Here is a 542,695-nt window from a genome sequence, read left to right as displayed (position 1 = left end):
AACTTTTTGTCCATTTCGGTGTAAATGTTATTTTTAATATCGAATAATACGTGTTTCACTGAGGTGTTGATGTATTATGCGATTTGCACTCGAAACTTTTTAATAAAAGCTTAAAAATTGGTTATTAGGGGGTTCAGTCTTAATTTTATTGCTTTATATTTGAGTCAAAAACTTAACAAGATTCCGTTAATGGAATGAAAGCTTCTGAGTCCAGGAGCGTCGGTTTTAGACATTTCTATGGATGCTCATGTTCTTTTTAAGACTCATTAAAAAAGAAAGTTAGAAAAGAACGAGAAAATAAGAGATGCTTAATATTTCTTGCAATGCCAATGTCTATTGCCAGTTTGCCTACCTATTAAATAAAAAAGGAACAGAACGCTAAATTGTCAACTGTTTACAATACGCGAATCTTAATTGAGAGTTACGGCTTCAAGCCCGTGCAAGAACCATTAATTTTCATCATCATTCATTTTCATCTCGTACTATACGGTGAAGGAAAACAACGTGAGGAAACCTGCATGTGTCTAATTTCACTGAAATTCTGCTACATGTTTATTCCACCAAGCCGCATTGCAGCAGCTACCTGTGCCTACCTGTGTCGAATAAAAGTGTGCAAACCAATCTGCATTTAAGCAGCGTAATGAAATAAGATCCAAATCTCCTCAAAACCATAGCATTAATATTACCATTTTTTTTTTTATAGAATAGGAAGGTGGACGTGCATATGGGCCAGCTGATGGTAAGTGGTCACCAAACGCCCTTAGACATTGGCATTCTAAGAAATGTCAACCATCGCTTATAGACAATGCGCCACCAACCTTGGGAACTAAGATTTTTTGTCCCTTGTGCCTGTAATTACACTGGCTCACTCACCCTTCAAACCGGAACACAACAATATCAAGTATTGCTGTTTTGCGGTAGAATATCTGATGAGTGGGTGGTACCTACCCAGACGAGCTTGCACAAAGCCCTACCACCATGGGGTCACATCACGATTCATTATGACTTTGAGAATCTTTTCATAAATACAACATTACGAAGAGGCAGCTTGGGGACTGACACCTTAGCTTTTATCGTCATCTATAATTTAGAGCCTTTACATTAACAACTAGAGGTGCTAGTCGCCTTTTTTCAATTCACACGTATGCCATCTATTATGTATTATGGGAAAAAATAGCCCTTTTGGTAGCTCGAATTAGCGATATCCAAATATTTGTATGGGGTTGAGTAACTGTACTAGTGTAGTATTATATGATGTCATATTACTAAGAACTGTGCTCAGCTCTCAATTGTATTGATAGCTTTCAAAATTTGTAAGAATAAGAAAATATAGCGATAACTCGAACTTAACAAGAGCAATTTGGGATTTACTAGTAGACATAAAAAATAAACATCAGGACTGTTTATTTAAATTTGCTTTACTTTATTGAAGCAATAATTACATTAATATATACTATGGATACATACAGAATTACAATAATTATTCATTTCTATGGTTCTTAATATGAGATTACATTGATTATGTATTTGATTTGTAATACAGAATAATAATTTGTTATATTTGAAAGTTTTATCTCTTGCCATTCAAGTTCATTATTAAAACTTTGTTGGTCTCACAAATGTTTCAGGTATGAAACATTTATTATGTATAAGTATAGAACGTCCAAATACAACAATATTACCCTTTAAATTCTAGACACACACATTATACCCATTATTCATATGATTGATTCGAATGTATGTATTTATGTATGAAAACATTTCCATAGATGAGATAAGTACTATGAATACTTTAATTTCTTATAATATTAGTATTTTTTATATTGAACAATTTTCATCTAACACAATAGTAACAGTAGGTAAATGTAAATGTTTATCTATAACAATTGTTACGATATTTTCAAAATTTACCTTATTATTATGATTACATTTTGTCAAATTTAATTACCGCATAAAGAATCATAACTTTTTCAACATTTTTTAAATATCGTACTAGTCAGTAAGCATAAATAAAAAATATTTAAAATACATAAGTTTTATTAATTCAAACTAAACCGATATATTTTATTACGTTAACTTAAATAATATTTCAAATACCATAAAACAGCGCATAGAAATTGTCTAACTAAATGAAAACTATTTTAAAATTTTGGATGTTTAATAAGTAGTCTAATGATTATATTATCTGTTGCTACTACGTAATGTTTTCTTAACGATAGGGATATTATAATTATAATATTAGTATTCAATAAGAATAAAGGTAAAAAGTTTAACTATCTGTCTACAAATATTTCATTTATTTTAAATAAAAAGTAATATGTAACTCTTCATAACTTGTGTGATATTTGGAATATCGTTCTTTAAAATATGTACCTATAATTAATTTCTTTACATAAAAATATTAAATTGATGTATGTTTTTGTTCAAATAATGTTTTGTACTTAACAGTTTTATTAAAATATCGTATTTGCCAACTTTTGAGTTTATACAGATAAAGCCAACACTGTTTACCTTTACCTTATTTTTCTATTCTATACGTCTTTCTTTAAGACTGGTGTGTTAAGTTTTACCTTACAGTGAATTTTTGGCCTCATTTTTCGAAACCTGAGGTAAATAAAAAATACAAGTTATTAAAAAACCAATTTAAATATTTATAAAAATAAAAAAATACGTTCACAATATTTAATACAAGTACTTATAATATGAATATTTTAAAATGAAATGAAAATTAAATTTATAAAGGGTTTTCTAAGGGTTACCATAACGAAATAAATTTGCAAATTTAAGATGTAAATCGGACCTCGTTTCAAAAAAAGAGGCAAGTGTTAATTGTTATACTATATCTATACCATACACAACTAAAATTTGATAAACACTCCTATAAATAGAATTAACAACAATATCGTGCAATTATGATGACATAAACACAAAATACTAACGTGACTGTCAACTGACACAGATTACATTTTATTATGCTTAAGTTCGCATGAAAACTTTTAACTTTTAAAGTTAAGTTTATCATACAACTTAAGACCGTAGTCTAGATAAATCTTAAGATAAATTCCATTTGGAATTAAGTGACGTCATCACCTACATTTGGTACCTTTGACTCAATTCATTTTTAAATTATATTATAATAAATGGTACTAAAAAAGTATTTATTAATAATAACATGTTGATTATAGACTGCATTCTCAAAAGTAAAAAAAAATGTTTAAATAATTATAATAGACACAAGTTTAAGCCTAGTAATGTAATTAAATGCTTTCGTAAATAATATTTGCATTAAAAAAAAAAAAAAACAAATATTTTAATATTGGAGAATGCAGACCAATTTTATGTAAATATTATGTTGACTAGGTCTTTCGAATATAATATAGCAGGATATTAACTACAGTTTAGCATCAAAAAGTGCAATATTTTACATTAAGTGTCAATTAAGCTATACATAATATTTTACACACAGAAAAAGATACAACGTACTACATTTCAGTTACCATTATATAGCATGTTTAATAGCATATTACTAGATAATAACAACGAATACAAATTTCGTAATAGTAGGAATAGCATAGACATTTAAGGTTAGTTAAATAATTTAAATGACAACTAGATAGCAGATCAATTAAACTACAAGAAATTAATATAAACTATTCATAATATAAGATTTTGAATTAAGAAAATTATCATAAGTAATATTTGGATCAATTCGTTTATACATAAATAAAATGGTTACGTAGGAAATGGACCAGCTCTTGTTACAAACAACCTATGTACCTATTCAACATCTAAAAAGTGTTATAAAATATTATAAGCAAGAGTTAAACAAATTTCTATAAATAGTTATCAAAGATCAACTATAAAGCTGACGTTGCACAGGGGATGTCACACCGTTTATTAAATATTTTAGCAAATTCCAGTTAAGAAAAAAAAAGTAGGTTTTACGGTGTGACGGATACAGTTTTCCCTAAACAGACGACAGAATAAGAAATATATGATGTATAAAAATAAATGCGGTCACTAATAAGTCAACTTCAGAAACTTGGTCCAAATTTAAAAAAAATATTTGAAATAAAGTCATTTTCGTTAGACCCATCTTATTGTGAACACAATTTAAAATTACAAGATATGGTATATTTTCGATAAGCCTTAGGTATCTATAATATGTATAGCAAATAGCATTTCATGTTGTTTCATTTTTATAAGGTAAATATTTTAACAAAGAAAGATCTTCTAAAAATACTCTAATTTGTTTTTCATCTTGCTGATAGTGACTAAAGGATTCGTGTTAAAGGACGAGTGAATTTCAAAACATGTAAATATATGATGATCTATAAGAAATACATAGTAAGGTTTTTACATTGGAATTTACATAATATTTGTTGGAAACGGTCAACATCACTAATATCTAATTAAAAGAACATTGTATTATTTAGCTTGAGTGCCGAAATCGATTTGTTGTTGAAATAGGTACCTGAAAACATGTGTTTTATTTGTAATAATTAAATGTCACCTAAGAAACTTTGGTTAAGCTATTTAATAAATATGCCAAATTAAATACTTAAACGAATAATTATAAACCCTGAAACTCAAGGGAGTAATGGTTATTATTAATTTTATTCAACAAATTTTAATGTATTGTATATTACAACACTTAAAATACCAACCTCGGCCTCCTTCCTTCATTTAGCTGTTTACAGACCTAGAAAATATATAAAAAATTGTTATTAGAGTTAAAAAAAGTTTATATATGTTATAACATGAACTAAAAGTTTTTTTTTTTAAATTTGTATATGGGTGTATAACTGTACAACAATTAGATTTTATTTATTAGAAAAAAAAAGTTTGTTTCATAACATTTAAATATGATTTTGGAGGTTTCCCAAAGAGTTTTTTGATTATATAGTTATCTAGGCAGTTATTAATATTAAGCAAGATAATATAGGGGCCTATATAGGATAAGCTTCGCATTCTTGGAGACAGATTTTTTAAGCAGAAGTTGTTTCTATAATCGATTATTTATAAAACAGCAACATTAGACATACGATAAATACATTTGCAAAACAAAGCTGAGTTTAGTCCTGAATTATTTACATTGGTAGCTAATATATCTTTATTTATGATTTTTTTAATGAAAAAACAATGTATATATATTAAATGTTAATTGTTATTTGATATTAAAGTGCAGTAGAGCTATTCTGTAAGAACAAACTTGAAGCTCACCTCGAAACAAATTTATTAAATGTCAGAAAATGATGCGATATTTAAAAAATGTAATTATAACAATTAAAGGATACATTCATCAAAATAGTGTAACAACGTGAGTAGGTGTTTAACATTTCACGAGTTTGAAACAAACTGAGTTGTCACACAATCGCACTACAGTCACGATAATATTAAGCTACCAGAGTAAATATCTCATAATGTCAGCTGTGTGTAAAAATAGAAGACGGCGTGAAACTTCAGAGAAAATATACGAGTAACGAATATAAAGTAGAACAGATAAAGCCAACATTTAGGATCAATACACAGAATAAGCAGTAATTGTGATAAAATCGCAATGCAAAACTTTCAATTTATACATAATATATAAGAATAGTGTTAAGCTTTCGTTTAAAAAGTTGGAAGATTATCACAATTACTTATATACTTATCGAATTGTATAATGAGAATGACTTGGCTTTGGTAAAATTTGATTTAAATACTTTAACGCAAATGTGTATTATATTAGTAATTATATTGTTATTTCACATAGACCAGGATTATTCTCATCATGCTTATTCATCAACAACGACACTGCGAACTTACCAAAAATTGGTTAAATATCAAATAGTAATAACAAAATAACAACATACGTTATATTACTATTTATATATTATAACAAGTAACTTCTAAATTAAACTTCGGTTACCGAAACTTGTTCACACAAAGTTGGCTGAAAATGTGAGAAAAAATAATGGCATGATTAATCTAAAAACTTATTAAATGTTGAAAAAACTTAAGAGCGACATTCTCTAATGTTGCGTTTCCACTGAAATGGTTGCTAATTTTTGTGGTTGCATTTTAATACTTCAGAAAGACATTCACAACAATTATAAAACATTGCATCAATATTCAAAAAAATTAAGTTAACACGGAAACATTTATCCAATGCACGTTGTTAACACAAAAATTGTCAATATTTCCTTTAGTAGAGATGCAACTTAATGTGCACAAATTTAGCACGAAGTGTTACTTACCAATGATAAGAGCAAGAATGATAATTCCGATAACAGCAGCAATTATCATCATCTGCAAATTAAAACTTTATTATAATATCTAAAATACACAATCTGTATTTAATCCGTTATTAATATACAAGTAAAGTATTAATTAATAAAGACTCTCTGGGGTCAAGTCAAAGCGAAAATTATTTTGCATTTAATTCATTATACGCTGCTCTTTAACTACACTCGACTTGCTAGTATGCGAGCGTTATTATAATCGCTAAAATGTTAATAGATTGAAAAAAAATCATATTTCGTTTATGTTTCAAGGCTGGACATAGGTCAGTCCTGTCGGTCTAGAATAAGAAAATTAGATTTTATATTAAAAATGTAGTTTTCACATGAAGTAAACTTTGCTCAAACCCTAAAATTGTTGCGTCAGAAAAATGTATGTATTGTATGTATTAAAAACCTTTAGTGTTCAAATTTACACACGCGGCAGACTATCGTCCGACACATAAAGACATAATTTTTCGTAATGTTGTCCTTCACCGCAAATTGGGCTCATGAAAAGTCAGTGCTGCTTGCTTCGGTTTGAGCACTTTTTTAGCTCGGCTTCAGAGTTAGAATTTCAGTAAAATAACAATGTAATTGAAGAAATTTTACGAATAAAAATAAACCTTTAAGTTCTGCAACCAGAATTTGCTCTTAAGTTTTCCAGCCTGCTGTTCAAACTGTGACGCACCTTGTTGCAGCGCATCTGTAAATTATTAAAAATGTAACTTTTACATTTACTTATATATATATATTAGTATTATTAGTACCTTTTGGTTTTGAAACTGTTATAAAAACTAATTCTTAAGCAACGGTATTGAATTAATTTCTAACGCTACATATTTCATACCTGCTCGATCGTCGAGTTCCGAAAGCTTTTGATCTCTTTCCAATACCTTCTCCACGTTTGTTTTCATTATGTCAACCACCTGGGGATGATAAAATTTCAATATCAAAGTGTTTGAAATTATGTAAACATTATATTACAAAACAGCAGTTTATATTTCAAAACAATTTATTCATTAACGGTTTTACTGCAATTACATTATTTTAGTGGTGAAATCAATGTCTTGTTGTAAAAATGTTAGCGATAAGTGTGTAAATTAATTTAAAATGAACATTAACAATTAACATATACAAGTGTTTAATTCTTAAAATTATATAATTTTTAGGCACACACAGACACACAAACAAGTGCGCGCGCGCGGACACGGACACATACGATTTTCTCGCATTAATATTTAGCAAGAATGTTTTATATTTAATGTAAATATTAATACTTATACTATGTCTTTGCTTGTGTATGTGGCCTTACTTTAGTAATGAGTAATAACTGTACAACCATTTCCGTAACGCTGTTGATTACAAGTAAGTAATAAGTTTTCCGATAGGAAAATTTTATGCAGTGCAAAAAAAACGAAGATCTCTTTTAATTTTCAAGTCTCTGTATTTATTTTAAGACGTTTATTAAAATATTATCCCATACTTGGTCAATACAGTCGCTTTAAAATATTTATGATATTACTAAACAACGATCATATTATTGTATAGTTAAAACACTGATTTCTCTCTGTCATCATTGATTTCACTTTTGAAAGAGGAAAACATAGTATTGCTTAACCAATGTAATGTATATGCATGTAAAGCCGTTATATGACACGTCCATAGGTCAAACAAAAGAATTGTCAAGTGCTCTTTTAAAAAAATTACAATCTTTAATAAATCAAAAAGCTAAAGAACAATTTCAAATGAAGTGAGCACTATTTCTTAGCATTTAAACGGGGTTACTTAATTTTGCTTACAATAGTTAAGTTACAAATATTTGCTTTAAATTGTAATCGTTTTAACATTGAAATACTTACTTCATCCACTTGAGCCTGCGTCTGCTGTAGGCGACGCTGTGCAGCAATTTGCTGTGGTGTTTTTGGCCCACCAACTGGCATGTCATCGCTGCTAGGCGCTAGTCCTCCCTCAGACGCCCTTAATGAAAAAAAAACGTTAAACGTTATATTTTACAATTACAATAGAAAAACACAATACATACATATATATTAATGTTTTCTTTTATAAATCAATAAAAATAATGTGTATATATAAGTTTGTACTTTAATATTTCCCTTAACTAAATAGATTACTCTTAATTAGTAATAGATTAGTGATAGAATCATAAAAAATAACAAGGGGAAAAAACACCTTCCTTTTAGTAAATATAATAAAAAACACATATTGAGTACACTGTTTCATGTAAAAGTTATAAAATTAAAGTTGGAATAATAGATACAGTATCGTTTATTTCTGTTTATCTTTTCAAAGTAAATTATTTAATAAATATATAAATAAGCTGATTGATATATTTTAAACTTATAAAAATTGTAGAGATTTTCATTTAAAAAAATCTTATAAAATCTTTTAAGTGCAAACGCTGTGCCCTTTATTAATTTTAAACTTTGTTAAAGTTTTATGACTTCTTACAAAGAAAGTCTGCAAGAAAACTGGCTAACAGTTTCGAAACTTATAACCTGTGATTAAGAATAATTTGACTTTACAGTTATTCAACTATAAAAAATGAATGAAATTTAAAACAATTGCTTTTTCTGAATAATCCATTTGTGTATTTTTGTGAGGCTCAAGTAATAAATAGACTCGCATTGTTACAGACAATTGAGAATTGATATTGTGTAGGTTTCATGTAATGGATTTTTTTGTAAAAAATACTTCTAAATCGTAGCCAGGTATTGAAAAAGTACAGAAAATATTTTGAAAATTGCTATAAATGAAAACTAAAGAAAAGTATTTCTTTTTTATAGTAAGTAATAATAATTCCGTAAATACAAAAAATACATAATATCAACTATTTGTTTTCTTAAAAAGACTGACCTATCTTACTCGTATATAAAATGTCTCGACATGATGGAATATTCTTTTACAATCTATTAAATAGGTCACACAATTCTTTCTATCTAATGGATCAAGTGCTTTTACTACTTTATTTTTTTTTTCAAAACTAATATTTTATTAATATTCTGTAAATGTTTGATTTCAAAGACCTTATTTTTTATTTAATTTAAACAACGATTCAGTTATATTAACGATATGTAAGTTATATGGTCATTGTTATTTGTATATATTTATAATAATTAAATCGATTTTATTGAAAAAGTCAAATAATAGTTAGTTATTACTAATCTTACAAACATATAATAATAGCTATTTCATCAAGGGCGAATCGATTAAGTGTAGGATAAACGTAATCTTAAAGTACTACTACTACACACACTACGTCCATGACATATTTTTCTGTTTCTTAACATCCATTTCAAAGCATAGAGAATAAAAGATAGAATTGTAAGTACTTATTTTTTTTATATCAGAACGATATTAGATACGATGTCAATGCCCTACCGTACCCTGTATCCGATATAAAATATTAAAATATAGAACTTGTATATTTTTCCGAATGAGATTTGGCTTGCTTTCTAGAAAGTTATTATGCTCTACTTGGTTTACTGCCAGGCCATGCACGTATGTAGTTTAAGTGTCCTTCAGATGAAAGTGCAAACTGAAGTATCATTCGTTAAGCCAAACTGCAAATGTCAAATAAAGCCTGAAAATACTTTAATGAAAAGATTGTATAAAATTTTTGAAAGCTAGCAGTGACCCAGACTTTAAATAATAAGGACTACTTTATAATAAATACTTAAATTATGTATAATTAAATAAATATATGTGTTATCATTTTCGTTACATTCGTATATGGAGTACATATTTATATTTTTATATTTAAGGTCTTTAAAAACAATAGAGAATAAAAAGGGTGTGTCTAGTTTTTATTTATAACCTTTAAAAAATGATGTCCTCTTTAGTTGTCTGCACGATAAAAAATTATATAAATTTTTAGTACATTTGATCAACTTATAAATATATTAAATATAGGTATATGTTGTTTATAAAACTCTGTATTGATGACATTTAGATATATCGCATAGTATTTGTGTTATAGTAACCAAAGACAATATTATAATATTGTTTATGGTATAAATAAAAAGTTTGATTGATTAGTACTTATGCATAAAAGTAACTCGAATTAATTTATTATCAGATGTTTCTTGTAAAAGGTATGGTGAGAGGCGTCCCTAGCTATTGAGGATTTTGGAGGAGGTATAAATTTGTTCGCAGCGTTTTATTGAACTTTCTTGTAACTTAAAACAGTACTTATTTTATTTTATAGTTATTTATGAGAATCCATAGATAAGTCAGGATTTTTTTTCGTTTAATTGTTCCCATTATGATGCACGGTCGATATTCAGTAGGATGGAATATTTAAAATTCTTTGAATATTTTTTTTTTTTTTATATATTCGCCGGGCGGGCAAATGACTACTCCACCTGATGGTAAGTGGTAGTAGAGTCCAAACGCGACGATATCAGCTATATTCGAATCGTATATGTAACCAACGATAATTACAAGGAAAATATAAGTTGAAACTTAATAATAATAAATAATATATAAAGGTTAACGATAGAAATTACTTTTATCTTGAACAAATATCAGAATGATAGTATTTTAACAAAAGTTCAGGACCCGCATTACAACGGGCTTTACCCTTAATGTGGTCCAGATTTAATCAGCGATGTCCTCTTTACTTGTCTGCACGATACAAAATTGTATGTTTATTAGTACATTTGATCAATTTATATAAGTATAAGTTAATAACTTTGTAATCTTTAAATAAACGATAAAGGGGCAGGTCGACTTGTACGGACGCAGATTGTATGACAAATTGCAAATGTTAGATTAACCAAACCAATCGCTGACACAATATGTTGGAAACTTCAAAACAGTTTCTATGATTTTATTATATGTATATTTTATTACTTAAATAAATAATAATTAACTTAAATAATTTATATTACTTAAATTACTAAATAATATTTTATTTTTATCTTAAAAAAATATTTAAACTAAAATTGGAATAAACTTTTTGGTTCATTGATTTGTTATCAGTACGCAATACTATTTACATGATCAGTCCAGGACATTGAGAAAAAAAATATTTTTGACTGTTTTTTTAATTACCGTTCAAAAATATTTCTAGAACGTCATATTTCTACCCTATACTTTAATTTATTAACCTTTTCTATGTAGGATCTTTCGGTGTGAAAATACGAATAACAGCTGACTGGTTTTTTTCAAAAGAATAGTTCTTATTTAAATTATTAATTATCGGTTTCCTAATGAGGTAATTGGTTTAAAAATATAAACACAGAAGCAAAAAATTTAGTGGTACTTATTTATTTATTACAATATGTAAAAGTTTTAGTATCAACAAAAGGATACAAATTATACCTATATGCATTTGCGTGCATTCAAATACTTTCAGTCTAATTGCATGTCGTAGCTTTTTACGATCGAAAGTGGCTTTCCATGAAACGGTTAAGAATTACAAAAGGATGAAAAAACATTATGTTCATTATTTAGAAGTTATTTAACATTTATAATAAATAACGCTAGTTTTTTACGTATATTCCTCATAAAATATGATATTCTTCATTTTATTCAACTCCATATAGGATAGTATGGGGTTGGTCAAGATTGCAACTGTTTCACGGTAGCATGCGCAAACGATCCCATGGCGCTTCTCGTTAAGACGGGAAGGGTACCGCTGGTTTTTTAGTGGGTAATCCGATGATTGGGGCGCACTCGGCGCCTTGGACACCGGCGAGCCCCACATACTCCCCAACTGTTTCCGTGGGGGAAACGCGTAATCCGTTTTTACAGCGTTAAAAATAAAACTAAAAAAAGCTTGTAACTGTTTTTCAAACTATATGAACCGATATTATTGAAATTTCGCATAAAGTGTTGGTGCTGGTGTTTCAAACGGCCGCTAAATAATTAAAACATTTGTTTTTTTAAATACAATTGTTTTATAACAAGAACATTCATCGTTTAAATGCCCTTCAATGAAGTCAGAGCAAAGTTCTTAATAGCTATTGTTATTTTCAATATAAAATTCTATATGCAATAACGGTAGGATTTTAAGGGTGGTAGGTTATCTTGGAAGTATGAGTAGTCGAAACCAAGCTCAGCAGTTTTCAGCTTAAAGCTAAATATAAATTAAAGTATTCTTCTTTTATGTAGGCTTTATATCGTATTCAAAAAAAGTTAAATGGATTAGAGATTGAGGATCGATGAAATGGAATTTAAAATAAAAGAATTATTACAACTTATGTAGGACAAATGTATGACTGTGAATGTATAATTCCCAATGCATTGTCAATCTTAGGAATTGCTCTTGCAAAGTCATGTGTACACTTTATTTGTATTTCTGTATTAATTCTAATTCCATTAAGCCAGTTGACATGTAACATTAACCTACGGATAGTTTATATGTAGTCATAACTTAATAGACATAGATTATTATACAGTAGAGTTGAATGTCATTAAGGGCGGGCTGGTAAGTAGAGAATATGTATGTATATTTTAAAATAGAGTTGATAAAGCAGTACTGACATTGCATACAAATTAAACCAAGAAGGGCAGAGGGGAGCAATTGGAACTTAGCCCAAGATCACGTATTTCACCTGCATTAATTTTCAATTTTATTATAATTCATCACGTGCTTGTCTAACGCTGTAAAGAAAACTATCGTCAGGAAAAGTTTATGTTCAAGGTAAAATCTGAGACAAGTATATTATTAAGCGGAGTAAATTAGTGTGGCCTTTTACCAGCAGTTTAAAAAAAAAGAATATATTCAAAGTTTATAAACTTTCAATAAGCAACGTTGGATAATGAAACGGTAGCACAAACTTGAGAATTCAAATTAATTCAAATTTTTTAGGTGGTAGGGTTTTGTGTAAGCACGTCTGGGTAGGTACCGCTAACGCATCATATGTATATACTATCGGCAAACAGCAATACTTTGTATTGTTGTGTTCGGGATTGAGCCAGTGTAACTACACATACTCAAGGGATATAACATCTTAGTCAACATTGGTGGCGCATTAACGTTGTGGGCGATGGTAGCCAATAATCCTTAGTTGCCAGTCTACCTAATTTTTATTTATTTAAAGTAAAAATATATAATAATAATAAAAATATTTATTGAAATCGTTTTTGTACATCTATTTATAGATAATCTGGCACCATAAACTAGGAAGACCTATGTCCTGGCCCCTATGCCAGGGCAAAGAAATCAATTTTTTGTTAAAATTCATTTGAAATATTTTATTTATGATTTTAATTTATATTGTAATATATTATTATTTTCAATAATCTTAAACAGTTTTCAATAATTGTAAAGCCTTATGTCTCGCGCCACCGCCTTTACTATGATGACATATGAATCTCGAATGTCAAGCGACAAAAGATAAATGCTTTTCGATTTCCATTCGACTTTGACGTCAATCGTCGAAAGGTTTGCTTACTCAACGGTGTAGGATGTCGTCCGGTGGTATTTCTTATTTGATGTTTAGTGACACGACTTATTTCAGACTTGAATTATTATTGCGCCTGTGGAAAAATACAATAGTAATTCATCGTATGTCATTTTTATATAACACTTGACACTTAGAATTGACGGAATTTCAATTGTATATTAGTAGTAAAAAAAAAAAGTTCTTGTATATATGTACATATTTCAGGCAACCCCTATTGAGGATCATTGTTTTTTATTTTTTAAACCTTAATCTTAACCCAGTCCTACCAATATAAGTTTTTTTTATTCCGATTATTCATCAAATGCTTTCAAACTACGAGAGTTATTCGATATGTTTTTTTTTTAAATTATCTTATTCTTTTTTAAAATAGACAGACGAGCAAATAGGCCAGCTGATGGTTAGTTGACATCATCCGCCCATAGACATGGTTCTGTAAGAAATATTATCCATCTCTTAAATCGTTAATACGTCACCAACCTTGGCAGCTATTTATGTCTCTTGTGCTTGTAATTACACTGGCTCACTCACCTTTCAAACCTGAGTACAACAATAAGTATTGCTGTTTGCAGGTAGAATATAAGATGATTGGGTGGTACCTACGCAGACGGGCTTGCACAAAGCCCTACTACCAAGTATAATTTATTAATTATGCTTATGGCTTATAAATGATTAATATGGCATTACCGGTCATTACCAACCTACGAAGAGAGACGAAGTCAAGAGCTATACTTATTTTATATAAAACATCTGTCTTTGATATTATTGTAACAGTAACTATTAATTTGGTTTCAGATTTAACAGTTATTTGAATTATAATTAAATAATATCAGCAGTCTTTTCATTTACATAAAGTCTAGTAAGAAATATTAAGTAAAGTAAGACTTAAAGGTAGGTACTTTATAACTTTAATAACATTATTTAATAACTATTATGGATTCTATAGACAAGCTAATAAACTTCAATAATATTTTTTAATCGGAAAAAAATTAGCAGGACATACAATATTAAAAATATATCAATATAAAATAAAAATAGAATATATAATGCACCCCATATTAAGGTTAAATTAGTTGGACTTAACGTGATTTAAATAACTAAATACACTATATAGCACCTTTTTTATTCAATCTTTATATTATTTACTGGACATAAGTTAAAAAAATCAAGCAAATAATAGGGCGAATCGTTTTAAAATTTTAAGTATTGCCACGAAATCTATATGGAATTATTTCTGACATTACAAGTTATTTCACAATAAAAATAATTCAACATACCTACCGTTCAAAATGAAATAAATATCGAACTAAATTCAGTTACGTTTCAATATAGACATAATAAAATCAATAAATCAAACAAATTTCAGTGGCCTTTGATAAAAAAGAGTATGACTTACATTTTTAGATGCTCTGTATATGCGCGTCGATGAAAATCCGAACAAATGGAACGAGTTTCTTAATATCTTTCACAAATTCTCTCCTAAGTTCATTCACTGGCAATGTATCTTCCCCGACCTATGCACCTTCACTGCTCAGCACCAAATGAATGTACTTCATGAATGGGATGCTTACTAGATTTTCCCACAAGAATATCGGCTACCGATCTATTTTTAGGTGAGGTATTTCTCAAATCGAAATCGACCCTCTATACAGGATAGCATTTATTAAACGTACTCCTCAACCATAACACACCAACACAAGAGATCGAATTGTACGAACAATGTTAAAATATCCTGTATTTGAGAAAATAATGATAGAAGTGAAAACCTTCCGTGACAAGGTTTCCCGATTTGCATGGGAGAGGGCGCGTCAGTATTTTCCCTAATAGGAGCGAATGGTCTAAAAATACCTTCTAAAAGTTTAGGCCAAAATGAACTTTATCGTAACATAATTTAAAATCAAATTCGTTTGGATGAAAGTAAGTAAATTCGTATGTAGTACGTGCGGTTAGGGTTGTGTGCGTTGTGGTTTCGACGCATGCGTAGCAGGGCGGGTGGACGCGAACAAAAATCAATTCGGTACGTGGGAGTTATGTAATGGTATAGACAACGTTTGCGTTGGCGACTATTCTATCGTAATTGAGGTTAATCTCGTTCAATATAATACATGGGTAAAAAATAGTTTTATAATATTGTTGACGGTCTTTGTCTCAGTGCTTATTTGAAAGCATTTTTAATAATGTTTATTTAAACTTAAGAACTAAAAATTGAGTAACTTGTTGCAAAGATACGAAAACCATTTGGTTTATAATCTAATTATTTGGCTTTTAAAATATATTATCGTTTACTAGCAATAAGGTTTTATAATGAATATATTGTAAGACAATTATCATAAATATTCTTAAGGATATAGTGCTAAACAAGAATTAAAATCATTGTTTTATTATATACTGTCATGTTCATATTATATGGGTTACCATATATTTAATAAGGCTGTTACTTATTCAACAGGTATTCGAAAGTCAATATCTTTGAATATTTTAAAATAAGTTTAAATAGCATTTTGCATTTTGTCTATTTGTGATAATGTATATAATAATTAAACAGAAATATTATACATACTTGTAATTTATTTACTTAAGAATTATTTGCATTGAAGCCTTAATACAAATAAAAATTAAAAATAACTACTGTACAAATCATGACCGCGTGGAACGGTGGCAAGAATTCTAGCAGCATTTCCTTTCGAATCGCAATTTCGATCATCTGGTAAAAAAAAAATTACCAGCTCTCCTGTCATCAGTAGAGGTAATTAGACGAGCTGTTTTTTAATAAAAGTATTTGCACTGACGTAATTCCAAGGCCGAAGCTTTTCAACTGTGAACGTAACAAAGACATTATATATTCGTAATAAATATTATTGTATTATTGAAATGTGCACTATATTATGATTTTTAATTAAAAATGAGTATACAGTATATTGTTTTATCTTTCCTTTGATTAAACTTACGTTTATTTGATTAGGTAAGATATTGGAGAAGCCTATGTTACCTAAGATCTTTTGCCAACTCATTAGAACCACTTTGGCATTATTGGGCACTATTTTATTATTTATAGTTTTTTCTGTCGACCTTTTTATGTGAAAATCCATTACGTTCATTATTCAGTGCCATATTTCTATTTATTGATAATTAATAAAATTATTGTTAAAACAAATACAGTTTTCAAGAACGCTTTAATTTTGTAATGAGAAGTTTAAATCTCATTGATTTTTCAACTGGCAAGTTCTCAACGCATGGTATACATAAACTGCGTAGCGATATTCTTGTAGTTCTTCAAAAACGGATCATAATAGAATAACGTCAGCTTAAGTGCAAGGGTTTAAAAAAAATCGTAAGAAAACCTGCATGTGACCGATTAAACTCGTTTATCTACCAATACGCTGTGAACCGGGCTTGGGGGAATACGGTTTGAAACATACCTTTGACCTTTACTTTAATGGGAGAGCAGGCATTTGCCCAGCCCTGATACATTGATATCAATTATTGTCAACTTGACAACTGATCCCTTGAAGATATTCATGGATGTCCACATTTTCTCATATGAGGCGACACTTACGAGTCAAAAATATGTATATTATTAAATATCTTGAGAATAGTTATATATAGTTGTTTAGCTACTGTCATACACGAGAGCGATGTTATATGTTCTTATAATCTATACAAATAAAAATATGGAAGTGTCTGTCTGTGATTTCAAAATAACTGCGTCTTTGAACTTTTGCTGTTTGAAAATATTTATTATAAAGACTATTTGCGAGTTACCAAAACCAAAACAATCATTTTTAATTATTCTGTCTGTCAGTTTGCCCACGCTAATCTTTGAAACGGATAAAAAAAATAATTAAATAAATGAATTATTATAAGATGTACTTCAAGGTTTTGTTTAGTTTTTATTAGTATAATATAGTATTTATTCATCAAAATCGGTTGAGTCTATCAAAAGTTATAAAAAGTTGGTTAGGTAGGTAGGTTGTCGTTTTCACGGTAGCAAGCGAAAGCGATTCGGTGGCGCTCCACGTTAAGACGGAAAGGGTATCGCTGGTTTTTTAGTGGGTATTCCGATGTTCGGGGCGCATTCGGCGCCTTGGGCTCCAGCGGGCCCCACATACCCTTTACGTTCCCGTGGGGGAAACGGGTAACGCGTTTTTCCAGCGTTAAAAAAAAAGGTAGGTTGTCGTTATAAAATATGTTGCGGCCATTAGCCCATAGATGGCGGTGTGCTAAATACATCAATTTTTGAATTGCGGTGTCCAGATTTACGGAGTAGAGTGACCTTCTGCTATACATATTAGGATTCGTGTTTAGTTCAGTGTTGTCGTCGTTTCATATTATTGTTTTGAGTTTCATTTCATTAATTTCATCATTGCACTGATAATATTGAATACTTTGTGGCTTTAGGTTGCAATTATTAATGCGGTTGTAATTTTTGTAACTTTGTTCTATTTTTATCTATTCCTTAGTTGTAGGATTTAAGAAAGTTTGCATTACATTGTTTAGTTTTAACCTTATTTAATAATTTTATTAAATTAGAAAGGTTGTAATTTTTTTCTATTACTTGCTGTTGCTTTATCCATGGGCATATGTAGCATGTTCAAGTGTAAGTCATGCCAATGATATCGTTGTCCTAGCAAATGGAAATACTATATCTAATATAGTGTATAATATGTATATAACAAGGCGAGATGGCTTAGTGGTTAGAACGCGTGAATCTTAACCGATGATCGTGGGTTCAAGCCCGGGCGAGCACCACAAAATATTCATGTGCTTAATTTGTGTTTATAATTCATCTCGTACTAAACGGGGAAGGAAAACATCGTGAGGAAACCTTCATGTGTCTAATTTCATTGAAATTCTGCCACATGTGTATTCTACCAACACGCATTGGAGCAGCGTGGTTCAACCACTCTGCTACAAACCTCCCCAAAATGTAGAGGCCTTAGCCCAGCAGTGGCATATTAACAGGCTGTTATTACTGTATATAACATGTATAGGAGGCATTACAATAATTCAGTAACTCCATTTTTATTTAATTACTACAATAATAATAATCACACTCATATCATAAATACAAAGAACAAGAAAGATTGTGTGTGTTGTGAATATTTGTTACTTTTTCAAGCTTTATCACAGCTAAAGTATGACATACTTAAAATATCTGGTCCTTCTTATCCCGTTTAACTGGATTTTTAATTATGACGCGGGCGAAACTGGGGGTGAATCGCTAGTAGCCAATAAAATAAAGAGCTAATTTAATAATAGTTTATATTTTAATATTGATTGATTTATGTCACATTAATCTATATTCTGAAATGTATACACTCCAACACAATTTATTTTTACCTAGAATTAACTTGAAATATAGTACTTACACATTATTCTTTCGAAAAAAATGTACAATATTTATTTATAACAAAGACATTTTAAGAAAAATTAAAAATGCATAAGAGCTGACTCGTTCTCTCGAGCGTTCTCAAGCCGTTGTAGATTCTTTGTAGAATATATTATATTTTCTTTTTATTAATATTTTCACCTAGCTTAGAACTTGTGGCGTAGTCGAATGTGACGGTTTTATTCGAAATTGACAAATTATTTAAATTGCTCAATTATTTGTCGTTATTTTTTAAAAACTTTTCTTTAATTCGCGTTGTATTTAAACAAACAGCTTTTGTTAAGATAGATGAAGATTACCTGTAAAGAAAACGTTAAACAAATTATATCAAATCTACGCATGTATATTATAGGTGCAATTTTACATTTACAGGATACTCATTTTAGAAACCAGTCACCGCAGACGTACAATAAGGCTCATTTTTGTATTAAGCTTATAACTTTAGCGGGTGTTTAGTTAAATATAGAATTTTCTTTATGTCATCAATTATTTGACATTTGAAAGAAAAAGACACACTCTTGTTTAACTAATCACGACTAAACAACATTTATAGTTAAACCGGTATTTAGCTCGTTGGCATTTACTATCTAAATGTCAAGCGAGATAATATAATTAACAAAAATAATGAGTAATGTAATGAGTAATGAGTACTCAACAAATTGAGTATAAAAGAAAACTGAAAAGAGTAATATCTAGACGACTTGTATGTTTCTTTTATATTGAATTAAATTGCTTGTTTACATTGAAAACATTACTCCGTTCGTTCTCTAAGTAGAATGAATGCGTAGGAGACCTTTACAATATTACGATGAATACTTGTTGCTTGCCCTGATTCTTTTTAACTAGAAACTCAGGTTATTATAAATAAGATTTCCACCTAACCCTATTTCAAAATTACATAAACGAGGAAGTCTAAATAAAAATAAAAGTATGTGATGATGCAGATATCTAAATAATTATGTCATAATTTCAACCACAGCGGCCATATTACAATGCTCAAGTATCTGCGCAAAAAAAAAGCTAGAAGGCCTGGAGACCTGGAGGTCCTGGGTTCGATTCCCAGGCCAATAAAAAGTTATTGGGTTTTTCTATCAGAAAATTCTCAGTAGTAGCCCGGTGTCTGGAAGTTGGAAATGTGTACTCTTTCCGGTCGTGTCGGATTGCCGTCTCATCTGATTATGAGAGTTCGGAATTAGAGAGTGCACTTGTGTTAGCGAACACACTTGTGCACTATAATACATCCTGCGCAGTTGAGTGAAACCTGTTATGAGCGCAAAGAGTTCAGCTGCAGGATCAACGGCTTTACGTGCTTTCTGTGACACGGAATTGTAAACACTGCCAACTCGACAGAAAAACCCAATAAAAGATTTATTGGCCCGGCACTTGAACCCACGACCTTGACGACTGCGGCCCTATAAGCTAGCAAAATGCTTATAATGTCCCAAGCAAGATTATTTCGTAAGAAGTCACATATTTGTATGTATATTAAAGTACGTAGAGCAATATGAATATTAATGTGACCTCTGTTTCTAAACACTTAGGGTCAAGGTTAAACGCTCTTGAATGTGGTAATTGATGCATTCGGATGATACGCAGTTTATGATAATAGATATCAAACAAGAGTGAGCAAGCAATCATTATATTATATACGTAGAACGTAGGTACTGTATACCCTTTATCCTGAAACTGTCATCTACCAATAAGTGATGGTTTCATGTTAGTCGGAACATTTGACTTTATATATTAATTGATAATACATCTTATCATGTAATTTGTATTTTTTAAATTCAACAAACATAGGGGTTTTGGGTCTTACGTGTATCATAAATCCACTGGCTCACTCACCTTTCAAACCGAAACAGCAATAGAAAGTAGTAGAATAATTGGTATGTGGCCGCTACACAACTAGAAAGCCTTCAATAAAGCCCTACTACCGATAAAATTGTGTTTCTGCTATTAGCATAACATACTGATACGAAATATAAATTAAGATTTATTTCAATAGTCCATTAGAGACGACTAAAATCCATTTAAAAAGATTCAAATGGCAGTACAAGATTTATTAAAGAATTCATGTGTATTAGCTATAAAACACGTGAAGGCTATGGCTTATTTTATGATTATGTAAAAAATTCTAGTAGTATATATGTAAGGTGCTTAAGCAATAAAGTGTGGGAATTTTAATAGAAATATTACGAAAAATATATTTAGAAATGGTTTTGTATTATAAGAAACATGTTTTGTACAATTTTAAATAAAATATATAATAAAAACAAGTGCAGAGAATGATACCCAAAAGAAATGTTTGCGATTTTTATATACATAGGTAATTAGAGCTTTTATATCAAGAATTAAATTAATTATAATAAGAGATTAAATAAAACTTTATATTAAGCAACATTGTAACTTGTAGAAAAGTTTCAACTTATTTAAAGTTAATTGTGGTTTTTGAATATTAGGATTAGTTTGTAGCTATTGTGGGGTGACCTTAATGCGACACAAAGATAGCCGTCGAACCTTACTTTCCAATCAACGTTTTCAATCGTAGCTCGCTAAAAATAGGCTTTTAATAATTATTTGAATTCTACTTTTCAGCTTCCTTACTGATACCTTATCGTACAGTTCAACATTTTGTTTGGGTAATTTATTTTATAATACTTATAATACATACATATAAATATACTTAATATAAAACAATGAATCTACAATAATGCAATCATTATATCGAGTTTCATTATTCTGCCACTTTTTAATTATTATTTGGAGTTAAGATGGCCTAGCGGATAGATCAGGTGAATCTTAACTTTTCGCTGGTTCAAATCGGGGCAAGCGTCAAAAAATTTACATGTGCTTTATTTGTGTTTATAAATTTCTTATGCTTTGATGGAAAAAAATTATGGTGAAACCGGCATGTGTCATATATCTAATTGTTATTATTTTATAATTGCAATATGTGTTATAAAGTATGTGTATTCTCATTTATACCTACCTATATCAAACTCAAAAAAAAACCATGTAGTTTTACGCAAGGCCGCAATATGTAGATATATGATTCCATGATACTTCTGCTATAGTATGTGTATTTGCGTGCGTATAAGCGTGTTTACCTTTCTGCTCACTGCATTTTATACATATGTATACATGTATTCCTATCTTATAATAATTAAGAGTAAATTGTTTATTACCATTCCTCCATTCTGCCTGTTATTCAATATATAATATATATCTTACACGTCTAGCTTTTTCATTACTTAACCTTTTGGCGACTTGAAATAGAGAGAAAGCTTCGAAACAAAATACCCGGTAAGCTTAGGTTTCCTAAATTGTAATGTCATTCAGAAAATGTTGGCAGTTTAGAACGAGTGGGCGAATAAGCGTCTTATTATTATAAGTTAAAGGTCACTGTATGAATTGCCAATTTCACCAGATATCAAATTCATCAGAAATTGCGAGAGATATTCTAAAATACCTATTGATTTCATTTAAAATAAATTAAGGGCAATATTATATATATTATTTTAAATAAATAGAAAGAGTTTATATACAAATTTTCTTTCCTGTTGATCGTTGTCAAGTTCCTTCGTAACGAGCCAATCGGTTTATGCTTACCATAAAAATACATTGCCATCGGAACCGAAGCAACATGTAAACCTTTAACTCCATAGGGTAAGAAAAAACCTCAACAAACTAACAATCATTACAAGTTGAATAAAAGCCTGTAATAAAACAGTATCACGGCGGCGCATTGACGGTGTTTGGAGTTGTGAAAAGGTCTTGCTGTGCCAATTGTCTGCGAGCAAGGTTTCTTTTATCAGTGCAAGTGCCTATTTGCTATTGTGTTTTCCAAATAATGAAGACATTTTTTTATTAATTCACACATATATGTATATGTTACAAGTAAATATTGATGATTATAACTATCGAGATTTTATAAATTTATCTATACATAATACTTACTACAAATATAAAATAATTATTTATATATTTTTAAAGTCTTTGGAAGTATTATCTGGACTTTGTTCTGCGTTATTTTATATCATAGTTGAATACAAATTCACTGTTTAGTACATTTAATTATTTTGTCTTATATGAAGGCAAATGTTTTATTATATATATTCTTTCACTACGCGACAGATTTATTTTTATAAAAACGTATTTGTTTTCTTTGCACCGTAAAATATAGATTAAGGGATATTAATTTAATATTTCTGGATATCAACTCGGACAGACAAATTAGGTCAAAGCATTTTCTTAATATGCGTATTCATTCATTCTCATAGTAATAAAGTCCATTTATTTCTTACTTCAGCCATTACATTGGTGCTTACTCGCAGATATTTGCAATCACACATGGATACCCGAGTGTGGTACAGAAAATGAAGAAGATAAGTTCAATAGAAGATTATTTATTGACGAATGCGATATGTTTGAATACAATTGTGATTTTGAGAGCGGTATGTATTAGATCACCAATTACATACGGGGGGAAAGGAAGGCAAGGTTAGGCAAGGTGCACTTAACAATTGTCGAAGAAATTCGGTTTCAATTTAAATTGTTTATTACAATACTTAAATTTTTGATCACTTGATAAATCGAATATACTTATGTCATTTGCATACACTTTGTCCTTTTCTACAAATAAAATCGACAATCGCTATTTGACTTTGGCTAGGCTCGCAGTTTTATACAAAACATAACAAACCCGCCCACCTAACTTTTTTATTCGTTTGTGGAAAGTATGGTGTGCGATAATTACTTATTTGATTGACAAAAATATATCCATCGCGTTGTGTTGAAATCTATGATAATATTATATTTTAATTTATTTAAGATTAGTTTACAAGCGTTAATAAAATTATTTTCGATATCACTTGCTTGCAGATTATTATGCTATTAATTATTCTGACTGCTTTGGTATTTCGGTCACGCTCTGCCCTCCGATACCGCCATGCCCGTCTTTCCCTACATGTCCGGATCACAGATTTCACAGAATGGGAAAAAAATATAAATTCGCTCCAACGAGTAAACTTGTCAAGAAACCGAGAAGTACAACGCAAGTGTCGTTACCTATTCACATGTTGAGAGGAAGGCGGCGATATTCGCCAACATGGAAAAAAAAGAAAAGACCAACGACTAAAATAACTGTAAAGATGTCTAAAACGAGTATAAATGAAAAGAAAACGAGCGCAAAGGTCAAAACTATCATATTAAAAAAAAAAGTAGTGACAAAAACTAAAAGGAAACTTCAAAACATTTTTAAAGGGGACAAAAAACGTAAACAGAATAAAAAACAAGACGAATCCGATGATTTTTTAGAATAATTTAAAGTAATATGTTTACGGAATTAAAAATGTATGCGACCTATAAAACATTTATGCATTTTTTTTATTGGTTTGAAAGTATTATAGTGTAAAGTAGGTCTATATATAAAATATATAGCATTTATAATAAATAAACGTGTTTTACTTCCATTTTGAATAAATCGTTAACGGAGCTAATAAACATATTATCAATTAATTCTTAAGAATTGCATATCTTTTAACAATGAATCATTTTTTTGTGTTTTCACGTAAGAACTATAAGAAACCATATGAAGTTCCTTTAAATTACATATTAGTAATGTTACATCTCGATTACAGTTTGCATAATTCTGATACAAAATTCAACTAAACAACATTATATACAGGTAAGAAAATTAAATAGAGATTGACAATTGTAATTCTGTAAGTGATATTTATTGTATATATTATTAGCCGCCTCATCATTGTCTCTTAGCAACAATTTGCAACCACACTGGTACACCTCTGTGTGGGATTGAGAAAGACCAAGTACACAAACAAATGTTTTTAGATGAATGCGATATGTTTGAGTACAATTGTGACAATCACAAAGGTAAATATTTCATGAATAACAAATCGAATTAAAGAGCATATATGTCATCTAGCATCTAATTGGTGTTGTGTTCTTTTTTAGCTTATTTGAAAACTGATCAATCGGATTGTACATTGAAAGAAACTAAAAGTGTCGTGACATCGACAATTAACACAAAAGAAATATCACCTTCGGTAACTGCTGAAAGTTTAAATCTAACAACGCATAACATTGCGACGGTTAACCTATCAACACCAACAATACCTTCAGCCTCGGAAATTCCAACCACAATAATAATAACAAGCATTAAGTCTTCTTCAAGACAAACAAAAATTAAGAATATAACTAAAATAACTACGTCTACATTTAATGCAACTAAAATAAGTACAGAGTTAACAACAACACCTATTTCAACAGTTGTTATTGATTCAAATTGCACACGTTCGAATGTAAACAAGACTACAAATTTAAAAATGACCAAAGCTATAACAAAAAACTTGACTAAACCAATGAGCACTATGTTATCAACGCAGTCACTAACGCCTGATTCTTCCTTGTTAAAAACGGATACTACAAAACAGTCAAAAACAGAAATGATTAGTACATTATCAAATTTGACGAAAAGCGAACCAAATTTAAGTACATCTGTCGTTAATACTTCAGACGCCATTACAACAATAACGACAGAATATAAAGAACTTAATGAGAATACAATTGGAGAAGACGTGACACCTTCGACCCCAGATGTTTGTAGAACGTATCCTAAGTATTGTGATAGACCACGTACTTGGGAGACAACTGTCAAAGGTGAAACGAGGGATTTCTTTCAAATTTTAAAAGCTCGGTTCGGCAGTCGAGTAAGACTTTTAAAAGACACAACGCATTTTCCACAGCACTTAAATATAAGTATAAATGATTTGCGGATAAGTTTGAATGAAGACAATGAGTCGTTTCATTACGGCGCACATAATGAAGGCTAAGAGATTTTGCGCAAAGTTTATTTTAAGGTTGAAGTAGTAATCACATTTGTAAAATAAAAGTTTATTATAACATAAATAATTATTATTATTCTGATAATACGTACAACCTACTAATCTTGTATCGTGAGAATGAATATAGAGTCACCTACAATATTAATAATGTCGAAATGTCAAGGTAATTATTATAGTAAGATAAAAAGCTGATAATTTAAATGAATTATTTCTTCATTAATCATTTAAACTTTTATCATCAGAAGATGTAGATATTTTAAGTTTTATTATCTGTTATTATTATTGTTTTATAATTAAAGTTCAGTGTTCATCTTGGTCGGTTCTACATATAATTATATTAAAGCCACAACGTAAACATACAACGTAATATACAATAATTATACTTTTATATGAGGACTCTATACAATACTGAGCATCTAGTTATCATATAGTTCTGTAAACTAAACACGGTATTTAAAGGCTTTGTTAGACTTAATTTTTTTTTACCAACTATTGCCCCTCGTAGTAAAACAGGTAACCTTCTGTAAAAATTTAATCAAATTGCTGGCATCTTTTGGCTTTTAATATGCAGTTTCCGCGCGGGCAGCCGGGCACGTAGTCACATGTTGTGTAACCTCGTTAATATTGCAATGAACTTGGCCCCGCTGCTTGAGTAACCGTTTTGTGTGTACGAATAAACAATGAAGCTTATCTAAAAGAAATCGTTAACTTGAAATCTACCTTTCGTTAACGTAGTATTCTTTAGTATATAGTGAATTTAACTTGATATACAATGGGAGTATTCAATTTAAATGTGCGTTGACAGATTTATTTGTAATATAAGACGTTATTTATTTGCGGATTAATTTGGTCATATAAAATACTAAGAAAACATTTCAAATCTTTCTAAAAGAAATCAATTGTCGTTTAAAAACTAAATTGATATATAACGCGAATTTGTTTATAATTCTGCTGACAAAAGCGCTGTTTTATTTCTTTTTCAGGTTATCTTAAGACGATCCAGTAACCCATTTACATAGCACGTGTAACAATAGCGCTCTATTTGTGAGAGATTTCTTGTAAGCCTGGAGGCTGCAATTATTACTGCCTCTAACCATGTGTAAAAATATCGTAGATAGATAAATAATGTTTTTGAATTTATGATATTCGTATTCGTTTCATATATTAATATGATAATTATTATACAATATCTTTTTAATAGTGATTATTAATATACATCTATCTTTATCTCTCTCGCTTAGAAGGACCTTCAATGACAACCTTCTTCTCATTACCAAATCGATTTCAAGATTTGCAAAAATATATTATTTGGATGACAATACAATGAAATGGAGAGAGTGAATTTTATCTGCTGATTGGATCCAGAAGAATATTAGTAGTATATATTATTGCCAATAAATAGTGGAAGTATTTTATATATAGTATAATATACCACTAGTAAGCCCTTCAAATGTGGGATCATTTGTTTTATCTCGACAAATCCCACAAATTATAATGCTGCTTAAAAAAATCAAACTTTCGTCTCAAGTTGATAGGTTTGCACACACGAGCACACCCATACAACTAAAGGATAAAATAGAAATCACCAAATCGTGAGGGATTATCTAAAAGAATTCAATAAAAACACGTGTAACGTTTTAAAAAGAAAGCTCGTGTCAGAAAGTTCCTAAACAGTTATCGATCGAAAGATTCTTACTTCGCCACGTGTAACAGTGTACTTGGTGTTATAAATAATTCTGTTGAACTGATAAAGTAATATTGAAACCAAAAGACACGTGTAATATCTTTACCAAGAATACCATTTCATTTAATATTAATAATTTATTAAAATATTCTTGATTTAAGAAAATCCGCCTACCTGTTTTATATAAAAAATAGCAATTTATTACGATCTAAATAATAACTTGTTACTTACATCTGTCGTTGTTTATAAAATATTTTATTTTATTCTTGAAACAACGTTCTGAACTTAAGCGCACACATTTGGTATCCGTGTGAATATCATCATGTTTTCATAATCAATTTTTTACATTTCAGTACATCGATTTAGTTTGATTTTATGTAACAAAGCATACTTGTTTTGTATTCATTAGATAATATGTATAAATTAAATTATGTAATAAATATTGTACAAAGAGCGTGGGATTATGAGTGGGTAGTTGATTGTAGAAATAATTAGATTTATTTCTTTGTTTATTAAGAAATTAGACAGAGGATGGGTAAGTTTAAAGATAATTTGACAAAATTATCAAGTCTTTTCTAATAACGTAATACTTCTTTTTTTAAGTAAACGAAATTATATTTTCTTTTAAAATTATTTATAATATTCATAAGTAGATTATATTATACTAATTGTAATTGTTTGACCACTTTTACGCCTTTTCATTAAAGAATTTAAATTTTATAGGCATTCTGAAATTTGTCTTAAATTATTTGGATGTCATAATTAACCTTCGCTTAACAAATAATTAAATAACTTTTATATAACATCGTCTTGATATTGTGAGACTTTTTATAATTATTATTTAAATTAATTTTTAGCCAAATCATTCATTTTAGCTTTATTATATATATTTTCAAAATTAGAGCTACCTAAATATATGGTTTGATAATTTCAGCGTATAATATTTCTTGCTATCGCCAACAATGAAAGATATTGTGTGATAAGCTTATTATGAAAAATAACAGATTAAGTTGATCGATAACTTGAAGGGACTGATAGTCCCGTTTAGATGCAGAAGGCGAAAGGCGCGGCTCGAAGCTCTGACGCACTTTCGAAGAAGCCTATGTCCAGCATTGGACTGCGATAGGTTGAGAAGATCTTCCTAATTTTTTTTAAGATATAAATAATAAAAGTAACAGCCTGTGAATGTCCCACTATTGGGCTAAGGCCTCCTCTCCCTTTTTGAGGAGAGTATAAATAATAGTAGACGATTTATTAACGTAGCACCAATATCAGGAGCAGTCAGGTCGTTCAAAGTTAGTGTTAATCTTGATACTATTTCTGAACATTGGCAACAGCCTATGACGTCATTTTAAACTGTACCTCAGTGTGTGTATTAAATTTCAGTGCCAAAACATAATAAATTACTGATTAAATTGCGAAATAATTAAGAGTTTTATAGTTTGCCTCGGGAAACAAATATTAGATCTTACTGATATACGATACGTACGGTAATTAGAACGTGTATAATTATTATTATTTAAATTATTTGTTTAAATTTTTGACCTTTCTTTTAATCAATAACCCCTTATAATATAAATCATAAACAAGCGTGTACTTTAAAAAATACCACAGTCGGTTCAATATTATTCATAAGTCTTATTGACTTCTGAATAATATTAAACAGATCGACCTGTCCCGAATCCAAATATTTTCTTATTTTAAAACAAGTATTGCAAATGACCATTCGATGTCATCTCATCGTATCCTACTGACTGATATAATCAATATATATTATATATTGAGTTGTATTTGTAATATTGGTTTTAGTATAAATGATTCCAAAAGGAAAAAAAACCCTACTTTAATTGTTAACGTAAGTCGTAAGCATCTATTTCTCAATGCACTTATTTGACCTGCATTCTCTCCTCGTACGTTTTGTCAGCGCATCACGTGTTCTGAAATGTATATAACGTTAACTGTCCTAAACTTAATACGTAACTTACTTTTGTTACACAACTTAAGTAACAATTGCTGTTTGGTAATTTTGCTTATTAAATATAATTAACGTGTCAACGAAACATCATATCATTTTATATAACGTTGTTCTTGAAAATCTTGTTCATTTTTGAATAAACAATACATTGAGAACATAAATATATAAAAAAAAAACATAAATATATATAAAAAAACAAAATTAAAAATAACCTCTGTCTCATGACAGCTTTTTTTATGTAATGTATAAATTGCTTGTATATAGATAGTGATACAAATAGTTATTATTATTAAAAAAAACAACATTTTATTGTTGTATAAATAGAGTATTAATTCAATTGACATTATTTGATATTATTGTTTATTTAGCCAGACTACGAGGGATTGTATTTATTAAATATATTATATATATATTTATTATTATATATTTCTTAAAAAATATTTGATAACCCGTTTTATGTCTAACTCTTTAACCTATACATATATTATAGTTATATATTTAAGTTTACTATTAGTTTACTGACTATAATTTCATGTCCTAAATTAGTAATATTTCTTTAAGCTTCCTATGTCACAACAATAAACAGGCATTTTTTTTAAATCTCGAAAGCATGTCCAATGGTTCAAGTCTCCGTTGTCGAGTTTTGTTCACAATACGTCAGCCTTGACCCAGATATACTTAATGTTCCGTATCATGATTGCACATTGTATCATTAAATGGTTACAAATTAGCATTATAATTAACTGTATACTCAGTACTTTGGTATTTTAGTCAGTTAAAAATATTATAAGCTTATTATCACTGGACTTACTAATATGAAAACATTTTTACCTTTTTTTATTTATCGTGAATATCTCCGGTATATGTTATTATCTCGTTGAGTTAGTGACTCGCTTATAAAGCTGCAGATCGTGAGGTTTAGGGTTCAAACTCCAAGACGGGCCAGTATAAAGTTAAAATAATCGGTCTTACTCGTAGTTTAGAAGTTGGAAGTGTGAACTCACCTGTGTCTCAGAAAGCACATAAAGACCATATGTCTATGGTCCTGCACCTGATGGCATGTCGGATTGCCATCCCTTCAGAGTATGAGAGCACAGATACTCTATGATATCTCTTGCGCAAATGGCTAATCTTCGTTGACATTGGTCATAAAGACCGAAAAATATCAGGGGATATCATGATATTTTATATAATTTGTTTATAAATAAGTACATGTTGTGTAGAACTGGTCTAACATTTTGAATAAGAATGTACTTTGAACAAAAATATTGAAATATATAGCAAAATGCGGTAAGCGGGTATTCATAAGTAGGAGCAACACTTTTTCTTTCTTTTTAAACGACTTGTGACGGTTGTGTATTTGATGTTTTATATTAATAAATTTGTGTGTTAGTGAAATAGGTATTTTATTATTCTTTTAAGAAAGTTTAGTTGTTTAAGTATATCGTATTATTCATTTCGCGGTAAATTTGATGCAATAAACAAGTTATTCTAAGTTTCTGTGCAACAAACATTAATAAACCTTACGGCTATAATAAGTCCTACCTCCTTCAATTTAATACACAAGTTCGATATAGAAATATGTTTCCTATTAATCAGGCAAGAACGGAACTAGGAAGCGATAGATACAGCAGCAGTATTGCTGGCGGCTATTGATTAGATTCGTATCCTAAATTTACCTTTATACTTAAGATAATAGCTACTATATTTCTCTAAAGCATATATTCCAATGAGACAAGCGTGCAAGGCAAACTGCTGCGTGAACTTCATCACTTGGTATTGAGAGCACTCATTCATCAATAGCGTTTTTTTTTTTAAAATAAATGTTTATATTTTTTTAAGATGCATATTTCCTGCTTTTAATAAAATAAATACATTAAATAGTTTTTTAATTAATAAAGTTTGGTTTTAGTTTTTAAATATTGTTTAAATGTGTTTTTTATTATTTTACTTTTTTGTTAATCATTGAAAAATATATTGTATGTAAGAATGCTTATAAAATTATAGTACTAAAAACTTATTTTAGGAGTTATCATACCACTTGTAACCAGAAACCGGACAAGCAAAAAAGTGGTTAGCGACCCATAAACATACACGAAAACAGCCTTATTAATCTTGATACAAAAAAATACCCTTAGTAACAAAGTTATTAAGTCTTGTTGATTCGTTACTGGTTTACCTAAGCTTTAAAGTGTAGTTATGGTACCTATTTACATATCTTTAATGAACTCTACAGACAACAAATTCTTAATTTGAAAAAAAAGAGGTACAACAGCTATACTGGTTTCAAAGTGCTGTCTAATTAGGATAACTACCGGATAATACCGGCTTGTCGAAAGATAACGATTAGTTCTATTTGATTTTAAAGTTACTGATCAAATAAACATAAGAACATTATTTTTGACGTACATATTTATATTCCGGAAGTAGGCAGAAGGTTACTTGTAAAAGGCTTATATATTGGCAGCGTCGTTGCGCCTGCGCAGATAGTGACTGTGTTGACCGTGACTCAAGTGTAGTGTAATGTAAGTTCGGTTTAGTTTTTTTTTTTAAATAGTGATTGTGTTTTATTTGTGACAAATTTATAAGATCTCTATAATTTTTTATGAATTAAGAATAACATTTCTTACGTTAGTCACATATTTCAGTGTAAATTTTTATATATTTTTATTTGATTATACTATTTAATATATATCTATAAGTATTTTATCGTTAAATTTAAGATTTTTATAATGGTTACAAATAATGTACTATATTTTACATAATTTTTAACAACTTTATTATTAAAAATAACTAAATAAATATAAAGACACACTTTTTAATTTTAGGGATTCTCGGAAAATGTTAATCGGATTTTGTGTATAGCGCGTTAGAAAGCATAATCATTAATTTATGCCTTGAACTTGCCGTAGACAAAAAAGTAGTAAACATTGATTACTATAGCTTGCAAGTAATTATAAGTTAAACCCAGACCAACTAAAAGTGTTTTTTTACTACGGAGTCTTTCTTAGTAATTTGTATTTTAACATTTTTTTTTTCATTTAACGTTTAATTAATTTCAATTATTTGTATACAGTAAACGCGGTTTCATACGTTACAATTACTAAATTAAATTAATTGAAATATTTAAATGAATCATCAATAACTGCTCACTAATAGGTACTGTTTTTGCACAAATTTATGTCCAATAAACATTCATTCATTTTTCCCTTGTTTATAGATTCAGTCATCATGAATTACCTCATCATCGTTGCATCAATCTTCTGCATGGCTCAGGCAAGACCAGGCCTGATATACACTCAACCCTTAGCTGTCGCTGGGATTGAATACGCCCACCCGCCTGTACAAGCCATCCCATCCCACCCTGCCGTTGAACTGAATTCCGCTAGTGAGGCTTTATTACCACCGGAATTGTTAAAATCGAACGCGTTTTATAATAACCCTTCGATCGCTGCAGGCCTAGCAAAAGAGTCGTGGTTCACGAATAAAGAAATGCAGGTTGTTGAGCGCGAAGCCGAAAAAATACCGAGACAGCGTATCTATGATATCGTTAAAAGTGCTGGCTTCTTAGACAAACATTAACATTTATATATGTGGTGAAAAACGGTTTTACTGACTTTAAAATTTCGAATGCTTACTTCGAGTTTTTGTTGTAATTGTATATAGCTTTTATGTTTTGATAAATAAGAATATTTAAACACATTTAGTCCCACTGATTTTAATGTTATATGACTAGATAATACTTTCGTTGTTTATTCTTTCATGAAATAGTTATGTATTTTAACAAAGCACTGTAAATAATTGCACAATTTTAACAACGTCGGTTTATTTCAATAAAACATTGTAGTTATTTTTTAAGATTTAGATAATAAGTAATAATGTAATTGTATAATTTTGTTATTCGTATATATTAAAGTTGAACTGTGATCTCGAACAATAAGTACGTTTGCGTAAGTTATTGTTTCATTTATTTATATACTTGTTTTTAATAAACGTATATTTTAATTTCTTTTTTTATTCGAATCTAAAAATTAATTTATGAATAAATTCATTTATATTTAAATAAATAATATATTCGATTAGAAATTTTAACGTTATAATTGTGTTGTTTAAAACTAATATGATGTTTTGAAACACAATAAAAATAATTCCTAAGCTAAACTATCATCTGCCTACTTAATAATATTTTTTAGGTCACAGTCGACCCCGTAGGCGCTCTTCTTGAAGCTTCTGCCGCGTTTGCACGTCACCCAGCATTCATGGACAGGCTTTTGTACGAAATCTGTAAGAATATACATTGTGTGAATTTTAAAAGAAATGTTTTTAGCAACTGTGTCCTATGTTTCAACAAATTAAATTGAAATTAATTTAGGTAGAATTCATTATATCTATCTGGTTTTTCCTTAGATGTATCGAGGTTGATTACTTATTATTTTAATCTATTTAACTAACTTCGAAATAAAACAAATATAAATATCAAAGATTCAGTAATTATTGGCGTTTGTAGTGATCTTATTATTACGTGATACGTCAAGTCTGCGGTATAAGTATAATCCGGCAAAACAGCTACAGTTTATTTATTTAGGGCAACCAACAGTAGATACATTAGATAGACAGTTAAATAGAGGCTTAGGCTTTCATATGGCGTTTCCATTTCTATGAGTCATATACAAATAAATTGAGTTTGACTACTGCTAAGTATAATAAGTTTTATAAGTAAAAATTACGATAATACATTATGTACAAAGAAAGTTTTGATCTCGCAAACAATATTAAAGTAATATTGTTTGTCTTTAATAAGTTTCAAATTTTAGTCAAATATCTTTGCTGATATTTCATGTTTTTCGTAGTTATATCTTTAGAATATATTTATATCTATATAATAGTTCGAAAAAATAAGTTATGAAAAAGATTATACATATAAGTCTAAGATTTTTTTACAGAATATAAATACTAGAAATAGATGTTTGTGATGATATAGTTCAAAGAAATATCCAAACAACTTTTGAATCATTTAATCGAAGATATCAAAGGGCGCCAGTGTGGGTGTCTACCGTCCGGCGAATAAGGACCCTGTCTGGATCCAAACGCAAAGAAGAATTCTTTATCTCGTACAAGTATTTAGTTCTACATATACTGGTTTTAATATATTGCGTCACATAGTAACAGACGTCTAGTCACTCTTGTTTTTTGGATTATATAGTTTCTGACTAATTTATTATGACTCGATCACAAATGATGAATAAAATGCAGTTTTTTAAATAGTTTTAACTAATTAACTGATATATTTGATGCAGTTTATGATAAACTGCTCTACTGGTGGTAGAGCTTTGTGCAAGCTCGTCTGGGTAGGTACCACCCACTCATCAGATATTCTACCGCAAAACAGCATTACTTGGTATTGTTGTGTTCCGGTTTGAAGGGTGAGTGAGCCAGTGTAATTACAGGCACAAGGGACATAACATCTTAGTTCCCAAGGTTGATGGCGCATTGGTGATGTAAGCGATGGTTACGATTGGTCTTACAATACCAATGTCTATGGGCGTTTGACCACTTACCATCAGGTGGCCCATATGCTAAAAAAAATTAAAATGATAAACTTAGTAAACGGTTTTTAAGCTTAGAGTTAAAATATTAAATAGATCATATATATAAAAGTGAGGTATGTCGATAACATTTTATTTTGTATATACCTATTTAAATGTCTAGTTATTTTAAATAAACGTTTGCTCTAGCAAGTAGCAATTGAGCTTACTAACTGAATTATTTTATTTATCCGATTTATCCTTATAATTTTCACCTGTAAATAACACATTTCATAATTTGTATTAAGTAGGTATGTATCAAATTACCAGATATTCGCAGTGAGCTCTCAATAATTCTAATTTAGAACAATAAGAGGTATTTAAATTTAATATGTATTTCTTATTTTCATACATTCTATGACTTTTAGTCTCAAATAAAAAATAAGAAGGTCAAATGAATGATAACACTTGTCATATTTAATATTTACACTAACTTGACAGTCTCATTGGTCTAGTGGCGATATGTAAAGCCGCAGAACCGGAGGTCCTTGGTTCAAATTCAAGGTTGGGCCAAAAAAAGTTATTGGGTAATTCTGTCGAATATTCTCAGTAACAGCCCGGAGTTTGGAAGTTGGAAGTGTGTACAATCCCGTTCCTCGGAAAGCACGTAAAGCCCTTGTCCTGCGCCTGAACTCTTTCCGGTCGTATCGGATTGCCGTCCCATCGGATTATGGGAGTTAAGGATAGAGAATGCACCTGTGCACACGCACACTTGTGCACTATAATATATCCTGCGCAGTTGCTAATCTCTCTCGAGATTGGCCGTTGAAATCGGTCATTATTTACACTAATATACGATGATTCATTTAGGCTCTAGAAAATAAATCTAACAAACTAAATTCGTACATAGCCTTCGTTAGCCCGGTTTCAGTCGGTGAAAAGTAATTAAGCTAGAACCTTGTTCTTATAACCTTTTTTGCTGTCGCAGTTGAACTCGTGCATGTCACAGGTATCGATGAATGTTCTCATTTCCCCGCAGGAATCGATTCCGCATACAGGTACTTGGTCGTGACGGCATATGTCCGCGATTTTACATTCCTCTTCTAGCTAAATGTTGTAAAAATATTAATAATAAAAAAAAAAACCATGAAAAAATCAAACCAAAAATACAATCGATGAATTTGAAATTGAGGCATTTCATTTTGATCAATTTTTTCAGTTCAATTTTGAAGTCAGTTAAAAATTAAATATTGAATGTATAAAGTAAACTAATAGTTTGTAATTAAAAATGTCTGCAACAACAGTTTTTATTATTATATCTAGCTGGCTAGCTTCCATACTACAGAGTCTTGAACTTTATAACGAATTCGTTTTTCTCTTACATGTCAATTCGAGTTAACACCTTAATTGTTATCAATACAGGTAACATTTTTTATTTTACCCGGTGACAGTCAAAAATGCTCTAATTATTCTAATTTTATAATTAGAGTACAAACGAAGCTATCGGTAAGTCGACAGTAACTTACTCTAATAAAATGCAGTTTCTTGGAAAGTTATAAAGCGATAAAATGTTCTTGCGTCATATAAATCATAGTTAAGAAATGTTATTCTATACATTTTATTTGTTGAAATTTCTTGTTACGGTTATTATTATTATGATTACTTTTTGTATGTTGATGAAGTCGATATGATCCAATGGCTAGCACACGTGAATGTTAACCGAGGATTACGGGTTCACACCCGGGTGAGCACCACTGATATATCGTACATGAAAACATAATTTGTGTTTAAGGAAAATATCGTAAGAAAATCTGCAATCTGTGTCATATAGCTACGTGTGTATTCACCAACCCGGATAGGTGCAGCGATGTGGAATGACTTCTAAATCTTCTCCTCTATGTTCAGCAGTGGGACATTTTGATTGTTTGTTGCTTAACTTTTGTGTTTATTTTAAAGTTGGTAAGACCAAAATAAAAATACGTTTATATATTTAAAAAATCATAAAATCAAATTTATATTTTATTTTAGTTGGAAGGTTTTGTAAAGAGGGCTCCGGTTAAGTTTAATTATTATTTATATATCAAAAATTTTTTTTTTGAAAACTCATTCAAATTTTAACAAAGTGAAACACGGTCCGGCATTTACTTACCTCAAACAATTGACAGGGGTCATGTAATTGGTTTTGATATTTGTTTTTCTCTCGGTATTTCAAATTGTTCTATTCAGGCGTATAATGGTGTATTGTTTTACAAAAGGTTTAATTTGAGAAGTGGATTATGAGTTTAATATTAAATTTTTCATAGCTACTATTTAAATTACTAAAATTGCAAAATCATGCTTTTAATAACTGTATTAAGAATAATTTTTGCGTCGCATAAAAAAGCGTTGTGGCAAGAGAATAATTATAATAAGTTTACAAAGTGGTTAAAATAATAATAATAATAATAATAATAAAATAAAAAGTAACTACACTGATACTTTATACGATTATTTAATAAAACGGAATAAAAAATTTACCTTTGCGCCGTCAATGTGAGCGTAACTGATTTTAAGTTTAAGCAATAATATAAAAATGCTTAAAAATATATCGTCGACCATGACGAAAGTTTTTATTTTGTAATAATATTTTATAAATTACATGTCGCGGCTCCGCTCGCGGATTTAAAACATTATTTTGTTTTAAGCGCAGTAGTTGTTTCATCTCAAAAACTAATTAGATCATATTTATTTTTATTGATATGCATAAAGTAAATGACACTTTAAATGAAGCTATAATTTTTCCAAAATCTTTTTATTCTTCTTCTTAGTGTATTGTTCGAAATGAAGATATTCTCTTAATTTCAAGTCTCTATACCATATAATTTAATTTACTCAACAGTCAGTCAGGATATGTATTTTATTATGTGTTATATATATAACTATACTAACAAAACTTGGTAGACGTTGTTCTGTCAGTGTACTGATCATCAGTTGAACGAAATATAACTAAAAATGCTTCAGCTCTATCACCGTCATGTAGCGACATACAATAAGGTGATAAAAATCTTGTCCACGAAAATATATGCATTCATATATTTCACGGTTGTCGGTCAAACAGTGTTGAAGGCTTTTAATGTCAAACATATGTCGGAATGTTCATTCATTTTTATGTATATAATACGAGTATACCGATATTCGACAATTGTAATTTTTATACGACAATAAAATGTTGGCACTGTTATAATTCTACATTTGAAATATTTTATTGAGTATAAATGAAAAAGGATATTTGGGTTTTTAAAATTATGACATAAGGTAATTAGAAAGTATTGAAAGTGTTTTTATGTCTTTATAGTGATAAAATAAAAGTTTACCTTATTTTTTTAATAATACTTGTACACAATATAGTACTTCATCGTTAAAAATTAAGTTTTCCTTTTAAAAGTAAAAAAAGCTAAAAGTAAGATCGTAACATAAACAAACAAAAAAATAAAGTAAAGTAAAGGTCTCATTTATAGTTAAGAAAACAATAAGAAATATATATACTGTACACATGTCAAACTAAAGGATATTTGAAATATTATATTTCACCCACGTCATTTGACTCAAGTTGTTGACAAGTAACAACTTGTGTTTATCGTCTTGTATTTGTCGTTTGTAAGGAAGAAGGTAAAAGGGAGGCTGAAGTAATAAGATTTGTTTGAGAAAATATTTGTTTATAAAATTAGTTCACACGTTTTACTTTTTTATGACTTATTTTAAATTAAAGAAAAGGCCAAAATCTTTACTTAATATAGAAGCATTACACTTGTTTATTAATTGATAAAAATCTGCGACCGGTACTGAAATATATAACCTCGAACCTGAAGACGATTCTTTTTTTTTTTCGTCGATACGAAAGAATTTGAGACATTTTTTTTTAAATAGGAATGAACTATCCTGGTAAAGTAAAAACTTTACATAATCATTAAAATAATTGTTAGCTTTATGAGTGATATTAAATAGATAGCGTAAAAGATATTAAAAAGTATTTTCTTAAAAAGATTTATTATATTCTGTTTTTGACATTTAAGTTACAATCAGTTCTGAATTCCGGTTTCTTGAACGAGCGTCCTCTCTTACAAGTAACCCAGCATTCGTGAATAGGCCTTTGCTTGAAATCTGCAATTAAAATTAAAAAAAAAACTCCTTTACTGGACGCATTTAAACATTTAATTTCTCAGTCAGAATGATTGTTCAAAGTGACACATCATCTTTAAAATACTACCAGCATTTAGTAACTATTTAGTACTTTTGTTTAAATATATGGTACCTATGCTATTATCAATAAAAATTTTATTTTAAAAATGGCCAGTCATTCTTATGTCAAGATGGCCGGCCGTTTATGATTTTCGCATACTGGCTCCGTATTATGCATTTGTCTTTTCACAACCACTTAGTTTCTATTTGGTGCCTAAACATACATTTTTGTTAGATATCTAACTCAAAAAATAAAGATTTTATATAGAATACAACGATATCAAGTATTCCTGTTTGGCGGTAGAATATCTAGACGGACTTGAACAAAGCCATCCCACCAAGTAATATATATTATATATATTTTTATGAATATGACATGGAATAAAAGACGTAGAATAACGAAACTTTTTAAGTGCCTGATAAATTTTAATAGCAATACGTCACGGGTGGCCTAGAGAAGCAAAAAGGTCAGTGGGCAGACCACCCGCCCGATGGTCAGACGATTTTAGAAAGATGGCGGGTGCTCAATGGATGCGACTAGCACAGGACCGGAAGAACTGGCGCGCCTGTGAGGAGGCCTATGTCCAGCAGTGGATTAATGTGGGCTGAATATGATGATGATGAATACGGCTTGATAGAAAGTAGCTCTAATTTATAATTTTTTTATTATCAATTTTTAGATTTTAAACGATTTGTACAGAATATTGTATGCCTATTACATTTGGGTAAATATTGTATGTTTTTGTTGTATATTTATATTTTCATTAAACTTTATTATTTCGATGTTTACTTTAATATAAAATTAATTTTCTGTTCTTTCAGAATGATGATATTGTAGATAAACAGTTGAGTTATAAATATATTTTTTATGTTTTATATTTATAAATAATTTGATAATCAAGACTGTACAAATTTAATATAACATTCTGTATGATTCATTATTTTGTACCTTTTTTATATTTATAGGCTTTGTTCATAATAAAATTGCTAAAAAGGTGAAAAGGTCTGACTAACAGACGATACTATTGAATAAAGGTAAGGTGCCAAATAGTAGGTACACATACAAAAGGACAACTATACATTGAATGCAATGTGAAATGCAAGAGGAATACTAAGAATTATTATGATTTTTTTTATTCAAAGAGGTGAATTGTATATCTTTAATTTTCAACGGCGACGGATCATTATCTACGGCAAGTCAAACAAAATGGTCTTTATAGAGGTTTGACTAGGGTGACGGGCGTATAATGAACCTATGTACCTATACGCTTATATATTATATGCGTCAATCATCAACTCACTTTGTAGATATGGTAATGTGATGAGATCTTTTTTTTTATATTATAAGCGGAAAGGCGGACGGTCAAATGGGCCACAGTAAGTAGTCACCACCCCACGCCCATTGGCTATGTAATGGTTAAATTTTCTTTGCGCTATCAACCTTGGGAACTAAGATGCTATGTCCCTTATGCCTGTAGTTACACTTGCTCATTCACCCTTCAAACCAGAATGCAACACTACTGAATATTGCTGTTTAGCAGTGGAATATCTGATGAGTGGGTGGTACCTATTCAGACGGGCTTACACAAAGCCACCTTACAAATCATATAATATTTAATTTTTGTAAATATTGGCACAAACGACAAAGTTGCAAGCAATACAAGTATTATTTATAGGACCATAACATTTGTTGATGACCAATTTGAAATAAATATGTATAATAATAACAATTGTAGTAACATCATAACCTTTCTTACTATCGCAGTTGAACTCGTGCATGTCGCACGTATCTATGAAAGTTCTCATTTCCCCGCAGGAATCAATAGCACACATTGGTACCTTGTCGTGAACACATAAATCTGCTATCTTGCATTCTTCTTCATTCTAGAAAATAATAATTTAATATTTATTAAAGAACAATAATATTGCCAAGGATTATTAACAATTTATTTGTATACTCTATTAATAATTTCAAGAACTTTAAATTATTATTAATAATCTGTAGTTTACCTTAATAGTCTCACTATGTGTAGACACCAAGGGAAATATCATTATTGCGTTGAAAACTAAAACAACAAAAATAATTAATTATAAAAATTAGATTAGGTTAGAGGAAATGCAATTTTTAAGCCTTATGATAATTTTACTTTACCTAATATTATTAACATTGTATCATTTTTCACGAAAAAAATGTCTTGTTTACGTCATAATAGAAATATAAATTCACATAAATAAACAGTATACTTTGATTTCTCATTGATTTTAAAGTCGTAAATAAATAAATTGAAATTAAATTTTACCATTGGAAACACATTTTATTAAAATTTATACGGCCACGTGATTATTTTTATTGAAAACAAAATACTTGCGTTAGTATTTTATTGCTATCGCGATTATTAATACATTAAATAAGTTATTGAAAATATTTTGAAAATGGAATATGAAATTTCGAGGTCGAATGATTTTTTTTCTGATAAATATTGGGCAAGAACCACTGAATTTTCATGTGCTTAATTTGTGTTTATAATTCATCTCTTGCTTGACGGTGAAGGTAAACATCGTGAGGAAACCTGCATGTGTCTAATTCCATTGAAATTATGCCACGTGTATTCTACCAACCCGCATTGGAGCAGCGTGGTGGAATTAGCTCTAAACCTTCTCCTCAAAAAGGGAGAGGAGGCCTTAGCCCAGCAGTGGCACATTAACAGGCTGTTACTGTTTAGTGTGTGCCAATTTATTAAGCAATAAATATAATATACAAGTCAAAATATAAATCCTTTTTCGAGAAATGATTACCCTCTAACAAAAGATAAGGGATAAGGGATGAAATAAAGGATAACCCATTCTGCTACTTTCAGGTTTAACCCGAACGGATTATATTATGTCGCGATCGAGGGACGAAGTAAAGAGCACTCAATTTAATAATGATAGTGTATCAGCAAATCCACTTGAGTAAAGGTTAATGGCTGACGTCGAAGGACTCTCAACGTTAGTCTGGGTTGGTACACACCCTCGCCTGTTTGGTCACGCAAGTCTATTTTGTATTAATTTCTAAATAATAATTAATAACACGAGGCAATGTTCGAATTATGTTTATTACGAATTATTGAACGCTATGTATGTTTATAGTTTTGTGGTCTTTTATAATATGTTAAGATATTGTACTTAAATAATATATTCTTGATATAATATGTGTATCTTTAGATTTAAAGATAGTAACTGTATTTCGACTTTAGAATTATTTTGTAATATTATGAATTACATGCGGTAGCTATGTTACAACTTATAGTCTGTGGATGAAATGCATTACAAGAACAATTATTTTATGATACTAAATAAAACATATGTATTTGTATAGCTCATAATATGCTATATATATATGATATGTATGAAAACCTTGACACTTCTATATTCTGTGTTCTTAACTTTCAGCTATTGTAGTAAGTTTTAAGCTTTTAATGTTAGCTTAGTCAATTAATAAAAATTTCTAAACTCGACAATTCAAAAAGCTGTTTTTTTTAAGAATCTCGAATATATGATCTAATAACATGTAGTTGGTACACGTAGTCCTCTAGTGATAGTTCAGTTATATATATGTTGATTCGTGGTATTCTATTAATGCTGGCGTCATCCTGCCACCTTACAAGTTACAATTACAAAATATTTATTAGTTGTATGTGTCTATAATTACATTTAGAAGCTGTGACGGCTGTAATAGTGCAATTTGCTGTCTGAGAGCCGTATCAACGCTGGTAATTTAATCACGCTGCGCTTAATGTCTATAAATCACGTTGGGAATATATGCGGCTTAGAAACTTTGATCCTTGTAAAAATTTCTTTCTCTAAAATATTTTTTTTACATACTATAATATCAAGTGCAATATAAAATTAATATAGCGAATGACCTCGGTTTTGTATTTTGTACATTGATTTATATAAATATTATCATTTATTTAAAACATAATTTCCAAAAGTTTAAAAACCTTCTGTCTAAATTTCCACCGCGATGGGTTATCTCAAGGATAAGTATAATAGATATTATAGTACACGAGTGTTTAAGCAAACATAAACTATGTTATATACTATTCCCTTTCTCTCATAATCCGATGGGGCAGCAATTCAAAACAACAGCGGAGATTTCAGGCGAAAGATCAATGGATTTACGTGCTTTCCTAGACGAGAGAATTCAACACAGGCAACTTCCTAATTAAAAGCTGCTTCAGTCTGCAGCCTTTAGTTAGGTTAGGTTGTTTTATAAGCAAATTATTAAAACTGTATTATATAAACTTACAGTATGGTTTTACATTATGTACAAAAACTTCAGAAAATTCTATTAAAACACTTTTAACAAAGTCAGTATGTAGTAAGAAAGCCGATTTAACCTACTTTTATTTTTATATATTCTTAAATCTATATTGAAGTGAAGTGAAGTGAAGATTGACTGAAATAAATGGATGGGAATATAACAATTGGGTACCAATTTGGAGCCAGTACGATTATGCGTACTATTTAAGGACTGCGTGTAAAGCCTTCGAGTCCGGGCTCATTTGGTTTGTTTTGACGAGTGTAATGTCACATCACACTAGTAAGCATTTCATTGACAAAAGTGTGAATTTTAGTATAAAAACCCTCTACGCAGAATTATATAATCATGTAATATGTCCTCATTACAAGTTAAAATTAATAAATTATTTAAGCACATAAAAATATGAGTACCAAAACTAATACAACAGTACACAAGATTATCGAGACTATAAGTGGTGTTTTCTTCGCTCTCCGACCTATTTGTTAGACGTGCGTAACAACAAATAGACACAATGCGGCCATTTACCTTAGGTAATATTTTATATTATACTTCAATTCAATAAGGTACTTTATAAAAAAATACAAGAAATAATTATAAATTACAAATATAGGTGCTGTGTTCCTCTCCTTAGTCATCATATCATATCAGGCGTATGTTGAAAAGTCAGACAAATTACTAGGAAATCCTATGGAGTCAGATCACATGGTAAAGGTTGATATAATTATCCTTTTTTATATTTAAAATCACCTGAGATTTATGAATTCAAACTTTTAAGCTTAATAATGCTATAATTTTGCCAGAGAATACGAAGAACTTCTGACAATAACAGACAAAGTGATTTCAATCAGTTCGTGGAAGACAAACTAATTCAGCATACTCAGGCCCTGGAACATCTCGTTAATTTGGTTCAGAGGAACGAGGACACGATTAAGCAGCTTGTTAATACTCTAACTCGAAAGGTTGCGAAACCTATACCAAAGCTTCCTGAAAAGTTGTACGTACATCAGACCAGACGCAGTGGCGGAGAATCTGATAAGGATCCAATTGTAAGATTTGCAAAAAGCTTTCCAAAATATATAACATTCTTTAAGGATATAGTAATTGCGGAGATAAATAGCGATGAAGATCCATTAGCCGTTGTAGAACATCGTATTTCTAGCAGTGAGACTATATACTAATCACTTAAAGTAAAATAATAATTTATTGCTAAATTAATCATAGATGAACATGATTCAAATTAATCAGTGAGGTCAATGTCCGCTCTTATTAAAAATAAAACTTATTTAAAAAAAATACTTTGGATTTCATTTCCGTTAACGATGCATCGACGTAGTTTTTAACTATGAAAATAATATTGTTTCATATTTTATGTAATTAGCAAGAAAATCAATTGATTTCTCTTTTCAGTCACGTCAGCCTGTCACTAGTAAACCTATGTTTGTACCAAATGCTCAAGCCGTGAAAGACAAACCAAGTCCTTGGTGTTCAGTGGCTGTATTGTGTGAAAGGACCATGGACACAGTTTGTGGATACGATGATAATTTTGGTTATGGTAAATTTGAGGATATATGTCACATGCTACAAGTTAACTGCTATTGGAAATACAGTTAGTATATTTTTCTTTAAAATATGATTCCTTACTATAATTTTATTTACTCATTTACTTAAAATGTTGGCGCTTATATATTTTTTATTTCTTTTCAGACTTCGCTTTCGTGCCATCATGCAAACCAATATTGTAAATGATCTAAATAATCAATTAGGACCTTCTTTACTTTTAGAAATTGCTCAGATCAATTTCAGAAAAATACATGTAAAATGTTGTATTTGACACACTTACATAAGAGACATAAATAATTTAAAATAAACTTTTATGCATAAATATTTGTGTTTTCTTTATTTTAAAGTTATCCAACGCCTGAATTTAATTCTTTTGGGTTCGGACACACTCCCTCTTCCTCCTTGACGTGCCTGAAAACTGGAAAAATTAATTATTATTAGTAAATCAAAATAAAAAAATACTTTATTCAAGCAACTAGAAATAATTATTTTACAATATTGTATTAAAGGAATAAACAAAAATTTTTTAATTGTTTTTTGACCAGGAATTTGATTTCAGTCTCAAAATTAGCAACCTTATATTAGTCACTTTAATTTGCTTTTGCATCAGCGCAGTTAGTAGTTACGAATCAGAAATTCTCTCAGTAAATATAAACACTTGTATTATTATTGTGCTCCAGTTTCGAGGGAGCCAGTTACAGGCTCAACGCACATAATACCTTATGATCCCATACGGGCGTTGCATCAACAGTAATTTAGTAGGATTTGGTTTCTAACAGTGCCATGACTATGAGAAGGTTACTGCTTACAATCAGGTAACACATTTGCCCATCTGCATCCTATAATTATATAATATAAAACTAAGTATCCCCCATCGCGTCTCTCTGAATACGGTAAACTAAAAAACTACTAAACATATTTTTGGTACGGCTTTCAAAAAGGGTCGCAGTGATTCATGAGGAAACTTTAGATGTATAATTCATTAAGGTTTTGTGTGAATTGGCTGAAATGTGACGATGATTGTTGAGACTCATGCCAACTGGAAGCTTCACTGGTGCGCGTGATGTAAACCAATAGAGTTATTTGTATTACGATATAAAAGTTTTGTGTAGATCCTTATTCTACCCGAGCGATACGAGTAGCTAGTTTATAAATATGATTAATAAAAATTGAAGACTAATGTAAGCTACTACTATACTTAAAATACCAGTCCGTAAATGTCAAACTGCGGGCAAAGCCCTTCTCTTCTTTTAAGGAGAAGACTAGGACAGCTCGGTTGATAGTTTTGATGTTGGCAGAACTTTATCCGAGACTTTTAAATTCGCTAAACACAATTTGAATGGACAATTAATAAATAATATAATCAATAGTCCAGTGATATATGAAGAAAAATATTCATATTTTGTGTAAACACTTTTATTACGTATATATAAAGAGTTATAGTAGTCACTTTAAATAATTATAGCAATAAGATGTTTAGGTTTAGTACGTCCGTCACTATTTATGTCAAAAATGCATCCACTAGCCACACGTAACATCTGGTTGCTAAGCTGAATGAAGATAGTTAATCTTTATAGGATAGAATGTCTGATGAATGCTTTTTAATTAGCCCTGCCTCATAATAATGTAAAATTATGAAAAGCTTTTGTAACAGAGATCTTAATTAGAGACTAGAGTCGTGTTTAATTGGTGTTTATGGTAGTAAAGTTAATATTAATTACCCATATTGTATTCACAAGAGTATTCGTAAAGGTCACATAGATCGAGAAATGTTCTCGCCTCATTTACGGATTTACCGCAAATAATTATGTTATCGTGAAAGCAGATGTAGGCGTGTTCACATAACTTCTTCAGTTCTGTCTGAAATCATAACATGTGTATTAATGAGAGAAATTTTACGGATAAATTTCATATACGAATTAAAATAATTAAAAACGACTGCTGCTATATAATTTCTTTCAAAAAAAAAAAAGAAGTTATATCCATAGTCACTCGGGATGATGTAAGGACTGCCAAATCTGTTAAAGCATTTAAAAGTTGTAGTGGAATAAAGTCATTTACATGTCCGCTTGAAACATTACACCCCTTTTTCGGGTAGTCGTATAATTAATTTTATCATCAATTTATTTATTGATATTTTCATACGTGTCAAAAAAATTTGTATCTAATAATAGGTAACTAGTTACATTGTTTATATATTTTAGATATAATTAACCTAGAACGAGTAAATTATAATATATTTTAGTATTTATATTAAATAAAACTCTTTAAAATTTGCTTACCAAATGTGTTTTATCGCCAACGATATGTGAATTAACTAACGAAAGTAATTGTAACAAGAAACATATTTTAACGAACATATTTAAAAGCTTTATTTAAACCGTAGTCATTTCAGAACCTGTCGACTTGCCATTGATTTTGCGTTTAAAAGATTGATGTTGATCGCACAATAAACGGATGTTAGTTAAAACATTATATATATAAACGGCCTATTGTCTTAAAGATTCTTATGTATAGCATATTTCAATCAAAGCAGGAGTAGCCTACCTTAGATTTACGTATTCCATGTTATTTTTTAATATCGAGCTTATGCACTACAAACGGTCATTAATTAATATATCCTTATTTATAAAACAACGCTATTCTACAATAATTTTGTAGAATTATACTTACATAGTTAATTTTACTTTCGATGTTTTTCGCGAATCCGTAATTAATATCGTAGATTATTATCAAGATCTCGATCAATAATATCGCGTTAATTTAATGTCAAAGCTGAATATTTTTACTCCTGTGGTTGAATGGGCTTGTATCTTGTATATATCTTATATGTATGTGTTAATAATCCTATTATAATATTATTTTAACCGTTTTATTGCATGTGCTTTATAAATATAATGATTTTTGGGGGGGTGCTTATACTGTAATCGATAATATATAAAGATATGATGACATGTGGGTTGACTCATTCGCCCAAAGAATAGGTGATAATTGCTATAAAGTCACGTGATCATGATTTGTACGGCACCTATTTTTTTAATTTCGATTCGTATTTTCATTTTAATTATCTAAGTTTATAATTTTAATGGTATAGTCTAATTGTATTTTACTGACATATCTATGTTATTTAATTAGTGGATAAGATTAACTACTGACTTTCTTGACGTTTCTTCTTAGTAGAATCTACATTCCAAGCTGGCGGAAACTAAATTATTTTGATATTGTATAATGACTATTCGAATGTGCAATTCAACAAAATCCAGGCGAATAAATTATGTTTCGAATCACAAGCGTTTTACTACACAATGTCATAATTATAACAATTCAAGTTAGGTGTTTGTAATTATCGACCATATGGAATATCTTCATAAGTCTCCTAGTTAGCTTACCATTTTTATTCTTTTGGCAGAGTTTTTTTCATATAGCAACTATGAGAGGGATGTAGGAATGTAGCAGCTCGGAGTTTGTAAGTTGGTTCCCGTGTCTCGAAGAACGAGGAAAGTTTGGACCTGTATCTGAACTCACTCTGATAATGTCGGATTACCTTATTATCAGATTATGAGAATAAGCAAATAAAGATATGTGTTTGTGCTTACACTTATGCACAATGTATCCTTTGCAATCGTCTACGTTGAGAAGAATTGCCATAGCAGAAATCGTTGCTAGTCCATGATTTATTAATAATTTTGTACGATTATTCTATACAATTACATATATGTAATATTTTACGTTATATGTAATATTTTATATATTTAACTTATTCTGATGACGATTGATGAATAATTTAGGTTTGTTTAGGTTGTACAAATAAGATTTCGACCTTCGAGTAGATTATTTTATTTATTAGAAGTACATTTACATTAGGTGCCAAGATATAATTTTTAACATAATACATAATACGTTTCATTTTATATTATAGTATTTGGTGTATACGAAAAAAAAAATTAATCATCATAAAAATTGTTGGTTGGCCGACGCGACACGGTTAATATCGACTTGTCTTCTGGACAGGCAGTCTGCTTGTAATCTGAAATAAGGTTATATTTTGTAAAAATAATTCATTCATTAGCACAAAATATTTTTGAAAAATCTTCCAAATGATTAAATACTTTCTAGATGATCGTTTTCTAATCAAGAAAGTTGAAATAGACAAGAACTAGTTTGATATTAAAATGTTTTAATTTTATATTCAAAACTAATTTTGAGTGTATTTATACCAAAGCTTTCTGAAAAGTTGGACGTACATCAGACCAGACGCAGTGGCGGAGAATCTGATAAGGATCATCCAATTGTAAGATTTGCAAAAAGCTTTCCAAAATATATAACATTTCTTAAGGATATTGTAATTGCGGAGATAAATAGCAATGAAGATCCATTAGCCATTGCAGAACATCGTATTTCTAGCAGTGAGACTATATACTATTTATAAAAGTTTAAATTACTATATTAGGGAAATTTGTAAGTGGCATAGTGTAGGAATAATCAATAGAAAGAACTGCTTTTGAATTTAGTTCTTAAATCTTTTTCATTAAGAGTCGAAGTGCAAAGAATTATAAAAGCAAAAGTAAAATTATCAACATCTCCGTGAAACAATATAGATAGCACTAACTTCTTCTTCTTATACAGTTATAGTCAAACATATCGCAGAGATCTCGAAAGCCCATAACATCTCCAGCATGACTGATGCCACAAATCGGTACGCGATCGTGATTGCAAACCTTTGCCATGCTGCACCATTTAGCACCCATCTGAAAGAAATATTATAAAATGTAGAATGTGATTAACCAGATGAATTTCAATTTGAAAAATATATATTTGATATTTGCATCAGTTAACAGATAATCCTTGCGTGAGTTTAGGGTAATGCAATTTGTTCGTTTTTTAGTAGAACGTTGACTGCGCATCCTGGTTTTGTTTTAAACCTATCAAATATAAAAAAATAAGTATTTTTGCCTCTTTTTCTAAAAACGAGTTTATTTTTACGAGCTTAGTTTATTTTTTTATAAATAGCGTGAAGGAATGGTCTATGGCTCTTCTAGAAAGCTAATGACATAGAAAATGTCGTACTTTTTTTACCTTCCTCCCCATTGCTATGTCTTCATTGTCGCGCTCTAATGGAGGTCCATGTGAAGACACTAAGCTAATCAAGACGCAAGCCACCACAATAACTAAAAAATGGAAAAGTATTCATTAAATTAGTGGTAAAAGTTACCAGTTACCTCATACTACTGCTAAATAGAAATACTTTGTATTGATGGATTTCGGTTTGATTAGCGACTGAGCCAGTGACATATTTACAGTTACAAGGGAGATAACATTATAGCTCCCCGTATGGTGGTTACGAACGGTTAACTATTTCTTAGATTGCCAGTGTCTGTTCGAAAGTGACGTGTTACTCGCGGATTCGAAGAAAACCGCTTTCTTCGATATAATTAAAAAGTAATCCAAAAATAAACTGTGACAGCTTGTAGCATTTTGAATTGATTGTAAATGACTAATATTCATAGTTAATCTATATAAAATAACACAATTTGCAAAATTGATATAAAAACAAAAAAAAACATAAATAAAATAAAAAAATGTACCTGATAATTTATTTGACATTTTAGTTTCGATATGATAGCTTGCCTTGTTGAGTGATACACTTCAAATGAAACTAGTTGCACGGTGTCGTTAACACCTTGTTTATTAAAACATACTATTGTCTAAGAAATAACTTAAACTTCCCGTAATCTAGGTATTCTATGAGTTTCAACATAAAATAATTTGTGACTATAATATGTGAATAATGTGAATTGTGGCTTATGGACTACAATGGCGGTACTTGTCGACATTTTACCGAAGGAGCCATTTTGAATTCTAAAACAAAGAATAAACTTATTATCACGTATTAAAAAAATTGTGTTGTTAGTAAACAAATATAGCTTATTTAATGTATATGAGAGGTAATGGCTATTTTTGCACATGGTATATAATATACTTTATCTATGATTTCACAATTTGCATTATAAATGTCTGGTTTCCATAGTACAAGTTCTGCTTAGTTTGGGATCAGATGGCCGTGTGTGAATAATGTCCCAGGATATACAAAAAAAAATGCAATAATTAAAACATCCAAAAGAAAAAGAATAGTATTATTGACACTTTGTTAAGGTTTAATTGCGGTTTTACACATTTTATTTAAGAATAAGCTCCAAACCTTCTCATCAAAAAGAGGAGAGGAGGCCTTTAGCCCAGCAGTGGGACATTCACAGGCTGTTACGGTACGGTACATTTTATTTAAAGTATAGATTAAATATACTACTATTACTACTAACTCTTTTATTTGCATGTCTGTAGAAATTATGAGATTGAAACTAAAATATATTGTATTTGTAATATTATATTTTAAAGGGAAGAATATCCTTAAATATGAAATAAAGTCTGTTGACTACACTACTTAGGTTAAAAAGTTTCAAAATATTTATGTTTAAAGCAGTGGCGTAGCTAGGTAACCAAGGGCCTAGGGGCAGATTAAAAAATGGGGCCCCACTGCTTTGTAAACTGATTAGGTTTTGTCAAATAAAAATATGAAATATACAAATACTTTGAAAATGCTAAGCTACTTAAGCTCTTTTTTGTACACTACAGGGCAGGTAATAAAAATATTAAACAGTAACAACATAAATTACAATTAATACTTGGTGTAGGTTTGGCTAATAAAACGAAATAGAGAAGATTCAAGGGTTTATTATATAAAGGTCGGGCCTACCAACTGACTAAATAACAATTATATTTACAATTTTTTCCTAGCTTTACTACCTTTGTAGAGCAAAGGACAGAAAATTTCCCTGGTATCATTCCTGACTTAAGTCTTTTTGATGTCCTCTTAAAGTCAAAGAACTCTTTGCTAGGGTAAGTATGATATCAAATAACCTTTGAAGAACCATTTTCCAAAATGATGCTTCTTTGCGAATTTCATTTTCAAGTTCCTTGTCGATAGTATTAGTATCGTTTTTTCCAAAATTCATACACAGCACATGCTTCCGAATGGCCACTCGAACAACTGTGTTGTTTAATTCTTTCTGATAAATGCTTCCAATTTCGAAATCCTGTACACCAAACATTATTCCTTTGTGAAGCAAATAACCAGCAGGGTTGACAATAGGCAGAGTCTAGTATTTTGAAATAACACAGCCAAAAACGATTAACTGGTCCATATTTAGAACACGAAACGCAGTACGATTTTGAAAAACACCTATTGTTCTGGTTGATGTCTTTTGGAAAAGGTCCTGAAGGCTGTAAAGGCCCCATATCAAGAATTTAACGTTTTTCGTGAGCACTTAATATTTTGTTCGTGAAGTTTCCCAAGTCATAAGAAGATTTGTCGTACACATTTTCGAAAAATTTAGAGGTCTGTGGTTCCTCCAAACCCTCTGCTCTTATGTTTGTCATGCAAACATCACCCACGTTCACATGATCGGCGGCGGAGGTATCTCCAACTGCAATAATTGTCGAATCTTCTTCAGTAGGCTTCTCAGCCAACACTGCAGTTACCACATTATTTGAGTCACTATCAATAGAAATATTTTGGCCAGATGTATTTGCAGAAGGCTGACTAAAAATTTGTCAATTTTGGACAATTTTTGTTTACTATCTTCTCTTTCTAGGCGTTGTTTGCGTTTAAATGTACCACTGGGTTTCTTCTTTTTATCCATAATTTTAATATTCTAATTTATTTAAACAATATAATATTAGATTGTGCTCGAGTAGGTAGGTAGGTTTACTTTTAACGTCGTCACTGTTCACTGACGACGTTAAAAGTAAAATAAAAGGAAAGAGAAACACAATGACACGCTACAAGTGTCGTTGGGGAATCCCCGAAAAAAAAATTATCACCGTTAGTGTTACCACATTTAACGGTATAGACCATGAACGATCTCCTGCTCGCGGACCTGAATTAATGTACCTACTGCAGGTGACTTGCATTTTTTCACGATATTTCGCGGTCTACAATGAGCTGTAGCCGAAATCTATAGATTCGACACGATTTATTGACTTAACGCACATCGATGAATAATAAAACGCACATATCCGTCAAATTGACAACACTGCCAACCTACAGAAAGAATTGAGGGGAATTCCCTAGGCATAACTTTTGAATTTCTCTCAACTGAGTTGTCATGATTAAAGTGGGGTTGCAACCTGTCATGTTTATTTTGAAAATGGGAGGAATTTCCAAAAGTTCAGTTCGATCGAGATTTCTGGTAAGGATTCGAGGGCCCCCTGAGCTAGAGGGGCCCGGGGCACTGCCCCGCCTAGCCCCTAGGTAGCTATGCCACTAGTTTAATGAAGTAAGCGATTCATTTTTATATTGTATTATTAAAAACATATTCTACATACATTTGTCAAACAGGCGTATTATATAGTTAATTTATACTTACTGGTGCCGTATTCACAATTAAATTCAAATATGTCACACTTGTCAATAAACCACCTCACTTCTTTTGTTTTAGGTTCGAGCCCACATCTTCTCCTGCGATCGTGGGAACAAAATGAGGCTTCTAAACATGGTGACTGAAATTATAATCTAATATCATGTGATCTAATTATATTATCCGAGATAATCATTGGGCGTGGTTAGAACGCGTGAATGCGGGTTCAAACCCAGGCAAGCTCCACTGAATTTTCAACTGCTTAATTTTTGTTTATAATCATCTCGTGCTCGACGGTGAAGTAAAAAATTGTAATGAAATCTATATGTGACTAATTTTATAGAAATTCTGTCTCTTATATATCCACCAATCCGCATTGGAGCAGCGAGTTGGAATGAGCAAACTTTCTCCTCAAAAGGGAGAGCAGGCCTTAGCCCAGCTGTGGGATATTGTTACTGTGTAATCTAATATCAATGTCTGTACTGAATAGACCCTTTAGCCGTGAATAGGCTTACCCATAATGTTGTTCCCATCTTTTTAATGATAGGCCTACGCTTAACCCTGGTCATCACTGATGGTATATGATATCTATTATCTTAGAACGATACCTAGAAGAGGACTAATCACTCTTGTTTTAAAGATGCCCAAATTGTAATGCTAAAGGAACACAGGCGCCACGCATGGTTCAATACCAATTACGTGGTTCAGTACAGTGGTCAGTGATTTAGTCGTGATGAAAGAAACAGACAGAATTACTTTCGTCTTAGTGATATTATTTTCGATTGTAAGGTTAGCATAAAAAATTTCACCCTAAACACTAATAATATACTCGTATGATAATTTTAATATAAGTTGTTTTAGGACCATTGGCAGGAATTAATATATTATTTGAAAGGAATATCTTTGTAATAAAATCATTAAAATGTTACGATATCAAATTAAATATATTTATTATGAATAACGGTTGTATTTACGCACATAAAAGCTCTTTTGCCGAATAGGTTTTGGAGTACAAATAGAAATAATCAATATTACAGGTAACAATTTTAGTAACATATTTCTTTAATATCTTCAATTACACTTGAGTTTAGATTGATAGAAGTTATGTTACCACTTTAAAACGAATGCCATTTACTTTTTATTATACAATAAATTTTTCTGTTTACTAGTTTTACATAGAAAGTTATATTTCTGATAAACGAATACTATTCAAATAAGACGGAAATATGCGATATCAAATAATTTTTGTTGGTATGTACTCCTTGTCGATAAGTTATTTATATTATATTATGTACTAACTAATAATTTATAATATTTTTCACTTAAGATTTCATTTTTAGGTTTAATATTTATAATCTTCGTGCCATATCAATTTGAAGCCAGTAATGTAAGTATTATATTAATAGATTTGGGTGTTTACAACGTTCCATTGATGTATAGGAATAATCGGAACGATACATAAGGAGTAGCGTAAAGGGATTCTAGTCTTAGCGTTAGGATTCCTTTTTTATCATTTGAAGATTTTTTTTTCTTTTCGTGCGTTTGCAGATATTCTTACGTTCTTTGCATCGTGTGTTGTTACTGTAGTGTTATATACATCAAACTGATTGATTGATAATTAGAACTACGCTGATAAAGAAATTCAGATAAGCCAGTATTTACTTATAAAAATATATTATAGAATATTTAGTTCATACAATATATACAGTATTAATTGTATTAAATAATGTTTCATTTTTCAGAAATGTTTTACGGCAAAAACTTGCTTACATAATGCAAAAGAAATTTGTGGTGAAGATCAAAATCAACATGCACGTCGATTTTTTGATACATGTGATATGAAGGAATATAATTGCTTAAAAGGAACAAGTAAGTCATGAGACATAAACATCAGTGAAATAAGTAATATTATTCATACAAATCTTGCAGTATTTAAGAGAAATGAACGTTACAATGTTTAAAAAGGCACTTTAGTAATGGTTCGTCAATTTTGCTTATATCATAGATAATTTTGAATGAAATTGTGACAAAAAATATGATATTAAGTTATGAAATACCAATTAATAAGAATAACTAGTTGTTTGCTGATATTTTCTTTTGTGCTAAAACCAATAACCATTGATAGAACTAACAAACGTTACAAAGAATATGATTAGAATACATAAGACCTTATTGTTATTTTTAGATTATGTTAAAGTATCACTCGCACACTGTCGAAATCTACCCCCTATTGAAGAAAAATCAACAAAAAATGATTTAGAAAAGAATGAAGAAAAGTCCAAAGAGGTGCAAGATGCAGAAAAATCATTGGAAAAGAATGAAGAAAACTCCAAAGTGGAGCAAGATGCAGAAAAATCATTGGAAAAGAATGAAGAAAACTCCAAAGTGGAGCAAGATGCAGAAAAATCATTGGAAAAGAATGAAGAAAACTCTAAAGCGGAGCAAGATGCAGAAAAATCATTGGAAAAGAATGAAGAAAACTCTAAAGTGGAGCAAGATGCAGAAAAATCATTGGAAAAGAATGAAGAAAACTCTAAAGTGGAGCAAGATGCAGAAAAATCATTGGAAAAGAATGAAGAAAACTTCAAAGTGGAGCAAGATGCAGAACCAGCTGTAGATGAAGCTAAAGATGTAGCAGAAGATGAAAAAAAAGATAAATAAAATTAGAAAAATGAAGTCAAAAGTTATTTTTAAATAAAACGTATTTCTTAAATAAAAACTTACCTACGTTTAGCGTTACATAAAACATTAAATAATAAAGCTAATGCTATCAAGTGATAACTGGTGGCACTTCAATAGGCCTAATGTGGTTGTGTATTTGTATTTATTGTCAGAATACGACAATGTACCTATTGTACTTTTTTGTGTTTGCTTAATTTGCGGCACAAATATGGCAAATAACGTTAAAAGAAATTACCCCTTCCGATCTAAATTTTTCAATATCAAAACGTTTATAAGGGTAATGGTGGTTTGAATGTCGGTGAAGTTGTTATCGGAATTTTGGAATTATAATTAAAGTGGATATAAATAGTTCAGTTGTATATTTTTGTATTATAAATAAATATAACTTAATAAAGGACTGTTTGTAGTGTATAATAAAGCAGACCTATTAGCAACTTGTATGGAAACTCTAAGGTTTGTTTATGCTTACTCCTCCTGGCTTGTAATATACATTAACTAATAATGTATCAATACTATGGCCTTTAAAGATAATGTCTCATGTATGCTTCAGGAATTTAAAAGCGTTTATTTGATTCTTAGATAACTCGCAAAGATATAGAACCAGGTAAAGCGGCAGTAATCAGTGAGTACTGGTGTTGGCGAGCGAAGTATTGTCACGCTGAAGGAGGATTGGTGTGCGGTAGAGACCGTCGACTAAATCAGAGACGAAAATTCAACACCGCTTGTGATTTGTACAAGCACAACTGTAATAACAACCATGGCGAGTATTTTATACCCAATCAAAAATATTAATTGTGAAATCGGTACCTTTTTAAAATTGAAATTATGATGAAAATATTATCTGACATAATATTTTCATCATTCAATGGTAAATTTTAACGGATAAATAAGCAATTATATATGTATTTACTTACAGTAAATATTCACAAATGAATTATTGTTATTTTAAAATACTTGTTCTTTATAAATTGAATATTCTAGATTATTACGGTAAATAATACAAATAAAATTAAAAATATCAGTAGTTTTCGCTTTATAACAACACTAAAGAACAACAGCGGAATAAATTCAGTTAATTGCTAACTGTTATATTCTTTACAGATTTCACCGTCACGAATTGGAAATTCTGCAAGAGATATTAAATTCATTTGAGCGTTTCGTTTGCTTTTCATTTCAGTTCATTTATTATTTAGGCTTAAACCTTTGCTTACGAAGTATTTTCAAATGTACCTCTCTTGCAATATTTGTTTAGGTAAGAATATTATATACTAAGGAATAGTGACGTTGCAATGCCTCTTAAATGGTTTCTAATAATTATTTTATAACGCGTACCGTCATCATTGGTGGTGCTAGAAATATTCACCAAAATTCCATGAACTACGTCTGTGCGAATTTGTTTGTAAACTATTAGCCAAAACGACTTGCAGAAAAATATTTTCCATACTCAAACGTATATCAATTGTCATAGCGATCGATTAAATGCTATAAAAGTTAATTTTCTGCAGAGCGATCTACAAGAAAGTGAACAGTATAAAAACTTTGAAGGGTGAGTGAGCCAGTGTAATTACAGGCATAAGGGATATAACATCTTAGTTCCCAAGGTTGGTCGCGAATTGGCTATGTGATGGTTAACATTTCTTACAATGCCAATGTTTTATGGGCGTTGGTGAGCACTTACCATCAGGTGGCCCATATGCTCGTCCGATTTCTTAGTCTATAAAAACCTCTAATAAAATACACATATATATATATATATATATACATATCTCAGGTAGATCGGGCCAATGGTGTCAAAGTGTTAGAATTTCAAACAAATACACCACAAAATTTTCATTATGTATATAAATACATAACGTATACGTTTATATATATTAAATGGACATAATTCATACCAATTGAGAAGACAACTTATGTGCAAATTAGTTTAGGTGGTAACTGGACACATTTGTCCGTATCACGATGAGGAGTCAAATATAAACTCAGATGAATAAGGTATTTTATTAGCGGTTTAATTAATATTACATTCGTTTTGGTTGGTTAGTTGGTATTTCGTCTGCTTCGTGAATGTATGGAACTAGAATAACTTTAAACTTAAATGGTCTACGATAAAACAAACGTTCATCAGGAACTTATTTATGTTAATTGCGCCAGTTTATTTCGTTCAGTGTGTAGTCACCTTCAAAATTTCTTTCTACAAGAAAGTATTTTATGAATGATTATTTTCTATCATTTTTTATGATGTATACAATTTGAGCTTTTTTCGCTTCACACGCGTCATAATTCAGAATGGCTAAATAATAATTTCTATAGTTCTTTCTTCAAAAATGAAGGATTTTCATACATACTTTCATCCCCTTTGTATTTATTACCTTAGGGGTTCAAATTTAAAAAATCCTTTTTTAGTGCTACTTTGTAAAAGAAACCCGTATACAAATTTTCATATTGCTAGCTAGCCACATTAGTTTGGGCTGTGCTTTGGTTTACCAGTCATTAAGTCAATTACTATTTTATATGTATAAATTTCATATCTTTTTTATTAAAGCAGTTGCATTACCTTCAATTTTTAATACATATAACATCTTTCAGTATTTTCTTTATTAATTATGGAGATTTCTGCGCTTACTAATGTAAGTATATAATTATTGTTATTATTTAGTAATCTCAAAATTAACTTAAATATATCAAAATTACGATAAACTTAGCGAAACAAATATAACTTAACATAAAATGAATCTATTATTCATGATTATTTTGACAAAGCATCTAGATTTTTTTTAACTAACATTGTAGAATTGCTAAGACACTTCCGTTCATAATAAATGGCAGTGCATGACTAGCTTCTAAGATTTAATAGAGAGATCAGGAAGTCTTGACATACATGGGTGTTTAACGATTGTTATTCATTTTATTTGCAAGCATCCCTCAATTGACGATAATCCAGAAATTAGGGAGAAGTACGCTCAGTTTTACTGTTATAAGCTAAAAACTTGCACACCGGGTGGCGATAAAGTTTGCGGATTTGACGACACGCAAACGTATCTTGCTGAATTTGAAGATTTGTGCACCTTGTACAAAATAAACTGTGATAAGCGAGGCCGTGAGTATTTTTTTTTGTTTAACGACTCAGATGTTATATAACATTATAGCCTGTTTTCTTCATTTTTGACGTCCTAAATATATTAACATTTATATTTGAATTTAAGGCGATTTGTATATGTACTGACTGGGTGTTCACGTCATATAAAGTATCATTTTTTGTTTACATACATCACGTGTTCGACGGAGAAAGAAATATTCGTGTGGAAATATAACGTATTGCATAAAATTTTCCACATTATTATATCCCAGCTCGCACTGTAACATAGTAATGACTCTATAATAAATAAACAAAGCCTTCGAACCAGAGGGGTGGCCTTTTCCACAAAGTGAGATATTTACGGACTGTGAGTTTATGTTTGCTAAAACACATGTATTGTAAAGGAATTTAAAAGTGTATTTTATTGTATTACTAGGCGATTTAGGGGTTGATTCATGTACGTTACAATGAAATAAAATAGTACTGTAAAGTAATTTGTCGTTTTAACGTTACAGTTTTTCGTCTCATCGAGGCATCTATTTGTAAAGGCCAAAAGAAGTATTTATCTCAACCACGAGATATGATGTTTGTAATTTGACTTCGGTAGAATTATACTTCAATATTATAAATAAAAATAATCTTAAACAGTTATTTTTTTTCATAATAAATGTTATCAATGCATAGTCGGTTTTAAAATTGAAAACCAATGAAGTGACCAAACGAAGAAATGCAGATATGAATACATTATGCTTAATAGTTGCAATGGTATGAGATTGATATATAATAATACTTATTACACGAGTATGTATGTTTTTTTTTATAGAATAGGAAGGTGGACGAGCATATGGCCACCTGATTGTAAGTGGTCACCAAACGCCCTTAGACATTGGCATTGTAAGAAATGTCAACCATCGCTTATAGCCAATGCGCCACCAACCTTGGGAACTAAGATTTTATGTCCCTTGTGCCTGTAATTACACTGGCTCACTCACCCTTCAAACCGGAACACAACAATATCAAGTATTGCTGTTTTGCGGTAGAATATCTGATGAGTGGGTGGTACCTACCCAGACGAGCTTGCACAAAGCCCTACCACCAGTCGACATATAATAATACTTATTACACGAGTATGTATGTATAATGACAGAAAACGACTTGCTTAATAGTATCTTTACTATTAAAATATCTAGCAATGTTCTATTTTTGAAGTGATCATAGAAATGTTAAAATTATAATTATTATTAAATTTAACGTTTCTTTCTTTCATTTTTAAATATTATTAATCATTATTAGACTCAAAGAACTTTACTTTGTGGTCGGGTTTGAAGGGCGAGTGAGTCAGAGTAACTACAAGCACACCCTGCACGCTTTATGCACTATATTTAGAGACAAGTTACGTTAGCTACAGTCGGAAGGCCGAAAAAAAAAACCAAAAACTACTTTAAAACTGATTTAATTAATTAAAATTATTTTTACAATTAAACTTAATGCTACAACCTACTCGATGTAAGCCTTACAATATAATAATGGTGAGAAAGTTATAATAAAGAAACTTATTTCTATTTAGCATTCCCGATAAATACACATTTTTGTTTGGTTCGAGGGAAATCTACGTCAGCTATCTTCCTGAAGCAGGCTTGCGTAACTGACATAGCATTTTAGACCCTGATTGGCGAGATATTTAGACTGTTTAACACCGAAAATTCTTATAATTCGAAGCTGTCTCCGTATATGATTTTATTAATAGTATATTACTCAATGAATTAATATATTATTAATATTTAAAATTATAAAAGATTTTGGTTCCCAAGATTGGTGGCGTAACATCAGGTGGCCCTTTTGCCAGTAAGCAGACTGGTGTGGACCTAATATGATAAAAAAATTTATTGCAATTTCATTTTATAGAATAATGAAATGGAATTTCAACATGAAAATTCAAATATTCATCTATTCACCGTCCCACGTACATACACTATGTATTGTACATACCGCCTACGTGAAGTACGTTCTACAAACAAGCTTGCGGCGAGATTGAATATATAAATTAGGATTTATAAAATAGGAAAAGCCCTGTCCACGTTATCCTGGTTCCCATATATGTATATGACAATAGGTGTCATGGTGCTCGGTTGAACGGTAAACAAGTTTATGTACTACAGTGTTGTCTAGTTTACGAGTTACAATTAAATTTTCATGTGCTTAATTTGTGTTTATAATTCATCTCGTACTTAACGGCGAAGGAAAACATCGTGAGGAAACCTGCATGTGTCTAATTTCATTGAAATTATGCCACATGTGTATTCTACCAACCCGCATTTAAGCAGCGTGGTGGAATAAGCTCCAAACCTTTTGCTCAAAAGGGAGAGCAGGCCTTAGCCCAGCTGTGGGATATTAACAGGCTGTCACTTTTAATTATGTAAATATTATAAAAACCTTCTGTATGAAAACATAATCAAGAACGTATCGTAACCGTAATAAATTATCTTAATATCCTCCGATATGTCATCATGTGTTTTTTATATATAAGATGTAATCTTAAATATGAATACATTTTATATTTGATATTTGAATGAATTTGAACAAAACCAAATTATATTCTATCATTTTTCAATCCGTAAAAATTGAATGTGGAACTGAAATGATAATCATTTTCAATTACAACTAGATCATTGATTATAGTGAAAATTACAGCTAAAGAACATTAATTAAAATCAAATACAATATACATACTAAGTAATCAAGTGAGTTGACATAGCATGTATAAACGATTAGTCAAGTATTTTCGAGATAAGTTTTAATTGTGTATGAGTTTTTGTGCGCTTTGACGTAAATGCAAATATACTTTTGTATAACATTTTTTTAAATAATAATAAGAAGCCAGATGACTATGAGAATATAAATTGAGATAGAAATTGGTCATTAATGCTATGCCAAACAATGAGATTAATGTCCCTTAATCTCATTGTTTGGCATTGTTGTGTTGGAAGGGTGAGTGAGCTAGCTATAGGTACAAGGGCTTTAACATCCTAGTACTTAAGGTTGGTGGTGCATTGGTGATGTTAGGAATGTTTAATATATAATAAAATGGCTACCAGGTTTCCACCTACCTATATTATAAAAATAACATTGTTTACGTGCCTTACAAGTTATTGTTAGTAGTAAAAGTTAGTATCGGTTGGAACGTGTTAGAAGTCCTCATTGTACTTCAGTCAATATTGGAGTTTGCCTCGTGGCAAGTCTAAAAGTGGAACATATCGCTTACTTTTTGTTTATGTAAAGGTGGAGTCAGACGGTTCCATTTTCGTTCATTAGGTATTTTTCATTTCGTTCTTTCGCTCCAGTGATACGTCTTTTTAATTGATAAAAGTGACAAATGAATTCCTTAGTGAACCGATCGACTAATGTCGGATATTGTCATTTGGCATAGAAATTACAATTTTCTCGAAGAAACGTTCTTCAGAGTGAATGTGTCTGATATCACCTTAATTATCTTCGTGTATTAAGCCAACGTGTAGGTTACGCCATCTATCGAAAAGAGATTGTTCTATTTAGGATTAGATGTTGGCTTATGTGAAACAAATTTTCCATGAAATACACCGTCAACTGGCTGGATGGCGCTATTATATTATTTTAAAACTAAGCAAATTAACTTTTGAGTGTATGCAATAACTGCTTAGTTTGCACATAAACAAACTGTACAGTTTCAAATATCGTAACGTACTTACGTACGTACTTACAAGATAATGTTAATCAAAATTGGCTTCCTATTTTATTTATATAAAATAAATAAAAATAAAATATAATTTACTTTATTTTAAGAGCAAACAACTAAATGATTAGCAACGTTTGATGATATTACAATCTCTGAACCTTTTCGTACTTTAAAACGTCTACTGACCTTAAAAACTTGCAAAAAGAAAAGTGTTCCTACGATTATTTGTTAGAAAATTTTAAGGATAACCATGCAAGATAAAATATTAATAATTAAATATACTCCATTAAATGACCCTAAAATCTACGCCTAAAATCAAAGTAGAAACCAATCTTGGTTGGCTCAGTGGTTGAACTTGTGTGAATCTTAACCGAAGATTGCAGGTTCAAATAAGCAAGCATCAATGAATTTTCATGTGCCTATTTTGTGTTTATAATGCATTTTGCTGGGTTGGAATGAAAGCTCTAAATCTTCTCCTCAAAAAGAGAGTCTTTGTCAATCGGCGGAACATTTACAGAACTTTACTTCATCAATAATAAATAACTATTGTATCGTCATTTTACAGGATTACTTGATTGATGATTGAATATAAAGCTACTACTGGCTATAGCTTATTATTTTGGAATGGACTTTAGGAATTAATATATAGTCAGTTGTACATTTAAAAAGTATTTAATTGTATTTTTAAGTGCATTATTTTGAATAGGAACAGAAAACATAATAATCGCTGCTGTGCTAAATGTAATATAGACCTTATTTTAATTTTTACTTCTTATAGACAAATTGCGACTCATATTGTTACCACTATCGTTATTGCGATTGCGATAAGACACGCCCAACGCACGTGTTCGTTACTTTTTTTAGTAGTTAGGTATTCTTTATTTATAAGAAAATAATTGGCACGTGCGTTTGTGCAAGATAAAAAGAAATAATTAACAACTTTGCAGTACGTTTACTTTTATTTTTATAAAATTACATCGACCTAGCGGAGTTTTACTTACACAAACTTTCTGAAGTATATTAATTACAGTCACAAGGGACATAACATCTTAGTTCCCAAGGTTGGTGGTACATTGGCGATGTAAGTGATGATTAACATTTCTTACACTGCCAGTGTCCATGGGTGTTGGGACCACTTACCAACAGGTGGCCCATATGCTTATCCAGCTACCTATAAATAAAAAAAATAAAAAAAAATAAAAGTATAAAAATATAAATATAAGTATTATATAATATATAAATATAAGTATTATATATTATATATATATAATAAAATATAAATATAAGTATTATAGTTTAATTATATTCTTACAGACGATCAATGTCACAATTGCCATTAACGCTCAATAAAAAAGACAGAAATTTGACCGGAATACTTACTAGTAAAAGTACTTATAATTACTTACTAGTATGGGTTTTACTTCAGTGCCAAATAATAGAGAAATTGCTTGCCTAGATTTGAAACAGAAGCATATTTGTGCTTTTTCGCTGCTATTTAATAATCAATTCTTTAAAAAAAACCAATTGATTTTAGAAAGGTAGGTGACGTAAATGGCGCCTTTAATGATAAACAATCATCTCATCCAATTAACATAAGAGATAGGTATAAATCATTACTTTAAACTGCCGACCACAACAACAGCCTTACCTATAAGACTATTTAGCAGTTAAACAATCCTGTGTCTTCTACTTTCGAATGTCAAATCAATAATGACAGAAAGAGCAAAAGCAAAGCCGCTAAGCAAAGTTTATAAGTAAAGCCGACAGGTTTTACGTATCTCGTACCTAACCCAAATAAAAATCAATAAAAAGTATTGCTGTTTGGCAGTAAAATAACTGGCTAGTGAGCGGTACCCATATAAAGTGTATTAATTCTTCAATAATAGATTAAAAAATATAATAACTGATAAAAATGTTTTACTGAATAAATTTATACAATCGAAATTATATACATACTTTTATCAATTTCGTAGGATGAGAACATAAAAGAAAAACCGAAAAGTCCGGTACGATCGACATCTAACGGTCCCGAAAGGAACATCGATACAATCGCCGCCGTACCGTTAACATCCCTTTGTGTTTTAATCGATATCACATTTTTAAAATATCGATTTAAATTCACCTCCGTCGTCCGGCACGTGTTAAAAGAGCGTGCGTAAAAGGCGATTAGAAAGGGTGAAAACAAAGAATAATTTTAATAACTGATTTTAAATTCAGGGTGTAAGCTTGAGTCGTGTATGCGCCGCGCACACGTGGCAGTGGACATGAAAATCGTGCGTTTTATGAAACGACTAGAGTCGTATTTAAGTTATATCGATGTTAATAAAACATATTACATTGGATATATAAATCTTTTATATCCAATATATATAATTTGTCGCAATTTAAAGTTATCTATTTATTATTTGGGAATTGATAATCTCCATAATAATGGGAGTGTGCTACTCAATCAGTCCAAAAATGTTAAACGTATTCATGAGACATGGTTCGCTATATGGTAGGTGTGGTATGTTCTGAAATGTATGATAACTTTTATTTGTTTTTATTTTATAAAAAAATTAATACATTTTAATTGAAAGTTTAGCGAAGCAGCCTTTGTTTAATTTATTTATTCATTTAAGGAAACAGTTTATAATTGCAATAGGGAAGTTCGTGACTCCTGATCTACGTATAAACCAGTCACAGGTACAGGTACTTGATACCATCAGTAATATAAAATATAAAAATTTAGTTAAATTTATAAATTATGTTTGTAAAATATTAAAATTTATTTATTATAAAACGAGATGTATTTTAAACAAATGTAACATTTTCTACGTTCCATTTGGTTAAAAATGCATTTAATACGTACGTACATTTTTGTAGTTTTTAATTGCCTATTAAAAAACAAGCAATATATTGCTATTTTTAATTTAATTTAAAAATTACACAAATATATATATAAATAGCCGAGATGGCCCTGTGGTAAGAACGCGTGAATCTTAACCGATGATCGTGGGTTCAAACCCGGGCAAGCACCACTGAATTTTCATGTGCTTAATTTGTGATTATAATTCATCTCGTGCTTTACGGTGAAGGAAAACATCGTGAGGAAACCTGCATGTGTCTAATTTCACTGAAATTCTGCCACATGTGAATTCTACCAACCCGCATTGGAGCAGCGTGGTGGAATAAGCTCCAAACCTTCTCCTCAAAAAGAGGAGAGGAGGCCTTTAGCCCAGCAGTGGGACATTCACAGGCTGTTACGGTTACGGTTACATAATATTGTGACTATATAGAATAGTGAGTGACCAACTGATGATTGCTATTCTATCTTAGAAAGTGTATTCATAATTTAAAATTGAATCGATAATTTTCAAAATTAACGATAAAATACTTGCATCACTAAACATGTACTCAAGTCGTGCGCTACCCTGTCAATTGTTTTCAATATCAGTTCATTTCGATTAACACGATTAAAGGAATCTGTCTCTTTGACGGTAATCCACTTAGTATTCATAATGAGTTTTCGGTGGACTCGACTTGGCATTATGTGACCTAATTATAATAATTATGGTACTGTTTTGTATTTTCGGTGATTTTTATTGTACGTGTAATTATCTATTATAACGTAGCTATAAATTATAGAATCGATATTTTTACTGAATATTACGATTAGATTCGTAGTACTAACTATGCTTGATAAGCTTTTGCCTTATTATGATTATTAAAAAAAAATATAAATCGTTTTTTTTTTGCAATAATTTAAAAACCAAGTTCAAGAGATTATATCGTACATTCTATTTTTAAATCAAGATTATTTTTTGAAACATTGATGATGATGATGATGATAATTATGTAAAAAAAGTTAACGTTTTTTTATGATTATTCTAATTAAAATAGACCAAGACGTTTTTTTTTATTAAAAAAAAAACAATTTAAACAATAACCAGACCAAAGCATGAAAGGTATCTCCGACACTTCGTGAGCTTCTACACACATGCGTATTATAAAACTAATTGTTTTCTATAAATAAAATAATTACTTATTATATTTAAATTAAACGCTTATTATATTTAAATTTATTTCCAGAACTGATGATATTATTCATAGTGAAGATATTATCGTAAACAGTTTAATCGATGGTGGTGAATGGTTTTTGCATAATAATATTATATTTATTATATTTTCCTTTTTGTATTGCAATTGTTGTTTGTGACTTCCGCGTCATTACATTGTTATTTAGATAGTTTTATTTAAAATAAATAAGTTTTACCAAAATCAGTCGTGTGTAGCAGCTTCACTGCATTTCATAAGTGCAAGAAGTGCATATTAAACGTAATTGTTTTTAATACAAATAAAATATAATATAATTTCATTTCGGACGAATTATATATAAGAAAAAAATATTTCTAAGAACACAATTGATATGGCATAAAAGTTTTTATATTGTTGTGTTAAAATTTAATATTCTCAAAATTTACTCGACAAAAATGGGTATGCGATATAAGGCGGTATTTTTCGAAGGAGTTAAGGAAAATTTAATTCTGTTCCGACACATAGTTGGGCTGTTTCAAGGAACCTTCCACTAAGAACAATGAAGTGCCGGTAATGGCACATAATCCATCGACATTCTTATTTTCCTTTTTACAAAGAATCCAGGATGTATGGATATTTGCATGAATATTTATCACGATCGTTGGTTATGCCGTAAACCGCATTTTAATGCATTTTTATCTGACACATTGTAAAGTATGCTGCCTTCCGACTGGTATGCATTGCTCTTAAGTTTTAATGCCGTTTCGATATTTTTTTAAGGCTATTACTTATTCATAGATACTTGTTGTATAATAGCCGTATATATTATGAACATTTATGTTATTTTAATTTCGTCTGGAGCCTATGCTTTAAAAGAGTTGAAGGCATTTAATGAATTTTGAATGATTGTTATTAGTAAAAAAATATAATTAAGATATACTAAACAAAAGGAAATTCAATTTTCTTAGATTATTTAGCCGACTTTTCTTAGCCTGTCAAAATAAACGGGCATACAAAATAAATGCGAATGGCGGGAAAACCAACTATTTTTAGTTGAAAAAGTCATATAATCTTCGGCGGAAATGAAAATTGGCTGTACCTACTGTTTTTATACATCTTACCGAAGATCCCAAGTTTTTTTTTCTTATATGCTTTTTTAAATATATATAATGATATAAATTTGTGACATGGATAAATCAATTAAATTAATATATATTAAATCAAACAGTATATTTTGTGTAACACAAGCGATACGATCTTGCTAGACGCATCGCGTCCGTTTTTTTAGAGTTTTTAAAAGATCTAAACCTAACCTCAAATACTCAAGTTAGTAACGCAATGATAAATTATTATTATTTGCAGATAATATATAAAATTAATATAGTAAAAATTCAAAGTTACCTTACATAATTATAAGTGTGAAATTTAACCGTACTAAGAGGACAATCAATACCACACAGGAATTTATTAAAGTAGAAGTATAACTAAAGAAATTTATTATCAGATAATTTACATCAGATTATAATCTTATAATAATTATTAATAAAGTACAAATCGTAAACGAGCGCGAAGACTGGGCAATAGCTTCTCCTCTTAAGGTGATCTGATTCTTGGAGCTTATTCCACCATGCGGATTGGAAATACAGGCTCCACTTAGTGCGAGATTAACAAATTTAAAACACAAATTAGACATTAAAAATGAGTTGTATATGTCCAAGTATTGCATTTGCAATTTACCATTAAGATTAGCCAGCATAGGTTTCAACGTTGGGCTAAGGTTTCCTCTTCCTTTGAGCTGAAGGGTTGGAGTTTATTCCAGCACTCTGTTCAATCTGTTCTAATGCGGGTTGTTGGATACACATGTGGCAGGTATCCTCACGAGCACGAGATGATTGCCTGAGAATTAACCCGCAATCATTAGTTTATATTCATGCGCTCTAATCACTGGACCATATCTGTTGTTTTTGATGTCCTAAATCCTGGATCATGAAACAATAATAAACAAAACACGAAGTTTTTTTCATATAAAACCATATAATATAGTATATACTTTGCCCTTACTCAAAACTCCTTAGTAAACATAACAAATATTTTGTATTTAAGACGCAGATTAATCATTATAACATATTATAATTGTTTAAATGAACACTGTCCACGTAGAGCATAGCCTAGATAAATAATATAAATAAATTAAATACAACTTTTCCCACGGAGCAAGCGATCAGCTCAGAGTATAATTTATTAATTTGTTTTCCGTTAACGAGTTGAGCTAATGCGAACCGCTTCGCTTCTCAATCTGAATAAGATTATGCGAGGTAGAGCATTCATTGTTTCAAGTAGTGCCTAATATTATGAAAACCTTTTACATAGAAATTATATTTTTTTTTGTAAGATGATTAAGTCTCAATCATTTTAATATTATCTGTACTTGAAAAATTATGATCTAAAATACTTTTAATTGTATACACATGTTGAGGTTTGAGGTTTAACGTTGATAATTATAACTGTTTGGTTTTAAACCTTTTGTTTACACACACAGTCAGATTTAAATTGAAATAAAAAAAAAGACATTTAAATGTTTTGTTAATAGGTATGTATTTTTAATTTATATTAATTTATTTCTTATAATAATCTTTTCTACATATTTTAAGATTCGATTTTTTTTACTTATTAATTGTCATAATAAAATAAAAAAAAATATACTACTATTTATTTAATTGTTCCTTTCAAAATTAGGTGTACCAATCATTAAATATTCTACAAATGAACATGTTAATTAGATATGACATCTATTTCAGAATATAACACGTTACAAAAATCGTTCATTTTCAGAATATAACAAACAAAAAAAAAATATATTTTTAAAAAAATATTTCAAATCTATCGTAGCTGTTGTAATATTCTTAACACGATTATATTTTTAAGATTAATATTTTGTATCGTTTTTTTCATATTGCGTCTATTGTGGTGCCCCATTATATTTAATCCAGGGTAGCGTATGGATCACGTAGTGTTTGTACGCATCAATAATTCATCGTAGCAATAGTCAGGTGGACAAGTTCGCAATAGTAATGGCTAGGTTATGGTTAGCGCTAAACAGATGCAAGATATCAGCTTAAAGCGATTGAAGAATCTTCAAACACATATTAACAATCCAAGAAAATAATTTAACGGGTACTATGAATTATATACCTATGTTTATGTTAATTGAGAACGCAAAAAATGCTGTTTTATACTAAATCTAGTACAAATCGCTGTTTATCTGCTATCTCTTTCTGATATCAGCAAATGCTGAATATCTAACTAATGTTATTAATGAGACAGTGAGTTTATTTGTCACATTGTCACGTCTTAACTACTCAACCGATTATCATGCAATTTTACATGCACATAGTTTGAGGTAAGGAAAAGGAGAGCGATGTAACTAATATCGGAGCCACCTCTCGCACGTGAGCGAATCCGCGGGCTGAAACTATTTAGTAATTATTTAATAAATATACACAAAATGATATGTATTCTCTTTAGTTATGAAGAAAATTATCATATGATATGAAATCATAGTTTTAATAGTAAAATGTTTGTTTCTTAAACCACATGTGCGCGGATTGCGGCTTTTATCAATTTGACGACTATAGCGCCACCATTATAAGATGATCTACGATTCTCCCCACCACACACACATTTTCGCGCAAAATGTGAAAAATTCAACAGAGTTGCGGAGGTTTTCTACGAATGGTCCTGATTAAAGCATCGATTAGGAAGTTCGACACTCGGCCTCATAATGTAAATCGGACTTATTTTAATCGATTCGCGAAACTTATTCAAATACACTAATCGACTAATGGATCCTTTTGTACGTTTGATTACAAAGTGGTTGTTTGTTGTGTAATATGAATGAAGATCTCGTAAATGTATTTTGATACTACGTTAGTGGTTATTGTCTTCGTGCCAAATAGGCGCTCTATTTCTAACAATACGCTCTTACCAAATCGATTTAAATTGTTCTAATTATGCTAGAGATTTTGCTTTGCAGACTAATATAGTTTTAGTTAAATTGTAACGAACTTTGTAAAGGCTTTATTTTCTTCTTGGCTTAGAATTGAAACATAAAAATAATTGTGTTAAAATTTTATTTAATTTATCATAAAAGCATAACAATTTATTTGTATGCAACCGCAAAAAACTAATTTATTTATTGTAATTTATCAATTATCTGTTATTTTATCTATTAATTTTTTCTCGGATACTCGTGAAAACTTTAGTACCTCTATCTGGCTACACCACAATGTTAATGTAAACCTGTTCCCTTACGCGCTACGAGCGCTGCACTATCTTAACCCTAACTAATAATATAAATGCGAATGTGAGTTTGTTTATTTTACGCTTTTACGCCTAAACCACGAAAATAATTTTAATAATTCTTTCATCTAAAGCATATATAGCTCTCATAGAAAGCTACATTATCAGGGAGTAATATAGGCTACATTTTGTCCCAGTATTCCCACGGGAACGGGAACTACGCAGGTGAAACCGCTAGTTTTTATTATAAACGCGAAAGTGAGTTTGTTTTTTTTATTATTATTTTATAGGTGGGACGAGCATATGGACCACCTGATGGCCACCAATGCCCATAAACATTTGCATTGTAAGAAATGAAGAAATTAACCATCGCTTACATAAGTACCACTCTAAAATTACTGGAGGAAGTTAAAAGCTTAATGGATAGGATCAAAGTTTACTTTTATAAATCGGTAAACAGCCGTATATCATTGAAATATTAAAAATAAATACAGTTATAAAGGATCAATATAGTAAATATAGAGTCATAATATAGACTAAATTGAGTGTAACTATACACTAAATTACAAAATTATTCTGTTTAAGGAAAATAGACCAACATAACCACAACTTACCACAAATAACGATCTCTTAAAGGAAAACATTAAAAAGATATATGTCTGATAATAATGTCTTGACTAGTTTCGGCCACAGTGGCTATTTATTCTCAACAGTGGACACAAATATGTGTGAAAAAAAACACTGGTGAGTTGTCAATACCCGCACTCATAAGCCAATAGAACAGTGAATCCGACATGAACGAAGGGAGATTAGGCGTACGCTTTACGTGATTACTGAGGCACAGGAGAATAAAGTCTCAAAACTTCCAAACTCCATGCCGATAATGAAATTTTTTACAGAGAAACTCAATAACATGTTATTGGCCAACCCGGGGTTTGAAGCCAAGACTTCGAGATCTGCAGCTAGCCAATAAGCCAGTATAGTATTTAAATACATATATATTAAAAGGCGAAATATATTTGTATCTTAGTTACATAACTATGACATTGTTATATTCTTTAGTTTGAATATCAGAAGTTTTTTTTTTCCAATTAAAAAAGTTTGAAGCAAAGAAGAAATACTTTTTGCTGCTTATAAAAACTTATTGGGTTTTTCTTTAAATTATTAGCAAGAATCAAAAAGAACATCATATTCTGAACGTATTGTTGTTTATGATGCGAAAATAAAATCAATTAAATTAAATAATATGGTGATCCTTTTACAGGATATATTCTTTATTAATATTACAAGTAAATATTAATATTGCCTGATGTTTTGATTCCAGATCCCCGAGTCATTGTTTAATCTGACCAATGCTAAGCCGCTAAACTAGGATAACCCGTGCTTTGGTATCGTCGGTGCCGTGGTCTGGTGGAAGGGTAATTTGAGTTATAATTGTATATTTATTCTTTTTGAAGAAATAAAAAAAAATATTTTATTAGGGAAAATTATAAATTTTTGTCATTTTTTTTTAAATCTAACCGCCTAAGGGATATTTATTATAAAAGAGTAAATAAAATTTGATTTATTTTTGAATCAGTTTATTTGATATCTCATCTTATTCTATCTTATAATACCTTAAATAAGATGCTACTAAAGTTGGCTTAAATAGGCTGTACATTAAACTAAATTTATTTATAAATATTTACAAAAAATATACTAAATAATTATTCCTTTGGAATGAAATGAAATGTATTTGGACGGAAATATTTTCTTAATATTAAAAATACTATTTTATGATTTTCTATTAATTACATAAATTAAAATACTGATAATTCTTGCAATTAAATTAATAATACAATTTAATTATATAACAAATATATTATTAAATAAGGCTTATCTTACGCATGCAATACATATACATAAAGTTACTAAATTTTTATTATTTGAACAAAGATATGAGATATAATTTAGTCTATTTTTTTATTATAATAAAACTAAATAAATAATTTCATTTTTTGTTTGATATTGATGTAACGTATTGATGTATTTAATATGAATAAATTTAGTATATATGTTGTATTTGGACATTGCACAGTAATTTCATATATTGCACAATCTAGCCTTTATATTTAAAACTAATCTATTACTATAAATATATACAAAACAGATTAGCCTTAGTTAAAAATATTATGTGACCATAGTCCGTTCAGCAGGCATAGGTATCATGTTGTATGTAAACTTTTGGGTGTAGTCGGTCATTTTGAGAGTATCCGACCAAGGAGGACTGGGATTCCATCGGTCCATTCCGTCGGTGCCTTCTAGACTTAGCGGTGCTGGCGCTACACGCATTCTCTTCGCAGCTGGGTATTCGATACCTGGACAAAGTACAATTTAAAATATAGATTTGTTAATACGTTTATAATTATTTTGATGTTTGTTTAGATATATCTAAAAATAAGACAACATTTCATTTATATTAAAAAACGCTTTGAATATTTTTCAATATTTTTATTTGTCAGGTTCAAATTTATATATATTTGTATGATAAAAGTAATTGTTGTTTTCAGTAAAACCATTATTATCTTTATTACATTGTTCTAGGACACGATATTACAATAAAATTCATTTAATTAGAAGTGATTGCGTATTTTTATATGCAATTAAATTCGAAGTATTAATTTCTTTCAGCAGGTTTTTCCCAGGTTTGAGTTTGTTCCTTTCAGAACTGAGAACTGAATTAGCTATTATTTTGACTAACTATGAGAGATTTGATTTTTTTCTTAACTTAATATAAATTCACGATAACTTTATTTGTTAATAAAATATAAATATGATTCTAATACATAATTTTTTAAATATGACAATTTTTAAAAAAGCCGTCATACCAAATTTGATTAAATTTGGTATAATGGCTTTTTTCTACTAAATTTTATTTAAGCAGACAAGAGCTTCTTAACTAAGTGTTACAAGTACATATTAAATAGAACTAATTGTTATAATGAAGCTGCCATCTATTTAGAAGTTTACATCAAGAATCCAATCCAAATCCAATAAATTCAGGAGCTAATCTTTTATACTAATATATTAAATATTACAACATTATTATAACTAAACTTATATAAAAGTAACCGTAAAAATACCATTGGGTTAAGGACTCCTTTTTAAGAACAAGATATATACCATCATGCTACATAGGGGTTTACCATGGATATTACAATATCCAAGATCAAATGGACGTTGTGCTACATTAAGTAATATAAATATACCTTCAATGGTTCCACTCGAGCAAGGTTCTTGTGAGTTATACTGAACATGCGGATACTGCTCGTAGTATTCCCTTTTTGCATGCATGGGATACATGTACATGTTGCTGTTTATGACAACATCTGGAGCGTCGTAGTGTAAAGGTGATCTAGGGACAAAAACATTCTAATTATAAAATGTATAAAAATTAAATTAATGTATTTTTCATTTAATTATTTTATAATACTTATGTACATACATATTAATAGTTAAATAAGTAAATGGGTATTGATCGAATTTCGCCCATTGTTAATATTTCAAAGACTAGACTGCAGACTAGCTATTATAGTGCACAAGTGTGTGCGAAAAACAGATGTATTATATATATGGGAATCTTCACTCTTGTAATCTAAATGAATGGTAATCCGAATTGATACGGGATTTTAATGAATTTTTACTGTTTCAACCCGGTATTTGAAACAGTGATTTCAAGATCTGCTGTCTTATAAGTTAGACAGTTATAATATTGTAGAGACTAAATAAATATAAATATTATAATACTCTAATATATTAAACATAACTAAAATATAATAGCAAGCTTAGAATGAGAGTTCAATAACCTTTTACAAATACAGATATAAATTTTGAATTATTTCTTAATTATTTGACCAAATATAGAAAGAATGGAAAAAAATATATTTAATTTTATAAGGCCAAGTTCCACACTGACCTATTACTGAAGTGTACATTGAGATTCGATTTACGACTTTTTTCTCTACAACTTATCGTATTTGGTTAACGCTAACGAATTGAATATACACACATTTAATTGAATTTTGAATCTTATCCCGTTGAATTTAGGATTATAGTCGATGGTAAAAATGTAAATGTTTTGTGGTGATGGCGACTCCACAATAAATATGGTAATGAAAGGTGTCAAATTACGCGGATGGACAGGCGGACGGACAGGGTGATGATTTTCTTATTTATATTCCCTCGCTGTGACATGACGAATACAAATTGTACGATGTGACCTTGTGTGTTTGTTTGTTTTTTTTAGTAATGTAAGACGCTGTTGGATACTAAAGATTTGTTGTATAAACGAACTAACAATTTCATATGAGAAAATATCTCTGATACAAAAGGATGAAAATTAATTTAATAATGCATAGATTATGAAAGCGTTATATTTAAGTTATTGGAATTAAATATTGTAATAAAATTTAGCTTTACGTATATATAATTTACTTTTTCCAAAGACTTCTGCGTCCCTGCCTTTTAGTCTCCTTTTTTTACATATATTTATTATTTATGACTCCGTTACCTACTTATCAATAATTAGGTTCTGGTTGGTGGGTTTTGAGGTTTTAGGGTTCGACAACGTATGTACCAAATTTCACGATAATCGGTTGAGTATTTAAGACGTAAATGCGTAACAAGCAAATGACTTTACTTTCGCATTTACAATATTTTTAAGGATGAAATACCGTAACCGTAACAGCCTGTGAATGTCCCACTGCTGGGCTAAAGGCCTCCTCTCCTCTTTTTTGAGGAGAAGGTTTGGAGCTTATTCCACCACGCTGCTCCAATGCGGGTTGGTAGAATTCACATGTGGCAGAATTTCAGTGAAATTAGACACATGCAGGTTTCCTCACGATGTTTTCCTTCACCGTAAAGCACGAGATGAATTATAATCACAAATTAAGCACATGAAAATTCAGTGGTGCTTGCCCGGGTTTGAACCCACGATTATCGGTTAAGATTCACGCGTTCTTACCACAGGGCCATCTCGGCTTTTAAGGATGAAATAATACCATAATATATAAACAGGTTTGCGTCTTTGTAATAAGTTTACTGTGTATATTACTCACCTATCTTCGCTTATGGTAGACTGTGGTGAATGAGTGGAATAGTCCACTGGCCCTCGTTCCGTGTATATCCTTTCGCATCCATATTCATCAGTTTTCTGGATATAAGGTGTAATATGGTAACCAGTGTAATCGACCTCTGTGCTCTCTACGTATTGGTACTCTTGGTATGGGTCTGAATAGCATGGTTCTCGTCGGAAGAACTTTTGGCATCGAGGGTCTAGCATTCCGCAAGGCTGATTCTGGTAACCATAATACTGGTAAAGCCATGAGTTAGCCAGCATTATCGATGCTTCTTCTTCACTGTTAAGTATAAAGTAAACTTTTAATTAAACACAAATTAGAAAATTTACAAGAAATATTTTGATATATAATTTATAATAACGACATAGAAAAGTAATTCTGCTTATGCTATTCTGTAAGAACTCACTTATGGTGATATACTATTTTGATGCGTGTGTTCTTGAAATGTTATATTTATTATGGTCAATGTCGCATATCATTTTCTGACATTTTATGACCAATTCCTGCGGTGAGTCTCGAGTTTGTTCTTAATCACGCACATGATTCTTAATATTTTTCTGTAGATATCCTCAGTTATAAAACAAAATATTCATATATATTGAATGAATATGTATTATATGAATAATAGTAACAAAATGAGGTTTTACTGAACCACAGTCTCATATTATTACATGTACTTATATGAATAGAATTTATCAATTTTGTAATGTAGAGCAAATCTGACTTTTTTATATTTTTTATTTAGCTTTGTATGAATGTATATCTATATATGTATGTCTTTTATTTTTCAGCATACATTTATTCCTTCTAAGATATGTTATTATAGTATAATTGTTTATTAACATTTGTTTTGTAACATGTAATATCGTTTGAAGTCCTAATGCTTTTAGTATATTTAGTGAAGTGATTAGGGTACGTGACTTCGGTTTTCTGTTATCACATGCAGGTAAAATGTGGCTTACCTCAAAACCTGATTAGTAGCAACAATGAATTGTCGAGGAGTATCAGCAGCATCTTTCACTTGCAACACCATGTGTATCCAAAGGAACTGACCGCTTCGTTGCTGCAACTTCACTAGCAGTATGCAGCATTTATCTTGATCCGATTGAGTTACTGAAATGAAAGTTTTTACTTTTATTTTCCAGAACTGCTAATGTTATTTGTAAAGTTAGATTTTACTACTAAGCCTAAAGTTATACCATATTACACAATGAATGGTTTATCTAACTTCTAATTGAATAAAGACCATAATGGTTTTCACAAAGTCAAGTTTTCCTGCTAGCCAATTTTTTGTGCTAACAGGTGCAATTTCTATTTCCTCACTTTTATATAAATAATTTAATTGATTAAAATCTGGTATTAACGTAGGACCATCAGATTTACGTGCTTTCCAGGTAACACTGGCAACTTCCTATCTCCAGATTGCTACTGAGAATTTCTCGACGAACACAGTAACTTTCTATAAAAAATTAATTACATTTAAAAATGAGAATCAAAAGGACGTTAACGTAATTTTGCTCTCCTAAAAATTTAAATTCTGACACTAAAACTTTATGCGTTCAAATCGATGGAAGGAGATGGAAATATGATCGAAAACAATTTTTTTTTACATACAAAAATATTGAAATTACATTATTGGTTTGTTGGTGTTACGGTATAAATTATAAATTTACTAAGATAAAATAATATAAATCTTTGTCCGCTATCGGTTCTTCTGTAATGGACTAACAAACTTACGTAATTATCTTCCTTTAAGGATCGGCATAGCAATTTAGCACGGAAACGCTGTTTGCATTGCTACCATTCCACGCGGACATGATTCGTATACCAACATATTAATTAAGTTAAAGTACTGTTACGTATCTCATGTTTTCTAATTAAATTACTGTAAATACAATAATCATTAACCATCTCTCGGCAAAGTTGCACTAATGTTTTCACAAATTCGATTTCTTCCTGTGGCAGATTTGATCATTACCACTCATTACTGAATAATGGCATTTAACAGTCCGAAAATATATACTAGTTGAGTGTCTTGCCGGTTCTTTTTAGTAAAAATCTTAGTTCCGAACTGGTGTTAAATTCAAATTTAATTTTACTATGTAAAATTTCGATTCAAAATCCATCCAATCCAGTAAATGCTTGAATAATATACTTTCACTTATGCCTCGTTCTTTTGGTTTTTATAATTGAACGACACTTGATAGCAGAGCACTTGATAGTGAGTTTTTACATTCGTCGACGGACATTGTCCTTGAAAGAAATGTTATACATTCCATTCATCGTCAACGTCCTCCAAACATGAGAACTAAAAAGTTGTTTATGCCTATATTTTCCCGAAAGGACAGTCATAGGAACACAGCCGAGTTCGCACAAGGCCCTACTATCAGTAATAGCTAAACTATACTGTTACAAATAATAAATAAATAAACATATTACCATAATATTTGTAATAGTTAACATTAGCTAGTAAAAGTAATTAAATCCATAAATTAACGGCTTTACTCATAAACTTTGCTTAGTGGCTATTTAGTTAAACGTTGATTTCTATCTTTCTGTCATTATTGATTTAAAAGAAGAAGACCCAGCATTGCTTAACAAATTTATATATAAGGCCGTAAATATTATAAAATAATTATTAAGAGTTAATAAATGAATGTACTCACTTAATCTATGTTTGGTTTGAGCTTCCCGTAAACTATCCCAGTGTAGAATTTGATACCACGATATGTCCACTAATTCTGACTTTTTCCAACCTAGGTACCATTCGCCGCTGAAAGAAAATGGTATTTGTACTGCACATTAAAAAAGGTAATTAACATAAAAGTAAACTAAAGTATATTGACTAGAAGCGTAACATATATGTTGACTGTTATTAAGTTTGAAAATTTAAATATTGATTGTAAAGCTAGACGAAAAAACTCCGATTTTAACTGTAACAACATATTAGAACATCTTACTTGGTATCTATATGCAGTATTTTCATATCCATTGCGTGTATTGTTGTAAATACGTTAGTAGCACCATGGGCCACACATTCACGAGTTTCAGGCATAGCCAGGGGAGTGCACGATGCTAGGAACACTGGCTCATTTCGACTGCATAACGGTAAGTATGACACGTAGTGGCCTCGAACTAAAACTACCTACAACACAACAGTTTAATTAATTTAAAAATTAAATAAACTGTAATTCATTGTTCAATTTTTACCTCGATTCGAACAAATTATTAAGGAGTAAGACATAGTGTAGCACTAACAGCCTGTGAATGTCCCACTTCTGGGCTAAGGCCTCCTCTCCCTTTTTTTTGAAGAAAAAACCTTCTCCTCATAAAAGCTTATTCCACCACGCTGCTCCAATGCGGGTTAGTGGAATACACATGTGGCAGAATTTTAGAGAAATTCAACACATGCAGGTTTCCTCACGATGTTTTCCTTCACCGTCAAGCACGAGATGAATTATAATAACAAATTTAGCACATGAAAATTCAGTAGTGCTTGCTTGCACTGAACCCACGATCATCGGTTACGATTCACGCGTTCTTTCCACTAGGCCATCTCGGCTTTTAAGTAAGACATATTATAATAAAATATTTTTATTAAATAATTTTGCTTATAATAAAATCAATGAGAATTTCTAATAAAATAAATAGAATAGACTAATAATAAATTTAAATAAAATTTGATGTAACAACAATAATAGATGTTTTTCAAAAAAATTGAAATCCTTACTTTTTGGTCACCAAATCTCATCTGGCGTCTTGCGTTTCTCGAAACATTCATCCTACAGAAGAAATGCCTAGTCTTTGGTACATTTTCAGTCTCTCCATTGCTCCCTTTGTTGAGTTCTATTTGGACCATTTGGTGATCTTGTCTGTCTATTATGTCATATACGCTATCACCGTGTATTAAAAGATCTTCCTATAATAAATAAGAATAATCTTAAAACCATATTTTAGTGAAGTCACATATTACCATATTTTTTTTTTCTTTTTGAATAGATAGATTTAATAAGTAATTACAAACCATTGAATGGCCCAAATATTCCGCTGCATTTTCCGATATGTATAATAGTTTTCCGTTCTGTGTCATCATCATCATAAAACCGTTCATTGCCTGAAAAAGACATTGTAAATGTCACAAGTGATTTTATGGTTTCACGGTGAGCGCTCGTAAACTTGAAATAAAAATATACCTTTGAAAATCCGATATTAGGTGTAGGAGTAGGTTGCTCTTGGTACTGATAACTGAAGTCGTGACTCTTGAACACTAAAACAGAAAGAAAGACGGAATTATGGGTGAAGTAATAGCAACAGGAGATAAGATAGCGAACTAAATGCATTTTAAACGTCTTAATATGCCTTTTCGTGACTGAAGGTGAAACAAAAAGTTTGGGGACGTTTTCAAAACATGGTCGAGATTTCGGATAACGGCATACGTGATGAGCTTAGCCAAAGATTCGGAGCATGGGAAACTGTACGAGTTAAATTTTACGCGGATGCGAATAAATAGTGTTTGTGGTTAATTAATGATCGTTGTTTGATAATCACGATGTAGCATCATGCTCATGTTTGGAAAACGTTCATATTATTTTATAATTGTAATGTTACTAGGATTTCTCGAATATATGTTTTGTCTAAAGGTAAAACTTTACTCTTAGCATTTTATATCAGTAATTTATATTATACTTTTAATTGACTTTATGATATAGTTATTGTTCAACATATGGAATTAAATCCTTAACTAACGACATTTATTGAATCATCAGGTCAAGGCAAGATCAGTGAAAATTAACTTCAATATTTGCACTTTATTATATTAGAAACAAACAATGATCACCAAAAGTCTACTTATATACTTGGACAGTCTTAATTTGTATAGGGAACAGGCTTGGCTGCTCTGAAGTAAGAACAGGTGAATTCTGGATTCAATTCGATCGGAAACCCTAATTTGTATTTTTTGAGGCTCAAGCCTCGCGTGCAATATATCAAGTTAGGATAATCAATCCAACGAATAAGGAATAAGTAAATATAACTAAATGAAAACTTCTATTATATTCGATATATTTCGTGTAACATCGTTAGTAACTTTTTGTCAAGCTTTTCAATTTCAGGCTGTCAAGCATTCAATTGGACTGTTTTTACCTAGATACTTTTTTTGTATAAATTTTCAATTCTTTTATTAAAATTATATAATTTACTTTATTTCAAAAACTAAATATTTAACTTCCGAATATATCATTCCTTAAAAAACTAAATTTTTGCAAGTTACTTTGTAGGAAAAATCGAATATATAAAATTTAATGCTTGATTTTGTCCGTATTTTATACGTTCACGCATCGCTCCTCCGATTGAGTTGAAATTATATACAGTTGTTTTTGGCACTTATGTAAAGGTTTTTGCCATATTACTATAGCAGGTGGCGTTCGATTCATTTCGGTGAATTATTAACAAAAAAATTAAGCAGAAATTGTAACGCGTGCTGTTCATTCGGTAGTTTAATTTATTATTCATTGAATTATTTAATGTTTTTAGCTTAAACTAATAAACACTTAGTTATAAACTTGTGTATATGTGTATATATATATAAAACAAAAAAAAGAAAATTTTATTAAAATGTTATGAAAATAAGTAAATCTTAAAATTAATTATTAACGCGATTCAAGATACATGAAAATTTATTGGCACCTCGCCCAGGCTTGGCCCCACAATCTTTGGTTAAGATTGACGTGTGTCATATTGACTACAGTAACTTTAATAATTAATAGCTTACCTTGTTGAAAGTAGTTCATCTTCCTCACATAGACGCACACTAGGGCCATTAGTTGCAGTTGTGACAGTCTCTGTCTGGTTGAAGGAGGTAGTGGAAGCAGGTCCCGCAGGTTTGAGATTTCAGCATTTATAAGGTCGCGTCGCATCTTACTAGCGCCTTTTGTTGACTTGGTTGGTTCAAATCTGGATCAGTATAATAATTATTATTGTTACATAATATATTATAATTTTTTTTTTCATTTAAAGTTATCACGAACCATATAAATATATATATTCAATAGGGTTTGCTTTTTTAAAATTGAACTAACGTTTTTTTAAATTTAATTTGTATACATAAATTAAAAAAAATGATTATATTTAAATATAATTTAGATATTATGACAAATATATTAATAATTCTATAAGCAAAATTGTTTACAATATAATTATACGTATATTTTATTTTCTACGTATCCGATCAAAATATATAACCTAAACCTTAGGGCAAGCAGTTCCCAAAACTTCAAATAATGTGACGTAAAGGATATTTTTCAATTATTTAGAGTTCAAGGGAAGCTGTAAGTATGATTATAAAACCTGATCACCCGCATAAACTTTATCATTTATTATAATTTATTGAGCTGAAAACTATCATCTAGGAAATGTTAAAAGTATAAACGATTCTAGGATCATAGACAATGCGCGGATACAGTGTTCCGGACAGGTGTATGTCGGCATGATACAGGGTATATTAACATAACGCGCAAACCATTAGAATTGTTGTAATAGCGCCGCTCGGCGGAAAGGACTCATGGATTTATTGCCTTACCTTAAGATGTTTATTGTAATGCAAATTCTATCACTTCATTTTAAATGCAAACAATTTCTTTTCCTATATCCTTCGCAGGAATACGAAATGAGATACGAATGATTTTTCATTCATTTCTATAATCATTGATAATATCTCTGATTTGAAATTCACATGGTGTTTTTATATTTATAATCGATCTCTATATTTATGTCCAATTGAATATTTTATAAGCATTGATGTAACTTTCGAGGAACTGGTCTTGTACTAGTGCTAATTATGCGTTAGGTTCTTTAGAAATGTAAAGGTAATGTTTTATATCAATCGAAATATTTATGACAATAATAGAGATGATATAGTAGAATTAAAGCGTATATTAATCATTTGAAAAATATTTAATGTGTAATTATTTTGAATGAGTCATATTATTTAAGGTAAAATATATTTGTAATGTTTACTTCTCAATTGATGAAAATACTCTTTAAATATGTAGTCTTTAATATTATAAATCAGTTCCTTAACCAAAATCTAAGTTTAATACCTAAAATAAAACAAAATAATTAATTTATATTACAGCGTTACGTTCACATAACATGACAAGATTTAATCTGCATGAAGTTTTATACGCAGTTAATTCAGTCATTGTTCATACATTTCTGGTCACATAATCAATGTTTAGCGGGAAAGTGCTGAAAAAATTAAGATATATAGAGCCCATAAATATCCAATTGGAAGAAGGCCTCCTTTCCTATTAAGGAAAGATTTTAAATATCTATATAACTTGATTTTCGGTAGAATCTATATTCCTATAATATATATAATCTTTTAAAATTACGACTCAAGAGTGCTTGCAAGAGCTTACTTGAATAAAATGTATCTTGATTTGATCTGATTTCAGCATGTTTATCTGTAATGTTCATTGGAAACAACAAAATTTTAAATAATAAAAATAGTTTGAATGCGCAGTTTACAACACGGGGGGTCGTATTAGAAGTCAATCACAGTGAAACATAATTTTATAACCTATTAAGTACATTTCTTTTTGCTTATATTAACAATAAAGGAAGTAGCTAACATCGTATGTTAACATGCGTCGGCGCATCGCTCGGCTCTTTTCATCTCACTTGGGAGTCCTTTTTGTACCCATTAAGTTTTATTCGGCTTTTTAGTCGATTGTGAGAAATAAATGATTGGTGCCCCCGTCGCTTTATTAATTTGATTGAATTGTAGTTGTTTGTTTTGGTTTCGATCAAAGAGTAATGGTATTTAGAATTTCAGTTATTAGTTTTATATTACAAATTGATTTTGCATAATTTATTTGCTTTATAGTGTGTAAGAAAATATTAATATTGTGAAATAATTATTATTTAGTACTGCTTTAAATACAAAAAGCCTTCGGAGAAAAAAAATATTGTTACAAAATTATCTTGAAAATACAATAAATAAAAAAAGTTCTTTTTGAGCTATAATTAAAACTTCATATTCAAATTTATTTGTTTGAAATTTAGTTAATTTATGATACTGTGTAAGAATTATAGACATATTTCATTTTATTTTAGTTAATAAAATGCAAATCAATGAGTTATTTGGTAAAAGCAACAAAGTAAATTCAACAAATCAAGACTTAAACATTACATAAAAAGTAATGTAGGAGGAGTCAAACTTTTTATAGAATAAATTAAATAGATACCCAAGATGTTAGAAAATTTCCTCATCTCAATCTTATTAGTTTCGTATTTTTCGTTTCGTCAAAGTTTTTGTGAATGAAGTTCAAAGATCATTGTAATGCATTACCATTTACGTGTTGGAATAAAAACTTAACATTCCTTAAATAGTCGGACGTTGGGAGCATGAAACGTGGACATTTCACGGTATTCCAACACAGACCGTGTAAATTCTTCTTAGATTAGTTAGTTTGTGCTCAAAGCTTCTTTGTTCGAACACGTGTTCTAATGATGTATCGAAATGAGAAATTTGTTTTGAAATTGGGTATACTGAATGAATCTTTTTTGAATTTAGAAAAGTATTTATTTCGAGTGATGTATTCCATTAATTCGTAACAAATTACTATACTTATTTTCAATTATATATATACAAGTATATATATTATTTTTATTCATTAAAATTCACGTTAAAAATTATACAATACACAATTTTTAGGCAATAATAAATTTTATAAAAAAAGGAAAACCGTATAAAGAGTGATTTTGGATCAACTTTTTAATGTCAAATAAATCAATTAAGTCTTGCCTACAGTTGTTAAAAATGATTTAAATAAAGTAATATGTAAATACACTAACATTGTTCAATAAACAATGTCAGTATGCTTATTTATAATATTATAAGATAATTAATTGATCTGAATGATATGTTTATAGTATTTTACTCATCTACATTAAATACATTTAACAAACAAATATAAGGTCAAGCTAAATTAAAGCTAGAAGCGCTAAAATATTTTAACGTAAATATAATTCCGTTAATAGTTTTATATAACTTTAATTGTAGATAAGTCGACTTCAAGCCGAACATACGTCAAATATTTAAAATAATGTTATCGGTACTTCGACTAGAAGATTTCGAGCAAGCGTCATCGTAAAATTTCTAAGCATTTCTCAGCAGTTACAACAATTGACGTGATTACTTGATTACATACGATAATTCTGTCAAAAGTCGGCGAGATTTGACATAATGACGATCGAAACATTTTATCCGTTCGATCGCTTTCTATCGTCGAAGTCGATCGACTGCAACAACAGTAAAGTCGAGATAGATGATCAGATGTTTTATCCTATTTTTTTTTTTTGATTTTAGAAGCTTAGACATTTTTTGATTCATGCTCATTGTTGTTCTGGGGAATGTTTATTTGTCTGTAGATTATATTAACAAGTAACGACTTTGAGTCGTTTTAACAGAAAATAATTTTTAATAAGTTTTTGCGATTCAGATTAATAGTGTTCCACTATATACATTTTTAATTTTGAAACTAAATAACATGTTATACAATACTTACATAAAATTACCTACTATTATTTCATAAGAACATTACATTACAATATAATACATTGGAGACTTAAATCCTAGTTTATACAAAATATTTACTTACACGGTATGAAATATATGTATTTACCTTCAAATATTTAACTTTGTCACTTATAAATTTGTCAAGTTAGCGTTTATTTCTGGGCTTGACATTTTATTTTTATGAAAAAATGATTATTCGTTTTTTAAATATTCCTTGTAGAATTTTCTTAACAATTATTTTTTTCATTAATATTCTCTCGATATTAAATAAAGCTTTAAATACGTTAAAAATAGCGCTACGTAATAGTTGTTGATATTTATTTTTATACAAGGTTACGTTTGTATAAATTTACCTAACAATCTATGTGCGTTAAATATTATGTGCATGCGAATTTAGTGTTTATAATACTCCCATATAAGGTGAAAATGCCGTGAAACTGACAGACATCGTAGAGCGTGTACTCAGTTAACACTTAAGTAACAATAGGATTGATTTTCAGCGTCTTTACATCTCCGAATGGAATTATATTTCTTGCTATCAAAACAATTTTTTTGTAAACAAAACGTCACAGTTACGAAATATTTATATTTTGAATTACGAAACGTGGTAACGAAGTATCTATGTAATATAGTATGTATATGATATTGAGCATTATATTTCTGTTTATAGACATTTCGTCTTACTTATAAAGTTGGTCGTAAATATTGGCATTAATTGATGTTTAGGAGGTGAAAATTTAAGTGTAAATAATTAATGTATGTAGTTGGAGTGTATATTACGCTTCTTGTTTTTCTCGTTAAAATCTACACTTCAAATCATTTGTAACTTTAATTTAAGTTAATTTTAACAATTACTTAACTTTTATAACGTTTATTTCAAAATATAATATATTTTTATTAATTTAGTAATAAATACTTGAAGGAGGACATAGTTTTTTTTGCTGAAAAGTTATTCTTTTAATTTTTTAATATGAAAGTGTAAAAATTGACAAAAACAAATTGTAATGTGTTTTTTTGTAAAATAAAATGATTTTGTTATCAATATAATTAAAAAAATATGCGAAGATGTACTTTAATATATGCAATAAAATAAGGATAAATAAGGAGAAAGGCACATAGAATACTCAGGTTGTAAATATATAAATGTTCTGTATATATACAATATAAATTTTCATTTATATTTTTTTATAAAGCGAAACTGTATCAATATATAAGGTTCGTATAATTGTTATAATATAATTATAACATTATATGTATTGAATTGTAGTAGAATGATCGAGGGAACCATTTGACTAAATTTTTAAGACATACAATTATAATAATAAACCTCATTCAAGTTAAAAAAACTAAATTAAATTCTATCAATTTGAAATAATAAATGTTTGATAATACATCTATGGAATAAGGTCCAAAACCTTTTCCTTAAAAAGGCAGAGGAGGCCTTAGCCCAGCAATGGGACATTCACAGGCTGTTACTGAATACATCTATGTATGATCCATATTAAGAGTAATACTGCTATGTTTAATAGAGTTAATTAGTGAATCCATATGTAATAACAAAGTTTATAACAATAGCAATCTTAAACAGAATGGCTAAACTATTGATGAACATAAAACTTTATTTCGATTTCTTATTTTTCATATTTTATTGTCGTATTAATTATTATGATTAATAAATTAAAGTTAACAATAAAACCTTATAAAATAATATCTGTGGTGTAGTTGTTGTGTCTATTGTATGTTTACTATAATTTATTACGATCTAATTAAGAATGTAAAATAATAGGTAATTAATTCTATTAATCTATCTTTGGAAAATACAGAAAAAATCCCGTCGGATATTCTTAGTAATAATTAGCAAATGTATGTATAATTTATTAATTTGATTAATTTATCTTTGTAATAAATTGTTTGTAAAAAATATTTAAACTGCATTGACAATAAATATTTATATTTTTTAAATGTTATATGAAATCATATTAAAATATAAATTTAAATCTTACCTTAGAAACATTTTGATAATTGTAGTTTTATAAAAAATTTATACTTTAATAATAATCACTTGAACACACTATCAATGAAACTCCATATTTAATTAATACTAAATTAATAATAAATAAACACGACCACACAATACGAAAGAAAAAGTCTCAATGATTGCTCAATAACAACCCTATTCATAAAACTTCACTAAATTAATGTCATATTCTAGCCATAAAAGCAACCATAAACAACACGTGCCCGACATAATTTAACACCTATACAACCTCACAGCGCGGCCGAAGCACATTGTAAAAAAAAAACGATTTCCAAATTCAAAACTAATGATAACGCGTCAATATATGCGTGAGCTTTTTATGAGAATGAGATTAGGAGCGATCCTGAAGCTCCGATACTTCCGTGCGCGAGCGCATCGGGACAACGACTATAAAAAGCCTCCGTTGAACCTCTCTTTCCCGCTTGCGTTATTTTCTTTTTTGTCGAAAAACACGCAACGGAGCCTTAACGAGTCCCGTCGTGTCGAGGGACACATCCAATTTCAAAACGATTTTAAATACTTTTGACTCGTCATCGGAAAAAGTAGCTTTCGTTTTAAATCTAAAAAGAAAATTTCAAAGAACGACTTTATTTTAAGGCACATCAAACGCGTGCGAGGGAGACAGATACATATCTCTTAGTCGCGTTTTTCCGTTGTTTCGGCGTGAAAGAAATGGAATGAGTGGTGTTTTACGAACATTGCTTCAAATTAATGAGTTCGAGAGGGATGTAAGTAATGTTGTAATTACCGATGGCTTGAGTAAAAGAGATGATAGTATCGTGATTGTGAATAATGACAGTTATTGATACTTTAGTTAAGTGCGTTGGTTTGAAGTGCGCGACGATTTGCGCAGAGGCATGTGCAATGAATCTTGATACGAATTCTCAAGTTAATTAGTTTTTAATGAGTGGTCGTTCCGTCGAGCCTGTTTTTAAAAGCAACTTTTTATTTACTGATCTTCGTTGTATATAACAGGTGTTAGGTGTTATTTTGTGATATATAGTTAGTAAGCGCCATATGAAAGACATTTTGTTTGTTACAATTTAGAAGTTATTTTTATATTTTGTTTCAGATTTGTAAGGCTTTAAATAATACGCATAATTTAAGCTTTCTCAGCTCATAGTTTAAGGGACATTTGGCTGATCTTCTGACCGTTATGTAAACTGTAGTAAACTTAATACTTCGGAAAGTTACGAATATACATAGTAAGAGATCATATTTATTTAAATCTTCTTTTATTTTGGAAACGAAAATAAACCTCTAAATGTATTTACCATCAACCTTATGTTATAAGCAATGTATTTTTGAATCCTACGCTACAGCTATTTATTAATTATAAAGCTAGATATACGATATTACTTTTTTTTATCTATACAGCTTAAGATAATTTGGCTTCTCATTATAGGAGATATTAGTTCTAATAACAAATAAGTGAAAACGACAGATTACAGACAAATGAAAGCAATAATTTTAAAGGATGTTGTTAAAAAAATATTTTCAAGTTGATAAAGAGCGCATCGCCTGCGGGCGGCTGCCGCGTTACCCGCGATCAACGTAATCTGACCAGACATGATATCACATCAATCTTTACATAAAATAAATAAAACGAGCCGCAGACTAATACTGTATCAGATTTGAAAGTGAATTATATTGTAATGAGCTTTTTAGTATAATTAATGTAATGTAAATTTGAAATTTCCGTTAAAAGTTATTAAGTTATCAGTAAGCAGTAACAGCCTGTTAATGTCCCATGCTGGGCTAAGGTATCCTCTCCCTTCTGAGGAGAAGCTTATTCCACCACTCGTCTGGGTAGGTACCACCCACTCATCAGATATTCTACCGCAAAACAGCAGTACTTGCTATTGTTGTGTTCCGGTTTGAAGGGTGAGTGAGCCAGTGTAATTACAGGCACAAGGGACATAACATCTTAGTTCTCAAGGTTGGTGGCGCATTGGTGATGTAAGCGATGGTTAACATTTCTTACAATGCCAATGTCTAAGGGCGTTTGGTGACCACATAGCATCAGGTGGCCCATATGCTCGTCCGCCTTCCTATTCTATAAAAAAAAACCACGCTGCTCCAATGCGAGTTATTGGAATACACATGTGGCAAAATTTCAATGAAATTAGACACATGCAAGTTTCCTCACGAAGGAAAACCCTTCACCGTCAAGCACGAGATGAATTATAATCACAATTTAGCACATGAAAATTTAGTGGTGCTTGCCTGGGTTTGAACCCACGATCATCGGTTAAGATTCACGCGTTCTAACCACTAGGCCGTCTCGGCTCACTAGGCCGTCTCGGCTCATCAAAATATAAGTAAATTGCTCGAATAAACCTCCCTCTTAATCCTATCACGAAAATATAATTTACTAATTATACGATGTTACAAGGGTTAAGCCTTTTTATAGTGACTAGAATATATATTTTAAATAAGTGTAAAACTCTGATATTAAATAACAAATAATAGCAGTATTACCTCTCTACAACCTCTATCAAGGTTTTTTTGTAAACAACATGTTTTGAGATAAAATTACAATTTTTTAAATTTTTTTTTTCTTTCGATCATTTTTTATATTTTTGAGATATTGCTATTTTAGGGCTTGAATTAGTGTTAAGGCAAATTTGGTAGAAATTTCTACTAATGAACCCTTACTAATATCATTTTATTGTTAAACACATAATACTTTTTTGCCCTGTTCTGATTTGACAAGTGCTTAAACAGTAAAAAGAAGTAAAGTAACACCTTACAAAGGCTACCGCTCCTTTAGCGGGGGTTTGGAGTTTATTTCACCATGTTACTCCAATGCGGATTGGTGGTTATTATTACATTTTATTCCTGTTGATGACTTGTTTCAGTACATCAGTAATGCTAGTTATATTAAAATATTGCAATGAAATTTTGTGTATAGTCTACTTTTAATCTTAAAAACAGTTATAAAAAATGTCATAGATGACAGCCTAAATCAACGCGAGTTAAGGCGTGAGTCACAGTTTCCTGATTAATGATTTAAAAAAAAAAACAATAAAAAAGCGACTGCGTAAACTTTTAAGAAAGATGGAAACGTATTGTATTATCATTTTGAATGTTGTCGCGTTAAAAACTTACAGTAGCTAACTAGTTCATTGCATGTCTATAGGTAACGAGCTCCATGAATTATGTTAAAAACGATATGGTTTACGTACTAAGCTAGCTAGTATTCTATTGAATTACTAGTTTCCGCCCACGGCTTTGCCCTCTTGTGAGTAGTGTTAATTTATATATGTTCCTTTCTGCACCTTTGACATTGTATATGGAAATTTAATGATAATAGGTTAAGTATTTAACCAAACAAATAAACTCACTCGCTTTCACATTTATAATATTAGTTAGAATTGTCAACAAAAAATAATTTAATAAATATTTTTTTAAATTTATTGTTACGATAACATAAAAAAATATTTAATTTGTGCATGCGTGTTACTTGCCAGTATTATCTAAATTGATAGAAAATCTTGTCAGCGACTATATCAGCCTCTCCAATATTTCGATTTTGAAAAAAATAATTTCAAAACAAACAGTAACGACATGCGTCAGAATAAGGTACTTAACTTTTTATAGTCAGTTAAATAAAAATATAATAAAATAAGCGGATATCCGTGAAGTTGATGTAATTGTGTGAATCATTAAACCAAATCGTGCTAATAAAGAGTTCGAAATATGAATATGATAATTTAAATTATAATTATGACGAACGTTGTAATGGGCATTTGAATTAAATAGTAGATTTTTATTACTTTTAAAGATTTGAATTACATGATTACGAACTGATGGAAATGATTTAACTCAATAAATGAACCATATTTACAGTACTGATTTTTCTTTAATTTAGGGTGATTTTTGTGCATCTGTTTAAGTAGCTGCACATAGTTCTCTTTAAAAATAATAATAAAAATGTTTGCTGAATATTTGATGTCCTTAATCTTTTAAAAGTATAGTACCTATTTATTTGTTCGTTCCCAGTTATGATACCATCCTTAAATATTTTATTAATTGATTCTATAAAAAATAGGAAGGAAGTTCTGTATCTTGATTCTCAATAAGGTAATATCAAAAAAAGACCGATCTCTGGATGTCTGTCAATTTTCGGCTTTATCAAAGGCGGTCTTGGTGACGTCCGGGCGGTGCGGCGGCCGCGGGGCAAGTGACATCAGGTCATTAGCGCACCACTCACGCGCAGGTTAAACTGCGCCACGTGCGCATGCGCACCCTATTTGATACAGTGTGAGATTTTAGTGAACAGAATTAATCAAGCTGAAAAATAAATGGTTTTATCCTAGACTGATGTAAATGGAAATTTAGGAATGAAAAATGACTTAAATGATATGCAATATTCATGAATGTCTTCAAATGTTAACGAGATATAAATGTAGCATTTAATCAAACTTCTATATTCCATCTATTTAATTAATAGATACGATAACGACTTTAAGCATAATTCGTTTTCCAACTGATCTCATCCTAACGAACTATCGGAGCACCCTGTCGCGCCACTCGTCACAATGACGACGTATTTAACAATAACAGCAGGGAGGTCCAAGCAAAGGTGCCGGCGTGACTTACAAAATCACGTAGTGCACCCCAATGTAAACAATAGACAAAGGACCCGGCAGGTTATTAGGCTAACCGATTCTTATCAAGTCGCTCTATCAAGCTGTACTGGGAATCCTTTTGGGTGAAGAAATTTCGGCTGTTTTTGGCCTAAATATGGTGGGTGATATTATCGAGATGGCGTTGTGAAAAAAGGTTTTATTACGATGTGCTTGACGGGGCGCTATGTTACTTGACGTTATATTATTGTATTCGATAAAGAGTAATTCTTTTGTATAAAGTATTTGAGTGCAAATAAAATAATATCATAAATTTAAATAATGTAACTATCTGAGAAAATTATTTTTAGTTTATTTTTATATATTTTTTAATTTGATTAACATACAATTTGTAAAATACAACAACAATAAAATAACTTTAAAATTTATAAAATACAATAACAAATTGTATTCTCGAAAATAAATAAGATATTTAGTAGAAAAACCTGTGAAGTAAATAGCATGTATTCAAAGCTTATAAACCGCATATATTATAAAGGTCGTAAAAATTGAAGTAAATGCAATTAGGCTTGTTAATAAAATAACTTATGTAGTTAAATCTCCAGATGAATAAGCTCGTTCGAATATTCGATCGATTCGCCATTGGAGCTGTAAGAAATATTAATAATTCCTTAAATTGCCAATTGAGCCGAGATGGCCCAGTGGTAAGAACGAGTGAATCTTAACCGATGATCGTGGGTTCAAAGCCGGCCAAGCACCACTGAATTTTCATGTGCTTAATTTGTGATTATAATTCAGCTCGTGCTTTACGGTGAAGGAAAACATCGTGAGGAAACCTGCATGTGTCTAATTTCACTGAAATTCTGCCACATGTGTATTCCACCAACTCGAATTGGAGCAGCGTGGTGGAATAAGCTCCAAACCTTCTCCTCAAAAAGAGGAGAGGGGGCCTTTAGCCCAGCAGTGGGACATTCACAGGCTGTTACGGTTACGGTTACATAATATTGTGACTATATAGAATAGTGAGTGACCAACTGATGATTGCTATTCTATCTTAGAAAGTGTATTCATAATTTAAAATTGAATCGATAATTTTCAAAATTAACGATAAAATACTTGCATCACTAAACATGTACTCAAGTCGTGCGCTACCCTGTCAATTGTTTTCAATATCAGTTCATTTCGATTAACACGATTAAAGGAATCTGTCTCTTTGACGGTAATCCACTTAGTATTCATAATGAGCACCACCAACTCGAATTGGAGCAGCGTGGTGGAATAAGCTCCAAACCTTCTAATCAAAAAGAGGAGAGGAGGCCTTTAGCCCAGCAGTGGCACTTTCACAGGCTGTTACGGTACTAGTCTTGGGAGTTAAGATGTTATGTCCCTTGTGTTTGTTGTGTCCTTGAAACCGGAACACAAAAATGCTAAGTATTGTAGCTTTGCGGTGGAAGAGGTATACAAGGTGCTGGATACAAAATCCAGACCCAGGTCTTTCGTCTAGTAACTATACACGAAGTTTTAAAAAACAAAGATGTATTGCGTATCGTGAAATCGCATAGCTTATTTGCTTGGCAATAGTTAATTTATAGACTAATCCTATTAATTATACCTATGTATATCCATATATATCGATCAGTAATTTTTTAATTAGTTAGATATCAAAAATATTTTTTCAATATTTTTAAATAATTTTCAAATAATTTCAACCGATTCAAAAATTAAAACAATATTTTTATGGTCTTCTAGCCAAAATAGTATACATGGTACTTATATGTATATCTAAAGACTAGCTAAGATCATGAAATGGGTTTGAATGAACATGAAATTAATATTTAATCCAGTACCCATATGTATAGGGCGGTGGGCGTCTTCTCATTAGGTGGCCCAATTTCAGTCTGCTTACTTTGAAGAGTGCTGTTCGGTTTATTAGGAATTATTTTAATAAGTATAAATTAATCTCAAATCTGCTTAAGTCTGGATACGAAAGAAACAAAATATTATATTAAATATACTTTTCACCTCTGTCCTTGACCCCTAAAATCCACCTGTCCTGAACTGGACCTCGCCCGGCTAATCAACAAAATCGCCGGGCGGGCTCTGATTTAATGCACCCGCTAATTATGCCTTGTTCAAATTGTACCTTTCTCACGGGCTGAAGGGCCGGTTAAACTGAATGCTTCACTTTATAACTAATATGCAACAAAAGGAGTTTGTTTTCAAGATTTTTAGAATCCAAATTATAATGCTTTGGGACTTTTTCGATTCTTATTATATTTTATCCTTAGAACGAGCAAATAGGTAATTATTGCATGGATTAAATCATACATATATTAGGAATATCTATTGTTCAGATGTACACATTTTTAAATACAGTATATTTTAGTTGAATTTAACTAAATTTCAATATTAGAAAGTAAGAAATGATATTATAATTAAACTTAAGATTAACTATAGTTTAGGGTCGTGTGTAGACTGTATAAGGATTCACCCGAGTCTTGGTACCTTACTGCATTCGCTATACTTACTCCTGCCCCAACCTGTTACCGGTCAACCTTCGAGATACCACCATCTCTATCACGCCCACACAGCGAGCAATAGGTCTATCTCGCTTTGCAATCTCAGGTCAGACAGGCATTACCGTAATGGTACTTAAACACATATTTAAGTAAAGCTATTTTTTTGCGCAAAAAAGTAACTATGTGTATGATCTTGCTTCGTTATAATTAACTAGATATTGTTTGCGACTTTGTACGCACTTTTATTTTTAGAAAGCCTTTGTTTTATCTTGGAAAATGTTATTTTTTTCGTATACATTACATCTTCATGGCAGATTAAAGACATAATTTAATACTTCTTGTAGAGGAATTACTGCAGTATACTATGAAAGTTTAATAAAAATCGGTTTGTGCTTTTAGTGACTATTTATCCAGCCCTGTATGTATGTATTGACTTTTTATTTGTTTTTCTACTGTCTCTTTTATTGTATCTCAATAAAAATAAAAATCATGCACAATTTGTTTCAACTAATAATATTAAATCTATTAGTAACAGCCTGTGTATGCCCCACTGCTGGGCTAAGGCCTCCTCTCTCTTTTTGAGAAAAAGGCTTGGAGCGTATTCCACCACGCTCCTCCAATGCGGGTTGGTTAAAAACACATGTGGCAGAACTTCAGTGAAATTAGACACATGCAGGTTTCCTCGCGATATTTTCCTTCACCGTAAAGCACGAGATGAATTATAATCACAAATTAAGCATATGAAAATTTAATGGTGCTTGTCCGGGTTTGAATCCACGATCATCGGTTAAGTTTTACATGTTCTTACCACGGGGCCATCTCGGCTCATTTTTTAATTAATCTATTACAACTTTAAGTATAATGATGTTACACCTGACGGATTTCGGCAACAGTGGCCATACCCAATATTTTTGTCAACTGCGCGAAACATAAAAAAGTGTGTCCGCGCATACAGATGAACACAGTGTTTTCCTCATTCTTATAATCCGATGGGACGCTAAATCTGATATGACCAAAAAGAGGCGCAGGACCCGCAACGGCTTTACGTGCTGAGATTTTACGTCTAAGGGACGAAAGCATAAACAATGCCAATCTCCAAAAGAGAGCTGCTGAGAAGTTCACAACAGAAAATCTAACAATTGACGCGACGTTTGAACGTGCGAAGGAAGTTTCGACACGAGGTCTGCCCTGACCAACGAAGCAGTCGAGTTTTAATATATTTTCATAATAACATATGTGTTGTTTTATTGTACGTAAAGAGAAACTTTTTAATTATAATTTTATTACTATTGTAAAGCCATATATAGCAAAAATATACAAGTTACTATAATTATATATTTAGTTCTTATCAGCGGCTTTGCTCGCGAGCAGTTTTTCGCAACAAAAACTATAAGTCCCTCTTTATCATACAAGTATGTTTCCTCCGGCCTATAAACTATCTCTCTCCAAAAAGTCGGGTCGATTCGTCGCTACGTTACTGTGTAAAAAGAAAGCAACATTACAAACACACTTTCACATTGATAAATTCAAATTTAGAAAAAAAATATTGCGTTCAATACGTTTAATTTACAATATCAATAAAAAAAATCAAATTATCGACTCCTATTCGGGCACCCTGCCATGTCTTCGACGTGAACAAAAACTGAAAAAAAGTATATACACGTTAATAGATTTGTGTGTTGTATTTTGTATCGTTGTCGTATTAGTTCTCAATGAAATTTAGCTGGTTTGACCGGTACTCAATTCTTGGTAAGTAACATGTATATAAAGACAATATATAAAAATGATATCAAAGGGAATCGAACTACAGCTCAAGACGAGAGACTTTTATCCAGCAAAGTGTCATTTATAAGCTGGTAGTTTTTACTTAATGTTAATCTGTAAATATACATACTTTGATTAGTGTCGCACGCAAACTCCAATAAGTCGCAGAGATCCAAAAACGTTCGTTTCTCATCTCCCATTTTGCCGCATATAGGAATTGTGTCATGTATGCAAGTATCCGCTAGACTGCAAAATTGGTCTATTTTATTCTGAAAACGAAAACATTTTAAGTAAATCCCTGACGGTGATAAGCACTTTTGGATATTCATTTATACAAATAATATACATTTTTTTTATATTGTGTTTATATTTTTTATGTTATAGGTAGGACGGCCAAATGGGCCACCTGATGTCAAGTGATCCCACCGCCTAATAGAAATGTCTATAGGCGATGTAAGAAATATTTACCATTCCTTACATCGCCAATGCGTCACCAACCTTGGATACTAAGATGTTATCTTCCTTGTGCCTGTAGTTATACTGGCTTACTCATCCTTCAAACCAAAACGCAACAAGACTAAGCATTGCTGTGAAGCGGCAGAATATCTGACGAGTGGGTGCTACCTACTCAGACGGACTTGCACAATAGCCCTACCACCTAGTAATAGATGGTATAATCGGATTGGAATTAAACATATTTGGTGACAAATGCACAAATATTTTGTATTAGTTTGATGTTGCGTACCTATATAAAGTTTCTTTGTTGTTTATGAATACATAATATATAATAAATACGTGATTATTATAAAAAAATGACTTACGAGATTTTGATAATAATCTATTTTTTTTTTTGTCTTAATAAAATGTCAATTTCATGGCGATTATAGGTTTTGATGTTTTAAAGGAACCGTGAAATATTCATAATTAAAATGAGTTTTTTAATTACCTACACTAATCGTAGAGTTATCTCAGACAACATAATTTATTATAAAATAATATTTTTATAATTCTAAAGGTTATTTTTATTTTTCGTATAGATTAGATTAACGACTGGCAATTAACAGTTTTTATATTTGTTCATAGTATGTCAGTGTTGTCATAATTATAAGAATCATAAATATATCAAAGTATTTTGAATATTAATAACCGTAAATATGACTTCATTGAATAATATACTATTATTAGAAATGAGATCAAATAGAGTTCCGATATGGAGAGAGATTAGAATTATAAGAATTTAGTCTTATGATAACCAAAAGATTTAGACTTAGAATACGCTTAGCAACATAAAACGTATTGACATATTAATGAGTCATCCGAATGTTAAGCCACTAATCTTGTCCATGTACAGTATACATATGTCCACCGATATGTCCACTAACCAGGGCCACTCACACACGGCCATCTGATCCCAAATTAAGCTTGTACAAAGCTTGTGCTATGGAAACCAGACAACTGATATACTACATATACTACTTTTCTTTTGTAAATACATACTTATATAGATAATTACATCCAGACTCAGGACAAACAGATATGTTCATGCACACAAATGTCTGTCCTGGGTGGGAATCGAACCCACAACCTTCGGCGTGAAAAGGCATGTATCTACCAACCACACCAACCGGCTCGTCATAGACAACTTCATTTAGACAACAATAGTATGTAATTATTTTTGAAGATTAGAATTAAAAACTGAGGAATGCGTGAAACTTACATGAGTCTTCTGTGTACATCCAGAACAGATATTTTGCTTGAAATTGTATTAAAGACAAATCCAAAAAATGTTACTGGCCAAAGACAAAGATAAAAAATAAGAAAAATAAATAACGAATTTCCATTCGACGTTTGGTAGCAAGTTACTATTTAATTAAAGATTAAAATCTATTAATAATATATTTTATTAAAAGAAAAAAGCTATTTATCTTCACAAAAATATGATATGTTAATAAACATATATACGTTATCTATATGCAAAAATATGTTAAGATATACTTACCGAAGGAGTAGATGCGTAATCCGGAAGATGACAGCGAACTGGCGCAATGTTGATTGTCCATAATATACCTGAAATATGGTGTTATGCAAATATAATACTAAATATTAACTTATTAATTATAAAATGCAACCGTCTGAAATGTTTATGACGTTATAAACTTTTATTCAAACCCTTTATGTCAGCTAAAACGTAATGATTATGTTTAATTCCGTTCTATAACGGTTAGAATAGATTTGCAAATGTTAATAACTGATTAGAAAAGGAAGATTACTGTAGTGTTTGATGGCGAATATATTTATTATTTATTCAAAATAATGTTTGATTTAATTGAAATTTAATTTCTCAGAAAAAAATAAAGACTTGAAATTAGTTAATAAATTATGAATTTAAAAATTAAAGTAACAGTGAAATGGCACAATTAGGCTAATTTTTTCTCTTTTTGAGCAGGTTTGGAGCTTCTTCTACCACGCTGCTCCATTATAATAATAATAATATCCTGGGACATTTTTCACACACGGCTATCTGATCCCAAATTAAGCTTGTACAAAGCTTGTGTTATGGAAACCAGACAACTGATATACTACATATACTACTTTTCTTCTGTAAAATACATACTTATATAGAAAATTACACCCAGACTCAGGACAAACAGACTGTCATGTTCATGTTCATGCACACAAATGTCTGTCCGGGGTGGGAATCGAACCCACAACCTTCGGCGTGAAAAGGCAAGTATCTACCAACCACGCCAACCGGCTCGTCATTGCGGGTTGGTGTACACACATGTGAAGGATTTTCATTGCAAACAAATAAAGACTTGAAATTAGTCAATAAATTATGAATATAAAAAGTAAAGTAGCAGTTAATGTGACACAATTAGGTTAATTTTTTCTCTTTTGTGAGCAGGTTTGGAGCTTCTTCTACCATGCTGCTCCATTGCGGGTTGGTGTACACACATGTGAAGGATTTTCATTTCAAACACACGTGCACACTCTATTCCCTAACTTTCATAATCCGATGGGACGATAATTCGACACGACCGGAAAGACTTAAGACACAGTACCTTTACAGCACAGTAGCTTTACGTGCTTTCCGAGGCACGGGAGTTTACACACTATCAACTTCCAGACTCCTGGCTGCTATTGAGAATTATTGACAGAAAACACCAATAACTTTTTATTGGCCCGACCTGGAATTTGAACCCAGGACCTCCGGGTCTGCGGCCTTACATCTAACTACTAGACCAACGAGGCAGTCAATGAATGAAAATTATAAATATTTGTATGAACAATATAATATAATTTATTATAATGTAAAATGATTTATTTTAAAATTATGAGGAAGTAATATATTCCGAATGTTAACAATCATTGTTTCAAGTTATTTATAAAAAAAAAAAACTATTAAGTAAAATTATTTATCTGTTCCTTGTTTAAGCCGAGATGGCCTAGTGGTTAGAACGCGTGAATCTTAACCGATGATCGTGGGTTCAAACCCGGGTAAGCACCACTGAATTTTCATATGCTTAATTTGTGATTGAATTCATCTCGTGCTTGACGGTGAAGGAAAACATCGTGAGGAAACCTGCATGTGTCTAATTTCATTGAAATTATGCCACATGTGCATTCTGCCAACCCGCATTGGAGCAGCGTGGTGGAATAAGCTCTAAACCTTCTCCTCAAAAAGGGAAAGGCCTTAGCCCAGCAGTGGGACATTAAGAGGCTGTTACTGTTACTGTTCCTTGTTTACGATTTATAAGATAAACAGTTGTTAGATGTAGCATTGATATTTATGGAAACTAATCAACGTGTATGGGGAGAGGTGTTTTTAAAAATTAATTTGCAATGTTTTTATGTATTAATTAGTTCTTAGGTAAGTTAGTCAACAGACCTTTATATATGTATGTACTTACAGTATATAATGATGTTCAACCACATGCCGGTGTAATATTGATCAATGCAATGATAATATCCGATCCACTCATGTTGTAGTTTAATATGGATTTAAAGCATCAGGAGTTACATACCTTTTCAATATTTTGTATTTCTTAGTTTTATAAGGTTATTTTAAGCTTTATAAAAGTAAAAGCCTTAATAGCATTTTTTTAAATTCGCATTTTATACGCGAAAAGTTTTAGTGAAAGTTTCTATAATCTGACAGCGGATATGATTCCACGGCGCTTACAGAGATTTTTATTACACAATTTATGAAACAGCTCAGCACGAGTTAAGCTTCCATCTACTTTAAGTTTTTTATGTTGTGGAAATTTTCAAAGTAATATTATATTAAATTATACCAATGGTCGCCAACTGCTTGAAATTCGACCGCAATTTTTTAAGATTTATTTTCGTCCGTGGCTTTGCCCGCGAATTAGGGGAGGAGAGGCAGGAGGTATAAAAAATAGCTTGGGGTTTAAGCTTTCTTCAAACCAAATTTGATAGCGTAACAGATGGATAGGCAGAGTAACTTTTATATTTAGAATATTAGTATAGCTAAGACTTGACATTCATAGAAGTTTAAGACAAACTGTTATAAATCCAATGGAATTAAATTGGAAACTAAACTTTAGACTTTTTATTTTATTTTATATTATTCGTGTGGCGTGGAACTTGAAAGCTTTTCAACTAAAATAATCACGGTCATAGCATATCATTTATTTAAAAAATCATGACACTTACCTTTTACCTCCCTTTAGATGCTGAAGCGTAGGAACGCCACTGCCAAATTCCACAATGTAAAACCAAATATAAAAAAAAATTGACCAATCCCCACCACTTTATAATAAATTCAACAGCAATTTAAATATTTACTATTTGACACACTTACGATACCGCATACTCGCATGCATAGTTATAATATAGATATTGTATATAATTACTGCGAACTTTTGTTTGTCTTGATGGATGAGCAGTATACCCAGTAACACGGATATAAACCTAGTATACGCTTGCAACTAGTTTGTAATGCTTTAATTGTTGTCAATAAAACATTTATTATTTAAGAAAAAATCACAGTCGATTCCCAGTATACTATAAAGGTCAATAATAAATACTTCCTTATACACTCAATTACACTTAGTAATGGCTATATCAAAACGTCGTTGGTTAAATGTGATTTTATTAACACCAAATATTTTTTACTTCTGACTATGATCTCCAAGTGATCCATATAGATTCGACAAGAGCATATGTTTTGTTCCAATATCCTGTTCTACAGCTATAGTTCAGTTCGCTTTGTAAACAATTCCATTGAACAATAAACTAGATCATAGTTGAACGTTGATTAGAATACTTGTGTGATATGATATTACGAAGGCTTTTAGCAAGTAAGTATCTCTATAATAAAAAAACACGGTATCTATTTATATATATGTTTTTTTATGATTGTTATTAAGTTATACATGATAAAATTAACTTTAAGGTAATGTATATTTATAGAAAAGTCGAGATGGTTCAGTGGTTAGAAAACTTGAATCTTAACTGTACATTGTGAGACCATTTCGGGCATGCTGAGTTTTCATGTATTTAATTTGTCTTAATAATTCATCTCGTGCTTGGTGGTAAAAGAATATCGTGAAACATAATGAAATATTTTAATAAACCGGTATATGTTAGCTGAAATTCCGCCACAAAATGATGTACAAAATGATCAACGTGTGTTAGAGCAGCATGTGCAATGAGACACAATGTGCAATGTGCAGTAATTAAGCTGGCTTAAAAAAAACAAGAACATAAATAGACCTCAACGCTTAGTTATATTCGCAATATAAAGATAGCATCTTATAGAATGCCTTTGTGTAGACGTTACTTTTTTTATTTTTCATCATGACAATTGCTGTAAACGTAATAATGAAAAAATTACCTACGTAATATATGTTAGAATTAGAGACTGCAATGGTTAATTGGTTAGTATTGTTTATTATGTATTTTAGAAAATATTATGTATAATTGTTGTTTTTTGTCTAAGGTTTCATTATCTTAAAGTATGCTACGGAGGTTTGGAGCCACGTTGAAATCGAGGCGGAGGATTACTTTTTTCCTTTAGAACCTGTGAGTAAAACACTATTTTTGAAAATTATACTGTTATCAAAACTTATAATACCTTTAAAAGAATAGTATGTTTATATTATTTGTTTATTACAGGTTATTAATTTCTGTAAGATGGCTGATCAATGTCAACATGATTTCGTGCCAATATGTGGACAGGACTCCTTGGGAATTTCTAGAATGTTCAATGATAACTGTGATTTATACGAATATAATTGCGATGAAAAGAAACGTAAGTTAAAACAATAATTAAATGTATGTCGATGTGCGGGGACACACACACTAAAACAGATACTTAGTTATGGTCTGTTCTTATACAAGTGTACTTTTTCATGTGATGTTGATTTTTGTACACACACATTGACGAGCAGGTGAAAATAACCAATCAAAAGAACTGGCGCTGAATAAAATAATTCCGATCTTTTTGTTACAGAATACCGTCATGTTAAAGTCGATGTATGCAAGTACGAAGCAGCTGCAGCTGTAAGAGCCGAGAATTGAGATGTACAAGTCGTGATACATGAAGTTATATTATTATTATGTGAATTTGTAAAAAAATAAATATATACATATAAAAAATTTCAATGTCAACACCAATTATAACCTTTTACGTTTTGTCAATATTATCTTAATGTATTAAAACTGTCTTAGGTTAACGGTTTAACCCAATGTCTTACTGAACAATTTTCATAGACCGATTGATAATAAAAAAACATCAATCAATCAACAGCCAATCGTTGTCCACTGCTGAACATAGGCCTCTCCCAAGGTGCGCCAAAGCTCCCTGTCCTCCGCCTTCCGCATCCAGTTGGTGCCCGCCACCTTCTTAAGGTCAAAAAAAAAAACATAGACAAAGATAATTTGACTTATATTTAACCTTAAAAATATGTATACTAACAATTACAACAGCTAGAATAATAACGCAATGTAATTCAATTTATTATAATAGATGTAAACTACGAGCAGTTACTTATGATTTTGTTTTTATTAAACAAAAAATCTCGCTATCATTCGTCCGTTATTCATAACTTAATAAGAAAAAAAAGCATAAAATATATTAATATAAAAAGTAAAGTAACAGCTTACTGAAGTAAGTATCCTCGGTAAAGGTATCTTAATAAGGTTTAGAGTATTATTAACCACGCTCATTTAGTTGTATTGTCTTCTACACAAATTAATCATTTACGCGGTACATATTTGAAATAGTGACATTAGCTGAAAATCTACGTGTTAAAGTCACCTTTACTAATAATAATAATAAAAACATATACCCGGGCAACATAATATTACTCTGCGAATAAAAATATCAAACAGAAGCCCTCGTAAATCATTGCCCTCCAACACATGTGCATGTTTGCACGAACAAATGAACTCAAACAACGCAAAGTAAACTTGCGTATTTGACGTCACAAGTTCAATGTTAGATATTCCTAGAATTATTTGTTTAGAAATGTTTATGTAAGTTATATTGTATTACAATTTTTTTCGAATTGCCTGACCAAATTAATTAAATTATTAGTGATTATAATAATAATATTGTTCTCAGTCAAAATACTTAAAATGAAGCTGTTGGATCAAGGGCCGAATACAACAGTGTGTTGTTTGGGAAGAAACGTAAATTGTGGTAATGTAACAGTTTGATTCAACCATGGTATTATAATATAAATGTTTTATTTATATTAATTCATATAACGTATATATATAATAATGACGTTTCTTTATAAAAAAAACTTAGTTTTAGAAATCTCATCTCAAAGAATGACAACAAACAACTTTATTCAATAATTTGCCTGCTGATATAAAAAATTGTTCGAGCACGCCTGCCTTTAAATCAAAGTTAAAAAGTTTTTTTTCTGAAAATATTTACGACTAAAACAACACACCCACATTTAAAAAAAACACACACACTCATCTACACGAACACATCTACACATACACATATAAAACACGTACAAGCACAGATTATTAAGGAATGGGAAAAAAAATAGATTTTTTCCCCATTCAAATAAATAATAATTTCTAAATAAATAATAATAAAAAAATCTATTTTTTTATTCATTTTTTTTTTTGTTACTTTCGAGAATCTCCATTTCTTTTTCTGGTCATTGATTTGTACTGTATTTTATCATAACATTACATTTGTCAATAAGATCAACACGATACGATTAGATTGTCTACCCTTTTTTACTATGTGAAATTTCTTAAATTGCTTTTTAAGTATGTTCTTTGAGTAAATAAAGATCTTTAAAATGAAGAATTTATATATAAATAAAAAAACATTCACTTGTCTTTATTGTATATATTTATAAATTTCAGTCGGTAAACAACTACGCATTGTTTGATATACTAATAATAATTTATATTCACATAAGCATCCCAATAAAGTACGATCCATTTTCATAAAGATTAAAATAGCGAGACGATTTCATTCCACGAACAACAATGATCAATTAATATCGTGGTATAGGCCTTTACGATGAAAACCACACATTGTAGGCATATCGGATTAATGGGTAATTGCGTTAAAGATGTTATAACTTTTGTAAATTGGTAGTTGGTAATGCATATAGTAATCATTACTAAAGTGGATTGAACTATTTTCGCTGGAGATCTCTTTAAATATGAACTTTGTTACTGAATGTGTGTAAAGGTTTGAAAAAAATGAATATACTTAATACTATATTTTGATTTTGATAAAGATATTATTTTAGAAATTTTGAAAAATGAATGACTTTATTTGATAGACATTAATCTTACATAGTTATTCTGTGTAAATGATTAGCTCATTTTTACCTCATTAAGTTTAGTTATAAAACTGTCCTACTGTTTTAAATAATTTGCCCTTCATTGATTTCATTCTAAGATGCAAGACAATACTCATAATATGTATGTCACAGTAAGTTCATAAATTTGTTTATTTACATTATTTAATTTAATTGTCATTTTTTTATAATGACGTTTACTCCTTTTTTTGTTATAATTTTTGCATGTTTTGTTTTGTTTTTATAAATAGTTCCTCCTTTTTTTTTGCTTACGTAATTTAGTTCTTTTTTAACTTTTATAACAAATAATGTACTTTTTTCTTCCTATGCATGTTAAATGAGCCTAGAAGTGAAGTATACAATTTTTATATTTAAGTTATTTAAGATTGTCTAGAATAAGAAACAAAATTGTATAGAGCGTTGGCTTCCTATTTAATGATATAAAATAAAAATTATTTTTTCATATTATATGTTAATTTGAGAGTGCCTAATTTCTAACGTTATTTATAGTACAGTATCAAGTGCGCCAGCTGTTTGAAGCGCAATATATTGTGGTTTCATATTTTGACAATCATTGGTTTCCGTATCATATCCTCAAATAAAAAAAAACAGAATTTTATAGAATAGATTATTCAAATTAATATAATCGCTTAAAATTTAATCTTATGTTCTGATCCGTAGGCTTATTAAGATGTTATTAAAGATCAAAATCAAACATAGTAAAAAAAAACGGATTCAGTTTCAATTTATAAAAGCAACAAAATTATCAGTAATTGTTACGCAATAAATATAAGTACCACAAATGTAAGTACTAAGCATAAATACAATAACATTCAAAAATATTAATAACAAATGCGAGTATTTACTCACTTCTCTGTCCTTTTTCTTTCCCTTGATAAAAATTTATTTGTGTAATGTTAATTGAACAAAGTGTGCTACAGTATCAGTATTACTGGTGGTAGAGCTCTGGGCAAGCTCGTCTGGGTAGGTACCATCAGATATTCTACCGCAAAACAGTAGTATTGGTATTGTTGTGTTCCAGTTTGAGGGGTGAGTGAGCCAGTGTAATTACAGGCACAAGGGACATAACATCTTAGTTCCCAAGGTTGGTGGCGCATTGGTGATGTAAGCGATGGTTAACATTGCTTACAATGCCAATGCCTATGGGCGTTGGTGACCCATATGCTTCGTCTGCCTTCCTATTCTATATAAAAAAATTTATATACTATTAGAAGTATAAAATACAATTATAAGATAAATAAACACAGCTTATCGACTGTTCTTGTTCGGAAATGGAACATGAAGGCGGCTGTAATAGGACAAAAGAAGGTTTATTTAATAATTACATTCAACATAAATTATTAATGATTTATTTGAAAATGTTGTATGTAAATATATTGATAGAAACGTATAAATTTTCTTGATTTTCATATGTTCCTTTTTTATTTGTATTTTTATGAGAGAAGCCAGAAGTTACCGTAACACGTGCGAGTGTTTGCGCTCACATCTTTGGTAGATTTCTTAGTTACATTTCTACTTATTCTGTATGTAGTTTACATTTGCTTGTTTATACAGCGTGTTCTTTTAAAATAATTTTCTTTCATAATACATACTAATATAATGGAGCATCAATAATAGTCTAGTAAATATATTTCTTGTATATTTTATTATTATTTAGGATCATTTTAGTGAGAACGTTTTTTAATATTATTTATTAAACATTTGTATTACTTGCAATTATTTTAAGTATGACAGATATAAAACTTACTGAATTTTTTTTTTTATAATTTAAAGCATTAACAGATTACAAAAAGTAACAGTATGTATATATTAAAATTATTTATTCAGATGCATCGCGCACCCGGTTCAATTACCGAGCTTGTGATAATGCGGCTAGACGAAAAACGCCGAAATTTGTCTACGATCGTCTTAGGGTGACACCACTCTTTACAATGGTACGCTAAATGATCTAGTTACTGGTCAGGAATTAGTCGGCTATTATGAGTAGGCTTCCGTTTTTGGTTAAAAATTAAAAAATATATAACCAATAATAATTCTTACCTTATTTTCGTCAAATATAAACCATTTGGGTAAATAAACATTTTGATTTACTGAACATTTTATAATTTAAATGATAAAATAATGACAAATAAAATTTGATATGAAAATAAAGCTGTATTAAAAAATGTTAGGCTCTTGTCATTAAAAGGCAGTCAGTCAGTGGTTAAATAACACGAATACATTTTTTATGTTTATTATATTATGCCTACAATATGATGTACATATATACAAAAGTCAAAGGCAGGCGCGATCGCGTCGCTCTATAAATATTGACCGAACGAATGGAAAGGTTACGTCAAAATCTTAACGAACAGTAGCGGGAAAGAGTAACATATTTCACATATAAACGAGAGACCAAAACTTGCGTATCGATTATAACGAATTTCTAAGTTTTATGAGCAAAAAATCAAGATAAAGCCATGTGAAAGAGCCGGTTATGTGATAAGGGGCAAGATATAGCGATATGCAGTTTTTTATGATAAAACTAATGTTGCCTATAAAGTCTTAATTATATTTTATATATATTTGTAAAAGCACAGAAAATAGAGTTTACAATTATACATATTAATACTATATATCTGTGCTATGAGTCTTTGTTAAGCAAGATATAAACGATATTTTATTTAAAACAAAGAAGAAAATAATATTAATTAATATTTTTTTTTGGGTTTATTACATTACTTCAAATATTGGCTAAAAACTAAAAACACAATTATCTTATCAATCAAATAAAAAACAAAATGTTGAAATTGTAATTGATGCTTAAACAAACCTATTATTTAAGTTATTTCTTTAATTATTTAAGTTATTTTTAAATTTAAAATTAACATAATATTTTATCTTGGTGGTAGGGTTTTAAGCAAGTCCGTCTGGGTAGGTACCACACACTCATCGCATAGTTTACTGCCAAACAGCAATACTTGTGTATGTAAGTCCAGTGTAACAGGCAGCGAAAATGTCTATGGGCGGTGGTGACCGCTTAACATCAGGTGGCCATTTGACTTTGTATGTTCAAACATATTTTAAGATATATTTTGAATCTGTATTAAACTTATATATTTTCTAGTATTGAATACCGAGATTAATGTATGAGGACACTTCATCATGCACATTGAAATATTTAATAAGAAAATTTTTCTCTTATAACTTAAGCCATACAAAACGAGCAAGGTACTGGCTCCTTGTACCAATAACCCCAGCAAACACCTCGGTCGCCTTGTTAACCTAAACAGTTAACAAGGATCGGAGCACTTAGCCTGGGCACGCTAACTCGGTGGACAAAGCCCGGATTTGTTTACCGTGCCTAGTTGCGAGTTAAGTGGGCTAATTGTTGATAGAATGTCGGTATCATCTGCCTTAAGCCTACTGCGTGTTGATTAGAAGAAAATTGTTTAAAAACAATTCAAGGGCTTGAAGGTCAACAGTACTGACTACAAATATAATAAGTATCTCATTTTATTACAAACGATAATTCAATACGAACTTATTAAGTGTTTTTGCTTGAGGCGTACAATACACATACATATTTTTTAATTTCACAAAATACAGTCAATACTTCGTTCATTTAAAAAACCTCGTTCGGAAATCTCGAACACTTAGAGATTAAGTACGACCATATAAAAAAATACCAATTTATTTCTTAGTGCGCTGTGAAACAAAGGTCTCTTTAATTTCAATTTTATCTGTAAATATCATGAGAATAATATTACAAAGACATGTCATTGTTGTTAATTTAGATTGCATGTATTCCTCGGATCGCATCGAAGTTTTTTTTTCAAATAATATACCGTACCGTAACAGCCTGTGAATGTCCCACTGCTGGGCTAAAGGCCTCCTCTCCTCTTTTTTGAGGAGAAGGTTTGGAGCTTATTCCACCACGCTGCTCCAATGCGGGTTGGTAGAATTCACATGTGGCAGAATTTCAGTGAAATTATGACACATGCAGGTTTCCTCACGATGTTTTCCTTCACCGTAAAGCACGAGATGAATTATAATCACAAATTAAGCACATGAAAATTCAGTGGTGCTTGCCCGGGTTTGAACCCATGATCATCGGTTAAGATTCACGCGTTCTTACCACAGGGCCATCTCGGCTTTTTAATATTATAACACTTTAAATAATTCATTAAATCCGCAAAATCTTTTAGTACAATTTGTATAACAAAAACAAGTATTTAAATCACTTGTTTATTGCAATTGTTAAAATATTATAATTATTAGTTGAGTTTTTACATACATATAAGAAATATTGTTTTATGTCCAATTAAGATCCCATTAAATCAAAGTAGTATAAGTTAATCAAGAAGGTAAACTGCTAATTCGTTTCTTAACGCTCAGAAGATACGATTTTGTCAAATATATATATTACACAAAGCTTAAGACAAACGACGGCGATAAATCCTTGCATATCAAAACTATTTATCACTCATTGAAAATAAACAAAAATAAAGGCCTACGTCTGTTTGTTAATTGTTATTATTGCGGTTAGTACATTTTTCTCCTGAGCGGGGAGGCAATTGATTAGTCCGAGCTCTTTGTAGTGCCGCTCACAACAATTTGCTCGAGGCTCGACCGCCCTAATTTTAATGGCCTTATAAAATTTATACTTAATGTATTTATCATAAGACGGCTTTGTATGGATCGTCTTAAGATTTTTGCGGTAGATTGTTCGATGTATATAATTTCATTTTATATTTCGTCATATAATATTAATATTGTTGAAATTCTTTGAAAAATTCAAGTTTAAATCTTTAACCAAAAAAAAAAATTAGAGAATTATTTTAAAGGAAACCAATTTAAATAATATTAGTTCTTAATATAATAAATGTAAAATTGAGTGTTCAAATGTAAATGAATCACAATTTTATTCTTGAATTAGTTTCAAAATTTAATAATAAAAATATTGTTCAACTTTTGACGGAGTCGTCATATCTATACTATTTCAAGGCACAAGAGATGTATTAATGTTTTATTGGTAAACGTACTCTTTAAGAATCGACGTAGTGGGCCACACGTAAACATTATTACTACACTCTTAATATTATCATCAGAAGGTTCATATTGTAATAACAAATATGAATTAAACTGATGTATTCTTTATGTCTATTTGTGTCTATTGGGTTGTTACGAGCGATGAGGTGGCTATAACAAGGATACAGTGATAAAAACTTTATAAATGATTTTGACGATCTTTTTTATGTCTATTAAAATGTTTTAGAAGCAATTGTCGTATCTATTATAACTTATTAAACTTTGTTTAATTGATTACTTTAAACATTTACAATTATTGTTTCGAATGTAATCGCGTACTTCTACACTAATTGTAAAAGCTTTTAATTTTCAGTTTAATACTATAACTGTAAAAATCACGTTGACCTTTGATAAAACAAAATTCAATAATACTACTCATAATATATTTTGTTTTAATTAGTACAGTAACAGTAACACCCTGTTAATGTCAACTGCTGTTCTAAGGCCTCTTCTCCCTTTTGAGGAAAAGGTTTGGAGCTTATTCCACCACGCTGTTCCAATGCGGGTTGGTAGAATACATATGTGGCAGAATTTAAATGAAATTAGACACATGCAGGTAAATGCACATTCACGATGTTTTCCTTCACCGTTAAGCATAAGAATTATAAACACATATTAAGCACATGAAAATTCAGTGGTGCTTGCCTGGATTTGAACCCACGATCATCGATTAAGATTCACGCGTCCTAACCACTAGGCCTCGGCTGTGTAACTTTTTACAAATAGGTTATGTGTGTAATTTTTCATTCTGAGTGACCCTATATTTTATGCTAATTAATAAAACGCAAGAAGAACGCCTTTATTACCTTCTGATACCAAATTTAATACTTATAACGTGTTAATTAACGCTAAGCAAGGCATCATTATTTAACCTTATCAGATTTTAAGTCCCATCTCCATTACGTCGTAAGGTAATAAAATTTATATCACATGAGCTTGTGAAACATATATACAGATGTACGTATATCCGCTTGAGATTAAAAGACGTCGACAATATATAATCGATTACCGTGAAAGTTCTGCACACATGTATCACCCACTCATCAGATATTCTACCGCAAAACAGCAGTACTTGGTATTGCTGTGTTCCAGTTTGAAGGGTGAGTGAGCAAGTGTAATTACAAGCACAACGTCTTAGTTCCCAAGGTTGGTGGCGCATTGGCGATGTAAGCGATGGTTAACATTTCTTTCAATGTTATTGTTTATGGGCGGTGGTGACCAATTACCGTCAGGTAGCCCATTTGCTCGTTCGCCTACCTATTAAAAAAAATATGGAAAAGGTTTTATACTATACTGTTTATTGTAACTCGTTTTTTGAAAACTATATCATTCATGATATATAGAAATAACTATACCATTCAGCCAATTGCTATGATAATCTGGGTTTTCATACCTTGTTTGCCATAGGCTGATGGAAGGTTGCCGCCCTCTTATTAGTTGATTTTTTAATAATTGTAATCTTCATACGGCTATTTTTTTTAAACTTTGATGTGTAGCTTCACAGAGGACGCGACTATTTAAAAAAACGTCACCAAGTTTTGCCGCTTCCTAAATTTTGCCGCTCTAGGCTCTAGGCATGATGACAATAAGTAAAGGTATTTACGATTAGCCTTAGGTAATTTTAGGAACTAATATTTTTTTTCATGTATTTCTTAGAACATATATATTTTTAGGGGTTTTTGTTACAAGATATGCTTAGCAGCAGTCTGGAGTTGAGAAGTTATGCTCTTCGGTCGTATTTTGTGTCGTCGGAGTATGAGAGTGAGGCAAGAGAGAGTGCAACTTTCACTGTGATTGCGCTCACACTTGTGCATCATAATATATCTATGGCTACCATCTACTTCTAATGTCTGGAATCTTTAAACCTAATAAGGATAATCTTTTGATACATGAACACTCTTCACTAAATAACTTAATACACTGACTCTTATCTATATATATCTATTTCTTTGTATAATATCTATGTTGTTTATTTTTATTTTTATATTGTTCTCATTTTTTTATATATTTATAATAATATAATACACATTTATATTGCAATTTTTGCTAATGGACTTTTTGTATGTTACTTATGTGTCGCTGTCGTGTATATCTGCTTACTAGCTTAATGATTGACTTATATTTGTTTGTAATAAATGTAGGTAAAAATATAAAAAAACGCTTTAATTTTGTTTCATTAATTAGCAAAATATATGTTGTACAAACTTGCATAGAGGGAATAATTTATCAAGTATAGATAAAGTACATTCATTTAGAAGAATGCATTCACTGAAAAGAACGTGCGGCAAACCCCAGACCTACCCTACGAATGCGCGTCAATCGATGAGACACACGCAGTGGCGCGCATGCGCTTTGCCTTGATGCGGTACTGGCGAAGATAGAGGTTAAAAAATTGGATTAATTTCTATGTTACGATTATCATTTTAATCATTAAATAACCTAAGCCTAAATATATATTTTTGGCAGAGTCGAAAATAATAATTTTGAATTTATTTCAATCAATACATTTTACTTAAATATTTAACTTATTTATTTATTACTCATTATAATAAAAAAAAACTTATTAACGATTTATTCTTACGTTATATATAAGAAAACTACACTCCATCTTTAAGCAATTTAAACTTAAAAAATTGCATGGAAAAAAGAATAATAATGTTATTATATTTTGCAACAATATAGCTGAGACAAAAAATAATCTACATACTGTATACGTAACATTTCATTGTGTGTAAAAGTTTTCCTTAGCTCGGCCCTCAAAACCCCCATGACGCAGGCTCGAAAGTGCCAACGTAGCACATTTGTGCGCGATATTACTGCGGCCATGTCAGTCGAGCTTTGCGGCAAGCTGAAACGCCAGTGAAAGAAAGCCTCCCTCAGCATCCTAGTACCTCAGTGCGTCGTAAATAGAAACTAGTGAGCAGACAGAGAAATGTAAGTTGCTTTAACTATATATTATTATTGGCTATTCAATTATTTGCAGAGAATACTTTGATTTGATATAAAAATTGTATTGAATATTTAAGCTTAGGTTTTTCAGTTTCAAACATTTCTATAGCTCATGTGACTGAATTAATAGATATTTTTATTGCTTTCAAATAATGTAGTAAAATTGAATAAATTTTCCGATATATATTTTATTTCAATTAAAATGATTATTATTTATATTATATCTCTGTTTTGATTAAAATAAAAAACATTTTAAACAATTTAAGCATTTTCGTATACATGTATATATGAAAAAAATAATAAATTGCTATTTTTCAGTTAAAAGTGAATTTAGTTTATCAATTTGTAATTGAAAATGACTGGGGTATGAGGTCATGTAGATAATAAGCGACCGCCACGTGTGTCCTTCAATTAATACACATAAATGCAAATTAAAACTAATATGGTAGAAATATATACAATTTTGTTCTAGAAAATTTCGTTGGCCGACTTCTTAATAATGACTTTGGCATTTTTCCAATTGATAGTAAATCAATTCTAAATTTTAATTCTTTATAAATAGGCATATTTAAATATTTATCAATCAATCCATGTAAGCCAAGTTACGTGATTACGTTAACTGGAATCGATACACGCTTTCAACGATTTTAAACAAGTATCGATTAGAAAATTGAAGATTTATACAATGGCATTGAACTGTGAGGTGTGCTGTTTTATAGTCTACTATAAATTAAATGTGATTCTATAGAAATAGTGCATATTTATCGTCACACAAGTGTTACTCGTGGAGAAATATATCAAAAACCAAGATCTTGAAATCTTTAAATAAGTTTATTTATTCCATTTAAGAAATGTTACTTAAATTTTCAGGGCGGCTGAAGGAGGTACTCCAGGAGGTTTAGCCCCAGCAGAGCCCCAAACAGGACCAGATGGGGAAATTATTGGGGGACCTCGCACACCACAGCAGATCGCTGCACAGCGAAGATTGCAACAGACTCAGGCCCAAGTCGATGAAGTAAAGTTTATTTTTATGCAATTATAATTTTTATTTACTTTAAGAAAGTGGACAGACGAATGAGCCAACTCATGGTATTTGGTCGCCTTCTACTATTGACACTGGCATTGTAAAAATATTACCAATTCTTCTTCCATAAATGCGCCACTAACCAGCTCTGCTAAGATTATTTCACTTATGCCTGTAATTACATTGGTTCACGTACAATTCAAACTGGAAAAATAACTGGTCAAGTGTTGGTCAACCTGCTTGCACTAAGCCTTACCATCGGTTTCTTTTTCTGCGATTTCTATTTTACACTGGCATAAGAAAAGTAACGTAAAATGATTAATAATTAAAACTTTTCAGGTCGTGGATATTATGAAAACAAATGTCGAAAAAGTTCTGGACAGAGACGCAAAGTTGTCAGAATTAGATGACAGAGCAGGTAAGTCAAGTTCCAACCTAATTATGACGACAGTTTCACTCAATAGCTTATTTCAAATGTCGTTTAAAATTTTCAGATGCCCTTCAACAGGGTGCGTCACAGTTCGAGCAACAGGCAAAGAGCTTAAAAAATAAATTTTGGTTACAAAATTTAAAGGTATTTACACATAAAAACTCCTTTTATAATATTTTTCATAATATTATAAAAGGAATTTCTTGAAAGCTATAAGCGGCTGTAAATTCACTGTTAAACTTTCAATGCTTTGAATTTTACTTATAATTTTCCAGATGATGATTATAATGGGCGTGATTGGAATTGTTATCATTGGCCTATTATTCGGTAAGTAATCAAATTACTTATGCTTTATTTTTGAATTATTCGATGTTGTCAAACGATTGGCTCTTAGTTAATTTAGAATGTACTTAAGTGTTCATCTTGATGTCTAGATGAAATTTGTCAACTGATAATTTAGTTTTTTACCATTTTTTTAAATTAAATTTGTTTAACAAATTTCATCTTCAACATGGTTATTTTAGTTTAATTGTTGTTGATGTTAATGTATATGTATCTATGTAAATGTTATATGTAAATAAAAAAAAAAGGATGTGTTGTAATAATTTAGGATTATAGATTGTGTGTGAACAAGTTCTTAGTTTAAATAATGTGTTTGCATATTAGGACGCATCAAAGTGCTTACATAAACTCTAATAAATTCCTCTTCTACTTCCATTCTTTCTTGTCTTCTAGCACTGACTTAATAATACTATATGTAATATTATATTACCTTTATATGTGTATATATTATATTACAATGTTTTATATTTTGGACATAAAATTGATGATTATTTTACAATTTTTATAAAAATATGAATTTAAATTTCGAACGATATCAGTTTTATGTTTAAATCGCCTTTCCTGTTTGTCTTATGTTCACCTGAACATGTGGATTGTGTAGAGGCTAGATGCTTTGTGGCGTACGTTCTGCTTACTGCTGTTTGCAGGTGATAACATTAAACAAATGTTTGGTTAGTTCGATACCGTGGCACACCGACTATGACCGGCATCAGTCCAGGCGTAGCCGGCAATGCTACCGCAGCTGTTACTAATAATTGTAAGTCAGATAGATGTCTTCCTTCTTCTGTCTTCCGTTTCTTCGCTTGGCATGTTTACAGCTTCAGGTTTGCTTTAGAATAAATGATTAATTTCGTATTATGATTTATATTTGTCGTACAATTAAATTAAACATCATCCCCATGAACATGAGGTCATAATATAACTGTTTCATTTAGTTATGAAATAGACAAATTATTGTATTATTGTCATTTTTTAGTTATGTATATTTGAAGGTAAGCTATAACGGTGATTTTTATTGTGTATTATGTGTTAAGTCTTAATCGTACCATTGCTTATTTTACTATAACACTATTTATGCAATTCCATACTGATACACTAACATACACAAGTTGTTTTACCGTCGACTTGACGTATCATATGATTAACACATAATCATCTCGACAATCACTTACTATTTATTACATTATAATTTTGACAAACATTATATTGTATCTGTATTTAGACGCAATAGTATTGCTATTTGCATAATAAAGGCTCTTGAAATACACATTTATTTTATACTCAACACTACTCACATTTATCCGCTCGCTTGCTTTTGAAAAAATAATTTTATTACATAATCACAATTACTTAAAGCAAACGTGCGAGTACACATAAAGTATAATGAATATATTTCTTTACTTTTTTATTTAGAGCTGGAAAAAAAAACACTCAATTAGCCACTCGTTATGTGTTGTTCAATAACCCTTCCAACTGATTGTTATGTGGAACCTCCAAAGACAAGCCAGCGTACACAAAATAAAAAAAAACAATTATTAATTATATTTATTTGACGAATATATGTAACGAGTTTCGAATCATTTTTCTTAAATTCATTTTAACAATAACGTTATTTGTGAAGTGAAGAAGTATGTTCTTGGTTTCATTTAGTGCTATAAAAAACAATAAGAATGTCGTATTTTATACAATTTTCATGATTTTTTGTTATTTTTTTCAGGAAAATACATGTAATCATTAAACGCAAGATCTAAACTTCGATGAAGATGTGTAATTACAATAAATTTTGTAAGCATTTAATTTAGAAATTTAGTGTAGAAATGATTGCATGAAACGGCAGTTGCGTAAAATTCAAACTTTACTGTTTGTCTTACTTGAAAGTCAAATAACCTTACATAAAATAAATTAAGATAACGAACATTAATTAAAACGTTTAATCCAATAGTTAAACTACTAAAAATAATTTAAATATTTAAAGATATATTATTTAATAAGATTTCATATGAAAATCTTTGAATATAGGTACCATTTACTATACGTATGTTCAATTTCAAAATTACTAATATTGTGAAAAGTGTATAAAATTTAATAAAATTAAGTGTCAAATTAAAAATTGTCAGGCTATTCATTAATTTTAGCTGTTAATAAAAATTTCAGTTAAAATCTGCGATAGATAAATTATTTTGCGTGCCTTGTCTTTATTAGCATTTTTAGAATCATATTGAATACTATAATATTGTATTCATGTATGTTATGACGAGAGTTTCACTATCGGCCTACGAATCTAGTGATTTTAGATATTTGTATTTTAATGGACTGAAATCGAATTGCTAACATAACAATTAATCGGCTAAATTTAAACGTACGTAATATTCATACCACTTGAAATTCAAATATCAATTATAGGAGACTTCACAATTTAGAATGAATTCTGTAAAGTCTACCTTTTATAGGATAAAAAAAAGAAGAAATTAAACTTATATACTTATAATAGTACATTATATAACTATGGTTAATTATTAAAACAAGTTTACTATTAGCATTTTTGTTTTATAGCCAGAGAAAAGAGATATTAAAAGCTCTTATAATTCGTGATTATATTTTCAACGTGAAAAATCTTAGCCGATAAAATGTACACTTACTTCGATTAATAGCCGTGCTTTTTATAATTCAATTGATTATTTAGTAATCATGTATGATGCAAAAATGAATATGTTTTGCAATTTAAACACCAAAAGAATATAGTTTTAGATTTATGGCATTGAGTAGTTACTTTAAGGAAATATCTGTTTACTTAATATTTCGGTTTTAGAACTTATTGGACTGAGAAAGCGTACCGCAGAGGGTTTTTTTAATTGACATACGATCGATACAATTTTAATTTAAATACGATCTGAAATTAAAAGCGCGTACGATCGTGTGAGCTTCTGCACGATACTACGCGCGGCGTGGGGGAGTTAATGCAATACAGTAAAGTCGCACATATTGCTTACCAGAGCATACGTGCGCGGACACGAACATGTGAGCAGTATGGGCCTGTAAAACCCATGCGAACATGCTCTGCACTACGCTTCGCCAGATGTGCGCCAGCCGTTAGCACAATATAACGATAATGATTTATTTAATTGCAACGAAATTCAAAAATATATTTATTAATATTAATGTAATGTAATGGCTTAAATTTGTAATAGATTTCTTATTTTAATATTGGATATGTCAATTATTTTTTAAATTATAGTAAACTGCTATGTTGCCTAATTTCTTAGCATATGTGTGTCAATTTTAATTAATAAAAATATGTATGTGATGTTCAGTACATTTGAAAAAGTTGGTTAATACGTAATAATTAAAAAATAACAATCTTTTGTTATTTCTTCGCCCTCTCAGCTACTATTGTCATATTTGAAAACTTGGGATAACATCCTAAAAATTAATTAACCAATTTTATCGAATGAACTCAACACGCTTACTGAAAAGAGTTCGGAAAAACGGGTGAAATTTGGTAAGAAAATATTGTAGGTAGGTACTTACAGTTTTTTTAAATTTCTTATTTAGCAAAGGAATATAGAATATTAAAAGTCCGTTAGGCTCAAGTAATTATTTATAAGCAGATATTTAATTGCAGCAAATTAATGCGTAGTATATAATATTATTTAAAATCTATGAAATAATGTATGAAAAATGATTTAAAAATATTGCTTATAGAATAAGTTATAACGTACCTACACCTACAGGAAATGATATGGTGCCACTGACAATATTAATTCTTTTATCGTAATTAAATGGATGTAGAGACGAAATATTATGTATATATATATTACTTACTTATTTGTAGTCATACTCCTACTACTATCGCTTAAGACTTTAACAATGATTATTATTAATGAAAAAAGAACAATAATTAATTATAGTTTTTATTTAAAAAATATCGGCCAGTCTTAATCTTTTTGAGGTTATTTTTATTATTACAATTAAATGGAGTTCAAATAATAAACGAATAATATGATCCTTAACATACAATTTATAAAACAATAAAATTATTAAATCAACTATAAAAGACAAAAGTGAAAAATTATACAAACTTAAATGATAAAGTTTGTAATAATAGCAATATGAAATAAAATATATTATTTACTCATTAATCTTTACACTTTATAGATAGAAATATATGGTTATATATATAAATAAATAACATTAAGTCAATCATCAGTTCCTTTGATCAATCTTTTGCCATGAAATCTACATATAACTCAATGTATACTTTTTTATTTATCGCTAATAATATTAATATTTGTAGTTAAATAAGAATTAACATAAAAGTTCATAACAGTTCGGGGGTTTAATCTTTAGAGTAGGTTCTTTTAAATGCACTTAATTGTTTCAAATTAATAATATTAGCGTTGAATTAATTTCAAAATCATTCTATTGTAATGGACGTTATTAAAAATGTTATTGAAATACACTGTGTATAATAAAATGTGTTTTTATTTATAACCCTTTCATTTTCCAAGACAGTAGATTTGTTATTTTGTAGATCTAGCATATATACATACCATTTTTATAATAAACAATTTATAATAATAATAATATCCTGGGACATTTTTTACACACGGCCGTCTGAACCCAAATTAAGCTTGTACAGAGCTTTATAAATCTTATCAACAGTATCTATTATTGCGATGCTTGGATTAAAGATTAACTGGTCTGACGAGCGGAAACATGTCAATAATAATAGTTTTGAGCTCTGTTTCAATAATACCTAATGTTCACAAGTTTTTCTTTATCTTACTAATTATAAATCCTAAAGTTTGTTAGCAAATTGACGATATAAGTCAATTATGGTATGGATTCTATTTTAATTTATTAACTTAAATTAATTAAATTTATTAAGGCCTAGCTAGTATATTTTAAAATTATAAATAAAATATTCACATTTTAATTTATTTTATTACAATAAAAATGTCTGAAGTCGCCAGTGTGATACAATCTTTATGTCATAATAAAATATACATCTTTTGAATATAAACCACGAGCCTTTCAAGTATCAATAACGTAGGTGCATTGCTGCTCTAAAGAACAATGTGTTATCGTGGAAGCAAGTAAAATATCCATAATTTAATATTTAGCAACCATTGCAACGCTCCGAACACGACGTTAACGTGTTAATAATGCAAGACAAAGAACAATCTTCGTAAATTGATAAATTTAGCCCTGTCACACTGGAGCGAATAAAATTTAAAACAATTTCAATACATTTTCAACTTTAATGTAATTGGAATAAAGGTTAAGTTGTTCGTATTCAGTTGTGTCTATGCTAAGTTCCGCAAGCCCTTCATAGACTATGGCTTGGAGAATGATGTGAGAGAGCGAGCTTTCTCTTTGATAGCCGCCATTTTGACTTACAGTAATGGTTGGTATGACGTGAGTTATGCGTTCGTGTCACTAAGCCTTAAGTAATGTCGGTAGTGTACGAACTCTTAATGTAAGGTTCAATTAAAAGGATAAATGACCGGGCAAAACGTTTAAGAAGCATAAACAAAACTTAGATCAATTTATTTGAAATGCAAATTTTTTAGTGCCTAATTTGACAGTGACAATTTACATTTCTGTTTGTACAGACTACAGCGTATGTTACATTCTCTTCAATTAAATAATGAAAGACCTGAAGTGGTATTTTTTTATCTGCATGCAATTCATTACTTAGTGATACAAAAGTAATGTGCGAATACGATATTTCGTTGAACAGACAGTCAATTATTTTCGCTGTGGGAACTGTCCGAGAAAACAAAGCGTGTTCAGTTTCAACTGTTCTTGAATAGCACTGAATCACTTACCATATAACACTTTCACTTATAACTCGTTAACTTCTCACACGATTAACTTTATTTATTTACTAAAAATAAATCCAGTCCTGAAATACATTCTGAACTAATACGTTGTCATATATCTTAAATGTCATAATCATTAAATTGGCATTTTGAACTCTTAGACATAAATACTGTAAAAACGAAGCTTGTAATTTATCAAGCCTTTGTTCAATGCTTATTTTATTCAAAAAAATATTCGATTTTCAAATGCAAATACTTTTAATCAATTTGATACTCACGGAGTGAGTATAAACAACTATTAAAGATGTTTTATTAAGTGTGCAAATAGTAGAGGCGTCAGGATCTCGGAACTAGATCTGGCGTTGCTTGGAGATATTGAATTTAGTGTGAACACTTGGAGCATTATTTAATTGCGTGTCAAGCAGTGAGCTGCGGCCCTGTCGGCCGGGTGAGAGGTGATACTTTGCGCAATGGGGCAGGAATTGGTTGAAACGAAAAAAGAAGAGCATAAAAGTTGAGTTAATAAAACTTGAAATTATTTCATGGACAATAAGTCATTATGGGATAAACAATTTTGAATTGAATAGTAAACTCGACTTAACCATTATAATATTAACATATATATATTTTTTTTTTTAATAATAATTTGTGAAAAATTCTTATAAAATTAAATAGTATAAAACAAAAAATTCAAAATTACTAAAAATAAGCTGTTCTAAAAGGGTTTTTTGGAATATATAACAGTGTCACTTGGAATTATTGTATTTAACTTAGACCTTGAGTTTGTAAAGAAAGAAACAAAGTTACTTTTTACCTGACTTAACTTACGTGGGCGCAGTGTGCGTTGATAGTTCGCGGTAATGAGACTGTCAGGTGTTTGAGAAGCACATATCGTTTATTTTGTTCCAAACATTGTTGGTTTCTTTTGCTTCGACATATTGCTTGCTTTAGAAACAAAATACGGATGAGATAACATTTTACGGTAGTTTTAGAATAAAAGCAATGTAGCATAAAAGCATTTAGAATAAAAGCAGTATAAACATTTATTGGAAATTAAGAATGTGATGGACTCGTTTTCAGAAACGCTTGTCCAAATCAGATATTTTAGTAATTTGACTAAAAATTGAACGCTAATTGTTCGATTACGTCAGCGGCTATCATCGACCAATTAAAATTCATTTCGTAATTTGTTAATTTTAAATAAACAATTTTCAATATTATTTGCATGTTTTACGACAACTTATTTTAATGTATTTCGAATTATGTAAATTAGTCGTTAGAAATGTTGTATTTTAGAAAATAATTATAAATTTTTGGTGATATAAGTTAAAAAAAAATATGCAACGTGCCTTAATATTTCCTGCGGATAGTTCTATCCGTTAATAAATAAATATACATCATTTTTTCAAAAATAATTGAAATAATATAAATTGTAAAAAATTATATTGGGAGAATCTAGTGAAATATTAAATTAGATATAATATCAATTGCGCCAGCAAAGGCTAAGTAATAGCTGATACCTGTAATATTACATCCGATCTAAAGTAGGTGTTCGTAAATGTGCCTATAATTTTCTCGAGCTCTACTTTTCTTATAAGCTGAGAACAGCATAAATAAAAGAAAGAGATTTTATGAAAAAAAAAATTGTACTCATAATAAACATATTATACGCAAACATCGAGTCGAGTCGAGTCGAGATGGCCCAGTGGTAAGAACGCGTGAATCTTAACCGATGAACGTGGGTTCAAACCCGGGCGAGCACCTCTGAATTTACATGTGCTTAATTTCTGTTTATAATTCATCTCGTGCTTTTCGGTGAAGGAAAACATCGTGAGGAAACCTGCATGTGTCTAATTTCATCGAAATTCTGCCACATGTGTATTCTACCAACCCGCACTGGAGCAGCGTGGTAGAATAAGCTCCAAACCTTCTCCTCAAAAAAGGGAGAGGAGGCCTTAGCCCAGCAGTGGGACATTTACAGGCTGTTACTGTTACTGTACTGTATACGCAAACATTATATTCGGATCCTTTTTTTTTTTTTCGAGGAAGAAAGGCATTTACGCCTCCCGCCCGGACACGACCGGGACGGGTATGTGGGACTCACGGGGCAGAAGGCCATCGTCCTACCCACAAAAACCTCCTCGTTTCCGTCTCACTGCATGGTGGCGGGGTTACGGGAACGCGTTAGCACACCACCGTGACCCCGCCAAATGCCGCTTTGGGTGAGCGACCCACCGATTGTTTTTTATTGAGGTTTTCTCCTCTTGGCCCGGCCGGTGAAGGCAAGGCCCTCGGTCCCACCACAGGCTGGCGCCTGGATGGGGAAACGAGTTTGAGAAGGCGGTGACCGAAGTCTGTCCACCCAGCATCGACACCGAAACTGGGCGAACCCGCCTCTCCCTCCTCCTTCTACTCCTCCTCCTGTCTCCGGCAGCCCGAAAGGGCTCCGGAGACCAACTCCTCCTCTCTCTCTCCGGCGGCCCAAAAGGACCCCGGAGTCCTCCTACTTCCTCCTACTCCTACCACGAAGCCGCTCGCTGGTCCACTCTGTGCAACAGAGAAGTACCAGGAGCGGCCCGCGACACTTCTGCCGCGTCAGTCTCAGCCGCGATCAATAAGCAATCCGGAAAAACATCGGATTGCTGGTCGACCCCGTTGCCCAGGGTGCACCACGTGGAGGTGACTGACATGCACCCCATTATATTCGGATCCTTCTTTTAGGTACATTAAGTTTTTTTTAATATAATCTAATCGTTTGAATGTTTAGGCATTTATTAATTTTTAACTTAAATTTTTCTTCACTATAGATTTATTTTTCTTAAACTTTCGCGGAATAACCAGGCAATGGCATTGAAGAAAAGTGCCTAATCATACAATCAATGGTCAATCATTGCAGATCAGACGCCGCAGTAATTCAGCAACAATTGCAAAAATTATTGTAATCTTGCTATTGTATTATATTGTTTGATGTGAACTGGATCTTTACTGAAAATACAAAGTGGTTACAACGGTATTTGAAAATAATAGAATATCGCTACAAAATGTTGGCATACAAATTACAAATATTAATTCGTAAGATATTGGTAAATGAGCTGAAATGTTATTGTTTATTATTAGAAAATTAAGTCCTGATCGCAACGAACAACAATTGTAAAATAAAATAATTTTAAAATAAATTTTTCTCGAAATAATTATTACTATTTTTTTTTATATAAACCTAATATATTTATGGATTTATTATCTGTCATACACTGTTTACGTTTATGGAACCTAAAGCAGCCAGCGCTACCGGCGCGCGCCAACGCGTGCGATATGAAACGAGATGGAAGCCTGCATTCCAATTACGAATTCTTGTCATTATTGTTCTCACATACACGTAAAATATTGCCTTGTATAAAATTATTGAAGAGTAGAGCTGTGTCTATGTGTGTATATTGCTATTGATCGTTAGCCCAAGCGGCTGAAACCAATAATTTGTACAGTTTCAGAGTTTTATTGCTACTATTTTTTTACACGGAGTTTTGTTTTGGAAATTAAATATGATGACCAATGAATTGGGACTTGTTACATTACTTACTTATTACATTATAGAAACATTAAGTTTTAATATTAATAATTTATTTTATAATGAATAGTACCTTTAAATTCGCAATACTTTTTGACCAATGACGGGAGTGAGTAGCTATACTGTTATTATAAATGCGAAAGTAAGTCTTGGAACTACAAGTTTAAGCCACTGAGCCGATTGACATGAAATTTGACATTGGAAGTCTGGTACTTTTAAGGAAATGCATATACCGTACCGTAACCGTAACAGCCTGTGAATGTCCCACTGCTGGGCTAAAGGCCTCCTCTCCTCTTTTTGAGGAGAAGGTTTGGAGCTTATTCCACCACGCTGCTCCAATGCGGGTTGGTGGAATACACATGTGGCAGAATCTCAGTGAAATTAGACACATGCAGGTTTCCTCACGATGTTTTCCTTCACCGTAAAGCACGAGATGAATTATAATCACAAATTAAGCACATGAAAATTCAGTGGTGCTTGCCCGGGTTTGAACCCACGATCATCGGTTAAGATTCACATGTTCTTACCACTGGGCCATCTCGGCTATATATATAATGCATATAAATTACAGGATTTCCGTTAGATATAATATGATGCGGATGGAGCTGCAAGCCCGTCTACTTATCACATATCTTACTACGTAAAAGCAACACTAACATCGATTGTTAGATCAGCCAGTATAAGCACAAGAAGCATCTTAGTTCCCAAGGTTGGTGGCGCATTGGTGATTAAGGTATTATTAATCTATTTTTTACAGCGCCAAAGTCTATACGCAGTGGTGACCATTCACCATCAGGTAGCCAGTAGGCCAGTAGGCCAGTCCGCCTACCTAATAAAATAAATATTACCAATAATAAATTACAATTAATTCTTATTTTTATAATTGCACTTTAAATTTGATTGCGCTATAATTCCAAATCACCAATGGGTTTCCATAGCAACCAATCAATAATCAAACTATGCCTAACAGTATTAGGTTATTGTTGATGCTTATCACTTAATTGTGAATGTAGCACAGTGGCTTATCTGTGATAGCTTTTGACCTGAGTTTAGGTTGCCCAAAGCAATTAACTTTACATGTAAAAGGTGAGATATGGTATAGTTCGGTACACGGTTGAGCGTGTTACGAATAATTGCCTTACTGAATTGCATAAAGTCCCGTTACAAATTAAGCAATTGATAAAATTCATATACATTTATAATTCTCTTCTAAATAAAAATCGAAAATATAATTGTAATACAACCATGTCAAATCCATATTAACTGCTTTTAATGTTAGAAATTAATTATTTTTAAGAGAGTTCATTATAATTTTCACTAGTATCAAAATATATTTAATCTATTGTGTTTGTTTTGAAACGCATTTTAGTATGAATTTTATGAGATTAGATGGCCTAGTGCTTTAAGCAAATACGATTCGGGGTTCAAGTCCGGACGAGTAACAAAGTTTTCATTTACGAAATTTATGTGTGTCATATATATCGTGTTTGGCGGTGAAGGAAAACAAAAAGAGGGAACCAACTATATACCATTTGTATTGGTAGAATAAACTCCAAGCCTTCTTTTCAAAGCCATAGCCCAACTATGATTTTAACCATCATTTTTATTTTACATGATTTTGACATATGTGACATACTTCTTTTAATATTTCTTATATTATTATTTTTTTTATAATACAATAGTAGTTTTCGGAATCAAATGACGTAAGCGGTTTTTTTTTTGTTGTAGATAAATGTAAGTACAATATTTTAATGACAATTTCTTCAAATATTGTTTACTTCTGTTCGATTATAGTCCCATATAATTCGAAATTACTCTTTAAGATGTTCCAATAACGACGGGCTATAAGGAGTAAAATCAATTCAGTATTTACTATAATAGTCCAACTATTAGGGCTAAGTGCCCTGTTCTCTGCTATACACGTTACGGGTTAAGTGGTATCTACAATAAAATTTTACTACTCCACAAACGGCTACCAGATTGTTATAAAGTTTCTTTTTATTGAAAAAAAAATGCAATTCATACGATATAACTTGCAATACTACGTGCTATTATTAAGCTGAGGATATATGAGATTTTTAAATTTATCAATTAATGAATTTAATTTTTTTATTAAAAAAACATACGATATATGTTTTTTGTAAGGCATATTACTCAAGGTATAATTATATAGTATGTAGATGATTAAAAAGCGTGGAGTTAGAATATGTTGATTTTCATGTTCCTTCCTTCCTTTCCTCTGTGGCACTACGCTGGAGATACAAAGCAAAATCGACATGCTAGGGATTGACGTTCGGTGCGACCTTAATCCTAGGAATTACTTCGAGGCTTTTATGAAAACAACTTAGCGGAAACTCGGAGTTCGGAATAAGGTGCGATATTTTTTTCACGCCACAACTACTGTGGCTGTTGTACAAAACACAGGTACGGTTTTGCGTTGAATATTACTCGCTCCTTTGGGATGGCTCCGCTAAGTACCTACTGGAGGCCTTGGATCGGTAGCAGCGACGTGCGGTTCACATTATTGGTGACGTAAAGGTCACAAAAACCCTCGAGCCTTTACAATTGCGTCGAGAGATAACACCGCTGAGCGCTTTCTATCGACTGTATCACGGCGAGTGCTCTGAGGAATTATCCTTTCTAATTCCTGCTTCTCCCTTTCTTTCACAAGTTAACGCGTGCTGGCTCTCGATATCACCGCCTAACTGTAACATCAATTCCACTGCGCACGAAGAAATTTGGCTACTCTTTTCTTTATTGCATCTGCAAAAAATGGAATTCTTTACCAGTATACCAGTGTTCCCCTCCTCATATATCCTGGGTTTCTTCAAATGAGGAGTGAAACGGCATCTTGCGGGCCGGCCAGGCGGGGGTGGATAGTGCAGTTCATTCTTCCCGACTGTACTGGCCGTCGTCGTGTTTGGACTCCACTACCACTTACCATCAGGTGGAGTGGAGACATTTACCTACCTGGTAAAATATAAAAAAATACATGAATATGATAAAAATGGATTTGTAATTAATTTACTTTCCAGGAAAAGAGTAACTACTGAGTTTCTTACTGGTTTCTCGCGGTAGAATCTGTAATCCAAACGGTGTAACTATATTTGTGGTAGCTTTCCATTTAATATAATTATTTAAAATTACGATTCGAAAGTGTTTGAAATGCCTCGTTGAAAAAACAGTATTTTGATTTTTCTAAAAACAAATAAGTTAATATAATCCTAAAAGTAATGGTTACATAACATATACATTGTAAGATAAAGTTTTTATTTGATAATTCTTATAACCAATAGTAAATCAAGCTGAGCTGATAAATATTATAGGGTAATATTAAGATGATGATAAATTGATATATTCTTATTAATGTGCTGCCAAGCTTTAATGCTTAAATAGTAATTTTTTAACGTTCATGTTAAACCGCTTGTTTTTAAGGGTTCGAATAAAGTATATTTTCATGGTGTTCCTTGTTATTATAATTCTGGTCAGCTGTCTTAGCGGAGAATAATCATTTTATTAATCTGATTGCAGAATGACATAATCATCAGTAACGGATTTTTGTAGATGGATTGCAACAGATACCCGGCGATTTAAGTATTGGAGTAACCGAAATAGAATTAATAAAAGAAAATTAGCAAGCTGAAGTGTCAGTGGACCTGCGGCAGAACAGTAACGATGTCGTAACCGTGTAAACGATTTCTTGAGTTCATATTCCAATCAGTGTTTAATTTAGAGTTTCCACCACGCTCCAATACGAGAGTGTCGTCCGAATAATACAGGTTTCTCGCGATGTTCCTTTAATCGCTTAGTATGAGATGAATTTTAAAACATAAATTAAACAAACAAACTGTCAGTTGCATTTTCCTATATTTGAACCTTTAAAAGAATAAAATGACATTGGTAAGTGATGAATAATAATTAATTAACATTCTATATTTGTAAAGCAATTTGTGTTAATTTTTAAAGGTGTAAGACAAAACTTGTTACTTACTTTTGGAAGCACAAATAAATTGTATAGAACAGTAATGGATATAACAATAATATTGTGAACTAAATTGCCTTCATAAAATTAAATTAAGACCGACAAATTAACACTTCGCTACGCTTCTAAATAAAATCGGACGCCATCGCGGACCTGTTTATGGCGCCTTTTATATTTTATTGAACGAATGGAAATTGAGAATTTGATTTAGTATGAAACAAATCTCATTACAGTCATTTTTTTAAAAAAGATTGTATGTTTTTTATAAGAGTTATTTGATTTAAGTTAAGAGTCATATCATATTATAAAACAAAGTCCCTCTGCTGCCTCAGTAGTAACGCAATATCTCAAAAACTATGAAACGGATTTTCATACGTTTTTTTACCGATGGACGAAGTGATTTATGAGGAAGCCTTAGGCGTATAATTCATTAAGGTTTTGTGTCAATAGATCAAAATATGATATATGGTTGAAGATGTATATGATTATTACATGTAATTTTACTGTTAAAAGACTAACTACTCAGTTTTGTGTCTGTTTTTCACTGTAGAAGCTGCATTCACCAGCGATAGCTATTGGTCCTGCACCTGAACTCTTTCTGGTCGTGTTGGATTGCCGTCCCTTCGGATTATGATAGCAACGAATAGAGAGTGCACTATATTGCACTGCACTGCACTGTGTTTGTTTAATTATAAGTAACCTTAAAACAGTAGCGCTATTATGTAAGAACAAACTGAAAAGTAAATTCACCGCAGAACACGTGTTTGTTTCAACGTTTTCGTTCTGGAAATTTCGACCTTCAGAACCAACAACCGTGGACGGCCGGAGACCAAAGTGGAAAATGAAGAATTAAAGGCTATTGTGGAAGTGGATCCATCACAAAGCACTTCAGAGATAGCTGCAGACTTCGGGGTAAGTGATAAAACTGTATTAATCCACTTGAAGCAAATTAGGAAAGTAAAAAAACTTGAACGACGGGTACCTCATGAATTGAGTGAATCGAATTTGCAAACACGATTACTGGTGGTAGGGCTTTGTGTAAGCTCGTCTGGGTAGGTACCACCCACTCATCAGATATTCTACCGCAAAACAGCAATACTTGATATTGTTGTGTTCCGGTTTAAAGGGTGAGTGAGCCAGTGTAATTACAGACACAAGGGACATAAAATCTTAGTTCCCAAGGTTGGTGGCGCATTGGCTATAAGCGATGGTTGACATTTCTTACAATGCCAATGTCTAAGAGCGTTGGTGACCACTTACCTGATGGTAAGTGGTCACCAACGCCCATAGACATATGCTCGTCCACCTTCCTATTCTATAAAAAAATAAAAATAAAATAACAATATCTTTGAATATATCTTGTTTATGTTGTTTATGTATCTGATATAAAGGTTAGTGTCCCATTCAGTCATATTGAGAAACTAAGGTCTTGATCAAAAACATTCAATATTTAATTAAAAGTAAATATACCCTAAAAAGCTTGACCAATATTTTTTTAATATATGATAGGCCTGTGTAAAATTACTATCAAACATAGAAGTAAATGAATATTTACTAGATGAATTAATTAAATAATAAAAAGTGCTTTTATTTAATAATAAATAACAGAATATTATACAGTTTATAGCAAAGTGAAATCTATTTATTTATACAGTTTGCGATCTCTGACTGGCCATTATGAGTGGCCGCATTTGCACACTCGATAACATCGTCAAAGTGACATAAAATTGTACCGGCAACGCTGCATACTCCACAACGCGCTTACTGTGTGAAGAAATACGTAAGGAAACATGAACGTTCCGTAGAGGTTCTATCGCTGGAATTGACATTCCCATGACTATAGAAAATGAAAATATATCACCTTCTCTTAATAATTAAACATCAAATTGAGCTCGCTTCTCATATATTATAATTTAAACCTTGTTCCTTCAAACGAGGCGTGAAGAGGCATCTTGCGGGCCGGCAAGGCGGGGTCGGCTAGTACAGAACATTCTTCCCGACTGTACTGGCCGTCGTCGCGTTTGGACTCTACTACCACTAACCATCACGTGGAGTAGAGTCATTTGTCATCCCCGCGCATATAAAAAAAATTAGTTTTCGAATAATTAGATTTAATTTAGGTAAAGTTAAGTTTCCATGAGAGATAAATCAATCAAGATATCCAAGTTTTAAAACGTGTGATATGTTTATAATACTTTTATATATGTTTATATATATTTTGAATGAAATAACTAAAAACTAACTTACTAAATAAATTTATAAATTACTTATTGTATAATTTACATGAAATTTCGCATTGCCATGTGGTTCTATAGGAGTAGACTAGAGCGAGCGCTTCTAAGGTAGGTTTCGTAAGAGTTGACAGTTAAGCTACAAGCTACAAACGATATTTTACAGGCTGTTCTGGCTGGTATTTTTCCTTGGTTTTCTTATTAAATACATGCATTCTCCCATTATATACATCATTTATATATAAATATATTGTTTTTCATTTAAATATATCTTCCAGTATCACTACTTCTGTGTGTATGTCTTTGTTACTGGGGTTGCGCGTTGTAGTTATAGTTCTCGGGTCACGTTTCAGACAAAGCCTATGGGTTTATGTCTTAATTAAGGACCACACGGTATATACTAGCATTCGAGTATGTTGGAATTTTAAATATTTGAAAGCTTAGAACCGTACAGTAATGACCATTGACATTATCTAAAGTTATTTAACCTTATATAGATGTAATTATGTTGTAATGTATTGATTTTATGATTTACTTTCATTGAACAATAAAAATGTTTTATACTTTAATTAATCTTTGTAAGTTTAATGTATTGTGGTGTTGTTAAATATTGTATCGTCTCAGGTAATAAAGACCCAACTGATACATTTCTTACACAGACTAACATACATCAAATAACATTGACCTAAAAATATAGTTCTGTTTTCATTATATATACACATATCGCTATATTAATTTTATTTAACTCTAAAATAATGTATTTATAAACTTAAAGACTCTTTGAAATTTATTTTAGAATAACATTTAAAAAAACCTAGACATTTGATCTGTACTTTCTTTGAAGTCTAAATTCGTATCTAGAAACAATCTAAACATTTATTTAAATGTCAGCCTAATCAGGGACAATGCACAAATGTTGTATCGAGCAATGAATTGTTATGCTTTGAATCGAATTTGTTTGATCTGAATTGTACACATATACTTCAAGTTATCGCGTTTTGATACAGCTGCTAAAATTGTTAATTAACCGATGTTTGGTAAGTGCACTTTACCGATTTATGACACGACACTAGAACTAACGACTTTCGGGCTAGGGTTCGCATATACGTAATTCTACTTCCTATTTATATATGTATAATATTGTGAGTTGGTTAATCTATCCTTCATTCACTCAGCCATGAAGATATTTATGTTCCACGTTTTTTATCCACCACTCCATCTCATCTATTTGTTATAGGGCACAGTTGTTTCATCCTCCAACGTTGCTTAAGTTGACGGATTATAAGCATCTCTGCATATTGAAAAACTTATCCATAGCGAAGTACTTAGTTTTTGAGACTGTAACGTAAATAAACAAACATTATTTTATATTGAGAATTTATAATTGAAAATTGTAAAATTAATATTAATCACCGTTAACGTAAAACATAAATATATGACGCCATTTAAACAGAATTGATAGCTTCTATTTACAATTTTGCATATACAATTTAATCAATTTTCCTTGATGTTTAACGAGAAATTTATACCAGATTGAAATACAACCGAGACAATGTTCATTGTTAACTGGAAAACAGAATATTATACAGTTAATTATAACAATAACATTTTGTAAATCTGGCTTCGATATTAAACAAAATAGTTTAATAAAATCAGACCATTTCAGTTATAATTCTACGTACCTATTATGTTTTTTCGATTATGAGTTCGATTATGATTATACTTTTATATTATGAGATCGTATCCTGCGGTGAATTTCAAGCGTGGCCTTACAGAATAGGTCTACTTCGCTTTCTTCTAGAAATCATATTTTATTATATGAAAATATTTACATTATGTAAATGTGTTAAAAAGATATATTTAAAAATTTTAATTCTTTTTAATCGTCACGTTGTCGCTGTTAAAAAATAATTATATACAAGAGAATTTCTAAATTACATACACAAAATAGTGTCAAATGGTTATGACATGCTTGACAATCATTTTATGAAGGCTGTCCGCCATATTGAATTTATGAAGCCGTTTCATAGTCTATGACATTAGATATTAACTTGAAACATTTGTCAAAATAGATTGAGGTATTTCGTCACTAGAATAATATAGATAATTAAAGATGATATTAATAATATTAAAAAAACACAAAAAGTTACCTCAGGATTTACAATGTCCAATATTTTATAAAATTTGTTCGTTACATTTCCGGTACCGTTACTCTAAAACGATATATTACCGAATACATCATAGTTTAGGAATTTTATTACCGTTTTTAGAATAGGTAGGCAGACGAGCATATGAGCCCTGATGGTTAGTGGTCACCAACGCCCATAGATATTAGCATTGTTAACCATCGCTTACATTGCCAATGCGCCACCAACCTCGGGAACTAAGATTTATGTCTCTTGTGCCTGTAATTACACTGGCTCACTCACCCTTCAAACCGGAACACAACAATAACAAGCTGTTTTGCGGTAGAATATCTGATGAGTGGGTGTAACTGGTACCTACCCAGACGAGCTTACACAAAGCCCTACCACCAGTAAATATAAAAATAGGTAATACTATATATACTGCATTTAATTGAAAAAACATTATAAAACTGAAATTTAATAGCGACCTAATGAATCATTAATATTTTCATGCCATTTCTGTGTTTAATATTCTATTTAGAGTTTGATACAGTGTCAAAGTAAACAAGTATTTGCGAATTAATTGTCCCAGGTGTGATAGCAAATTAATATGTTTGGATATATCTACGTTTTGTAAGGGCTGTGAGTCACATGGACAGTGTATACTGATATTTAGCTTGAATAACGCATTCAAAACTATTTAAATATTTAAGTTTTATCAACTGATTGAAAACTTTTTTTTTCTTATTGCTTATTTAATAAATAATTGGAAATGTTTTTAAATTTTATTTTAACCGATCCGGAATGTAGATTCTACCGAGAAAAACCGGCAGGAAACTTAATAGTTACTCTTGTTCATCTTTTAATTACAGAGTCAATCAAATACAATAGTATCACATTAAAAACTCACGGTATCGTTTTTGGTTTTTATGTCCCGTTGAAAATTTTGGGTCGTAATTTTTTATACCTAACTATTGTTATATAATGTAGTAATTACCGATGTCACTTTTGCGGGTTTTTAGTACATTTGTGTATTAATAACTTCAACCCACACAGGTGATCTTCTAGCGTACGTAACACACCTCTGGGGTGAAGCTATCGACAAGCATGGAGAATCATTGGCTGTCAGCCTCGATATCTCCAAGGCTTTCGACAGGGTCTGGCACAGAAGTCTTCTCTCCAAGCTGCCGGCATATGGTCTGCCTGCTCAGCTATGCACCTGGATTGCCAGCTTCTTACACAAGCGTATCCTTCGTGTTTTAGTTGATGGATGCGCTTCACAATTCTATGTAGTGAATGCTGGGGTCCCCCAGGGATCTGTGCTATCTCCCACACTCTTTCTTCTGCATATCAATTGGGATGGGTCCGCTAAGTATCTACTTGAAGCCTTGGACCGGTTGCAGCGACGTGCCGTACGCATTATTGGCGACGTAAAGGTCACAAACACCCTTGAACTTTTACAATTGCGTCGTGAGATAGCAGCACTGAGCGCTTTCTATCGACTGTATCACGGCGAGTGCTCTGAGGAATTATTCTCTCTAATTCCTGCTTCCCCCTTCCTTCTTAAGTCCACACGAGCTGGTTCTCGATGTCACCGCCTAACTGTGACATCAATTCCATCGCGAACAAAGAAATTTGGCAACTCCTTTCTTTGTCGCACTTCCAAAAAATGGAATTCCTTACCAGCTCACGTGTTCCCCTCCTCTTACGACCCGGGTTCCTTCAAACGAGGCGTGAAGAGGCATCTTGCGGGCCGGCAAGGCGGAGGCGGCTAGTGCAGAACGTTTTTCCCGTCTGTACTGGCCGTCGTCGCGTTTGGACTCTACTACCACTTACCATCAGGTGGAGTAGAGTCATTTGCCCTCCCGTCAAATATAAAAAATAAATAAAAAAAAACAAAAAACTACTAGTGATGATATTTGATGAGATAATATTTTGTTTTATCCAAATTGTAGTTGTCTAATAATTATTTTAGAATCACCAGCAAGTTTTCACATAATTATGCCATTTCGTATTTCACCCGCCAAGCCGCACAGTAAAGACTAGTAGTAAAAATAAATTTAACGAAGTCGTTAAAACCATACGATTTTATGGTGTGTCAGCCTCTCTATCTTTATCTTATTCACACAATGAATTCAAAAATACTTTACATGTCATATTTATAATATTATATGAAAGTTCAGTATTCAGTCTTGAAATAGGCATGAGGACTGATTTTGAAATAACCTTCTATAATGTAGGTACACGTCTATTATTACTGAAAATAATTTTATTTCAGTAATAAACTAATTATTTACGCAAATAATTGCATTTTCATTTAACTATTTTGAATTTCGCTCGAAAACACCCGCAGGTGTCATGGCACCTGCACGTGACGTCACGCCTCAATAAACGACAGTAAATGTTGTATTAGGTGTATATTCAAAGAAGAAAGAAAATAGATCATAATCAGAAAATATTGCGTATTTCCTAGGGTTAAAGTATTCGTCAATATGTAACTTCACAAATTCAGTACTAGTGGAGTACAGTACTAAATGAAATATTGTCTTAAAAGTTCTTACTGGTAAAAATATTAGGGCTCTTCATATGCGAGTAATACTATATAGCTAACAGAAAAAAAAAACCTATGATAACACTAAAGATAAATAAAAATGTACTTACAAGGAAGATTTCACATTTCGAAATTCTTTATTTGATGAATGAAACTCTCCTAACATCAACAAATCCTGGGCAAATTAGAGGATTGCTTGCCTTAACAAAACCTTGTTCCATCATTGATAGATCTTGGATGTTTTATTTTCTTCACAAAAACGCAAATAATCAAAGACTCAACTAATAAAATGATGCAAAATAATTTTGAAACGCGTAAACACAACAACTGTTCAAGAGAAAGGGTTATAGATACAGAGGCGTGACGTCATTCGCTCTGGTTGGTGTTTCAAATAAAATGGCCGATTGCAGAATTTTATACTTTTATTTTATTAAAAATCTTATTAATCTTAATGTGTATATTAAAATGGGATCATTTTTAGAATCCTTTTAAAATAGTTTCTTCTCTTAAATCATTTATTTTTTAATTCTTTAATACTGTCATCAAACAACAAACAAACATATTTTCGCTTTTATAAATGTTAGATAGGATTGTGTCTGCTTTAGTTAGTAATAAACAAGCACTAGGTTGTAAGATGGAAGGCATCAAACTTCTACCATGAGTGTGCTGTGCCTTTAGATCCAGCTCATAATACTCTGATGGAATTTGCCACGATCTTAGTGCAATACGCTGTGGTGTGTATACTTTTTGTTGGTCTAAGATCTCTCACTAAAGAAGGTTGGATTAGGAGCAGCAATATGATGTCTTCATTGAATTGCTCTACTGAGAAAGACCACTGTTAAGAAGTAACCCGGGACTAAGGTTATTCGCAGTAAGCTGCGACTCTTTACAGGAAAGATCAGCCATCGAGGTGTTACGGTTGTATGCGTTATTCGTAGGTGTTCCTGTCACGTACTATTATAAATTCCTTTTCACCATCAAAAAAAGGTTGGTAAGATTTATTTAAAGCCCACCTGGGTAGTTAGAGCATACTCATGAGATATTCTACCGATAAAAAGCAATGCTTAGTATTATTGCGTTTCGGTTTTAAGCTTGACTGAGCCAGTGTCACTACAGGCACAAGGGACATAACATCTTACTTCACAAAGGTGGTGATTGGAGATGTAAGAAATGTTCATATTTTTTGCATCGCCAATGTCTATGTCTATGCATCATTCAATCTGCTTGATAATAAAATCTGTCTTTCTTATAAACGTTGTTAAGGGGCTGTTTATTTATACAGTGCTGTGTTTATTTCTTTCGAATATCAAATCAATAATGATAGAAAGAGTGAAATACGAGTTTACCTAAACAGTCGTTAAGTAATGTTTGTCGTTAAATAATTGTATAGGTAAGACCGAATATAATTAATAAATAATTCATAACTACACCTATTCATAACATGAAAAAATGAGGAAATGATTTGTGAATTATATTTATTATAAATGTCATATAATATATATCAGTAATTTAAAATATAATAAAAACACAATCAAAAATAAAATATTTTCTTTGAATTATAATTGGGATATCGTGAAATATATCATTGGTGATCTTATTACAACTTCGGTTTACTTCAAAGGTGAATTGTGTTTTGCTCAAAATAGCGTTAACATTTAGCCGGCTTTATTTTGACAAGTGCTTAGATACAATTTATGCAAAATACTTGTGTAACGATCGCAGTATTATTTAAGAGCAGTGTATAATGGGCTATATCATATCATATTCTGTAAAATATTCAAGTTACGATATGCTGCACTTTAGATTTTCTACTTGAATATTTTGTTTAAGAAGCCTTTAAATTAAATACGTGTTTGTTACTAAGAGAGCCGAGATAGTGCAATGGTGTACTTCAAATTTTCAACTGTTCGGCTTAAGCTATAACTTGTAACTGATGCTACCCTTATTTACACACAGACACACACTATTTCAGACTTACATTATGTAAAACATATATATTTTTTTATGCAATAATATGCTCTAGATCTAGATCACTTATTATGTATTTAACAAAAAGAACGAATTCGTGTAATTATAATAAGATTCATTTTTGCAATTCATCAAAATAGCGTGGGCTTGAAATTATGCGAAATAATTTTCGCAAATTATAACATTGAAACTCCAAAGGTTAAGCAGTTAGCCGAGCCTTTACCATCATCCTTTTACGTGTCTTACATTAATTATAACACCTCTTTAAGTTTAAATTTATGGTGTTGTTTTGTTAGTCATTACTTAGTTTTTATTTTTTTGTGGCGTCTCATATTGGTGTTTATGTAGTCATAATTTATTGCCTCGGGCGGTGTTTTTATGTTTTGAAAAGCTTAAAAGGCACGTGTTGGATTTATTGTGAACGTTTCAATCTGGGAGATCTCGGCGCTTGTGGTTTTTTTGTCTTGCAATTTTCTATTTGCCTGCGGTCAGTGTTCGCGCGTTTTGCGGTGGGTTTTTTAATATCTTTACGCAGATATCAGTGTGAAATTAGTAAATTAAAATAACGTGCATTTAATTAACATATACAAATACATAAAATATGTATCATATTTACGACTTTTAAGAGACACATTTAAAAAAAATGTTTTTAGAATCGAGTAAAATAAAGGTCAAAGTTTCTTAAAAACTCAAAGTATTGATTAAAGGTTCTTATGGTTCAGATTGTACCTCAGGGTCGAGTCAAATACGGTTGTTCAAATTTGTATTCGTCTTGACTTGAGGTGTGTCCCAAGCCACAGGATTATCCAGCCGCTGTCAGTTTTTGGACCGTGCTCAAAAGATTCTCAGCGTGCCTATCTCACATAGTTTGGATGCGTATCCCATCGTAATGCCTCAATGTTCATTCATCCATTCAGATTATTATACATAAATATTAATTTCATCTAACAACAAGGCGATTGCTTTTATTTTTTATTCGAGTCTCAAATCCATACGTACCTTATTAATACTTCTGATAAAAATAAGAGCAAATTGTAATTTTACATCATTGCCTCATAAGGTAAAATGTTATTTTTCACAAGTCATCGTAGATTATTATAATTACGAGTAATCGTACTGAATATTATCACAGAAATATAATTCCCGGAACACTGACTTGAATCAGATTTTCCTTCAAGAAAATAAGAATTAAGCTTGAAATGTGTAATTAAACCGTAGTAAAACCAGATTGTGACTAAAGCATACATACTATGACATCAATGGATTCCTTGACTATGGTATGGAAAGGCCACGTTAATGATATCATGAACAGGTATCAGCAAATTTTACGTTTTATATTCTAAGAATTTGTTTAATGTACTGACGTTTGCCTAATACGATATTAATTTAACTGCTATCTTTTGTTCTTAGTAGAATTTTGTAATATATTTTTATTTTATATACGACTGTTCTCGAAATGATGATTATTTTCCGAAATTTTTATTAATATTTAATCTTAGATACATATGTACCTTCTCTGTCCACCTTGAATATATAGATATTCAAGGTGGATAGAGAAGGTACATATCTGCTATCTATCTTCAAGCGTTAAAATAATCAAATTAAACTATCAGCATATTACTAAACTACAAATTTGTGTCAATCCTTTTCCAGTTTAGCGTTTTATGACTGATCTACGTCGTAATATTATTAATGTAATTCATTTTTGTTTATAAAAAAAATATATTAATATGTTTCTTTTTAAATAATTTAAATTGAAAATAGTTATTAGTTATTTATTCAACATACAATTATACATACCAAAAAATAAAGCATATACAAAAATGATAAAAGAGAACTAAGTATAAAAGGCATACTAAGATATTTAGAGAGATTTCTTCGAGCACATCCAACAAGAAAAAAAAATAAAGGTAGACACGTACAATCAGACAAAATCTAAATTACGATGTAAAATAAGAGACACGGATATATAATCTTCGTAATATATTTTTATAATATATGACAAGCACGTACACAAACACTAGTATGTTAGTATGTTACCTGGTCGTAGGGTTTTGTCTAAGCCCGTCTAGGTAGATACCATCCACTTATCACGTATTCTACCGCCAAACAGCAATATATAAAATTGTTGTTTTTTTCTGCTGAAAGAGTGAATAAGCCAGAGTAGCTACAGGCACAAGGGACATAAAATCTTAGTTCCCAAGGTTGGTGGCGCATTGGCTATAAGCGATGGTTGACATTTCTTACAATGCCAATGTCTAAGGGCGTTTGGTGACCACTTACCATCAGGTGGCCCATATGCTCGTCCACCTTCCTATTCCATAAAAAAAAAAACATAACATCTTAGTTGCCAAGGTTGGTTAGTTGGTTGGTTGGTTGGTTTCCAAGGGCGCATTGGTGATGTAAAGAATGGCGCTGCCCATTCACCACCTGACCTGACCATTTACCATCAAATATCAATGACAAAAATTAAATTAAAAAAAAAACTTGCTATTCCGAATAAAGTGTATATATTTGTATTTTTAATGACTAAAAATTTTATAATAATTATTTAAATATAGTAATAACTTATATGTATAGCTTGACTTGTAAGCAACTATATTTATACATATCTTAAATATAAATTAACGTAAGTAAATTATACCGTTTCTAATATTACAGATAATTTTTATTTATTTAAATATTATTAATATGCGATATTCTCAAGTGTTTTGCAACTTTGTTTAAAACACTTAATTGTAAATAAAAACCTTTTAAAATTACTAGTCTCGGAATAAATGAATACAAAATCAAGAAAACCTTACAACAATAGATTGATAACATCAATTAATAATTCCAGTTTAAATCTGTTATAATGTATTATTAGAAACGATCAAGGATACTCGATACGAGACTGAGATGATAATATTCCGTTAATAGGTATAATAATTATAAACACTATTAAGATACAGCTATTATTTACTACGATACTGGAGTGATTTATTGGCTACTTGTTACAATCGTGACATTCATTTTTACAAAGTTTAATTCAATAGTTAAGAACTGATATGGTCAAGTGGTTAAAACAGAATCTTAATTCAAAATTGTGGGTTCAAACCCGAGAAAGCAGTTCTGAATTTTTTTGTGCTTAATTTTTGTTTATTGTTCATCTAGTGCTCGAACCGGCTATAAATAAATAATCGTGAGGAAAACCACATGATTCAAACGTATCCTCCAACCAGCATTAGTACAGAGTGATGCAATAAACTCCAAACCTTTTCTTCAAAAGGAGTGGATGATTTAGCCCAGCAGTGTCCAGCATTACTGTGAATTAATTACATTTTATGTTTATATAACTCGACATCATTTATTTTTTAGACAAACATTAAGCTTAGACATTGTGTTGTACTCCTTAATACATTTTTGTGCTATTGCATATTATTTAATAAGATAACAGCCACTAAAATGGTTCGGCAGTAACATTGAAACCGAATCAGAGCAGACCATATCTTTAATGCAATACTGAGCTGCTGGCGTTCCATAACTTAGTGCATATTTATTATGGCGCGGACCGGCGACCGTGCCCGTTCACATTACGACGGATCGATATTTCATATACATATTATAATATAAACGTCGTAGATAAGATTATAATAATAATATATTATATTATAATATTATATATATTATAATCTAAGATAAGTTATCAAAACATTTAAAAACAGGTCGTTATTATTTAATTTATGTTTAATTATTAAATTGAAATAAGTAGGTAGATTGACAATCGGGCCATCGATATTTTTGAGCAGTAAGTGGATACTACCGTTTAAAAATATTGGCACTGTAGGAAATATTACCCAATCCTGATATCGCCAATTCAAAAGCAATCTTGGGAAATAAGATATTGTTCCTTGTGCCTGTATTTACACTGCCTCACTCGACTTCAAAACGGATAACAATACAAAATTTGTTATTTAGCGGTAGAATATGTGATAAGTGGGTGATGCCTATCCAGTCGGGCTTGCACAGAGCCCCACAACTAAATATTAAAACAAATTTAATTTAGTTTACTAGATTATATTGTCACCAGTACTTAATGTGTGTGCACATTAGTAGGATTTATTTAAAATTCCATTGCAATTGTTGGACTGTGTATTAACAGATAAAGGTAAATGAAATCTTTTATTATAAAATGATAATAAATCATCACTGACAACTGATGACCGATTCTTAATGAACACGTATGACTGATAAAATGAGGTTTGCATTCTTATAATATAATTTGATCGGTTAATATGTTGTTTGAATATGAAACTATTTTAACTATTGCCTGTTCGAGTGTAGTATCGTACAGCTTATTGGCTTTGCCACTGATTAACCTGTATATATGCAAAATGCTTGCTGATTACAAATGTGATAGGCAAAATACCGGAATTCTAAGGTTTTTTACGTTTTTCGTAAGAAATATTGGTATGCGTTTTTAGGAAATTTATATTGTAGGTCTGTTTTGAATCAGTAGCATAAATATCCGTAATCCGTAACAGCCTGTGAATGTCCCACTGCTGGGCTAAAGGCCTCCTCTCCTCTTTTTGAGGAGAAGGTTTGGAGCTTATTCCACCACGCTGCTCCAATGCGGGTTGGTAGAATTCACATGTGGCAGAACTTCAGTGAAATTAGACACATGCAGGTTTCCTCACGATGTTTTCCTTCACCGTAAAGCACGAAATGAATTATAATCACAAATTAAGCACATGAAAATTCAGTGGTGCTTGCCCGGGTTTGAACCCACGATCATCGGTTAAGATTCACGCGTTCTTACCACAGGGCCATCTCGGCTTTTTAGCATAAATATACAATAGACTAAATCATTAAATGGACTCAATCACTGGACTTTCTGAAAACCCACCTATTATTAAGCAATCCAGCATGGTTAAAATTTGATCGACGTTCATACGATTTTACAGTGTGCCCAGTGTGATTTTAAGTATCTCTGGTTGGTCGGTTATACATATTAGTGCCGCCTTTCTTCGTCTCAACATGTAATGCTTTAGACTGAAAAAGTAATTTACATAAAAGGGTTATACGAAGTTCTATAACCAGACGGCTTAATACAATGGAACTGCACTCTGAGATTAGATTAGTTGCGTATCGCACGTACATCCCTGTAGGGCGCGGGTTCAATCCGTAAATAATCACTAATGTACCGAGTGTACGCCTTAACTAGATTACGCGTGCGTGTACGCCGAAATGCTTTCTGTCTGTGAATGTATTTCCAATACGGTTCCATCGAAAAATTGTTTAGTATATTAACTTTTAAAGGCAATTGTTAATTCTGTAACGTACTCTTATACACTTGAAATAGTAAAAACATTTCACAAGTGTTCAATGAATCCAATTTTTATTTAACGGAGCAATTCTCAATGAAGAGACCACTTCTAAATCAAAAGGAGTAGTTTTCATATTAAAACTTTAAAGTTATAATTTCGAATGTATGTATGTTCTTATCATATACACATGTCATAGATTTCGAATGTAGGGTTAGGGCATTTAATATATGCATATTTCATTTTATAAAATTAAAAGTATACATTTTTTAATATAGTCGTTTCCCTGACTAAGACGTAAATCTTAAGGTCTTAGTATCATATTAATTATAAGCGTTTTCTGTGAACACAAATACTTTTATACATTCTGCAATATTGCTTGAGAAATATTACATGGTATTTGAATAGACGCATGAAACAAGACATGAAGCTTGCAGAAAGATTTATCATAATAATTATTTACATTACTAGACATATGATGTATGTATGGACGTCTCCCTCTCACTCAGTTCAAAACTGAATATTTGTTTGTATCAATAATAAGATATACAATGTCACCTTTGTAACCCTAACTATTACCGCGCCGAATCAATTGGCTAGCTATTTTCATTAAAGTTTGAATATTAAAAAAACTTCATATTGTGGTTCAAGCCGAAAATATTTTTTCAATATTATTAGCTGCTTAGTAGCAATATATATTGTATGCTGGCTGCTATTGTTGTTGAATATGATATGTATGAGTGATTTAATAATAAAGAAATACATACATTAAAATATATAATAAGTCTAGTTCTCTATATTCAAGGTAACAGTAATGTAAGCTGAACATCGATTAAATATTATTATTAAATTATTGAAAAACTTATTCAAGAGTTTTATATTGGGTCTCATTTTAAATTAATTAAAAAATCGTTTAATTAATTTTTATTTTTATACAATTGGAAGTCTATGGCAAGTGTTTATCTTTGCCTACACTCAGTGACAAAAAAAATGAAGCTGCGGTATAAGATATTATGTTCCTTGTGGCTCAAATTAGAAAGGCTCATTAGCAACTGTTACTGTCTTCTAAGATATTAAACAGGATATATTAGTGACGGCATTGCAAATGCTACTATTTTAAGAGCTTAAAAGCAAGATCTATAAAAATATTATAAATGCAGAAGGGTCTGTTATGCTTTCATGACTTAATCATTTTGATGAAATTATGTATTAAGCAAGTTTGAACCTCAAGGCAGGCTTTACTTTTTTATACCTTACACCTGCCCCCACTTCCTAACACGCGGGCTAAGCTGCATGTAAAAACTAGCAGTAAATAAATAAATAAGGGATGAAGTAATAATGATAATTAGATATAACAAATCACTTATGTCATTCCATAGAGTCGAATTTTCTCAGATCTAAAGTATTTCAAGGGCAGCGTTTTGACAATCGATAAGCAACTGTGACGCTTATGTATTGCTGAAACATTTTGACTTTAACATTTATTATAAGAAAGAATTTCTAGGTCAAAATAAAATATTTTAAATAGATTTATAGATTTATTTTAAACAGTAGCAAAGTCACATTACATTTGGTCACCTTTTTTTTCTCTACTCGTACTTGAAAAATTGTCCTAACAACCGCAAAAGCACATTACCGTTTACAAGTTTATATTTACAGGTCTAGGAAAGGAAGATAACATCTATGCCTTGGAGGATAACGTTGATTTTTGTAGTTATTTTTTGTTTTACAACAGCAAAAGTAAGTTTGCTCGTTACGCAGACGGAGTGACGAAGTGACAGGCGCGGAGGCGGCGACTCTCTGTGATGCGCCCAATCAATTTGTACACACAATACGATACATCGGTGGCTAACTAGCATCACTTGGGCGATTCTGTGAATTCTACGAAGTGGTATTTAAAATTTTATGTAATATATACCGATGTTTTTTACTAAATTAATATGTATATTAATTGTCATCTTATTCTATAGACAATGAACAGCAAGTCGGATGCAGGTTAGATCACACCTTACACCGTTAATACGGCTCCAACAACGGGATTTAATATGTTATTGTGCATGTAATTACACTGGCTTATTTACATGCAAGCTGGAACACAGAAATACCAAGTTTTACAGATTGGTGGTAGAATAATTTGTAACTGAGTATCAACCTAAAAGGACCTGCACATTGCCATACCACCGATAAGGATTACTTATACGGGATGTTAGTCCACTATAATCTACTATTACTTTACTTTTATAATATTATACTAGCGGACCCGGCCGACGTATTCCTGCGATGCAGACATGATTTTAATTGACATACCGACAGCAGCAACACCTACCGGCTTCAATTGTGTTTTCAAATCATCCAGGAACCCATAGAAATTTATACAGTAATTTTCATCCTAATCTATCCAGCCGTTTAGGAATAGTTAGGTGACAAACACACGTACAGTTGAATTATACATACATATATATATATATATATATGTACATACATTTATAATATATTTTGTGTTAATTAAATTTATAATGAATTTATATTATAATCAACAATGAAACAGTAATTTATCTATAGTTTTGTAATTATCAATTCATAACTAAACGAATTTTGTTTTTATTTTTATAATAGTCAACATCCAATTTTGTCGCGATTGTAGAACAAAAAGTGTTACTTGAATACAAATACTAAAGAAAATAATCTTATTAAAAGTTTTAGCATAACCCTATCGTTCTTGTATTGGTCTCATACAAGATGTATAGGTCTGGAAAGTCGGCGGTGTTTGTTCCGCTAATGAAGCGCGCTCACTCATTAGACGCTACAAGCTGGTTTTATTCTCAAAACTAAAGAAAACTAGGTATTTTAAAAATAGGTGACGTATAAATTATTGTTTGGCAGTCAACATACAATACTAGCTGTATTGTATGTTGACTGCCTTGTCGCAGATCACGAGGTTCTGGGTTCAAACCACGGTCGGGCCGAAAAGTTATTAGTTTTTTTTTTGTCGAAAATTTCTCAGTAATAGCCCGGCACTTGGAAGTTGGAAGTGTGTCTACCCCCGTTCTTTGAAAAGCACGTAAAGTACCTACTTTAAGTGCTTGACGTAAGTGAAATTATATAATGCTATAAAATTCTATGTATGTATCCTTGAGATGAAGTTTGTCTTTTGTGTTAATTTATATAAACATATAGGAAGAGAAACGGATTTATATTACTTAATTTAAAAATATTTATCTATTATTATTTATTATTTTTGATTTTACTTACATCGATATAATAACAAAAACATACTCTCAATAGGCTGGAAGATATATATTTGTAGAAAAGCTTCTCTTTACAATACAGTATTTTATATGTTAATTTTTTTTATATGGATAAATTAATAAAAAATGATATCATTTTATTTCAAAGCTTTATAGAGGACTTTTATATAAGCATTTCTATCGGTAGGAAAATAAGAAGCCAAGGTATGGATCGCCCTTTTAACAACACTAGTCAGCCTGCTTATTGTTGTTTATTGTTGAGCTATTGCGCTTCACTTTTAAATAATACTTTACACCATTGATTGGCTATTTACGGTTATTAATCTATACATAAAAACTGATATATGATCATAATAATCGGTAAACTTAACAATGTTTAAAGTAAACAATTCTTTGTTTTAAAACGATTTCAATATTACCATACCATGTCCTGGACATATTTATTGATCGCGTATACTTTATTCGACTACCGCGTATTTCAAGCTATTGTACCCGTCCAATAAACAATCGGAACAATACCTTTATCCTCATAATGCGAATGGAATCCCGCACGTCTATATAAGCGGTATGGACGTAAAGCAAATATTCAGAAATAAATATATACGCGAGTAACTATGCGAGTATTGAGCTGTGTTCATGTATTGGTAGCATTACGAAAGATTTATCTTCTTTATATAGTTTTTTGATATATATGTAAAAATCTCTTTGTTATTTTGTTTTTTTTTTCTATTTATCTATTTGATACTAAATTGCATTAAAAGTTTACAATCAACAATAATATTAAATAAAGTTATGAAAATTAACTGCAGAGCTCTGTGATAGTTGGATTTCGCGATTGAAAATGATATCTAGACTTTTTTCTCTTTTGGGAATAACTGTATTTCATGAGACAAAGAACGATTCGTTTTTATAGAGACGTATTAAGCAAAAAGAATCGTTTCAGTTATATAGTAACCGATTATTCATTAAATATATACATACTCTAGACTAAATCTAGTAGTATATGAAGGCTTTCGCAACATTTAAAGCGGTCATGTGCCTATTAATTTCCTATAATAAGTAGGTGCGTTAACAATTAAAAGTTTTGCAGAAATACATGATGATAAAATGGGCTGAATGGCTGGTGGCTAAATTGTTACGTGTAATTATGTGTTTTTAATTTTGTCTCTTTATATAGTCTATAAAAGTCGAGATGGCCCAGTGGTAAGAGCGCGTGAATATAACCAATGATCGTGGGTTCAAACCCGGGTAAGCACCACTGAATTTTCATGTGCTTATTTTGTGATTATAATTCATCTCGTACTTGACGGTGAAGGAAAACATCGTGAGGAAATCTACATGTGTCTAATTTCACTGAAATTCAGCCACATGTGTATTCCACCAACCCGCATTGGAGCAACGTGATGGAATAAGCTCCAAACCTTCTTCTCAAAAATGGAGAGGAGGCCTTAGCCCAGCAGTGGGACATTCACAGGCTGTTACTATATAGTCTTTATTGTCTTTACAAAGTTTTTACACTACTAGTTTCTATGCAACAATTCTTAATCTGCTATTCTTTAAAATGTAGTTTTTTATACACTATCTATAATTCGTTGTATAAAACTTCAATAAAAATAAATTATTAAATACTAGCGGCTATGTAGACGTCGTCCTGCCACGATGTCTGCCGGGAACACAAAGTTAATTTCATCCAAATCGGTCCATCCGTTTAGGAGGAATAAGGTGACAAACACACGTACCTAAGAATTGTATACATTAAGGTTATATTCAATTTTTTTTATTACATAATAACATATATAATGTAATAAATTGTTATATTATAGTATTGTAATTGTATATATGTAGTATTTAATGGCGTTTTATTTTTCCGTTTATCGTAACAGAGTATGAAATGCGTAAATGATAAAATTCCAAGCAACGGACGAACATTGTTGGCAGGAATACCTATCTTTTTATATAAAAAGCTATTGTAATATGTGAGGAAATGGAAAGTGGGATACGCGTAACGCGAGATTCCCTCGTATGCGCCGCTATGCGCCGCGATTCTTCGCGCTAGTGATGTTACAATGACAAAAATATCGAACTTTCTTTCGCATTACTGACACTTTATATGATAATCAAAAACATAAAAAAATATATAAATATAAGCAGGTAAAGGAAATATTAATATGCTGATAGCAATTTTAAATTGATTTACGATCCCAATTATTTAAGAAAACCTACTTAATACTTATATATAAATAGTTAATAAAAGTAACCATTTAATTTAAACACTATTATTAACCGTATATAACTAATGCAATTAAATCATGTATGTATTATATTGCTTCAAATCACATGTTCTTTTTGAAAGATCGTGTTATCGATAAAGTGCTCGTCGTAGTGCACCTCACTATTACATCTTATTTTTATTTGCTCGTGGCTGTACAATGTGCGTTGAATACTTCTGCGTGGTATAAAACAATTCAGTGTGCACGTGCCTCTGCATCCACTCTTATGATTCACCGATTACTTTAACTGAGATTAGATTGAATAACATCTTTACATTATTACCTTGAGCTCATTACTTATTTCTGTGAGAGAATCTAAGAAGGTTTTATATGTTATGTGTTGAGGATTTTATGAGTTGGAATAGTAACTTTTTATATTATTTATTAAATTGCCTTTTAAATTAGTGGTCCATTCGCTAGGCTGCCTTCCTAGACTTAAAAAAATACTGATACAAACGTATTAAGCAGTTGTTATTTAAATATAATAAATAAAACAAATGTACAATTAATGAAAAATTTATTACACCGTAAGGTATCGTATTAAGTCGTTTTTGTGTCTGGACCCTAAGAAGTTGGGATATTTAAAGAATGCATTTTTTATTATCAAACTTTTTGTTTGAAAGTTTGATTAAGGCATTTACCCAATCACAATTGACGGTCGATTTCTTATAGAAATGGCCAAATTAATTTGAGCTCTTATATTGTTGAGCTACAAAACTTTTAGAGTTCTTAACTACTGGAAAGTTTTTAACTACACGGTTTGGTTGAATCGTATCGATTTTGTTACACTTCGCTATTCGAAGAATTCACGGGAGTTGAATTGAAGGAACATCACCAGTTTTGTGGAAGAATGCAGATCGAGCCGTCGACATTATTTAAACTTATGACTATAACAGTCATAAAATGGTCGTTTAGATAAAAAATAAATATAAGTTTTTTTTGTGTAGTATAGTGTGCAATTTATTTTAAAAGAAATTTTAATTTTATTTTAATGTTAAAACATTATAAAAAAACTTGTAAATTCAAAAAGTTGCTTCTCAAACATTATAAAGAACATAAAAGTCACGTTTATCACGTCAATAGTCTAAATTAAAAGTTACTCGTTCGCGTAGTTATTCGTACTTATATAATAATAATATATAGTAAAACCTTCTTCGAAACGCACTGCATCTTCTGGTATATGTACAAATGTTTGTCGGTTTTTTTAGTGGAAGCAGTGTATATTCATTTATTAGTACATATGTATAACAGGATGAGAAACAAACAGTGCATATTCCAAAAGTTCTATTTAAATTCAAAATATCCATGTAAAGTCACGGAAAAGTATTTCATGTTCTCGTATTATTTTCTTATTGTTTTTTTTTAATTCGGCATTTAACGTATGCTAGACGCGTGAAATGGTGTTCGATTCACACTGACATTATGTTCACTGTAGCTAATCAAGTTTAAAATTGCTTTATTAAATATTCCGATATTTATTATTACTTTTAATTATAATCGTTTGTGCTTAAACATAAGCTGTTATCTTTAATCTAATTTATGCAGGTTTAACTAAAGTTCAGTTCAGTTAGTTGCAAATCCTTTTAATTTTCCTCAATATTATTCATAAAATACTTTAAATTTTTTCAATTGTTTGTACGAGTAAAAGATAAAGAAATCGAAATATTAAATTATAAAATGGTAAAAAAAATGAAAATAATTGAGTGACCTTCTCTTTTTTTGAGGATAAGCTTTTTGTAGCTTCCACCACGCTGCTCCAATGCGGGTTGGTGGATACATATGTGGCAGGCTTTTAATCGTCACATCCAGGTTTCCCTCTCTCTTTACCTTCATATAGAGCACGAGATAAAATTATAAACACAAAACAAATTAAATATATGAGAATTCAGCATTAATTATTCGGGTTTAAACTTGCAATCGTCGGTTATGATTCACGTGTTCTTAACTACATTAAAAATATGAATCTGATAATAGCAGCAGTACAAGTAAGTAACGGTTATAATTAGTTTTTCTTTTTTACGATCGTGTCAAATTCGGCATCCAATGAACGCCAGACCCGCGGTGTTGATATCTGTCCTGTCACAGTTCAGTGACGCACGAAAATGTAAAAAAAAAACCTTTAATACCCTCTAATATTTAATGAATTTCACGCCACAATCATTGGATTGAGTTTTTTACAGCAGTTAATTGAGTACACACTGCTTATAGCTTTTTGTGGAGTACGTGTAAAGTTGTTTTTATTACATGTAACAATTCATTATAATTACCTATTAATATTTCAAAGTAAGAACTATAATGTTTTAACATATAAATTTGGCTTATAAATAAAAATTAAGTTATTTTATAAAGAAAATAAGTAGGAGGACTTAGTAGAATGAACAATTAAACTAAAATCGTTACCATTAAAACTAGACAAGACACGCTGAGCTTTCAAGTGCAAATTTATGCTTAAAATTAATTTCGTGTTTGGCGGTGATGTCGCTTGGTTAAGTATAAATTGAGTAGAGCCTATATATACTCTTTCATTTCAACCAGTAGGTATCACTACATCAATCGATCTTAACCCAACAAGGAAAATGAGCGAGAAGCAGGCATCCCGCTATAAAAGCTGGATGTGTATGGCATAAAGTTCCTTCTCTTGTATATGTATCAACGAGTCTAGATTGGAGTGGTATGGTGTAAGAAACCCTGACCTTCTTCAAAGAAAGACTTTGCCTATTGGACTTTTATGGACTGCTACAATTTACATAATTTAAATAAGAAAAAGTACTATTATCGAATTAAGTATATTCGACGTAGATATATATTTATTAATATTTAACAATCTTAAGTAGATTATAAAACCAAGTATACACACTTGTGGCGATGAATCAACCAATGTTTTCTAGTTTATTTAATGTCACAAGATCAAGTCTAAATCGATGATTGGTTATGGTTATGGTTATTATTTTAGTATTCGATTCTTTACGTTCTAATTTCTTAATACGTAAAATATATTTTTTAGCTAGTAACTAAAATTTTATTTATTTATTTTTTAAACATAATATGTGTCTTATCTGTTAATTTATATAATTATTATTTTTTAATATTAAAACCTCATTAAAATCAAATACAAAATAATTTTTTTTATTGCATACGAGCATATGGGCCACTTGATTGTAAGCAACCTACTAAACTAATATGTTATGTCCCTTGTGCCTGTAATTTCACTGGCTCGCTTACCCTACAAACCGGAACACAACAATACCAAGTACTGCAGTTTTGCACTACGAAGTAACTAATTTGACTTTGACTTGGGACTAGGACTTTAGGTATATCTATCACCAAACTTGTCCTTAAAAATCATATCGAAAAAGCATATTTAACAAACGATTTAATTGTAGTGTAATTTCATAATATAGTTCTGATATCGCTGATTTTATTTAACAAATAATGCTTCGTATGTTTCTGGAACACTTTAGTTCTCATTATCCTAGAGCGAACACGTTTATAGATCATTACGGTTTTGACTGAGTTGAAATCTGACTGAGGTAGTCAGCCACCTGATTTCGAGATGTAAGTTAAAACAAATTTAATATAAATACATTTAATTGTGCTTCTACAAAATAAAATAAAAAAAGGTATTTTATCTCTTGAGTTTACTATTTTTACCTGCGATCGTAATTTTCCTCTTGTATATATAGATTAAAGAAAAAGCGGTTCGGTTCCGCATTAGCGGCTATATCTCTCTCGCAGTAAATCTCGTGGCACCACGAAGCTACAAATTACGCTCAATATCGTCTGATATGGCGCAAACCAACGAGCATCGCTGTGGGAAACGGGTTAGCCATGTATAAAGGTCGTGTACCTATAATAGTGTCTTAATTAAACATTTTTTAACCAACAAAACTCATTGGTAATGGCTGAACTAAAAGCACTTTCTAAATTATTTTAAGTTAAAAAAAACATTGATTAAAATATGTTTTTTTATAAAGATATTTTATTTCTGATTACGAATAATGTTTCATCGGTTTAATTCTCTTGTTTCCGAAATAATAAAGGCCTTTTAGAATATTGGTAAAAATAGGTGGATTTGTTAAATCTATTTAAGTAAAGCGATGAAAACAGTTAATATACAGAAAAACAAAAAAAAGTTATTTTAACTTATTATCATAATTGAATTATAATTTAAAAATATATTTATTTGCTTTAGTGAAGATTTTTACGAGCTAAGGTACATTTAAAATGAACACGAATAAACAAATATATTTTGGTAAAATGTAAGTAAAATTAATAATAGATTGACATTTTTTAAATATTTTAAAATTAAATAACGATTTTATTTATTCTAAGACCGAAGATATATATTTTGAACATTCAAAGAAGAAGCTGTTTCTTTTACAGATCGCAGATTATATCAAATCAGATTGTTATTTGAAAAATATATTGATGTAAAATAGTTGCTATAATGTATTTTTAATGCATTAGTATTTGATGTATCTATATATTTAAAGGTTTTCTAATTCTATTTTTTTTTTAATATTAATTACAACAGTATTTAAAAATTACTTATGGCAAATTAAGTTGCTATTAAAGTCATAACAAATAATACGTACAGTAACAGCCTGTTAATGTCCCACTGCTGGACTAAGGCCTCCTCTCCCTTTTTGGGAAGAAGGTTTGGAGCTTATTCCACCACGCTGCTCCAATGCGGGTTGTTGGAATACACATGTGGCAGAATTTCGATGAAATTAGACACATGCAGGTTTCCTCACGATGTTTTCCTTCACCGAAAAGCACGAGATGAATTATAAACAGAAATTAAGCACATGAAAATTCAGTGGTGCTTGCCCGGGTTTGAACCCACGTTCATCGGTTAAGATTCACGCGTTCTTGCCACTGGTACGTACATACTTTTAATTATTAAGTATAAATATAATAATCTAAGCATTTTTTATATAAAGCTGTAATTTAAATTTCAAATATGTATTTGTTATAATGGCTGTGATTATTGTTAAGTAAGTTGCAATAGGATGTTATTTTTAATGACCCGGTTACATTTTAAGTAGGTATAAAGGTTATCGTTCAATGACTCTGTTGTGATTTTTTTTAAGTCTATTTTCTTAAAATTTAGATCCGCTTCGAATCTATACAAAAAAAGTATTGGTGGTATCTGAAACATTTTAGTTCGCTTTATATATACCAAAACTTCATCAGTAAGGTCAATGACATATTATTTTAAAGTTGATCTATATGTAGCAAAAAACTGTGCAACAATGTAAAAATTGAACAAATTTTCTCTCTCCACGCGCAATAATAGATACGGCTAGGAGTAACAGAGACGAATATAGTTTGTCGCTCGTCTCCCGAGTGGGCAGTCTTAAGCGGTGACGCGTGACGACTATTCACTTTGAAGAGGAAACGATTGTCGCAGTCCTAACAACGAGAATACTGTTGTCTCGCTTACTCATTTTTTTACGTCGTGTTGACAATAACTTAATATTTTGTGTAATGATATTTGAGTTTGACAGCGGTTTATTGTTACCTTTGCTCGACTTAGTTTTACTTTATTTTGATACGTGTATTTTTTTTTAACTTAATTATTGTAACACATTTCATACTAACCTAAGTAAAAGAATAGTATATTTATAACAAAATCTTAATTTTTAAAGAAATTCAAAGCTCTTTTAAATTTAAAGAGCTTGTTTGACTATATCTAACTTAAAAACATACTTGCATTTGTTGAAAAACATATTTATCTTTGCATTAAATACGTCGTTATCAAATGTGGTCAAATATGTGGTTTATACCCAACTGCTTAATAGTTATTTAAAAAAAAATATATAAACATATATTTATGTTAAAAAAACAATATTAATATTGGGCAGTGCGTAACAATTCGTTGATGTCTTTTATATTAAACACGTGACGTATTGTACTTACTAATAACTATATTCGACAAAGTTGTACATATCCGTTCTTAGTAATAGATTTATTTAGATAATTAAATACAGAAATGTTCTTAAAATGCATATCAGTTGTATTTAGCATTAATAATTTAAGAAATATAAATGAAGGACACTTATGTCTTTATTTCGTAAGATTATATATCATTAGATATATTTTAATCAATTAAATTAATATTGACTTATAACTATATTTATGGAGTTACTGAGATGGTAATTTATTATAATATTAGGATTACAATAGTAAAAAGCCGTTGAACATCACTCTACTTATAACATAAAAAAGACCATAACCGCGATTCACTACGCTCCATAAACCTCTGACGTTTATAAACGGTTAATCCCGTTTAAAATAAAAAAGGTTGTTTCAAACGTCAAAATGGAAACAAAACTCAGACAGCATCAGTCAGCAAAGATGCTATTGAGCGGAGATCATCCTATGTTAGTCCTTTCCGTGAGAAAATATAATACATCCCATTCTAGAGAGGCTGAGAAGGTTTCGTGGGTCGAAAAGCGCGCGAACGCAGTGCAGCGCCGATGCCCGTGCGCACTACACGCTCACACGCGCGCGCATAGACCTGTCAAAATCTGACAGCGCCGAATCGAACGAAACGTAATTGTCAAAATCGGTTGCGTTCAAAAATGGAACGGATGACTAGTAATCGTTTCTGCGTTGACCTGACTTGATGCTAATTGCCATTATATTCCATATTTATATCGGACCTTTTTAGAAATATTTTAAACTATTTTTAAATATTTAGTGCGAATGTGAGTAGATATGGAACGGATTGAAGTGTCATTTTATAACAATGATAAATAACAGGTGTTAGAGTGTTCCGATTTCAGTGCTAAATACTTTGTAAGGTCTGCTTAATTTTGTTTAGTCAGTTATGTGGTTACAAGGGCGTGAATTTTGACTCGTTAGAAGTGTGAACTGAAAACGTGTAAACTATTGAAAATTGGTTAAAATATTTGTACGGTAATTATCAATATACGCTGAAAGGATTACACTGCCGTTAATTAATTATAACCGGTAAGACTAATAATTATTTATTATGAATGACTGCTGCTAAATGCTAATTATATAAAGATTAAATATCGCTAAAGACTTAAATTGTATATGTAACTTACTTTACCGATTTATTTGTAACAAATATGGTTAACCTTCTCCTCAAAAGGGAGAGGAGGCCTTAGCCCAGCAGTGGGACATTAACAGGCTGTTACTGTTACTGTTTACTGTTAAATATGGTATAGAAATCTATGTTTAGAAAATATCTAATTATAATATTTCTATTGGTTACATTTTATCTTAAAAAATAATAATTTAATTTTTGAACAACTACACGTATGGTTACCATATGCAGCCGTCGCTCCTGGTTTGTATTATATAAGATGTCAAAATCTTACAAAAACTCTTAATATATATATATATAGGACTTGCATATCCTGTAAGAAATACCTTCAATGATCAATGAATTATTTTATTTACTCAAATGCAATTTTTTTTTTGTTTTTAGTAAAAATTGCCATATCGATTGCCATTGATCTCCATAAACTTTATAGTTAATCTATTAATAAGCATGATTTAAATAATTATGATCGTATTATGATAATTCAGGGCATATAACGACTTCTGCCATACTTCATAGATTCCTTTATCAAAACCTGGGGCTGGGCTTGGTTGATGGGCTTAAGACAGATTAGGTGGATAGTCAAAGATGTGTACAGCGAATCATTTTTATAATAAAAATTATTTTAATTCAATATTGGCTCTCAAGACGGAATTTTATTCGCGAAATTGGCGCCCATGACGCTAATGCTGTGATTTCGCTATAGTTATCGATGTAATCAATTTATTAAAAAGAGAATCTATCCACTGGGTAGAGGTTTAAGTTATTATATATATTAAAAAATTATTGGTGCCAGCTTCAAATAATAAATAAAAAAGCTAAAATATAAGTTCTAAGACTCTAAGCATTTATGATATACATTTGTATATTGTGTTATACATTTATAATATTAATAATTACCGAGATGGCCCAGTGGTAAGAACGCGTGAATCTTAACCGATGAACGTGGGTTTAAACCCGGGCAAGCACCACTGAATTTTCATGTGCTTAATTTGTGGTTATAATTCATCTCGTGCTATACGGTAAAGGAAAACATCGTAAGGAAACCTGCATGTGTCTAATTTCAATGAAATTCTGCCTGTGTATTCGACCAATCTGCATTGGAGCAGCGTGGTGGAATAAGCTCCATACTTTCTCCTTAAAAAGGGAGAGGAGGCCTTAGCCCAGCAGCAGTGGGACATTCACAGGCTTGTACTGTACTGTATTAATAATATATTGTGTGTCTAGTTGCATTTCTGGTTATAACGTTACCAAAGTATCTAAACATCTTACAGAAACAAAAACTCTTATATATGTGAAATAATAAATTTCCAAATTATATGATTAATTTAGACAACGTATGAAGTGCACATTACACATATTATAATACAAGTTACTATAAGTCAACATTTAACTTTTTCTTCCGTAATTTACTTACACTTTTTTATACAAGACGATACAATTGTACATACAAATCCGCAATACAAAAAAAATATACAATATAGTCATGTATGGGCTATTATCGTATAAGAACTGTTTTTTTTAATACCTCGTATTTAATAGGTCAAATCATGACGCATCCAAATGATCGGGTATTTTTTGTTTCGTTAGGCGCTTGGATTATCCGCCGTCATTTTTATCAGCAATGATGTATATTGAATTCCTTTTAAATATAAATAATAGTCTATTTTAAAAGCAAAAACATCGTATACATCTTCGTAATTTAAACGACACTTTAATTTCTAACTGTTTAATGTATCATTTGGTTCTTTTTTGACAATTAATGTTGAAGACGACAAATAAATTAAAAATTATACAATATAAAGAGACATTGTTTTTAATGCTGCGCCTTAAAATAACTTTCCAAAATTTAAAAAATGTTGATGAGTTCTGATTTTTTATTATAGAACTTTGTATCTTATCTTAAAGTTGTATTTTTTTTTCTAGTAGATAAATTAAGGCTTACACAATAAAATATTAAGGAAAGTATGAAGTTATTTTTTGTTTATTAAAAATAGCAAATATCTTCGACAACGTGACTTAGAAATGTCCATTTTAAATTTAGCGAAAGTTTTTTATTCAGTGAATTGGTATTTTCTACTATATAATTTAATATCGTTTTACTAATTTATCTTTGCATTTTAAAAAAAGCGAAAACGAGACAGTGACAAATATTTTACCATTTATCGAAATGTATATAAAAATATTTGGAACCGAACGTTGCTAAAGTCCCAACATAAAAAGTTAAACAAGCGATTCAAAATAAACGGATCGTTTTCGAAGCTGGATTTTTTTTCATTTTGCATTATCCAAACAATGAAAGAATGGATATAATATATATTCCCGAATAGACAATAAAACAGGGTCAATGAACTTAATTAGTTGTTATTTATAAAGCTACCACTTTGCTTCTTATTTGAAATGTAAATTAAAATTTAACACATGCAATAAACCTGATGTGCTTAGATAAATTATTGCTGATAATATTAAAAGGAAAACGTTCCTTATATAAATGTATTATAACGTAAGTGATGTTAGTTCAATGGTTGTGTCAACAGGCAACAATACGAGGTGTTTTATAAGGGATTTTGAAAATTATTCCAAGACCCAAGTGTTTCAAACAACTTTCAACTGCAAACAGAAGAAACAACGATTTAACGGGGAAATGCTAGCATCCACCATTCGACGCAGTGATGTTTTTTATAGAGGCTATTTATTGTATATACTTATTTATGTCCTCAATGTAAATAATTCATAATTCTCTGTATTAACATTACGAGCTTAAGATATGTAATTGTATTTTTTACAAGCTGTTGTATAATTTCATGATAATAAATTTTAGTGATAAGACTTTGTGCAAGCTCACCTGGGTAGTACATTTCTTATTATATATTCTACCGCCAAATAGCCATACTGCGTATTGTTCTGTTCATGTTAGAAGACCGAGTTGTGGACATGTTAGTAGATCGAGTGAGTCAGTGTAACTACGGGCACAAGGGACATAACATTTTAGTTAGCAAGGTTGATGGCGCATTGGTGATGTCCATGTGTAGCCCGTTGCCAGTCTGACAACATATATAATAATAAAAGTATATGTTAGTAAGGGTTTATTATCTTACAAATAAATTAACCTCAGTTCCACCCAAACTGAGATTAAATTTTGCTCACAGTTTTGGTGCCAGTAACATAATCTAGTAATATTAAAGTTCATTTATTGCCAAGTATGAATTAAGTAGCTTATTTCTTTTTTTTATTTAAAGCTTTTTGTTATCCCACTGCTGGGCAAAGGAATTCTTCATCTTCATGAATGAGGAGACTTCTTGCGTTTTTTGCACATATTGGCTGAAAAAAAAAACATTTGAAACATGCAATTTGCGACGTTTTCGTTCGTTAATATGTTTTTCTGTATTCTTGTCACTGGAGCTGTCTCTGCTCTTACCTCTCTTACTTATTTAACTTGATAAATTGAGTATTATTTTTTATATTAAGAGTTTATTTTATTATTATTAGAATAATAAAACGGATTTAGTTTAGTTAAACAAAAGTATCTTCAAATAAATGAATGCAATGCAAAGTTATATATTCCGAAGGAGAAAATATTTACTTGGACGGGTAGCATCTCGTATGACTTGAAAGTTTTATCGCGTGTAAATTATACACTATCCAGTCGTTTTTTTTTTTTGTTTGTTTCTGAATTTAAAAAAAAAAAACATGGTCAGTCAATAGAATCATAAATTTTATTTACTTTTGTGTTACAAGTTAATTTGTAGATAAAAAATTTTTTGATTTTTCTAATTCCTATATAATCTGGTCATTATAACCTTACAAGGGCAAAAAATTGCACTGACAGAAGTACAAAAAAATATTAAGAGCTGTAAAAGAAATACGGAATGGCTTCTATTCTCTGATTAAAATCTGCAACGCTGTTCACTGAGTAACATATTAAATATTAAGATGGCAACACAGTGATTTCAAAAAGAGAATAGTCCGATGAAGCCCGTCGAGTATCCGCAAGCAAATATTTAAATTTCAATTCGAACGTCGCATATCAATGGGGAGCCATAAGCCACCGGGTTTTGCTCTTTTTTTTCAAAAAGCCGTACTGGCCGCACAGAGACAATAAAGAAAAAGGCACAGGAAAAAGAAAAAAAGAAATAAACAGAATCTAGATTCGAAACACTGGCTGATTCGAGGCTGGAAACAAAAGAAGTTGGCTCCCGCCTGACCGAGATCTTTGCGTACGCGGGCGCATCTCGTTTACGTTTTTTCCTCTTGTTTTTTAAACTTTGCATCCATGTGATTTCTTTCCCTGATGCATCACAATAAGACTGTCTATCGACGTCAGTTACTATTTTTGAAATAATTGCGTACGCCATACTTTTGAGAGACTAGCTCGACACGGAAACTCCATGTATTTTTCTTCTACAATCCTAGATTCTCCACAAAAGTGATATTGGCATATGTCAACTTATAAAATAGAACATTTGTAAGTTAAACAAAATAAAAGTAAGACTTTTTAAAAAAGGAAGTAGATCTTAGTTATGCCAATAGTGAAACGTCTACTTATGTAGTTTTATTTATTATTCATTACGGAGTTAATAAATAATAAATTTATACGACTTCTTACATTCGTTGTTATTTATTATAAAATTTATATTTAAAATCTTTTAACAGTACATTTAGATAAAATCTTAGTAAATGAGTATCAGTAATGAGAAAACCTAAGCTCCATTACGTTGACCCATAAATTATTGTAATCGCGATCTCTAAGCGGTTAGATCATCGTGTATGTTTATCGATGCATGGGAAAAATATTACTAGGTCCTGGATTCAGTTCCGACTCGGATTTATGTCATTGCGTTGAATGCCATCATCTTGTAGGCAACTTTAAATAGAATACTGACTAATGATTTTGGATGTATCTGCTTTACTAACATTTAATCTTCACGTTCCGCGTTGTGATTCATAAACGTTAAAGTTCTATGACCTTTTAGCCCTTGCGTATATTTTTTTGTTTCTCTTGTCATATTTTGTTTCAATGAAAATGTTCTTATTTTTACAAACAAATATTATCATTATTATAGAGCAGAAACGGTTTTTCAAATGTAATAATACATAAAACGTAATTTATAATTTCTGAAATAAAATAAATCACGTTACCAGCGACTTTAGACAATTTAAGAGCTTAATGCTCTTAATTGTAATTAATCATAATATTATTGATTTATAACAGTCATAGGTCAATAAAGCTTAAACACTTTGTTTGTTTAAAAAAAATTGTTTTATATTCTACTTTTTAACAAACTATATGTAATATATATAAAAAGAAATCTTTACAATCAAAGTAACATAAAAATAAAATATCATAAAAGACCTACTTTTGAGAAAAGGCCTTCTCTCCTCTTTTTAGAGCAGATTTAGAGCTTTTTCTAGCACGCTATTTAGGGTATATATATGTGGGAGAATATCATATCATGGCGACAAGAGAATGCAAATTTTGCAACACATGAACACATGAAAACTTCAATAGGTATTTGTACAAATTTGAAACCTTCACTTAAGATTCACGTCTTCTATTCATTAATCCATCAGTTCCTAAACAATCTAGATATAATCAAATAAAACTTAGCATAATATTGGTATTCGTGGCTTGGAAGAACTAATAATAAATTTACACCCAAAAAATCGGATAACCATCTAGTATTTATAGTAATTTCCCGTTAACCTCCGAAAATACTAACGGGCGATGTACCAATACTTATAAATATTTACCCCGCATTTTTACTCATTAGCACTCAAAGCCAGGACAGGACGGGGTGCGAGCGGTTTCATTAGCAATCACTTAACAGTCAGGAGGGTTGGCAGGTGGTCTTTGTTTAACGAGGCTGGGTGCTTTGTTGAAAGCCTGTGTTAATGTGTTTTTAAAAGGCCAAGTTCCAGATGGTTGTTTCAAAAATCCTTTTGAATTACTTTCAAATAAGTACTATTGATTTCATCCGTAATAACAATTAAGGTGTGATACGTATCAGGGATGGTAACAATATTTTGAAACTGAAAATTTTATTGCTTTTATTTTGAATATAATATTTATTGTTTATTTTTAATTAATTTGCGCATGTTTTTTAAATATTTAGATGTGGAATGAGTAATTGTATAGTGCAAAGTGTCATCATAGGTTAAGTCAAAGTAATAAATGATTTAATTTTTGTTGTATTTAAATTTAATTTAGTAATCAAATCTACCTTTATTTAATACTTTTACTAGTTTTGATAAAAAATATACTAGGAACACAAATAGTGTTACTGTTAAGAAATAATGATTTATGATTGCGTTCCGGTGAAACGAGACAGTTGGTAATTATATATATAAACAAGGGAGATGACACATTCTGCTTCAAGGCAATATAAGATGCTTAGTGCTCTTTACATTTGCTAATCTACATAACAAAAGTGACAAATCAACTATACGTACTTACCTACCTTACCTATACATTACATATCATAAGAAAAAAATATACATAATATAAAAGCTTAGATTCAATTATTTTAGTTGGTTATAAAATTCAAATTTAATTATTCAATATAGAAGAATAATACTTTGCTCTAATAGGGCGTTTATAACACTTATTACGAGATTAATTATAAATACAAATACGAGAATCAAATGTTGTGCTCGCTGAATTTAAATCACTTTGTTTTGTTAAAATCTGAGTGTTATAATAAAAAGGCTGCCTTGGCTATTTTATTGTATCAAATTAACAGAAGTTAATCAAAATATCTACCTAGCCTCAATAACTTACGAATGAAATTATTATGTTGTATAATTTAAATTTCATAGGCTAAGATATATTAAGTAATGTATCGCTGGTAACTTAGATGACATTCTATTAATAATAATATATAGAAGCTTATTGTAAAGGATATTATATAATAATATGATTGGTATACAAAACTAGTGTATAGAAAACCCTTACATTACTCTTCTATTAAAAAATCAACTTAATATAACTTTATTCAACAATGAGCGTCTTATTAGACGAAATACATATTAATATTTCCGGTTTGAAGGGTGAGTGAGCCAGTGTAATTACAGGCACAAGGGACATAAAATCTTAGTTCCCAAGGTTGGTGGTGCATTGGATATGTAAGCGATGGTTGACATTTCTTACAATGCCAATGTCTAAGGGCGTTTGGTGACAACTTACCATCAGGTGGCCCATATGCCAGTCCACCTTCCTATTCTATAAAAAAAATACAATGATTCTATTCTTTTCAACTAGAAATGAAGCTAATCTAATGTTTTTATTATATTTAATTGGATTACTATTTATCAATAGATGTTGACAAATGATAAATTTTTGCACATAGGAATTATTTTTGTATGCAATATAAGCCTTACAATATCAATGTGCCGACAAGCAAGAAATCCAGGTTGTTATGTCTCTTGTAGTTACATTATCTTACTCAATTTTAAACTGGAACACAGTATCGCTGTCTCGCGGTAGAATCACCTGACTAGTGAGTGATAGTCAGCCAGACAGGCCTTCTCAAAGCAATACCCGTAAACCACGGATGAAAAAGTCAGTCAGTTCAGATAAATATGAACCTGCCAAAAATTTGTGTTCACACAAGCTTCCCCACGATTTTTCACTTGACGTAAAATTTATGATTTATAAACATTAATTGATTGCTAAAACAGAATGATGCTTTTTTGGACTTCTATCGATGGAGTCATTAAGCCATTCATTTTCTTCAAACTCTGTTTGCTTTGAAGGCTTACAATAAAATAAAAAAATATTATGATTGTGTACCTTGTATGCTGTTTTATTAAGAATTTACAATAAGTGAGATAATACTAATGGATATGTTTTTTCATTATTATTTATTACTAACAAAATGAAGCAAGAAAACCTAGTAATATAAATTATATCTATATAATTTATAACAAATATGTCAATGGTTACAGAGTTTTAAAACATGATAATTGAACATTAATTATTTAAAGTTTTAGCTTATTGTATTAAGAAATCTTAACTAGCACAATTTAATTAATTTTAACAAAATATGAGTTGCATAATATTGTTATAAAATTACTTCAAAGGTTTGTAACAGCTTGTGAATGTCCCACTGCTGGGCTAAGGACTCCTCTCCCTATTGAGGAGAAGGTTTGGAGCTTATTCCACTACGCTGCTCCAATGCGGGTATTATTATTAGTATTAGTACGCGTGAATCTTAACCGACGATCGTGGGTTCAAACCCGGGCAAGCACCACTGAATTTTCATGTGCTTAATTTGTGATTATAATTTTTGACATGTATATAAATAACACGACAAAAAAAAAGTCTTTCGTAGAGGTTTAATAAAAACTATTTTTTACCTGTTTGTTGACTATATTACCTGTTAATTTAATTTATAATTTGCTGGCTTATTTATAAGATTCGTAATTATTTTCAGACTAGTCACTAAAATAATTCGTCTTACCTAATCACCGATGACGCAAGTTCAGCATATTTTCTACTGGTGGTAGGGCTTTGTGCAAGCTCATCTGGGTAGGTACCACCCACTCATCAGATATTCTACCGCAAAACAGCAATACTTGAATTGTTGTGTTCCGGTTTGAAGGGTGAGTGAGCCAGCGTAATTACAGGCACAAGGGACATAAAATCTTAGTGCCCAAGGTTGGTGGCGCATTGGCTATAAGCGATGGTTAACATTTCTTACAATGCCAATGTCTAAGGGTGTTTGGTGACCACTTACCATCAGGTGGCTCATATGCTCGTCCACCTTCCTATTCTATAAAAAAAAAAAATTTCGGTTTCAAAATACAAAATATGTACACTATACAAATATTTTAATCTACCGTATCCAAATTTTCGTAGCTCCTACCCTAATTGTTAGCCATTACGCCCTACCAGAACTAATGCACTCCTTATCATAATTTGAATCGACGTTCCGATTACCTTTAGATGACAAACCTGTGTTTTCTTATACGGTTATTAATTTTGGTGCTTTACGATTTCGTTTAAATGGTAACATTGTGATAGTTCAGTGACCTTTACGACTGAGATTTGGGATCTTTTAAGTCTCGTGTAGACTATATAAATGTCGAGTAGTTTAATGTATCATTAGAGTTTGCGTTTGATATTTATACCATTATATGTTATATAAATATTTGTATGTATGTTTCAATTAATGTAATTAAATCATTGAATGTAATTACTACGCTGTTTTTTTATATTTAGAGAGGGCGTTGTGCAAGCCCGTCTGGGTAGGTACCACCCACTCATCATATATTCTACCGCCAAATAGCAAGTTTTTTAGTATTGTTGTTTTCCAATTTGAAGGGTGGCAGCGTAACTACTGGCACAAGAGACGTAACAGCTTAGTTCTCATGGTTGATGGCTCATTGGCGATGTAAGGAATGGTTAATACTTCTTATCAATGTTTACAGGCAGTGGTTACCACTAACCATAAGGTAGTAGTTTACCAGTCCTATAGAACATAGGTATTAAAATTTATAATATAGAAATAAACAAAATATATTAGTTTCTGATATAAAATTTATATTCTGTCGTAATTCAAACATATTCTTTATGATTAAATATATTTACATATTAAAACCATTGTACTTATCTAATCGAGCTAATATTCAACATTAACATAATTATTTCATAATAAAACGAGTTGAAAGCATGCATTTAGCACGTCTAAGCCTATTTAGTTTTATCAGTGAGCTAACGCAATTCAGCTAATTATTACCCTCGTATATCATAGTTCATACTGCTATCAACCCACAGCGTTATCTAGCGCTACGAACATGGACCTTCAAGCAATTTGCATACACCAACGATTCAATAAGTTGAAATAATCACACAATTAATTTATCCACTTGCTGTTTTCTTATCAATGTCATCTAAGACCGTACAGTGCAGGTCATCGACGCAACTTGAATCTATTGTTCGAACCGACCAAACTATAAAAGTCACGGTTGCCTCCATATTGGCATATTGCGAACCCTACATGGTAAGAACCTAATGACCTACGACATTTCAACCGGTAGCTTTATCCTGCTCTGGCATAGCTGGGACCTGCGAGCGGGAAACGTACAGATGATCTCCATAATACAATATCGGCTTGTTTTATTCGATTTATAAGTGGCTAGGATTCAGAATCTACTGTTTCTCATATTGTTTCTTTAGTAGCGCTTAGTCGTTGCCGCATTTTTGTTGAGCTGTAAGCGTGTCTATCCAGCTAGGGGTCTTGGAATCAAGCAGTGCTTGTATTTACATATACATTTGTATGTCCATAGATATACACATGTCATATATTACATGTAGTCTTTGTAAGCAAATGTTAACTTAGCTTTAAAGCGCTTTACTTTTCTTAAAACGTTTTCCTATTCAAAGCAAAACCTAATATGGATTATTGATATTTGTGTTACTGAAAGTTCGGTGTGATTTATCGCTCGCTGCAGCTACTTCATGCCTATTGAATTGGTGTCACTTATAAAATTAGTTTTCGATAATAGATTCTATTTCAACATTATACGATTATGAATCAAATTATGTTTCGTGCCGTATACTTTAAACAAATTAGCTTGCAAACATATAATCTTTAATTATTGCAACTTCAATAGAATCGCAATATAATACAATTAAATAAAAATAATATTATTATATATTTTACCTATTTTTAAATATGACAACACCACCACTTTTATATAACATTTTAAATTGGTAATTGTGTGTTTTTGTTTTTGCGTGATTCAGATGTAACATTATTTATTATTATTATTATATCATTATGTCATGTATTCGAACCATGCAGTTTTTACAAACAAATTAAACATATGAAATATTAATAATGCTTCATTGAATATTAATAAAGTTAAGATTCATGTTTTCTAGCAATGAGTTATCACGGTATAAATATATTACTTCGTACTTAGGAATAAGTATCGCTTTAAAAGAGCTGTGCCAATTAGGCTTTATTACCATCATCCTGTTTCAGAAAATAATTATTGATATGATCTTTCTAGGAAGTCTTAACTTCCTACCAACCTGAGAATAAGGACAGTTAAAATGTTACACTGATTTCGATATGTCTATAATAATAATAATATCCTGGGACATTATTCACACACGACCACAGATGGTCGTGTGTGAATTAAGACTTCCCAAACTAAGCAGAGCTTGTACGATGTAAATCAGATAACTGATATACTACATATACTACTTTTCTTTTGTAAATACATACTTATATAGATAATTACACCCAGACTCAGGACAAATAGACATGTTCATGCACACAAATGTTTGTCCTGGGTGGGAATCGAACCCACAACCTTCGGCGTGAAAGGAAAGTATCTACCAACCACACCAACGGCCCGTTTATGTTTGTTATCTATGTTTATGTGAACCAAATAATACGCAATTTATCATATTTAATCTAAGATACAAAATTTTAAATAACAGTTAGAGAAATTGTATATTCATATTACACTAAGGCGTCGCCTGGCAACTTAGACCCAATAAATTACTCAGACACTTCAATAAATTCTATTATCCATATTACGTGGTAAAGTTTTTATAATTATAGCTAGTCGGTGCCTGAGGCGTTGCTATCAGAAAACGTATATATAACCGTGGAATTATATAAGGCATATATTTGAATGTTCGAGTTTATTATTTACGAATGCGTTATTAACTTTACTTTTAGTAATTGACAAGCAGATATATAAACGTACACTTAGGATGGAAACCAATAACTTTGATAGAAATCTCAAGTAGTCGAAAGTTATAAGTGATACGAATACTGTTACATCTACCAATATCAACACAGCAAGTATCTTATTACTATAGGTATATGATTGATGAAATAATGTAACCATTGAGTTTCTTGTCTGTTTAACTAGGTATTCTACCTAGGAGAACAGACTACTACAACTACGAGTCTTGTAATATAACGATTAGAAGATGGTGGAAGTTCGTCCAAACTCGTCTGGGTACTCATTAGATATTCTACCGCCAAACAGCAATACTCAGTACTGTTGTGATCTGGTTTGAAGTGTGAGAGAGCCAGTGTAACAACAGGTACAAGGTACAAGACATTTTAGTTTCCAAGGTTGTTTGCACATCTATCATCTTAACGGTGATCACTAACTATCAGATAGACCACTTGCCCACCAAGTAACTTATTTTATAAAAAAAAAAACGAAAAGTGCTTGTACCCTCTGTACTTCAATAAAGTTTTTTTTTTATAAAAGCTAAAGCTTATTATACTACAAGTCTATAGTAATATTTATTTTAAGAGCAAATGCAATCAACGGTGCTTGGCGATCAAAAACATAATAAGTATGGACTTATTTTGTTGAATTTTGTTGACAGATTTAAATAAAAAAACATACCTAATGCTGCTACTTAAGATTCCTTAACGTTTTTACTAAGCTTATTTTAAAACTTGAAAACAAAATATCATTAAATTGAAAGTAAAGCTCAACAATTTATGAACTAAACGATTTCCAACTCGTTACAAGACGTGTTTTTTTACAAATAATTGTATAAAAAATTATACACTAAAATATGTCCAATCACCGGACCAAAGTGGTTGTAATCATTCTAAATGCACGCCCTTAGTACACTGCGACCCGAAATTATTGAGACGTTGAAAACAGTAATTTGTACTGTATCTTAATGTGATAAGCATTTCTAACGAAAGAAAAATACATTTAAACATAATGTAATAATTAACATTCACGAAGTATAACATTTCAATATATTACTCCTTAGTTACAGGTCACAATTTATTTTTTCTTGCAAATAGGCCATCCTATAGTAAGTCGTTACCACCGCCCAAAGACATTGGTGTTTTAAGAAATATGAACTAATGTTCCACCAACCTCGGGAACTGAGATGTAGTGTTCCTTATGCCTGTAGTTACGCTGACTTTCTCACCTTTTATACAGGAAAACATTAATATTTAGTATTACTGAATGGTGGTAGAATGGTATGATGAGTGGTTAGTGCTCCAGACAAGCTTGCACAAAGCTTTACCACCAAGTAAAATACATATAAAAATTGTAAATAAAAAAATAGAAAGGCTAAACTAAAATAAAGCAACAGAAGTCTATCGATATAGATATACAAAAAATGATAACTTCTATTGGAGTTTAACAGGAAATAAATTTAATGTTCTCTCTTTCTTCAAATATATAATTTCGCGACAATTTAACATACCCGTTAATGTCACTGTTGAGATAAAATATGATAGATACTGATTTCTGATTTGTTTTTATGTAAGGTGAACGCCCATTTAAATAACATTCATCTACGACTCGTAAGTGATTGGTCTCGAAAACGTATAATTAAATAATATGACAATAAAACTGTAATATAAAATTTATTACATAAAACAATATAATTCAACTAAAATTATATACTTATATGTTTTTTTTTTTGTTAATAAAATAAACAAAAATAAACATGTACTGTAAATAAAGTAAATGTAATATACTGGATTAAATAAAGTAAATGTTATTAACTGGAACCCGACCCACCGGAACCAGAAGGTTCCAATCTAAACCACCCACCTCTCAATAACTCTCAAAAAAATCTTGAAAATTGGGTCATCCGTTTGGGAGGAGCTAAGTAACGTATACACGCACAGAAGAATTTTATTAATAAATATTAACAACCAAGTTAAAACGTAAAGATTTATAGGTAACTAGGTTGATAACATTGTTTTTATTTAGGTATAGTACTACATAATTTAAAAGTTTAAATACATATACTAAAAGTTGATTAACAAACTTTATTTCATATAAACGCGTATGAAATATATAATCAGAAGTGTTACCAGATCAAAAAAGTTTTTTTTTGTTGTTTTTTTACAAGTCGTAACAAAAAAAACTTAAGCAGTTGTTTGAGTTACCAAATAAGTAGCAACGATAGCCCCGCCCATTTCCTTTTCAGGTGAATTTCGGAACGCTTACATCGGATTGGCTTTGGTGCAATTATGAGATGTTTTGATACATTTTTAGCATACTATCTTTAGTAATACTCGATTCGAATATTTATCACCTACCATATATGGTATAACCAATGGTATGTTTGTATTGTATTTGTACAGTTATAAAATGCATCGCGTTTATTATTGGTGTTTGTAGTGATGACGAATTGTAATAAATAATTCTACTACAATTCTAGTTATTTATTATTAGTAAGTATTACCTAAGTAGTTATAAGCAATATCGTTAATAAAAGTCATTGGGTTTTTCTCTGTTATTAAATGCTCAATCAGCGCTCGACCGTGTTGTTAGGAAGTTGGAAGTGGCCTCGGAAAGCATGTAAAGCCGTTGGGCCTGCGTCTGCGCCACTCTCACGTCCCATCTGACTATAAAGCAAAGGAATAGTGTTGTGTTTCATTGTTGACTCATCGGAACTTGGCCACAGTGGTCGAAAACGTTCATGAAATCTTTCATTTAATGAGTATAAAAATATAAAAGTAATACTAATATTATAATGACGAAGGAGGTTGTTTGTTTGTCATGTATTTGGCCGAACATCATAATATTTTGCATACACATTGTTAAGGGTACAAGAAAACGCATACTGTACCTAACATCTGCCCCTCACATGCGGGCCGATACTAGTAATAGAATAATATAAATGTTAAGTCTAATATATATTTTAAGGAAGTAGTAGTACAAGATTAAAAGTCATATTAGTCTACATTATGCACTGAGCAGATTATAAGTATATTTAATTTAAAAATATATGTATAGTTCATATACGAATTTTATTAGACACATCCGTCCCATTTTTGTTCAAAAATACTTTCATAGCATATCTGGAAAATATTACAATTTTTTTTAATCATTATTCATGTTTTTTTTTCTAGGTGTTAGAGCGTGGCTAACTGGAGGTGGTCGCGCTAATGATGACAACTGTGGAGGCGCGAGGGGACGCCACTCAGAGCGTGCCACTGTCACACTTGCCTCGTCATCATGTTCACAAGGTTTGTCTTTCATTCGCGAAAGCGTCAATCGTTTTTCATTTTTTTTTTTAGATAATAGTAATTTAATTAAAATAATAGTTATAGGAAAAATATTCAAAGTTTCATATCTTGTATAGTGTTTTAAATTTATGCCGAAAACTTTGACTTTAAGATATCTGCAGGCCTATAAAATAATGCACTTCGATAAACTTCAACATATTTATGTTTAAGTTTATTTAAATCTGAAAGGAGTTTGTAATTACTCTGAAGGCGTAGGGAATGTTATTCGGATCGTGACAAGTTTAAGTTACGTAGACATATTTGTATCGTGGTAAGTATAAATGTTTTCGTCGACTTTAAGGACAGAATTTTAGGTATAAAATATAGATGGACTTTTAGGGTATTTAGACTTTTAATGGTGCAGGGTTTTTTTTAGAAAAGCCGTGATTTGTGATATAATTGCACAGTTTCAATTTCATACATTATTAAAGACTAATTACAGTTTAATTATAATTTACTGGATACACTCATGAAATCATAAAAAACCCAGTTCAGTTATCAACAGTGACAAAAATAGAATATCGTTAATTGTATTCTTATTTGCTTATAATTGTGTTTGAGAAATTCTAAGTTAATTTGTAACATTAATTGTTTTTATATTTATCTATTGTTTACCTAAACATTATAAAATGGGCTGATATTATGTGCGAAACATAAATTACTTTATTGTTTTTAATTAATTTCCCGTATTTACTATTTTTCTTTGGTTTAAATGGAGCAAATGACGTTAATAGCGTAGCAATGACTCTATCAAGATCAAATGATGATACTAATTTAGATAATTTGTCAAATAATCCATCGACCATAATACAATCTTGTGTAGTGAAAAAACAATTTAACTGGCACTTGTGTATGGTTTTTATGTAGTCATAATGTATATTTATTAAATTATAATACCCGTGGGTATATCCCTGCGATATTCAAACGAAATTGAATCGTTATATCTTTAATATAATAATAAAAGGCTATGTATAAGAAGAAGACGCATTATTCTGGTCCGATTTGAAAAAATATCTTGTGATAGATAGCCCATTTATTATGAAAGGTATTATATACAATATATCACAACAAGTTATCGTATCTTATGCGGTAACTTTTTAAGCGGGTGGAACGGTGCGCAAATAAAATATCGCCTACTTCAACGTACGTACGTTGGTACGTAGGATACGTTTATTTGATTTTCTTAAATCTATCTAAATCAATATTATTAAGAAGCGCAACCCACGAATTTTAAATTAAATCAATAATTTCAAGATCAAATATATCACAGCTCTAAAACAAACACTCACTCCTAATTTCTTTTTATTCTTAGTTAGCTATATATAAAAGACAATAAATAATAATTTTCAATTCATTTTCATTCAAACAAATCCTCGAAATCAGATGTGAATTAGTTACAGTTAGCAATGAAGAAGTTTTTCCATGACCACACCTTTCACAATGATTAGAACCTTATAATATACTAGTCAATAATGCGACATACACGAGCCAAAAATCGATGGATTTACTACATTACACTTGTGGTAAAAAGTGATGGTGCTATCACGTTAGACGGTCATTCTATGTATACTGTTACAATTTATAAGTGTTATTATGACGTCACACAGAAATATTTTTGCGTAATGTTTATTATTAGTATTAGCTATGTTATTAAGTAACGAATGTTATGTATATTTTATCACCGCGTATTTTAAGATATGTGAAGAAATTAGGCTTTAGTTTTATCTTTTAAAAGTAAATTACGTATTATAGAATACTATGAAAATGACGCTTCGTATTAATAACAAACAATATGATAATTAAATTAGATACAAAGTTCGTGTAGTGCAAAATTTATGTTTCCGTATTACAATGACGTAGTAGCCGTTAGAATTTAAACCGAAGAAATTGAATTGATACCTCATGCACTTGTTTACTATAACAAAATGCTTTGACGCGAAATAGTGTCATAATATTTTAAAATGTCTCGATTTTTACTTCCGTAATCCGTATCCGTAACAGCCTGTGAATGTCCCACTGCTGGGCTAAAGGCCTCCTCTCCTCTTTTTGAGGAGAAGGTTTGGAGCTTATTCCACCACGCTGCTCCAATGCGGGTTGGTAGAATTCACATGTGGCAGAATTTCAGTGAAATTAGACACATGCAGGTTTCCTCACAATGTTTTCCTTCACCGTAAAGCACGAGATGAATTATAATCACAAATTAAGCACATGAAAATTCAGTGGTGCTTGCCCGGGTTTGAACCCACGATCATCGGTTAAGATTCACGCGTTCTTACCACAGGGCCATCGCGGCTTTTTACTTAATACATCTAAATTTCATACAAAAAACTAGCCTACTCATTTTAGACTCTTAATACTACAATAATAAGAGGATAATGATAATATTTTATAAAATTTTGTACAAAGATCAACCAAACATTAATTCGCTTTGTACAAGCCCTTCTGGGAAGCTACCATCAACTAATCAGATTTTCGACCAAACGCAATATATAGTATTGTTGTGTTTGAAGAGCGAGTGAGTATCCCAATGTTGGTGGCGCATAATTGGCATCGCTAATAATCATACTTATGCCAATACATAAACCACACTTATCATCAGGTCTATTTCGTTTGCAGTCTGCCTACATATGTTTTTTTATAGAATAGAAAGGCGGACGAACATGTGGGCCACCTGATGGTCAGTGGTTACTAACGCCCTTAGACATTGGCATGCAAGAAATGTCAACCATCGCTTACGTAGCCAATGCACCAACCTTGGAAACTAAGATTTTATGTCCCTTGTGCCTGTAATTACACTGGCTCACTCACTCTTCAAACCGGAATACAACAATATCAAGTACTGCTGTTTTGCGGTAGAATATCTGATGAGTCGGTGGTACCTACCCAGACGAGCTTGCACAAAGCCCTACCACCAGTAGATGTATTTATTTTGAAGTCGTCAGAGTAGTACTTCTTAAACGTGCTCAATTGGATTAAGAACTTGGAGGATCAACTTCGAACTGGTGAATCACGACCTCTTGCATTTGCGCTTTTACATCGCCAGTAGCATCTTCCTGACCATTCACTGGTTATAATTATTATTGACGATCTCGTCAATACTATTTATTTTTATATGGACGATACTAGAAAAGCCAATTTTATCGTTTTTTTTTTTCGGTAGTTATGTACATACTTTTATTAAATACGTTAACTGCGCTAAATAATGACGTTTCACACGGCCAGACCGTGTTTGAGTAGTGACGTAGGAAGTGTTAACTTGAAGTATCACCATGAACTGTTGTATGTGAAAACTATTCGTATATTGCTAATGTTAATAAGTATATATTAAAAAGTTATATTAGAGCCAAAATTTAAAATTTTGTTGATGTCTAAATATACATGATATAAGAGAGAGATAAGGTGGTTGAAATACGTGAATTACCGACGGTTGGGGATTCAAACCCGGGCAAGTACCACTGAATTGTCATGTTCTTAATTCGTGTTATTTAACTTCGGAAATTAAGAAAAATATCGTAGGAAAACCTGAATGAGCAAATGAAGCAGCGTGGTGAAAAAAGCTCCAAACCTTCTCATCTAAACAAGAGAAGGCTTTAGCCCAGCAATGGGACTGTTTACTTTACTTCTATATATATTCAAGTAAAACTGTTATGAATTTTATCGACATTGGCAACACAATTTTATATACATACAATTTATTCAAGAAGGCTCTTACAAGACATTTTGGTATGAAAATAATCAAAAATATTATGCTAGTCAAGTAGAAACAGTAAATTTTCTAACTTTTCCTCTGTGTATTTTGCGGAGTTAAGTCCGCATGGAGAATGTGTAAGGTATGACAAATAAGAATGTCAGTGGGGTTTAAAATTATAAGCAATTTTTAACAAACTGTATTGAAAGTTACTCTAAGAATCCTATTTTTCAACATAAATTTAAGGCGCTACTGCTATACGGTAGGTTAACGTTAATCTAATTTGTATTGTAGTCAATTAAACCTTACTTGTTTAGGTTCATATTTAGCGGTACGGTTTTATACAAGCCCGTCTGGGTGGGAACTACCCATTTATCAACCCCAATTACACAAAGTACCCTGCCAATATTTCTTACAGCTTCAATGTGACAACTGAGCATAAAAAAAATGTTTTATATACATAATACAGTTCGTTTAGAATAAATTTTGATATTCAATCAAATTCAATAAAAATCTTTAAAAAAAAAATTCCTTTACACATTTTACCATTAAATTATTATTCTTTAATGATGTTTACAAACGAACACGGCACTAATGCATTCCGGACTTTTGAAATGACGAACGTATTAATAATATGAAAAAATATATCTTAATTTTGTTTGCAAATGTAATTTAAACATTAACATTTTGGCGCCGATCGTGACTGATTCATATCGTGTAAAATTAACTTGTTAATATAAATTAAAAACCTATAATGTAAAATTATATTCTTAAGTATATTTAATGTATATGAATTATATAAGCATTATCTATTTATTCACATCTATGTATAAAGAAACAATTATCGAATTGAAATTGTGGACTATTTCGGTGGCTTTTTTAAATGATCATGATAATATGTTCAGATATACCTAATTCATAATGTCAAATACCTTAGATAAGACCGGTTAATATTGTTTGTTTTTTTATCAATTGCTCAAAAAAAAAAGCCGAGATGGCCCAGTGGTAAGAAGGCGTGAATCTTTACCGATGAACGTGGGTTCAACGTGGCACCTCTGAATTTTCATGTGCTTAATTTCTATTTATAATTCATCTCGTGCTTTTCGATGAAGGAAAACAACGTGAGGAAACCTGCATGTGTCTAATTTCACCGAAATTCTGCCAGATGTGTATTCCACCAACCCACATGGAACAGCGTGGTGGAATAAGCTCCAAACCTTATCCTCAAAAACGGAGAGAAGGCCTTAGCCCAGCAGTGGGACATTTACAGGTTGTTACTGTATCAATTGCTTAAAACTGAAAAATGTAATATATATGTATGTAAGTAAAAAAGTAAAAGTTATATTAATTGGTATGTTGGCAGTTTCCAATTTGACTATCAATAAGTAAGTGTAACACTTCCATGTTGAATTAGTAATTTGATTAAAGCTATGTTAAGCCTGTACATGTCCCACGCTAGGCCTTCTCTCCCTTTTGAGGAATATAAAATATAAAATATTATTAACCTTTTATATAACCTTTTCATAGCCTGTTGCAATTTTTACTTTTTATCAAACGTTTATTATTATTTTTTTTATTTTTTTTTATTATTTTATTGATTTATTATTTTATTAGCATTATCAAAAAGCCTTAAAATGTTTACCAATTAATAATTTGTGTGAGTTAAATTAATGTTTGATTAATATTTAAATAATTTTTACATCGCCAATTCATATGGGTGGTGATTACCATCAAATGATCCATTTGCCTGTGTTATATAAAAGAACGTTCTTTAACCGGGAATAATAAAGTTACAATACACGAAAGTCTAACGGTAGAATACTATTTGAGTAAAATAGTATTATTAAGAATGATCCGGATTGAACTGGCGTTAAGAATATTAGTCTATTATTGACAAAGAAGTATTTAATGTCACGGAGCTCACGTCATTAAGTTTAAGAAAAAACATAAATTGACACTTCTGCATCGCCGTCCGCTGTCAAAGCACACATTTTTTTTTCACAATTTTTATTACTCCATATTATTTTCTATATTGTTCGCTATTCAAGATTTAAATGTAATATTATTTAAATACATATAAGTTTGAAACGTCAAAAGAGTTTCACTTCTACGTACAAATTCATGCAATCATCGTCATGATACATCAAGGCACATGTATGGAACATTGACACCATAGTCTACAAGTGGTATTATTTACAAATAATTTGTATAAAAGTTCGTTGCTAAATTTCATTGCATTTCAAGTTCTGTCTTATTATACTCATTATTTTATAAGCTAACATTCCTCGTTGATTTATTGAGGGTCCGTGAATGTTCCACGCATAACTCAAATTGTCTTGATTTTTTGTTCACTACAAACCACTCAAAATAACGTAATGCGCGTAAGACCATTACGATGTTAAGGGCTTGTACACAGTGCTCGCTATAATTAGATGGACTATTATTCTAGTGCAAGTAAATTAAATAAAGAATTATAGACTGTATTCATTTAGTAAAATACGTCAATACTTTATAGCTTACTGACAATGTATAGCTTAGGTGTTCGTTTAATTAAGTAAATACATACTAAGTGTGATTCTTATGCAATTTACCAAATGTTTCCATTGCCTAAAGTTAAAATAAAAGAGAAGTTTAAGGACTCAATATATCACTTAATGCTTAAAAAAAATTAAGCGGAATTTATTTAGTGGATGGATGGCTTTATTCGTTTCCGACCAATGCCAGCTATTTATATTAGGCTAGACATGACTTGCTTTTATGACAGTCGGTTAAAAGGCGAACTGTTTTACGAAGCGTTCCGAAATTATGCTACGATAATCATTATAGAAAATTTATAAAATAACGATTTGAACAGATTTTATTAGATTTGTATTATTTTTAGTGTTACGAAACTTAATAATAAAATGATTTTTTCTTTGGTAGATTTTTTTCACTGTGTATACGTTTATAAGTATAAAAAAAAAATTTTTTTCATATATAATATTATTATAAGAATAAAGCTGAGTACATCGCGATTCTTATTATATGGGGATAAAAGATCACTACCGGCCTTACAAATGCTGCTCAGGGGCTGTTAAGTTGAACATTGATTTCGCTCTTTCTGTCATTAATGATTTGACATTTGAAAGAAGAAGAGGGAGCATTTTTTAACTAGTAACTCGCTAAACAACATTTATAAGAAATCTCGATTGCTTACATTATTTTTTTTTAACCCTAATAGGCCAGCGTTACACCGTTGACTTGCCTAATTTTAGACATCGAAATAATAATAAATAAATATAGTATCTTATATATTTAATTATTTATATAAGTATGTATTTATAAAAAAAGTAGTATATGTAGTTTATCAGTGGTCTGGTTTCCATAGTACAAGCTTTGTACAAGCTTAATTTGGGATCAGATGGCCGTGTGTTAAAAATATCCCAGGATATTATTATATATTAAAGATTTACCAATAAATCTCTAATGCGTTGTAGTTATTTTTATTATAACATAAAAACTAAGTATATAAGTCGTAGAGGTAGGAAGAATGTCACTTCATTAATCCCGTTTCCCGTTATTGCGTCACAGCCCATTAATCATACACCTCGTGTACAAATAAGTATACCGCTTTTGATACAGGCACGTGGACAGATTCGGATAGACATAAGCCGATCAGCGCAGGTTTGTTTTGTTACGGGTGTAATTAACAACACAACGCTTTAACATATTTATTTTATTACAGTACAGTAACAGCCTGCGAATGTCCCACTGCTGGGCTAAGGCTCGATTTTTGAGGAGAAGGTTTGGAGCTTATTCCACAACGCTGCTCCAATGCGGGTTGGTGGAATACACATGTGGCAGAATTTCAGTGATATTAGACACATGCGGGTTTCCTCACGATGTTTACTCCATCGTCAAGCATGATATAATTATAATCACAAATTAAGCACATGAAAATTCAGTTGTGCTTGCCCGGGTTTGAACCCACGATCATCGGTTAAGATTCACGCGTTCTTACCATTAGGTCGTCTCGACTATCTATTTATTTTATTAAATATAAATAATATTAAAATTATTAGATTGTCTGATAACTCTAAAATGGCTAATAAAATGGCTAATTAACTTTAAAAGAGGCAGCTCATTTTAAAATCTCAGACTGCACTTCAATTTTATTTAATTGTAAAATTGTATAAGCCAAATATAGTAGACAACAAAAACACATTCGTGAACTTAAAGTCGTTACAATTTTTGATAAACTTAACCAATTTTAATGAAATAAAGACTAAACTTGAGAACCTTGGAAAATGCAAATTTTTTTAATTTTTAGCCGTTTTGAAGATTAACCACCAAGACTGAAAAAACAATACTATTTTGCTTATGGTAACTCTCAAATAGCCATATTAACTTAAGAGGAGGCAGTTATTGGAAATCACAGAGACATTTTATCTATCGGATAACTTTTGTTACGCGTCTGTACATAAGCAATCGTCATCTCTGAGCTTGACATTAGTGACATCCAGTTGACAGGGCCTAGCGGGATGTTTTGACAACGACATGTTAATGTACTCGTGTAATCAACCCATTGTGCTGGAGATTTACTCATTAGGAATAATTAAAATAATGCTTATGACTTATACCTTGATTAACTTTTTATATAGGAACTTTTTATATAGGAAATAATAAATATTTTAATTTTCTTTTTCTTTTTTAATTAATTCGGATTTCAGTATAGTTTTCATTGTCTTACCCTCAAGGTGCGCCATTAGATGTACCTATCATATAAAAAATATTTATAATATTTAAATAATTTCTATTATTTTATAGACAAAATAATGGGAATTATTTAAATGTTACAATATTTGCTAATTAAAAGTAAACTTTGTAATATATTTTTATTTACCATATCTGCTATGTTTTGTTATGCAAAAATGTGTATTATTATTTCATAAAACGAAACCACCCATTGTAAGATTTCTTCGAATAAGACACGAATCCTTCGAAAGATAAATATTTATTTTATTCCTATCCCAAAACATATTTTGATCGAAACAAATTGAATTCCACCAAACAAACTCTGACATTAGATTTTTAATAACCTAATATATTTTTTTACCTTGAAATACTGAAAGGGATATATATCTCAAATGCCTTCGAACACACCTTTTTCTTGGTTTAACTTATGCAAACGATGGAGTGGGTCAAATATATCGTACGATTGAAATGGCAGTAACGTAAGTCAAGGCCTTGCTATTGAACTATAGTATATCCGGTTGTGACATGGTTGTAGCTTAAATAATGTCTGTCTCCAATTTTCGTGGTTTAACCTCTAGATTTTGGTGAAATATTTAAAATTATAACATATTTTCATCCATATTATATTCATCCATGAGTATAAGTTGATTTTCGTTTATATGTGCAAGCGCCTATTACGAGTGTGTTTGTAGACGCTGTAGACATATTATATAAAATAGAGATGGCCACGTTTTAACGGAAGTGCACTGGTATATGTCAGAATACGTACTACTGAAATGCTTCGTCTGCGTAAAATCAAAGTTAAATGGCTTCATAGTTATCTAGAAAAATAATGTTGAATAAATCGTATTTTAGTCAAACTTAAAAAGTTTGACTAAAATACGCAAATACTACATAATACATATACTAGCAAAAGCAATTAAAAGTATTTAGTAGTTAGTCGAGTGAGTGAGAGTTGAGTAAATGCCAATGTTTTAAAGCAAAAAAGGAGAATAAAGAGGGATAAAAGACCCCATCCTTGGATGTCTACGAATTAGCGAATGAAACTAACCTCAAAACTAGGGTACGTGTGTGTATCAATTTCAAATCTTAACAGTCTCCGATGCTTGGGGTTGGTTAAGACGGTTCCGTGTAAATATTTCTTACTCACGGCGAACATAGCATAGACATAGGTAAGTCAAAAGTAATTTTAACCGTTGCATAAATAGATAATCCGGCTAAAACATATTGTAAATATTAAATACCTCTTCTATTTCTAGATAACCGTTGAAATGTATAAAAGATATTTCTGTGTTATGCGTCACAATCATATATATATCAAATGTACATCCGGCTGACAGCCGCAGAAATTAATAATTAACAAAGTATTAACTTAATGGATTTATATATATATATTGATGTATCAATCAATGCCTGTAGACCATGGACTTAATTGATAGATACGTTTCTAGTTTGATGAAAGCTTTTTGTTCGATTGTTTTAGTTTTAATAGTATCGAGGTTACCGATCGCGCTTAGCTTCGTTTGTTATGACGGGAATATAAAAAAAACTATACTCGTGTCTTTATTTTTAATTATTATTTTTAGGATTGAAGTTCAGTAAATGGATCACTTGATGATACGTTGTCATCGTTGCCCATAGACACTGCCAGTGCAAAAAAATCGAGCCGCCGATCATTAACTAGTATGATCTCTTGTCTCTTGTGCCCTTTATTATACTGGCTCACGCATCCTTCAAAGTAAAATTAAGTATTTTTAGTATTTAATTAAGTTTATTTATATCGTAAAACTAATTCTTAGAATATTTCTATATGAATCACATATATTTTTCCTGTTACTCTTATTCATATTTAAAGGTCATTGAGAACGGCAGAACTTTCAATCCATAACCACAACTAACATTTAAAAAAACAATTATCATTTAACTTCTGCTGCATTTATATCCGGAATCTCCATAACCATTTTTCATTTCATTAATCATATACGTTGATACAATTTTGCATGTGACATCGGAACACCTGGGTCAGATAGAGTAGCGATTGTTCAATCAATTTACGACCTTAATTTCAACGTCATAAGGATTACCAATATACTATTACTTAGCGTATATGCTAGAGCATCTTTCCCACGAATGCTGTTAGTAATAAATAATCAGGATCCAATAACATTGACTATATTAAATCAAGTTCCGGTACGCAGCATCGCAGTACTATAATATCGGCGTGCGAGGTGATATATTGGAGATCTACAGATGCAACGGTGGAATGACAGCGAAATAAATTATTATTAATTCTAATAGGTACTTCATCAAGGATATTGATTTATAATAAAATGCTTTGTTAAAAGAACATTTATTGAAATTGAGATGAGATGGCCTATTAAACGTTAACCTTAACCGATGACGACGGGTTCAAGTCCGAGCAAGCACTGCTGAATTTTGTGTTTAATATCGGGCTCGGCAGAGAAGGAAAACATAATGAGAAAATCGATATCATTGATAATTATAAATAAAACAAACATAATTCCAGTATGAAGGTTTTACTGTTTTCGTTAAATTTTCAAAAATAATAAATCTGATTTTGATATATCAAATAATTGATCTATTTCTTTCTGCATTTATTCGTCTTTCTTTTACATAGAAAAAACTTAGTGCTACATATTGATGTTTTTAAATAAATTTATACATATTTATTTTATATATTTAAATAGTTGACGTGGTAATGTCTAGTTGTCCGAGATTCGTGATATATTATATCTAAGTGACCTATCGAGATAGCCATATTGCATCCAAAGGTACATACATTTTTCGTCGAAATAATACTGGTTTTCATAAAACAAATATACATTTTTTTTAAAGTATTATTGATTCTTATGATTCTTAATTTAAAATGTCACAAATTCCATTCCATTCAATACTTTCACTACTTATTACTTTATGAGGTTAGTGACCCTAAGTAACAACAACAAAAAATGCATAGAGCATTCTTAAACTAAATGGCTTGTGACGTATTTACGGAATATGAAATGGCTTAATAGGTAGCCGAGATGGCCCAGTGGTTAGAACGCGTGAATCTTATCCGATGATCGTGGGTTCAAACCCGGGCAAGCACCACTGTATTTTCATGTGCTTAATTTGTGATTATAATTCATCTCGTGCTTAACGGTGAAGGAAAACATCGTGAGGAAACCTGCATGTGTCTAATTTCATTGAAATTCTGCCACATGTGTATTCTACCAACCCGCATTGGAGCAGCGTGGTGGAATAAGCTCCACAACCTTCTCCTCAAAAGGGAGAGGAGGCCTTAGCCCAGCAGTGGGACATTAACAGGCTGTTACTGTAATAGGTACGGACGGAACTAGCCACGAAGATGAATTATCTACTGTATTCCTACTAAAACAAAATATCCTTAACCAAAGGAACTAAGCACCAAACATAGTAGCATAATTAAATCAATCGTCTAATATTTGTTTACCAAATGCCAGATTTTCGCTATAATAAATTACGCGTTCACTTTTAATATGTAATAATAAATTTTAATCACTCTGTAAAGTATCACGACTATCGGTTGAAGTATATTAAGTGTTTTCACTTACGTTAGTTCTCCGACCTGATACATTAACAAGTATTGTGTGACCTTTACCTCATTACTCTTGTCAAAAATGTTAGACGCAACTTCCACTCGAACCATAGTATAATATAGCGCTATGAGAACATTTTTTTATTTGCAAAATGTTGCTCTTCGTGTCATATCTGAAGCCTTTGTTCTTTGGTTGTGTCCCATCGGATTACGACAGTCAGGAAATAAAGAGAGCGCCTACTTTTGTGCACCTTAAAAATAATTCATCCTTTTATTAGAAGTTCTAGTTTTAAAATAAGTTTATTTTGATTTTGTTTTACTGATAAGTGATAAAAACTTTCCTTTTTCTTAACTCGGATCGAGTTAAGAAAAAGAATATTAATGGTTTAACGCAGATATAGCAATATTTATTTAGTGGTTTGAAGTATTTATTGCGGTTAGAATTAATGCGTCGAAACGTAAGCTTGATGCTAATGTCAATCATTTTTAATGGGAACCGACAAAATACATCAAAGATTTATTTCTCCAATTAGCCTGATCCTTATTTCTATTCAATAAAGCCTAATTTTAAAAATACTCTTACGATCAGGTCATTTATTTTATTTTTTAATGGAAATATTAATTTAGGTAATGAGACCGTCGCTAGTTTTATTAGCACCTTTATCATATAGCTTAAAACTATTAATACTAAAAAACAGCAACATTATTCTGTTCCAGACATACTTAGATTATGAAATAGCACGGATTGCTTAGTATGTAATTGTAACTAATAATTATTATATGAACTGAAATGACTAAGAGAGTACTGAGATGCTTTATTATGACTTTGCTTACTAGCATGCTACTTACTAAAACTGAATACTCAATTGTACGTGATGGTTTAGTGAAAAAGAGCGTCGATCGAATGTCATTATTAATAATAGATTTACTACTATATTTACAGTATCGATTTTTTTTTTTATAAGTAAAGCTTCAATGTAAATAAAAAAAACATCAATTATAAAAACAATTCTACTACTCTACTACAAAAAACAAAATCACAAAATCTTTACCTGCTGTGATGAAGTTATTAATGAATTTAATATTTTTTATATTTTCCTGAGCGAAGTCGCTGCGTGGTTTGCTTAACCCCATCCAAATAGATGACATAATTTTATATCTCAAGGCCACCTTTTGATACTACATTCAATATCATCAATGTCGGCTCTAATTAGAACTTATCGTTATTGTTTAATGCGTAACGCAAATTATGTTATAAAAAGACATATTAGATCTTTTCATACGAATGACGTAGGACAAATCATGTCAATTATACAACAATGGCTGTCTGATGTGCCTTAACCTTGATTTTGGATGACTAATTTATAAATTAACCTTTAGCAAATAGTGTCAGTCTGTAGCAGGCGTCTAATCTCCGAACAATAGAGACAACAGCCACCTATTATGATTATTCAACGTATGTAAAATGTTTTTTGAACATTTTTTATCAAACAATTATATTATTTCTAATGGTGGTTAATGTATGTTATTATTTTCCTCGATACCTAACGAATCTTATGATTGCTAACTATATATAATACATAATAATAAATTGTAAAATAAATAATATATATTGTATATGAAAAAATTGAATATAAGTGTATATTATATTTTGTTTTAATATATACATTACAAAATAAATCATTAAAACTATTAATATCATACAAGGGTACTTGAGTAAATAAGCGCCAGTATTCTTTTTTTAAATATGTTAATTATCACCTCGTTGTTTGAGTTTATAAGGCTGCCGATCATGACGTACTTGGTCCCAGATAAATCAGAGAGCTTACTTGCTACCATCATGGGATCACGGAAAGTCTTAAGATCGGAACATACAAACATATGTTTGTCTATCCAAGACATTATATCTTGATCTTGTAGTTAATTAATTAATTTCTTACGTGAAATTTAAGATGCTTTAAAATTTGCTTTATTTCAATTTCGAACCGAAATAAATTTATCCGTAATTCACTGTTTGCAATTGAGCATGACTATTTCATGTCCTAAAATTGTGTTCACATTTAATCTCAAGTACCTAGTCTTCTAAAAATATCATGAGAATTGCATGTAGAGAATGTAACTGTGGGACATATTTTTGTTTAATCATTAACACCATTTTTTAATAAAAAAATATTAAATTAGTTCGAAGAAAACTGACTGTATGAAGCTAATCAACAAATTCAGCACGTAACAACAACGATCTACGACATTTATAGGTAGACAATCCAGGCAGTTTGGCTCAGAGAACAGACAATATTATAAAAGTAATTAAAAAAAAGTTTTAGCATAAGGTTTCGAGTAAGATTAAGAATGTGTTGAATACGACTTATATTATATTTTAAAGGTTATAATGAAAGGTAGATAGATAAGCTCACTTATTCATAAATAATAAGTATAGGAAAGTTAAAAAAACTAGACCACAACCAAACACAAAGCATACCGTGACTCCGATAATTACAATACGTACATCATCTTGCAACTTCCTGATCATTATAAGTGATAATTCAAGGTCACAAATATTTGAACACAAAGCGTTAACGTTACCATATTAAGCTTGCTTACAAATATTCAAATGTAATCAACGTTCAGTGGTGCCGCTCATCACTGAATGTGTTCGAGCCGTGTAAAATATCTGACAATCATAAAAAATATATAACGTAAAAGCTTATGATAACAATGAAGTTCAAAATGTCATAAGTTCTTGATTTTTCAATCGTTGTTAGTTTATTTATTTAAATTGTTCTATAGATTTATATATAAAGCTTTATTAATAGTGTTTTAAAATTATAAATATAGCTCTAAGTTATATATTACTTTCTCCCTCGCTGTAAGCATTGCCGGAGCCTGAGGGATTTTTTCTAATTTGAAAGCCCTTTTTGGTTGTGACACCAAGAAGGTTAGCCCGCATATGCAGCCCGCATACAATACCCTTCGGGGTAGTAGTACCACGGTAGTCAGCACAACCGATGTTTTGATGCGCCCCGAAGAGATAATGTGATAATCCACATGAAATACTCTCATGTTATGAGGGGTATGTGTAACTTTTATATTCGTTTTGTCAACGAAATCAGGCAATGCAAGCCAAGGATATTTGATTGTACGTGAGCATTTATTTTGTATATGTTACGAATTCTCTGCACTTTAATATCCCCTGCACATTTGGTAGTGCTTGAATAATATATTTTTTATATATATTATTTACACTGCCATAATTATAAACCGTCGATAATTTTGATAAAAAATTCAACACGATAATAAAGCTTAGCATCCGTGTGGTCCACCGTACGATATAACTCGTAACCGGCATGCATAAAAATAAATATCAAACAAAAGATTTATTTCAATAACTCGTAATGAGCGTGAAAAACAATTATAAAGCAATGGCAATGTATGAGAGGCGGTGTTAAACAATCCACCAGACAGCAATCCGCAGGGCGGCTATACACAATATACACTACGAAGTTGGCGTTACATTTTTATGTTATGAAAACTCTGGATCTAAAATTGGTCATATTTCTTAGCAACCGATTATAACCCGACTAGATAAAATATACTTATGCACGTTATTCTTAATTTTGTATGTTAAATATTTTGATAATGAAAAAATAATTTTTGTATGATATTATACACATAATTATGAAAATTATAACTAGTATATTAATAATATTTAGTAAATATATAAATAAATACATTGAAGGAAGACTTTGTTTCTTAACAACCCATTAAATTCGTAACAAATATAATGTATATAATATTGTTCATAATTATGTATTCTAAATTTTGTTCTTATAGAACAAAACATTTTTAAATATATTATGGTATAAAGAACTGCAAAGAAAAAACAAAAATACACTTTATATTAAAAGAGTTCAATATATTTAAATTATATTTCAATATCATATTCGTAAATAAGCTATAAACAAGTTGTGTGTCGATAGTGTGTGTGATACCTTAGCCGACAGCTAATTTTAATCTTCGATTAAGGGTTAGACTTCTGTCAAGGATTGCGAATAATGAGAGGAAGATTGTTTATAGCTGACGTTGAGGATTCGTGCGATTAGATTGGAGGCATTATCTTACAAGTATGTATAATTGTATCAATTTATATTTAAATATTGTATGCATTATGATATGACTAACTTCTTCCCGTGGCTTTACTTTTACATATGTAGTATTCATAACTCGCTCTCGACATAATTCAAACAAAATGTAAATCAAATATCAAATTCATATTATTAATGAAGATATATAATAAATAGCTTAGCTAAAAATATTGGTTTACAATCATTGCGAATTATTATTTCATTTGTTTATTAGATAATTTACATAAATATTATTAAAATATTTTATTAATATATTCTAAATTAAATAACATATAGATTTTATTCGAATTAAAAATAATAATAATATCGAAATATGTTTATTTATTTTACGAGATTATGCACGTTTTTAATTATTAAATTTACACAAATGGAAAAAAAATATATAAATTTCTTATGATGCGGATTTATATAATCAAAACTGTTATATTATAATTTACGAACTAGTTTAGTTAGTCTATCCTTATCAAATCTATTTTCCAGGTAAAAGATATCTAAGTTGCTAGAAAGAAATAAGTCAGACACTACAAGTTGTCACCGCAGTTGCCGTGCCGCCATAATTAGTGCATGCAAATGGCGTACTAATGAGTAGGCTATTGTGTGTGCGTGCACTGACCTGTTGCTCTTCACTTGTCTTCGTGTGCTTTATTGACATAAAATATATGATAAAGGTGCACTGCGTTTTTGCGACGAATTCAATTTGAAGAAAAGTGTAAAATAAAATGTTAAATAAAAAAATACCTACTAATATCTAAGTTCATGAACTACAATAAATCTAAGGTAGCTCGAAATTTATATTTAAAGAGAGTAAATAAGAAGTACAATATACGAATCTTATAAATATTTTTTTAAGATTCGTAAAACAATTGTATTTACGAGTTAGTTTGTTTAAAGTTGTAATACTGTATATTTGACTGTATCGTTGGTCTAGTGACTAACTTATAAGACTGCAGTTCCAAGTTATGAATTAAAGCTAGATGTTAAAAGTGTGTACACGCCCGTACCTCGAAAAACACACAAAGCTGTTACTGCTCCGCGTGAACTGCTTCCTGTAGTCGTTTCGCCGATTGTGTGATCAAACACATTTCGGTATTATAATATGCCCTGCGCAGTTGGCTATTCTCCCTTGAGGATGGCACTTGGCCGAAATCAGGTTGGTCGGTCATCATCATCATAACTATATAATGCTCTGCCGTAATATAGAAAACATTCGAATGGTATTTTTCACATACTTATAAACAATACAAATTTAATATTCCACAAATAAAGAGGCTGTCGACACGAGTCGCTGACAGGCGAAGGTCAATTGACTGCTAATAACATGGGCCATTGCAGTCAGTGTCAAATGTGGTCGTTAGTCACCCGACCACTAATGCGAGCGCATTTATATTAGGAGTTTATTTGTACATACATAATTATAAATATGATTAGTGTTACCATATCTAAATATATTTCACAATAAACAAAACGCGGTTAAGAAATAAAACATCGTCTTGGCTAACCCTTAATCAAGCTTAAGTGTTAACTGAAAGTTTATTTTATTGTGATTGACAAAATCAATTTTGTTATTATTTTTTTAATGAGAATATGTCTTAATGCTTTATGCTTCCCGCACGTTTATACGTAGCTACTCCATGTCCTTTTCTGTACCTCTGACAAACGTGTATGCAAAATATCATGATGATCGGTTCAGTAGTTAAGACTAAGTAGAAGCCAAGCAAACAAACAAACTCACTTTTGCATTTATAATATTAGTAAGGATGTGAAGAGGCTTATATTTAAATGTTATACTTAAAATAATATATAAGTTACTCCATATTTACATCACATTATGAAACGAAGTATAATAATATTTTAATTTTTTTAAATAAAATCATTGCAAATGTATATTTGTAATTGATAATTTGATTCACTAACAAAGATATAGATAAACTAAGGAATATTACTTCTTTTAAATTGCATAGGTAATATTTCGTGATATTATAAGTATCATATTATATCCTGCTCTTGGCATTGGGGTACGTGATGGGAGCATAGCATCACCTCCTAACTCTGACCAAGTTAATTTTGTTCTAGTTTTTTATTTGTGTAAGTATATGTTTCACAGTTAGGCATTTTTAACGCAAAACGAATTACAATCACAGAACACATCATTCAAACCTTTGGTTAGGGTAATGAATTTATTTACGGGATAATTACGATTAACGTTCTTAAATATATTTTTTTATAAATAATGTATACGTGTAGGTACAACAGAAATAATTCGACGGGACAAAGTTCTCGCGCAATCAGTGGTCTGTACCATAAACGTATTAATTAGGTGAGTAAAAATATATTACATTTCGCAACTTTCGTTTTCCATGACTGGTTATTGATGGTGTTAAATTTGAAATACTACCAGGCGAGCATAAGTCGAGTAGATCTCACTTATTATGACTAGAATTCCTACGATGCGAGATGTGAGGAAATTGCTCGCTCCGGGCTCCGTTTAGCGCACTTTCCAAGCCGATTGTTAGACGGAGCTATCATAATCAACTCTTTATAAAGGAGTATATGAAGCAAGTGCAACATGTGATGCTCTACGCTATAATAATACAGAATGTTTGCATTGGCAATTAACTTATTTATAAAAAATATTTATACATAATTATATCGTAGCGAACTGTTTTAAGTGGTAATAATTTATTTTTTCTCATACTTTGTTCCTATTATAATTATCAAAATGCTTTTATAAGCATACATACCAGTGATCGCACCTGTATGTATGTCCGTGTTAATAACAAATAATGTTAAAGATTTTAATTCTGTATTCAACGATAGACTCAGACGAAAGCTTATTTGTATGTAAAGTTTTATGTTATAAATAATAGCTAGTTAGAATTTATGCATTGAAATAATTAAAAAAAAAAAAAAATTTCAAAGGGTCTTATTTCGATATTTTAATAACAAAATATATCTGAAGGAACATACAATTAGAATTCATAAAGTAGTTTGAATATAGAAGAATACCATAGGTAGTAATGCGAGGGCCTTGTACAGCGCACTGATACGCTGTTGCGGTTTCTATACATGGCTTTTGTGTATGGTGCATGTAAAGCGCGAAGAAATATTCTTTAATAAAAATTATAAAAAAAATATTATTGTAAAAATAATATGTCATCCTAATATAATATATGTTATAAATGCAAAAGTGAGTATGTTTGGTTTTTAAGCTTTCCAACCTTTCGATCCGATACGATTTCTCTAGTACAGAAAAGTACATAGTGTATCTAACACACCCCTCATCCCACGCAAGCAAAGCCGTGGGCTTAAACTAGCAGTTATATAACAAATACCCTTTGTAACGTGGTGAAAGAAATTGTGATAACATATACAAACTAATTAGTTGTTTCTCAAAAAGTAATACAAAATATATATTAAATATAAGGAATCGCGTTTTTACTGAAACTGTACAACTTCATAAAACCGAAATTAGATTTTACTTTAGTCTATAATTAATTGCCAAACTTGTACCATAGACAAGCCGATATTGGAAAATTGCCTAAATTATTGAGCGCCTTTGAGGCGGCTGGCGTACACCGTGGGAAAACGGGAGAATTTCCACGTCAGACCGCGTCTAAACAAGCTTAGCTATTGAGTATGATAAGTTTCATTACTTGTTACGTGTTATACTAACTTGAATACTTTTTGTATTGATGATGTTAAAGATAATGAAACCTTCTTGGTGGTTTTGGTTAACCTTATAAATCAATATTAAATCTCCAAGCAAGCATATGTATTAAAGACGCTCTTCTCTCACTTTTATAGTGGATGAGACGGCAATACTATAAGTGGAGAGATATCATTGATTTCCGAGACGTGTGTAATACTGCCAACCTAAGACTGCTTCTAAAAATTTCTTGACATTCTTAAAAATTTCTTTATTTAAAATGGGTTAACCCATAAAAACTTTTATTGTCTTGACCCGAGATTTAAAAACAGTATCTAGACTTATTTCTGGATTCATGTAACATTGGATAAAATATACATTTTTATGCATATAAATGTAATAAGACTAATCATCATTAGATGTGCCGAAAGCTCTAGGTTCGCCTTCAACCGAATTTAATAAACGTAACGTCTTTAAATATAAGAGATAATTTACTTAACAAACCCACAGGCTCAACTCATGTTGTACTTATTTGCATTTATACTAAAATATAATGTAATATAAATATTATCATTAAAAATATTATTTTTAAACTCAAAACATAAGCACAAATTTAATTAGAAATAATTACCTGGAACCACGTTTTCACTCCTAAAGACTTTGTAGGTATACAAATTATTAACATATTTGTAACACAATAACAATATTGCAAGTAAAACTTACCGCCTTCACGAGCCTTCGAACTCAAAACATCGCGTGCGCCTTTTTATTAACTAATAAGCGACCATACGGACGCACTCATTGATATTGCCGGTTTGTGCCTCTGATTAAACCCTTCGGTTACCATCTTTACCACGAGCTATCTTCTTTTCTCAACGTGGGAATGTTAAATTTAAAGTAAGTTATTTGTATGGAATTCTTAAAGAAAAAAATATTTTCAAAATACCTTTGTATAAAAAAACTATTTAATACCTACACGATACTCGCTTCTTAGTTTATCTAAAAAAGCGTGTAGCTTTTATATCCTCTAAAAAGCCCTGAAATCTAAATTTTTTCCTTTTTTTATAGAATAGAAGTAGCATATGGGTGGTGGCCCATGGATGGTACGTGGTCACCAACGCCCATAGACATTGGCATTGTAAGAAATGTTAACCATCGCTTACATCACCAATGCGCCACCAACCTTGGGAACTAAGATTTTATGTCCCTTGTGCCTGTAATTACACTAGCTCACTCACCCTTCAAACCGGAAGACAACAATACCAAGTACTGCTTATTTTCGGTAGAATATCTTATGAGTGGGTGGTACCTACCCAGACGAGCTCACACAAAGCTCTACCACGAGTAAAACGGGACGTCAATCTGACATGAACGAAGAGAGTTCTGGTGCAGGACCAATGGCTTTACCTGTTTTTGAGGCAAGCACTGTGAACTGCCAAGCTCTGGACTGCTACTGAAAAATCCTTCATTTTTATTCAATAACATTTTTTGGACCAACCAACCACCCAAGATTTGACCCTTGGATCACGTAATCTAAATTACTTCTTGAGTAATCGACATATAAAAAGACATCATAGTCCGCAAGGTTTGTAACGTAAGGAACTATCGAGTAGATTATCGTTACGTTTTCAAATTCTGAATGGAATATTATCAATTATATATAATTGCAAGACTTAATTTTGGAATAAAGACATCAATGAGAGATAGTTTACTTATTGAAAAATTGTTTGCATAAAATAAAGATTGATTTGAATAATTTGTTAAAATAAATCGTCTAAGAAAGGAATACTAATTATTTCCAATCAAACAAGTTCTGAGTCTGTAGCTGACGAACGAATGAATGAATTAACTTTATTAATTACAAACCATTCATTGGCCAGCTCTCTACAGTTGAATGTTTGTTTGTTAAGAATATCTTTCTTTTTTATTTCAGACGATTCAATTTATGACATTCATAATTATACAAATAAAAGTAGTTTCCTCTAGAGCTCAAATCTTACTTATGACTATAAGACTGCCTAGCAAGTGTAGTAGCTACTATATGAGCCTGCAGATCCCGATATTCTCGGCTCAAGGTCCGGTCGGATCATATTAAAGTTATTGAAATTTTATGTCGATAAATTCTATTATATTCGAAATTCTCAGTATCATAACAATATTTCGGTTTATAGACATTTATTTCTCATAAAGATTACAAAAAAATCACTTAAAATGAGAAATATACAATTTTTTACGTTAATTTAAGTTAAAAATAAAGATAGTGTCTCGGATACAGTAAATTAAAGTAGTTAACAATATTAAAAAAGATGTAGGTAGTATTAGAAAAGTAAAATTAATATTTATAATAATTATAGTACATAATATTACATTATATACTCTTTACAAAGACAAAAAATAATTTCTTAAACGTATTTTGTATATCATATTGTCTTTTATCAAAAACTTATAGATTATTTTAAATTTTAAGTGATTATTACTTTTTCACACACAATAATATTAAAAAAATGAATAAAAATTCCGTTCAAATAACAAGTAATAATGAGTTAAAAAATATTATGATTGAACCAGGTAGCTATATATTCGGTCAATTAGTTAAAGTGGGGTCATGGCTACACGTAAGTACTTTTAATTGATCAATGGTTTTTAGATTTCATATAAATGCTTACCTTCACTCGACATGTTGCGTCATAGAAAATAATTAGTGAAACGATACCTACCGTTGGTACAACGGTATTTATAAAAAAAAATAAGGTTTCTTCAATCTCCACGAGGATATTTTATGCTATTTGTGTTTGATTTATCTAGTTTATTCATTAAAACTCATTTATAAAAGAGCGCTTAGGAACCACTTATAAAACAAACACGTCTGTTTTTAAATATCACTTATATTTTGTTCAACATTTAAAAAAGAGAAATATATTTATGAATTGTAGGAGAGATTGATGTATTACTTCAACATTTCTGAATCTTTGCAAAATAACACATTGTGTTGTCGATAGACCATACAATGTGTTATTTGGCAAAGATTGACATCAGATTCTGAACCATCAGAATATAAGATATAAAAGAATCAACTAGTATCGCTTGTGCTCCAAATTCGCAGTTTCTAATTATTTTTTGTACAAGCTAACTTTAAATCCATTTAAGATGTAGTATATTAATTAAATTAATATAATTCGAAAAGTACTTACTTGTTCCCACGAATACTTAGTATATATATGTATATATATATATAACATACAGCTTATTTTATTCATATAACGATTATAAGCCCTAACATATCAAAAATTAAATACATTAAAAAGGAAACCAAAAAAGTACGGACTGCAAACGTATGTGGAGCAAGAAATTAAATAACAGCTTTACTTTACTATATTCTTTATTTTACACCACTAAGAGAAAAAAATATATAAAACATGGATACATCCTAAATAAAAGTAACATACAGTTTTGGCGACCTTATCGCTACATAGCGATCCCTTTCAGGCAACCAACGATGTAAGTAATAACACTACCCTCTCTATTGCTGATAATCACAAAATGTTTACAAAAACGGATTTGATGTCGGTAGCTGGTGATTAATTAAATTTTACAAAAAAAATAATACACATATAATATATATTCATAACAAATTTTATACCACACATTAAAGATAAAATTTGTAACAAATATTTTAACTACTTAATAGACTTATTTTAATAAAACCTTTTATAAAGATTGACCTTTAAACAAAAGCTATATTAAACGTTTATATTACTTCAATTATCTGCCGAGGTCGTTTTAAATATACGAATTATATCGAAAAGCAATTGATTGTATTTAAGGAAGAATTACAATTGTTATTGGTTGATTTGGACCAATTGTAATGATGTAACTTGAAGTTAATTGTACAGGAAATAAAGGCATGACTAATTTTATATTAATTCCCATTTGTAGACGCAATTTGTTAGAAGAAGATTTCGTTTTTTTTTTTTTTTTGTTGTAAAAATAGATTTAAAAATATTATCTATTGTATTTATATTTATGAATTAAAAAAAAAACAATACTCTACAAACTCTACCCATAGGGACAATCATTGGAAATATGAGATAAGAAAAACTGACACCATTAAATTTATTCGCTACATAAAGACTTTCTATTAAAAACACATGTCATTATACGTAATCTCATGACATTTAAATATATATCTATAACACTTAATAAATATATGTTATTGTGCTTATGCTAATATTCACGTTTCTGTTAAAATCCGTAAGAAAAATCATAAAAATGTTTGAATAAATCTAATGGTACTCCATTAAAATCAATATAAAACGTTAATAAATCTTCTTATAAACGGTTAACCTGTCTAAACGATTATTCTAAGCATAACGAATCGATACATCGATAAGCATAGTCGATATCGTCTCGATGTTGTAGAAGAATTGACAAATGATAGCATACTATATTATATTTTTAACACTAGTATTTTAATTAGCATATCTGTTTTATTTATTATATTTTTGTGTTAAACTATAACGGTATTTTTAACATTTTAACATTATTTACTCGAATATTTCTGTCGTAGATTCATCGCCAACTAACGGCGATCCGTTAGTTGACGATGTCCGGCGGCGTCGCCGACTAACCGATGTTAGTCGGCGACGCTTTAGTTAGCTTAGCATATAAATAGAATAAACCTATCTTTTTTCTGGATTGACATACGATGTACGATGACTGAAATACCTTAAATTACCTGTTATATTTAAATTTTGATATGAAAAACAAATAACAGACATATTTTTTGACCTTTTTTTAAATGAAAAGATTGCTTGAAAAAATCTTAGATAGATATAATTCTAATGTAATCAACCACGAAAACTTATTTTACTTTGATGTTCCACTAAAAATTGAGACATCAAAGTATGAAGTCGCGTCTAAGATGTTTTTGTTCAGTGCATAGAACGCTTGCACCATATTTTTTTCACCTGCTATATTTGTGCCTGTGATTCATCTCGAGGTTGATAGAGAAGAAAAACATCAAGCGGAACATTACTCATGTATATGTCAGGTGAAATTCTTATTATTCAATATTCTTATTCAATATTTTGAATCGATACTTAAATATTTGATCGTATAGAAAAGAAAATGATTCGTAACAAAATGTTATAAATATACGAATATCTTGAAAAAAATAACCTGCTTCTTCATTGCTTCTCATCACTTATATGATTCACAAAATGTTATTATTTTCCTTAGTCTAAAACGCGTAATAATACAACTTATTTTTCATGATGACGTAGCACCCAGATGCAGTTAAATCAGATAGTAATTTGCAAACTAATTAACCGCATTCCAATTGATTGAAGCAAGACTATTTTAGTCGGCATACGTCATGGGAGACAAGTTAACACTTATATTGGAACCGGTATTTGATCGTTATATTAAAGATATCAAAATTTCAGACAGCTGGAGTTTTAAACATTGTAAGAGCTTGAATTGATAACGCCTTTATCGTTAAAACGCAACGTGCGATTAATATTTAACTGAAAGTGCATTAACAGTGAAGGCACTTGTAATATTTTATTATTAATTATTTTATGCTGTCATGATTTTTAATTACATATCTTTTTATTTATAATAAGAAAAGAAACGTTCAAATAGACGGATCTAATGAATATAAACTCGTTAAAATAATAAGGTCTAATACAGAATGTAACATAAAAAGTACGCTATTTTTACATGTATCATATTAGATAATTAATGAATTATTATTTTGTATCATATGATTTTATGAATAAAAAAATATGATATGTTTATTTATTACAATACACAATATAGGTGTAATCACCGGTTTTCAATTCAGACCAAAGAAAATTATAAAAAAAAAATCGCGTGTGCGCTACGAATCGTCATAATATATACGTATATATTTAAGGGTTGTGTTTAGTCTGCAGTCATATTTATATTTTTTGATAGCAAACCTATTAAACACTAGATTCGACAAAAGTAAAGCTAGAAATAGAATAATTGCTTAGAACTTCTTTCTCAGGTTCGATCAAGGCAAATCAACGAAAGGCGCGAGCAAACTTCGGCGCGACCTCATCAACGCAGAGATTGCCAACCTTCGGGACCTTCTGCCCCTCCCCCCGTCGACTCGTCAAAGGCTCTCGCAGCTCCAACTGATGGCGCTCGTATGCGTTTACGTGAGGAAATCGAATTACTTTCAACAAGGTTTGTGCATCTATATTTTTTGTTAATTTATAATTTTACAAGATAATTTAATTAATTTGATAAATCGTCTATCATTATTTTTATAAATTTAATAGATACAAAATGCGAGCAAATTTCTTCGATGCACCTGTCATAAAAGCTTGCGACATCTGTAACCTTTGTATGACTATTATAATTTTAATAATAAACCTAGATGTTTTTAGCAGGTCGACTTCTGAATTTGTATTCAATACTTTAAAGCTTATCACATAGTCAGTGTTCTCAAAATCCAAAAAAAAGTTTTTGCTTAACGATCACCTGAAGCTGGCGGCTACATATCTAAGAGGCTAAGCTACTTTATTGTTAAAATATAGATTATATATACAGATTTATCTATAAAATCCAATATACGTATCTTTGAGCCCATTATTATTCCAAATATAATTAAAAAACACGTAATTAAAAAAACACCACCAAACTTTCTATTCAACTATAATCACTTAATTTATACAAAATATATGTTAATAGGTTTTTAATATGGAATTGCAGTGCTTCTATTATATGCCTATTACGTTACTCGATGATTAGACGCGGTATATTAAAAGACCATAGGTTATGCCAGCACTAAAACTTATCGGCTAGGAAGATCAACGTTTGAACGGTATTCTTGAGAAATAATGTTGTATTACAAACTCATAAATAAATCCTTCGACCCCATCTTTACAATGAAGGTAACTTTAGATATAGTTTATTTCTTGTATCGGATTCAACTTTACTACCAAGGCATACGGAACTCGGCAACTCGCAATCCTCTGTTATAAATAACAGGTAAAACAATTCCAAATAAAATAGACTTTTTTTTTTGTATGTTTCGTACTTGTTCCATAAAAAAATATTTTGGACGAATGCGCAAACTACTCTGCCAACGTCACAATATTTTTTAAATTATTATTAGCTATATTCAAGTGCGGAAAAACTACTGAATTAAGGAGAAAAAAACATTAATAGCGCCCAGAAAAAAAACGTAAATCCCGTACTTACTTACAAATTATAATATGACAATATATACGAACTAGTTAAGGCTGAATATTTTGTATAAATATTATAAATCTGTAATCAAATATTTCATATTCTATAAGAGATATTTAAGCTATAAGATGTACATGTGATATCAATATAACTATAAATAAGCCAAGGATCAAGGCAACGAGGCCACAGACAGACGCGTTGACAGCCCTCCATGCGTGTTAGAGATTAATTTATTCACGGTTTGTTAGGGTAAGTAGCTGCCAACGGAGGTTTAATGCCGCGATTCAAAGGTTATAAATGCTATATGAAATTTATAAAATTCATTTACATTTCAATACCCTGAAATTCATAATATGTACTTATATTTCTTTTTTTTGTCATAAACAAAAAATAGTTATTCACATAAATTCAATTCAATTCAATACAACATATTTATACCATCTAAATTTTAAGCCAAGCGAATAAAATATTTATAGTATATAAATAATACAAGAAAATGTTTTGTTTTATAGGTGGGTATCACAAACTCGTCAGATATTGTACCACCAAACTGCAATACTTAGTATTGATGTGTTCCGGTTTGAAGAATGACTATTGTATATATAGGCACAGGGGACATTACATCTTAATTTCCATGGCCCATTTGCCTGTCCAGCCTATTATATAAAAAATCAATAGTGACTTAAAATGAAATATATTTACAACACACATTTAATATGAATAATGCGTTATTTTACTACAATAACAATAAACATTTTTTATTAATAAACATGTATTAATATTTATGAAACATTTGTTGTATTTAAAAACACAAATTGAAGTCATAGTTGTTTAATTCATAACCCTGTACATTTCTAACTAATGCCATTAAGCATCAGCCAGTTAGCGCAGTTTCCTTCAAGCTCAATTTAACGGATTATCACAAGGTCGTATTTCATATCACCAAAATATCGACATGCACGCTACCATCAAAATACAGCCTTGAACCGTTCGCACCGAAAATCGATAATTACGTAACGAAATCGATGTTCTCACGATTCCGAATACAGTTATCCTTATTGGTGATTTAAACAATGGTTTCGCTTTTGATAGGAAAATTAGAGAAAATTAGCCAGTTGGACCGGCTACCGGCTGATGGTTATTGGCACTAATGGTGCCCGCCGGGAATCGAACCTGGGAGAGTGGTGTCACGCCCGCACCGCACGCCACTGACCGCCGGGGGTTCACATGGGTTAGGAAGTTTGCATTTTAAGACAGCATACAAAGATATGCTTTAAAATTAAAAAAGTATATTATATAGAATTAAAAACTATTCATAACATGTTTGCAGTAGATATTGTAAACCATACATAAAAAATAATTTATAAAAGGTTTTTTAACGAAAAAAAAACCACATATCTTACAAAGTATTACATAATCTGCATACTAATGTATGTACTTTGAAAAACAGTTTCAAATTGAGAGCGGTTTTCATTCCATTGGATTTTTTAAATATTTCTCTGTATACATATATGTATTTAATTTTTCAACGGATAAATTGCATATCCATAGTATTTTTAAAAATATCCACAATATCTTTCATTGTTTAAGACTACCGTCTTTGCTTCACTACGCCTCGATAAGCGAGGATCGTGGGAATCGCATTTTGCATATGATTTGAGGAGTTTGCTCACCGATCGTTTGAATAATCATTGTTTTAACAAACCAGTTTTGCATATTTCTTTCAATATCTTCTAACCTATAACGAAATAAAAAAAACATTGCATTAATAAAATTATTAACTAATAAATTATTAAAGAATTTTAATTAACGAACGTCATAAATTATTTGATTGATTCGTAATTAATTTTCTTATTTTACGCTATTACCTTTTTACAAAACTTAAGCGTATTTGATGTCCACAGACAATCTTAATTTTTGCACATTTTGTTATTTATTAATATTTAATAACTAATTAAACTATAAATTTAATAATAAGAAAACACGTTTTAATAATAAAAAAATCATTTTGTATTTAGCTTTGAATCGGATGAAACACGAAAAACTATAAACGTAGATAGTTAATTGTAATTAATACAATGAGAAAGAGCGATCAGTAATCTCTTAAAGTCCGTACAACACACCGCGTATCGCGGTTCCCAGTCTTATCATTCTAAAAGCTGAAATTGCTAAACCGGGCCTCGAATTAGCAAACACGCACATATGGTATTTTCTCAACAATTTTTGCATACCACCATGGGAACTAGCGTATGAGTATTTTCAGTCTAATTAGCCCGTATACCGGATCGGTAATGTATATTTTGTTGCCCGCGATTCTTCGGTGAATTTTTAATAGCACACTTTTGTAATACTGCTATGTAGGAATGTTTATACATTTGCTACGGTTGAACCTCTTTATAAAATTGTTTAGCTATTAGACTTCTTTTTCATTCTTTAGATAGTGTTATTGTCTATTTCAAATTGTTATATTCAGTAATCATACTTTCATTAAATCATATAAACATTTTGTTTAGTTTATGATATAAAAGTAACAAAAGTAAAAAACTATAAATGTTCCAGAGCTGTGCGAATCCCTCCTATCCTTTTAAGGAGAAGTTCTTGTTCCATGCTGCTCTAGTCTGGTTTGATGACGCACACACATATAGCATAATACACAATTTCATTCAACATATAATGAATTAACTTTAAAGGGAGACGCTGATATTTTCTTTCATTAACAAATTTATTACTATACTGTCTCCTATTTATATATATATATATATATATATATATATATATATATATATATACATATATTTTTGTTATATATATAAATAATAAATGTTGTATATTGTATATGCAAAGGCAAATCACAAAGTACATTATAATGAAAGGAGTTTTGCAACAAGTGTTTAGTAATTAGTATATGCTATATCTTACTTAAAATAAAAATTAAAAATATATTCAGGTTTTTTACGATGCTTCTCTTCACCGCCGAACCGAAGATAAATTATAAGCGCTAATTAAGCACATAAGAAGTGAGTGATGCGTGCTCAGATTAAATAATTGAAATGGTAAGCGCATGTTTTTTTTTTTATATATATATATAAAAGCTATCAGATAAGTTCAAATAAAAATATTCCTTAATTTTAAACTTATAAAATCTAAATTCAAGCGAGATATAAGCGTCAAAACAATAATATTGAAATATACAGAATCACATTCCTTATCTTATACATAAAGCATCGTAGTGAAAAATAATTGCTACTTAACAAAGTTGATCACTTTGTAGGAAGGACGGCTGAGATAGTTGGACTAAGTGATCGTTTACAAGACCTAGGATTAATTGATGCTCTACACCTTGACTGCTTGTAAGGTTTCAACGATAGTCTGATTTACGCATGAAGTGTTAAGATATGAATACTTTATTTGTGAAACAAAATCGATTTTCAAGAACGCGTGTTAAATAAATTGTACTAAGGAGAAATATTTCACATCCGTATTGATATTATAAATATGAAATTAGTTAGTTTGTTTATCTGCTTGTTTGTTACGCTTTTACGTCTTAGCTATTCAATCAATCATCATTAAAATTTTGCATACATTTTGTCCCGGATGCAGAAAAGCACATAGGGTAATTTAAATGCGGACGAAGCCGTGGGCGAAAACTAGTATACTAATTTACTGTCTCGTTAGCTTAGTGAATAGATTATGATGCCATAGATCCCGAAGTCCTGGATTCAAATCTGGCCCGAGTTTGAATCCCATAACGAAATAAAAAATATTATTTTTTTGCGGAGAAATTTCAACTCACAGCCTGGGATCTGGCAGTGTTTACATTCTCGTGCCTCATAAAACACCTGAAATAATTCACAGTCACTTTACTTTATTTTTTAATTATTTTTTCTTTTTACCTCTAATTAAATTTTCAAATAATATTAATATTTATCATTGTTTGCTTAGTAAATTGTTTATTGATTTGCTTAATATTCGAGATAAGGGACTACTTGAAAGCCAGTGCTCTGTTTCGACTTCTTTGAAAGTATAAAGGTATTTTGATTTGAAAGTATGTTAATATGTTAACATTCTAGTCACAAAATGTAACCTACAAACAGAAGGTAAAGCGAGCGTTTAGTGGCCACCGAGGTATAATTACGACAACCACAGGGGGCACGCCGACACTTAGCACGATTATCGATATCGCAATTGTCTCTTCGTTTGCACCCAACACTATCATTTGACATAATTGTGCACGGATTGTTGTAGATGTTATAAATATAGATGATATAGTCATAACTACGTTGTAAATAAACCGTAATAGGCCGAACGAATTAAACATATAAGGATATAATTCGATAATATCATATTAAGCATTAAATAAATACCGCAAAGTATGCTAGGAAGGTGGATTCTTCTAAGTTGGTGTTTAAAAGGGATCTTATAGATTAACATTTCTTACAACGCCAATTAGATATTGACATTGTAAGGGCATTGATGACCACTTACCATCAGGTGGCCCATATGCTCGTCCGCCTTCCTATTGTATAAAAAAAAAATTATTTACCTTTAATCTATTAGCGATGTAGATAAGAGTGATGTTTAACAGAAATCCAATATTAGTACTCTAACGATTGGTAAATTTTTCATACATAATATATGTATATACAAGTAGTGATGTAACCTTGCACATTCAGTTATCAAAATTCATTTGACTGAAAAAAATATATAAACTAATATATATAATCATTAACCATAAAAGTAAACTAAATTAAGCCTTTGATTTAACAATCAATCCTTTAGCGCCATATTTTAAATCGCCAAATCGAGTTATATGTTCCAATTTTAGCGATTAAATTAACAGTTTATATTTCACCGTCTCAACACCTTCGCTTATAGAAATAATGAACATTAGTTCACATAAGTTAATCCAATTAACGTGCATACGGCCATGTCACATTAACATAAATTTGAATTTTAAAACAAGATGAAATTACTCGGTTTGTACGAGGAGACAACGAGTCGACAGATACATCGATGATATTGATATGACTTATTGATTTCCCTGTAATATTCATATTACAGTTCATATTTTATAAATAAAATATTGTAAAAACTATAGTTACAATTATAATATAAATGATTTTGTTTTTATTGAATTTAAAATATTTCCTTTTATTATTTTAAATGAAATGCATTTGAATGTGTTACCGCTTAACTATACATATTTTTATACGTTTAATGAGAGATTAATGTAGAAATATATATCATAGTTGGACAATTAATTCAAAATGTTTTTCCACAAAAAACTTTGTTGTAGAAAAACTCTCTTGAAGAAGTTTTTTAGTAAGGCCGTAAATCCTATATATTTTTTTTTATGTATTTTGTTTCTAGATCAAATTACACAGGATGGGAATTCATTTGTGTATACGATCGACTTACAATTTAAAATACTTAACACATATTCATTTATTTATTAATTACGCGTACAAATTTTAGAAAAAAACTTATCTTCTCTAGATTTTCAGTGTTCGCCTGACAAGCATGTGAACCGATAATTTTCTCTCCTATGTTCACATAATAAGCAAAAAGCAATAAATTAATATATGTCATATAAACATACTATAAAGCACATGTCCGTTCAAAACTACGCGCGTTTATAATATGAAAGTTTCATAATTTTGTAGCTTTTGTATGATCAAACATCCGTATATTTTTATGGTAATAGTACAAATGCATACCACAATTGGATTAAGAGATCAAAAGCGGCCAAACAAGATCAGCTCAATATGACTTAGTGCAATTATGATCAATAGATAAATAAATACTCGACAAATGTGTAAGTAGTATCGGGTCAGTCGGCAGTGGGTCAAGGTGACCCTACGAGGTGCACACATGCCAACAACCAGATTTATTGCCTTTGCGCACAATATTACTAGTTTTACAATTGAATATTACTTTCGATAAACAAACGTATAAATTTGAAAACGTCAGTTACATTTAACCTTGGTTTAATAATTCTCTCCGTTAAGAAGCGATTGGTTTCAAAACTAATGTTTTAATGTAAAAAATAATGGCGTTTTTGATTAGCCGTAACCGAATCGTATGACCTCATGTGGGTACAATTTCAATGTACTAATGAATAGACTTAAGGTTTTTTTTTTTTTGTAATTTTGAATACTTGATTAGAATTTATGCGAAACTTTAAATAACTTAGAAACAAAAGTACTAAATTAAGTGATGACATATATTCTGATGAAATTAAAACTGAAGAGGTACTAGATCGCTGGCATATTTCATACTAAATTGCTAGGCTGTGTTGGGAATAAGAAAGGGCCGAATTGTGTCTTATATATTTTTTTTTCTTGTTTTTATTTATACTGTCTTTAGAACTGCTATGTATATTGTGTTCAAGTATAATAGTGACTGATTTCCGCTTGAATTCTTCTTATATATAACTAATATTTCAAACCATTCGTAACTTCACTTTTAAGTGACTTTTATGTAGTTGTATTTTAAAACTATTCAAAAGAAGTTACAAAAACTTACAAGAATGAAGTATATATATATATATATATATATATATATAGTAATAAATTTAATAATTTAGATTTTGTTTTACTTGAAATAAATAGATGATTTCGGTTCAGGCGACTGTTTCAACTGTGTACTGTTATCACTGGTGAGTCATGTATCACTCGTGACTGCAGTTCTGCAGTGCAATTCCTTGGGAAGGTCCGCGCGCATACTTTGTTTGTGACTAGAGCTCACCGCTTCTGCATACTGTACGCTTAAAGTACACCTCAATTCTACCAACATTAGCACGACACAACACGTACACGTACTTTACGGAATTTTAGGTATCAAGGGTCAGCTAACTGGTGTATTAGATGGATTTACATATAGCAGAAATTCACCAGAAACGTACAGTTAATCTCACGATGTCTTCGTTCACCAACAAAAACGAGATACATTATAAGTCCGTGAAAATGTAGATTTGTACTCACACTCTGCATTTAAGATACATGTATTTTACCCATTGACCAAAATAAATAATAATTATAAACTATTATTATCATAACAATACCAGTCATATAGTTAAGCTGTATGGAAAAATTATATCATTCAGCTTATATAATGCAGTGAAAATAAAACTAAAATATATTAATTTACTAAAGAGTTACACAACGAGATAGGAACACATGATAAGGAAAATGTATAATTAAATAGAACTGAGATACCATTTAAATAGATTCTTTTGTAAGATAAAAAACGTCATTATTATGAAGTCAGTTGTATTAAAAATTATATTGGTTTGTATTATGAGACCATATTAAAACTCGCTATTGTAAGCGACTTTACTGTACGTTACGGTTACTACTTGTGATGTGTTAACAAAAACATAAGCCTACTTTAAAAATATATTTTAAAAACAATATTTTTTATTAACATACTTAAATATAGACGGAAATAAAATTAGTTCATTTATTTTTAAACAACAAAAATGAATTCATTTGGTACAGATGATATTTAATTGCCAAGGTCTTTCCGTCAAAAACGAATCACTAAATATGAATTTCTATTTTTTCTCGCATGTTATTTTTTACATATTTTTATAATTGTACACTCTATACTTTACATATTAGGACGTAAATTAATACATCTTTGTAAATGTATCGACCGCAGATTTAGGCATTTTTATATAACTGTAAATATGATTTTCATAATCATGTTTTAACTAGATTAAGTGTTATGTGTACAAAATAATTTAACTTAAATTGTAGCGTACAAATAAAGACATGCTATGTAGTATTGATACTACTCTAATTTTTATATTATATTCAGATAGAGAAAAGAAAAAGGTTTTACTAAGTTATAGCTATATTATTTAACCTCTTTAGTCCCGAGCCTTCAGTAGCCTTTATGTAAGCGCTAACGACAATGCCGCAATATTCTTAATTAAATTAATTGTCCACCGCTGGCTATTCCAACAACAATTAACTCCCGTAGTAAGGTCGGAAATAATTATTTTCGTATCAATTATAACAATCGATTGCGATTCAATACAATAACCGATTCGAATCGGTGTGAGAAGTTAAGTGGTATTGTATACAAAAAGAGCTTATGTGTATTGGTGTTAAAATTAAAGACTTTTAAAGAATTTTATTAGGCACTCATTTTCCATTTTTATTAAAATACTACGAATATAACGATACCCTATTTAACGTTACTTGTTTTTTATTGTTATAAAAACTTTTTTGTATTCAAATTTTTTTTAAATCATTTAAATAGAATCTATAAAGGCAAGAGCACAAATTCCTATTCCATAAAATAATCTACCATTATGTTATCTGCTATTAGTCTATTACTTATCTTAACAACCTCTCGCTTTATCTTAGAGAAATAAAATAAACAATTTACAAAATAAACGTAAATACAATAAGCACAAGCATTACATTATATGACCTTAAAGTTCTACGTATCTTTAAAAGATACGATAATATGAGAAAATCCTCACACCCAAACCTTCTTCATAAGAGGAAAGGAAGCCTCTACCAAGCGGTGACGTCGTTCGTTTCATTTTTATTCTTGGTTTAAATTTTTTTATAGATTTTTAACTATAATCATATAAATATTAAACCATATAATATTACATCCATACTTACATTTTTAACAAACTTGTGTAAATTATGTTTTTAAAGTTAGAAAAGTACAGTATGTAAATTTTTTTATTTGTATCCACTTTATTTTTTATTTCTTTTTGTTAAAGTATTAGTAAGTAAGATTAAATTAGTATTTTGGTAGCCTACAAGTACGTTCTAACATCAATACAGACTGAACTAGACGCAATCCTAATCAGTATTTTATTTTTTATTAGTTATCTCATAGTAGTTTGTTTTCAAAATTTGATACTCGGGGGCGTTGATGGCCCCACAGGCAAATAAGGGTTGACCTTTTTACTCTTACATTTTCGCGCCTTTTTCAAAGTATTTTACCAATTTAGTTATTAAGGTCACACGCTGACAAGGTCAAATCAAATACATGTCTAATATTCGTACAATCATCAATCGTCATTAACATATAGTGACATGACCTCACATCGAATTATAAACGGTTCTCGCTTTCAATTGTTTTAACAAAGTAAGTTTAACTCTTGTGAAATGAGAGGTCACTATAAGCTTCAGGGTTTAAGGGTTTTATGTATACGATATATACACTTGTATTATAAATTTTGTTCGTAATTACATATTTTAAGTTGTAATTGAATAACTGTTGTTATTATTTTGTAGATGTATTTTTAACAAAGTATTTATAGCTTTAGTATAATAAAATATAAGCACAAATATTTTTATTTTGAGAACAAGGTTAGATGAAATAATAAAATCATATCTGTATTAACTTCAATCGACGTTTGTTAAATAAACATAAGATAAGTTCATAACATGTTTCTATGTGTTTTTTTATTTACTCTATTAATTTCTCGAAATACAAATAGATTAATATAAATAATAACATCTTGAAATTGTTTAATAGAAATTGAAAATTTTATTACAAATTCCGAATTGTGATTATGGGTTTGTGTAAAGATAAGATATAACTTACAAAATATATAATTGCAGTAACGAGACGATCTCTATTCAAATATAATATACAATATGAAATAACCTTCGCGGAGACAGCAGTGTATATATCTTGATGGGTTGCGCTGACATGAAGATTACAAATTTAAAATTGATGACTCAATCAATCAGTAATAATTATTGATAGTCGGATTGATAAAAAGGAATATCATATTTCATTCATGTTTACTCCGAAAATTTTGTTTGTCTTAAGTTGACAGCCAATTTAGTGGTATAAATGATTTATTTGATATTGCGCATGTTTTCGATTGCCAATTTGAATTGACCTTAGAACTGATGATTGAAACATTTAATTGTAAGCGATCATACTTTCTTTAATGAAATATCCTGATATTTATCTTTACTTGACCCGTATGAATGTAATGAAAATTTTTCCAAATCAATTTTTTGCTTACTTTCTAATAAAATAACAAATAACAAAGCAAACGCGTTTAGAAAACACTAGTCGTTTTCTGAATTTTTACTTATAGATTAGCTTGTCATGGAAACATTAGACTAAGTTTATAACAAAACTTGTCAAGAAAATGTAATGACAATTTTTTTAATGTTTTTTTTTTTTATATTAATTAATTTAAAAACAGAACGTTTTTAAACTGTCTATATTTGTTAAGTTAATTGTACTTTAATTAATCTTCCTTGAGTAAAAAATTTTTACATGGCCCCATATATAATACTAACGGATTTATATATATACATAATCTTTACATTTTAGCCTCAAGATTCCTATTAATGTGCAAGCGATGTCATACTATTGAAACAGTTATAAAGATTTCAACATTAGCTTTGGTATTTAAATAATAGAATAATAAAAGTTCGATGGCTTAGTGTCTATACTGCAGATCTCGAGGTCCTTGGTCAAATCTTGGACCGGTCTCATTAAAAAGTTACGGAGTTTGTGATTCAACAAAATCTTACTAATATGGCTGGAGTTTGCGTGTTGTTAGTGTTGCAAAAATTTTTAAGTACTGCGCCTGATCTCTCTCTGGTCATGTCAGATACACAAAACTCTCTGTGTTAGAATATTTTATTGCAAATATACTTGTGTATTATAATACCTCCTTCGGAGTTGGCTAGTCCTTGAGAATAACCGCCGTAAACGAAATTCAGTTACGAGGACTCCATTGAAATTATAGAAATTTGTATCACAGCCTGCACTCGCCCCGCACTATATATTATCAAACGCGATCACCGCCCAACTATCTAATTTCTAATCTTACTACAACTTAATTAATAGCCACTTGTTGAAATCGATTTCAAACTTGATTTATAAATCGAATGACCTGTATTTATTCATATCGATAAATACATAATGTCGATTAAAAGAACATGGCACGAATGCTTCCGCTCTCATTTGTAATTTGTTTTGACAAATGTGTTCGTGTACTGTTTGTGTTTAAACTTTAAAACTATTTGTGATTTAAAAATCATATATAAAGTCAGTCAGTCATTCTCGGCTTTAACTTTTTAAATTCCAATCAAATTGCGTTCAATATAGAAAATTTACACTTATTGATAGTCAATGGTTAACTACCTAAATAACTACCATCGGTTTGGTAAATAAAACCTAAGAAGAACCAGGGAAAGAAATACAGCAAGGTTTTCTAGTCCAATTATGTATAAATGTGTAATTTTTACAATTCTTAATATAATATTAAATATTACACATATACGGCGATCATCTCATTCGTTTTTAATGTAGCAATATTTCAAGGTTTCACAAAGTGCCCTGATTAGACTTCGTCCAGTAACAGCCTGTTAATGTCCCACTGCTGGGCTAAGGCTTCCTCTCCCTTTTGAGGAGAAGGTTTGGAGCTTATTCCACCACGCTGCTCCAATGCGGGTTGGTAGAATACACATGTGGCATAGTTTCAATGAAATTAGACACATGCAGGTTTCCTCGCGATGTTTTCCTTCACCGTCAAGCACGAGATGAATTATAAACACATATTAAGCACATGAAAATTCAGTGGTGCTTGCCCGGGTTTGAACCCACGATCATCGGTTAAAATTCACGCGTTCTAACTACTAGGCCATCTCGGCTTCGACTTCGTCCGTTACAAGTAATTCTATCGCCAGAAAACAATGTCCTATGTTACTTTTTTTTGAAAGCACAGATATAAACTTTATATAAATAATAAATGTATGTGATGTAGCATATAAGTTTGTTACTTACTTACCTCCAAATAATGTATTTGCTTAGCTTCTATAAATTATTCTATCTACAAAAAGATTTTTTTTTGAAGATAGGTATACAAAGCGCGTATAAATTATAATTATATTATTTGTTACCACTTATGTCTTATAATCACATTAACCAAAAACAAACACAACAATGCAACGTCTTTATTTTTAATATAAACGATAAATAATAAATAAAATTTGTTATTATTGTTTATGATATGTCAAGGAAAACAAACAGCCTTATCCCAAAACCATTATTAAAAATCTATATTTCACAGTCGTAATATTCATCAAGGATTCTGTAACTATATAAAATAAGGTATGGTTAAAAAAATCTATGTACTAATGAAATAAGTAACGAACCTAGTATTTAAAAACAAATGTCAAGGAAACGAATAATAATTATTAAATAAATAATAATTGTGCGTGCGTCTTGCGAAAAGCTTCCTAACTAATCATTTATTGCCTTCTAAGAACAGGTGTTCGGAAGTCAATAAATTTGATGATAATTATATATGATGGCTTACTGTTGTATTGATAAAGTTACTGATAGCAATTATTGTAGCTCGCACTATTTTATATATATACGCTTGAGCATTAACCGTTTCCGAACATTCATAAAATAATATATTCTTTTACAGATCGTAGATTTATACATGATGGCCTACCATCAGATATTCTACCGGCAAACAGCAATATTTAGTATTGTTGTACACAGTTTAATAACTGGTGACTAAGGAATAAACAACGGAACATGTATTTATTTAAAGTAATAAGTAATAGCCTGTAAATATCTCATTGCTATTCCTTCTCCTTTTGAGGAACACTTTGGAGCTCTTTCCACAACGCTGCTCCAATTCGAGTTGGTAGATATAGATTTTCATCCGACGATTCTCACGATGTTCTCTTTGAAAACATCTGTCAATAATCCGTCAAACGCCGTGCATAAAATTAATAATAAACTCAAATAAGAATATAAAAAAGGATATCAGGGATCTGTGCTATCTCCCACACTCTTTCTTTTGCATATCAATGATATGCTCTCCCTTGGGAACATACATTGCTATGCAGACGATAGTACAGTGCATGGTGGATACCACGGACGCGCAGTGGCTGGGCGGGCGGAAACTGAGGAGAGGCGGGAGAATCTTGTCATTGAACTCGATAGGACGTTAGTGCTCATCGCCAAATGGGGCTCTGATAATCTTGTTGAGTTTAATGCCAAGAAAACACAGGTATGCGCTCTCACGGCGAAAAAGTCAACATTTTCCCCTCTTCCCTCCCTCTGTGGTACTCCGCTGGTGATGCAAAGCAAAATCGCCATGCTGGGGATTGACGTTCGCTGCGACCTTGGTCCAAGGGATTACATCGAGGCTGTTATAAAAACAGCTTCACGGAAACTCGGAGTTCTGAACAAGGTGCGGCGATTTTTCACGCCACAACAACTGTGCTTGCTGTACAAAACACAGGTACGGTCTTGCGTGGAATATTGCTCGCATCTTTGGGATGGCTCCACTAAGTACCTACTTGAGGCCTTGGACCGGTTGCAGCGACGTGCCGTACGCATTATTGGCGACGTAAAGGTCACAAACACCCTTGAACCTTTACAATTGCGTCGTGAGATAGCAGCACTGAGCGCTTTCTTTCGACTGTATCACGGCGAGTGCTCTGAGGAATTATTCTCTCTAATTCCCGCTTCCCCCTTCCTTCTTAAGTCCACGCGAGCTGGTTCTCGATGTCACCGCCTAACTGTGACATCAATTCCATCGCGAACAAAGAAATTTGGCAACTCCTTTCTTTGTCGCACTTCCAAAAAATGGAATTCCTTACCAGCTCACGTGTTCCCCTCCTCTTACAACCCGGGTTCCTTCAAACGAGGCGTGAAGAGGCATCTTGCGGGCCGGCAAGGCGAAGGCGGCTAGTGCAGAACGTTTTTCCCGTCTGTACTGGCCGTCGTCGCGTTTGGACTCTACTACCACTTACCATCAGGTGGAGTAGAGTCATTTGCCCTCCGGCGAATATAAAAAAAAAAAAAAATTCAGTTGTGCTTGCCTGGGCTTGAGCCCGTAATCATCGACTAAGTTCTAATCACGTGGTCTAACCAATGAGCAATCTCGGCTTACATTTATTTCTTTAAATTAAAACATTTTCTTGGAACATCATTGTCCTATTGTTGGTAATTATATCCTTATTTTAAATACGTACATAACAAGAGCTACACAACAATAAATTAAGTTTAATCAAGTCGAATAAATAACCAGAAATGTTTAATGCTATCAGATATTATATAGATAACCTGAATAGGTACCGAATAAATGTAATCTTGATTCAGACACTGGGTACAAATGCTGGGATCGAGGTATGCTAAAATGGTACAATCGTTTAGGCAGAAATCAAGGTCTACCAAACACTGTTAAATGCATATAAAATCTTTTCATAATGAACTATTAAATTAGTCAATACATTTATTGTCTTTTAAGTCATTAAGAAACTGATCTTTTTAATTATATTTATATATTTCAGAATGGCAAAAGATTGAACGTATCATTCTTTGCAGCTGTAATTAGTAATAATTATTAAATTGTTCTTACTTCAAATCATAAATATTTATATAGTGGTACGTCCAGATTGGTGCGAGCTATACAGATTAAAAATAGTTTATATAAATTTCAAAAATAGTTTCTAGAACTAGAAGGAGTGAAATAATTAACAATGAGTCATAACTACAAACTTTCCTTGAATGCATCCAAAGCACCGGTAAACATCAAAATAAAAATGAAAATATTTATAATAAAAACCAGCAAAACCCTACAAATTTGTAAATTATATTTTGTATTACCTTAAATCATATGCTATAAAGTATAGGCCTCAAGCTTATAGCCTCAAACAAGTGTTTGAGGTTTACTGGTGGTAGGGCTTTGTGCAAGCTCGTCTGGGTAGGTACCACCCACTCATCAGATATTCTACCGCAAAACAGCAGTACTTGTTATTGTTGTGTTCCGGTTTGAAGGGTGAGTGAGCCAGTGTAATTACAGGCACAAGGGACATAAAATCTTAGTTCCCAAGGTTGGTGGCGCATTGGCTATGTAAGCGATGGTTGACATTTCTTACAATGCCAATGTCTAAGGGCGTTTGGTGACCACTTAGCATCAGGTGGCCCATATGCTCGTCCGCCGTCCTATTCTATAAAAAAAAGTAGACAAAAAAATAATTATAAATATTGACAAAAATATAAACGAAGCTTACACAGACCTTCGAGCGATACCGCTAATGTGACGTCTTCACACCGAAATGACTGGCTAATTTGGTTGACGCGTGTGAAACGATAATTGCGGTGCCTCTTGATAGATGAGCTTAACTGTAATGTTTTGACAGCTTGTGATCGGTATTTTGATGGGGTTTCGTAAGAAACAGAGTGCATTTTTATAAACATATCAATTTAACATATTTAATTAAGAGCTTTCTTCATGATATAAATGATAATTCTATTTATTTTCAGACAAACAAGCATCGAACAAATTCTATCAAGGGTTTGACGGAAATTGTAATTTTTAACATCGACATTGCCATGTACAAGAAGATATAAGTATATTTACTACTAAAGACAAATTTAATTAAAGATATGATGGATTAACATCTGACAAATCTTCCTAACGCCTTCGGCTATTAAACGACTGTTGACGAGAGCCTTACATCTAATTTCTAGCTGACTTGTTGTATTTAGTTAACTTGGTACAAGCCGACATTACATTAACCTATATGTTGAGAAACAAACACATTTTGTTTTGATTGTCACATATTGTCATAAAGTTACGTATTATTCTTGTACGTTAAATAAGTTTTTTGTCAATTTTGGTCAATCGTTTTCTATTAAGTTCCAGAATTTAAAACCGCGAGCTTTAGTATCCTATACACTATGTGACCGCATGTACCATGAAAACGCGGCCGAATGGGTCTGCTTATGCAAATCGTATTGGCAATTACTACAAAAGAAATGGTCCTATACTCCGCACGAGAAATGTTCGTGCGATGCCTTTTCGGGTTCTACGTAAATAAGTCCATTGTCTATCAGTTCCCTAGTCTATTAATTGTAGAACTTTAGGTCATGTGTGAACGTAATGGCTTTTCGGTTCGATCTAATGATTTTGCAAGATTACCAATTCGCTACACGGTCGGCTTGTAATCGACATTCGGCTTCGTAATTAAGATGGCATTTGTAAGTACTGTAAACGTCTTAAATAACGATCTAACCTTTCTCTGGTGTTACACTGTTTCTGAAGTGACAATTTAGAGGGTTTGACTAGATAAATGATTTTAATTGTTTAACGAAATACTCGATTTGGTTATTAATTCAATGAAATAAAATTTTTTAATTGATATCAAGCTTCTATGAGGCTAATAAAATAAGCATATGAAGTCTGTAAATAAAAAATAATCACTACTAAACATCGAACCCCACTTGAACAGCGTGGTGGAATAAGCTCCAAACCTTCTCCTTATCAGGAAAAAAATGCCCAGCTATGTGATATTTACGGTTTGTTATTACTACTTATACAACTATTAATAATATCACGTAATTTGAAATCAATCAATAACAAAGTAAAAGTCAAAACCTTTTAAGATTTATTATTTCATAATTTACTTTCATTTTTAAACCTTAACAATTTGAAACAATTCACTCATAATTGCAAATCATCGTCAATTTTTTATTGAAAATAAACCAGTTGAGCGATTTCTCTATAAAACTGGTTGAAATCTATACCTAGGGCATCTTACCGAATTCCATCGTACTGGCAAATGGCAAGTTTATTTAAAGCGAGCTAGGCAGGTGGTTGGCTAAATTGAGATGTTCGTTAGGCCATAATGGTATGTATCTCGTCAATCGCGCCCGGTTATTTCTGTCGCCCGCCACCATTGCCACTATGTGTGATTGGATGCGCGCGCGCAGTTTTGAGCTCATTTTTAATGCAAGGAAAGGATGTTCTGTGTGAAATATTTAGATTCGTAAAACTTATTTAGTTATTTATTTTTTAGTTTTCTTGTAGCAATTGAACAAACACAAATTTAAAAAATTCCTAGTGTATGTAATATATAACATTATCAGATTTCTTTTTATATGCGTATAGAAGCATTGACTGTGCAAGAAACAAAATTAACTTCAAAACATTGATTGATTGATTGACTTAAAATATTTTCACATAATAACATTTTGTCCTTTTGTGAAGTAACAACATCATTATAATTAATAGCTAGTAAAAGTTATCATTAACGTTCAACTCGTTACTATTTAAAATCTTATAATACTTATACGTCCAGTATTGAATACCGCAGTCAAATGCTAAATGTTTAGCCTGACTATCCACTAAGCAATTGATATTCAAAGCAAACACATTATTTTATTATTTGAATTTAGAATTTCAACGAATATAATTTTATAATTTGTATTACGAATGTAGTCGAGAGCAAAGGAGCCAAGTGTTAAGTGGTTATCTTCACCCATAGACACTGGTATTGTGTTACAAGTATAAACCACACTTACAGGGTGATTCTGCAATCCATATGATCTGAGATGTCATATATCTTGTGTTTGTAATTATTTGATCTTTCTCCCCTTTTCTTTTTTTAACTGTCATTTATCATTCACTACAATTATAATATACTATAGTATATTTTAACTGATAAGTATCCATTATGGGTACGTCACTGACAAAAAATATAATTAATACTTAATAATAATTATAGCAAACATGAAATAGTATTCTATAGCGCGTATATACGTGGACGATCAGTTCTAAGCGGTTAGTACTTAGAATTGATTAGCGGACGCATTTGAAACGATACCACGAACCTTAATTAATTAACTTAACCATGACGATGCGAATGCTTATTTAAGTTTCTTTATTCGTATGTTAGTAAGTAAATAAGAAAGTTAACAATCTATTTTAACTGTCTGAATTTTCATTTATTTCATTAATTGTTAATCTCCTTCTGTTAAATGTTAATTATACTAAATTGAATTGAACTATTTTACGCAAAGTAGAGTGTTGTGTAGCAAACGAGAATGTTGTGAGAACAATCGCGTATTTCAATATTAAATTCGTATAGACATTTGATAAACCTAGAACATAGAACGAAAGGTCGAATGTTTCATAAACAAAAGTAAATATGACACTCGATCATAGATGAGTACACGGTATCTTCCAAGCACACGTAAGCATAAAATAATCGTTAAACTTAACATAACAAAATGCTTAGTGCCTTCGACCGCGCGTTAGAATCAGTTAGAAGCATGTTAGAGGTTCGTGAGCGCGATTTGTAGTGACTCAGATTAATATTCAGACGAGTAAAACATTAGATTTCTATTAGATATAATTGCACGCCTTTATCTTTGGGATGTGTTAGGTAAGGGTTCAACTGCATTCGTTTAAATCATATAATTTCGGTTTTAATTATTGTTATAAGTTACAATCACATTGTACTGATACGTTATCTGTGTTGTAAAATATCTATAGTGTTGACATTTTATCTGAAATACCTACAGAACGAACGAACATACGTAAGACGTTTTTCTAAACGGGCCCTCGAATGGTCAGAAGAATTTTATAGTAAATAAAAAAAATAGAACAAAATGAAACATAACTATACATAGCAATTGGTTTAGTGCAATAAATGTATTATAGATATATTTTCATGTGCCAAGGCGTATTTATTTGTGTTCTATCATTAAAATAACACAATTACACCACAATTATAATTTAATAAATATGGTATTATGATAATAATTATTGTCCATAATTATACAATTTTCTAATAACTTGTTGGCAGTGTCTTCTACCGGATCCTAGCATACATATGAAGCATTTTTTTAAATATATAGGCTAGCGCTTGACTGTTATCACACCTGATGGAAAGTGAGATACAGTCTAAGATGGAGCGCACTTGCCTAGAAGCATTGTACCAACACAACAAATATAACGCCTAAGAGAATATGATTCTCAGCCAATTGATCAGTCGAGTCGTTCAGGAATAATAAAATAACAGACACAACAACAATTAATGATTAAGAAGATAGTATTACCGAAAAATATAACCTTTATCGGAGCTATAAGTTATCAATATTCTAATCCATCCTCCTTTAAAGATAGTTTAGAAAGTATCTCCTTATACTCTGCGGCGGGTCCATTAGAGCCTGGAATTATTCGATATCTTATCAATATAATCGGGTGCCCGCTCTCGGTTATTGTTTATCGATGTTTCAACCCGCCCGAGAAAGTATCGATAGATATAACCGATTAATTATAACAATGTTTGTTCCCTAAGTGCATGCAGTGACATCGATTTTTGAACAATGCCTCGGAATTTCGCCGGCGGTAATATAATTACGATTAGTACGATGTGCCGGATGGCCACAGATAACAAATTGTGATTGATGTTAAATACGTCTAAGAGTTGATTGCGTGTCATCGTTGAAACGTCATGATCATTTTTAAACTCAAATTTCACCATACTCCAATTACTACTCATATAAATATAAATTTAATATATATATATATATTATTTTATGAAACAGATAGGGGGAGGGTAAATGCGCCATCTGATGGCAAGTGGTCACCACGTTGGCGTTGTAAGAAATATTAACCTTGCCTTACATTGCTAATGCGCTACCAACCTAAGATGTCATGTCCCTTGTGCCTATAACTCACTCTCCCTTCAAACAGATACACAACAATACTTAGTATTACTGTTGGACGGTAGAATAATCGATACTTTTTTTTTTATAGAATAGGAAGGCGGACGAGCATATGGGCCACCTGATGGTAAGTGGTCACCAACGCTCTTAGACATTGGCATTGTAAGAAATGTCAATCATCGCTTACATATCCAATGCGCCACCAACCTTGGGAACTAAGATTTTATGTCCCTTGTGCCTGTAATTACACTGGCTCACTCACCCTTCAAACCGGAACACAACAATATCAAGTATTGCTGTTTTGCGGTAGAATATCTGATGAGTAGGTGGTACCTACCCAGACGAGCTTGCACAAAGCCCTACCACCAGTTAAACTTGGGTACAACCTACTCAGTTTGGCTTGGATAAGGCCATACTACTAAGTATTTACATATTTTGACGTCTGAAATAAAGGAATAAGAAGAGATATTGTTAGTTATAATATATGTATGTCAAATTTCATTTATTTGTCATTTTCATTTGTCAATTAACACTTTCTGGGTCAGTAAACGCCTATAGACGTCATAAAAATTACTTACCTATTGTGTATAGCTTACTGTCCCTGAAATTGAAACTTGAATATGTTTGACGTGTAATTTATGAATGGAATTTTAATATTCAACATTAGCTTATTAAAAGTTAAATCAGACATTGAACAATCATATATTTTTATTATAAAAAAATAAGTAACTCGTAATCCATTAAAGGATCATATTACAAACAAGATAAGCTACTATTTTAAAACGATACTATTTACTTGGTATACACTTCTTAGAGCCCGCGTGACGTCACAATTCGACGGAAACATGGAGACGTTCTGTTTTTATACATTTTACTAAACATTCGATATCTAGCCTATATCAAATTAGTGACTATACCAATGTTGATCTGTTAACAAGTAGAATAGTTACAAAAATCTTATTATAACTCTAATTATAACTCGTATGAAATATTCGCCCTTTAACTATATTACAATAAACCAACCACAAGCCACAATCAATCGGTTGCATAACTCGACCGCATCTTTCCACAACCGTTTAAATATTCTCTATTACAATATCCTTTCACAAAATTGTTAAGTGTAAACTCAGCAAGCAAATTAGACTTACGACTTTTTAACTTTATTTTATTTAAACGGATTGACTCAATGAAATTGGTCATTAATAATATATAATATCAAATATGGAGCCGATATGGCCCAGTAGAGAGGCAAGTCGGCTCAGTGGTTAGAACACTTGAGTCTTAACAAAAGATTGTGGCTGTAAGTCCGAGCAAACACCTCTGAATTTTTATGTAAGCTAATATAGTTATATTTACGTATTATTAAGCAACTACAATATGTACTGGTAGTAGGGCTTTTTGCAAACTTGTCTGGATAGACAAGCTTGCAAAAAGCCTATCCACCTATCCACCACCCTACCTATCCAGGTACCGCCCACTTATCATATATTCTAACGCAAAACAGCAATACCAGGCAATTGCTGTGTTCCGGTTCCGGAAGAGAGTAGTGAGCCAGTGTAATTACAGGCACAAGGGTCATAACGTCTTAGTTCCCAAGATTGGTGGCGTATTTACGATATAAGAGATGTTTAACATTTCTTGCCAATTTTCAATGCCTTCTCTTCTCTCATTCTCAATGCCAATGTCTATCTATGGGCGTTGATGACTACTAACCATCAGGTGGCCCATATACTCGTCCGGTAACTATTTTATAAAAAAAAAAAATAAGTTTATCTTTTGTGTACAAGACATTAAATATTAAATAATAGAAATAATTCCGATGTTATTAACAAAATCTCATGTGAAGTGAAATCTAATGACACCGCTACATACTTTGAGTGTTTTAAATAAAATTCCAATTTTATTTAGGTTCTTGTTTCTCAAATCGTACATAATATGTATATTCACTTTTTTAAATATATTTATGCAATATATATATACTTCAAATTTTTTTTAAATAAATTGTTTTCTCGATTGTACTAACAAAGAAAGGTCATGAAAGGTTCGATATACTCATAGTATCGAACCGATACAATAGATGTAATCTCCCGCGCAGGCCGCTCAAATTGTCAATTGTTCGAAATTCGCTTGTCGTGTGGATTTAGGCATACGGCTATTAAGATATTACGTCGACGATCAGCTTGTTTCGAACATCAAAATATTCTTTATTCAAATAGACAGAGAATTCCGAATCATCTGGTTGTAGTATTGAATTAAATGTAAAGCTACCACAAGTTTGGAGTGTAGATTCTACCGAGAAGAGCCGACAAGAAAATCAGTTGTACTCTTTTTAAGGTATTTAATATTTCAGTGTAATTGATAAATTAACACAGACATGTTAATTAAATATATATATATTGTATGATTTATATAGTTTGTATTAAAAATTTAGAAAAATTAAGCGTTAATAATAAACGATTTTTTATTATAAGCACAAAAGTACCTACGTATAAATGTTTTTGGAATCCTTTTTAAATACTACAAATTTTGTTCAGTGGGTGGATGTTTAGTTGAACACTAAATTCTCCCAATCTGTCGTCATCATTAATTTCGCATTCGAATGAAAAAGACAACATTATATTGCCCTCTAAAATAAATTTATTGGTAAAATCTATATATACTCGTATATTAAGAATCTTTCAAATAAATTTAATGAATAATAGATTAAACTATTATATTATTTCTCTTTAAACATCTAGCAATAAATACACGCTAGAAACATTTCAGGGTTTTGAATCAACTTTATTCTATAATAAATAAAATTATATTTCCTTAATCGATTCGGAAATTTAATGATGTAGTTGGAGAAAAATATATGTTAGAGTTCGCGTATGTTAAAGCCAGTTACGTTAGAATATAAACCAATTTATTCCAGTTAGAATTACTATTTTATATCACTTTACGGGTTTTAACTGGTTAAGGCCAGTGCAGATTCGTTGTCAGTTCTACCATTATTCTAGAGACAGACATCAAATGTTTCATCCCGTGCTATTGGGTCCAATGTCAGGCATGAAAGTTTAATTACCAAAAGTAATACATTTGCTTAAAGTCTTTACGGAAGCCTTACCTATAGCTTGTAATTTGGAAATTTTTCATCATTATGAAACAATAAAAAAAAAAGTGCAACATTTTCTTCATTTACCTCGTAAAATTAACAAATTATTTTTAGAATGTAAATATTCATATGTAACTCATTTTTATTTATTATTTATTTAAATAAATTTGATAGTGTCATAGGCTTACTCATCCTTTAAAACTTCAAGCTATAAATTTAATACTGTTTATCGGTAAAATTGATGAGGTTTAGTAAGCCCATGATGATGAGTACTACCCACCTATCCTGGGTTGCACCAGTATTAACTCTATGACCCGAAGCGCAAATCTTATAGGGGCTTTTTATTTCACTTTTCTAAAGTAAATTGAAGAATCTACCAAACTAACATCACAAAAGTGCTCTAAAACTGAAAAATTAATTATAAATAATAATAATTAAATATAAATATGATGCGTTTTTTCCCTGACATTTAGTGGGCGGATTTTTGAGCTCGAAGCGCCAAATTTTTATATACTCTACTTTCATGCACTAAACCTCAACAAGTACGATCACTAATATTTAAATTTAAAATAGTATAACGTTTACATTTACTCGAGTGTGTAAATAACTTTTGAAATGGCATTTCACTTGGAACAGCAACGCTACAATTTCTTATCGATTCCGAGCACATTATGTTCGTATTAACTGTTTTATGGACACAACCCGTGGGTGTGTAATCTCTCGCTAAATGACAATACACGGTACACACGTAATTTCAACGATATCGCTTTCGAGAATCGAGATGAAATGACTATCTTGTCGTTATGTGCTTAGAAAGTAACTTGCAACTAATTCTAATATCAACATGCTAAATTGCAAATATATATATAACGTTTCTTAATACGGATCGTTTCGATCGCTGTACTGTATAACTTAATAGATTTATAAATAATTTAATAAATCAAAATATATTTTGCAATACGCTCTTGCAATTCAATTGGAAATATCAATCAATTTACAACTATAAATAGTATAGATTCTAATGAGAAAAACTGGCAAAAAAATTCAATAGTGCTTATAAAATTTTATATAAATTTTATAATTTACTTAATCGAACTATATATTTAGTTATTTATATGTTAGTGAGTGATTCGAGATGGCATAGGCATTAACCGAACCATTGCTAGATCAAACCCGAGCAAACAAAACTGAATTTCTTCAAATTCATATTAAATTGGTTTGTAATTATAATACATCTTTTTATAATTAATCTCGTGCTCGCGGTGAATGACATAGAGATAAACAAAAACATAAAGAGGAAACCCACATGTGTCTTATAAAAATCTGACATCTGTCACCTTCCATCTGTACCTTCTAGGACTAGTTGAGGCCTTAGTCCAGCGGTGTGACATTTACAAACTCACTTTATTTTATTTATTAACGTTATTTATTTAAATATTCGTGTTTGTAGTTGAAACGAATAAAAAATATAAAGTTCAACACACAATTTTTAATATTTCTTTTTTGTTTACAGTTTTCAAACGCTTTGATATCAACCAACAGTCATCTAACGCTACAAACTTCGGATTTTCGAAGGTAAGAAGTTTAATACTAAAAAGAATAAAAAGGTTCTTAGCTCATTCGCAAACTTGGTCGCATGGTTGTATTAAAGTTGTCCTTTATTTTATTATATATTTAATATGAATTTATTCTGCGAAAAATAAATTTGAATAAACGTATCATACACGACAGACAGTTTCTTACTAGAAAATAATAACTACAATTTATTATGGATGGATGGAGCATTAGAAAAACAATATGTATTTCAGTTATACAGTTGAAACAAAAATGGCAATAAATTTGTTTTTTTTTTTTCATATACACAATATTATTTATTATGATATTAATCATATTTTATATAAAAAGATTAACATGCGTAAATTAGCTCTCAAAGAACACAATTACACGTTAAAAATACGAAACATTAAAGATCTCACTGTTTCCCACGCTGCATTGTGTTATACAAATTGGTACTCTTCATCATTCGTCATCTCTCTCTTCCAAATCAGTTTACGGTACAAAAGAAAGAGATAAAGCTAGTGCACATTTATTTCAATTCCAGTAAACTACGTTATTAAATGGGCGTGATGTTTTGAAACCACTTATTAAATCCGATTTAGGGTCCTTAGTTAAAAATGTAATATTTTTTAAATGAAAACAACTTATTTTCTTGTTAGATATACTAAGGGTATTTTTAATTAAATTCTTAAGACTAATTAGTATAGTATGTTTAACATATCTAATTCTAACTTTTTATTGTATTATGCAGACAGACTAGCAAGTAGCCCGCCTGACGGTAAGTGGTTTCAACTATCCATAGACAAATGTCTAAATGTATGTAAGTGTATAAGTCAAAAAGTTGACTCAGAATTAATTGACACAGATAATATTAAAGTATAAATACCATACAAATAACGATCGATTAGGATAACCCCTGCGTCAGGAGCGCAGCGGCGTAAGCGTAGGTATAGGCCATACAAATGTGCCACGAGCTGGAACAGAATCATGGCCATTAGCGCAGAAACTAACTGCAGTAACCACGTCGGTCGTCGACTAAACAACAAAAACTATTTACCAACTGATTTGTACGTCTCTTATTTTTAACAAAATATTACACATCCTTGATAGTCCTCTTTTGATTATTGTGACGTCTAAAACGATTTCGTCAAAAACAAATGGCCTATAACTCAGATAAATTGTGATATCTAGATACAATTGAATCGTGGAGCTCTAATTCACACGTAGTGTACATTTGTCTTCGATCAGTAACATAATATACATAATTAAGTAAAAGTATATATAGTAATATTATATTATATTGAGTTTTGTTAATACGTTGCATCTGATTAAACAGTTATTCAAACTATTTATTTATTACTGTTACTGGTGGTAGAGCTTTGTGCAAGCTCCTCTGGGTAGGTACCGCCCACTCATCAGATATTCTACCGCAAATCAGCAGTACTTGGTATTGTTGTATTCTGGTTTGAAGGGTGAGTGAGCCAGTGTAATTATAGGCACAAGGGACATCTTACTTCCCAAGGTTGGTGGCGCATTGGTGATGTAAGCGATGGTTAACATTTCTTACAATGCCAATGTCTCGTCGTTGGTGACCACATACCATCAGGTGGTCCATATGCTCGTCCGCCTTGCTATTCTATAAAAAAAAACTATTGACACTATGATAAAAAAACCTGTATCGCTGAACTGTTATTAGCATAGTAAGTTTGGAGAGATCATTTGATTCAATATGGATTATATTTTTATATTATTTTATAAAAATCTTATTTATAAAATACATATTCGTACACTAACCTAATTTTATCTGTGCAAAGTTGGAATCATGTGTGAGTTTGTATTTATTATATTATATGAATGAAATAATCATACTTCAATCACAAATCACAAGTAAATATATATATATATATATATATATATATTTACGATAACCAACGAAACATACACAAAAAAGAAATGCTTAAAATGAATAGAACTTGAATGAAATGAAATTATCTTAAGGGTTACCACGACATGTGCGAAACAAAGTCAGAAATGTATATGAATTTAGATGTATTGAAAAAATACACAAATGTTTTTATTTAGAACGATAAAATATTCATTCAATTAATCTTGGCACCCAATAGCCTCGTTAGCTTGTTTAGGTGCTGAAATATAATATAATGAACATATTAATATTAAATAGGGCAATAATACAAGATAAACAAAAAATAAGATAGTAAACTAAACAAGAAATGCTTATTACGCGACAGATTTGTAACAACAATAATAATTTATGTTCTACGACTACCATTGTAACAATTCAAAACAATAAAAATTTCGTTACCAAAGTGATTTTAATAAGGCGTTTTACAGCGTAAGTTTTATGTTAAGTATACGAATTACATTTTGAAAATATTCCCTTATCAATATTAAACAGTGAAAAATATCTTAAGCAGTTAACACACACGATATTGATACTATCATTTTAATGTACGTGCAAACGTATTGTGGAGTCGCCCTTATCGTAGATTATCACAGTTTATTATAATAGCAGCCTCACAATGCCTATATCGTTTCTAGTATTATGAAAGTGAAACCTGGCATTTGAATATTTGATTGTAACTTATTGTGTATCATAACTGCAATATGGCTTACACAAACATAAATTGCCTGATAAATTTTATAGTTTTATTCAATAACGTAATACATATTTTTAAACGATTGTGTTGTACCTGCTTTACAAAATTAAAAAATTAAAATAAAAGGTTTAATTATATTCTAACTTTTATTTACGGCTTCATGTTCTTGGCACATTAAACTTTAAGCATACTTATACATTTTACCTAAGTTTTGTGTGTACCTTTACTCGAGGCTATTTTAAAAACATCTAAAATATTGTTGCTTTAATCTAATGTTGTTTCATCCAAATAAAATAAGTTGCTTTTATATGTTTCTTTCAAACGATTAACAAATAAAAATATATGTGTGAAAAATATTCAAGTTTTAAAATCAATAATAATTGTAAATTAAACAACTTTTTTTTCTGAAGCAATTATCAAGTCTAGCAACTACTTAACTTTGATGCTTAATCTAACTACACATTGTAACTGTTTTTTCATAGTATTATATTTTTTACAGGCACTAAACGGTTTCTTAATGATGATGACTCAGAATGGGAAACTGCTGTACATATCAGACAACGCAGCTGAATATCTTGGACATTCCATGGTAAGTAAATTAGCAATACTAGTTGGAATGATTCATTCCAAAATTCAATATGTTATTTAGCAATAAAGCGTAACTTTTCTTGTTGTAAACGATATAATGAAATAAGTTTGAAAAAAGAACATTGGTAGGCATCTTATAATTATTACCATACATAAAAAATAACAATATATATTTTAATTACGTATTAAATTAATTTAAATTTCGAATTAAAAGCTTACCATTTTACTTATAAACATTGCTTAGCGGAACTCCGTTAAACATTGATTTCGCTCTTTCTTTAATTAGTGATTTGACATTCGAAAGAAAAAGACACAGCATTCTGTAACTAATCACTCGCTAAGCGACGTACTTATAAAATAAGGTCGTTAAGATCTAGTTATATTGTTAAGTTCTAGTTATATTTGTATTACAATAACACTAAATTTGAAAGATTCAACTTTATAATAAAATTTTACTAATACTATAACTAATAATTATCGTAACATTTAATTATGAGATCAATATTATTAAATCTTTATAGAACTTAAACAAAACCTAACAGAATCAATAATATCTCAGCGCCCAATTTTTCTCATACAAAACTTGCCGGTAGATACAAATCGTACTGAGGTGACCCCAAATCCCTCGTTAGCTGCGCCGGAGTCGATAAATTAATCACTATGTTTTATTGTTAGCCGCGCCCGCACACCAACCCTACAGGTTGATCCATAAAGTTTGTCTGATATTAATATTTATTTGTTTTGTTGTTCTGTTGTGGAATTGCGATAATAAACTTTCTTAAATAAAATCAACAGCTACGTTTACATTTGTATATATTAACTTACACTTGGTTATTGATTGTTAATAATCTACTTCGTATTCAGAAATAATACCTCAGATCAGTGGGATTACGTTTTTTAACAAAATAATTTATTTGTATTAACAATATGTAATTATAATCACTCCTTTCATGCGATAAATAAATTATTATCTATCTGTTATCTATGTATACGTATACATGTACATGTACACATTACTGGTGGTAGAGATTTGTGCAAGCTCGTCTGGGTAGGTACCACCCACTCATCAGATATTCTACCGCAAAACAGCAGTATTTGATATTTTTGTGTTCCGGTTTGAAGGGTAAGTGAGTCAGTGTAATTACAGGCACAAGGGACATAAAATCCAAGGTTGGTGGTGCATTGGCTATGTAGGATGGTTGACATTTCTTACAACGCCAATGTCTAAGGGCGTTTGGTGACCACTTACCATCAGGTGGCCCATATGCTCGTCCGCCGTCATAATCTATATAAAAAAAAAAAAAAATACATATCAATTTCTTCATATTTCAAGTCTCTATGTCATAGTTTAATCTGTTTTTAAATTATTGATATAATTAGCCAGTGACTTTTCTGTTTTGATTTTTTTTTTATCGATTTTAATGATGCACCAGCTGTATACATGTTAAAACTATATTTGGCGGTTTATTCTTGTACCACGTGCTAGCATCGATGTTCAAAGATATCCGATCAATATATTCGAATTGTGATTAATAACCATTACACGTGAAGTGTTGGCACAATGATAGAAAGAGAAATAAGGTTTCATATATATCAATTTATATGTTTATTGTATATTTAATTCTTATGGAAAATATTATAAGATATTTAAGTACTTATTGTATATTTTACAAGAACTTTTAAACATTATATTGGTTTTAATAAACAAAATTAAATGGAACTATATTTTTTAAACTTAAAGAATATTAATAATCGTTTCATTAATTATGTAAGTGTATAAATATATACTAAGTATATAGTTAGTTATATAAAATTTAGCATAACTGTATCTTTATCTAGTTAGATAAAATAAAAGGCTAGGGATAAGAAGGTTACGAGTTATAATCCTTAATCGTATCAGACGAATTTGACGAGCCGGTTGGCGTGGTTGGTAGAACACTTGCCTTTCACGCCGAAGGTTGTGGATTCGATTCCCACCCAGGACAGACATTTGTGTGCATGAACATGTCTGTTTGTCCTGAGTCTGGGTGTAATTATCTATATAAGTATGTATTTACAAAAGAAAAGTAGTATATGTAGTATATCAGTTGTCTGGTTTCCATAGCACAAGCTTTGTACAAGCTTAATTTGGGATCAGATGGCCGTGTGTGTAAAATGTCCCAGGATATTATATATTATACCAGGATATTATATCAGAAAAAACACAGTTTCAAAGCATTTAAGAAGTTTACAATCATGTGTTCTAAAAAGTATGTAAACCTCCTACATTGTCACTTCATTGGACTGAAAAAGGAAATAGAGAATGCATTTGGGTTAATGCACTCATTTTTTCTTATTAGATATATGCTAAACGTTGTTGTCACCTATCTTATGATCATATTGATATACACAATAATGTAATTTCTAAATAGCATATTTTAAAATTAAATTATATTATTAACACACTAACAGAACCATGAAATAGAAGCATCAAATTATATTTAAATATTTTATTTAAAAGATATAAATTGCAAATTAAATAAATTGAATATAGCTTCTTAGTATTTTTACTAAAAAAATCATTCATATAATTCACTAATAAAAGTCAATATGTACATAATGTTAAAATTCACTTAGATCAATGTACTTCGACCTATAAGGAGTCGACAAGAATAGTTGTCAGACTGTTCGGTTGAACGGCCCGACATTTTGTTGTGATCAGAACCGTTTGTCAGATGTTGTTAGATAGGAGCCGTCGGATTGATAAACCCGCTCTGATACAAATGTTGACTGAAATACCGCTTTGCCAACAGGTGGTTCTATCACTCTAATTGTGTCATTGTTCAATAAATGTAATGTAAAATGGTAACGATCTTGTTAGAACCTAGTAGTTTCTAGAGGAGACGTTATCACTAATATTCTATAGTAGCGGCTCCTAACTCTTACAATCTGGTCACTTCTATAACTTACCTAGGAAAACTGATTTTATTAAGCTCCCCCGAGTATTCGAACAGCAACGAATATTATATATATATATATATATATATATATATATATATATATATATATATATATATATATAACGTCTAATAACGTCTAATTAAAAATAAATAATATATAATGTCTTAGTGATAACGTCTAATATATATATATATATATTATATTCGTTGCTGTTCGAATACTCGGGGGAGCTTAATATATATATATATATATATATATATATATTCGTAAAAATATTGATGAACGGCTCCGACGTGTCATTTAAGACAAGAAATACACTAGATAGATTCGTCCGTATTGGTCTTATAGTAATTATCTCCAGGTTATAAACCGTTAGTCCGTTAGTAAGTTAAGTATATTAAATCTGTTTATTTTATTTTAATTAATCTTAATAAATAAATTATTACTTAAAGAATAGTTCACATAGAACTTGAGTTAGAATCAAATATTGCATATTCCTGCAATATCGAGTTCGATTTGTTACTTCTACGAGAGTTCTTTGTATAATTTTAATTGATTATGTTGCATTCATAAATTATTTGGTAATGACATTAGATCAATTGATATTAAAAGTCTCAATCCCAAAGTTTAACTATGAGCTATTTTAACGGTATTTATGTACATATATATATAATATATACCGTTATGTTATATAGAATAATAGTTAAAGTTATTTTTCTTTAAATATTTGAATGATAAAGTTATTGACTGTATCTATAAGGGCTGCAATCACTTTTTCAAGATATAACGGTAAAGTAATTACAATATGAAGGTATGCATTATATAATGTACAAATTATATTAATATATATAAATTATTTAATGTCATTACCAAATAAAAAGATCAATGTTGATATTAAAAATCTCAATCCCATAGTTTAGCTATCGGCCATTTTCCCACGATCCCGTTCTTATAAGCCCCGTAATGTAATGATCGATTCCAATCATTATTATCTTACTAAATTAACTTTCAACTCTAATTCAAAAGCAATAAGACACAATTTCCTTTAACTTTCCCCGAAACGCCTAAGCAATATTTTATTGTTATTTCGCAATTAAGATTAATGATAAGATTTTAGAGGTAATAAGTACTTAATCCAAATATCCAGTTAAAAACAATGCAGCGTCGTTAATACGGCGTTTAAAGATGAAAATTACTGTGTGGGCGTGTCCCATTAGAAGTTGCTTTATATTGCTCATAGTAAAGGCCTGAATTATATACACTAAAATTATTTATTATACCAATCTGAAATAAATGTTGACATTTTATTTGAGTTATGGCATTTATAAATGCTATACCATGATCGTGCCATTTTGAGATTTTGAGAAACGTTATTTAACAAGAAAAAATATTAGGTGTGAGTATTAATACAGTTACAATTATTTTTTACATAACTTTAAAATTATATGCTTTAGTATTTATTTATTTATTTCAGCTTCATAGTTCAAGTAATTATGAGATATCAAAAATAATCTCGAGATTGACAGATAGACTTGTGATTCAATTTTCAGATTAAAAATGGAACGCTAAAAAGGTTATTTCCATTATATATTTTTTTATATTCAAATATTTTGTTATATTTTAATAACGACGAGTTCTTGAAAGGAAGTCGCGTCTTAGTAAACGTAAAAGAGGACGTCCTCTGGCTCGGTGGAGTGACGAATAAAGAAAAATTGAGAGAAGCCGAAGATTGGCCTCAGTAGCGTGCTCTAGGTAAGGCCAATACCCAATAGAGGACGAACATGAGCTGAAGATGATGATGATTTTGATCACCTTTAATATAATACCAATACACGATTGATCCACGTATCATGTAGAAAATGTTAGGTAGCGTCTTAAGTCAGGGTATAAGCTATCTCTATTACAAATTTCATCCAAATCCCTCTAACCGTTTTTGAGTGATTAACTAACAAACATCCAAACATATAAACCTTCAAATGTATAATATTAGTAGGTTTCGAAGAGTGGTAACGGTTCTTTTATCGGATGATGCAAAGCCGATAAGACTCCGACATCGAGTTAGACATCCTAATTGCGACTCAAGAACTTTCCTCGCAAGTCCTGAGCCACACACGTTGTTAATCGAGTTATAAACAATAGAACGCGCAATTCAATATGCAAACGAAACAATGTAGTGTACTTCAATGCTCTTTCGTCGCTAACCGTGCCGATTTCTTGATGTAAATCATTAGTACCTTTGTTATTAAACCTCCCAACTAAGAACGATCTACAAATTTAAACAATTACACCCCGATTTCGTCTAATGTTACATAGTAAGAAAGCGGCTGGGAAGTTCTTTCTAAAATGGTTAGTACGTTCAGGCGAAGCATCGCCCGGAGCGATACAAATTTATCATTGTTATTGTGTAACTCTTTTGTATTTCTAAACGTTTGTCTGTTTCCTCGTCAAGTTCTTGGGCCGTAGGTTTTGGTTGTCGATGTATTGTTAAATGCTACTTACTATTCTTGCCCGTATTCATTGTGATTAAATTCATAGTTAATTAAATGTAAGATGAGCTTTTATTTATCATGCTGTATCTATTGCAGTACTTATTAAATTAAATTTGAAGCTTCAAATTAACAAATTTGGTAATCACGATAAATCATAGTTATATGTACTTACTTAGAACATACACAAAATAATATTTAGTGGTAAAAAACAACCAAAGCACGATGGTATCTTCATTTCGTCAAATGTCTTCAACAAAGTCCCCATTTTATTTTTAAAATCTATTAATTTAGTATCCTTATTCTAACTAATATTATGAATGCTAATATTTTCCAATTCATAATTTTCAATCTCTATGGTAGAGACAAACTCTCATAAGAAAGAGTAACTCAATAACTGTATACAGCAACAGCCTGTAAATGTCTTACTGCTGTCTTTCTCCTTTTCCTTTTTGAGGAGAAGGTTTTGCAGCTTATTCCACCACACTGCTCCAATGCGGGTTGGTGCAAAATTTCATCGAAATTAGACACATGTAGGTTTCCTCGCGATGTCTTCCTTCACAGTCAAGCACGATATGAATTATAATCACAAATTAAGCACATGAAAATTCAGTGGTGCTTGCCCGGGCTTGAACCCACGATCATCGGTTAAGATTCACGCGCTCTTACCGCTGGGCCATTTCGACTTTAGTAACTGTATACTATAAGATAATTATTTTAAAGACATTGAATAGGAAAGTACTAGATACTAGTACAAACTTTAAAAAAAAACATTTATAAATTAGGTGCATTACTTGATCCAAGATTATATAGATGACAAAATAACGTATTGAAGTTGATGATTTCCAGGCGGGTGAAAATTGTATCCGATTAGCATACATATGTTATATTTTATTGTTGTATAACAAAACTACAGTTTCTTGTCGATTTTACTTGGTAGAATCTACTTTTCAAACCCGTGGTAGGTTTATATTTTTAATTATTTCAAAGTATATTGTTAATATATGAAGTTCAAATTTAATATAATCATGTAAAATTCAAATGTACTTGTAAGAGCTGAGTAAATAAAGTATATTTCGATTTTATGAGCTAAATAGGACAGCCTTTTAATATTTCCACATAGTATTTCATTGTAGGGAACCAAAGATAACTAGTAATTAATCACATCAACGTTTAGAGAATAATAAATCAATACCAAGACAAACATTAATTTGTAACACAATTAAGGTAGTGATCTCTTTTCGACTATTAATCTACGTATATAATATATCCGGAGGCTTGTTTGTAAGTCCATATGTGTATACCATACATTTGATTGACGAGTGTAATATGTTAATTATTATAAAAAAAACTAACTAAATAAATATTTGTATTAATGATTTATTAGCTGTGAATTGTGAAGTATTTTGTAAGGTCATTAATAAGACATTGAAATATGTTATGGAAAAATGTAATTGTCGGTTGCAAATATATATTTAATTGAGTGTAACTACAAATTGATGTTAAAATTAAAAATATGTACATTGAGTAATATCTTACTAGTTTTTGGCGAAAAAGGAAATACAAAAGTGTGCGTGAATGTACTTCGAATAGGGATATAACTTTTTCGTCTAGAAATCTGAATACTTTTCTTTTATCGAGATAATAAATCTGTGCTAATATTGATAATTTTTCAAGTATCTCTGTCTGTAACGCTTTCACGGGTAAACAAATTTAGCGATTTTGATGAAGCTTGAATCCCAAGAAGGACATAGGCATAGGTTTTATACCTAATACCTAACCCCTCTCCCTAACACGGCAAACAAAGAAAGCCGCAGTCGAAAACTAGTTTCCTATAGAAACATGTAAAGCTCCTAGAGGCTTTTTCTCTAAGTGTCTGATGATGAGTTAAAATATAATATGTGGAATTCACACACACACACTTACGCATGAATGCGCGAAAAACATTTCATTTCCATCCTTTAATGATATAAGTTCAACAAATACTAAAATTCGTTCTAAATTTGAAATTTTTATCTATCTTTGTTAACAATGGAACAGTCTGCGGTGGGCCCATCGTATTTATCTCTATATCGGCGTATTCCTATATTTCGTTATATTCAATTGATTCCGCAGTATTGTAGTCTCAATAGTTGAGTCCGTTAGTTCAACATTCAGATGTTCCGATAGACATGATTGCTCTCAGATCATCTTGTTTCTGATTGTGAAATTTTTGTATTACCGGTTGTTCTCTGTTAATATAACGGTATCAATACTAAAATCGATTTAATCCTTCGTAATTAATCGAATGAATTTAATGTTATCTAGTTTTTGATCTTTAATATATATGAAAAAAAAACAATATATAATATATTTTTATTTTAAAAACTTTACAATTTTTTTCATATAACATGAGGCACCCTTAGGACGCACGGAATCTGAGAAGATTCTGCCTTTTAAGGTTCGCAACTTCCGGTTGAGTATTTTAAGATTTGCCCCTGGTGACGCCATTTTCGCTAACAGTAAACAATATTAACAATACTTTCAGAAAAAAAATGTAAGCAACCTACATTTATAATATTTGATATTGAAGTACCTTACTTGAATGTAATATCAAATGGTTTAATTATTGTGTGTACATGAAAATAGCCTTAGGTCACAAAAACATGAAATAGTTACGATTTGTAACTTAAATTTACGATATGATTACAAAGTTATATTTATCGTAATTTATATCACTAGTTGTTACAACAATAATATATCAATATTCATATAACAATCACATTAATACGTATGCAATAAATACTTTACATCATAATCAAAATACAGGTAATTCAAGTAAACCTTACTTACCTACCTACGCTTAGTCTAAGCGCTTTTGAGACGCTTATGGGTGAGGGTGACCATTTACCATCATGTGGAGCATTTGCCCATGAGTGGTTCTTGCTCTGGTGAACTCGGAATCATCTGTTAAACTTGTCTTCTAAGCACTGGGCCGTCACTGTATTTGTCAAAAATCTATATCAATTATAGAATAACAAAATAATAATGTTAAATTCATAATATCATGGTGATCGCTTAAACCATATTAAATTGATGTACTGCAGCATCCTCTTGTGGCGAGCTGTAACAAAGTAAATAGTACAAAAATTTTCTCTAACAAAAAAGTACATACATATGTCCAAGTTTCCGTAGTGATCGATCAAACAGTATCAAAGTCTATTAACTTCAAGCAGATAAACTAACATACATTTATATACTATATACTCGACTGCCTCGTTCGTCTAGTGGCTTGATGTAAGACTGCAGACCCGGAGGTCCGGGGTTGAATTCCCAGATCGGGCCAATAAAAAGTTGTTGGATTTTTCCGTCAGAAAATTCTCAGTAGCAGCCCGGAGTCTGGAAGTTGGAAGTGTGTACACTCCCGTGCCTCGGAAAGCATGTAAAGCCGTTGGTCCTGCGCCTGAACACTTTCCGGCCATGTTGGATTGCCGTCCCATCGGATTATGAGAGTTAGGGAATAGACAGTGCACCTGTGTTTGTACACACACTTGTAAACTATAATATCTCCTGCGTAATTGGCTAATCTCTCTTGAGATTGGCCGCCGCGGCCGAAATCGGTCTGGTGGACATTATTATTATTATTATATTGAATATATAAGATATTATTAAGCATTACCAGACTTACTTATAAACGTTGTTTAGCGAATTCACTGGTGATAGGGCTTTATGCAAGCTCGTCTGGGTGATACCACCCACTGATCAGATATTCTAGCACAAAACAGCAGTACTTGGTATTGTTGTGTTTCGGTTTGAAGCATGAGTGAGCCAGTGTAATTACAGACACAAGGGACTTAACATCTTCGTTCCCAAGATTGGTAGCGCATTGGCGATGTAAGCGATGGTTTACATTTCTTACAATTCCAATGCCTATGGGCGTTGGTGACCACTTACCATCAGGTGGCTCATATGCTCATCCACCTACCTATTCTATAAAAAAAGTGATTAGTTAAACTATACTGTTTCTTCTTTCAATGTCAAATTAAAATTATCAGCAAGAGCGAAATCAGTGTTCACTTAACAGTTTATAAGTAAGGCCGTATTAACATAATATGTCGATTCGCTGCAATAATGCATGTTTTGTTTATGATTACGTACAAGATAATCGTAGTGTAAAAATGCCACGGGCTATTGATTATAGCTTTGTCAATTGAGTCTGAAATATTCAATTATCTTACATTAAATCAACCGCGAGCGAGAATTTAAAATTAAATGTTTAACAACGTAAATGTATACTTTATATTCATATTCATATTAAATAAGTGAGCAATTATAAAAATTATTAATGTTTTTTATTAACAAAGTTATTATAAATTAAAATATTTTTTTTTATCTATGTTTGCAAGAAACTAATTTTAACAATAAACGATTCCTATAAATCTTCCTTCATACATTATCTCACAGTTCATAGAGAAATTATTCTAACATTTAACCTTATAACAGTGGTTTTATTTACATTTTCGTTGAACGTCAGAGCCCCCGAGCGGCGTGGGCGGCATCGGCACAAGCGCACAATTATGTCTTAACGGAGCGCTCGCGACAGGTGGGCGGGGCGCTATGACGCTGACGTCAGATAGGGTCGCCAACGTCATAAATTAATATTACGACCACACGTGATTCAAATTAAAGTACGTTTTACACTGTTAAAGAAAATATCGAAATATGTGTACGTATTTCTTTCATTTTATTATTATTTTATTTGTAATAGAATATATACGGAATAGACTATATATGTACTGAAAGTTTTTCTTAAGCAACCACAATACATAAATTCAACTTAATAATTTAAATATAGTTAAAAAATAACTTCGGAACTCATAATTATTCATTTAAATAAATTAAATTAGGTTTTATATTATACGTGGTAAAAATAAATATTTAGTAGATATATAATTTTAAAATATATAATCTAGAGTATAAACTCACCAGCCCTAACATTAAAACGCAACTCTAGAAAATTTTCTTTGGGTTGCATGAGAACTATGATTTAATTAAACTTAATAATGCAGACCTAGGTTAATTGAAAATGTTTATTATAATGCAGAAAACAAAGGGAATATGCAACGATTTTATTAACCCTGTCCGACTGAAGACCAAGCTGTTCACTAAAAGGAAAGAACCTAGTAATTATAACGGATATTTACTAGAAATAATGCCTTAGAGTATAAATAATAACACTAGACTATTATTTATTAGTCTTGCAGTTTTATTTGCGTAATTAAATGAATTTTCATGTTTCTCGCTTAACTCATTTCTTAATTTATACATACAGGAATTAAACAGTTTACATTCGTATTTTATCATAAGTGTATTCATATTTAACAACCGTGGCGATTACTTAATAATACTAAATCCTACTTTATCGATTAGCTTAGTTCGCTAATTAATAAAGACAAAAATAAAGTCGTGAGTAAGACTGAATTACATATCTTATAGCGATATTGAGCTTAGTTTCATTATTAACTATTTTTAATAATGAAACTAACCTTGTATTAAAAAAAGATAAAAAACCGAACAACAAAAAAGAAAGTATATACGAACGAAATTCCGAGAACTGTCAAAATAGTTTGTGTGAAATATAAAATAAAACAAAAGATTGGGTAGAGGTAAATAATTGCGGAAACTGAGCAAGAGGTCGCCGCCGCAGACTTAAAGCAAACGCTTTTATTTTTAAAGAGGCTTATACTTAGCGAGATTGCATCGACATTTTCATCAGTGTGCCGACCGCAGGAGTATTATTTTAATCGTGGACTGGCACCTATGGAACCTCTGCTATGTCTGCTTTTAAGAACTTTTTATAATAACGCGACGGCCACGATTCGACTACACCAAATGAAATTGAAAAAAATATGTAACAATACAATTGGAATCTACATAAAGTTGTGTAAAAGTTCTAATCAATAAAACGAATATTAACCTGACTCCTAATCCAATTCCTAACTACATTTACATAAACCCTATGTTAATTGTTATGTATTTTTACGTAGGAGGACCTTTTAATTCACGGCGACAGTGTATACGACGTGATCGACAAACAAGACCAGCAGGCCGTTAGGTCGGAGTTGTCGAGAGCTCCAACCGATGGCGAAGACAGAGTATTCTTGTGCCGTATGAATGTTGCGAGGAATGCCCGAAGACAGATGCGATTTGGAGATCAAAAGGTATGGAATTCTTATGTATAATAGTTAATTTAACATTAGATTGATATAGGTGATATAATTGTTTCTTTTTAGAATAACGGGTACATAGCATAATTGTTTTATTTTTTAGTTTATATCAGATTAAAATATTTAAGTGAATAATGAGAGTCATTTATATTGACTATCTTTCGGTCTGAATAAGATTCAGATTCAGTTCACACACGCAACCGTAAATATTGAAAGGCAAAGTTAATCAGTCTAACCTCCGCGGCTATTATACCAACATTTATTATTATAGATTTATTAAACGAGACCATTTCAGTAACGTGTTTTTCAAATACTTCACAAATAATATTACCATCAAAGAACAAATGTTCAAAATACAAATATTCGACCCGAAATAAAATCAATCTCGAAATACTTAGCGGAGTCAACCATATCTGTCACTATATACGACATTATAATTTGAAACATCTGTAAATGTATATTAATGCGTTAAATTTCATCAATATATCGTTGTTAACAACTTTTTTTAATTGTTTTTATCGTAAAATATATGCCTATCAAAAGTTAAGTGCTTTACCAGAAAAAAAATAATTACATCAATCATATTTTTAAAAGTCTTAATTGATTGCGAGGTATGAAAAAATATATCTACACTTCGAATATTAATTAATACATTAAAATTTATACACCAATATATTGAAACTTCATGATGTCTGTCCGTTCAAACGCTCGTTAGAAATTATAACGTCACTCAAACATTGGTTCCGTCGAGATGATATTTTAAATGAAATTGATGAGATCATAATTAACAGGTTACTTTCAAATCGCTTAAGTTAATGAAATTGTGCTTGAAGCCGCATCAGATTCCGTTAATTTTTTTTCTTACTGATTAACTACTTACTTTATACTGCTGGTGCTATAATAATAAAATATATCTAAAAGTGGTCTACACTTCTGATGACAATAACTTAACTCCTGGGTGCAATACCATAGAACGATTGTATTATTTCATGTATAATGAATTACGACGTATTATTTTTTTACTAATTATGTTCTTTAATTGTTGTTGCCCGTTGTACTGCCCGTTGATATTAAAACGAATTAGTTAATAATAATACACTGTTGTTTGCTCAAACACTTCCTCGTTTATCTTCTTTATTTGATATATAAAAAAAATTCTGTGATCCCCAATACCAAGTATAATAAAAAGGTCAATTTGATAGGCATCAATATATTGGAGTTATTATACGTAATTGAATACTTATGTTAGAAAGTGATGGTGTGAAGTTTGACCAGTTTTCTGTAATTATACTCCGAGGGTCGTAAGCCTTTGATGATTCGTAATCAGCTTAATGTGTTTCGTAGCGAATATTGTAATAAAATACCATGTTATTAAATTGTATTAGAAATATTTTATAACGTTCTCTCCTAAAGTGATAGTTCGTAAAAATACAAATTAATTAAACTTTTTGCCCGTGATTATGTAGGTACATCTGTAAAGGCTTTACGTATAAAAATTGCTACGGGGTATGCTGTGTCTTCTTCTTTCAAATGTCAAATCAGTGATGACAAAAAGGGAGAGATATAGATACTGATAGTAAGGCTTTGTGCAAGCTCGTCTGGGTAGGTACCACCCACTCATCAGATATTCTACCGCAAAACAGCAGTACTTGGTATTGTTGTGTTCCGGTTTGAAGGGTGAGTGAGCCAGTGTAATTACAGGCACAAGGGACATAAAATCTTAGTTCCCAAGGTTGGTGGTGCATTGGATATGTAAGCGATGGTTGACATTTCTTACAATGCCAATGTCTAAGGGCGTTGGTGACCACTTACCATCAGGTGGTCCATATGCTCGTCCGTCTTCCTATTCTATAAAAAAAAATATAAGTGTTTAACTTATATCAGCTAAACAGCTACAAATATACAGATATATATACCCTAATTTTTATACAATTATCACATACCTATTTATAATTGTTAATATCATAAATATTTAAATAAAACTTTGCCGAATGGTGCACTTAAATAAAAAATAAACCTTGCACATGTTCTAGCGTGTTTTATGGTACACCCACGTTCAATAAGTGGGCTCTAGATATAAGACGAGAGTGCAAAATAACAAACGCTCTCAGTTTCAAGTTTATTGTCTCCAATTAATATTCAAACCGCACGTGCTACTCTGTTAACAGCAGTGTAGACGAGTCTAGTACTCGAACTTTATAATAAATACATATACGGATTTTACCACATAATATTAATATAACCTATTATTTTTACTTATGATATTTATTTTATTAATAAGGAAGCCAACGTTATATACTAAGAAATACATTTTCTTATTGCTTTTATAAAAATATAGTTACAAAATTCTGTTCATTTTCTGACGCTTTTAGTCAAATATATTGCACTCAAAATGTCTAAACTACATTGAAATTGCTAATTTAAATTTTTTGTAGACTTTTTTAAACACGAAAATTAATTAAAATAAATATCTTTACTTTAACGCTGTTTAATCGTATGACTGTTATTGTTTTTAATAAACTCAATACAAAATTCAGTTATTTTTATTAACATAGTACCTACTCTGAATCGAATAAAAGCGACTTCCTCTGTGAGTAAAAAATACAAACATATTGTTATTCGTTGTAGTGAACAATACACACTAAATTTTATGAGAATAAAAAATTAACCGTATTTTAAAACTAAATAAGCATTTTTTGTGTAGTATTCGATTTAGTATCGTATGTTTTTGTTTCTGCGTCTGCGCATCGAATATCATATAGTTTTTGCCGAGCGTTAAATGTCCCACGTTTGCTGGCTAATCGTTTGCATTTATCATCTTAGGTACTCACTACGTGTACAGCAAATTGCTTCAGGGAGACAAACTTTAATTACACGATACTCTGACTCACAGCATCAACAAAGTTAGACGTTCATAAATAGAATTTGATGCTAGAATGAAGATACAGTAATAAAACATAACAAATATAAAACAGGTGACGGACATTAACATTTCAGTATAGGTATTTAAAATTAAAATTAGTCTGTATTAGTCCGTTTCATTTTAAATAAACATAATAATTAAAAACTAGTCTGAACGTGAAACTTCTACTTAAACTATTTACTTATTGTCGCCAGTTCGACTGCAACCTGTTCCACAAATTCAAATTCGAATCCATCAAGATCAATGATTTTGTTTATTGCTAGGTCATTTAAATTTAAAATACGTTTTAAATTTATTACATTATCAAATATTTCCCACCACAGTAGGCGCAAACTTTCAAAACCAGGTTGTTCAAATAAATCGTCGAATTAATTTAATATCATAAGTAAAACGGTTATGAATGTTTTTATTAAAATTTATCCCTTTAAAATGAATGGAGCTGATAAATGCGTTATGATAAATAGATATTGAATAATGGTTACTTTATACGAGCCATTTCATAATCGATTTAATCAGCATAGCAATGAAACTGAGGCAGAGAAATGTCCGCGCTGTTAATGGTGTCTTATCATTACTGGGCTGTCTGATATGGCATTCATTAGACGCTGCTGCAGACCTGGGATCATACACATATTATAAAGAGCAAAGATTTATTTTTACCACACTCTCAATCTGTGGATATTAAACATTTTTATATTTACAATTTTTATATTATCCCTTTTATATATAAATATGATAAAAAGATTAATTAATTACGTATGGTTGTGTATATTTACAACACAACTAATTGTAGATAGTGGAATTAAAATCAAGACACTTGTTGCTTAATCTTAGCCATTCAAGTTTCATTTGAATCTATTACAAAATATACAATGTTTGTACTAATTAGGAAACAGATAATAAAAACAATGGTTGACATTCACAATCAACAGTTACAAAAGTTAAATGTCGTTAAAGGCTTGTAAGTTGTACGTAACTATTAACGTAATCCCATTTAGTCGGGAGTACCTCCTGTATCGCTTGATGAAGTTAAGACGGCCACTAATGAGGCTTATCAAGGACTGGCCGAGATGACACGAGCGATGCCGTACGCGCAATCCCGAAACCGCCTTGTTAGTGCCCAGGTCGTGGATGGAGGGACATTTAGGTACCATAATGCGTTTCACTCGACTACTTTGTTGTATAGAATTTTTTCTCCATTTAAAATTATGCTTTTAGATCAATTTAATACAATTCTGATTTATACGATAAAGATCTATTATCATATGCATATCCTTAAATGCTGAGGTGTGTTCAGAAACTCAATTACTTTTATAAAACTATAGATTATATAAACATGTATGATAAAAAAAGTTTATTTATAAGCTTTTATTACAGATACATTGGTCCATATTTCACTGTATCCTATTTTTAAAAGTACTAGAGTGTTGCTTTTGCTTATTTCAATAGAGGTATAATCTCCTCATTTGTCGAACGCCTTTTAATTCTCCTCGCACAGGACAGATACAAAATACGACAACACGAGAAAACCAAGCTTGCAAGTAAACTAGTTAAAACCATCCATAACATAATATCTATGTTATCCCATTCGGCTTCTACGAACGTCTCTTTATCATTGAGTAATTTAGTGTTAAGTGCACTTTGAGTACGATATTCCGCAAATGGATTTTGGAGTAGCGTATCATTAATATCTTTTGCCAACTGATGGAAAACGGCCTTTCCCAGCCAATCGGCTAAATCGCTCTTGCCCATTTGACGTAGCCTGCGTGATATTCGTTCGTGTGTCTTGTTTTCACCTTGCCATGGTTGAGTTCCGATGCTATAATTGAATAGAAGCTTAATACAAGGAATTTCAGTTGGAACGTTTGCCTCCTCTTCTATTAAATTTGCAGGCATTTCAAAAGAATCATATCTTAGTGATGCTATTAGTATACGGCAATCGTTTTGAGATAAATGACCGGCAATATGTTTTATATGTTCGTCACTTATGTCAAGAACACATTTCGTGTATGATAACAGGCAAAAATATCTTAATACCTGTATCGTAAACATCAAAAAATCCAATCTAAAATATGATGTACGGAAAATTGTGTGGATAAAATACTATTAAAAAAAATCAAATACATAAAAACAAGGATATGAATTAGACAAATAACTAATTAAATACCTTTTATCTTTTGATTAATGCTGAATTATTATTGTTTTAATTTTTTGCTTCTTTTAATTGCGTAATATATATTTGATTGTCAAATAATAATTACAGATTATTAAAAGGTTAATTAATTTTTTTATTATCAAATATATATAAAGACTTTTTATGCATATTTTTTATAGTCACAGTTGTTTGAATATGTTTGTATCATTAAATAAAAACGTATGTACGATGCAATACACTAAGAAGAAAAAACTCTTTTTAACAATTAAAACATATACAGCAAGTTTTTTTGTGTTTAAGTAAGTAATTACAGCTTTATTTATATACTTGTACTAGTATAAAATAATTTATGTATTTTTTGTTACAATTTAAACCCTTTTTAACACTAAAATAAAAAGCTAATACGTTTTAGTATAAATTAAAATTAATTGAATGAACTATGTAATTAATCAAAATAATTTTTTGCCTTAATCAATTACAACAAAATTTAACTAACATCACCTACTTACATAGACTACCGTCACAAGCCATCGATCACACGACCACAGGAAATCTAACCACATTTGCACTTATTGGTTAATTTACAAGCAAATATAGATCTTAATGTGAAAGAATAAGGGTGTTTAAAGCATCAAATGATGAACCAACGTTGGTTATTAGTGAGAGAATAATCCATTTCTGTATGGCACATAAGTCTAATCGAAGCACATTCCAACGTACAAAACATCACAAACGTTAAGCATCATTATACAATGACAAAAGAAACTTGTGCAACTGCTTGAAATGTATCTATTTGTAGAGTCAGCAGAAAAAGTTTTAATTTTTTTATTTGTAATGCACGAACTGCCATGGCTGTTATTTTGTTGACTTAAATGTTACAGATATAAAGTAAATAACACGTTGATTACTATGTCTACTAGTTGACTTAAACGACTACAGATCTTGATGTTCTTATTTCCAATCTCGGGTTAGACCTATAGGAGGTTAGTGAGTCGCCAGTATTACACTCTGATGTTTCGGAAAACACGTAATGCCGTCGTTGTTCTACGCTGGTTTACTCACTGGTCAAACTGCATAGCCATCTCACCACGTTATGAGATAGAGAGAGAGAGAGAGGAAAGAGAAAGAGGAAAGAAAGAGCATTTTCGCACTAAAATGTCATTTGCGCAGACTTAAATGTTAATTCCTGAGGCTGAAACTCCATCACAATTATGTTATTATTCAACGTGGTTATAACTAAATATTTAATGTAAAAAGTGTATTATATTAAACTATGTTGTACCCTTTATTGGTTTAGAGAAACTCGCTTAAAATAAAAATACAAAATTTAACGCACACATACAACAGATGTTAACTTCACCTACTATAATTATAAGCTTTTAAAAATATTTTTATCTTATATTTTCTGCTGCAAACGGTACAGCGATCGGTTTCAGTGTACTAATCTTATTCCATATTACAATAACGGCTCGGATCGTACAGAGGAAAACATTCCTATCTATTCAACCAATAACACGGTATGCATATATCTGTACTTAGACTAAACTAAACATAAATGTTTAGTTTTAAAATGGAAAACACTTATTAACCCCAACTTTACTTATCTAAATATTGCAGCTTTACAATGCTAAGTTATATACATTCAATTCACAATTATCGCATTAATATCGTTTAATTTTATTATATTTACAAAATCTTCTTGCATTTTTACTTTAGTTAATAAGCACAATGTTTATAAAATATTTTCTTACAAAATAAAAATAAAAACTGTCGAGTGTGTTAATAAAAATAACCTAAAGCAAATATGAAAGGTCGAAAGAATATTAACAGCGTATTCAGAGGCTCGTCATCGATCTTTATAAACGGTATAATGGATCATTCAGTATTTTGTTGAATTGACAATATTGTTGTAATTTAGAAGTCTTGTATGCGAGATACAACATAGGATTATGTTGATTTATGTCTTTCACTTTTTAACCTTAAGATTTGGAATATGAATTATAAGTCCTTCAAAGCTTAAAGCATCAATAGCTAAATGGTATTCAGCCTGCTGGGAGATAAGTATGGTAAAAAAGTAGCTAGTTAGATTCTGAAACTTTGAATTACACCGTGGTTTATCTATTATGTATAAAATATTTTCCACTCATGGCTTCGCTTGCGTGAGGCGGGAAGGACAGAGCATAGCAACCCTATGTCTTTTTCTATACCTTTGAAAACGTTTATTTGCTTTAATGATGATCGGTTGTATAGTTAAGACATAAAAGCGTAACTATTTGTTAGTTACTACTACTACTGCTACTAGTTGTGAGCAAACTCACTTTCCCATTTAAAATACTGTAAATATAGGTTCATGTCTTTACTCATTTAATTATTAAGATGACTAAATTAAATAATTACATTGTTTATGAAAACTGTGATATGTATATCATTTATTGATTGAATTCGTCATAAAAATGACCAATGTGATAATCTCTATGCAATAGTCAAACAAAACCAATATCTAGTATTTTTGTTTGTCAATAATTGGAAATACCTACAGAAATATGATTACAACAAATAATCTAGCTTGCTTGGAAACACTACTGTTAATTTAATACCAAATTAAAAGCCGAATGATTAGATGACTCAGACACGTGCAAAACAAAAAAATAAACTACAACATCTCAAAAACTTAAAAGATTACCAGTGAAGAAAAAATGTAAAAATGTAATGTTCAAAATCCGAACAAATGGTGTCGAAGAAATCAGAAGATAAATCATATGTGTTTCGTAAACTAATTACAGTCAATTCGTACGAATAATATAATACATGTAACTTTACAATATTTTTGATGGATACATTCATACAAAATTTTATAAAAAAATATCTAAAAAGCAATCGATCACATCACCTCCTAAATGAAATAAATGTTTCACAACGTAACCTAACCTTCGATGCCATATCGTAATTAAAGAAGACGGTACAATTACCGTAGTTTATAGATACCTCTAATTATATGTATTTGATGTTTTCTATACGCTGTGACGAAAGAAGCCTCATTGAGACGGTCATTATTTGAATTAATATATCTACGTGTCGGTTCGGAGGTTCTGTGAAATTATAACTTGATTTTTATAGCGTCCGTGAGAACAAGAATAAATAATATGTCTCTGTATATATTGAATAGCCTAATTCATCCATTCGAAATTGCGTGCTATCGATATATTAAACGGTCTGAACTCTGAAATCATTTTTTTTTTTCATTGGAAACGTGTGTGAAGTTAGCCGCAAAAACATTTGACGTCTACTTGTAGTCATGTATTCGTTTCTCTACTCACTGGCTTAAAACAATTAATATTTTGTTTCATTTAAATAAAACATTTTTTTAAATGGATGCTAAATTATGACATAAATATTTAAGGCCATTAGAATCAATTAAGCTAGAAAGTTTAAACGTACACCGCCAGTAATTGGGTTGATGTAACTAAATAGAGCCTTGGAAATACTACTGCAATTGTCTTAATGTTTATTTTACTGTATACGCTATAATATTTCAAAATAATATACCGTACAAATATTTAATAGTTCAATATTTACGTTTTAATGGGCAGTTTTATTTTAATGAAACAATTTTTTATTTCTTACCAAAACAATTTTTATGACAAATAAATATAAATAAAAATCAAAATATACTTTAGTTAAACAGTTATTTTATAAGATTATTCAAATGTAAAGTTACCTAAGGTAAAAAACTAACCGGCAGTAAACTCCGAAAGGAGTTTCTTAAAGTACTAAATACACAGGAAATTCAAGAAACAATACCACTAATCTATAGCAATATTATAAATAATAGCGAATATCTTCAGTTTATCAATTTCACGGCTAAATCACTGAACCGATTTTGATGAAATTTTGTACGCAGCAAGCTTGAACCCCAAGGACATAGGCTACTTTTACCTAAAACCTGAGTCCACGCAGGCGAAGCTGTGGGCGGAAACCAGTTACAAAATAAATTTTCTTTTTTAACCAATACGATGATATTGATTGGAATACAGAAATATACAAGTACAAATAAATATAAGTAATCACTCGTATTAAGATTGCTTAAATCATATTTAATTTGCATTCATCCAAAATATTTTATCGTTACGCCAAGAGATATTAAATTACTTTACTCTGATAGAAGAAGAACAGGACATAACTATTTTGACAAAACAGTTTTGCCTTGAGAATTAATTATAGGTGCTACTTAGAAAATCCTTAAAATTTGCCTGATTAAGTTAAGGTTTTTTAATTAAAATATATATATATATATATATATATATAGGGCGTAACCCTGGGGCCGTGGATGCGTGAGGTGGGGGCCTCGCGTGTCCTATTTCAGACGGCCCTGTGGAGGACGGCAGCCGGCATGGCCTCGCGCTGCCGTACGCACTAGCGAAGAGTGCGAGGGGGCTTATTCGCCCTCTGATAAGAGCTCCGCCGAGCCACGAGTGAAGCAAAGTACGGGAGAGGCCGCGGATGCGTTATATCAACACGATCTCGCAGCCTCTCCGATCCGTGCTGAGGACGGCCATCGCAGTGGTTTTAGTGGGTAAGAATCCCCACATAACCCGGTTCCACCCCCATAGGACCCGAGTACCTTTCTGAAGGTTTCTACTGCGAGAAAAAAAAGGTTTTCTAATTAATAAGATAATCTATAATATAATATAATAAATTAGAAGAAATCAATAATTTTGAACGAGGTAATTGAATGATGCAACTAATACTATGTAGGAGTAACCAACCATTTTATGATCCCAGTACTTAAATGCGAGCATCTGAAATTCACACCATAGCATCCTGTGCATGTCTTATTTAAATTAAGGCGCTCGCACATTTTATGCGGCAAAAACATTCAGTGTGGCGTCGTTAGGGCAGTCCGAGATGCATTTATTTATGAAATGTAAATTCATCTGATTGTAATAACAAAACTGCGAGCCACCGCACTCTATATTAAGATGTTATATTTGCATACTGTATAGTATTGTGGCGACGTGTGACCGTGTGTGTGATTTAATGGGCTTATTTTTCGCTTTGTCAATCGATATTTTGCAGTTTAATGTTCTCGTTATGTGTGTGTGAATAATTGTTTATGGGTTTATATGTGTGTGGGATATATCTACGTGTTAGTATTTTAAAGTAAATAAAGACGATCTGTGTGAGGTATTATACTTATATGTATATAATTGTGCCATCGCTGTTAATAAAGCAACTAATATCGTTAAAGTTATTTATTTAATAACTTTAACAAATAACCAAATAACTTCATACAAAGGTGTAAAACGGTTATTGTACATAATTTAATCTGGAGCGGATGGACAGGCGTAGAATTTAATAAATATATAAAAGACAGAGATATATCACCACTGACAATGGCAATGGCCGAAGGGATAAAAAACGAAATGTTTTGAACGATCGAGTCGTGTTGCTGGTGTGAATTCGGGCAACGCGCGCACGCGCACGCCACGCAGCCATCATGTGACGTCATCACGTCACGACTCTATCACTAAGTTATAAAAAGCAGGGCTTATGCAAGAACTTTATATGAAACTTGATGCAATGTATAGATTTGAATAAATAAATAAAAATATTTGTATAAATTTTCTGTAATTTCTAGATCATTTAATCAAATATGTTTAATTTTATACTTAACATTTTCCTTTGGACGAATAATATATAACTTTAACGGTACTTCATTACTTAGTATATTTTTATCGTAAGTTCGTAAAAACTTACTATATGGTATTTTTTAGAATGACAAAGACAATAAACATTTTTGATAAATATGCGAACAAGACAAAGAGTAATATTTCTCTCATGAATTATGTCTTCGTCTCTCTTGTAACATTAATTCGTATGTAATGGAATATATAGTACGTTCTTTCAGCATTGCATTGAATCAAGTCGATACCATGCGACGTTGAATATATTTAAGACGATAAATAGTTTTTGTATAATAACTAAGCTGCCTCTTAACAACTCAAATGATATATAAAACATAAGATTTTATTTAAATATATAATAATAATTTTACATAATTACATAATCTTAAATACGAAGAACTGCTTTCTTTACTGGATTCATTAAAAAAATATCTACTACAAAAAAGAAATCTCCGGAGAAAAGGTTTTTGATAATAGCTAGAGCCAATATAATTTTCTATAAAAAATATTCTGATATTTAGTTTCGTATTTGCAAAAACGCTCTTTCAAGATGGCGGGCAATGCATGTCAATTACTGACACGAAGTCTTAAATTTAAACTAGGTATATACATTAGCAATTAAATAATCTTCTGGTGCTATCTTTCTTTAATTTAAGGGATGATGGAAAATATATAAATGCTAAATATAAACATTTGAAATTCGCTAATGCTGGTATTGATTTTTACTTTATATTTCTGTAATATTTCATCGCCTAGAATGAGATAAAGACATATAAACCCGCGAATATCAGTTAAGATTCACGCGTTCTAACCACTGGGCGGAAATCTCAGCTTTTAATAATTATTTAAGACATATTAAAATATTTTTGTAGCAATTATATAGCTATGAAAATTTGCATGTATTTACTTAAAACTTAACTACACATAAGCACATTCAATTAACTTTTCTCGTAAGCAAATATAGACATAAAATAACAGTTATTTTATAAAGGCTGTCTAAAAAGACGAATGATTCAGATGATAGGTGTGTCCTGACGTAACAATTCGTGACTTTGGGGCTTTGGCGTGACTGTTTTGACCGAACTTTTTAAACACAACTGTATAGAAAAGGTATTTATCTTATTCAACTTAAAAAAATAAAGACCGTTAGTTATTAATACAAACATTGTAAGTATAATTATAAAGTAGAGATCGCAAACTAATAAACAGTAGAAAGTAAATTTATGATTAATGACGTTGGATAGATGCTATTCTAAACCCATCTAGTAGTAGTGATAGGGGGTAGAATAGCCCACCCATCATATATTTTACCGCAAAACATCAATACTTAAAATCGACTACTTTCATTATAAAAATATACACTAATTATAACTTTTTACTCGATCAATTTAGGTTATTTTATAAATTGTCTAGATGCAAGGAAGTACAATTTGAAAGAAGTATTTGCAATGGCAATAATAGATAAATAAAATTAAAACAACATTTAAATAGAATAACAGTGGTAACAAAATACTAACAACTGCTCCATAAAATCAAAATTATCTTACTTATCTTAAAACCAACGCCTTTCACTAGATAGGCAACACATTAACGACACTATAAACGGCAAAGCGGTACAATTCCGTATTTCGTCGAAGTAAATCTTCATATTTTAAGCGTTTTAATGATCGCCTAAAGTAATCAAATCTTGTGTTTATGTTGATTAAAGTCAAACACAAAATATTATTAGCTGTAAAGCAATGACAAATAGACTGCATTTAAATATTTACAAATAGTCATTAAATGCTTAGATATACGAGTGCTTTCTTATTATAAGCCTCATAAATAAATAACATTTATATTATTTTATTCATTAATAATTAATGTCAGCGAAAAATAATTGTTTTTATATATTTTTATTAATTACACCTGTAATACAGTACACCAATTTTGCAGAGATAAATCTAAGAAACACAACAGAATAACGCCTTAGTCAAATGAAATATATTTCAACTTAACTTCGTATTATATTGGATTTAACGTGTTCAAAATATAAACACGCAGTTATAACAAGACGTAATGTTCAAATAACAACGAGTTAGAACAAGATCATTCTTCTTACCTTATCTTACCTTACGAATTGTCAAAATCGTCAGATACTATTGTGATGTTGACAACTCACTAGCTTTTATAGTGCGACCGATATAAATTAAATCTTGTTCTAAATGCTATATTACTTCTATTTATATCATTTGCTATAAAGAATGTTAATAATTAAGTTTAAGTTAAAACTTAATCTAAGCATCTCTGGTATAGAGAGTAGCATCAAGTCGATTATACTTTTTAGCGAAAAAATCTCTAAGTCTTCCTCGTATCTATCAATCGTTTCACAATACTAAGACACAAACGAATATAATTTTATTTTTAATTAATTCAAGCTATTCCAGCGCATGTGAAAACCCTTCGTCTTAGTTATCGAGAAAAACGTTTTCCTTTTTTTTACCTTTTAAAACTATAAAAATTTACTTTACAAATATTGAACTATGCTCATTATACGACCAGTTTATTGCCGTATAGTTGATCCTGATCATATTCAAGTGGTCAGAATATGACCTGGTCGGGGGAGTCACGACTGTCATATGGAAGTAGAAAGTGGTTTATTGTTCACCTCTGACTGGACTTCTTACTGATAGATTCAGAGCTCTAAAGATAATAAGTCACGATTGATCGCCCTGCGTTGTCATACCCACTCAATTCTAAATAAGATTGACTGATTAAGATATTGTGTGGGCGATAAGCGATTAAAAAATTCGAAGTGTTTAAATACAATATTTTCTCGACTGATTTAAAAGCTCGTGATGTTGATAACTAATTAAAACGTTTTTATGATACAAATATGATACCAAAAACCTTTTCTCGTTTTGGATAAAAATGAAAATCAAAAGATTCTCAATTGGAATATATTACAAGCAATATAAGCTCCAAATCTTGTCCGCAAAAAAAAAAGGAGAAGAGGCCAGCAGTGGGATATTCACAGGCTGTTACTTACAAGCACTTTGAATAATTATTTTACAAGATTGAATTGAATTTTAATGAGAAATTACTTCCGAGAAAAACTGGCAAGAAAGTGAGAAGTTACTCATGTTATATATCAACTATAAACAATTAAATTATACATTAAGTCCTTTAAGGAAATAATCAAATACTAAATCAACGCTTTTTAATTATCATTAAGGTACATAAATCTTTATTATCTCATATGTAATAATATGCCTTATTTATTTTCAGTAACATTTAAATTTCAATAAAATTTAAAATTATGAGTGGAAGTATTGAAATGCTGAGTCGGAAACTTGATTTTATAAGAGAGTATGAGGCAGACATGACAGGCAAATATAATTATATAATTGAAATCGCGAATTAAAAATGCTTTTGAAGTAGTTAAACTCTTACGCCTTTTGCTTAACTACAACGTTTATATATATTAATATATACATATATCATGATGTTCGATCTAATTATTGATAAAATTAATTTCTAAGAAATAATTTGAATTCAGAACTAACTGTAAATTTAATAATCATTATTTTTTAATTTCACATTTGTAATTTTATTGGCAATATTCAATAACTAATAACCTATTAAATCAAAGCTATAGCAATGTCTTATTCAGCCTGGGCGTTTCATTTGATCCGATATTTCAATGTTTCATATCAGATTATAGCCTCATTACATTTTGTTTTCGTAGGCGGATACACGTTGACGCAACTGTTCATTTCTAGTTATTAATCTTCGAGGGAATCTGAAAATATATCTCGAATGAGATTAGAATTATTGAGTGTTAATTATTATAATTACGGACTCCGCCGCGTTTTGAATTGCTGCCTTCCTTATGAAGTTTTATATTATAGGATTATTCTAACGATACAGAGATACTTGAACTTAGTAACATTAATATGATATCATATTTATGTCGTAGTATTTTAATATATTTTTAACTATCAATATATTTAATTATGTTATAAAAAAATAATCAATAAGGCCTATTGCTCGATAAGGATTTCAGTGATATTTAATAGTATTTAATTAATATAACTATATAAATTGATAGAAAGGAAACTCTACATTCCGAAACCTAGCGCTACCACCACTTTACATTTATATTAATTTTATATTTACATTTTAAATAATTCTGTTTGATGACAATTCAAAAGCGCTTATAGGATCGTACTTAAAATAATATTTTGATTATGATTATTGCCAAATTCCATGAAGTACATTAAATACACATTCGTTTTCTATTAATACCGTGTTAGAATAAAATATCTATTGATAACATCTAACAAAAATAGCTTTAATTTATTATAGACATAATTATTTTAACAATAGACAATAAAGCATTATAGGATTAAAGGTTTAAGTATTGCGTCATTAATAAATAAAAAAACTATTAATGATAATTATTCCTACCAAACGCTGCAAATTGGCGTATTTACTTCACTTAAAATGCAATTCTATAATAGCATTACTTACAACCGATCGTCGGTTGAGAGATTGAGCAACTTACGCATTCAATACAATAAAATGTGTACCAAAGCCACAGTCCCGGATCGAAGATTACCAGTGAGTGGTTGAACTGTGAACTATTGTGTCGAACAACTCTTATATAGCCATTGTTGTTAAAACTCTAAAGAATGTCATAGCACCACGCCTACAGCCTTTGAAGCCAAGCGGTCAGAGTTGAATGCGACAGATGTTAATAAGAATAATTACTTTTTTAAATATGGCCTTCATTTCGTATAGTGCATAGTCTTGAAGACACCAAGATTAGTAATTCCAATTTTAAAAAATACAATTTAATTTCGTCATTACAAACTAACATTTAATTCTGCCTTATTGTTAACACTATGAGTAGGTATATTTTTAAAAATTATAATACCGATAAGTTTTTGCTGAGAGGCACTCGAAATGTATGAATTATAGTAACAAATTTAAATTACTAATATTTTTTGTTTGTTAATATTAAAATCTTGCAACAAATGTTAATTTATTTTGTTAATAAAAAAACATCTTAAAACAAATTAATGATAAACATCTTTACGTCATCTTTATTTCTGTTCATTCTTTACATCCCGTTTGGAACTTGTTGTTTTATCATTTTTGTAATTAAATATAAATCGTAAACACATAATTTGAATATATAATATGTATATTATATATATAGAGAATGCTCAATAACTAATTATTATTATTAACCGCCTCAATGTCTATCAACTTAATTACATTAATCACTTATAGTCAGTAAATTACAATTAAAAAAGTAAACGCCTCCTCGTCCGTAAGGAAACGCCTTGGAGCTCTTACGACTATATACAACGCTATCCTAGTGTGGGTTGGATACATATGTGACAGTTTCATGTGACGCAGGCTAAACACAAATTAAATAAATAAATGATTCCGCAATCTCCGATTAAGATTTGCATGTTTTAACAAATTCATATTTAATTGCTGACATTACGGATATCGCCGTAATGTCAGCAATTAAATATATTTATATTGAGACTTTTAATTTTCCATATAAAAATATTTTAAGGTAATGCGAGAATCCGTTAGCTAAAAATCATATGTTAATTTGTATCTCCCAGGTGGTGTTAGTACGAGGTCACTACGTATCCTATTTACCGCTCTGTAGTCGCAACGAGCCGGTATTCCTCGCAGCCTGCACCCCTCTCGCCATGCCGGAGACGCGAGAGTGCGTTGTTCATGGCGCCACCAATGTGTTCACGACCGTTCACGCTATGGACATGAAGATACTTCATATTGATTCCAAGTAAGTTAAATTGTCTATATTATATTCACTTAATCTTAGGTCTCATAAGTCTAGTGGCAAGCAGACTAAGGCTGAATAAAATTTCTGGCGAATAAAAAGGTTTTACGTGTTCCTGTCAAAAAAATCTTCTATCTTTTTTTGAAGTTGGCAGTGTTAATCGTATCACATTTTAGAAAAAAAGCAAAGCTGTCGGTTCTATGCCTAAGCCCTGTCCAAGTATGTTAAAATGCCGTCCCATCGGATGACGAAAGTGATAGAAATAGTGAGAACGGCTGCCTTGACGCACACAATTGTGTAGTATATAATATATCCTCCTGTGCAGTTACCTATTGCCCGTTGAGAATGGTTACTGTAGTTATTATCTGTGTTGAGGACAGCCATCACGCATTCCAAGTTTTCGTTAAATAAGTTTATTATGGAAAGCGATATACACTGCCATATCTGTTAAGAATTATATAAATTTTTAAGTAAATCTTTGTAAATACAAATACTAGAACAATATCAATTGAAGTGTTTAGTTTAAAGTATGACCTCGCTAGGAATCACAGTACAGATTAATTCCAACAAACAAAAGCCCAAGGGCAATGAGGAACAAAGCGAGACAAGTATGATAATATCCTTTTAAACAAACAGCTTTTCCCTCACTTCCTCGTGAGCACTAGTTCAAGGTTTGAAACTAACAATAAACAGGTCTTATTACCGATGCGTAACTGTCACATCGAGCTACCGTCCATCAAAGGCAAGCAGATGTATGACAACGTCTCTATTGAAACCATTTCATATTCATGTTCCGCGTCAGCGCCTACAATGGCACGAAATAATAAGACGAGTTGAAATATGCAATTGTAAACAGTGGTCAGATGAGTCGCGCGTCGGGCGCAGCCGTCGGTCGAACATGTATGTCAATATGCTGAATATTATCGTGGATCGCAATGCAAGATGGTGTTGAGAATTCAATACTTTAAATATGTATAGAATTGTTTATGTATATGTCTGTTTTATGGAAATTGATAGCTCGAGCCGATAGTAAACTAAAACAGAGAAAGAAACACTTGTAATGATAATATTATTTAAAATTACCCTTTAAAATTACTAAACGAATACTTAAGATATATTATATCATGTTTTTAATCTCTATCAAGCATACATATATAGAATTGCATCAATAAAGTGGTTACAAATCAGATTTAATAGTCTATTTCTTTTGCGTTATATACCTGTATTAAATGTTTTTATCTAATAAATAAAACATTAGTACAGTGACTGAAATCACTAGAATTCCAGACGCAGATTTATGTTCATATCGTAATCCATTCAACATTATTTTATTTGTCCCGTTCATAGAAAACGGTAAGGATTAAATTCCTAGATACAACTAACGTGTGGAGATTAGAAATTTCATACGGCGTAGGTCTTTGAGTATTATAAAGTTTGTTTTGAGATACCAGTTCGTCACCTGCTCGGAAGAGACTTTGCATACAATGACAGGCTTACACGCTCCTGTGGGTACTTATTGTAGGCTGAATGCACACTTAAAATACATTATCGATATATTTACTCGTGCCGTTTTTTTTTTTTACTTTGTGGATGTATTTCAAGTATAGAGGCTCTTGACGTATGTATTTACTGTGGCTAAATGTATAATATTATAAGATGAACAAAATGTTTTAGTTTAAAATTGTGATGAAAAAATAAAAAATTGATTTATTTTTTATTTGATGAATTTGTAATATTCTGTTTAAGATACCAATAATACGTATAAGATATATATTATAGAATACTGTTAAGTAAGTGAAAATTTTAGTTTACTCGTTTAAGTAAAGCCGTTTAGTCAGAAAAAAAACTCCTAGAAAGGATACCAAATGATTTCCATAACCTTGAATACTATTGTGGACTTTACCTATGATTTTGCTTTTATAATTTATGTCTTAAGCAAATCACGTTGAATTCGCACGCACAGCGCACACGCATATGTCATAACGTCCATGATATTCTATTGCATCTGTCATAAACATCATTGTCTTGTCCTGTAGCTCAGAATGAATAGAAGTGGTATGGGCACGAGTCATTTGTTAAGCAAATATGCATAAATGACATTTCATAATATTTCCCTTTAAAAGGAGAAAAAAATACTCCAATGTAAACAACGCCATTGCATTCAAATTTTATTTTTAGTCAATATTATGTTTGTTGGTTTATTTTATTTTTTAAATAGTTCCTTTGTTTCGTTGCATTATCGACAATATTCTCGAAATGGTCAGGATCGAACTTGAGTTACAAACCCACTCATCAGATATTCTACCGCAAAACATCAGTACTTGGTATTGTTGTGTTCTGGTTTGAAGGATGAGTGAGCCAGCCTGTAATTAGGCTTATGGGACATAACATCGTAGTTCCATGGTCCATATGCACGTCCGCGTACCAATTAAAAAAAAACAAACAAATTTAATATCCTTATCTGGGTATATACCACAATATTATATATATATATATATATATATATATATATATATATATAATATTGTGGTATATATATATATATATATATATATATATATATATATATATTCGATATTTATAATATATATAGATTTTCGTTTACGGGTTTGAAGAGTGAGTTTAACTACAGACACAAGGGACATAACATCTTAGTCTTCAAGGTTGGTGGTATGGAACGGTTAATATTTCTGACAGGACCAATGTCTATTGGCGGTGACCACTTACCATCAGATGATTCAATTGCTGATCTGTCTTTGTATATGAATTTATAACAAATAATAAAATTATTCTTAATACGCACGAATTCATCCTTGTACATTGTAGATTTCCGGAGGTCAAATAAATTTTTATATTACTGAAAATTATTACCAACCAAGAAATTAAATATAGCCGTATCTTAAGATTTCCAGTAGATTGTGTGTTTTGCAGAAATACGAGGTCACTTCAATTTATATAGAGTAAATTAAATTTAAAATAAAAAGTTGATAGTAATATATTCGTCTTTTAAAAATATAAATATAATTTTGTCATTTCTAATATAAAATACGTTCTATGTCACTCTCATCATAAACATCATTGTCCTGTCTTGTACACATTATACGATTCTCAATGAGAATGGGCGCCGATGTAACATTTTCTAACCAGCTTCATTTTACAGCTCATGAATGGTAATCACAAATGTAATAGGAATATTATTACTGATATGTTTGTTGTTTTGTTTCAATACACCTTTAGGACCTCGGGAACTGTAGCATTATAAACTAGCAACTAGACCAAAGAGTTAGCCGTTTACCTTATCCTACCACATTAAGCCTATGACGTAATAATTAACATGACAAAGACGATAGGAAGAAATCAAAATTTCTTACAATCTGTATATAATATATTTCATACATTACAGAAATACCACTCACCACGAGATCTCCTAAACTATATGCCCGATTTTCTAGAAATTTGTCACAGTTAACGGATTTTGCGCAAATCCTATCCAAAATACATTACGAAGCCTATATAAGACTATTAGCTAGTATTATGATAAAAATACAACAATATGAAAATATTAAATACTACATAATAACAATCAGTACATATTGAAAATCAGCAACGTATCTACCAAACCACATCGAAGCAGCAGCAGCGTGGTGAAACAAGCCCCTAATCTCCTTAAACTGAGATTATGTAGGTAGCAGTCATTTTGTCACATTAGCTTTTTATGATAGTAACGATTACCTTCGAAGTTGATATTCTCCTTTTTAGAGCATTTAAATAAAAGCTTGTTTTAAAAAATGTTTCTTTTTACTATCAATTAATTATCTTTTCTATGACATTATATACTATGAGTGTCTTTAATTAAATCAAATATCTGACAAACCTTTGAAACAAATAACACATTAATATATGCATATGATATTAGTACCATCGCATGCCCTTATGAATTGTGAAATGAATTCAAATGTAACCGCACATGCCCTTTATCAGACTACTCGCTAGTTGACGAGAATAAATTTGTTCGAATTAGGTGAATTTCATTGACTTAATATGATTTCGATATGTATATATATAATCTATTCCAAAGCTACATTATCCTCCAGCTCCAGATTAACAATTCAAAACCTTTACTATTCTATGAATATATAATATAATAAATTATTAGCGTTAAGTTTTTAAGCGTGGTATTAACTTTGAATGCAATGTCTCTTAATTTTTAATTTTTTTAATTATTTAAAAAAAACTACAAAAAAAGTAAAGCAAAGTAACGAACTATAAATTTTACCATTCAGAGCTCAGGGTATCTCTAGATGAGAAGCTTATTCCGCCACGCTACTTCAATGCGGGTTGGCGGATATACACGTGGCGGAATTTCATTATAAATTCAAATCATTTTATACTTATCGTTTGTTTTATGTTGAATGATTGTAAAACAAATATCATAAGGCTTGTACAATATTGTAAGAAGGATATATAATTTTGAGAGGTTAATGTTCTTAAATTTCAAGTAGAAGTTACGACGATTAACAAATAGATGTTTAATAATCATTTGTTTATTTAACTTAAATGCCAATTGTTCGAAGAGGATTCAGTAATAATTAGCTAATACTTTCAACTAGCAACTCTGTTATGTTAAGATGTTTTCACAAAAATTCTATTTAGGATTATTAAGTTATGTCAAACTATTATATATATTGAAGATGAATCAATCAAAAGTGTCTTGTTTACTTTCATCTTAGCATAGTATCTCTTTATTTATTATTTAAATAATAAATTTATTTTTTATTTATGAATTTTTTAATCTTTCCTTGTATTTTATACTTAACTATGTTAACTAAAATGTCTCAGTCTGAACGGCCAGAGAAAAGAGCTAAAATATTTATAATATGTATTTATTGTTATAGTTTTATCACGGGGCGTCAATCTGACTCGACCGGAGAGAGCTCCACTTTCGTTAATCGAATAAGTTTTTACTGGCCTGACTCGGAACTTGAATCCAAAACCTCATAGTCTGTAGCGTTATAGGCCCAGCGAGAAAGTCTCTACAACAAAGTATATTAAATCCTTTAAGAACAACACAGAATTGTGTATTGGTGACAGCCAAAGTAACTACAGGCAAAAGATCCATTACATCTCTATAATCTTGGTAAATAATCTCAAGTTTGGTTGTGCATTGACGCATTTAACAAATGACTAATAATATTGCAGCGCCAATGTCGGACGGTGGTGACCAACTCCATCAGGTAGTCCATTTGCGTCCATTTACTTTATATTTTATATTATAAAAATGTTTTTGTTATGTATAAAAAATACCCCCTAAACACATCATGCGTGGTGTGCGCAATATAATATAATTCATCCGATTAAATATTGTTTACAAATAAACAAAGCAGAGCATAAAAACGTAGACACTACAGTTATCTTAAAGAAAGACAATCTGTATGATAATACAAATTTCAAGCTCATTATTCCAGCATATGAATCCGAAGAGTTGATTAAAAATAATGATAAATGTAATTAAATTGAACTTGACACGGCAAAACAAATATCTAGCCGGGTCATCACATCGATCAATCATTGAGACCTTGTCAATAAACTGGCTTGTTCCGACTCGATGTAAGTTTCAAATAATTTACAAAGAACGTTTTTAATTACACATCTTGCTTACACTTTTGTTCAACGTATATTATAATATACTTAATAATTTTACTCCTTAACTAACGAGTGAAACACCTACTCAAAGCATATTTCATATTTTAAATTTTGATTTAAAAATTGTTCATTCAAAGTTCGATTTTGTATTTTAACAAGAATGTATTTTTACGTATACGTAAGTCTAAACGACTTATGTATGTGCGAGTATATTAGCATATTTATTATCTTGAAAATTGTAGATAATTTATGTTTAACGTAACAAAAAAAAAATTAAATCAATCAGTAACTTTATTACAGTTCCATATGGACAGGGCTTAATGCAGTGGGTATTGTAGATTTATAATAAGTAAGTTTTGTATTGTTTAGGCCCTCAGTGTTATAAGAAAGCACGTACATTCATCCTGCACTTAAACTCTCCCCGGTTGTGGCCTATCGATCTAATATCGGTATTTTACAAATTATTAAAACTATGTGTAAATAGCATATAAAAATAGCATCTGGCTGATGAACAATGTACCCGGTATTGCGCAGAAAGGTCTAAGTATTTTTGTGATAAATGCAAAATACAATCAAGTAATATAAAACCCTTTTTCATTGAAAATAAAGTTTGTTTTTCAACGTATGCTTGTTTATTTCTAGTAGCGAGTGGCATCTGGGATGGGAGCGTAGTTCGCTTCACGGTGTGAGCTGGTATCACCTCCTGCACCCAGATTGTATTAAGGAAGCTCAAAACAAGCATCGATTAAGTAAGTATATCTGTTTTCTTTAGCACATATTCAAATTAAGGACAATACTAAAATCGATACAGAATAAATACTAAAGTTATAACGTTATTTATAATCTTTTATTTTAATTTTTATAATGGTTTTCTAGATTTAATTTAAAGCAAAGGTTAAGAGGGTGCTTTATATGATATTTTTTATTAAAATTATTTATAAAATACTTAAACTAATAATAACATAATTTAATGTTATAAATATATAAAATTGGATAACAAAAAATATATTGCGAAAAAAAATGCATAATAATATGAACATCAAAACAGCTTTCTTATTTAAATAAGCTGAGGTTAATGTTCAACTCAAGCTCGTCAAGTAGTTAGTTCTCAAGATTTCGCAAAAAAAAACATACACTATTACCTCATTACCATCAAATGAGGTTAGTTTCATTTTGACCTTCATATAAGGAAAAATCGATACTAAAATCACAGTCAATTTAAACAATAACTTCAACCTGCTTCATTATACGCAATTTTGTATGCTATTATTGCGGTCTAAGTACTATTTAATACAAATAATTTTATATACAAAGAATATAGCTGTATAACTCATTGAAATATAAGGATATACATACGTCCCGGAACTGAAGTATATATTTATATTTAATTATGAAATTAACAATTTCTTTACAAACGAATTAAAATTGTATTCAACAACTTTAATCTTTTTTGTTACATCTTAATTTTTGGAACATCAACTCTTGCATAATATTTATTTCTAATGAAATTTCTTGCTTGTTATTTCTAACTACATGTATCTAGACCAATTCTCCATTTCCGTGACCAGATACAATTACCCTTTATTTTTACCATGAAAATCATGATAAGGACAGCCATTAAAGTGTAGGCGCGGCGTTAATAAAAAAACAATTGTACAAAAAGGAACTAGGGTTCTAAATATCAAACCAAGGATTTTTTTTGAGTTGGTAACTTTTACTTGTGACCTCGACCTATAATTGATCTTAAAAAAAGAATGGCAAGATGTCAATCGCATATTGGATACCTAAAAATATTAAATCAAGTCGAATAAAATGGTTTGTTCGAAGGTTACCGAAATACGGATCTAGTGGTAGGCTCATTATGGTGAACTAAAATAGATTCGAAAGCATAACATTTCAAAGTTTTTATTTTTATTCAATTATATAATTTTTATTCATTTTGAAAAATAACAACTGTATTTTCCATTAATAAGATGAATACTATTTAAAAAGTAAAAAGATCGATAAACATGAAAAGGGTCAGTATAAGTATATGGTTTCATAGACCACATGTCAGTTTCCTTAAATTATTTATGAACTCTTAAAAAATGATTAAATTATTGAACTCCTTAAGACGACGTCTCATACTAACCACGTACATAATAGTAAACCAGATATAATGTAATTGGGCCGTTAGTTTTATACAACATAACGAAATAAATATATGCAAATTTACGTTTATAATGTATCTGTAAAAGTTATACATTATAATATATTTAAGCAGATTTAATATCCTAACTCATAAAATCCACCTTCCCACGTTATTTTGTACCATTTTAACATTTCTAAATGTGGCTAGTAAAATGCTAAACGCTTTGTAATGTTCCGGCCGTTAGCGGAATCTATTCGATCGCATTACAAATAACTGTTTAATAAAATATTATATGAATTGTTGACGGATTTGTTCTGCAATACTTCGAAACTATAATTCGTTATAAAAATTTATTATTTACTCCATTCTTTTATATCGAAGACAGAGATGTAAGAGGATATAAAGTTTTATAGTTCTCATTTCGAATTCAATTTTTTTGTGATTATTATCTTGTCTCGAGCAGCCTGTGCGGGACAAGCATATATTTTTTTTATAAATAAAACACATATCAACTCGCAAAGACTACGATTATAGATGACCGTTTTGTTGCTTACCATAATAGTAAGATACCCACTCGAAACTTTATACTATGAGTTAAAAAAAACGTACGAGTTCAGAGCAAACCGCGTAACAAACTCTGTTTAAAAATACTCTTTTTCTATCTGTACTCACACACTCCGATACAACTGTATGTATGTTAATCTCAGTATAATGGTTTTGTATCGTGGATTATCAGATGTCATTTTTTTAAAGAGAAATAAAATTACAAAGATTTAAACTAATTTTGAAAAAAATGCCTGAACTGATTCTTTATACTCATAGTACAGATTCCTAAAGAATTTAATCGCATTCCGTAAGATCTATTCAAAACCTTTTTTTTTAATTTTTATACGAAATAAATAGGTACATATAATTAGAATAATGATTCATATTTGTTGACTGAGTACATCAGCGCATGCGCAATTCATGAGTTCTAGACACCTGTCAATCTGCGCCTAAGGCAAATTACAAACCCTAATAGATTTATGTTAGTATTTATCCAATATTTCTGATTAATAACATTGCCTCACTTACCTAAATGACCTATGATTATATTAAATGGAATAATTTATGGTCATTGCTTTATTAAATGACACTTTATTTAAATGAAAAATGATCAAGGCTAATTTTGATCGAAACTTTCTTATTAAATTATTTATAATTATTATTCTATAAACTACACATATCATATTATGTTTTACTAGACCGTAAGAAGTTTACGTGATGCTGAAAACGAACTTATCATAAACACAAATAGGTATTATCAACTTATCGTACATTTATGACATGTTCTTGACACATGTCACTAAACACAGATAACCTAAAAAATAGAAACTACAAATCTAACCCTTCACGATCGAGAGAAAGTTGACACATTAGCACGCGTGACTTTCGTGTACGTTTGCCTCTACGTGAGCGATTAAATCAAATAAAACCCAACAATTTCAAAGTAACCCCGTATATGCTGACAATTTTGCACTCTATTGTTTAAGAAAATAACGACAAATGAAATTCAAATTGTCGTGACTTTAAAATTGGAACACTTTCGAACATGACGAGGGTGTGAAGACGTTTCCGTGGCACAAAGTTTAAAGAGAAAACGAGTCTTATACAATCAAACGACAACAAAAATGACAAACAATCGCCACATAACCATTCTAGAGAATATATAATAATAATAATAATTAAGCTGTCATAAACAACTGTCAAAATATTTGATTAGAATAGATAAATAATATATTATTTCGGGTGAAAAATATAAACGGTACTTAAACTATAAATATTCATTACAGCGATTTATTTCTGATTTATTTGCCCAACGCGATTCGTACGCGTAGGTAGATCTTAGAAAATGCTAGTCGCAAATCAAACCCACTTAGGAATACACACATAGGTAATACAACTTGAAGATAAGCACACTAGTTACCCGAGCCGACCACAATCATAGCAGTCGTCAATCTCTTCTCGACTCTAAAACCAACATTCGAGATTGCACAAATAACCGTCCGGCATTAACCCTTATTATTCTTTACAAGCTAGATGCCTCTGTCAAGTTCATCACTCACCTTTAAATCAAAATCATAGAGTTCAATCTCCCTTGTTTTTATCAAAAATAATAGTAAACGATATTTGGTGATATACAAAATATGTCCATTTGGGCATACTTTCATCGTATGCTAGTTCGAGTCATCATTCGAATAATTCGATAATCGCGTCGACAAGGACCGTCCCGTGTGCAGTGACCTTAACTTGAACTTTGATTCGGTTCGATTTCAATTCCTACTTTTCATTGTACCTTATTGTAGATCCATTGTTTTGATTCGAATATAATATAATTTTAAATAACATATACTTTTTTTATAATTATAAAATAAATATGTGTTTTTATTATATTTTATTTTTAGAATTTCGCATTATGGAATATATGCTTAATGCGATTCGTAATCCTTTTGATGGTGACATGATAAATAATAAAAAATGCATATCGATTTTGGGAATTGAAGTATATCTGAACCATTAAACGCCTTCTTATTATATTAATTTTTATCTTGCTCATAAAACTATTTAATCTAATTAAATTACTTACAATTATTTTTTTCAAAATTGAAATAAAGTTGAAAGAATAAGCACTATTAAGTTTACCATTTTGCATCCATTTACAAAAGGATTACCTATCTCATTAAAACCAACACATAGTCTATATTTCATTCCATTAATGGTTATTTGAGAATAGAAGCTGAAGGCTCAACTTAACAACGAAAAATTAAGTCTTCTTACAGACTATAATTAAAAATATTGAATCATTAAGTATTACAGACATTTACAGGTATATAAATCGACATCGTATACATTAATTCATAGATACAAATTAACATTAAAATTTTATGAAGACGGTAAGCCATTGTTCCCAGACGGTTTTACATAAATCTCTTTTGCCTTGATGCGTAACCGGCTAAGCACCTTTACAAGCTTTTCATTGGTTGCTATACTACCAAAAATCAATACTGTTTGTACAGCTTTAATATAAGCCAATCAAATCCCTTTATAATCATAATATTACTTAAAATGTGTTTTAGATGACCTTAATACTTGTATGGAAGCCCTAACCTGAGAAAACAATGCAGCCGTCACCTTTTCAATACCGTACTTACTGCTACGGATAGATTATCTCGAACGATATTTGCTTTTAATGCCATTCTTTGACTATTAACTGTCACACCGGATTTATTGTGCATTGCAATCAGATATTGGCATGTTTCGTGGGAATTCCAGTAATTATTAGCATAAGATAACATTGAAACTACGGCACGTATAAATCCGTTCTCGCCTACGATTATTTTATTTATTTTTCAGTTTTTGTAGATGATAATAATTAATTACAATGCTTATGATTGTATTCCCTACAAACATACTCTGTCTGCTGCTTAAAGTAACATAATAATTGCATATATGTAATTATTTATATCTATATGTATATACAAAAAATCTTAGTTATCTATGTTTAGATGATGATAACATATACTACTAAAATACTATTAGGTATTATACAATATAATCCTTATGTATAATTCAATACATACTTTTACATACTATTTACATTGTATAAATTATACGTATTCTCATATATTGAAAAATTATGAGTTTTTTCATATACTTTAAACCAAATAATGCCACTATTTGCGCAAATTAAGATGAACTCTAAAAATAGAAAGTCCCGTACATATATTTAAATAAGAATAGCTTATACCGAAAATAACACGTAAATGTTATTAGGATTTGAATTTTTAACAATAATTGTCCAATGACTAAATTCCTCTCCAAATAATTAACTTATAAGTAAGTAAGAATGATTTCATATTACTAATAGAGTAGGTATAAACACTGGAAACTTCTGTTAATTGCAAACATCAATGCTTCGTACTGAATTTGTCGACTACATATTTCTATAATTCTTGTTCATTTAACTATTATAAGTTCAACTTGGACTAATATTCGCGTAGACCACACGCAACGCATAAATCATTTATATTTACGACTATAATTTTTAATTAATTAAGTAATCCAATAATATATTGAATTAAGTACAATTAATAGGTAATTGAAGGTCCAATGCGAACCCACACGGATGTCCTGTAAAGCTAATAGAATGCATATTTAATTGCGACCTCAGGTTATACGGTCGGCGACACGACCTACGTTCCAATTATAAAATAGATCTTATCACTAAAGACATAAGTGTTAAAGGTGGGAACGGTGGGGTCACCGTATTATCCATATTTATTACAGCCCCGTTTCATGCGACGGTCGCGAAACCTCGAACATGAACCGAGCTTGAAAGCTCGTTAAACGCTTATTTGCTTTACTAATTTATGTATATCGGGTTTTAAATGACTATTTTAATAATTTCTCACGATGTTTGGTATGAGTTTATACAATTGTTTTTTTATATATATATTTTAATGATATGTATTGTTAAAATTATAATATATTTATAGGGCAGTTGTAATTTTTCCTTTAATACACATACATGTATTATCTCTTTATGTATTTTTAGTACTACAATTTCGCTATGCAGAATTTGATTATTTAGTTCTCCTGTTAAAATATTTACCATAGCTTATCACAAAAGTTCAGGTTAGTTGTTTATCTATAATTTTTGTCAATCTAGTACCAATATTCTAGTGGAAGTATTTCATTTCAAACAGAAATAAGTGCATTCTTTATTATTATATAAACCTATTAATAATATGACAAATTGACATTACAAATGTTAAGATTTGTTACTAAACCTTTTACTTTACGTATGAAATGAAATATTAATAGAATCATTTCCAGATTCACAATTCATTCAGAATTTTGTGATTAACTCAGGTAAAATAAATCATAAAAATATTCATCAAACTACTAAACTAGATAACTTTGTAGCTTTCGCAAATACATATATTATACAGATATTTAAAAAATATCAACAACTATGTATAAGAAAATAATGAATTAATTTTTAGCGTGTACATGCAAATATCGAATCAATTACGGATACTTGTACAAAATGATTTAAGACGCAAACAGATCATAAAATTTTCATATTTTAATACTAATACAACACTTCGCGTGATTTAATTACACAACAAAATTAGCATTACGGTTAAATTGTATATATATATAAAAGTTAAACGATATTTCAAACTTGATTTCATATCTTATAACTGATAACCAAACAAATTAATTCCATTTATGTACAGACGGAAACTTTAAGAATTCCATATATGATACACAATAAAAAAAAACTTAAATATATCTTCCTAAAAGATACTCTATACTCACTAGCAAAAGACTCATGTAAGAGTCAACTTAAGTCCAAACCTTTTCTAGCTGTTGTAAAATTGTAATCAAATGATCATTGTGATAACACTTTGTATTAAGAGAATGAATACTTTATGCTAATGAATTAGAGTTGAAAATGCAACGAATCGTTGATGTTTTTTAAGACATTAAGTTGCGGCAGTTGTCATCTTGTTAGGAAGTATAGACGATAATCCGTTTATTAACAATGATCTCATAATAGTTACATTCAATTATTACAATTCAGTTTCGATTGAGTGTTAATATCTTTGATTAATGTCTGTTGTATCCTTTTTTAATACTTTTTGTAACATTATCTAACCTTTGTCTTGTTATTTAACTGATGGACAGAGTAAAAAATTTAAGAGATTATAAAAAAAATATGTTTGTAATATCTTACGTATTTATTATCTGTAGCGTTCATTATTAGTGTAATTAAAATACCTTCTTACCGTTGGGTTTCTAGATATGTCTTTGATACTAGGAATTGTTTACAGATTCTGGTAATACCGCCAAAGAAAGCAAAGCAAACTTTGTAGCTTATTGAAATGGAAAATGCATAAAATACTATATAACCAGTTATTATAATGCCTTCTGTTAAAATTTATTGCTTTACTGGTTACCAGGGCTTTCTGATAGCCTGTGTTTGTATATAATACAAATACATACACGACACTATAATTAACATTCTATAGTATTTTCCAATAAACACGGACGGGCATCCACCTATTAGCTTTATTTATTTTTATTTTAAAACTAGATATATTTATTCTCATTAATCGAATGTTTGTTCTTACAAGTAACGCAATCGGAACAAGAGCGTTCGTGCATCGCTCTGCTCCGACTGCAGCGACGCTGCGGGCAATTCCTATGGGTGCATGCGGTGCTGCAACTCAAGGACAACCTGGAGAACTCGCAGCGCCCTGTCATCGTGTGCACTAACCAGGTGTTAAGGTAATTGTTACGAAATAACAAAACTCTTTGTATTATTATTTTAGAAATTAATATAAGAAGCATCTATAAAGTAATCAGTTATTGTTTCAATAGACGATCACATTAATATATATTTCTTTTTATATAAAATAGGTAGACGGGCGGACAAACGAGCCTCTGATGGTATTTGGTCACCATCGTCCATAGGCATTGGCGCCGTAAAAAGTATTACCAATCCTTACATTATCAATGCACCACCAACCTTGGGAACTAAAATGTTATGTCCCTTGTGCCTGTAGTTACACTGGCTCCCTCACCATTCAAACCGAAACAACATTATTGTTGTTTATGTATTGCTTTCTTTATGTATTGCTATTTAGCGATAGAATATCTGATGAGTGTGTGGTACCTACCCTACCTACCTACCTAGACATACTAGATAGGTAGGTAGGGTAGGGTAGTAATATAAAATGTTCAATAAACATAAAAGCAATTAGTGAAAGAACAATCTCATGCCACTTATATTTACAATTAGCACAGTATATGTTTTTGCTAATCTCAATGTATCTGATGTATAGACAAACCTATTTTAATTACAATAAAAAAAAACTTTCAATAAGACACAGACTTTGTACCTTTGCGGAAACGGATCTCATTTTAAAATATACTAACGATGTTGTCTATATGAACTAATGCCTTGGGTAAACACACACTATAAAATTTATGATAATTACATAATAACAACCATAAATTTATATATTTACTATATTCAATAAATCAATAATATTTGAAATTGTAATTGTGTTATAATTCACGTATAATGCACACGCCTTTAAACACACTAAAAACAATATTTCATAATCGTCAAGTCAAATTGTAAATATAATTTGAACAATTTGCAAATTAACATAGATTTCTCGTAGATAATACATAATTTGACACTAATATAGCTATTCGTTAAACACCTTTAATTGATTGTTTCCCGATACAAATTGTGTACTAAATAACTCAAAGCAATTTCGCAAGTAACATCTCACTCGCAGGCTCTAAATTATGAGAACTAAATCATGAAAGCACTCAAAACATCCAACGTAATCGCCCTTTCCCTTGGAATCTCTTATTGGCCATTAATACATCGAAACCACAGCAATCTAGCGATCAAGGGTAAAATCACTTCATCTTTGCCGCTCTGCGCAATTATTATTTAAACAACATACCTGAATATACCACGGTCCGCGCGATGAGCAAATGCTTACATGACATAAATAAGAGAAATGGTTACATAATTAGCAGTTAGCAGTAAAAAAAAATTAGTTTATAATATTTATTATATATTATTATATTAAATAAGCCTACGAAGTTAAAACTATATTGTATTTCATAAATGCAATATCATCATATGTATTTATGATACATTTCATTATTATTGTTATAATAATAAAAATTAAATTATTCTCTTTTAATTAAATATCAGATTCCTATATTATTATTATTTTTTGAAAAATTATAAATATACACCACGCAGTCCAGGCTACAATGTCTATGATTTAAACAAACAGCACATTAAACTTTTATACGGTGTTGTATAGGCACGTGTACAATGAGCCAGGATTATAAATTTTAAAAACGGGCTTTTAAATTCTCCTGCAATGGGCAATGAGAATACACCACTGTTTAAATATTATATGGATCTTAAAAGTGTTTTTTTTAGGAATTTAAATTAACTTGCTTCTAGAATCAGTCGGTTAGACTTAGGTTAGACTTGCTGTATGTCGAATGCACGAGCGTACCCGCAGCCTCCTCATTTGCGGAGAGTAGGAACACCGTGGTGGTTTTAGTCGGTAAGAGTCCGACATAACCTTCCATCATCTTCGAGATGGGGGGGGGGGGTATCCATGAGGATTTCCTAAAATAAAAAAACTTGCTATACGTAATGGCACAATCCTTTTATTTCAATTGTTTTTTTATTCTCTGTGTATATATAAAAATGATATTGAACATTTACAATAAGGATATCAGATTTAGTCCTTAATTTTTATTCAATAGACTTAAACGCGAATACAGCTGCACAAAAAATACTTCTTTATTATATTATTTTTAACATAAATAAGCATATTTTGGAGGAATTTGGTAATAACACTATACGTATTATTCGTATTATTCGTCTATATATTAGACGACCTAATTGTAAAAATAAGGGATCTTGTAACTTTAATAAGACTTAGATATTTTTTTCATTTGTTTCATTGATTACTTTTTAAGTTTTTTCATACTAGTAATAATAATAAAATTAGCTTATCTTATTTTTAAATATAATAACAAAATTTAACACTCATTTCGCAATCGACTACTCATAGACGTTGATATGTTATTAGAATTTTTTAATACGACCGTAGGCTTCAATAACCATTTAACTCATCATAACGATTAACGTGTTGTTTAAATAGTTTTATGTTATCCTCGACATGATTACGAGTATGTCGGTAATAATATGAAACAACTGTGATTATGAATTTAACATGTAATTGAAAATAATTCGTATGGAATTTTATTTGTTTAACGATGTGAATAATTTCATGATAATTCTAAGATAAGCAATTCTGGCCGTTTAACCATCTAATAACTCGTTATTTCGCTTAGATAAACGTATAATTAGATAAAGAAGATGCAGATAATTCTTTAATATTTAGTATACCTCTTTCATTTTTGACATTTACTCTGAACAAACATATCTTTATTATAATAAACAAAAGTGTTTGTATGTTAGACTTTTAGAAATATTGAAATACCTCAATCCTTGATTTAATGCCGTTATATAATTTCTGTAAATAATGTACATTACAAGATTGTTTTTCTATCGGTATAAACTTTTATTAGAATTTTATTTTTTCCATTCCAACAAAAGTATTAACATTTATTATTATACTTGGCACTTATAAGCCTTGTCAGCTTATTTGGGTGCTATAGTTTGGTTTGAATACATGCAACAACATAGGTAAACATCAAACATATTTAATTAAAATAATACACAAGCGAGCTATCAATAAACAGCGTATTTAATATTGTAACGGGTGTGTGTGTGTACGTGTGTGTAAAGTGTGTACGTATACATAGATTTATAGTTATAAAAGTTATTATTGAATAATTTACGATGTTATAATCTCTATATACCTACGCTTATTTAGATACAAAAATATCTAAATTAATCATCACCAGTATCTAGTTATTTTATTAAAACCATGACTCAAAATAAAACCACTTATTATTCCAAACTATATTTTTACAATATCCACATTGCATATTATATAAATTACCTTTAAATAAGTTTGGATCATAATATTTAAGGACCGTACGCTCATGAAAACGAAAGCTCATAAAGTATTGTTTAAACGCAGAGAAAGATTTGTAGAGTAGTTTACAAGACAGCACATATTTAGTACTAATAATTTTTTTAAAGTGGTGTCTGCTGTGCTAATTGGCTTCAAGCCGGTTAAGTAAGCGACGTTATAATTTCCGGTAAAGCAAATTTTGAAAAATAGGTACCATTATTTTGAACAGTAACTTACACACTTTCATATTGAGAGATCAATTGCAGATGACGTCTTACGCTCGTAAAAACAACCTTACTATTTGTTGAATATAAATATAAATATTGAGATACTTATTAGTCGAAAGAATAATTGATATGCAGCTTAATTTAAGCATTACCGAACGACACTACTAAGGAAGGTAATAATATCATCATAATATTTTCACATATGTATCTGAAGTATAGCATAACTTATATGAAATTATATCTGCCATCAAAATGAATTATAGTCTCAATTATTTTTTTTTAGTTCTTAAAAAATATAATTATGTTTTTTTAGTTCTTAATAAATATAAATATATAATACAATACCTTTTTTCAAGGAATTACTAATAGTAAGTGTTAAGAGTAGATATGAAAATATTTCAAAGAATCAAAATCGAACCTGTGACTTTTACACAACTATTAGTGTTATAGTATATATAGTGTTGCGTGTACCGTTGAGATAAATTTTTACTGATACCATTTCATGAACAAGTTGATTCTCCTTACTCATATTGATTATTCAAGAAATTTACTAACATCGAAAACTCGTAGTAAAGGTTGTAACGAATAAATATTGTAAGGGGGTGATTTATGAAGTCAGAGCGGGGCCGATCCGATGTTACTATCGGGATGGTTTGAAATATGCCCGCACAGGCTATTGTGATGTGAGAAACGGTGTTTAACAAGCACCAAGCGCCAAGCACCAAGCTCCGTGTTTGATCGATGGCACGGAATTTACTCCCAACAATATTTTATAGCGCGAAAATGCACCAAAACACCTGATTCTATGGAATGTTAGATCTATCTTGTTTGTATATTGCAGCCTAGCGTTTACCTTGCCTTGTGAAAATAAAAGCAAATATCTTCCTTATTATAATGGATTTGATGTGAACTGCATTCTTTGTTTAATAAACAACCGACCTCCAACCGTCCGTTTTGCACCAATGAAAGTTTTTAACGTATTGTATTATAAACTACAAATAAAAATAAAATGCACATTATTGAACAGTTTTATCAACTAATAATTGGTCTGATCAAACAACTTGCCATTTAAAACATGTTGAAATTTATCGGTAAAATTATCTTTCACATAACATTAGATATTAATTCGAACTCGAGTCCAACATAATTGCACCCCTTAGAACATTTAAATTTATCACAACACGGCCTGCAGCTATTAACGCAACTATTAATTTAGCAGATAATTCTGAACAAGCTCATTATGCGTTAGAGCGGTGACTAAGACCTCAAATTAATCGTCAGTAGGCGCTCGAGATAGTAAATCTAAATTAATATCAATGCGAGTGGGTGACAGAGTGACCTAAACAATCAACGAGTACAGAGGGCGCGAGCCCTAGGCCATTATACTTGGTTTAAGTCATCGGCGAATAGTCATTTTGATAAAAAATTATGTACATAATATTAATTTATATATTTTTTACATTTACAAATGATAAACGCAAAGCCAATTTGATTCGCTCATTAGATAATATGATACTAATGTCAAGGAAGGCTTTCTTATCTAATTTGTCATCGAAATTACCGTATAAAAGAAAATCCATGTAGTCCAGGGTTCTAGGTTGATAGACATTGGTTAATGTATGATTAATTTTTCAAAACTTAACTTAGTTTATCTTTAAATTTATATAAAGTTAACATTAAGCCACCTTAATATTGTAACAGTTTTTTAAGCTTGATACAATAAATCCACTCTGGTCTCAAGCTCAGTTGCATTGTTCACGGGATTGCGTCATTTGTCACGTTTCTGCGCATGCTCTTGCGCAACCTACTCGTGTCGCTTCGTGCTTTCCTCTGATAAATATTGTAGCCTTTAATAATCCTCCGTGTATGATATATCTTAATAATAACTTACACATTGTTTAGTGTTAGTTTACCACTTACAATTACACATTTGTCGCTACATTATAAGAGTAATTAATAATAAACAACCTTTAATTGTATTTATTTAACTCATAAAATCATCTAATTTATTATGTCAGAATAACCTTTAAAAGGCAGTTTTATTACGGATAGCCTTATATGTCGTAACGTCTTAATAAATCCATACGAAAGATACCTGTAGGTACTACACATGTAGCCCAATGTGGCTGCGGTGAACGACAACAAATTGTCAACATGTCGGCCGCCTACGTCATGTCGCTGAGATTTATGCGTTCGGCCGATGCGGACGCACAAATTGGCGTGCGGATCGGACGGTACGAGTTTCCAACATTCCATTAACTCGGTTATGCATAACGAGGGCAAGATTACGCACATTACTATTCTAGTCGAAAGAAATAAGAATTTTCAATGAAGATCACAAACTGTATTATTTAGCATTTAAGAACGATTACCATAACTTTTTTTTAATGAGATTCTTAATAAAATTTCTTGCTTTAAGCTCAGTTTACGCCTTTAAATTGAACCTTACTTACAAAAAGGAACTTGTATAAAATATCAAATTATACGTATATATCAACAGATGACATAAAAGGAAATAAAAAATCCTTTACAATTACTGAGTATGATCGACATTATTTTGAGAAGTTTATCTATTAAATGATAAGTGTATGACCGCGATTGCTGCTAAAATTTATTTATACCTGGAAATATACATATATAATAGTATTATTATTTACCGTTACAAAAAAAGTAACAGAATAAGGTATCAATTATTATTGAACATTCTTGGCTCATACTATTTTATTAGTATTTATTGTTACTTTGTTTGAAGTCCCGGGTTCGGATCCAGAGATTAGCCACTATAAAGTTTTTAAGTTTTTCTGTCACTAAGTACTTAGCTGCAGCAGTCGGAAGTTAATTTAGGCCGAGCTTTACTCTCGTGCCAATTTAAGCTAGAGGAATGGGATTACAATTATTTTTACTACATTTCGTGATATTGTTATAAATAAATTTAGTAGGGGAAAGCGATTGATAGTTTTATTTATCTATTTTATAACAAGCCAGGCGATCAAATGAGGTACCCGACCGGTACATTTTCCGCCATAGACATTGATACCGCAAATTATATAATAATAATTTCATTATTCTAAATTATTATTATTGTATTAAATTATTATTATATACACCAATCCTAATGCGATCAATTCGTCGCCGGCCAAAAGATCTTAAGTGCCTGTAATTAACAAGCTAACTTACTGCTCAATCCGCAATGCACATAGCGATAAAAAGTATTGATGTTTGAAAGTAGAACAATTCATGAGTTTTGTGCAGACATGTCTACACAAAATTCTACCACCGTTTTAGTTTTAGTTTCTTTGTGAACTTTGTGATATAAACAATAATAATAAGAATTATAAGTTTTATCACTACAAATTATTGGAATATGATAGGATACAATACATTTGTCTTTTAGTTTAAATCAATCGATAAATGCATATATTATTTCATTAGAATAGTAATAACACAATATCAAAAAAGGAACAAAACTATATAATACCTTTAAAATTCTTACTCTATACAACTATAATCTTAAAATAAAATTTTATAGCAGATACGTACGTACATAAAGACGGTATTAAATCACGTTTAAGTAATTCACGAAGGTCAAGTTTATTATGCAGAACGTGTGTAAACTGAGTTCGCTTATCCGCTTACCCTTTGATTCGCAGTTATCTACGAATGCTAAACGATTTGTCGTCGTCCAAAACATATTTAAACTTTGATATAGGTATTTTCGCACACAAAAGCCTTAATTGAGGAAAGCCATATAATGCTAAGTAATTAAAACCAAACATATCCGCTATTAAAATAGTAATTGTGGATAAATAAAATTTAATAGAAACAATTTATGTATAAATTTCTTTATTACCCTTTTTGCGTTATTGTTTTCTATTAAACTACGTATTCCTGTTAGCTTTAATCTTTAATATTTGTATAATAGCAGGTAGCTTTTATCTCATATCGAATTCAGAAACCTTTTCATGCGACTGTATCTTTAGTCCAGGGCTCAGTCCAACTATGTGACATTTCCCTGCATCCACTATCTAAAAGGTTGAAAGCTTGAGTTAACGTTAAAGGTTACTTTAAAACCACAAATTCAATACTTCGGTGGCGTCAATTACATTATTGTTTCTGCAGTACATAAAAGGTGTTTCGATTAGAAGCAAAATTGTAAAAACGATTGGTAACTTAATTTAAAGTTTTTTTTTTATTATATATTATAATCTTGTATAATTAACAAAAGCCTTTTATATTAGGAAATCAGACGGGAGCTATTAAATACAAATACTAATGGCCAAACAAATTACTAAAACTTACCGTCAGGTGGAGAAACGTCATTTGCCTTCCCGGTAAATAAAAAATATATATATTTATTTTATACATAAAATTGTGTCGTAAAAAATTGTTACATCGGAGTAATGTTACTAACTAGAGGACGATTGTATTAAGCAGGTATATACAAAATATTGATAGCGTGATCTAGGACTCTAGGTAAACTGCGTATCACGTAATAACTATAATTATATATATTAAAATAATTTTTTTCTTAAATTGAAAAAAGTTTTTAATAAAAAGTATACAGAATTAGGTATAAATGGTGAAAGTATTTTATAAATTATGTCATATTTTAGCTTCGATAAAGCGTGAAGTAATAACAAATATTCACAACAAACACAGCCTTTCGTATTTATTACATTAGTGCGATTATTGTTACTCCAGTAATTAAGGAAAATTAGATAAACTGATTATTTTTTTTTATAGTTTAGGTAAATGGTTACCAACGCCCATAGACATTGGCATTGTAAGATATGTTAACCATCGCTTACATCGCCAATGCGCCACCAACCTTGGGAATTAAGATGTTATGTCCTTTTTGCCTGTAATTATATTGACTCACTCACCCTCAAACCAGATCACAACAATACCAAGTACTACTCTTTTGCGGTAGAATATCTTTTGAGTGGGTGGTACCTAATTACCCAGACGAGCATGCACTAAGCCCTAACACCAGTAAAAACTATTATTCTAATGCCTCCTTATATACTCTATTAAATGTAGTATTTCTATTTGCTAGGACAACGATACTTTTGGCATGACTTACACATGAACATGCTATAGTGGCCCATGGGTAAAGCAGCAGCAAGTACCTAATAAAAAAAATACAACCCTAGAACTATAAATAAGCTTAAAACTATAATAAAATCTGTAATTTACTTAAGCTATCTATAAATAAAAACACAAAACTAAATGATATGTTGTGGAGTTCCTAGTGGATTTATTCGTAATTATATTTAACCACTCTTATTAACAGAACAAAGCCATACAAAATCGTATTATTTGGCCATGAAACATACCTATCTGCTGATTTACTGCGCTAGGGCCTATTTAGAATATACTCGTATATAATTGCTACGTATTACTCTAGTATTTTTTTACAAATGCATTTTATTTTAATAATAATAAAAATACTTTTTACATTTCTGAATGTATGTTTAAATGAAAAAAAGGTTATAATTATATTTCTACACAACGTAGCATAAAATAAACACTAAACCTTACCTTGTATTAATCCTAACTGCTAAATGACTGTAAGTTCTAATCTACAAGAATAATTCGAATCGACTGTAATCTTTCGCATTGCATTTGCCTATTAATTGTAAAATATTTTTCACGTACAAGGCACACTTGAGTACTACTTAATATAAACATAAAACTTTAGTAGACTCCATTTTCCTCACTACTAATGGGCAAAGCATGTAACAAAGCCGTAGGTATAGTTAATACATATTATTGTGGCAAAGATAAAATGCATTTAAGAAATCCAAGATGTTTTAATAATACAGATTATGGTTCATTTTAATTTGTACGAATTATACATAATTAATATGTATTCAAATCAATGAGAATGTACTGTGTCATGTTGATAATTTCGTTTGTTTTATTCGCTCATATATTGTTAACAGTGAACAGGAAGCAGCAGTAATGAAAGCAAATCCTTGGCTATACCATTATTACGCAGTACAATCAAAACTGCATTATGGCTTAGCATATGAGGCAGCTACAAGGATGTACGGTCCACCACCGCCTGATATACAAGTTTATCCTACAACTATGCAGTATGCGCCGACGCCACCAGTCTGTATAAATGGTAATCAAACCGTTATGATGCCAAATGCTAGCCTACAGCCGCAGATACCGCACGTGCCGCCACACTTAACACCAATACATTACGCTTATGAAAGGCACGACAACGGTCCAGTTGATTATTCGGTGTCACTCCATGAGAACAGGTATTATTATTAAGAAGCAATAACACACTCATATTCTGATTTGAACTTTTTGAAGTTTTTATCGGCAGGATAATATACCCCAAGTTTAACATTAGATTTCTATTTCAGATACCATAACTTAAGGATTGATGAATCGCGAACACAACCTAGTGCTAAAAGGAAAGCAAAACAATCGGAAGATAAAACACCCGTTGCTAATTTGTCCCCACGTTTCTCTGCGTCCAATATGGGCGGTGACACCTTGGTGGCAATAGCAGCAACATCTATAAACAATCGAAGGCCAGGGTCAAAGAATTTTAGCTTAAATGAAACGGAGATGATAGATCAATGGAATCCTAGTCCGACTTGGTCAGAATCGGCATTACAAAAAGTTCCTGATGTTTGTCACCAAGATTTAAGTCCTTACGTTACAACTACACCGCCAACACCCTCTGGTACGCCGTCAGCTTATACGCAGAATTATAGTCATACATTTGTATTTGATTGGTCACCAGAACAGTACGTTCCTCATACTAACAATAGATGTAGCACAGTAACAACGGAAAGTTCCTATCAGCAAACATGGAATAGAAATCAAAGAATGACATTCGCTAATAGTAATGATAACTCTATCGATGAAAATTGTAATCCTAATAGAATAAGCTTACCTATGAGGGCCAGCCGAACACCGCCAGAACATAATTCAGTAAGGGAAGGAGAATCTCTTCGAAGACAAATGGGTGAGTATAAACAAAAGAGTATCTCGTTATTAAAACACGGATTTCAATAAAAAAGTTGTGTTACTTTTAAATATTCATCGTGTCAAATTAATGCTCAATGATACACACATATAATAAATGTACTTTTTTAAGTAAAAGCCTCGTTGATCTATTCCTTACAAGGCTGCTGAGCCCGTCCTTATATGAAATCTCACGTTGATTCAATATATAGTTATTGAGTTTTTCTGTCAAGAATTCTTAGCACCAGCTAGGTATTTACAGTCCTGAGCCTCGAAAAGTATGTAAAGCCGTTAGTCCTGCACATAAACTCAGTCCGGTCGTGTCGGAAAAAAGAAAAAAAGAGTACATCTGTGTTAGTGCACACGTTTGTAAACTATAATTTCTCCTGCGCAGTTATCTAGTCTTTCATATATTTAGACATTACTTTTATAATTATTCAATCCAACACTATTAAGTTAAAAGAAAATATTTAAACAGGTTTATAACCATTATACCTTATTTCAGAACGTCCGCATCCAGATTCACCAGGTGCCAAAAAGCCTGCGTTATAACTAGTGTTCTCAATTGATAGTATAGAATAATATATTGTTACCTTATACTCTTAGTTATTTAAACTACCTACATATGAGGTAAGCGTTCTGGAACTCTCCTGTGATCTATGTGTTTTTAAGATTATTGTAATATAGTGTAGACACTGTACAAACTTTATGTCACATAAAATGTGAGTAATAGCGTAAATTATGTATATTTTATGTAAATAATTTAAAGATTTTATAATAATTAAATTACTAGATAAAAAGGCAGCTCTTTTTGTAAATTAAGTATCTGCCGAATTTCTTGTGCAATTGTTAAATGTTCATATTTTCATAATGTATAAGAGGTGTTTAAATAGAATATAGGCACAATGGCAAAAATTTCGTAATATTACAATCTGACAAAATTCGTATACTTATAATGAAGAAAACGACACTTTCTATAAAATTCTTTTTGGGCGTATAATGTTAATAAAATAATGTTTTAAAATAAAGTAATATTGTTAAAAAATGCAATGTAAATTAGTATTTCAATAAAACGAAAGTAATGTTGATGTTTTTTGTATATATTTTAAGTATATCTACTATATCACGAATCCGTCCGCCATTAGAATTGAAATCAATATTTAGAAATGTATAAATTAAGATTATTTAATTTGCTAAATATGTTGTATATCCCTTTTAATGAAGGTGGTATTGTAAATTTATATTATTAATAGTGACACAAATGAGAAATTGATTTTAAATTATGAAAATAAACAGAAATAATTTAAAATATTGTTTTATTAAACCTTATATACTAAATTACATATAATTAATGCATCAATCAATAGCTAAAAAGTAACAAGTCATTATTCAGGTCTGAGACGCATATTTCTTAATAAACAAAGATCCCTGGCAGTATCTTTTCTTCCATATGATGTAGACAAATCATACAATCGTAAAATCAATCCAACATTGAAATTATCAGGTAATGCTTTTATTAAAGTTGGTATAATTTCAGTTGGCATTTTTTGTAGTACTATTTGAGCTCTTTCCTGACCACATTGAACAATATGTACCATAAATTCGAATATAAATTGAGTTTGAGGTGTAATTTCACCATTCTTTCCTGCGAGTTGAGAAAATGATTTATACAAAACATCTAAAGCTGATTGTAAGGGTTCCCTTATTACCACACTAGATGTGCTTTGACCTTGATTATAATACAAAGAATCTGATGTATTATCATTCATTCTCCTCACTTTACTTGAAGTAGCCATTGTATCTAAATCTTCTGAATCATCATGTCGACGTTTCCTAGATATGTGGACTCTATTTGATATGCTATATTCGAGTGATGCATAAATACTGTAAACACAAAGTTTAGCCAAAATAGCTGATTGAGGCTCAACCAACTCATCACATAGTTTAGCATTATATAGATACTGAGGCAAAACATGTAGTAATAATGCTTCTGTGCACTTTTCAATATTAAAGTGAAACATTGCTAAGATAATATCCACAGATCTGTCTAAATCATCCTGATATCGAAATTTTAACATTTCTTTGATTAAATTTGTTACAAACCATACAGGGCCAGCAGTATTCAGGAGACTCTCAACAATTTGAGTGGCATCTATATGCAAGTATCCTCTTGTTTTAACATCTTCCCATACAGACTGAAGCTGTTCCAAAATTGGTTGTTTTGACACAATACAATGAGTGAATGGCAAAACTTTAGATTTTGGTACTAGCGGTGGATGGATGTCATATTGCATCTTTCTTACTATCTGGCACATCAAAATGGCCCTCTCTTTAAAATTATCAATTTGAGCCAATTCAACTTCACTTGGTGGCGATAAAAACTGTTGGACCATATTTAAAGGTTTTATATACGCATCTTGATGTACAACATTGATATATGAACAAAGCCATACTGAAGCACATACAGCTAATGAAGCCATTTTTTGCCTTAATGAATCTAACATACGCTTGACATCAGCAGACGAAATTGATCCTTGTTCCCATGCAAATAGAATTTCTTTTATAACTCCACATACATTAGTGCATAAGTCATGAGGTTTTAAGTTTGTATTCTTAAAGTCAAAATCGGGTGCACTAAGATGATGGATAAATATATCAACAAGCTGTAAGTCACATTTTTGCAATATTTGTTCTGGTGATTTATGAATGCCTTTGTGTACCATACAGTCTCTGACCCACTGTTCAAAAAATGAATCTCCATTTTCATCAAGAACAGCATCAACCCCATAATCTTGGACAATAGAGCATAGAATTAAAAATGAAATATCAAAGATATAGACTTTTGACTGAGATGCTCCTTTTTCACTAGCTGTTAGGAGAGCAAATTCATTAAACTTGATTAATCTTGAAACAAATAACTTCAGTTTCCCTTCTACTGTAGCAACAGGCAGAATTGTATCTAAAGTAGTACCCCCTACAATTTGACAAAGCATTACATATAATGAATCTTGAGTTTTATGGAAATCTCCTCCCATAGTTTTAAGCATTCCAGCGAATGTTGGCTCTGCACGGGTTATAAATGATAGAACAGACCCTTGAAGACCTGTTGGTTCTAATTTTTGAAGTTTAATATCCTTACTTTCTCTTTTCTGGTTGAAGTATGCAAGTTGGGCCTCTGATATTACATTTAGTTTAACTAAAGGCTCCAATAAAGATATAACACTATTGCAAGAATTCTTAGTATCGACAACATCAAGAAGTGGGGTACCTTGTAACAGCTTTTCAAATGCTTCCACTACCTCTACAGAGTAATCACCATCTTTATTAGTAGTACCGCAAGTATTATGAAGATAGTTAATAACTTGAGGCAATTTTAGAAATGTAAATGCAGCCCACAGTGCTTGTTTAGATGCATCTTTACTAGCATCATTTAAGGAAATGAAACATGCTCGGATTAATTCACAATACAGTCTAGATAAAGGATAACTTTTAATTCTTTGTATCATCATGAGCTGGCTGGCTAATTGCTGAATATCTGCACTGGGATTAGCTAACACATTGACTGCTATTAAAGCTTGAAGACAATGAGTGACAGTCTCCGGTTTAGTATTTAATGGAGCTATCTTATCAATATCCATATTACATATCTTCTGCAAAGTATCATGTATTGTAACTGGTGCTTTAAATTGAGTGTTCATCATCATGAAAGCTGTAATCTCCTGGCACTTTTTTGTAACTTCATTAAACTCATCCGGATCGTTTTGTTTAGCAAGATAAAACATAGACAACAAAAAGTCAGAATGAACAATTGAATTAAGGAGGGATGTGGATTTTTCCAAAAGTTCTTGGCTTTGTATAGGATTTGATGATGGATATTTACTCAATGAATAATGATAGACTTGGAGTAACCATAAGATGATAGATGATACAGCAAACGCCAATATTTCTTCTTCCATTTTGCTACGACAAGTAATACTGTCAAGAAAACCTTCTAAAAATTCTAAGAGACTTAAGATACAGTGAGGTTTATGAAAGGCGTCGAATTTGGCTATTCTTTGCAGTACAGCAGCATATGACACTAAATGTGATGCCAAGGAATGTTTAAGATATGATATTACCAATTGATTTGCACCGCAGCCTACCATAGCTTGTTGAAGAATACAATCAGCCAGGTTATATAAGTCTCCACTGACGCCTCTTGGAAGAATAGTCTTGATATTTATCCCCCATTGAATATCAGTCCATCTTTCACGCCACGCTTTCAAAATTAAAGCTTTAAGAGAGCTTGTTTTACTGGTCATTTTAGAAGCATCCATTTTCACCATCTTTATTTGCCACTTTAGTGAAAATATTTAAGTCTTTTGACACAACCATGCGACGCTCCGTTAAACTTTACTTTTGGTCTCATTTGTTTAAAAATTCTCAACTAAGCTTATTCTTACATTAAAATGAATTTCACAAAACATCACAAATCACAATTTTGATTTTGACTTTTGAGGCTTAGATACTTCACTATATATGTGACGTTTCATGTCAAATAAACCACAGATTGTTTTATTACACAATGAAAGTATTCACTAAATATGATTTTTGTTTTTAAATACAAAACAATATCTAAAAAAATGAATGTTCTTTATTTAAAAACAATATGGTTCTTAAGCATGTATTTATGAAACGTAAAATGAAACATATTTAAAACAACTTAAGATAGGATAACGTCAAAGTCAAACTCACATGTCTATTAGTAAACATTGTTTTCGTTTCGTTAAAAACTTAACTTTTTATTTATACAAAATGAGTTTTAGGAATTATAAGTCCAAAATAGACGAAGGTGACATAGTAATCCTCTATTTAAGTAATAATCTTCATGCTATAGAAGTGAAATCGGAAATAAAAAATAAAAAAGGTGAAATGGTTGAGAATGTTTACCAAACAACATTTGGTGCTTTAAAGGTTAGAAACCTTATAGGAGTTGATTACGGTAGTAGAGTAAGTTATTTTTTTTCCTTATAATCACAATAATATTATTCTTAACATATCAAAATGCCCAAAATAGTACAAATATAAGGCAGAACATTGTTAAGAAACTATTATTTTTAAATAATAATGTAAGCCTAAACAATAACAAAATATATTTAAAATTTCATTCGCACAGGTTGAACTATCAAGGGGCTGGGGACATGTATTGCAACCTACACCGGAATCATGGTCTCTGACACTCCCACATAGGACTCAAATTATATACACTCCTGACATTAGCATGATAATGTTACAGCTAGATTTGGTACCAGGATGTGTTGTTATTGAAGCTGGTATTAATTTTTATTACTTATATTTTATAACCATTGTCATGCTTGAACTTATTCACTTGACATTTATTTATTGAAAGATAAAAGAAAAGATTACATGAAAAACTTATAATCTTGAAAATATGAATTTTAATCATAATTTCCCCATTCAATATTTTTTTTATATTAATATATTATTAATATCTTGGTGAAATATAAAAAAATTACTTACTTTAAAAATATTATATACTATTGTCTTGAAATTTATTAAATAATATTAAACCAAGATAAAGCCTATCAAATTTAAGCAATTGTCATATTTTTTAATCAGGCACTGGTAGTGGTTCTTTAACGCATGCCCTGATCCGTCGCATTCGGCCACATGGTCATGTATACACGTTCGACTTTCATGATCATAGGGCAAAACTTGCTCAAGAAGAATTTGATGACCATGGACTGTCTGATTTTGTTACTGTAAGTATATTTATATATATATATGACATGACATATTCATGACAATCAACTAAAAGTTTATGATTTAGTAACAATAATTATAGTGAATGCATAAGTGGACTCTTTACTTGACCTGTTCTAAAAAAAATATAATTTATACAGAAAATCACTTATCAATTACTTATAATTTAGCAATGTCATAGTTGCCATGCAGTAGGATTCTTTATCTATTTGTGTGATCTTAAGCTAAAGATTTAAGTATAGTTTTAGCCAGAGGCATATTTACACAGCAGCTTGAATATTTGAGAGGGAATTCAGAGACCAAATATCTTTTTATTGTGTTTACCATATAGCAAGAAAAAACAGATTTCTAATGAGACGAGATGGCCTAGTGGTAAGAACGCGTGAATCTTAACCGATGATCGTGGGTTCAAACCCGGGCAAGCACCACTGAATTTTCATATGCTTAAATTGTGATTATAATTCATCTCATGCTTAACGGTAAAGGAAAACATCGTGAGGAAACCTGCATGTGTCTTATTTCACTGAAATTCTGCCACATGTGTATTTCACAAACCCACATTGGAGCAGCGTGGTGGAATAAGCTCCAAAACCTTCTCCTCCAAATAGGAGAGGAGGCCTTAGCCCAGCAGTGGGACATTCACAGGCTGTTACTGTACTTACTGAATAGAAAGAAGTTTTCAAGACGTCTTGTCGATGATTTTTCTTCCCTTTTATTCAAAATTTGAGATATTATATTTTTAGTGAAATTTCAACCAAATTGTTAAATTACAAAAATAACGTAGCACTCAGGTTGTAACAATTAGAGGCAATATGCATAGCTTATACTTGAAAATGGCAAATGGAACGATATCCGTCACTGGTTTTAATCAAACAGAATTTATTATGTATGGTTAATATGGTTGATACATTTTATTATTCTAAATATATTTACATTGAAAATTGATACAAATTGATTGATTGTAAAACGTCACGTAGGAAACATAAAAATATTCGGTAAACCGATTAAGCTTAATACTCTGTTATCTATAGTTCTGTTGATTTTTTTGACGAGTGACGTTAAGTACCGAGAAGAAAAGGGCGTACTGATGTAAATATCTGAACTTTAAAGTCATTATAATAAATTACGACATTAAGCTCTAGTTTCTCTGTATGAATATTTTTTAAAGACACGAGCAAATGTACCATTCTGGTAAATTATCTTAGCACTTATATAGATTATATAGATAGGCACTTTAAGAAATACAAACTACGGTATAAGAAAACATCACGATCTAAGATGTTAGGTTCCTTGTGTCTTCTAACACTAGCTCATCATTCATACTGGATCACAACAATACGAAATATTATTGTTTGGAGATAGAAATACCAGTTACAAAATGGCCGTTCTAAAATTTATCTAAAATTTATTTCTCTTTTTCTATCATAATTAATTTGACATTCGAAAGAAGACAAAGCATTGTGTAAATACAGCCTTGAGAATTGTAGTTGTTATTTAAGAAACATTTTATAATACTTGTGCAAAGACGGTTTAATATAATAAAATAGTAAAACATTATATTATTTAAATGTTCGTTTTATCGACATTGTAACTGAACATAGTATTTTAATTTTTAATGGTAGACAATGACCTACTTTACAATGCCTAATGTATTTATACTCTTTTATTTCATACACAGTAACTAATTAAATGCTTTTTGTTTAAATCAGTTATGTTTATCATCTCTTAATTGTTTCGTATTTTTTTTATAAGGCACGACACAGGGATGTGTTAGCAGATGGTTTTGGAGAAGAGCTCACTGGAAAGGCCGATGCAGTTTTCTTGGATCTACCTAGCCCTTGGTCTGGTATTCCCCATGCTGTTGCTGCTATAAAGAATGGAGGTGAGAATTGTTTTCAAACTATAATCGAATAATTTATTTAAACAAAATCGATCATTTCTTCGTATTTATGGATAATTATAGTCTTAACAGAAACCATTAATCAAATAACTTCCCAAGAATCGAATAAATGAAGTATATTGCGTGATTATTTATTTAAATACTTAATTTAGATGCAAATTGAATCCAAACGAATCCTTTTATAGCTCTAAACTATTTATCTGGTCCTTAATCTTTAATAAAGCCATAAACTACAATATCCTCCGATTAAAATAACAATAAATGCCGCACCTATATTATATCAGCAATAATTGTAAATGCAAGTGTATCAACATGTTTTAAATAACAGTTTATAATACAAATGTAACTACGGTAGCTTCCATAAGACTCCTCTATGGGTGAATTATTAAGAAAAATTTCAAAAGCCGAGGCCGATAGCTTTTTATAAGTAGACATATTGTAAGACTATCATCCGAAAGCATGGATATATAAAATTTGATTATACTTTTTTTTAAAAAACGAAATAGAAAATTTAATAGAACATTTATTTTTTAAAAGATCGTTGTTTTCAAATTCAAGCAAGCATCACTGATTTGGGCTATCGACTAGATCATTTATGTGTGTTCATATTTTCCCGCATAACTTTTAAACTATTTATCATAATTCGACATACATATAAGGTGTCGTTAGAAACTTGTTAATCCTCCGCTGGTCATCATCTGCTTAATTAATATTAACTGATCTGAACTTAATTGATCGGCGATGACGGAAAAACGCCGTGAAGAATACCTATTGTGAAAAAATTGTACTGACCAAATGAAGAATTATATCCACCAAAATTCAGTAGATCAGCATGATCGAATAATTGCTAAGAATTCGTATAGAATATTTTCTTTGATTTTTTCATTTCATTGCATGTTATATACGTATTTTATGATTAAAACCCTATACCATAGTAGCGATGAACGGCAACGTTGTTAACGTTTCGCGTTTTGATACAATTTGTAGTACATCCATACAAAACTGTAATGCAATACTTAAATTCACAATACATGAAACAAATCACATTCGTAAAGCTAACGAAAGGAACCATCTAGATAAAGATAAACTATCGCGGCAGGAAACTACAGATCCTTATAAATCGACAGAATCGATTGCAATCTGATTACCCAGTGTCGATTATACCGATCCGCCTGTAAGTTATTCGATTCTATTCATTAAACATGCTAGTGCTGAACTAGATAACGAATTTAAAATCGATTCATTGAGTTGAGAGTCGTTTAACCTTAGCTCTGATGATAGGGTTGCGGATATTATATATTTATTTATTATGATCGATTTTACTTTAATTTGTTCTTATTAAAGTACATTTTTTTTATAGAATAGGAAGGCGGACGAGCATGTGGGCCACCTGATGATAAGTGGTCACCAACACCCATAGACATTGGCATTGTAAGAAATGTTAACCATCGCTTACATCACCAATGTGCCACCTACCTTGGGAACTACGATGTTATGTCCCTTGTACCTGTAATTACACTGGCTCACTCACCCTTCAAACCGGAACACAACAATACCAAGTATTGCTGTTTTTCGGTAGAATATCAAATGAGTGGGTGGTACCTACCCAAACGAGCTTGCCCAAAGCTCTACCACCAGTAAACATTACTTATGCTTTGGTTGTAAATGGTGAACATCTTTATATATATTTTTTTAAATAATCTACACGTAACATATCAAATCCGATTGCTGAAGTGCGTCGACGAGATGACAATATACGACCGTGTAAAAAAGTAATTTCTAAATAAAATATTATAAGTAAACTACTAGGTCGCCATCGTCCATAAACATTAAGGCTCCGTATGAAATATTACCTTTCTTCGCTAATCTAAATCGCCACAAACCTTGAAAACTATGTGTTATGTCCCTTGGGCCTTACCTGTCTGCCTATCAGCCTTACTGCTCCCTCTCCCCTCTCGCACGTGGGTGAAACCGCGGGCGGAAACTATTCTAATATAAATCAAACAGCGTAACCTTAACAATCACTATAAATTAATTATAGACCTTAATAAAGATTAATTGTATTCATATAAGAATCTGGATTTAAAGTGAACAGACGTGGAATTTCTATCAATCTACGTTACATGCTATACTAATGCAACTACGCTAATTAATGAAATATTTTATTATATTTTATGAGAAAATAAAGGTCACTAATCTAAAAACTACTAAATTCAGTATTATATGTAATTTGTTGTTGTTGCTTGTTTCCATTGCTGTTTGAGTGGGAGATAAGGCTTTGTTATTTGCATTGCCATCCATCCTTTCCACCACACCCTTTTGGGTAAAACTTGAGGCTCTATTTTAAATATAAATTGGCCAACATTTATTTTTCAATATAAAACACGACACGACGATAACTAAAATTAAAACTAATTAAATAAGAACATTTCTGTAATTAACATTATATGAAATATATAATTGACAACCCTATAGTGTTGTGCCTAATTGGTAGATCCTTATAAAATCTAGATACGCATCTCTCAAGCCGCTCACAAACAAATGACACATTTTGTTATTTATCCTTGAAGGCTTTTAGCTGCCCTATTGTTATTCGACAGCGAGTTTTTAAACCATGATGTAATATACCATTGTAATTGAAATATTTCAGTAATTGCGTACTAAATATGGTTATCAAAGACATTCTTAATTCAAATTGTATACATGTAACTTACATATAACGACTTTAGGAATTATTTTAATTTATGAAGACTACTAAAACAGCTGATTTATTATTCGGAAATCTATTGCAGTATAGTAATGAATTTTATGTGGTTTTATTTAATTTTTATATGGTAATTCTAATAATTAAACCAAAATCAGATCTCAATCAAAGAAGTAAAGTACCAACCCTTAAACTTACTGGTAGACAAAGGCATCTCCTTTTAAGGAGACAAATTGTAGCTTATTCGACCAAGTAATTCTAATTGGAAGTTTTATTTGGCACTTGGATATTTTCCCACGATATTTTCCATCACTGTTGAGCACGAGATGAATTAGAAACTCAAATAAGGCTTATAGTAATTCAATTACGACTGCCGGGATTTGAACCAACGATCTTATGTACGTTGTCGACATAAGTAATTTCGGTTATACCTACTAAGTTTTAATATTTACAAATAAGTAAATTGTTCTTAAAAGCATCTTTTATATAGCTTTATTATATTGCCGCAGTAAAGCATGAAACGGTTAATCGTTCTTAAGACAGAGGCCTAATAAAACCATCCTAGGAAAATGGCTTCGAATTTAAAATGCCCTATTTATTTCCCTTCGAGAGAAAACTTTATGGTCAAAGTCGATGTACAACGTCATTAAAGGATTTCTAATATGGCTAACGAAATACTTTTTGTTTATTTTCAATTCACAGAGTACTAAAAGTGCGTTCTTATTATGCGTATACGTATATAATTCTATACCTATAAATCGTTGGCTCTACCAACGCCACTTTCAAAATGTATATATAAGCGAAAAATATAAGAAAAAATAAGTTATTTAGTTAAATTACGAACCTGTAATCTGTATGTACTTCTGACAACGTGTATGTAAAATTTCATGACGATCGTTTGGATAGTTAAGACATGAAAGCGTAACAATAAAACTCAGTACTAGTAAGGAGTATTTTGAACGTATTCTTCGTTGAATACAAAGTAATATGTATATTCTGATATCGGACGCAATACACGAACGTAATAGCGGTTATATCATATTCACAACTAAACTTGATAGACCGACAGATATTATTATATCTGAATAATAATAATATTATCTTTATTCCTCAGGCAACAAGGCCCATACTTTTGGTACATTATAATTATACATAACATTACATAATATACATTAATAATTAGAATCAAAATCACACTCACAATCACAAAAATAATAATAATTAAAATATATAAGAATTAAAAATGAGCCAATTATATGACATAAAAAAGAGCAAATAATACATATATTGAGATAAAATAAAATAGGAAATTAAATTGATCGCGTATGAGGCACATGAACCAGAGCATCACGTAGACCTCCGGATCATCCGCCTCATCACAATAAAGAAAATAAAATTATTCTGTCCGAACTGATATTATAAAGCTGAAGGGTTTGTATGTTTGAACGCAATAGTCTCGAGGACCCTTATCAGATCACTCTTGTGTCTGTTTGTCCATCTGTCTCAGCATGGAATATCGTACAAATAGAGTTCGGTGATCTAAACAATGTTTTAATAGAGTAAATACAGAGATTCTGGTGAATAATATATAATATGATAATAGTTAAAGTGACGTTACAAGTAAACATAATATAATATTCGTAGGATTTTATGTATCATGTAGCATGACTTGTTGGTAGGGCTTTATGCAAGCCCATCTTGGTTGATACCGTCCACTCATCAAATATTCTACCGCTAAATAGCAATACTTAGTGTCGTTTCGTTTCAGTTTGAAGGGTGAGTGAGCCAATGTAACTACAGGCACAAGAGATATAACATCTTCGTTCCTAAGGTTTGCGGAAGAAGCGGAGAAATGGTTAATACTTCTTACATCACCAATGAGTATGGGCGGTGGTGACCACTTACCATCAGGTAGATCCTTATGCCCATCCTTTAAAAAAAAAAGAAAGATAAGTGTCTTAAAAATATTTCCAATTGTATTCGCATTATTCATATTGTAAACATATTGATACAATAATCGTTAAATATATATCACAGGCGTATCTAACAAGACTTTCGGTCTCTCATAGACTCTATGATTTCTATAGGCTTATTTATCGTCCGTCGACCGTTGTCCAAATATGTCTTATTAATAAATGGTTCGTCGACACACTGAAGGTCTAAGCTAACAATGGCTGAGAAATATTAGTACTGTTCTTTGTAAACCTCATTCATACACTCTATATACAAATGGACATAACAGTTCATTTTACTATGGTCAATTATACATAGGATTGTATTCTATCTTATAGACGATACTTTGTCTCTTATGAAAGCTTGTTCGTTTTCAAAATAATATTAGAAAGTCTGCTTTACAGAAAATGAAGATTTTTATGATTGAAATGTTCAAGCTTTGTTATTTTCTCATAGTATATAAGCTATTTTGTTCTATTTTATTATTATTTTTATCATTTTATGTTTTACTTATAATTAATCACTACATTTAGCTGTTTAAATTTCAAACAAAGTTTTGTTTTTATATTTATGTTTTAGTGTGATTGTTAGTAAACCAAATAAATAAATAAAATAGATACGCGCTTTCTTACACAAATGTAGTATTGAAATCAGAATGTTAAATAATTCCCGGTATGCACAAAACATTTTAATCAGAGGAATGCGCATGCGCATTCCACAAAAAGAGCATTTAATGATACCCAAGCACTATTACTAGCACTTACTAAGTGTCCGGCCGTAATCGCAGCATTTAGTACACTTACAAATGTCTGGTCTCGGAACATGACATATCAATGTAACTGAGCCCTCTCCCATGGTGGTCTAGACACAGAACGAACGAAAGTCTAATAAGACAGCCCCTTGCCTCAGCTGTCTCGGTTAGGACGTTATCTTCAACTGAAAAATAGCACCTTTTGTGCTTAAACCAAACGAACTAGCCTTTACAAGGGTTACGAATTTTAGCGCAACTTTGTATCTTTTTGTTGAACTCATAATGTAGTGAGAATACATTAATGTTTTATAGTTTTATGTTTTAAATATTTTTATTGCTCATTTTGAAGACATGTTACAGTTGTTAGAATCTCTTTTTGGAAGGATAGTGTTCTATTATATCCTCGTATATATTTAATATTCAAATTACGATATTGACCACAAATTAACAAATTAATTTGCCTTCAATTTCTATTTATTAATTTGCGCATATCCACCAACCCGCATTGAAGCAGCGTGGTGAAATAAGTACCGAAACTTTTCCCCAAGAAGTGTGGAACTATGAGTTTATTATTTTATAGCAGCATATGTCTTGTGTTAGACTCATACTGATCATTTACTTTAAAATAGTCTTTTAAGTAGCAATGTGATAATTTTAAAGCATTAACACCGTTTAATTTTCATTGAGATAGCATTACTAAATGCGTAATCGAGTATCAAATAACCGAGACTAAGCTCACTTCATAAATTCATTCACTTTAAATAAATGTCTGCAGCGCGAATTGCAAGTGTAAGTTATAAATCAACAACGTAACTATCATCATGACTCCGCCAATCTCGTAACTGGTCAACTGTCAACACTTTACCGATAACTGACAATATTATCGCCTTGCACTCTGTGGTCATTCGAAGCAATTATTATACAAGAACAAATATAAAACTTTAAGGAAATATACCTGATTCCAATTTTGAAATTTGAATAATTGGTATTTTTATAAATAACTATTCTTTTTTTTAGGAAAGACGCAATATTCACTCACTTATAAGTGTAGCCTATGTGCGGTGAATATGTATTATATATTTTGAGATATCAGAAAATCTGTAGATCGTTGTTAAAATTATGTTTTAATATTTAAAAAAATATACATGCCATTTATCCTATTGAAAAAACTTAAATTAGTTTTCCTAGATTTTCATAAAGGATATATTATTTTAATGGTAAATAATATTGACATTAATGATTAATTAACAAGAGTTTAACTACTGAGTTTCTCCGGGTTCTTCTCGATAAAATCTACATGGATACCAGTAGGAACTTTAAATTATTTTTGTAATATAATTTGATGAAATACTTATAAGAACATACTGGAATAAAGTGTATTTTTAATTTTGATTGTTGTCGGATTTATTGTTTGGAATCTCAAATATTATTAACATTTTACATCTGAATTTTATCCGTCTGAAGTTGGAACATTTGATATTTTTTTGTTTTAAGTAATTAACGAACATTTAATTTTTGAAACATGAAGCTTAACGGTTAGCATCGTCGCTAACTTATTTAAACTATATATGTATTTATTTATATATTAAGCAATTGTTCAGTTATAACACAAAATGATTGACGTACATATCTTAGACAAATTTAGATACTTGGTATTCGTTTGTTGTAATTCGTCATTTTGGTTAGTCTAGTTGTCGTACTACTAATTGTTTTGATTATAACAATTAGATATTTACATATAGTATGATTTTGCTTAAATAAATTCATATATACCGTTTGAGCTTTTTAATAGACTTATTTTTCCTTTATTTTTTTGCATTTAATTAAAACACAGTTTGAAATGAACCAATTCCGCCAAAACACGAAGCGATAAATTAGCCAACGCAACATTCCCAACGCGTTTAATTATTATCAAATCCTACAATTACAGATAACGATCAAGGAATTGTCGAAAACATTTCATGCATATTTCTCGCACCCCTGCAGGGGACTCGATTCGCATACTTGGACGATAACAATCTTATATCCTTGTTACTTTCCAAATACATGTCATAAGTGTAATAGCCACATGATAGGCTGTCCCCTCAGGCGTTACTCGGCCAGCGTTCTACGACAAACATATCAAACGACTCGCGTCTACATTACTAATCTTTACGTTTATTGTTATAAGAACGATTACTGCTTAATTGAACTTTCCACTGCTGAATTCTTTGATTTGTAAATGTTTTCGAAATACAACATCGTTCCATCCAATTTTTAAAACATTTATCATTGAATTTTGAACTCTAATTCAAATCACTTAAGAGTTCGTTACATGTTTCGTAGTGTACGTTGAACGTTGGTAGTGTTTGCGCTACTAAATCAAATAGTGGTCAATTAAGATAAAGCTCAGAACGACAGCCATGGACAATAGAGCATATGACTAATACAGCGTTTTGTTTGCTTAACTGAATTACAACCGGACCGGCCGATAGTCGATAGAATGTCTATTAATAATGAATTTGTTTAATGTTTTCCAGTTTAGTTTCGGTTACACCAGTCGTTTAAAAAATACTTAGTATCCTCGTCTACTTAATGATTTCTTTATTTTATTTATGTAATGAAATAATTTAGAAAAAACTTTTGTTGTCGAAGGGATAAACATAATACATTCGATTACATTTAATCCATATCGTATAACGTTCCTTGTATACACCATTTCAATTACCACCACAAATACAAATTATTGCTGTATTTTAGTTTGAATTTGAGTGGGTCAGTGTAATTACAGACACAAGGGACATAAAATTTTAGATCTCGTACCTTAATTTAAGCACTTCATACCGTGCCAATGACTTTAAGTGGCAAATTTGCACGCTTGCCCTCGTAATATATATATATATATATTGAATATATTAAAATAATAATATATTTATAAAAACTATAAAACATTATTTTTCCTTTTTAACCGACTTCAAAAGAAGGAGGTTTTCAATTCGGTTGTAATTTTTTTTTTTTTTGTTACTTCAGAACTCTGTCACTTAAGAACCGATTTGAAAAATTGTGTTTTTGCTCCCTTCCCGTTTAATCCTATTTAAATTTAAACAAACAATAAACCCCAAAAGTGAAAAAATATGGGATGATTTTTTTTTAATAAAGTCGGTTTTAAACAGATAATGAAATTAGGTTTGATAGTATTTTTTACCTTACAAAGTTTAAAGAAATATAAAAGTTGATGTTGGTACTTCTTATATCCTGTACAAATTCATGGAAAATATAAAACACAATTACGTATTAATCTAATGACACGCACTAAATAAAATCATTAAATAGTGTCACAGCTAAAGTATGTAAGGCGTGACGATAAATTGTTTTAATTAAAATACAATTAATCGTTTGGAATTATAATAAAATTCGTTGTTAATGATAACAACACATTACGGAATTAATAGCCTTATTTATAAAGCGAGAAAATGTAACTATCGATTTATTCCAGCTGTAATAATAGTGGCGGCATATTGTCTATTAATCTTAAACTTCCGGTAATACAAGTAATGACAATAATAAATATGATCGATAAAATATAATCTTCGGCTAAAGTTTATCTAGATTTAAAAGAAAAATGTGTAATCTAGTAAGTAATAAATAATGGCCTGTAAATGTCCCACTGCTGGCCACTACCCGTGAAGAGAAGGTTTGGCGATTTTTCCACTAATATGTATTAAAATAGCAAGTATTACGGGTTGATGTAACTAATAAACAATAGCTAATAAACGATAGATAATAAATAATAGATAACAAGGTTGATGACATAACAAATATTATAGAAATACAGGTATTGGGGAGAATCCTTCGACCATGTCACCAGGCCTATGTCAGGTCATGGAATGACAACCTTATTGCACGATGAAATATAACAATTTTTCAGGAAGTAATACTAAAAGTAATTTAAACTTCGAACAGCAATTTATTTAGTTTAATATTTATCTCTACTGTCACCAAAGTTCTTATTTCGTATGCGAACAATAATCGAATGATAAAAAAAATAAAACAAAATTCAATATATCAAATTATAATATATTATGTATGTGTAGCAGTGATAGTCACAGATTCGCCAGCGGAGAAAGGATTGTTATCGTAATCCCTAAAACATATAGTCCAAATACTAACAATAATTTCGGGAATTCGCGAATTATTATTATAGATAATAAATATTCATAAGTATAACGTACAATATTTTTATCTATAACCATATTTATTTGACACTTTAAGTTAGTCTATAACTTAAATTTAGTTTCTATATTTTTTTTCTAGTTTTAGTCTTTAAGTCTTACAGTTAAATCCTTACGTCGAGTCATTAAGTCAAGACGTTTCATATTTCTATTATTGTTTGATATTGAAAAGGTTAACGTTTAACGCAATTAAATGAAGGTAATTCATAAATTTCTTATTTAATAGATAACAAAATGACATATTTGTCTTGTCGTAGGGCAATATTTTCGCTATGATTGTCATAATGCAAAAGTTATGTTTTGTGTCTGGGTCTCATTGCTTTTAGGTCACTGGTTTATTTACGATACTAGATTTAATTTATTGCATGGTGTTATCTACGTACGTATTTTATCGTCAACTAAATCGAATTCCATATTTGTGATTGATTATTTAGAGTTTTTGTAAATTATAAATTGTATCACCAATATCAAATTGATGACTCAAATCAGAATTGGTAACCTAACTAGTTATCTAGGACGTAATTTTTATTAAGATCCAAAAGTATACGACTATTCCGCATGAAATTCTAAAGTCTTCGCCATAAAAGAAATTAAAAAAAAAACTAATCTTACTAAATGACAATTTAGTGTTTATAACAAATAAACATAATCAATACCACGCTAATAAGAACAGAGCTAAATTATAATAATAATATGAAACGACTAAATTCGGAAGTCATAGTTATCTCTAGCATTGTTTAAACAATTAAACAAGATTGTATTTTCGTCAACCAGTTTATCTCTCCGCCGATTGATATATTGCTACAACTTAAATCCAACCAAGCTATCACAGCATATCATAACTTCCATGGCTGTTTTACATAAGACAAGAACCAGAACAATCGGTCCGTGGCACGATAATAACTAAAGTATAAAATTAATACAGACGTCAGACTCCTTTCTACGACCCTTCGCCTTGACTCGCCGCTCCCTGCATACCGCACACGTCACTATATTGGTTACGTAGATAAGTATGTAGGTATACGTTGGTACGTGTTTGGCACGCGCCGATTGATTAACGTAATGTTCTTATTTTAAAACATTTATCATCTGTCATAGGCTGAAAATTAAAAAATATTAATGTTTATATTGTGATTTCTTTCGAATGTCAAGCATTGCAAAGAAGGTTCGATTCAAAATTATATTATTAACTCAGATGTTAGTTAACTAAATTCAACTGTGTTAAATTAAAAATAAAATAATATATATGTATTAGGTATACAACAATAAGTATTATAACATATGTTCATATAATGCTTTTAATTTTTTTATAACTCATTAGAATTTTAGATCTAAACTTTGAAATGATTCATAAACCCACCATTCAAACCTAGATTTAATATACAGCGTATAAAATAATAATTTACAATAAGCCCTTAGCGGTGATAGGTGCAAAAAATAATAAATCAATTTTTAATCAAAGTTCATTAGCGAAGTTATTTGTATTTTGTGACCGGGTGGGGTCATGTTGAAATGATTTAGTTTCAATACACCAGACGTCGCCCATAAATGCGGCTGTCGACTGTGGTAATTTACACCGATTGCCGTTTGTTTATTATTTTCTGTCTATGTTTTAAAGTCGGTACTTTTGCGTGGGAAATTTATGAAATAGCTCTTAGTCTTTTTTAAATATGACTCGTCCTATCTTCTTTTATGTTGTTTTAACTTGTAAGTTATTTTAATCATTGAAGTGGATATATGTAATTAGATCTACTTGTTCACCGATGTTTGATGTGTTAATTTGTTATCTATAAGTATTCAACACTAAAGCAATGTACATCGGAGTTAGGGCGACGACGTTCATTACCACCACGCTACTCCGCTACGGGTTGGCGGAGTTTTATGCGAGACGCTTACTGTTTCTTCTCTACAAAACTTCACTTTCTTTATCTGAATTTGAACACGCCATTTTCCATTTAAAATGCACTGGGACACCATCGTAGTCCGTATTGAATGTGGCATGATAATATTATAGAATATATTTATATTATTATATATACAACAGGTTATATATACCCTAGTGTATTTATAAAGAGTTAAAGTTTATTTCTATAGTTATTATCTTAAAGAATCACTTCGCTGTTATATACACGAATACTTTCAATATTTAAATGTATACCCCATAAACCTCGTTCGGTACGTTAATAAAAGTCATTAAACAAATCTCTCGCATAAAAAATCATTTATGTTGGCAATTAATACGCGTTGAATGTTTTAAAACAATTTTGTTTATGTCCTCCGGCGATCAGCGTGTTGGTCTACAGTGAGCAAATGAACCGAAGCACGCTATGTCTTATCTATTTGTACCTACAAATTTTATTATTGTACTAATAAATGTTTCATGAAACTTACTCGAATTTCTGTAAGAAACACCTAGTTAAAACAAATGTTTCTTACTTTATTTAACGTGTTCTTTATATTATAATTATATAAACGTAAAATCTTTTTTATCGTAAGAGTAATAAATGAAACACGTAAATATTATTCCGATCATTGATGCATTTGCATATAGGTGGGAGGGTCTCCAGTGCGGTGACATTGGATCAAGTATCAAGATACACACATAATGATGAAAAATTATAAAAATGGTAAAAGAGCGTTTTATTATTATACATTTTGATAAAAGAGACAATATTGGCAAAAATACTGGCTTTTTATATTAGTGTACCTATTCCAATAAATAACTTCGCTGTAAGCGCTTGTAATGCATTAACTAAGCAATTATATAAATTATAGTCGTTGCCTGCTTATTATCTTCTTAATTACTGTTCAGTATAATCAATTATAATCTTTAAGAAAATATTTTATGTATATTGCTTTGAACTCGTTATTCGTATAAGTTAATCATTTCTAGAATCTCAAGTTATATCGAACTACACTAGGTTTTATTAGCAAAATTTAATACGAAATGCATTTATACGCACCTATATATCATAGTTGTAAAGTAGAAATTAGTAAAACGTGACTAACACATTCATTATTCATTAAAGTTAATAAATTGTAGCGTTATTAAGTAATGGTAGACTAATCTATTAATCTACATATAGATATAAAATTGTTATTGCTATGTGCTTCACCTTGAATCTGTCTAATTCGAGGGCATAAAATTTGTATCTATTTATATCTCTGTAACGTACTAAAAGAGGCATTTAATTTTTAAACTATTAGATATAAGTTGCGCTTACATATTTTCGTTTCAAAAGAAGAAACCATATCTAACGTCGCATAATAACACGTCTGCACACCTCGCCTGCCGTCACGCAACTAATCAATTAGCTCGCTACATGATGTCTTCATCAGCCGCCCCAGGGCGTAACGCCCTGCGCAGTCAGCGCAGCCTTTTGGAGCTTTCCGAGTATATTCTGTATTAGCTGTAAAATTTATAGACTTCCATCCAATGGATAATTATATCAAAATCAAAATAATATACTAGTTTTGAATACGATAATCCTCCAAGATTAAATTAAATGCAAAGTGGTCACCAGTTTGGAATGTACAGAACGTACAGAGAATAACAGGCAAAAAGCTTAATAGATACATTGTTTTATTAATTAAATAACAAATTGCTTAAATCATTATTATTTATTTCAATTTTTTATTAAACAACATACATACCCTTAATATAATCAATTTTGTCTAATGAGGTCCCAATAGTGTGAACAATTTTATAGTGATATAAATTAAGAAAACGAACCATTCTACATATTTTACTAAAGTTGTCAACTAAAATACAGTTAACGAGATGAAATAAAACCCACAGGTAGTTAAAAGCTATAGATTTCTTAGTTGGGCAAGCGCCATTTATTTAGCCAATTGAAAGTGGCCACTTAAAGGAATCACAGTGCGGAGAGGCAACAAATCCAACAAATTGAACAGGATCGGCAATTACAGAAGACAATGCGTGCGTGAGACCGAGGTGCGCGCACGCAGCTCGCGAATTAGACTCGTTGTAGGGCGGCCGTAATTAGGGGCTCGTTCCCACGGACCGACCCCCGACAGGTGGATTCCGTCTTATTATTTCTAACGGGCATACATTAGTTCGATGACCTATCTCGTATAAACAAACAAAGAATTAGTGCACTATACCACGACGACTCCGTTCTTAAACACACAAAATAAGATATAGTGGTATGTCTTTGAGACTCTTCTTGGTGGACTAGCAGCAAACTTTTTGTCACTATAATCACGACAGCATACAACTTTGAGCAATATATATATACATATACGTAAGTGTTGTTAAATTCTTAATAATTCCGACTATTCATTCTGATATATACTTCAAAAATGTATTGTTTCGTTACTATTGTTATAATAAAATGTTTAGTAATATTTGTAAAATTATTCAAAACAATAAATCGAATAAAATCACAATCGTAACTCAGAAGACATCTTGAAGTTGCAGACTCCACAGAACCTTGATTTAGCTAAGCATTGGTCTTGTAAACACGATTTTAGTTCTATTGTGCCTCTATCAAAGCAAAATATCCATATCTAAGCGATTACTAATCAATGGTAAATGCAGTGACATTAGAATAAATTACACGCAAACGAAGTTTTACATGGAGTTCTAGTATTCACAAAATGGAACACGAATAAATTTAAATATCTAACCGTGCTTAAATCAAGCTCATGCCGCGTAAACGCACTGTATTAATTTCAATCGAGAAGATCAGATCGAGAAATGTATCGATATGGAATCGATTCAGCGAACCGTTTTTAATAAGGTCCTGTTAAGTTGACGAACGTGTGAATGAGTTTTATTGCCTTATGCGTTCCGGTGCGACCTGAGAGGTATTGGTACGTCCCTTAATGATTTACTAAAGCGCCGACAGTTCCGCTAAGGAAATTAATGATTTTATAAACGATTAAGGTAAATGAAAATGAAAGTGCACGCATATTTCTACGATGCAGAGATTTGTAAATGGAATTTTTAATATAAACATTATTTATGTGAATACTGGTATATTTTTAATTTATCCAATAAAAAATAATGAAGATTCTAATTGCGGGTTTATGGCCGTATAGGGGCGACCTACACGCACAGTCGGCCATTCATTGCGTATAAGGAGCGGGCAACATGTTCGCGCGACACTCGACATACAACGGTGTCGCGCTACCGTATAATCGCGTAGTCGCACCTTGATATACGATGACCTTTTTCAGACTATCTTCGGAATGTGTCGCTGCCTGTTTACTACGTTGCATCTTCTTGATACGTCTGTTAAAATATACAATTCGAAAGATAAATCTAAAGACTACTAATTTGCAGGAAAAAATCAGATGAAATATATAATAGTTCTATTTAATTTTATTATATAAAGAGCTTACGCTTAAGCTAATCATTTCAGTACAAGATTAAGTTAAACCAACGGTGTTTTTGTACCTCATTTCTTTCATTTAGTTTCAGTTTTAGATTTTATTCGAGACACTATTATTTAAGGCTTTTCGGTGTTTTTTATATGTTGAAACAAATATGTGGTTACATAGTTATATTTACATTATTAATAATATAAAATAGACAAAAATGCGCATAGCTCTTGAACGCTTTCAATCTAATTGTAATCCTACGAACCAAAAATATATACACGGTTTATTCTCAACGCATGGCAACGAAAAGTTTTCAATAAATTACAATGCAATAGACCATGAAATAATAACAACTGGCTGTACACGGAATCCGGAACCTCGCAGATCTCATATAAGCAAATAAATCTAAAGGTAGGCGCATATTATACCATACCATATTTTACTAAATATGGTGATTCATATAAACATTAAAAAGAAATATTGTCTAATTGAAAGTTCAAGTAAGATCACATATTTATCCTCAAAACATAAACGTAAACAAAAATATATTATTGTTGTTTCATTATGACTCTATTTGGATAAAATATATTTTTTTTAGGTAGGCGGGTGGACATATGAGCCACCTGATGGTAAGTGGTTACCAACGCGTATAAACATTGACGATGTAAGAAGTTCCTTACCTATCCTACCTTGGGAATAATGCTGTTATACCCCTAGCCTCTGTAGTTACACTAGCTCACTAGGTGGTACCTACCCAGAGGAGCTTGCACAAAGCCCTACCACCAAGTGACATATAAATAATTATAAAATTTCTTTGCCAGACACTCGTCCAATACTTACGTCAAAAATTACAAATTCTTAACATCTCTCTTATACCTTTAGAACATGTATTATGTCAATCTGACATTCCAGCCGTCGCGCCGGTTAAATTATAAACTATCCGTGTAAAATATGTAAGGTATCTTCTTCCTTGTTTAGCAATTTCCGCTCATTATATAAATTTATCCAATAAAGAAGTATCTATAAGCATTGTTAAAAAAAAAAAAAACAAAAAAAACCAGGGATATGATTTCATAGCTATCCTGTTTTAAATCTCAATGTTTGCAGTTGTAAAAAGTGATTTGATACTGTATTGTTCTTAAACCGCGGTAATGATAATAATAATAGATATAACTGCATACAAAAACTAGTTATTACTATTACAGTTATAATATTATAAGATATCAGATTTTTGTATAATTTTATTCTACAAAAATCTGATATCTTATATACTATAGCGTAGGTTAAAAAAAAGCCGAGATGGCCCAGTGGTAAGAACGCGTGAATCTTAACCGATGAACGTGGGTTCAAACCCGGGCAAGCACCACTGGATTTTCATGTGCTTAATTTGTTATTATAATTCATCTCGTGCTTGACGGTGAAGGAAAACATCGTGAGGAAACCTGCATGTGTCGAATTTCACTGAAATTCTGCCACATGTGTATTCCATCAACCCGCATTAGAGCAGCGTGGTGGAATAAGCTCCAAACCTTCTCTTCAAAAGGGAGAGGAGGCGTTAGCCCAGCAGTGGGACATTCACAGGCTGTTACTAGGTTTAGCGTAGGTTCAAATTATAATTTTCATAATAACCGAGTAAAATCCTCTGCGGACGTTATTGGCATTGTAATTGCAAAATGGAAGATAAGATTGCTAACGGCTTACATAATATAAACATTATTCAGTGTTACGAATTCATTAGGATAATTGAGAGCGTTCTTTATTATTTCTTTACCTACGCAATTTATGACTTGTCCTGGTTTCCGGTTGCGGAGGTCAAACGACAGTCACTATTGAAGCACGCTATTAAAGTAGTAACATTTTGTAGTTTCATGTTAGCGAATTTAGTTTTTACGTGAAACTATGAACAATCGAGAATATTATTAATGACATAAGCGACTGAAAACCGTTCATTTTTCGTAGTAAAAACAATTTTACTGAAAATGTACCGAAACCAAAGTGATTGAAGCATTCAATTGTTTTCATAAACATTATCGAACTTTACGTCTTTAAATTGATCAAAATTTTCTGTTTACATACAAAATTACCCACTTAAACAATAATCTAGGGAATATTAATATAATTTTATTTATTTTAATACGTTTAAACTCCTCTGTTGCTTATTTACTTATTCCAGCCAAAAAAAAACGAGGAAAAATGCAAAAAAATTAAAACTGGCTAACTGATTTCCAGGACTTTTTATATTGCATCTCTTCATAATCCATTCAATTGTCTTGTTACATTTTCCTTAACTGAATTTGCAACTTTTCTAAGTAAACTAACTTCACTAAAGCATCGTGACGAAGATTTTCGAGTGTCAGGTTTTATGACCAGCTTCGTGACTTAGTTTTCGAATATATCACTTTTACTGTTAAATAACTGTCTCGAATCACGTTTTTCCTTTAAATCTCAGATTCTGTTGGTAATCCTCTATCATGCCTGACTAGTAGGAATATTGATTACTAATTGCAAATAAATATATATATTAGCTGATTTCATAGAGGCAGATAAAACAGAACGCATTATGTATAGTCGGAGGTCTTAAACCTTGTGTCGGACCAATTAATTGTTTTTCTGACGATAAATTCTCTGTAGCAGTCCGAAGTATGGAAATTGGCAACATTTACATTACCGTGTCTCGGAAAGCCCGGAGTCGTTGATTCTGTGCCCAGAACTCACTCTGGTGATTTTGGATAGCCGTCCCTTCAGGTTAAGAGAGTGAGGAAATAGACTGGTTCAGTTCTAGATTCCTTGCAGTTGGCTTGTCGCCTTTGAATTTAAATGACATCATCAGATATAAATAATAAACTCAATAACCCCAATAAAATCACAATTATAGAATAAATATGTTACATTTATACATTAAATACTAATTAAATATCTGTTTTACTATGTAATAACAGTGCAAAACCACTATAGTTATTACAATAAAAATGTTAATTAAAGTTATTATTATTACAAAGTTCTATTTAATTACCATTTCGTATACAAAATACTAATAATAATCGGAAACATATTTCCGTGTTTAATTATATTAATTACTTATTAGGACAGAAGTCCAGATATATATAAGATAGATTTTCCGAAATTTCTTTCAGAGGTTTGGTTAATGGAACATTTTAAAGTATATTTAAGCTATGTTAAATTCCCTCGAGATGTTCAATATCACTACAAGCCATTTGTTACTATAGATAGCTTCTCTTTGCTATGCGGAAAATGTGCTTAACAAGAGCTCATCAATCAACATTTCCACGAATATCGACTCCAATTCTCAAAGCCTGCGAACACCCGAACCCTTATTGATGAGTTGGCTGATTTCCAGAAATAAATAGCGCTGTATTTATAAAGTTAAAGCAACGAGAGATCTCGCTCACCGATTGCCGTACATTCTTGTATCACTTGTAAAATACTTTATTGCCATGTACTGGGAACGGCTTGTAATGGTCATTGGTTTTAATTCGTAATTATTTATGTTTATACAATAATAAAATATAGGACACCCGGTCTTTTTTCTTTTCTAATCTTCGTTATTTTCTCATATAAATGTATTTTTTTTGTTATGAGAATCAAAAAAAAGCCGAGATGGCCCTGTGGTAAGAACGCGTGAATCTTAACCGATGATCGTGGGTTCAAACCCGGGCTAGCACCACTGAATTTTCATGTGCTTAAATTGTGATTATAATTCATCTCGTGCTTTACGGTGAAGGAAAACATCGTGAGGAAACCTGCATGTGTCTAATTTCACTGAAGTTCTGCCACATGTGAATTCTACCAACCCGCATTGGAGCAGCGTGGTGGAATAAGCTCCAAACCTTCTCCTCAAAAAGAGGAGAGGAGGCCTTTAGCTCAGCAGTGGGACATTCACAGGCTCTTACGGTATGAGAATCAAAATATATTTTTTTCAAATATGCTTCTTTCTACAGGTTCTTTTGAAAAGTCATATTAAAAAAAAATCTTATGCTCCCACCGGTTCGGAATACAGATTCCATAGAAAATAACCAACGCAGTTTGTGGTTTCCTTTTCTATCATTAAGAAAAGGTGTAGTTCTACCAATATTTATGATTAAACAGCTGTTTCCAGCTTCATAATAAGTTATTCCTGTACCAATTCGCTATATTTTTATTATAGTACAGAGCGAGAAGATATAGAGGTGCCTAGATTTTTCATGTGCAAGAACAGGACAGAATTATAATGTTTCATTCGTTTTTTGGATTTATAGCAGCGCCTCCCCGTTAGCTTTATCTATATCGGATGGTGCGCTATGGAGCTATCGTGCGCGCCAACCACCATCTGCTCCGGCTTAGGAGTTACGGTATACATTACGTGTTTTTTTTTTCTCAAAAATTTATTATTAGTTTAACAATTCGTCATCGAGCTTAATACAAAAATTATCGCTCTATAATTTTTAATTTAAAATATACCCTAATATTGAGGCATAGATAATAAATTACAAATTACTTACAAACTGTAATAATAAGTTATAACAAAATTTACAGCCAATTTAAAGTACCCTTATAACATTCAATAATATTAAAATACAGCCAATATAAACTATATTTAACGTTTAAAGCTAACGAGCCACATTAAGCCACAGCTAATGATCAACATTAAACTAAATATTGTATTAATGCTCTGTATAAAAATTGATATTGGTATATATGTGTTTAAAATTAAACATATAAATAAAGAATTCGACGCTGTTTAACCGATAACCAAGAAAATTAACACATATGGAAGAAGAATGTTCTAGCTCGCCATTAGATAGCGTTGCACATTAACTTATTTACCATTCAAACAACCACACTGATAAAATTTGTATGAAGAGGCAAAACAAAGTCTGTCAGGTATTGCCAGTACATTATAAAGCCTTTATGGCTTGGTATATGTCCCACTGGTGAGTAAAGACCTCTCTCTCAAAAAGAATTTCTTTTCTTTTCCCACCGATGTTCTCTTTCACAGCCGAGCTATTAATTAATGTCTTGAATTAAAAATAGAAATTTAATTATTATCATGAATATTTGTATTGTTTGTGCAAGTTTGAAATCACGATTGTCATTTAGTATTTACGTATCCGATCCGCTTCATCTCATTTGGAATAATGTAGGAAAAAATTATGTTGGTAATAAAGGTTGGAATAAACAACAACTAGTGTGTTCCGTTCAAGAGCTAATGATACACTGATTAACAATATTCGGGGAAGATAGCAGTGAGTTACTCGCGGGGGGCGGGGCGCGATGTTAGATTGCGCGCGCGCCGATTTATGCCATACCCGCCGTATTAACTGATATCGCCCACTAAATATCCCATTATTATATGCGAAACAAATAATGCGCTTTACAGGTACGACCGTGCTATCTTTTTATTTATTGTTTGGAAAGGTATTTAAAACGATTTATGGGGTTAGACGTAGCAGAGGCGTAATTTATTGATGATTTCGATATATTTTGTTAGAGGAAAATACGATCGTAGTATTTAACGGTTACTAATTTATGGCTACAATAAAATTCCTTTCTACGATATAAAATTTGATGGTATATTGCAATTGTATCGATCGCGTTTAACAAAATACCTAAATTGTTGTCTTAAATTCACTAAAATTAATGACAGATCATTAAAAATTAAACTAAATAACTTAAATTTTGATTGTCCTATATAAACATAGGTACGAAATCTTTATATCTCAAGTGAAAATTTTAAAATGAATAACACAGTATGCTATAAATGATACCATATATGATTGAAATTATACCAATATTAAATTAATCCTTAGTATTATTATAAATATAAAAGTGAGTTTGTATATCTGTTTTGTTACTTATTCACGTCTTAACTACTTAAGCAAACATCATGAAATTTTGCATACACGTTGTCATGGGTACAGGACATAGGGTATCTTAATTATGCCTGGAAACTTGTTTCTTAATACGTATCTGTTTTTGCCCTAATAGTTTCGAACAAAGACAGTAATTCGAGGGAAAATATTTAGGCATAAAATATCTTGCGTAATTATGTAGGGCTTGCGTAGATGGACTATCGTTCCTATCAATTGTGTCTCCTTTGTTAAAACGGAATAAACCCAATTTATAAATTCGTCTGCGACACGAGCGTCATTAATTATGTTGCTGGTTGGGTGGCTGAGAAAAACTTACTTCACTCATTTCGCTATCATTACAATCGCATACCATCCCTTTCTTGCGTGCGCAAAATTCGTATACTCATCCGCAGCTAATGATGTAACTCCGCTCTATTGATTGTTGGAAATTGAACCGTATGTTTTCATACCTAAATTGTATTATTTAATAAAAGGCAGGGCTTTTGAGTCATTTGATTAATTGGTTGGTATACGCGCTCTCGCTCTAATGTTTTGTTGGCGAGCCTCCCCGGCGTTAATGGTGTTATCTTGCCCCTCGAACGCAGCACCTCTCAGTATATTTCTTTATCTTGTCTCTGCTGGCGGTTTTCAGTTTTTTTTTATTCATTTGCTAATTTCGAAAATGAGAAGGCTCTGCGATCACATCGCCTGTGATCGTAGATTTAGGTTCGAGCATTAATAAAATTAACGAATGCCCTTTAAATTAATTGAACGCGTCTCTTGGAAGTTGGCTATCATGGATCTGGTTTAACATGCCTTATGTAGCCAAGTAAATTTAATAAAAATATATCAGTCATACATAATACTTTGCAGAAAAATAGGCACAATTTTATTTTTCACTTTATACTGTCAGCACATTTATAAGCTTAACTACTTTCAGTAATAATTTTTTTTTTGTATAGTAAAAGTCAACTTACTCCTCGTTTTATTATTGCAAAATGAAAATAAACAGCTTATTATAATTGTATACGCGTATTAAATTTTTGGTTTTAAAAGATTAATATGTATAGATAATAAAATCGTTTAAATACAGACAGATGTAATCAGCTATGTCTAGTTTGAACCGACTACAACAACTATAAAAAATATAGCATTTGCAATGCTAATTGCTAGTGAGAGATAAACAAATACAATTTGATTCGTTACAACAATTATCATATTGAATTAATCAACAGATAACGTCTTATTGGCATTTCTTACCTTTCGCTGTCAAATTCGACAGCTTTTATTATTGAATAGAAATACATAAATAATTAATTGTAACATATAAAATATGGAAGTTTGTGTATCTTTCGAAAGTCCAATATGAATTAAAAATAAACTTATTATAACGTATCTACATGTATAGTAATGTCATGAAATATTACTATTATGGTAAATTAAAGATGTAATTTTTCGAAAACTGGTAACAACAGTACTTATACATTTAGGTACGGATCGTCTTTTAATTTTTATTGTTTCGTATCCTGATAGTAACATCTGAAAAATAATTTATATCATTTAACGAATAAAAAAAGCATAAAGACATTGTTATTGTTGATGTTAAGAATAATCGATTTTTTTCCAGTTTTTGACAAAACATATTTGCTAAAATATAAAATTAAAAAGTAATCCATAATCACAGAAAAGTTAGCGACAACGTATTGGTAACTCTCGTAAATAAGACACATTAATACATACCTACATAATTATGTTAATAGTATTCATTTACGATAAACATTGTAGTAGTTCAGCTGTTTTATGAAATAATATAGTCCAAGCATTAGCCAAACCTCTTCATAGACATATAGGTTGTCTTCTAAATTAATGTTATTTAATGTCAATATACATAATTAATATTCTATAATGATAATTATAAAAAATATATAATTAAGGAATAATGTGAAGAATTGACTCCGTATAATAATTTAATTATTAAACTGCTAACTTTGTTGGCGAAATTGATGTGAATTTTCTTTGATGTGCGGTGAACTCCACATATCACATGTTTTATTTTTGTTTTTCTTTATTATCTTTTCAGTATAAATTTGACGTATATAATAACACATATTCACATTTACCTTAGAATTCAAATTTTTGAGGTCTTCGTGTTTTCTTACGTCTCTATATAAATATAAAGAAGAAATTAAAAGGTCCTAGAACGCTTCCTTTATTATTATTTCATTTATAGTCAGGCTCATTTGGTTGATGGTTAAAATCTTTTAAAACTGTGATATTCGTAAATATATCCAATCGATTTGTTACTATTTCGTTATAACATGTATCATAACTTGCATTTATAAAAATATGTTTTTAAGTAGTTTATCGCAAAAAATAAAGACATGAACGTAACTTGGTGTAGTCTGTCTGCTTGTATAAATTCTTACCTTTTTTATTTATTATTTCCAAGGTCATATTTTGTTCTCTTTTTGATGAAATTAAAACATTAAAATTATTTTCAAGAATAACACATATTGTTTGACATCACAATCACCATTCGTTTGATTGTTTACATTGAATTACCTCGCAGTTTATAGGTGGTATTTTATAATAGTAAGCGCTCCAGGCGGGGGCGGGCACGGCGCATGCGCGGCCACCCCGACGAACGCCCCGTTCCGTACGAACTTGCCCTGACTCGACTATATGCATGCTTGCTCTGCAAAAATAATTGCATACATATTATATTTGAATTATAGGCTGTACTTGCAAAGTAAAATTTTGAACAATAGGACGTTCATTGAAACAGGAAAATTTAGAAAAAAATATTTATGTATGTATTGTATGTACTTATTAAATGTCTGTAGGCAGAATTATACGTTATAAAATAAACAGACCGACATGATACTGCAAGGAGATGGTTCGAAGCGTCAAAAGTACAATGGTTTAAAGGCGGCCTAGCGGTGTAAATGTCGCACGTTTGTTCCTGACCCTTTGGGCTATTGTCGTACCCACTTTTAAAATAAGCTGGACGCTTCATTACATGGGTAAATAGGATATTAGTATTTCCTTAATATCATATGTTTTTTACAAATAATATATTTGTAAATATTTCGATTATTTAAAAAAAAAAAAATTAAGTGATATGATACGCAAGGGTACTTGCGACCTTTACGAATTATAAGACAGTTCATTCGAAACGCATTAACAATACTTAAAATTAATTATCGCTATAATTATTTTTAATCTTAAGAACAATACAACATCCGTATACCAAGTGACCTTATTTCGATACACAAAATAGCAGTTATACTTTTTTAATTATTCAATAATAAACTCTATTTATATTCATATAAGGTCGATTTGATTCCTATTTGGTAAACTGAATACAGGGCTCACATATGATTTCACTACCTTTATCTAAGCTAATACATCAATAGATTGTCCACTATTGTTACTGACGGGACTCAAACCTTTTGTGATATATGTGGCTAGTGATGTGCTATGACGTTTAATGTATCGATGTAGTCTATTATTTACAAAAATGCTTAAAATTACTATGCTTATTAACAAGTCACGGTTTTCTATGTTATTTCAGTAAATATACAAATATTTCATACATAATAATTGCTAATATTTTGTTAATTTCTCAGCGTCAACTTTTACATAGTTGCATATATTTATCGCACCACATAATATAAACATACTATATAGCGAATCAGAAACATATTAAACTATAATTTTACTGTGAAAGTAACTATATCGACTCATATATTATATTAATAATCGAAAAAACGTCATTTGTTTACTTGAACTAACGGCTAGCTTTTAAATAAATCCAGAGGACGTTTTTTATCCAGGCCGGGTCAAAAAAAGTTAATCAGTTTTATCTGTCAAGAAATTCTTTTTAAGAGTCTGGTGTTTGGAAGTAAGCTACACTCCCATGGTTGGAAAGCCCATAGAGCTGCTTATACTCGTAGGTATTCTTAAGTTATTTCTGGTCTAGTCGGATTTGCCGTGCCTTCCGATTATGAGACCGAGGCGATAGAGAGTGCATTTGTGTGCATACTGTTGTAATATTCCCCGTGCAGCAGTCCCGAAAAAATCATCGTCATTTGCATTTAAATAAATAAAAATATTTCCTTATCGATAACGTAATGAAATGTGACTACATCCCTCATACAAATCGGTACTTAGGATTACAGCATACAAAAGGAATATTACGAAATAGCAAGTACGTTACTATAAAATCTCACAGTCAGGATTAGACTCTATGACCCCGTAAAACCTACATTAGCTCCAATCAAGGATGACCTATCAAACGTGTTAAGCTATACTGCGATACCATAATAATAACATCTTAACAAGATCGTCGTAATAAAATAACATCGAAAGCGATCGTACATTTAAAGCTTATAACAATTCAAATGGTATATAACTTAAATTATTTTACAAATAATATATTTAAATCTGTGTGTCTGGCTTTCATGGCTAGAAAACTGAACCGATTTTGATGAAATTTAGTACGAAGGAAGCTTGAACTCCGAGGAAGGACATGTGCTACTTTTTATAACAACCCTTCTACCCAACACTAACACCTTCCACCCTTACCTAACATGCGGGCGAACACTCGTAATTTATAAACCTTATCTTATATACATGTTGCAATTAATAGTAGTTATGTATAAGTCTGTATATGTCCCACGACTGGACTAGAGCCCTCTTATAAAGCATTCCACGCCTGGACCTTAAATTCTGCCTAATCTTGATAAAATCGGTGCTTCCCCGGTTTTGAAATAGTATCCTGCTGCTAAAAATATATCCATTTGATCTTTTAAACCTATTAATTTTTATCCGTAACAGCTTGTGAATGTCCCACTGCTAGGCTAAAGGCCTCCTCTCCTCTTTTTGAGGAGAAGATTTGGAGCTTATTCCACCACGCTGCTCCAACGCACGTTGGTGTGTAATCCACACATGTGGCAGAATTTCAGTGAAATTAGACACATGCAGGTTTCCTCACGATGTTTTCCTTCGCCGTAATGCAAGAGATGAATTATAATCACAAATTAAGCACATGAAAATTTAGTGGTCATCGGTTAAGATTCACGCGTTCTTACCACTGGGCCATCTCGGTACTTAACAACTTACTTACTTTTATAATATTATATAACTTTTAAAAATATTTTTATTAATCTCATATTTATTTTGATTATATTAAACCCATTTGGAAAGAACGATATGAAGAAACTTCATTAAATTTAATTACTTTTATAATATTATATAACTTTTAAAAATATTTTTATTATTCTCATATTTATTTTGATTATATTAAACATATCTGGAAAGAACGATATGAAGAAACTTAACTCACATAAATATATAATCATCATTGTGTAGCGACTTTCAAACTCAAAAATTACATTATTTAATTGATAAAAGACTCGTTTTATCTATCTGGTTCATCACCTATTGTTATGGCTAATAGAGTTAGCTCAAACCATAGCAACAATGAATAGGTTCCGATTACGTAGTCACTTAGAAAGCGTTGCCTTTTTAATCCAACATTTTTTAATTTTTAGAACGGAAGTAAGCTCAATAGTTTGTATATTGATAGTTGTTCTATTTTTGAAAAATGTTGAAATTGAAATGAAAGAATATGTGAAAAAATAAGAAAAATGAAAAATTATGCATAGGTTAACAATATATACCTTATTATTATATATATATAAATAAAAAAAATTAACCGCCACCGAAATATTATATATATATATTATATATTTTTAGAATTTCTGAGTTTTAAAATATTATATGTCTGTTTATGTTTTTTCTTCCATAAAAGTTCGAATCTAATAGCGACAATGTATACAAACATTTATTTTTCATGAACTGCGTACTTTAATTTTACAATTTTACATAAATTTGCAATAATCTTTCATAACGTCGATTCGCATAATTAAGCATAGCTGATATGCTCACTAATCCGTCAATATCAGGCCGTCTATAATTTTGGCGGTAAAATATTTTTAGTCTGTGCTCATAGTTCAGCTTTTAGCAACGTCAGTTCGTATAATATACCGGCGCTGATGTCCTCACTAGTCTGTCAATTAGCCGGCATTCCAGTCCCGTGACCTACTCTGTCGCAACCACGGAGGATGACTAACGGCCATTGTTAAACCCTTTCCTTGCTATTTTGTTGTGCTATATGTACCTCTGATGGGTTATCAATACAACGGCCTTAGTGGATTGTGGTTTTTATATTTAATATAGGTAAAAGGTACATTTGCTATTTTTTAGATCGGGATTACTTTAAACTGCTTTAATTCTTTCAGCATCATATATGCATTATTTTAGTAAAAGATTCTAATCGAATTCAATATAGATGAATTATCACCTTTTTGTGTTAGACGCTAAGATTCAAATTCGGTAATATGATGTGTTTAATTGTGCTTATGACATGCGTCGAAAGAGCCACAATACCCGCCATGAGTAGCCGCATTAGAGAAGCATGGTCGAATAACTCACAATCCTTCTCCTTACGTGACGAGACCTCTGACACAGTACAGTACTGTCATTGTGTATTCGCATTTTATGAAAGTGATATTTTTTTCTAAATAATATTCCAGGCTTCTATATAAATAACTAATGAATCCATGTTTACATTTTTTTTAAATGAATAATAACCAGTGTAATCGTTGTAGAAGTAAAAAAAGTTAAATATTTCGCAAAATAAAGTTAGTAATTGTATATCATTCCTAAATTGGCAACATAAGAATTGGAAAACACATAATAAATGATAGCTTAAGCTAAAGTGCTTGCAGGCTGAAATAATTCTTGATTACGTCCCCACCATAAAACTAAGCACCCTGGAGCTCTGATCGACACAAAGCTACGTGACTCGCGATGCATTAAGATAACATATTACATATTTTGCCACCTATGCGCATGAGATCCCCTGTAATGGCTTCATTACCTCTCTATCCGGCCGCATTATGCTAATATACCGCTACAACGCCCATTATATCAACCAGACACGCGATACACATTTTAAAATGTACACAATTTGAAAATCACCCCCCGTTGCGATAAGCTCGTACAACAACTCAGATTGGCAGAGTGAGTGACGTTCGCTGTCCTTATTGGTCGATAAGATTTGACGGATAAGAACCGGCGGCACATTAAAGATATGTTTCGGGCTTTTACCATGTAAAAATGTTTAAACTGTATCATCGGAACATAATGTCCCGTTATTGAAACTGCCAGTCCATCACACGAAGGAAACATTAGTCGAACTTCGTTTACGACATTGACTTATAAAATCCTTTTAATATCGCTTAATAATTTTTTCTAGTATTATAAATATTATTTAAACTTATTGGTTCTTATTTAAATTTATTTATGTACTTGAAAAAAATGGATTTGAAAGATATTTTGTCTTCTATAAAAGTAGATTATTTTACAAAAAAAAAAAAAACTATTTCCATAAATTGCCTGAATGCACGCTTCGAATAATAGTAATTGAACGATATACAATACCAATAAAATTGAGACGGGGCCACCTTGAAGCTATACTTGAACCAACGTAAAAAAATCTATTCTTCAAGAAAAAAAGACTATATATCCCTATAACATACATAAAATAATTTTACCTATATATAATAAAGTCGATTAAAAATAAAAGATCATCAAGTTACCTTTATATTCTTCGTAGTTTTAATTTTATAATTTAATCTACAATCCCTCTCCGAACTAAGTCATGAGTCACTACAAGTTTACGTATAAAATCAACTATTACTTTAATTTTCAGGTGGAAGATTCTGTTCTTTTTCACCGTGTATAGAACAAGTACAGCGAACTTGCTTGGAGTTGGAACGTCATGGTTTTCAAGACATCAGCACTATGGAAGTATTACAAACGGAAATCAAAGTCTCAAGGAAGACGGTACCCGTGAGAGATCTTTCATTCCTAAGACTCAAGGTAAGTTCTTTTCAGGTTTTAACCAATTGCTTAAAGAAAATAACTCAAAAAAAAAATCATTATTATATCGGCGTACTTTCTAGCAATGTAAAGTCGATTCGAGGAGGACCGCTGGGGAACACTCCTCTATGTCTCTATATTGGTGTCGTAAGAATCGTTTTACTCCAGCAATACCATAGTAACGCCTCAACAATCCGTATTGTAAAAGAAAACTAATTCACTAGTGATTGTACTTCACAAGTAAATGCACATAAACAACGATTGCCTTTACGCGAAAGTTTGTTTGGATATTTAAACTTTCCTTAAATTTAAAATCATACAATCATGCCCGTAAAACAATTAATAAGGCGAAGAATTTATACAAAATACGTAGTTTTTTGAACAAATTCATAATTATAAAGAAAGTAGCAAACTTTTTTAAATAATTTAAAAGTTCTTATAATCTTTTAGGTATATTTTGATTTTGATAATCTTCAGACGTAATGCTTCAGAAAACGTTTAAACTATTCGACATGAAACAACTCTGGGTAGGTATCTACAATAGGTGAATTTCGTTCTCTAACTAGCAAAATAGCGCAATCTGGGCCGCCCGTTGACCTCACACAGCTGACACATTAACTTAAGTAAGTTACGACGCCACTGCAGCGTAAGCGAGGATCGATCAGAGACTAACAAGCTGATAATTGACAGAATACCAAAGGTCCAGTATACTTGGGTTGCGACACGAATTAGTGCACGTATGGATACGGATTGTAAGGGTAGCGTAGTATATATCAATACATATACCTCTTAATTATCAGACTATTTTTTATCTGTCAAAGTAAACTAAGGCTGAGTCCTCCTAACCTTTTAGGAGCTTATTTCACCATGCATTTTTCGTGTCTGTTTTGTTTCTATTACATATTTAGCTTTAAATAACTCAAAAACTCTGATGTACTTGGATTGATTTCTAGTTAAAAAAATATTTATTTATTATTATTTTGTCTCTACATCATTTAGAAGACAAAATTACTTACATCCTATTACATGATACACAATGCCAAATTTTACTTCATTGTAGGGACAACAGTGAAAATAAAATATATTTTAACAAATACCTACATCTTTAATTTATTTTAAAATGATGGAAGCACGAATGTAAATGACAACTTTTTGTCTAGCTCACTTAATACACTTTGCTTCTGACGCGTCGGTCTCAATACATAAATCACCCACACATTTTAAGACATATTGAACTTCTTACATTTGAATATCGTATTGCGCGAGACCAATTTGCATTATATTGCTTTATTTAGCCTCAGCTATGTATCTAATTAGCTTCACATTTATATACTATACAAATAAGCACATCATAAAGTCATCTGTTACGGTTGGCAACTGCTCACTGCAATATATATTAACTTTTTAAATACAAATAAATTACATTAGGTTATTGCGCACATAAAGCGTTTGAAACGGATGCTCTGAAATATGGTAATCTTAAACTATCAGTACCGGAGTAGTAATTGGATAACTCCTTCGAGGGTATGAATACGGTCGTATATCTTTCTTGTTTCTACATAGGAGGCAAAGCAAAGTTGGACTTCTGAAACTTTATGAAGCTAAAACCGGGAATAATAGTCGAAAGTTTTATTGTAAACTTAGTTTAGGAGGTCTTCATCACTAACCAATAAAACCTTGAATAGTCAAACATAAATTATTATAGTTCACAAGTATTAAATGTAGTATGTATATCTATAAGGATAAGAGTTTTATGTTTATTTTATTTAAAAATAATATATATTTTGTAGACTAAAGTAAATACAACCGACGATCTGTTAAGACGAGGGCTTGATGATTTTTCCAACAGCCGCCACACTGTTGGTTGATGGACGTGATATCTTGGCTGACGTAGTAAATGTAGACGTGAATGTAAATTTGAAATTTAACTTACTATCACATGTTTGCTTGACGCTGATTATTTTAAAATGTACTAATATTATTCATTTTAAAAAAATATATACGTACTAAATGACTCGAAAAAATCAATTCAATCGGTTGGATGGAAATAAGTTAAATTTCAATGCATTTCATTGAGATGGGACCCCACTCATAACAACAAATGAAATTAAATAAAAGCTTACAAAAATTACAAAATGATGGTACATAATAGCTTTTGATCTGTAAAACGTTCATAACCCGTGGTAAAAATGGCAATTTAAAAGTGCTTTTTAGAACTTGAATAAAGAATATTTTGATTTGAACTGACCAATAAAATTTGTCCCAGTTATCTTAAAAAATATATTTTGTTACATAATATTCTTATGTGTAATTTCTGAACAACGAATACAAATTATAATTATACTCAATCATATAACCTCATAAATAAATTATTGACATATCGGAACGCTTTCGGAATCGTCACGCGCGCCGTTTGTCGCAAGGGGTCACGTTTTGGACGGTCGCTGCCTAGTGGTGGGTATTATCGATATAAAGTATCGACACTTTTAAAATAAAAAACCGTATCGAATGTTTTATATTTCAATAATTAATTAGTATATTATATATCACCAATAATTTTCGTTCTTTTGGGTGTTTTCGAAGACGATAATTTCAATCATAGAAACGGTTGTGTTAAGACGCTATTTCTTTTAACCAGACATTGTTTTTATTTAAAACAAAAAAATATTTGTGACAGAATGTTGTTGCCTTACCAAAATCATCACTATTTTTTTCTTTATATTCTATTTAAAATTAACCTACAGAATTATAAATATGTAATTATTAAAAACATCAGCCACATCGATACAAAAAAACCTTATACGATCACAAAAGTTCATACAATCCGTGGGAAAATCAGTACGGCTTTTTAAAATGTATCGTGGACCCGATTCAGAAAGCGCATGTCGTATATTATTAGAACTTGATAACGGCCAGCATTATTTCTTCCCATATTAGTAAACTTGCCAATTTTGGGACAACCTAGAAAGATACTACCGCAAAATGTCACTCTACTTAATTATAATATACAATGTAATGCTTGTTGTTAGATGATAAAACGTGAACTTAGGAGCTTGATATTTATTTATGTATTTTGTTTTGGCGCCGAGACGTAGGTATGGCAATATGTATTTAAATGTAAATTTTAACCGTTTTTATTCGATCGTATTGAAAATTAAGGAAATAAAACAATTATTTAAGTCACGGTCGCAAATTGGTTTATCATTAAAACTTATAATTCTAACGTTACACTGACGCATTGTTTATTTTGTTCCTAGTGTGATCTTTTTTAAATACTTATTTTTTTTCTAAATGCAAATTTCATATGTAAAAGAAATGTAAGGAACTCAGTGAAATGATCCGAAGAAGACCTTAAACATTTAAATTCGATCTAATCGCGATGAATCACTATTTAGATTTGATTACAAAAAATACTAACGTAGCGTTTGGCTACATTTATAATATAGGGAACATCAATGATTGTCATACATATTTTAGTATTTATTATACACACACACACACACACACACAAACACACACACAGACACACAAAAGCCATTCGATTTTCGTCCAAAAATATGGGTTAGTTTCGACCGCATGCAATGCAATACTAATAGTCATACAAAAGTAAACATCCGACATCCAATTATAATTTCTATGGTATTTATTAGGTATATGTAGTTTACAAACGGCTTACTACTCAATTTAATTATGCTCAATCCTTGAAATTGAATTTAATTTGTACGTAGTTTATTGCTCTAATCTACTCGAGGTATTAGCCATATATTAAAATTAACGACATCATATTAAGCCGTTATCTATAAACATGTAATAATTATCGGCTTTACGTGCTAAATATTCACAATACAGTCAAGGAAGCATTAAAAATATATTTATTACATATATATATATATATATATATATATATATAAAAGATAATAATTACGAACGTCTCCAATCGTAAAGTCCCACGGAAACTCTGTGTACTAGTCTAAGAGACCTTAGCAAATCATAATGATTGGTATTCATAGGTTAGCCACTGTCTCGGTTATGAGCCAGTGTCCTTGTACTCAGATAGTGTATGGGTTGTCTCTGCCATCTGCGCTTACTCTGTACAATGTAGCTTACCGTGCCGTGTTGTTTATTGCTCTGCAATACTTCAGGAATTTGCCACCGTTACATATTGGTATATAAATACATATACTATGTCAAACGGTTTCGTTTTGTTACAAAATGTCAACTGGAAATCGTTCGGAATATAAATGCATCGAATCGCATGTCTAATGTTAATCTCCTGCATTATTTTCATAAAAATTAATTACAACAAAATTATGTACTAACTATGTTTTGTAGTATATGTCCTTTATTTGGGGTTGCTTGCTTCATACTAAATTTTATCAAAATCAGTTCAGTGGTTTGAAAGCGTTCGTGAAAGCGTAAAAGACAGACTAACAGACTAACATACAGAGTTACTTTTGCATTAATAATATGAGTTTAGATAAGAAGTAATTTTCTGTTTAACTGATCAACTAAATAAGCTATAACATCTTTGCTGAGAACAAAACATAAAATTGGAGTATATTGACAATTGTATTAGGAGATACATATTTTTTACTATGTATATATAGTACTAATATATCGCAATATATTATAGGTTTACACACACGTACACATTGAATAGAGGTCGCTTTGGATCCTAAAAAAGTACATAGCAAAATATTTTAGTATGAACTACTACATACTAAATTCGCTCATTCAATGGGTATATTTTGTGTAATTTTCAAAGAAACTGCTATCCAATACTCCAACGTATATTACAGTTCCTAATTAAAATCTATCGCCGTTATCTAGCAAGGGATCGATCTTTATAGACCCGAATATGATTTATGCGTGCGCGGACGCAGCTGCATTAGAACAAAGCGGGCCCTAGCATTCCCACATTACTTACAGAACGAGATGAGAGATGACTGATCGACGGATCCGTCCTTAATATAATAGTTGTTACAAAAGTATTGTAATCCTCAAATTCAAAGGTACGTGTTTGTGCGTCGTATCGGTTTTAAGTTTTTTTTTTTTTAATTTAAAAACTTGACTAAAGACTCGAAATAAAAGGAACAGATTGAAAATAAAGTTTCCGTGATGCGAAACATTTTAGTTTTATAAAATGTAACAGCCTGTGAATGTCACACTGCTGGGTTAAGGCCTCCTCTCCTTTTTTTGAGGAGAAGGTTTTGCTCGAATGCGGCTTGGTGGAATATACGTATAGCAGAATTTCAGTGAAATTAGACACAAGCAGGTTTCAACACAACTCACGGTAGCATGCGAAAGCGATCCCGTGGCGCTCCTCGTCAAGACGGAAAGGGTACCGCTAGTTTTTTTAGTGGGTATTCAGTATTCGGTATTCGATATTCCATGTTCGGGGCGCACTCGATGCCTTGGACTCCAGTGAGCCCCACATACCCTCCCACTGTTCCCGTAGGGGAAACGCGCGACGCGTTTTCTAGCGAAAAAAAAAAGGTTTCAACACGATGTTTTTCTTCACCGTCAAGCACGAGATGTATTATTATAAACACAAATGAAGCACGTGAAAAATCAGTGGTGCTTGCCCGGGCTTGAACCCACGATCATCGGTTAAGATTCACGCATTCTAACCACTAGGTCATCTCGGCTTAATTTTATAACACCTTTGTTTAAACTGCGCTAATATGTATATATAAATAAAAAATATATATATTTAAAATACGACATAAATATCAATTATTATTAAGATACAATATCAAAATTCATAAATAAAATAGTTCAATTAGTGTTTTAATTATCTAGACTTAACTCACAGCAAGTCCAATAATAACCAATTCCTAAATAGAACGGTTATATAATTATTAATTATGCCAAGTAATGTAAAATGTTAATAGTGTTGTAATTTCAACAATTTAGAGGACAATTAATCGAGAAAGCCATTAGGCACAGCCATAAATCGGTCTCAATTTCACGGCGCAATCTAAACCGGCGCGCGGCGCGTGCGCACCCGACAGATAGCATCTTATCGCGGATCGGCGCGATCTGTCGTTGTCGGTCGCCAGCGCGTGTCCAAACACTGTCCGAGCTTGTAAGCGATCGACTGACCGCTTCTATCGTAATCAATCGCCATTAAATAACAAGGGTCGATTAAAACAATCCAGCGAGGTGGGTGTGATGAAATTTCTATGAATATGTAGGCATTGAAGAAATATTTCATTAGAAGACTTCATGTCTCAAATGAAACATCAATGTTTATGGTGCATACGAGATTTCGTAAGACATTTACCACGACACGTTAGGTTAGGTTGCACAAATTCCTATTGAAACAAGTCTATCATTTATAACACAAGAGCGGCGAATAATTCCAATAATGTTTACCAACACCATTCACCAGACAGTTTGAACACGCGAATCAAAGAACAAAGAGATTTAGGGCAGTGTAACACGATCCTCCATATTGTTGCGGCGTGTGACGCAACAAATCTGTCGCAGGCAAGATGGCGGATCGAGACAGCCGTGGCTAAAGGATGCGCCTGCGCCGTGAAATCGCTTGTTATGGCCCGTGTGGTAATGCAAGCTTAATAAATACGTTCGTTCTTCGACATATTCATGTCTCATTCCAATTAAAAAAATAATATATAAGCAAAAAATACTAAGCAACAACAATTAAAATTAAGATTATAAATAATGAACGGTATATAATCTATATCTTAAAAATATTATTATTATGTAATATGATATTATAAAGCCGTTAAGTATTTATGGCTGAACGAGCTGTTCTCGGGATCTACTAGTCCGATGTGATTTGTTATTTTTTACGATAAATTACGCGAGTTATGGGTTTGTTAATTTACGAAATTTTATTCATTGTTGAGCGAATTGAAAATTTACCACTCATAAAGGGGGGGACGGGTTTATGTGGGACTGACCGGCAACAAGTGCACCGGAATACGTTAGTTGGGGAAGCACCACAGGATCGCTTGCGTATACTACCGTGGCGCCCCGACGATTGGCTGACCTTAATTGATTCGAAAGCAATGTATAATCCTAATTTAACGCGACGAAACCGCGGGGCGTATGTAGTTACTTATATATAAACTTTATTAAGTATTTTAGATTTAAGTCCACAAAATGTTGATTTCATTGTAAATACTGACTATAATGCATTGCATACTTCTTAATCCTCTTAGAAGCAGTAAATCTCATTAGTAGTAAAATTATCAATAGCAACTGAAATCCATTACTAAATGTCCTTTGAATGTTACGTTCGCATGTCTCTTTTATAAATGGACTTAGTTCAGCTTATCCTCCCGTTCGATAGCATCAGCTGTATAACACCGCAGACGACCTTTAGGACACCATCGCCAGCTAGTGTTCCTGGGACTCGACAAAGTTTTACCGTTACGCCCGCCATCTATAAATCCGCAACTTGACAAAATAATAGGGACGCGATAGTTCGAAGCTATTAACGCCCAAAGAGATATATTGAGCCTACTCCTCTCAATCAGATACCTAAATACGGGTGCAGTGTAATAGAAATTTCTAAGCGCTTTGATATCAAGATAATTCCGATTGGCAATTGCAATATCTATACAACGAATCGTCGTAACTCATGGATCTTGTCAAATATCTTGAGTACTTTTCAAATTTAATTATATCGTTTACGGCTTACATCCGAAATAATGAAACAAAATCGGGCCCTTTCTACCGTTTGCGTAACGTTTTAAAAATTATTTTGTTAAATAGAATTATTGTTGTACCAGTAAGAAAAATCTAGCCAGCGCGATTCAGAAACGTGAAATATTTAACCAGCGCCATCTATCGGTAGCAGCTTGTAACATACTTTTATACAATGTTGAACAATAACATACACTTTAACAATATTGAAGACCGTTCAAATTCAGTTTTGATCGTTGCGAATAGAAATAATTTTGTAGAAATATCTACTATTTTATACATCGTTATTGGTATATGTCAATCCATTTGAAATAAGTCCGTAATTACACTCGAAACTGTTAAACTGTCGACATAGAATCCCATTTAGATAACATTGTGAGCTCACTCAAACAATTTATAGCTAGGCAAATACAAAATTGACACGAGTCATTCGATGAAAACGTAACTTTATAAAAGGCAAGTGTCTACGCAGCCTTTAACTTACAAAATGTCTAGTGCGCTATATAATTTACTTAACTTAATTCTAGTACAGAACTACATTTTAGTTACATTGTTGTTGTTTTGTAGACGCTTTATACAAACACTAGCTAGATAAACATCAATTGCTTTTTACAAATATCAAAACATTTTAAAAATATTATACATATAAAGTACAGATATAATAACATATGATATTAAAAACAAATAATGTTTAAATCTACTCGGCCTAAGTAACATTTCAAAAGTAACAATATCGACCTACAGAAAGACGAATGTCTCACTATATAAGTTGAAGATAGAAACATAATAACTTAAACACAAAATATCGGTAGGGAGTAGTACATACATTTACATTAACGACATTCAACATAAACTAATGGCTACGAGTTCTTCGTTCTTGAGAAATTCTATTTTCGCTATTAATATTATATTAAATATGTTCACTTCAAAAGTGCGATATACTTACGAAATTTGACTGCCTCGTTGGTCTAGTGGCTTGATGTAAGGCCGCAGATCCGGAGGTCCTGGGTTCAATTCCCAGGTCGGGCCAATAAAAAGTTATTGGATTTTTCTGTCAGAAAATTCTCAGTAGCAGTCCGGAGTCTGGAAGTTGGAAGTGTGTACTCTCCCGTGCCTCGAAAAACACGTAAAACTCTTGGTCCTGCGCCTGAACTCTTTCCGGTCGTGTCGAATTGCCGTCCCATCGGATTATGAGAGTTAGGGAACAGAGAGCGCACCTGTGTTTGCGCCCACACTTCTGCACAATAATATCTCCTGCGTAGTTGGCTAATCTCTCTTGAGATTGGCCGCCGTGGCCGAAATCAGTCTAGAGGACATTATTATACTTACGAAATATATTTTATTTGTAATTTGAATGATGTTTGTTTACAAACTTTTTAAAAACAAAATTATATTTGGCGGCCATTTTAGACAAATTATAATATTTATTACACCATATTATACTTTCACTGGCACCAAAACTGAGTACAGAATTCAAGCTTTATCCCATGGTTTAAAAATCATATACCCACACAATTAAACCCTCACATAATAAGAGATAAAACTATATAAAAGCTTGTAAAACATAAATTACTATACAATATCATAATAATTTATCAACAAAAATATATATTACTTACTTGAAAAGTTTAAAGCGTAAGTAAATAATATATAATAGTAAGTATTGCAAGATATAAAACAAATTCGTCTCTAATGTAAACTATATTTAACTACAGTTCGTAGATTTCAGCTCAAGCTAAGCCAGAATAATGTAGTTGAAGATGCATTATTTACCGCTAAGCCTTATTGCAAAACTGCCATTATAAATAACCGATATAGTAAATTCGTGCATCATCACGTGCATTTATTTATGCCACTGCTAGTGAGTGGTAGCGGCTGTGCAGTAATCAGATTTACCGTGTGAATCATATACCGTGACATAGGTTACTTTGAATGTATTGTAAACCGAAATGAGAATTATTTAATATTATTGGTCCTTCCAGCTGGAATAATGTTAGAATTAGAATGTACAAATAATTTAATAATATTTCTTTCTTTGTATTTTAGTTTGTAATGATAAATATTTTTATACATTTTTGTATACAGTTCTAAAAAATCAGCTCGAACGGTGTGGCCGTTGATTTTGGCGCGAGCACTCATTTACGATTCGGATTTACGAGAGCGCGAATAGAGTCGTCACTAGCATGTAGTGAAGTTCTCGGCAATAAATTAGCGGGCGAGTGTTCGGTGTTCCCACGAGGAACCGTATCAAGATGAGCTCGAACAACGCGTCCGAGACTCGAAAGGAGGACGAAATGCTTTATTTTCTCACTCGATTTATTTCGAGTGACATTCGCTTGCGTTTTGTTAGTTGTCACTCGCACTCGTAACGAAGTGCCCTCGGGATCATACGGGAAGTTTGCCTTGTAAAATTGGATTGTACAAATGCCAATGTGTCGCCTTTTACATCTCCACTTTCTACGATAGCTTTAAATGTTTTATCGATAACTATAACTACCTTCTTTTATATATATATATATATATTTTTTATATATATGTACTATATTGAACATTTTGAAGTAAGTATAAATATATATATATATATATATATATATATATATATATATTTATTTATTTATTTATATTTCCACCAACCCGCACTGGAGCAGCGTGGTGGAATAAGCTCCAAACCTTCTCCTCAAAAAGGGAGAGGAGGCCTTAGCCCAGCAGTGGGACATTTACAGGCTGTTACTGTTACTGTTATATATATATATTAAAATGAAAAATATTGCCACCTAATTAATACTTCAATAAAATATTGAACAAATCCCATTAATTTGATCTGTCGCCGTTTATTACAGTGCCAAGTAATATGGACGAGCTAGACTTGTCATGTTTTAGGATTAGGCTAAGTAATGCTTCACTGCCTCCTTTCCAAAGTCGTTTGATTTATAAGTAAAATCGTGTTCTGCACGTGAATTAAACATTAAAACAATAATGAAATCAATTTTAAGGTAATTTATTACGTTTTTTAAAGGAAAACCATAAAAACCATTACAGCATATTAAAGCCTATTATGTAAGGTTTTTTATATGCTTTTATTATTCAGATATTATGAAGCTGGATGACAAAGTGGCTAGAACACATGAAACTTGATACATGAAATTGCAAGTTTAAACACGGGCACGCACCACTAAGTTTAATTTGTGCTATAATTCATCTCCTGCCGACGGTGAAGGAAAACACGAGAAAATCTGCATTTTCAGGATTAAATTCAACTTTGCCCAGCAGTAGGACAATTAAGATTACAACTATTACATTTTTACTTTTGTGTTTACACCGACCAATATTTAAAGTATTGGAAGGAAATTGTTCTTATCAAATATATTATTTGAAACATAATCAGGCAATTTTTGTTTTATTTTATAACCAAATTTAATCAGTTATATAACATCGAACAACTTATCATCTGACATTCCAGCTGCATTCCTACAAGTTACCAAATAGCAAGTAATGATCAAATCGTATAATATCAATCAGGGTTGCGTTGTCATGTCGAACAGCTGTTAGTTCCGATAGACTCGTCAGCACACTCGTGATCTTGGTCCACTAGACCACTATCCGGTTGCCCACGTCGAATTCCATTGTCCATTCTGGCGATCAATCACAATTACGGATGTAGTCCTTTATCATGTTTATTATATTAATTACTATTAACACGGCCGAATTTATTGTTATTGTTTCATTTGATTGAAGTTATTAAGCCGATCAAGGCTTAAATAGAGATATGTTCTCTAATATACGTACATATATGCAAATTAATTATGACAATTTATATAAAAATTGTCAATTTTATAAAGACGTAATTAAATAGTATATAGTAATAAAATGCGAACTGAAATAATCGTAAAACCAAATCTTTTTATTATAACTTACACTGCCATTACCAAGATCATTCTATCTAAATTACTCATTAAACCAGCTACAAATATAATCAATTTAAGTTACCTACATTGTTATTATTTTATTTAAATTAACAAAACAATTAAATTATATGTATTTCCATAAACAATCTCGAAAATGTAACTAATATTTATTAAGTTTAGGAAGTCGTTCGCTGTTACAACTCAGAGGCAGTTTGACCCTAAAACTGGTGCCTGGAGCCTATGTCGGTTCGTGACCCGCCCTGACCCCGATCTACTAACCAACCGTATTGTCTCTGACTTAACTTGTGCCGCAACTTATGAAATGCAAGCTCCATTGCTCTATAATTTTAACTTATTACCGTACTGTCTTGAATATTAATTTAAAGTTTTATCTAGAAACGTAATTATGCAAATAATGAAATTATAAAACGGAAACTTCCGTATTGAATTGAATTAATTCATAACCTTAAAGTTCTCAACTTACTAAATAATAAATTAATTGGTATTACATATTAGTAAGAAAATTCCATAAATTTGACGATAAAATTTAAAAAATAAATCTGTATAAACCAATTACAAATTAATGAATTAAATAAATTATGAACAATTTGAAATAGCATTTATTAAAAAAATATACTCTCCTAACTTAAACCAATGCGCAGCTGATAAAACAATCTGACAACATAATAATAATTACAATCCGCAATTACGTTTCTATCTCTCGGTAGGAAATACTTCAGCATATTTGCAAAATTGACGTCTAAAACACTAAGAATGAATGGAACTAATTGATCTATAGAAATTTCCTAATACGTTGATCGATATTGAGACAAAGCAATCCGCAGAAGTTGCTCAAGCATTAATGAGCACATTTGGGCGCCATTGTTTCCTACTGGTTGAATTAATGTTATTTCTCCTGCCCCCGACCTCGCTGATGAAGATCGCTATCAAAAGCTAATCGGAGTTTGCACGGCAGTTTGTTGTGTCTTGAAATCAACACACCCGATATCTTCAGACATCTAAACTATGGTTGTATGTTAATAAATTACCTTAAAACATAGACCAAATTAAGATCACGTTGTTGTGATTACTTTAAGAAAATTTCCTTTACATTAAATAGATTTAGAAAGATAAAAAAATCTATTATTTCCTCGAATCGCCTGTATAAATTTAGCTTTAGCCAAATTGCTCAACGTTTTGTGAATAGGATCCTTCTTTTTTATATTAAACTATTTTCTAAAGTTATTGTACAAAATTAAGAAATATTTTTGCTTTATCATCAGTTACACAGTGGTTCGTGATTGCACGCTTCAGGAAACAATACACAACGAAATTTTTACGGTGATTTTTGTAGATGAATATTTTTTGTGAAATTTTATAAGGGTTAACTGTGTTTCATTGAGGAGGGAGAGACATCGTGACTGATGAATGCAATGGGTCACGACGGAACTACTGACCGATGACCCAATATGAAAGAAAAAGAAAAAAACATTTTAGAATGGAATTTGATGTTCTATGTCAAAAAAAAGAATGCTTGAGTATATCAATTCACTAGCTAGGTATAACATTTTAAATAATTTAAATAAAAAGAAACATTTTAAATAAAGAAATGAAATAATATTAGCAGCGCAAGAAGCCATTCAAAAAATTCCGTTAATTTTAGCCAACATTTAATCAAACAAAAAGAAAAAACATTAGTGCGAAATTTGTTTGAAAATGTTTTATAATGAAAATAGGATGTAGTGATGTCTTAATCTTTATTCCATAGCAATGTTTAAGTTAAGCTAATTTGTGATATAAAATAAATTTTAACAGCACAAAAATTAGTCAAAGAAAACATAAAATATTCAAATATATAATGCTATTAAATGTCCTCGTTGCGTTTAATTGTTAACTCAACAGGGGGTTAAAATTTTAAAACAAAATTATAATATTTTTAAAAGGATAAAATGTCTAACAAAAATGTATTAAATATATCATAAACAAACGCCCGGTCAGCTCGGAACTGAACTCCGACACGGAAGGCGAAGTGTCACAGCTTGATAAAAAATAGTCACAATAAGATCGTGACTCCGGCTCGATTCATTCACAAGATTCTCTGAGAAAATGCTACGTGCAAGCATTTTCGCGGCGCAACATTCGATCCGCTTAACTAGAAAAATGGCCCCCGTAATCTTATCGTTCGAATTATAAAAAAAATATTTTAATATCTCTGATACGAAAAGCGGTTGTAAAATCATTATTTCATATATATAATCATTGTTTCACATTCAAAATAAAAAAAAACAATATTTCGCATCTGTCGACGATGTCTTCAATGCTGACTAAAATCTTACTATTTATATGAAAAATATAACTACATCAATATTATATATTAAAATCATATAAAAATATATGTAAATTAAAAAAATATTGTCGTACCAAAAATTGTAATAACAAGTAACAACACCAAAATACATATTCGGTAAAGTCGCAACATTAGTACGAATGTCTTTCAATAGATGGCGCTACGGTCTAGTTACATCACGCTATCGTTTGGTTCACTTCGAAAGTATAAGTCATCGACGCTCCAGTGACAATGTTAACTTTGCGCAGAGGCAATATCGTAACCAATGAGGTTAATCCGAGGTGCGATTATTGCTAGTTGAAAACTTTACCAATACCCCGCCGTGTGGTCGTGAAATACCGACCGCTATGGCAATTTTTGAACGGCCGTTAAGGCCTAATATGTCCTATAAAATTTTTCATATTGTGCAATATAAACTGTAGAATGTTTTCATAAAATATTATATCTTAAATTATGTAAGTAATTACAGTATATTGGTTTTTCTAACGCGGTGGTATAATTGAATAAGCTACAACGTTTAAACAAATCGAGAATTACGTTTAGTTTGTTAACTTGTAACTATGACTTAAAAATAAATAAATCATAATAGTACTAAATTATCAGATGACAAAGAATAATTTCAAATCCTTTATATTTGCTTACCAACGCTTATTACTTATATATTATTTATATACATGTGTTATCTGTATCCAAATTATACAGATATTTTGTACACTAGCTGTGTTCCGCGTATTTACCGACATTTAATTTGAATTTACATGAAACAAGTATGTACTTCGAAAACTTGGGATAACTTATGATAGACCGAATGAATTTTGATGACATACCGAATGCACCCATATAATAATATTTTCTAATAAGTTTACCACAATTCTTAAAATAATGGTTGGTTTTTATGGGTGGGAAATAGAAATTAATTCATTTATAAATAATTACATGAAAATCGCAGACAGGCATTTCCATTTTATTTCTTTTTAAATAAGATAAGAGGTGGATAAGATATAAGAGGAATTAAATATTAATTAATATTATAAATACAAGTTTGTTTGTTGTGCTCCTTCAGTTTCACGTCTTTACTAATCAACTGATCATCATGAAATTTTGCACACCCATTGTCAGAGGTGCAGAAAACAAAGTGTACCTACCCCCTGCCCGTCCTCCTAACACGCGGGCGAAGCCGCGGTTGTAAACTAGTAAAGTATACAGACACTTAATAAATATACTGACTCTATAAAACACACAACAAATGACCGTTACAAAAAGGATTGAGACAAAACTATACATTCGAGATTACGCCTGATCCAGATTTAATAATGTCACAAACATTTGACATTTACAGCGAGAGAAAGTGCTGGCTTATTGAGTGGAATCGATTGATCAGTTTTAATCGCATTATCGATTCACGGGGGGTCCCTGGCCCCTGCAGGCTGCACTATATATATATATATATATCTCAATATAATTACATCGAGATAATATTAACTACTATTATGTAATTTTAATATATTTTGTTGTATGTTAATTTACATATATAGATTAACTATACATATGAGCGACTATCAACCCACAGCTAAAACTACTAAGTCCAACAAGCTGAAATTTGTTACATAGGTTTATAAAGGAAATTAGAAAAAATGACGGTAAATTCAAAGGAATTGATAATAGTATTCCACAAACAGCTCTGGTTTATCTCTCCTTTTTTACCTATTACCCCTATTAAAAATAATCTTTAACTACTTTGCATTGAGGTCCTTTTGTCTTTGATCCAGATTCAATTTCTTAACAATAGCATTTCTTAGAATTTCCTACCTGGTCTCTTTGTTATCTAATTTTCTCCTGAGTTTATGATTGTTACTGTACTTTTTATGTACCGATGGATAGCTAAGGAAACGCAGATGTTTTTAAAATGATCCGCACGATAAGAGCCATAGTGATTTTTACAAAAATATTGCGAGTAACTTAAAGAATCAAAATTAAAAATCGAAAAGTTGTACAGTTTTCCATCTGTAATTTAAAAATGCTTGAAGATTGTTTTTGTTTTATAACTGGTTATTATTAACTAGGATGTACCCTAGCAAGAAATACAAAAAAAAATAGGGAAAATACGTTGATTTTTTTTATTGAATTTTAGAATCTTAAACATCCTTTAAATAAAAAAAATATTAAAAAATTAATAACTCGAAAACGATACACTTTTGCATAAGCATTTTGGGGGTCATTTGATAGCTATTGTCCTGAACTATAACCCTTTAAAAGGATCGTGACATATTACCCTGTAACCCTGTATAGGCTAAGCATCCGCTAAGAAAAATTTTTTTGGTAATTTCAAGTTTAAACGGAGGAAAGGGTAAACTTTGTAGTTTCACCGTACAAAGTCGCGACGTATAACTAGTATCTTAGGCTGAGTGTGTCCGGAACGAAGCTAAACGCCTGATTTTTTTTATATATAATAACGATATTAATCCCCTGAATACAGGAGTCTGGAACAGCGTTCTTGCTTTTCCGGAGTCCGAAAAAGCAAGAATGCTTTATAAACGTAATAATAGGCTTAAACCGCAGAAACTCGATTATATAGCTTATAATCCTGTATTTTTAAGCTCCTACATGATCATTATGTGACCAAACTCCTTAAAAAAAATAGATTAAAAAAAAGCTAGTATCTTATATGAATATTTTGGCAATAGTATGCTTTTTAAATTTTAGTAATTGAGGATACATAAAGCTAGTAAGCGATTTAGTTTATTTGTTATTCAGAAATATATGTGAAAACAGGAATATATATTTAAACATATATATTTTTTAAACATAGTTTTAGGACGTATGATATTTAACTGTTCGATTACGTACGTTCTTTACTTAGACTTAAAAGGGCTCCCTGTTATATTGGCCAATATGTCAACGTTATAACATCAGCGTTTCAAAACCTAAATCAATCACTGCTAAGTGCTTCAATCATCGAAATGTAAGGACCCGGTCACGATTACGAGCCGGATGTCTTCGAAATATACATCAATATATACTAAAATTACTCTTGACTATTATCTTTTTGTACCTATACATATATAATATGTGAAATATTTATTGTTGTATAATGCCTAGAATGCACGTGTTATTTAGAGAGCATGCTTATTGGCAACTAAGTATCGTGTTAATATAATGCACACAACACTACCTTAATCCTTGTTAAATAAATAAAGTTATTCTAAAATAAATACTAAACATTAATTTTGCACTATTGAAGTAGCAAAGGAATTCTGTTTTCTCAATTAAATGCGACGAAAGGATATCGTTCAACGTTACTAAACCGATTATATTTTTTTATTTTATTTGACACTAATCCATATTTATTCAAAGAAATATTTGTAAATATTACTAATGCATGATTTCAAATAACACGTTAGTTAGATAGTACAAAAAATAGAATGGCGTGCGATGGAGTTTGGTCTTACACAGACGTTATTTTCACACATTTACACATGCTATTTTTATACTGTGTAGACAGCTGCTGCTCAAAAAATATACTACTACATACTACATTACAAGCTTATTCTATACTTAAGGTAATCTATCCAAAACCATTTTTTTTTTTTTTAACTTTTGTTGCATTTTTTTTTAAATTATCCGTCAGCTATGTGTAATAATTTGCAATATAAGCGATTCATAATACAAAGTATGAGGGTTGATTCTGGTTTTGTATGCAGCTGAACAGCACGAACCGGTAATAAATTACATTATTAAATAACTTAATAAAACAAAATCGATCCCTTTGTCGTAATAAGTGTGTATTATCCGTATTTATACAGCGGGTTATGACATAAAATCACCGAAGCGTCGATATCGCTTCATTTATGTCATAATTTACAAAAAATATCCGATGAATATCGAAGGGAAATATACAATCGAGACGATCCCAAATAAATAATCACGTATAAAGTTTCATAAAGCGTAAACCGCACGGTAATCGACACCCACGGAATTTAAATTCGGTAGCTTGCGGTTGTTTACATTTTGCAAGGAGTCAGTTTAGGTCTCTCAAATTTTTTCGCAAAACAGAATAGAAGCATATATCACATAAACTTCAGATTCTTTTGTTCTTGTTGTTTTGAAATAAATTTTTATAAGGCTTTATTAAGATCATTATAACAAATATTCAATAGTTATTATATAAATATTTTGTATGCGGTTTTTGTTTGCCAAAGGTTGAGAATCGATGCTTTCAAACGTAGAATACGTAAGACGTTTTTAAATGCAGTTGTCTCCTTGCATACTCTAAAGGTTAGATTGACTGTATCGCTGACGAGTTGTATTCCGTAATATTGTATTAAATGCTATTACATTTTTTAAAGATCTAAATTAAAAATTAAAACGCAGTTTATACACTAATATTGCACTTACGATATATCTCAATTTAAATATCTGTACAATATATATCAATATTCATAATAATATAGATCAAATCTAAAAACCTAGTTTAAGACACCTTTATATACAAAGCAATTTTGTTTTAAACTTCAGTTAAAAACTCCGACTAATTAAAATGTACCTAAGTGTTGAGTCATGGTTGTACGTTGCGTTATATTAGCAGACCCTTTCAATGTTGTAATTTTAAATTATAAAAAGTATTAAAAGAATATCATCTTGTTTCACTCTTTCCATCAAAACTGTCAGCATACTACATCGGCTCTTTAAATCACGTTTATTTGATGATTATCGCATTAAGCTAGTAAGAAGCTAAAAACAAAACCTTTGTAGAACCGTCAATGTAGAAGCCAATAAAATAAAAATACATTAAACTCTACATATAAAGATTTAAAGATCATATTCACATGCGTCACGCTCAGTGTACTCTGAACATGATTCATTTGCTCTCATTATTGACAGATGGCGGTGTAATGGCGATTGATTTACGATACCGCAACATTTAATCGTTGCGTAATCGATTATTGATCGTATATTGTCTACTGTCTATATTGCTTATAGATGAAACATTCACAATATTAAGATCTGATATTTCGTTTCTCCTTGGAAAAAATAAACTATAACCTTTCTATTATATTACTTGATTTTTAACAACTCATCATTGTGAAAACTGCATTCATTTGCTTTCAGATATGATTACAGTTTCGATTTTGCCTCTCGTTGAGTTGTTAGTCGTAATTTTGACACGGATTCTAAATTTCTTTCAATTGTAATATACTTGATACACATTCCATTGTGTATTCCAGACCGTTTTCAGCCGCAGCGGCCATTTATATGGGCTGACTAGCTGGCTGCACTAGCGATATTAATATATATTATATTTTATTCGCACAATGTGTGCGAAAACAAAAGTGCACTCTCTAATCGCTCATTCCCATAATCCGATAGGATTGCAAATAACACGACAAAAGAGTTCAGGCGCAGTCACACTTCCAGACCTCAAGCTGATACTTAGTATTTGTCGATAGAATAATCTTGGATTTGCCACTAAACTCAACGAGGCAGTCGCATTCCACAAAGTCAACAATTACATATATACTTTTATATCGATAAAATATTGATGACGTATAACAAGTTACGCGTATACACCTTACAGAGATACACGTTATCAAAAACATGCGTTTTGACTGCTACCGATGCTTTTTACGATATCTCGAACGCTTCGAATTTATCCTTTATTTATACCTCATTTATGTCCGTATGAGGCGAACGTCTAAATTCAAAGGCATGTTTATCAGACAGACAGTTACGGCGACGGGTTACAGGCTCCGGTGATAAAACTCGTATTTTGTCGCGGACTTTTGGCAGCTGTGTCATTTTATCACCGTTTTTTTTTTCGCTCTACCATCATTTGCATTATCGCGTCGTTTCTGCGAAATCGCATTTTTAAAACGTAAAAAATAAATCTTTTTAGTGCTAAATAAAAGATAAAGAACGTCTTAATTTTATTGATTCGCTTAGTTCGTTCTCACTAAAAAGAGGAAAAACGAATTGTTATCTGTTTATAAAAAATACATGTTCAATTTATAACATAATCAAAATCATCGTGTAACGTCTAGCTTAGAACTTCTGTTCTTTGACAAGTCAGATAAATGTTATTCACATTCAGCATTTAGATTTATACACTAACTTAGCTAAATGTATCAATTCATTTCCTTATTAAGGTAAACTTGAATAAATTTAAGCCAACCAATTCTAAACTTTAAATGATTGCTCAAGTTCACCAACTTCCGTAAACATGAAATTTCGGCACGGGCCAAACTAAAAGTAGATAATTATTTTAAGTGTCAATAAATAATAAAGATGGCCGCGCGCCGCTGAGTGCTCGTCCATCTCTCTTATCTCAATTCTTAATGCGCCTCTTTGCTGGTCATTCTTTTTTTGAATTTTATTTTCTTTTTTTCCCACGTCATTCGTCGGCGAGTTTAAATTCTGTGTTGACACCACAGAGGTTTTATGTTTTAATCTGAACAAAAAAGTCCGGTCCGTTCAATAGTAATCGGTAGTACAGAATTATGCTTAGACTGATTATATCAACGCTTTGTTTACAGTTTTATCTAGTTTATGGTGACTCGCCTACGTAATAGTAACGTATGATATAATTTATCCCAATCATAGTTTTAGAGAAAAAGTTGTTTGTAATCTGACTTTTTAAATGAGCCTCAATTATGAACGATTTAAGGTAGTTTCATAAAGCTGTAGCAATAAATCAAAAGTGCAAGAACAATATTTTGTTGCATTTCCGAACGAGACGGACCATCGATCACGGCGCGTTCCAAGTTTGAATAAATTTATGTAACGTAATTGCAGTGTTGTGTGCGTGCGCGCAATGTTCACATTACGATGAATGAGGTTGGATTACGTTTTTTAAAAAGTTACGTCAAAGTAATAACAATGTAATATTGTCAATATTTATATTAGTCTTAATTATGTTTATATGCCTATGAACTTGTTCATATGCATATAACCATATGCTGTAATTTAAACGAAGAAAATGATAATTATTATAAAAATTGTAATAATAATAAAGGTCTAATGTGAGTTTATAGTCAACTTAATCTAAGTAGGTATTATGTTTTCGTAGGTACTTTAAAGAAATAAAACAATGAACTAAGTTAAACCTAAAAATATCTTTAATGGATACATTTTATTTCTAGATAAAGATGATGATGGTATTCCGCTAAAAGAGAAAATGAGAAGAAGCGATGTATTCGATGTTTAATAGGTTCGGACCCTGACTCGTGGACTATTGACGTTATTATTATTGACACTAATCCAATCTGGCTACATTAGCAGCTAGAAAATAGTTATTAATAACGTCTTAAACGATATTAGTCTAGTTTTCTCTTTTTATTTAAAAAGTTAATATTATTAGTTTTGCCATTGTATATAAATTGATTCGATTTATTTAGACAATTTTACTTAAGAATATTCTACATTATATACCTAACATTATTTACGTGTATTTTTTTATTATTCAATTCAAAAACGATTGCAAATGTAGTCAACAGTTTTTTGCAAATCAAAGCCAAGGCTGCGGTAAGTTCAAGTTGTGGTTAGCATCGCCAGCTCCAAATTAGTGTAATCTTCCCGCAAATCAAGGTTCCACCTTACGTATTTACTCGTTATGACCTTATGACACATAAAAATGTTTTTTATTATACAATGTACCCTAGAGTGTAACTGCCTACCATGATAACGGTTAGTCGATATCAGATATGGTCTAGACGCTACTTACATAATTTGTTGTTGTTATTAATATAATTTTATACAGCATACCTGCAATTAAGAAATTTATATCATAGATTTTCATATGTGTACTAACGGTACTTAGTAAAGTTTTTTCTTTAATTAAATAAACAATTAAAATCATTTTATGTCCTTTGCTAATATCCCATTTCGCTGAGCATTCGAATTCGATAATATAAAGTATTTATATGTGAATAAAGTAATAAAAACAATACAAATATTTAAGTTTAAAGTTAAGGGTCGATAGTATTACAAATCTATAAACTTTCAATAAATATAATATTTACTCATATAAATAAACATATCTACTTATGATGTACACACAGACCTGCCGTTAAATGATCGGCATATGAAAAACAGGTCATGAGACCTGTTCTTTCCTACCTAATAAAAGAGCGGTGACAATACAAACTAGTGCTTTGTGATCTAGACATAACAACTGAATGTAACGCTTATTGTAATCTCAGTGAATGAGAGGAGCCATCTGTCGCGGTGCGTGCCTGTCATTAGCTGCAGGTATGGCGCCACCGCGATATTCAAAGTGATTTGACGTAGTGCCCTTTTATATGAAATACAATATAACACGGATGAATGTTTTATACTTGCATTTTTTTTATCCTGGGACTTAATTTATACGCGGCCATCTGATCCTAAATTAAGCAGAGCTTGTGCTATGGAAACCAGACAAGTGATATACTACATATACTACTTTTCTTTTATAAATACATACTTATATAAATAATGCATTCATATTTATAGTTTGTTTTTAGTTTATTGAATGCAAATGTTTCGTTGTATTATAAAAATGTTAATGATGTCCAAATATATTATAAACATAGACAAATATTTAAGAATCAACAGTTACATGAAGTGAAAGTTAACAAATCAAATTATTGACGCCGGAAAAAATAAAGTATTGAAAAAAAAAAACGTAATCCGAAATCTTAGGCAAATTAGTAGTAGTAGTTATGAGTGGGATAATTCATCTGAAGAGCTCGTATCCGTGACATCGATAATAACTGCGCCCTGACCCGTTTGCAATATATATACTCAAGCTCATAAATAACTATGATTATTTTAGTAAAATATAATAGATATATACATATTTTGAAGGTTTTTCTTTTATATCAAACAACAGTTTATGAATCATTTATCTTTGCTATAATATGCACATTTCCATAAAAATGTCTTCTTCATCCAGAACTGATTTTAAACACAACTTCAAATCTCTTCATCCAAGTCCAAACACAAGACTTAATAATCCTTCTCTTAGGTAATAACCTAAAATCTTAAGCTTTAAACTTGTGTACATAAGCGTACCGCACCATCAAGCACGTACTTAGCAAACAGGTGTATATTGCAAGTCTGTTGATCATACATGTGAGATGACGCATGCTGTAACTTTGACAGGAATAATCATAGAATAGTGACAGTTAATCATGGAATTATTAATATAAAACAAAATAAATAATTATTGAACCTGAAGCTTGTCTGCCCGTTTACTGTCTAGAGCTATTCACGTGTTTTGTACATAATTGACTGGCATTCAGCGGCCATCAATGGCATTCAGCGGCCATCAAGAAACTATTTGTCTGAGACTAAATATTTTACTTGACCTACGAAATGAGATAAAATCAATAAGTAATATTTATTTGTTTTCTTTAGTCTTGTTCGAATTTACCGGATGTCCGGACAACCAGTATCCAGATAAAAGGGACTCTACTAATAAACTTTTATTATGGAAATAAACATAATAATCAATATATTAAAGAAATACTACAGATTTGACAAGACACATTATCACCTCAAGACGCACCAACACATCATGTGTTTTGGTTTTGTCATCGCATGTACGAAACCCTCTTAAACAAAAAAATTCAATTATTTTTCTGGAATTATATAAAAGAACAGATATTTTAAATATCTGCATGTTAAATGCACGAAGGTATATTGTAGTACCTAAAACAAAATGTAAAAAGGTTCAAAATTTGCTTGATATTTTTCTTCGCGATGTCTCAGGAAATTTTACACTGAAAATATTATATGAACTACATTGTTTCTATTATTCTTTTTGGTTCGATTCGATATAAATATAAACTCACTATGAAAAGAGTTTTAGTTTTGACGGGGCGCTAATACGAATAAATTGATATTTATAGATTTTCTTCAAACGGTTATTGAAGGATATATACTATAGAAGGATATATAATTATACTTCTAGAGTTCTGAAAGTCCTGTCGACGAGAAGCCAAACAGTGAGAAGAGCTATGTAGTGGGAACGTGGCCGACCAGCACGCCCGGACACACGGGATACCTGACGGTCGCGACTTTACCGCCAACTTTCATACGAAGTAAGTCGATGGAGTAAGACTATTATCAGTTTTTATACTAACGTTTTATCTCTTTAAGACTTCTTAAACTGTTACTGTAATAAATATTTTATTATTTTCAAATATCCAAATATTTTAATTATGAAAAGCAACAGCCTATAAGTCTCACAGCCTCCTTACTTTCCTATTAAGGTTAATGTTTGGCCGACATATACAATCAAGGTATGCGAAAAACAACTAAAAGGTTATATATGAAAATGACTAATACTATTTTAATTCATATTTTGATTCAGGCTGTTTAATTAATTTTTACAATCATTTCCCCTTAATTTGCTTGTTAAAATAAAAAAAAAACAAATGTTTACAATCATAAATTACAAATTTATTAAAGATTGCTTTTTTATTTACAGAAAAAATTTATCAAAATCAAGAAAGCTCCGAAGAGTTACAAACTATCGATAATGGAAAAAAAGAAAATCCAAATGGAACTGAAGAAATGTCTATAGACTGAAAACAATGATATTTGTTTTATTAATGAATTGTTATCTTTAAAGGATTTTTATTTTTTATTTTTCACAAACAAAAAATTAAACATATTTTTTCTAAAAATAAAACACACAATAGTAGTCATAGTTTATTGAATAGAATAGAACTTACAAATATTATTATCTCTTAAACTATAAATATCACTACTTAAATGTAGATTCATGCGGAACATCATCAAGTTTAAGGCAGTGGAAATAATTTAAAAAAATGAATTTTGGCATTCGTATAATTTCATATTTCTCTATCACAGCAATCTTGCTCTATAGTTTTATTTTTATATGTATATTTTTTTAATGCTAAATATGATTACTAAACGTATACTATAAGAAGACTGCTAGGCACATCTTTCACAATTCGTTATTAAATATATTAATAAAACTACAACAAATATAATTGACTGAAGTATATTTAAATTATTCGAATTAATTTTTACGACATATCGAAAACAGAGATTTCGCATATATAAAACCATATATAATTTTTATGTTAATTCCTGAATCATCAAAGAAATCAGAAATCCATCAAATAATATAAATATTATATAATATACCTTTATAAATATTTCATCTTTAAAACCAATTCAAATAAATATATCTAATTTTAGTTCATTTCATAATTTAATATATATTAATTCGGATGATACTTACTTATTAGATATAAAGATATACAGGAATGTTTGAATAAGATTGAAAATAATAAAAAAGACTTCGTACGACATGTACATACTAAGGAAATAGAAAGAGAGGCAACCAAGGCAGGCAAGAAATGTAAGAGATAAAAAAGAAAAATATATCGTTATAAATATGATAATAATAAAATTAATTACACTGGTATACATTTTATAAATCATTATATAAGACATGACAATAGTATATGACAATCCTTGAAGAGTAATATTATAGAAATTTAATCGTCACATTTTTATTATTACAATTACAAAGTTATTTATATAAACGTACATGCTAAGGTAGTATTTATAATTGGTCGATCAAATCAACCATGTATGTATATAGGTTTATTTATTTAGTCAATGAAAAAATAATATTAATGTTAGATATATAAGAAATATGTATTTTTTATAATAGTGGTTTTTGTTTCAAAATGCGACAAGACGGGTTAATTTTCCGTGACGTACATTACGCTTTCTATAATAAATTCTTTATACTATAATTAGTAATATCATATTATGTAATGGCGTATTAAATCCATTACTTATGTATTCGAATCTAAATAATATCTTAAACATAAATAATTCTAGTAGTTCTCGACGACTTAACAGTATACCTATAATTCTTTTATTATAACTGGTTTGGAGTTGTTCATACCAAACAAATAAAACGTTGTTATTCTCTCATATACTCATCAAATGTTTATTATATTTAGACTAGTATTGTCTAGGTTTTTACTCCAATGATTTTAATAGAACTACTAAACTTTTACCTGAAATCGCTGAAGTCAGTTTTCAACTGTATAGTAGGTTTAGCGGGACGCGTGTCGAAGGAAGGCCTGGTGGGCGGCGCTCTGCGCGAGGCGCGACTCGCCTGACTAGCTTTCACTGCGTTTTCTAACTTCGTGCGGAGTTCGGAAGACTGTTGCATCATTGTTTTAAATTCCTAAAAAAAAAATTTATTTTTCTGTATAATTATTGCACAATGAATGTCAGACAGAGAAAACGAATAGAACAAAATAGTTTATGGTTCAAATAGTCTTATCGCTAAATAACAATATTTTCAAGCCAACCTTGAAAAGTTTGTGTACGATGTTTATTTCTAAATTGCTAAGAGTGAAAGAACACTTTATCTTCATTAACATTTTATTACCTGCGGATACTTCGGTCCGACGCGCATGATCCAGTTCAAAGCGAACTCGTGTATCGTGCGAGCGGGCGCCGAGCGCGCTATCTCAGCCGGCTCGCGCAAGTACGAGATCACTATAGGCACCAGGATCCACAGCATTTGTATACCTGGGGTACACGTTCATAATTAAATAATGTATATAAATAGATACAGTTCCACTACACACACACAACATTAAATGTATTCTCACCTTTGTGAGGATCCTCTATCGGACAGAAAAAATTCTTATGAATAATCAAAAAAAATAATTCAAAATTTGCTCGACCGCCAAGAAGTTATTCCTTTTTTAAAGATAATAGTGAAATTTGAAAACTACTATCCACACTATGTTAAAATTTGCAAATGCGGGTCGGGTCGGGTCGGGTTTGGCGAGAGGCCGGAGAGACTCACGCGCGGCGTCGGGCGCGGCGTCCACCAGCTCGTCGAGCGCGGACACGGCGGCGAGCGCGGCGCGCACGTGCGGCGCGTCGTCCGCCCGCCGCGCCGCCGCCGCGCGCGCCACCACGCGCCCGCCCAGCGCGCGCGCCCACCACGACACGCACTGCGCCGGCGCCGAGCGCGACCACACGCCGCGCAGCACGCAGCAGCACGACGCGAACACCTGCGCCGCGCCGATTGGCGAACATTATATTATATTAGCAGATCATTTTAAAGACGTTCGGTAAATGGTTGTGTACGGTCGAGTCTCGCGTACCTCGTGGTCGCGCGTGTCGAGGCACTGCCGGAAGTGGTTGATGCACGGGTAGTGCAGCGGCGGCGCGGGCGCGGCGCGGGCCAGCACGCACGCCATGGCGCGCGCGCCCGTCACGCTCTCGATGCGCTGGTCCGACTCCTCTGCAGGAACGAGACGCTTCCGTTTAGGTTTCCGTCGGAAATATTCAGTAGAATAATTATTAAGTAATTTGGCATTTGTTAACGACATTTTAAAATACATATTTAAAATTCTAACCACCGATCACGAGTCAATAATTTAATGGAGTCCTACATAAATATTCTATTTATTTAATTATCTCTTTAAATGCTATGTGATTCTCCTTTTGGTACACAACATTATATGTAAAATTTTAATAGTTTATCTCTATCTATTTATTAAAATTATAATTACTTACTTTTTTACGATGAATTACAAATTAAACGTAAGCCTGACATTAGAATGCTAAAATACCAAACTTATCTGCTACTTGGTAGTATGCTCATTTATAGCATGCTCTCCTACATTTTCATACTATACGCATAGCTATTAACCTATCAAGCTAGGAAATCGATTGGCATATATCCTAAAAAAACGTTCTAACCTGTCTTAACCCTCTCTACGAGCTTTGCCAGAGTAGCTTGCAGCAGCAGCGCGTGCTGCTCCTGCGTGTGTTGCTGCACGCGCACCGCGCGGCACTCTGCCGCCTGTTGCAGCAGCAGAATGCCCGCATCGCTCAGCAGCTGGTCTCCGCGACTCTCGCGCAGGATTTCAGTCGCGAGGTACAAGATCGTTGGCAGTACGGAAAGAGCTCCTGAAATAATATATTAGGTTTGTTGAAGGACTGAAACTATATTAATATATTAGTTTGTCAATAGCTTACTATTTAAAATACACAATTTACAATTAATTATTGACATGCATATTATTAAATTAAAAATATTATAAAAGTTTCCTAATATTGCAGGCATTTATTAACAGAATTAAAAATTACCCTGTGGACTTGTGAGTGTAGTTAACTCGGACATGGAGGCTAAACTCTTGATAAGCAGTGTATCCCCGTGCACTCCCAAACCTTTTCTCACTCCAATCACACCCACTCTCCCCTCCTGCTTCAACGGACTCAAAGATGGCAGCCTTCGAACGAGGAGGCACACGCATACTTCTAAGCACGCGAACACCAAGGACTTTCCAGGGGGAAGGTCCCCGGTTGGACCACCCTCCCCTAATGTATGGACAACTTCCAGTACTGATTGTGGAATACTTTCTGTAGATTCATTTGGTGCCAATTCTGTAAAAAAAAAATTAAAAAATACAATTACTTGAAGAAATGCACTACAGGAACACATTTTGTAACAATAAAACAAAAAAAATTGTGCTATCCGTGCAGAGGTGATCGTGGTGACTATTCTCAAAGCAGACTAACCAACAAATTACGATATATTATAATGCACATGTGTGCAAATACAAGTTCATTCTGAATACCATCACTCATGTAATCCAATGGTATAGTAGATCCCCCATCAAAGAGCACAGGTGCAGAACCTACAAATTTATGTCCTTTTCCATGCACGGAATTGTTAACCCTGCCAAATTGCAAACTCCATGCTGGGAAATTATTATCACAAAAAGCTAATATTTTATTTACCATATTATGCAGATACCTAATATAAGCTTGTTACTAGACAATTAATACTATTTGGTTTTTATTTACCTCTGATCTTGTCGTGCATGCTGTCTCGCAGCTGGTCACGAGCGGCCGCCACCACCAGCTGCAGTACATCGGCAGCCAGCAGCAGTGCCTCCACGCTCTCTTGCGTCAGACCCGTGCGGTGTATTATCTGACACAGTTCAATAGCTAGCGCCCTGTAAATAAAGATAAACAATATGATTCCTGAAGGCGTAGAATAACTCAGTCGGATACAGAAGGAATCAATGAATCGCGTCTTTAATGCTAATAAAAAATAATTAATCTCAATATTATTACGTATGTGATAGTTTTTGTCCGTCGTATGTCATATTGCGCTCAAAACGGACGAACGGAATTAGATTTTATTATTAGATTAGTGTAAGATTATATTATGTTTATTATATACAAAAATTATTTTAATATACCATTATTAAAATATTTTTTGTATTATTAGTGTCATTAAAAATACATTCCGCTCGGATAACATTATTATAGTGATTGTTATTATTATACGAAAATATTTTAATGTGTTAAAAATCTAACTAATTTTTTATTTGTACAGATGAGAGATGATATTCTACCGCAAAACAGCAGTACTTGGTATTGTTGTATTCTGGTTTGAAGGATGAGTGAGCCAGTTTAATTACAGGCACAAGGGACATAACATCTTAGTTCCCAAAGTTGGTGGCGTATTGGTGATGTAAGCGACGGTTAACATTTTTTACAATGCCAACGTTTATGGGCGTTGGTGACAACTTACCATCAGGTGACCCATATGCTCGTCCGCCTTCCTAGTCTATATATAAAAAAAATATATACAATAATAATTATTATTACCTGTCTTTCAGCAACCTCGCTCTATTTTCAGGAGCATCGAGTAAAGTCACTAGCGACAGCAACACGGATATAGTATTTTCTACGCTCATGTCGCGCTGCGCACAGAGCGCTTCCATACAAATACCTAAAACATAACACACTTTAGAATCGGATCCTATGCAAAAAAAAAAAATAACAAATATCAATTTATAAACAACTTACCGAATAGAAGATGAAACTTTTCGTCGATGGGTTCAAAAAATTCGAAATTTCCATTTTCAGTCTTATTCGTTCTGTTGTCGGTGCTATCGCTGGACTTCTCTGCGAATACATATCGGATATTATTTTACAGCAAGTGGAAGTATTCGATAGTGAGCCGATAGGAGTATCGTTTATCAGCTCCGCGTGTATCGTTGAACGCGACAGACCGTGCGCGGCGGCGGCGGCGGCGGCGGCGTTGTACCGCAGCGCGGCGGCGTACAGCAGCGAGGGCCAGGCGCGCGCGTAGTGCGCCCGCGACGCCTCCGCCGTCTCCGCCGAGTAGAACGCGCCGCCGCCGTGCGGGAGCTGCGACGCGAACTCTATAGGATACACCGTTATCTTTAAAAATGTATATATTTTGAGTATTTTCTGTTTTAGTTATCTGTATATCGAATTTATCTAATAATATGAAGTATGAAATTGGATGTGATGAGTGCAATGTGAACGATAGCGATTATTCACGATCGCTTATAAAATCGTACAAACCTGGCGGCAAACTCAACAGCGCGTGATCCTTCAACGCAGCCAGCCAGTTCTCCCCTAAGCTCTCCAGCTCGGGTTCGACCAGTTTGAGTAAGCTCTCCCCTTTCGACTCGAACTCTCCGTACTCGTCGTCCTCGGTACTCTCTTGATTCGCGTTGTCTATCTGATTATTATTTTGCAAAACTTGGTTGCGCCATTTTGCTAGTTCGGCACGATTGTTAACCGGCTTCGTGTCAAGTTGTTTTATATAACTGCCAGGTGCGCTGTCATTGCTGACCATGGCCACGATGTACACCTAAGTAATCATTAATATTTTAAATATACTTCAATTTGTATCTTTATCTATTATTTATACATAAATAAAAAGGAACCAACCTCAGCCCAAGCCTTTAGAATCGAAAGTTTTTCCAGTGTCGCCATACTCTCGTTATAAATGAGTGTAGTGTTACCCTTTTTATTTAATTTATCTAAACTGGAAACCAGCAACTGATGAACTCTAAAATATATTAACAAATGTTAATGCGATCTTATAAATCTTTATTTTAGTAATCGGAAAATAAAATGGAAAGAATGTCATCAGCTAAATCATGAAGTATAATGAAAAGTACGGTGGTAGTGTGTGGTGGTGCAGTGTACCTGCGCAGGTCGCCGATGTCCCTGGCCACGCCGCAGCCGATCCAGGCGGAGCACACGTCGCAGGCGGCCGCCGTCACGTGCGACGGCGTGTCGCGCGCGAACGCGGGCCGCACCGCCGCCCCCACCTACACCGCGTACAATCACAATAAGTACTTCTCTCCGATGACGCTATCATGATGCACTCATTCGTATTGCACGAAGTATTACCATTTTACTCATCAAAACAAAACAACTTATATAACTTGACTGGCGCCAATTTTATTTACTGCTTATATTCCAACTTTATATAAGTTTATTTACGAAATATTGTAAGTGTTGACTATATTTAATTGAATCAAATCCCCTGCTTATTTTTAGGAAAATACTCGTTTTAAATGTAGACATCTAAAATTATTATCAGATTACATTTACATTAAAAAATCTGAATTGTTTATTTATTGTCTTTATTCCATAAACTTCGGAGCAAATTCAGTTACTTGCAACATAAATAAATATAAAAGTATTTTGTAACAATTATCAGTTATTACATTAAGTATATATATTACATTAATATATTGCAATTGCAATCAATCAGCTATATTGTCAATCAAATAGCTTTAGTTGGCTTAATAGCAAAAATTGATTTAATTTTATTCGGTCACAAGTATATTTTCCACCAACCTGCGCCTGGTACTGTTCCATCAGCAGGTGTCCCGGGAAGTCAGGCTCGGGTGCGCGCGCGTACTGCTGGATGATCATCTGCAGCGTGCGCAGGCCGCACAGGCGGAGCGCGTCCGACTCGCCCGTGGCGCCCACAAACGCCATCCGCACGAGATCCGACAGGTGAAGCGAGAGATAATCGCCTAAAATTTAAAAAAAAATCCCTTTTTTAACAACGTCATCACCATTTCTGAGAGAAATAATGTAATCGCTTCGTGATACAATTAATGTCTTTTTATTTCATAATATATTTTTACCTCAGACATATTTGAACGTTAAAATAGTCAGAATCCCTATTTTTGTGCTGGTGTTCGAAAAAAATTAACTTCCACGTTGACCTGAGTGATCACCTTATAATGCCCGAAATACCGAGTCCTAACGCCGTTAGTTCTGGGACTAAGTTCGAAAGTATCGGAGTGTGAGGGAGATGCTAGTGCCCTTTATCTACTGCACAGACCAGTCTCCGCTTTCACGGTTTAGGGCCGGAAACAGTCGGAAGGAGAATAAAATTATCGTATCGTAACAGCCTGTAACTGTCCTACTGCTGAGCTAAAGGCCTCCTCTCCCTTTTTGAGGAGAAGGTTTGGAGTTTATTCCACCACGCTGCTTCAGTGCGGGTTGGTGGAATACACATGTGGCAGAATTTCAGTGAAATTATACACATGCAGGTTTCCTCACGATGTTTTAGTTCACCGTAAAGCACGAGATGAATTATAATCACAAATTAAGCACATGAAAATTCTGTGGTGCTTGCCCGGGATTTGAACCTACGATCATCGGTTAAGATTCACGCGTTCTTAACACTGGGCCATCTCGGCTTATAAATATAATAAAATTATTAATTAAGTAAATTATACAATCTAAAACATATGTACATACACATGCATAAAAATTTAAAAATATTTTTTACCGTATTCGTCATAATTTTCGAAAACAATAAAAATGTCGTATATCGCCTCTATTTTCGTTGGAATACATAATTAGTAATTTCGTACATATTACTTACCATTTGGATCATTTTGAAGCTTCTCTTTAGCCTTAACAAGATCAAAGTGTGCGCTGTCCCCGGTCGCCTCACACGCTCCCATTATCTTCTGTATACATTCCATAGCAAAAACCTGATAAGTAGAAATAAAATAAAACTCTTAAATTCAATTTAAATTTATAGGATATAATGAAATACAAACAATAGCATAGTTCGCGTCCTGTAACTTTGCCGCTCTGAAGTAGTCAGCAATCGACTACGCAATATTCAATATTACCGATGTCGCCAAATTGCGGTTATGCACAGCTAATAGAATGTCGGCTCTGCCTCAGTCGCTCCGGGACTTTAATAAAGTAGACAGTCGGTGTCAAAAGTGTTAGTGTCCTTAAAGTTCTCAAAAACAATTATTTTATTTATAAGTGTTAGAATGTACCCTGGTGGGCCAGCGCGGCTGCACGGCGGGGTGCGTGGACTGCTCGCTCTCCGCGTGGAACTCGGCCTGATCGTCGTCTCCCTCCGCGTCCATGTCCATCTCCGGGTTGTTGCTGTCCTCTGGACATCGATTATGAAACACATGTACAAATAAATCAGATTATATAAAGAAAAAATAATATTATACAGTACAGTACAGTACAGTAACAGCCTGTAAATGTCCCACTGCTGGGCTAAGGCCTCCTCTCCCTTTTTTTTTTTTTTGAGGAGAATGTTAGAGAATATTATACAATGCAAGCATATGCATAACTTGTAGAAGTTGTAATCTGTATTTATAACACTTAATGATAAATAAAAGTTTGCCGAGTCGACGTTATACCATATAAAAAAAAATATTATATTTATATATACAAAGATCATTAAGGTCCCAAATATATCAATATTATATTATTAAGTCGTCCACACCACCACTTACGTCATTAATAAGTACATATTATAATGCAAAATGAATTCAACCTCAAAACTAACGTTTAAGAAAATTGGAGTTTTAATAAAAATTGTATCTGAAATATATAGGGTTAAAAATACAACATATTTAGATGTGCTAAAATGAAAAAAAAAAGAGAAAAATAAAAACCATGATTTTTTTACATTATACAATTTTAGAAGACAAAAAAAAATCTAAGGACCGGATCCATTTTGCATTACAACCTCCGTTCATGATATAATCTCTTCTTATTAAATTTAACTGCTAAAAGTAAAAGTAAAAGAAAACTTACCTAATCTTACAGTCAATACTCGCTTAGCCAGGACCAACCAATCCCTCACATCTCGGTTAGCGGCAGCCGCTAACAGACAACACGTTAAAGTGTCACGCGCGTAAGCTAATGCCATTTCGTCACGCTCCATGTCTAAGTACGCGAACAGCGCTCCTGGAAGCCCGGTATCGGTTATCACTACTCCTGTAATAAAAAAAAATACCCAAATTATATATAAAGAACAATAATAAAATAAACTTATTATCCTTTATAGATACATATGCTGTGATTTGACAGTTAAATAATTTTAAAGTGTGAAATTTACAACCAGGTACCAATAGATGGCGCTGTTTAAATAATTCAGATTCCTGAATCACGCAGGCGAGATTTTTATTATTGAGCATATATTACATTCAAGAAAAAAACCTATTTTATTTAATAAAAAAGTTATATAAAGTTAAATCAAGGTACAAAATGCTTTTAAGACAAAGCTACTCGTATGTTTACAAATTATGACGAAAATATAAAAAAATACCAATAATAGCAATACTTCATATTAACGCATACGTAATATTTAACTAATATCATATTAAAATTAAAAAAAAAGATTTCATTCATATTTAACCAACTTATAAAATTTATTGATTGCCAAAAGTATTAAAGTATTGGTAAGGAAAACAATTACAATTCGAAACAATACTGTCTTATGAACTAAGATGTTGTCCCTTGTATCTGTTGTTACAATGGCTTTATTGACAGCCAGCCACAAACCGCAACACAAAAATACAAATTATTGCCGTTTGGCGGTAAAATATCTGATGGTTGGATGGTATCTACCCCGACGATGTACAAACACCTACCACCAAGTAAAACTATAGTGAGTAGACAACTTTTAGGCAAGCGCACTTCTTCCTAGACTAGACTAGACTGTCACAATTGTCTTTTAGACACTTTTTTCTTTACAGTAACAGTAACAGCCTGTTAATGTCCCACTGCTGGGCTAAGGCCTCCTCTTCCTTTTGTTTTTAAGCGCAAGCCTATTCATCAATAGTGTTTAATTAACTTACCGCAATATGATTTAGGGGGCACGTGGTCTTTGGCCAGCATTGCGTATTTACACACATCTGCAGCGTCTTTCTGTGACAGCTGACGCAGGCAACAGAGAGCGGCTCGGCGGACAGATAATTCCGGATTTGATAAGTCGTGCTGTTCACATATAAAAATAAAATAAGAATATGTATGTCTCCTAAGTACGAGTTTGTAGAACAAAATGCTTGACGACGATTTTTCTATCCATCTATTTAATTTTTTTGGACTATCTAATAAAACCTAGGTAAGGTAGTTTATCCGTGCAGTTACGGAGAAAGAATACATTTCACTGCCCCTCTCTTTCCCATGGGTGTCGTAAGAGGCGACTAAGGGATATCTGAGCGACCATCTGCTCATCTGGTGGTAGGATGCTAACATCCGCCTGGCTTGTTACCACCATACGCATGGTGAAAAACTCGTGAAGTGGCTTGCAGCCGCGTTTCGAGGTCAGCCAGCGTACAGCCAGTGCCCGAGCGAGTATTGCCGCGATGGGTGTTGGTCCAGTGGAGACGGTTGAACCAATGCCGGGGGAAACTGTATTGACCTGCCGGACAGGGAGACCTGAAGAAACGGCTGTTCCGCTGGCCGCCCGTGGCATAGTACAGGGGCCCGAGCGTGCCAACCAGCCCGCGAGGCTGCCCCACCAGGCCACGCATAATCTCGGGGTGGACCGTCGTGCCGGTTGGTGACCGGAAGGTGGGGTCCCGGCGGCCACTTCCGGGGGGGTTCGGGGGCCCTTCCGTCCGGCGGATCAGTATATTTTCCTTTTTGGCAAACATTTGGGAAAACACGCCTCCATACTTTCACGACTACATCCCATCCCTATCGTGGCAATACGTCGCTCGCTTCACGTCTCTTTTCCTTATTTTTCCAAATGGTAGCGCAAATAAGAAATAACGGTCGTTCAGCGGTGCACACCCCCACCATACCCACGCTGTTTAAGGTCGAGTTCTCTAACATCCGAGGACTCCACGCTAACCTCAACGCTGTCCACCACCATCTCGAGACAGCACGGCCAGCAATGTTGTTTCTCACGGAGACGCAAATACTCCGCCCTGCCGACACCAGCTACCTGAACTATCCCGGCTACATGCTTGAAGAATCTTTTAAAGCGAAAGCCGGAGTATGCTTGTTCGTCAGGGCGGATGTTTGTTGTCACCGATTGCGCTGCTTGGAGGACCCCTCCTTCTCCATGTTGGTGGTACGTGTGGACCTGGTTCGTCAGAGTCGAGTCTACGTGTGCCTCTACAGATCCCACAATGGTGACTTGGAGACAAGCCGATTATTTGACCATCTTAGTCGGGTGGCAGATGCTGCGTAAGAGCAGTTTCCTAACGCGGAATTGGTGTTTTTGGGGGATTTTAATGCTCACAATGAATCATGGTTGAAATCCCTCAAAACTGATCATGCTGGAAGAACTGCTCATGCTTTTGCTCTCACACACGACTTGACCCAACTGGTTGATCAGCCCACCAGGATCCCAGACATTGATGGGCAAGCGCCTTCTCTACTGGATCTTCTGCTGACTTCTCACCCGGTGGAATATCAGGTTGTGGTTCAAGCTCCACTTGGTTCGTCGGATCACGGCCTTATATCTACCAAAGTGCCACAGGCCAAGCTGCCGCCATCAGCGGTATGCAAACGTCGCGTTTGGCACTATAAGTCGGCAGATTGGGACGGTATGCGCGATTACTATGCGTCAGTCCCTTGGAAGGAACGTTGCTTCAGTGGGAATGACCCGACAGCTAGTGCCGCTGCTGTTGCTGATGAGATCATGTTAGGAATGGAATACTACATTCCTAGCTCAGATCTCATCAATAGGGGCACGCGTAACCGTTGGTTCACTCGTGAATGTGCCGACGCTGTATCATCTAAGCAGGCGGCATATCGCGCGTGGATCAACGGCTGCATTAGCGGGGCATCTAACATTGACTTCCTTAATTAAAAAAAATATATAAATTAAAAATTCCAAGTCCTGTAGGAAGGCATACACGAGAGCGGATGCACAGCGCATTGTACAGATTGGTCATGACTTTATTTCGCATCCTAGGGGCTCCCGTAGCTTCTGGCGTCTGACCAAGTCTGTGCAAAACAATTTCTGCCAACCTTCGCTGCCACCGCTCAGAAATCCGGACGGATCGCTAGCTCACAGTCCGCAGGAGAAAGCCGACCTTCTGGCTAAACTCTTTGCCGACAACTCTGTGATCGATGATTGTAGTGCGCAGCCACCAACAATACCTTTATGTGGCCACACGATGCCTGACATCAAAATCAGGCAACGTGATGTGCGTGCGGAGCTGCAATCACTCGATATACGGAAAGCTAGCGGTCCCGATGGAATACCAGCAATTGTGCTGAAGAAGTGCGCGGCGGAGCTGTCTCCTGTGTTAACGCGCCTGTTCCAACTTTCTCTCTCTTCGGGATGTGTGCCGGAGGCTTGGAGAAGAGCTAATGTGCAAGCGGTTCCCAAAAAAGGGGATCGGTCTGACCCGGCAAATTATCGGCCAATAGCTATCACCTCAGTACTTTGTAAGGTGATGAAACGAATTTTAAACAACCAACTGATCTTGTGATCTTCTAGGTAATGGTACCTAGAAGATCACTGTCTAATTAATGATCGTCAGTACGGGTTTCGACCAAAACGGTCCACAGGTGATCTTCTAGCGTACGTAACGCACCTCTGGGGTGAAGCTATCGACAAGCATGGAGAATCGTTGGCTGTCAGCCTCGATATCTCCAAGGCTTTCGACAGGGTCTAGCACAGAAGTCTTCTCTCCAAGCTACCGGCATATGGTCTGCCTGCTCAGCTATGCACCTGGATTGCCAGCTTCCTACACAAGCGTAGCCTTCGTGTTTTAGTAGATGGTTGCGCTTTACAATTCTATGTAGTGAATGCTGGGGTCCCCCAGGGATCTGTGCTATCTCCCACACTCTTTCTTTTGCATATCAATGATATGCTCTCTCTTGGGAACATACATTGCTATGCAGATGATAGTACAGTGCATGGTGGATACCACGGACGCGCAGTGGCTGGGCGGGCGGAAACTGAGGAGAGGCGAGAGAATCTTGTCATTGGACTCGATAGGACATTAGAGCTCATCGCCAAATGGGGTTCTGATAATCTTGTTGAGTTTAATGCCAAGAAAACACAGGTGTGCGCTCTCACAGCGAAAAAGTCACCATTTTACCCTCATCCCTCCCTCTGTGGCACACCGCTGATGATACAAAGCAAAATCGCTATGCTGGGGATGGACGTTCGTTGCGACCTTAGTCCAAGGGATTACATCGAGGCTATTATAAAAACAGCTTCACGAAAACTCGGAGTTCTGAACAAGGTGCGGCGTTTTTTCACGCCACAACAACTGTGCCTGTTATACAAAACACAGGTACGGTCTTACGTTGAATATTGCTCGCACCTTTGGGATGGCTCCGCTAAGTACCTAATGGAGGCCTTGGACCGGTTGCAGCGACGTGCAGTACGCATTATTGGCGACGTAAAGGTCACAAACACCCTTGAACCTTTACAATTGCGTCGCGAGATAGCAGCACTGAGTGCTTTCTATCGTCTGTATCACGGCGAGTGCTCTGAGGAATTATTCTCTCTAATTCCTGCTTCCCCCTTCCTTCTTAAGTCCACGCGAGCTGGTTCTCGATGTCACCGCCTAACTGTGATATCAATTCCATCGCGCACAAAGAAATTTGGCAACTCCTTTCTTTGTCGCACTACCAAAAAATGGAATTCCTTACCAGCTCACGTGTTCCCCTCCTCTTACAACCCGGGTTCCTTCAAACGAGGCGTGAAGAGGCATCTTGCGGGCCGGCAAGGCGGGGACGGCTAGTAGCTTCCCGACTGTACTGGCCGTCGTCGCGTTTGGACTCTACTACCACTTACCATCAGGTGGAGTAGAGTCATTTGCCATCCCAAAAAAAAATGTTATTGGCATTATCAAAAAACCCCATTTCTTGGAAAAAATTACATGTGACTAGTCCCTTTTTAAGAAACCATTTTCGTTTGTTGTCACAGTAACTATTATTTCGGCAGTATTTTTGTAGCAGTGTACGTACGCAGAGCTGCGGCACGAGCGCGTGCAGGTTGATGTGGTTGGGCGCGAACATGTGCAGCTGCTGCAGCCCGCCCGTCGCGTCCGCGCGCGCGCCGCCCGCCTCGCGCAGCGCCGCGCACGCGCACACGAAGCGCCCCACCGCGCTGCAGCCGCTCGCTGGCGATATAGATTCGTATTATAAAACTATTGGGCAACTATTAGTACAACTTTAAAACTATATGTAAACATAAGCAATTAAATTGGGTTATTAATTCCTGTAAACTATGACACAAAATAACTTACATATGAATAATTTTATATCCAGTATAAAATTATTCATATGGATATACTGGATATAAAATTATTCATATGTAATACACAATTACAAATACACAAGTACAAATTTGAAAGTATACCTTGTAGCTCCGGTCCTACAACCGTAATGAGCGCCGCAAGTAAGCGGCCGATACTGCGATGCAACTCGTCCAAGCAGGGCGGCGCGCTAAACAGCAGCTTGAGCACCAGGTTCAAGGTCGACTCCACGTGCCCGCGGAACATAGGGCCCGAAGCATCCACTAACACTGACAGGGCGTGCAGCGACCATACCTAAATTATTTCATTCATTCGTATATTAGCAATGAATTTTAAAATTAACGATCATTTATCCATATTAAAAAGCTAAAAGTATTTTGTTGAAATATTAGCTAGAACCTCAGCACCAGACAGAAGCAACATACTTGAACTTCCACCGCAGCGGTGTCCTGCGCCAGCGCCCTGAGCACCGGCAGCGCTGCGGCGCTGGAGGCGGCGCCGCGGGCCCGCTGCACGGCGCCGACGGCGGCCGCAGCGGCTGCGCGCACGGGCCTGTTGGCGGACGAGCGCGCGAGGGCGATGACCCGCTCGCTGAGCGCCTGGCTCTCGGCCTCGCTGATGCAGCCGCACAGGCGGCCCGCGCACGACGCGGCCGCCGCGCGCACCGTCGCGCTGGTCGCCGATAAGCCGCTCTATATGAGTGACTCGATTAGTATTCCAAACATATTCGCTAATAGATTAACAAAACGATCTAATTTTAGACATAATTCTGTAATTATTACTAATTATCTGTGTAATAAAGTATTTAAATATATTGTATTTAAACTATTCCTACTAAGTCTCGGCAGTTAACCGACCAAAGTCGGATGGGCAACATAAAACTTACAATAATAAGATCAGTTGCAATATTCTTCACGGCTTCTTGACCCAGTGAGCTCTTTAACTCCGCTAACGTGCGCAGCGCTAACAGTAAAGCGGTGTAGATATTGATCTGTATCGCTTCTTGTCTCGCGCCTTTAGACATCTTGATGCACTCCACGAAGTGCTCCAACATTTGTTGTCTAGAAACAATATTGTTACATGATATGCAAAACTTATTACAACACTATTGTGTACAAGCTGTGAATAATTGAAATAAATTAGTATATCTTTGTAATAATAATAATAATATAAACTTTTGTATGTTTAGTTAGATTGACAGTATTAAAAAAGACTAAAAAATAGTAAAGTCGGTTTAAAAATAGTCACCGATGCTTATTAGCGGCCCTCGCGAATATCTGCGGGAAGAGGGCTACGGACGCGTCGATGACAGCCACGCCTAACGGTTGCGCGCCCGCAGAGCGGCGGTACAGACAACACGGGTCGTGTTCCAATGCGCTTGAACCACTCGCACTCAACGGAGATATCAACTGCAACGAAAAATAAATTGAGGTATGAGTTATGACAAAGTCCATTGCAAAAATAAGAATTTGTGTATTAAATATATATATATCAATAATTTTTCAATACATTTTGATTATAATTATCTAATACTTTACCATATAGAAAAGGATATTCTTAGAATATTCCATTAATACAATTACAACTTAAACTTAAATCGCCCATTGAATTTTGATTTATCAGTTTGGCCATATTAATACATTACAATAACATTGCTCAATCTCGCATGAATAATACCTGTTCTTCTATTTCAGCGTGATCTGTATCATGGATCCAGCCTTCCTCTCCCAGGAGGATGATGTCGCGAGGATGCATCGCACTTCTTAACATACCTATAATAAAAATAAACATCTCATTAAATTCTTTGATATAAATCATTTGATTTTAATCAAATACGGTACTGTACTGAATGGCCCAGTGGTAAGAACGCGTGAATCTTATCCGATGTTCGTGGATTCAAACCCGGGCAAGCACCACGGAATTTTCATGTGCTTAATTTGTGATTATAATTCATCTCGTGCTTTTTGGTGAAGGAAAACATCGTGTCGAATTTCAATGAAATTCTGCCACATGTGTATTCCACCAACCCGCATTGGAGCAGCGTGGTAGAATAAGCTCCAAAACTTCTCCTCAAAAAGAGAAGAGGAGGCCTTTAGCCCAGCAGTGGGACATTCACAGGCTGTTACGGTTACGGTACTTATACTACTATTTTATAGTCGTGATCGATTTCGATATCTTATACGTCGTAAAAGTCATAAAAATAATTGAAATTACCGGTAGCAACATTAGCTCCGCTAGGGTCGGCCGAGCCAGCCAGCTCCGCCGCCAGTAGTCGCAGCAGCGGCGCCGCGGGAGCCGTGGCCGCCGGGCCCAGCGCCGCACACGCCTGATACAGGCGCAGGCGCAACAACGCCGCCGGCGCCTTGAGCGAGCCGCCGTAGTTGCGCACCACCGTTCCGACACTGATTGCAAACATTTACTTATTATTATATTCATGACATTTATAAATTAATATGTCATCGTATACCAGATACGTAATATATGGTGAACAGAAATAAATAAAATAAACAGAAATTGTACATTCAAATGATAAGAGCAATTTTATCCAAAAAAAAAATTTTTTAATATAATTATTGTTAATATTAATAAACGAGAATGCATATTGTATAATTTATATTAATTAAATATAATTACTTTGTCAAGACAGCAATGGCTCCATCAATAGGTTGGGTCAATCGCTTAGCAGTATCTTCGTTATTGACCAAGGAGGGACAATGAATAAGGAGACTGTGCAAGGCTGACAAGGCACCCGCTCTACCTTCTAATGTTACCTGAAATAAAAAATATATTATTTTAAATATCCAATTTTTCACCATACACCACATTCTTACTTTTCTGCACCTCATCTTCGCATATATATATCCAATATGTAAACATATACAAAATATAAAAAACAGTCGCATTTCTCACTAACCTGCCAAGTAAACGCATCACCTCTAGCTTTTTCTGACTCGAGCTCCTTGGCCGAACGGGGGAAACTGTTTCTCCATAACAGGAGCATTCGTGGTAATAAACCGCGTACGACTGGGACACCTACAACAGACAAATTTAAGTTAAGTGATATAGCAAATATTATACAGCAGATAAGTGTAGCCTTAAAAGCGTAGATTCGTTTAATAATGAACTCACCGAGGGTACAGATGGCGCCAACGATGAGCCAGCCGGCGTTGGTCCGGGCGGCGGTGAGCCGGCTGCTCTGTCCGGCCGAGCGCAGCAGCTGCTCCGCCGCGTTAAAGGCGATCTTGCCGCGCCCGTGCGGCACGCCCAGCGGCGACCACTGCACCGCACCCAGCGTGGCCGCCAGCGCCGCCGAGTAGCCTGCGACACACAATCACACAATATTAGAATTTTCTAAAAAAAATATAGTCCACTGTAAGCCAGTGTTGAGGTCGTGTATTAAAATGGACCGTTTTGCTAATTTTGAGCTCGTTTAGTACGGCGAATCCAACAGCCAAGCGATTTCGTCGGGTTCGTAAATATTACGTCACCTTATAGTTATCCAGAGCTCATTTCAATTCACTTGCTGTTTCATTAGCACGCACGGGTCAAGCCGGCGTAATGTAACCGAGAGGGGGATACAGACCGGAGATGCGGTGCGGCGTGGGGCGCGGCACGTCGAGCGCGTCGGCCGCGCGGTCCAGCAGCGGCGCCAGCAGCGCGGGCTGCGCGCGGGACACGCCGCGCAGGCACGCCGCCGCGCCCAGCCGCGCCGCCACGCACGGGTGCTCCAGCACCTGCGACACCGCGGTACTGGTTCATTGTACTTGTTTATAAAATGACAATACGAGCAACTGTCAATTATAATAAACGTTACACTGATATAGATATCTTTAACGTAAATTTATTTAAGTTCTTAGAAGCCTTAAAAAACTGTATTTGTCATATAATATCCTTATCGTATTTTTTTTGTTTTTCTGCTTTTTAAATTACTTGTTAATACTTTATTTTATATTCTTTAATACTTGCTAAATAAATTGTTCTGGTTAGGTTCACTCCATGTTTCAATGTTAAAGTGGAAACTTTGTTGGCTTATGTGAGACTTATTTTGTTATCAAATGTTTATGTGTTATATTATGCTGTATGTTTCCCAAATAAATAAATAAATAAAACGTTGATACTTTAATAAATATAAGATTTTTGTGTACCAATCAATGACATATTCTTACTATTATGGTATATGCCTAAAATATATATATATTATACTGAAATTTTCCATATTCCCGTTCTAATATATAAAGATAAAGGATTGAAATAGAAAATCGGCAATTACTAACGGAGAACACAGTGTCGAGCATGCCGAGCGACGTGTCCGCCACCAGACTGTGCACGGCCGTGCCCAGCTGCATGGACAGCTCGCCCGCCTCCGTCAGCGCGCATACCAGCAGATGCTGGCTGAACAGCGTCTCCTGGAAACATCATGGTTAGAGAGTACCTGTTTTGTAAACAGTACACCAGTTCATTAGCATCGTAAAGTACGAGCCGAGCGACTTACTTTCAAATTTAAGCAAACTTTTTAAAAGTGCTTTTCATGTTAATAATCTGTTAAGAAATTAATGTTAATTCTCAGCAAGTGTTTTGTATAATATAACTTTAAATTTAAATATCTAAATTTATAATAAGCAAATTAATATCGAAAAAGCATATAACATACACTTGTCTGCTTGTTAACAATTAAAAGTCAATTTATAAATATTTTATTGCTGTTAAGGAAACAACCAAATAAGACTTTAAAAAAAATAAAAAATATAATTGTTCTTTAAAACTTTAGACATTTGACAATATGTTAATTCCAAATAATTTCATAATGTTTTCTAAAATGGTTCTTTTAAAATGCCATGAAATTGCAAGTAAAATCGACAGTACAGAAAAAAGATATGAACGATTGATGACTTTGAAGCCCGGCTCCGAAATCTTCCACCCCCAGGTTTTAACATCGTATTTTCAAATCCGACAAACTCGCTTGGCTTGACTTTTCTAAGCTTTACGAGCTCAAAACTATCCATAGGTACACTGATAATTTTGAGCTTCAAAGTTATAATTTTCAAATATTTGGCTAAATATAATTTTAACGAATTATTTGTCGCAATAAACACAGTTTTATATGAATAATTAATTAGGATTATTAAAATTAGAAAATACCTGATTGCAGTCTTTCGCATTTTCCGGATTAAAATCGATGCTGTTCATTTGTTTAGCAACGATTTGAATAATCTCCCGGCACGCTGACGCTTGAGCTTTCTCACCCAACATCTTGCCCAGAGTGTTTCTCAATATATAGTTTATACATTTTCTGGAAAAAATAATACAGTTCCGTTTATAATGGGTAACTAATGATTATGGGTCCAAGTTCGTCAGTTATTCTACTGCTGTACAACAAGACATTTTATTGCTGGGTTTAGGTGAAGAGTTAGTGAGTCTATGTGCTTTTTGGTTAGCAGGCACATTAAAGGTGTATTAATGTTATAATATAAAGAGGATATTGTTACCTCGAGTACACGGCATCGACATGGGAGCTGGCGGCCTTGGGGTTGGCGACCAAGTCTAACACATGTGTAAGGAACGTCGTCATATTGCGTTCCAACCACACTCCGCCCATATTCTGGACAAATACTACATACGCCTGGAAAAAAATTTTGGTAGCTTTATGTTTCAATCTTACCGTAATAGCCTGTGAATATCCCACTGCTGGGCTAAAGATCTCCTCTCCTCTTATTGAGGAGAAGGTTAGGAGCTTATTCCACCACGCTGCTCCAATGCGGGTTGGTGGAATACACATGTGGCAGAATTTCAGTGAAATTAGACACATGTTTTCCTTCACCGTACAGCACGAGATGAATTATAATCACAAATTAAGCACATAAAAATTCAGCGGTGCCTGCCCGGGTTTGAACCCACGATCATCGGTTAAAATTCACGCGTTCTTACCACTGGGCCCTCTCGGCTCTCTTCAATCTTAATACTTGTAGAATGATACAAACGTGCTTGTAAGGGCCCACTAAAATCTACGTATTAGCTTATACATAATGAATATAATTTATTAATTAAAGCGTCAATTCCATGACAAAGTTGTTTGTTTGTCTTTACCACAAGAGGTGTGGTTGGAAGAGGCTAAAAATAATGTTTCTAAATCTATTCAAGATTATTAGAAATCAAAATTATTAGAATGGGTTTTGCTATTAATACATTTATATATTGTAGTAAAAATATATATAAAATTAAATATATAATTCTCTACTAAATACTACACAAATACTTCCAAAAATACTATTGAGATATTTACAAAATAAAATGTACATACATGTGTTACACAAACGCGAACTTCTCTGTTCACTCCCGAACCAGATTTGATGATCTCGCCTTTCAAAAATGACGTCCCGCCTCTGAGGAATGCGCCCATCAGTAGATTTAGCGCTTCGTCTAGTGACATAACGTTCTTCGGTGGATCTTTTTTGTTTTGTTGCACTGAAAACATAAAATTTAAATTGAATACTTCAAGTAATTTCACATGTCATTTAAGTTACAGCAGAGCTAATTTTTATTGTTATCATAAATATTATACATATATAAGAATCCATCATTGTTATGAATCAATAATAAAAACATCAGTATTATATTTTGCTTAAGTAATTATCTAATTTAAATAAATAAATGTTGTTACAATTTGCATCTGATTTTATTATTTATTAGTATATAGCAAAAGCGCAGCAATAGTTTATAAGGCATATCTTTTACCTGGTTGCATTCCTATTTTAGTCTTAGTATTGATGTTCGTTATTTCACCAGCTTGAGTAGCTGCTATAAGGGCGCCCAGAAGTTCAGCAACAGCACATCTAAACAACAACAATTTTAAATTGAAGCAGCGGCATTTATAATATTAGTGTGAATACCATCATGACGAGCCGGTTGGCGTGGTTGGTGGATGCTTGCCTTTCACGCCGAAGGTTGTGGGTTCGATTCCCACCCAGGACAGACATTTGTGTGCATGAACATGTCTGTTTGTCCTGATTCTGGGTGTAATTATCTATATAAGTATGTATTTACAAAAGAAAAGTAGTATATGTAGTATATCAGTTGTCTGGTTTCCATAGCACAAGCTCTGTACAAGCTTAATTTGGGAGCAGATGGCCGTGTGTGAAAAATGTCCCAGGATATTATTATATTATTATTATTACCATCAATATCGTTATTATTTATTTTATTCGATATCTAGTATGGAAGAGTTATAGGAGATGTGTCATTGACTTTGGAGGCGAGTTTTTAACAACATTAATTCCCTAACATTTCTTAAATGCCCGAGCGGTGTCCGCCGGCTCACCTCAGGGGATAGTCGCTGGGATGCGCGGCGCGCAGACAGGCCGCGGCGATGGCGTCGACGTCGGCGGGCGCGAGGCGCAGCAGCGGCAGCATGTGGCGCAGCGCGTGCGCCGCCGCCGCGCGCACGCCGCCCGCGCGCTCGCTGAGCAGCGCGCTGCGCGCCGCGCGCGACACCTCCCGCAGCGCCGTGCCCATGCCCACGCAGATCTAAGTTTGTTTATTTATTTTATTTATTTTTTTTATTTTGAACAAATTATATATATCTTAAACACTATTTACGATAGTAGCTCCAATAGTATAATACTGTGTCGTAGCTACTGACGCCCTCCAATTCGACAGCACATTTATTTATTATTTGTTCATTGCAAACATACCAATCAAATATCATTTAATTTAACAAAATATAATATTTTTTTTTTTTATAGAATAGGAAGGTGGACGAGCATATGGGCCACCTGATGGTAAGTGGTCACCAAACGCCCTTAGACATTGGCATTTTAAGAAATGTCAACCATCGCTTATAGCCAATGCGCCACCAACCTTGGGAACTAAGATTTTATGTCCCTTGTGCCTGTAATTACACTGGCTCACTCACCCTTCAAACCGGAACACAACAATATCAAGTATTGCTGTTTTGCGGTAGAATATCTGATGAGTGGGTGGTACCTACCCAGACGAGCTTGCACAAAGCCCTACCACCAGTGTATGTTATACATCTAAATATATATATACTATAGGGAAGGGATGGGGTAGGAAGGAAAAATAAGTTAGGTTAGATTAGGGTTAGGGTTATATTGATCGTTTTAGTAATAATTCAGTCTCATCGTAGCCCAAATCCAATCAAAGCCTGATTTCTGTCGTGGAGTACCGGCTTAGAATAGTACTCCCCCAATCTCATCCCGTGGGTGTCGTAAGAGGCGACTGAGGGACGGGGAAAAGGGGGGATGGGCAGCAGCGTCCCCCCTCCCATAAACATTTTACCCCCTACTGCGCTCGCCAACACGCCTGCCCAGCGCGGCGAGTATGGGCAAACCCCTCCCTAAATGGCAGATGCGCCCAAAAAAAGGCCCCCAGTTACCGGCAAGCCCGCTAGGCCCGACCAAGGTAGCGGTCGCGGTATCGGCAGGGCAGGGGGTGCTAAGAATCACCGGTTCACGGCAGGCTACCGTATAAAACGACTGAAAATAGCAACGTATAATGGACGCTCGATGAGGCTGGACCATCACCTCGCCGAATTAGAAGTAGAGTTAAGTCATATAAACTGGCATATACTGGGGTTATCTGAAGTCCGAAGACAGGGGGAGGACACGATAACTCTAGAGTCCGGTAACTTACTCTACTTCCGCGAAGGTGATAACCTCTCCCAGGGTGGTGTCGGTTTTCTAGTCAAAAAGGATCTCATTAGCAGCATTGTGGAAATCAGTAGTGTGTCGAACCGGGTAGCGTACCTTGTCCTAAAACTTTCCGACAGGTACTCCCTGAAGGTTGTACAGGTATATGCGCCAACTTCGACATACTCTGATGATGTGGTCGAAGCGATGTACGAGGACATCGCAAAGGCCTTCAACGACACCTCGAGGGCCCACTACAATGTTGTTATGGGAGACTTTAATGCTAAAGTGGGAGTACAAGATAGCGGTGAATCGAAAGTCGGACCTTACGGCTTGGGCTGCAGAAATCACAGGGGGCAAATGCTGGTAAACTTTCTCGAAGCGCAGGGGCTTTTTTTGATGAATTCTTTCTTTCAAAAGAAGCCTCAGAGGAGGTGGACCTGGCGAAGCCCCGATAACGTGACAAGGAACGAGATAGACTTTATCATCTCGAATAAAAGGCACATATTTAGAGATGTTTCAGTGATCAACAGGTTTAATACCGGAAGTGATCACCGCTTGGTTCGAGGCACTCTAAATATCAACTTAAAAGCCGAAAGATCGAGAATGATGAGGTCTACTCTCCGACCTACCATGCTCCAAGCTGCTCAAGGCTCCGAAAAGTTCCAAATGGAACTTCAAAATCAATTCACCGCGTTGGAAACCATAAGCAGCATTGATGAGAGAACCGACACGCTGGTCAAAATACTGCAAAACACATCCCGCAAGTGTTTTCCGCCACAGAGAAGAGACAACGCACCAAAACTCTCTGCTGAGACACTCGAGCTCATGAGAAAACGACGAGAACTACCATCGTTTTTGTCAGATAAGGCCTTAAACCGAACAATAAAAACGCTGACGCGACGCGATCTCCGACGCTCCAATACCCGTGCCATCAAGGCTGCGATTGAGCAAAATCGGGGATCGAAAGTGTTCGCTCGCAAGTTTGGGAGGCCGCGTCTGACAAAACTTAAAACTGAAAATGGTGGGGTCGTTACCTCTAGGCCTGAGATTATCGGAGAAGTAGAGAGGTTTTATGGGCAGTTGTTCTCTTCAAGATCGGATAAACCCATGGGAATCAGTATTGATGACCAGCGCGCCCCTCTTATGCGCCATTACTCCGAGGAGCTCCCGGTCGTTGACCAAGGAGAGATTAGGGCGGCTCTAGAACAGCTTAAAAACAACAAATCTCCGGGAGATGACGGAATCACAACAGAGTTGCTTAAGGCAGGCGGGACTCCGGTCCTGAAAGAGCTAGCAAGCCTCTTTAATTCCGTCATCCAACATGGCAAGACCCCGGAAACGTGGAGCGGGAGTGAGGTGGTACTGTTTTTCAAGAAAGGTGATAAAACCCTCTTGAAAAACTACAGACCAATCTCCCTCCTGAGTCACGTGTATAAGCTGTTCTCAAGAGTCGTCACGAACCGTCTCGCCAGACGACTTGACGAGTTCCAGCCCCCAGAGCAAGCCGGCTTTCGATCAGGCTACAGCACCGTGGACCACATCCATACTGTTCGGCAGATTGTGCAGAAGACCGAAGAGTACAATCAGCCGCTGTGTATGGCATTTGTGGACTACGAGAAAGCCTTCGACTCCATCGAAACCTGGGCAGTGCTCGACTCATTGCAGAGATGTCATATCGATTGGAGATATATCGAGGTACTGAGATGTCTGTACAACGCCGCTACAATGACTGTCCACATCCAGGACTGTAAGACGAAGGCGATCCAATTGCGCAGAGGGGTGAGACAGGGGGATGTAATATCCCCGAAACTGTTCACCAACGCGTTGGAAGACGTTTTCAAAACGCTGGATTGGACTAGGTATGGAGTCAATGTAAACGGCGAGTACATCTCACACCTTCGATTTGCCGACGATATCGTCATCATAGCAGAGTCGCTGGAACAACTCACCGAAATGCTGCGTAGCCTAGGCGAGTCTTCCCGGTGTGTCGGTCTCGGCATGAACTTGGACAAGACCAAGGTCATGTTCAATAGGCATGTCGTGCCGGGACCGATATACGTCGAGGGGAAACCTCTCGAAGTTGTTAGTGAATATACCTACCTAGGACAGATAATACAAGTCGATAGGAACAACTTCGAGAAGGAAGCCGATCGAAGAATTCGCTTGGGATGGGCAGCATTTGGCAACCTTCGTCAAGTCCTCAAGTCGTCTATACCGCAATGTTTGAAGACGAAAGTCTTCAACCAATGCGTCTTACCTGCCATGACATACGGTGCCGAAACGTGGACACTAACTGCGGGACTAGTCCACAAATTCAAAGTCGCTCAGCGTGCTATGGAGCGAGCTATGCTCGGAGTATCTTTGAAGGATAAGATCAGAAATGAGATTATCCGGAAAAGAACCGGAGTCACCGACATAGCTTGCAAAATTAGCAGGCTGAAGTGGCAGTGGGCTGGTCACGTATGTCGTAGGACCGATGGCCGTTGGAGCAGACGAGTCCTAGAGTGGAGACCGCGAATCGGCAAGCGCAGCGTAGGGCGCCCGCCAGCCAGGTGGACCGACGACCTTAAGAAGGTGGCGGGCACCAACTGGATGCGGAAGGCGGAGGACAGGGAGCTTTGGCGCACCTTGGGAGAGGCCTATGTTCAGCAGTGGACAACGATTGGCTGTTGATTGATTGATTGTAGCCCAAATTGAGAAGCCAGTTGGTCATTTGCATTTTACACTGGTAAGTCATAAGTGAGAAAATATTGACCTTCTTATTTAGTTATGTTCACGCTCTATATATTTTTAACGCGTTATAAGCACATATCATTTAAGCGGTGGTAGGGGGTATGTGCATCTCATCTATGTAGGTACCGTTAAAACATTAGTTTTCACAGAACCAACCATTAATACTTTCTATTGTTGTGCTGTGCTGCTGTGAGCCAGTGTAATTATAGGCACATTATAGATCCCATGTAACCGTAACAGCCTGTGAATGTCCCACTGCTGGGCTAAAGGCCTCCGCACCTCTTTTTTTTTTTGAGGAGAAGGTTTGGAGCTTATTCCACCACGCTGCTCCAATGCGGGTTGGTGGAATACACATGTGGCAGAATTTCAGTGAAATTAGACACATGCAGGTTTCCTCACGATGTTTTCCTTCACCGTCAAGCACGAGATGAATTATAATCACAAATTAGATCCCATGGTTAACGGTGTATTGACGATATAAAGATTAATATCAGCGCCACTTTCTATGGCGGAAGGTTACCACTCACCATCATCACACTGATTCGTCAACTTTCCTTAAATACTTGGACTATCCAGAACCGTTTTTGTAATTTATAAATAAATAGACATAGTGTGTATTGTTATTTGTCTAAAGATTGTGTACATCCAAAAATGAACAGTAAGCCTAATACAGAATATTTAAATTACTAATGATTTATAACTTGAATAATAGATATATCACTTATGTACAATTTCTATTTTCGATCGCTAATAATACAATACCTTATCAAGTGTGTTCATAATCTCCAGGCGGGTTTGGGACTCGGAGCTTTTCATTGACCTCACAAGAGTTGTTACTGTCTCTTCATAGGAACGCCCCATCATTCTCCCCAATTTTTCGTACATACTTCCAAGACAACATATCGCAGCTCTGTAACAAATGCGCATTATACGGTAACAAACAGATAGACGAAAATTTTAAAAATTGTGTTTTTGCCTCTGTCTCAATTACAATGACAGTGACATGGCAATAACATATTTTTTATATGTGCACGTACATATATCCAAAATGATATAAAATAATAAATTATATGTTTAAATATTTTTTAACTGAATTTGTAATTAAACTGGAACAGTAATGGAATAAAGAATTTAAACTTACAGTCTGGTTGGCAGATATGATGGTGAGTCATCCTTGACTTTTATTATATCATTACATTTGTTGACAGTATCGAACAGCAGGAATGTATCGCCAACAGAGAAGAGCGTAGCTAGGCATCTTGCGAGAAGTCGACGAGCTGGCGCACCAAGGTTTTCACGAAGTAGACTCACTAACTGTGCTACCAATTTTTGTTGACAGTTTTTGAGGTCTGACTGTGAAGATAATAAGCAAAATAATTTAAAGCTTAACTAAACACTGTTGCGAAAATTATAAGAAAAAGAATATTAGATCTTTTAGAAAAAAATTAGATGTTTGATAAAATCAAGAAAAACAATGTACACAAGATTAGATTAAGTTACAACTAATCAAAGTAAAAGTAAATATTAAATTATAATATTTCGAATACATTACAAGTTGTGACATTTTCCACTGAATGCAATTATCATTTTACTGTTTTATTTTTAATAAGGATTAAAATATATATATAACCTAATTTAGTTTAGTAACAAAATAATTACCTTATGTGCAGCAACAAGGACTTTGTCAAGAAACCTTAGCCATTCAAATATAAAATGTGGCTTCTTGTCATCTGGCAACTGCTGCAAAGCAGCCTCATTCAGCGTCAGTGAATGTGATACTTCCATAATTCTAAAAAATATTCTCAATTGTGATAAATGTATACTTTTATTAACACAGAACTAATGTCTTTTACCTAAGGTAGTGTTTTATTGTAGTTAAATAAATATAACAATGTGTATGATAAAGAGTGAGTATTAAAAAAGTATTTTAATACTGTAATAATTGAACCCTTCCTTTAATTTCTCACTAATTAGCCGACCTTCATAATAACTGCTGAAATCGTAACATATAGTTCGCTTTGTGGGTCGCAATCGTAAACAATGGCGTCATCCATGAATCAGATGTTCGCATTGTGAGTGATTAGTGAAATTAAGTACATCATATAAAGTAGCTGTCTATTACTTTTTTCACTGTATAGATCCAAAAACTTAACTTTTACTTAATTATATTTGTCAAATGTTATAAATACTTACCAAACTATACCCTTTAAACTTATATGAACATAATTAAGTGACTATGACAAAATTAATGTGTCGAAATACCAAAAAAATAATAATTTCAGAACAATTCTTCTGACCTAAAGTCTTAAAAAATCCTAAATAAATTTATAATTAAAGCGAAACCACGGTTAATAGCATCAAGACACCCACTGTCATTTTGACAACACCTGATGTTTGAATAAACTTTTAAGTTTAACTTTAATTACAGATTATTAATGTATGCTGCAAATGGCATATAACATATAATATCTAGTAGCAATCGCTAGCAATCAGTGAAATTTAAGTTCCTCTTTGTGACTTGATTACTCAAATAATCATGAATAAAAATAAATTAGAATTTAAAAATAATGATTCTGTTTTAATTGAGTTGTAGCGTTTTTTCTTTGATCAGTAGATAACCACTGACTAACTACATACCAACCACCAGCTAAACAATGAAGGCTTAAGCCTGCAATTGCCAAAGATACCTCTTAATTAATTTAATAAAAATTATAAAAGTATATTATTATAAATGAATCTTAGGTTTGTACAAATGATTTATTACTAATCTAATCCATTTTACAAGTGTGTTCTAAAGATATTGATTTTATCAACATTTCATAAACTTACATTACAATACATGTTTATGAATAGTTAATTATATAAAATCAGGTAAAACATTTAACTTGAAAAATGTTATAGCATTATTTAGATAAATTATGTAGATACATAAATAAATTTAAGCAAAACCATTAGAAATAATACTTTTGGACAAGAATGTTCCTAAGCTTCCATTCCATTTTATTATTAACCTTTTTTTATTTTTTTACTTATTAGTGGGTAAACTATATTTAATAACTTACATAAACCTTATTATAATTTTTGTGTAAAAAATTGTAATATACAGACTAATCGACTATTACTATTGCTCGATGTTTGACAATCAAAAGCTTAAAAAGGAACGTCCTTATTCAACGACTGCTGGCGTGTGATTACCGATTTTATTAAATTGTTACATTTGTCAATAATTATTAATGTTTTTAAGGCCGTTTACTATATAAATATAACGGATTTTTTTGATTATATTTCAATTTCATCAGATACAAACAGAAAAGAAATTAAAGTGGTATTTTAAATATATCATGTGAATATCAAGTTGTCTTTTAAACATTACTAAATAAAATCGAGCTTTAATGAATAATAATATGAGCGCCCAGCAGAGCCCGGCTAATATGCAGGCCGTCGTAGATAGGGAAAAGATATACTCATGGATTTTGGAACTATGTAACCCAGAAACTCGTGAGAATGCTCTCTTAGAACTAAGTAAAAAGCGTGAAGTCGTACCAGATTTGGCGCCTATGCTGTGGCACAGTTTCGGTACAATTGCAGCACTTTTACAAGAAATTACCAATATCTACGTGGCTATGATACCACCTACACTCACAGCTCATCAGAGTAACAGAGTTTGCAATGCTTTAGCATTAATGCAGTGCGTCGCATCTCACCCTGAAACGAGATCAGCTTTTCTTCAAGCACATGTTCCATTGTTTCTTTACCCTTTTCTACACACTGTTTCTAAAACTCGTCCATTTGAATATCTAAGACTAACTAGTTTGGGTGTAATTGGAGCTCTAGTGAAAACTGATGAACAAGAAGTGATCACTTTCCTGTTAACTACTGAGATTATACCATTATGTTTACGCATTATGGAAAATGGTTCAGAACTGTCAAAGACTGTGGCAACATTTATATTACAGAAAATTTTACTAGATGACAGTGGTTTGAGTTATATTTGCCAAACCTATGATAGATTTTCACATGTAGCTATGATCTTAGGAAAAATGGTTTTATCACTAGCCAAAGATCCATCTGCAAGGTTGCTAAAACATGTGGTTCGCTGCTACCTCCGTCTTTCTGATAACCCCAGAGCACGAGAAGCATTAAGGCAGTGCCTTCCAGACCAATTGCGGGATGCAACATTCACAGCATGTCTTCAAGAAGATAATTCTACTAAGCATTGGTTAGCACAATTGATTAAAAATCTTGAAGCCCAGCCACCCCCTGCCAGTCCAGCCCAACAGAATATGTGAGATTTAAATATACGTAGGTTTTCTCATTACAAAGTCTTTAAAATGTAAAAGAATTACATTTTATACTATTGTAATGGTTAACCTATACCTGTGATCAAGAGTGATTACAACTAAACAAAACTTTTAATGAAATATGTTATAGTGGGATAAAATAATTGAAACTGTCAAACCTTTTTGTTTTCATAATTTTTAGCCGTCATATAGATATAGTTAACATGTGCCTGAATGTGCAAATTCAAAACAAGTGTTTTTATCCTATAGCTATGAATTAAGTAAAATATTCTAGATAAAAGTTATATGAATTTGCACTGTTTAACTTGTCTTTGCTAGTAAATCTTATTAATTGACATTCAAATGATTTAATAGTATTAAAACAAAGAAATATTAGCCACATGTTGCAATCAATGTATTATTTCTCTAGATATAAAACAAGAAAGCACTAATTTTGTATACTGTAGTAGAGTGAACTACTAATAAAAGTTTTCATATTGAAATATTTAGACTTTTAATTATTATCTTATGGTTACGAGGGTGTGATAAATAGTTGCTTCATTTGCAACATATTACTAGTAGTCAAATAAGAAATTAATGTTAAATGTATTAAATCGCCAACTTGTAGTGGTAAACAGCTATGCACGGACAGGGTTTACATGTATGTTGGCAACAAAAGAAATTCATACATTTGTCATCATTACTGCAGGTAATGATTTAATTAAATATTAAAGTTTAGTTTAGCTGTATATCCTCTTCGTGCAATACTGAGATGTTATGATATGACCGGCAGTATTTCACTAAGCCAATATGTAAATTAAATGTAAAGTCATATAAATTGTGTGTAGTATAACATATGTAACAATGTTGTGTTTAAATGACTAATAACTTGATTTTTTTTTATTTTTTTTTATATGCGCCGGGATGGCAAATGACTCAACTCCACCTGATGGTAAGTGGTAGTAGAGTCCAAACGCGACGACGGCCAGTACAGTCGGGAAGAATGTTCTGTACTAGCCGTCCCTGCCTTGCCGGCCCGCAAGATGCCTCTTCACGCCTCGTTAAAGGCACCCTTTTTTGATACTGTAACATAGCAATATATACATAATATATCAATAATGTATTAAATGGGATAAGCAATTGATATACAAAAATAATTTATTTAATATTGTAATAGTTAGAAATCTGGGCCTCTAATAGGATAATTTGATAAAGCCCAGTGCTTTGCACTAACATATCTTAATTTGGAAGGTTTTGATATAACTGATTTTTCTATGTGAATTTTAAAATCATCTTGATGTAAAGCAGGTTTTGCTGTAATCTTCTTTTTCAATCTGTTTGAATCAATACTGTCTTTTATTTTTATTGTTGTTTTAGACTTGGATTTATGAGAGCTACCTTTTAATATACCATTAAAATTATCTTTAAATTGAGTTCCACAGCTTACTGTCTCTATACACTGTGTACAAGATTTATCTAAAATAGAATAGTTCTTTCTTCCTGAAGTTTGTATTTCTTTAGAGCTCCCTCTTGCATGAAGGCATTTACAAGGTATGTTATGATCTCGTTTATGAATTAAAGTTACACAATTGTTATCACACCTTAAAGGTCCAGAGAAAAGAGTGTTAATAGCTGAATGGACTAAATTCTTTTTAGTTTGTTTATCACCAATTCTCAATCGAGGTGTAACAAGGCCAGTGATACGTGGTGATTCAAATTTATTTGTTTTCTTCTTCTCTGTTTGTAAATTTTGTTTTGGTTTAACATTATTCCTTACATTAGTATTTGTGTTAACTGATTTTTCTAAAAATACCACCTTTCTGCTCTCATTGGATGATGGTTTTAAAATAGGATCCACAATGTCATTGCAAAGTTTTCGGGCTATTACAGACATCTGTAGCTTTTCTGAATAAATTGGTAATTTCAAACCTTAAGTTATTAACAGGTTAAACATTGTAATGGTTTTTGGTAAGTAAAAATTTTAACCTACATTTTGAAATACATTGAATATTGTCAGTTAGATTTTATTATGTCAAGATTTTACTACAACCTTTTTTGTATAAAATTGTTTATTAAACTATAGCAAGAAAATAAAATAATACCTACCCTGCTTGGACTTTATTGGTTGGTTTTAATATCAAAGAAAATATTTATTTTCATCCAATCACTTTTGAAAAATTTTTGGTTTCAAGTTAAACTATAATCTTGAAAAAAATCTACAACCATGAATATATAAAAAACCCAAGATACACACAGCGTCTCAAAATCGTCCGCATAAAATGAGCGCACAATTCAAAATAGTGCGCACCTTTCAAATAGTCTCGCGTCGCCCGCGTCACTACACGCTCGTTAAAAATGCCGAAGTGTGCGTTGAGAAATTGTAAAAATATTACCTCAAGAACGTTAAAAAAGGATGGAATATCGTATTTTCGGTAAGTAAAAGTGTTTATTGATTCGTTTTTGTTGTTTTTATGATTTAATATACACGCAATATGTGATTTTTATTTAATTTGTCTTAAAACTTCACACATCGGTCGAGACAGATAGTTTGTCAATGTATGCATATAATGCTGCCATAGTAACTGCATTCCCTATTTTGGGAGATAAATAATTTTCAGAATTTAATTAAAACAAAATGATGGTAATAAATTTTACTTTTTAATATTTATTATACATTTTTTTAATTAAGATATTTTTTTGTTTTCCAACTACACCCTAAAAACGTTGCATTGTTTGTTTTTGTTTCCGTTATCAATAGTACTTCAGCATATTTATATGGTACTGCATTCTCCTCAGATGTTGAACCTCAATTAAATTGTTAATAAAGAATGGTTGCCATATATATTTCTATGTTAACCTCTTGACTCGGAATCTAATAATATCATAAATTCATGAAGAATATTAAATAATGTCGTTAGTAAATTATAAAAAGAACGAATAAATTAAAATAAAATATTTATTTATAACGAATCACTTAAGGCTATTATTGGAATGTGTATTCATTTGTTTACATTGTCGACGAGTCGATATTTTTTATCGAAAATCGGGACATTTTTTTAGCTGATGCTGGCAGCACTTACATGGTAAACAATTAGGAAGATGAGCTTATTTTTTTATGATCTAAAAAAATCATATTTAAAATATAAAAAATACTGGCGAAATTTTTTTTACGATATCTGCAAAAATGATTTTTTTACAAATTTTTAAAGTTACGAGTTCTTAAATTCTTTTCTGTAGCGACCGATCGACGCGTGACGTCACATCGCCCAACGTCGCTCGCCCATACAATTTCGCCTAAATTTTCGCGGTTTTCTTGATTTTATTTATATTTCGGTTAGTATAAAAAAACCCTTTCATATTATACAGTACCATAGCCTACTAATTTAACAAATAGAACAACAACAACAAATTATAATATATATATTATCAACAAAAACAAGTAGATATTTTCGTGATGAGAATGTTAATATGAGTACCTTAGTAATGAAATTTGTCGTATTTATAAGTTTTTAGTTTTAGGATCAAACATTTAATTTTTACAAGCTAGTTATAGGTATTCGTTTAATATAAACATAATTCAGAATTTCAGAATGTTCGTAATAACGGCCTTGATACGTTGAATACCGATAGTGATGTCATAAAAGTTTGTATCGATAAAAAATGTATTTCAATGTTAATTTTAGGTTTATTGTTAATGTTGAAGATTATTTATGAACAACGCTTTATCGGCAATGATATAAGTTGAAAAAATCATTAATGACTGTGACCCATTGAAATTGATTTTTACCATATTATGTTTCTTTGAAAGTCAAATATGTAGTCTAATATAGTACATATGATATAAATGTCATTTAAATAGTCTTATAAGGGGACTTTTGAATCGCAATGTTACAGTATATAATAAACGTAAAGCTGCCACCTACTCTGCTTCTTCTGCATATTAATGACATGTGCTAATTAGCAATATTCAATGTTGGCAGACGACAGCACTGTAGATGCCTTATACACCGGCCGCGCTAATATTTGCCGGGAACACGTCGATGAGTGTAAACTTGTGTCTGAAATAACAAGTTTTTATTAACCAAAGCCTGAGATTGGAGCCAACCAAACTCAGGCTAAATCCCAATATGACACAAGATAGTGCGATGACTTCTAAAATAACACCTTTTGACCACGGTGACTAATATGACCATCCCCTCATTTTGACAATACCACCTCGCTACCAAATCCAGTATCAGGACGTTAGGTTCCGCGGTCTATTGGAAGGTGAAGCCAAATTACCCTCTAAAAGCTTTGTGTGCTCAACAAGGTAAGTCAGTACTTCACGTCAGCTCCTCGCCTAAAATTCTACAAGGCGAAAACTTAGCCCCACATGGAGTACTGCTCTCATCTCTAGGCGGGAGAGATGTTATCACTCTGCATCTTCTTTCGCATCTTTTACGGAGAATGCCCTGAGGAACTGTTTAGATTAATCCCATGCGCGGAATTTCACCACCGGACATCGCGTCTATATTCTAAATTCCATCCATACTATTTCGATGTCTGGAAATCCACTACTACAACGCTGCAAAAGTATTTCCTGCCATTTATGCGGAACCATATTACCCGGCGACATTTCCGAACCGTTATGACAGAAACCTTCAAGAAAAGCCTAAGCCTACTCATGCCTTTATAGCCGTCAATGCACCTGCAAGCAATCCGGTGTTGCTGTCCTTGGACAGTGGTAATCACTTTCCATCAGGAAAGCCTCCTAGTTGTTTGCCTCCCTTTTACATAAAAAAGGTTTCATCCAGTAACAGATTATTTTATTAAAAGTAGGCTCCTCACATCGCTATGAGCGCTACCAATGACATAGTATGTTTGCATCCTTCACATTCGAGATTGTTAATTTTATTTGCACTTTCATTAAAGGAAAATTTACAATAATATGCCGTGGCTCTATATCCTAACTATCACACCCAGAACTGTGTACATAAAATTAAAATGTAAGAAATGTATATTATATTCTATATAGATATTATCTTCTATCGAAAGCGGAAAGCAGTAGTATACAGTAACAGTAACAGCCTGTTGATGTCCCACTGCTGGGCTAAGGCCTCCTCTCCCTTTTGAGGAGAAGGTTTGGAGCTTATTCCACCACGCTGCTCCAATGCGTGTTGGTAGAATACACATGTGGCATAATTTCAATGAAATTAGACACATGCAGGTTTCCTCACGATATTTTCCTTCACCGTCAAGCACGAGATGAATTATAAACACAAATTAAGCACATGAAAATTCAGTGGTGCTTGCCCGGGTTTGAACCCACGATCATCGGTTAAGATTCACGCGTTCTAACCACTAGGTCATCTCGGCTTTTTATCTAAAGCAGTAGTATCTACATGAAAAATACGGACTTATTGCCGATCAAATTTATGATCAACTGCATTAACAAAATATTAAAATAAACAATAATAATAAGCTCACTAATACATTTCGAGTGATTTGTGAAAGAATCGTATAAGATCGACTTTCGGTAGATTATTTGTTAGTCTACGTGAAAATACTGCTCTTATTTTAGCATAAAATAATATATTAATAATCGTTCTAATATTATCATAAGTAAAAGAACATATGAGGGGTGTCAAATCACAAAGAAGGATAAAATAAATACAAAATTATCAACGCGCGTATCGCAAAAGAGTCGCCCGCAATAACGAACCGGCGATGTGACGTCACAGTCAAAACTCGGACGGAGCAAGATTTATACGAGAGCGCCCAAATTGATTTGCTTATAAAAAAATAAAGTTTACATGATATAATCATAATTTTTACACACCTGTTATTATAATTTTGTAAAGATTATTTTAGTACAAAAAAAATATGTTTTTTAATTTACGTCTTCCTAATTATAATTTATGAATGATAAAAACTGGAAAAAACTATCATTAGGATTTTAATGCAATGAGGTAAAATAGGATTTTAATAAATAATCATCTCTGAGCAACTATATTTAGGGACAAAACCGTCGTACTTACGCGTGAAATCACACGCCGGCAATTTTCTTCTTATTATCGCTTAAACATGAAATAATACGACAATGCACCGTTGTATAACCTTCGATATGATATAAGGATTGTTGCCCTGTCTTTTCACTGGATTACAATTGTTTTCTAACATAAAAATAAGCGAAAATTGAAAAATAAACGCAATTAACGCAACAACTGTCAAGTTTTTGACGCTACTTAATTAGCGAAACAAACACCAAAACTAGTTACGTGATAAGGGACAAAAGATTTGATAATTCTATCTCTGTCGAAACCATTTGGAACGTCATTTTCGTTCTCTTTCTTATGTAAGTGCGTAAATCGTTATTGCGTCATTTCTCTGTCTACGGTAATAACGAAGCATAACAGTCATTTTATTTTAGTCGCATAATACAAATGACCCTGTTCTTATTCAATGGAGTCGATTTTTTTTATTTTTTATTAATAAGTTCGAACGAACTTTTTGTGTTAAAGCTTTTAACAAATAATTTTATACGTTATATATTTTAAGATAGTTTTAAATTGAATCCTATAAGTATAAAAGGTCGTCAATTCGACATTTTTTTTTCGTAAATATTATATCGATTAATTAGGCGACAATTCATGGGTTCGCGACATGCGGCATGCAAACAGTAATGATAGAAGTGTTGCTCTGGCACAACACGTCACATTGAAAACTTAAAAATTCTTCGCTTCCGGCGGCAGTCCCTTATGCCACTGCCTAGTTTTTTAATGGATAATTCTTTTTAATTTTCGGAGAATGTTCTTTTAGTTTTTTGTGGATAATTAACTTATCTCGTATAAATAACGGATGACTATTGTACAAGACGAGTTGTTTTATTTACATATTTTATTTAAATTTTTTATATTTTAGTTTTCCTCGTGACCCAATACGATGCGGAGAATGGACATCAATCGTCAGCCAACAAAGGCGTGAAGATTATTTTAAGCCGAATAAATCAAGCGTCATTTGTTCAGAGCATTTTTTGGACAAAGATATGTATGTCACTCCAAAAGGCATAAAACGTCTTCTTAAAACGGCTGTTCCTAGTGTAGTGGCAAGTAACATTCGTTAGCCAGAAAATTGAATTTGTCAAAATAGTATCGTACCTTCATTTAAATAATATTTTTTTTTAATCATACACATTTTTTACAGGATATGACACCACAGGACCTCAAAATTGAAATACCGGATGATGGCACTAATACTGAAGTCTGTAGTAAGAGTTCAATGTTTGATTTGGAAAATAAACAGGAATTTAAAACTTCTACTACTTCCCTAAGTATAGGCTCAGTTTTGGATACACCTCAAAAAGTTATAATAAAAAGCGAACTTCACAAATGTTGCAAAAGGTTAATTAGCAAAGAAAAAGTCATTGACAACTTAAGGAAAAAAAATTCTAGACTTGTTAAAAAAACCATTTCACTAAAGAATGCGTTAAAAGTTTTAAAAAAAGATTTAAAGAAAACTAAACTTATTCCAAGGTGATTAATGTGTATCCTGCTGTTGACCATATATATATAATAAACTAATATATATAAAATAAATAAATGATCATATATATATATATATATATAAGTTGTATATATTTATTTTTTATTTTATTTATTAGGTTTATTTACAATCACTTATACTAATACATTTAAAGTAACAAAAGAACACGTTTAGGAGTTTACACAGTCTTGGAATTGGTAAAATTCCACCAAGAACAGTTTTACGCTAGGGTGGGCAGAGGGGTGTTATCGCAGATCGAGTCTATATAGCAGGAACTCTAAGTAGGATTTTTGAAAGCAATTCTCGAAAGTTCTATTTATTTATTTAATTGCTGATAATTTTATATTAAAACAGTAGATCCAACAATTTTAAACAAACAATTTTCAAGAGTGATCCGTAGTAGATACACCCTGACATTTGAAAAATTTGAGTTTTGCGGGCTAATAGCCCACTACCTAAACACCTTAAACTAAACAGGTACCTACTTAGTTTCGATAAAATGTTCTACTAATGCCTTTTGAACCAAAAAATTAAATAAATCATTTTACATTGATTTATACACATGTCCTACCCAAAACATTACACGCTCAGATTAAAGTATAAATATGTGCTTAGAACACAATTTAACAAACTTTTAAGAACTAATTTAATGTCGTATTAAAATAAAAAATATTAGTCTCCACTCTATGCGTTGTCGTACTGGCTAACTGCGGTCGTAAAATTTTATTGCTTTTTGTACACTGTTTTGTGAAAACAACTTTAACTAATGGTCGTAAGGTTGAATTTGCAAAAAAGTGTTTATAGTATGACTATAACTACTTACGTAAAATTGCCGAGTGTTTGGTGGCAGTTTCGAATGTTACTTTAGTTCGAGACTATGCAATTTGGGCTTTTTATATATCATTCTTCTACAAAATTAATTTATGCGTAGTCTGTTATTTTTCTAATCTCGGTGTGTAATACTAAATTGAAAAATACTGGAACTATTTAGACTAGATAGAGTGCTATTTACAAAATGGTTACTGGTTAGTCCGTGAATATAGATATTCATGTATGTTCGAGACGAAGCCATGTGACATAAAAGTCCGTCACCTTCATTTTTCAGAGTGCGTTCACCGCTCACGAAAGCTGACAGTGACAAAACTTTTTTGTAATCGAAGCGTCATTCCTCGTTATGGATTTCGAAGAGATGGTCTCGTACTCATCAATTGCATGAGTATAAATAAAACCCTCGCATTGACAAAAAAAAAGCGTTAAGTATATAATTATTTTCTATATTACCGAATGAGTGTTGGAAGTTTTGACGAATTACTTCGCATTTTATGACCTACGTTATTTGAATATTCTTTCAACGTAATTAATGATAAAAAGTTGAAGCTGATCTCCTTCCACTTCTTCTATAAGCAAATTATTAAATAAATAAATCAAATAAAAATTACAAATTTTATTTTTATTTTATTTTACTTTTGTTTGTATTTACAGAATTTTTCCCATTTTCAAACGTGCACTGGGCCTTATATTTTCAGTAATCAAAATTATCACTTAAAGGTAGTGTTGTGCACAATCGATGACTTTTTATTGATTTTAGTGTTAATATTAGGTCCTTACACATGAAATTACCGTTTTGTCGTATTGACCACTTTGATCTGAAATATCTCCTCTTTGGTTATGAATTCCCAATTCAAATTTATAAATTCATTTAGCTGGTACATTTGAGTTTTGAAACAGTCATTCATTTGTTTTTTCCTCATTATTTTTTTCTTTGGCGTCGCTTATTACCGCACAATGAAAAACATGAAATATCGGTATATTTACGAGTACGAGTTCTACCGTGGCACCAGTGCTACAGAAACAGCTCGAAGGATTATTGATTTGTACGGCGCCGGTGTTGCAAAAGAGAGCACGGTACATTTTTGGTTTCAACGTTTTCATTCTGGAAATTTCGACCTTCAGAACCAACCCCGTGGACGGCCGGAGACCAAAGTGGAAAATGAAGAATTAAAGGCTATTGTGGAAGCGGATTCATCACAAAGCACTTCAGAGATAGCTGCAGTCTTTAGGGTAAGTGATAAAACTGTATTAATCCACTTGAAGCAAAATGGGAAAGTAAAAAAACTTGAACGATGGGTACCTCATGAATTGAGTGAATTGAACTTGCAAACACGCGTCGACTGCTGTGTTACTTTGCTCAACCGACACAATAATGAAGGAATTTTAAATCGAATCATTACTTGTGATGAAAAGTGGATACTGTACGATAATCAGAAGCGGTCGTCGCAATGGCTGAACCCTGGAGACCCAGCCATATCCTGCCCTAAACGAAAATTGACTCAGGAAAAGTTACTTGTGAGTGTTTGGTGGACTAGCGCCGGTGTCGTTCACTACAGCTTTCTAAAATTACGGCATATCTATTGTCAGCAACTGCAAACCATGAAGGAAGAACTAGCTGCTAAACAACCAAGATTGGTCAATCACTCTAGGCTGCTGCTTCACGACAACGCAAGACCACACACTGCACAACAAACAACCACTAAATTAGATGAGCTACAATTGAAATGTCTGCGACATCCACCGTACTCCCCGGACCTTGCTCCAACAGATTACCATTTTTTCCGGAATTTGGACAACTTCTTACAAGGAAAAAAATTCAACTCCGATGTGGCAGTCCAAACCGCCTTCTAAGAGCTTATTGATTCTTGCCTCCATGGTTTTTTTAGTAAAGGGATCAATGAAATACCTATGAGATGGCAAAAGTGCATACATAACAACGGTGCATACTTTGATTAATTAAAAATATTTTACAAAAAAAATTGACTATATATTCCTCCGTACAAAACGTCAATTTCATATGTAAGAACCTAATAATATCGTCCAGTGGGAGGAAATAAAAAAAATCGCCTCGTTATTCGCCAAACTGGTTCTTTTGAAATTACGATTTGGCCCGCCATTGTGTTTAAATAATGTTTTAATTTATAGTGGTAAAAAAATATAATTGTAGATCATCACTACCGCCTTACGTTCAATAACAGTGTGTTTTAAATTCGAAGATGCAACATACCAAGCTGCATATCAAATATTTATTAAAATCAAATAATTATTACTATCCAATAATTATTTTGAGATCCGTCTGTATCATGAAAAAAAACGATTATCGATTCCGAAATCACGAAATTCTTGTTTCATTAAGAACTTAACGGAGCAGGAATATGACTTAAAAATGAGATTATAATTATACTACTATAAAAATTAATTATATTATTTGCTTGCCGACTAACTTAGTTTTAACAATTATCGCCAAAAACCTATTTCAATAACTTATTTAGATATTTTCTCTACTAGAAACTACAATTTTATGCGGTTTTATTGGTAGCGTTGCAAGTGTAGATCGTACCTAAAGTTCATAAGTGTAGTGTAGAGCCGGCATAAAAGTTTCGCATGTCATTTTTTATTTTGACAATTCATTGTAAACAAACGCTTGATAATAATATGGATTATGGGGATGTATAATGTATATTTATAAAAAGGAAATCAATAATATTGTTTTGATATATGGATATTGAAATACTGTTAATTATAAGAAAAAACATGTGGGTATTTGGTTATGGTTCTTTGGTGTGGAAAGTAGACTTTAATTACGAGTTTAAAGTTATAGGTTATATAGAGGGTTACTTAAGAAGGTTTTATCAGCACAGCATTGATCATAGAGGAATACCAGAGAAGGTAATTAATTAAAAAACACTATGAACCAGCACACATTTTGGAAACTTGTAAGAAAACTTTATAAAACAAATTTAACCAGTAGAATAAATAAAAAGCATATAACATTTACAAAGAGGGCTTTTCGCGCAATCTGTAACCTAGGAGGTAAAGAAACCCTAAGATAGAAGTTAAAAGATATTAAAGTATTAACTGTTGCTTTTCAATTCATATTATGTAATGTTATGTATGTACGGAAAAATATTAATGATTTTGTGAGAAAATGTGATGCCCATAACAAGTACAAGTGGTACAAGGAACAAACACAAATTAATTACTCTCATTACTCGACTGCATAGAGTCAGTAACTCTTGTGGGGCAATGTATACGGTTCTACAACAGGATCTCAGAAAGTGTTCAAAATGCCTTACTATATTTAAAAAAAATGTTAAAGGAACACTTGTGTGCTAAAGGCTATTATACAATTAATGAATTTTGTAAATGATAGCACACTTTGTTAATGAGACGAATGCTGCATGAGTATTTTTTTTTTTTTGTAAATGAAAAATTATATTTTAAACTAACAAAAAATCACTTAACTTATTTAATATAGATGAATAGCAAAAAAGGATGTCATAGGATGAATAATATAAGATCCTTGTTCCCAATCTTACTTATAAATATAGAAGTACTTATTTTAGTAACCTATCACAGTTACTAAAATAAGTACTTATATTGCTTATGTTTATAGGTGGTGAACCTTTACCAAGATTGACGTCTGCCTTTCTATATAACATATTATTGTTTTTTATAAAAACTATATTTTAATCTATCTTCATAATAATGCATTGCAAGTGTATAACTCAGATTTTAAATATGTTATTTTGATAACTTAAGTATTGTATAATAAACATTTCAGCCTGGGCGTGTAGTAACTCTGATACCTGCAGATGACCCAAGCAGTAAGGTATGGGGTGTAGCATACAAAATAAGAACAGAGGATGTTGAACAGGTCACAAATCATTTGGACTTTAGAGAAAAAAATGGCTATTCTAAGAAAACATTCCATCCAAAAGATTCAAATCTAGAACCTATTATTTTAACTCTATATGTAGCTACAATGGATAATGAATCTTATGCTGGTAATTATTAAATTTAAATAATAATAAATAATGTTCTACTTAAAACTTTTTGCTGATAAAATAACAATAATTAAATTATATAAAAGTTATAAATCTCAAAATAAGTATATTCAAATTACTTCTTGATTATAATCATAGGTCAGCGTAACTAAGTAGAGAGACTACAGTCATCCTCAAACATTATTAAAAAATTAAATTAGATATTCATTTACTTGCTTTATCTTTAATAGCCTAAAACTGATTGGTCAAGCAATAAAATCCATAAAAAGACACTAAACTATTGAAATGACTATAAATTGAATGTTAGCTTTATATGTATTTCAGGTGCAGCATCTATAGCAAAACAAGTTATTAGTTGTAGTGGCCCAAGTGGTTCTAACAAAGAGTATGTGTATAACTTGGCTACAGCAATGAGGCAGTTATTTCCTAACACTGAAGATGATCACCTTTTCTCACTTGAGTCTGCAGTTAAAAAACTTGATCCAGATATAAGGAAGAATAATTCATAATACAATAATTTGTTAGTCAATTAATGTATTTAACATTAAAGTCTCAGTAGCAGCTCAGTCTTAAAATTGAAAGTGCTTACACTCCCGTCTCTCGGAAAATATGTAAAGCTGTTGAGCCTGTGCCTGAGCTTATACTGTTTGTTTCGGTTAAAGAATATTTTACCAATTCAATTATAGATTTATTTATCCTGCAGAATACAGGTGCAGCTCTATAACATGTTCTGCGCAGTTCTGCTAGTCTGTTACAAGTGACTATGGTGCCAAAAATCAGTTAGAAAAACATTAAATCATTTTTTAATAAATGTATGACTTTTTGGACAAACATTAGATTAATTTTATCGGTTACATAATCAAAATATAAATTAGCTTTTCATTTATTTAATCTGTGTAGTTAAACTACACATGATATTAAATATAAATATAAAAAAAGTTATTAATTAGATTATCAATCATTTTTTTGTTATGCCATTTGTTTTTTAATATTTATGATAAGAAATTTTATTCGAAACAACTCTTTAATGCTGTTTATTCTATTGTATTGTTTATGAATAGAAAATATGAACAAAAATTAAATTAGACATTTAATTTCATCAATCCGCATAGGAGCAGTGTGGTTTAATAAACTCCAAACTAAAAAGAAGATGAGGCCTTAGCCCAGTTTTCGGAAATAGACAGGTTGTCACATATGTTTTTATGTTTCCATTTATATAAAAGTGTTAACAGCCTGTGAATGTCTCACTGCTGGGCTAAGGTCTTCTCTCTTTTATTGAGAAGAAGGTTTGGAGCTTATTCCATCACGCTGCTTCAGTGTGGGTTGGTGGAATACACATGTGGCAGAATTATAATCAGGCAATTAGTATTAACTATTTGTATCATAGCTATTTTTATTTGTTTATATTTAATACTTTTGTGCATTAATTAAAAAAAAGTCATATAGGAAAGATGTATTGTGAATATTTTTAGTTTATATTTAACTTTGTCCTGTAAATATATTTAGAACCAACAGTTTTATTTATTGTTTTATTTTTTCCAATGCGTGCATATATTTTTGTATCATTTATTAATTTATAAATACTTATTATATAAAGCTTGACCAATAATGTGTTTTCATATTTTATAGCGTTTTTCTATAGGATTATCTAAAAGAGATCACTACTTACTAATAAGATCGCCTTCTTCGTGCTTTTTACTTTTGTAATAAATATATTTATTTTTATACATTTTGTTTAAAGTGTTACATAATTTAGGTGTTGTAATTTTAAAACTTGTCTTCATCATAAATTCTATAAAAATAAAAATAAAAAGCGTACATACATTTTAGTAACATTTATTAATGAAAATAATTTTGCTTATAACAACTAGCAAATACTAATTTACTCATTCAAATTCAATAAGTAATGTTTTAGAAGGATGATAATTAACAATAATACTATTTACATTCATACATATAATCAATTAATTCTAAACTGAATATTAGAAGATAAGGACCGATTTAACAAAAATATCCCATGCAGCCACAATAAAACATTACAATAAAATATGTAAATTTATATAATATTATCACATGCAAAACAACATGAATCATTTGAAAAGGAAACTTGAACAGGAAACTTTTATAAACCTAGGATTTAATAAATAACTATGCAAAATAATTATTGCAATTATTATTACATTTTTTTATTTTTTTTACATCCATGGTAACACTTCATTTGTAAAAATAACATCATACTTTAACAACAATGACAAAGTAAAAGACATTTTTTTTACAAGTTAGCTTTAATTTAGCTCTGTAAATAAATTATAATTTGGTCGATAGGGAGTGTCACATCACATGGCACTTATAAATTATCAAGTCTAGATAACCTATTGCATTAAGATAAAAAAGGGAAGTACTGCCTTCGTTAGCTTCATATGCCAATTTAATTATTAAACATATCTAAAAGTAGTATTATTTCTGTATAAAATTATTTCAATTTTTATCAAATGATAAGGCGCGCTGACGTCATGTCATGTTCTTAAAGCCGGACCTACCTTGGAAACAGTATTTCAAGTTATTTTCCATAAATATAATAAAATCAATTTTTGTATCTTTAAAATTATATTTAATGGGAGTCCCATTTTTGTTTTCAGTTTTGTTTAAAAAAACAACTTGTATAAAATCTTTGGCAGGACTTTGTTGTTGTGGTATTGCTTACTCTTAATTTTCTTTTTTAATTCCTTTATTACGACCAAGAAGTTTATCAAGGAAACTTCTCTTCCTCTTTAATTTTTTTCCGTCACCTTTATGGTTTTGTATTTGTTCACCTTCTGCGGTCATTTTTTCAATTAAGGCTGGAATGGTTAGATCATTATCGATTGGTGCTTTCTTTGCTGATTCTCTACTAAGTTGTCGTTTAACAGTTGATAATTCGGGCACGTAGTCGTTTTCTTCTAACTCGGATAAAGATACTTTAGAATCATTAGTTTTACTGGTAAATTCTTTATTATTTGTATTATTTAAATTTGGTTTAATTTCGGCACCGTTGTGTATTATTTCCACGTTTGTTTTAATATCCTCTACTGGTTTCTCGTTTGAATTATTATTATTCGTGATATTCTGGTCATTCGTACTTTTTTCTTCCGATTTCTCGAAGACATCATCAGTTTCATTATAATTTAGTGCTTCAGAATCTTTTTTATCGTTACTATCAACGCTATCCCCGGCACTCGATGTAGATTTTGGAACCGAACCTACTACCTTGGGTCGCGTTGGAGGTAAATTCCAATTAACAGGCTTTCGTTGTGGCGAATAACGTTTAACTAATTCCTCGTAAAGTTTTTGATGATCAAGTTTTGGAGAATTGGGTGATTCATTTGGTAAACTCTGATGTTTTTCTCTTTTTTCAACATTTTCGCCTTTTCCGTCTCCTTCATTGGGAGATCCTAAGTCAACCACAACTCGTCGAACAGGTGTCGGCGTTGAGTACGGTTCAGCAAATGGAAATTTATAAATATTAAGATTTTCAATTTTGTACCTTATTGCTGACACAGTATTAGTCGTAGGTAGGGAGGCGCGCACGCCGCTTCGAGTTAGCGTGTTTTCTCCCGGTTCATGTAAATTTGATTTTAAAAAGTCTCTTCGCAACTTCGAGAGCCGTCTATTCCTCTCAGCCATACTGTATCGGTGGTCGACATCGTCACTTTGATTGAGTTCGGACGTAAAATTGTCAGAATATTTTCGTGGTCGGTATTCGTAATGTCGATCTTCGCTCCTCGTTTCGCGCATGCTGGAATAACCAGGAGTGTTGCGTTTAAAATTAGACGTTGTTATTCCGTGGTTAGTCGTAATGATTGGATCGACTTCCTTGTACGTCGGTGTCAGTGCGGTCGGGGAAGGTAGGGGTAAAAACACTGTGTCGTGCTTTTCGAAAACCTCGCGCCGCTGACTGAACTGGTTCTCGCCGATCATCTCCCGCGACTTCACACTAGTTGTAGGCGATTTCGCCGCCATTTCCGCTCGATAACAAACCACAACACTTTTGTTATTGATACTATTTTCCTGCAAACACTGTATTTCTATTTTTATACGGCACACATTATGACTTCACCGGTAACATCGCGCCTATAAAAGAGTACACGTATACACGTTAAATTGGACAATAAAGGTAGTCCGGTCGTCCGTATAAGGCGAGCCGTCCGCGATATATAATGATGAGTGATCAATAGAGTGGTTCCGATAAGATATGACTGTCATGTAGCGCTTTACTTATTTTCTTTATCTTTTAGCAGTCGAAACAGTTGTGTAAATAGAAGCGAATGAACACAATCATGTTCGTAATTAATAGCGGACCGAGTGAAAGCAACCGGCGGCGGCGGCGGCCGATCGCCGAGCGTTCATTATATAATGAATATTAAAACAAGCGTCCCGAATACGATGCGTTAGACGAACTCACCGACTTTGCGGACGTTCTACACTACGATATTTAATTGACACACTGAAACATGCTAATAAGCCATGTTAATATTTACTGAAGTATAAAGATATAGTAACTTTATTTGTTCGTTAATTAAGCAATAAATTACAGCGAACTAACTAGGTAGATAAGTTAAATGTATGAATGTTTTTTCTACACAAACTATAAATGGGATTTTTTTTATAAATAAAGTTACAAGCATTCATTCAAAGTTACGCAGTAACCTAAAGGTAATGTTGACTCTAGCGTGCATAGGAAAAAAATAAATACTTAGTTAAAATAATAATATTATTGTCGTTAATAAACGATTCTCAGAAAAGTACATAGGTACATTAATTATCTTAACTAGTTTACTATAATTGCCTTCTTCATGCTTAATTATTACTCGAACTCATTAAATATATTATTTTTTGGAAAACTGCATCACTAACGAGTTGTTTTAACACGCTATTCGTTTTATAAATAATCTTAAAACAGAATAATTTTAATAAACACTTGTACTTTACGCTACATTTAACATCTTTAATAAACGAAAAACAACGAACAGCTTTTGTGTTTTATATTAAATATACTTTTGTTTCAAATGAGTTTGTTTGTAAGTATAAAACATATATGCGGTTGAGAGGTTTGTCTTATGTGGTCAAGTATGTAGAAATCTTTGCTTGGGTATTTCATAACTGACCGACCTCTCCGCTTTTAAACATGATAGTTTGCTCTTTTATTATTTAGGTTTACGTCCTACAGTCTAAAATAAAACTGCGTGTAACAAAAAAAAAAACAACACAAATAGCATATTTTGAGATCAACAAAAATATCAAAGTTATTCGACGTAAAAGATTGTTTACAAATAATAACAGTATTACATAATAACGTCGTCATCGCACAAAAACAATACGAAACAGTAGTTCCCTGAATTCATGTGCGCTTTATTTATAAGCGGTGACCAATTTTTTTGTCATTTTACCCGGGATCCGGTGCTAATTTTATTTATATAGCTACTATGAGTAAGTACACACGTTTCTCTATTTGTAGCAATTCTCGGTCGGTCAATGACTCGATTAGTTTCTTCCCAAGACGGACGGTCCCTAAAATGCCCGAGCTGAGAGTGAGAAACGTTCGGGTATCGGGCTGTTATTTGAACAGTGATATCATTTCATTTGCATACAGGTTCGTGGTATTTTATTAACCGTGCGTTAAATATGGTCGTATGTAGGTGGTATGTATGTGTAATGATTAGGTGTGGCGAATGGCATTTTACATGGTCAATGATTTTATTAAATTGAAGATAGACTAAAAATATACGTCTTTTCATACACTATTCTTAAACTCATCCATGTAGTACAAATTTTATACTTGATAAAAACAATATTGTTAAATTGAAAACTAGATTTGTCTTTGATAACGTTAATGTAGAGTTGCGGAATGACTTATTACAAAAATGAGTTGTTGTTTTCAGCGTAATAATATTTTAACAATTAGGAATTAAATGTTGTACTTCTAAGCAAGCAAGGTTTTATGTAAAGGCCAAAAACTATATTAAATTAAAAAATGTCTTATCGAAATGCTTAACTCGAATCCTTGCAGTTTAAATAATTCTTTTATGAATATGAATGAATATACATTCATTTGAAGACTCGCTTACAAGTAATTGTAAGTATTTACATCAAGGTTAAAAATTGAAATAAGCACGTACAAAGATTATATACGAAGAAACCAGCTGTGAACGTCAGAGAGACGAAAAACTTTAATAAATACAAGCGTAAAATTCGTATGATGCACTAAACTAAATATAACCAAATAATTTCATGATCTTTCGACCTTAATATATCATTTTATTTAACGTAAATTACGCACGGAAGCATTTGACTAATAATCAGGGAATGTTTATTCGCTAACTTTAAAATACGTAGGTAAATTTTCTTAACTAATATTAAAACGTAATATGAAAACTGTTTTTATTTATGATATAAAACTATAATATAAATAAAAGAGCATTAGATTGCATTAGAGCAATAAATTTGTGTATACTTTTTTGTACGAGATTAGAATCATCAATTAGGTAGGTTCCTACTTAAAAAAAGGTAGATTTTGTTTGTATTTATCACATATTTTATTAGCACATATTTAAGTTGTTATAAAAATTACAATATATTAATAGTTACAATCGCTTCAATATGACAGAATATCTTTTTTGCTATTTTAGACAAATGTGGTATATTTTTTCCGGTATTGGTAAATGAAAGTAAGTCAAATCATTTACATCACAAATACATACATATTATATAATAAAAACTTTCGTATACATAAATCGTGTGAAGTGTATTGTTTCAGTTACTCACGCTCAGAACATTGTGGTTAGTCTAAAAAATCTAGACATAGGTATCAAGGTGTTCAAGTATGACTAACCGCGCTCGCTTGATTGAACGCTCAGTCGTGCGTGAAGTTGTTGTCAATTCTAGCCTCGCTAAAATTGGATGACGTCACTTACAAAATGAATATATTTTTCTATTAAATTGAGTTTAATATAAAGTTTTCTAATTATTATTTTTTTATTCCTCACTTATGAGAAAGGATAAAGATCCCACGATAAAGGTCGTCTGTAAGAGATTGCTTAAAGGAATAAAGCTGCCTTTGTACAACTGTAATAACTTTTTTGGATTGGACATGGACACTTTTTATCTGCAATAAAGACTTTCTTTTTCTTCTGTATTGTTCTTCGATATTACTAATAAATTAATCGTAATATTTACAGTAGTAGTGACAAAGTATACACTGTTTTGTAGGCACTGTAACTGGCGCTAAAGGTCACTGGTTCAATGAGCGGGATTCATGACAAATATTTGCTATTCCTGTGTCGTGGTCTGAATAATTTAGGTACACAGTCGCAGTTGTTTTTGAAGCTAGTCCTATAAATAGCTACATAATTTAACTTATAATAATATTTGTATAATTCGGCTGCTAAAAACCTTTACTATTAATGTTTACTATTATGTATTACCTATTTATTTTTTATTTAATTTCAGCATTTTCTCTTGTACTTTATGCAAATTAATATGATAATCTCTATTGAAATCATTACCCTCTTCCTAGGGTGGTTGACAAAAATAAACGAAACTATCAACGGTAATCAAACATCTCCGTTTCTTAACTGTTGAACTAGAAAGGAAATGTTGAATTAAAATTAAAACACATGTGAGTTACAAGATGTGCAGCTATGAAAAAAATATAGGTAATATATATACTACTATTATAAATATTACTAGTGTCTGCGCAGTAGTCGAAATTCGTTCGTAATCATTGTTGAAAATTTGTGGAAAAAAATTATTAATTTGCATATTCTGATTTTTTTTGTTTCCAATTTTTTTACGATAATACTGAAGTTTGTAGTTACCAAACAAAAAAAAATCGATTGACAAACAGAAAGAAAAAGGGTGTTTTATCCTTGTCTATTAAAACAATAGATAGATATTATAACAATAGGTATCTATCATATTTTTGTCATTGAAACTTGTTTACTTTTTATTTAATTATTATTTAAACAATCGGTAAGTAGATAAACATACTACAATTTAAACTATAGTCACATCATACATTATATTATTAATTATTTTTCATATATGTTGTATGTTTTTGTGTAAAGAATTTAATGTGTTCTTTCCTACACGTTATTCGTATAAAAATGAAAGATTTAGGACAGTTCCAATTATAACGCGATGTACGGCTTTTTACAGTCCCCATGCTCTATGTTTGGGATCAAAGAATAACAGCTCGATACTTACTATTTTAGTGCTGGAAGTAAATATGTTCGTAACATTTCGTTCATTTGACTTTACGATTTATACTTCCTGAACAATAAAACTTATTTTTAAAATATTCTTTAATAATTCAGAGTACGAAGCGTTTTAAAATGAAATTTTATATCATTTGGTTGTTCCATTGAATGATATCGTTAACTAATTATATATTTAAATAGAACAATTGTAGATTGTAATAAATTTATTATTAGTAGGTTAGTTTGTTACTCGTTCACACGAATCAACTATATTATATAACCACCATAGCCGAGATAATAATTAAACTAGCGATGCGCTTCAACCCGGAAGAGTAAAATATAATATATCTAAAATGTATGTGTAACGTTATACATATTTCTTAATCATTTATATTTTTGATATTACAATATGTTTTTATTAATAAAGATTATTAATATGTTACAAATATAGACACAAAAATTACTGTTATTTTTCAATGGTTATTATTTTTAAGGCATTAAATGTGAGTTACACGTCTAATTAACGTAAATACAGGCGCTGGCGTGTCCCAAGGGGGGGGGGGCTTCTTATGGGGGAAACGCGTAAAAACGTTTTGCCAGTGATAAAAAAATAGGGTCTCGCATAATGTATAATGCCCACATAAAATTTAGTTCTTGCCCGCTATTGAATACCGAATAAATAATAACTAATATATAAATTGTCAATGTTATAAGCTACTTACAAACAAAAAAATCACTGTTTTATTACTTGTCAATGATTTCGTATAACCACTTGGTTTCAAAAACTACCAGAAATATCATGTAAAGTTTTTGAAGCCCTTTTTTACCTACTAACGATGCCGCGTATTTGATGAGTTTCATTGAATAAATTTAAGTTAAACTATATTTTATAATAGCTCGTCCTTGACCGGGCTTGTAACAGAGTTGCAAAGATGGATACCAACATTCAGCTAAAACATATGAAGTCATACATATATTTACACGTGAATATAAGATAAATGCAGTTGCAATCCTTATATAAAATAAATTTATAAACCAATTACAACATTGAATTTTATCTTTGCTAAGAAATCGACTAGAGAATTATGATAAAGCAACGTACGTACTTGGCGATAATTATTGAAATGAGATAAGAAAACCGCGTTACGGTTATGCAATTAGGGCGGTGTTATTTCTTAAAACAAATATGAAAAAAAGTTTTTATATTATAAATTTATGCTTTGTTTTATATCCTATAGAAAAGTGTTAAAGTTAAGCAAAATTTCCTCACAAATAGTTATGATTTGATCATATTATTCGCGGTATTGAACATTTTAGAATTAGTTCCGTTATAATCCAAGTAAGGTTATCTCAATGTTTCATAGTATATACTCGTACGTGTAACCTTCCCAAGAGATCAACGAAAATAAATCTATCTAATACAAATTAAGATTTTGAGATTGTCGGTAACTTAAACACATTTCGTGTGACAGCAGTGAGTAATAGATATAAGATCGCATTATAGGTACATCTGAATAGTTTATTTGTTATGTCTTAACCGTAATCTACAGGCGACGCGCGATAACAAGCTGCGGTCGTCGAGAATATTTGATAAATATTTTGTATTATTAGCATAACCATGAAACGAATAGATTTTAATCCAGATGGATATGTAATAATTCTTTTTTTAATAATATCGGATAAAGATATAATATAGTAATGTATTGTCGAGATTGTTCAGTGGTAAGAATAATTGTTGGATTGTATTTGCAGGTACATTAAAAGCTGTAACTGCATTTAATTAGCCTTACATTACAATAATAATCTGAACTTTAACAGAGAAATAGGTATATCAAAATGATAAAAGTAGACCAGTTCAACGTCTATAAAGAAATATTTTTTGTAAATAGGTCAAAGCGATAACCTTCCACCATATTCCGAATCGAGATTTCCTGTCCATTGATGCTCGCCAGTTGCCAGATATCAATGAACTCAATCTCTCATGGGCGTTAATCTAACTGTTAAATCGATTTCTATTGATTTCTATAATAGAAACGAATACTATAGTTTGCATTCGAATTCGATACAATAACATGAAATGATAATTTTATTTGACATTGATATTTATTTATTTTATTTATTTATTTAACACTTTTGCACAGCATATACATAAAATGAGAGAAGTAGGAAACAATCAAAGAAAAAGAAAATAAAAAATGGTGCGCAAAGGCGGTCTTATCGCTTATAGCGATCTCTAACAGACAACCTTTGGTGAAAGAATTTTGTAAGAGAACAGGTAAGTGCATTTACATATAAAAAGGAGATACTAAATATTTAATAGACTACACATATCTACATCCCACTAACCACATATACATACATACATACACACACATACACATATACATTCATACAAATATATATATATATATATATATATATATATATATATATATATACATACACATATATAATTATTACTTAGCATATACATATTATATATATTTATAGAGTATAAAATTATATATAGATAAATTATAAACCACATACTATTTCATACATACATACATACCTTACTTGGAAATGGACAAATAATAGCTTTTCAAGCGGTATTTAAAAATACTCAATGAATTCGACTGCCGAATATCTGTAGGCAGTGCATTCCAAAGTTTGATGGTTTTTGCAGTAAAAGAGTTACTGTAGGTTTGTGTCCGGCTGCAGGGGGTAACTAGTTTATTATCATCCGAAGAACGCAGGTTGTGTGCGCTGTCGCAACCAAGAAATTTAAAGCGTTCTTTAAGGTAAGATGGTGTGTGATCGATATAAATAATAGAGTAGAGAAGAGATAAGGCGTGTAGATTTCTTCGTAGTCTGATTGGCAGCCACTTTAACTGAGACCGATACTCAGAGACATGATCAAACTTTCGCAGGCCAAAAATAAATCTTATGGCTATATTTATATATTAATCAGTATTTTACAGGCTGATATTTAATCAGTATTTTTATTTTAATATTAATAAAATTCTTGGTTTCAAGACGTAATAAGTACCTAAATATTAGAAGAAGATGAATAAATATTTTATTTTACAATTCAATTATTCATTTCAGTAAAATAAACAAGAAACGACAACAATCCATAAAAATGAAGCAAATTGAATTAAGTTTTTATTCCCATAGAAAAACATTAATATTATAAAGTACTCATGTAAATTGTTAGCGTCAACATAAACTCGTTCGACTTTTATCAGGCACATATTATGTATGTATTATAAGTCTGTCTATACTACATTTAGAATTCCAGCACTAAAATAGAATATTTAAATGTTCTTTTATCTAGTATTTATGATAATACAATACAATTCTTTTTGCTATATACAAATCGTTTTCCATAATATATAATTATATATGTGTTTAGTCTTAGTTAATTTTTCTTATTAAAAAAAAGTTACGTACTAGACGTGGTAATAAATGTATATATGTATATACATTATTCTAATTATTTGTGTTAATCTATGTATAGTATATACGATTAATTTGTTAGGATACAACGGATTAGAATTTGTAAAATAATAAAAATGGAATATATAGCATTTTATATTTTGTTAAAATCTTGATAATATCTATTTATTTTAATTTATCCAATACATTGTTATTATTAATGACACTCCCTAATTTCCAATTGAGTCTAATATCAATAACGAGTCCTAGATAAGTGTCCTACAAGTTCATGAGGTGTGTTATGAAAGTTACAAGCAGTCGAACCATTTATTTTCATGCTGATATTCACGACTTTTGTATAAAATAGTTGTAAATTAACTTGGTTTTGTTTGCGTTAAGCACTAATTAGGTTCCGTGGGGACACTTCATCAGTAGGTCAAATAGTTGCCTTGAAGTTAATTAGTAGTATCGTGTATATTGCGGCCATCCGCTACTAGGTATGTCTCATCGGCAAATTGATAGATCTTACAAATTTTTAATTACAATACGGACCTAATACAGAGTCTTGCGCAGTTACTGTTTTGTCTTAACGTGTCGACACCTTTGTTGTGTTATTTTTCTCTTTATAATTACTTTCATATTACTATGTACTAATTCTGAAAATGGTTAATTTAATTATTTTAAATATAAATGTCATATAGATTTTTAATGTTTTTTGTATGTGTCTTCACTTGTCATTTAAAATATTTAACAATCTGAGTGGTAATCTCTAAGACATTACTTATTCAAGTCCTGTTAATTTCAACTATTACTTTCTTTGTTGATTAATGTAAAAATATGGTTAGGTCGCCTGAAGCGGCAACAAAAACAAATTACTTTTTTATAATATCAGGAATAACTATTCTCGACACACATAAATTTATTAAATTATCCCTCAAAAACACAAGCAAACGTGTGATTTCGACAAATAAAGTTTTACTTCTGATTACATAAAGTATTTTATTGTATATATGTATAAGTGTTTACTTCAGTTTTTTGCGAAAGGACACAATTATGATTTAGTTAATAACTGATTGATCGTATGAAGATACATTATCGTGTTAGATGTAGCGACCAAATAATCAGCTGTTATCTCTAGCCTTGTGGAATTTATTGAATAATCGATACGAAATGGCTTTATTCAATTTAGTTTTTTTTTAGCTAATTCCCTAATAAGGAAATAATTTTTATTACAGCGTTGTCCCTGGCCTTTGATCAGGGTAGAGCGAGATTGTCATTCAGCGACTTTTGGTTGACGCTAATAACTACCACTTTTATAAAAATCAAAATTATGTACTTCTGGAAATAGTTTGTGATATTTTCGCGCCCCGCTTCTTTCGACGTGACTAACGAAAATTTTTCATGTTCAAGGAACAATTTTATTTTTTACTTTTCTTATAAAAAATAATTTTAAAATATATTTTCGATACTACAAAATAAAACTATTTAATTATTTTTTTAAATCACTTAAAATTCCGATCCGTTAAACATTTAACCGACAATTTTCATAGTATTATATCTGATGGGTAATGCTTCAGACAAAGGAATTGTATCAATCCTCTAGAAAAGGACTAGGCAGGCAATCTTGGACCTAGGGACTATCTACAGTCACTGTTTATAACAAGATTTTTTAGATAATCCACAATGTTATTGAGATTAACTTTGAGCAATTACTTTAAGCTTTATGATTTATTCAAGATGATAAAAAAGCGTAGAATTAAGTCTTAAATTTTCATGTAATAATATAATATCCTGGGTCACTATTCACACACAGCCATCTGATCTCAAACTAAGCAGAGCTTGTACTATGGAAACCAGGCAACTGATATACTACATATACTACTTTTCTTTTGTAAATACATACTTATATAGATAATTACACCCAAACTCAGGACAAACAGACATGTTCATGCACACAAATGTCTGTCCTGGGTGGGAATCGAATCCACAACCTTCGGCGTCAAAGGTATCTACCAACCACGCCAACCGGCCCGTCAAGTGTAGGAATTTAAGTGTACATAATTACTTTTTCTTGGTAGGCGGACGAATATACCATCGCCCATAGACGATGGCGTATACATAAGGAAATATAAATAAAAACCATGTGTGTTATAGTAACATATTTATTATATCAGTGCGCTTATATGTCATATAACTAAGTTACAGTTTTGGAATAGACAAAACAAGATTTCTAATTGATAAAATGGATCTTAATCTAGAATAAATAATTATAAATTATAATTTAGGATTTGGACATTATTTCTTTCATCGCTAATTCTATTTTTAGCTGTATACACGAAACCCTCTCTTGGAATATCTGGTTGACCAAGTTCAGTCTCTTCTGCTCCAACATAGCGTTTTCCTTTATCAACTTTTGTCTCAGCTCCTGCTCTTCTGGCGTGTAATTTTCTTTATTATCCTTGTTACTTGTGACGTTACCCTCTTGTTTATTTTTCAAGGCAACATGACTCCTAAGTTTAACGATTTCGAACTGTTCCGAGTTGATTTTCGCTTGAAGAAGCGATTTCAGTTGCAAATACTCGGCATTCTCTAATTGCAATCTTAACACTTTTAATTCCTTCTCAGTGAATTTTGGTTTTTCTATTATTCGTTCTGTTGATACATCCGTTTCCGTCGTTTCTTTCGTCTCAGTCGGTTTAAATTCGAAATTATCTTCAAATTCTACTGGGAATGTTGGGTCGGTTGTGTTTGGAGTTTCTTTTGCTTCTGGGAAAGGTTCGATTGCCTGTGGTGTTTTTATTTCCGTTTCTGTAACTGCCGCTTCACTTGGTTGCGAGTTCCGCCGCGTTGGTTCGTCTTCCTGTTTCTCGTCTAGTGACACTTGTTGGACAGGCACCGTATTCGGTTCAACAGATTTTTGAACGGACCGGAGTTTCCTCTGTAAAAAGAGTCGAAGTAAAATAAGTTCTTTTTTATGTTTAGATTAAATTATTTTTAATTAATTCGAGTAAACACAAATAAGAAAGTTTTATATTTAATTGAAAAGATAACAATGATATCTAATAAATCTAAAATGATATAATCTATGGTATTCATTATGGATTCGTGATTAACTAGCATTAAATTAAAATTTGGAAGTTAAATTAAAGTGGAAATAAGTAGTTAAGCAGTGTTGTATTATAAATGAAGATATACGGTTCTCCAGACCGATTTCGGCCACGGCGGCCAAACGCAAGATTAGCCAACTACGCAGGAAATATTATAGTGCACAAGTATGTGCGCAAACAGAGGTGCAACCTCTATTCCCTAGCTCTCATAATCCGATGGGACGGCAATCCGACACGACCGGAAAGAATTTAGGCGCAGGACCAACGTGGCTTTACGTGCTTTGTACGGGTATGTATTTATTGTATTGTATTTGTGGCACGGGTCAGTACACACTTCTAACTTCCAGACCTATTATAGTAGTCATATATAGCAAATGAAATATATAAATGTAAGGTTTGTTTATCTCTTCACTCTAAGAATCTAGAAATATATATTATATATATAGTCAGAGATCTTTAATTACCTTCAACTGTGTGACGATCCTCTGCGCTTCCCACAGTTGCTGATCCCTTGCATTAGTGATGAAGCCGGCGTGCATTTCCGCATGGATCTGATTCAGAAGCGACTCCTGCTTGCGCAGTTCCTCGCTAATCTCATTCGCCGTTTCAGGAAAGTCTGCCGGGATCGATAACAGGGGAGGCACGTATCTGTAATGATATTTTTTTATTTTAACTATTTACAAAAGATAAACTTTTAAAAAGGCTTGACTTCAATAATCATCGAAAGATTTGAGGAATTTTAAGATAAATATACATATATATAAGATTGGTTGGTTTCATGTTATAGAAACATAGAAGTAATTGCAAATATGACGTTAGTATATGATTAATTATTGGTTATTTATTAGATAATATGTAGCTGCATTTTTTTTAAATTGCATAACGAATTGTATTGTTATATACTACGTAAAATTTTATTCAATATTACTGTTGTATGGAATATTAATACTCTGTGTACATTTAAACATTTTCAAAATAGAATATATTGTTAGTGCCCTATTTAAAAATATATTTACAAAAAAAAAAACAATATTCACAATAACTCGTATAATTAGAAATATTTAAGATAGCAGAATATCTAGTAATTAGTTAACGTATTCAAAGAAATGTTCTTTATCAACCGTAATTTATTACAGCACTATATCGATTCGAAACATTAAGTTGAGAACAATGAATATTTATACATTTTTAATTTGCAAATAATCAGAAGAACAGACAACCTCATTGAAAATGTCAATACTGCTTCTATGAAATATTTAGATCACCGGGTCCGATGCCTTACCATCGAAATGAAAAGCATTCTGAGTCAGTAAGATGAAATTAAAATATGGCACAGGTATGCACTCAAGTGGAGGGGAGGCCTTTGCCTAGCGGTGGGACATTTATTGGCTGTTATTTTATTTTTTACTTACTTGGTGAGGCGAACTTCAGGGAACAGTTTGTCCGCTTTAGAGATGAAATACGTCAGCAAATTCAACGACATGTTTAGGGCTGGACCCATTGCCGTTGCTATTGTTTGGATGTTCGCGTGATTCGTCTGGGGTTAGATTGAGTTTATATTTAAAAAAAACACGAAGTACTTGTATTTAACATTTTGCGAAACATATGATTTTCTTAAATATTAATTATATTGAAATAAATGTCATGGTCAATCAAAATAATCCAACACCAATGACCTATAAAATCCGTTTTCTTCAAGTAACCTATTAACTAGCGACATTACTTTCAAAGTGTCGTACGATCCAGCTCATTTTTTTTTATAGAATATGTAGTCGTACGAGCATATGGCTCACCTGATGGTAAATGACCACCAACGCCCATAGACATTGACACTGTAAGAAATATTAACCATCGTTTACGTCGCCAATGCGCCACCGACCTTGGGAACTAAGATGTTATGTCCCTTGTGCCTATAATTAGATTGGCTTACTCACTCTTCAAACCGAAAGACAACAATACCGAGTACTGCTGTTTTGCTTGAGAATATCTAATGAGTGAGTAGTACCTACCCAGACGACATGCACAAGACTTGCACAAAGCCCTACCACCAGTAAATCATGATAAGATAAAAAATAATCTTAACATTACTTATTTGCTGACCAGCTCTAATATGGTTCTAATAATATAACAAACAGTCTTGATATTTGCATCCTGTATCGAACTAACCTGTTCATTAGCGACGACATTTTCGAAGTGTCGCATGAGCCAGCCCAGTAGGCTGTGGTTGCAGGCCGGCAATTTGCTTATGAGCTTTATCATTGTGGCCTCTCGTTGGGGTTCCGCTATCGCTGTTGCTTGCTCGAACTGACCGTGTAATTCTTGTGTGAGTATCGAGTCTGGTAACTCGCTGAAATATTGCCTCAAGTACTTATTCAAGGTAATTTATACATATTAAAATATATGGCATTACTATAATTAATTATGTCCTGTATTAATTATAAAGATTGAATTGTTAAGTTTCTTCTTGATATAATCTACTTGTATAATGAAGATACAAATGTACCTGAATTAAGAAAAAAATTTGATTTATTTTGGATTCAAACAAAAAAAGAAAATGTTTGTGTCGACTTACAAAATATTAGTCAAAAAAATATTTTATGAAGTTCATAGTTTTTATATTGTTTGCGTTAAAACAATAGTATTGTTAGGAGAGAATAAAAGAAAGAGGTTAAGTCTGTTTGCCTGAACAAGAGCTCCTCGTGTTATAGTCGTTTGTATGTCTAAATTTTGTCGGTCAATGACTTTATTTCTAAAGAACATCGAACAAAGCACCTAAAAGCTAATTTTTGTTTATTATTTTTATAATTTTTTTTAATCTTCATTTTTTGAGACTTTTGTCCATTTAAACATGTTAGCCCCATCATATCTTAACCTATACAATACACGGATCATTCTTTAAAGTATAAAGAGAGTTACTAACGAGAAAAAAGTATCAAATCATATATGGCAGCTTCCGAATTCGGAAAACAGAGAATACTTTGCGCAGCACCTACATTCATACAATTAACATTATGTATTATTTTATGTGTTGAATTTGTAAACAACTAATATATTAAATAAAATATATTTAAAACAATTGTTAACTTTTATTAGTTAACAATATAACAATATATATATAAAACTACTTGATATAAAATCAAAAAAACTAGTAACATTGTTAAGGAAAAATCAATATTGGTACATAACCAATTGGTTGCCTGGAAGAGATCGCTATGTAGCGATAAGGTCGCCAAAATTGTATGCTACGTTTATTTAGGCTGTATTCATATTTTGTATTTTTTTTCTCTTTGTGGTGTACAATAAAGTTTAAAAGTAAATATTTTATTTGTTACGGATGAGTTCAGTAATTATCTTATCAATAATTTAAAAAAAATTGAAAGATCAATTTTTAAAAATTGGTATCAGAAAACAATTTTTAACAGTTGAAGTCGCTCGCGCGATATTACCTTTTGATGTTCATTTTTTATACAACTGAATCTGATTTTTAATTCTTAAAATAAATCTTAAAATGAATTTTAGTATTTTAATAATTAAAGTTTATTTTTATCATAGAAATAAACGTAATAAATAGTTGCGTTCTGATTTAAAGTTTTTTAAATTCACATTTAAAGGATAGATAATATTTATCTAAATTAAAAATAATCTTTATCTACAAAATATATATTATAACTAAACCATAATTAGCGACGTCTTCTATTCCATACACGTCTATCTATTTTGATCTATCATATTTCAATATTTCATCATTCTACCTGTAGTCAAGTTTATCGTTTGGAATGACATACCTAATCGCGTAGGTTGAACGGACGCAACGAGTATTAATATTTGGTATTCGCGAAGATTTGACTTGGAGCATGGAGGTCACGTGCGCGGTGAACGTGAAGGAGAACAAGCGAACGTGTGTTAGCGTATGATGAATAAATAATAATAAAAATAAAATGAATTATGTATTAAGAATAAATAATTATCTGATTGATCGGTTGCCTTATAAATATAGAGGAAAATGCGTTACCTGATAAAACTCTTCAGCATTGCGCAAGCGACCGGCACATCCCAGTGATACGGGAACGTTGGTCCCCTGTCCGTGAACAGTTTACGTAACTGCTGAAGCTTTATCTTGTCGGGCTCGGTCCGATATATCTGATTCGACTTCAAGCCATGCGCCTGTAATAATCCAGAATTACTTTTTGTTAGATATAACATAATATTAAGTAGATTTAGGTATTATTATATAGGTATATTTTGTTTTAAATTATAATATTCAATAAATTTCATGAATTAAACTTAGAAGCCACAAACTGTCCGGCTCGTTGGTCTATTGGCTAGATATGGTTAGGACTATGGACTGGTGGTAGGGCTTTGTGCAAGCTCGCCTGGGTAGGTACCACCCACTCATCAGATATTCTACCGCAAAACAGAAATCCTTGCTATTGTTGTGTTCCGGTTTGAAGGGTGAGTGAGCCAGTGTAATTACAGGCACAAGGGACATAAAATCTTAGTTCCCAATGTTGGTGGCGCATTGGCTATGTAAGCGATAGTTGACATTTCTTACAATGCCAATGTCTAAGGGCGTTTGGTGACCACTTACCATCAGGTGGCCCATATGATCGTCCACCTTCCTATTCTATATAAAAAAAATCTATATATATATATATATAAGACCGCAGATCCCGAGGTCTTAGGTTTTTCTGTCGAAGATTCTCAGTAGAAGCCTCGTGCCTCAGAAAGTATGTAAAGCCGTTAGTCCTACGCCTGAAATCTTTCCGGTCGTGTCAGATTGCTGTCCCATCGAATTATGAGAGTAAAGGAATAATAATATCCAAGGACCTAGAACATTATTCACACACGATTATCTGATTCCAAACTAAGCAGAGCTTGTACTATGCTTGCTTGAAACCAGACAACTGATATAACATATACTACCTTTCTTTTGTAAAAACATACTTTTATATATTATACACAATTACACCTAGACTCGGGACAAAAATACATGTTCATGCACACAAATGTCTGTCCGAGGTGGGAATCGAACTTAAAACCTTCGGCGTGAAAGGCAAGTATCTACCAACCAAGCCGACCGGCCCGTCGAATAAAAAGTGCATCTGTGTTTGCACGCACACCTACCATAAAATGTCCGGCGCAGTTCGCCAATCTCTCTTGAGCGAACATCATCTTCAACTACATATTGAATAAAATAAAATTCTTACTAATACTAGCAGTATATTATCCAAATGAAACACAAAGTATGAAATACTAAACTCAATTTATGAAGATTTCCTGGCGCTGAGCGCTATATAACTAATTGAATTAAGCAAGTATGAAAATACATTTTTTTTTGGCACCGGTGTCGATTTCAAGCACTATTTGTCCTTGTTAACGTTTTTAAAAATTACATTATTTCAGACGGTCAGTTTTATTTAATTTGGAAATAACAAATGAAAAAATAAAGATAAAAAATTATATTATTTCAAATGTTTTAAATAATACAACTACTTTTATACAAGTTTAAAAAAGGCGAGATAGAGAAATTCTCTTGATCGTGAATTAATATTATCAAGTTACGGTTTCTAATCCCGACAAAATCCATTGAATTTTCATGTGCTTAATTTGTGTTTGTAATTCGTTTCACGCTCGACGGTGAAGAGAACTCGCGACGAAACCTGCATGTGTCGGATTGAAAATGCCACGTGTGTATCTATTGTAACCCCGCATTGAGCAGCTTGGTTAAATAACAACTATTAAATTCCGTGTTCAATTCGTTATGACTATGTATCATAATTTTACATACATATATCCAATTAACTAATTAATTATTATTAATTTAACTTTCCGCGTACGTAATCGCTTTGCGCTGTTGTTCTTATGTACCCAAATTGTTTTGTTTACCTAGCTGTTGGTTTACATAAAAACTAAGCTTCACGATTGTATATAAAATTTAAATATAGAATTCATTATTCACTGTTTTATATATTTCATATTTACTCTGTTAGTAATGTAAGTATTACATTAAAATTTTACGGACAAGGAAATATTATATTCCATTATATTATTATATAATATTGTGTAGATTTAGCTTATATGGATATATCTATCTGTTTAAAATCTAATAATTATTCGAAGAATTCAAATCTTTATTAACCGACTCCTCAACTTTAGGTACTCTTTGTAACTATTACACATGTATGAATATTACAACACCATTGTTGTAAGCAACAGTTGTTTTTTTTTTTTTTTATAGAAAAGGAAGGCGGACGAGCATATGGGCCACCTGATGGTAAGTGGTCACCAACGCTCTTAGACATTGGCATTGTAAGAAATGTCAACCATCGCTTACATATCCAATGCGCCACCAACCTTGGGAACTAAGATTTTATGTCCCTTGTGCCTGTAATTACACTGGCTCACTCACCCTTCAAACCGGAACACAACAATATCAAGTATTGCTGTTTTGCGGTAGAATATCTGATGAGTGGGTGGTATCTACCCAGACGAGCTTGCATAAAGCCCTACCACCAGTAAAAACGTAAAAAAAAAAGTTGGCTTACTTTTATGACAATACACGATACAATCACCACTTATACCGTTAGTTACAAATGAAGAAATATTAGTTAATTTGTCTCAAACATTACGATAATATATTTTTACTTTGTTAGTTGGCTCGTTGACAAGGATATGGCCGAGAAACTATGAAGTGACTTAAGGTTAGGTAAATGAAAAAATAAACCTTAAAAGTGTAATCGTTTTTTTTTAATCATATAAATAAATATGGTCATAGTAACAGCCTGTAAATGTCCCACTGCTGGGCTAAGGCCTTCTCTCCCTTTTTGAGGAGAAGGTTTGGAGCTTATTCCACCACGCCGCTCCAATGCGGGTTGGTGGAATACACATGTGGCAGAATTTCGATGAAATTAGACATATGCAGGTTTCCTCACGATGTTTTCCTTCACCGAAAAGTACGAGATGAATTATAAACAGAAATTAAGCACATGCAAATTCAGAGGTGCTTGCCCGAGTTTGAACCCACGTTCATCGGTTAAGATTCACGCGTTCTTACCACTGGGCCATCTCGACTTTGAATGAATATGGTCATATACATAGAAATTAAAATGTACATTTTCAAATGAATAAACCCGCCCAGGTTTTGTATAAGCTTGCCTGGGTAGGTTCCACTCATTAGTTATTCCACCGCTAAAGGGCAATATTTAGATCGACGAATTGTCAATGAGCGTTAACGATTGTCCATGGTTTGTGGTGACTACTTACCGTATATTTTTTCTTCGTCTTATTATAAATAAAAAAAAATCAATGAAAAAATTACCTGTAAAAAGTCGATGCTGTCGCGAACAACGAGCGGCAGGCCGGTGTCGTCGTGGCATCGCGATCGCTCGACCGACTGTTGCAGAGGTACTCCGAATATGGGTAACGCAACTGTAACAATTTTACATATATATATATATATATATATATATATATATATATATATATTTATAAATATTAATTATATAAATATATATATATTATATATATATTTATATATATATATATATATATATATATATATATATATATTTATATAATTAATATTTATAAATATATTATAAATTATAAATATATTATTTATAAATATATATAATTAATATTTATTAATATTTATAAATATATATATATATATATTTATATACACTGGCCTCCAAAAAAATCGACCCACCTACATTTTTTGTAAAAAAGCTATCGTATGGTTTTAAACTACCACATATTTATATTTTTAAGATTGATAATGAAAAAATGCAATTGTAGGATTGTACAAAAACAGAAATAGTGTGCAAAAAATAGGTTTTTAGGTAAATATGTGACAAAACACGAAAACACAAAATTTTACGCAATTTTATTTTTTTGTGTACAAAACGATTATGCCGTTTGTTTTTAAATTTGGGTGCCTAAATCTTACTTTAATAGGGAGTGTTTCCTCCTCTTGACCTAATCACTGCCTGCATACGCCTATTAAGTGACCTGATTAGCTTTTTAATGTCTTCCTGTGGGGTCCGTTGCCATTCTTCAGTTAGGGCAGCTTCCAGTTGATTCTGGGTTTCTGGAATTGAATTTCGTGCTCGAACCGTACGTTTTAGCTGGTCCCAGAGATGCTCTATCGGGTTTAAGTCCGGACTATTGGCTGGCCACTGCATAACTGGAATTTCGACTTCCCTGAAATAGTCTTTAACAATTCTAGCGACGTGAGGTCGTGCGTTGTCGTGCATAAGTTGGAAATTATCCCCAATATATCCAGTGTAAGGCATCACATGAGGCTCCAGAATGTCCGTTATGTAAGTTTCAGCATTAACAGCACGATTACGGAAAAAAACCAGCTCTGTGCGTCCCGTCAAAGAAATACCTCCCCAAAACATTGTAGAGCCTCCACCAAATCGGACTGTTTCTCGAATGCAACACTGAGAGTAGCGTTCTCCTGGCCTTCGCATGACGTTACGTCGTCCATCAGAGCCTACTAGAGACATTCGGCTTTCATCACTGAACAATACTGTCTCCCATTGGTCCAGTGTCCAATCGACGTGATGCCTAGCAAATTGTAGTCTTGCTTGTCGATGGGATGCTGTGAGTTTTGGTCCTGTTGCTGGCTTGTGAGGGGTTAAGTTTTACTCTCGAAGTCTTCTTCTTACAGTATTTTCACTCACAGACACTCCACGACTTTCTCGGAGTCTACCTTGAACGTCAACAGCCGAAAGATGTAGGTTTCTTAAAAACGTCAAACCAATAAAACGGTCATCGGTCGGGTTCGTGACACGCCCCCTGCCAGATCCTGGTCTCCGGCGATACTCCCCAGTCTCCAAGTAGCGTTTGTACACTCTTCGCACCGCTGAACGACTTAATTTTAGTGTTCTAGCCACATTTCGCTGACTTAACCCCTCATGAATAAGAGCTACGACTTGAGCAGCTTCTGCTTCAGTAGTATCCATTTTTTATGTTTAAACTTATTAAAATTATTGTTTCAACAAAGTTTCATACACTTAATCAATAATAAACATCGAACCGAGATGACTCCGCGTTAAGAACTGGAAATAAACTAACCATGCACTTTGTGCACAAAGTAACGTTTTCTTATCAATACTTTAAAAATATTCCAAATATCCTTAATAAGACTTACAACTCCTCCAAATCAATATCAAGTGGGTAATAAAATGTTAAATGTATGTCCCATAAGTAAAACAATCCACCTAGGTCGTCGCATAGTTAAGATAACAACTTTGTAAGTAAAAAAATACGGGTGGGTCGATTTTTTTGGCGGCCAGTGTAATTAAGTATGCCTTTTATAAATATAAATTGACCTGAAAAAGATGACGGGACTCGACTGGATGCAGAGGCAAACCGGGAGAATTGACACACTTCGTTAGAGGACGGATATATCGGCAATGGATGGGCGGGATGATGACAATATATAAGAAAAATCTTCTACTAACAATTGCAAATAATAAAATGTGATATTGTACAGAAGGACATTTACATAAAATTACAGATATTAAGCAAATCATCTTATTGAATCAAACCTTGCCTCCAAGAAGACATCATTAACTTTTCTCAGCATGTTAAAGTATTGTCGAATGTTTATCGTTAATTGGCAAAAAATTGAAATTTAAGTTTTTTTTTTCTTCCGCAGAATAATGTATAATTTATTGCCTAATATTTTACATTATTCGATTTGTTGATTGACAAATATTAAAGACGAGCTTTTAGAAATTAACAAATGGACAATTTCCGAAGCACGACAGTTAGCTTTTGTTTTTATAAAATACATAGGTGGACGTGCGAATAGGCCACCTGATGGTCAGTGTTCACCACCGCCAATGTGCCAACTTTGGATATTAACGACCTTACTTATAAAAATTTAGCGCTGATTAGTTAAACAATGCTGTGAGTTGTTCTTTCGAATGTCATTTCAATAATGCACAAGATAGCAATAGCGATATCTAAAATTATATATGTATTAATTTGTAAAAATATTTGCAAATTAACCTTGCAGTTATTACCAGACTTTAACTATAATATATGATTCATTTAAACTATTAAATGTATAATGTATGTATAGTAAAGTAAACTTTAATCCTTTACTAATTAATACGATTGTATATTATATAAATAGTTGATGACAATTAACTATTTATATTAATTTGTAAATTTTGAAGACAATTTATATAATTAAGACACGCTTACAAAAAATCATACTTTAGAACAATAATATATGAAAACATCCGAGAGAATGTGCCATTTAAATAATCGTAATTTTTTTAAATAAATAATTGAATTAAAAAAAGTATGGTTTAATATTGCAGTACTAAAAGCAATAAATAATATATTAATCAGATATAATGAACTTAAAAGGTGTGTTTTTTTAGTATCTTCGTCGATATTTAAACTTAACTTAAATTCATTTTTATATCTTGCTACTAATTTTGAATCCTTAAAAAAATAGATTTTTTTTATATAGAATAGGAAGGCGGACGAGCATATGGGCCACCTGATGGTAAGCGGTCACCAACGCCCATAGACATTTGCATTGTTAGAAATGTTAACCATCGCTTACATCACCAATGCGCCACCAACCTTGGGAACTAAGATGTCCCTTGTCCCTGTAATTACATTGGATCACTCACCCTTCAAACCGGAACTCAACAATACCAAGTACTGCTATTTTACGGTAGTATATATGATGAGTGGGCGGTAACTACCCAGACGAGCTTGCACAAAGCTCTACCACCAGTAATATATAGCCTTATCACTCAAAAATAATGTGGCTTTCTATTGGTAAAATAATTTTCAAAATCGGTTCAGTAGATCCAGAGGTTACCCCCTACAACCTCACAAACTTTACCTCTTTATAATATTAGTATAGATAAATCACAATAACATTTCTTTGTTAGCTAAACATTAGTACTTAGTGTTTTTGTGTTTCAGCGTGAAAGGTCAGCCAGAATGATTACAGGCAAAAGGGACATTTAACATCTTAGTTCCCAAAGTTGGTGGTGAATTGGCGATGTAATTAATGGTCAATATTTATAATATCTATGATAGGGCCAACGTCAATTGACGGTGGTGACCACTCACTACCAGGTATTATCAGGCCCATATGCCAGATCAATCATTGTTATAAAAAAAAAGGTATTTCCTGTGGCAATTTTTAAATGTGAATGAATAAAGTTAAATGAATGTCACATATATTATCTTTGAGTTTACTAGAAGTATACGAACAGTCCAAATTTATATCGTATTAAATTATGCTAATCAACAAGTGCTTGTCGAAAGAAAATATACTTGTTTCATTATATTGATACAATTAAATATTAAAAGTTAAGAGTGAGATTAGTAACGTATAATTGTTAAACTCGGAAAATTTTAGGGTTTTCCGGCAACTCTACTGTCAAATGTATATATATATTTTCTTTAACTAGTTAAAATAAAAACCCCTTTAAAATCAAGTCATTTGGCACAAAAGAGAGCCATTAACATAAAATCTGCAAACAAAAATCTTCTTCATCATACGTAAATTTGGCAGAATAATTTTAGACTCATTAGAGCTTCATGTCATAAAAAAAAACTAAAATAATATACATCTTACCGCCAATTTCAAAGCCGTATAGAAAAGGATTCGTGCTATACATGGTTATAACGTTACACAGACTAATGAAAATTTAACGTTTTGCACGATCCGAATTAAGAAGTTAATGTCACATCTTATCACTTACCTTGAGCGAGTGTTTTGTTTTGTCATTAGCACAGATAACTCTCTGACGTATTATCATTTAACACTATGTTTTGTAACGTATCAATAGGTGCGTTTTGAGCAATTACTTTTAGGAACGAGAAATCGGTGGACTATGTATTTTTTATTTACCGCTAATAAAATATTAGTAAACATAACAATATTTAAAGTCATTTTTTTAAAGTTATTATGTAGTTCTTAAGGAAGCGTTCACAAATAACTTAGTTTAGTTAGAGTGAAGGGAAAGTAAACAATAACGTTAAGTAGCAAGTTAAGTTACTGGGATATACAAGGTGAGGTGGAGTCAATTTACGTAATTATATACGTAAACTTGGCATACTTGGGTATACTAAGCTTGAAAAAAATATTTAAAACGAGTGCCAATGTGGTTCGATACTCAATTATTTTAAAAATAGCTGTTTGTTTGTTTATTTACTACAATATATATATTCTTGCAAAGTGGTTCTTTTTATTACACAAAAATAAAACCTCTATTAAAACCTGGTAATGGCATTAAAGAAATATGAAAAACTAGATTTGTAAAATTCCATGTAGAGTTAGCCTATAATTGCGATGTATGGTGTTGAAAATGTGACAATATTTTTACCATTATTCTTTTTTTAGGACAGATATATACATTGAACATTATGTTGGCTTCCTATATAAAAAATAAATTTAGTAAGAAAATACTTGATTTTATAAAGTTAAAATATTTTTTTGATAAATATTTGAATTTGAATTAGTATTTCTAAAAGTAAACATGTATTATGGTGTATTAAATCTCTTGAGTCGGTCGAATAAGTTCTAAATTATGTCATCAAACATTTCTTAGTAATAAAGGTTAGATTACTAACAGGAACTACAAGGACAAGCGCTGACATTATATTACAAAGATCTATTAACTTGTTTATATAAAAATATTTTTAGGATCGTAATTTATCTTTTATTTTTGTCAGCGACCGGAAAATATTTGAACAATATACTTACGAATTTTTGAAAAATATCTTTTTATACCAACAATAATGATTGAAATTAATATCGTCTATTTTAATTTACTAAGAAAGTAATTGTAAATAATCATAACTCACCTCCCAAAGTAAATATTTCTTCAAAAGGCACACCAGACGTCACCGTGGACGGCACCTTCGTTAGCTTTTTATCTTTTTTATCTTTATCTTTTTCTTTAACTTTTTCCTTGTCTTTTTCCTTCACCTTTTCCTTATCTTTATCTTTTACCTTTTCTTTTTTATCATCTTTTAATTTCTCCTTCGATTCGAGCTTGAATTTAGCTTTTTCCTCTTTTTCCTGTAAACAACGAAAAACTTTTTATATGACACTCGCGATAGGTATCTACAATAATCGCTACTGTTGTCACGGATGATGGATTATAACGTTGTATCAAACAAATATTGATGGCATTTTATATTTTAATATTTACTAATGTATTTTTAAACGAATCATGTACGAAAGTAAAAATCGTTTAAATACTAATATTATTATACGCGTTATTATTATTAAAACTGGTCGTAATCAAATTAACAACTATTAAAAACAATGTAAAAACGATAAATGTATAAATAGAACATTTTATGTATTAAACAGTCATAAGATTTGTTTACACGGACACGTCATATTTTGTATTAATATTTTAGTAATTTGACACCATCGAAATAACGTATCGAATATATTTACGCGCTGTCAAACGGAATCGAATCGATCACCTTGTTAAAAACACTTCGCAGGTGATGCATGTCGCGGTCTCGACGCAACTGAATGAGCCATGCCTTAGCCGCGTCTGCACAAGGTCGGAGCTACCTACTCAACAGTGAAATTATGTAGATATTATGAACGAAACACTGAGTAATAAAATTTGTTATGTGATTTGTAAACACAATTTTATATTAAATAGTAAAAACAAATAGAAAATCCCTTTTTAGTTCATTTTAAAATAATGTCTGAATTCGAGGCAAACTTGCGACGCGCTGTATATTTTTATGAATAAAATTTAGGATTTAATGACTTTATTTTTACACTATTTTAACCAAAATACTAATCTTTACAGAATGTTATTATGTATACCACTCAATGTATCCATAAATTATTTTGTCTTTTTTTTTAAGTCGCAGTGAAAATTAATACCTTCACTAAGAAAACTAATAATAAATTAACTAAACAGAGGATAAACATTTTTTTTTTGAAATAAAATCACGTATATCGTTATAAAAGTAACCGATACACCTCAAAAAACACACGAGCCATGAAATGCATCCGAGACATTGACAAAATTTAAAGATTATATAATCAAATAAATTCCTTTTTGAATTAAAATAATGTATTTTCGTTTTCGTAAAAACGTTAATTGAATGAAACAATTTATAATATGTTTACCAAGTAGCAGAGGAGTGGGTTGGTGATTGGAGTGGGTGGATTTTAGGAATCTTTATCTCTAACAAATTATTTAGGTATTTATACCTAAACAAAAGTAGTAAAGGTTCTTAGTAAAGCGTTGTAGGTGGTTCGACACTTGACATACATTTTTCACTAATTAGTGTTTGCAAACACTCATACCACATATTATTTTTTTAGACACTTAAATTTATTAAAACAAAATAATATTTATGGACTTGTAAGACTATTTATGTTATGCATATTAGATTACACATTACGCAATTTTTTATGCATTTCATACGAATTTACAATACAGTATTTAAATAGTTTCGTATTCGTTCGCATTCTAAATTAGTAAATTTCGATAACGATGATTCTATTAATTTTTTCATTTTTTTTTTCAATATTATTTCATTATCTGTATATCTACCCTATCTGTGTATCTATCATTTGGGATTTGAAGTCACGGATTAAGTTAATCCGTAATCCGTTAATCCAATTTCCTGACTATAAATACATAAAATACTGGCTGACATGGCTAACATTTTTTAACTATAATTATAAAAATCCATTCAACGACTCAGTAATGTCATAAAAATTTGTTTACGAAATTTAATCCCTTTGGCAAAGTTCGTTTAATGAAAAGAAGAAGAAGACATGTATACAGTAAAAGCCTGTAAATGTCCCTCTGCTGGGCTAAGGCCTGTTCTCCCTTTGAGGAGAAGGTTTGGAGCTTATTCCACCACGCTGCTCTAATGCGGGTTGGTGGAATACACATGTGGCAGAATTTCAGTGAAATTAGACACATGCAGGTTTCCTCACGATGTTTTCCTTCACCGAAAAGCACGAGATGAATTATAATCATAAATTAAGCACATGAAAAATTTCATCATTCAAATATCGTTGGTTAAGATTCACGCGTCCTTACCACTGGGCCATCTCGGCTGAACAATATGGCAAGTTATTCCACTGCCTTTATTTAGTATACTTTTTGACGATCTCTTACAATCAAATATTTTTGAAATATTTTCGCACTGCCCAGTGGGATAATAACCTAAGGCTATGAGTATAGTGCCTAAGACCTCAGGTCATGTAATTGTTTCTATGATCTGAGCGTAACACTAATTAAGCAATGCGTCAATTAACTGCAGCGGACAGCCTCATCATTAATGAATACGATGCATGTATTGGTGCATAATATTATTTTACTGAATATTTAACTTAATATTCAATTATAAAATATTTATATATAAAATATATAAAACAGATGTTTGTAATATGTTAAATTATAAAGCTGATTTATTTAATAGTAAATAATAAATAAATATATCTACATTAATAAAAATAAAAAAATAAAACGTGAGGCTCTAATCGCGTACAAGGAGAAATAAATAATTTATTTACACAACCTTTCTTGAAACAAGCCTTTATTCAATCCATTTATTAAAAGAAAGCCGAGATGGCCCAGTGGTAAGAACGCGTGAATCTTAACCGATGATCGTGAGTTTAAACCCGGGCAAGCACAACTGAATTTTCATGTGCTTAATTTGTGATTATCATTCATCTCGTGCTATACGGTGAAGGAAAACATCGTGAGGAAACCTGCATGTGTCAAATTTCAATGAAATTCTGCCACATGTGTATTCCACCAACCCGCATTGGAGCAGCGTGGTGGAATAAGCTCTAAACCTTCTCCTCAAAAAGAGGAGAGGTCTTTAGCCCAGCAGTGGGACATTCACAGGCTGTTACGGTATTAAAAGAAAATTTAGTCTACATTAGAAAATGTTGTATACTGTATTCCAATCACGGGATGAGTAAGATAACACAGACACACACACACACACAAAGTTATTTACACAATGAATTGATATCAGTGGTCTCGATCTTAAATAATAATCTACGGTCAGAACGTTGGATGTAAAATTTTCGTGGATATTTTTAAGTGGAATAAATAAAGATAATATATTAATCAAGAAGTTTTTGTAATGCATAGTATAGCAAATCGCATTTATCTGTACCTCATCTTCGATTGGAATCGGTCATAAGTTACCAGTATAAAAAGTCCGTGCAATATATCAGCTCAATCGGTTTGTTAGAAGTATTTTCGAATTCAGAAGTAAGATTTGACTCCACTTACTAACAGATATTAACAATATTGTATTTTTACTGTCGTGTTATATTCTTATAAGACACTTGATACAATGCGGTAAAGATTTTAAAATGTCACTCAACGTAAGGCATAAACTGCACCTAGATATAATAGGTAGTAAATTGTCAGTGGATTTGAATGGCCAGTACCATAAATGTTTATGAAGTTTTGGTCATTTTATTGTCTGAATAAGTAATTGGACAGGTGTCTTGATATTTATTTCGAATTTGAATAAAGAATATATAAAGCACGAGTATTATTATATATATGTATATATATATATATAATAATACTGCTCTTGTGCACTATAATATCTCCTGCGTAGTTGGCTAATCTCATTATCTTTTTATTACGAATTAATATTGATTTTATAACAGTATTAGTATATGATTACCGACGAACTTTACTTTCTACCGCATTATTACCAATCAAACTGTTTTGTGGTTTTTTGTGAGCTTCCTGTAATCTTTACTAAACATTTACAAGCAATGTAGGAAAATCTCAGTAAGTATTCCGAATTTCCAAAATAGTTTTTTTTTCCTTTATTGATCTCATCTGTATAATAAATATTTTGTATTTTCATGTGCGTCGTTGTTTATTTATCCCCATTTTTTCTATTAAACACAGAGATTCTACCCCTCATAGAGACGACGTATGGATTTAGCCTACTAGTGATAAGTTGAACTCACTGTTTCCTATTCTTGTTCCTATCTATAATTTTGAAGGCCAATATAAGCATTAAGCACCGGGGCCCTTGTCCACCTAGCTACGCTACTGAATACGACATACTACATACGATAAATAGCTGACCCGTGCCCACTTCGAAAATTATCGCTCTGAACGCGAATAGCGAAAGTTGGGAAAATTCTAACGTATACCGATATATATTCTAAAACTTTGCAAGTACGAATTGTAAATATACAGCTGTTTACAGATAAAGCACACCAAGCCACAATAACCATTTCTTTATATAAAAAAGAGAAAATATAAGCGAATACGTCTAATTTGTCATACAATACCTACTTATAACTAACAGAATAAACAACATTAATTTAAGTGTGTTCCATAAATAAAAAATTGCAGTTTATAATTCTTAATTTGAACTGGTAGTATTGGAAATATAGCAAGATATTACCAATTATCATAATAGAGGCTTGGCTCGATACCTTGGCTTGGACAGATTGCTTGGCTCGATACCGATGCTATTAGTGTTAATATGCATGTATCATGACAAATAAAAACATCATGCGTTAAAAGCCTAATTTTATCCAAACGAATTCGGGTCAGGTATCTAGTATTCGGGTATGTTTTATTTAAGCTCTTCGCCATCTCATCCGATGAGGTTCTAGTTCATTTGCAAGTCGAGGTAACAATCGCTCACTGTATAGCAGATCTCATCGAAATGTTTCAACATTTAGCGTTTTATTAGAGCGTGCATATTTAGTCTTGAAAAGTTTATTAAAGATTTTTAATAGCATAAGGTATTTATCTATCTAAAACAAAACATTAAAAAAAAAGAATGTTATTATGATAATAATAATAATAAATAGCAATAAAGTGCGGCTGATAATAAAACAACACTCCCTGATAATTATAAAGATAAATAATATGCCTTGAATCGGATTTTAAATGTGTTAATAGTTTGAGATTATTTAGTATTGGTACAGGGCTTGAAAAGTACTTTTTGTAATATTATTATGGTATTACAAAAAATGTAACAATTTCTGGTACCTATCAATTTGTATGATGCACCGATGTGGGCCATGGCGAATATTTTCAGCGGAGACTGTTCGACTGAGAGATGTTTTAGTACACAAGTGTGCGCAAAGACAGATGCACTTTATATTCCTTCGCTCATACGGGCTCGGACTAAGTCCAATGGAACAGCAATCCGACACGATCCAAGATCAGGAAAGGACCTAATTTAAAATTAGCAGGTTCCAAAAATCCGGGTCGTGCTGATAATTGTTATCAACCGGTTATTTTTTTATATTTGCCGGGGGGGAATTTGACTCTAATCCACCTGATGGTAAGTTGTAGTAGAGTCCAAACGCGACGACGGCCAGTACAATCGGGAAGAATGTTTTGCACTAGCCACCCCTGTCTAGCCGGCCCGCAAGAATAAAAATTTAGAATAATAATTAAATAAAAATTAGAATAAAAATAAAGGTTAGAATATTTAGCAAATCAACGGTCAATATTTTATTGCATGTTACTTATCTCTAGTTATAAAAACTAACATTCCCTTACCGTCTAAACATTTTATGGTATATTCATGTATGCAACAGTCATGCAATCTTTTATGACCAGGTTTGACCTTTATATTATTTTGTAGTTATATTTTATAACAATAGCCGATATGGCCTAGTAGTTAGAATGCGTGAATCTTAAACGATGATCGTGGGTTCAAGCCCGGGCAAGAACCACTGAATTTTCATGTGCTTAATTTGTGTTTATAATTCATCTCGTGCTTGACGGTGATGGAAAACATCGTGAAGAAACCTGCATGTGTGTAATTTCATCAGAATTCTGCCACATGTGTATTCTACCAACCCGCATTGGAGCAGCGTGGTGGAATAAGCTCCAAACCTTCTCAAAAGGAAGAGGAGGCCTTAGCCCAGCAGTGGGACATTAACAAGCTGTTTACCTTACTGTTACTGATCTTGATATAACATCTTAAATCCCATGGTTTACAGAAAGTTTACGGTGTAAGTTAAAGTTTCTCGCAGTGCCAATATCTATGGGTGAAGGTGACCACTTAAAATTATGTGCCTATTTGTTTTTAAAAACAAAAGCAAAGTTGGATTTTATATGAGCATTTCTTCATTAAGCGTTTTCGTCATCAATCTTTATTAAATTCTCCACATACTCAGCATCTCTTGTTTAACTTTATTGCTTGATAAATTTATATTTTGTTTTCTTTGATTGCTTGAAGGAACTATCAATTTTGAATGAGATTTGAATGAGAAATATTGCAAGTATTTACTAAAAAACAAACACTTTTTGAGTGTGCCAGTGAAACTTTAAAGATTGGTGGCGCATTGGCCGTGTAAGGAATAGTTAATATTTCTTACGACACCAAAGTTTATGGGTCTGGTGGTGACCACCTACCATCAGGTGGTCTATTTGACAGTCCGCTTTCTTATACAATAAAAAAATATATAGGCAAAGCCGAATGTTTAATGATAACATATGTGGCTTCAGCGCCGTCCGTTACAACAAAAATAGTCTCCACTATCTAACGATTTTTGTTCATTAATTATTATCAGATAAGGTCTCGGAATCTGATATACTTACATACATTTAACTAATAATAATTTATTATACTAATGGCAATTATGTTTTATCACAATAAGTTACAAAATTTTTATATATTTATATTTTTGGATTTTAAAACATTTATTAAAGTAATATATTAACATGAAAATATTTACCACTTAACCCCTTGAAGGATTAAGGGATACTTTATCAATGTCCTAACCGAATATAAGATGATTTTCATAGACTTTATTCATAAAAATGGATGACGGTATATATCGGTTTGAGTGTAATATTGTTGATTTCATATTGTTCGACCGATTACTGTGAAAGTTGGTACATAAAGTATTTACTTTGTTCCAACTCGCCAGTTGATGGCGATGGAGCAAATCAAATTATATATCATTCAACCGATCACCGCGACAATTGGTTATATTGTTGACTGACAGTTTACCGGTACATAATATAGCTTGTGAATTAAATTATTATAATAACCTAACAATTTGTTTCGATAACAGTCAAAGAATATAAAAAAATCCTTCCGGAATAACGGCCAATACGGTCAAGACCAATGATGGCCAAAGTTGCGATTGTAAATCCGGGCAAGCACCAGTGATTTTTTATATTCGTGATTGCTTAATTTGTTTTTACATCTCAGCTGTAAGGAGAACATCGTGATGAAACCTACATAAGTCAGATAAATATACCCATAATACACCAATTCGTATTACAAAGAGAAATAAAACAGCGTTATTGTTTATTATAAATAATCTTAACACTGTGTGACAATTAAATTAAACTAAAGTTATCGCGTACTTTACTCATTTTTTTTATACGTTTTTTTTTATATAGAATAGGAAGGCGGACGAGCATATGGGACAGCTGATGGTAAGTGGTCACCAACGCCCATAGTCATTGGCATGTAAGAAATGTTAACCATCGCTTACATCACCAATGCGCCACCAGCCTTGCGAACTAAGATGTTATGTCCTCCCTTGTGCCTGTAATTACACTGGCTCACTCACCCTTCAAACCGGAACACAACAATACCAAGTACTGCTATTTTGCGGTAGAATATCTGATGAGTGGGTGGTACCTTCCCAGACGAGCTTGCACAAAGCTCTACCACCAGTAAAATGTTGTCATATATTCATGAGAGATATATTATGCTGTCACTGCTGTAACAATGAAATCACCTGGGTTAGAACAAGTCGGTGCGGCTCGACAAAGTGGTTACGATACATCGCTTGTCAATGTTTTGGACCAAAAGCTCACACGCAACCATCAGTGCGGTTCGTGTTAAAGAACGCCGCCCTAACGTTTGTACAACGGTACATATATTAGTAGATATAGCCACATACCTTTTCAAAATATTAGTATGATATCATGCGAATTAAATTTAACATCTGCCATTCTATTATAAATGGGTATTTTACAGATGTTCTTTAAAAACGAGTCTTTTGTGTCATATGGTACATTCCTTAAATAATAACGTGACATATTTTTTTTTCTATTGCTGTAGACGCATGCATCTGTTTCAAAAATTCCTGTCCATTTTATAACTTATTTATATAGATTTTACAGAGAAACTAGTTCTCTCCGTCCTGACTTCGTACGGGTAATTAGTTTCGTTCAGGTTTTAATTTAGTTGAAATTTTTGTTCCGAATTGCAGATGATGAAAATTTTATTTTGGATATTACTCCGTTCCTACTACTAACTACGCTTAATTTCAAGTCAATCAGATATACATAATTAGATAGCTTCGGAGATCACGTGATGAGTCACTGGCATTTCGCTTATATATGTATGTAGAAGATTGATTGACTACGTGACGGAGAAATAATTTTGTAGTTTACCAACTTTAAATGTTCTACACTATAATCATCGATTCAGGCAACAATTCAATACTACCAGAGAGAATGGAGACAGTTGAACATTTTTTTACATAAAGTATGGGATTGTAATACTCATCATCATCATCATCATCATCATCTGAGGCATTACAGCCGTGGGTGGGCTTTAGCCTGGTCCAGTAAATCTCTCCAGTCCGATCTATTTGTGGCTTTCATTCTCCATTGTAATACTACCTTCTTTCTATCCCTAGACAGCTATTGAGGATTTCGTGGAAAAAAACCACTAAATTATTATTTACCGGAATCGGGTTTTTAACCAAGCAGCACTTCGGGATCTGTACCAGGAGGTAAATAAGCTAGCTAAAAGTGACAGTCAACTCTTTGAATATTATAGGTGCCTTGACTTGAAGTATTATAGGCTTAGATTTTAGATAGAAAAAAAATACATACCTTATCCTTTTCTCTTAACTTCTCTCTCTTTTCCTTTTCTTTCTTCTCCCTTTCTCTTTCTTTTTCTCGTTCCCTTTCTTTCTTCTTCTCCTTTTCACTCAATTCTTTTTGCTTGGCCACATCTTCTAAGACTTTCTCCTTATCTCTGGACTTCTCACGTTTCTCTTTACTTTTTGTCGGGAATTTAAATGACTTTGTCTTCTTTGTTTTTGAAGGACTTCTAATCAAGAAATATTTTATATATGACTGTTTTTAAGTAAAAAAACAATATGAATGCTTTAAAATTTAGTTGCTTCTCTTTGGTTTATGGTTACAATATTTTTCGCTCATTTATAAAGTTACAATATATGGAAGAGCGGTAACCGCCAACACAAATAAAAATATTTACTTAATTGGGTTTTCCAAATAATGTAATGTAAGATTTTGTAAGTGATCACTAAACATTTTTATTTTTATTATTTTTAAAAAATGCTGAACCCCAAGCATGTAATAAGATTAAGTAATTTTATATATATATAACTGAGGTGAATTATGATCAATAATTTAATTTTGTTTTATAATTAACTAGTTTAGTAACTCACTTTGTATCAGTATCTTCTTCAGGAGAGCTTTCACCTCCTAGAGCAGCATAACCTCTATCTTTTTTTGATTCTTTTTTATCTTTACGACGTCCTAGTAAATCCTTTTTACTGTGTTTCTCATGCTCACAACCATCACTAACTAAATAATTTACAAAATTTTAAAATTCAAATAAAAAAGATACACAAGAACAGTCTACGCATTTAAAAAAAAAAACAAATTTTATTTATGTAAAAAATTTCAATCAACCTATAATTATTGCTGTATAATTAAAAAAAAAATGTAATAATATAAGATCACATACTATTATCTTTTTCTTTCCTTTGTAGCTATTGCAGAAAACATCTTTAAATAATTGTGTTATGTTTATTTTTTATTGCATTTGGAGTAGATAAATATATATTTATCTTTTTGGCAGGGAAATAAAAACAAAATCATTAGAAAGTTTTAAATTAAATTCTTTCTTTAATTATGCATTATTATTTCTTCTATATTGCTATACTTTTGAACAAAACTAAGACATTCATACTTTCTACCAAGCAATCAGGACTTAAAAAGTGCAAGTGCATCTATAATATAATTAATTTTTCATATTTTGACAAATTGCAAGCTATTATAGCATAGAATTGCATAGAATAGCTTCAGATAAAGGCCTTAGCTTATGTGATTCTATCACTTTTAAACATTTTAATGAAAGTAATTAATAATTAAGATAAAATTTCTGTATTTTGTATAATTGTATTGTACATTTTTTCATAAAATACATTTGAGTTATAATAAAAGTATGATTCATTTTGTAGAAAGCAGTTGTACGGATAAAATATTTTGTTTTTATATAATACTTACAGTCACTTTCATTACTTTTACGTCCAGTTTCTGAGGCGTATAAGCCTGGAAAATCTTTTTCTACATCTGGACTTTCGAAGTCCATGATGTTTTTTATTGGAATTATTAGGTTTATTTATTTGTTTAATAGATAACGCTATTACATATTTTTAACCCACAAATCTTTAATTATAATTAATTGTCATTATTGTCATAATGTCAATCTCATATGACAATTGTCATTTATCTATGTTTACAATTTTTCATTTAGGAAAAGGCAAATAGTTAATATGATGCAGCCACGTCTTCAGTATTTTCATTGAATACTATTGTGAAAAAATTGAGATATCTATACAAACTTATGTTTTTTTTCTTAGTCATTACATGTCATCTAATTACACATTTTACGAACTATTAGATACTTTTTTCTACATTTAATTTACAGAGTACTAAATGTTTTTGTTTCCAACTTTGTTTACGTGTCATTGTCACTTGTCAGTGTCAATATAATGAAATTGTTTTTGTGTCATTTTCATTTATAATTCAGGAAAATTTTTGGCGTAAATTACTCATGATCGGTAATTACTAAACTTTTCACGCTTAATAAACTAAACACTATTGTTAATACAAACATAATATTTCTTTATCAATATACAGTACATATTATTGTTAGGCAAGTGAAATGATATAAAATAATGAGTAAAAATTTTAACATTTTAGGTGAAACAGCGTAAACAGTAGTACTTTAAATGTCATGGTTCTCGGACCTCGCTGGCAAGGCAGAAAGCCTGCTCAACAATCTCGACGAACAGACAGGTGCAGTTCTGCGGAATAATAATGGCGTAAAAGAAACGTGGGGTCCAAAGAAGAAAACGATTTCTAGGAATACGAAAAGAAATTCAAATGTACCTGAAACAAGATCTAGTTATGGACCTTCAGGTTCACCAACAAAATTTCACCAGCCACGGACTGCAATTAAACAAAGCCAGGACAATGTTAAAACAGCCCAAGAAAATAACAGAAGAAAGTCACCTGGAAGAAAACCTACTCAATATCTTAATAACAGTCCAAAGACAGTAGTTGGTGATTTCAATGACAATAAAGCAATGCATCAATATGGACTCAGACATAGAAGTGGGTTTCTTCAGATTGTTCTTTGAATTAATTTTAACAAAATACTTTAAGTTTAATTATTTCTTTTCAGGATACAGTTTGCCTTCAGATTTAGAAATATTAGATAATGATAACATAGCATATAATATGCAAAACTGTGAAATTGAAAATGCAATGTTGAAAAATGAACTTAATGTTATGAATAGAGAGGTTTCAGAATTGCTTGACAGATTAAGCAAAACAGAAGATGGTATGCATTTATTTGATATTATTACCAATAGTATCTTCAACTATTTAATTAGAAATATTTTTATGGTACATCTATACTTATGTTATTTTTCCTTTATATCAATGTGGTTAATGTTGGTTATTAGAACTCAAAATCGTACAGACTAAATTTGAAAATAGTGAAAAACTAAACCACATGTTAAAAGAAGAAAAAGAAACATTGGTCGCTCAAGGTGATAAAACAAAGCAACAAGAAAATGAAGTGAACAATTTACAGAGCAAATACATAGAACAGAATCAAAAACTGGAATCGAGTGTTCATGCATTGGAATATAAAAATGTTGAGTTAGAAGAAAAGTAAGTGTTAAAATATATCCAATGGAAATTTTTTAATAATCTACTTGTTTCTTTGTATTTATCCAAATACTAATTGATATGGGCCTTTATCATTGTTATAGCTTTTAATTTTTAATAGTATAGTATATTTTTAAGTTATTAATATTTTTTTTGAGATATTGGTATGTGTTTGGGATAATTTTAGTTTAACCTAGTTATTATGTAGTAATATTAGAAAAATATGCATTACACAATAAATCTGTGTGGTGGTGTCATTCAGGGTGGTATCTTTTTTAATTTAATGTTAGTTTCATTACCTAAAGTCATCTCATTATAAAAAATATATTTCATTTGGGGTTGGAAGGAATGTTGTCTTTATGTTTAATTGAATGATGATGACTTATGTTTCAGAGTTAAAAAACTCACAGGGGAATTAAGCAATAAAGAGGTAGCACAAAATAAATTAGAAAATGAGTTGCGACATGCACAAACAATGATAAGTGAAAAACAAAATGAAATTGAAAAGTCGCAGGCAGAGTGTCATCGCTTAGAGAAAGATTGGGAAGCATACAAATTGAGAGTTAAGAATATGCTTTTTGCCAAAGATGATGAAATTAAGTCATTACGTGAAGGAGGCAACTCTACAGAAGATACAAAGATGTTAGTGGAGCAGATAGAGTCGCTAAAGTATGTATTTTATGTACTAAGAAATATAATGTTTTTTCTATATTTCACTCAGATTTATACATTGATTATTATAATTATCTATTAATTTACACAGTAATCTCATTTGTGTTATCTAGTTCTACTTAATCAAGATGTATTTTTTTTATCTTTATATCTATATTTCGTAATCATAGTTAACTCATTTAGTGCGACGCAAGTTGATATTTTCATTTTGATATAGGTCATATCAAGCAGGTTGGCATAAATCATTATTGCATATATAATGACAATAATGGTTCTTATTATAATAAGTAATGAGTGCTGCTTGTGGTTTCTCGTAAATAAAAATTGAAAATACTTGATTGATCAATTATTTTATCTTTAATAGCATCTGAATCTATTAAAAATCTTCTGCAATGCTTATAAAGGTTAATTTTTTCAACAACATTAAATGGCTTAAAGTGTCCTCACAATTTATATATATAATTGGAAGAAACTTAACACCTTACTGCTCCTTTTTCTGTCTCCTGGTCTCCATTCAAAGACTTTTCTTCATCAATATCACTCCTTCCGACGACATATCTTGCTTATGGCCAGTTCAACTTTTTATTAGGTGGTAGGGCTTTGTGCAAGCCCGTCTGGGTAGGTTATCCCTCTCATCGGATATTCTACCGCTAAACAGCAATACTTAGTATTGTTGTGTTCCGGTTTGAAGTGAGCCAGTGTAACTACAGGCACTATATTACCAATCCAAGGACCCCAAGTGATTTTGCCGCTGAGGCTGTTGATAAAGAACCACGTGTTGAATGCATATTTAATCACTATTAGCAATATGTGCTATGTTGCTCGAATACTTTCATCTTCAGATATTGACGATAATTGGATGACAGATTATGTCTCGATTTTAAGAACACTTATCACTGGCAAATTTAGCGCATGGATAATTCGGTGGTGCTTGAACTTTCGATTGTCAATTTCGATATTTTCGACTTTCAATCAATTTTTTTTTTCCTTACAGAGAAGAAAGGGAAGATTTATCACAATCGATATCTCGTGTGCGTCAGGAATGCGATGATATGAAACACAGCATGTCCCAGCTGGAACAACGGTACAGCGCAGCCGAGCGTGTCGTCTCAGCACTACGAGAGACACTGAAGGAAGAACGTAGTTCTAGAAACAGGGCGGAAATGCAATGTCTTACTTTGGGAAAGGTGTTGCATGCATATCTTGACTTTTTTGTGTATTTAAACTGCATGGACTTCTAATGCCATGTTGTAAATGTACCGCCACTTGGGAAAAACCTTAGAAGAATAGTTGTTTTTTTTTTTACTATTTATAGGCAGCCCTCTCAGTGGAACATTTTCAGTTAACCTAACCTAACTTTTATAAACTCAGTAGTCTTTTCGCGGATTTACACTTGCTATCTTCGATTACATTCCAAAAGTCCTTATGGTATTAATAATAAAAAAAAATGTTAATTTCATATTTTTTCTAAATCACGTTTTTAGGAATTACAATCTTTACAAATCGAGTCTGCAGAGACTATAGCAAATTTGCGAGGTGCTTTAGAAAACAAAGAAGAAGAATTAAACAATCTAAGGGAGACAGCGTCCGCTGTTCCCATAAGTGACGCCAGTGCTTTGAATGTGGCCGATTATGACGTCATCAAGGATATCGATAACGAAAAGATTCATTATTTAACGCAAATGCTGATACAGAAACAAGGCAAGATAGATACACTGTTGGCTGATAATAATATATTGAAAATACAATTGGATAAATTACAGGTATGTGTTTTAGTAAAGTCTTAATGAGGTATATTATAACTGAACCAGATTATATTACAGATGATAAAATAGCTTGAAGTTAGTATTCGTTGAATGAAAAAACTATTCGCTTCTTAGATTTATGTTATGAATTGTTTGACTGACGCCATTGACGTAGTCAGCAGCCAACTGTCAGCGATCGTTACGCTATTATTGCTTTTCCATACGTAGTAAAATGTTCATTTACATGAATCCGATATTATGTAATAACGCCATGTATAGTCGTTGACTCCCGGCGGCCGATTATACTACGTCATGCGCCGCGGACACTGATTGGCTACTCAGCAGACCCGCTCGTCCGTCAGCCGCTCAGCTTCCGCAGAGTTTAAACGATAAATGCAGTTTGTCTTCACGTTTACACTAATATTAAAAGTGACCCTGACCCTGAACCTGAGTTTATGTTATCTGTGGAACACTCGTTAATTGGTTTAAGTGTGCAATATAATTTTTAATTTCAGTCGAAACACCGATCAGATTTGGCGTCACTCCGTTCGAAGTATTCACACAGCGTTGTTCATTTACAAGATGGCGACACTCGTATCCGCTCCAGGCTGAATTATTCCGAATCACCTCTATCTGCACTATCATTACGTATTGGCGTTATGATGAAGAGATTTCCAATAGTTAGACTGTTTATTTTGATTTATATGGTAAGATAAAAAGCAAAAACGATTATTTTAACATTTCCTTACTTTTTGTTCGTTCGATGATAATGTGACCGTTCCCAGAGCACAAACAACTGCGCGGAAGATATAGTGCCCTAGTATGTGAACACAGGTGCACTCTCATAATCTAAAAGGACCGAAAAGAGTTCAAACGCTGGACCTGCAATGGTTTTACGTGCTTTCCGAGGCACGGGAGTGTTAACTGTGCATTTTTAAATATTTAATAAAGTTTTTTTTTGAAACTTGGGTTCTGATCCCATGATCTCGAGAGCGTTTTGGGGTTTGCCAATAGATAAATGACGCAGTCGAGTCTTATTCAGTTACGTTATTCATGTATTTTTTTTTATAGAATAGGAAGGCGGATGAGCATATGGGCCACCTGATGGTATGTGGTCGCCAACGTCCATAGACATTCGCATTGTAAGAAATGTTAACCATCGCTCACATCACCAATGCGCTACCAATCTTGGGAACTAAGATGTTGTCCCTTGTGCCTGTAATTACACTGGCTCACTCACCCTTCAAACCGGAACATAACAATACCAAGTATTGCTGTTTTGCGGTAGAATATCTGATGAGTGGGTGGTATCTACCCAGGCGAGCTTGCACCAAGCTCTACCACCAGTAATTCATGTATGTAATAATTGACGTTACAAAATTACAGATCGGCCTACATTTATGGGTGCTGACAGTGCTCTTCACGAATACGCCAGAGGACTACGTGCCGCGACCGACAAAATTATGAATGTATTATAATTAATAACACATTGTATGTTTAAACGAATATCACACAGTACCTTGTGTAAATATAGCAATAATATAATTTGCCACGCAATTGTGTGCCTTCCCCCTCACCGATAAGAAGCAAATATACCTACTAATGTCTTGAAGCTAATTTATATAAATTAAAATGAATTTAAATACAAAATAATTAAACATATGTGTAACTATTTTCCCATTAAAAAAGGAAGTAATAATTTGTTATGAGATTATCTGTCGCGAATCTCTAAAAAAAAACATTAGTTCTTCATGCCATAGAATAACTTGCCAGTATCTATTTTTATTAATTTACAACTAATTTTAACGTTCTTTTAAAAAATAAAATTATATTTATTTTATTTTATTAGGTTACAAATGTATAATCAATAAATTGTTATACATGATTTCTTCTTTTTGTACTCAAAGAAAGTGACAATCCGAGAGTAGACAATACATGCGAATAGAATCCATTAAATAGACGGGCCGGTTGGCGTGGTTGGTAGATACTTTTTCACGCCGAAGGATGTGGGTTCGATTCCCACCCAGGACAGACATTTGTGTGCATGAACATGTCTGTTTGTCCTGAGTCTGGGTGTTATTATCTTTATAATTATGTATTGATAAAAGAAAAGTAGTATATCAGTTGTCTGGTTTATAGCGTACAAGCTCTGCTTAGTTTGTGATTAGATGGCGTGTGTATTCACACACGGCATTCTTCACGGCTGGGACATTCGTCCCAGGACATTATTATTATCAGTATTTTATAAACAAATTGGCCGTGGGATCTGGCGTATGTAGAAAACCGAGTTTTTTAGGTACTGAATGAATTTATAGTTAAGGAAACCAATAAATAAATATGGTGTCAAATAAATAAAAACGTAGTTTCGTTACTACAATAAATATGTTTGTCTTATTATTATAAATATATATGTACACTGACATTTCATATGATCGTATTATCCCAAATGATCCACGCTGAGTCTCGCCGCAGACCTGGAAGACCTGTGTTCAAATCCCAGGTCGGGCCAATTAAAAGTTATTAGGTTTTTCTGTCCGAAAATTCTCAGTAGCAGCCCGGAATTCATTCCGGTCGTGTCGGATTGCCGTCTTATCGGATTATGATAGAGTTCGAATCGAATAGAGTTCACCGGTGTTTGCGCACACGCTTGTACACTGTAATATCTCCTGCGACGTTGGCTAATTTCTCTTGAGATTGGACGCCGTGACCGAAATCGGTCTGGAGGACATTATATAAATGTACATGTAGCAACGAAATAGATATGTATACATACATACATGCACACATATACAGGTAGCATACGCGCCACGCAAAACAAGGGAATAGATCAGGGGCGTGGCTTCTTGCCGTCACGGCAAAAGAATCGGTCATACCCCCGAGGTGCGTCAAGATATTTTATATAATTTTTTTTAAATATTTAAAACAGTATGTATATATATGACAGTATTTTTTTGCTTTGGCTTAAATTTGCTTAATTGTATCTTAAAATAATTAAACCATATTCCTAGTTTTATTGCATTATAACGAAAATATTTTATAAAAGTATAAGGTTTATATAAAGACCACGAGGGTTATACCGCTGATTTTGAATGGTTGCACTCGGCTACTTCCCGTTGTAGTAGGAACTCGGCTAGTTCCCTCACATGTGACGACGTAAAGGCATTTTCCTACAATAACAAACAAAGAGTATATTAAAGTAAGCTCGGATGTTATTAGATGTACTCGAAGGATAAAAAATATGAAATATCACGTTTTTTAAGGATAATAAACCTCTTCGCGTTCGAGGCGAGCAATATTTTTGTTTAGAATCGATATTTTAACAAAACACTTTTATTTAAACCCCGTATTTATGTTATTTATGCTCAAAAGTAAGTAAAGCTCAAAGTTATAATTAGAATACTAGGTAAAGCTATGACAGGTGAAGTTCGTAATGAATAGCGAATTTTCTTAGCCTCAAATCGAAAACTTGCCGCTTTGTCAATGATTAACCGGTGGTCCCCAAATCTGATGCTGTCCAAACATAATACACAAAATGTTTTTTTTAATTACCTACGGCCTAACGGCGGTATGGACTATTAGGTTTGGTCGAACAAGCAATTTTAACAGGTTATTTCTATCAATAAAAACGTCGTCGCGTTTGGATTCTACTACCACTTACCATCAGGTGGAGTGGAGTCATCAGGTGGAGTGCCCTCCCGGCGAATATAAAAAAAAAAAAAACTGGTTAATTTAGCCCATTGGCAGGGCTTTACTCTTTTTTAATATTAAAATAATTAATAAAATTATAAAGTATGCAACCAAAACTTTTTATAATATTTTATACAAAAATCCCAGTGTAATCGGTCATCCGGTTAGGTCATTATATATATATTACTTGTAAAATATTGCTCTATTCATTGTACATCAACGTATAAGTTATAGGGGCGTTTTAGTATTTTAAGAATGTAGTTTTAGTAACACGAATGTAGAAGTGACTGGGAATTTACGAATGGTAGTTTACCCGCAATGAGTCACTGATTATTATTATTTTCCTATAGGCGTTATATATATTTTAAAGTATATTTGTTAGGTGGATCAATAAAATTATTCATATGTGTACATAATTATGTAGGTATCATTAATAAAATCGACAAAGATACAATCAGAATATTGTACGTGGTTATTCAAGTAGGGCTTTATCTTATAATATCACAATGAACTTTGCCCTTGAGTTTCATATTGTAATATCTATATCTACTTAATATGTAGTGTAGATAGTTTGTATGCTGGAATGAGCTAACCTCTTATTTTATTTTTATTGAGGAAGGTTATAAGGCTATAATTTCATGCTTTGCCCCTCAGTAACGGTAAACGTCAACAAATCGTTGAACCCTACCGTATACATATTTAGTTAATGTACTTTATTATTATGTACTCATTAAATGAAAGAAACAGGAGAGAAAACGTGATAAAACCACAGGTCCGACTCGTAAGTATGTGGGTTAAATATTGTAAGAATGTGTGAAGTGGGAAGCTCACAAAAAAAGTTATCGTTATCGATTAGGATTACCTTCCGTCCAATTATTTATTACATCAAAACGATCAAAACAATGATTTTAATTATTGTTAATATTTTATAGATTTATTTTTTTCTTAACAGTTATTTTTAATTTATTATTATTTTTAAAAAACTGTTTAAGTTTTGCTACACAGACCCGGGCTTATTCGGGCTATAGGAAAATTCGCTCCTGTCTGTTTCCGTGAGCCGTAGCGCGAATAACCTTCCCGAAGAATTGTGCTTTGAAATTCAAAAATACTTTTTAAACCTCACTAGTAGTCCCAGAGGCTAGCATGTTCAAACAAAAAAAAAACCCTTCAGATTTATTTTTATTAAGTATAGATAAGATTTATAATTTTTAATATTACAAACTTCATATAGCCGATCTATATGCTGCCAATGAAAAGACCATATTAGCAGTTACATGTTAGTTTAAATAAAACACGAAAACAATAGTTATGGGTAAATTTCAAAACCGCAACACGACGCTCATTCTTAACCGAAGTATTGTATGTTTTATTGACAAAATTTAATATGCTCTTGGACGCGCAGTTAGCTGCCAGTGCGCAGTTCTACTTTATACTTTAATCTCCTATATTCTATGGGCTGTCTTCTCTACACTGATAAATGTGAAGCATTTTACATGGTATTTATTTTAGTCGTTTTACTATATAGTTATATTCTCCGACTGCCATTTGGCAACTGGCCATATTTGAGCCAGGTACGTAATTGTCGTTATTGTCAAAAAAGTTTGATGATGAGAGTTCTATGAATAGGTTAGGTTACACTTCCATTTGATACTGAATATTGTTGTAAGGAACGTAATGACGCAATGAGGTCACATAATTGCTCTAACATAATTATTTAATAATATACACATTTATTGTTACTGTATTTTGTGGTTTGGTAGGTTTCGTGGACTTATGCATACCATGCGACAAAATCTATCTATTGCCTCTATTATTATATAATATATATTGCCATTTTCAATAGTATGCTATTTTTTTATAAAATCTTGCACGGACGAGTAAATAGCCCACTTAGTGGTGCTGTAAGAAGTAATAACCGTTTCTTACATCGCCAAACACCATCAAGTCTGGGATCTAAAACCCTTGTGCCCGTAATTACACTGGCTTACTCACCTTTCAAACCAGATCACGATAAAAGTAAGTATTTCTATTTAGTGATAGGTTATCTGAAGATTAGTTGGTACCTACACAGACAGGCTTGCACAAAGCACTGCCGCAAATTTCTTTGTATTCTGAAGAAGAATTCTGCATCTCATAGTAAAAATACCCATATTATTCTTCTTATTTTGCTGATTCCTTGCGGTTGATAAATCCTATGCGTTTGCGGGTTTTCAGTAGAACTGCTGATACAAATAATATTATTTTATTTCAAACAAAATATTGGTTTTAGAGTAGTTCATTTTTTTATTGCGGGTATTACCTTAACTACTATCGAAGTTTCCTTATATTTGATAAGCGATATTGATCGGCAAGAGTTTATTAGAAGTTTAGTGCGTTTCATGGAAAAGTAGTAACAACTTCTTGCTAAAATGATAAAACTAAATGTTAAAGGTCATTTCATACAAAACTATCGTAGCTATTTTTTATTAACAATATTTATTATTTTTTATTAATTTAATTTTTACGTTTAATTTGTGTCATCAAAATATTTCAGAATTAGGTTTTACACTTATGTGTAAAACCTAATTCATTAATGATTATTCAAACTATCTAAATATAGTTTTAATAAAACTATATTTAGATAGTTTGAATAGTTTTATATCTTCTTATATTTTTAAATGATAAAGATTGATAGATTATGTATGTATAAAGTTGTTCTTCTGTCATGAGTAATTTGACATTCGATAGAAGAAGACAAAGCATTTTTGCTAAAGAAATGAAATATTTTATCACTATTCTCATTGATTACTTGTATATAAGTACCTAAACATACGTTTACCGTTCCATCGGGTTATAAGAGTGCCCTTGTTTTTGCGCACACACTTGTGCATTATAATTTGTTCTGCGCAGTTGGCTAATCTCTCTTGAGATTGGTCGCCGTGGCCGAAATCGGTCCGGAGGACATATGTAATAGGTATAATATTAATTACTTTTAGTTTATGTTTCTCCTGGTCCCTCTCGAAATGACCGAGAAATAGCCAATTCACAAAGTTTTTAGAGAGGTAAAAGAATACTAAAATGTTTCTGTATACGAAAGTGTAGCAATGCTACTATTCCATACGATTTCTGTAACTTTAGCGGTAGGCGATAGATCTTTCAGTAAAGACTTTTTTAAGAAATAATATGAGACAAGACCGACCAATTAAATGCAATTGAAAGAAAGGCAGCACCAAACCTAGACTTGAGTAATATGATTTATGTATGACTTGGGTAATTTATGAAAATTAAAGCTCTAAAGAAATTGTGAATTTGTATGAGAATTATATTAACAATAATTTTTCTTTATAGTATTGATCTCAGTAAAATAAAATTTGATAATTATAAGTTTAAATTACATGGAAAATAGGTTTTTCTCAATGCGCTGCCACACTGGGGCCCTTATCAATCAAGCTATGCCAATGGCGTTGTGGTCACTGTAAAATATTCACATGGTAAATAAATATGATTATGCCTGGAAAGAAAAACATGCAAGCACATAAAAAATAGCGTAGAACACAAACTAAAGGCACGGACAACACGTTTGTGGAGATTACTCAAGAAAAAAAATCGTGATAAATGTGATCATGATTGCCTAAAGTTGGTTGTTACCGTATACATACTAATGTATTAAAATAATTATACTTGTACTAGAGCTCTATTGGGTCACTCGATCCTCTAATCTTAGCCCGTTGTGTTTTTATTCTTATTGTTCTCAGGCGATTTTGTTGTCGAGTAATATATATTTAAATAGTTTACGTCATTAAAATTACTGATCTATTATATTTTTGTCCATTAGTCAACTACTACATATGCAGTATATAAACTTATTAATATAAAAAGCACGTTATCGTTTGTCGATGAACCGGTTGCTAAAACCTTCCTCGGCGAATATCATCAGCATTCAGTTGTGATTTACACTCCGTAGTATATACACGTATTGTAGATGTAATTTACTTGAAATGTGTTTTTTAGTTACTTGATATTAAAAAGTAACTTGGTGTTCTAATGGTTTAATACTATTATTTTCTATTAATTATATTCGAACGCATCCGGTTCCAAAACCTTGAAAGTTTTGGTTTTTTTTTCGATTAAAGTTTTTCCTTGTTTGAGGACAAGAGCGAAGATGAGGTTGTTACTTGTGATATTTTTAGGTGAGTTTTTTTTGTGAATCTTGTCTTTAATTTTATAGACTCGTTTAATAATTGAATATATACATACATGCCTATTTGTATCTATATATTGACGGCTTGAGTTTGTAAGGTCGCGTTACGCGTGTAAGTTCATATAACTAAATCTAAATACATATATTCAAATACTCGTCACTATTCTGTTTTATTAAAATAATTACATATTTGTTGTATTTTTAAAAACTGTTATTGTGTTGTAATTTTAAAAAGGGAATAGAATATTCTAAAAAAAGACATAAGTTATTTGTTTATCGTCATGCGGCTAATGTTGATAAACAAGCGCAACATGATGACGTAACGGTCTTTTTTCCTCCACAGATATTTAATTACTACAAATTGCTGGAAACCTGTTAGGGATTAAGTAGTTAAAAATATAGTGTTGCTGTGGGTATATGGAGATAACGTTTGAAAAGCATGTAGGCTTACATCATACAGAATATAATAAGCGTAACCTCCTAAAGATATTCTGACTTATAATAATAAAATACAGGAAAAAAGCAACTTAATTATTAAGGATATCAGTTAATTAAAGGCCCTTATAATGAGTACAATATAACTTATGTTAAATGTATTTGTTAATTCAAAATAAATCAAACTGATAATAATGTCGAAGATTCTTATTTTAATTAGCCTATCTAAATATTTATAAAGGAATAATGTGTGTTATCTGCTATTAAAAATATGTCATTAATCATAAATTAAAAAATAAATAAAAGTTTTTTTTTGTGTTAATAAAACAATAGGTGTTTAATTAATTTAAACATACTATCTTCACACTGGAGGGCTTGCATGTGCGTTGCCGGCCTTTAAGGATTGAGTAAGCTCTTTTCTTGAAGAAAAGAGCATGCACCGTCGACAACGCCCTTGATGCTCCGATTAGTCCAAAAGTTTTCCAGGAAACCCATAGGCTTCCTGGGAATTAATGCAAATGTTTCACCAACTTCTATGGGGAGGAAGCTTTTTCATATGGGAAGGAAGTTTCGAAATAAGCGCTTTATACCATGCCCAATCAAAGGTTTTTGCTGTGTCCAGACTGACTGCTAATGCCTCTTGAACTCAACTGCTTCAGCCAATCTGTGCGCCAGCTATACTAGAAGGTTACCGGCTAAGCGACTCCGACAAAAACCGTAGTCGTGGCTTAAAATCAGCTGGTGCTTCTCTAGGTAATGCAGGAGCTGGCAGTTGATAATATACTCCATTATCTTCGATAACAAGGAGGTGATGGCAGGAGATGAGCGGTGGTCCTTTTTAGAGATCAAGTGCACAAAACCAGTCTTTCAAGAGTTCGGCACTAAGCTTAATGAAGGAGAGGCGAAAAAGACGCGTTACGACTGGTGTCAACACTGCCCCCTCCCCTCAAAATCTTTTATAATTTAAAATGTTGTCTAGAAATTTTAGTCTTCCGATCTGTCGGCCCTTCTGAAAGTGAATATACAAGGTTTATATACAAGTGTATATAAACCTAGTTGTATTTCATATACTCTATAGATATGATATGTCTTTCAATCTTTTTATTCCATAGCCTGATTTAACAAGACAACAATCAGATAAAAAATAAGACAAGGTTCACGACAGAATCATATATAACTAGAAATAAAATTAAAACTAGTGTCTTAACGATATAATATAAAAACTGTTATGAAATACGTAATTAAAAATTAATTATTGATAAACAAACCGCAAAACTGTTGATTTGTAAATTTTTATTTTCAAATAGTTAACGTCTGCGGTTTGGAATGAATTTACTACTAGTTTTTTATTACCAATAAAATTATTTATGACTGCCTCGTTGGTCTAGTGGCTTGTCTACCGGAGGTCTTGGGTTCAATTCCCAGGTCGGGCCAATAAAAAGTTATTGGAATTTTATGTCAGAAAATTCTCAGTAGCAGCCCGGAGTCTGGACGTTGGAATTGTGTACACTCCCGTGCCTCGGAAAGCACGTTGGTCCTGCGTCTGAACTCTTTCCGTTCGTTTCGGATTGCCGTCCCATCGGATTATGAGAGTTAAAGAATAGACAGTGCACCTGTGTTTGTGTGCACACTTGTGCACTATTATATCTCCTGCGCAGTTGGTCAATCTCTCTTGAGATTGGCCGTCGTGGCCGATATCGGTCTGGAGAATAAAAATAATTATTATTCAAATTATTTATATATGAATCGATGATAGCTCTTGTGTTGTTTGAAAGGTCATCGTTATCGTTTTCTAGGTAAAATCTATCTTTAGAAAAGCAACATAAGCGAATTTAAGAGAAAAAAAATCGTTATCTTTCATTATCTTTTATAATAATTGTAAGATACAGCTATAGAAACTCTAGAAGAGTTTAATTTATGAATGTAAAAAATGGTCGAAGTATTTTATTATCTACTATTATAACCGTAGTAAATACGGTATCATGTAGGCCTGATAGCCAAATTTATCATTTCATCTGACGGAACAATTTATTCTATAGTATTTATTTTAGACAATTTATCTATAATATTATATTGATTATTAAGAAAACATACGTGGAAAAATAAATCGATTCTTATGTAGAATAAATTGGATTCTTTGTAAGTAATAAATATTATTGAGTTTTTACCAGTTCTGCTTTACATTGAAATTACAAACCGTTGCGCAGTGGTAAATTTTTAAAATTATATTGTAGAGGCTTTAAAAGGCTTTTAGGCCTTATTGTCTCGATGTAATAAATTATTATTATTAATCATTAAAAGCGCTAAATGTTTGAACATGAGCATATTAAACCTGACTGTGAATTTTACATACTTCATAAATAAAAATAAGAACTCTAAATAGGTACCGGTTTTATTTTGGATTTCTGTAGAGGCGGCCAATGTCAATGCAGACTAATCAACTGCGCGGGAAACGCTATAGCGTTGTGTAAACACAGTTACAATCTCTTTTCCTAACTATCATAATCCGATGGGACGGAAATCTGAAATTGCTGGAGAGTAAGTTCATGCAAAGCACTAATGGTGTGCTTTCTGAGGCACAGGCCTGTAAACAGTATCAATTTCAATACTACTAACTAATTCTTCTCGCTCGTCTGGGTAAGTACCACCCACTCATCAGATATTGTACCGCAAAACAGCAGTACTTGATATTGTAGTGTTCCGGTTTGAAGGGTGAGTGAGCCAGTGTAATTACAGGCAAAAGGGACATAAAATCTTAGTTCCCAAGGTTGGTGGTGTATTGGCTATGTAAGCGATGATTAACATTTCTTACAATGCCAATGTCTAAGGGCGTTGGTGACCATCAGGTGGCCCATATGCTCGTCCGCCTTCCTATACTTATATACACTAAAACGAGGCACTGAAGTGTTTGCTTTTGTTTTTTGTTGTTTGTTGCACACAAAGTATAAGAAAAGTTTGTAATGACGTTCTTTTTGGTAAGACGTCTGATATAAACATTAATAGTTGTAAGATTATTTATGAAATCTATCGAAAATCGATAAACATTTGGGGTGAGGTATCGTAAATACGACGGCCAAGCAACATCTCTGCATCAGGAAATTAGTTTTCTCGGAATCACTGAGCAATCTCCTTTATCTCCAAGACATTTAAATGTTAAACAAAATAGATTCTTAGAAATATGCTATGATTTGTATACATATATACTAATAAATAATGTTTTTTTAATGGTTTACTGAAAAAAAGCTATTAAACCAATATACATAAAGACTTGACTTGCAGCCGAAGCGCGAGCCAATGAAATCGAGGGTTTGTTGCGCGTAGTGTATATGCAGCTTTATATCCTAAAATTTATACCAGAAGACGCAGCGAATTTCAAAAAAGATTTATAATATTTTTATATATATATCTGTACTTCACAGTTTCACCCACATTAAATGTAGACTATTGACGTGACAAGTATGATTTTAATATTCTTGTAAGTATTTATATCAATACGCAATTATTAAATGTATACATTCAGATAGAACTATTATAATCAACATATACCAGTTCATTTATAGTAGAAAAAATATATAATTTTGAAATATCATATTCAATTTGATCAGAGCGAACTCAACCGGTTATATTGAGAATATTGTGTGCTATAAGCAAATCTCAAACGCACATTTGCTTTTGGTTTTCCTCTTAAATTAACATTTCCAAGTATTTCTTTCATTGTTACTAATATACTTAGAAGAATTGTGTATTCATGACTAAAAATAAGGCATAGTGTTGTGCACAACAAATAAATACATGCATTTAGTATTCGGTGATTTTCATGTAGGTTATATAAATTTAATTGTGTAAATATATTTAATTTGTACGTACATGATTTATGAAAAAGAAACAACATAGGTCAATATTTTTCCTTTCTCCGTAGTACCAACATTCTGAACCGATGGTTAGTTTTTAATATGGTTAATATTTAAAGTATATCGTAAAATATCAAATAATATTTAAAATATATCGTAAAATATCGAATAATATAATCGTATAATATTTAAAATATATCGTAAATTGATCATACAAGGCACAACCGTCACCTCAAAACCAGAGATTCTAGCTGAAGTCGAAAAGTACTATGGTGATTTATACGCATCACGAGTACCTCCACCTGAATCCCACAGTGCGGATGACCCACGAGCCAGATTAACACGCCACCTATCAGATGGAGCAGAAGTGTGGTGAAGCTATATATAAAGCTCTTCTGAAAAACTACCGCCCCATTTAACTTTTAAGCCATGTTTACAAATTGTTTTCGAGGGTAATCACGAATTGTTTTGCCCGAAAATTCGATGACTTCCAACCCGTAGAACAGGCTGGGTTTCGAAAAGGCTTCAGTACCGTAGACCACATACACACACTAAGACAAATAATACAGAAGACCGAGGAATATAATCAGCCTCTATGCCTAGCGTTTGTGGACTACGAAAAAGCCTTCGATACCATCGAGACCTGGGCTATTCTGGAATCCATGCAGAGATGCCTAATTGACTGTCGGTATGTCAAGGTGGTGAAGTGTTTGTACGAAGCCGCAACCATGACCGTCCAAGTACAAGATCAGAGCACAAGACCAATCCAATTGCATCGCGGGGTAAGACAGGGAGATGTAATCTCACCGAAACTCTTTACCAATGCATTGGAGGACGTCTTCAAGACGCTCGATTGGAACGGACGCGGCATTAGTATAAATGGCCAACACATTACACATCTGCAATTTGCCGACGACATTGTCATCATGGCGGAGACTCTGCAGGATTTGGAAGAGATGCTAAACAGCCTGAGCGATTCTTCAAGACAAGTAGGTCTCATGATGAACATTGAAAAGACCAAAATTATGGCAAATCGACATGTATTCCCGAGACCAGTGGTCGTAAATGGCTCTCCACTTGAAGTTATGCAGGAATATATCTACCTGAGCCAAACTATACAACTTGGCCAGCACAACTTTGAGAAGGAGGGTAAAAGAAGAATACGTTTGGGCTGGGCGGCATTCGGGAGGTTTGCGTCATATTTTTGAATCGTCGATCCCACAGTCGCTTAAGACCAGAGTCTTCAATCAGTGCGTCCTACCTGTAATGACTTACTGTGCCGAAACGTGGACACTTACCGTAAGACTGGTCCACAAATTTAAGGTCGCTCAGCGAGCAATGGAATGCGCGATGCTTGGGGTTTCTCTGGCAGATAGAATCCGAAATGAGGACATTCGCCAGAGAACTAAAGTCATGTCTCCAGGCGCATTGATGGCCGATGGAGCCAACACGTGTTAGAGTGGAGACCACGCTTAGGCTAACGTAGTGTAGGACGCCCTGTGACAAGATGGATCGACGATTTAAAAAGGTGGCAGGTTCAGGATGGATGCGGACTGCCCAAGATCGGGATGGTTGGCGTTCTATTCGTCCAGCAGTGGACGGCAAAAGGCTGAAAAAATTTTGTAAAATAACTCAAAATTGAAAGTATAAGCCCATTTGAAAGAAGTATATTTTTATTGTAATTATATATTTTTTTATAAGCGTGTCGAACAATGAATCTGTATAGTATATGTTGATTGATGTCTTTCAAGTTTAATTTAAAAAACAAAACATAAGTATAATATAATGTGTTAATTGTTTCATGTATGTGGTTTTAAGGTGTTTTTATTCCTTTACAATTGATATTATAATTATTTTAGTATTATGATATCCATGCAACTTTAAAACTAAGAAAGACCAAAAAAGAATCGAAAACCCAAATTAAATTATTCCAGTAGTATCCAAATTACTTCGTTTTTAATATTAGAACTCTTCTTTTATAAAATGATGTTTTGACTTTGTTAAATAAATCTACAAAGTTCAATAACTATAATATAATTATTCCTTATTAATATTCATCCATTAATACTACATAAGTAATTATGTGAATGTACTTACTCTTTAATGTTCTTAATGTTAAATATTTTTCCACTTCAGTTCCGATAACAATATGCAGTTCAAACATTCCCATCACATCGGAGCTCTTGGAGAGCGTCTTTGGAAACCCAGACAGTGGAGCTAGTCCAGTAGCGATATCATCCCAGGTGGTACCTGTTACACCAATTCCCGATGCCATAACAAATACGGAATATCTTGACATGTACGTGCCATCTGAGGCCGATTACGATAAATTCGACTGGTCGCTTACTAAGGTAAAATTATGTTATATTTTTAAAGCTTTTTGTATTATAAGTTTTGTGTGCCTTGTTTGTACATATGTATAATGTTTACAAATATGTGATCGTATTTTCGTTGATGCTTCTTTCGATCGACTCGAAATAATATAATTAGCACATTTTATAGTCGATCACATTTGTTTGTAGTTTATGGGTTCGCGTATCGTTCATCCGATTGCGTTGGTACTTTGGCAAATGTGTGAAGGTTTCTGATAAAGTGCCATCAATGTTCATATATAGTACGGCTTATTGTTAAAATTAACATATAAAGAGACATTGCAACACATGTCAGTCATGTGCTAGCTTATAATAAAAAATGGATAGACGAGGAAATTAGAAGTAGACGCAAGAAATACCCGTCGTATGACTTTTTTTCTCCATGTTTCGCTACAAATATAAAGAAATAAATAATAAATTATGTAGAAATGCGTATTTTTAGTTATTATTGTTACGTAAATAGTGTTTTAGAAAATTAATAAATTATTGTTGTACAAAATCGTTTCTCATTTTGCTAATAGTTATAACAACTGCTTTATTTAATTTTATATTTAATATTATATAATTTTCTTTTATATATCTTTAGCGAGTAGCTTCAAGTTCGCAAGCGAACTTCCTCATATCACCATTGGGATTAAAACTGGCTCTTTCCATACTCACGGAAGCAGCAACGGGATCAACACAATCTGAGCTTTCATATGTGTTAGGTTTCGACCGTGATACAAATGTTGTGAGACGAAAATTCGCTATGATCTTGAGCTCATTGCAGGTACGTACTTTTCATAAACTACCGAATCGTCAGTTGTCACAAAGACATTGACAAAGTTATGTAGTACTGTAGGAGTGTAAATCTTTGCTTACACACTAAATGCTTTGCCAGTGATGGTAACTAATGTGTTGTATATATTTTGTTCGTAAATCTCGCTCACTCACTTTTTAAACTCAAACACAGCGATATGAAGTATTTTTGTTTGGTTGTATACCTGTTTAGAGAACTTGACTTATTCTCGTTCAGTAAATAAAATAACTAAAAAAACTGAAAAATATATAAGATAAAAACCTACTCAAAGATTTAATTTATAGATAAATAAACGCGTCAAAAAAAATTGACATGGAAGCACATGGATATGTTGTTTTTAATTTATGTTATAATTTAATTACAGACTCAATCTTCACAGTATATCCTAAACTTAGGAAGCAGAATATATCTCGGACCGACCGTAATACCTCAACAGCGTTTTGCTGCAATTTCTGAACAGTTCTATAAGACTGAAATAAAAACTTTAGATTTTAGTAAGCCTGAAGAGGCTGCTAGCGCTGTAAATTGCTGGGTTTCCAACATAACTGAAGGGAGAATTCCGGATCTGGTGAAGACAGGTATGGGTCATATTAAAATTTAATAAAAAATAAAAGGTCCCAACTGTTAGACAAAAGCATAACTTTTTCAATCATCACCAGTTGGGATATCCATCCCTGATGTAACATGATGGGTACGTAACAGATTTTAATCTAACAAGTGATGGTTTTTCTTGCGATGTTTTTTTTTCTGCACCGAGTAAAAGATGAATTATTTATAAATACAGTACCTGAAACGTCAGTGCTTTCCCAGATCCGTGACCTTTAGTTAAGTTCTGCTTGTTTATTGGACTATGAGTTTAATCTCGACTCTAAAATGATTAATTACAGTAAATGTAATATAATTACTTAATATAATACTGTCATAAGGTTTCAGCACCCTAAACTTCGTTTTTGTTTAGCGTCGAATGTACTTGTACTGTTAGCCACTAAAGCTACATGTTTTATTTTGTATAAATCTACTGCTGCCTATTTCTACTGAATTGAAAAAAAGAAAGTAGCAATATTAGCAATTTCGAAGAGAAAATATTATATAACCATTTAATATCAAAACTGGATGATGTTTTCGGTTACAATAAGCAATGCTAATGCTAATTCACTTTTGAAAGTTTCTAATGTTGTTTTGTTGTTGGTTTACAGATGATGTGTATGGCGTATCAGCTTTAGTATTGAATACTATTTTCTTCAAGGGAACATGGCAACATCAGTTCGCACCTAATGCGACTAAGCAAAATTCATTCTACGTCTCAATTAATGATAAGAAAGAAACTCCTTTCATGAACATAAGAGATAAATTTTTCTTTGCTGAATCTAAAAAATTCAACTCCAAAATCTTAAGGATGCCATACTTGGTGAGTAATATGTAATAATATTAATCGGTCTCTTGTTATCATCACAACAAATTGCAGAGCCCTCAATAATAACTGTGGATGTTGATATTACACTTATGAGGTTATTATAATTTAACGTTGAACTTATTACTAAATTTATTCATTTCAAATTTAAAGTAAATAAAAGAAGATATGTTATATTTTTAGGGCAATAAATTTGCAATGTATATAATCGTACCAAATTCATTGACTGGATTGCCTTATATTTTCGATGGATTAAGTGAATTACGCTCTGAACTGTACTACCTCCAAGAATATTTTGTTGACGTCACTCTGCCGAAGTTCCAATTTGAATACACTTCGCAACTAGACGGGGTTTTAAGAGAGGTGAGTAATAATTATTGAACCTATACTTTTGTTTAATTTTACAAAATACATATATAAACATTTCTACACATCAAATAATATTTATTTTAATAATTAGATATAAGATACGATATTAGATCACTTAGTATATTTAGGATACTTTTAGTAAAATTATTTAAACCTCAAATACAAAATTGTTATTTTGTATTTGTGATTTTTGTACAAACACTTGACCTTTAAATAAGACATTTATTTTAATAAGTCTATAGAATATCCACTGAAAGCTTTAAAAATACGCCAACCTGTTGATTTCTAAGATAGACTCAGTACACAGTACCAAACATTTTAAAATCGAAAATTCATAAACAAAATTCAATAAGTAAATACGCTACATAGAAATAATACTTATTTTAATATTACACAGTATTACACATCTGTGGCCTCAATACAATTGACATACGCAATTATTAATAAATTAATCTTTGTGGTTATATGACCATCGACTTTTAAAGCTATTAATAATAAATATTAAAAGTCAAAAAGCAAGCATTTATAAATAATGGTACCAATTGTAAGTAAACTAAAAATATTGAGGACATATAAAAATTTATAATTTTTTTTACATGTCCTCAATATTTTTAGTTACAATATATTTATATGCTTATTATATATTAACATAAAGTATTTCTTTGGGTATTCCTGAGTTTATTTCGTAGGTTGAATTACATTTATGAAGGTTATCGTATTTATAGAATTATTTATAGAATTATTCTCTCTAATTCCTGCTTCCCCCTTCCTTCTTAAGTCCACGCGAGCTGGTTGTCGATGTCACCGCCTAACCGTGACATCAATTCCATCGCGAACAAAGAAATTTGGCAACTCCTTTCTTTGTCGCACTTCCAAAAAATGGAATTCCTTACCAGCTCACGTGTTCCCCTCCTCTTACAAACCGGGTTCCTTCAAACGAGGCGTGAAGAGGCATCTTGCGGGCCGGCAAGGCGAAGGCGGCTAGTGCAGAACGTTTTTCCCGTCTATACTGGCCGTCGTCGCGTTTGGACTCTACTACCACTTACCATCAGGTGGAGTAGAGTCATTTGCCCTCCCGGCGAATATAAAAAAAAAGAATACTCAAAAGATACTTAACATAAAGGTTAGCAATTTAAATCTGATATCAGTCCGAGCTTAAAATACTATATAATTGATTGATTTAAGATTTTCCAATGATTCAACATTGGAATAACTTTAAATGATTTATGTTTTCCTCCTCAATAGACTTTGTTAACGTCATACGCAAATGTCTGTTGTGGGTATTTCCTTGCAATGTTTTCGTTTGATTACACTGACTGAATAATTATGTGGTTAGATCAAATTATACTTCTTAAAACCGATGCTTTATAAAGTTGATATAATAATATTCTATTTCGAATTTAATTTTAATTAAAATAACATGACGATCAAGTACCACTGAATCTTTGTGCGCACAATAATTTATGTTTATAATTCATCTCGTGCTTAGCGGTAATGGGAAACATCGTAAAGAAACTTGCGTGTGTCGGATGAAATCTAATACGTTTCTATACACTTATTCTCATTGGAGCTGCGTGGTAGAAAAAGCTTCAAAACTTCTGTATTTTTTTAAATCATTTGGTTAATTAATATTTTAGTAACACTAGTTATTTATTTATGTATATATTAAACAAATTATAATGGTTGTTTGTTATGTTTTATTTTAGTTGGGTATAAGGCAAGCGTTTGAAGATACTGCTTCATTCCCCGGTCTCGCTCGCGGTCAACTGCTCTCCAACAAACCGAAGATCTCTAAAGTATTACAACGATCTGGCATTGAAGTAAACGAATTGGGAAGTACAGTATACTCAGCTACAGGTAATATATATTTTAGTAAATAATAACGGTTTCTGAGAAAATGAAATGAGGCAATAAGGAAATTTTAACGCTGAGTGAACTTGATAAGAATACTAAAAAATGCAATAAAAATTATTATAAAATATAAAAAGCAATTTAGACTAAAAACTCAGATTTTAAAACATTCTTTGTAAAATTTTGCTAATAATTTATCTGTTGTGAGAATGTACAATTAATTTTCCGGGAAAGCTAGGCCCACACTCAGCTAGGAGGTATTGTGAGATAGAGTATCTCCAAATAACATTATAAACGTTTTTAACTTTTATGGACTGAAACAACGTTCATCTAATATGAAATATACATATATTTTAAGTTCTTCAACGTCATATTATTTTACAGAAATCGCCCTCGAAAATAAATTCGGTGAAATGATGCCAAACGCTGAGGTGTTCGCGAACAAACCGTTCCTGTTCTTCATTCAAGACGAGCTGACGAGACAACTGCTGTTCACCGGCCGCGTCTCAGACCCGACCCTCGTCGACGGCGCTTTTAAAGTTGCATAATATTTTAAGTGACAAGAAATAAATCATAACTTAAGACATTTTCTACATTACAACCATAATTATATCAGAAAATTTAAGAAAAATGTTTTATTTTGCTATATTTTATAGTTCGCAAAATGATTTTTTTAAAGTAAAAATAACCGTATACATCTATTTTGTTATTATATAAATAGTATCAAAACGATATACGTAAAAAACTAACAATTCCATAGATGTAGGGAGTTTGCATATTCTTAATGTATTAACAGAAATAGGTACGCGTTTCAGATACGCGTAACTTCGTCAATGATCAATGATCTAACAATTGGTATATTCTAAAAAATTGTAATATACTGCTTATATTATTTGGTATAAGCTAAAAAAATATTATGTCCTCACACATTTTTGTGGTCGCGACAAGACGCGAACACACTATGCCAATAGCTGCCATTAAATAGAATGATTGCTCGCATTTGCTTTGAATAATACATACGTTCACCGAGTTTTATTAATGTTTTGAATTAAATTAATTATTAAACTATTGGATGTATAAGAAGATAATTCATTAGCGGATATATTAATAGAATTTTAGTTTCTCGACATTTTCCAGTTAAAAAGATTATATATATCAACGCAACGGTAATATGTCTGTTTTTTGGTTTAATAATAATATAACACATTGAAAAATATAATGTAATATCATGCTTGTGTGCTATATACGTGATGGATTTCTCATAAAGCAAAAGATGACAGATATATGGATGATAATCAAGGATAATACGACCACAGTACACTAACAACTACAATTTTTTTCGAGTTATTAGCACTTTTTAAACATAACTGCGGGTTGTGGATCATATTTTTACCTGCACCTGTATTATAGTTTGTTTATCATGAATTGGTTCAATACGATGGTAATATCTAGTGTGTGAAGAAACGCTTGTACATTTAGACTTGTAATTAAACCTCTGATAAATAATTATAGAATCTATTGCGTCAATTGTAAATTACTTTAGATTAGATGCATGATAGAATTAATTATAAAACCTACTCATAGGAGGAATAGTGTCAAACGAGAATTAATTATGCATATTTGAAATCAACATATAAGAAGAATGAAGCACAATATACATTTTTACTATTTTTTTGTATATTCTTCGAAAACACAGCTGAGAACTTTAATCTTTAACTTTTAATGATCAGAAGCAATATTTACTATAATAATTTTCAAACAAAAACTACGTATAAATGTTATTTGGGTGTTATTTACTTGATAACAAAATAAATGTAGTACACATACATAGTCGATATTTTTAAGACTAGGTCGATACATTAAACGTTAAAAAGATTATCATTTTGTTTTTATTTTTTATTTTATTTCACCCTTTGATATATATGTGATATGTGAAATAAAAATATTTTGATGAAAAAAGAAAATCGGCTTTAAAGCTACACACTTAAAAATAATATTTTAAATTACGTTGAAGGAAGGTTTTGAAGTCGGTTTTTGTTTATTTTTGATTTTTTTTTTTTTCAAATAAATACTATTGTTTGTATATTAAATATAGACATGCCTCTATAAGCACTCAATGAATCAATCAGCCGATGAGCCAATCACAATCCACGGCTGGTCTATTATAGGTCTTTCCAAATTTGCAACAAAGATCCCAGTTCTCCAACTACATATTTATATAAAACTGTAAAATGACGATTCAAAAGTGCTTGTTGAATAAAGAACTTTTTTATTGCGATAGCTTTCTAATAAGAATATAATAAATAAATAAATTACTGAGACACATTAACCCTTTAAACAGAAATACAGCTGTATAAGGATAATTAAAAGAATGTTTAAAGATAGAATAAAAGTAATCAAGCAAGCAAGCAAGCAAAACGGGCACAAAGTCCTATCCATCAACATCGTGGTAAAAATGGTACGAAAATATCGCGACAAAAAAATCGCAACAGTATACTGTAGGTAAGACGACAAAAGAATACGCAAGACGTGCTATTAATCATACACTCAACACCTCATTATTCCGTACGAAAGAGATCTATTTCAAATATTAGTTACATAATTATTCTATACAAACTATCATTTATTATTATTATTAATAGCTGTTATTACTTATATCATTTAATAACAAGGTACTTGTACAAGAACCAATAAGAAAAAAATATATAATGCACATTTTTAATATATTTTTTTTAAATTGTGTGGTTTTAAAATAAGCTTATTAACTTAACTCGTTACAAGTGACGTAATAGTAAAGCTGAAAAACTGGTCTGCAATGTAGTTCCTCCATCACACGTGACATTTTTTTCGTCTCATTCATTCTTCATTCGTTTTGATTTGTTAATCATACATTCATTGATTCATTGTTTTTAAACGATCATTTCGACATGAGTCTTTGTTGTGTTAACGCGTATCTATTATAGTTGTTTTGTGTTTTGAAAAAAAACAAAAAAAAATATGTTTTTGTTTACTGGTAAGTTACAATTATATTTAATTTTTTTTAGTTGTTCAAAAGTACGAATTTTTCGATTAGACTAGCTATTTTTAACAATGGCCTTCGCTTTTAAGCTGCGAGGTGAGTAAAATCTTTTTTTTTTATCCAAAATATGAATCTAAATTAAAATTATTTTTTTGTGAATTTCGTTTTCCAGACCAAAGGACTACCTCTAAATAAAGGAATAGTTACCTCATCTCATTTTATTTCGAATGTTCGCTTTTTGTTATAATAAAATTAATCTAAGCATTCGTTCTTGAAATTATATTAAAGAAATAAATACCGTTATTTTATATTTTAACTATTAAACTGGTTTTACAAGGAAAAATTATTACTAAATGAAATAATCAACATAGCGTATATTAGACAGCTTAATTGTTTTAAGACACAAGTTTTTTGTGTATTAATTAAAACATGTCTTTATAAATCAAACCAAAATTTAAATAAAAAATGTATTCATAATAATATGATGCTAAATGTCAATCTACAAACGCATTATTAACGATCTTACAGTTGGATTTTACTAATTATTTTAAATAAAATTATTATTTAATTTAGAAAAACCCAACGATAACATTTATTCACATTTGTGTGTGTGCTTCATGAAGCTTTAGATTTGTCCTTATACCTTATACATTTGCGACTTTAATAGTAATCACTATAAATGATTTCTGTATATAATTGCTCGTTCACATTAAGTATATGACGTAAAACTATCAGATATTAATAGCTTTACTTTTAATTAAAATCTGAAAAAACTTGACTTGCACTTAAAAGTCATTAAAACGAGCCCGCTTATAAATTATAATAATTGTCCGCTTATTATTGTCATCGAGTGTGATGTTTTTAATAATAATTTTGCTCGTTTTATTGCATACTTTGTACGTTCTTGCAGTATTTTTATTAGTTGCTGTACGAAGTTTCGATTGCCGCGAAAATGTTCCATCAGACATATCACGGTTAAACTTTTTTGATACGGACCTCCTTCGTTATACTGCTGAAGATAAGAAAGGAAATGTTATGGTATCACCGGCCAGTATTAAATCAATTCTGGCTATGATATTGGAAGTTACGAGTGGAGAAACAGAGGCTGAAATTAAAAGCGCATTGAGATTGTCACCATATAAAGACGAAGTTAGAGAGCAGCTGAACTTATACTTGAATGCATTATACGTATGTAATTACCTATTACTAATTTGTTATAAATGAAAAAAATATTAATAATATAATATTAATATATCGTTTAAATATGAAAACAGTTTTTGAAATAAATTATCCTGTTCACCTAAACCAGGTAAATGTGGTAATCGGTTTACATATTTAAACAATTGATTAAATGTTAGCGAACGTGGTTCTTTGTAGTAGACCTACACCGTTTATTATACTTGACAAAAGTACAAAGAATATTATTACGTTTTAAAAATAAATATATTTCTTCTTATTACAGGCAAATACTTCAGGAGTCACTCTCCAGAACACCAATGCAATATTTGTATCAAACAGACTAAAACTCCGAAAGGATTATGAGCAAGCTGTACGCAATATTTACTTATCAAATGTTTATTCAATGGATTTTGGCGACACCGTAAACGCCGCTGATATTATTAATCGCTGGATTAACCATCACACAAAGGGACACATTCCAGCCTTGGTTCAACCTTGTAAGTAAAAAGTCTTAATTGTACCAGTAGTTTAATATAATTTGGGTTTCTTATCCCAATCATCGTAAACATGTATTTTTTGCGGTATAATGGTAAATAAGCCATAATGATAGGTTTGTAAAACGAGACGCGAATTTTGCGGTGTGAATATATTTTATTTGAAACTAGCTACCCGTCCCGACTTTCCACGGATATAATAAAGGGCTAAAAACGTTTATTGATGAACAAAAATACCAAATTTAATTTTGATTTATTATTAGTTCTTCATCAAGTAAATCTTCACTATTATTTTGTTATCAATTTGTTCAAGTTCTCTATTGCTTATTTACCGGATATTAGGATTATAGAATTGTATAATATTTAAATTTAAATGCCTAATTATAATAATCACATATTAACCAGGCTTATTTTTATATATGTAGTCATATTTAAAAATTATACACTGAACGTGAATATAAATTGATGTACCGTTTTTATAAGAATTCGGAATTCTCAGCGCTTGGGATTATGCAGTGTTTAAAAAAAACACAAAATCGTTGTAATAAATTAATGGTTGTCTTCAAAGTCTTATATTGTTATCTATACTAATCAATATATAGACATTTTTGACTTAACTGAAAAAAAAGTTAAAACTAAACCAATATACATAACAGAAGACGCAACGCGTTTTTGGGAAGGTCTTTGTATATAATATTACTATATAATTAGCTGTGCTTCACAGTTTTACCTGCTTTAAATGACAATTGACGTGACAAGCATGAATTTCATGTTCTTAAAGAATAGTGAGGAGAATGTGAGGCGGTACGCGACGGCCAGTCTGGCTCTGAATGAACTCCTGGCCAAAATTATTAATATCTTCAATCTTACTAGGATCAAATGACATAAAAGGAATATTTGCGTGAAAAAAGGATTAATATATATCGTGTATTTTAGTAATGGTGTGACATATACTTTCGCAATCGGCAATCACCGAAAAAACAGAAACTTAGGTTACGAGTAAAACGACAATTTAATCAAAAATGACGATTTTTATATCAGATAACTCGGAAACGACTACCTACGTAGTCGTCGTTTCCGGAAACTAACTTGATTAGAAGTCGATTGAGTTATGAATGAGAATTTCAATTCGAAATTTTGCCCACGATTTGTACTCTTGTTGGATCGCTATATACTTTTAATACTTAAATAATGCATTGATTTACTTGTTGTGATTACCCACGCGTTTCCAATTAAAATGGTAGATATAAAATATTTCAAACATATAAGTGCTTTTTTTGTGAAAGTTAATAATATTTTTACACATCTATTACTGAATAATTTCATTTTTAACTGTTTCTATCTATTATAAAGCTTTGGTTATTTGCCTATCCTGAGGTTTCTTCTTAAGCGATTTTAATTTAATATTATGGATTTGATTCATGTAATTACTCCTTACACGTATTTATAAGTCATAAAAAATAATTGTTGTATATCGAAGAAAAATACCACAAAGAACTTGAGACACGTTTCCTTGAAACACGAAGTAGTGATGTTTCCGGACGTATAAAATAATAAAGGTTAACTCATCTCTCGCTATATAAAGTTAAAGGTCATGAAAGATGGAATTCGATTTGAATACTTAACTTTATATAATTACGTACTGTAAAATATTTGTAAATGTTTTACAAATTAAAACTTAAAACGCAGAAATAAACCTCTCCTAACTTCTCGGCCTTGGTTTTACATTTTTAGCAATAAATATCTCCGTCCTGTTTTTTTTGTGGATATTAACGCAGGTCCGCACAAACTCAACGCCCTAGGCAAATAACAAGAATGCCGCCTTAAGAAACTAAAATTTCGGAACAAAATAAAAAACCGAACCAAAATTTGTGTCAAGAAGTTATTAAATTATTATCCGCGATAAGGATTAAAGTGTATATTTGTGACGTGTATGTTGGTGACGTATATAAAACCGAATGTAAAATTTCCTATCGTCCGCTTCGTTGGTGTCGATTTTTTTACATTACAGATATGATTTTTCTTGCCCCTGATTGTTTCCTATAAACCTAATTATAGTCATATGTATTATTATCATATGTATTTTGAATTAAGGTTAACTAAATATTGTATTTTAATTTAAAGAAATTGTGCTCCTCAAATTCGTTACCCATTTACTTAAGTCGGACTGGTCCTATTATTATTATAATGTATTCAGAATATTGCTTTTTCGCAGCACTTAATAGTGTTATATATAAATGTGTTAAATTGGTCGGCATTAAGTGTTTATTCTTGTTAGTTCACGAGAAGTATATAAATATGTAATCTGTATACTAATGATGTTCAAATTGTACTGAAAATTTAAATCAGCCGACAGATATTATCAAATACGACAAGTCATTTGGAATTCTTATATATTATGTACCTAAGTCTGTTTCGAGGAACGGCAGTATTGTTTTACGTAGAACTGACAATCATTAAATTAACCGCAAAGATTGTGTTACATCTCAAATGGTTGTTTCTCAGTTAATATTTTAGTTTACGCTAAATGTGTGTTCACTTACAAGTGTTACCTTTAAGTGGTACCTTTTAACAGTCATACTATGTGCAAACTAATAAAAAAAATGATGCTGTAACTAATTTTATTCAGTTTTGTAAACGACATGCACTGGTTGTTTACTTATCACATGTTTGGTCTCAAATTTGCGAATTGGGAGGACATTTACTTATAACATATTATATTAAAGTTATTAAAAAACCGAGAATATTGTTCTTTTTAAGAATAATAAATTTGTTAAACTTTATTTTCAGTGGAAATCAACCCATCTTCGGAAACGTTGTTGACAAACGCGCTGTACTTTAAAGGTACATGGCGTTATGCCTTTAATCGAAAATATACGCATGCCAGTTGCTTTTACAATGGAGACTCCTGTCAAAAAGTAGCCATGATGGAATTGCATGAAGATATGAATTATGCGTACGTCGATAATTTGAGGGCTCACGCCTTAGAACTACCATATGGTGTATGTGTTTTTAAAATTTTTTTATTAGAAATAAGCATTGCATAAAATATATTGTTGTATAAATTCGATTTAGGAGTATATATTTCCTAGTGACAGCCCATTTTCCAAGCTTTCTATATACCTGAGTAGGCACCTACTAGCTAGCTAGATACCTACCTACCTAACTAGGTACTTCATTGTCAATTATTTTACTGCTAAGCAAAACTTCGTTTAACACAGCAACTATATGATAAACATCTGTTAATATAAAATCTAAATTATAATATCCTTATAAAATTGGACTATTATGTTCTCACTTTACGTTTTTGTTTTTATTTATGCAAAATGAAAAAAAAAACCGCTTTAATACAAATTTAAATAAGCACAATTTGAGAACGTACCGCGAATATTTGGAAAACCAGTCCTAATCTGTAAATACTCACATCGGATATCGCTCTTAAATTCTATAAAACGACTTTTGTTGGTACACTATTTTATAAATTATATAATTATTTTAGTTGGTGTTTCATATAATTTTCTGACATTTCACGATCGTGTTCTTCGGTGAGTTTCGAATTCGCTCTCGACAGGTTTATGTTTTGAATCTTAACGGATGATCGTGGGTTCAAATCCAGACAAGCACCACTGAATTTTCATGTGCTTAATTTGTGATTATAATTCATCTCGCGCTTTACGGTAAAGGAAAACATCGTGAGGAAACCTGCATGTGTCTAATTTCTCTGAAATTCTGCCACATGTGTATTCCACCAACCCGCACTGGAGCAGCGTGGTGGAATAAGCTCCAAACCTTCTCCTCAAAAAGGGAGAGGAGGGCTGAAGCCCAGCAGTGGGACTTTCACAGGCTGTTACGGAGGTTTATGTTTCTATTGTCTCACAATGCAATTATTAAACGCGTTTATTTTCAGGGTGGACGTTATTCTATGTTTGTATTAGTTCCACACGACCGTACCGGTATAAATACTTTAATCAGAGATCTTCCATACATGAGTCTACCACAGATAGCATTATTAATGGAATCCACAAGCGTTCGTCTATTTATGCCCAAATTTACTATTGACTATAGCGACAGTATGGTAGAACCTTTACGAAAGGTAAGTCAATCAGATATTAAGCTTTTTTTTTTGCAAAAATTATTATTACGTTTCATTTATTGGTTTTTGGGAATAGACAATATACATGATAAGAACAAAACTACTTTATTTAATTACTGGTGGTAGGGCTTTGTGCAAGCTCGTCTGGGTAGGTACCACCCACTCATCAGATATTCTACCGCAAAACAGCAATACTTGATATTGTTGTGTTCCGGTTTGAAGGGTGAGTGAGCCAGTGTAATTACAGGCACAAGGGACATAAAATCTTAGTTCCCAAGGTTGGTGGCGCATTGGATATGTAAGCGATGGTTGACATTTCTTACAATGCCAATGTCTAAGAGCGTTGGTGACCACTTACCATCAGGTGGCCCATATGCTCGTCCGCCTTCCTTTTCTATAAAAAAAAAAAAAAAAAAATACTTGGAGTCATTTCAAGATTTTGACTACGGAAACTGTAAAAATAAGTACCCTCACCAAGAAATTTATAAAATTAATTACCGCTGTTATAGATTTTTTAAGGTACGTTTTTACGTACAAATGTAGCAGCAGCCTAAATTATTTGTGGTACTTATTCGAAAGAGCAGCCTAAAGTATTGGTGGTACTTATTCGAAAGAGTTTAAATCGACACTGAGCGCAAAATCACAACCATTTTATAAACCTGCTAACTCTTATACAAAATTCAACGAGGGTCTGGCACCTCATACCCCGCTTACCGCCGGTAAACCTATAAATGCCAGTAAAGCAATCAGCAATTACATAAACAGAAATAAATATAAATTTTATAATATTCTTTTTAACAAATCTTTGTCTAAAATTACGTGGATACTACGGACTAAATCTTTATGGAAATATTTTTCCTGCATCTACTCTTTAACCCCTGAAAGTATAGGTTTCTCAGAATATAGCTTTGTTACCATAATTAATGACAGCGTGAACAAAATTAATTACGTTAGCTTGTATTATTATATAATTCTAATTATTTAAGATAATTTCAGATGAGGATCAACACACTATTTTCGAAAAATGCAAACCTATCAGGGATGTTTGAAAACGGGTCCGCACAAGTGAACAATTTCTTGCACAAGGTTTACTTGTCAGTTGACGAAACAGGCACGGTAGCTGCTGCATCCTCTTCAGCGATGGTTATACCTCTTATAGAGGATGGAGTCCAATTAAAAGTGGATAGGCCTTTTGTTTTCTTTATCAGAGATAATGAACTTGAGCTTATTATCTTCGAAGGAAAGATTGAAGAGCCTTCTTTGTATGTAGAAGAAAATGTTTTAGTCGGTAAGTTTGATATTTCATTTGATTGGAAATTTTTAAGTCTATGTTAATTATAAGCTGACAATTGCTATTTATTTGATTATTTAAAAGAACATAGTCTCTAAAGATCCTCTAAAGATGTAAAATAAAATAATTTAGTATACTTAGGTATAAAAATCGTAGACAACATATTTTTTTCCAAAAATCAAAACAAACTGCAATAACTTGCTTCATTGTGTACACTTTAAATAAAAACTACAATATCCAGTTATACTAAGAGATACTGTACCCAAATCAAAGAGAATTATTAAAACAGTTTATTAAAAGAAAAGCTATATCCACATAAACAATCATATATGTATACAGACGAATTGATACCATCCTTTTTTAAATCGGTTAAAGGTCATGTTTATGTTATAAATTTGTTACAAGTGTGAAAGTATTAATTTCATTGTTTTGTAGATCCCATGCAGCAAAGAAACGGACAATTCCACCAGAACACCGGAAAGTGGCGCAGCGGTTAACATTATTTTTAATTTATAGAACCATATTGGTAATTGTAAAGTATCAAATAATTAATAGAATCAAATATGATTTTAAATATTATATCAACAGTATTAAGGAACAAAATAATTTTATTTAATCTTCTATCAAATAATTTATTTTTGCCATTGATGAAATGAGCTGATGAATGAATGTGAATCATTTTAAATAAATGAATTATGTTTATGATGTTCTACTGTAAGGTTTTAACCACGGCAATTAGTATCAAGGGATTTTTAAATGCACAATTCCCTCTTTCTTATAATCGAGTAAGACATCAATCCGAAACGAAAAGAAAATCAGACGGAACACTGCACGGAACACTGCCAAGTGCATAATTCTGGCCTACCGGTTTTTGGCAAAAACATTTTTATTGCTCAGACCCGGGATTTAAACCCAGAATCGCAATCTGCCTAAAAATGCTATTAGACCAAAGATTATGACATTATATATATTTTTTTTTACGAGATTTTAAAAAATATGGGCTATAAATGCTTTACTATATGTGAAGTCACTACTGATTCGGAATGTAGATTATACCGAAAATGGAAAAACACAGCAGTTTTTTTAGATTCCACCAATTATTGTCGTCGAGTTATTCGAGTCGATTACATATATTTCATTTTAAATATCCTGCCTGAAAATCAACAAATATACACTTGCCTTTTTACAAACTGTAAATCTTGTATTATATATATGCCTTTTTCTATTGGTGATTATTAGTTATGTGAAATAATTTACTGCATAATTTTCTCGTATCTTGATCACATAATCAATTTTTATTTTACGTGTCATAAGATCTATAAGATTATGCTAGGGTTTTTTAAGAATTGTTATACTTCTTAAAAATATTTGCCTCAGACAATAGAAATGGGGTATCTAATAATTGCGGGTGATTTGTTGTTTTTCGAAAATTTGATTGTTTCATTCCTGAGGCGCTAGATATGTTGACACAATGCTGTGATGCAATCTTAAGAGTCGTTCTCTAAAGGGGTTTCTGAGATAATGTGATTAAAGCTGATAGAATGTCACTTGAAGGTTCTAAAAACATGTAAATTTGTATAGTTAGTTTGTGTGTTTTTGTGTATAAATAAATTCCTAGATTTTTTTTACAAAGGATTAAATGCTATTATATAACGGATTATCTTGACCCAAGCAAGATGGTTTGATTTTTTCATTTCTACGGTTAGTGCCTACTAGAAAACGCCATAATTCAAAATCGGGTCAGACCGATTGGGCCTGGCTAGCATAATTATATCCACTTAACATAATAGGTTTTGTTACTAAAGTGAAAAAAAACAATCTATATTAAAATTATATAGCAGAAGTTTTTGTTTATTTGGATTTTTTTGCATTAGATATAGCTTATTTATTAGAAAACTTTTGCCACAAATTACAACCCACTAGGGCGGAGTAGTGGGGCGGTTGCAACCGTTCGATGTAGCTTTTCATAATAAATATCAAAGGCACATTTAATAACGTACGAAATTGAAGTACCTTGTATGTTAATAATTAAATGCAGTTTTAAAAACTAATGAACACAAAGTAAACTCGGTCTCAGATTCCATCCTACCTTTCCACTTTCACACTACAAAATAACCTCATTATGATACAGGATTACATTAACCTACAAACTTGATTAACACTTAACCGACGGGTAGAAGAAATTATGTTTAAAGAACATGTTATTACCTCGCGCTAAGATGTTTACAATAAATAAATATTTTATTTTACCTTTAAAATCTTAAAATCATTTAATTGAACAATTATTTCTAAGTTGAATGATCTTCATTGTTTGTTTGATTTAATGTTTGAATAATTGTCCTAATATTACTCCGTTTAGATATTAAACATTAAATACGGTATTTGGTATCTAAATACTTATTTTTAAAGTTTTAGATATTTATAATCAATATAGACTTATTATCTATATAAATGAATAAAATGTATGTATGTGTCTGTGATTTCAAAAGGTTATTTGCAAGTTACCAAAACAACCATTATTTTTATTTTTGTCGGTCTGTTTGTCATGGGCTATCTTCAAAAAACTCTAAGGTATATTCAAGTTTGGATTCCATCAAAATCGCTTAAGCTTTTAGAAGCTATAACGTATTAAATTTTACATACATATACCGCCATATAAGTAGGTCATAATAATGTTATAATCACTAAATACTATTTTCAGGTTTTATGGAAATTCTGCTGGGATAAAAAGTGCTAAGATTTTTTTATTATCGCATTTATAAAATACTTTTATCGTAAAGGGACAAACAAATAAAAATTACATTCGGTTGATATCTGTGCATAAAATATGTGTTTCGTAATCGTGCTTAACTTTGTATGTAAAATATAGATAATATAATAATTTTTAGAAACAAGACTAGTTCTCTTTAATGTTTGAAGTCAGTCAATTATTTTAGTACTGGAATACTTTCGTAATCTGTAATATATCTACAATATATCACGGCAAGTAAAGAGCAACCCGCGATTTGAACCCAAGACTTTGGGATCTGCAATCTTATTAGACTAGACCAATGAAGCAATCCAAGTTTTATTCATTATATTTGTTTAGATACACAAGTGTTGAAATTAAAATATTTTAAAGGAATTTTAACACTATCAGCCTGACTTCGTACGGGTAAAATTCATTCTAAGTTGACCCTCCCATTCCTTGATTGAAATTTCCAAAAACCTTTTTTAGATGCTTCTGTTATAAAATAAATATATATTCCAAATTTAGCTTTCTAGTTAGTAGATACTAAATCATGGCTGGAGTTTAAAATTATCGAAAAAGACACACGTAGATGATGGGGCGATATAAAAAAGTTAATTTACAATTGCAGATTAATTGAGTACAATATAATAATGTAACCTTAATATGTCCTTACAAATGAAAACTTTCACACGTGAAATTATTAACTACGTTATTTGACGAGATTCCTCGGGTCAAATGTATGTTTATGTATGTATGTTTTAAATTATACATCATATGTTTAAATTGAATTGAGCACAGAGCAAAAATCACAGTGAACAACGTAATATATAGTATGTTATCTGTCGTCAATTAAAATAAATACAGATCCAATCTAGTTTTCTGCTCTACGTAGTTAAGAGAAATCAAAACAAATAGAAACAAGTTATGAAGGATACCTATAAACAATTTCACTTTTCCACTATTTATCATTTAATGGAGCTTTCAAACTCAAACTCTTAGGAAAGTGGAACTTGTTATAAGAATATTTATATTTACTGGAAAATTTTATTTACTTAAATCTTTTTGATATAATTATTTATAAATGAAATTTTTGATATAAATATTAATTTGTTGTAATAAAATTATAAAGATTTTTTTTATTGTTAATCACTTAGATGAATCGCCTTAGAATTAAGAGGGCGCTGCAGCACAACTTCTATCCCTCCACTCGATGTCATGACAATTGGTAATACACAGTAATACAACGGCTGGTAATATATAAAATTTTAATCAATTGTATTTTATGAGATATCGGTCATAATTAGGTACACTTTCTTTATTCAGTGAAGACAAATCTTAGTTTAACAATCAACCTTCTATTAAAAAAACACGTCAAATTGGTAGTTAAAATTTTAAATTCAGATAACTTCGGAAAAAAAACATCACTTAAACGGCCGTTCGATTTCCAAGAAGGACATGGGACATCTAAAATTGTATAAAATCAGGTATTATACATATATTTGCTTTTTGTGTTCGATAAAATTTATGAATCAAGTTAGATCATTACTGTTTGAAGAAGTCTACGTGTTTGTGGTTTCGTTCCAAAAGAGTAGTTTTCATGTTGTTTGTTCTACCCGTTTATTGATTCTCGTGATAATATTAATTTATAGTTTTTTTAACAACTTTTTATTTAACTTTATCTGTTATTTGTGTGTGACAAATCATGTAACTGCAATCAGTTTTTACCGAGAAGTTACCGATTTAGCTGAAAATTTGCGTACACTATGGATGCAATACAATCAAGTGATATAAACAGTACTACTATTTTATAAAAAAAAATTGAAATACTGAGGAATTTTTTAAAATGGTTTGAATTATAATTGTTATAAAAGTATGAATTTATTTTTATGAAAATATTCGTATTTCAAACAGAAAATTCAATATTATAAATTATAATTTGAAGACACAAATCTCGTTATAATTATTGTGGTAAATAGTAACAGATGTTTGTACTTATTGCAACAGTGTTCTTTGTCACTAATTAAATGTATGTTTCTTTTCCTTCATTTTTAATTACTTTTCCCTTTAATATAGTCGTGACTAGGCAGATGGTAAGTGAACACTAGTACATAGTCTGGCACGACAAGGAAAATCCAACTATATAAAATATAATTCACTTATAAAATTGCCAGATACTTTGAAACCTATTATTATATATTTTATATATTATATATTTTATCCTTTGTGATTAAAATTACGCTGGCTATCTCACTCTTCGAACTCACAGCCATGGCGTTAAGCCACTCTAACGGTCTGTATACCCCAAACCGACCCATACGTAATCCAATCATAAATTGTGCTTAAAGACGGTCCAATAGCAATTAACGACACAATAAAATAATGTTATTACCACTGAACCCGTAGGTCTTAAAATAAAGGTTCCATTCGATACACTTGACTCGATCGATTGATTGATTTTATTTCGCAATAAAATAATAATTTAATTTTGATTTGCTATTTCAAAATATCTAATTTAATTATTTATCTTTATTTTGTACGTGGTTGGATAATGTTTTAGCTAAACTAAGTATAAACTAAAGTTTTAGTAAAGTTAACATTAATGTAAGTGGACACTTAATGACGCGTATATAATTTATACTTATAGGCAGGCCAATTGGTAAAGGCTTGCACCAGCTAAAATTCTTAAAAAATCAGATAACATTGAAATTTAACTGTTTGGCCATATTGTTACACGTTATTTATACATAATGCTGCAATTAATGCTTTCTTCAATACTGTAACATTTCATAAACTTGCACATTTACAACTTGGAATTAAAAAAAATACGAGACAGAAATAGGTACAGTAATTATCTTCATTTTTAATTGTTTTTTTTAAAGATTAGTAGCTGTGAATACACTGACATTTGTAGAAGTTTAAGAGTGTGCAGGCTAAGGCATGCAATAAGTCAACAACAATTATCTTTCCTAGTCCATAATTATTAAATGCTTATAAAAACCGCAGGTATGTCGTCAATGAATTGGCGATCTGCTAAGACCTAAAGTACCACAGACCAAGCAATCTTTTTCCATTCGAGACATCATAATCGTCCCATCTAGCCACGGTCTATAATTGCTCGTGACATAACTGAGTATGTTGTGTATTTTGATGCGACATTTCTAGGACATTATAAATTTCTTTCAATGTTATTTTTACGCCTTACGATTCTTTACCACTTAATTGCTTCTGTCGCAATTCATTCGATTTCGCGCACTCGATATCGGGACATGTGCTAGAGAATTAAGAGTTTATAGACAGGATGTTTTAAATAACTGTAGGTATCTCTTACATACATAGCTATAGTAAAAATGATAAAATAATGCAAAAAGCTTTTAATGAGAAACGTACGTTTTACAAAATTAAAACTATATATTGAATTGTTGCAAATATTATTGATAAAATGTGCAATAAAGCTAATTATGTTGACTGTTGGTCCGTGGGTCGAATTTATAAATATAAACCCTTAACATGTGCTAAGCTGGTGTATTGGAAACTCTTATCCTAGAAAATGAAACTAATATCTTCTCTAATCACCAAATTGGCAAACAGTTTGTTTGCCTCAAGTATATAATAGTTAGCGAGTTAGTAAATCAAAATAGGTTTTCTTTTTTTATTGATTTTTAAATTTATCTTGAATCTATCTACAAGTTAATATTATTTTAAGTCATAAACGTTAAATATCATCTTATGATATTTAATGTTACATTTTCACATTTTTCTAGTTTCCACTGTCAGTTCTATACGGACTGTTGTTTATTCAAACATAACTGTTAAATGTTGATATAAAGTGTGGCGAAGCAGCTTCCGTGCACGTCATTCACGATCGGCCGCAGCAAGAACACGGCCGTTCTTCGCGCGCGTTTTGTCAATTTTTTTTTATCTGTGTAACTTTTTAAATTGTGCCTGTGAACATAACTTGCGCGTAAGTATTTTAACAACTGTTTAATGTAGGTCAAACTTACTTGTTTAAATACATTTATATAAATTGGATTTTTAAGTGAATAAAGATAGTAACGAAAAGCGAATATTTTCTAGTAATTTTAAATAAAGGATTTGTAGTGGTCTTTTAATCGATTAATTATGGCGATGGCATCATTGAATCTAAGGTTATTTTAGGTATTTGAAGTGTTGGTATTGATGGAGCCGGTTTTACTTACAAATATTTTGAGTTTTATAGCTGTCATCGCAGGCGACTACTTAATATTTGAATTCATTTACTCGAATGTGATGTCACGTTCAACTTCTATAAAGATGTACTCATCTTTTATAAATAACTTGTTTGAACTCATAGTCGGATATTCATTTCTATATTTTTTTATATAAAATTTGCTAAAACTATCAACATCAACAAAATATATCGTTAACAATATGAGTATGATACTTATGAGAAAATAATAAAATGTAACAATATTTTTTAGCTCTAAAATTTTAATAAAGTAAAAATATTATACTGGTCTGCATAAATTAAAAAAATACAATAAATAAAAACTTTGCAACATTTTACGAGTATATTATTCAACTAAATAATATTATTTTATGATTTAATTTGCGATTCTTTCAGTAAACTGTGAGGTATTAATTAACACGAGTAGTTTTTACCAGACTTAATAATTTCTAACATTTTTCACTTTAAGTCACGCGATATATAACGAGGAAATTGCACAAAAATATTTTAATATTGCTTATCTTTAGACGGAAGTTTTTTATTCTTCATTCCGTATTAAAAAAAAATACAATAAAATGTCGATTTAGGTGAAATATATTATTTTATTTCTAAGAAAAATCACGGTGGATTCTGTATATTACGATGTTGTGTTTCTTGAACTGTGCCTGTGAATATAACTTGCTAAAATCTCGTCGATATTTTATCTTTTAATATAAGAATAGTGCTATGATAACCTCAATTTGGACAATTAAAAGAATATGTTAATAGAAATTGCAATAAATAACAAATATACTTATTCTTACGAAGACCTCATGTCGTAATTTTACAAAATTAATTTAAAGTTACCACTGGTTTGGAATGTAGATTTTACCGAGAAGAACCGGCAAGAAACTCATGACTTAGTAACTCAAATATCATATAATGATAGATTTTAATGATATTAGCTCTGATAAGTATGCTTACGCTTTAACATAAAAATAAACACAAAATATAAACACTTTTTATATTTTTTACTGAGAGAAAAAAGTGTAGATCTCAAATAGAAATACAGAACAATCTCATTATTATCATTTTTAATATAGAAATAAAAATTATTCGGTTGAATAATCACAAGAAATGTAACCTAATTAAAAACACAGTGCACGATGAAAATACTTATACGAAAACCACGGAACATTATGCAACAATTCTTATTTGTATAATTACCTATGTTCATGATGTCAGGTCTTCAATCTATCATTATTATTTCAAGAGCATGACTTTCCATATTGCATATTTGATATCCGTGATATTTATTACGAGAGATATATTAATATCATGATCGTTCAAGTGTTAATATGTCTTAAAAGTATTATTTCATTACTAACATGCGAATATAACAAAAAAAGATTCTTCCGAATTAAAAAAAAATAAATTAAAACGTGTTTAATTTATAAAGCTGACGAACATACAGCGTATATTGTATATGAGTTGTCAGACAAATTAATTAAAATTAAAAAAAATTTAGGAATTCATTCAAAATGTAACATTAATTTTTTGCTTATAAAAAACTATTTCGGATTTTAAGAATAAAATACCGAGTAAAGAGTAAAGTTTTCTATTTATAATGAAATAACATGTCGATCAATTAACATATTTTCTTTTTACAGTTAATAGTCGGAGCGAGTGATCGGTAAAATGAAGCCGTTATACTTGGGTGAGTTAAGAATCTCATGCTAATTACAAGTACATAATAAACAACTAGACTTAGAAACATACCTATTAAAACGTATTTGTGTTTATAATTCATCTCGTTCCCAATAGTCAAGGAAAACAATTTGAGGAAATCTTTACATGTCGGGTGATCTGCCACATTTGTTTTCAAAAACCAGCTTTGGAGCAGCTTGGTAGAATAAATTCCATAACTTCTCAAAAAGAGAGGAGACCTTAGTATAGTAGAGGGACTTTTAAAGGCTTGACTTTACTTTTTTTTTATAAAAACAGTTAATTTGTGCTTAATTAGGTTTCAATAGTCTGGATTTTTTTAAAATTTTATAACTGATTTTTAATAACAGACATTAAATACTACTTACTCTTAGTGAAGCTAAAAAAACAATATCCAAACCAACTCTAGTTAACATAATTCAACGCGAAATTGATTTTTAAGATCGGAGTTATTTCTCGTCTGGAGAGATATTCCAAACGGATATCAAATCAAATCAAAATATTTTAATTCAAATAGACTTTTACAAGTACTAATGAATCGTTACCACCGGTTCGGGATGTGGATTCTATTTAACAGATAAGCATTTATTTGTAATATGAAGAAATAACTTTTGTGTATCAATTTGTATTGCAGCCTTGTATGTTGACATCCGCTGTACAGATAATAATTATTCGTCTTTCTACGTGAGAGTAATATTTCACATACACTACGAAAACAATAGCTTTCTGCGTTTAAATTATCTTGGAACGACTATGGCGTTTTTTCACGGAATCCTTTTTTAATAATATATATAAATATTTCAATTAGTATATATAAGGTAAATTTCAATGGCGCCTAGCCAACGCGTAGGGAATATTTATAGGTTTAATGGCAATCATATGATTCCATATTCCGAGGTCCAAGGCTTAAAATCCGGATCAGGGACATAAGAACTTTTAAAGTTTTACTGTTAGGTAAATCTAAGTAAACACTCCATTGTCTCAGTAAGTAGACAAGGCCCAGGCCCCTCTTTTCCACTGGGCACTCTGGACACGTGCTCAGGACCCCTCCATCGATATAGCTGTAAGCTCTAAACCCTAGCTCCTGCCAGATCACCCAACGATAACCGATATTTATTACCGAAAAAAAATTTCAATGTCACGGTCATATCCTTATGTGCTCAGGGGCTCCAATATCCTATTTCCGATTGTGTGTGAGATAGGTTGCTATGGTCGAAATTTCATTAGTGCTTCAACAATTATTCATATTAAGGACTTAACTATATATACAGATATATGTTTAATGACTAGTAAAGCATGTGAAGTGACGTGATATGATATTAAGGATTATTAGAATCGAATTATTTTAAGTTACAAATTTGACTGTCTGAATACATATTTCTTACAAAAACTTGAATTGATTTTTATGGCGCAATCTATTCTATATTAAGATAAGTAGTACTAGTAGCTACATATAAACGGTTCATTGAAAAATGTGACTTATTTCGGAAGTACTTAAGTTAATTTTGCATTATTTTTATTAATACAAATTCACGGATCAGCATTGGTTGCCGGGATTATAAATTAAGATTCTCATGATCCACTACTCATTCACCTCGACTCCAAATAATAACCAATTTAAATTGGCAATAAAATTACTATTATTTGAGTATTTAAAGAGAGTTGTGACCTATTATTTACTTTTTTGTATGTTTATTATTGAAATAGTAAAAAATTGTCACATATACACAACATTGAATTAATTTTTTTTAAAAACAACTTAACAATATTAATTATAAGTATACAAATGTAAGTGATTGGTTTTTTATTATCATATATAATCGTTATCTAAAGGTATTAGGTAGGCTTATAGAAATTATTTATTTTATTAAATATATAAAACTTATTTTAAGTAAACATAAATAAATGGAATTATTCACACTATTCAAGATTTGCGTAAAAAAAAGGAACAAAAAAATCAAATATGACGCGTTATAAATACTACGGGCACTTATTTTTTTTAATACAGTAATCATTCTATTGCCCGAGTGAGCTCACTGATTACTTCCCAGTCGGTATGCGCTAGATTGTTTAGTATAGTAGAATTACCGAAAAAATATTCCTTTACATTTTTCAATTGTTAATATTAATATCGTTTAATTTTGTACCCAATTTAAATAAAATATTTAATAATATATAATATTTTTTTTGTCGAAACAATCGTATTTTCTAATAGACTTATATATTCTTAAACATATTATGTAAATCCGTAGTTTATAACTCTTAAATATTTAATTAATATTATATTATTTTTATGTTTATCGCTTATTACTGGAATATACGTAATATATGTAAACATATAACTGGAATAAAGTGGAAAATAGCGTCTAATTCCATAATTATAGTTTAATGTTGACGGTACACATTCGTGAGAGTACAATAGCGTAGGGTCATCGCAGTACGTTCACCGCGCACTTGCCGTGCCTTACTTGTACGAGTATAGGTAAGAATGAACTATAAACTAGTTTTTAATTGAATGAACTACAATAAAAAAAGTTAAAACATCGTATATAATGTTTTGATAATACTGATAATTGTGCACGCAATTCTCGCTAAAAATAAAGCTTGAAAATGTATTCGAGGCGATGACGTCGGTCCTTCACAACCGTTCTCACATCGACTTTCTACTGAGCAAATAAAATCAACGTTGATCTAACTTAAGTGCATCGTGCTATGCATTAATAAAACGTTCGCAGATATTGAGCACCGCCGCGCTGTATGAATCGACCATGATAATATTATGTCGAAGGAGGTCGAAGATTATATTATATAAATAAATATATAATAACTGAACTATTACATATCTAAAATATATAACACCCCGTTTTATTGCTTTCACTGGTGACAGGATGGCCTGTTTAATCGTAATATTTTTCCCACCATTAAATAATCAGTCCTCAATATTTCTCAAATAATTGTTAAATGTAAATAATTGTTTCGTACTTACTATAAACTATAATATACTATTTCAGAAATAGACTTGTATATTTATAGATGTGTATATGGTAAGTCCGTGGGAACGAATAAATTGCATCTCCTTTAAGCGTGTACTGCACTATTACCGCTAGCGACCTACAATCTTCGTTCACAACTAGTTTGATCGATATCAGTTAACTTTAATGATGCTACCTTTGAATAAGGACATCTTGTTTTCTATGTATGTTAATGATATAAAGCTCCTGTTAGACCAGTTAATAAAACAAGTAGTTATGTATATATAATTAATTTAATGGATTTATTTATTTTAACGCGCACTGATATTCTTTGTATATAGAAAATATAAATTGAAAACAGTCGATAGAATACGTTACCGATTTATGTAAATGTTTTAAAAATTTAATACTTTACTTATATAGAAGCACTGAGCTTCCTATATAAAACTTGTTTTTTTATTTTTAAGATGTTATATTATAGCTTCTAGGAAGTTGGAATGATAATTATATGTGTGTTTTACCATAATTTTCAATGTTCTTGATTACAGTTTTAGTGGTGGCCGTGGGGCTGACGAGCGCTCGATGGGTGCGCCGCCAGCGGTCTAACCAGCTCGGACTCACAAGTTTTGTTGGAGAAGCTACAAATGAACTTTCTACGACTATTTTACAAGTATGGTTATCATTAACAGATATAATAATAATAAGTAAATTACTACTATTATTACAAATTTAATGTATTACAAGATTAGAATCAAGACACAAAACTTATAACCAAAAATAATTTATTTATAAATTCCATAATATAATAATATTTTTTCTTATTACAGAGTTATATCGACGATGATAAGAACATTGCCTTCTCCCCTCTTGGATATTCAACGATTCTTGCAATATTAGCAGAAGGTGCGCGCGGAGATACGAGAAATCAACTAGTTTCAGCTCTGCACTTACCTGAGGATCAGAATCTTACAAGAAAAACTTATCGTTACATAATGGATCGTCTTAAATATAGAAATGAATACAAATATAATCAACCAGAGTTGAAAAACTTCTTCTACGTTTATAAAAATTATACAATAAATGAAGATTACAAGAAAATTCTAGAAGATTATTACTTAACAGAGGTACGATCTGTTGAGAGGTACAATTCACTCGAACCTAAAGATGATGAAGTGGAAAAAAATGTCAACAATGACGAAATTCCTGATCTGACTCCACCGAAAGAGTCAGATGAGAAATTAATAACATACGCTGTTGAAGATATCCCAGAAAAGGTAGATATTACTCACGTCGAATACAAACCTGCTAAGAACATAAAAGAACAGATAAAGCTAGTAAAGACTTCTGAAGATTCAAAGGAATTTGGCGACGAAGAGGAAACCATGGTCGCAGTTGAAGCAAGAAATCATGCGCGTAGTCTAAGAGTGCTGAACGAAAAAAATGATATAGCTTCAAGCATTTCTGTCAACAGTGTTGGAAAGAAATCTAGCAAAAGTAAGTTATTTACAACTAATTTATATTAACAACTTATTTTAAGAGTATGTTAATGAATATACAAATTATGATTTATATTATGCTTTTTTGGGCTTATCATCATATTTTATTTTTTCATCTTATTTTTTCAGCAAGCAATTCGTTGATGCTGATCTTTAACGGTATGTATTTCCGTGGATCCTGGAAGAAACCTTTTAACAAAGTGGAACCAGGAGTATTTTACAAATCCAACACTGAGAAGAAGCAAGTTCCAATGATGAAAGCCCGTAGTACTTTTAAGACCAGCTCGTTACCAGATTTGGACAGTGAAGCCATTTTTCTACCATATGATGTAAGTTTACTGCCACCAAATAAATTGTAGGCCAGTGTGTTTAATTTCATTGCACATATAGTTTATAGAAAAGTGATTCACTAATCAACTAAATATTAATATAGTAAGTCGATTCAAAGTCAAAATTGAGAACGTAATTTAAAAAAAAAAATGCATGAAATATTTACGGAATGTTCATATGCGTATTTAAGTAATAAAAAATATGGTAGAATTTACATAACATAACGAAATTTATGCTTTATCTTAAATTAATCTCTTATCTCTCCACGATTTTGATGATAATCTTGAGTATTGAATTATGCAAGTTTGTGTATTGACTTGGTTTTGTTGTTTGTACTTAAATCTTCTTATTTAAAGGGGGGACGTTATGCTCTCATGCTTCTCGTTCCACGGGCGCGCGATGGTCTTACAAGATTGATCGCAGACTTGCCAGTAACGTCCTTATCGGATATTCAAGAAAATCTTAAAGAAGAGGAATTACAAGTTTCATTGCCCACTTTCTATGTAGAGACAACTACAAAGCCGCTTACAGCTTTGGCTAAGGTAATACTGATGTATATTATAAAATTTATGGTATATTAATTGTCATATATTTTTCTGTGTTGTATTTGTAAAACAATCTTTAAAGTGTTTATTTCATATTTATTATAGTTCGGTGTAAGTAGAATATTTGGTCGGGAAGCTGAATTGACAGGAATATCTTCTAAGGAAGGTTTGTTTGTACAAGAGCTCGTACAGAACGTGGCAGTGCGTGTTGATAACACTGATTCGTCAGCCTCAATGATTGGAGGTAATTTGAATTATTAGAAAAATTTAATTATTTAAAAGGACTAATAAAAGCTTTTTATCTAGTTCTAATGAACCCGGTCAGTTCTAATGAACTGACCCGGATAAAACAGGATATGTATTCAATATTTTTTTTTTGTGAAAACTTTTAAAGTTTTATTCGTATGTAAATTCAAGGTCAAACTTTCATTTTTATTGTTATTAGCTTGATGCATATTGTTTGTAAATTGTTATTATAATATCGTATATATGTCCCAAATACCAACAAAGATTTTGTGATATAAAATTTTAACAGATTCTTAAAGAATTCTAATTCTATTAGAAAAGTTATTGTTGGAATAATGTTGGTTAATATTTTTTTTTGTTATAGCAAGCAGCGCTGTCGAAGAGGATGAATTGGCTTCATTAAAAAATCTTCCTTTGACTGAAGTCAAGGAACCGAGAAAGTTTTGCGTCGAGCACCCATTCGTGTTCTACATCGTCGATCGTTTGGACAACCTAGTAGTTGTCGCTGGCAAAGTCACTGACCCACAATCGCAATCTGACTTCTCACTATAAATGACTGCCGGAATGATAAAATTGTTGGAATAGTGGAAAATCTTTTTAATCTGTATATCTTAAAAGCTAAAATACATTATTTTTCTATTACTTATTATTATATTACAAGTTACGTCCCACTCCATTACGTTAATATTTTCGTCTATTTACTGTAGGGTTAACTTTTAAGAAATAGATATTTCCAACGGAACCAGATGCATTTGATAATGATAAAGTACACAGCTTAGATTAACTTAGCATTAAGTTTATTTATTTTTTAGGTTTTGTGATATTTTTAAGAATAAATTATTTATTTTTACAAAAATTGCATTTTTTATTATTTTTAAACCTTTTCGTTGTTTAAAATTATGTTAATATTGACAGTAAAAGTTGTATTTTATATAGGTAAAAAAATTAAAGCTATTATTTGTGTATAAGATTAAAATACTTCGACACTGTTTGGCCGATCACCATGAGAGTAGCCACACATAGTACATATATTTTATATAGAGATTAATTTTGTTGTAACTCTCCTTTAGGGGGCACTGCATTACATCAACTTGCATGCTGTTTAGCCTGTTGTCATAATCGTTTGTAAACGTATAGGCAGGGAGAATATTTTAGGACAAGTCGTATCGGATGATGCGACAACAAACAAGGCATTCGGAGATTTTGGTACTACTATAAATTTACATAAAAATATTTTGTTAATTTTTATAATGATGTTAATAGCCCCTTACAAATTTAATTTTAAATAAATTATTTTAGTTACAGTTGTCAGTCTGCTTTAAATTGAACACGTCATGTAACCTTTTAATCACATATAAGCGGGTACTTTTAAATTTGTTCGTTAGTTGACACGGGAATAAAGCTCTCACGCCGGTCGTGATTGAACGCAAAAGAAACTAACACAAGGTCTTTTATGTATAAAGATTAGTATTTAATTTTTACTTTATGATGGACATCGACAAAGAAAATATTAGATTCAAGGTAAAATCAAAGATACCTCTACCTACAGAACCGTTACCTCCTATACCACAAAACGTATTAAAGAGACAACAGGAGACAGAAATGGAAAGACATCCATTGAAGACTATTAATCAACAATCAAATAATATAGTTAATAATGCGGGGCCTAGCCATAAAAATGAAAAAGTAGAAAAAATTAAAACAAAAGCTAAATGTCCTGTTAAGATAAATACTCGGCATGTTACTGTTCGACAAAATACCGAAGACTTAGACTGGGACTATAAAGTGTTTAAGGACGATACTGTTGTAAAAAAATGTAGTGTCATAGTTATTAGTGATGATGAGTGTGCACTCGATGAAAGTAAACACAAAGAATCACGTTATTTTAATGATAATCGTCAAAAGAATTGCCTCGCTGAAACAAAAAAGGCAGTTACACCAGCTTTAAAATCGCCGACTCTAGAACCAAATAAAGTGAGAAATATTAAAAGAAGCCTTAAGAGACCCCACAGCCGAGAACTGCAAGGCTTGTCGCCTATGTTAAATTACGATAAGGGAGATGAGAGACATAGACGACGTTTATTTAATGAATGTCTGCAAGATAAGTTACAGTCATACATACAATCACCTGATTCTCGTAAGTATTTATGTAGGCATATACATTCATGCAACAATAAAAGGTAACTAATTTAAAGTTTAGCTTTATTGCGTGTAAGAAATTATTTTAGTTTTTGCACTGAGCAAAATGTTTTCCTATAAAACCAAAATAATAGAATTAGTCTGGATGCGAGTTTCTTCGAGCTTATAACAAAATATTCAATCAAATTTCTCTAAAAATTAAACCAGTTTTTTATTACAAAAATGTACGCATCGAACGAACAATTTGTACTCAATGAACATTGATCATTTGCGAGACATATCCAAAAACATACCCAATTGTAATTAGACTTGCTAAAAGCCCTTGCTTTTTTTCTTTTAATTTAAGTTAAAAAGTCATACATGAAATGCTTGAACCGAGACTATACAGCGGATATATTTACGTATCTTATGAATGTGGAGAACAGAACAGAACAGCCTAGAATAACAAGCATAACACGCGCATGTGTAATCAACTGGCTGATGAAAGTTAACGTGAGTTAAATGTCTTTTTAATTGCTTTTAATAAGACGAAGATGTCTTTGTATTATTTATTTATTTATTTTTACTTGTAATCAACAGCGTTACAAAAATGTTTGTACAGTTATTACTCATTACTGAAGTAAGGCTACATAGGATTACAATTTTATAATACGAAGTTTCAGAAAAAATAAAAGTAAAGACATAGTATTAGTATTAATATTTACAGGAAAAAAAATAAAATAAAATAAAAACATTCTTGTGCGCGTGTGTGCGTATGTGCGTGTGCGTGTGTGCGTATGTGCGTGTGTGCGTGTGTGGTGGTTGGTTATTCAATTTTTTTTCCCATTAATTTGAATTATTTCTTTAAATAACAAGAGGTGTTTGGTGTCTTCCTGCTGGACAAACATATTCGCTAGTAAAAGAGAAAAGAATTTTATCGTGTGCCATTGACGTTTCATTTTAATCTGTACTCGGATGTTAGTCAGAATAATAATATAGCAAAACAACAAAAGCTATTTGGAATTAACTGTATTTATAGATGAAAAATTGTGCTGTAAAAAAGTGTTCATCTTAAAATAAATAGAAGAAATTAAAAAGGAAGTTTCAAGTTATTGTATTTTCATATCGATTATAATAATGTATTCTATGTAAGGTAATATTATTATAAATACTTTTGTTAACTCTAATAGGGTTCAGATGGAAATCCCGCAGTAATTCAATCTGCAATTTGGTATCTGGATTCAGTATTAGCCGTTGGTCACGTTCAGATAGAGAAATTGCAACTTGTCGCAGCAGCTTGCTATTGGATAGCGCAGAAGATTCACGGTACAGCAGCTACCGCAAAGCGGCTTGTTAAATTCTCAAGTCATGCTTTTACAGCTGGAAATCTTGTAGCAGCTGAAAAAGCTGTACTATATAAATTGGTAAGACCTAGAAAGAGTTTATTGTACACGTCATAAACAATTATACAATTTTCAAAGAGTGATTATTTATTTCAGAAATTCCCGTGTCAACCTATAGTACCACAAGAGTTTATAACGTACCTCTCTTGGTGGTGCGACAACTTGCATCCTGGTGAGATTGAGGTGGCTGCGACGTTTGTTTGTATATCTGGACTAATGACTGATAAAGACCTCTGTAATGAATGTCCATCAGTAATTGGTGCTGCAGCTGTTCGGAACGCCGTTTTGCTCTTAAGAAAGAAGGAAGCTATGGTTAAGCTTCAAACAAATCCTATGTAAGTGATGTGATGAATGCGTTGTAAATAGAAAGATCAATAAATAATATATAATAATATAAAATTGAAGTCATATTGACGGAGTTGCAACCTGCACAAATATGTGCTCAGACACAGGTGCACTCTATTCCCTTACTCTTAAAGTTTAATGACGATCGACGTGGTCGAAAAGATATGTACTAGATTAGATTAGAGATTAGATGTAGTAATAGCCATCCCAGCTTTTATTTGCATGCATTGCCCATGAGTGCTATCACTAACAACTTCCTTAATCAGTGTAAATACTTAAACTTTATTGACAGAACAAACGAATAAGTTTTATTGACCTGGGGACGTCAACTTCAGATATCAGCACTAGCTTAAAAAGATATAGATTACAATGACTTCATTAAATCAATGAATCGTTATAAGATTATATTAAAAATACGTAATTAATGTACTTCTAAAAAAAATATACTGTTTTTATATTTCACTGGTGGTAAGGCTTTGTGCTTCATTGGTGGTAGGACTTTGTGCAAGCTCGTCTGGGCAGGTACCACCCACTCATCACATATTCTACCACAAAACTGCAGTACTTAGTATTGTTGTCTTCCGGTTTGAAGAGTGAGTGAGCCAGTGTAATTACAGGCACAAGGCACATACCATCTTAGTTCTCAAGGTTGGTGGTGCATTGTCGGTGTAAGCGATGGTTAAAATTTCTTACAATGCCAATGTCTGTGGGCGTTGGTGACCACTTACCATCAGGTGGCCCAAATGCTCGTCCACCTACCTATATTATAAAAAATTAAAATAAATACACGTAATGTTTTGCTGTGATTAAAATGTCTTAATAATAATGGTTATCTAAGTAGGTAGGTATCTAACTAGGTAGTCTGTACTAGACTTTTAACAAAATGAATACTACTCATTCTTTGCTAATATATTTTTTCTTAAGATTGAATTATACTGACGAATTAAATATTAAAATTATCAAGATATGAAAACGTTAATATCATGTAATATTTTTGCTTTGTAGATTTATAGCAGCCGTGAAGAAGACGTCTAATATTTCCTATGTCTGCTCCTTACAAAGAAATGGAGTTCGTTTGATTTCAAAACCTTTATACGAATATAAGGCACCACTCGAGTATTATGGCACACCACCCCATTATATAGCTCAGAAAATTATTAGTTCAGTTAATGAACTTGCAATTATAAATAAAAGAGTAGTCTCAGCCTGAAGTCCTGGAATGAAATAAGCAAATTTCAAAGTCAATTAAGTATTTTAACTTCATCAGCTTTTTATATAATATACCTATTGAACTTAATTTTAATATTTCTTTTACGTATATTTTTAATTTGCTTATATAAATGAGACTTGACAAAACTTGACTTATACTTATCATTAAATTATTTAGATTTTATTGAAAATAATGTTGTGAGATGAACTCGAGATAAGACAGATGTAAAATAAATTAATTAATTTTATATATATATATATTTTTTACCCACAATTATTCTGGATATAAAAAGTTTAGTCCTTCCGTAGTCCACTCGTCTCATCAACGACTGATTTAAGAAACAGAGTTTAAAGAATTGGTGACATGCGACAGGAATGTGGTTTTGCGCTAAACGAGAATGTAGAAAGTTTCTAAAGCGTTATCGTTATGAAAATAAAACGAAAAGTCCCTAGGATCAGCTATAGATTATTCGTAAATATCATTAATCATCCAATTTTTGTCTCAATAACCTATAGCATTACAAGTTCAAACCAGAAAATGTAAAGATTAAGATTAGGACATTTTGTGATTATTTTTAATTTTAAGCATAAAATAAAATTATAAGTAAATAAAGAAAGCTCACTACCTAACAATAAAAAATTAAATACAGAGATATATGTACAGACATATACTTAAATGTATATTCCTTTCATAATGAAATTGAATGTTATTTTTTTTACTTTTATGAAAATAAAAGTAAAAACAAAATGTTTGGCAGACTGGCAAATGGGCCGCCTGATAGTATGACCGCCCATAGCAATGGTATTGTAAGAAATATTAACTATTCCTTCAATCCCAGGCTTGGTGGCACATTTATCGCCAATGTGCCAACCACCTAGCCTAGGAACTAAGCAGTTATGTCCCTGTACGTCTTAAATTGATACGTTAAGATAATTATTCGGAATGCGTAATACTCATCTTACGCATAATTACTAAGTATAATTATAAGACTTTAGCTGAATTGATATATGAATTTAGCTGTGCCTTCTTCTTTCGAATGTCAAATCAATAATGACAGAAAAGGAGAAATCAGTGTTTAACTAAATAGCATCTATGCTATGTTTATAAGTAAGACAGCGAATGAGTATAAGTATTAATATTTTAATAATTTTTAAAACATTGTAATATATACATACCATTGGTAATTCGTATACATGTTTTCCTGTTTTTTTTTTAAATTATGAGACGAGACGAGGCACTGGGAGGGCTCTTAAAACAAAAACTGGTTTGTTAAATTAACGCGACTGTTGTGACGTAAACGAAGTTAAACGAGTTAAATTAATATAAAAAGATAATAATTTAAAATCATATCGTTGATTCGTGACGCTTGACTTGCGTTTAAATGTAACCTAACATACATATCAGTTATGAAATTCATATATTATTATGAGTATTTATAATATTGCATTAATCAACTTTGATCTTCACCTTTTATTATTTTATCAAAGAAAATATATCACTAAAACGTATTAAGAGAAGCGTTGAGGAAACCTGCTTGCCAGGGAAAACCACAAACAGATATAACTAAAATATACTGTAGCATAAACCTTAATAATCTCACAGGATTCCTTACTCTAAAGCAAGGTAGTAAAGTTTAAAACTCAGTAACATACGTCGGAAGTAACGTCTGATTAGAATTAAAATACCACTATAATCTTGTTTACGGTCATTGTAGTAGCAAGTGGAATTTGAAGTCGTGCGAATGTTTCCTTATTTTTATATATATATATATATATTATTTGCGAAAAAGTTTATATAACGAGAAAGAAATAAGTTTATTACGATTACAATAAATAGAAACGACAACATCACAGTGCAGTTATGAAAATAATAATTGGTAAGTCTGAATTTATATGCTTTATGTATTAAACATGCATTGGGATTATTAATTAGTAGTAGAGAGGCAATAGTGCCAGCGTCTTGGGTACAATGCCACATGACAATCTTTTAGACGGCGTGTTTTGCTATAAATTTGTAATGTGTATTTTGTTTTTTTTTTAAATTTAATTTTGTATATTATAAAAATGTCTGTACATAGTTTCAACAAATTAATTTAATTCCCATTAGTAGGATAATTCTACTGTTATTTTTTCTATTCATAACGTGATTTTATGCAACATCGATGTATATTAAGACTAATTCAACTAAATCAATTTTATAGTTTTATTATTGTTTCATAAAGAATGAAGAACTTTCAATATATCGAGGAATAAAAAAAAGAGAATATGAGTGACGACTTATTCGAAAACACGTTTTAAGTCGTGTGATTTAGCTATGAGAGTTTGATCACACTCGTCTTTAAAACAACATAATTCACATAGTCAAAATACCATTAAACTCTAACCTAACTAACTTCATATATATTTTCAGCATTATGTGTTTTATGCACAATAGCATGTAAAGTGGAAACACAGTCTTGGAATGATATATTACAACAAAGAAGAGGCTTAGGTATTCCCCAAAATAATCAAAATCGTGAGAGAGCCGTTACATTTCGCGAAAACAAAAATGGAAATCTCAGTAGCTATGACAAATACATTCAAGATTTACTCAATGAAAGAAAGGCACAATCTAACAAAGAGAACAATAAAGTGAATAATAAACCATCTGCCTTAAGTAATAATGGTAACGTTAACGTTATCAGTGGAGTACAGCCAAACCCAACGAAAACAAATGAAGGTCTCAGTAGCTATGACAAATATATTCAAGATGTACTTAATGAAAGAAAAGCTGAAGCACAATCCAATAGAGAGAATAATAGAGTAAATAATGAACCATCTGCCTTAACTACTAATGATAATGTTAACTTTGTCAGTGGAGTACAGCCAATAAGACCTATTGATTCTGAAGAGTCCCCAATCACCACGAAACCAGTCAGATTTGTTGGTGTGGGCAAAACAGATGTGGAATATCTTAATAATGTAACGTATGCTATAACGAATTTTGGGGTCAATCTAATGAAGGTAAGGCGAAATATTTACCTTACACGTATTTAATATTATTTAACTTATTTTTTTCGGTCTGTATATGTTACACTTTTTGAAATAACAATTAGAAATCATCTTAGTCTTCTCAATCGATCTATGCCATTATGAGTTCTTAACTCATAATATGCCATTATGAGTTCTTAACTCATAATGGCATATTCATATGCTTGGTTTATATTACAGAGTCTAAATCGTTTCCAAACCGGTAACATCATAGCTTCACCGACATCAATCGCAACAGTTTTAGCTCTATTACAACAAGCAGTAGTTGGCGAGGCTCTAGATGAAATAACAAGGTTATTGCAAATGACTCCCGATGTCGTAGCGCCGACATACAGAAGATTAACGTATGATATGAAAGTAAGAAATAAATCCCACACATATTATTTTAATCATAATTTTTTTTATTCTTTGTTTGAACTAATTCAACGTAAGATATTTATTAAAAGGTACATTAGTAATGTTAAAAAATATTTTCAATGGAAATACTTATCATAAAAATACCATTAATGAAATATTACGTTGACAACCAACTCTTTATTATTTTTCAGAAACGTAACTCTCGTAATATCCTGACTGTTTCAAATAGTTTATTTATTGGCGATGGTTTTGAAATTAATCCAGATTTCAAAGAAACTGCTATACTGAACTTTGGCAGTGAAGTCACAGTCATGGACTTTTCTAGACCTACAGTAGCTGTAAAGCAAATAAACAAATGGGTCGCCGTTCAAACTCATAATAGGATTGAAGATCTGTTGCCTTACAGTAAATATTTTAAACAAATAAAAAACAACCTTTTTATTGATTGGAAATATAACTTTTTCCTTTAATTAATGAATTGGTTTTGCTGGTTAAAATACAAAAATCATTATTAAAATTAAATTTATTTAAGATGCTGTAAATCATAACACTCAATTGGTGATTGCAAATGCTGTGTACTTCAAAGGACTTTGGGAAACTAAATTCAATAAACAAGCCACCAAACTACTGATATTCCATTTAAACAGTGGAGAAGTTACATCGGTTCCCTTTATGCGCATGCGTCATTCATTCAAGTATGGTATTGATGAAGATACCAAATCTTATATTACAATAATGCCTTTTGAGGTAAGTAATATGGCTAGAGTACAATAGATAAGATGTTCGGTTTCAATAAACTTAATTTATTTTTAATTTTAGCGTCACCAATACTCATTGATATTGATTCTACCACATCACACATCAGACGCAGATTCAACGTTAAATGCATTGACCAATACAAAGTTAGTGAGTTACCACAATTTCCAAGAAATTGAAGTTCAATTAGAAATACCAAAGTTCACAATTAAATCGGACACTGATATGATTCCGGTATTGAAACACGTAAGTAACTCGATCAATTTTATGTTTAATATTTTTGGGTAAATATTTAGCTGAAATATTTAATAGTATTTTAGTAATTTTTGTGAGTTAGCTGTCTGTGTGGTTTAGTATTCGTTTGAATGACTGTAAGCCAAAAAGGCCTGGCTTCGTATCCCGGTTGAATGCATATAAGTTGGGCTTATATAATGGCCGCCGTGGTCGAATTTCGGTTAAGAGAGTGTTATAAAACTAGTTTCTCCCCGCGGCATCACCCATGTGTCGGGTCAGTTCACACATAATGTTATTTTCTGTACCTCTGACAACGTATATGCAAAATTTCATATTAATCGGTTGAATAGTTAGGACGTCAAAGCGTAACAAAAAAACAAATGAACAAAGTCAATTTAGCATTTATCATAATCGTGAGGATAATCATAATCGTAAGGATAAAAATGTATTTTATTTAACAGATGAATGTGTCAAGAATCTTCTCACCTCAGACTGACCTTACGGGCGTTGGAACATACAGAACTTATTCTCCAGAAATATCACAAGCTGTGCACACAGGGTACTTATCTGTAGACGAACAAGGTCTTTCTGCAGTAGGCGCAGCTGGTTTTGCAGCCGTTGCCCTATCTTACGATGAACCTTCAGCGATCTTCCAAGCAAATAGACCATTCCTTGCCGTTTTATGGGACACGCAATTTGCTATACCATTATTTATAGCAAAAATTGAAGACCCGTCTCAATGAAATATTTTTTAGTAAATTTTTGTAGTTCTTACATTTTTGTACAAAATGTGATTTGTTTAATATATTGTTTTATATTTTCATAATTGTGATTGAAATATGTATATTATTTATAATAATAATTAATTAGTAATATGGTATTAATAAAATATGTATGAAAATAATTTGTATACATTAAATTTAAAATTTTATTAAACTAAACGTAATTTTAAATAGGTTTTTATACAAATGGAACAGAGTAAAAAAAGGGATTCAAATAATGTACTCAATATTTTATTATATTCTCGTTTTATTTTTTGTGCCGTTTAAAACATTTTAATAAGGAATTCCCACCAAATATTCGAAGATCGCCACTATAGAAATCTTCAATTTCTTGTAATGTTTTACCTTCCGTTTCTGGTAGGAATAAATATAAGTAAATAGTTCCAAGGAAACCAAATGCCGCATAAGTAGCAAATGTTCCCCACAACTTCACGCCAGTTTCAAGATTAATGAAGGTTTTTGCCCCGAGGAACGAGAAAATGTAATTGCTTGCTGCGGATAGACCTTGTGCTGTAGCACGACTTCTGTTAAATTAAAATAAAATGGTTATTATAATAAGAACCAGCGCGCGACATTTTAACAAAAATGTGAAGACAGTCATAGAAATGAAAGTAACGAGGTAACAAAACTGTGTACAATTAGTCAGGGAAAATAGTATATCATTTAGTTAAGTTTATTATTGCACAGTATCATAAATTATAAATATTTTTTAAGAAAATAATTTACCTGAATGGAAAAACTTCTCCGAGCAAAACCCACGGTATTCCTAGTCCATTAAAAAATGTTAAGATGTATATTAAAATTAATGGTATAATACTGGTCTCTGTAGGGAATGTCGATGGTTGATATGAAAACACTAAATCATCCAAATTTCTTTTTGCGTATATACTTATTATCATGCAGAAGATGGCACTACCGAACAACGAAGTAATGGCAAGTTTACGCTTGCCAAGAACCTTAATAATTCCAATAACAAGGAAACTTGTGACGAATGTTATAACTCCCACCATCAACTGTAAAAAATAATTGAATTTATTATCATGTCTGACATACATTTTTAATGAAAACTTGTATAGAGTTAGGTTATCTGGGGTGGGGTCAATATAAGTAACACGTCCTGTTTTATGTCTCTATTAATATTTTCTGGCCTATTAATTGTAAAAAAAAAACTCTCTACTCGCGTTGGACTAGGTCCGAGGCAACACCCAAAATTTTTGTGATAGAGAAAACCAATAACTTGTATTGTCCCCATTCTTTTTTTATCACTGGAAAAACACTTTACGTGACGCCTAGTGCTCCCCGAACATCGGAATACCCACTAAAAAACCAGCGGTACTCTCTCCGCCTTTAAGAGGAGCCTCACGGGATCGCTTGCGCATGCTACCGTGAGTATTGTACCGGGATAATCCAACGCTCACCAAGTTTTATTTAAACACGTTGATTTTTCTCCTTTCCTTATTAGATAAGAAAGTTAGGAAAAACAATGAGTATCTGTTCTTTAGTTGACTAGTTTTAATTATTTAAATCAGAATTCAAGTCAAGAGAACATAAATACAGCTTGTATTTCTTATACAGAAACAATTTTAGTAACAAAGATTGTAATGTCATTGTCGTTTACATTTATTTTAAAACTTAAAATTTCTTACATGTATAACAGATGTAAGATTTCAATTATGTTTTGGGTTCGATTAAGAAAACATATTTAGTAAATAATTATGTATATAAGCACAAGATGCATATGCTAACAATTTACATTTTAGCTAGTTTCTGTTTTTTTTTTGCTACTGAAGGTTTAACAAACATATATAGTTAGCAGTTGCATTTACCGTTATCTACTAGCAGATAAGGCATAGTTTTCAGAATGCAAACGGTTCACACATTATTTTTATTATACGGTTATTTTATTGAGATCTCACTGAGTGAAAAATATTTTCGGATTTCGATCAGTGCTAATAATAATTGATTTATGCAAACCTTCACTAGAAAAATATCATCATTATTTTATGTATATATTTTACTTCTCTTATCTAGGTGTGATATAACAAAAAAAAAATACCACAACTTGTTTGCCATCCTGTGCCATACCAAGGGCTCCACAAACGTTGATTAAGTTTGGTCGCATGGGCGTCAGACCACTCATCACGAAAAACAAGAAGTACAGCACCATAAGTGACAAAGGTCTTAAGGTCTCCTTACAAAGCATCACATATCTAATCTTAAGGACGCGTCTGAAACAAATTAGAACTAATATTGCAATATTTTTTTAATAAAATATATATATATATATATGACAAAAACAATTTCAGCAATGAAATCCCGTACTACTTATAATTTTTAAGCTTATGCTTTGTTTTACAGCGCTTTTAGAATAAATCTGCAATGTTTGTGACTGATAAGAAAAATTAATTATTGCATACGTGCTTATACTAAAACAGTACATTTAACAACAAAGTAATGCATTTAAATATGATGACCTGACAAACCAATTCATTGATTCGTGTTCGCAAAGTTTATTATCTTGGTCAGTATTATAACAAATGACACAGTTTCGTAATTTCTTGCTGTAAGCGCTTAATTCGACGAACTCGTTATGTACGTTTTCTGGCGAGGTCCAACCACGTAGTTTACAGAGGGATTCCAGGGCATCCTTTTCCCGATCTCTTGTAAGGAGCCATATTGGCGTTTCAGGCGACTGAAAGAGTTTAAAGTTTTTATTAAGAAACTAATTGATCCTGTTTTTATAACTACTTTTTTAAGTAAGATTTTATTCAATCATAATAAGATAAGTCATATCTAATTAGATAAAAGAATTTATTGAAAAGTTTCTTAAGAATTTTAAATGAAACTAGCTCTTCTGTAATTTTAAATTATTTTATATATATTACTAACGTAATATAAACCTAATTCAAGATAATATAATGCAAGATATTGTAAATGATATTGGAAGATAGGTGGATGGTAAATAATTATACGAAATATTTATGTTTTCGGCAATATAGAGACTATATGTAATAATATTCAGTAGTTACTAAATCAAGATTTGTTTAACTAGTGTTTTATTGTGGTAAAGCTATGATAAACAAAGTTACCATAAAACATTCTTCTATAATCATTTCAAATGTTGTTCTCATCCTAACGTATGTTACAGTAACAGCCTGTGAATGTCCCACTGCTGGACTAAGACCTCCTCTCCCTTTTTGAGGAGAAGGTATGAGCTTATTCCACCACGCTGCTCCATTGAAGGTTGGTGAAATATACACGTGGCAGAGTTTCAGTGAAATTCATCATCATTCGTGGCAGAGTTTCATTCATTCATGTGTCTACATGCAGGTTTCCTCACAATGTTTCCTTCACCGTACAACACGAGATGAATTACATCACAAATTTAGCACATGAAAATTCGGTGATGCTCGCCCGGGTTTGAACCCACGATCATTGGTTAAGATTCACGCGTTCTTACCACTAGGCCATCTCGGCTGCCAACGTATGTTAGGTACTTTTAAATTATTGAAAGTTATTTACTTACAAAAACGACGGTAATCATGGATGCAATAGGCGCAAGCAGACATATCAATGCCGCAGTCCGCCAGTCCACCATCGTACCAAGAAAATACATAATGAGAATACCGAATGATGTGAACATTTGAGTCAATGTGCACAAAGCGCCACGGATCGATGGCTCACTGAAAATATTTTTTTCGGTGTATTATGAATATATCACTACCAGTAATGGTTTACCAGTCCTGGTTTGTTTTCGCAAATGAAGTAAAAAAACTTATTAATTATAAGAAGCATATTAAATATACTCATAAACGTAAATATGTAACATAGCAATTGATTATTATAATTATTATCATACATTATTGTAGATAATAACCGAAGGACATATCAAGAAAATTAAGTTAATACAAATCGGTCTTACCTAATTTCTCCTATATAGCAGCTGATAGGTGCCTCCATAATACCTGAGCTGATGCCCAGTAAGGCATTAGCGATGAATAGTGTTGCGAGGTTCCATGAGAAGTACATAAGAACCCACGCTGATAGCATTGGTATATTGACTATAAAATTAGCTTTTCTCCTACCAAAGTAATCTACGATTGGTCCAGAGAGCAACGCACCCACTGGCTGTGATAAAAATGATATACTTCCTGAAAGAAGTTTATATAGTATTATATATACATATTGGTTAGACTATATTTTCATATATTTGATTTTGATGTCAAAAAATAAATCATTTAATAAAAATTACCAAACCAAGATGCTTGTGTTTCGTCAAGTGATAAGCCTTCTTTAGCGTTGAGGAGTGCGGGTATCATAATAGTCGAGAAATTAATTGCCATTCCCAAGTCAAACAAGAGAAGGAATGAAGATGTCGATGCTGTGATCTGTAATTTGTCAATCGTGTACAATGATAAATTCAGATACGGCTGAATGGTATCAATATATTTTAAATGACATTTTATCAAAGAAAACAATTGCTTCATAAATAAAATAGGCGTCGAGTTTATTAGAGATTACAATTAATGAGATTTTTATTGGTTATACATAAATTATTATATCTTTTCGATTAAAAAATATGCAAAGGTTCTATTAGAATTTAAGGTTTAATAGTCAGTTTAGATGTTTTTAAAGCGATGTATCTTCGCAACTCTTGTGTTCGTCATAGATTGATACTTTTTCAAATGTATGCTAAAAGTCGATTTCAACCTAAATCTATATGCGAGTTACAATAAATAGTATGAAAACCTTTTCCAAGAAAAAATACGTATGTACATATAAATGTGCTATGTTTCATGGTGATCGGTCAAACGCATTCCAAGACTATTAATCTTAAACAAATATTGCAACATCTATGTTTGTTTAAAGTATAGATACGATCTAAATTATCGATGTCGATCGATAAAACGATGATTGCGATAAATTATCTTGTGGTTGCTGCAAGGTGCATACACAGACAGACATACAGTATTCCCAAATTTATAAGCTTTAGTAACAATTAATTAAAAAAATAAACAATTATTAAAAAAATATCACTTTTAGTTTTAGAAAGATTGATCAAGGAATAAGAGAAATCAGAGAGTGGATTTACGTGAATTATTATAATATATTATATTATTAGAGGTTTTTTTTTTAAATAAAAATATTTTAGGAATACAAATATTTATTCTACTGATAAATCAATCTTAAGATATACTTATTTTGATAAAATTATATAAATATTATTTATGAATAAATTTGAATGTCTCTCATTCAATGTCTTTAGAGAAAAAGGTGGCTTAAAAGTACTTGTACCGAATTAAGTAAGTTGATAAGATAATCCAATGTAAAGAATACGTTTAACTAAAAATAACTACCTATAAATAGCTTATAATTAGTTAATATAACTCTATGTTACGAATTCACGTTTAAAATTAATTAACGCAGTGATGAATTTTCCAGCAATCTGAGTAGGCTTGAGCCTAAGGCATTTGAGGAGCGGCTAATTTAAGGACCTATTTTTTTAATTATGTTTGTTACAACTGAGCCAGCTGAACATAGTCTTAAGAGCTTACCAATGATTTTTCCTATATCCTTTTCGCTGTACATGCGACCTATATAAGCTTTTTTTGTGGAATCTAAATAAAGGGACAAAATCTCAATCTCAAGTAAGTAGCCTATACTTGGAAAATATGTAAATTCGCTACTGAATTAACGTATAACAATCGATAAAATTTAATTTAAATCAAAGCTGTTTTCGAGATTTTTTTGCTAATTTTTAAACCCCTAATTTTTATCATGTAACGAAGAACTTACGCTTAATATAATAAAGATTTTAATTTTTGACGTACCTGAGAAAATGTCGATCGCAGGCGACTAACATGTTTTGTATTTGCATTTATTTCTAATTTTAACACCATTGTATATTACATACAAATATTCGAAATGATCTCCTCAAAAATATATATATTAAACAAACTATATCTTCTTAACAAGAAACATTTTTCACTACTGCTGAACGCTACAGTAACGTCTTGTGTCTTACACATACAGCTGTAAAATGAATTTATAATTCACTAATCTCTTTGTCAGATCGTAATACAGTTCAAGAAATTGTATTTACTTGTAAATCATAATAAAAAAAAATGTTTGGTAGATAATACTTAAAATAAATAAATATTTCCATCATCAAATTTTTTTGTTTAGTTTCAAATTTCGACATACTTGATAATGTACAATATTCGTACAATTATTGTTACATTTTGTTGTAACTAATTAAAAACTTGAAGTATTCATATCTACCGGTACAATTAATCTTTAAAAAATAGGTTATTACGTCTATTATCTAAAAATATACATACGTTTATAAGTATTATTAAAAAGGGCAATATAAGTATATTAAAAAGGGCATTAATTATTGGTTGGTTTAATAACCTAGCATTTCCCACTATAGAAGTTATGGTAATAAAGTAACGATACTATTTAAAAGCCTTCATAAATAATGGCTTTTTACGCAAGCCTAAAACAAAACACGCATACAGACATATACTTATTTAAAATTAAGTTAAAGTTTTCTGCCTCCTATTTTATTGTAATTCTAGTTTGATTTTACAAATGTTAGAAAATATTTGCGAAAATCATTATTAACCTATTGTGTAAAGTATAAATAATGTAAATTGAATCTGCCTAATTTTAGGTATAACATGAAAATGTTATACCTAATATATTATTTATGGTATAAATAAAAATTTATACCATAAATAATATACCATAAAAAGCCATTATATATACATATATATATTATTGTTTTTTTAATAAATAAACATTAATAGACTTATTATATCTAAGAATTAAAATAAAAATACAATTCGTATGTAATTATAATTTTTATAGAATAAAATGCTAAAGGTATATATCATATATTGAAGAAAAAAAAAACAAAATATTTACTACAGTTTTTATTTTAGTTTCAATTTATCATTTTATTACTTAGCACAAACAATAAAATACGTTGTTTTCTCGTTAACGATACATTTCAACCAGTTCAAAACTATGTAAGGAAAATAAACCATGTTTTGTACTTTATTGTTCGGTGAGTTATGTTTTTTTGACAGATTATACACTACATTGTGTGACTTTAACATAAAACGGTTTTTCTTTTCAGTGTTATCACTGGTTTCATGGTCACAGCAACATTTGTCATACGTAATGTTATTTATATTCTATCTATATTTTTGTTAAATATCAATTTTATGTTTGTTTAACTTAGAATTGCTTAGTTAGTTCCAATTAGTCTAAGTTACAATGAATGCTAAACTGTTCGCACAATATACTTGTAAAGTATTGAGCAATTTAATTTGATATATTCATTAAATGTAATTTAAATTTGACCACAATGGGGTTGCTTCATTGGTCTGGGTTCGAATCTCACGAAAAAACATGCTTTTTTGTCAATAATTTCTCAATAGCAGTCTGGAGCAAGACAAGTAGCACTGCTGTGACTTGGTTAGTGTTTGAACAGAGAGTGCTCCAACCCATACTGGTGCACTATATTATTTCCAGCGCAGATTTTGAAGTTAAAACCATCGTTGAAAATTGCCATACTTTTTGGCAGTCCTATATCGATATATTGGCTTGAAACGAGTTAAGTAGCGGTCAATATGATGTTAAAAATTGGTTAAATAAATAAATGTCAGATTTCAAGAAATGTTGTGAAGTTTTGATGTTTACAAAGATACACTACATACACATACGTACCTACGTGTACATACTACACGTAGGTACTACTTATTTAAAAATCGAACTTAATATTTTTATTTGTGCAATTTTTCTAAGGATTGATTATTTTATTTAAAATATAACAGTTTATTTATTAAATGTTAAAGAATATTTAGATCTACAAATGTATTTAGATAATTATTTAATCAACATCTATAACAGTTGTTCTTATTACACCGTCTACCATTTTTATTTTAAAATAAAATTATTGGAAGTCGTCATAGCATATAAATATAAAGGCTTCATTTTTATAATAAAGGAACAAAATCAGTTTTTCATGATGCACTTCAAATTTATAAATTTGACCTCATGTTTAAATTACTTTATTTATTTACATATATGTTTATATTCTACCGCAAAACAGCAGTACTTGTTATTGTTGTGTTCCGGTTTGAAGGGTGAGTAAGCCAGTGTAATTACAGGCACGAGGGACATAAAATCTTAGTTCCCAAGGTTGGTGGCGCATTGGCTATGTAAGCGATGGTTGACATTTCTTACAATGCCAATGTCTATGGGCGTTTGGTGACCACTTACCATCAGTTGGCCCATATGCTCGTCCGCCGTCCTATTATATATAAAAAAAATGTTTAAGCTTAGTTAATGGTATCTACTCCGTTAATAAAGTAAAAAAATTGTCCACAGCCAATTAATTACTGTAACATGGCTTCAACTTGTATCCACGACAGCCGTGTCGTATGCGCATCGTCTCCGGATGGCTGTAGCCGTCGTAGTTTCATGGACCAATGCGACATGTATGAATATAACTGCGACTATGGAGCTCGTACGTATTTTTTACTACTTACCTGAATAATAATTTATTTTAAATTTGTGCCTATGTGTATGTTACTTTTTATAGTGTGCGTTCTGCTGGTCTTATATCACAAGGAATACCTATTATTAACGCACATAATATATGAATTCACATATAACGCTTAAAATGCGAAAATATGTAAATTTATCTTAACAAAAGTTTTCACATTGTGTCCAAAGTAGTTTTACTTCAAAGCTAAATTACTCCATTACTATAGGTACCTACGTAATATTTCCATTAGCATTTCCATATTTGAAACAATAATATTTATCCGGTCTTAAGGATCATGAGAAATATATGGTAGGTAAGGTAGGTGAATATCCTGTGAACAGCCTGTGAATATCCCACTGCTGGGCTAAGGCCTCCTCTCCCTTTTTGAGGAGAAGGTTTGGAGCTTATTCCACCACGCTACTCCAATGCGGGTTGGTGGAATACACGTGTGGCAGAATTTCAGTGAAATTAGACACGTTAAGGTTTCCTTCGCCGTAAAGCACCCACGATCATCGGTTAAGATTCACGCGTTCTTACCAGTGGGCCATCTCGGCTGTATATATGTATATAATGTTGAAATTCGACTTACTGATACGCTATTTCGTTGCTTGTTTCATTTAAATATCATCATTGGTGTAGTCAGTGTTGTATAAACAAACACTTTCCTGCACTTTGTGACCGAGTTCTTAGTCGAGTTCCTTCGAAATAGCTCAACAGTGGGTTCGATTTGGACATTTTCGGTTTTGAGACTTCAGATGTTATTAGTTTAAGTAGAACTTATTGTATGCATTTGAGTATTATCAATAAAAATATTCACCTGTTCTTATAGACCTTCAATAAGTCTTGGCAATATCAACTAATATTTTTATTATAACGTCAATTGTGAATAAATTCATACCTAAATTACATTCCATCTTTGTTCTCACTCTTTTCCACTCTTTGAGCGAATAGTATGTAGTGGACAGGATCGTTCTCTATATTAATATTATATGAAAATTAGTCTGCAAGTAATAATACCTACAAGCCTTCAAGTGTGTATTTGTATGATTAAATGCATTAAATGCAGGAACTACTTTAATTTATACAATATATATATATTTTGGTTAGTCCTTTAAGAATTATAGGTAATTATACTTAAAAAGGGTCTAAGGTGAACATAAGCTTACGTTAATCAGTAAGGCAAACCGTATGAGACAGAAATTTATATAAAATAAATATAAAAAACAGCTGATTTGAAATATAAAAAGCTTAATCAAAATGTTGTTTTATTACTTAGATTATGTTATTAATCTACCTTGCACTTATAAACAATCAAAACTATTCAACTGTGTCAAGGTTTCGTACTTTTAACGATTATATTATTCTAGAGATTAGGCATGTTGATCAATAAATATAAGTCGTTTAATATATTCTGTTAAGATTCCAAAAATTATTTAATATCGTAAGAAAATATTCTTGTTTAAAATGTTTCGTATTGTTATAAATATGTTTATATATATTCGGTTTTATATAAAAACTCATAATCATATTCAGAAGGGTTTAAATATTGAGCGGTATTTTATTAAATATATATATATTTATAGTATATTAATCAACAAATTTGATAATTTTACTGGCAGTGTTAACAGTTTTGTAATATTGGAGTAAAACTATTATAGATAAAAGTACTATCGAATTATCGGTTTTGAAATAGATCACTAAATCCAATTTGTTATCTTCCAGAGTACATGACGAAAGCGACCAGCCCTTGTAGTAGCGGTCAGCCAGACTACTTATGCTAAAATACCAAGATTTTTATTATAATAAAGTATTTTGATTTAGACATTAGTTTTACTCCAATTTGAAATTATGAAATAAATATAGTCTAATTCAATTTAGCCGCTCCTTTGAGCTATACTAAAATGTATATTAATAAATGCGAAAAGTAAGGTTTTTTAAACATTTATTTTATAACAAATGTACCTAACAAAATTCCAAATTATTATAATATGATTTTCTTTTTGATTAAATTGGCGTTGAGTGAATTTATTAAAAATATATTATAGAGCATGTTTTGTTTGGCAGTGCAAGATGAGTAAATTTTTACAATAACATTTCATATTAAGTACTTAAATATTAGTTAAAGTTCTAACAATATAATCTATTTTAGGTTATATAGAAACTTACATTTTGTTTTGTTCAACATTGGATATGTCGCCACAAAACAATTTAATGGACGCTTCGATTGAAACTTCACCAAATTGTGGTAATAAATTTTTGATAGATAAAATAAATAATAATTACATATAATCAGGAATAAATTGTTTTTACAGCATTGCAACACTCTCAAAGCAATGTGATAACTAGCACGAAAGAAAAGACAACATATTTATTAAATTACAATGAAAATATAACTAATACTATATCGAAAGACGAGGAGATTTCAATAAAAACTAAAATAGTACCGACAAATTATACAGCATTTTCGCTTTTTGAATCTAACATTACGGGTACTGTTAATTCAAAAGAAAAATTAAGAAATACGGACATTTGTTGTGACATCCCGAAAACATGGGAAACTACACAAGTCACAAAAAATTGGTTTTATTGAATATTATGAGGACGTGACATTTTTAAATGACGTAATAAACACAACAATAAAATCACCAACATTGATATCTGTAACAAAACAAAATACCGATCAAAATTATTCAGTTCATGACAAAATTACATCTTTTTTATTAAATGTTACAGATGAAAAAGTTAACGATAAATTTATATCGCTTCAATTGACTTACTTTAATTCAAAAACTACTCCAGAAACGAAATCGGATAGTGCTAGCCCAACACTATTAACAAAAAAGTTAACTCTTAAATCAACGGAAATAATAAATAATACAAAATATTGCTGTAATAGACCAAAAATTTGGGGAAAAACTACTAAAATGGGAGCATTTAATAAAAATAAATCGATAGAGGATTCAGATACAGAATATAAAAATGAAGTGAAAGATGAAAAAGCCCGATTATTACTTAAGGAAAATTATACACAAACAAATGATACTGCTAATTATACTTCAAATCAATTTAATTTTATATCACCAACGGCTAAGAAAGTAGTAATTACACAAGAAACAGTTGTTTCGAATATAAAAATGTCATCCAATCGTGTACTTGCAAAGCGCCCTAAGAAAAATCTATTAACACCTTCTATGTTTTGTAATTATCATAAATGTCAAAGACCACTAAACTGGATAACAACTTCAAAATCAAAAAAGAGAAAATTAGTCTAAGTTTTCTTATGTTAATACGAAGGTATTGTTTGTTATTTTATAAACAAATAAATAATTATTTTATAATAAGATGTAACGTTTTATTTATTAGTCTACTTTGATTTACTTACTTGATTTGATAGAAAAAAAAGTCTTCGACAGATTATTAAATTTGTTTACAGGGTTTGATATTGTCGATTGTGAAGAAAATTGTTCATGTTTTGACAAGGTTGCAACAGATGCTACAATAGATACTACAACGGCTTTATCAGATGCAGATTACATAAGTTTATCATCAGAAGATCATGGGCTTAAATTGTTACAAACATCAAAAATATTACCATTGCATGACAAGATAACTAATAAAGACAAATGCTGTAGACCGATTACATGGGCGACTACTCGTAAAGGGGAAACGAGGGACTTTTACAGAATTTTAAAACAAGATAATTTAAAATAAATTTATTTGCCAGATATAATAAATATATATTTCCTAATATTGTTTCGTTTTTATTTATTAATTTTGATCACTTTTAAATGAACAGATTAAAATAAAATGTGCGTTTTACATACATACATACATTACATTTTTTTTGACGTTCTCATTAAATTATCTTAGTTGCCATATATATTTGTGCCTTTAAATCTTTAGTTATAAATGTATCAAAATTTGTTCTTATTATAAAATTAAACTAATAATCAACTTAAAACAAATTAAAAATGACAACGAACAACCATTCAGTAAAGAAAGATTGAAAATTAACAATTATCGTGAGTGAGGCGGTATTGATTAAATACAGTTTTTAATTTACAATAATTTCATGTTTATACGAGGCAGTCTTAGATAACTTAAGATATATCAATTTATATTCATTAAATTAAAAACTCTCTTCACGTTACACGTATAAGCATCGACGTGATATAAAATCAACATGGCAAGTATTCAATACAAATAATCTCAATTGACTAGCATTGGTCTATTAACGTGTTTATCAGCTTTATTTTTTCTAAAGGCGTTTATGAAAAAGTCGTCTGCAAATATTTTTTGATTTCCTTTATAGAAAGCTTCAATTTCGACTAATGTTTTACGTTCAGTTTCCGGCAAGAAGAAATATAAAAAGACCACACCAATAAATCCTATTATAGCATATATCGTAAAGGTGCCATACATATGTAAATTAGCTTCAAGGTTGTAGTTAGTTTTAGCACCTAAAAAGAAAATAACGTAGCTAAGAGCAGCAGCCAAACCAGTCGCCATGCCTCGGCTCCTGAAAAATAAAAGAGCAATAAAGCGTTAAAGGAAAAAACATTTCATTGGCATTGTTGAGCTGGGCTTATATTTATTTACTTTGTATTCAAATTAAAAAGAAAATTATCATGATGTAGTGTAGTATTTTTAAAAAAAATAATGTGCCGTGTGCCTAACAATTATTTTCAATCATAAATCAATGTTTACGATAAAAATTCACATAATTTGTATATTAAAAACAAAAAAAAGACGTACCTGAAGGGAAACATTTCCGAGAGTAATATCCAAGGTATTCCCAGGCTTGTAAACATAACGAGCATCATGAACAAAATGACAGGAAGAATTTCCGTCTGCTCAGGAAATGTGCTAACTTCATATGAGAACACATCGCTGGATAGTTTACTTCCCGCGTACACACTTAAAGCAAGACTACAGCAGGCTGTTCCGAATAACGAAGACAGGATTAGTTTTCTTTTACCAATAGTTTTCACTATGACAGCAGATAGTAAGTTCATAATTATGTAAACTACGCCAACTACAACCTGAAAATGACGCATAAATTAATTCACACATTTGTCGGAGTATATTGAAAGAAAAAGTTATTACTTTATGACATGTGACATGTGCTATAATTACGAAATGACCTCACCACAATCACTTTTGGATCAAATTTCATTCCGAGAGCCTTACAGACATTTACCATGTTAGGTCTCACTGGTAGAAGTCCGCTCATAGTGTGAAAAAAGAAATACGCCATGACCAGTTTGAAGGGTCTCATCGTTTCTTTGACAAATAGGACATATTTGAATTTCATAATTAACTTCTTGAAAAAGTTATAACTTGAATGTTCACATTCTTGAACATCTGGTTTTTCTTCGGCATTGCATACAACGCATTTAGTGATATTATCATTGTACTGCACAAGTTCATTGAACTCCTCCTGCACATCTGCTGGTTTTGCCCAGCCTCGAAGACGGCATAGAGACTGTAGTGCTTCTTTTTGTCGACCCTTTGATAGCAACCAAATTGGTGTTTCGGGAACCTGAAAATAAAATAAGTTAAATTAATGAATTACCGTTTAATTTGCTTTAAGGTATCTACAAAATCAAATTAAACTGCAAATTCTATTAAAATGCTAGGTGATAATTTACCATCATTTCCCTTCGTGTCATGAAAACTTTATAAAGTTACCCAATAATATCTTATTCTTAGCCCGATCATCTTCGGGTTCTTAAGGATTATTATTGCTCATGAATTATGTATGTTGCATTCATAAACCAATTTTTTATTCCGTCATCTACATTGTAATGTTTCTATACATCATTATTTCGTATATTTTTAAATACACATTTGAACAACAGTGATGATAATATTATTATAATTTTAATCACCTATATTTTTAATGAATTGGTCACATCACATTTTAATTTGTATTTTCTGGATATAACCGGTTATTATAGTAATATAGGTAGTTTATATCATAATAAACACACTAAATGTGATTTGTGAACATTATAATGCAGCGTTAAAATATGGATAATTAATAGACTATATTAATAGATATCATTATAGTAAATTTTCTTGTAATTAATAATAATAATAATAATATCCTGGGACATTTTTCACACACGGCCATCTGATCCCAAATTAAGCTTGTACAGAGCTTGTGCTATGGAAACCAGACAACTGATATACTACATATACTACTTTTCTTTTTGTAAATACACACTTATATAGATAATTACACCCAGACTCAGGACAAACAGACATGTTCATGCACACAAATGTCTGTCCTGGGTGGGAATCGAACCCACAACCTTCGGCGTGAAAGTCAAGTGTTCTACCAACCACGCCAACCGGCTCGTCAAAATTAAATTAATTTATAATTTTCAAGTTGAAAGGATTACCACATGGTTTCAGTTTTTGATGGTCGACTATCTTCAATAACTGAAACAACGTTCAACGCTAGTTTCTGAAATGGGCTTAAACATTTGTACAATGTACTAGTGAATTACCACGCTTACATAATAATTCTACTCGACACAATTTATTTTGATAATGTTTTTTAACATTAAAAAATAGTAACATAAGCAGGCTACGGTTTACTATTAAAGGCATTTGAAATAATTGTGACTTTCAACGCCAAAAACATCGTCGGTGATCAATAAATATCTTAGCAGTGAATGACGTCCCGAGCAAGAGAAAAGTCGATAAACAGTACCCGCGTTTGGTGTACATACAGACAATTTCCCTTTATTAAACTATGGACCAATAATTCTACTAATTACTTTTGAGCGAACTTAGTTATTGAACGCTAGATTTTGATCAGTATCTCAACCGATGGTAAGTGATGAAGTGGTCGAGGGTAGTAAACACGCTTGGCCTAGAATTATTTGACTGTCAAAGATAGCTCATTTGACATTTTTTGTTAACGCTAGACATAATTTATGAAACCATTTCATTTCAAATCGCAGAAGTTTTGAAGAGACCTCACCCTTAGTTTTTGAAAAATATCTTAACTTACTGTATTGCACTATTACCAAATACATTATCGTAAAACCGTTGTCAGTCTAATATTATTAAAATACAATAATAATGAGTTAAAAAAGAGAATGATAGTCAAATTAGGCTACTTTATAATTTACAATCCCGAGCAAAAAAGTAAATGTTGATCGACGTTGACTGCATGGATGTATGACCGGCTTTTTACTTTGATTACTAGATCTTCAGAAACTGGTTTTTAAGTGTTGAGTGAATTTAATTAGGTATGAGGTTTTTTTTAATAAAGTAAATAATATTTATGTGATGAGCCTTCGCTTTTGTTTTATATTATAGGTACAAGTTAATGGGCCACCTGATGGTAAGTGATCAGTACTGCGTATACCTATTGCCGTTTGGCGGTGTGATTGAGTGTGGTGAACTTACCCAGACTGGCTTACACAAATCCCTACCACCAAGTTAATATTATATGGAGATAGATGTATTACTTACAAATAATACGAGCACCATCGTAGCGACAGGTACGGTAAGCGACAAAAGTGCTGCTTGACGCCAAGACACCACAGTTCCTAGTAAGTATGCGATGAACATTCCCGTTGATGTGAAACTGTTGGTCAGGGTTGTTAGTATTCCGCGTAACGACGGATCACTGTAAAGAAAATGAAAATGTTATATATTGTATGTATTATATGTATATATTGTTTTTTTTATTAAGTTAATATATTATAATAAAAAAAATACATGGTACATCACACATGAAAATGCTTGCCCGGGTTTGAGCCCACGATCATCGGTTAAGATTCACGCGTTCTTACCACTGGGCCATCTCGGCTCTCGGCTTTTTTTTTTGACCAAAATTACTAATATAATATTGTTTAATTAATATATATTTAGAACACGATGTAATCGGATAACGTCGTTTTATTCAAGTAGATTTTTTAATGACATATAATAGTGACCATTTCATTGCTAAAGTCATCGGCCTTGATCAGATATTTTTATATAAATAAAAAACAAACGCCTTTGTCGGTTCTGCCTTTAGCTTAATAATATTCGATGTAATATTCTTCTTAGACGTCAATTAGGCGATAAATAAGTTTGATTGATGCTGTTCATGTTACGACATAATTCATTATACTTTTCGTATTTATAATTAAATTCAAAAACTTTATTCAAGATAGAAACATTATACTTTCTTTTTGATTGTTAAAAATTTACCAACGGTTCTTTTTTTTTATATTTGCCGGGAGGGCAAATGACTCTACTCCACCTGATGGTAAGTGGTAGTAGAGTCCAAACGCGACGACGACCAGTACAGATGGGAAAAACGTTCTGCACTAGCCGCCTTCGCCTTGCCGGCCCGCAAGATGCCTCTTCACGCCTCGTTTGAAGGAACCCGGGTTGTAAGAGGAGGGGAATACGTGAGCTGGTAAGAAATTCCATTTTTTGGAAGAATTTTTTCTTATTGACATCTCTGCTGACAAGCGTCCGAACTGATTCTGATCTACCTACGTTAATGTAGTAATATATATCATAGAGATATGAACATTTTAAATATAACATGTAACCCTCCTGGAATAAGAAGGTATTATAAAATAAAAAGTTGTATTTAATTAAGTAGTAATTTTCATATAATTCGAGAAAAATCTAAACGACAAACTAGTCTCGTTTAAAGATTATTAGGTTTTAATAAAGATTAACTATATATATTTTTATTTTTCTTAAAATCATCTTTTTATCTTGGGTTTACATGATATTGATATAACTGTGATTATATAAAGGTCAGCTTTTAAAATAATATGGTAATCTACATAAAATTAATATTGTATAATTGAACACAATATCCTGATAGCACTTTTATAGATTAAAGATCATGGATTTTTGGTGTTTGTGTTTTGATTTTTATTATGCATTTGATTATATCAAAACAGGGTCATATATTATACGTGAAACTTTCCTTGACTTTGTAATTTATGGAATATGTTGTCGAAACGGATATGGAGTCTTTGAGGTAATAGAATTAATAATACTAAAATTTTATCTGCGATGCTTGATTGGTAATAAAAATATGCAGGCACATAAAATTAACAGAAATCTAAATTATATAAAAGATAAACTAAAAGCTGGAATAACACGACTGTGGCGATATGATTATTTAAAAATAAACCATGTCTTTAGGTGTCATATATTGGATACAATTATGCAATGACTCTTTAGGGAATAGAATGCAAAAATCTTGATGAACACTACGAAAAAAGTCGCTAGCGCAGCGGAATGTGCATCGTGTATATTTATTCATTATAAATACACTCATACGTATACACGATTATAAATACTCAAAAGACAATTTTGGTAAAATTTATAATATCATTAAGATTTTCGGAATCGATTTTCCCATCCATGAAAAGGACGTAATGTTTTTAAATCCACCGATAACCTTTGCTAGTAGCAAAAATAAAGTGCTTATCATTAAAAAATTACTCAACTTTAAAAATATATTCATAATATGTTGTTGTATCAATTTTTTTATTATGCTTAATATTGACTTTTCGGTTACACATATCGCATCAAAACATCGTTTTCTTGTTTATTACTTCTTGACATAAAATTAATTCGTAAGGGAATCTGGCAAAACATAAATTTAAAATGAGAGCTATTGTCTACCACGTGACAGTCACATGTCGATTTGACATTACATAACATGAAAAACGCACTGGTATGCTTTTGCAAGGCCAAATGTAATTTGTAAAAACTGGTCACGGCGCTTAGACTCAGCGATACTATTTTGCCCAAGATACTTAATTATACTTGTAACATGCAGTACAAGTATAACCAGCACAAAAACCTGAATGTCCTTTTTTGTCAGGTGATAATCTTCGATAATGGACGGAGCACCTTAGCTCTTCCCACAACACCAGTTGTTAGTTAAATTCGGATGTTAACGTTTTAATATAATAAGTAACCGCCTCGTTGGTCTTGTGGCTAAAAAATAAGGCCAAAATTTGAACCCAGTAAAAAGTTGTTGGGTTTTCCTGTCGAAAGTTTCTCAATAGTAATCCAAAGTCCGGAAGTTGGAAGTGCGTACACTCGTCCTGCGCCTGAACTCTTTCCGGTCGTGTCGGATTTGCCGTCTTTTCGGACCATAAGAGGGACGGAATAGAGAGCACACCTGTGTTTGCGCACACACTTATGGCACTATAATATGTCCTGCTTATTTGGCTAAACTCCCTTGACATTAGGCGCCGTGGCCTAAATCGATCAAGAGGATATCGTAATAAATAAAAAGTTAACATAAACAAAATCTAATAAATAAATAACTTATAAAGAAAATCTTAGTAGTTTTGTGTTAGCACATAAAATACTTAATTAGTGTAATCATGATTTTTATGTTTAACAAAATATAAGTAGTTTGTATAAGCTAATAGCAAGAAACACATCGCCCCTCGTGTAATTACCTGATTTCTCCGACATAGGTCACAGATGGGGCCTCCATAATCCCTGTGCCGATACCCAAAAGCGCATTGCCTAAGAACAATGAAGGCACGTCCCATGCAAAGTATAAAAGTAGCCACGCAATTAAATGTGGTATGTTTACTAAGAATAAAGCTTTTTTTCGTCCGAAGTGATCCAGCAACGGTCCTGAGAATACACTGCCCAAAGGTTGACACAGGAATGCCATACTACCTGGAAACAAAATACCAATTACTGTGTTATACTGTTTTAGAATTACTTAATATGTTGTTACATATTATGTTGAACTACATTTTGCCAAATATATTATGAATTCAATTGATTATTGAGGACTTTCTTATCAGTACATATCCAGCTTAATGCTTATTTGCCATTAGGTTTTTAAAAATATACTATACTATACTAATATTTAAAAATGCTAAAGTAATTATGTCTGTCTGTTTCGCTTGTATAGCTAAACCACTCTACCGATTTATATTAAATTTTGCATAAGGCAAACTTAGCCCCAAGAAGGGCTACTATAGGCTACATTGTATACCTAACAACTGACAAAAATTAACATGAGGGCGAAGCTGCGGATGAAAATTAGTATGTTATAATTATGGAGTCACTTTTAATTCTCCATTAAATTTTACCGTTACAAATATTATAATATTAATTATATAATATTTGACATCAACATAGTCATATAAAAAACAAACAAACAGAAATAAGTTTTGTATTAGACATTCAATTATTGTTATGCATTATATTAATTTCTATTTACATAACGCACAGTCAATATCTACTGTAACATAAATGGAATGACCGAGTTTCTTGCGGGTTTATCTCTGTACAATCTACATAACTGGTGATAGATTTGCTAGTTTACTTAAAATGATATTTAGAATATTTTTTTATTTTAGTTTTGAGCGGAAGAATTGAAGTGAAAGAAAACTGAAGATTCATAATATAATACACATTTACATTTTTTTTCCAATCGATGAGAATATGCAAGAGATAAAATCATTTTTATATTAATAAAAGTAAGTTCTCGTCATCTCATGCTCATGAATTTGTTACACATTAAATGTTCCACGTGATATCTATAAAATATATGTATAAATGCTAATTTTAATTGTGCCTCGATGACTAAAATTTAAATATGTAAATTAAATGCGTTTTTAACGATAACACTTATTATTAACTAGTTCCCAATTTAAATATCAGATTCAGTAAAAAAATATTGTACTTTATTGACGATAAATTCTCAGTAATAATCTGCAGTTAAGAGGTCAGGCAGTGCACTCCCGAGGCTCGGAAATCACGTAATTACTATCGCAGATTATGAGAGCGAAAGAATATGCATTCTAAGTCTTTATTGAGAATTGCCGCCGGTTGAAAATGTTCAGGAGGCCATCATTCTAAAGGTAACTTCCCACAGTACATAATTCCGCGGATTATTCACGCACGGCCAACGATAATCATGGACCGGTCCAAGGCTCTTACAACGGTTCGTGTTAGTCTATGCCAGTCTTGAGAGTCGAAGCCATTTTGTTATTCCAAAATGACAAAATTCGCACAGCACCATTGAAGTTACTGACAAATGTCGGATTCGACGCACCGTTAAGGACGTTTCCACATATGATACTCTTCCCACAATAGGTTGGTGCGCCTTAAAATGAACTAAAACATTTTAGACACAATTGAATTTGCAATGAATATAAAATAATGAGTACAGATTGTAATACGTATGATTATGATATTTCGCATTTACGATTTGCTTATTTATTTGCCTTATCTTTACAATATTTATTTAAGCGTTATACTATCAGGCTTAAAATAACGCCAAATGAGACAATTGTAGCAGCCGACATTTAATTTCTCGCTGTCAAAGAGCAATAGGAAAATATTCCAATATCATGCACTTTCATGACACTCATCATTTTAAGCAAAAAAGGAGGTTATAAATATGGTAGATTCTTTTCCGAGTATGTGACACTATGTATGTCAAATTAAAACCGATTTAGAGCATTATTTTTATTGCATAAAAGGAATTGTTAAAAAATCTACCTATATAAGAAATAAGGGTGAATATTAGAATAGAGAAAGCATTAGACATGTTATATTGTAGTTTAATCAATAAAAATTGAAAAAAATATTCGTTATGAAGGAAACCCATTTCGAAAAAAGCTTCAGACATTTTAATTAAAGGTCGAAAAAATGTTTTTATTACATAGAACATTGTAAGGATATACAAATATTGTTATTTAAATAATTGCAATACTTAATGATTTATTCGTTCATTGTCAAGATAGTAAATAAGACAAATAAAAACTGCATAATAAAAAAAAGATATTGGTATTTTAAAAAAATAGTTTTAGAAGGAAAGAGAGGCCTTCTCGTGACCTGACCCGGCGCTGATTAACAAATGTATATCTTTATCCGATACTAATAAGTAACAACAAAACAGTGACCCTGTTACTTTGTATAATATTAATAATAAAACAAGTCGATGTACTTATTATGTGTTGCCCTCGTTCCATTTTGATATTTGATTTAATTTGTTGCCAAAAACGCTTACATTTGAGATATTATTCGATCAAAATATGCTAATAAAAAAAAAATAATTTACAAATTAGAATTATAGTGATAATATTGTTTATTAAAAAAATGACAAAAGCTAGGAGGCCTTTGTCCTTTGGTTTGGAGCTTAGCACGGTGTTCTATTCCGTGAAATAAAACCAATTCATGAACATTTCATCAGACACGCTATTCATGTAATATGAAAACAGGTGTGCACTTTTATCTACAAGGTGATCTCTGTTTATATATATATATTATATATATAATGCACAAGACATGTTATAGTGCAAAAGTGTGTGTGTGTGCGCAAACACAGGTTTCTATTCCCTAACTCTCATAACTCGATGGGACGGCAATCCGACAAGATTGAAAAGAGTTCATGTTCACACCTGGAAATTGAATCCAGGACCCACCCTCTAGACCAACAAAGCAGTCAATAATAGATATTTTCAACGAACGGCAAAGGAGTGGGCCATTTATATCATCTCTGACATTATAAATAAATAAAATTATTAAATGTTAGCATAAAATACACAGAATTAAAAATCTTATGTTTTATGAAAAATTAATGTTTGTTGTATTCGTATTATGTGCGTTCGCGCATCGTTCATCTTAAGATTTAGCATAATGGTATAATCGTGCAATAGGAGGAGCGCAAACGATTTAAAGGCTTGTTTTAACATTCGTCCAAACGGATAGTCTAGAAAATAGAATATCATTAAATAATAAGTGTTTTTCGTAACAAGTTGACATAATGGAAAGTGTGTTTTTTTATTTAATTTTAAGCATGCTTTGGCTGCGATGTTGCAGGCTATAGATAAAGGATTTGAACTTAAGGAATCGCATGACTTATGTTCGGGACAAAATATGACTCGTATGTTCTAACAGTTTATAATTATATGCATAGAAGATTTACGACTTGCGCAACGTTAACATATAAAATTATTATTTATTAAGTAATTGGACGTTCTCATAATTTGAGTATCAGACTTATATTTCGTATTTTTGAAAAGTTTTTATAGCAAAAAACATATTTTTGTGACGGGTATTCTGTAATAAAATGCATTGTTGTAAATATAATAGTCGTTTCTCGACGTATAAGTGCTTACTAATTAAAATTCTCTTATTTCAAAATGTGTTTACATAAAACGGTTCTTAAGTTAAAAATAGATGTGATTTTCGACGTACTTAGTTTAAATGGATGAATTGCATAGATAAATATAGTTGAGCAAATATCTTACCGAACCAGGACGCTTGCTTTTTATTTAGAGAAAGGCCTTCTTTAGCATCTAGCACGTCGGGAAGAACCATTGTGACAAAACTGATCGACATCCCGAGTCCAACTAGCAGAACGTTTAGCGCTAGACATGCTAAAAACTGAAAAAAAGAAAATTCGTTTTTTAATTAAATTCTGAGTTTCGTTTCTCAGAGATGTTCTTTTAATATAATTTCTATTTTTATACCGTAATAATGTTTAACTTGTGTTCTGTTTACATTTGCACTAGATAACTGTCATTTTTTGGTTGTTTTCGAAAATAAAAAATTGGTGCGCTACCAGGCACTCTTGACTCTCTTATGACTTGTTGCAAAATGTGTTATTTTTTTATAGAATAGGAAGGTGGACGTGCATATGAGCCACCTGATGGGAAGTGGTTACCAACACCCATAGACATTGGCATTTTAAGAAATGTAAACCATCGCTTACATCACCAATGCACCACCAACCTTGGGAACTAAGATTTTATGTCCCTTGTGCCTGTAATTACACTGGCTCACTCACCCTTCAAACCGGAACAAAACAATACTAAGTACTGCTGTTTTGTGGTAGAATATCTGATGAGTGGGTGGCACCTACCCAGACGAGTTTGCACAAAGCTCTATCACCACATGTGATTGGATTTACAGTAAACAAAAGGCTGTTTTGTAAATTCAATAAGATATATAATACGAAATAGTATGTTTATGTACCAGTCGCTATTATAATTATATTTATAGAAATTACTTAAAATTTGAAAACAAAAAAACTATTAGCAACAGGAAGCGATTCTAGTCTATATTTTTCCACAGAGCTAAAATGAATTTTGTAAAAACGAGCAATCGACGCAAAAAATCGTCTTGAATTCCAAATCGTATGATTGTACCTTTTGCTACCAATAGTAATTCTAAAAAAAATGTTAACACAAAACAAAAAAGTTAATCATCGGAATCGCTATTGTTCGGAGAAATGCTGCTAACATTCCTGCCATGCCGTCTTATTTGTACGGCAGCTGTTTTCTGCATGTATATTTTGTTGTATTTTCAAAATAAATTATCATTCTTATATAAAAATGTCTAAAATTTGCATGTTTTACTAGAGCCAAAAAACTAAAACTATGAGGTAAGCAACTTATTTAAAGCTGTTGACATAAAATGTCGATAAATATTTCGTTGGCTAAAACTTATTATGGGCTGTATAATACATTATAGGCTTTTCTTCGCTAGAACGTTTGTTCTAGTCTAAATATTTTTATTCATCAAACTTATGCCTAGATTTAAATCGGAAACATGCGTACTATATTATTTTTATGGTTTTTTTTAAATCTGTAAAATAGCTTTAACGAAAATGATTACAAATAATATTAATTTTCTTTCGATAATATTACATTTTGCTTATGCGTAACTTAAGACTAAGGTCATATTATAGTTAAGTTTAAATTATTATAAATGTTGATTTCAGAGTCAAATGAGTTGTTTTTAGTTAACAAAAAATGTAACCTTAGTTACATCAATTCCGGTTTGGACCAGTTAATGACTAGTATGCAAGATTGAGCAATATCTTTGAGACTTGGAACATATACGAAGAGAAAACTTTATTATTAGTTAAATATAATGTGTATAAAAGGGCTTATGGGTTATATTAATTTATTGTTTAATTTCAATTTAGCTGTAGAAGCCATACTTCTATTATTTATTTTAGATCGCACAAACATTTCATTTCATAGGAACAGAAAATGTTTTTAAACAAATATTATATTACTATCTTCAACAAAATATCGCTGATATATTCTGGTGGTGGCGTAGCGCAGATCTTTTGTCTGCATTGATACCATCCTTTTACCAAATTACACATCTCACATTGTATAGCTGTGTTTGAAAGATAAAAAAGCCAGTATAATTACTGCTGTGCAGATAGGCCAACTGGTGGTTATGTTTAAATCCCGTGGTTATCAGCGCAATGGCGTTGTAGTAAAGGAAGTAGTTTATATTTTCCGCCGTGCTAATGTCTAATGTCTATGGACGACGGTGACCAATTACCAGGGGATGGCATTGCATGTTTATCTCTCTAAAATAAATATTTAAAACGTTTCAAATACGACTTTATTATATCAATTTTATTACTCAATTATATACTTCGAGTAATCCAATATTAAATTAAATTTGTCAATATTCGTTGGGTTTATTTTAAAACATTTTTTTAAATATAGAATTAAAATTTAAGAAAATGATCGTCAATACACATTCTGCTATGGGTTTACAGTGACAAATAGCCTATTAAAAGTGATTGACAAATGCGTGTATCTTATAAAAGTTGATGAGTTGTTGATGGAATTTTTATTGAACCGCATTTCATTGGAATCAAATGTCACTTTATTTGTTACGTTGTTTTTGTGAAACTATATTCGAAATATTTTATGTATTATCTATATCTATAGCTTCATTTCGGCGAAAAGAAAGGTTTTTACCAAAAAAATATTTATAAAAAAATACTTAATAAACAAATTAAACTTCATTGGCAACTTGAACTGTTTTAATAAAGGAAGCAACTAAACATAGTAGCTAAACATACTACCTACGTTTATTTCTGTGAAATACCTTATTTATTGTCAAATAATTAATTACTTAAGATTATAAATATTAGCTAAATAATCTATATCCGTTTGACACAACTGGTAGCTTATAAGCGGGAAATTAAAGAAATGATTAAGAATGACATGAAATTATTTATAAAATAAAATATTAAAATATCTATAAACAAAAGGTATGACGCCATTTTATAAAATTACTTAATAAAAGTATTTTAATGCTTTTTACGTTATTAATTAATGATGTATTTTTTTTTTCAAATGATTATATAAAAAATACATAGAAAAATAAAATGGTTACAAATATTTTGGTTAAAATATATGACAAACTTACTTGTGATAACGCCACTCTGGGTCGGCTGATGATTTTCTTCGATTCCGTTGTCATTCTTATTAAATTATTTAAAACAATAACTTAACATAAACACACTATAACAATTTAATATTTGCAGTACGTCAATTCATTTCCAACACAACCTTTCATGTTATTCTTGTATTATTCAATCTTGTAAATGAAGTTAATCCTATTACTAGCTTTTGTTTATTGAGCCTTCAATTGTTTGCTAAAGATTTGTTCTATAATAATAATATTATGATTATTTATCAATTGTCTTTTATATTATAAAATTTATCACAGTATAAAAATCGTATTTTTTACGTCATTAAGTCGTAAGTTTTAAATATTTTTTTATTCCGAAATAATATTTCGAAGACCGCATATCTACGCGATAGCTTTTAATAAACTGACTCAAGTTTGTTTTTATGCGGTTCACCTTATTATAATTGTTAAGTTAATGGTATTACATAAGTGATGATTAAAAGTTGAAACTGGCCTTTAATTAAGAAATAATGAGGCGATTTTCATGTAGTAAATTTCTAAATATTTTGGTAACAAAAAAAAAATTAATAAATAAATTGAATTTTTTTAAAAATAAACTGACGCGGTCGCCTTGTAAGTATTTTTTGTGGGAACAGTTGCGAGGCAACTTATACAACACATTTCCTAAACTTGTTAATAAACGATAATAGATAATTATGTAAGTAGTAATTTTAATGATTTCTTTTAATTCAGTAAATAAGGAAATTTTGAATCATCATACTGTGTATATACATATACATAATAAGTTTTATGATTAAATAGTCATAACACTAATTATTATTATAAACTGAAATTTTAATTACTTACCACTTACTTTCTATGAATAAAAAAAATATCTTAAAGTACAAGCTCAAAAAATCCAATATAGATAAAAAATGTATTCTTCGACGGAAGAGCCTTGACATATCCAAAAAAATCATAAAATAATTTATCTGACATTGAGATATTCGTTCTCAAAATTCATGTATAGCATAATTTTATAACATATCGTTTTTTAATTGATTTTATTATTTTGAAATGATAATGAACCCGTAATAATTTATACCTAAAAATAATTTAGGTAACTACTATAATTAACATAACGATATTTAATTAATTTTCATGTGATTAATTTTTTTTTTAATTTTTAGCGGGAAATTGTGAGGAATTTGCAGGCAAAGGATGAAATTATACTATATGTATATCTACATCTAGTAATCCGCATCAGAGCCGCATGTTATTCCAACATCTATAAACGATAACCTAACAAAAAAAAGTGGCTGTTACCTGGCAGTTGTACATTTAGAAGCTATTAATTTTGTATACGAGTATAATTATTACGCAATACGTTAGTATATAATGATTTCAATGCATATATTTATATATTTATATATATATAAATATATGCATTGAAATCTCTTCCTCAAAAAATTATTTTTCATTTAGATACGCCATAATACATTGCGCAGTGTTAGCAAATCAATCTGTACTACTTATTGACTGATGATTTCTTCGATTTCTACATTTAACGAGTACTACGAATTCATTAATGTAAATTATACAGCCGATAAAAGGTATCTTAAAACATAGATAAGAAAGTCACTCCAGTACCATGAGGTACAGTGCTAGAAGTCTGGATATATAGGCTATGCGAGTAATACTAAAAAAAAACCATAGATACGTCATCAATATGTATCTGTGGATTTAGTTTTTTTTGTTACATAAATCAAATCATCATTCAAGTCATTTTTTTTTCTGCTGATATTATTAGAATAATTATAATACAAACGTAGTCGAAGACATATTATTTTAAAATAATATATGTTGCAATAGGCGGCATTGTTTATTGCTGATTCAAGTAACTTATTTTACTAAAAACAATCGAAACAACGACGTCATCAAAGGTGTCCTTTTTGTCGCTGTAAAATATTTCAATTAATGTATGTGTAATAAGTTTTTTTACAAGAATGTTACGAAATTGCTTCGTTATGTGTTTATGCTTAAGTGCTGGATGCATTATATCTTATATTAGGAAGTAAAATAATTATTGTTTGCAGTTTACCGTAGCGCGCTTCATAGCGACCCCCCGCGTGTGCCGGGGGGTGCTGGTGTACCCTACGTCTTTTTCTTTACCCCGACAACGTGAATGCAAAATTTCACAATAATCAGAGTTGTTAAAACGTAAAAGTTACATAGTAAAAGTGTAAGGAAAAAATAAATAAACGCACTTTCGCATTTATAATATTAGTTAAGACAGACTATAAATAACCTTCTATGTAACAAGGTCAGAAACGAGTCTAGGAAGGCGCTTTTAGCATAATTTTAACATTCGTATTTTTTTGTATGTTATTCAGATGATAAAACAATAGTTTATTTCAATGAAGCCGATCTGATACTGGTTATGGAGCTAGGACGCGGATATTGGTACTCTGCATAGTAATAAATCAAGTTTGAGTAAATTTATTACTTAACTAAAATTCACTGACCGATACTATAATTATTAAAACTATTACAAATATAATATGTACTATGTTACTGTTTACCTACAAGCGCTTTGCATTATAATATTTACGAATAATTGCCTTGAAATTTTTAATTCGATTAGTTTATTATCACAATATTATAATTACGTAAGGTTTATTTGGTCTCACCAAACGACAAAAAAAAATAAACACAAATCTCCGAACTTTTCCGACAACTTGTTATACTTGTTATTTTCCACAAGTTTCACCTTTCTCCACGTCATTATGAACGTTTTAAAATTGTCCTATAATGAGTCGGTTAAAGCATATTATACGATTACTTTTATACAATTTTGTCATTTATTTATAACGCGTTTAAAAAAATTGACTTTATACATAACATAGATGCCCGTCCAGACATATACTTACGGGTAAATCTTGTAAAAATATTTTTTTATTTAGGTAGAAACTTATGTTCCAACCCATTCCAACATTCTACCAACCCGCATTGGAGCAGCGTGGTGGAATAAGCTCCAAACCTTCTCCTCAAAAAGAGGAGAGGAGGCCTTTAGCCCAGCAGTGGGACATTCACAGGCTGTTACGGTTACGGTTACGGTTATGTTCCAAATTTCAGATCATAAAAATAATGTTTTGAATAGGATTTGCGTAAGATATTTCGTTTCTCTACGTCGCGAAAGGAGTCATATATGCTAAATTTCAAGTCAATCGCACTCATAGTTTCGAATATCTCGTATATATATATCTGGCAATTTCCTGGTAATTTTGTAATAATAATAAATATATTGACAGTATGATTAATTATATTGAGTTTCACAATAACGAACTTGATGCAAACGTTTCAAGACACGCTGACAACATTTAAATATATATACAAATGCATGCTTGGTTTCAAATAATTACTTATATTCCAATTAAACCCAAAGTTTGGTCGAGATTCCGACTCACATCGCTAAGTGGCTCGATGAGCTAAAAAAGAATAAGTCATTAAAAGTGTAGTTCTTACTTCGGTATCGTCAATATTTCTCGCTATACAACCTTTTAACATGGATGTATGCATAAAATTTTCTATTTTATATAATTTATATTTTAGATTATATTTTCTATTTTATATTATACTTAGGTTTATTAATTTTACATTTGTTATTATATACTTTATTTTTCATTTATATATATATAGTACGCGAAACGTATGTACTCAATTGTTGTATTTTCAAATAATATACAAACTGAAAAAAAATGGATAGAGATAGTTTATTGTGCGTTTAATAAACGCAATATTTTTATTTATCTTATTATAATTAGTAGTATAAAATACATAATTATGAACTAAATGTAAATGTTTATATGTACCATGATTAAGAATAAACTATAGAATTTTACCTGATGTCTAAGAGTTTTTATGTTGCAACTTTGTTTTGGATATTTTCTTTAAAATAAACAACTGAAAAATGAATTCATACTAGTATCGACCGAGTCGGAATAATGGATAGAAATGTCTTCGTAAAAATGAAGTGAAGAGTGCGAGTTCAAGCCGGGAAAGCCTCAGGGCTTTGCACATGAACTCAGGTTCATGTGCATAGGTTGTGCGATTATACGCACATACTCATTGGGAAAATATCAGGATACCTGCACATATCGGATGAATTCATCCACATTGACATCCACAAACATAGAGTAACTTGGTAGAACATTCTCCAAGCTTTGCCTTAAGAGAAGAGAAGGCCATAATCCAGTAGCAAGATATTCACAGGCTCTTATATTACTTTTTACTTTTCGTAATATCATCTGCGTTCAAATTTTAAGTTATTTTTTATGTGCACATCTATAGTACTTTTACTTTATGTGTGAAAGGGTGTAAACTTTACTTTGCAAGTTTTATAATAATTACTATAATTTCCAGCGTCTTGGGTACAATGCCACAGGAGATTGTCCTGTTGTGGCCTTTAGACGGCGTGTTTCTGCTTTAAATTTGTAATGTGTATTTTGTTCTTTTTATTTTAATTTTGTATTTTATAAAAATGTATGTATGTTAGATTACTATAAACTAATTATATATTATTCAAAATATTTATTTTGTAACTAGTAATCTTAATTACATAAAATATCTTTGAGATGATTATTCGAAATCAGTTTTTTTTGATAAAAAAAATATTGACTGCAATACTATCGTTAGCAAAGTTTAAGATCTCATTACAAATGTGCAGTCGCTTTACCAATGTGTGTAAACTAGACGTTCCTTATAATATGTGTGGTGTGATATTTCAATTCGTCACTTTGAGGTTTCTGGTGACCGCAAGACTCGGTCTACGAACTTAGCCGGTCATTTTACTAGTGTACAAGTCTTTTAAAAATTGTACTATAGTCTTATTTTATTAAATATAATTTTAGTTTGATTTTTTTAATATTTTGAAAAAAAAAAATTAATTCGAAAGTCAAATTAGTACTTAGCAGTCATCGGCATACAAATAGACTAGTAAGCGTACAATAATTTAGTATAAAAATAATTTTGAAATATTAACGTCTTATATGTAAATGATGATACTCAAAAAGTCTATGTTCTAATAACCATAACTTTTCTCCCATAAAGATGTTGGTTGCCATAGTTAGTAGATTTTTTAAAAAAAAAATATATACGAACAAAAAAAAAGTTGAGGATCTGCTTGCCATATTATTTTCTTATTTATTTATTTAACATTAATTACATTTAAAGATAAAGACGAGTTTTTATACGATTTCATAATGGTATTGATGTTTATGTAAAACCGATGTCGACTATTTGACATTCAGTATTAAATATATTTTTATAACAATAGAAAAAAAACAACCATTTGTATCATGACACATTTTGTTTTTGTTTTAAGTTAATTATCCGTGGGAACATAGTTAATGTAATTGTAAATGAAACAATCAAATGCAAGACCTGAATATATTTACATAATTATAGCTTATACTTTTGTTAATTGAACTTTAAATACATTTTCCAAAGAACGGCATATTTTTTTCTATTTCAACTTTTAAAAATTTGTTTCAATATTGCATGTTCTTTATTCAAAAACACTAGAATATAATTTAACAGTAGAATTTATTATATAACAATATATCAGTAATATAACAGTAATAGCAATAAATCTGCCATCAGTAATAGAAATATAATTCGAAGGCTGCAGATCATGAGACCAAATCTCTGGGCTCCATAATAAAAGCTATTAAATAATATCAGCTAATAAAAGTTATTGGGGTATTTGTCATGATTTTTCATAAGCAGTTCGGAATTAGAAAATTTTGCGATTACGATCAAATGCTTCTATGAGCACCTAACCACTAAATCAAATTAATCGAATTTATTTAAACACTCACAATTTTAATTAAAAACAAATAATATGTTAATATATATGCATATTAAACTTATATTACGTGTTATGTTACATAGATGGCGTCGTATTATTTATGTCAGGGTTACGGTCTTTTGTCAAGGGTAATTAATATAAAGCAACATTTACCTTAATTTTACCTTAAGGATACCCTTTGCTATATCTGAAATATTATCACTCACTTTTTGACTCCTTGTATAGAGACACAATGTTTGTATGCTGTCCTTTTTTAAGAACATTTCCACCTTCCATTTCGTCTAGCTTATACTCACTCATGCCATCTTTGTCCTTTCTTATGCGTACATAATAAATTTACTACAAATCTCATCAAAATCATTCAATTAAATTAAATAAAAATTGTCATGTTTAAACATACCATGGAATTTCTCAACTCGAATATTGATTATTTCTTACACGATTTCGCGTTGCTACATTATTTAGATTAAACACCGTATTTATTTATCAACGTTGCAGCTGTACTTAAAATCACACTTTTAGAATTATTTTTGTAACAAATCTTGAAGCTGGTGTCTCGTCTAGCGTTCTAAATAATTTTATTAAGAAAAGCATACTAGTGATGTCAAAATACATTCACAATGATGTCCGGACCGGTATCTGCCACAATATCTATTCTCAACGGAGGCTATCCAATTGCGTAGGATACATTATAGTCCACAAAAATGCGCACACGTAGGTGTATTTTTATTATTAAGTCCAAGTCAAAGACAAAGTCAAAAAAAAAAATTATTCAATACAGAGGCGTTACATTCACTTATTGATTTTTAAAGAATCTTCCACCAGTTCTGAAATAAGACCTTCAGATCTGAGTAGAATTGCAGTCAATGTCGTATTAACTGGAGTTTACTAGCAGGCATACGTTGGACGTGCGAAATACAGGTGATTACTACTTCATGACTTTAGGGTCTGCAATCTAAGAAGCTAGACACCGATCATAATATTATGAAAGTATTATATCAATCGAATTTGTAGTTTTTATGTAAATCCGGTATAAAACATCGGGTTAATACTAGTATAATTGAGTTTTTTTTTAATCATGTTAATAGATAATATAATTATACAGTTAATATGTTTGAAGCTCAAATAGATATCAATTGTTAGAATTTCTTTATCGTCGTTTAATATACTCACGAATGTAAAGAAGCTTTGTCATTTAAATGACTTGAATATGAATAGCACTTAGATATTTTTTATTATCTTCATTATATTTTAAATAAATTAGAAGTAGCTATATTTGCTATTGATTCTACTTTTATACACTAATTTGTATACTTTACTCCATCTAGGATATGTTTGAACTTGAATTTTTAGTTGCATTAGTTTGACATACCGAGACATTTATCTTAATGACGTTCGAATATCAATAAACAAATGTTTTATTAATTAAATACAAAAATATTCATATTCCAAATAACGACGGATTTATAAATCTTACTTTAAACACAATCGTACTATCTCGTATCTTCTATATATATATATAAAAGATTATATATAGATAATTTCGAAAAATTATTTTATGTTGAAATATTATTAAGGAGACATAGTTTTGTTTTTGAGCAATTTAGTCGCTCTTATGAACACTCGTAACATCTTTAATGGTGTTGCCAAACATGGGATGTAAAGATAAGATGTTATAGTAGACTAATCCAGAGTATTGATGTTTAATCGAGAGAATAATTGAGGAGTGTGTGCTTTTTACCCGGACAGCCACTAAGCTCAAGTACTATAATTTATACTTATCATAATAAAGTTTAAATAAAAGAATATATTATAGTATTAAGTCGGTTAACGTTTCACGGCTGAAATATAAGAAAACGGATGCCACTAACGAATCTTTCAAATGTCACGATTTTTTTTTGACAAAATCGAACTAAAACGAAACGAATTGATGATAGAATAAATATAATTAAACATTTGTCTCTGCCGGAACAAATAACACATAAAAGAATCAATAACCTTCGGTTACCACACACCTATTTACCACATTTCCTACCCACTGGGTCATCAAAGACTCAAGTTGAGCACAAACTATAAATTATATTGAATAAATGAATTTATTAATCCTTATATGATCACGAATAGTTAAAGACAAGAAGCTTCCTAGCAACCACTTTTGTTATCTCCTTATTCAATCTTATATTGTTAGCGTAACTGTATAATTCAAGTATAAGCCGCCTATTGACTATAAATATGAACCCTGTTACTATTAAATAAGCCTTATATTCTACCCTGATAAATTACTTATAATATATTTGTTTTATTTCGGTTATTCAAAGACCGATAAGATTTAGTTTCACAGTCGATACTTAATTCACTTTGACATTTGCTTAATGACTATTATTAAAAAATTATCACGGAGTAAAAGGCTAATGTTGATAAAAATTAAAAACATGAGAAGTCGAATACGGGAAACTACGTGATATGAGTTCGTTTGTTTTGTGCTCTGTTCCCGTATCATCGCTTTAATAGACACGAGTATTATGATACTATGTATTGTATGAGATATACTATATTGTACGAAATTAAATAACCGTAACATATGCTTTTTTTAATTTGAAAAAATGTCACACATCGAAAGATGTAAATCATAAAAAAGGTTAATTAATCCTTAATGATCTAATGATATAAAGATATAGCATGTTTATTACAAAGAAGTCTACGCAAAAACTCCTCATATAAAACATTAAATGTCAATGAAATTATTAATCATTATCTACAAACATGTATAATCAAAAAGCGATTACATGTATACATTAATATAGCCTAACAAAACACGTTTTGTTAAGACATAACGTACTGTTGTCTGCTGTTGAAAATATTAAAGAAAAGTCAAATGACATTTTAGATTATGACATTTTTAAATTATTCATTCAATATTCGCGATCCGGTCAGGAGCCGAATATATTATTATTGGTAACTCTTTGTAATTAAAGCTCAGCTTCGCGTAATTTCAATGCACGTAAAAATTAAACTAAAAAATTACAATAGCTTCCACAAAATGCGACTTTATTGGACCCATGTGTGTCGTCACGATAAAATTACCGGTTTTAAAATGTCCTCGAAGTACTTCAGACAAGTTCCAGCGATCCGACGAAATATCCCCATTATTAAGAATCCAGATAAGTTCAATCTCATTACAGATAACGCATGACTTTGAATAAGAACTTTTCGTTTGCCGGTTACAAATTCATTCACTAAATATATGATTTTATTATTTTGTAAAAGGCATTTCATAATTAATAAATATAATTTTATTAACATATTAAGAAATATTTAAAATTAAATATATTAAAGGAAAATAAAATGTTAAAATTCCACGATAGTTTTTTTAAATAATTTCAAATCATGTTTTGTTCATAAATTGTGGTAATGTCCTTACTTTTGTCCTTTCCGCATAAAAAGATATATAGTGTAACGTGGTTAAAAAAAGGTAATATATGCATAAAATATTTACATAATCGCTTGTCAGGCACAAGCCGTCTATACCATTACGTACGCTACGTGGCCACACGCTTGATCTTGACGCTATTCCGATTTTTGAATAGTTTAATAAAAAATACAAACGGAGATAAAATGAGAGTGGTTCACTGTTTTATTATACAAAGACACCATGTCTTTATCGCCTAATAAAAATTTAAATTGAAGTATGTAGTTCATGTTGTTTTTTTGTTTTCTACTTACTGTCCTTCAAACATTCTGCAACTATTATATACTATTTAGTTAAGACTGAATTTAAATTCGTATTATTTTGTTACTTTCGCTTAAAAAACGCGCGATCTAATTGGCCGGTTAGAATTCAACATAAATCATAATATTCTAATGAATCGGGGAGACACTTGACTTGTATAATACATAGTAACTCCAATGAGGCCATGTCAGCCTGCCTGCAGTCTGTGGAAATTATTTAGGTAGAAATATTGAAGACAGCGACTGTTATTTAAATAATTGGTTTGTATTTTACTATATAATCAAGTATAAGCTGTTATCTATAGTAATAACCGGTTATTTAAATGTTGTTGTAAACATATATTCGTCCACAACAAGACTGCATACGTATAATATATAGTTTCATACAAATTTAAACCTTATTTATAGTCAGGCAATATAATATTTAAAACTTAATTCCTTACTGAGATTTTGAATTATAGTAACATATTACCTTAATTTAAACGCTCGACTCGCTTATTTTAAGTGTTCTCATATAAAGTCCAATTTTAAGTCAAAATTCGACGAAAAATGTAACTGGCACTAGTAGCAATACGATAAAGTAATACGAGCAAGTAAAAGGATTCTTACTTTAGCATTAAAAAACAATAATATTGCATTAAATAAATGCACAATTTAAATGTACAAATTGGTTCCATTTCGTTTTAAAAAGTAAACAGTTTTAAACAGTAATAAATCGTAGGTATATTATATGCATTACTTAAAATGTAAATTGTATAATAAGTTAATTTTATTACAAATAGATAACACACATTGAAATTTAAAAGACAGCCTTATAAAATATTACTTGTTCATCATTCCACACCAGCTCACCCAACACATTCGTTTGATTAAAATATATACCTAAAGCTATATATTGCGCAAGATGGTCTTTAAATGCGTCAAGTTAGTATTCTCGCTTTAGGAAGTTTATTAAATTATTGTATGCAACAATACTAATATAATATACTACATGATCATAATATTGTCAGTTGTAAACTATCCGTTCTATCCTACTGAGACGGTCAAGGCGTACTGACTATATAAATGTACTAAGTAACTAAATACTTATAAACTAATTTTCATAGACACTAAATACAGCTATTATTCACTGTAATCAAAATTATAAGTACTTATACTTTTATTTATAATTAAATGAATACTGCTTCAAACTTTTAATATATTTTACTTTACAAAATTATTTCGATCATTACGCATTTTTCTTTCTTTTCATAATCATTTTTTGTACTTACAGTTCGACTTTCGAAAACAAAAAACTAAATATATTTAAAATCCCGTAAAGTTTTCGTGTTATGTGTCATATGACACCTTGTTATATATTAAACAGACTTAAATTACAGGAGGAATTGCTTAAAAGAAGTGACGTCAATAATTTCGTTAGCAATATAATAAAATGCTAATTTGTTTTTTACATCGTATAGGTTTCATTCTAAATGATTTATGAAGCGCGCTTTTAGTATAAAAAGTAGGTTATTTATAAAAGGCTAATTATTAAAATTTGTATGAAATAATGCGATTGTTTCTAAAAAAGATCTCTGTGCTTTACGATACTACTAATCTTGTGGTTCAGTGTATGCCTATATTTCGACACTTTAATAATAAAAAAACAATTTTAGTTCTTTTTAAAATAAATATTATCATGACAATATTATTATTACAAAGTAGGTCTAGGTACCTATTGCTTAATGCTTGCTATGACAAGCAAATTGAAAGATTAGCTCAGTAATAGAGAGAGAATAGATAATATGTGATTCAATTAAGGTCTCAGAAAATTTCTTTCGGTACTTATTCTTAGCTAGTTGTAAAAAAAAAAACAAGTTGAATGAACACTGGGTTTAAGTAGTTTTTTTGGAAATTGTAAGTATGCTATAACATTTCTTACAGCTGCTTCACTTTGCTAAAGATAAGCTACTTACTTTTTAATATTGTCAAAAACTAGGCATACTAACCTTAGGTTTCTTTATGTTTTATTCACGTACAAAATAATCTTTCGTAATTATCTAAGAATTATCCTAGAAAAATGTACAAATGTTTTTCAAAATAACAATATTTTTTCGTAAACTTAAGTATTTTTCATCGATAACGAGATTTAGCAACGACAACGAATGAAATTTCCGGCTTGTTGTTAGGTATACGTTATTAAATAAATAAATTATTTTTAAAATATCAGACTTAAAATATCAGACAAATGACTTGGACTTTGATTGACTTTGGTCATAAGCCCATCTCCATTCATCTCTGTTTTTTTGTGAAATATATTTAATGTCAATTTAGTATCATTTTAATATTTGTTAAATAATTATAGTAACCTACTGTTCCGTAAAGGCCTCTTCTACTTTTAAGGATTGGAACTTATTTTACACCTCCACCGCAGGTTGGCCACACATGACGTGATAAAGTTTTATTCGAAACAGGTTTCCTAACAATGTTTTACTTCACTAGCACGATAGGATTTAAAAGCACAAATTAAACATATTTTAAACCAGCTCTCTTCAATAAAGATCCACGCGTTGCATACACTAGACCAACTCTGTTCTTATTTCTAAAGTAAATCTAGTCTATATAATAAATAAATTATGATTTTTTAGGTTATTTTTTGATTATTCCAAAATCCATCTCAAGTTTTTGTATAATTTTATGTTTTAAGTTATTTTCGTTTTTGAATAATCATATAATTAATTTATTTGTCTGTTGAAAAAACAGTATAATATATTTAGCACATAACAATTGATTCACACACAAACACTGATTCGAAAATCGAATTAAATATTGAAACTCAAAATGAACCAACTCAAACATTGAGCGATTGTTGTAGCCCGATGCGTTAGACTGATGGCGGTTGGCTGACGACGATTATAGTCCTTCTTAATGTGCATACCCACTACTATGATAGAATAGTTTTTTTTAAATATATTATTCCAATATTCGTATTATTTCATTCATTCATACATTCAGTTTATTCGGTTTTAAATAATAATCGTTATTTCATTTTCATTGTAATTTATTGTAAAAAAAAGTTACGATAAAAAGAGTATAATGACAAAGAAATCTATGAGAAACGATTTTTGTGGCTTTTACACTGCCTATCGATAAATAGTAAAATGTTGTTTTAATAAAATAATGATTCAGAATGCTCATATCTTTAATAGTAAGTATATTAAATTTGCGTACGGTGTACAAAGTTTTAACATTTCCTACTCATTTCGGATTTACCTTAATAAACAATATTGTTACGATTTCTAATCAATTTGTTGGTACTAACCATTGATGTTATTACAAAACAAATTTAAAATATGGCATAATACTTACATTTCATACAGTTTTGATATGACGCAAGAGAAAAGAGATAATATTTCTAAAATCTAGACACTACTATAAACTATCATTAAAAGCTTCTCGTCACTTGTCCTTAAAAATATTTTTTTACAATAATATTAGATAATGATCTTTTATAGATTTGCGTGTACAATACTTTTTCTGGTAGTTAGTAAACTGATGAACTAAATTCCTGTATCGGTGAAGCTGACGATATTGATTTAAAAAAATCAATAATTGAATCTACCACGGTCCAATTAATGAACACAAATTATTATTAAACAAATGTTGAATACAACTGACACCAATGTTTAAGACCGGACCCGCTGTGGTAAATGCCATTGCAAACAAACGACGACAATATTCGTCTCTCATTCCTATTAACTATATCTTTGTTACGTTTGCAGTTGAAAAATTTGAATCTTTGAGTAATAGTGCAAAAATATTAATAAAACGTATAAGACCACTTAATTTTCATTTCATGCTCGAAAACAACGTGAGGAAACCTCCAACTCGCATTGCAGCAACAGCGTGGTGGAGTGAGCTACAAACCTTCTCCTCAAAAAGAAGAGGATGCCTTAGCCCAGCATTGCGATATTTACAGACTGTTACTTTAAACCATATGATAGTTGGTTATGGTTAATAAATATAATATTTATATGCTTACAATTTAACGATACTATGACCACGAATGATACTTATACTCGTATCGAATTTCACATTTCCACAGGGTGATATTGCAAACCGAACATCGAACTGTATCCCACTTTCCATAAGTGCGGTTAGTATTTCCTGTATTCAATAATAATCATAAATATCCTTCGTGTTACTATAGTACGTAAATGTCCTGAATGACTGATTATAATGCTTACTTGAATTTTGTTTTGTTTAATTTCGAAGGAGACTAATATTCTGTAATGTAGTCGAGATTTGCAAACGCAAAACCTTTTCTCAGTGCTGCTTATTTGAAATTTCTTTCTTTCCCCCACGTTACGTGTTAGAGATTAGACAAACCGCGTTCTTGCGCGCTATCCAGACATAGTTCGACGTTTGTTTGCAGCACACCGATATAAAAAATATGATTATATTATATTATAATTTTTTGAAGGGCGTGCTTAGGATTTCTTGATTTTCTTCAACTGAAAAAAAATGGTTGATTATTTTAAGAACTTAAGTTCAACAATTTATTTTTTGTCATCGGCCGATTGATCCTTTTAAAACATTATTGTTGCCAACAATTCCATGTTTTTAATTATTCAAGTATTTTAACGCCCATTTCGAACCAACTTATATACTTTACAGTAATATATTTTATTTTCTTATCAGCATAATAAAATAAATCTTATTTACACAAACTATAATAATTAGACTTTACTGCCATCTGTTTGCTCTATGTCGTATTACTTGAACTTCATTATTAAAACTATGTCTTGTCGAGTAATACATTAATTGTCAATAGATGGCGTTGTATTAATGTGTAAAATTTACGAAAGATGGTAGTGTAATGACAACACTACCATTATTACTTTCAAATTCCGTTATAAAATTGAACGCAAAAAATGAGTTAGGATGCGCCTTTGTAGATTTAAAATGTAAATTCATCTAAAAGTGTATTTTTAATTATATTATTTATTAGATCTTAAAAGTGACACCTGGAGTCACTTTTGGAGCATATAGAAAAAATAAATTACCAAAATATTAGAAAGATATAGATTATAGACCATAAGGTCTATAAATTATAGATATCATTTGTCAATTCCGTGTGAATTTAAATTTAAAAGTAATTAAGGGGATAACCGATAAACCTATTACGAATAAAATAGTCCCTACCTAACTTACTACTATCATATTTTATACTGATAACATATGATAATAGTAAGTTAGGTTATTATGTTAGTTACTATTTCATGTACTGACATAGTTTAAAATAAATAAAATATGTTGTGAATTGTATCGTATGTTTTTACGAAGCTATTAGCTTCGTTTTTTTATTTTTATTTGGTTGTCTTTGCCAAAACTCGATTCCATACGATTTTGTATATTATAATCTCTCATATAATATACATAAGGTTAATACCTACCTTTTTATTTAATACATGAACAATTCCGTCTGGATGCGTTCGTTATTAAAATACAAATAGTGACGGCAAGGTCGTTCCCCTCGGGCGCGACGATCAGGTGCGTACGCGCAGCTCACGTGCTCTCGCCACGTGCAACGAATACAGTAGGCGTGACTGTGTAAAATTGTTTGGGTTTGTGAAGGTTTACTTTGTTGATGCTTCATACTGTATTGTTAGTATTATTCTACTGGATTTGAGATTAAACTTATTTTTATTTATATTCCGGTTTCTATTATATAATACACTTAGATCATTTTACTTAGTTTGGAAGTAATTACTACATTTTATAAAGCTAAGCGGATTCTTAAAGGTTTTCACGAACGGACGGAGTGACTTGTGACGAAGGTTCAGGTGTATAATTATACATACATTAGGGTTTTGTGTAAAAAGTCTGAAATATGATGACGATTGTTGAAGATGGTGATAAAATCATGCAGAAAATAGAGTTTTAATATGTATTACAATGTAAATGTTATATGTAGACCGTTATTCTACCTGTATGAAGCCAGGACGGGTAGCGAGTAACTCATAAAAAGTAAGCAAAGCCATTCATTTATTCATCTGAGCATGAAAACATCGTTAATGTATAAATAGTAATAAAAATTATTGAAATTGTAAATCTATTCGTTATTTATTCCAATTTATTATTAAATATCAACAAAAGCATTATATATATACATATAATCTAGATCCTAAATCCTACGCCCTACGCTTAATAAAAGGCCCAACCAAGAAAAGTTATTGTAATTTTTGTATTAACAAATTCGTATGACAATCGTATCAGCAAGGAGCTAGGAAATCAGAATTACTGCCAATGCTATACTTACGACTGTTCATCCCGTGGCTGTTCTGCCTCTGTTCGTGTCAAAATTCTATCCAAAGAAACTCTGAGGTTAAGGTAATAGAGAGTGCATTTTTTGTATAATCTTCTACGAAGGCGCCTATTGTCTTTGAAATTGACGTTCATGGCCGATATTCGGTCTGTATGACATTAATGCGGTGTGCATACAACGCTGTGTCATCATTTGGAACTCGAAACAAAAACGAATAACCGTTAATAACCTGTGTAAAATGTTCTGCGTATATAAAGAAAATATGTGCATGCTTCATATAGCGCCTGTGTTGTATTATCGTATAAACAGCATTATCATATAAAAATGTCATGAGTAAAAACTAATCTCCATTATTTTATTTTATAATAATATGGTTTATTTTATTTTTTATTATTAATGATTTTTTTTTCATTTTAAACGATGTTTAGTTTAACAAAAAGTAGATATAGTGAAATACAAGAACTCTAGATTATTTATATTAAAGCCTTGAATATGTACAAATAAAAATTAAAAAGGGCTACTGTACAAAACGGCTGCGTGATTAAATAACTTGAAACGAAAAAAAATAGATAAGATAAGTTTGAATACAATTTTTTTTACCGTCAAGAAAGAAGTATCGCTCGCCTTGATTGTTTTAGCATGCCAGTTAACTAAGTAAATAAATAAAAATAGTTGAAATTTTGGTTGCAAATTAAATTATATTAGTAATCGAGCCACCACTTTGTCGTCAAATTTGTTAAGAATAACGAGCAATGAAAATAGTGACAACAACTCTATGTTGCTATACAATTTATGACCTTATTTTATAGGGTCGTAATAAATACAGTGTGACTTCAATTAAATCTCTATTTGACAAGCATTAATTAACCATGACATTGAACCATTAAAAATTAATATTTATAATATTCTAGGTAATGCTAGCTGACCTTGACACACATTGATCACACGTCGATCGTAACATTGTGTTTAATTTGTCTTTATAATTCATCTCATGCTCCGCATTGAAGGAAAAAGTCCTGAGAGTACATTCTGAATTTGTCAGCCAATTATTCTGCCACGTGCTTTTCCACCAACCCACAATGAAATAGTGTGGTGCTAATAATTATAAACTTTCTCCATAAAGAAGTGGTGGTGGTTTTTTTCCGTAGTTAGACACTTAGTTGCGATTACTGTTAGGTAATATTTCGTTTATATATTGCTGAGCAAATACCATCTTCAGTGTCAAGATGCTCAATCCTTGGAGGCCAAATATATTATGACTCACATAATGACTGTCGACTCATAAAAGTATTTTAGATACGCTTTTATTTATCACATATATTTTTTAAGCATAAAAAGCACTTAAAAAATTAGTATATTTTTCTTAGATTCAAATTTTATTTTTGTAATACAATTCAAAACTCGATACATTACATTAGAAAACAATCGTATTAAAATTTATTTATTACAATTTTCTTTGTACATTATAAAAATATATTAATTAGTGTATATGTAAATTGATGGTCTTATCTTTGAAATAGGATGCAGTCGACCCGACTTCAGCTTATACGATACGATTTCACATGTTTTTACACGTGAGTAGCTCAAAAACAATAGCATAATTATCATATTGATCGACAAAATACTAGTCACCAAGACAGCCGATGTTTTATAAATTAACTATTATTTAAATGATATTATATACACAAAATAAACAATAAAATACGACGGTAGTTACATGCCGTTACATGCATTTACAACAATATGAAAGTAGAGTTAATAATTACAAATTCAAAAATTGTCTTCCTGCATTTCATTTGCATTTCTATTGTCGGATAATTCGTTTTCACGGGAAACAAGAAAACAATTATTCATAATATGAGAACAACGCATCTAATGAATATAGCTTATGTTTGACCTTTTGAGTAGTTGATTGCTCAATCAACAATGTACAATAAAAAATCGTAACGCAATCAATTCTTTCGTTATTATCTGCCATAGCTTGATAGCAATCGAAAATTTTTGATTGGTGTTCAATTCAAAGAAATAAAAAAAAATGTTTAAGCAAAAAAAATTATTGCCAAAATGCTTTCGAATAAAGAAGTAGAACGCGATAAGTAACATCTTATCCTCGGTCGCCTCAATGGTTTTCGATCTGTCGGGAGCGTGGTAGAATAAGCTGCCTCTGCGTTAGCCCAGCTGTGGGACATTTTTTTTATTGATTTTGAAATTTGAAATTATTGCATTTTAATTGATTATCGGCCTAACATAGAATAACATCGAAACACGTGACGTAATGCTTATCACAGTGCGTTCGTTTATCGAACAGTAACTGTATATCGTGTGTTCGAGATTCCACAAAAAACCTCCTTTCACTTAAACCATTTGGAATTCATTCCACAACGCTGTTTGCTGTGTAGTAACCGGACATCAATCGATAACCCACGAACACGTGACCAAAGCTAGAGGTCGATGTCAAGATAGCAATTGCAATCATCTGTCATATGCAAATACTCTACTTATTAAGAGAATACGATATAGTATTTATACTCTCTTTTAATTTGCAGTTTCGCTTTCTATTCTAGTAATTAAAATGACAAATACAAAATTATAAATATTAAGTTTCGTCATATAATGTTAAATAAAGGGTAGAGCTTAAGATTTTTTTTTTACACGACATACTAATCGGAATTACAGAAAAAGTAATGATTGCGAAATAAATGGTTATCATAAACTGTAATGTCTTGTCTTTACGAATTTGTTTCAAACAGAGTACAGAACATAAAAGTGAAGTTGAAGTAACAGTTTTATTATTTCCTTGACGTAGCCGTTGAGATAATCGATTCGTATTTTTCGATTATTTTCGTAATTACTTTTAGGGTAACGCTTGAAATATAAAAACTGTATTTAGTCTTCAAAACTTATAATAATAATGTCCTTAAGTTCGATTTCGGCCACGGCGGCCAATATCAAGAGAAATTACGCAGGAGATATTATAGTGCACAAATGTGTGCGCAAACACAGGTGCACTCTCTATTCCCTAACTCTCATAATCCGATGGGACGGCGATCCGACACGACCGGAAAGAGTTCAGGCGCAGGCTTTACGTGCTTTCCGAGGCACGGGAGTGTACACATTTCTAACTTCCAGATTCCGGGCTGCTACTGAGAGTTTTCTGACAGAAAAACCCAATAACTTTTTATTGGCCTGGCCTGGGAATTGAACCTAGGACCACCGGTTCTGCGGTCTTACATCAGGCCACTAGACCAACGAGGCAGTCAAAAACTTCAAATTATGTGGATAGAAACAGTTATAAAGTCATTGTATACACGTGAAGGAAAGATAAACTCGTAACACAAAGTTCTCGATTTGGCACTGTCAATAGATACGTCCTGGAGCAGGTTATTCGATTCTATAATGAAGTCCAGCATATTATAATTTTACATTACTATTAAATAAATATAAAACTCATATTAAACAAATAAAGCATGTTATTATGTATGATAAATAAATAATATTATTCTGCGCTTGTAGTTTATATATGTTTAAAAAGCTTGGAGTAAATTTTCATCGTACATACACCATATATATACTTCATTTTATATGATTATTACATGTACATCTATATGATGGATGAAAGAAAGCAAGTACCAAGTTTCTTGCTTGTTCTCCCGCTAAGCCTTTGCGTTGCTACGAAATAATTCATTTATTTTATAGCTGTTTTTCCTGTAACATTATATATTATTATTAATCTTCTTTTTCTTTACCGTTTTTATATAATTGTTTTGTCTATCTTCTAAAGTGTTGGTAGCAATCCCTTCAGGTATTTAATTCGCCTTTTTCAACTGTGTTGCTTAATAAACTATTTTAAATGTAAATAATATAATATGAATATGACAACTGCAGAATTCTTGTTTTATAACTTTAAATTACATTTATTTTTCTTATTACAAAACTGCAACTGTAAGAAAATAGGTTAATTCAGTCATATATGAATATATTGTTTTTTTTTTTTAATCAATATAATATTTTAAATAACTTTACTTTATATATCCTTTTATTTACATCCCTCCTATCCTAGTTGGGTTCCTGGGATACAGATAACTCAACTAGCCCCGGCGGCTCTGACGGCGGGGCGAGAAGCTGCGCATCAGTGAGGAGTGATCTCCGTCGACTGCCGCCGTCAGGAATGCTTCTTGAATGGCCCTTGAGTTGCACACCACACTCGTGGCAGGAAGGTAATACCTCTCGCCTCGCTATCTCGTGCAGGCACCTGCGTCAGCCTAAACTTGAGTGTGCGGCTTCTTCTTGTTATTCAATGACTCAATCGCTTCCACTGTATACAGGTCCTCCTCCCATCTGCGAATCAGGGCTTGTTGGGCTAGAGTTCTGATTCGCCCCACCTCCACTGATACTGGACGGTTGCCATTAACCCTGGCTTCCCCTGGAACTCGGCCTGGAGTTTCAAGGGCGGATCGCTTCCAAGAAGTGTTGCCGCCGTCCACGACAACGTACGGTAACCACGTATCGCTTTCACCGCTATGGCTCACTGTGGTGTACGCAGAGGAGCCTTATTACGATCGGTAAGAGCGCCCATCCAATGGGTGCACCACACAGTGCTATAGAGCGCACCCCGTATATGCGCCGCCATGGTATTTCCGGCCCTCCGAGGTTGGGTAGAAGGCGGCCCAAGGCGGCAGCAGCATTGATGAGCTCAGCCCAGTTGGACAAAGTGCTGCGCGAAGCTCCGTCTTCCGTCCAGAATCAGGACCAGATACCTCATCTAGACTTCCACCTGATACGCGCTTCTCGAGGTGACCCCTGACGTAGACTGTGGAATAAAAAGGCTCCTGTTTTAGCGATGGAGACCCTTAAGCCCAACATTACTATCCGGTCTAAGTCTGTACATATCTGTATTCACCATTGTTCAACAAGGTTTCGTGAGAATGGTTTAATTTAACTGCTGTCTATCATTCGCTTCGCTTCTCAATATATCTTCAGTATTAGTCGCACGTGACTTGGGGTCGTCGCTTCTTTACAACGCAGATTAAGGCCAACTCGATTGCGAATATGCATGTTAAAATATGACGTAATTGAAATATTATTGTTTATTTGTTAGTGTCTTAAGGGAGCTTTACAAAGTCTAGTTTGTTCTGTTATACTTTATTTATCGCTGTAATTGGATTAATTTGCGTATTAAATTATTAATTACGTAATAATCAATGCAATTTTGTTTTATGGATGTATGTATTTTAAAGTCGATACAACATTAAATGATTAAAGAGCTCAAAAGTAATTTTTCGTTTGTTTTATTGAAAATTAACAGGAAAAATTATTTACATATTTAATATGTAATATTTATAGACTCGCGGAAAATTGTTGTAAATATTATGTTTAAATGTAATGTTTATGCCGTTATTTTTAGACATGTTAAAAGGTCAGACTTTACAGTTGCCGGGAAAGAAAAATAAAGATTAATTTACGGTAACTTTTCTATGGCTTCCATTTCATTATGCGTATAAATCAACTTGTTTTTTGTTTCGAAGTGGATTAATGGTGTATTATCTTTTATATTGTGCTTCACTTGTATTGTATATTGTAAGCTTAAAAAATGTATTTGTATGTTTAACTTTATACATAGAAAGTGTTGAATGATCGCTGTTTTAAGGATAAAGCTAATTCAATAGCATGTACCTATTTCATTTAATTGGATAACAATTTTGTAGATTTATTTAAATGCTTAGTTTGACGGTTAAATTGTACATTATTTAAAATATACTTATTAGATTTGACAGTTGTCTTGTATAATAATGAAATATATCGGAACATATAGCTTTATTAACAAGCATTGAAAAGCATATTTTATATTTAAACTCGAATTTTTATCCTTGCAATGAACATTCCAACTATATTAAAATGATCCCACGAATGATCTTGGTTAAACAGTTCATTGACCTCACAAGAGCTAAGCACGTGTACTTAGAAATATAGCTCTTATTATTACAATGTCGGCGTTATTACATTGTTCCTTTATCTTATCGATTCGATTTAACTGGGACATTTCAAAAGTAGTATTTTTGTTAAAGAATTGAATAATGAATATCAAAAATCATTTAAGAACATAAATGATTTAGTATTAGTATGCCTTTATTTTAATTTTAATTTTTATATATAAATCATGGTTGTTTCTATAGTTGTTATAAAATGTTATATAAAGCAAGTCTTCAATCTCCTTTTTAACCGTTATCTATGCCAAGAACGTGACTGTCGAGCACGTGGTGCCAGTGGCATAGATATTTTATAGGCAAATTTCTAATGCAATTTGAATTAAGTTTTATGTTTGTTCTCCGATAATCTCATATAAATCAGACTTTAATTTAGATTCAAGCTGTTTTATCAAGTATTTATCAACTTAACAAAGGAAACAAAAATGAGAATAGTTCGATTTAAAAGGTCATCAAAAGGCGCCGCCACATGTTGGTAACACAAACGCCTGTCACGTGACTGTCCAGCTCGGGTAGCAATGACATAATAAAAACATTCACTAACACTATTTTCTAAATATAGAAACTGTAGTTATAGCCATACTGTGCCGCTGAATAACTATGCCTTGCACGTAATACTTTAAATGTAATTGTAATTATGTATATAGACGATGCATTTGTATGCAAAAAGAGGCACCTTAAATAAAGTACTTGGATCTGAATTCAAGGTTGCGGATCTAAATCTCTCTAACAAGGTTGCTACCTACATAGTATGAGTCCTTTGTTAAACAGAATAAAATATTAAAATTAAATAATTTTCAAAACATAATTCTTCTAAAAAAAGTCGGTAGTTTGGGAATACCCAAATAAAAACTAATTAGTTTGAATTAAGCAAAATAAAAAGATACATCTTTTGAGAAGGCTCTTACAAGACAACATACCAATCTTTAAATATGATATAATAATTAAATGATCTCGAACGGTTCGTATAAACCCAATAACACCAATATATGTATCATGTCGGTATTTTCTGTTTTGGAAAAAAAAAATTGTCCAATTTTATCATGGCGTTCTAACTATATATATTTATGGTTACATAAACGCTAGATCTCCTACGATTTGAGGACATCAGTTTCTCGTTCATTAGTCATTAGTCTTTTCTGTAGTTGAGGTTGTATACTGACACAAAAAAAGCAATCTACGGTCATGTTTACTACGATATATCTATATGTTGAGCTAGTACGAATTAACTGCTGCGATTCCTAAATGACCCTTTTATCTTATATTCAGATTTTCTTATAATTGTAAATTTCTTGTTTTAAATGTTTACAAATCTGACCTCTTTTTTATCACAAAAGGTGTGCTTCAAGGTTCACTCTTGATACCGATTATTTAAAACGTTTTTATAAATAACATTAGCAACTGCTTAAATATTCCAAAAATATTATATTTGCCAATGACACAAACTTATATGGTGTACAAAATGTTTTGTTGTAATAATACAAGAACTTTTTGTTTCCCACGTACTTATGTATGTACGATCAATATAATACATTCTACCATTTGAGTAATATTATTTTATGTCTTTATTACGTTGATACTTTTAGTCAAAGTCAATAATGGTTGTATATAATATTGCAAAAAAAAAACTGTAGACAGCGTATTATTTGTTTTTCAACCTAACCTTTCATCTCTTTGAAAATATTGAATTATATATATACACTTTCATTGTTCAATGTATAACAGTAAGAATGCGCCGATCTCCGGTTTATGCAGACATTATTATGTATATGTATTACTCAGAACACGTGTCGGCTCATGTGACGGATTTTTTTGTTATTTACAAATACATCACACAGTTTTAAAAATAATCTCATTTTATACGTAAGCGTTTTTGAAAGCGAACTTTTAATAATACAATTTCTTATGTCGTAATCGTAATATTAGAATGGTTTGAACTTTGTCCAAAACGATTAATGTTGTATGTAAATATTCCTTGATACGATTATTTGTATGCATAGATTAAAATAATTTTATACAATACTTTTAAAATTATTTACAATAATTATAACATATTTTACACAAATTGTTTTTAAGTTTTTCAACATAGCTGAATACATTTTAAGAACCTGTTGTACATAATACTGCCATATTTAAAAGTATTATAAATTTACATTTTTTTTCGCTTAATAAGGAAATTATGATATATGACTACGATTACAAAGAAATTTCATGTTTATCTCCTAACTCAGATATTCATAGGTTGTTCTTTATTTACTTATATAACGTAAATATTCTATTTATATACAAAAGAATGGAATTTTCTATAATGAATAAAAAATACTGATAAAATATTCTAATACGTATACATTTTGATACAACTAGGCAACAGATTTATTCATGTTTGAAAACGTGACACATTTCGAGGTATCAATTTTATGATCTATCACTTAAATATAAATTCAAGGCATAGATAACAGTTAAAACCGACTTACTGATTCGCTATTTGAATGCGTGTATCCTCTATCTGTCTACATATTTGTTAATTTCAATTTCGCATATTACTTCTTGACATTTCAAGATCGCGTTTTGTATTAAGTTTCGAATTCGTGCTTAAAGAATAGCTCTTCTGAGTTTTTTTCTATTTTTTTAAGTGTCCATTATAATATTTAAATCGAAATAATATTAACATTTTATTAAATTCAAATTATGATATTCAAAAAATTTCCTTTTGACCCATTCGTATACTTATGTATAATTTTGTTTCAAAATCAAAATACTTTATTCAACGAAGACGTATTACACTTACCTATTGATAGTCAAATGAGACCGCTATCATCGGTTCAGAAAAGAAACACGATGAGAAGAAGAGAGAAACTCGGCGGGTTTTTTATATCATGATATATTATATATTTTTGAACATCATAATCGTTATTTTTTTTTTGCATTTGGCGTGAAATGTTAATGTACTCTGCATGTATCATGTTTTCATTATCCAGCTGTCTCTCGATAAAGGTTGTGAGAGATTTAAAGCTTTAAATTATTCCATATGTTCAACGAATCAATTAATTTAATACAAATATATTTAAGATATTTATACTTTGAATACATACACGATTTACATGCAATATATAATATTTTTAAATATAAATAATAAAATAATTTGTATGAATTTGATTAAGTAATTATGTTACTTATTTAAATTGTTCTTTTACGTACACGACCTAGTTTATTTAAATCATGCTTTACATATTAAAAGTCTTAACGTGGAGTCGTTTAATAACGTACAATACGTTTATCTTTTAAATTTAAAAGTTACAAAAACATACACTCATGCAATTTTTTATATGTATATTATGTCGTATATGTTATACGACACACCAAATGCACAGACAACAGTGTGGAAATACAAATATAATATTAAATTAAGTTAAAAAATTGCAATTGATTAAAGAAGAAATTTTAAATTAGAATTAGAAATAAGAACTAATTACAAATAAACATAAAAACGAAAACGAAAAATTTGAGCCAAATTGCGATATACATGAAATAAATTAATTTAAATATATACAAAATACAATTACAGTATGATAACCTTTATTTATGTAATTTCACGTACTTATTAATACGACATAAGTAACAAATACGCTTACCATTGAAATGAATAATATATGCTAAAATATATAATATATACTAAAATATTAAAAAAGTAGTAAAAAAATATTTCCCTGTCCAAAAAAATTTAAGCAAATTCTCTCTTAATATTGTTTGCACGAGGCCTACGCATAATGATAAGATTGGCGCTTGATCGTATAATCTATTTTGGTTCAGCCACGTGCTGGGTTATCTACTGAATCAAGTTAACACGTGAATAAATTATTGAGCGTAATTATTCACTGGAAGATACGATCAGCGACACGTGAAATGTTTAATTTGTTTTTAACAATTTATTTACGTATCCTAGCAGTAGTTATTTATTTTTAGAGACAATATTAAATAAAAGATTACCTAGCAATAACATATTTACTAAATAGAACTATTAATTTTAGGTCTCCAAGAGAAAAAAAATTGTATAAAATATCTAATATGTGAAATTCATTACTAATGTCATACAATGAGAATCCTTTTATTTATTGTACCTGTCACGTGTTGCATTAGACATTATTATTTCTTAATCATTACGTTGAAAATGATAACAAATTACTGGAATAATATTACGAACACGTGACGCAAAGCTGTTTAAGCTTTATTTAAAAATACACAAATAATATTGGGAAAATAATACATGCCGGTGGAATTCTACTTTTGTAAGAACAAATTTTCAAATTACAGCAAGGATACACAAATTCAAAGGGGGTATCTCTGTACGCGGGTTATCAACATTTCACGTGTAAGATACGAAAGGAGGTTTTATAGAATAACATTACTTGTCAGTAGGGCAGGGCTATTCTTTTAGAACAAATGACATTGATCATAATAATTATGATATTTCAAGAATACACTGTAATGAAGCGAGTTCTTACAGAATAGCAGGATAGACTATTATATATAATATTTATTTATCAATTTCTTTATACGTATACATTATTATATGAAGGATGAAACATTTTAACTACGTGGAAATAACCGAGTTATAATGAAAATTATAATAACAAAATATTACTAGGAGACACAAAAATAGATTCAATTTTAAAAAGGTGTTTCTAAACAACGCCTCCGAAAATGCGAATAATATTAAACTTTATGTTTTAAAAATTGCCTATGTGCTCGAAATCAAACTATTTGCCTTTGAAATCGACGAAATATCACTATTAAAAAAGACATAATAATATGTATTCTTGAAATCAGCTCCTCTGGATCTGGTCTCAAATATAGAAAAATCTATTTCCTTTACACTTTGATGGTTAATTAAATATAATATTTTAGTTAGTTTTTAGTAAAATTTTTTTTTTTAATTTTATTTACGTATTTAATTTATGATGATTATTGTATATCTTAAAAAGATTTTATTCCATTCCAGTGGCCCACTTATAAAATATACTATATAAAATAAAATGTGAATTAACTGGCACGAAGCCGAGGTATTAAAATATATATAAATATATAAAAGGTTTTAAAATTGGGTTATATTGACCTCAACAGATAATAAATAAATATTTGTTAAAGATTTTTAATAATACCCTAGACATAATACTTGACGAAGAATATAACGAATTATCGAATCACGTGTTCATTCAATTGCTATAATCAAATACTCCACATTTATATTTTTTACTGAATTTTAATACATATACATTTTTATATATTTTTTATATTTTTATACATTTTAATATTTTAATACAGTATTTCAAGATAAAATATTCTAAGCAAAGCAAAAAAAATCTAAGTTGATTGAAATATATATATTTATACACGGAAATATTGTACGGATAAACATATATTGTACGGAAAGTGATTACCACTCGTCAGACATTCTACCGCAGCAGCAGTACTTCGCATTATTGTGTTCCGGTTTGAAGGGTAAGTGAGCTACAGTGTAAATACAGGTAGAAAGGGCATAAAACATACTAGTTCCCAAGGCTTATTGGTGATGTAGCAGAAGGTTAATATTTCTTACAATAGCAATGTCAATGGGCGGTGGTGACCACTTACTATCAGGTGATCCTATTTGTCTATCAGCCTTCTGGATATCTGTAATACTATAAAATCTAGAATGTTTTATCAAGTCATCCTGTGACTTGTGTCAAACGTTAGGAGATGCACGTGACCATAGCGGCCTCGACATACATCACAACATATTGTTAAATTACTACAATACATTACATTACATTTAAAATTACATTCATTTAAAAATTAACAAAATTCATACAATAAATAAAAATAAATTACACTTACTTACACCTATAAAACTATTGTTTTAAGATAAATATAATGGGACGGTAAGAAAAATATAATGGGAGAGCTACTTTATAATAAGTACATTTAAGAAATATCGACTGTCTAAATGTATGTAAATATAGCTTAAAACAAAATTTGTTAAATATCATCAATAGGCTAAGATACGTTTCGCAATGTTTTTATTATTTATAAAATAAAACCAAATGGAACTACGTTTTTTTTATAATATATATTAGTACTTAAGTTTCACGCATTAAGTGAATTACGTAAAGTCCTTGATGAGAAATAAATGTCTTGCCCATTATAACTGTGGCTTATGGAACAAAGTGTTCTTACTTAGGATTAGCCAGAATCTATAAAATTAATCAAATCCGTCGTCGCGTTTGGACTCTACTACCACTTACCATCAGGTGGACTAGTCATTTGCCCTCCCGGCGAATATATATATATAAAAAAAAATCTAGATTACAAGATACTGATTAATCAAGACAAAAATCGTAGATAAAATACAAATAATAATTATCTCTCTTTTATTACTTTAGATACAGTTTGAATAGTAGTCATTATATGAATTTGCTTATTATGATTTTCACAACCGGTTTGGGTGGTGGAACCATGACACCAGCAAAAGAGATTAGGGTCATATAGGATTTAGGATTTGTAGATTCGGCTTTTGCGATTTGAATCAAATTTCCTTTCACGACAAATCACGAAATAATTTATAACATTAATGTTAGGATATCTGAGAAATATCCCACAGGCAAAATATAACACGGATAATGCCTGTACATATTTAGTCGACAGACGTTATCATTAGAACTTTCAGATGTTCATTGGTCTTCTTAGTTATACATAAATACAAAAAAAAATGCATAATATACGAAAATTGCTACAAGAAAACGAATCTTTAACGATATTCCTTCAACAAAAGAAATTTTTTTTTCCGTAATAACCGTCGAATATATTGCAGGTTTGTTTACGTTATTGATCTTTGTACTCCTATTTTACGATAACAAAATTATGCGTCACGCAACGCGGAACAGACAGTGCAACGTGATGTGGAAGGATAAGCAATGTTTTGTTTCATTCTTGATTGGATTTAGTAGATAATTATATATGACGTTAATTAATATAATGTTCATCATTATTACTAGGAACATTATAAGCTCATTTTCTTACACGTTGTACATACCCACCATCATCCATAGTTATCATCAGACTACTCCCAATTTATAGCGTTTGACGAAATAATTAATTCCAATAATAAACTATAACAATTATTTTACTTTATAATCAGTAATAATTAAGACTTCAATGATAATTAGTGAGTTTCAAAATCGTTTCTATTTTACGTAATACAAAGATAAATCCCCAAAAGTACAGCAATAAAAATCTTCTATTCTTTTATATTTATCCCTAATTAATATGAGAGCCGAGACGACCCAGTATTTAAAACACGTGAATATTAACCCGAAGATTCAAAACCGGAGAAGCAACACAACACACCAACCTGCAATCAAGCAGCGTGAAGTGAAATGAGCTGCATTCTAATTAAAAGGAGAGCAGGCCTTAGACAAGCAGTTATTATATTTACGGGAATTTTTTTACCATTTTTTGACATTATATTAGACAAGACTACTAATCCATTATATTTTATATACATTTTATTCGTTATTGTCTACATATACTGGGCCAACTAGAGGTGATTCACTAACATTTGTATCCTAGTTGACTCGACGAAATTGTACGCGACGAATTAGTGTCAGGGGCCGTCTACACGTGCTGGATGCAACGAGTCCCGCGACCTAGTTACGGGGTATACTTTTACGGTAGGCTTAATATGAAAGTAGAGCCAGATATCAGAATTACCTTATTCTCCCTGAGAAACTTTGTGTAAATGTTAAAATTAGAATTCATATTTAGTTTCTCGTTGTAACTAGAAAGATTAGACAAGATCAATACGAGATAAGACCTTTATCGAACCGGCCGCCGAGTGATGCGCGCCGCTTCCAAGGGAATATGACTTATGTAGCATTAAGCATGTAATATTAAAAAAACGTTAATACCTAAAGTACTTCAAGTTTAATTATGTTTTAATCTAAACATCTACGTCTTACTAATAAATAAAATTGAAGTGTCTGTCTGTGATTTCCAAATTTACTGCCTCTTTTTAAATTAATATTATATTTACGAGATACCAAAACCACAACATTAACAAAATTTTACCAATATTTTACGTCTTTGTGTGTTTGTTTGTCCGGGGTTATCTTCTTAACCTACCTTTAGAAAACCACTGCTGCCTAATAATTTAAATATTTTTTATGAAATATTATAAGGTATATAAAATAACCTATACATTATATAATTTTTTTATTATAATTTATAGACAAAATAAATGTCGTGTAAAAGATTGTACTGTGGCATTGTACCCAAAACGCTGGCTCTCTTCGCTCTGTTTTTTTTACTTAACATAAAAAAAAACAAAGCGAAGTAAGTGTATAATTTTATTGGGCATTATGTACGACACAATGAAGATAAAGGAAGAAATTTAAGGATTTTCGTGAGTAACTCAATTGCACGCAGGCGAAGCCGCGGGCTTAGCTAGTACTACTAGTACTGTAAATAATTTGGAACTAATAAAAATAAATTTAAAATAGCAATATTTAGTTTCAATTAATATTCAAAGATATAACCAAATAAATAAACCATATTTTCACAAATACATAATGTGCGTAAAACAATATAAAATAGAAATATGTATTAAACTTTAATATTGCATATGTATGTTGTTATATATATAACAGGCCATATGGCCTAGTGGGTAGAACGCGTTAATCTTAACCGATGATCGTGGGTTCAAAACCGGCAAGCACCACTGAATTTTCATGAGCTTAATTTGTGATTATAATTCATCTCGTGCTTGACGGTGAATGAAAACATCATGAGGAAACCTGCATGTGTCTAATTTCATTTGAAATTATGTCACATGTGTATTCTACCAACCATTAAAGCAGCGTGGTGGAATAAGCTCTGAACCTTCTCCTCAAAAAGGGAGAGGAGGCCTTAGCCCAGCAGTGGGACATTTAACAGGTTGTTACTGTTATTGACTTAAAAAAGTATTTTATTATTATTTATAGAACAAATATTATTTGAATAACGACGAGTATAACAATAAGCGTCCCCACTATGAATGGGCTTATTAATTGTGTATACCACACTGTAATTAGATGACGTTATGAACGCATAAGAAAGATGTCATGGTCGGTCGACACGTTCACTTCTGCGCATGCGCCTAACAACCTATCAATATTACCGCAAAATCTTTGAATAATTAATATTTAGTCTTTATCCGCTCCTTAATGGATTATTATTAGTCAAATTCGAGAAGACGATGAAACAGTTTAAAAGAATATGGATCATATTCCGTAGTTAACTTACTTTAGGCTTACTATTTCATCATTTTATTCTGTTATAAAAAGAAAATATAAATTTATATTTTTGCTCAATATTAACAACTAAAATAGAATTACATACGAAAACATTGTGTGTTTTGTTTACGTTGTCATCTTGTCATCTTGTCTACGTTGATTATATTGAAATTTAGGTAAATTAGTTATCTGCCAATTAAATCTTGCATCCTAGTAGAATTGACGTCGAGTCCATTGCCTTTTAAGATAATCATTAGACAATAACCTTTTCGAAAGAAGTATAACAGATGATACAAATACTCAGAAAACTACATACAAATATAATATAACGTATATCATCATTAAAGGATGGGCATCGCTGACGTACATTACACGTGTAAATGTAATTAATGACCTTGCGGTATTTGTAAAGTCGCCCCCGTGTTACAAATCAGATGGATATGCGTTTCGCTTCATCGTGTAGGTGTGCTCTTTAATCGAAAGATATTGACATTATAAGCTTTATGATATTCACGGCCCGCAACTTTTTTTTATAAAAATCGAGCTGACCTCACCGACAGAAGTTGTCAATAATAATAAAAACGCATAGTATTATCAGTTTTTCCCGTTTTTAGAATTTCCCAATTTTACATCTTTTCCAATTTTTCTTTGATTTAGGCAACCTACTTCGGACTATTACGTTCATTTGACAAAATATATTATGCGTTCTCAAGTGTTGCGCTAACACAACATTTGTTTTTATTTATGTATATAGATTATTAATCATGATAAATATTTATATGTAATTATTATTAAGTATCACATGTATAAACTTTTCTATATTTGAAAAACATTTTTTTAATTATATTATCTATTCAACACTCGATTTTTAGTTTTAAAGCAACAAACGCAGTCTATGCAGTGCTTATAAAAAATTGTTTTACTTCTATTTGTCGTTTAAGTATAAAGCATTTAAATCGTGTCAACAGTTAAAATGCTATAAAATATCGGCGGTGTCACTGTGACAACGTGAGGCATGGTCAGCCATGTGCACATCCGAATCGTGGCCACAACGTGACATAGGGCTGGCAACACATTTTAATAGATTGAGCATGCCAAATATGTTTTATTTTTAGATGGCACATAACGTATCATTGATTCTGAGTATATACAGTTAATGACGATAAAACACGATACCTAAAATATATCACCGATGTCAAACAACGTGAGGCGTGGCCGACCATGTGCACTTTTGAATCACATTTCCATGACGTATGGTTACATGCGTCAACAACAATGATCATCATATATTTTATAATATATTGAGATAAATATCGTAAATTAGAAAAATAATTAATTATTTAATAAAAGTTGGAAATGTTTTATAGTACATTTAAACTAATTATGTTTTTTTTAATAATGTTAAAATTTAACTTTCTTTCAATTTGTATGTGTATAAAGATATTTTTAAATGTATATGTAACTATGTATCAAATAATAAGCTAAATAATTTAATTATTTTAAAGTAAGTATATAATGTTTCGTATTTCGTAATTTACGTATTTATAATAATTATATTAAAAAAAAATTAACAATTTTGTAACCTAAAATAAACAGCGTTCAGTAATAATAAATATGTATGTCATTTAATTGACGATGTTAAATAATTTTTAAATTGAAACACGAGTAACTCACGTGTATGTTAACATTGTTATGTATTAACTATGTTAAAGTCCACGTGATTGTAAATAGGTAACGAAGAACGCTTAAAACTACATAAGTATATAAAACAAATAACAGAAAATATTACATTGTATCAAAAGACAAAAATGTATAATAATTTGTAAATATATCGTTCAGATGTATTTTAATATTTAGTTCAAATAACTATACAATTCTAAGAACAAACTCATACCGCAGAATGCGATTGTGTCATATAAAAAAGTGATATGCGATATTGACTATAATAATAATAACATTTAAAAAACACACGTATCATAACAGCGTATCACCGAATGTCGACTTTCAACATTTCAGTTCTGTAAGAACAAACTCGAAACTCACAGCTGAAAACGATCGTGAAAACATAACGATTTATAGAAAAAGTCTTATTTAAATTTTATTTATATATTTATATAAATATACCGACTTATTTTAATTTAATTTATTAACAGATCTCAGAATTGTATCAGATTAATATTCATTGGATATAATATCATATTGGAAATTATCTAACCAATATATTGTCAGCCCTGGAAACAATAGCATAGGTAATATGGGAACAGTTCTATTTTTCACGCGGTTTTTCAAATTGCGCATCATGCGGCGCAGCCGCCCCCGTAACACCAACGTGACTTCCACGTAGACATTGAATTGATTGATTTCCTTATCCGTTATGGAGGCTGTACGCTGTGTTTAAACTTTACGTAAAGATTTCTCGAGTACATTAAATAAACTATTACAAATACGCTTTACCCGTTATCAACGTTTTGAGAAGAATATATTAATTTAAAGGTATGCCAAAACTATTTAAACTTTCCGTTTTAATTAACAAAACAACTCAATATAATAATATGAAGATAGCAGGAAGAAAACATAACTCATACATTCTATATACACTAGGAAGAAAACAAATTAGTAGTGTCTTTTTAAGTATGTACCTATATATAATATATCATAATTTAATATAAATGATTAATTCGTCTAGTTTTATTTTTCGATTAATATGTTTGGCCGCTGCTACTTTAACATATAAATATAAACTCACTTCAGTTTCGAATACAAAGAATGAATGATAAATCAAGCAAAGTAACATCAATGTTATAAATATTTAATCTAGTGGTTAATAAATATAATAATCTCAGATCAGAACAGCTTGGAATCAGAATATTGGTACTGATTCTTTGAATGATGACTCGAACCCTACGGGTTATTGACATCCGCACTTCTAATACGCTCTACGCTTTAGTGCGGGGAAATAATTATATTAGTAATGTCTTGAAACGATAACAACTCTTAACAGAAAGAGTATATAGGTTAATTTAGTCTAGCTGCATTTGTTGGCTCGTCTCCGTTGAGAATGGTCACCGTGTCCAAAATCAGTCAGGAGGACAATCATCATCACGTTGCAACTAACTAGCTACCCAACCCTGCTTCGCGCGGGTAGAATTGGGGGTCTACGTGAACCGTTTATACCTTGTTCGGTATATTATTACGACATACACGGTTTTTGAGTTTGAAACAGACGGATGGACAGAGTGACAAACGTGCGGTACATTGTTTTATAATATATAGTGATATCTAGTGTTTGTGAAACTGTTATAATGCAAAATGCATGCAAAACAGTAGAAGCGTCATAAATTTCAAAGGCGTATTAGTGAAAACCCGTTTTATTCTTGAACTAAGCCATGAATTGTAGAGCTTTGTACAAGCTCGTCTGGGTAGATACCACCCACTCATCAGAAATTCTACCGCAAAACAGCAGTACTTGGTATTGTTGTGTTTCGGTTTGAAGAGTGAGTGAGCCAGTGTAATTACAGACACGAGGGACATAAAATCTTAGTTTCCAAGGTTGGTAACGCATTGGTGATGTAAGCGATGGTTAACATTTCTTACAATGCCAATGTCTATGGGAGTTGGTGACCACTTACCACCAGGTGGCCTATATGCTCGCCCGCCTTCCTATTCTATAAAAAAAAGAATAGGCTAAGTCTTTCCGGTTGCACAATCATAATATCGGAATTTGAATAAAAGTTGTAAATAAATTACAATTAACTTTATTACTAATACTTAAATTATAAGCTATTAACTACAAACCATACAACTTTGCATACATACAATTAGTTAATATCTACGATAGACAAAATTGGTGCCATTTAATTTCCACTTATTGTTAAAATAAAATTATCATGTCATATTATAAAGTTTGTATATTCCTTTCAATACCTGATCAAAATTATTTAAGGCTACTAGATAAAAAGCAAAAACTTTATTCAATATAGAAGCATTACATAACATTATTGTAATACAGTTTATGGATTATCAAAAAATTCGATTCGATACAGAACCGACGAAGAAACTTAGCGGTTCTAAATTTTTACTAATAAATATTTCTTCTATTTGAACATATGTATTATATTATATCCGTATGAAAATAGTAAGGAATCGTAAAGTTCGTGTAACTAAACGTGAGCGATGTTTGTTCTTACGTTACATAATAAAATGTGACGCATAAAATATACGAGAATATGTTCATATAACGCGATACTTAATTTGTTGACGATTAAGGTGTAGACGTATTGAAATGTGGCTTTGGACTATCTTTTAAATAAAAAATAAGAAGCGTTATAACCAATATATTAGAAAAAAGCAAAATAAAAAAAAAATGGTAGTGAGTTATGGTATAGTCATGATATTAATTAGTCTGAATCGATATGAGTGATAATGACAATCTCACATATAGACAAAAGATGACAGCTTTGACATATATATATTTTAATTTATATTTGTTCATGACAAATAACATAAATTTAAATTCCCACAAACGCAATATTTTTATTTTTAATTGGATAAATGGTTCATCGTTCAAATGTAATGACATTGCAGTCAATAGGTATTACCGTTAATTACTTAATTGAACTTAACATTTACAAAAGATAAACAATTATCAGCTTGTAAATTAATGAGTTGTCACGTGGCTATGCACAATTTGTAATTTAAATCCAATGTTACAAGTTTCATTATTATGGTAAATGATCAAAGTTAAATTAGAAGGTATTTTAATAAATTACTTTAAAACAAATTTTAAAAGCAACTTTAGCTCTAATTTTTTTTATTCGATTTTACTTATCTAAACTTGTAAATAAATTAATATTTATAATAATAAATATGTTTATTGTAATATAAACATATAAATTAAAGTATATATCGTTTTTAGATTAACTTTTATTCAGTTGGTGTATGTAATGTTTCCATATTGAATAAATTGCCTAGAAATAATAAATACTTATATATACTCATATTGTAAGGAATAAAATGTCAAATGATTTGACTAAAACTTAGATTCAAGCCAGACTTACTCCTAGTATGCATTTACACGCACCACGTTTTCATTTTGTCACGGTGCTATCCGTGTGATCCGAGCCCACATTAAAAGCCGCACGCCAGCACGTTTATGTCGGATACTAAGGAAAAAAATTAAAACACGAACGATTTGACTAAAATTATAAATTGTTTTAACTACAATTATTGATTATGAAATATTTATTTTTAAAATTACGTAAAATATCATAATTTATTAGCTTCACTTATTGATATTATTATTATTATTATTAAATAACTTTATTAAACACACAACGAAAAAAGAAAAGACAAACACAAGTAAAAAAAAAAGAAAAACAAAAGTTCAAGAGAAGCGATGTTATATAAAAAAAAATGATACCTTAAGATACCTTATGATAATGAGACAAATATATAATTATCTATTTTTTATTTTGGAAATAATACTTACTTGTCATTATTATTTAAAACTAAGAAGATGTGGTTTGTTTATATTGTCTTAATTGAAAATATATTTAACCCTAAATACATAATATTATATATCAAAAAATAATTCTTTATATTTCTGTGTAGGGGTAGATTACAGACATAAGGGAAATACTATTATTTATATACATATGTATATGTAGTGGTAGGCGGTGTTATAAAACACATTTAAAATTATACTCTAAAACTGTGATCCTCTTGAAAAATTTCGGCTACGGGTGCGTTAAGAATGGTCCTAAAACTGCGTAGGATATATCATAATGCATAAGTATCTGTAATGCTAAAGAATGTACTGGAAGAAAATCTAAAAATAAAAAATTGAATCGACCCAAGATCTGAACCGAAGACCTCCGAATCTGCAACCTTTTAAGCGAGCCACTTGTCCAACAAGTCATTTCATCTTGAATACAATTTATGATACACGTGGTTTATTCTCCGTTTTCGCAAAGCTAATCAACAAAAGCATGTTAGCTTCGGCGCTTGACGCACGTTCATTTAAAGTAACGTGACTAGACAATTACTGGAAAAATCGTCACTTTTACTCACAAAATCTATTGGCTCGGAAATGACACGGCCGATAGAAAAAAATATAAAAATATTCGTAATAAAGAAGTCACGTAAGTCCGTCTATACTAAAGATATTTTGTATTGTACAATATAATTAAAACAAAAAAATACATATGAATATACAAGCAATATAAAGATTAAAAAGTTATCATAAATATATTGCACAATATCATTACATTTTAGGTTTTTATTTTGAGGCGCTACTATTGTTAACTGTTTACTTTTACGTTGTATTATTATTTACTGTTGTTGAAAAGCGTGCAAGAAAGTTTTAGTTTCTGCACGTGACCGTAACTTAGTTTAAAAGTTATGTAATTTATATTTAAATGAAACTAAACCAAATGGAGTTCAAGGACTTCTATGTTAGACTATATTTAAATATGGATTTTATCAACTATAATTATAAAAATGAGAGCCGAGACGGGATGTTGGGTTAAAACACGTGCATTTTAACCGAGGGTCGCGTGTATAAATCTGCAAAAGTAACACTGGTTTTTCATAATCATCATTTTTATGCTCAATTTTTGTTTATAATTTATTCATCTCGTGCTTGGCTTATTATGAGAAACCAGCATGTGTTAATTGATATTCTACGAAATCTATAACCCACATTGAAGCAGCTCGCGGAATAAGCACAAAGAGGAGGGAAGGCGTATCCCAGCAGTGGGTCGTTTATCGACTGTTTGTTTACTTAGTTAAAATAAATAGTATCAAATTCAAAATATGAAGCAATTTCGATGATTCTGTTTCGCACAATCTCTAAACAAAAAATAACATAACTAAAAGCTAGCTAGCTTTTTTTAATTTTTTTTTTTTTTAATTTTTTTTTAGTAATTTTCCACTTACTGGTGGTAGAGCTTTGTGCAAGCTCGTCTGGGTAGGTACTACCTACTCATCATATATTCTACCGCAAAACAGCAGTACTTGGTATTTTTGTGTTCTGGTTTGAAGGGTGAGTGAGCCAGTGTAATTACAGGCACAAAAGACATAACATCTTAATTCCCAAGGTTGGTGGCGCATTGGTGATGTAAGCGACGGTTATCATTTCTTTCAATGCGAATGTCTATGGGCGTTGGTGACCACTTACCATCAGGTGGCACATATGCTTGTCCACCTTCCTAATCTATAAAAAAAACCTGTATTCTACAGTAGCAGCTGATTTCTTTGCTTTCAATTTTAATAGAGCCATCCTCAATTTATAATATATTTAATAAAATAAGCATAATTAAAACCGGTTAAGAATCGCCGAATTTATCAAAGAATACAAAAAAAATGAATAAAAAAACCAAACTGATAACATCGGTCTTCTTGAAGTCAGCTAATGAAAATAAAGTAATACGAAAAAAGGTGGGTACAGCGATAGAACCAAACTTACTAACATACTACGGTTTACCTGTGAATGTTATGTGTCTAAAATTATTTATATAATACGAGCGTATTTAACGATTTGTATTCTAATATTATGTATAATGTACTAAATATAATTTGTATACGATCCTTATCCAAAATGGCGGCCAGGGGACACGTGTAACGCATTTAGCCGGTTTCCTGTACTTGTATTTGAATTTTATACTGTAGTTGAATTTTATAGCGGTGCATCCGTAATGATTTTGACTCTATTATAAAAGATAGCATAGCATATAGTATTAGCCTTTACGTGTAAACAGATGCCTAAATTATTTATCCTTACTAATATTATATAAGTGAGTTTGTTTCTTATTTGTTTGTATAGATATAATAAAATTAACATTTAAGTAAAAATAAAAGCCTGTAAATATATCACTGCTGTCCGCCACTGGGTCATATCGGCTTAAATTAAATTGTATTTGTAATGTACTAAACATTGGTATACTATAATCAACTATTAACTATGGACGCAAATAAAATACTTTAGGTTTTTTTTCTTTTAAAGCAATTTACATTACGCAGATTCTCTCTTTTTTCACCTTCAATAACTGTACATTGACATTGTAAGCAATGCAAAATAATATACGATAATAAACGTTAATTTAAACGTCCTGAATATTATTACATTAATCATATCCCTTAGAACAGACGAGCTGTAGATAAACGTGAGAGCAAAATAATATTTAAATTTTCCGAAGCTTTATGAATCGAATCATTATGATTTGAAATTTTAAAAACCACAGTTATTTCGAAATCAACGATAACACTTTATAACATTTTATAACATTGATATGTATACATTATAATTTTATTATAAATTAATTTTAACTAGTTTCAGGTATTATCCGGATTCT

At 31.4% G+C, this 542,695-nt stretch overlaps 29 protein-coding genes, 2 long non-coding RNA genes and 1 other non-coding gene across 48 annotated transcripts; 20 read left to right on the top strand and 12 right to left on the bottom strand.

Annotated features, from left to right (window-relative positions):
• Positions 1 to 2,193: 2,193 nt before the first annotated feature.
• On the bottom strand, positions 2,194 to 15,489 carry LOC126776444 (neuronal synaptobrevin-like). Its single transcript, XM_050498965.1, has 7 exons — positions 15,090 to 15,489; positions 8,123 to 8,240; positions 7,111 to 7,189; positions 6,887 to 6,966; positions 6,240 to 6,291; positions 4,668 to 4,702; positions 2,194 to 4,474 (listed from the first exon to the last, which is right to left on the bottom strand). Coding segments are annotated over exons 1-6 (339 nt in total). The 5' UTR covers positions 15,092 to 15,489; the 3' UTR covers positions 2,194 to 4,474; positions 4,668 to 4,694.
• A 5,753-nt stretch (positions 15,490 to 21,242) lies between these two features.
• LOC126776413 (uncharacterized) lies at positions 21,243 to 24,523 on the top strand. The gene is made up of 4 exons (XM_050498921.1): positions 21,243 to 21,408; positions 21,678 to 21,721; positions 23,392 to 23,536; positions 23,964 to 24,523. The coding sequence occupies exons 1-4, from the start codon at positions 21,384 to 21,386 to the stop codon at positions 24,401 to 24,403; spliced, it is 654 nt and encodes a 217-aa protein (XP_050354878.1). The 5' UTR covers positions 21,243 to 21,383; the 3' UTR covers positions 24,404 to 24,523.
• Position 24,524: 1 nt separating this feature from the next.
• LOC126776376 (uncharacterized) lies at positions 24,525 to 25,961 on the top strand. 2 transcript variants are annotated; one of them, XM_050498852.1, is made up of 4 exons: positions 24,525 to 24,651; positions 24,722 to 24,768; positions 24,836 to 24,974; positions 25,056 to 25,961. In XM_050498852.1, the coding sequence occupies exons 1-4, from the start codon at positions 24,627 to 24,629 to the stop codon at positions 25,931 to 25,933; spliced, it is 1,089 nt and encodes a 362-aa protein (XP_050354809.1). In that variant the 5' UTR covers positions 24,525 to 24,626; the 3' UTR covers positions 25,934 to 25,961. The 2 variants fall into 2 exon arrangements, with proteins under 2 accessions (XP_050354809.1, XP_050354810.1); XM_050498853.1 differs by having other exon boundaries at positions 24,578 to 24,768; positions 24,858 to 24,974.
• A 6,065-nt stretch (positions 25,962 to 32,026) lies between these two features.
• On the top strand, positions 32,027 to 33,203 carry LOC126776440 (uncharacterized). Its single transcript, XM_050498959.1, has 2 exons — positions 32,027 to 32,129; positions 32,825 to 33,203. Exon 2 carries the CDS (start codon positions 32,836 to 32,838, stop codon positions 33,184 to 33,186), a length of 351 nt encoding a protein of 116 aa, XP_050354916.1. The 5' UTR covers positions 32,027 to 32,129; positions 32,825 to 32,835; the 3' UTR covers positions 33,187 to 33,203.
• Positions 33,204 to 33,410: 207 nt separating this feature from the next.
• LOC126776456 (uncharacterized) lies at positions 33,411 to 37,802 on the bottom strand. Its single transcript, XR_007669949.1, has 3 exons — positions 37,647 to 37,802; positions 36,101 to 36,236; positions 33,411 to 33,886 (listed from the first exon to the last, which is right to left on the bottom strand). It is a non-coding gene; the product is annotated as an uncharacterized LOC126776456 (long non-coding RNA).
• A 1,334-nt stretch (positions 37,803 to 39,136) lies between these two features.
• On the bottom strand, positions 39,137 to 41,633 carry LOC126776445 (uncharacterized). 2 transcript variants are annotated; one of them, XM_050498967.1, is made up of 4 exons: positions 41,500 to 41,633; positions 41,358 to 41,413; positions 41,105 to 41,231; positions 39,137 to 39,269 (listed from the first exon to the last, which is right to left on the bottom strand). In XM_050498967.1, the coding sequence occupies exons 1-4, from the start codon at positions 41,513 to 41,515 to the stop codon at positions 39,157 to 39,159; spliced, it is 312 nt and encodes a 103-aa protein (XP_050354924.1). In that variant the 5' UTR covers positions 41,516 to 41,633; the 3' UTR covers positions 39,137 to 39,156. The 2 variants fall into 2 exon arrangements, with proteins under 2 accessions (XP_050354924.1, XP_050354923.1); XM_050498966.1 differs by having other exon boundaries at positions 41,096 to 41,231; positions 41,500 to 41,632.
• A 2,392-nt stretch (positions 41,634 to 44,025) lies between these two features.
• LOC126776415 (uncharacterized) lies at positions 44,026 to 45,535 on the top strand. Of its 2 annotated transcripts, none has more exons than XM_050498925.1 (5): positions 44,026 to 44,183; positions 44,264 to 44,358; positions 44,454 to 44,699; positions 45,061 to 45,259; positions 45,358 to 45,535. In XM_050498925.1, the coding sequence occupies exons 1-5, from the start codon at positions 44,165 to 44,167 to the stop codon at positions 45,393 to 45,395; spliced, it is 597 nt and encodes a 198-aa protein (XP_050354882.1). In that variant the 5' UTR covers positions 44,026 to 44,164; the 3' UTR covers positions 45,396 to 45,535. The 2 variants fall into 2 exon arrangements, with proteins under 2 accessions (XP_050354882.1, XP_050354880.1); XM_050498923.1 differs by having other exon boundaries at positions 44,264 to 44,364.
• Positions 45,536 to 49,040: 3,505 nt separating this feature from the next.
• On the bottom strand, positions 49,041 to 57,354 carry LOC126776443 (uncharacterized). Of its 3 annotated transcripts, XM_050498963.1 has the most exons (6): positions 57,224 to 57,354; positions 53,637 to 53,769; positions 50,799 to 51,072; positions 50,290 to 50,381; positions 49,823 to 49,961; positions 49,041 to 49,240 (listed from the first exon to the last, which is right to left on the bottom strand). In XM_050498963.1, the coding sequence occupies exons 3-6, from the start codon at positions 50,815 to 50,817 to the stop codon at positions 49,158 to 49,160; spliced, it is 333 nt and encodes a 110-aa protein (XP_050354920.1). In that variant the 5' UTR covers positions 50,818 to 51,072; positions 53,637 to 53,769; positions 57,224 to 57,354; the 3' UTR covers positions 49,041 to 49,157. The 3 variants fall into 3 exon arrangements, with proteins under 3 accessions (XP_050354920.1, XP_050354918.1, XP_050354919.1); XM_050498961.1 differs by lacking the exon at positions 53,637 to 53,769 and having other exon boundaries at positions 50,281 to 50,381; XM_050498962.1 differs by lacking the exons at positions 53,637 to 53,769; positions 57,224 to 57,354 and adding an exon at positions 54,606 to 54,865 and having other exon boundaries at positions 50,281 to 50,381.
• LOC126776411 (uncharacterized) lies at positions 54,778 to 56,658 on the top strand. Its single transcript, XM_050498918.1, has 4 exons — positions 54,778 to 54,878; positions 54,968 to 55,014; positions 55,370 to 55,496; positions 55,813 to 56,658. Exons 1-4 carry the CDS (start codon positions 54,854 to 54,856, stop codon positions 56,286 to 56,288), a joined length of 675 nt encoding a protein of 224 aa, XP_050354875.1. The 5' UTR covers positions 54,778 to 54,853; the 3' UTR covers positions 56,289 to 56,658.
• A 64-nt stretch (positions 57,355 to 57,418) lies between the features above and the next one.
• LOC126776455 (uncharacterized) lies at positions 57,419 to 60,036 on the top strand. The gene is made up of 4 exons (XR_007669948.1): positions 57,419 to 57,561; positions 58,896 to 58,936; positions 59,226 to 59,406; positions 59,901 to 60,036. It is a non-coding gene; the product is annotated as an uncharacterized LOC126776455 (long non-coding RNA).
• Positions 60,037 to 73,387: 13,351 nt separating this feature from the next.
• Positions 73,388 to 88,492, bottom strand: LOC126776344 (PAS domain-containing protein cky-1-like). The gene is made up of 11 exons (XM_050498802.1): positions 88,114 to 88,492; positions 82,301 to 82,482; positions 80,724 to 80,797; positions 80,555 to 80,644; positions 80,261 to 80,449; positions 79,491 to 79,675; positions 79,197 to 79,303; positions 77,493 to 77,643; positions 76,510 to 76,809; positions 74,662 to 74,807; positions 73,388 to 73,770 (listed from the first exon to the last, which is right to left on the bottom strand). Exons 1-11 carry the CDS (start codon positions 88,122 to 88,124, stop codon positions 73,583 to 73,585), a joined length of 1,623 nt encoding a protein of 540 aa, XP_050354759.1. The 5' UTR covers positions 88,125 to 88,492; the 3' UTR covers positions 73,388 to 73,582.
• Positions 88,493 to 96,841: 8,349 nt separating this feature from the next.
• Positions 96,842 to 100,959, bottom strand: LOC126776449 (uncharacterized). The gene is made up of 4 exons (XM_050498972.1): positions 100,935 to 100,959; positions 99,023 to 99,090; positions 97,154 to 97,292; positions 96,842 to 96,901 (listed from the first exon to the last, which is right to left on the bottom strand). Exons 1-4 carry the CDS (start codon positions 100,957 to 100,959, stop codon positions 96,852 to 96,854), a joined length of 282 nt encoding a protein of 93 aa, XP_050354929.1. The 3' UTR covers positions 96,842 to 96,851.
• Positions 100,960 to 102,240: 1,281 nt separating this feature from the next.
• Positions 102,241 to 103,638, top strand: LOC126776446 (uncharacterized). The gene is made up of 4 exons (XM_050498968.1): positions 102,241 to 102,347; positions 102,989 to 103,071; positions 103,165 to 103,300; positions 103,502 to 103,638. The coding sequence occupies exons 1-4, from the start codon at positions 102,323 to 102,325 to the stop codon at positions 103,567 to 103,569; spliced, it is 312 nt and encodes a 103-aa protein (XP_050354925.1). The 5' UTR covers positions 102,241 to 102,322; the 3' UTR covers positions 103,570 to 103,638.
• Positions 103,639 to 113,752: 10,114 nt separating this feature from the next.
• Positions 113,753 to 119,623, top strand: LOC126776435 (neuronal synaptobrevin-like). Of its 3 annotated transcripts, none has more exons than XR_007669947.1 (7): positions 113,753 to 113,855; positions 114,741 to 114,885; positions 115,234 to 115,312; positions 115,389 to 115,468; positions 115,600 to 115,651; positions 116,314 to 116,423; positions 117,384 to 119,623. XR_007669947.1 is itself a non-coding variant. In XM_050498953.1 (7 exons), coding segments are annotated over exons 1-7 (441 nt in total). In that variant the 5' UTR covers positions 113,753 to 113,853; the 3' UTR covers positions 117,386 to 119,623. The 3 variants fall into 3 exon arrangements, 2 of the variants coding, with proteins under 2 accessions (XP_050354910.1, XP_050354911.1); XM_050498953.1 differs by having other exon boundaries at positions 116,343 to 116,423; XM_050498954.1 differs by lacking the exon at positions 116,314 to 116,423.
• Positions 119,624 to 155,218: 35,595 nt separating this feature from the next.
• On the top strand, positions 155,219 to 279,086 carry LOC126776331 (PAS domain-containing protein cky-1-like). The gene is made up of 12 exons (XM_050498786.1): positions 155,219 to 155,713; positions 170,687 to 170,803; positions 196,661 to 196,842; positions 221,946 to 222,007; positions 225,107 to 225,196; positions 236,648 to 236,821; positions 253,214 to 253,398; positions 259,681 to 259,787; positions 267,352 to 267,505; positions 276,986 to 277,312; positions 277,421 to 278,031; positions 278,536 to 279,086. Exons 2-12 carry the CDS (start codon positions 170,793 to 170,795, stop codon positions 278,580 to 278,582), a joined length of 1,950 nt encoding a protein of 649 aa, XP_050354743.1. The 5' UTR covers positions 155,219 to 155,713; positions 170,687 to 170,792; the 3' UTR covers positions 278,583 to 279,086.
• A 243-nt stretch (positions 279,087 to 279,329) lies between these two features.
• On the bottom strand, positions 279,330 to 282,506 carry LOC126776314 (mediator of RNA polymerase II transcription subunit 24). Its single transcript, XM_050498736.1, has one exon. It carries the CDS (start codon positions 282,353 to 282,355, stop codon positions 279,416 to 279,418), a length of 2,940 nt encoding a protein of 979 aa, XP_050354693.1. The 5' UTR covers positions 282,356 to 282,506; the 3' UTR covers positions 279,330 to 279,415.
• A 266-nt stretch (positions 282,507 to 282,772) lies between these two features.
• Positions 282,773 to 339,000, top strand: LOC126776382 (tRNA (adenine(58)-N(1))-methyltransferase catalytic subunit TRMT61A). Its single transcript, XM_050498868.1, has 7 exons — positions 282,773 to 283,019; positions 283,186 to 283,342; positions 283,650 to 283,792; positions 285,546 to 285,675; positions 314,288 to 314,457; positions 338,336 to 338,465; positions 338,855 to 339,000. The coding sequence occupies exons 1-7, from the start codon at positions 282,825 to 282,827 to the stop codon at positions 338,953 to 338,955; spliced, it is 1,026 nt and encodes a 341-aa protein (XP_050354825.1). The 5' UTR covers positions 282,773 to 282,824; the 3' UTR covers positions 338,956 to 339,000.
• Positions 328,623 to 328,761, top strand: LOC126776631 (U4 spliceosomal RNA). Its single transcript, XR_007669963.1, has one exon. It is a non-coding gene; the product is annotated as a U4 spliceosomal RNA (small nuclear RNA).
• Positions 339,001 to 339,065: 65 nt separating the features above from the next.
• LOC126776300 (HEAT repeat-containing protein 5B) lies at positions 339,066 to 367,488 on the bottom strand. Of its 3 annotated transcripts, none has more exons than XM_050498699.1 (39): positions 367,316 to 367,488; positions 366,782 to 366,911; positions 366,264 to 366,475; positions 365,885 to 366,032; positions 361,057 to 361,262; positions 360,474 to 360,571; positions 360,040 to 360,203; positions 359,228 to 359,361; positions 358,881 to 359,031; positions 358,016 to 358,147; positions 357,325 to 357,475; positions 356,871 to 357,059; positions 356,656 to 356,774; positions 356,376 to 356,512; positions 355,956 to 356,143; positions 355,419 to 355,513; positions 354,990 to 355,150; positions 354,628 to 354,802; positions 354,167 to 354,433; positions 353,846 to 354,035; positions 353,452 to 353,606; positions 349,365 to 349,503; positions 348,319 to 348,501; positions 347,541 to 347,659; positions 347,129 to 347,240; positions 346,084 to 346,265; positions 345,424 to 345,548; positions 345,163 to 345,283; positions 344,791 to 345,082; positions 344,463 to 344,624; positions 344,266 to 344,364; positions 344,065 to 344,188; positions 343,252 to 343,403; positions 342,532 to 342,828; positions 342,142 to 342,351; positions 341,541 to 341,680; positions 341,237 to 341,447; positions 340,811 to 340,953; positions 339,066 to 340,603 (listed from the first exon to the last, which is right to left on the bottom strand). In XM_050498699.1, the coding sequence occupies exons 2-39, from the start codon at positions 366,905 to 366,907 to the stop codon at positions 340,427 to 340,429; spliced, it is 6,186 nt and encodes a 2,061-aa protein (XP_050354656.1). In that variant the 5' UTR covers positions 366,908 to 366,911; positions 367,316 to 367,488; the 3' UTR covers positions 339,066 to 340,426. The 3 variants fall into 3 exon arrangements, with proteins under 3 accessions (XP_050354656.1, XP_050354657.1, XP_050354658.1); XM_050498700.1 differs by having other exon boundaries at positions 344,472 to 344,624; XM_050498701.1 differs by lacking the exon at positions 367,316 to 367,488 and having other exon boundaries at positions 366,264 to 366,471; positions 366,782 to 366,910.
• Positions 367,489 to 368,292: 804 nt separating this feature from the next.
• Positions 368,293 to 371,512, top strand: LOC126776390 (CCR4-NOT transcription complex subunit 9). The gene has a single exon (XM_050498883.1). The coding sequence runs from the start codon at positions 368,515 to 368,517 to the stop codon at positions 369,409 to 369,411; it is 897 nt and encodes a 298-aa protein (XP_050354840.1). The 5' UTR covers positions 368,293 to 368,514; the 3' UTR covers positions 369,412 to 371,512.
• Positions 371,513 to 371,739: 227 nt separating this feature from the next.
• LOC126776454 (THAP domain-containing protein 1-like) lies at positions 371,740 to 376,928 on the top strand. Its single transcript, XM_050498977.1, has 3 exons — positions 371,740 to 371,834; positions 376,303 to 376,486; positions 376,585 to 376,928. The coding sequence occupies exons 1-3, from the start codon at positions 371,758 to 371,760 to the stop codon at positions 376,915 to 376,917; spliced, it is 594 nt and encodes a 197-aa protein (XP_050354934.1). The 5' UTR covers positions 371,740 to 371,757; the 3' UTR covers positions 376,918 to 376,928.
• An 852-nt stretch (positions 376,929 to 377,780) lies between these two features.
• On the top strand, positions 377,781 to 383,281 carry LOC126776409 (putative glutathione-specific gamma-glutamylcyclotransferase 2). 3 transcript variants are annotated; one of them, XM_050498910.1, is made up of 4 exons: positions 377,781 to 377,948; positions 378,029 to 378,984; positions 381,539 to 381,761; positions 382,069 to 382,195. In XM_050498910.1, exons 2-4 carry the CDS (start codon positions 378,709 to 378,711, stop codon positions 382,098 to 382,100), a joined length of 531 nt encoding a protein of 176 aa, XP_050354867.1. In that variant the 5' UTR covers positions 377,781 to 377,948; positions 378,029 to 378,708; the 3' UTR covers positions 382,101 to 382,195. The 3 variants fall into 3 exon arrangements, with proteins under 3 accessions (XP_050354867.1, XP_050354865.1, XP_050354866.1); XM_050498908.1 differs by lacking the exon at positions 377,781 to 377,948 and having other exon boundaries at positions 378,397 to 378,984; positions 382,086 to 383,281; XM_050498909.1 differs by lacking the exons at positions 377,781 to 377,948; positions 378,029 to 378,984 and adding an exon at positions 379,003 to 380,643 and having other exon boundaries at positions 382,086 to 383,281.
• A 325-nt stretch (positions 383,282 to 383,606) lies between these two features.
• Positions 383,607 to 386,246, bottom strand: LOC126776362 (basic-leucine zipper transcription factor A-like). The gene has a single exon (XM_050498826.1). The coding sequence runs from the start codon at positions 385,758 to 385,760 to the stop codon at positions 384,468 to 384,470; it is 1,293 nt and encodes a 430-aa protein (XP_050354783.1). The 5' UTR covers positions 385,761 to 386,246; the 3' UTR covers positions 383,607 to 384,467.
• A 9,310-nt stretch (positions 386,247 to 395,556) lies between these two features.
• On the bottom strand, positions 395,557 to 419,986 carry LOC126776327 (ralA-binding protein 1). 2 transcript variants are annotated; one of them, XM_050498779.1, is made up of 10 exons: positions 419,811 to 419,986; positions 418,967 to 419,105; positions 418,386 to 418,605; positions 409,375 to 409,591; positions 403,838 to 403,947; positions 400,532 to 400,683; positions 398,686 to 398,866; positions 397,932 to 398,056; positions 396,984 to 397,167; positions 395,557 to 396,350 (listed from the first exon to the last, which is right to left on the bottom strand). In XM_050498779.1, the coding sequence occupies exons 1-10, from the start codon at positions 419,893 to 419,895 to the stop codon at positions 395,694 to 395,696; spliced, it is 2,070 nt and encodes a 689-aa protein (XP_050354736.1). In that variant the 5' UTR covers positions 419,896 to 419,986; the 3' UTR covers positions 395,557 to 395,693. The 2 variants fall into 2 exon arrangements, with proteins under 2 accessions (XP_050354736.1, XP_050354739.1); XM_050498782.1 differs by having other exon boundaries at positions 418,386 to 418,602.
• Positions 419,987 to 420,273: 287 nt separating this feature from the next.
• LOC126776337 (golgin subfamily A member 5-like) lies at positions 420,274 to 426,282 on the top strand. Its single transcript, XM_050498791.1, has 9 exons — positions 420,274 to 420,367; positions 420,510 to 420,923; positions 420,994 to 421,152; positions 421,277 to 421,487; positions 421,878 to 422,153; positions 423,151 to 423,343; positions 423,641 to 423,919; positions 424,417 to 424,608; positions 425,288 to 426,282. The coding sequence occupies exons 2-9, from the start codon at positions 420,539 to 420,541 to the stop codon at positions 425,366 to 425,368; spliced, it is 1,776 nt and encodes a 591-aa protein (XP_050354748.1). The 5' UTR covers positions 420,274 to 420,367; positions 420,510 to 420,538; the 3' UTR covers positions 425,369 to 426,282.
• A 5,216-nt stretch (positions 426,283 to 431,498) lies between these two features.
• On the top strand, positions 431,499 to 453,513 carry LOC126776614 (uncharacterized). Its single transcript, XM_050499264.1, has 15 exons — positions 431,499 to 431,757; positions 438,191 to 438,405; positions 439,013 to 439,195; positions 439,590 to 439,803; positions 440,422 to 440,633; positions 440,820 to 440,999; positions 442,712 to 442,862; positions 443,241 to 443,401; positions 445,863 to 445,869; positions 446,786 to 447,063; positions 447,338 to 447,551; positions 450,339 to 450,550; positions 451,456 to 451,641; positions 452,638 to 452,929; positions 453,368 to 453,513. The coding sequence occupies exons 1-15, from the start codon at positions 431,730 to 431,732 to the stop codon at positions 453,427 to 453,429; spliced, it is 2,595 nt and encodes an 864-aa protein (XP_050355221.1). The 5' UTR covers positions 431,499 to 431,729; the 3' UTR covers positions 453,430 to 453,513.
• A 5,989-nt stretch (positions 453,514 to 459,502) lies between these two features.
• On the top strand, positions 459,503 to 468,016 carry LOC126776349 (serpin B3). The gene is made up of 8 exons (XM_050498811.1): positions 459,503 to 459,624; positions 461,517 to 461,563; positions 465,092 to 465,213; positions 465,371 to 466,037; positions 466,169 to 466,368; positions 466,726 to 466,911; positions 467,020 to 467,158; positions 467,525 to 468,016. Exons 2-8 carry the CDS (start codon positions 461,545 to 461,547, stop codon positions 467,710 to 467,712), a joined length of 1,521 nt encoding a protein of 506 aa, XP_050354768.1. The 5' UTR covers positions 459,503 to 459,624; positions 461,517 to 461,544; the 3' UTR covers positions 467,713 to 468,016.
• A 541-nt stretch (positions 468,017 to 468,557) lies between these two features.
• LOC126776351 (uncharacterized) lies at positions 468,558 to 472,348 on the top strand. Its single transcript, XM_050498813.1, has 5 exons — positions 468,558 to 469,297; positions 469,646 to 469,791; positions 470,469 to 470,702; positions 470,778 to 471,016; positions 472,032 to 472,348. Exons 1-5 carry the CDS (start codon positions 468,646 to 468,648, stop codon positions 472,234 to 472,236), a joined length of 1,476 nt encoding a protein of 491 aa, XP_050354770.1. The 5' UTR covers positions 468,558 to 468,645; the 3' UTR covers positions 472,237 to 472,348.
• A 1,589-nt stretch (positions 472,349 to 473,937) lies between these two features.
• On the top strand, positions 473,938 to 477,915 carry LOC126776341 (serine protease inhibitor 3/4-like). The gene is made up of 7 exons (XM_050498797.1): positions 473,938 to 474,112; positions 474,646 to 475,238; positions 475,446 to 475,622; positions 475,814 to 476,027; positions 476,155 to 476,369; positions 476,442 to 476,624; positions 477,074 to 477,915. The coding sequence occupies exons 1-7, from the start codon at positions 474,097 to 474,099 to the stop codon at positions 477,353 to 477,355; spliced, it is 1,680 nt and encodes a 559-aa protein (XP_050354754.1). The 5' UTR covers positions 473,938 to 474,096; the 3' UTR covers positions 477,356 to 477,915.
• On the bottom strand, positions 477,642 to 483,418 carry LOC126776348 (facilitated trehalose transporter Tret1-like). Its single transcript, XM_050498810.1, has 8 exons — positions 483,226 to 483,418; positions 481,647 to 481,782; positions 481,317 to 481,545; positions 480,921 to 481,077; positions 479,869 to 480,086; positions 479,451 to 479,622; positions 478,121 to 478,407; positions 477,642 to 477,918 (listed from the first exon to the last, which is right to left on the bottom strand). The coding sequence occupies exons 1-8, from the start codon at positions 483,292 to 483,294 to the stop codon at positions 477,642 to 477,644; spliced, it is 1,545 nt and encodes a 514-aa protein (XP_050354767.1). The 5' UTR covers positions 483,295 to 483,418.
• A 950-nt stretch (positions 483,419 to 484,368) lies between these two features.
• Positions 484,369 to 489,702, top strand: LOC126776395 (uncharacterized). Of its 2 annotated transcripts, XM_050498887.1 has the most exons (6): positions 484,369 to 484,466; positions 484,539 to 484,579; positions 485,795 to 485,933; positions 488,104 to 488,199; positions 488,688 to 489,248; positions 489,388 to 489,702. In XM_050498887.1, the coding sequence occupies exons 1-5, from the start codon at positions 484,445 to 484,447 to the stop codon at positions 489,224 to 489,226; spliced, it is 837 nt and encodes a 278-aa protein (XP_050354844.1). In that variant the 5' UTR covers positions 484,369 to 484,444; the 3' UTR covers positions 489,227 to 489,248; positions 489,388 to 489,702. The 2 variants fall into 2 exon arrangements, with proteins under 2 accessions (XP_050354844.1, XP_050354845.1); XM_050498888.1 differs by lacking the exons at positions 488,104 to 488,199; positions 488,688 to 489,248 and having other exon boundaries at positions 484,384 to 484,466.
• Positions 489,683 to 515,621, bottom strand: LOC126776347 (facilitated trehalose transporter Tret1-like). 4 transcript variants are annotated; one of them, XM_050498806.1, is made up of 8 exons: positions 515,579 to 515,621; positions 503,166 to 503,407; positions 500,231 to 500,366; positions 496,409 to 496,637; positions 493,446 to 493,602; positions 491,104 to 491,496; positions 490,710 to 490,996; positions 489,683 to 490,473 (listed from the first exon to the last, which is right to left on the bottom strand). In XM_050498806.1, exons 2-8 carry the CDS (start codon positions 503,217 to 503,219, stop codon positions 490,164 to 490,166), a joined length of 1,566 nt encoding a protein of 521 aa, XP_050354763.1. In that variant the 5' UTR covers positions 503,220 to 503,407; positions 515,579 to 515,621; the 3' UTR covers positions 489,683 to 490,163. The 4 variants fall into 4 exon arrangements, with proteins under 4 accessions (XP_050354763.1, XP_050354762.1, XP_050354764.1 ...); XM_050498805.1 differs by having other exon boundaries at positions 515,528 to 515,591; XM_050498807.1 differs by lacking the exon at positions 515,579 to 515,621 and adding an exon at positions 504,018 to 504,107.
• Between the last annotated feature and the right edge of the window lie 27,074 nt (positions 515,622 to 542,695).

Source organism: Nymphalis io, chromosome 20 (genome assembly GCF_905147045.1).
Source record: "Nymphalis io chromosome 20, ilAglIoxx1.1, whole genome shotgun sequence".
In the NCBI taxonomy this organism is placed as follows: domain Eukaryota; kingdom Metazoa; phylum Arthropoda; class Insecta; order Lepidoptera; family Nymphalidae; genus Nymphalis; species Nymphalis io.
This window is presented reverse-complemented; position numbering and strand designations above follow the sequence as displayed.

Bases quoted from the DNA above. Each gene is read 5' to 3' on its own strand.
- LOC126776362 (XM_050498826.1), bottom strand. From the start codon at position 385,760: ATGGCGGCGAAATCGCCTACAACTAGTGTGAAGTCGCGGGAGATGATC.
- LOC126776376 (XM_050498852.1), top strand. From the start codon at position 24,627: ATGAATCATTTTTTTGTGTTTTCAC. The intron at 24,652-24,721 runs GTAAGAACTATA...TCTCGATTACAG, and splicing joins TCATTTTTTTGTGTTTTCAC to TTTGCATAATTCTGATACAA. The intron at 24,975-25,055 runs GTAAATATTTCA...GTTCTTTTTTAG, and splicing joins CAATTGTGACAATCACAAAG to CTTATTTGAAAACTGATCAA.
- LOC126776413 (XM_050498921.1), top strand. From the start codon at position 21,384: ATGTTTGCGATTTTTATATACATAG. The intron at 21,409-21,677 runs GTAATTAGAGCT...TCTACTTTTCAG, and splicing joins TGCGATTTTTATATACATAG to CTTCCTTACTGATACCTTAT. The intron at 23,537-23,963 runs GTATGTATTAGA...ACTTGCTTGCAG, and splicing joins CAATTGTGATTTTGAGAGCG to ATTATTATGCTATTAATTAT.
- LOC126776382 (XM_050498868.1), top strand. From the start codon at position 282,825: ATGAGTTTTAGGAATTATAAGTCCAAAATAGACGAAGGTGACATAGTA. The intron at 283,020-283,185 runs GTAAGTTATTTT...TCATTCGCACAG, and splicing joins GAGTTGATTACGGTAGTAGA to GTTGAACTATCAAGGGGCTG. The intron at 285,676-314,287 runs GTGAGAATTGTT...TTTAATTTTCAG, and splicing joins TGCTGCTATAAAGAATGGAG to GTGGAAGATTCTGTTCTTTT.
- LOC126776444 (XM_050498965.1), bottom strand. The intron at 7,190-8,122 runs GTAAGTATTTCA...TATCATCCCCAG, and splicing joins CGCAGGCTCAAGTGGATGAA to GTGGTTGACATAATGAAAAC. The intron at 6,292-6,886 runs GTTTATTTTTAT...TTTAATTTGCAG, and splicing joins TCTGGTTGCAGAACTTAAAG to ATGATGATAATTGCTGCTGT.
- LOC126776347 (XM_050498806.1), bottom strand. From the start codon at position 503,219: ATGACAACGGAATCGAAGAAAATCATCAGCCGACCCAGAGTGGCGTTA. The intron at 500,367-503,165 runs GTAAGTTTGTCA...TCTTTTTTTCAG, and splicing joins CCAGAGTGGCGTTATCACAA to TTTTTAGCATGTCTAGCGCT. The intron at 490,997-491,103 runs GTGAGGTCATTT...CGTCATTTTCAG, and splicing joins TTGATCCAAAAGTGATTGTG to GTTGTAGTTGGCGTAGTTTA.
- LOC126776314 (XM_050498736.1), bottom strand. From the start codon at position 282,355: ATGGTGAAAATGGATGCTTCTAAAATGACCAGTAAAACAAGCTCTCTT.
- LOC126776435 (XM_050498953.1), top strand. The intron at 114,886-115,233 runs GTAAAGTTTATT...AAAACTTTTCAG, and splicing joins CTCAGGCCCAAGTCGATGAA to GTCGTGGATATTATGAAAAC. The intron at 115,469-115,599 runs GTATTTACACAT...ATAATTTTCCAG, and splicing joins TTTGGTTACAAAATTTAAAG to ATGATGATTATAATGGGCGT.
- LOC126776445 (XM_050498966.1), bottom strand. The intron at 41,232-41,357 runs GTAAACTACAGA...ATTATTTTCTAG, and splicing joins CACATAGTGAGACTATTAAG to AATGAAGAAGAATGCAAGAT. The intron at 39,270-41,095 runs GTTATGATGTTA...TTTTAATTGCAG, and splicing joins CAACTGCGATAGTAAGAAAG to ATTTCAAGCAAAGGCCTATT.
- LOC126776344 (XM_050498802.1), bottom strand. The intron at 80,450-80,554 runs GTTTGTAATTAC...TATTTATTATAG, and splicing joins AATATTTGGGCCATTCAATG to GAAGATCTTTTAATACACGG. The intron at 79,676-80,260 runs GTAAGGATTTCA...GTTGTGTTGTAG, and splicing joins TGAGATTTGGTGACCAAAAA to GTAGTTTTAGTTCGAGGCCA.
- LOC126776449 (XM_050498972.1), bottom strand. From the start codon at position 100,959: ATGTGGTTGAACATCATTATATACT. The intron at 99,091-100,934 runs GTAAGTACATAC...ACCATATTTCAG, and splicing joins GTTGAACATCATTATATACT to GTATATTATGGACAATCAAC. The intron at 97,293-99,022 runs GTAAGTATATCT...TTTCGTTTTCAG, and splicing joins ATTACGCATCTACTCCTTCG to AATAAAATAGACCAATTTTG.
- LOC126776415 (XM_050498923.1), top strand. The intron at 44,365-44,453 runs GTTGATATAATT...TAATTTTGCCAG, and splicing joins AGTCAGATCACATGGTAAAG to AGAATACGAAGAACTTCTGA. The intron at 44,700-45,060 runs GTAAGATTTGCA...TTCTCTTTTCAG, and splicing joins AATCTGATAAGGATCCAATT to TCACGTCAGCCTGTCACTAG.
- LOC126776454 (XM_050498977.1), top strand. From the start codon at position 371,758: ATGCCGAAGTGTGCGTTGAGAAATTGTAAAAATATTACCTCAAGAACG. The intron at 371,835-376,302 runs GTAAGTAAAAGT...TTTATATTTTAG, and splicing joins GATGGAATATCGTATTTTCG to TTTTCCTCGTGACCCAATAC. The intron at 376,487-376,584 runs GCAAGTAACATT...CATTTTTTACAG, and splicing joins CGGCTGTTCCTAGTGTAGTG to GATATGACACCACAGGACCT.
- LOC126776349 (XM_050498811.1), top strand. The intron at 466,369-466,725 runs GTAAGTTTACTG...TCTTATTTAAAG, and splicing joins CCATTTTTCTACCATATGAT to GGGGGACGTTATGCTCTCAT. The intron at 466,912-467,019 runs GTAATACTGATG...TATTTATTATAG, and splicing joins CGCTTACAGCTTTGGCTAAG to TTCGGTGTAAGTAGAATATT.
- LOC126776337 (XM_050498791.1), top strand. From the start codon at position 420,539: ATGTCATGGTTCTCGGACCTCGCTGGCAAGGCAGAAAGCCTGCTCAAC. The intron at 421,153-421,276 runs GTATGCATTTAT...GTTGGTTATTAG, and splicing joins ATTAAGCAAAACAGAAGATG to AACTCAAAATCGTACAGACT. The intron at 423,344-423,640 runs GTGTTGCATGCA...TCACGTTTTTAG, and splicing joins AATGTCTTACTTTGGGAAAG to GAATTACAATCTTTACAAAT.
- LOC126776390 (XM_050498883.1), top strand. From the start codon at position 368,515: ATGAATAATAATATGAGCGCCCAGCAGAGCCCGGCTAATATGCAGGCC.
- LOC126776411 (XM_050498918.1), top strand. From the start codon at position 54,854: ATGCGATATCAAATAATTTTTGTTG. The intron at 54,879-54,967 runs GTATGTACTCCT...TTTCATTTTTAG, and splicing joins ATATCAAATAATTTTTGTTG to GTTTAATATTTATAATCTTC. The intron at 55,015-55,369 runs GTAAGTATTATA...TTCATTTTTCAG, and splicing joins ATCAATTTGAAGCCAGTAAT to AAATGTTTTACGGCAAAAAC.
- LOC126776327 (XM_050498779.1), bottom strand. From the start codon at position 419,895: ATGGACTTCGAAAGTCCAGATGTAGAAAAAGATTTTCCAGGCTTATAC. The intron at 409,592-418,385 runs GTATGTATTTTT...CGTTGTTTACAG, and splicing joins AGTTAAGAGAAAAGGATAAG to GAAAAAGAGGAAAAAGCTAA. The intron at 398,057-398,685 runs GTTAGTTCGATA...ATCTAACCCCAG, and splicing joins ATGTCGTCGCTAATGAACAG to ACGAATCACGCGAACATCCA.
- LOC126776348 (XM_050498810.1), bottom strand. From the start codon at position 483,294: ATGGTGTTAAAATTAGAAATAAATGCAAATACAAAACATGTTAGTCGC. The intron at 479,623-479,868 runs GTCATCATATTT...AATTTGTTTCAG, and splicing joins TCAATGAATTGGTTTGTCAG to ACGCGTCCTTAAGATTAGAT. The intron at 478,408-479,450 runs GTATTTTTTTTT...TATTTTTTACAG, and splicing joins AGGATGGCAAACAAGTTGTG to TTGATGGTGGGAGTTATAAC.
- LOC126776351 (XM_050498813.1), top strand. From the start codon at position 468,646: ATGATGGACATCGACAAAGAAAATATTAGATTCAAGGTAAAATCAAAG. The intron at 469,792-470,468 runs GTGAGTTAAATG...TAACTCTAATAG, and splicing joins ACTGGCTGATGAAAGTTAAC to GGTTCAGATGGAAATCCCGC. The intron at 470,703-470,777 runs GTAAGACCTAGA...TATTTATTTCAG, and splicing joins AAGCTGTACTATATAAATTG to AAATTCCCGTGTCAACCTAT.
- LOC126776614 (XM_050499264.1), top strand. From the start codon at position 431,730: ATGAGGTTGTTACTTGTGATATTTTTAG. The intron at 431,758-438,190 runs GTGAGTTTTTTT...TTTCCACTTCAG, and splicing joins GTTACTTGTGATATTTTTAG to TTCCGATAACAATATGCAGT. The intron at 439,804-440,421 runs GTATGGGTCATA...GTTGGTTTACAG, and splicing joins TCCGGATCTGGTGAAGACAG to ATGATGTGTATGGCGTATCA.
- LOC126776443 (XM_050498961.1), bottom strand. The intron at 49,962-50,280 runs GTACGACATTTT...TATTTCTTTCAG, and splicing joins TGGGGAGGAAGGTAAAAAAA to ATGGGTGCTAAATGGTGCAG. The intron at 49,241-49,822 runs GTTAGTGCTATC...ACCTTATTTCAG, and splicing joins TAACTGTATAAGAAGAAGAA to ATTACAAGCAGACTGCCTGT.
- LOC126776409 (XM_050498908.1), top strand. From the start codon at position 378,709: ATGAAAAACATGAAATATCGGTATATTTACGAGTACGAGTTCTACCGT. The intron at 378,985-381,538 runs GTAAGTGATAAA...TAAACATTTCAG, and splicing joins AGATAGCTGCAGTCTTTAGG to CCTGGGCGTGTAGTAACTCT. The intron at 381,762-382,085 runs GTAATTATTAAA...TATGTATTTCAG, and splicing joins GGATAATGAATCTTATGCTG to GTGCAGCATCTATAGCAAAA.
- LOC126776440 (XM_050498959.1), top strand. From the start codon at position 32,836: ATGAATTACCTCATCATCGTTGCATCAATCTTCTGCATGGCTCAGGCA.
- LOC126776300 (XM_050498699.1), bottom strand. From the start codon at position 366,907: ATGGAAGTATCACATTCACTGACGCTGAATGAGGCTGCTTTGCAGCAG. The intron at 366,476-366,781 runs GTAATTATTTTG...TTATCTTCACAG, and splicing joins TCCTTGTTGCTGCACATAAG to TCAGACCTCAAAAACTGTCA. The intron at 360,572-361,056 runs GTGAGCCGGCGG...GTTGTTGTTTAG, and splicing joins CCCAGCGACTATCCCCTGAG to ATGTGCTGTTGCTGAACTTC.
- LOC126776395 (XM_050498887.1), top strand. From the start codon at position 484,445: ATGTTTTGTACTTTATTGTTCG. The intron at 484,580-485,794 runs GTAATGTTATTT...AATTGTCCACAG, and splicing joins CACAGCAACATTTGTCATAC to CCAATTAATTACTGTAACAT. The intron at 488,200-488,687 runs GTAATAAATTTT...TAAATGTTACAG, and splicing joins TGAAACTTCACCAAATTGTG to ATGAAAAAGTTAACGATAAA.
- LOC126776446 (XM_050498968.1), top strand. From the start codon at position 102,323: ATGATATTACGAAGGCTTTTAGCAA. The intron at 102,348-102,988 runs GTAAGTATCTCT...TTTTTGTCTAAG, and splicing joins ATTACGAAGGCTTTTAGCAA to GTTTCATTATCTTAAAGTAT. The intron at 103,301-103,501 runs GTAAGTTAAAAC...TTTTTGTTACAG, and splicing joins TAATTGCGATGAAAAGAAAC to AATACCGTCATGTTAAAGTC.
- LOC126776331 (XM_050498786.1), top strand. The intron at 222,008-225,106 runs GTAAGAAGTTTA...TATTTTTTACAG, and splicing joins CAAACTTCGGATTTTCGAAG to GCACTAAACGGTTTCTTAAT. The intron at 236,822-253,213 runs GTATGGAATTCT...TGTATCTCCCAG, and splicing joins TGCGATTTGGAGATCAAAAG to GTGGTGTTAGTACGAGGTCA.
- LOC126776341 (XM_050498797.1), top strand. The intron at 476,028-476,154 runs GTAAATATTTTA...AATTTATTTAAG, and splicing joins TGAAGATCTGTTGCCTTACA to ATGCTGTAAATCATAACACT. The intron at 476,370-476,441 runs GTAAGTAATATG...TTTTAATTTTAG, and splicing joins TTACAATAATGCCTTTTGAG to CGTCACCAATACTCATTGAT.